Source organism: Pan troglodytes, chromosome 14 (assembly GCF_028858775.2).
Source record: "Pan troglodytes isolate AG18354 chromosome 14, NHGRI_mPanTro3-v2.0_pri, whole genome shotgun sequence".
NCBI lineage: Eukaryota > Metazoa > Chordata > Mammalia > Primates > Hominidae > Pan > Pan troglodytes.
In genome coordinates, this window is record NC_072412.2 from 51,675,072 (window position 1) to 52,145,418 (window position 470,347).

The following is a 470,347-nucleotide window of genomic DNA, read 5'->3' on the forward strand; positions in this document are numbered from 1 at the left end:
ATGTCTACAAACGTGGAAATATCTACACCGCTATCTGTATAAACATGGAAATATCTACACCGGTATGTGTATAAACGTGGAAATATCTGCACCGCTATGTGTATAAACTTGGAAATTTCTACACCGCAATATTAATAAAAGTGGAAATATCTTCACCGCTATCAGTATAAACGTGGAAATATCTTAACCGCTATCTCTATGAACGGGGAAATATCTACACCGCTATCTGTATAAACGTGGGAATATCTACACAGCTATCGCTATAAACGTGTAAACATTTACACGGCTATCTGTATAAACATGGAAATATTTACACCGCTATCTCTAAAAACATGGAAATATCTACACCGCTATGTCTATAAACATGAAAATATTTACACCGCTATCTGTGTAATCATGGAAATATTTACACCGCTATCTGTAAAAACTTGGAAATATTTACACCGCTATGTCTATAAAAATGGAAATATCTACACCGCTATCTCCATAAACATGAAAACATCTACACTGCTGTTTGTATGAACATGAAAATATCTACACCGCTATCTCTATAAACATAGAAATATCTACATTGCTGTCTGTATAAACATGGAAATATCTACACAGCTATCTGTATAAACATGGAAATACCTACACAGCTATCTGTATAAACATGGAAATATCTACACGGAAAGCTGTATAAACATGGAAATATCTAGACAGTCATCTCTATAAACATGGAAATATCTATACCGCTATCTGTATAAACATGGAATTACCCACACCGCTATCTGTATAAACATGGATATACCCACAACGCTATCTGTATAAAGATGGAAATATCTGCACCGCTATCTGCATAAACATGAAAATATCTACACCGCGGTCTGTATAAACATGGAAATGTTTACACCGCTATCTGTATAAATATGGAAATATCTACACCGCTATCTCTATAAACATGGAAATATCTACACCGTGATCTGTATAAACATGGAAATATTTACACCGCTATCTGTATAAACATGGAAATTTCTACACCGTTATCTGTATAAATAAGGAAATATCTACACCGCTATCTCTATAAACATCGAAATATCTACACCGCCATCTGTATAAACATGGAAATACCTATACAGTCATCTGTGTAAACATGGAAATATCTACACCACAATCTGTATCAACATGGAAATATCTACAATGCAATCTGTATACACATGGAAATACCTACACGGCAATCTGTGTATAGATGGAAACATCAACACCGCCATCTGTACAAACATGGAAATATCTACACTGCTATCTCTATAAACATGGAAATATCTACACTGCTGTCTGTATAAACATGGAAATATCTACACCGGTGTCTGTATAAACATGGAAATATCTACACCGCTATCAGTATAAACATGGAAATATATACAATGCTATCTGTGTAAACATGGAAATATCTACACAGCTATCTGTGTAAACTTGGAAATATCTACCCAGCTATCTGTGTAAAAATGGAAATATCTACACAGCAATCTGTGCAAAGATGGAAATATCTACACAGCTATCTCCGTAATCATGGAAATATCTACACCGCTATCTGTATAAACATGGAAATATCTATACCGCAGTCTCTATAAACATGGAAATATCTCCACCACTATCTGTATGAACATGAAAATATCTACACCGCTATCTGTATAATCATGGACATATCTACACCACAATCTGTATAAACATGGTAATATCTACCACGGTATGTGTGTAAACATGGAAATATCTACAAAGCTGTCTGTGTAAACTTGGAAATATCTACACAGCTATCTGCGTAAACATGGAAATATCTACACGGCAATCTGTGCAAAGATGGAAATAACTACAACGCTATCTCTATAGACATGGAAATATCTACACCGCTATCTGTATAAACATGGAAATATCTACACCGCTATTTCTATAAACATGAAAATACTTACACCAGCATCTCTATATACATGGAAATATTTACACCGCTATCTCTATAAACTTAGAAATAACTAGACCGCCATCTCTATAAACATGGAAATATCTACACTGCTATCTGCATAAACATGGAAATATCTACACAAACATCTGTATAAACATGGAAATATCTACACCGCCATCTCTATAAACATGAAAATATCTACACCGCCATCTTTAGAAACATGGATGTATCTACACCGCCATCTGTATAAACATGGAAATATCTACACCACTATCTGTATAAACATAGAAATACCTTCACTGCCATCTGTATAAAGATGGAAGTATCTACACCGCAATCTGTATAAATATGGAAATACCTACACCGCTATCTCTGTAGACATGAAAATATCTACACCGCTATCTGTATAAACATGGAAATATCTACACTGCCATCTGTATAAAGATGGAAATATCTACACCGCGAGCTGTATAAACATGGATATATCTACACCGCTGACTTTATAAACATGGAAATAACAACACCGTTATCTGTATAAACATGGAAATATCTACACCGCTATCTCTATAAACATGAAAATACTTACACCACCATCTCTATAAACACGGAGGTATTTACACCGCTATCTCTCTAAACATAGAAATAACTACACAGCCATCTCTATAAACATGGAAATATCTACACCACCGTCTGAGAAAACATGGAAATATCTACACAGACATCTGTATAAACATGGAAATATCTACACTGCCATCTGTATTAACTTGGAAATATCTACACCGCCATCTGTACACACATGGAAATATCTACACAGCCATCTGTATAAACATGGAAATATCTACACCGCTATCTGTACAAACATGGAAATATCTACATCGCTATCTGAATAAACAGGGATATATCTCAACCGCTATCTGTATAAACATGGAAATATCTACACCGCTATCTGTATAAACATGGAAATATCTACACCGCTATCTGTATAAACATGGAAATATCTACAACGCTATCTGTGTAAACATGGAAATATCTACAAAGATATCTGTGTAAATTTGGAAATATCTACACAGCTATCTGTGTAAAAATGGAAATATCTACAAAGCAACCTGTGCAAAGATGTAAATATCCACACTGCTATCTCTGTAAACATGGAAATATCTACACCGCTATCTGTATAAACTTGGAAATATCTATACCGAAGTCTCTATAAACATGGAAATATCTCCACCGCTATCTGTATAAACATGAAAATATCTACACCGCTTTCTGTATAAACATGGACATATCTACTCCGCAATCTGTATAAACATGGAAATATCTACACGGCAATCTGTGCAAAGATGGAAATATCTACACCGCTATCTCTGTAAACATGGAAATATCTACACCGCTACTTGTATAAACATGGAAATATCTGCACCGCTGTCTGTATAAACAAGGAAATATCTATACCGCCATCTGTAGAAACATGGAAATATCTACACCGCAATCTGTATAAACATGGAAATACCTACACCGCTATCTGTATAAATATGGAAATATCTACACCGCTACTTGTATAAACATGGAAATATCTGCACCGCTGTCTGTATAAACAAGGAAATATCTATACCGCCATCTGTAGAAACATGGAAATATCTACACCGCAATCTGTATAAACATGGAAATACCTACACCGCTATCTGTATAAATATGGAAATATCTACACCGCTATCACTATAAACATGGAAATACCTACACCGCTTTCTCCATAAACATGGAAATATCTACACTGCAATCTCTATATTCATGGAAATATCTACAATGCCATCTCTATAAACATGAAAATATCTACACCGCCATCTTCAGAATCATGGATGTATCTACACCGCCATCTGTATAAACTTGGAAATATCTACACCACTATCTGTATAAACATGGAAATATCTTCACTTCTATCTGTATAAACATGGAAATATCTACACCGCCATCTGTATAAAGATGGAAATATCTAAACCGCAATCTGTATAAATATGGAAATACCTACACCGCTATCTCTATAGACATGGAAATATCTACACCGCTATCTGTATAAACATGGAAATATCTCCACTCCCATTTGTATAAAGATGGAAATATCTACACCGCGAGCTGTATAAACATGGAAATATCTACACTGCTATCTGTATAAACATGGAAGTAAAAACACCGCTATCTGTATAAACATGGAAATATCTACACCGCAATCTCTATAAACATGAAAATACTTACACCACCATCTCTATAAACATGAAAATATTTACAGCGCTATCTCTATAAACATAGAAATAACTACACCGCCATCTCTATAAACATGGAAATATCTACACCGCCATCTGCATAAACATGGAAATATCTACGCAGACATCTGTATAAACTTGGCAATATATACACTGACATCTGTAGAAAGATGGAAATATCTACAAAGCGATCTGTATAAACATGGGAATTTCTACACCGCTACCTGTATAAACATGGAAATATCTACACCGCTATGTGTATCAACATGGAAATAACTACACCGCAATCTGTATGAACATGGAAATATCTACACAGCAATCTGTGCAAAGATGGAAATATCTACACCGCAGTCTCTATAAACATGGAAAAATCTACACCGCTATCTGTATAAACATGGAAATAACTACACCGCTATCTGTATAAATATGGAAATTTCTACACCGCTATCTGTATAAACATGGAAATATCTCCACCGCTACCTTTTAAACATGGAAATACCTACACCACTATCTCTGTAAACAACGAAATATGTACTATGCTATCTGTGTAAACTTGGAAATATCTACACCGCAATCTGTGTAAGCATGGAAATATTTACAACGCTATCTGTGTAAACATGGAAATATTTACAACGCTATTTGTGTAAACATGGAAATATCTACACAGCTATCTGTAAAACGTGGAAATATCTACACCACTATCTGTATAACCCTGAAAATATCTACACCGCTATCTGTATCAACATGTAAATAACTACACCGCTATCTGTATAAACATGGAAATATCTACAGTGATATCTCTGTAAACATGGAAATAACGACACAGGTATGTGTGTAAACTTGGAAATATCTACACTGCTATCTGTGTAATGTTTGCAATGTCTACAAGGCAATCTGTGCACAGATGGAAATATCTTTACCGCTATATCTGTAAACATGGAAATATCTACACTGCCATATGTATAAAGATGGAAATATATACATCGCCATCTGTATACACATGGAAATATCTACACAGCCATCTGTATAAACATGGAAATATCTACACCGCTATCTCTATAAACATGGAAATATCTACACCGCTATCTGTATAAACATGGAAATATCTATATCGCTATCTGTATAAATAGGGAAATATCTCCACCGCTATCTGTGTAAACATGGAAATATCTACACCGCTATCTGTATATACACGGAAATATCTACACCGCTATCTGTATAAACAAGGAAATATCTACACCGCCATCTTTAGAACCATGGAAATACCTACACCGCCATCTGTATAAACATGGAAATACCCACACCGCTACCTGTATAAATATGGAAATGTCTACACTGCTATCTATATAAACATGGAAATACCTACACGACTTGCACTATAAACATGGAAATATCTACACCGCAATCTCTGTAAACATGGAAATATCTACACCGCCATCTATGTAAACATGAAAATATCTACACTGCCATATTCAGAAACATAGCTGTATCTATGCCACCATCTGTATAAACATGGAAATATCTACACCACTATCTGTATAAAGATGGAAATATTTAAACCGCTATCTCTATAAACATGGAAATATCTACACCGCTATCTCTATAAACATGGAAATATCTACACCGCCATCTGTATTAACATGGAAATATCTACACAGTCATCTGTATAAACATGGAAATATCTACACTGTCATCTATATATACATGGAAATATCTACAGAGAACTCTGTATAAACATGGATATATCGGCACAGCCATCTGTATAAACATGGAAATATCTACACCGCTATCTGTATAAACATGGAAATATCTACACCGCTATGTGTATTAACGTGGAAATATCTCCATTGCTATCTGTATAAACATGGACATTTCTCCACCGCAATCTGTATAAACATGAAAATATCTACACCGCTATCTCTATAAACATGGAAATATCTACACCGCCATCTGTATAAACATGGAAATATCTACACCTCTATCTGTATAAACATGAAAATATCTACACCGCTATCTCTATAAACATGGAAATATCTACACTGCCATCTGTACAAACATGGAAATACCTACAGAGTCATCTGTAGAAACATGGAAATATCTACACCGCTATCTCTATAAACATGGAAATAACTACACCGCTATCTCTATAAACATGGAAATATCTACACCGCTATCTCCATCAACATGGAAATATACACACCGCCATCTCTTTAAACATGGAGGGATCTACAACGCCATCTCCATAAACAAGAAAATATCTACACTGCCATCAATATAAACATGGAAATATCTTCACCGCCATCTGTATAAACATGGAAATATCTTCAATGCCATTTGTAGAAAGAAAGAAATATCTACACCGCCATCTGTATGAACGTGGAAATATCTACACCGCTATCTGTATAAACATGGAAATATCTACACTGCAATCTGTATATACATGGAAATATCTACACCACTATCTGTATAAATATGAAATATCTAAAACGCTATCTCTATAAAAGTGGAAATATCTAAACCTCTATCTGTATAAACATGGAAATATCCTCACTGCTATCTCTACGAACATGGATATATCTACACCGCTATCTCTATAAACATGGAAATATCTACACCGCCATCTCTATAAACATGGAAATATCTACACCGCCATCTGCATAAACATGGAAATATCTACACCGCTATCTGTATAAACATGGAAATAGCTACACCGCTATCTGTATAAACATGGAAATATCTACACAGCTATCTCTATAATCATAGAAATATCTACACCGCCATCTGTATAAACATGGAAATAACTACAAGGTCATCTGTATAAACATGGAATTATCTACACAGCCATCTGTATAAACATGGAAATATCTACACAGCCATCTGTATATACATGGAAATATCTACACCGCTATCAGTATAAACATGGAAATATCTGCACCGGTGTTGGAAAAAGAAGGAAATATCTACACCGCCATCTGTTTAAACATGGAAATAAATACACAGACATCTGTTTATACATGGAAATATCTACACCGGTATCTGTATAAACATGCTAATAACTACACCGCTATCTGTATAAATGTGGAAATATTTGCACTGATATCCCTATAAACATGGTAATATCAACACCGCGATCTGTATAAACATGGAAATATCTACACCATGATCTGTATAAACATGGAAATATCTACACCGTGATCTGTATAAACATGGAAATATCTACACCGTGATCTGTATAAACATGGAAATATCTACACTGCCATCTCTATAAACATGGAAATATCTACACCCCTATCTGTATAAACATGGAAATATCCACACCGCTATCTCTATAAACATGGAAAAATCAAGAAAGCTATCTCTATGAACATGGAAATATCTGCACCGCTATCTGTATAAACATGGAAATACCTACACCGCTGTCTCTAAAACATGGAAATACGTACACCGCTATGTGTATAAACATGGCAATATCTCCACTGCTGTCTGTATATACATGGAAATATCTCCACCGTTATCTGTTTAAACATGGAAATATCTACACCGCCATCTCTATAAACATTGAAATATCTACACTGCCATCTGTAAAAACATGGAAATATCTACACAGTCATCTGAATAAACATGGAAATATCTACACCACCATCTGTATAAACATGGAAATACCTACAATACCATCTGTATACACATGGAAATATCTACACAGACATCTGTATAAATATGGAAATATCTACAATGCCAGCTGTATAAACATGGAAATATCTACACTGCCATCTGTAGAAAGATGGAAATATCTACACCGCTATCTCTATAAATATGGAAATATCTACACTGCCATCTCTATAAACATGAAAATATCTCCACTGCCATCTCCATAAAGATGGAAGTATCTACTCCGCCATGTGTATAAACACGGAAATATCTACACCACCATCTGTGTAAACATGGAAATATCCACACCGCTATCTGTATAAAAATGGAAATATCTACATCGCCATCTGCATGTCCATGGAAATATCTACGCCGCCATCTGTATAAACATGGAAATATCTACACGGCCATCTGTGTATAGAAGGAAATATCAACAGCGCCATCTGTACAAACATGGAAATATCTACATCGCTATCTCTATAAACATGGAAATATCTGCACTGCCATCTCTAAAAACATGGAAATACCTATACAGTCATCTGTATAAACATGGAAATAACTACAATGCCATCTGTATACACATGGAAATATCTACACAGCCATCTGTATAAACATGTAAATATCTACACTGCTATCTCTATAAACATGTAAATATCCAAACCGCCATCTCTATAAACATGAAAATAACTACACTGCCATATCCATAAACATGGAACTAACTACTCCGCCATCTTTATAAACATGGAAACATCTACACCGCCATCTGTGTGAATAAGGAAATATCTACAATGCCATCTGTATAAAGATATAAATATCTGCAACGCGAGCTGTATAAACATGGAAATATCTACATCGCTATCTGTATAAACGTGGAAATACCAACACCGCTATTGGTATAAACATAGAAATATCTACAAGGCCATCTATATAAACATTGAAATACCTACACCGCTATGTCTATAAACATGGACATACCTACACCGCTATCTCTATACACATGGAAATATCTACACCGATATCTGTATAAACATGGAAATATCTACACCGCTATCTGTATAAACATGGAAATATCTTCACCACGATCTGTATAAACATGGAAATATCTACACCGCTATCTGTATAAACATGGTAGTAACTACACCACCATCTATATAAACATGGAAATATCTACACCGCCATCTGTATAAACATGGAAATATCTACAATGCCATCTGTAGAAAGATGGAAATATCTACACCGCAATCTGTGTAAACATGGAAATATCTTCACCGCTATCTGCATAAACATGGAAATATCTACACCGCGATCTGTATAAACATGGAAATATGTACACCGCGATCTGTATAAACATGGAAATATCTACACCGCTATCTGTACAAACATGGAAATATCTACACAGCTATCTCTATAAACATGGAAATATCTACACCGCCATCTGTATAAACATGGAAATACCTACAAAGTCATCTGTATAAACATGGAAATATCTACACAGCCATCCGTATAAACATGGAAATATCTACACAGCCATATGTATATAAATGGAAATATCTACACCGCTATCTGTAAAAACATGGAAATATGTACACTGCTCTTTGTATAAACAAGGAAATATCTACACCGTGATCTCTATAAACATGGAAATATCTACACCCCTCTCTGTATGAACATGGAAATATCCACACCGCTATCTCTATATACATGGAAAAATCAACACCGCTATCTCTATGAACATGGAAATATCTACACCGCCATCTCTATAAAGATGGAAATATCTACACCATGATCAATATAAACATGGAAATATCTACACTGCTATCTGTATAAACGTCGAAATATCTCCACTGCAATCTCTACAAATATCGAAATATCTACACCGCCATCTGTATAAACATGGAAATATCTACACGGCCATCTGTAAAACATGGAAATATCTACACCGCCTTCTGTATAAACATGGAAATATCTGCACCGCCATCTGTATAATCATGGAAATAACAACGCCATCTCTATAAAAATGGAAGTATCAACACCGCCATCTCTATAAATATGGGAATATTTACACCGCCATATGTATAAACTTGGAAATATCTACACCGCTATCTGTATAAACATGGAAATATCTACAGCGCTATCTGTGTAAACATGTAAATATGTACACCGCTATCTTTGTAAACATGGAAATATCTACACCGCTATATGTGTAAACATGGAAATACCAACGCTATCTGTATAATCGTGGAAACATCTACACTACTATCTGTATAAACTTGGAACTATCTACTCCGCGATCTGTATAAACATGGAAGTATCTACACCGCTATCTGTATAAACATGGAACTATCTACAACTGTATCTGTATAAACATGGAACTATCTACTCCGCGATCTGTATAAACATGGAAATATCTTCACCGCTATCTCTATAAACATGGAAATATCTACACCGCTTTCTCTATAAACATGGAAATATCTACACCGCCATCTTTATAAACATGGAAATATCTACACTGCCATCTATATAAAAATGGAAATATCCACAATGCTATCTCTATAAACATGGAAATATCTAACCCGCTATCTCTATAAACATGGAAATATATACACCACCATCTCTGTAAACTTGGAGATATCTACACCGCCATCTACAAAAACAAGGAAATGTCTACACCGCCATCTATATAAACAGGGAAATATCTTCACCGCCGTCTGTATAAACATGCAAATGTCTACACTGACATCTGTAGAAAGAGAGAAATATCCTCACCGCTATCTGTTTAAACATGTAAATATCTACACAGCCATCTGTATGAACATGGAAATATCTACACAGCCATGTGTATAAACATGGAAATATCTACACAGCCATCTCTATAAACATGGACATATCTACACCGTTATCTCTATAAACATGGAAATATCTACACAGCCATCTCTATAAACATGGACATATCTACACCGTTATCTCTATAAACATGGAAATATCTACACCGCTACGGGTACAAACGTGGAAATATCTACACCACTACCTGTGTATACATGGAAATATCTACAGCGCTATTTATAAAAACGTGGACATATCCTTACCGCTATCTTTATAAACATGGATATATCTACACCGCCATCTGGATAAACATGGAAATATCTACACCACGATCGGTATAAACGTGGATATATCTACAATTCGATCTGTATAAACATAGGAATATCTACACCGTCATCTGTATTAACATGGAAATATCTACACTGCCATCTCTATAAACATGGAAATTTCTACACAGTCATCTGTATAAACTTGGAAACATCTACATCTCCATCTGTATAAACATGGAAATATCTCCACCGCTATCTGTATAAACATGGAAATATCTACAAAACTATCTGTATAAACATGGAAATATCTACAACGCCATCTGTAAAAACAAGGAAATATCTACACAGTCATCTGTATAAACATGGAAATATCTACACCCCCATCTGTATAAACATGGAAATATCTACAATGCCATCAGTATACAAATAGAAATATCAACACACCCATCTGTATAAACATGGAAATATCTACACCGCTATCTCTATCAACATGGAAATACCTACACTGCTCTCTGTATAAACATGGAAATATCTCCACCGCTATCTGTATAAATATGTAAATATCTAAAACACTATCTGTGTAAACATGGAAATGTCTATACAGCTATCTGTGTAAACATGGAAATATGTACACATCTATGTGTGTAAAGATGGAAATACCTACACCGCAATCTGTGCAAATATGGAAATGTCTACACTGCTATCTCTGTAAACATGGAAATATCTAAACTGCTATCTGTATAAACATGGAATTATCTACAACGACATCTCTATAAACATGGAAATATCTACAACAACATCTCTATAAACATGGAAATATCTACTCCGATATCTGTATAAACATGGAAATATATACACCGCCATCTGTATAAACATGGAAATATCTACACAGCTATCTGTGTAAACATGGAAATATCTACACCGCTACCAGTGTAAAGATGGAAATATCTACACCGCAATCTGTGCAAAGATGAAAATATCTATACCGCTATCTTTGTAAACATGAAAATACCTACACCGCTATCTGTGTAAACATGGAAATATCGACAGGGTTATCTGTATAAACATGGAAATGTCTACACCGCCATCTCTATAAACATGGAAATATCTACACTGCCATCTCTATAAACATGGAAATATCAACACCGCTATCTGTATAAACATGGAAATAACTACAGAGTCATCTGTATAAACATGGAAATAACTACACCACCGTCTGTATAAACATGGAAATATTTACACTACCATGTCTATAAACATGGAAATTTCTACACAGACATCTCTATAAACATGAAAATATGTACACCGCTATCTGTAAAAATATGCAAATATCCACAACGCTATCTGTATAAACATGGAATTTCCTACACCGCCATCTCTAACATCATGGAAATATCTACACAGTCATCTGTATAAACATGGAAATATCTTCACCTCCATCTGTATAAACATGGAAATATCTACACTGCCATCTGTATATACTTGGAAATATCTACACCGCCATCTGTATAAACATGGAAAAATCTACACCGCCATCTGTATAAACATAGAAATGTCTACACTGCCATCTGTAGAAACATGGAAATAACTACAAAGCGACCTGTACAAACATGGATATATCTACACGTCAACCTGTATAAACATAGAAATTTCTACACCGCTATCTGTATTAGTATGGAAACTTCTACACCGCTATCTCTATAAACATGGAAATGCCTACACCGCTATCTGTATAAACGTGGAAATATCTACATGGCTATCTCTATAAACATGGAAAGAACTACACCGCCATATGTATAAACATGGAAATACCTACAGAGTCATCTGCATAAACTTGGAAATATTTACACCACTATCTGTATACACATGGAAATATCTACACTGCCATCTCTATAAACATGGAAACATCTATACAGTCATCTCTATAAACATGGAAATATCTACACCGCTATCTGTATAAACACGGAAATAGCCACACCGCCGTCTGTATAAACATAGAAATATCTACACCGCTATCTGTATAAACGTGGAAATATCTACACCACGATCTGTATAAACACGGAAATATCTACACCGCTATCTCTATAAACAATGAAATATCTACACTGCGAGCTGTGTAAACCTGGATATATCTACACCGCCATCTGTATAAACATGGAAAGAGCAAAATCGCTATCTGTAAAAACATGGAAATATCAACACCACTATCTGTATAAACATGGAAATAACTACACCGCTATCTGTATAAACATAGAAATATCTACACCTCTATCACGATAAACATGGAAATACCTACACCGCTATCACTACAAACATGGAAATATCTACACCGCCATCTCTATAAACATGGAAATATCTACACCACCATCTCTATAAACTTGGTAATATCTACACCGCCATCTGCATAAACATGGAAATATCTACACTGCCATCTGTGTACACATGGAAATATCTACACTGCTATCTGTATGAACGTGGAAATACCTACACCGCTATCTGTATAAACATGGAAATGTCTAGGCCGCTATCTGTATAAACATGGAAATACCTACCCCACTAACTGCATAAATATGGAAATATCTACACAGCTATCTCAACAAACATGGAAATGTGTACACCGCTATCTGTATAAACATGGAAATAACTACATGGCTCTCTCTATAGACATAGAAATATCTACACCGCCATCTTTATAAACATGGAAATACCTACACACTCATCTGTATAAACATGGAAATATCTACACCACTCTCTGTATAAACGTGGAAATATCTACACTGCCATCTGAAGAAACATGGAAATATCTACTCAGCCATCTCTATAAACATGGAAATATCTACACCGCTATCTGTATAAACATGGAAGTAGCCACACTGCTATCTGTATAAACATAAAATTATCTACACCGCCTTCTGTAAAAACATGGAAATATCTTCACAGTCATCTCTATAAACATGGAAATATCTACACCTATATCTGTATAAACATGGAAATATCTACACTGCCATCTGTATAAAGATGGAAATATCTACACCGTGAGCTTTATAAACATGGAAATATCTACACCGTTATCTGTATAAACAAGGAAATACCAACACACCTATCTGTATATACATAGAAATATCCACACTGCCATCTGTAGAAATATGGAAATGTCTGCACCGCGATCACTATAAACATGGAAATATCTACAACGCGATCTGTATAAATATGGAAATGTCTACACCACGTTCTGTATAAACACGGAAATATATACACCGCTATTTGTATAAACACGGAAATATCTGAACCGCTATCTGTAGAAATATGGAAATATCTAAAACGGTATCTCTATAAACATGGAAATGTCTACAACTCTATCTGTATAAACATGGAAATATCTACATGGCTATCTCTATAAAAATGGAAATCTCTAAACCGCCATCTGTATAAACAGGGAAATAACTACACAGTCATCTGTATAAGCATGGAAATATCTACAACACCATCTGTATAAACATGGAAATACCTACACTGCCGTCTGTATAAACGTAGAAGTAACTACACAGCCATCTCTGTAAATATGGAAATATCTGCACCGCTATCTGTATAAACATGGAAATAGCCTCAACACTATGTGTATAAACATGGAAATATCTACACGATCATCTGTAAAAAGGTGGAAATATCTACACCTCCATCTGTATAAACATGGAAATACCTACAGTGCCATCTGTGTACACATGGAAATATCTACATCGCTGTCTGTATAAACATGAAAATATCTACATTGCTATCTGTATAAACAAGGAAATATCTCCACCGCTAACTGTATACACTTGGAAACATCTACACCGCTATCTGTATAAACATGGAAATATCTACACCGCTATCTGTATAAACATGGAAATATCTACATCGCTACCTGTATAAACATGGAAATATCTACTCCACCCTCTGTATAAACATGGAAATATCCAGACCGCCATCTGTATAAACATGGCAATATCTACACCGCTATCTCTGTAAATATGGAAATATCTACACCGTTATCTCTATAACATGGAAATATCTACACCGCTATCTGTATAAACATGGAAATATATACACTGCTATCTCTATAAACATGGAAATATCTACACCGCCATGTGTATAAACATGCAAATATCTACACACTCACCTGCATAAACATGGAAATATCTACACCACCATCTCAATAAACATGGAAATATCTACAATGCCATCTGTATAAATATGGAAATATCTACTCAGCCGTCGGTATAAACATGGAAATGTCTACACCGCTATCTCTATAAACATGGAAATATCTACACCGTTATCTGTATAAACATGGAAATATCTTCAACGCTATCTTTATAAACTTGGAAATATCTCCACTACTATCTGTATAAACATGGAAACACATACACCACTATCTGTATAAACATGGAAATAACTACATCGCTATCTGTATAAACATGGAAATATCTACACCGCCATCTGTATAAACATGGAAATATCTACACCGCCGTCTGTATAAACATGGAAATATCTACACCGCCATCTGTATAAACATAGAAATATCTACACTGCCATCTGTAGAAAGATGGAAATGTCTACAACGCGATCTTCATGAACATGCAAATATCTACACCGCTACCTGTATAAAGATGGAAATATCTACACCTCTATCTTTATAAACATGGAAACATCTACAGCGCTATCTGTGTAAACATGAAATTATCCACACCGATATCTGTGTAAACATGGAAATATCTACACCGCTATCTGTGTAAAGATGGAAATGTCTACACTGGAATCTTTGCAAAGATGGAAATATCTACACCGCTATCTGTGTAAAAATGGAAATATCTACAAAGCAATCTGTGCAAAGATGGAAACATCTACACCGCTGTGTAAACATGGTAATATCTACACCACGATCTATATAAACATGGAAATTTCTGCACCGGTGTCTGTATAAATATGGAAATAGCTTCAACGCCATCTGTATAAACATGGAGATATCTTCACCGCCATCTGAATAAACATGGAAATACCTACACCGCTGTCTGTATAAATATGGAAATATCTACACTGCCATCTCTATAAACATGGAAATGTCTACACCGCTATCTGCATAAACATGGAAATATCTACACCTCTACCTGTATAAACATGGAAATATCTACACCGCTGTTTGTGTAAATATGGAACTATCTACACCGCTATCTCTAAAACATGGAAATATCTACACCGCTATCTGTATAAACATGGAAATATCTACAAGGCTATCTCTATAAACATAGAAATCTCTACACCGCCATCTGTATAAACACGGAAATACCTACACAGTCGTCTGTATAAACATGGAAATATCTACACCACTATCTGTATAAACATGGAAATATCTACACTGTCAACTGTATAAACATGGGAATATCTTCACAGCCATCTCTATAAACATGGAAACATCTACACCGCTATCTGTATAAACATGGAAATATCTACACCGGTATCTGTATAAACATGGAAATAACTACAATGCTATCTGTGTAAACATGGAAATATCTACACAGCTATCTGTGTAAACATGGAAATATCTACACCACCATCTGAGTAAAGATGGAAATATCTACACCGCTACCTTTGTAAATATGGAAGTATCTCCGCCGCTATCTCTATAAACATGGAAATATCTGCACCGCTATCTGTATAAATATGGAAGTATCTACACCGCTATCTCTATAAACATGGAAATATCTGCGCCGCCATCTAAATAAACATGTAAATATCTACACAGTCATCTGTATAAATATGGAAATATTTACACCACCATCTACATAAACATGGAAATATCTACACTGCTATCTGTATACACATGGAAATATCTACACAGCCATCAGTATAAACTTGGAAACATCTGCACGGCTATCTCTATACACATGGAATTACCTACACCGCTATCTCTATAAACATGGAGATATGTACACCACATTCTCTTTAAACATGGTAATATCTACACCGCCATCTCTATAATCATGAATATTTCTACACCACCATCTCCATAAACACGGAACTATCTACACTGCCATCTGTTGAAACATGGAAATATCTACAACGCTATCTGTATAAACATGGAAATATCTACACTGCCATCTGTATAAAGATGGAAATACCTACACCGCAAGCTGTATAAACATGGAAATATCTACAACGCTATCTGTATCAACATGGAAATACCATCTCCGCTATCTGTATAAACATGGAAATGTCTACACCGCCATCTCTGTAAACATGGAAATATCTGCACCTCTATCTTTATAAACAAGGAAATACCTACACTGCCATCTCTATAAACATAGAAATATCTACACCGCTATCTCTATAAACATAGAAATATCTACATCGCCATCTCTATAACCATGGAAATATCTACAACGCCATCTTCATAAACATGGAAATATCTACACCGTCATCTGTAAACATGGAAATATCTACACCGCCATGTCTATAAACATAGAAATATCCACACAGCCACCTGTAGAAAGATGGAAATATCTACACAGCGATTATTATAAACATGGAAATATCTACATTTCTACATGTAAAAACATGGAAATATCTGCACCGCTATCTGTATAAATATGGAAATGTCTGCACTGCCATTTGTAGAAAGATGGAAATATCTACACCGCGATCTGTATAAACATGGAAATATCTACACCTCTACCTGTATAAACATGGGAATATCTACACCGCTATCTGTATAAATATGGAAATATCTACACTGCTATCTCTATAAACATGGAAATGCCTACACCGATATCTGCATAAGCATGGAAATATCTACACCGCAATCTGTATAAACATGGAAGTAGCAACACCGCTATCTGTATAAACATGGAAATATCTACACCGCTATCTGTATAAACATGGAAGTAGCAACACCGCTATATGTATAAACATGGAAACATCTGCACCGCTATCTCTATACACATGAAAATACCTGCACCGCAATCTCTATAAACATGCAAATATCTACATTGCCATTTCTATAAACATGCAAATATCTACACCGCCATCTCCGTAAACATGGAATTATCTACACCGCCATCTGTATAAACATGGAAATGTCTACACCGCTATCTCTATATACGTGGAAATATCTACAATACTATCTGTATGAATCCTGGAAATATCTACACCGCGAGCTGTATTAACATGGAAATATCTACACCGCTATCTCTGTAAACATGGCAATATCTAAACCGCTATCTGTGTAAAGATGGAATTATCTACAAAGCTATCTGTGTCAGGATGAAAATATATACACTGCAATCTGTGCAAAGAGGGAAATATTTAAACTGCTATCAGTGTAAACATGGTAATATCTCCACCGCTATCTGTATAAACATGGAAACGTCTACATCGCTATCTGTATAAACAAGGTAATATCTACACCACTGTCTCTATATACATGGAAATATCTACACAGTCATCTGTATAAACATGGAAATATCTACACCACCATCTCTATAAACATTGAAATATCTACACTGCCATCTGCATACACATGGAAATATCTACACAGCCATCAGTATAAACATGGAAACATCTGCACCGCTTTCTCTATACACATGGAACTACCTACACCGCTATCTCTATAAACATGGAAATATCTACACCGCCATCTCTATAAACATGAAAATATCTACAATGCCATCTCCATAAACATGGAACTATCTACATTGCCATCTGTGTAAACATGGAAATATCTACACCGCTGTCTGTATAAACATGGAAATATCTACACAGCCATCGGTAAAAAGTTGGAAATATCTACACCGTGAGCTGTATAAAAATGGAAATAGCTTCACCTCTATCTGTATAAACATGGAAACACCAACACCGCCATCTGTACAAACATGTAAATATCTACCCAGTCATCTGTATAAACATGGAAATATCTACACTGCCATCTGTATACACATGGAAAATCTATATCGCTATCTGTATTAACATGGAAATATCTACATCGACATCTGCATAAACATGGAAATATCTACAACGCCATCTGTATAAACATAGAAATATCTACACTGCCATCAGTAGAAACATGGAAATATCTACACCGCTATCTGTATAAAGTTGGAAATATCTGCACCGCTATCTGTGTAAGGATGGAAATGTCTACGCCGCAATCTGTGCAAAGTTGGAAATATCTACACCGCTATCTGTGTAAAGATGGAAATATCTAAACCACAATCTGTGCAAAGATGGAAATATCTACACCGCTATCTGTGTAAACATGGTAATATCTACACCGCTATCTGTATAAACGTGGGACTATCTACACCAATATCTCTATAAACATGGAAATATCTACACTGCCTTCTGTATAAACATGGAAATAAGTACATAGCCATCTCTATAAACCTGGACATAACTACACCGCTATCTGTATAAACATGGAAATATCCACACCGCTGTCTGTATAAACATGGAAATATCTACCCCTCCATCTGTATAAAGATGGACATATCTGTACTGCCGCCTGTATACGCATGGAAATACCTACACAGCCATCTGCATAAACATGGAAATATCTCCACCGTTAACTCTATAAATATGGAAATATCTACACTGCTATCTGTATAAACATGGAAATATCTACATCGCTATCTCTATAAACATGGTAATATCTAAACCGCTATCTGTATAAACTTGGAAATATGTACACCGCTATCTGTATAAACATGGAAATATTTACACCATCATCTGTATTTACATGGAAATATCTCCACAGCTATCTGTTTAAACATGGAAGTATCTACACCGATATCAGTATAAACATGGAAATATCTCAACCGCCATCTGTATAAACATGGAAATATCTACACCACCATCTCTATTAACATGGAAATGTCTACACAGCTATCCGTATAAACATGGAAACATCTGCTCCGCAATCTCTATACACATGGACATACCTACACCACCATCTCTATAAACATGGAAATATTTACACTGCAATCTCTATAAAAATGGAAATATCTACACCGCCATCTCTATAAACATGAAAATATCTACACTGCCATCTCCATAAACATGGAACTATCTACATCGGATCTGTGTAAACATGGAAATATCTACACCGGTATCTGTATAAACTTGGAAATATCTACACTGCCATCTCTATAAAGATGCAAATATCTACACCGCGAGCTGTATGAACATGGAAGTTTCTGCACGGCTATCTGTATAAACATGGAAATACCAACACCGCTGTCTGTATAAACATGGAAATATCTACAACACTATCTGTATAAAGATGGAAATATCTACCCGGCAATCTGTGCAAAGAAGGAATTATCTACATTGCTGTCCCTATAAACATGGAAATCTCTGCACCGCTATCTCTATACACATTTAAATACCTACACCACTATCTCTATAAACATGGAAATATCTACACCGCAATCTCTATAAAAATGGAAATATCTACACCACCATCTCTGTAAACATGGAATTTTCTACACCGCCATCTGTGTAAACATGGAAATATCTACATTGCTATATGTATAAACATGGAAATATCTTCACTGCCGTCTGTACAAAGATGGAAGTATCTACACCGCGATCTGTATAAACACGGAAATGTCTACACCGCTATCTGTATAAACATGGAAATAACAACACCGCTATCTGTATAAACATGGAAATATCTACAACACTATCTGTATAAAGATGGAAATATCTACCCGGCAATCTGTGCAAAGAAGGAAATATCTACATTGCTGTTCCTATAAACATGGAAATCTCTGCACAGCTATCTGTATATACATGGATATATCTACACCGCTATCTGTATAAACACGGAAATATCTACACCGCCATCTGTATACACATGGAACTATCTACACAGTCATCTATATAAACATGAAAATATCTACACCACCATCTCTATAAACATGGAAATATCTACACTGCCATCTGTATACACGGGGAAATATCGACACAGCCATCAGTATAAACATGGAAACATCTGCACCGCTAACACTATACACATGGAAATACCTATACCGCTACCTCTATAAACATGGAAATATCTACAGCGCAATATCTATAAAAATGGAAATATCTACACCACCATCTCTATAAACATGGAACTATCTACACAGCCATCAGTGTAAACATGGAAATATATACATCGTTATCTGTATAAACATGGAAATATCTGTACTGCCATCTGTATACACATGGAAATATCTACACAGCCATCAGTATAAACATGGAAACATCTGCACAGCTATCTCTATACACATGGAAATACCTGCACCGCTATCTCTATAAACATGGAAATACCTGCACCGCAATCTCTATAAACATGGAAATATCTACACTGCCATTTCTATAAACATGCAAATATCTTCACCGCCATCTCCAAAAACATGGAATTATCTACACCGCCATCTGTGTAAACATGGAAATATCTACACCGCTATCTCTATAAACGTGGAAATATCTACAATACTATCTGTATAAAAATGGAAATATCTACACCGAGAGCTGTATAAACATGGAAATATCTACACCACTATCTGTGTAAACAAGGAAATATCTAAACCGCTATCTGTGTAAAGATGGAAATATCTACACAGCTATCTCTGTAAGGATGAAAATATCTACACTGAAATCTGTGCAATGAGGGAAATATCTACACTGTTATCAGTGTAAACATGGTAATATCTCCACCGCTATCTCTATAAACACGTAAACTTCTACACCGCTATCTGTATAAACAAGGTAATATCTACACCACTATCTGTATAAACATGGCAATATCTACAACACTATCTGTGTAAAGATGGAAATATCTACACCGCAATCTGTGCAAAGAAGGAAATAACTACACTGCTGTTCCTATAAACATGGAAATATCTGCACCGCTATCTGTATATACATGGAACTATATACACTACCGTCTGTTTAGACATGGAAATAACTACACAGTCATCTGTATAAACATGGAAATATCTACACCACTATCTCTATAAACACGGAAATATCTACACTGCCATCTGTATACACAGGGAAATATCTACACAGCCATCAGTATAAACATGGAATCATCTGCACCGCTATCTCTATACACATTTAAATACCTACACCGCTATCTCTATAAACATGGAAATATCTACACCGCAATCTCTATAAAAATGGAAATATTTACACCGCCATCTCTGTAAACATGGAACTTTCTACACCGCCATCTGTGTAAACATGGAAATATCTTCATCGCTATCTGTATAAACATGGAAATATCTGCACTGCCGTCTGTACAAAGATGGAAATATCAACACCGCGATGTGTATAAACACGGAAATGACTACACCGCTATCTGTATAAACATGGAAATAACAACACCGCTATCTGTATAAACATGGAAATATCTACAACAGTATCTGTATAAAGATGGAAATATCTACCTGGCAATCTCTGCAAAGAAGGAAATATCTACATTGCTGTCCCTATAAACATGGAAATCTCTGCACAGCTATCTGTATATACAAGGATATGTCTACACCGCTATCTGTATAAACATGGAAATATCTACACCGCCATCTGTATACACATGGAAATATCTACACAGACATCTATATAAACACGGAAATATCTACACCACCATCTCTATAAACATGGAAACATCTACACTGCCATCTGTATACACTGGGAAATATCTACACAGCCAACAGTATAAACATGGAAACATCTGCACCGCTAACTCTATACACATGGAAATACCTATACTGCTATCTCTATAAACATGGAAATATCTATAGCGCAATATCTATAAAAATGGAAATATCTACACCACCATCTCTATAAACATGGAAATATCAACACCGCCATCAGTGTAAACTTGGAAATATATACATCGCTATCTGTATAAACATGGAAATATCTGTACTGCCATCTGTATACACATGGAAATGTCTACACAGCCATCAGTATAAACATGGAAACATTTGCACAGCTATCTCTATACACATGGAAATACCTGCACCGCTATCTCTATAAACATGGAAATATCTACACCGCAATCTCTATAAACATGGAAATATCTACACTGCCATTTCTATAAACATGCAAATATCTACACCGCCATCTCCATAAACATGGAATTATCTACACCGCCATCTGTGTAAACATGGAAATATCTACACCGCTATCTCTATAAACGTGGAAATATCTACAATACAATCTGTATAAAAATGGAAATATCTACACCGCGAGCTGTATAAACATGGAAATATCTACACCGCTATCTGTGTAAACATGGAAATATCTAAACAGCTATCTGTGTAAAGATGGAATTACCTACACAGATATCTCTGTAAGGATGAAAATATCTACACTGAAATCTGTGCAAAGAGGGAAATATCTACACTATTTTCAGTGTAAACATGGTAATATCTCCTCCGCTATCTGTATAAACATGGAAACGTCTACACCGCAATCAGTATAAACAAGGTAATACCTACACCACTATCTGTATAAACATGGAAATATCTACAACAGTATCTGTGTAAAGATGGAAATATCTACACCACAATCTGTGCAAAGAAGGAAATATCTACACTGGTGTCCCTATAAACAAGGAAATATCTGCACCGCTATCTGTATATACATGGATATATCTACACCACTATCTGTATAAACATGGAACTATCTACACTGCCATCTGTATACACATGGAAATATCTACACAATCATCTGTATAAACATGGAAATATCCACACCACCATCTCTATAAACATGGAAGTATCTACACTGCCATCTGTATACACATTGAAATACCTACACAGCCATCAGTATAAACATGGAAATATCTGCACCGCTATCTCTATACACATTTAAATACCTACACCTCTATCTCTATAAACATGGTAATATCTACCCCACAATCTCTATAAAAATGGAAATATCTACACCGCCTTCTCTGCAAACATGGAAATATCTACACCGACATCTGTGTAAACATGGAAATATCTACATCGCTATCTGTATAAACATGGAAATATCTACAATGCCGTCTGTAGAAAGATGGAAATATCGGCACCGCGAGCTGTATAAACTCGGAAATATCTACACCGCTATCTGTATAAACATGGAAATACCAACACCGTTATCTCTATAAACATGGAAATATCTCCACCGCTATCTCTATAAACATGGAAATATCTACACCACTATCTCTATAAACTCAGAAATAACTACCCCGCCATCTCTGTAAACATGGAATTCTTTACACCGCTCTCTCTATAAACATAGAAATATCTACACCGACATCTCTATAAATATGGAAATAGCTACACCGCCTTCTGCATAAACATGGAATTATCTACACCGCCATCTGTATAAACATAGAAATATCTACAAAGCCATCTGTAGAAAGATGGAATTATCAACAACACGATCTGCATAAACATGGAAATATCTACACATCTACCTGTATAAACATGGAAATACCTACACCGCTATCTGCATAAATATGAAAATATATACACCGCTATCTCTATAAACATGGAAATGTCTACACCGCTATCTATATAAACATGGAAATATCCACATGGCTATCTCAATAAACATGGAAATATCTACACCGCCATCTGTATAAACAAGGAAATACCTACAAAGTCATCTGTATACACATGGAAATAGCTACACCGCCATCTGCATAAACATGGAAATATCTACACAGCCATCTGTATAAACATAGAATTATCTACAATGCAATCCGTAGAAAGATGGAAATATCTACACCGCGATCTGAATAAACATGTTAATATATACAAGTCTACCTGTATAAACATGGAAATACCTACACCGCTGTCTGTATAAATATGGAAATATGTACACCGAAATCTCTATAAACATGGAAATGTCCACACCGCTATCTATATAAACATGGAAATATCTGCATGGCTATCTCTATTAACATGGAAATATCTACACCGCCGTCTGTATAAACATGGAAATACCTACACAGTCATTTGTATAAACATGGAAATATCTACACCAATATCTGTATAAACATGGAAATTTCTACACCGCTACCTGTATAAACATGGAAATATCTACATGACGATCTGTATAAACATGGAAACATCTACACCGATATATGTATAAACATGGAAATATCTACACCGCTATCTCAATAAATATGGAAATATCTACACCGCTATCTGTATAAACATGGAAATGTCTACACCGCTATCTGTATAAACATGGAAATATCTAAACAACTATCTCTATAAACATGGAAATATCTGAAATGCTATCTGTGTAAACTTGGAAATATCTACACAGCTATCTGTGTAAACATGGAAATATCTACACTTCTATCTGTGTAAGGATGGAAATATCTACACCCCAATCTGTGCAAAGATGGAAATATCTACAATGCTATCTGTGTAAATATGGAAATATCTTCACCGCTATCTGTATAAACATGGAAATATCTACACCGCTATCTGTAATCAAGGAAATATCTACACCGCAATCTCTATAAACATGGAAATATCTACACCGCCATCTGTATAAACATGGAAATAGCTACACCGCTATCTGCATAAATATGGAAATATCTACACCTCCGTCTGTATAAACATGGAAATATCTACACCGCCATCTGTATACACATGGAAATATCTACACAGTCATCTGTATAAACATGGAAATATCTACATCACCATCTCTATAAACATGGAGATATCTACACTGCCATCTGTATACACGTGGAAATATCTACACAGCCATCAGTATAAACATGGAAACATCTGCTCCGGTATCTCTATACACATGGAAATACCTACCCAGTTATCTCTATAAACAAGGAATTATCTACAGCGCAATTTCTATAAAAATGGAAATTTCGACACCGCCATCTCTATAAACATGGAAATATCTCCACCGACATCTGTGTAAACATGGAAATATCTACACGGCTATCTGTATAAACATGGAAATATCTGCACTGCCATCTGTATAAAGATGGAAATATCTACACCGCGAGCTGTATAAACACGGAAATATCTACACCGCTATCTGTATAAACATTGAAATACCAACACCATTATCTGTATAAACATTGAAATAACAACACCGCTATCTGTATAAACACGGAAATATCTACAACACTATCTGTATAAACATGGAAATAACTACACCGCCATCTCTATAAACATGGAATTCTCTACACCGCTCTCTCTATAAACATGGAAATATCTACACCACCATCTCTATAAATATGGAAATAGCTACACCGCCATCTGCATAAACATGGAAATATCTACACAGCCATCTGTATAAACATAGAAATATCTACAATGCAATCCGTAGAAAGATGGAAATATCTACACCGCGATCTGAATAAACATGTTAATATCTACAAGTCTACCTGTATAAACATGGAAATACCTGCACCGCTGTCTGTATAAATATGGAAATATGTACACCGAAATCTCTATAAACATGGAAATGTCTACACCGCTATCTATATAAACATGGAAATATCTGCATGGCTATCTCTATTAACATGGAAATATCTACACCGCCGTCTGTATAAACATGGAAATACCTACACAGTCATTTGTATAAACATGGAAATATCTACACCAATATCTGTATAAACATGGAAATTTCTACACCGCTACCTGTATAAACATGGAAATATCTACACGGCTATCTGTATAAACATGGAAATATCTACATGACGATCTGTATAAACATGGAAACATCTACACTGATATATGTATAAACATGGAAATATCTACACCGCTATCTCAATAAATATGGAAATATCTACACCGCTATCTGTATAAACATGGAAATGTCTACACCGCTATCTGTATAAACATGGAAATATCTAAACAACTATCTCTATAAACATGGAAATATCTGAAATGCTATCTGTGTAAACTTGGAAATATCTACACAGCTATCTGTGTAAACATGGAAATATCTACACTTCTATCTGTGTAAAGATGGAAATATCTACACCCCAATCTGTGCAAAGATGGAAATATCTACAATGCTATCTGTGTAAATATGGAAATATCTTCACCGCTATCTGTATAAACATGGAAATATCTACACCGCTATCTGTAATCAAGGAAATATCTACACCGCAATCTCTATAAACATGGAAATATCTACACCGCCATCTGTATAAACATGGAAATAGCTACACCGCTATCTGCATACATATGGAAATATCTACACCTCCGTCTGTATAAACATGGAAATATCTACACTGACATCTGTGTACACATGGAAATATCTACACAGCCATCTGTATAATCTCTGTAAAGATGAAATTATCTACAGAGATATCTGTGTAAAGATGAAAATATCTACACCGCAATCTGTGCAAAGAGGGAAATATCTACACTGTTATCTGTGTAAACATGGTAATATCTACACTGCTATCTGTATAAACATGGAAATATCTACACCGCCATCTGAATAAACACGGAAATATCTACACCGCCATTTGAATACACATGGATATTTCTACACCGCTATCTGTATAAATATGGAAATATCTAGACCGCTATCTCTATTAACATGGAAATATCTACACCGCTATCTGTAAAAACATGGAAATATCTCCACCGCTATCTCTATAATCATGGAAACGTATAAACCGCTATATCTATAAACTTGGAAATATCTACATTGCTATCTGTATAAACATGGTTATATCTACAACACTCTCTGTGTAAAGATCGAAATATCTATATCGCAATCTGTGCAAAGATGGAAATATCTACACTGATGTCTCTATAGACATGGAAATATCTGCACCGCTATCTGTATAAACATTGATATATTTACACCGCTATCTCTATAAACATGGAAATATCTACATTGCCATGTGTATAAACATTTAAATATCTACACAGTCATCTCTATAAACATGGAAATATGTACACCACCATCTCTATAAACATGGAAATATCTACACTGCCATCTGTTTACACATGGAAATATCTACACAGCCGTCAGTATAAAAATGGAAACATCTGCAATGCTATCTCTATACACATGGAAATACCTGCACCGCTATCTCTATAAACATGGAAATATCCACACCACAATCTCTATAAACATGGAAATATCTACACTGCAATATCTATAACCATGAAAATATCTACACCGCCATCTCCATAAACATGGAAGTTTCTACACCGCCATCTGTGTAAACATGGAAATATCTACACCGCTATCTGTAGAAACATGTAAATATCTACACCGCTATCTGTATAAACATGGAAATATCTACACCGCAATCTCTATAAACATGGAACTATCTACACCGCCATCTGTATAAACATGGAAATAGCTACACTGCTATCTGTATAAATATGGAAATACCTGCACCTCCATCTGTATAAACATGTAAATAAGTACACTGCCATTTGTAAACACATGGAAATATCTACGCAGCCATCTGTATAAACAAGGAAATATCTACACCGCTATCTGTATAAACATGGAAATATCTACACTGCTATCTGTATAAACGTGGAAATATCTACACCGTTATGTGTATCAACATGGAAATATCTACAGCACTTTCTGCGAAAAGATGGAAATATCTACACTGCAATCTGTGCAAAGATGGAAATATCTACACTGCTGTCTCTATAATCATGGAAATATCTGCACCGCTATCTGTATAAACATGGATATATCTTCACCGCTATCTCTACAAACATGGAAGTATCTACACTGCCATTTGTATAAACTTGGAAATATATACACATTCATCTGTATAAACAGGGAAATATCTACACCACCATCTCTATAAACATAAATATCTACACTGACATCTGTATAAACATGGACACATCAGCACCGCAATATCTATAAACATGGAAATACCTGCACTGCTATCTCTATAAACATGGAAATATATACACTGCCATTTCTATAAACATGAAAATATCTACACCGCCATCTCCATAAACATGGAATCATCTACACCGCCATCTGTGTAAACATGGAAATATCTACACCGCTATCTCTATAAACATGGAAATATCTACACTAACATCTGTATAAAGATGGAAATATCTACACCTCCATCTGTATAAACATGGAAACATCTACACTGCCATCTGTATACACATGGAAATATCTACACAATCATCTGTATAAACATGGAAATATCTACACCGCAATTTTGTAAACATGGAAATACCTACTCCGCTATCTCTATAAACATGGAAATATCTACAGCGCTATCTGTATAAACATGGAAATATCTACACCGACATCTGTATAACCATTTAAATATCTACACCGCTATCTGTATAAATTTGGAAATATCTTCACCGCTATCAGTATCAACATGGAAACATCTACACCGCCATTTGTATAAACTTGGAAATGTCTACATCGCCATCTGTATAAACATGGAAATATCTCCATCGCTATCTGTATAAACATGGAAATACCTGCACTGCCGTCTGTATAAAGATGGAAATATCTACACCGCGATACGAATAAACATGGAAATACCTACACCTCTGCTTGTATAAACTTGGAAATATCTACACCGCTATCTGTATAAACATGGAAACAGCTACACCGCTATCTGTATCAACTTGGAAATATGTACACCGCTATCTGTATAAACATGAAAATATCTACACTGCCATCTCTATTAGCATGGAAATACATCCACCGCTATCTGTAAAAACATGGAAAAATCTCCACCGCCATCTGCATAAGCATGGAAATATCTACACCGCTATCTGTATAAACATGGAAATATCTAAACAGCAATCTGTATAGACATGGAAATATCTCCACCGCTATCTGTATAAAGATGGAAATATCTGCATCGCTATTTGTATAAACATGGAAATATCTCCACCACTATCTGTATAATCATGGAAACATCTACACCGCTATTTGTATAAACATGGAAATATCTCCACCGCTATCTGTATAACCATGGAAATATCAACACCGCTATCTGTATAAATTTGGAAATATCTTCACCGCTATCTGTATCAACATGGAAACATCTACACCGCCATTTGTATAAACGTGGAAATGTCTACATCGCCATCTGTATAAACACGGAAATATCTCCACCGCTATCTGTATAAACATGGAAATACCTGCAGTGCCGTCTGTATAAAGATGGAAATATCTACACCGCGATACGAATAAACATGGAAATACCTACACCTCTGCTTGTATAAACTTGGAAATATCTACACCGCTATCTGTATAAACATGGAAACAGCTACACCGCTATCTGTATAAACTTGGAAATATGTACACCGCTATCTGTATAAACATGAAAATATCTACACTGCCATCTCTATTAGCATGGAAATACATCCACCGCTATCTGTAAAAACATGGAAAAATCTCCACCGCCATCTGCATAAACATGGAAATATCTACACCGCTATCTGAATAAACATGGAAATATCTAAACAGCATTCTGTATAGACATGGAAATATCTCCTCCGCTATCTGTATAAAGATGGAAATATCTGCATCGCTATTTGTATAAACATGGAAATATCTCCACTGCTATCTGTATAAACATGGAAACATCTACACCGCTATTTGTATAAACATGGAAATATCTCCACCGCTATCTGTATAAACATGGAAATATCTACACCGCTATCTGTATAAACATGCAAATATCTACAACGCTCTCTATGTAAGCATGGAAATATCTGCACAGCTATCTGTGTAAACGTGGAAATATCTACACTGCTATCTGTGTAAAGATGGAAATATCTACACCGCAATCTCTACAAAGATGGAAATATCTACTCCGCTATCTCTAGAAACATGGAAATATATGCACTGATATCTGTATAAACATGGAAATATCTACACTGCTATCTCTATAAACATGAAAATATCTACACCGCCATCTGTATACACATGGAAATATCAACACAGTCATCTGCATAAACGTGGAAATATCTAAACCACCATCACTATAAACATGGATATATCTACACTGCCATCTGGATACACAGGGAAATATCTAAATAGGCATCAGTATAAACATGGAAACATCTGCACCGCTATCTCTATACACATGGAAATACCTACACCGCTATCTCTATAAACATGGAAATACCTGCAACGCAATCTCTATAAATATGGAAATATCTACAGTGCCATCTCTATATCATGGAATATCTAGACCGCCATCTGTGTAATCATGGAAATATCTACACCACTACCTGTAAAAACATGGAAATATCTACACCGCTATCTGTATAAATATGGAAATATCTACACCGCTATCTCTATAAACATGGAAATATCTACACCGCAATCTGTATAAACATGGAAATATCTACATGGCTATATCTATAATCATGGAAATATCTACACCGCCATTTGTATAAACATGGAAATACCTACACAGTCATCTGTATAAACATGGAAATTTCTACACCACTATCTGTATAAACATGGAAATATCTACAATGCCATCTGTATAAACATGGAAGGATCTACACAGCCTTCTCTATAAACATGGAAATATCTCCACCGCTATCAGTATAAACATGGAAATATCTACACAGCCATCTGTATAAAGTTGGAAATATCTACACCGCGAGCTGTATAAACATGGAAATATCTTCACCGCTATCTGTATAAACATGGAAACACCAACACCGCCATCTGTACAAAAATGTAAATATCTACCCAGTCATCTGCATAAACATGGAAATGTCTACACTGCCATCTGTATACACATGGAAATATCTATATCGCTATCTGTATAAACATGGAAATATGTACACCGACATCTGAATAAACATGGAAATATCTACACCGCCATCTGTATAAACATAGAAATATCTACACTGCCATCAGTAGAAATATGGAAATATCTACACTGCCATTTCTATAAACATGAAAATATCTGCAACGCCATCTCCATAAACGTGGAACTATCTACACCGCCGTTTGTGTAAACATGGAAATATCTACACAGCTATCTGTGTAAACATGGAAATATCTACACTTCTATCAGTGTAAGGATGGAAATATATACACTGCAATCTGTGCAAAGATGGAAATATCTACACCGCTATCTGTGTAAACATGGAAATATCTACACCGCTATCTGTATAAACATGGAAATATCTACATGGCTATATCTATAATCATGGAAATATCTACACCGCCATTTGTATAAACATGGAAATACCTACACAGTCATCTGTATAAACATGGAAATATCTGCACCACTATCTGTATAAACATGGAAATGTCTACAATGCCATCTGTATAAACATGGAAGGATCTACACAGCCATCTCTATAAACATGGAAATATCTCCACCGCTATCTGTATAAACATGGAAATAACTACACAGCCTTCTGTATAAAGTTGGAAATATCTACACCGCGAGCTGTATAAACATGGAAATATCTTCACCGCTATCTGTATAAACATGGAAACACCAACACTGCCATCTGTACAAAAATGTAAATGTCTACCCAGTCATCTGTATAAACATGGAAATGTCTACTCTGCCATCTGTATACACATGGAAATATCTATATCGCTATCTGTATAAACATGGAAATATGTACACCGACATCTGAATAAACATGGAAATATCTACACCGCCATCTGTATAAACATAGAAATATCTACACTGCCATCAGTAGAAACATGGAAATATCTACACTGCCATTTCTATAAACATGAAAATATCTGCAACGCCATCTCCATAAACGTGGAACTATCAACACTGCCATTTGTGTAAACATGGAAATATCTACACAGCTATCTGTGTAAACATGGAAATATCTAAACTTCTATCAGTGTAAGGATTGAAATATCTACACCGCAATCTGTGCAAAGATGGAAATATCTACACCGCTATCTGTGTAAACATGGAAATATCTACACTGCTATCTGTATAAACATGGAAATATCTACACCGCCATCTCTATGAACATGGAAATATCTACACCGCTATTTGTATAAACATGGAAATATCTACACCATGATTTGTATAAATATGGAAATAGGTACACAGTTGTGTGTATAAAGATGGAAATATCTACACTGCTATCTGTATAAACATGGAAATATCTACACTGCTATCTGTATAAACATGGAAATATCAACACCGCCATCTGTATGAACATGGAAATATCTACACAGTCATCTGTATAAACATGGAAATATCTACAGTGCCAACTGTATAAACATGGAAATATCTACACCACTATCTGTGTAAACTTGGAAATATCTACACCGCTATCTGAATAAACAGGGAAATATCTACATCGCCTTCTGTATAAACATGGAAATATCTCCACTGTTGTCTGTATAAACATTGAAATATCTCCACCGCTATCTGTATAAACATGGAAATATCTGCACGGCTATCTGTATAAACGTGGAAATATCTACACCGCTATCTGTATAAACATGGAAATATCTACACGGCTATCTGTATAAACGTGGAAATATCTACACCGCTATCTGTATAAACATGGAAATATCTACACTGCTATCTGTATAAACGAGGAAATCTCTATACCACTCTCTGTATAAACATGGAAATATCTACACAGCTATCTGTGTAAACATGGAAATATCTTCACAACTGGCTGTGTAAAGATGGAAACATCTACACCGCAATCTCTGCAAATATGGAAATATCTACACCGCTATCTCTATAAACATGGAAATATCTGCACAGCTATCTGTATAAAGATGTAAATATCTACACTGCTATCTCTATAAACATAGAATTATCTACACTGCCATCTGTATAAACATGGAAATCTCTACACAGTCATCTGTATAAACATGGAAATATCTACACCTCCATCTGAATAAACATGGAAATATCTACACTGCTATCTGTTTAAACTTGGAAATATCTACATCGCTATATCTATAAACTTGGTAATATATACACTGCCATCTCTACAAACATGGAAAAATCTACACTGCCATCTACATAAACAAGAAAATATCTACATCGCCATCTATATAAGCATGGAAATAACTACACACCCGTATGTATAAACATGGAAATATCTGCACTGCCCTCTGTAGAAAGATGGAAATATCTCAACCGCGATCTGTATAAACATGGAAATATCTACACCGCTATTTGAATAAACATGGAAATATCTACAACATGATCTGTATAAATATGGAAATAGGTACAAAGTTCTCTGTATAAAGATGGAAATATCTACACCGCTATCTGTGTAAACATGGAAATATCTACACTGCTATCTGTATAAACATGGAAATATCTACACTGCTATCTTTATAAACATGGAAATATCTACACCGCCATCTGTATGAACATGGAAATATCTACACAGTCATCTGTATAAACATGGAAATATCTACACTGCCAACTGTATAAACATGGAAATATCTACACCGCTATCTGTATAAACTTGGAAATAACTACACTGCTATCTGAATAAACAGGGAAATATCTACACCGCCTTCTGTATAAACATGGAAATATCTCCACGGCTATCTGTATAAACATGGAAATATCTCCACTGCTATCAGTTTAAACATGGAAATATGTACACGGCTATCTGTATGAACGTCGAAATATCTACACCGCTATCTGTATAAACGTGGAAATATCTACACTGCTATCTGTATAAACGTGGAAATATCTACACCGCTATCTGTATAAACATGGAAATATCCACAACACTATATGTGTAAAGATGGAAATATCTGCACTGCAATCTATGCAAAGATGGAAATATCTACACTGCTGTCTCTATAAACATGGAAATATCTGCACCGCTATCTCTATAAACATTGATATATCTACACCGCTATCTCTTTAAATATGGAAATATCTACACTGCCATTTGTACAAACATGGAAATATCTACACAGTCATCTGCATAAACATGGAAATATCTACACCACCATCTCTATAAACTTGGAAATATCTACACTGCCATCTGTATAAACATGGTAATATCTACACAGCCATCAGTATAAACATGGACACAGCTGCACCGCTATCTCTATACACATGGAAATACCTGCACCGCTATCTCTATAAACATGGAAATATCTACACCCCAATCACTATAAACATGGAAATATCTACACTGCCATTTCTATAAGCATGAAAATATCTACACCGACATCTCCATAAACATGGAACTCTCTACACCGCCATCTGTGTAAACATGGAAATATCTACACAGCTATCTGTGTAAAGATGGAAATATCTACACTTCTATCAGTGTAAGGATGGAAATATCTACACCGCAATCTGCGCAAAGATGGAAATATCTACACTGCTATCTTTGTAATCATGGAAATATCTACACCGCTATCTGTATAAACATGGAAATATCTACACCGCTATCTATATAAACATGGAAATATCTACACCGCAATCCCTATAAACATGGAAATATCTACACCGCCATCTGTATAAACATGGAAATAGCTACACCTCCATCTGTATAACCATGGAAATACCTACACTGCCATCTGTATAAACATGGAAATATCTACACAGCCATCTGTATAAACAAGGAATTATCTCCAACGCTATCAGTATAAACATGGAAAAATCTACACCGCTATCAGTATAAAAGTGGAAATATCTACACCACTATCGGTATAAACATGGAAATATCTACAAAGCTTTCTGTGTACACATGGAAATATCTACACAGCTATCTGTGCAAATATGGAAATATCTACACCACAGGCTCTGTAAAGATGGAAACATCTACACTGCAATCTCTGCAATTATGGAAATATCTACACCGCTATCTCTATAAACATGGAATTATCTGCACCGCTATCTGTATAAAGATGGAAATATCTACACTGCTATCTCTATAAACATGGAAATATCTACACCGCCATCTGTATAAACATGGAAATATCTACACAGTCATCTGTATAAACATGGAAATATCTACACAGCGATCTGTATAAACAGGGAAATATCTACACCACCATCTCTATAAACATGGAAATATCTACACTGCCATCTGTATAAACATGGTCACAGCTGCACCGCTATCTCTATACACATGGAAATACCTGCACCGCTATCTCTATAAACATGGAAATATAAATACCACAATCTCTATAAAGATGGAAATATCTACACTGCCATTTCTATAAACATGAAAATATCTACACCGTCATCTCCATAAACATGGAACTATCTACACCGCCATCTGTGTAAACATGGAAATATCTACAATGTTATCTCTATAAACATGGAAATATCTACAATACCATCTGTATAAAGATGGAAATATACACACAGCGAGGTGTATAAACTTGGAAATATCTACACCGCTATCTGTATAAACATGGAAATACCAACACCGCTATTTGTATACATGGAAATATCTACACCGCTATCTGTAGAAACATGGAAATATCTACAACACTATCTCTATGAACATGGTAATACCCACACCGCCATCTCTATAATCATGGAATTATCTTCACTGCTATCTCTATAAACATAGAAATACCTACACCGTCATCTCTATAAACATGGAAATATCTACACTGCCATCTGCATAAACATGGAAATATCTACACCGCCATCTGTATAAACATGGAATCATCTACACCGACATCTGTATAAACATAGAAATATCTACACTGCCATCGGTAGAAAGATGGAAATATCTACACCGCGATCTGTATAAACATTGAAGTATCTTCAGCTCTACCTTTATAAACATGGAAATTTCTACACCGCTATCAATATAAACATGGAAATACCTACACCACGATCTGTATAAATATGGAAATATCTACACCGCTATGTCTATAAACATGGAAATGTCTACACCACTGTCTGTATAAACGTGGAAATATCTACATGGCTATCTCTATAAACATGGAAATATCTACACCGCCATCTGTATAAACATGGAAATATCTACACCGCCATCTCTATTAACATGGAAATATCAACACTGCCATTTCTATAAACATAAAAATATCTTCAACGCCATCTCCATAAACGTGGAACTATCTACACCGCCATCTTTGTAAACATGGAAATATCTACACAGCTATCTGTGTAAACATGGAAATATCTACACTTCTATCAGTGTAAGGATGGAAATATCTACACCGCAATCTGTGCAAAGATGGAAATATCTACACTGCTAGCTGTGTAAACATGAAAATATCTACACCGCTATCTGTATAAACATGGAAATATATACACTGCTATCTATATAAACATGGAAATATCTGCACCGCAATCTCTATAAACATGGAAATAACTACATCGCCATCTGTACAAACATGGAAATAGCTACACCTCCATCTGTATAAACATGGAAATATCTACACTGCCCACAGTATACACTTGGAAATATCTACACAGCCATCTGTATAAACAAGGAATTATCTCCAACTCTATCTGTATTAACAGGGAAACATCTACACCGCTATCTGTATAAACGTGGAAATATCTACAAAGCTTTCTGAGTAAACATGGAAATATCTACACAGCTATCTGTGTAAACAAGGAAATATCTACACCACTGGCTGTGTAAAGATGGAAACATCTTCACCGCAATCTCTGCAAATATGGAAATATCTACACCGCTATCTCTATAAACATGGAAATATCTGCACCGCTATCTGTATAAAGATGGAAATATCTACACCGCTATCTGTACAAACCTGGAAATATCTACACCGCTATATCTATAAACATGGAAATATCTCCACCGCTATCTGTGTAAACATGGAAATATCTCCACCGCTATCTGTATAAAAATGGGAATATCTACATGGCTCTCCGTATAAACATGGAAATATCTACACCACTATCTGTATAAACATGGAAATATCTACACTGCTATCTTTATAAACATGGAAGTATCTACATCGCTATCTTTATAAACTTGGAAATACCTCCACCGCTATCTGTATAAACATGGAAACATCTACACCGCTATCTGAATAAACTTGGAAATACCTACGCGGCTATCTGGATAAACATGCAAATATCTACAACGCTATCTGTGTAAACATGGAAATATCTACACCGCTATCTGTGTAAACATGGAAATATCTAAACGGCTATCTGTGTAAAGATGGAATTATCTACAAATCTATCTGTGTAAGGATGAAAATATCTACACTGCAATCTGTGCAAAGAGGGAAATATCTACACTGCTATCAGTGTAAACATGGTAATATCTCCACCGCTATCTGTATAAACATGGAAACGTCTACATCGCTATATATATAAACAAGGTAATATCTACACCACTGTCTCTATAAACATGGAAATAGCTACACAGTCATTTGTATAAACATGGAAATATCTACACCGCCATCTCTATAAACATTGAAATATCTACACTGCCATCTGTATACACATGGAAATATCTACACAGCCATCAGTATAAACATGGAAACATCTGCACCGCTTTCTCTATACACATGGAACTACCTACACCGCTATCTCTATAAACATGGAAATATCTACACCGCAATCTCTATAAAAATTAAAATATCTATACCGCCATCTCTATAAACATGAAAATATCTACAATGCCATCACCATAAACATGGAACTATCTACACTGCCATCTGTGTAAACATGGAAATATCTACACCGCTGTCTGTATAAACATGGAAATATCTACACAGCCATCTGTATAAAGTTTTAAATAACTACACCGCGAGCTGTATAAAAATGGAAAAATCTTCACCGGTATCTGTATAAACATGGAAACACCAACACCGCCATCTGTACAAACATGTAAATATCTACCCAGTCATCTGTATAAGCATGGAAATGTCTACACTGCCATCTGTATACACATGGAAATATCTATATCGCTATCGGTATTAACATGGAAATATCTACACAGACATCTGCATAAACATGGAAATATCTACACCGCCATCTGTATAAACATAGAAATATCTTCACTGCCATCAGTAAAAACATGGAAATATCTACACCGCTGTTTGTATAAACTTGGAAATATCTGCACCGCTATCTGTGTAAGGATGGAAATGTCTACGCCGCATTCTGTGCAAAGGAGGAAATAACTACGTTGCTGTCCCTATAAACATGGAAATCTCTGCACTGCTATCTGTATATACATGGATATATCTACACCGCTATCTGTATAAACATGGAAATACCTACAACGCCTTCTGTATACACATGGAAATATCTACACAGTCATCTGTATAAACATGGAAATATCTACACCACCATCTCTATAAACATGGAAATATCTACACTGCCATCTGTATACACGGGGAAATATCTACACAGCCATCAGTATAAACATGGAAACATCTGCACCGCTATCTCTATATACATGGAAATATCTACACCGCTATCTGTATAAACATGGAAATATCTACAGCACAATATCTATAAAAATGGAAATATCTACACCGCCATCTCTATAAACATGGAACTATCTACACCGCCATCTGTGTAAACATGGAAATATCAATATCGCTATCTGTATAAACATGGAAATATCTGCACTGCCATCTGTATACACATGAAAATATCTACACAGCCATCAATATAAGCATGGAAACATCTGCACAGCTATCTCTATACACATGGAAATACCTGCACCGCTATCTCTATAAACATGGAAATATCTACACCGCTATCTCTATGGACATGGAATTATCTCCACCGCAATCTCTATAAACATGGAAATATCTACACTGCCATTTCTATAAACATGCAAATATCTACACCGCCATCTCCATAAACATGGAATTATCTACACCGCCATCTGTGTAAACATGGAAATATCTACACCGCTATCTCTATAAACTTGGAAATATCTACAATACTATCTGTATAAAAATGGAAATATCTACACCGCGAGCTGTATAAACATGGAAATATCTACACCGCTATCTCTGTAAACATGGAAATATCTAAACCGCTCTCTGTGTAAAGATGGAATTATCTACAAAGATATCTGCATAAGGGTGAAAATATCTACACTGCAATCTGTGCAAAGAGGGAAATATCTACACTGCTATCAGTGTAAACATGGTAATAGCTCCACCGCTATCTGTATAAACATGGAAACGTCTACATCGCTATATATATAAACAAGGTAATATCTACACCACTGTCTCTATAAACATGGAAATATCTACACAGTCATCTGTACAAACATGGAAATATCTACATCGCCATCTCTATAAACATGGAAATAACTAGACCGTCATCTGCATAACGATGGAAATATCTACACCGCAATCTGTATAAACATGGCAATATCTACACCGCTACATGAATAAACATGGAAATGTCTACACCGCTATCTCTATAAACATGGAAATGTCTACACCGCTATCTGTATAAACATGGAGTTATCTACACGGCTATCTCTATAAACATGTAAATATCTACACCGCCATCTGTATAAACCTGGAAATACCTACACAGTCATCTGTATAAACATGGAAATATCTACACCTCCATCTGTATAAACATGAAAGTATCTACACTGCCATTTGTATAAACATGGAAATATTTACACAGCCACCTCTAAAAACATGGAAATAGGTAAACCGCCAGCTGTATAAAAATGGAAATAGCCACACCGCTTTCTGTATAAACCTGGAAATATCTACCCCGCTATCTCTGTAAACATGGAAATAGCTACACCGCCATCTGTATAAAGATGTAAATATCTACAACGCGATCTCTATAAACCTGGAAATATCTACACCGCTATCTGTATAAACATGGAAATACCAACACCGCTATCGGTACAAACATGGAAATATCTACACTGTTATCTGTATAAACATGGAAATACCTACTGCACTGTCTCTATAAACATGGAAATATCTACACTGCTATCTCTATAAACATGGAAATATCTACACCGCTATCTGTATAAACATGGAAATATATACACCGCTATCTCTATAAACATTGAAATATCTACACGGCCACCTGCATGTACAAGGAAATGCCGACACAGTCATCTGTATAACCATGGAAATATCTACACCAGCGTCTGTATAAACATGGAAATATCTACACCGCCATTTGTATGAACATGGAAATAACTACTAAGCCATCTGTATAAACATGGAAATGTCTACACAGCTATCGGTATGAACATGGAAATAACTACACCGCTATCATATAAACATGGAAATATCAACAACGCTATCTCTATAAACATGGAAATATCTACACCGCTATCTATATGAATATGGAAATATCTACACCGCTATCACTATAAACATGGAAATACCTACACCGCTATCTCTATAAACATGGAAATATCTACACCGCTATCTGTATAAACATGGAAATATCTTCACCGCCATCTCTATAAACTTGGAAATATCTACACCGCCATCTGCATAAACATGGAAATATCCTCACCACCATATGTATAAACATGCAAATGTCTACACTGCCATCTGTAGAAAAAGAGAAATACCTACACCGCGATCTGTTTAAACATGGAATTATCTACACCGCTCTCTGTATAAACATGGAAATAGCTATAACGCTATGTATATAAACCTGGAAATATATACACCATGATCTGTATAAACATGGAAATATCAACACCGCTATCTGTATAAAGATGGAAATATCTAGTCTGCTATCTGTATAAACATGGAAATATCTACTCCGCTATCTATATAAATATGGAAATATTTACACCTCTATCTCTATGAACATGGAAATATCTGAACTGCTATGTCTAAAAACATGGAAATATCTTCACAGCCATCTGTATAAAAATGGAAATATCCACACAGCCATCCCTGTAAACATGGAAATATCTACACCGCTATCTGTATAAACATGGAAATATCTACACCGCTAACTCTATAAACATGGAAATACCTACACCGCTATCTCTATAAACATGGAAATATCTACACCGCCATCTGTATAGACATGGAAATATCTACACCGCCATCTGTATAATCATGGAAATATCTACACCGGTATCTGTATAAACATGGAAATACCAACACCGCTATTAGTATAAACATGGAAATATCTACATCACTTTCTCTATAAATATGGAAATATCTACACTGCGATCGGTATAAACATGGAAATATCTACACCGCAATCAGTGTAAACAAGGAAATATCTACACCGCTATCTCTATAAATATGGAAATATCTATACCGCTATCTCTAAACATGGAAATATCTACAACGCTATCTGTATAACCATGGAAATATCTACACCGCTATCCATATAAACATGGGAATATCTACACCGCCATGTGTAAAAACATGGAAATATCTACACAGTCATCTGTATAAACATGGAAATAGCTAAACTGCCATCTGTATACACATGGAAATAACTACACAGCCTTCTGCATAAACATGGAAATATGTACACCGCTATCTCTATAAACGTGGAAATACCTACACCACTATCTCTATAAACATGGAAACATCTACACTTCCATCTCTATAAACATGGAAATATCTTCACAGCCATCTCTATAAACATGAAAATATCTACTCTGCCATCTCCATAAACATGGAACTATCTACACCGCCGTCTGAATAAACATGGAAATATCTACACTGCCATCTGTATAAAGATGTAAATATCTACACCGCGAGCTGTATAAACATGGAAATATCTACATCGCTATCTGTATAAACATGGAAATGCCAACACCACTATCTGTATAAACATGGAAATATATACACCGCTACCTGTATAAAGGCGGAAATATCTACACCCCTATCTGTATAAACATGGAAATATCTACAACGCCATCTCTATAACAATGGATATATCTACAACGCTATTTGTATAAACATTGAAATTACTACACCGCTATCTGTATAAACATGGAAATATCTACACTGCAATCCATATAAACATGGAAATATCAACACCGCTCTCTGTATAAAAATGGAAATATCTACACCGCAATCTACATAAACATGGAAATATCTACACCGCTATCACTATATACATGGAAATACCTACACCGCTATCTCTGTAAACATGGAAATATCCACACCGCTATCTTTATAAACATGGAAATATCTACACCGACATCTCTACACACCTGGAAATATCTACATCGCTATCTCTATAAACATGGAAATATATACACCGCAATCTCTATAAGCATGGAAATATCTACACCGTCATCTACATAAACAAGGAAATACCTACACCGCCATCTACATAAACAAGGAAATATTTACACCAACATCTATATAATCATGGAAATATCTACACTGCCATCTGTAAAAACATGTAAATATCTACAATGCCATTTCTAGAAAGATGGAAATATCTGCACCGCGATCTGTATAAACATGGAAATATCTACACCGCCATCTGCATAAACATGGAAATATCTACACCGCCATCTGCATAAATATGGAAATATGTAAAACGCCTTCTGCATAAACATGGAAATACCTACGCCGCCATCTGAATAAACATGGAAATATCTACCGCGACATCTGTATCAACATGGAAATACCTACACCGCCATCTGTATAAACATGGAAATATCTACACCACCATCTGTATAAAGCTGGAAATATCCACACCGTGAGCTGTATAAACATGGAAATATCTACACCGCTATCTGTATAAACATGGAAATACCAACACCGCTATCTGTATAAACATGGAAATATCTATGCCGCTATCTGTATGAACATGGGAATATCGACACCGCTATATCTATAAACATGGAAATATCTACACCGCTATCTGTGTAAATATGGAAATATATACAACGCTATCTCTTTGAACATGGAAATATCTACACAGCCATCTCTGTAAACATTGAAATATCTACACCGCTATCTGTGTAAATATGGAAATATCTACACCGCTATCTGTGTAAACATGGAAATACCAACACCGCTATCTGTATAATCGTGAAAATATCTACACCGCTATCTGTATAAACATGGAAATATCTACTCCACGATCTGTATAAACATGGAAACATCTACACCGCTATCTGTATAAACATGGAACTATCTACACCACTATCTGTATAAACATGGAACAATCTGCACCGCTATCTGTAAAAATATGGAAATATCTGAACCGCTATCTCTACAAACATGGAAATATCTACACCATCATCTGTAAAAACATGGAAATGTCTACAGAGTCATCTGTATAAACATGGAAATATCCACACTGCCATCTGTATACACATGGAAATAACTACACAGCCATCAGTATAAACATGGAAATATATACATTTCTATCTCTGTAAACATGGAAATACCAACACTTATATCTGTATAACTATGGAAATATTTACACCGCTATCTGTATAAACGTGGAAATATCTACACCGCTTTCTCTATAAACTTGGAAATATCTACACCGCCATCTCTATAAACATGGAAATATCTACACTGCCATCTGTATAAAGATGGAAATATCCACACCGCTATCTATATAAACTTGGAAATATCTACCCCGCTATCTCTATAAACATGGAAATATATACACCACCATCTCTACAAACATGGAGATATCTACACCGCCATCTACATAAACAAGGAAATATCTACACCGTCATCTATATATACACGGAAATATCTACACCGCCATCTGTATAAACATTCAAATGTTTACACTGACATCTGTAGAAAGGGAAAAATATCCGCACCGCGATCTGTTTAAACATGGAAATATCTACACTGCCATCTGTATAAACATGGAAATACCTACACAGCCATGTGTATAAATATGGAAATATCTACACAGCCATCTCTATAAACATGGAAATATCTACACCGCTATCTCTATAAACCTGGAAATATCTACACCGCTATGTTTATAAACATGGAAATATCTACACCGCTATCTGTGTATACATGGAAATAACTACAGCGCTATCTATATAAACGTGGAAATATCCTCACCGCTATCTGTATAAACATTGAAATATCTACACCGCCATCTGTATAAACATGGAAATATCTACACCGCCATCTCTATAGACATGGAAATATCTACACCACCATCTCTATAAACATGGAAATATCTACACCGCCATCTGTGTAAACATGGAAATATCTACACCGCCATCTGTATAAACATGGAAATATCTGCACCACCATCTGTATAATCATGGAAACATCAACACCGCCATCTCCATAAACATGGAAGTATCAACACCGCCATCTGTATAAATATGGGAATATCTACACCACCATCTGTATAAACTTGGAAATATCTACTCCGCTCTCTGTAGAAACATGGAAATATGTACACCACGATCTGTATAAACATGGAAATATCTACACCACGATCTGTATAAACATGGGAATATCTAGACCGTCATCTGTATAAACATGGAAATATCTACACCGCTATCTGTATAAACAAGGAAATAACTACACCGCTATCTGTATAAATTTCAAAATACCTGCACCGCTATCTTTATAAACATGGAAATATCTACACCGCTATCTGTATAAACATGAAAATATGTACACCGCTATCTCTATAAACATGGAAATATCTACACCGCTATCTGTATAAACATGGAAACTTCCACTAAGCTATCTCTATAAACATGGAAATATCTACCCCGCTATCTCTATAAACATGGAAATATATACAACCCATCTCTATAAACATGGAGATATCTACACCATCTACATAAACAAGGAAATATCTATACCGCCATCTATATAAACATGGAAATATCTACACCGCCATCTGTATAAACATGCAAATATCTACACTGCCATCTGTAGAAAGAGAGAAATATATACACCACGATCTGCATAAACATGGAAATATCTACACCGCTATCTATATAAACATGGAACTATGTACTCCATGATCTGTATAAACATGGAAATATCTACACCGCTATCTGTATAAACATGGAAATATCTACACCGCTATCTGTATAAATATGGAAATATCTACACCGCTATCTCTATGAACATGGAAATATCTACACCGCTATCTGTATAAACATGGAGATAACTACACCGCTATCTGTATAAACATGGAAATATCTACACCGCCATCAGTATAAACATGGAAATATCTACACAGTCATCTGTACAAACATGGAAAGATCTACACCGCCATCTCTACAGACATGGAAATATCTACACCGCCATCTCTGTAAACATGGAAATATCTACACCGCCATCTGTGTAAACATGGAAATATCTACACCGCCATCTGTATAAACATGGAGATATCTACACCGCCATCTGTATAAACATGGAAATATCTGCACCGCCATCTGTATAAATATGGAAATATCAACGCCGCCATCACTATAAACATGGAAGTATCAACACCGCCATCTGTATAAACATGGAAATATCTACACCGCCATCTGTATAAACATGGAAATATCTACACCACGATCTGTATAAACAAGGAAATATCTACACCACGTTCTGTATAAACATCGGAATATCTGCACCGTTATCTGTATTAACATGGAAATATCTACACCGCTATCTGTGTAAACATGGAAATAACTACACTGCTATCTTTATAAACATGGATACACCTACACCGCTATCTCAATAAAAATGGAAATATCTACACCACTATCTGTATAAACATGGAAATATCTACACCGCTATCTCTATAAACATGGAAATATCTACACCGCCATCTGTATAAACATGGAAATATCTACACTGCCATTTGTATAAAGACGGAAATATCTACACCGCGAGCTGTATAAACATGCAAATGTCTACACCGCCATCTGCATAAACATGGAAATATCTATGCCGCCATCTGTATAAACATGGTAATATCTACGGCGTCATCTGTATAAACATGGAAATATCTACACCGCCATCTGTGTCAACATGGAAATATCTGCACCGCCATCTGTATAAACATGGAAATATCAACGCCGCCATCACTATAAACATGGAAGTATCAACAACGCCATCTGTATAAACTTGGAAATATCTACACCGCTCTCTGTATAAACATGGAAATATCTACACCACGATCTGTATAAACATGGAAATATCTGCACCGCGATCTGTACAAACATGGGAATATCTACACCGTCATCTGTATAAACATGGAAATATCTACACCACTATCTGTATAAACATGGAAATAACTACACCGCTATCTTTATAAATATGGAAATACCTACACCGCTATCTCTATAAACATGGAAATATCTACACCGCCATCTTTAAAAACATGGAAGTATCTACACACTCATCTGTATAAACATGGAAATATCTACTCCACCATCAGTATAAACATGGAAATATCTACACTGCCAGGAGCTCAAGAGCAGCCTGGGCAATACAGCAAGACCTCATCTCTACAAAACAGTAATAAAAATTAGCTGGCCATGGTGACGTGCACCTGTAGTCCCTGCTTCTTTGCAGGCTGAGGTGGGAGGGTCCACGGAGCCCAGGAGTTTAAGGCTCCAGTGAGCTTGGATAACGACTGCACTCCAGCCTGGATGAGAGAAGAAGAACCTGTTTCAAAAAAGAAAAAAGAAAAAAAAACCTAAAAACTAAAAACTGGAAGTAGTTTGCTAATATCTAAACAGCAAATTAATTGTAGCATGCTTACCTATCAACGATGTCTTTCTTCTTTGTTCATAAACCTGCTCACTAAGAAGCTGCTGAATTCCATGGTAGTGACAGGTACATGTCTGCATCCTTGTCCTGACCTGCATCTTCTTTGATTGTCCCCATCTGTGTCTCCGACTGGCACTGCCGAACCGGCTTGCTACCTGATCAATGTTGTACTGAACCGGACTGCTAACTGATCAATGTTGTTGGGCTCACTGCACAAACCTGTTCTTACAAGGTAGATTTCTGCCTGGAGTAGTCATACTTACACTGTTTATATTCCTTACTCCTGACCCATCCAACGCAGCACAAGTTCTATTTATTGCCATAGAAACATAGGTCATTTGGAAACACCTCCTTCATTTCTATGGAATGTTCAAACATTTCTGACATTTTGGACTCTGTTCTAGCCTCTTGTTAAATATGTCCAGTAAAGAGACAAAGCTTTATGTGGGGGCTATATGCTCACATATGCTATAGAATAAGCTATCTAAATGTTTAAAAATACTTTCCATCTCTCACCGCACCTTAATAGGTAGACAGAAATTAAGTATGTGTATATCTATCTGTATAGATACGTATAAATATATATCCCCAAAACAAAAACTCATTTTCTTACTTATACATAGGTAGAATATATGTGAATATACATATACATTTATAGGTAGAACAAAAAAAAAAAACCCTCAGCCTCTTTAGGGCCATGTGTTTTCTCTGAGTAATTGTCACAATTAATTAAAATACCTGTGTATGCCTTTTTAGATAACTTCCATCAGACCAGTTTCTGTCTGGTTGGAAAATAATAAGTGCCTATTTGCTAAGTGCCCCTGCCCCCATACTATGTTCCAGTGAACTAAAGACCTCTGGCAATCATAGATTTACAACTCAGCAAGATTAAACAATTTATTGTTATTTATGACATCCAAGCTGGATCTTCTGTATTGTATTCCACATTAGCATCTATCACTTTACATTTGGGAGATCCTGTCCAAAAAATGATTATGCCTCCTAACCAAACATTCAGCAGGGCTGCAGGAACAGGCCACCTGAACAAACATCCTGCCAAAGTACTTTAAAGCACCGTGAGCTGCCACAGCTGTGCATTTTCAGATGACTCAGCAGATTAGCGTGGAGTCTCTTAGCCTCTGCTTGGTCTGTTCCTTTCAGTGATCTCTCACATGGCCCAGTCCATTCAGTTTGAAAATCCTCATGAAATGAGCAGATTATGATCTGGCTTCAGTAGAGGGCCATGGGGTGGGCATGGAGGGGAGAGGTTTTGCTCTTAACACAGCCTGAGCCTCAGAAAGGTTTCAGATGGAAAAGCATGGCACTGACTCAGCTCATGCTTAACAGGAAATAATGCACAGACCACACCAAAAAAGCCCTTTATGTTGTGCGAAAGTCTATGCCGGAGCAGCTGCTGCCACCTCATGTACTGTGATAGAGTGTGCATGTGTGTGTTTGTGTGTGCATGAGTGTGAGTATGCACACAAATGTGTGCTGGGAGGGGGAGGAGATCACACCTTCCACAGTCGCCACCTCAGCCTTAGCTAGCAGCATGGAGAAATGCCAAAAGTCAAGAGGAAGCTGCACCAAAGCAACTGTGATCACCACATCAGCAGGCGCTTTCTGGTTAGTAAAGCTACTGGGACTGAAAAACACACACGATCTCGTCCTTCTTTTATTTTAATCAGAGCAAAATATTTTTATAATAATTGTGTTCTATGAATAAATAATTCATAATGCTGTAACCCATTATCACATTCAATCCTCCCAACAACCCTAGAAGATATGTAGACAAGTATTATTACTTTCCCTATTTTTATAAATGAGGAAATAAACCCCAGGAGGCTAGGCGACTTCCCCACGGTCATAGAAGTTGCAAACAGTAGTATCATGATTCAAATCCAAAGCTTCTCCTTTTGTCTTTATCATTTTAATTTTGAAGGTAATGCATATGCATGTATGATCTTTTAAATCCAGAGATGTATATGGAAGAGATAGGAAAAGGGACTCTCCTTCCCCATTATACACCCCCTCCACCCAAGCTATATACACTGTTGACTAGAGTATGTCCTTTCAATCCTATTTTCTATGCCTACATTATATACAGAAAAGCAGGATTACGTTACACACAATATTCCAGTCATTGCTGTTTTTCGCCAACAAGCTATCATTCACATCTTTTTCATATTACATATAAATTTATAACCTTTATTTTAGTGGTGTATATTGTGCAGTTGTGTCATAAATTATGTACCTGTTCTCTGTTGAACATATAGATTTTTTCTGAGTTTTTCCTTAGCAAAATGCTGCAGTGAGTACCCTTGTACACAGATGTTTGCACATTTGTTCTAGAAAAATCTACAGCAAAGATTCTTAGATTAAGAGATTCCCAGGTTATTAGAAAACTACTCTATTAATTTAGATATATACTTCCAAATTGCCTGACCAAAAAGTTATGTCAATTTAACTTCTATAAACAGTATACAAACATGACAATTTTCCATCACCTACACCAACTCTGGGTAATTTCATCTTTTTTACAAGTTGATGGATTGTTTTAATTTATATTTCTCTGGTTATTAATAAGGTTGGCCACCTGTTCATGTGTTATTATTGATGATATTTGTATTGAATTGTTTGAATTTTCTTGATTTCAAAAAACTTTTTACATGTCATAGATATAAAATATTTGTTGTGAAACTCTCCTTCCAGTATTTGGTATGTGTTTGGTCAAGTAGAATGAACTCTCGTCCTCTGATTTCAGATTCCTTTCTCTTTCCATTAGAAATCCCTAAATGTAAAACTACATATTGATAGCTAAAAACCAGGATGTTTACTAGAGAAAAAGAATACAAAGGCAATAATTAAATATTATATTTATACAAAATACCTACTAGTACAAACTTAAAAAGAGAAAGTAAAAGTCAAATGCTTCTACGACTTCAGACTAAGAAAAAGAACTTTTGAGGTTGAATGTTCCTGAAATTTTTCTTTTCATACAACTACGGACATGACTTCAAAAGTTGATGTGACTAAAAATGTAAGATATGAAAGATATTTGAAGACTCAGAGAAGGTGGATTTTCATTTTAACAAGTCACATATATATTCTAGATATCCTCTTAATCGTAACTAAGAGAGTCAAATCAGATGAAAGAATCTAAAAATTTCCCTTTGACTGTGTTAAGTAGAAGTAGTAGAGGCATATTGGCCAAATCTTGAGTGTTTGCAAATTGACTCTTAAGGCTATAGGCTGGCACAGGTCATTGAAGCCCTAGCTTTTTATCTTTAATTTTAAAATCCCCAAACAGTTTATACTAATTTTTCTTGTCCATTATTTCCAAATAATCTTCTTTAAATGTTATTACAGTGCTTGCTCATGTTACTGTTGTCTAACAGAAGGGTATCCGGGGCCTTAAAACTGAGAGGGTTAGGATTAATGATTCCAATACCTATGCTTGGACATCTCCAAAAGTGGGTTCCAACTTCTTGTCCTCAAGTCTGTATAGAAACTAGCAAACTTCCAGAGTTCACAAAAGGCTCAAAGAGAACAGATGTTTTATAGAAAATTCTTAGAGCAATTTTCACGCAGAATGTTGCTGATGCGTGTCTGCCTTTTCAATAAACATCACTATGCTTTATCACAAGATTTAATAAAGCAGCTTAGTTAAAAATGCCATCTGGGTCTCTGGACACATTAAACAAAGCTTAAAATAACCACCCCAGCAACTGGGAGGACCCAGCTGTTCTCATAATCTGTCCCACTCCTTTTACTTCCCCATAAAAAGAGTGAATGAAGACCACAGACTAAAAGCATCCAGAAGGAACTGACACAAACAGGGAGATAGATGGAGCCAAGGGCTCCTGTAAGTTTGCTATTGCTCACATAATAGATTTGCTAATTCCACAACCTGCGGATGGTGATTAAGAACGGGAAGCAGAAAGAGGGAAGAGAGAATCATAGAAGGGCTCATTCAAGTTTTCTAATGTATCACAAACCTGTCCTCCCTAATGTCTGGATCATAGCAGCCCATTCCATTCACCTATTCTCTAGTGAACTCCAATAGAAAATACAAAGCCATCACCACCCAGTTCTTTCTCCCTTCTAGAGATGAGATATTAGCCACCCAATCCCAGATTCTCAGATCCATTCCAGGAAAGAAGCCCTAGGTATTGAAGCACAGCTTTCCCTCCCTCCCTTCCTTCTTCCACCCCAAGATTTGTTCCCCAGATAGTTCTGGTAAATGCAAAACCAAGTATATTCTCATTCTTTAGAGCAACCAGCTTTTCATGGCCAACTGGAATCAAATACAACCTGCACAAACATCTATCTGGAGGACACTCCCAAGGCTCCTACTGAGCCAGCCTTCTGCATACCACTGCATTTCAGCTTCCTAGTTCACAAGACACTGAGACATTCTTGAATTCTGCAAGGTGCATTGTGTGTTAATATCTTTGCTACTCATCATGTGGCCAATAAAGGGCATGACTAGTCAACAAATAAATTTTCTCTTGGCTAAAACTTGCAACAAAACTGTAAGCTGTTTACCAAGGGGCCCACTACTGGTTATATTCAATATATACAGTCAAAGCATAACTATCTGAGATATATTCAGTTGACCATACAACTTTATATTTCAGTAAAAGGTCTTTACATTTCCCAGTGCTATCGATGTTACAAAGTGCTTTCATATGCAGTGCTTCATCTGATTTCCAGGATAATTAAATGATCCTGTCATACCTGATTTTTAGATGAGCAAAGAAGTGGTTTCTGGGTATTTCAAGAGGCTAACGCATCTGCCCTCCAACTTGTATGTGAAAACCAAAAACAAAATTCCAAGGCCCCTCAACCATCTGAATGGACTTTGACTCTTTTGGTCAATATATGGCAGAGCTAGGAAAAGAAGGTGAGTCTTCCAGCTGCTGATACAGGGTTTTTTCTGCCATACTCCATTACCTCCAAGGCTAAAGTCAAAAGAGGGTGTGGTTATCACATGAAAAAATCTGGTTTGGATTTCCCAAATGTGTATGTAGTATTTGGCGATTTACCTTAATTTAACCTACAGTTCTTTTGGGTTGTAACAGTCTGACTCCATTTTTGAAAACAAAACAAAATCTATTTTAAATGCTGAATTATAGATCTTTGCTGTCCAGTATGGTAGCTACTAACCACTTATGGTTATTTGCATTTCTATTTTAATTAATTAAAATTAAGTAAAATGCAAAATTCAGTTCTTCAGTTGCTCTACCCACATTTCAAGTGTTACAGTAGTCACATATGGCTAGTGGCTGGGACAATGCAGATTATAGAACAGTTCCATCATCAAAGAAACTTCTATTGAACAGTGCTACTATATAATGTCATCTCCAGAGAAAGAAGACTTTAGAAAAAGTCAGAAACGGCCGGGCGCAGTGGCTCACACGTGTAATCCCAGCACTTTGGGAGGCCAAGGCAGGCAGATCCCTTGAAGTCAGGAGTTCAAGACCAGCCTGGCCGACATGGTGAAACCCCATCTCTAGTAAAAATACAAAAAATTAGCTAGGCGTGGTGGTGCATGCCTGTAACCCCAGCTACTCAGGAGGCTGAGTTGGGAGAATCACTGGAACCCAGGAGGCAGAAGTTGTAGTGAGCCAAGATTGTGCCACTGCACTCTAGCCTGGGTGACAGAGCAAGACTCCATCTCAAAAAGAAAAAAGAAAAAGAAAAAGAAAAAGTCAGAAAGATCTTGAGGCAGGCATAGTGCTGTCATCTGTCCAATATTGAAGATGATTTAAGAATAAGAAAGAAGATGATATCTCATAGTGGTTTATTGCGGCATTATTCACAATAGCAAAGACTTGGAACCAACCCAAATGTCCAACAATGATAGACTGGATTAAGAAAATGTGGCACATATACACCATGGAGTACTATGCAGCCATAAAAAATGATGAGTTCATATCCTTTGTAGGGACATGGATGAAATTGGAAACCATCATTCTCAGTAAACTATCGCAAGAACAAAAAACCAAACACCGCATATTCTCACTCATAGGTGGGAATTGAACAATGAGATCACATGGACACAGGAAGGGGAATATCATACTCTGGGGACTGTGGTCGGGAGGGGGGAGGGGGGAGGGATAGCATTGGGAGATATACCTAATGCTAGATGACAAGTTAGTGGGTGCAGCGCACCAGCATGGCACATGTATACATATGTAACTAACCTGCACAATGTGCACATGTACCCTAAAACTTAAAGTATAATAAAAAATAAAAAAAAATAAAAAATAAAAAATAAAAAAAAGAATAAGAAAGAAGAAGAGAACAAAGAAGAGAAAAAGAAGTTGCCTTAGGTGTACCTACCCAGAAAAGGACAAAGGCATTCTTGTAGTCATTGTGTTGTATTTTAGCTCTTAAACTTTTTAAGAGATTAGAATAATTTGACACATAGAAGATCTAAACCACTGAAGAGGCTCTGAAGCAGATAAAAGTAGAAAGAAAATAAAAAACTAATTAGTTACAAACTAAGCTTAACCACAATTCGTTTAAAGGATACTATTTACTCTTCACATGATCGGTTTTTCTTTTGCTTTATAGTATGACATAGTTTATATCTTTAAAGGGGAATTAAAATATTTCTGGGAATTTTTAAAAGTAAGTTCACACAGCCACATACAAACTACAGAAACAGATAAAACCTATCTTCTCATTTATTCCCTAATCCATTCAAATTAAATATAAAAATCCAAGCAGCCACAGTGATATTCAAAAAAGCAAAAGTGAGACAAAACAAAATTCATTTGTCACCTGTGGAGGTAGTTAACTCACCTAATCTTCACTCAAAATACCAGTAATTTTTAAAAGACAGAAATAAACATACGTTCTGCCTTCCCAGAAGGAACTATGTTTCAGGGTAGCCAAATAACCCAGTTGTGAAGAAAATGGTCTGCTTATAGAAAAATGCCAGCTAAAACATGTAGATAGAATTAGAGAATTAGAAATTCACCATTTTGAAACCCCTAATGAAATAATCAACTCAAGCAAGGATCATTAATAAATGCTAAAACAATCAAGTAACTATTGATACAGAATATAACTGAATATACACATGGTACAAAGTTCACGTCACAGACTACTGGCTTGACCCAAGGGGGAATATAGCAGAGGAGATAGGCAGTGATCACCCTAACCTTGCGATCATCTCACCATCACTAACGATGGGATGTGATTACACATTATTGCCTATGAAATAGTCTTTTAAAAAAGAAGTTGAACCTGAATCTAACTAAACCTTGCAATGGGCTGAACGTGTATGTCTTCCCAAAATTAATATGTTGACATCCTAACCCCAAAGGTGCTGGTATTAAAAGGTGGGGCCTTTAGGGGGTCATTAGATCATAAGGACAGAGGCCTCATGATTGGAATTAGTGCCCTTATAAAAGAGGCCCCAGAGAGCTGGCTAGTCTCTCCCACTATGTGAGGGCCCAGCAAGAAGGCCAATCTATGAACCAGAAAGTTGGTCCTAACCACATATCCAAACCACATGCTCCTTGATCTTAAACTTGCTAGCCTCTAGAACTGTGAGAAATAAATTTCTGTTCTTTATAAGTCATCCAGTTTTTGGTATTTTGTTATAGCAGGCCTAAAAGCCTTTAGAACTAACTTCCAGTTACCCAGGAAAAAACAGAGTGAAAAGTTAAATGACACCATAAAAAGCAACCAGAAAATTCCAGAAGGGGAAATATTCTACAGGACAACTGACTAGTTTTTCAACAAGTCAATTTCACTAAATAAATACATAAACAAAGAGTATGGGTATTTTCCAGGGTAAAAAAGTCTTGAGCTAAATAATCAAATGCAATGTGTGTCCCTTGATTAGAAGAAACTAATTTGAACCAACCAGCCACAAAAGATATTTCAGGGAGACCAAGCTGGAAGGATCACTTGAGGCCAGGAGTTTGAGACCAGCCTGGGCAACGTAGTAAGACCTCCATCTCTACAAAAACAATAAATTAGCTGGGCATGGTGGTGTGCACCTATAGTCCTAGCTACTCAGGAAGCTGAGGCAGGAAGATCACTTGAGCCCAGGAGTTTGAGGCTGCAATGAGCTATGATTGTTTCACTGCACTTCAGGCTGTGTGAAAGAGCAAGACTTTGTCTCAAAAAATAAAAGGACATTTCATAATAATTGAGGAAATCTGAATGTGGACTGGGTAATAAATGATATAAAAAAGCCATTTTTTATTTTGTTTGAAAAGATGATTTTGTAACTATACAGGAAAATGTTCTTATTTTTTTAGAAATCTGTACTAAAGAATTTAGGGGTAAAATATCATTTTCTTTAATATACTTTCAAACACAAGCAAAAAATAGTCATGACACAAATAGAGCAAAATGTTTACAATCTATGTTCTATGCTTGCCTGTGAGTGCCATTAATCTCATCTGTCTGCTTTTCTGAAAGTTTGAAAATTTCAAAGTTTTATAATAAATTTTTTTACATCCCATAATTTTATAATAAATTTTTTAAAGTTTGAAGCAAATCAACAACTACAGCTTCAAAAATATCCTGACCCACAATAAACATTGAACAGGGTATATTTCTCCCATTTCCTAAAAAAGTTGGCCCAGGAAGGAGTATGAGAGCTGCCATAGCTCTCCCAAGGCTCATTATTCTCCATCACTCCATGGGAAATCCCAAAATAAATTTTTTAAAAAGTTGTTTAAATTTATAATGTTTTTGATTCTATAATAATTTTATAATAAAATAATTGTAAAATGTTTTTGATTTTATATTTTTAATTTATAAAAATTTCTATACATGTTTATGTTTGAAATGTCTGTTTCAAACTTTATGAGATATTAAAATATAAGTAATATAGTTCATCATTTTAGAAATGCCATGCTTTTCTTCTCCAGCAATTACATAATCAAAGAGTAACTGTAGTTTTTCCTAGAACATTGCTTTGTAGGCTGGGCATGGTGGTTCATTACACTTTAGGAGGCCAAGGCAGACAGATCTCTTGAGATCAGGAGTTTGAGACTGGACTGGGCAACACAGAGAAACCCTATGAGTAGTAAAAACACAAAAATCAGCTGTGCGTATTGGCGTGCACCTATAGCCCCAGCTACTCAGGAGGCTCAGGTGGGAAGATCACCTGAATCTGGGGAGGTCAAGGCTACAGTGAGCCAAGACTGTACCATTGCACTCCAGCCTGGGCAACAAAGTGAGACCCTGTCTCAAAAAAAATGAAATTTAATTTAAAAAAAGAAAATTGCTTTGTAAAATTAACTTTTTCAATCAAAACCAAGATTTTTCAGATATAGAGAATGCAGCCCACTGGTCAGATTTGTCAGTTCAAAGAGAATAAATTCTAGTTTCCTATTTTTCTAGCCTGCTTATGATTATCCAATAGGATATCAAAAAAGACCAAAGCCTTTGGGATCCATGTTCAGTATTCCTGAGTCTAACTCAGGATGCCAAATCAGGAGACAAGCACATTCTCATCAATTTTCAATCATTCGAGACCAATTTTGCTTATAATTATCCAGTTCTTTTAGACCACCTTTCTCCTGAAGCCAGCCTTATGGCTATTCACTTCACTTTAGCATAAGCCCCCAAGAAGGTGAACAAAATGAGGAAACGATTGGTTAAAGTTGGCCTTTGAAATTCTGAAACATGTCCACCATTCCCTTCACCCATACCCGCCCCTCTTAGAAGTAGTACTTTCAGATTATTTAAGAGTCGATGCTTCTATGTGGATTTTGTCATCTGTCCTTTATAACAGCTAGTAGGTTTAATTTGACTCTATTTTAAGCATATATTGACCTATGCTAATTATCTGTTAAAATAAATTCCACTCTTAGAGTTAATAAAGTGTGTTTGTCATGGAAGACCCATTGAAGTAAGAAGCTGAGGAGCCCTTATGGTAAAGTGGGACAAGAAATAATAAGACATAATAATTTTCCCATGCAAATCAACAACCGTAGCTTCAAAAATATCCTGACCCACAACAAATATTGGACAGGCCATGTTTCTCTCACTCCCTAAGAAATTGGCTCGGGAAGGAGTAGGAGAGCTCCCATAGCTCTCCCAAGGCTCATTATTCTCCATCACTCCACAGGAACAGCCTGTCAGAGAAGAGTGAAAGACCATTTGTCAACCTCTCTTCAACTCCCTGATTCTAGCCAAACTTCATCAATCTCAAGTGAGGAGCCAGAGAGAAATCAAACCCCATATATCCAGCATCATTGTCTACTGGAGTCAAAAATCACAATTCCACTACCCACCCCAACACCACTGGCCCTGTTTCTCCCAATTGCTTTTTATTGTGTTTTTTAAAAAATCCTCTTTCCCCATCCCTGCAACACCGCGAAGGAGGAATTATAGTAGATAAATATGAAGCATGGAGATCCTTTAAAAATGTTTTTAATAATAAATGAGAAAATGAAAAGGAGAGGGTTGGGAAGGAAGGAGGGAATTCAAATGCCAGGGAATTGTTCAGTTTCGCCTTTAAAGATGTTAACACTCATTTATACATCTGCAAGACACTCCCCTTAAAGAAAAGTTCTATGAGTGTGGGTCTGGTTGCATGAATAATGATAAAATTACTTTTTTAGACGATGTTTCCCACATATCATTCAGAGACCCCTGAAGTTTGGTATCCCTCTTGTAGATGTCCTTGAGATGCTGCTGGACCTGGGAAAGAGGAAACTGGGATACGAGTCTATGCCAAAAGGTGCTTCTAGTTATAGGACAGAGAGGAAAGGGGCAGAGGGAGAAAAACCCGAAGTCTGAGAATCTGGATTGCAGAAGACTACCGAGGTCGTGGGAGAAGGGAGAGAAAACAAGGATGAAAAGCGAAAGGGGAAGAGGCATGAAATGTTGTCAAATGTCAAAAGGCATTTGGAGAGAAGTTGGGAATTGCATTAAGAAAACCACTGCAAATCTCGTTTCAGACCATTTAGAGATATGCCCCCTGGGAACTGCGAGCTCAGGCTGTTTAGCATCAAACAAATGGATCCACTCCATCCCTACCCTAATTAAATAAATCATTCAGTAATTCCACTGGGTTAAAGAACCAAAATATTAAAAACCTTCAGGGCCTACTCTTGCCAAATATGTCAGGGATCGTGTGTGTGTGTGTGTGTGTGTGTGTGTGTGTGTGTGTGTGTGTGTGTGTGTGTTCTGAGACACCACTACTGTTAAATAGGCAGAGCTAAGACTTAGGGGACTGGCAGATTGTTGTAAAAAGGGCACGGGGCAGAGGGACTATGTTGTGAGCCTGGGAAAGAAGTTTGTGTGGGGACTGTTGGCAGTGAAAGCGTTGGGAACAATATGGAAAACTGGGAGCTGCCTTGGAATCTACAGGGCCGGGTAAGAGAATGTCCGAAAGAAAAATGAGCAGGTGCGGGATGTGTGCAGAGTCGGAGAAGAGTCCAGGGCGCCCGGAGTGGCTCCAGGAACGACGGACACCCCTCAAGGCTTTTGGGGGCGGTGGGTACTAATAGAACCCAGTGTCTGGGGAGCGCCGGGGAGGCTGCGAGCAAGGCGGGAGTGGGGCGCTGGAGGGTGAGGGCGCGGGAGTGAGGAAGCAAAGCCGGGGCCGGGCAGGGGCCTCCCAGCTGGGCCCGGAGGCAGCAGGGGGACAAGGGCTAGGAGAGGTCATGGCGGCGGCGCAGCGGGAAGCGAGGGGCATCCGGACACTCACCCCGTTGGCCGCGGCCATCTGCACCACGATCTCGATGGCCGTCCTGCTAAAGTACCTGCCGTCGCTGCCCACCACCGTGGTGCAGCCCCGACGGTCGCGCAGGTCGATGGACGACAGCACGCTCTGGATGAAGTTGGGCAGGTAGTTGCGCTGGCCCTCGAAGAGGCCGGTAGGTCGCCACAGACCCCCGCCGCCGGCCGGCCGCCGGTCCTCGTAGGGCGCGGTGGGCACTGTCAGCACCAGGATGGGGCTCCCCTCCGTGGCGCCTCCTGGCCGGTCCTGCTGCGGCTCCCGGGGCCGGAGGGAATCTGCAGCCTGCCGGGGGCCTCCGCCAGTCTGGCCGCGCGCCGGGACTCCGCCTCGCGCCCGGGCCCCCTCTCCGGCAGGTCGGCGCCCTGCGCCCGCCCGCCCCTCCTCTCCGCGCGGCCGCTCGCTGGCTCCCTCGGCGGAGATTGCTTCTGCCTTCCTGTAAAGTTTTCTCCCGCCCACCTTCTCCGCTGCCAGACCGCCCGAGGTGCCCTCAGTTTCTCCCCAAGTTGGACTCACTTTCGGGGTGTCCCAAAAGCCTGATTCCAGGGCCTGCTAGCCCGACCCCGGTGACGCCTGCACCCGCGCCTGGCCCCAGCCTTCAGGCGCGATCGCCGCCCTCCGGGGCACACCCTCCGCCAGAAAACAGCCGGCGGGCAGCGAGACTTTGGGCAGAGTCCGGGTTCCTCTCCGGCGCCAGGCCCGTCTCCCTGTCTCCCTGGGAGTGCGCAGCCTACACGCACCAGTTTCTCTTTAGAACAAGCACGGGGAGGGATTTGGGAGGGGGCTGAAACCTTTTGCCATCAGCGAACAGCCTCAGCCAAAAATAACCCTGGAAAGGCGAGCTAAGAATGGTTATCTCCTGCCAGCGCTGAAATCGGAGGCTGGGCGCTGCGTGTGGGGTGTGTGTGTGTGTGTGTGTGTGTGTGTGTGTGTGTGTGTGTGTGTACCCTCCCACCCCGACCATTTGTTGAAGGGAATCACCACTGTCAGACTTCAATCCAACAGGACCCACTCGAGCCATCCACACTTTCCCCAGCCTCCTCCAAAACAGCACACTTTCCGGTATGGACAATTCTATTTTTTTTTTTTTCACTTGTTTGTTTGTTGTGGTGGTTGCAACAGCAGCAACACAGACGACACATATTTCCCTATTCTTCTCGCCCTTCTCACCCTCCCTACCCAGCTCCTGCCTTAGAAACAGGCTTGGCCTACACTGTATCTGTCCACACTGCCTGAACTCTTCCCGGAATTAATCGTTTTCAATAGGAGGGGGCTAAATCCCTTATTAATGCCCTACCAGGAGTGAATGAATAAAGCCAAGTTAAAGGGGAACTGGGTACCACATACTGTGCTAGGTTCCTTTGCATGTATCCTTTCATTCTGCTGGAGCTAAAGATGTTCTGCTTCCTCTCCATAAAACGCACCCAAACTCCAAAACCAGGAAATTCTCCATAGAAAATAGGAGTGAAGAGAGAAAAGACTAACAGGATAAACCCCAAAGCAGGAAGAAAGTTTTGTCTCCCATTTCGCTCAAGGAATTTTTGGACCCACCAAGGCTACTGTCCTGAAAGATCCTGCTGCTTCTCCTTCCCCAAATATTGTCCACTTCCTGAGAGTAAGGCTGACTTGCCGCAGGCTTATAAAGTGTTTGGTCACAGTAAGACAACTGTGAGTAATAACACACATTGTATACTGTTTTGCAATTGATAAAAGGCTTTGCATCTGTTTTTTCTTTGGAGGCTGAAGAAAAGAAGAATGGTATTCACGCAGTTCCCATTTTACAGATGAAAACAAGATGACTTTTTCTGTGAAGTCAGGAAAGTGGTTACAATGGTACTTTCCACCTGTCCGAATTATGTATTGCCCCTCCCCTTTCTATTAATAACATTGAAGTGTGATGGGACAACCACTGAAGCCGTCAGTTGAAACCTGCTGGGACTTTTTAGCCATTCTCTTCAACATAAAGAATGGGTGTTTTTGGAGGGGGTGAGAGGAATGGGGAAATGTTGTCAAAGAGTACAATGTTTTAGTTGAGACAGGAAGAATACATTTTGTTGAGATCTACAGCACAGCATGGTGACTGTAGTTAACAATGAAGTATTGTGTATTTCAAAATTGCTAAGACAATAAATTTCAAATGTTCTCACCACAAAAAAGATAGGTTTTGAGGTGATGAATCTATTAATTCTCTGGATTTAATTATTCCACAATGTACACATATATCATAACATCACATTATACCTCCGTAAATACATACAATTTTAAGTTGTCAATTAACATTTTTTAAAAGAATAGTGTGGCCAGTTGGGGAGGTAGTTTTTTTTTTTTTTTTTTCCTCGAGTCTCTACTCAGTCTCCAAGATCCCATTCCCCATAAAGTTCCTGTCACCCAGGTGGAGTGCAGTGGCACAATCATGGCTCACTGCACCCTCTCCCTCTTGGGCTCAAGCGATCCTCCCGCCTACAGGTACATGCCACCACGCCCAGCTAATTTTTGTAGTTTTTGTAGACATGGGGTTTCACCATCTTGCCTAGGCTGGTCTCGAACTCCTCAGCTCAATCAATCTGCCCACTTTAGCCTCCCACAGTGCTGGGATTACAGGTGGGAGCCACCAAGCCCAACCCATAAAGTTCCTAACTTTTTATCTCCCTGGGAGTGCACAGCCTACACACACCAGTTTCTCTTTAGAACATACTTAAGAGTCTTGGCTTAGCATCCAACAGACAGAACTTTAACACTTCTACGGATCTGTGCACCTGTCTATGGTGTGGGGTTTTTAAGATCTCTTTCTAATGACACTTTATTTTGCAAAGCAGGACAGTTTCATTCCCAGAAGAGCAGGTATGGTAAATCCTTTGTTCCAGTAACGAAGACAATGATCCAAACCCTAAGCCTCAGAGAAGCCCAGAAACCCTCCAGGCCTCCATCTCTCTGCTCCTAGCACCTGCCTCTCTCTTGACATCAACATCATTCTCCCCTCTCACAGCCCAGCTCCTTCCACAGACCCAGGGATTAGGCACCAGCACCTCAGACTAGATTTTAGAGAATTACCATTCAAGAGGCAATCCTCTTCCCTTGGTTCCAATTTCAAGGTTCTCAAAGACTGGAACAGGGCTAGTTTGAGGCAATGTGCCCCATCGCATAGCCAGAAAGAACCTTACAGTGAAAAGGAAAACAATTCTTCCAAAGTAAGGGGGTGCTGATCCCCAGAGGGAGGACAGATGGGCAACCAAACAGTAACCGGGCCACCACATGCTTCACACTCACTGATCAAGGATTTCTAAAACCACTTTTCTTTCCTCTGAATTTATATAGGACTTTGTATCACTCATAAACGAATGTCTTATAGGCTGATAACACCTTCCTATTCATGCTTATACTTAACATTTAGGCTAGGATAATTTCCTAACCTCAGTGTCCTCACTATAAGATGGGAATTATTAGAATCCCTACCTCATAAATTGTTGGGAGGATTAAAATACTTAGTAAAGTGCCTGACTAATAGAAAGGCATTCAATAAATGTTAGCTATTCATGGTGTCATCATCATTATATTTACCATTATTACTAATCTCCTGTATTGCAAGAATTACAGTTTATATTTTTGTAGACCATCACTGTAGCTAAAGGGTCTTTGGGCCATAGGTGATATTCCATAAAGGTTGGTTAAATTGATCTGTGGTTTTTGACTATGGAAATTCAGAACTCCCTCAAAATGTACAAAACAGATTTACCTGCTAAATAAATCTCTTCAAAGCTGACCCCAGGTTTAATTGAATTAATTCCAATGAATTTGTCACAATGATGGAGAAAGGAAACTTAGAGGGCCCCACAGTTGTTTGCTGGTAAAATGAGAAGTTTGGATTAGATCAATGTTTCCCAAACTATTTTCCTCAGAATGTTAGTGCCCCTCGAATCCTGCACAAAGCAAGAATTTCATGACCAAGTAGCTCTTAAAACTCCTGTACACTCTACTCCCATTCTTCACAATGCACACTTTCATATTAAAAGTTCTGAGATGTCCTCAACAGAAGACATCACTTAACTTTTTTTTTTTTTTTTTAAGACAGATTCTCACTCTGTCACACAGGCTGGAGTACAGTGGCCACCACTCCTGGCCTAAACATTTTTTAACCTGGTGCTTCCCAATCTAAACTCACAGGGACCAGTTTTCTTAATGAAAGAGAATCAGACTAGCTCGTAACCATAGCTGGTGACACTCCCCTGCCCCATTCCTTGTATGCCCTCAGTGGACTAGGTCAGGAATAAATAAATTTTCCTGATTCTCAAGGGCTGGTCACTCCTTTGCACTGAGCTCAAAGCTTCTCTGTAGCATGGGTCACAATGAATGGTAGCCCTGATAGCCTAGAGTAGCCTTTCAGCCTTCTCTGAGCCTCTAAAGACTGAGGATCCTTGGCATGAAATGGAGCAACTCATATACCCTTGCTTCCCCTGGGGACTCTCTTGCTCTCAAAAAGGCATCAGCCATCATCTCCATCTAGAGAATATACTAGCTGACTCAGCTTGACCAGCCTGTCCCAAAATGAGAATCTGGGTAAAATAAGCATTGAAACACTTCATTCCTTGTAGATTCACAAAACATATTAGCATATTAAAGACTATGAAGTTCTGCAGGAAAAAAAAAACCTACTTAACTTTAATCCAACATTGCCAAGTTTTATTTGACCATGGAAGATTTTTCCAAAACACTTACAAACAGATCAAGGACATTAATCTTTCATGAAACACTAGATCCCCAGGGTCCTCTCCAGCTACATCATTCTGTGATTTTCTTTTTTATTTATGATGCATTAAAAGATTAATCTCCATCAGACTTCCATTTAGAAATTCACCAGAATGTGCAAAGGCAGCAGGTAAAATTGCTGAAGGGTATTATAAAAATACCCTCCAGTGATTTTTGAAACTTAAACTGAAATATTTATATAACTATATATTTCAGTTTGTATATTATATATATATATATATGTATATACACACATATATATGTGTGTATATATATTGGTGTATTTATATCTCTATCTATGTATATATGGCATTATATCCATTTTACAGATGCAGAAACTGAGCTTTAGAGGGGGTGAGCAATTGGTCCAAAGCCACACAGTCATTGATAAAGGTAAAAACAAGAGTTGAAGCCTGAGGTGTAAGGACACAGAGACAAGTACACAAATGTTTACAAGTTACACATATGACACGTGCCTTTAACATGAATTTCTTGAACATTCATTTAGAGGCCTTACAATGAAGACATCAGAGTGGCAGCAAGTTCTGTTGGAATCAGGGGAGCGTGTTCTTCTATAATCCCCTGGCTAACAGGAAAGCACACTGATTTGGCCCATGGTAGTTATACACTCCCATTGAGTCAGGGGCCACTTCTATGCACACAGGAGGTGCTAAAAATATGCTGTTGACTCATTGCCTCTAAGAGCAGAAGAAATGCCAAAAGTATAGGACAAGAGGCAGAAAAGCACACGGAAAAATGTCGTAGGGCAGTCCTCTGAGGAAGTGTTAGATCCCTTTGAAATCTGTCCAAACACTTTCTTGTGCTGGGGAAAGTCAATTACATATTTCAAGCAACCCCACATGTCATACGAGTATCTTGTACGTGTTTGTGTACTCGTGTCTGTGAACTTACATCTCAGACTTCAACTTCTCGCTCCCCACCCTTATCAATGACTGCCTGCATGGCCTTGGGCAAGTTGCTTTCCCTCTTCAAAGCTCAGTTTCTGCATCTATAGAATGGACATAATGCTACCTACCTCATGGGGTTAGTGATCACATTTAAGGAGCTAATATGTGGAAATTGCTTACACAGTACCTATCACATAATAAGGGTTTAATAAGTGTTTGATGTAATTGTTTTGATTATTACTACTATTACTAAAATAATAATTACTACGATAATAATGATTCTTATTCTCTATATTAGTATTATCTTTGAAAATGGGCATGGATTATGTCTATGTAACACTTTTGGCACAATATCTAGCATTATATCACACACAAATTAGAGAATTCATGTTATTAAGGATGAAAAAATATTTTTACTGACCCTTAAATTCTTCGTCAGTAACTGCAAAAGAAGCCATTATCCCAACACATGAAATAAAAAAAAAATTCAGTTCCTCTGGAGTTTGTTTTTGGAGGTAGCCACAGGATACCTAATTTTTTTTTCTTTTCAGAGAGACCGAGGGGCTCACTAGGTTGACCAGGCTGGTCTTGAACTCCTGGTCTCAAGCCATCCTCCCACCTCAGCCTCCCAAAGTGCTGGGATTACATGCATGAGCCACCACATCCAGCCTACCTAAAATATTGAATGCTGTTAATAAATCTCCTGAGGCCAGCATAAGAAGGTGATGGGCAAAACTAATGCAGGTATGTTTTTCTGGCTTTTTCATGTATTGGGCCAAACTTTGAAAAGCACTTACTATTAATGGCTAACTTGCAAAATTTGTGATTTATTAAAAGCAGATTTTAATTGTTTTACCTAAAAATAATAGGCCTCTGATCTGCCAAAGATGAAGATTTAATTTCTAGGTGTTCCCCACAATACCTAGAAACATCAGTGGAATCGAGTATTAAACACTTTAGAACTATTCTCATCAAAGTTCTTTAATATATAATACGGCAAAAGAAAAGTTTCTTTTCTAAAGGCTTCTCTATACTTTTTTTAATAGTTGAATTTCATTTCTGAAGGCTCCTAAAAAGAAGAGAATTTAGATCTTTATTAAAGAGGAAATATATTTTCCATGTTTAATTTAAATTACATTCCATCAGTCATTTGCAATCTTAGCCTACACGGAATTGTTTTTTTTTTTTTTTTTTTGGTAGTTTTTATGTTTGGGCTTTAGGAGGGGATTCCCAATAATCTCTATATAAATATTTCTAATCTCTATATAAATATTTTAACATTTCAATGTAAATTAGGTTATTAAAGCTATTTTATCCATAAAAATAATGAATTTGCATGGCTGAGGGTGAAATAATGTGTTACCAGGACCCCTCAGTTTTGGGGGTTGTGAGTAGATCCCATCTTCATGTTCCTCCAGCCCAGCCCAAGCCTGGCTCAGGTCCTCCTCCCCCATTTGTCAGGAACCACCATCCCCAGGGATTCTATGTGCCCTGCCTGACCAGTGTTCTCCATCAGAGTTGACCAATCTTTTGTTCATTCCCTCAGAGCACAGCTAAGCAAGAGTACACTAATTTGAAAATTAACTCAAGCAAATAGAGGAACAATATCCCCAACACATTGCATTTTAACATAGGGTTTCCTGGACACACTGTTTCAACCCAAGAGTTGGGCTAATAGTAGGAGTTCCATCTGCTAAAATACGGCTGTCAGCTTCAGAGGGAAATTCATGAACGTCTTTGTAGTTTGTTTTTACGTTTCACTTGGCACTGTTTCTAAAATTTCCTCTGAAGCCAAAAAATAAGTTATTTCCCAGCACACTGGCCACTTTTCATTTATCATAGGATTGATTTTTGTAACTTGCAGTAGGAGCTGAAATCGACCAGGGAGTTCTTATCCAACAGACAGCAGCAAAACTCTTTGTGTATCTGTGTTCCTTTCAACAAGCGTGACTTCCTCAATGGCATCATTCGTGAGCGTAACACAGAGCTCAGCAATAACGTTTCTTCACTAACCCTACCAGGTATCCAACATAGGATGTTACTTCCTTTCACTGTTTTCTGACTCCTGGCAGATATTAATCATTGGGATTTGGGAACAAGGAAATAGAATTTCTGAGAATGCTTGGGAATTCCCAAATTCATATGATTTTCATAACACTTCACTTACAAGTTTTTGAAAAATAATAAGTGACTATAATAACAAGCAAATAGTCGTTTTTTTTTTCTGTAACAGGATTATATGAAAAGTTTTAGTAGTCTTCTCTTTTAAAAAGATATGATAACAAATGATGATTTATTATTATGAGCCAACATATTGTAACAAGATTATAAAATCCAATAGCATTAATAGAGAAAACATTAAAAAGAAATGAATATTATCACAAAATAAATGCTGAAGAAAAGTCCTTTAAAGATTGAAAGGTAACACCACAAATACTTAATGCTTTAATCATTGTTTACATGACATTGTTAAACAAGGCATCAATCATCCCCTCCAATACCATTTAAATAACATAACATTCTGATCTCCTGGCAAGATGAATAGCACTAGAAAGAAGCAACTGTCAAAGTTGCCGATTTAAGGGCATATTTTGTTTCTAAAACTTGGCATTTCTTAGAAAACCTCTCATAGGATTTGTAAAACATATATTATGCCTATGAACACATTAATATTTATTTGCAGAAATGGTTCACTGTTAGCAGTGGACAAGGCCATGAACACACACTTGTAACACAGCAACAGATACAAGAAAGTCTGACTGAGGCTCCTTTACTGCTCCTGTCCTGTTCACCTTAACTTTCATCTCCACATGTCAGTGCTTCCTCATCTTGCTTGACTTGAAGTCAGTGCATTTCTTCAAGCCAGTAAGTTCTCTATACTGACTATTAAGCTGTAATTTTCACAGGAAAATTAGAATGTTCCTTCCCATTTTCCTAATTTCTCAACTGATTTTTCTCAGAATTCAGAATCCATAAATATTGAAATGCCAGGAGAGAATTTCCAAATGGAAATGCTGTTCCCTTCGTCCATTTTCAGAAGAAACCGTAGGATAGTGTTATCCTTCTCTTCTCCAATTTTTTTTTTTCCTGCAAACTTATGGTTATCACCTCTTTAAGTGAGTAGCTCACAATTTTGCCTCCCGTGCAAATGGTCCCAAAACAGTGAAGTGGGTCCTCTTTAGCTGTGTCTTTAGTACATAATCCTGCATTTCTGACCATATGCAGGGAGTGCGACCCAGGGAAGGATCCCTGACTCAATGGGATTTCTCTTGCTGTCTCTAGAATTTGAACACCGGAACCCAGACGTACAGAGGCTGGGAGCCATCGTGGTGTGCTATATTGATGACAGCAGCAGTGGGTGGTGTGGGGGCAGTTAATTGACAGCTACCTGATGCTGACATCCCAGGAACTGCCTGAACCTCCTCTTTCCCAGTCATAAGATATCTAAGATTCTGCAGTATTCTTCATTAAATCCTAGCATGGTTTAAGCTAGCCAGAATTAGGTTCTGTTGCTTTCAATCAACAGAACCTTAGCTAATACATTGTTATTTCCTGGTCTTTGTTCCTTTAATTTTCCAGGAAAAGAAGGGAAAATGGCTTACTGGTTTTAAAAAGAGACAAGGGACAACATACCATTTATGCAAAATTTAGAAGCACTCAAAGGAAACTCTGGAAAGTTCCTGAGACATATATAGGTAGGATCAGCATAAAACTTGAACAGTGTATCTAGATCATGGTTGCCATGGTTGCCTTGACACAATGAACATCTGTATCAAGATCATATTTTCTTGGTGGGACAGAGAGAAGCACAAGGCGGGACTCACATTTACAGTAATCCTTGTTTTCCAGGGACCATACAACCCAGTTTGTCCAGAGCTGTTCATCTTAAGTTTGTTATCCCACCATAATTATAAATAGAACCTCCTTTTTCTCTCAAGAATATCCCACTTTGGATGATAATTTCTGTGACTACCCATTAAGAATATTTAATAACTATAGAAAACTGCTTCTCTATATTTTTTGTATGTTTGAAACATTTTATAACAGAAAGATCTTTAAAGTTATCACCTACACAGAACATAGCTGCCAAATGCTCCTACTCTGCTGTTGTAACCATGAATCCCTCTGGGGCCCCTTCCTCCTACGGCGCTTGTGAGGATGAAATGAAATAAGCTCTATGAAGTGCCCAACAGTGACCAACACTGAATAAAATACAGCCACCATAGGTGGCCTTCCCTTATGTTCACCAAACTCCTGATAAGTTATTCGGTGATGTTTTAATCTTAATATTTTATGTAGATTATACATTCATCCGATTCAAAATGCAAAAGGTACAAAAGCGTATACCGTTAAAAGTTTCCCAACCCACTACCAATTATCTCCCTGGAGGCAACTGTTTCCAGATTTTTGAATATCCTTAAAGAATATCATATGTATGGAAAAGAAAGATTATATATTTATATGCATCTGTGTAGGCATTTTCCTATGAGAGGCTCACAAAGTGTCCTTGAAGAGATATCATTATTACAAATACCCCTCAATTTACAATGGGGTTATATTCCAATAAACTTATGAAAATATTGTAAGCTGAAAATGCATTTAATACACTTAACCTACTAAACATCATAGCTTAGCTCGGCCTACCTTAAACACTCACATTAACCTACAGTTAGGCAAAATCATCTAACAGAAAGCCCATTTTATAATAAAGTGGGCTTTGAATATCTCATGTAATATAATGAATACTGTACTGAAAGTGGAAAACAGAATGGTTGTATGAGTACTCAAAGTACAGCTTCTGCTGAATGTGTATTGCTTTCAAACTATCTTAAAGTTGAAAAATCATAAGTCAAAATATTCTAAGTCAGGGATTGTTTGTACTTCTACTTTACATGATGAAATTGAGCCTTGAAAAGATTAAGTGACTCGCCCAAGGTCACACTGGCAGTTAAATAGTGAAACTTGGATCCAAATTGTTCAGTCACTACATGTATTGTCTTGAAATTTGAAAAAGAGGAAGAGGAATTAAACTACTAAATTGAAGGACTATTTTAGGCATAGAAGAAGCAGATGCCTTCATGTCCAAGTGATTGTGAAAAGCCCACTTGCCCCAAAATATGTCTCCTGGTCATATGAAATTCCACCATTTCAGATTTTTACCTGGGGATTTAGAGTAATCTGCTGTTTTCCTAGAGCTCCCCTAAAATAGAAATAGAAAATTTTGGAAGGCTAAATATATGCTAACATTGGAAAACTCATTTTCTCCCCTTCGTAAGGCAAGGTACTGAAGGAGGGGGCCCTACGGGCTGTGCAGGGACATCCTGGAGGCATGGGGAGAAGAAACTGAAAGGCAAGTTTGTATGGAACAAAGAATACCGATCTCAGGATTCTCCCTTGAACCTGCCCTAACTTTGTTCAAATAGACTTAGCCACTGACCTGCTGTCAAAAGACCACAGCCAATCTCACTTGTTTTCAATATAATGATGAATATTGATTTGGTCCCTTCATCCAACATTCTCAGCTGGATCTTTTTTGACCAAGGATATACATTACTAGGTGAGTACAGGCAGTTAATTCTTCCACACGGGACTTCGGAGTTTCTGAGTTAACCAGAATCACCCACCTTAACATCTGCCAGTTTATACCCCAAGTCCTGACCAGTGCCCCCTACCTGCTATGCCTCGTGTTTTCAATAGAGCATAAAATCAGAAATGAAAGATGAAACATCATAGCCAATATCACAGAAATACAAAGGATCCTAAGAAACTGCTAGGTATAATAACACACTAACTAATTGGATCATCTAGAAGAAATAGATAAATTCCCAGACACATAAAACCTACCAAGATTGACTCATGAAGAAATTTAAAAATCTGAACAGACTAATAGCAAGCAAGGAGGTTGAATCAGTAAGAAAATGTCTCCTATCAATGAAAAACCCAAAACCAGATGGCTTCCCAGGTTAATTCTACCAAATATTTTAAGAAGAACTAATACCAGTCCTTCTCAAACTCTTCCAAAAAGCTGAAGTGGAGGGAATACTTCCAAACTCATCTTACAGGGCCAGCATTACCCTGATTCCAAAGCCAGACAAGAACACTACAAGAAAGGAAAATGACAGGCCAATATCCTTGATCTACATAGATGCAAAAATCCTCAACAAAATCCTAGCAAACCAAATTCAATAGCACATTGAAAGAATCATTCACCATGATCATGTCATGGTTCAACATAAGCAAATCAATACATATAATATACCATATTAGAAAAATAAAGGATAGAAACTATATGGCCATCACAATAGATATAGAAAAAGCTTTTGACAAAATTCGAAACCCTTTCATGGTGAAAAAAAAAAAACACCCAACAGATCACGTATTGAGGGACTGTATCCCAACAAAATAAAGGCCATATATGACAAACCCATAGCTAACACCATGATCAATGGTGAAAAGTTGAAACTTTTCCTCTACCATCAGGAACAAGACAAGGATGCCCACAGACACCACTTCTCAGGGTAATTAGGCAAAAAAGAAATAAAAGGCATCCTAATAGGAAAGGAAGAAGTGAAACTGTCCCTACTGACGGCATGATCTTGTTATATATAGAAAACCCTACAAACTTCACTAAAAAAAGGTTAGAACTCAACACAAAGAAGGGAACAATAGACACTGGGGGACTCCAAAGGTGGGAGGGAAGGATGGTGGGAGCAAGGGTTGAAAAACTACCTATCGATTACTATGCTCACTGCTTGGGTGGTGGGATCATTAGAAGCCCAAACCTCAGCACCATGCAATATACCTGTTTAAGAAACCTGTACATCTACCCTCCTGACTCTAAAATGAAACATACAATATTTAAAAAACAAAAACAAATAAATACAATTTGAAAACTGTTAGAACTGAACGGATAGGTGAAATCAGTAACGTTGTAGGATACAAAATCAACATATAGAGCCTTGAACACAGCAACATCTAGCTGTCTGACACGAAAGTCTCAGGGACAAGAAAACCTCTATATGAACTCAGAAACAATGAGCTAAGTTGTGTTTATGTCTGACAGGATGTTAAGAACTTCATTCATGTTACATCAGAGCCAACAGAAAGAACCAACAGGAAACCTGTACCCAACAAACAGAAATGACAAGATGAAGGGAAAGCAGAGGTAAGGGCTTACCTTAGAAAGGGCAAGTGATTAGCTCAATCTGCAATACAATGTTTGCTCCTGAGCCAAAAATTTGTACAATAATTTGGATATTACTTGCACAACCAGAAAAATCAGCCACTCGTTAGGAAAATGTGTTTCTGTATAAGTCTTAGGACTCAGCTATCTATAATAACATGAAAAGACAATATTTTCATCCAAAATGAGTATTTTTGTTTGTCTTGGCTTGTTATTCTAACGTCAACAGCCTCTAAATAAACTGTTGAAGTACATGATATAACCACCTCTTTCTCCATCTTTCCCATTGCTCCCATAGGGTTTCAGTTGTGCAATTTCACCATTAGCAAAGCTTTTCGCTGAAATCTGGCTTTTCAAAGGGAGAGTATCCAGAAACAGAAGATGCTGATCTGGGAGGCTCTTCCTAATAGAACTGCTGCTTCAGTTTAACTTGAAAAAGCCCACACCCAGTTCCTAATGACAAACATCTGAACACCGGGTCTTCCCATGAGCAAGACCATGCTATGCCTCCTGCTCGCTCTGTTCTATAAGCAACCCACAGATTGCTCCCTGTGAAGAGGAGCCTGCCAGGGGAGCAGCATTCCACCAGACCCTGATTTAGCAAGACATTTCCGTATCATTCCCCCAACCAGCTGGAAGTCCTCCACTGCTCTTGTGTAAAAATCTAACTCATCTCGCTGAATTTCCTGATTTAAAAGTCTAATTCATTTCACCAAAAGTGTGACAGAAGGAAACCAAGTACACCATCTCTCTCTTACCAAACCAAAGCTATTGCATGTGCATTCTGGGGGAAAAACATGGTCCAAATATGTTATGGAGGGGGTGCCAGCCCAGTGTCATCCTCTTACTATTGCCATAGGATCTTGGCTGATGGCATCAGAGGAAAAACAAGTTTATCGATTACTTTCAACCATTAAGCTCACTCCTCCATGAAAAATACGTCACAAGTCCAATGTCTCTTATTAAAATAAGCACTGCAAAATATAAAGGAGTCACAGTTTTAAAATGGGACACACGTTCTCTAAGCGGTGAACCACGTTAGAGGTGCACTGTTTACATTGTATAAAGTCCCCTGGAGCCAGGGTTAGGAAGCGCATCTGTTCTTTGGTGTTCTGGGATGAAGGAGAAAGGAAAATGTGCTGCCAGAAGTGAGTGGGAAGGAGCCCATGAGATAAAGGAAGTAAATCCATTTGCTGATTGCAATAATAATGGTAATACACGAAGCTATACATACATACATACATACATACATACATACACACATACATGCAAACTTTCACATTTTTTTAAAAAAAGAACTTAAGGCTTCCACTCATGTAATCAGCCCTTATGAACTCTCCTGATTAGCTGCAAGGAAAATCTTCCTTTCTCCTTTTTCCTGCACCATCCTGGGCTCCCTTTTGACTTTTTTTTTTTTTAACTTATAAACGATCAGCTCATATTCTGAAGTTTGTAGTCCCCTCCCGCCCCCTCTCTATACGGCTCATTTACATTGGCAGCTGTCGTGCTGCTGGGCATCCTCAAACCCACCAGTTTCCCTTTAATGTTTGAGCAGACAAACATGATCATGCACTAGGCATCACTGTGCCACTCAAAATGCTTTTTTGTTTTTTTTATTGCATCTGAGAGAAATCTCAAGGTTGCAAACCTGGAGTCAGAATTGTCTCCATGTGTCTCAGTGGGAAGAGTATCGTGTGAAGAAACAAGTTGATTCTACTAATCAAAAGGAATTTTTTTTGATATCAGGTCATCCTCCGAATGAATTTATATTACCGAGTGGAGGGTCACATGAAGAAAATGGTCAAACAGCACCACCTAGAGCAAGAGCTGAGAAGTGCAGCGGAGCCGGGCTGTGTCAGGAAAGAAAAGCAAGCTGGGGCCTGGCTTAGCGCTCTCCCCTCTGCTCCTGTCTGCACGGAAAGATTAGGATGACAGTGGCAGGAAGCCTGTGCACCTAGTATGCATCACTTGAAGGGAACACACAGATTCCAGTAAACAGTTGGAAGGAAATGTTAATACCAGGCTCTGCTAAACAATATGAAATGACTCCTAGATGAGACAAGCGACTTTCATCAAAGTTTCCTGATACCTGAAAAGACAGCCCAGGGGATCCTGCACTACATGTGGTGTATGTAAATTAAGCGGGTTTTTTTCCCCTTTGTAATCAAGGCTCATACACAAACAAAATCACATTTTAGAAACGGCCTATTTCAACTTGTAACTAGCTTGCTTTCAGGGGCTCCAGGTCAAAAAGAAATAGAGCACAAAGACGCTTTCTCCTTAGGGATCATACACAAATTCACTCTGTCCGTTTCTTTCCCACATGGAGCAACAAAGCCATCAGTCCTCTCCATCCACCCATCGGGTCCTTCCTGATTAAAGTGAGATAAATCACAGCCCTCTCTCTCCAGTTGGCAGGCGACAAGAGGGGGATGCTTGCCTCAAGAAATCCTCCCCATCCCTCTACATTCATGCAAGCCCGAGCGGAGAGATGCAAGAAATTACGGATGCATTTTAATTCCCCAGACCCTGCAATTAAAAATGGAAATTTTTTGGCCACGCGTGTTGGCTCACGCCTGTAATCCCAGCACTTTCAGAGGCCGAGGTCGGCGGATCACCTGGGGTCAGGAGTTCGAGACCAGCCTGGCCAACATGGTGAAACCCTGTCTCTACTAAAAATACAAAAATTAGCTAGGAATGGTGGTGGGCGCCTGCAGTCCCAGCTACTCGGGAGGATGAGGCAGGAGAATCACTTGAACCCGGGAGGCAAAGTTTGCAGTGAGCCAAGATCGCACCACTGCACTCCACTCTGGGTGACAAAGGAAGACTTCATCTCAAAAAATGTTTTTAAAAAATGGAAGTGTTGTTCTTTCATTTGTAAATGTGTTTTGGTAAAAGAGGGGCAGTTTAAGCAACCCTTTCTATTGTCTACATTGTTAAAATTCATCCGACGTGGACTCTTGACTCCGTTTTGCCTGGGCAGACCCAATTCAAGCATTTACAACAGCTAAAACCTCCTCAAATCCAAAAGAGGAATCAGCATTATTGCTAAGTTCAAATAAGGTCTTGTTTTATTTCATGTTTATTTTTGAATGCAGCCATTCCTCCAGGTGCTGTCATCAGGTAAGATTGTCAGTCCTGATTAGGTAAAGGTATTATTACAAAATGCAATTCTTAAACATTCAGTGTCTAACTACACTTTTAATAAGCCTTTCCCCCTCCCCTATGTATTCTCCCTTAGACACCCCTTCTCAAATTTAAAATCACAGAAACTAAAATATGATGCCTAAAGAGAGCCTAGCGACTGCCCAGTCCTCAAATTTGATGAGTGGGAGTACTGAAGCCCAGAGGAGGTCAAGTAATTTGTTCCCAATGTCTTAGATAAGAAGAAAATGACCAGCTGGGAAATCCCACTCATGTCAAGGCAGAGGCACAGGGCCACAGACTGTGGTTGAATTGTGCCACACTCCTACATCCTTCTTTAGGAATCACAGAACATTCCTGTGTTGAGTCGGAGTCACTGACTCCCTTTTCAGGCTGATTGAGTTCTGTCCTTACGGGCTGCGACAAGAAGTTTTGGTATTATGCTACACCAAGACCATTTATCTAGTTCAAGAAATAAGCACAGTCCTTAGAGCCCAGCAACTTTCCCCATGTCCAGTAAATGTAGCTTCTCCATTAGAAGCTGTCAGAATGGAGCCTTCTGGCTCATCTTGATTTTGATTTGTGCAAGAATGAATGGTTGTGCTAAGACAGCTTTCCTAGCTGATAGAGAGCGAAACTTTTTTCTCATAATCTATAAAAAAATTAAATTAGAACTTTTTTCTCATAATCTGTGAAAAAATATTAAATTAAATCTGGCTCGTCTTGATTTTGATTTGTGCAAGAATGAATGGTTGTGCTAAGACAGCTTTCCTAGCTGATAGTGAGCAAAACTTTTTTCTCATAATCTATAAAAAATATTAAATTAGAAGCATAGAGTTTATTTCATGACTTTTATCTTCCTGCAATTTTCTTGTGGGCATAAATGATTTGTTTTTATCCTGCCTGCCCCCCAATCCCTTTTCCAAGAGACTAAAAGAGTATCTAGTGCAAAGTAGAGACTCAAATATTTTTTAATAAACAGTGATCCCAGCCACCCAGTGCATGTTGCCAAATGCCAACCCCATAAATGATCAAACACATCATCTCATTCAGCCAATCAAAATCAAGTGCTACCTATTTTTTTAAGTTTTCATAGCCCTTGGGCATCTGCTTTCTCAGCATTTCCCAAACTTGAGTCATTCTCATCCTGCCTTCCTAATTTTGCTCTGTCAATTATCTCTACTATTATTTATTTCATATATTTTTAAATAGCCCCACTTTTGAAACTTAAATACATGCCTTTTAAAAGGAAGCTTTCTTACTACTATACATCAAAAGCCATTATTACTTGTTCTAAGTACTCATAACAAGATGGTCACAACTATTAAAATTTACTAATGTGCATCCACATACTCTCTAAATTCATGGAGCATCTGCACACACTTTAAGAAACAATTCTGCATTACTCACTCAATTTTCTTGACATCCTTCTGAGGCAGGACAAACCTTGGGCCCAAAGAATTGAGGTAGGAGTCCAAGCAAGTTGCCAGCCACATAAAGGCAAACCTTGGCTCGGAAGTCAGGACTACCAGCCCCTAGGTTATGGTTCATGCTCTTTCCTCTGCTCTCCAGAACCTCCTATCTCCAAGTGTAGTTAGCAGCCCAGATGCAGCAGCATCCTCTAGAGACTTGTTAAAAATGCAGAAGCTCAGGCTCCACCCCAGGCCTATGCAGACTGAATCTGCATTTTAACAAGGTCCAGGTAATTCACGTGCACATTAAGTTTGAAAAGGCCTGGTCTAGATCAGCGGTTCTCTAACTTAGCAGCACATTAGAACCATCTGTAGAGACTTTAAAAATACCAGTGCCTGGGCTTCACCTCCCAGAGAATCTGACTTAAGTGTCTGGGGTTTGCCCTGAGTCTAGGTATTTTTAAAAACTCCTCAGCTTATACAAAGCTGGCAGGGCCGGGCACAGTGGCTCATGCCTATAATCCCAGCACTTCGTGAGGCCAAAGTGGGCAGATTGCTTGAGTCCAGGAGTTTGAGACTAGCCTGGGCTAAAACCCCATCCCTACAAAAAAAAAAAAAATACAAAAAGTAGTTGGGCATGGTGGTGGCACATACCTGTAGTCCCGGCTACTCAGGAGGCTGAGCCCTCGCTTGAACCCAGGAGGTCACGGTCTGGTCAACAGAGCAAGACCCTGTATCAAAACAAACAAACAAACAAACAAAAAATGCTAGCAGCTTACCAGCTAGGGAGGCCTGTACAGCCAAGTTTTCCAAATGGTGCTACATTAGTTGTTCCAGAACTTTAGCTGCATCAAAACCACCTGGATGGCTTGTTCAGCTACAGAGGGTCTGGCCATGCCCCTAGAGTTTCCAGCTGAGGGTCTGGAATGAGGCCCGATGATTTGCATTTCTAACAATCTCCAGGTGATGCTGATGCTGTGGGTCCAGGGACCACATTTTGAGAATCTATGCTAAATGAATCGGAGAAGACCGAAGCTCAAACTTATTCCAAGAACTTTTCAAGGCCCACCTGCAAGTTGTAGTGGAAGTAAGCATCTAAGGGTGCAAAAAAGTTTCACTGTAGACTAAGGCCTTTTACCTGAGCTCTCAAATGTTCACATTTCTCTTATCAACCTAAATAACAAACAGAGAGAGGCTCTCCACAAGAAAAAGATATTCGTTTGGAAACAGAGCCTTGCAATAGAAATAGGCAAGCCAGAGTAAACTATATGCATATTCACGGAGGTAAAGGAAGACAAAAGAAAAAATGAGGAAGATTATATGATCATTTGGAAATGATTATCCTTGGCTACAAAGATCAATAACAAAGGTGATGCCAGGCCCAGGTTGGACAGGCAGTTGTTGGGCTAATATCCTTCAGAAGCATTGTTGTGTGCAAAGTTGCAATGGGCTTTGTGCAAGATTGTGTTTTTTGCAGTCTTCTGTGATAAGTTTTTGTTATCAGGCATACAAGCCCAAGAATCCTTTTTTGCATGGCCTTCCCTGGCTCTATTTGTCAGGGTTTTGGTTAGGGGAGGGGTATTTTTAACACTCTCAATGTAAAAAATCCCATAAGGTAGGTACCCCAATTGCTTGTTTCGTCTTCATAAAATAACTTTTCCACCCGAACAAAGTCTACACATAAATTGTAAAAATACCCTGGCATGCAGTCCCTGGAAAAGTCTGGAGTCATTCTCGGGGTTCCCACCCAGGTGGGCAAGTGTAGCCACCACAGATAAACACAAAGTAGGGGTGCCTGCTGGGGTTCGGCGGCAGGCAGTGGCCCTGGTTCTGATATTTGGCTGAAAACACAGCTCCTCTTTGTCACCTTCAGGACATTTCAGCTATTTCCTAGATAATAATCTCACTTCACCCTGCACAAAACAGGCACATGATCATGTCACTCTGACCTGGTTTGAGTCCAAGGAGACTTTTGTTTTTAAAATAATTTAGGTTAGTAGTTAAAATATGAACTTTGGGCCAGGAGTGGTGGCTCATGCCTATAATCCCAGCACTTCGGGAGGCTGAGGCGGGCGGATGACTTGAAATCAGGAGTTGGAGACTGGCCTGGCCAACATGCTGAAACCTCATCTCTACTAGAAAAAAAAAAAAAAAATACAAAAATTAGCTGGGTGTGGTGGCGGGTACCTATAATCCCAGCTACTTGGGAGACTGAGGCAGGAGAATTGCTTGAGCCTGGGAAGTGGAGGTTGCAGTGAGCAGAGATCTTACCACTACACTCCAAAACAAACAACAAACAAAAAAATTCTAGAGTCACACTGAAAATCTTAACAACCTGCTTCTACTACTCATTTTTTTTTATTTTTATTTTGACCTGATTTTAGACTGATAGTAAAATGCACAAATAACACAAAGTGCCCCCTATGTCCCTCACCCTACTTCCCCTAATACTAACATTTTCAGAGCCATCCTTATTTTCTCTATAAAAGAGGAGAATTCTCCTTTTAGAGATTTGGAAAGATTATTAAAAGATAAATTACAAAATACAGTACCTGACACGTATAAAATATTAAATAAATATTAGCCATGCTTAATTATTTTGTTTTAAGTCTATATGAGTCAAGTTTTAGTAGAAATATGGGCTAGGAAAAAAAAAAAAACAGAAAGCGGGACTCTGTGATCCGACTTGGGCTTATAGAACAGACTGTACTAGTTTGTTCTCATGCTGCTAATAAAGTCATACCCAAGACCGGGTAATTTATAAAGGAAAGAGGTTTAATGAACTCACAATTCCACATGGCTGGGGAGGCCTCACAGTCACGGCAGAAGGCAAAAAAGAAGCAAAGGCACATCTTAAATGGTAGCAGAGAAGAAAGCTTGTGTAGGGAAACTCCCATTTTAAAACCATCAGATCTCGTGAGACTTATTCGCTACCACGAGAACAGTAGGGGGAAACCGCCCCTATGATTCAATTACCTCCACCTGACTCCATCCTTGACATGTGGGGATAATTACAATCAAGGTGAGATTCGGGCGGAGACACAGCCGAATCATATCAATGACTAATGAGAGTTATGTCCAGAACCTAATGAAAACCTGTCTGAGGCCACATTCCCTGTAAAGCAGATTTGAGATAGAGATTTGTGTAGAGAACATTTAACTGGGTAAAATCCTAGGAACTAACAACTGTGGCGAAAAAGCTGAATTGGATAAAGGGAGTTGAGATGTGAGGCAGTCACAACAAATATCTCAGCTAATCTCAAGGGGGAGCTGAGAAGCTGGGGTGACCCTTCAGAGTTGCCCTAAATTGAGGCAGGAGTATGGAGTTTTAATACCTTTCACTGGCCATTCTTCAGATACTAGTTGTCCCCAAGGATGGACATCAGCTTGACAAGTTATTAATTAGATCTCCTGAGAATAAATTCTAGAGAGAATCAGCTGAGAGGCATGATTTGCCCACACTCCCAATAGCTGGGCAAACTTCAATTTTGAGGGAGGATTTGGGTCACACACAAAAGTCTCCACAACCAATTATTCATGGGAAATTCTATGTAGGCAGAGCTATTTCATGGCCAGTTAATCAAAACTACATAATCTATTTGGTTAAGCAAAAGAAATTAAAAAGATAAAATAAAATCTATATATTAACACTCAAAAGTTTTTAATGCATTTGCCTTGCATTTCGTATGTTTTGCCTTGCATTTCATATGTTTTGCCTTGCATTTGTTTATTTGCTTTTAAGAACCTTTAGAGAACAATAATTACTAATATAATATGGAGTAGCACAGCACCCACAATTGCGTTTGAAATGTGAAATTGTATTAGTCAGCTCATGTTAATAACAGTACCCACTACTATGCTTACATTTATGAGAAGATTGTTAGTGCTATGGTGATATGAGGTGGGTTGTTATTAGACAAATAGTATAATTTTTTTTAGATAATCACATTAACGGTATACTATAGTAATATAGATGAACAAAATGTATGATTCGTAAAAGACCCTACTATTTTTTCTCTGGGGGTAGGCCGAAATCAGTGATGTATTTTTAAAATAACGTGATTTTTTTCTGTCATGTTAAATGTTTATTTATATTGTCTTTGCATTATATATATATGTGTGTGTATATATATATATTTTTTTCCCCAGACTAGGCTAATGATCTCAAATGTTTCATACTTCTTGACAAAAGCTCAATTACCTAAAGAGCCAAAATATGAATATTTTAAGCTAAAACTCAAGTTGCTTGCTTAAAATTCACAGGGATCTCTTATTACCCAAGATAACCTGCTCTCCAGGATATAAGGAATTATTTATATTTACGCTACCCATTTTTACAACCCAAATCAAGTGCAATTGCATTAATATTCCCATGTCTTGTAGCACAATTTAATAATTCCATTTTTCTTTTCTTTGTTTTTTTTGAGATGGGGTCTCGCTGTGTTGCCCAGGCTGGATGCAGTGGCATGATCACGGCTCACTGCAGCCTCAACCTCCCAGGCTCAAGAGATCCTTTCATGTCAGCCTCTGAGTAGCTGGGACTACAGGCATGTGCCACCATGCCCAGCTAATTTTTGTATTTTTTGTAGAGATGAGGTTTTGCCATGTTGCCCAGACTGGTCTGGAACTCCTGGGCTTAAGCGATCCTCCTGCCTCAGCCTCTCAAAGTGCTGAGATTACAGGTGTGAGCCACTGAGCCTGGCTTGATAGTTCCATCTTATTTCATGACTATGTATGCCTGATGTTGTAAGTTATTTTATCACTACTTCCCATTCCCTCTTAACAATTATATTGTTGATCGTTTGTTGAAATAATGTTGGCCTCCTTTCAGAACTCATTGTGGGGCATACAGTATTTCCAGGAACTGAAGAAATATTTGAAAAATCTGTCTAATAAATTTCAAAACTGAAAAGAATATAGAGCCATATTTCAAGGATCCCTGTGAGCACAAAAGAACAAATACAAAGAAAACCCATATAGGCACACCGTAGCCAAACTGCCAAAAATCTGTGCCAGAGAGAAAAATGTTAAAAGCAGCTGGAAAAAAAAGCATAAATCACCTTCAAAGAATAATTATTAGACCTCTTTAATAGATGCAATGGAAACCAGAAGGAAAAGGAATGTTATCTTTAGAGTGTTGAAAGAAAGTAACTGCCAGTGCATTTGTTTTTTATTGATACCCAGGGCATTTGTTTTATTTTAGTTTCTATTAGTTTTCTATTGCTATGTAACAAACAACCACAAACCTAGAGACTTGCAACACTCATTTATTATCTCTTAGTTTCTGTAGGTCGGAGGTCTAGGATGGCATGGCATGGCTGTCTGCTTAGGGTCTCAAAAGGTAGTAATAAAAGTACAAGGTACGATGGCTCTATCTGGAGGCTGGGGGGGGGGGGAATCTACTTCCTGGCTTATTCTCATTTAGACGGTTGGCAGAATTCAGTTTCTTGTGGCTACAAGACTGAGATCCTTGTTTTATTGCTGCCTGTCTGCTGAGGATTTCTTTCATCTCCTTAAGCCCACCTGTCATATCTTTTCATGTGGCTCCTTACATCTTTAAACCAGCAGTGGTATATCAAGCCCTCTTCTTATTTGCTTTTTCCCCTACTTTTTCTTTATTGTGATAAAATACACATAACATAAAATGTATTATTATCTAAACCATTTTAAGTGCACAACTTAAGAGTATTAAGTGCTTTCATATTGTTGCACAACCATCACCAACATCCATGTCCAAAACTCTTTTCATCTCACAAAACTGACATCTGTACCTATTACACAAGAATTATCCACTCCTTTCTTCCCTCAGGCCCAGGAATCTACCATTCTACTTTCTGTCTCTAAGATTTAGGCTATTCACTATACCTCAGATAAGTCTAATCATATCATTACTTCTTTTTGTGACTGGCTTATTTCACTGAGCAGTATGTCCTCAAGTTTATTTTTTTATTTTATTTATTTTCATTTATTTACTTATCTCTTTGGACAGAGTTTTGCTCTATTGCCCAGGCTGGAGTGCAGTGGCACGAGCGATTTCAGGTCACTACAACCTCCTCTTCCCAGGTTCAAGCAATTCTCCTGCCTCAGCCTCCTGAGTAGCTGGGATTACAGATGCACACCACCACTCCCAGCTAATTTTTGTATTTTTAGTAGAGATGGGATTTCACCATGTTGGCCATGTTGGTCTCAAATTCCTGACCTCAGGTGATCCACCTACCTCAGCCTCCCAAAGTGCTAGGATTACAGGTGTGAGTAACCGCACCTGGCCATGTCCTCAAGTTTTATTCACTTTGTAGTGCATGTCAGAATTTCTTTCCTTGTTATGACTAAATAACATTCCATTGTATGCATTCACCACATTTTTCTGATCCACTCATCAGTCAATGAATAATTGGGTTACTTTCAGGTTTTAGCTATTGTGAATAATGTTTCTATGAACACGAGTGTGCAAATATCTCTTTGAGATCTTGCTTTTAATTATTTTGAGTATATACCCAAAACTGGAATTGCCGAATCATATGGTAATTATATTTTTAATTTTTTTGAAGAATTGCTTTCCTCTTCACAGTAGCTATGCCATTTTACATTCCTTAACAGTGCACAAGAGTTCTGATTTCCACATCCTCACCAACACTTGTTCACTTCTGGATTGGTTTTTTGTTTGGTTTTGTTTTGGGTTTTTATTATTTTTGGGTAGTAATCTAATGGATGCAAGGTGGTATCTCATTGTTTTGATTTGCATTTCCCTAATGTTGGTGATGTTGGACATCTTTTCACATGCTTATTGGAGAAATGTCCATTAAAATATTTTGTCTTCTTTGGAGAAATGTCCATTAAAATATTTTGTCTATTTTTGAATTGAGCTGTTGGTCTATTATTGAGTTTTAGAAGTTCTCTCCTATATTGTGGATATCAATCCCTTATCAGATATATAGTTTGCAAGAAGTTTCGCCCCTTCTTGGGGTTGCCTTTTTACTCTGTTGATAGTGTTTTAGGATGCAAAAAATTTTAAAGCTCTCATAAAGTCCGATTTGTCTATTTTTTATTTTGTTGCCTGTGTCTTTGGTGTCATCCATTAAATCATTGACAGACACAGCATCATAAGGTTTCTGTCCTATATTTTCTTCTGAGAGTTTTATAGTTTTAGGTCTTATATTTAGTTTATGGATTGATTTTGAGTTAGTTTTTGAATATGAAGTTAGGTAAGGGTCCAACTTCATACTTTTGCAAGTTGATATCTAGTTTTCCCAGCAGCATGTATTGAAAATACTGGATTTTACCAATTGAATGGTGTTGGCACCTTTGCCAAAAAAAAAAAAAAAATCACTTTTTCATATATGTGAGGATTTATTTCTGGACTCTGTAATCTATTCCACTGATCTATACATTGGTCTTTTTGGCAGTACCATACTGTTTTGTTTACTGTAGTTTTGTAATAAGTTTTAAAATCAGGGTGTGTGTGTCCTCCAACTTTGTTCCTCTTTTTCAGAATTATTTTGTCTATTTGGGGTTCTTTGAGATTCAATATGAACTTACTTTCTATTTCAGCTAAAAAATGTGACTGGTATTTTAACAGGGATTATATTGAATCTGTAGATCACTTTGAGTGATACTGACATCTTAAGAATATTACATCTTCTGATCTATGAACATGGAATATCTTTTCATTACCTATATTTTTAAAAATTTATTTCAGAAATGTTTTTTATTTTTTATTGTACAAGTCTTTCACCATCTTAATTCCTAAAGACTTTTATTCTTTTTTATGTTATTGCAAGAGAATTGGTTTTTTAATTTCCTTTTTGGATGGTTCATAGCTAATGTAAAGAAATGCAACCAATTTTTGTATTTTAACTTTACATTTTGTTGAATTCATTTTTTAGTTCTAACAGGGTTTTTTGTAGAACTTACAGGGATATTTACATATAAAAATTCTTTGTTTCCAATTTGTATGACTTTTATTTCATTTTCTTTATTCCTATTATTTTCTTTTTTGTTATGTTTTAAACTAATTGCTTTTGCTAGTACTACGAATAGAAGTGGCAAACATGGATATGGATGGACATCCTTTCCTTATTCCTGATCTTAGAAGAAAAGCTTTTAGTCTTTCACCAATGAGTATAATGTAGCTGTGAGTTTTTCATACATGGCTTTTATTATGTTGAGGTGGTTTCCTTTTATTCCTGGTTTGTTGAGTATTTTTATCCTGAATTAAATATTGAATTGTATCAAATGTTTTTTTCTGCATCAATTGAGGTGACCACGTGTTTTTTTCTTTCCTTTGTTCTGTTAATGTGGTGCATTACATAGACAGATATTCCTAGGTTGAACCATTCCTGCATTCCAGGAAAAAAATCCCACTTGGTCATGTGGTATAATCTTTTTAATATGCTTCTGAAATAAGTTTGCTAATATTTTGTTGAGGATTTTGCATAAATGATCATAAAGGATATAGGTTCATAGTTTTTTTTGCAGTCTCTTTGTCTGGCTTGAGTCTCAGGGTAATGCTGGCCTCATTGAATAAGTTAGAAAATATTCCTTGTCTTCAATTTTTTGGAAAAATTTGAGAGGATTGTTGTTAGCTCTTTTTTACATACTTGGCAAACTTCACCACTGACACTAATGGGACAGTTCCAGGGCTTTACTTTGTTGGCAGATCTTTCATTACTCATCAAATCTCTTTGCTAGTTGTAGGTCCATTCAGATTTTCTATTTCTTTGTGCTTTAATCTTGGTAGGTTTTACATTTCTAGGAATCTGTTTATTATACTTAAGTTATCCAATTTTGTGGCATGTACTTGTATATGGTACTCTAATCTTATAATCTTTTTTATTTATGTAGAATTGAAAGTAATGTCCCCACTTTTATTTCTGATTATAGTAATTTGAATCTTCTCTCTCTCTCTTTGTCTATCCCTCTCTCTGTCTCTCTCCCTTTCTCTCTCTCCCTAGGTCCATTTCGTTAAAAGTTTGTCAATTTTACCAATCTTTTTGAAGAATCAATGTTTGATTTCTTTGATTTGCTTTATTATCTTTATATTATTTATTCATTTCTATCAAAGCTTTTCACTTCTACCTGCCTTCAGAATAGATCCAGAATCTGCCCACTTCTGACCATCTCTACTGCTCTCTCCCTACCTAGCTCAAGTCACCATCATTTCCTTATTCAGTCCTTGGAATACTCCCCAACTGCTCTTTCTGCTTCCATTTCTGACACTGGCCAACAGTTGGCAGTTTGCTGGTGATGTCGTCTAGACTTTGGTGTTGCTAGTACCTGAACTTACAATAACAGCTGAGCTGTAGTGATCTTCCGTTGAACATAAAGATTTGCACATATCAACAACATTAAACAAGGTCACTCCGTAGACTGAGAAATAAAACCACACAAAAAGGCCACTCTATTCATTTCTGAACACAGACAAAAAAAGATCACAGCGTAAACTCGAAACTCCTCAAATATTCATTCCCCTTTCCTGACTGACATGAGTATTGTATTTTAACTAATTATAACTTTAGTTCAATTTCTCTCACCTCCTAAATAAAATTTGTTCAGATATTCAATTACAGAATTATCCTATTTCTTGAAAACATCCAATCAAAAGAAAATTCTTGCTTCCTTGAGCCCTTCTCTAAATGACCCAACACAAGTCCAAATCCTAGAACAAGTTCCTCTTGTTAAGCCACGTCCCAGTTTCTCCTAGTAGGCTATTTTCCTTGCTTAGCAACTATCAATAAACCCAATCTTGTTACAGGTGGTCATTGACGATGGGCATCAATAACCCCCTTCTATCTCTTCTCAATGTAGCAAACACAGTGATTGTGGCAAGTCAGATCTTGCAAGTCTTCTGTTCAAAATGCTCCCAGTCTCATTTAAAAGCTAGTGTCCTTACAATCACCCATAAGGCCTCGGCTGAAATGGTCCTCAACCTTGGCTGCACATAATTTAAAAACTGTGAATGCCAGGATTCTACCCTAGAGATTGTGATTTAATTAGCCCTGCCTCAAGACTTTTTATTTCGACTTTTATTTTAGATATAGTGAATACATGTGCAAATTTGTTACATGGCAATGTTGCACGATGCTGAGGTTTGGAGTACAGATCCCATAACCCAGGTAGTGAGCACAGTACCCAATAGGTAGTTTTGAAACCCACCTCTCCACCCTCCAGTAGTCCATTGTCTATTGTGTCCACATTTATGTCCATGTGAACTCAATGTTTTAGTTCCCACTTACGAGTGGGAACATGTGGTATTTGGTTTCCGTTTCTGTTAATTTGCTTAGGATTCCGGCCTCCAACTCAATCCATATTGCTGCAAAGAACTCTGAGTGTCTCTCACACACAGCCAATGTTGGGAACCATTGCTCTAGGTGGGCTGCTCTTCCTCAGCCTTATTATCCTATAATTGTTCTCTATAATCAACCTCGTCCAGCCACATTGGTCCCCTTGCTATTGTTCAAATTCACCAGATGTATTCCTGTCCCAATCCCTTAGTTCCTTCTTTCTGCTTAGAACACTCTTTCTTTTCTTTTGAGATATCTCAAAGCTTGTTTCCTCACCTTCTCAAGTCTTTGTTACAATGCCACCTTGTAACTGAGATGTACTATGACCACTCTCTTGGAAATTGCAAAGTTCCCTTGCCTTCCCCCATTGCCCTTTCCTTGCCTCATTTTTTTTTCTACAGCATACATCCCTTCTAAAAATAGTACATAATTTATTCACTCATTATAAGGGTCAGTCTCTCCCAAGCTAGGAAGCAGGGCCCTAATATTAATCCTCTTTATGCCTTATTTTACAGAGCTATAAATTAGTTTGTGCATGCAAATTTACTTCAAACACTGTCAGCTATAAAGTAAGTGCTTAAAAGTAAGCATGTGAGTATTTATACTACATAAATTAACTAAATTATCATGTGGTCTTTTAGGTGTCTTTCAACGTATAACCCAAAGAGATAATTATATCACATCAGAAGCAGTGTACATTTCACTCCCTACAGTGGTGTGTTTCTGCAAGGCAGGGAGACGTCGATTGCTTGGATGCTTGGAACACTTAGTGTTAGGTGGGGAAGGCTCTTTACACCCCCTTTTTACCTATCACACACATTGCTAACCTGAAAATGGAAACAAAATGAACAAGAGTAGTGGCATGTGAGAAAAGAGAAGAACTGAATAGTTTCAGCAGATAAGCAACAAAAAGAAAAGGAAAGGCAGTAATACTTCTAACACAATTTTAAGAGTGAAGAAGAACAATGATCTTGTCAAAAAAAATAATATCCCAGCCGAGCTCAAAGTATGACATGGAAAAAAAAAATCCACTCTCTCCACAGTCACCATTAATAATCTAATGTATTGAAACTTAATCTTAAATAATTACAGAAAAAGGCTTTCTTGATAAATGCCTTACTTTTATTCTCAATAGAATTTTCAATGGCGGAAGAAGAATCACTTATTTTCACTACTATCCTGAATTCTCCTAATTTAACAACATGATTATCTGCAGCAAAGATTGATCAAAATAGCATGGGTTAGTTATCAGATTTTACCTAACTATAGAAATAGTTTTCACTTTTCTTTATCGGAGATCAGTGACTTCCATAAATGAGGGTGAATGGACGTTTTCTCCACTTCTTGATTTCATGCCACAGAAATGATGAGCCTTCACCAGAAACAACCTCCCATTAGGGTCTTTCACAATGACATCTGTCTAGAGGGGTTTGTCTGAATAGAAAACAGTTGTCTAGATTTTAAACTTGAGGACAATGAGAAGAGAATGGAAATCCAGTTTACTAAGGAAAAATAACTAGATAGCCTTTTTGTCCCTACAGAGACTTATTTGCCAATATGCATTTAATAAAAGGGGAAGATACTCAGTAATTAGCAAGTGTAGGTATATTTTCAGACTTTTTTTCCTTGTATTCAGGGCTATGGAAAAAGAATATATGATAGAACATAGAAAACAGCAGCTCATTTTTCTAGACCTTACAAAATTAAAAGTAATTTGTAATTATACAGAGAGACACATCATAGAAATCCTTTAATATTATAATTAAGATGAAGTATCTCCAATCTAGCCAAAAAGGCCTACTCAGAAACATTTTTCAGAAAATACACTGAAAAAAGTAGTCCTAATTCAAAGACTGACACGCGCACACACGTACACACACATCTCAAAACATATAGAGCAGAGAGTTGCTATAGGAAATTCAAGCCTTCTCTTAATGCATTTATGTAATAAAAGAAAACATAAGTCTCAGTGCAGAGTAATGCAATTATTCTTGGTCAATACTGAGTACATAAGATACATGGCTTGCAAAGTATCAACACACATAAAATGACTTTGTCTCTATTATGCATCTCTGCTGTGGAAATGCCAGTGTCTAATGCACATATTTCTGTATTTAGCAGATATACTAGTTTGAGGAAAATATATAATCAGCATCTAAGATTGAATAAATAAATAAATAATAAATCACTCATTTTCCTTGTACTATTCAACCTTGGCTAAGGTTTCATTGAATTCAACTACTCAGTAGAGACTTACATGTTTTTTTTTTCTCATGAGTAGACAGAAAAGTAGAATATAGGAAATTGTTTAGAATTTTTTCATAAAATTAGTACATGCACTTTGCACTAAATAGGTTTTAGACAGAAATAAATTATAGTGCTCACTAAATGTTGTTTGGAAATATTAAAATGTCTTTACAACTTACAGAGCTGCTTAAGTAAATTTTGGCTTTCTTGCCTGCATTACATAGCACAGCCAGAACAAAATAGTTTATATATGTCCTGTTAATACAATGTAGGTGTGAGAAAATGTACCATTTATACTATTTGACACATAATATCTTCATTTTCCAGTATACACATTATCTCTTGGAACGAAAGAAAGCACTACATAAAGTAGCATTATTTATTTTAGTCTTGAGGAAACAAAGTATTTGTTCACAAAAATAGGAACTTATAAATAGTATTTGCATAATCATGAAAAGTGAAAGTAAATTTCAAAATGGACTTCAAACACAGGGACACTGCCACAGTTTTACTTTGTTGATATGATTGTTTATTAGCATAATGTTTTGGGGAAACATTTGGCAAAATGTGTTGAATGTCATTAAATGACAATTTAGGCCAGGCATGGCAGCTCATGCCTGTAATCTCAGCACTTCGGGAGGCCAAGGCGAGTGGATCACCTGAGGTCAGGAGTTCGAGACCAGCCTGGCCAACATGGCAAAACTCCATCTCCACGAAAAATACAAAAATTAGCTGGGCACGGTGGTGCTCACCTGTAGTCTAGCCACTAGGGAGGCTGAGGCAGGAGAATCACTTGAATCCGGGAAGCAGAGGTTGCAGTGAGCCAAGATCGCACCACTGCACCCCAGTCTGGGCAACAGAGCAAGACCCTGTTTCAAAAACAAAACAAAACAACAACTGCAAAAAACTCAAACCCCAAATTTCCCTTTTTATGATCTATCCTAAAGAAACAATTCAGAGTAACAATTTTGATCTAAAAAAACATAAAGATAAGCTTTCAAAAATGATGAGGTAGCATTTTGATTGGCCTCAACATCAAATAACCCGTCCAGGAGAAATGGACTTTTCAGAACACTGGAACTATGGGAAGACACCTAGGTACTGGCTCTGCTCTCTGGAGCTCACTCCTCATCTGCCTTCTTTTAGGGTTTGTCCTGATGCCAAGTTTGACTTGAGAGCTAAGATGTGCAGATCATGTTAAACATTCCCTTAAATGAAAACATACAGAGTATTTGTTTAGTTCCTCATAAATGGCAACATGATCCCAGGTCTAAAATCCACTCTGGCATTGAACTTTTCTGATACACTGTAATTTCGCTACGTCCAGGCAAAAATTACATCCAACAGTGATTCACCCTGCAGCCTGTCCCTTAGAGTTTCTGAAGGTCCAGAGAAGTTTTGTTGAGATATGTTGTATTTGTCATGCTATGTAGGTTTTTCAGCCCTTCAGTTATCATAAATAAAAATCAGAGATAATTTAACATCATAGTCAGTGTGTGGTGTTTTAACTGGCAGAGAGAGAGAGACTCCTTGAAAACCTGTACACCTGGGTTACATTTTAAGTAACTGCACTTTTATATCATAATATAAATAAGTATGGAAACATTCGATTAAATTATCCAAGGCTATCAAAATTCTGCAAAACTTCCTAACCTCTATGTATCCCAAACAGTTCTTGAACAAATCCAATAACTTGTTCTCTCATTTACCAAAATTGGTTGCAATTTATGTTTGCTATTTTTTTCTACAAAATCTGAAAATATTTCAAGGCACTGAAGACCTAAATTTTTAGCAAACTTAATAACCCGTTTGAAGTAGGTCATAATCAGTCTCATGTAAAAAAGAAAGTAAATTGTGTTAAAGATGGTTGTGAAAGTGAGAAAAATTAAAATAAATAGCATTAAAATATTAAATGTTTGAAATTCAAGAATAGCAATGGTCCTTTTTAGGAGGATTTAAGTTCATAAATAGAAATCCTGAGGGTGGCATTGCCTTTTCCTCCTTATAAGAAACCCCTGTTTTTTCAAGCAGTTAAGGTCTCTGTAAGAGAAGTGATATGCTCATTTGTTCAACATTAGAATCGCAGCCTAAATTTTGCATGCTTCCTTCAAACCTTTTTGCTGCAAAGAAGACAAGAAAAAAAAAAGACTCCTACTTCTCTGTATTCTTCACTGTGTCTTTACCTCACCTCCACTCATTGCCAGAATCTTTAATGAAAGGATTCACAAAAATGGGATGAAGAATTAGCATTTCTATGAATAAACAGATTCACAGTATAAAAATTAGTTTTTTTCAAAAAAGCAGGCAAAAAAAAAAAAAACCCTCAAAATAAGACTTTAGAGAACTGGAGGTCGTTTGCTAATTTTCTAATTCAATTCCCTATGAGGGTGGGTCCCTTATCCAAATAGTGATCTTTTATTTTCCTTTTATGTCTAAAAAATTATCTTTTAGGTCCCCGAAAAGCACTATAAGAATTAAAAGCAATTTAATACATTTCAGATTATAAAAGGTACTGTGATTAAAGAAATAATTACTAAGGAGAAAGTATTAAGTATTATTTTTTAAAGACATTCATTCCTTAAACTTCTCGACAGCATTTACTAAGTGACCATTTGACATATTAGAGACTAAGGGCATCGTTTCTCCTCCAAAAGTGAAGTTTTGATCATTGGCTTCAAACTTCCCATTGCTTAAACTGCTCATGTAGGGAACTTTTCACATTTTCTAAAAACATCATTCTCAATGTAATGATGACCTTAAAAGGATAGAAAGGCTATACGATTTGCAGTTAAGAACGTAGGTTTTGGGCCAGGTGCGGTGGCTCACACCTGTAATCCCAGTACTTTGGGAGGCTGAGGTGGACGGATTACGAGGTCAGGAGATAGAGACCATCCTGGCTAACACGGTGAAACCCCGTCTCTACTAAAAAAATACAAAAAAAAAAAAAAAAAATAGCCAGGCGTGATGGCGGGCGCCTGCTGTCCCAGCTACTCGGGAGGCGGAGGCAGGAGAATGGCGTGAACCCGGGAGGCAGAGCTGGCAGTGAGCCCAGATCGCACCACTGCACTCCAGCCTGGGCAACAGACTCCGTCTCAAAAAAAAAAAAAAAAATGTAGGTTTTGGAGGCAGACTGTGTTTAAAATGGAATTCTAACTGATAAGAAACTAAATGACAAGAAAGTTCGTAAAATGAGGAAAATAGTACCTCTTATATTTATTTTGCTGATTAAAAGACTATATAGGTAAGGTTCTTAAACCATGTACATTTGGTAACAGTCTTAATGTATATCAGAGACAGGCCTAGAACTGTTAATCCCTGGCAGAACTTGCAATAGACACTCTTCTTACACAGCAAGAAAACTAGAAAATATCTTAAGAAATTCCTAAAGTATAATAATAATAAAATAAAATAAAATTGCTGCTGAGGACTTACCTACTTTCTATTGAATATATTCTCCAACTTCCTAGAGTTAAAATAGCTACTTGTTTACATCTCTATTCCAGTTATCATTACAACACTATTAAATCGATACATTTCTTACCTAATAGACTAAGCTTCTTTTCTTAATTTTTAAAACAAATTTTATTATGTATATTAAAGATATACAACATAAGGTTATGTGATACATACAGATAGTAAAATGGTTATTACAGTGAGGCAAATTATCCATTATCTCACATAATTGCCCTTTTTTTTCTTTTTTTGTGGCAAGAGTAGCTAAAACTTACTCATTTATCAAATCTCAAATCTCAAATCTGTTATTAACTGTAGTCCTCAAGTGTTATTAACTGTAGTCCTCACCTTGTACATTACATCTCTAGACACATTTCTCCTCCATATCTGTTACATCATATCCTCCGAGCTACATATCTCCATTTCCTTCCCTTGGCCCCTGCCTCTGGTAACCACTGTTTCATTCTCTATATCTGTATATAATTTTTAGATGCCACACATAATTGAGATCATGCAATATTTTCCTTCTTGTGTTTTGCTTATTTCACATAGCATAATTTCCTCCAGATTCACCTAGGATGTGAAAAATGGCAGAATCTCTTTTTTTAAGGCTGAATAATATTCCACTGTTTTTTAGATACCACAGTTTATCTATCTGTACATCAACAGACACTTAGGTTGTTTTCATATCTTGGCTATCAAGAATAATCCTGCAGTGAACATGGGAGTGCAGACAGCTTTATGAAGTGTTAATTTCATTTTTTCTGGGTATATACCCAAAAGAGAGATTGCTAAATCATAGGGTACTTTTATTGCTAATTTTTTTAGAAACCTCCATACCATATTCCGTAATGGCTGCACAATTCACATTTGCACCAACAGTATGAGTACTCTTTTCTCCACGCTCTTACTAAAATGTGTTACGCTTTTTTTTTTTATTATAGCTATCCTAATTGATATAAGGAGGTATCTAAAAGAGTTTTGGATTTGTATTTCCCTGATGATTAATGCCAATGAAATGTGGAATATCTGTTCATATACCAGTTGATTATTTTTATGTCTTCTGTGGAGAAATGTCTATTCAGGGCCTTTGCCCATTTTTTATCTATTTATCTATTTCTGAGTTGTATAAAATCTTCATAAATTTTGAATATTAACCCCTTATCAGATATATGGTTTGCAAATATTTTTCCCGATATGCAGGTTGCTATTTTATTTTGCTGAGTGTTTCCTTTACTGTGCAGAAGCTTTTTAGTTTGAGGTAATCCCATTATTTATTTCTGCTTTTGTAGCCAGAGCATTTGGTGTGATATTAAAAAACCATTGCCAACTCTAATGTCAAGGAGTTTTTCCCCATGTTCTCTTCTAGGAGTTTAATGATTTCAGGTCTTAAATTTAGGACTTTCTTACATTTTGAATTTATTTAAGTGTACGGTGTAAGACAAAGGTCCAATTTCATTCTTTCGCATGAGAACGACCAGATTTTCTGGCACCATTTATTGACGAGACTATTTTTTCCCTACTGTGTCCTCTTGGTGCCTTTGTCAAAACTTATTTGGTCTTTTATGCTTAGATTTATTTCTGAGCTCTCTGTAATAGATTATGTTTCTCGAGGGAAATGATCACACTTTCTTCTTACCAAATCTCTTGGTATAGAAAAGATGCTCATAAGGTTTTTTGTGGGTCGCAGCATGGCTGCTTGCCAATGTATTAGCAATCAGCAATGGCCCTGATTTTTCTCGTCATTCTCATGTACGTTTTGAATGCAGAGGAAAGAGTCTCTCCAACTCTTTGTGGCACCACACTTCTGAAAAATGTCTGTGTTCCTCCACTGTCTTGACTCAAAACCACCTTGGTTTTCACCTCGGGTATGAGTAATCAATAAAATGGGATGCTTCTCTTGCCTTTCCTCTTGCCTTTTTTTATTGTGTTCAATAGCACAGTTATTAAAATACTTTTGGAAAAGCTTATCCACCAACAGACAACCTTCTTTTTTTTTCTTCTTCTGTATTACTTTTTCAGGGGTGCTAGGATAGTTTTAGAATCATTTAAGTAGAATGCAGAAAGAATGGAGGCATTGCCCTGGAAAAGGACAAACTGAAAGGAGACTCTTAAAGGTGGAAAAATATATAGATTAGGCAGGATCTATAGTTTTATGACCATAGAACTATTTATTGATACACTATCATTTGAAATAACATTTGTAAGCAGTATAAAGTCTTCTACTGCTAGTTGTACTGAAATAGCAACTGCTTACGATAATAAGAATACTATGATGTTAAAAATAATTTAACAAATAAATGTTTATAATACATATATTGTGGTAAGAAAATATAAGATCTACCCTCTTTTTTAGGGGGGCGTGGCAGACAGGGTCTCTCTCTGTCACCCAGGCTGTAATGCAGTGGTGTGATCTCAGCTCACTGCAACCTGCACCTCCTGAGTAGCTGGGATTACAGGTGTGTGCCACCATGCCCTGATAATTTTTATATTTTTAGTAGAGATGGGGTTTTGTGATGTTGGCCAGGCTGGTCTTGAACTCCTGGCCTCAAGTGATCCACCTGCCTCAGCCTCCCAAAGTGCTGGGATTACAGGCTTGAGCCACTGCATCCAGCCAGATCTACCCCCACAACACATTTTTAAGTGTACAATACATTGTCATTGACTTTAGATACCATGTTATACAGCAGATGTCTAGAGCTTATTCATCTTGTTTGACTGAAAATGTATGCCTGTTGATTAGTAATTTTCCACTTCCTCTCCTCCCAGAACCTGGTTACCACAATTTTACTCTGATTCTACAAATATGACTACATGGATACCTCATATAAGTGGTGTCATGTGTTACTTATTTTTCTACGACTGGCTAGATACATCCTTGCTCTTGTGTTTTGAGCGCTATCCTGCATATATTTCAAATGTTATTCTCCAACAGGGCAAAACTGAAAGTTAGCAGGACGTTTTCATTCATCGCCTCTAGTTTAAAGAGAATCTGGTTTGTTCTCACCGGCAAGTCATTTCCATCATGCAGAGGTCTCTGTTCTGACTGTCTTCATCATACAATGCTCACTTGAGTAGTGTGCACTTTACGTTCAGAGAGTAAATATGTACATATAAATATCTGCTGAAGGGGTCAGTAATGCACTCACAGCAATTAGTTTCATGTGCTCCCTTTGGGCACACAGTTGGAAAATCGCGTATCTTCCTGGATGAAATACAACCTGCATCCTCACCAGGCACAAATCTGGCTTCAAAATTGAGATTAAGAGCGTAAAACAGGCTCTCTCCCTTTAACAAATAAACAGAATGTAAAATTATTTCATCAACAGTAGCTTTTAAATATTCTGAAGGAGAAGAAGCTTGATTAAAGGCCAAATCAAAGTAGCACTTGTGATTTTCATCACGCAGACTGTGAGCAGAAAACTACAGCTCTAAGATTGCTTTGAAGTGGTGCAGCCGTTTGCATGCCTATTAAAGATTTCAAAACTTCAAGTCCTGTACAGGGTCCGGGTAGTCTGGGTAAACCTTTGGCCATTCTGCTCCATACATATAACAATTTACTGTCAATGGAGCATGGCACGTTTTTAAATATTCCTTTCAGTTTCTCTCCATAAACTTCTGCCCATTACTAATACTGAACTCCACAAATGAGATCCTATAATTGTCTACTGGACATATTTGCAAAAACAATAAGAAACGCCTTTTTTTCCCTTTGTGTACATCCATTGATCTTTCAGGAATCATTCGTGTAATTGTCCTAATTAGATATATTACCTATCCAACTGATCTGGTGTTCAGATGGATGCACATATCCATGAATCCTGAGTGAATTTAAGAAAAGAATTCTCCGTAAGCAAGATCAAGTGTCTCAAAAACTTTTGCTAAGGTTAACTTTAGTAATGATTTAAAACCTTTAACCACACTTTTGCCTCGGTAAGAGCTCAGGAAAGGCTGCCCCAAAGTACTTTGAACTGAAGGAGATTGGGAGGTACCCCAGCAGCAAGGTCACTCTGATCTTCCCTGACCTTTCTTTGTGAGCGCTGGTCATAAAGAAATTATCTGGCTTATCTTGCCTGAAATTAGGTCACAAGATCCTCATTCTAGAGGGGTCCTTTCCTGTTCCCAGGGGTGAAGAAATTCTACACAAAGGAGTCAAGGAGACTCTGAACACAGAGGCTTTGCTAAGTTTCCCTGCTCAGTCTGTTACCATTGGATCATACCCTTTTGTCCGATCACATTTCAAAATGGCTGTTTGTTCTTCACCAAAACTAAGCAGAAAAATACACAGTTTTCTATATAGGAAAAGGGGCTGAAAAACAAATAAAAACGAAAAAATAAAATAAAGCACATGCTTTTCTCTGGGTCTTTGCATCTTCATTTCTGAAGGCTCCTGTGTCAAGTAAAACTTTGATAAACAAATTTGTTATGCTTTTCTCTCATTAAACTGTCTTTCATTCTCGGAGTGTCAGCTGTGACCCTTATGATGGGTGAGGAAAGGTTTTTGTCACACCTTTCTGCCCCTATACCTCCAAATACTACATTACAAGAGAATGCTCTTCAATGTCAACTTTAATGCTTTTCAGCTATTATGATTCTGGTGATGTGGTATTTAATTAGGAGAAAGAAAATCTTTAATTAAACAACAAAACTAAGGTAATCCTGTTTAACCCTTAAAAACTCGTGAATCTTTTTTTTTTTTTTTTTTTTTTTTTGAGAGGAATCTTGCTCTGTCACCCAGGCTTGAGTGCAGTGGCGCGATCTCGGCTCACTGCAAGCTCCGCCTCCTGGGTTCACGCCATTCTCCTGCCTCAGCCTCCCGAGTAGCTGGGACTACAGGTGCCCGCCACCATGCCCTGGCTAATTTTTTTGTATTTTTAGTAGAGACAGGGTTTCACCATGTTGGCCAGGCAGGTCTTGAACTCCTGACTTCAAGTGATCCTTCCGGCTTAGCCTCCCAAAGTGCTAGGATTGCCGGTGTGAGCCACCGCGCCTGGCCAAACTCATGAATCTTTAAATGAATCATTAAATCTGCTGCTCTGCACTCCTCGGTGTCTATCAGAATCATACACACATGTGCACAGACAAGCATGCGCACACGCATGCACACGCACACACACATGCACACATGCACGCACACACACGGACACACAGGCATGCACACACACATATGCAGACACACAGGCAGACACGCGCACAGATGCACACAAACACACACTTGCATGAACACATGCGCAGAGCTTAGAATGGTCTATTATGCATGCAGGATACACATTCTGAACAAAGTAAATACTCGTTAACCCAATATAAGTTAGCACCCAGAAATATACACTCTCTCGAATGAAAAATATCTTTAATAAAGGACCTTTAATTAAAAGTTCTTTAATCGTCTCAATCCAGAATCATGTGACCCAAATTTTTCTTGATTAGTCCATTCAGCTCCTGTAAGAATACAACTGTTGCACTCACTAAATATGTTGTTTAAGTAAATATAACTTAGGAATATACAGTATGTCTGATTTTCATATGCAAATCTTTTCCATAGATACAGATTAAGAAAAATAAAGTGTGACACTTTTCAGAAAACATTTTTAATATTGTCAGATTCATTGAGATCTGAGGGTAGGAGTGGTCAGAGAGAAACATCAATTAGTACTAGAAAGAGAAAGTAACTGAAGGTATAGTGTAAATTCTTTCAATGTGTACATGATCCCAGAATCTAAATAATGATTAGGTTTTAAAATACATAGTTGACTATATGAGATCCATTTTTATGGCAACATTTCTGGCCTGTAATTGATATTCTCTCCAAAAAATTTACTCAAAGAATTAGACAAACTCCATCTGTGATTTGAAAATATTAAATTTTGAATAGAAACACAGAATTTTAAGGTCCAGTTTTAAATTTTGGTTGGCCTTACATCATTTTCCCAAACACAACCTTTTTGCTTTTTTTGAACTCCTGGGTGATCCTGAAATAAGAATATTATTACATGCTCATTTGAAGTTCTGAATAAAATTAATGGAGAAGTGAATATTTATAAAAGTGTATTTAAAATATGCAAAATAATTATAATTTTTTCATAATATTTATAATTAAAATATTTGGATGCAATAATTTCAGCTGCAAGCATAGAATATTTTCCATATTACTGGAAGAGAGGCCTAAGGACTAGACCAGTTGTTTACCTTTTAAAATATATATATATATATATATATTTTTTAGGTTTCAAGAACAGGTGATATAATCCACACCCTGTATTAGGTATTCGTGACTCTAATACATTTTATATTTTGATACTGAGAAGAGCTTAATTCAATGTTTAAAACAGCAACAACGACAAGGGAAAACTTACACTTGCTTTGTGTGCTGCTCCTTGGTAGTGATTTATAGGAAATTTCACATTCCTGGGACACACTGATGTCATCTAGAGCAACGGTAGCATTTGATGACAAAACAGTAGCTTCCAAAATTAACTATAATTACAGAAAGATAAAACTGTTAAAAACACATCACAAAAGTAATGTCTTACAATCATATTTCTTTGTGTAGAGGAACCCTATTTACATCTGTCCCATTCTCCAATCTAATTTTAGAAAACTGTTCTGACCAGAACATCCTAATTTAAATTTATAAAACCATAACTGCTTTGACAGCGTCTTTCGTTCCTTAATGCCAAAGGTAACCTTGTTTCAATTAAAGTGGTAACATTCATCACGAGTGAAGGGCTCTCTTCTCATTGGAGCCATTAAGAGTCATATGCATTTATAATGAGCTCTTTGGGGCAATCAACTGTGTGACTTACAACTCAATTTAATTGAGATATGAATTGATTTGTAATCAGTGTGCTGAAGGCAATGATTTATTTCCATATTAAAATATTTAAATATTATATACATTCATACAAACATAATATATATTATATACATACACAGAAACATACTCACTGTAGTAAAGCACACATCAATAACCACATACAGTGGTTGATAATATTCATATGCTGAAGCACTCAGAGACATCTATTTAATTTTAGTTTATTCTAAGGCTGAATAATGACTGATATAATTTGTTTTCTTTCTTGTTAATTACTCATATTATGTTGTTATTCCAAGAAGAAAAAAAGAGAGAGAGAGAGAGAAAGGAGGAAAAGGAAGAAGTAATTTATGCCAGGAATCTTATGAACCTGCATAGTGGACCACCAGTCCAGGACACAGACAGAAGGTACATTTCTATCCTATCAAGGAGGGTCTCCAATCTCAAGGATCATTAAATTTACTTGTGCCAGGGCTCAGAACATGCTATCTCAAAATACAACACCTTGGAGTCAGAACATGCTGTCCCAAAATATATCACCTTGGAGTCCCTCTCTGCCTTCCCCTCTCTTTCCTTTGTGAGAGCCAGCCATAAAGGAATTATCCGGCTTACTTCTCCTCAAAATAGGTCATAAGAACCTCATTTAACTGGTGTCCTACCCTATCTATACCTGGATGAAAGAAACACTACACAGAGAGGCCCATAAAGATCTTTGCTGAGTTCTCTCCAAGTTTTTACAATGAGATCATATTCTTTCTGTCCATTTGTATTTCTTCATGATTGTCCATTCATTGTTGAACTTAAGCATAAACATAGAGAGTTTTCCCTGGTCTTCAGGCCTTTGTTTTTGAAGGCCCCTATGTCACATAAAATGCTAATAAATTTGTTATTTTTTTTCTTTTTAACCTCTCTTTTGTTATAGGGGTTCCAGCCATATCCCTTGTGATGAGTGAGGAAACGGTATTACTTTTCCTCTCCTACACTTCGTATGATACATTCACTACCCTACATCATAAATGCTGTATAAGAAATAAGTATAAGATACTAGGAGACTCAAAGAAGACACTTCATTATTTCTGCCAATAATGAGAGTTTGGGAAAAGATTTGGTGGAGAAGTAATAGTAAGCCTCCATGATACCAAATTTTGTTGGGCAAAACATTTTACCTCGAGAAACTGAGGCAGCAATCGCAGCAAAAACACAGAGATGAGAAAGTGTATGGTGTGTTTAGAAAATGTTGATGGGTGTTAACGGAGTATAAGATTTTAAGAGAACAACAAATTAATCAGATAATAGATGGAGAGGAAAATTCCATGAGTTGGTACAGCTCAATTGGAGAGAAACTAGATAGCATTTGTTAAAAAGAAAAATTGCATAGACTATAAAAATTGAGTTAATTTCTTGGCATTTATCCTAGTGAGACACTCAAAGGTATACACATGAAGGCTTGTGCAGGAATGTTTATTTCAGTGCTGGTTTTGATGACAAATGACAGGAAAGAACTTACATGTGAATGAATCAATCAACAGTGAGAAATACTATACCAGTTAAAAATAATATCTGTCGCCATGTGTCATTATGGAAAGAAATTCAACATGTGTTTTGGAGTAAAAAAATTAAGTTACAGAAAAATGTTATAGTATAATATTACTTAGGCTGAAAACATACAATGGTTTAGATTTCCAAGTATATGTGGTACATTTATACATATTAAGTAAATAGAAAATGGACTGGACGTAAAAATAAACTGGTATCTAAAGATACTCAAGATAAAATCTATAGTGGGTGATGAGGGTGGTCAGCAGGGACTGTTGCTTTATTTGCAATTTTTGATATTTTAATGTGATGTACATAATACTTTTTTAAGATTCTGATTAGAGATGATTTCTGTAGAATCTTAAACTAAGAAATTTAGCCTTCATTCCAGAGGCAGAAAATAACATAGGTTTTGAAGAAGGATCTTGGTAAAATATACACAAGTATTGTACTTTAGAAATATATTGTGTTTAATACCATTAAGTGACTGTGATTTTTTTGGACAGCTTAACTTTTGAAAGAGTTTTTCTATATTCATTATTATAATACATCTTGCATTGATGTCAATTAAAATAGATGTTTAATTCTTCAGACTCATTAGACAAGCATTTGTTGACCATCATATTTGAAGGTCTGTGCTACTCAGAGAAAACTGGAGAAAAAAAAAAACGACAGTTTGAGGCACTTCTCTATGCTCCTAAAGAGGTACACGCTCACATTATTTGAATGGAATGGGTGGGCCCTGGGATGAGGTGAAGTAAAATCCTGAGGTAGTCTTTAAAATGTGGTTACATTATTTTACCTGAAGGGACCCACCAGGTTCCTTTAGATATTCATATTAAAATGGAAGGATAAATCCAACTTCAAAAGCCAAACAAAAGTAATATTAGGTCATCTATATTTTGCTTGCTTACTTCTACATAGTTAAATTCATAATTATACAATTAGAAATTGTAATTCTACCATTAATTAAAATCATACGAATTTTAAAATACAAGCAATTACTTCCTTCAAAAAATGTCTGTTACACCTGTAAATAATGACCATCTCATGGTTTCAAAATCACCTTGGCTGTTCCTATTTTTTATTGCTGGTTTTAACCAAACTGATATATACATATACATATATATATGTATATATGTGTATATATGTATATGTATGTATGTGTATATATGTGTATATATGTATATACATAACCAAACTGATATATATACACATACATGTATATGATATATATACATATATGTGTAAATATATATGATATATATATCACATATATGTATATATCATATATTATGATATATATCATATATATCCGTATATACGTGTATATATGTATATATGTGTATATATGTGTATATATGTAACCAAACTGATATATATACACATATATGTATATATGATATATATATACATATATGTGTATATATATCATATATTATATGATATATACGTATATACACGTATATATACGTATATACGTGTATATATGTATATATACACACATACACACATATATGTGTGTATATATATACACACATAGACATATATGTGTGTGTATTTATATACACACATAGACACATATATATGTGTGTGTGTATATATATGTGTGTGTGTGTATATATATACATATATATATGTATATATATACATATATATATAAATATAAAATGTTGTGACCAATTCCCTTTCGGAACTACAGTCAGCATCAATTAGTAATCAGTAAGTGAGAAAGAGGTCACTCAGAAGAGCTGTTTCAACCACAGATGGAGGAAGAGTGAAAACCTCATTTGATAAGATTCTCAAGGTAATTGAATAATTTACATTTTAAATTGAATTAGATGACTCACTCTTCTAAAACTATTTTTTGGGATCTTGTTGATTTTTGTTTTATTCAATTATATTATTCCTTCTATGAACAAAATAATTTCTTGCTTTTAGGAACCACAAAAATTCATAAATGTTCATAATCAAGTGATTACTTTTTACAAGTGCAAAACTCAGGTGCTTTTCCAGACAAATACGCAATTAACATAGAAATATTGTTTTCAAAAAAAATAACAGGAGCAAAAAATGAATATGAATCCAAGAGAAAATAGAGATATAGTAAGAAGGAGTAGAGAGTAGTAGGAATATATTAATTTTTGAAGAATGATGATGGTATCAATAATAAGAGCAGCAGCCACCTTTTATTTAGCACTTACTATATGCCAGTCACATTCACTTGTTTTAATCCTGTGAAGATGATGCTATTTTCATCTTATTTTAAGGTGAAAGAAACAGAAGATTAGAGAATAGAAGTAATTGGTTGAATGTCACATGTCAAGTAAGAAAAATATGTAAGCTGAGCCATTAATGATTATACTATCCTGCATCTCTCTAATGAAATAAAGAGATAAATGGGCTTTAGTGGATGCTGCAGAATAGGGCTGTCTGGAGAAACAAGATTTCATGCAGCTCTAGATTAAGCAGGCCAAGGACACAGCAACTTTACGGAGACTCGATCACCTTTTACTTTTGTGTTATGAATCTTACCCTTCACTGAATCGTCAAATAATGTCAGGAAATTGTTATTGATTTATATCATTGACTCCGATAAAGAGCGAACATGGTATCCATCATTGTGTGAAATTTCACAAAAGGTTCATTTCAAAATGAAATCTAAAATATGATACAATTACATTTTAATAGGAAGCTCGAAGAAAGTAGAGCAACTTGAAATCAATGGACTACTCAGAAAAAGTGCCACCTTGAGATACTAAAACAGCACAACAGTTGGGGGGAAAAGAAATATTAAAAGAATCTATTTGTGTGAAAAGCTGAACATAGCAAGTGAGCAGGCCAAGTTAAAACAGATTTGAAAAATACTATTAACTCTTTGACCTAAATTTTTCCAATAAACTCTCACAAGAAATAGAGGGAATATTGAAATGTCATTAATTTGCTGTTCTTACAGAGAAAACAGTAAACCTAATTCTTTGCCAGCAGGAAGAGCAAATGCCCTACCTAACTAGGGGTGCTTATTTGCTATGAAACCCAAAGCAATCTGCATTCTGTTATACTGTCTACAATTGACATCAAAAGAACCACACTGAATCAGAATTTCATGGCTAAAAGGGAACACAGAGGTCACGTGATTTGATGTCTTTCTTCTTTCCAATATTTGGACTGGATTACACTGTACTGTATAAATATGTTCAGAGCTTAGTCACGTAGAACTGAAAGCTAGACAATGACTAAGGTCACCCTTAAATGATTCAGGCTACTAATCTTAAATCCTAACCTATATCCAAGAAGACAAACTTTAAATATTTGAATATTTAAAAAGCTAGATTAACTATTTGTAGGTAGAATATCTTTTTCATTTGTTGTCGATAAAAGAACAAAGTAGAACTGTACCTAGCTAGAATCCTCATGTATATTTTCATATCTTTAAAAATACACTCAGAGAAATCAGGTTAAAGCCAGCATAATATCAGCATCTTTTTTTTTTCTGCAGAGGATAAGAAATGGGATGGAGAGAGATACAAGGAAGACAAAAGTTGCATCTTCATAAGCAAACAAACTTTAACATTATAAGCAAACAAAATGTTAACATTAGTTAATCCTGAGCTGTATTTAGGTATTTGTTTCTCTCTGTTTTAACTACTAGTTAGAAATATTTAATAGTAAATATATGCAATACTCATGGATTAAATATTACCATGTATGTATCTGTGCAAGTGTATCTATTTTTATATATTGTGTATGTATAAAATCCAGACTGATTCACAGCAGAACATCAATGCAAGTCCACAGTTCCTTATCTAAAGTCTTTGGGGCCAGATGAGTTTTGAAATGTGAATAGCTCAGAGCTGAGAATGGTAACATAACACCGAGAGTGTTTATTACATGACACCCTCTGGGAGATTGGGGGCAGCACTGTTTAATCAAACCTATCATGAAATCAGCTGTCTAAAGGCCTCACAGTGGTTCAGGGCAGCTTGGGTTTTGCCTCTAAACTCATTTTTAAAAAGCTTATTGCTTTCCAAACTTAATTTTCTAAATTGCTGATTGGATATTATAGGGCTGTCATGGGCTTCTTGAGAGTGAAATGTGAGGGGATGTTTTTTTCTTATTTTTCTTTTACTCATCTCTAGTTTCCAAAATAAATGTGTGCTGTAGCCAACTCATAGGCAGATTAAGTGGGGAGGCACAGAGGAAAAGTCTTAGCTTCTCTGGGGTGAATTCAATGTGACCGAGGCCTCGAAAGAACTCAGCATTGAGGCTGATTGGAGAGAAAAAGCAACACAAGGTGCTGAGCCACCAGCAGGGGGATGAAGGGAGAGGGAGGAGCAGGGCTGAGTTAGAAACCCTCACACATCCATTGCAGCCAAATCACAGAATCTAACCAAACCACTGCCCATCTACAAACTAGTTAATATGCCCCCAGATAATAAGGGATAGTCTCCATTTGCACTGCAAAGCAAAACCATTACTATATCCAAAAAGGAGAACATTAAAGAGAAAACAAAAATTGCATTCACTGAAACTCTTCAGTAATGCTGATGGGTCCATGAGAGCTTCCAGCTGTAGACAGAAATGGCATGTGTTTCAACTCATATTTCTAAATTACTTACTGCTAGAAAGGACATTCTATTTTCTTCTCAATATGTCAATTAATGACAAACTCTGAACGATCTTCTTGGTGAGTTTCATTCTAACTAAAAGCAAACCGAATGAAAACAATTTTCTATAGAATGTAGAATATAAATGCAGGAGGCAAAAGATCAAATTGTTCTGATTTCATTGCCCTGCTACTTGCAATGGAGATTGACACCAAAATGATTCCATGACCAGCCTTTGTGTCAAATGCTTCCCAATTAAGAGCTGCTAGTATTCATGATGTCTTTGTCCATTAAATATGAGAATAGAATAAATTGATCTTTGAGAAGGGACGTTGGGGACCTTCACTGAGTAAAGAAGCCTTTAATGATCAAGCCTAGAGTTCTGATCAAGCGGGAATTCCCTTTATAAAACAGAGAACACTAAGATTTATTGAGTGTCTACTATTTCCAGACAATATCCAAGGAATAACTACAGCAATAAAAACAGCTGAATTCTGTGTTTGTGCCAGATTTGCTTCCATGTGCTTTACAAGTATACACCATATAATCCTCACAATAACTGTATAAAGTAGAGAACAGTAATTGATTACAGTTGATGCTTATGCCCTAGTCTTCCTGCTTTCATGGGGAGGTGGTTCACTGTAGTAACATTGCTGTTACTTACCCCTCACTCCGTGGGAGGAGGAAGATTTACCCGACTGTGAAGTTAGAAGAGTAACCTGGGGGAGCTCGATTCATCCTCTTCTCCCATTCAACACCCACTATTGGGAGCCAGCCTGTCCTCAGGAGGCATGCACACTGATATTATCTCTGGCTAAAGGTAAGAGACTTCGCCTAGAGTATGAGCTCTATATTTCTCCAGCACAGTCAATTGTCCTCTGGGTAATTCTATTTATTCTAAGATCAAGCATTATTTTAAATAAGTGACTCTACATTCTAAAGCCATCTGCTCCAAAATATGTATTCTCTACCTGTTTAACCTCTATATTTATCTCAATTTGTTCAGAAATGAGGATGAGATGACCTTAAATCCCCAACTATTATCCTCACACCCTACTAATGAAAGAGGCATAGAGGGCTTCGGTAACTTCCCTATAATCATACACTTTTTTGTTTTTGTTTTTTAAAGATGGAGTCTCACTCTGTTGCCCAGGCTGCAGTGCAGTGGCGCCATGTCGGCTCACTGCAACTTCCACCTCCCAGGTTCAAGTGCTTCTCCTGCTTCAGCCTCCAGAGTAGCTGGGACTACAAGCACGTGCCACCATGCCCGGCTAATTTTTTGTATTTTTTGTAGAGGTGGGGTTTCACCGTGTTACTCAGGATTGTCTCGATCTCCTGATCTCGTGATCCACCCGCCTCAGCCTCCCAAAGCGATGGGATTACAGGCATGAGCCACCACCCCCAACCCTTTAACTTGAACCCAAGTTTCCAGAGCCCATGTTCATGGCTGCCATTTTAGCTATATTATCTTTAATATTCAGACTCCCCTGGAATATTGCTTTTATCATCACTGGTTTTCACACATTAGGAAATTTGATGCACAAAGACAATATTTACACAGTCACTTAGCAACCAATGAGCAGAGCAGAGACTAAAACTCAGACCACTGACTCCAAAACAGTGTGCTTTCCACCATATTCCACTCCATCCAATCTAGTTTCCAAAATAGCTCTTTTCAAATGTCATCCAGAAGACTTATATACAGGAAGGTAGAAATTAGAACACCCATTTGACAAGATACATTTGCCTTCTTTTATTATTATATTTTATTAATACATAGTAGTTGTACATATTTATGGGGTAAATGTGATATTTTGATACATGCATATAATGTGTCACTATCAAATAAAGGTAATTGGGATACCATCTCCTCACACACTTCTCATTTCTTTGTGTTGGGAACGCTCCAAATCTTATCCCCTAAATATTTTGAAATACACAATAACTTGTTATAATTGCCCTACTGTGCTATCAAACACTACAGCTTATTTCTTCTATCTAACTAACTACATTTTTTAACCATTAACAAATCTCCCTTCCTAACCTCCTCCTCCCCACCTTTCTCAGCCTCTAGTAACCACCATTCTCCTCTCTACCTCCATGAGATCAACTTTTTAGTTCCCACACATGAGTGAGAACCTGCCATATTTGTCCTTCTGTGCCTGGCTTATTTCACTTTGTATAATGTCCTCCAGTTCCCAAAGGTGGATAACATTCTCAATGTTACCAGGCAGCAGAAAGTGAGGCAATAGGATTAAAATATTACAGCCCACGTCAGACTTTTTTTCACTAGATCATATAATCCAATGTCTTCACTTAGAAATGATTTTAAGTTACTCTTCTCTCTGCCATCTTATTCATTTCTTATCTCCATTTTTGCTACTATTCTACACATGTCTTGAGTGCATAGTCAAAACAACCTCTCTACTCATCACAGATCATGTGTTTGATCTCTGAATGTGTTTGCTTCATTAATATTGAATAAATTCATGAGCTGCGTGTGTTATTTTGTTATCTGAAAGGATTAGCATTAAATAAGTGTCTTCTGTTGCATTGTATTAATTTCATATGTGCTCACCTGAAAAGGTATGAGCTATGTGTGTTATATTGTTATCTGAAAGGATTAGCATTAAATAAGTGTCTTCTGTTGAGTTGTATTAATTTCGTATGTGCTTACCTGAAAAGGTAGAGTAGATTCTCCCGCTTCTGCAATGAGATCAATTTTTGCGTGGCTCCACTGAGATTCGGAGAATCTGATTATTTTGCCTTGCTTTTGCAAGTTTCCATCTAGAGACGTTCTTGTAAAAACTGAGAGATTTGAATGTTGAGACAAATGATACCAAAACTGCACCTGTTGAAAACATGTTTTCAATGATATAAATATTCCATTGACCTGTCTCTGGTAGTTTTTCCTATAATTTGAAATATTCCTGACCTCAGGTGATCTGCCTGCCTCGGCCTCCCAAAGTGCTGGGATTACAGGCATGAAACACCATCTCTACTAATAATACAAAAAAATTAGCCGGGTGTGGTATTGCATGCGTGTAATCCCAGCTATTCGGAAGGCTGAGGTAGAAGAATCGCTTGAACCCAGAAGGCGGGGAGGTTGCAGTGAGCTGAGATCACGCCATTGCACTCCAGCCTGGGCAACAAGAGCGAGACGCCATCTCAAAAAACAAAACAAAACAAAACAACAACAACAACAAACAACAACAACAACAAAACAACAACAACAAAATATATATATATATATATATTCCAAACAACTTCTGTGTTAAATATAATCTTCTCAATTCTCCTTTCCCGCAGATGTGTAACCCAGTCATGGGCAGTACCACTGTTTCCATGGAAGTTTCCAGAATCCTTCTCTCTGGCTTCTTACAAATATGAGAGGTACACGTTGAGACTCAACGTTACAAAATCAAGTATTACTATACAAACTTGATGTTTCAAACAAGAAAAACTTTCCTTAAAAATTATTTTCTTAGGTTAATTTTAAAAACTGTAATTAATACTTTATATCAATTTAGTCTCTGTGGTAGCATTAACAAATAATGGGGAAGCTCACAGGATACTGTTCATCAATAATTGAGCCAAGTAAGACAACATTCTTTGAGGGTAGGGAGGCTTAATCATTTCACTTCCTATTCACCATCAATAATGACACCATCTAAAGGTTTGATGGCTTAACTACATAGTGAAGAGAATAGAGAGGATTATGCCAGGTGCTGATAGCAGTAGCCCTAACATGAAATTGCGTACTGTTATTGATTCAACCAAAATTTACTGACCACTTTCTAAGTACCTGGAGCTGTGTGAGGCAAAAATTAATTCCCTCAATGTTGTCTGGATGATTCATTCTGTAAAATATGCCCACAAAACCTCCATTAAAACAAGTTCAGGTACGCTGCAGTCAAATTTTTTTGCTTCTTCTCATTATCATATAACAGGTCCTAAGGCTGTATGTTTTAAAGAAAAACCCAACATTTAAAGATGAGGTCCCACAAAAGTGGAATACTTCTCTTTAGATTCAGTGACATTTTTTCAGGTCCATTATATTTTAAATTCTTTTTTAAAAATGTTTTCCCATTCATCATTGTGCTTTTATACTGATACATGGACAGATACTAGTGTATGTATAGGCAAGCCATGTATTTCACTGTTGGGACCCAATTCCAGTGATGAATGTTGACCAAAAAAATGTTTTAAATGCTTTTTTAAAAAAATTGTTCATTTTAAAACACCAAGCATCTATTTGGTACACATTTTTATCAATGTCTACTTAATTGTGACCACCTGATTTAAAAATTCTGATTGTTTATTTCATTTCAGATTTTATTACTGTGCTTACCTTAATTCACACCTTGACAGGTGAGTTAGAAACAAAAATAATGGAAAGGTTTAATTAAATTCCATGGAAAGAGAGGATTCATGTTTCTCAACTGCGATTACATTTTAGATCCCTGCTGTAAGTTTCACTGTGTCCCAAGCTTGTAAATATGCAAAACAGAGCTTTAAACCTAGTTGTACAAGAGATGTGCATGTCCCATCAGAATTTTGAGCTGTCAAACTGTCACTCAGTACATCACCAGTGTGAAGTTATTTTAATAGTGTATTAAGTATAAATGCCAACGGGATCCATAGTCAATGGGATAAGAGCTCAGAACTTATATTTAATTTACTTTTTTTATAGAATTTGCATTATGCAGACTTAAATTCTTAAGTTATTAAATACCAAGGAATGTTCCATTATATTTTGAATTTTTGAGGGTGAAATCACTGAACAAAATTTATTGATACAGCCCACAAATTTTTTTAATTCATTGTTTTCCCTTTTTACTTTTATTTTAGGTTCGGGGTACATGTGAAGATTTGTTACATAGGCAAACACGTGTCACGGGGACTTGTACAGATTATTTCGTCACCCAGGTACTAAGCATTGTACCCAATAGTTATCTTTTCTGCTCCTCTCCCTCCTCCACCCTCCCCCCTAAAGTAGACCCCCGTGTCTGTTGTTTCCTTCTTTGTGTTCATTGTTTTTATTATTTAGCTCCCAACTTGTAAGTGAGAACATTCGGTATTTGGTTTCCTTTTCCTGTGTTAGTTTGCTAAGGATAATGGCCTCCAGCTCCATCCATGTTCCCACAAAAGACATGATCTTGTTCTTTTTTTATGGCTGCATATTCCGCAGTACATATGTACCACTCTTTCTTTATCCAATCTGTCATTGATGGGCATCTAGGTTGATTCCATATCCTTGCTATTGTAAATAGCGCTGCAATGACCATTCACATACATGTGAATGTATCTTTATGATAGAATGATGTCTTTTTTTTTTTTTTTTTTTTTTTTTTTTTTAGACAGGGTTTCACTCCAGTTGTTCAGGCTGGAGTGCAGTGGCATGATCACGGCTCACTGCAGCCTCAAACTCCTGAGCTCAGGTAATTCTCCCACCTCAGCCTTCTCAGTAATTGGGACTACAGGCTTGCACCACCACACCCAGCTAATTTTTAAAAAAATTTTTAGTAGAGATGAGGGTTTCACCATGTTACCCAGACTGGTCTTAAACTCCTGGACTCAAGCACTCCACCCACCTCAGCTGCCCAAAGTACTGGGATTACAGGCGTGAGCCACTGCACATGACCTACAGTAGAAAAATTTCTAGTACTGTAGGTATATGTACCCAGTAATGGGATTGCTGGGTGGAATAGTAGCTCTGCTTTTAGCTCTTTGCGGAGTTGCCATACTGCTTTCTGCAATGGTTGAACTAATCTACACTCCTATCAACAGTGTATAAGCATACTTTTTTCTCCACAACCTTGCCGGCATGTTTTTTTTTGACATTTTAATAATGGCCATTCTGACTGGTGTGAGATGATATCTCATTGTGGTTTTGATTTGAATTTCTGTAATGATCAATTTTAAGTTATTGATACAAGCTGTGACTTCACATAAGTAGTACTCAAGTATGGAAACTCTGTGCCTCTCAACCTGGTACATGCCAGTAGCAGAACACTAAACTTTAAACTCCAAATCATGAAACGTGTCATAAATTCCTCACAGAACTTATTATAGTAATTTGTATTTTCTAAGTATTCAGTTAATTGCATTAAAAAAAGAAGAAAGAAATGAGAAGACTGTCAGTAAATGCTTATAAACATTCAGAAATATATATAGAGAAAGTAACAGAGAGAGAGAGAGAGAGGAAAGAGAGAAAGAAAGATAATCTATTCTATGTCAAAAAAAATGTATAAGGCATTACAGGTCCTTAGGGACCTTTGAGTCTTTTGGAGGAAGAGTGGCAAAAGAAAATGAACATTTAATTATAATGAGCATAACTACAAAATTGTGAAAATAGTGTGGCTGTTAAATTTAAATTAATTAAAATTAAACAAAGTGAAAAATTCATTTTCTCAGTTATGGTTTTGTTTTTGTTGTTGTTGTTGTTGTTCTTGAGACAGAGTTTCACTCTGTTGCCCAGGCTGGAGTGCAGTGGTGTGATCACGGCTCACTGCAGCCTCCACTTCCTGGGTTCAAGTGATTCTCCTGCCTCAGCCTCCAGAGTAGCTGGGACTACAGGCACGTGCCACCACACCCAGCTAATTTTTGTATTTTTAGTAGCGATGGGGTTTTACCATGTTGGCCAGGATGATCTCGATCTCCTGACCTTGTGATCCGCCTGCCTCAGCCTCCCAAAGTGCTGGGATTACAGGCCAGAGCCACTGCGCCCGGCCTCTCAGTTGTTTAAAATGCTCAATAGCTCTATGTAGCTAGTAGCTACTATACTTAACATAGGGAACATTGTCCATCATCCCAGAATGTTGCATGAAACAGGTCTGCAAAGCATGTAAGTGAAAATTACACCAAACATTCAAATTTTATTTACTACTTGATCATTTTTAAAGGAAATTTTCTTGATGCATGCCTGCTCCATTCAAAACAAGTTAAGTAAAATGTTAATAAAAAGGGCTTGCTTTTATTTTTATTGGGTCTCCACTAAGGCAGATTTTATATATAGTATGACTATTCAAGACTTTGAATCACTGCATTCAAGAGAATTTCATGTGGTTAAAAAAGTTTCCAACAAACAGTTCTTTCTGAATATTGAAGACAAAAATGGAAGCTCCAATTATTTCATTTTTAATTGTATCCTTATGATTTTAAATTATTTCTATTTTTAAAAAATATATATGTATACATTAAATTATATATTTTACTACCAAAGGAAAGAACATCTGGTGATTTACACCAGTTACTGCATATGGATGAGTACCTAAGCTGGAGAGGGGGTGATAGTCTTAGTTCCATTGGCTCTCGTGTCTGTACAGTGCCTCTGGGACCTTGGGCTCTCTGATACTTCAGTCTGGGACACCCAAGATCATGATTCAGAGGTTCAAAATGAATTCTTCCTTATTATTCTGTTTTCTTTCTTTCTTTTTTTTTTTAATTTTGATCATCTCCTGTTGAAACCCTCCTCTTCAAATTTTCTGCCAATTTTCTCAACTTCCCTATGGACTTTGTTCTAATTCCTTCTCAATCTCAGAGCTCCTTGGTCAGATCTTCATGGCCATTCTCGATTTTACTCCAAACCCTCAGCCACCTCTGCCTTCTCTGCTTCACATCAGACCCTTTATGCCTTCCTCAGTCTGCTTATTGCCACACTTGCTGCACCTTTATCAGATCTAGAATACGAAGATACAGAAGGACAAGAATAGCCAAAAAAGCAAAATAAATAAATGGGAGAAAAGAAAAAAAAACAAGCTAAGATATCTATAGCTCCTCAAAATTCAGCTGGGAATAAGTATATATTGAAAGAGGGGATCATTCACCACATACATAAACACACAGACACACACACACATCCCTCACCATTACCATAGTGATTTTTATGGCTCCTAGTCAGTTATGCTTTTTCCTGGGCATTCTTTTCCTGAACAAGCTTATGTTGAGGTTTAGAATCTTCAATAAAACAGAATCTGTTTTTCCCGTTTAAATGATTAATCTTTATGTGCTTTGATATACAGATTGGAGAGAGCACCTGCTCGCCCTTTCCTCTGTAGACTGTTGCTTCCTCTAGAATCCATCAGCTATTCTAACATTGATCTTTGGATTAAACACAATGACCAGGGAATAGAGCACAACTGCACCATTGCAGGACATGATCCAAAATTACTTTTTTTCTAAATTCTTCTTTGACTCCAGTTCATTGTCCTACTTTGGGGACATTGTAAGACATGGCCTTTTAAAACTCTTTGAGAGAGATTTGTAGAGTGTTATTATTATACTGGACTCACCCTCTTGTAGTTTGCAGCATTTCACACTGAATTGCTGTCAGTATCCCCCACTAAACAACATTTTGTTAGAGCAAGCATGTGTTTAGGTTGTTGTCATTATATTCCCTGCATTGAGGACTGTGATCAACACACAGTAGATAAGCAATATATATGTGTTGAATCGTAGGTATAATGTTTACTTTGTAATATAGCAAGCACTCGGGAGAAGTCTCAGAAGAACTATTTTCAGTTTTGTTTATTTCTCTTTACTTCCTTGAATCTGAACCACATGTGGCCCTCTCTGCATTGGCAGACTCAAATGTGTAGGCTGGCCCTCATAAACTTTACTTTGGGATCCAACCTATCTCTGGTTTCAACTACCTTTGTCCTGACTTTCTCATTCATATTTGTAAAACAATCTATGAATTATTTTTAATTAAGGAATATTAATGTACTTGCAAAACAAGTTGGAGAATTAAAAACAAAAGAAAGATCAATAGATGAACATATAAACTAACTTTGAAAGCAAAAGCTTCATATTATCCATCTTTCTGTATTTAATTGTGAAGTCCTAAAAGTAAGAGATTATGTTACTTACACAGTAACTCAAATATGAAAACTCAGAAAATATTAGTACCCACATTAATCCCCTTCATACTTTACATTTCCTAGTTAATTGTAAACAGTAACAGCATTTCAACAGCAGTAAGATAGAATAGCTTTGGGCTCCCTCGTGTTCTGTTTGTCCTATCTTGTATTTCAAAGAAAAATGCCAATTTTCCACTAGTGGCTGAAAGGACTTTTGAAGCATAAATTAAAGTCCGCATCTTGAACAATGATTAGCTGCAAGAACAATTGTCCATGCTGATGGCATGTGTTGGCCACATATAAAGTACAAGGTAATCCATGCAAAATGGCCCTAAAATCGTGCTGTTAGAAATGGCAACTCACGAGAAAGCTCAAGTTGCTTTAAATTCCTTTCAAAAAAATAAAAGATTCTTAACTGTATTAGTCTGCTAGGATTATGTAGGAAAAACAAAAAACCATATAATTTCAGAAAATGAAGGCTTTAATCATATCAAAGTACCCCACACTGGTTATCTCACTGCTTGACTCTACTACCTTATAATGAAGAACATTGGTTCCATGAAAGCACTATTATTAATACGTTCCAATTCAGAGGATTGGCTAGATTTTCCAGTTACCCAAGAAGGTAAGAATTTGTTTTGTTTGCTTATTCTGTAACTTTTATGTAAGAAAATATCGACCGGGTTCGGTGGCTCACGCCTGTAATCCCAGCACTTTGGGAGGCCAAGGCAGGTGAATCACGAGGTCAGGAGATCGAGACCATCCTGGCTAACATGGTGAAACCCCGACTCTACTAAAAACACAAAAAATTAGCCAGGAGTGGTGGTGGGCACCTGTAGTCCCAGCTACTCAGGAGGCTGAGGCAGGAGCGTGCAGTGAGCCCAGATTGCGCCACTGCACTCCAGCCTGGGCGACAGAGTGAGACTCTGTCTCAGGAAAAAAAAAAAAAAAGAAGAAAGAAAGAAAAAGAAAATATCACATATTGCCACAAACTTATTTAAAAAATTCATATTATAGTCTTAGAAAAATCCTGAGAACCATAGCTATGTGTATCTCAGACTATCAATAACATTCTCCTACCGTCTACTCCTACTTCCTAAACTGGAAAGCATTACAAAGTAACTCAAATATCCTTCCTGCTAACTCAAAGACTCCTAAAATTCAAGCACATAGAGAAAGGCGTGAAAAACAAATATCTATTCTGGCAGTCTGCAGTGGCGCCTTGAAGCAGTCTCAGTTTTTCAAAAACCAAGGCAAACCATTAAGTCAGTATCCATAGCCTTTAGAGATCGAAGCCTTGGTTTTGAGATAAACTACCAAGCACCCAAAATGTCCATGACAGCATTTTCACTGAGACCCCACCTAAATAACACCCCAACCCCAACTAAGTTACCAACTTAAGCAAAAATTAAGTGTCCTAAAGTGGAAACAATGATAAACTGAAACTCAATCCCAGTGACCACAAATCAATGGCTATCGGGAAGCATACAATGATGGGAAAGGTAGATTACATTTTAATATCATATACATGCATATGATTTCTCAGTGACTCTAGGTGAGTCATAGGAATTTCTAATACACTCTTAGTATCTTCAAATTTCTGTAAAGCAGGCAGAATTAACACATCATATTCCTTTACATTCAATTTTTTCTATATATCTAACATTTGTGATCTCATCACTTTAATGTATGACCTTGAATTAAATCTAAGTTAGCTTGTACTTTCAAAGAAGAAGTGCTTCTGGAGTTTCCCCTCAAAAAAAAAAAAAAAACACTCTATATTTATCTTTCTCTTTTTCTGTCTATCTTATAGGGTTTAATTAAAATAAAGAGATGGGAATGGGTAAAAGGCATTTGGATAAAATGGAAATGGAGACCAGGCATTTGCTTTAATTCTTATTCTCACAAAGAAATGGGAAGAAAAAAAAAACAAAAGAAAGGAAAAGAAAGTATCTTTAGGACTTTAAAAGAAAGTATCTATAGACACCACTATTAAGAACTCAGGGCACTCCCACTTAGACTTATACCAAACTGAAAGTATAATTAGGTTTATACCTCGGAATAATATGTCATTTATCACCAGGAATGCCCAAGTAAACTGCTCTAACACTACACTTACAGGCAATGAATTTACTGTGTGGCACTATTGATCTCTTCATTATTTTCTGATAAGTAAAGACGAAAAAATTAGCTGAAATCCTAAGGGCCGAGAGGCATGTTGGAGCTCTCAAAAGGACTGAAAATAAGACAAGCTGAATACAGACCTCTGATTTAGGTGTTACTTTTATGGAAAGCAAAGGAATTATGTTTACTGAATTAACATTATATTTGGTACATATATACCAATGTTTGGTACAAACATTGTTTACCTACTATGTACCAAATATTTTGCCAGGTGCTTTATTTAATCACATTTTAATCCTTGACATTATTCCATATAATCGTGTATGCTTCCAATGTAAACGCTGACATTTAATCCATACAATCATGTATGTTTCTGGTGTAGACACTGAGTCTCAAAAGGAATATACAATTTGTCTGAGCCACAGTTAGAAAGTGGCAAAAGAGACTTGAACCAAATCTAACTAGTCCATCCTCTCTAATATGCTGCTGAAATAAAATGGATATTTCACTCCTTAGTTTGTGTTTGCCTGGCACCAGAGGACTCATTTTAAAAACTCAAATTTCAGTAAATATAATCATTTCCATTTGTCTTTCTTTCAACAAACACTTATTTAACTGATTTTACTTTTCTCAATGTACATTGTTGGCCAAAAATTTTGGCAACACGTATCCACAGCTTTAGATTATTGAAATGACTGTGTGAAAAGAATATAAAATAACAGAAAGCTTTAATAGCCCTCAAAAGAATGGTGCCAGTTATGTGTTACAAATGGTCTTCTAGAAGGACATAGCATTTTGTGTTGAAATAGCGCATGTAAATCTCTTAATTCATTATTAAAGTGCTAGTAAAACATGGCGGGCATTTACTAGCAGAGTAACCCAAGCTCAGCGATTTACAACCACAGAATGGCCAGTGGAAATTCAGAACAGTTGATTACCTGACATGGGGTAGAGGCAGTGAGCAATTTTGTAAGAACAGGACTTCCAAGCTTGGCCACCCCGGGGGAGCGCTGTGCCTCCAAATAAATAAACGATCCTGCAAAAACAAAGGGAAAGTCATACGGATGCAAGTTCTCTTACACACTTAGCTGTTCTTTGCTCCACAATCTTATCCTTGCACATGCTAAACTATCAATTAGATAAAGAAAAGTACATTTTTTACATATTTACTATTATGGTTTGTAGATAACAAATAGCATTTATACCGGTATAACATTAAATACCTAAAATAACATTTAATCAATTAAAACAAGCTGTTGATCCAAATCACCTAAACAAACATTTCTGTTGGCTTCATTTATGTCATAGAGTTTGACATCAAATTAAATGAAGCTTCTAAGCTGACAATTAGATATTCAACACGCCCTTATGAAATACCCACAAGAGCTTTATTTTTTAGTTTCTTCACAAAGTACCGAAGGATATGAGCTTATGGAATGAATTTTAGTTTCTCCCGGGTCTTACGTGTTTGACATTGTTGTCTGTGCTAGAGGGGATCAAAGCTTAATTAAAGATCTAATCTGAACATTAACAAAATCACCACTTTTAGATTTTAACTACGACGGATGTGCTCATGGCAAATGTGCAGGGGATAACATCTCTCAGCAGCTTAAAAGATCACAGGTTCAGAGCTGCTGTCTGGGGTAGTTTCATTGAATATTGAAGACTTACAAGGAAGGCTATACCCAACAATGTCAAGGTCTGATACTGCCCTTTGATAATCACAGTGATAGGCAATTTGGAAAACCAACTATTTTCATTGGAAAATACCGTATTCAGAGAGTAGTTTTCCTAGATACAAGTCAATGCCGACTGCACACAAAGGAAAGGATTTAGAATTAGAATGTATTATTTTATAGACTCCATCACATGTTTAACCAAACAACCAAGGATGTGAGTCAGCAGTGTCATCTTTGAGTGGGAAAAATAGAACCCAGTTTATATTGTTTTTAAATCTCAAAACCTACTTGGAAAGATAAAGTTTACTGTCCCCAAATTCCAAATTACAGGTAATGGAAACAGTGCATGCGAGCAAATTCATTAAATTCTCTATGCTTCACCTAAAAAGGAAAAGAATGGGAAAAGTTGATTTTGAAAAATTCTTCCACCTAAAAATGCTCAGGTTTAGGTAAAATTCAAATGAATATTTTTAAAAAGATGATCAAAATTCTAAAAACAAATGAACCGATATTCAAAGACCTTACTCCTCCAGTCATTCAACAGAATATACACAATTTCAAACAAGCTGGTTAATGAAGGTGAGAACATGTACACATTAAGACGCCAAAATCTAAATGAAGCAAAAGGCCTGAATAAATCGTTTAGACAACAAAAGTAACTGAAAAAGTAATGAAAAGAAAATCTAGAGAGAAATGTATGGTCCCACATCTGAGTTAAATTTAATTTTCTTTTCTTTTTTTTTTCCTGAGACAGGGTCTGGCTCTGTCACCTAGGCTAGAGTGCAGCAGCATGATTGTGGCTCACTGCTGCCTGGAACTCCTGGGTTCAAACAATCCTCCAGCTTCAGCCTCCCACTGGGTGTACAGGAGCACACTACCACATACATTTTAAATTTTTTTGTAGGGGCAGAGTCTCAAACTCCCGGCCTCAAGCAATCCTCCTGCCTTGGGCCTTCAAAGTGCTGGGATTTCAGGCATGAGCCACTGCATCTGGCTCCCTATTTAATTTTTAAAAAACAAATATTTGCAACATTATTCGAGAAACCTCAGATCTTAGAAAAATATGGAGAGCTCCCTGATTCATATTAGGTTGCCAGAATATCTTTAATTTTTAATAAAATGGATGAAAATAGGACAAAATTTAAAACTCTAGAGAGCAATCTCACTTGTGAGCATAGGAACAAATATTCTAATTAAAATGATGTCGAATAAATTTGAAATTGTTATCCAAAAATAGTGTGTCTTGATTAATCTGAGCCTTCCAAGAATGTAGGTTTGGTTTAATTTAGGAGCTCGGTCTCCATATTCAGTTACAACAACAAATGAAAGTGTCAAGTCATCGAATCCTATCTAAATGTTGAAAAGACTATGAAAAACCAGTGAACAATTTCAAGTCACAAATCTTAATAAAATAAAAGGAAATAATTAAATAAAGACTAGCGAACAACCTCAAAATAAATAGCATTCTAAATGGCAAATGATAAAACAATATTAATTAAAATGGGAAATGACATATTTCTATCACAACTATAAATTAGAGATAATATTAGGCAATATTTATAATCTTAGACTAATATTATCTTAAAGGTCTGGTGAGTGTAGAAGTCAAGGAAATAAAATATCTAGTAGACATTATAGAAAAAGAGAAGTAAATTTCCCATGTTTTACCAATAATATAATTGTAAAAATAGAAAGCCAAAGTATTCCATTTTTTATAATTATAGTATCATTTAGAAAATTTGGTAAGCTAAATGGAAACAGATATATTACACAATTACTTATCTTATCTTAGCAGTAAGTTTCCAGATACATAAACAGCAAGAAATGTCCAACTCCTGATAGCAAAATTAATTTTTTTAATGTAGGAAGAAATTTAACAGAAAAGGGACACGATTTATATGAAGAACATTATAAACTTTGTGAAAGACTGCAAACTCTCTGGTTAGATGAAAAGAGATAACATGTTTCTAGATGGAAAGATAATAGAATTAAAATATGAAGTTACTGACCATTGATTTGGAAGCTAAATGCTATCCTATGATAATTTTAACCAAATATTTATAAAGTTGTCAATATTGCGTCAAAATTAATATGTGCAGGTAAGGGGTATAGAGAGTCTAAACTCTGACCACGGGCCCAGGGACTTCTAGGAACACATCCCTTGATTTATCTTCCTATCAGCCTGCTCTAAACAATGAGCCAAGTTAGAGAAATGTGGAATTTACCAGTTTTATTCCTGGTCATGGCAAGGAGTTTACTTCTGGTAATCAGAATTGTTTATTGTAAAACTCTTACACACCCACATACCCCAGAGTGGCTATGTGACCAGCACAATATAAAAATTAAAGGACAGAGTGAATAGTCTCCCTGGGTTAAAGTGTTCACATCTGGCTCGACCTCACCTTCTGCAAAACAGGTACCTTGTTAATGCACTGGCCTAGAAGTAACACCTTACATGTCTTAAGAACGTTAGAGGCCAGTCTCTATAACTTTCACAAATGCAAAAGTTATAAACAAGCATTACCATATTGAATAAAGAAATGAATAATAAATAAAATTACTCCAGTTAGGTTTGGTTCAGGAGTGCAAGAGGGGTTTAATATTTAAAAAATCAATTTACCTTATAGACAAAAAAGATAATCTGACAATCATATCATAATAGATGCTGAAAAATACTGAAAACTTTCAACATACATTCAATTTCTTAATTTTTTTAAAAAGCACGCTCTTGAATAGAAGGGAACATTTTTATCTGATAAAGAATACAATTTTTCAGTAAGCATGGCACTTAAGGTTTAACTATTGACAGCTTTTCCTCTGAGAGAGAAATAAGACAAGTCTAGCAGCTACCACCAGTTCTATTCAACACATTCTAGAAATTCTGTCCAGTACATAAAACAACAAAAGGAAGATAGAACTGTTAATATTTAGAAAAAAGGAAATAAAATTGCCATTATTTGCAGACAAAATAATTGTGATCCTAGAAAATAAAATATATATGTATAAGTTCCTAGCTATGATAAATAAAATTAGCAAGGCCACTGGATACAAGGTCAATATTTTCTATAAAAATGCATTTCTATATGTCAGCAATAATCAAAATCAGAAGTTCTTTAAAAGTAACACAAAAACCTAGGAAAATACTAGCAAAAGATTTTCAAAATCTCTACCCCGAAAGCTGTAAAATATTACTTAGTAAAATTAAAGAACCCAAATAAATTGAGACATTGGAAACATTTGAAAAAAATATTTTTCAGTGAAATGCAAATAAATATTACATATGAGAAATCATTGTACACCCATTAATTGGAAATTTTTATAGAGAATTATAATGCCTCTTGCTGGTAGGAAAATAGGAAAAAGTAGTCCCATTTTGTCACTAAAAATTGAAGTACTAAAGTTTTAGGGTAAATGAATCTATAAATGTTTATTGAAAATATAAATACATATCTTGCTTAAAAAATATAGAAGTCTCACTCCTAGTTATTATCTATTGCATAAAATCGAAAGTATCCTACAGGAGGAAATGTGTACAAGAATAAATTTGAAACATCGTCATGATATTGATGTCACTGGATAGGGGAATAGCTAGATACATTATGGTATATCCAAATCAAATAAATTTAGCTAAATAAACAAACATGAATCCAGTATCACAGACTGGATTTTATCTTCTGTCTTAAACGAGCAAAAGAAAAATATTAGAAAAAAAGCATATTTAGCATGGACTGTCAAATATAGGACAATGGGAATGTAAGATAGTGATAGATCACAGGATAGTGATCTCTGAGAGAGGGGAAACAAATGAGTTAAGTCCTGTAATTCCCACAGCTTACTGCCTAGACAGAGTTTCCAGGTGCCTGTGCAGAGGGGAAACACAGGAGTGTGGTAGTCTCCTCAAGTTGAAACAGATAGAGTCGGTGCTTTGGGGAGACCCACATGGGTAGAATTCATAAGACAGAGTGCCAGCTGCCCCTTTCAGGTACTGGAGCTTTGAAAAGACAGCAAGCTCCCGAGATCTGCAGACAGTCCCCCCTAAATTGCCATGTAAGGACCGATCGTGTGCATGGATTGGAGAAAACTACCTGAGTCTGGGGGTGAAAACACCTGAAATGAATAGCTGGAACATTTCCCGAAGGTCACAGAAAGTCAGGAATGGTAGAGTTCTCTCACCAACCAGAGTGCAAAACAAAAACAAAAACAAAAACAAAAACAGACATAGGCATTGGATAGAGAACTCAAACCAAATAAACACTTATGTCCAGACAAAAACACGTATGCAAATTTAATGGTGTTTTTACTCATATTTGACAATATTTGGAAACAATCTAAGTGTCCTTCAGCTGGTTAGTGGATAAATGAAGTGTGGCTCATCCACACAATGGACCCAACGATTCAGCAGTGAAAAAGGAAGGAATTGTGGCTGAAGCCAGCGACATGGATGAGTCTCAAGTCCTATATGCTAATTGAAAGAAGGCAGAATCAAAATGCTACATATGATATGATTCCATTTTCAAGACATTCTGGAACAGGCATACACTAGGGCTAGAAATCAGATCATTGGTGTCAGTGGTGGGAGGTGGGAGAATTATTGAGTACATAATGGCACAGAACAATGTGTTGGGCAGGAATAGTATTGTTTTATATCTTCATTTTTGTGATGGTTACACAATTGTGTATGTATGTCAGAACTCAGTGAACTGTACACTAAAATGGTTGAATTTTACATTTAACCAATACTTTATCATAAAAAATGAAAAAAAATAGATAGTATTTGATGACTTGGGGCAACTGCCATAAGCTATCTTTAGTAAGAAGATAGGGACAATAGTTACAAGATAATATATTTCTTAAAAAACAATCACAGAAACACATATAATTTTGAATATGTATGTATCTACTATATATATATATCTGTGTGTGACTATATGAACATAGATAAAAGTGGAACATAATTAACATGAGTTGCCTATTTCAATGGAAATTTAACAGAGTAGGAATAGGAAGGTAGAAACGAAGCAAAAAAGGCAGGAAGGAAATTCGAGGCTTAATTACACACATACACACAAAAACTACATAATATCAACATATCCAGCCTGGTGAACACGGTGAAACCTCTGGCTCTACTAAAAATACAAAAACAAAAAACCAGCTGGGTGTGGTGGTGTGCACCTGTAGTCCCAGCTACTTGGGAGGAAAAGGCAGGAGAATTGCTTGAACCTGGGAGGTGGAGTTTGCAGTGAGCATGGATCACACCACTGCACTCCAGCCTGAGCAACTAAGTGAGACTCTGTCTCAGCTAGTTAGATAGATAGATAGATGATAGATAGATAGATAGATAGATAGATAGATAGATAGATAGATAGATAGACAGATAGACAGATTTAAAAGCTGCAATCTATATGTTTAAGGCTGTAAGAACAAAATGAACTAGAACTCCACTTTCTTAGATATCGGAACTATTAGGCTGCCTCTGACTCTACCAGAAATTTCCATTTCACTTTCCTTTCCCTTCCCGGTCCTTTTTCATTTTTTTTAAATTCTCCTCCACACTTGCAATTTAAAACCACTACTGATTCTCTTTAAGGTTTGATCATGGCAATCATGGGTAAAGAGATGTTGACTCCGTGATCCAGATATATATATATATATATATATATATATATATATATATATATATATTTTTTTTTATTGGCCCTTTCTAAAATGAGAAAGACTGCGTTTTTGTCCCTCACACTCTGGGTGAGACCAGCTGCCCCTAGTTTTATCAGTCATATTGTTATCTTTCACTATTCTTCAACTCACCGGAAAAGAATGGGTCTTTCAACATCTAACACAGGGGCTCTATTAGAATCTTTTTAATGCAAATCATAGTTATGTAGTAATTATAAGATGGCAAAAGACTAAAGGTGATTTACAAACATATTTTCTAATTGTCTTATCTGGTGTTTTTCCTAGTCTTCTTATTAGAATGGACAACAAATATCTATTAATGTTTATGGAGTTCTTACTACATGGAAAAACCTTCGCAGGTGTTATTTCATTTAATCCTCATGACAACTCCACAGGGAAGCTACTTTTCTTTTCTCTATTTTCTATCTAATAAAACTGAAGCACCCTAATATTTAGACATGGGTGCAGTGTCAACATCGTGTCGGAACCCTGGGCAGCCCGTGCTCTTCCCTAACTGGTTATGGTATGCTCACATCAGACCACCATGACACACTGCCCGCACAGCTTCCCTTTGAGAATCACTGCCTTGGCTTAGGACTTCATCATCTCTCACTGATATTTCTTCAGCACATCCATGTTTTTTTGACTCCAGCCTTTCACCCTCTCCATTCTCCTCGTCTCAGACAGAACAGCCCTTTAGAGCAAATTTGATCGGTCACATGCTTTAACATGACTACCTGGGTCACCATCATCCTGCAGACACATTTCCAATTCCTCAGCACTCTCTAGAGTCCCCTTCCTTCCTCTCCTGTTTCATCAATTCTCTTCTCCCTGTCCAATCACACACGTCTTTCATCCCTAACTACTCCCATCTTTCTGCCCTCTTTGGGGATTCTTCCCTCCAATTAGGACATGATCCCTCCCACCTCTCTTTGGTTCCGTCTTCTCTCAGTAATTCCTTACTTCTGGCTTCCTGACTACTTTTCATTTCCCTTCAGTGCTCAGTTCAGGAGTCATCTCCTTCAACAAGGCATCTCGAATCCATCTGAATCACCTTCCATCCCTCTTAAAGCATCCTTCATAACCGATTGCAATTCCTTGCTTATCTACTTAAGCTACCAGACTGAGACCACCTCAAAGGCAGGGATCGTGGCATCCATCTTTGTGCATCCAGGTATCGTCTATGCTGTGTATTTAATAATTGGCTTGAACAGAGAAAAAGAAGTAAAATATTATATGAGTTTAGAGAAAATGTGTTGTTAATACATAGTTCCAATGATTTATAGTCCCCTTTCTATTTTAAACTTTAAACTTAACTTTGTCTTCTACAAAATGTTAAAGAAATGAGTCATGGCACAAAAGCAAAAATTAAGAACTTACCACACTGTTAAACAATTAACTAGGTTTATGGCTGTAGCCAACAGATGGATGGTTGAATTTTCCCACCCCATCCCCTAGCACCCTCACCCACTACCACCAACCCCAATTTCCAATGGCTGTAATTAAAAATATGATCAATACTTATTTTTGGTATAATTCTTTGGAAGTCTGAAAGAAGAAACAAATAGGATAATGTTCAATAAGGTTGAAAGATGATCTATAGTACAAGTACAGTTGTGCTATTGTAAGGTTTGCCAGGTGTGGTGGCTCCCTCTTGTAATCCCAGCACTTTTGGGAGGCTGAGGTGAGAGGATTGCTTGAGGCCAGGAGTTTGAGATCAACCTGGGCAACATGGCGAGACACTCTTTACTTAAAACATATACATTTAAAAAGTAAAGTTAACACGATGCTAACGTATATGGGGAATGACATCCGATGATAAATGTGAACAAAACAAAAGAGAAAAGAGAACAAACCCTTTCTGTTTTATTGGAGTTTCACAGACACTTATTGGAATACCACAGGTAGTTATGGTTCCTCTATTTTAAGATGATATGTAAACACTGGAATGATGGTTAAAAATATATATGTGGAAGAATAAGACTGTTTATTATAAAGAAGCCCGAAGACTGATTAAATTGCATTCAAGTATTTGTAAATTTATTTCACAGATAGTGCTAAATCTCTGTTCTCAGTTCCCAGAAACAAGATTAGACTATTTTTCTTCCTGTTTTGAAAAAATTGGATTGCTCTAAAAAGAAGGCAAGCCTACTGTACTTGATTCTGGGCAACTTGAGAAAATGATCAGAAAACTTTTCCACCTCTTTATGCCTTTAACCCAACTTATAAAAATTGCAACAACAAACGTGTTGGTGATTAAAACAATGCTCCTTTCAGGGAACTCAATTACCCGCCAATTATTAACTTGGTCAGGAGGTTTTAAAGCAAGACAAACCAGAGTTCCATGTATACAGTCTACAGAATAGAAATGAAAATACACAGTATCATCATTCCACAACATGCAAGAAAGAAAACTATTTTTTTTAAAGAGGAAAATGTCCTACCATGATTTATGTTTGCTGTGTGATCAGCTGCAGGAAAGTGGTGCTCTCCATTATTCAATCCTTTCATCAGCTTCCAGTGTGAATCTTCTGTGAGAAATGGCTCCCAACCGCAGAAACCGGACTCAAAGTCACAGGCGAGATGCTTTGCTGTTACACGTAGAAGAGAAAACAGGTGAGGAGAAATGAAGAGCATGCAGGCAAACACTGCTCTACGCTAGCTAATCATCTTAGGAGGCCTGCAAAATTATTCTGCTTGGCAGTGAATATTCTCTAATGATCGGAATAGCTTTCCTTTATCTAGTCACACACAATATCTCAGGTGCTGTGTGAGGCATGACCCTTCCACATGCTTCCATCTGTAAGTCTGGTACATTTCATTCTGGTTGGCCATCTCCATTTTATTTAATGATACAAGGTGGAACTCCAAAGCTTTTCAGGGAGTAACTAATTTGCTTGCCCAGTATAAACCTGCTGAGATGGTAGTTTAAATGAAAAAAATCCACTGGGAAAGGGGAAGTTTAAATTAATTCTGGACACACAAATAACTTGAGGTCAGCATCTCAGTATGCATTTTATTATTCTATCCTAACACTTTCTCAAAAAAAAAAAAATACCTAGCCATTTTGGAATTGCAGGTAAATTAGATATTCGGAACTGAGCTGGTGTTATCTTTTGTCTTTTTTTTTTTTTTTTTTTTTTTTTTTTTTTTTTTTTTTTTAAGGCAGAGTCTCGCTCTGAGGCCCAGGCTGGAGTGCAGTGGTGCAATCTTGGCTCACTGCAAGCTCCACCTCCCGGGTTCACGCCATTCTCCTGCCTCAGCCTCCCGAGTAGCTGGGACTACAGGCGCCCACCACAACGCCCGGCTAATTTTTTATATTTTTAGTAGAGATGGGGTTTCACTGTGTTAGCAAGGATGGTCTCGATCTCCTGACCTCGTGATCCACCTGCCTCAGCCTCCCAAAATGCTGGGATTACAGGCGTGAGTCACCGCACCCGGCCCAACTTTTTTTTTTACATGAAAGACATCTGGAGACAATATCACAGTAAAAATTAATGCATCATACAAGATCCTTGGTTTAAATTTCTTTCATTTGACTATTATACCAATGTCCCCTGTGAAGGTACACAATTCATATTAGCATTTAAAATTGTTTTTAAAGTCCTATAATTTAAAAAACCCCTTTTTCATGGAATTTCCTGAACTATTTTGATTTGAAGATATATCTATCATGCCAACTTTTTTGGAACACAGTGAAGTAGATTCTATATATATATATTTTTTCCTATATGAGTTATTGAAATTTTATATATAAATACAAATGTGTATTTTATTGTGGTAAAATATACATGACATAAATGTAACATTTTAACAATTTTTAATGTAAGCTTCTATGGTATTAGGTACATTCCCATTGTTGTACAACCATTACCACCATCCATCTCCAGAACTTTTTCATTCCCAAACTGAATCTCCACCCCCATTAAGCAATACTTTCCATATCCCCTCCCCTCAAACCCTGGCAACCACCATTTTACTATCTGTCTCTATGAGTTTGCCTACTTTAGGTACTTCATATAACTGGGACCAAACAATACGTGTCCTTTTGTCTCTGGCTTATTTCAAGGTTCATCCATGTTGTAGCGTGTGTCTGAAAATTAGATCTATTTCATGTATAAACTGTTCAGGGATCCAATGTGTATCTTTGGACATGTTTGGCATGTTGTATTTTAATTATTTTGATAGAGATTTTTAAAACATATTGCATATATATGTATTAATTTTTTAAGCTTTATTGATGTATAAGTGACAAACAAAATTGTAACTATGGTACGCAATGTAATGTTTTGATATACATATACATAGAGAAAGGATTACCACAGTAAAGCTAATTAGCATCATTTCATCATATAGTTACCTTTTGTGTGAGTGATCAGAACATTTCAGATCTACTCTCAGCAAATTTCAAGTATACAATACTGTGTTATTAACTATAGTCACCAGGCTGTACACTAGACTCCCAGAACTTATTTATCTTGTAAGTGAAAATTTGTATCTTTTGACCAACACCTCCCCATTTCGGCCAGGCCTCAGCGCTGGACAACTGCCATTCTACTCTCTGTTTCTACAAATTCAACTTTTTTAGGTTCCATGTATAAGTGAGATCGTGCTGTATTTGTCTTTCTCTGTCTGGGTTATTTCATTTTGCATAATCCCCTCCAGGCTCATCATTGTCACAAATAGCAAGTTTTTTCTTCATTATTGCTGAATAATATTTCATTGTGAACACATATACATTTTATACACACACACACACACACATACACACACACACACACACACACCCCACTTGTTTGATCCATTCTCAGAGACTTCAGTTGTTTTGGCTGGATATTTTGAATAATGCTGCAATGAACATGAGGGTGCAGATATATTTTAATCTTAACTGCCCTCATTTAATACAGGATTATGTTAATAAACATCAAAAATCTATTGTTTGGTTTTAGAGAAATTTTACTCAGAGTTCATCAGTTAAAGTAATATTTTAAGATCATGACAAAGCTTTCTCTTGCATATTTAACCACTACAGCATATGAGCAGACAAGAAAGAATTTCATTGTGCAGCTGGGAAAAATTCTGGATCATGAAAAGTAAAATATTTTATGAATCCTCCAGAAGTTAATCAGCTCTCTGTGAAATAAGAAAGAAAGCTATGTATGGGAAATGAATGGGGAATATTTCATTTAATGAGAATATATTAGATTCTAACAGGATTATATTATAAATATTGTGTTAATATACATTACAAATACACATTATAAATATTTTATTAATATTGATGCTCTTAAGGACTAGCAAAGTAAAGAGAGTTTTTGCTTCTACCCTGAGAGAACTCTGACTTGTTTGCCTTTAGTTTTAATCAGTTTTTTTAGATGCCATCTGTTTCTTCCCCTAGCTGTCTTCCTTCCTGAAGCCTCTTTGGTACAGTGGTTCTCAAAGTTTCATATGCAGACAAATCACCTGGGACCTTGTTCCATGTAGCTTTTGGTTCCGTAAGGCTGGGCCAGGGTCTGAGGTTCTGCATTTCCACTAAGTTCCCAGGTAATGCTGATGCTCTGGTCCATGGAGTCTGCTGTTGCAGCAAAACCCACAGGCCATTTTTATTAACTGATTTTGAAAAGCCACCGGTCTGGAGGCTATGTTATGCCATATATTAAAATAATACCTAAAAGTAAGAGCAACTTGATAATGAGAGAAGACCTGAGTGAGTCTGCCTTTGGGGAAAAGCACACTGGCTGTGGAATACCAACTGACAATCCTCACGAGTTCATATTTACTCATTCTCCAGAATTTGGTAAGTATTCCTGGTGCTATTCAAACTGCCTGCACAAGCTATACCCTCCTAGAGATTCATTCTAAAGTGCAATAAAAAAATATATATAAAGATATTTTTCTTGTGCTTCATGAACATGGAAGAATCGTTTATGAAAAAAACTTGATATTACAAATTCAAATTTGTAAAACACAAATGTTTTCGTATGTGTAAAATGTTTCAATATGGTTTTAAATTTCAAAGGAAAGCCTCTTTTATTTTGTAAGAATATACATATGCACGTGTCTATATGCCAAAATATATTAAATACTTTAGTGCAGCAAATAGTGTAAATTTATATCAATTCTAATAATCCAAATCTATATAATTTCACAGCATAAATAATTGTATATATATTTACATGAAACACTCATTTTGGTATCAAGATACATGAATACACATATATACTGTATGCAATATGGCTATATTTTTATGACATATTCCCTATATCAAGTCAATCTCAATCGTGCAAACATGACAGGTTTTCTTTGGACAAATGAGGTTACACTATTTAAAAACTTAAAAGACTAATAAGTAACACTGTTTTTGTTGAGAAACACAATTACCCATTCCTGCATTCACCCAAAGAAAATAGCAGAATATGGCATCAAGAGCTACTGAACTGGAAAAATGTCATATACATAATCAATGAAACTTCAATAAATGAGAAAATATGTCGAAAATCAAATGCTAAACAATTTTTTAAAGGTGAACATAAAGTATGATTTACTACGGGGAAAATAATGGAGGGGAAAAAGCTAAGCTTCCAAATATACAAGTGCCCAGGTGCAGTGGCTCATGCCTGTAATCCCAGCACTTTGGGAGGCTGAGGCCGGTGGATCACCTGAGATCAGGAGTTCAAGACCAGCCTGGCCAACATGATGAAACCTGTCACTACTAAAAATACAAAAATTATCTGGGTGTGGTGGCACATGCTTGTAATCCCAGCTACTCTGGAGGCCGAGACAGGAGAATCACTTGAACCCGGGAAGTGGAGGTTGTAGTGAGCCGAGATCATGCCATTGCACTCCAGCCTGGGTGACAGAGCAAGACTCTGTCTCAAAAAAAAAAAAAATTATATACGTGGAAAGAAAGGAAATATATTTTCCTTCAGTTATTGACATTAAGAATTATAGAAACTGTTAGAAAGAAATATTTCCCCAACAGAAATGAAGCAAATTGTCTGTAAAAAATTTAAATAAAACATAGAAAGAAATTTCACATACATTGGAGTAAATAAATTGCTCTTACATCGCTTGTTTTGAACAAAAGAAGAGAGCAGCCCAAAAGCTCCGTTGAGCTCACACTGGTTAGCCGATTACTTGGTTTAAAGCTAGGAGTCTGAAGTATTAACTGGATTGCTGTTGATGAACATGGCAGAAGGGGATTTTAGCCTTACTTTCTCATCTCCTCTCTCCTGTGTCCCTCCGCATTGCTCTTAATAAAATCCAAGCTTCCCAAGAGAAACCAATTATACAGAGCTTTTCTCTTAAAAGGTGGCATTTATGTTATTACAATATTTTCACCTCTGCTCAACAAAACATCTCACTAAAATAAGACACTGCAGTAAAATAAACGTCAAATTTTTAATATCTTTTAAAAACCACCTGTTTGTGATACAGAAATTGGATTCATATCCTTGGAATTCATGTTTTCTAAAGAGACACAGGGATCTCAGTTGCTAAGTTACCTCATATGAGAATCATCCTGTGGGTTGTAAATTAAATTATATTTTTGATGAACTATGACTATGCTTGAATAGCAATGGGATCTCTTGTCATCACTTCTATCAAAGACTCTTCAGAAAAGGCCTGAAAGACAGGTGTTGGGGCACTTTGGCCCTCCCAAACGCCAGTCATGGCTGAAGTGATTTCTTTTTCTTTTTTTTTTTTTTTTCAGACGGAGTCTCACACTGTCGCCTGGGCTGGAGTGCAATGGCGTGATCTCAGCTCACGGCAACCTCCACCTCCCATGTTCAGGCAGTTCTCCTACCTCAGCCTCCCAAGTAGCTGTGATTACAGGTGCCCACCACCACGCCTGGCTAATTTTTTGTATTTTTAGTAGAGACGGGGGTTTCACTATGTTGGCCAGGCTGGTCTTGAACTCCTGACCTCGTGATCTGCCTGCCTCGGCCTCCCAGAGTGCTGCGATTACAGGTGTGAGCCATTGCACCCGGTTGGTTGAAGTGTTTTCTAGGCAAGTAAGAGGAGAGCGGCCCTTCCTCTAGGGCAGCCATGATGGCTGAAGTGATTTCTACAATCATGGTAGCTGCCCTGGAGGAAGGGCCACCCTCCTCCTACTCATCCCTCCCAGCTACAGCTTCCAAGATGATTGACTAGAGAGGAAAAAAGCATACACAATAAAAGTTAGCAACCCATACTATATGCCTCCAAGGCAAAGGTACAAAAATTTCCTTCTACCACCCATCTTCTATTTAATCAAAGCACACACATTCGCACACCCAGCCAACAATAATCACAACTATTCATTTGTAGAATAAATTGAGAGATGTTGCAGACTTTGCAACAAGCACCAAAACATTAACTTAAAATAGAGATCCCTGAAGGCATAGTACTAATAGTTTCAGAGCGATAATTCATATTTATCACATTTCATACATATGACTTACCTTTGCCTTGATAGAAACAAAGACTGTTTTAAATCCAACTAACAGTCTTGAATTAGAGCATGTAAACTAGTAAGCCATTCACTCACTTACAGCAAGTTGCTGGGTCTTCATCACTCTCATCGGAGCAGTCCTGCCGAGAGTCACAGACAGATTCTTTGGTGATGCACTGGCCACTAGTGCAAGGGAATTCGTCTGCAGAGCAAAGCTTTCTGGATTGGGTCTGTCCACAGGCATAGACCCAGAGGTGATCAAGGGCAATAAAACTTCTCTGGCTCTAAAGAGTCCCTTCAAAAGTAATCTTTAGGAAGAAAAAGATTAATTTATGAGTTTGCAATCTCCTTAATAAGACAAAAAACTAAAGAAGGTTGATAAAGACAAAGTAGTTATTGAGAAAAAGTGTTTAAAGCAACCAAGGCAATATATAACAAAGTTCCTGTTTGATAAGCTCAACCCATGCTCATACGACTGATGTAACAAACCTGCACGTTGTGCACATGTGCCCTAAAACTTAAAGTATTAAAAAAAAAAAAAACTGATGGAAACATTTGCTCCACTAAAGGCTCAGAGAAACCTCCCAGGATCAGGCAAAACACAAGCATCCCACTTAACTATCAAAAATGTCCCTGACTGCAAACTTGTTACTTGGTCATCATCTTTACAGCTCTCTTTCTTTCATTTTCAAGGAAAATAAGAAGTATTGTCATTACTTATAGAACAAGAGCTGTAACTGCATCTGACTTATTTTTTAACTAGTGAAATTAGTATTTGAATACATGAAGAAAAATATCAGGCAAACGGAAACAGACACAATATAGGAATAAAAAAAGTAAGGGAATAAACATAAAACTCTATTCAACTTACATAAAAGAGTAATTTCTTTAATGAGAAAAGAAGTGTCAATTAAAGTAAATAAATTTTGTTGTCACCAATTGAATTGCTAGCTTTTCTGGAGATAAGCAATATTAGCAAATGAAACAACCACACATTGCTGGTCAAGTGTAAGATAATGTCAAAGTATTAGCATTCCCTGAGTTTCTACCAAGAGCAATTATTACTTAACACCAAAAGTGCAGAAGTATAAATAGCTGACTGTATCACAGATAAGTAATTATTTGCTGTCCAGAACATTAGCCATGAGCTACAGAGGACTATTTCAATTCAAATTAATGAAAATAAAATAAAATTTAGTTCCCTCAGTCATGGTAGCCAAATTTCAATTGTTCAATAGCCTCATGTGATGAGTGGCTACCATACTGGACATCAGATATAAAGCATTTCCATTAGGCAGAAAGTTCTATTAAACAGCACTAAATGTGGTTAAAATTCCAGCCAGATACTAAGAATTAAAATTGACTTCCTTCAGTTTCATCCAGCTTAAAGTTTCTGAATAGATTTTCTTTTCAAAACACGAGGGATAGGTCAGGTGCAGTGACTCACACCTGTAATCCCAGCACTTTGTGAGGCCAAGGAGGTGGATCACTTGAGGTCAGGAATTCGAGACCAGCCTGGCCAATATGATAAAACCCATCTCTACTAAAAATACAAAAAATTAGCTGGGCATGGTGGCACATGCCTGTAGTCCCAGCTGCTTGGGAGGCTAACGCAAGAGAATTGCTTGAGACTAGGAGGTGGAAGCTGCAGTGAGACAAAATCCCATCACTGCACTCCAGCCTGGGTGACAGAGCAAGAGTCCATTTCAAACAAACAAAATACGAGGGATATATATTGGTTTGTTCATTAATAATTACTTAAGGTCAGATTTTCAGTTTGCAAATATGTCTAATAATTTGGTTTAGAAAATAATATTAAATTTAAATCATATCCAACAATAAGAAAACTTTGTATGCTGCTACATACTTTTCCCATAATGAATATCATACATGTAAAAATTATTAATGTATAGCTGTATATTTTCATAGCAGCAAGAGATCAGAAATGCAGAAATGATATCAATTTGAGGTTCAAAAATTGATGGTTTTAAACTTAGATCTCAAAGGCCTATAATTATTGAACAGCTAATTACATTACATATCCACTTGAGAACCTGGAATAACTCTCAAATTCATTTTCTTTACATTTTACTTTGTTTCATCTTTGAGTTAAAACAAAATTTAATCTTCAGTTTATAAAAAAAGAAACTTGTTTAGTACCTGAGAAGTTATAAAAACAGATATCAGCCTATGAAAATTAAATAGTGTCAAAATGTTAACTCAATAGGCTGTGATAGGATGTATAAATGGAATATCACTATAAAGAAATGAAATTGGCTTCATAACCCACACATATAATCAGTATCATCATTTTATACTCACACTCCAGCATAAATAAACTTACACATTCCGTATATCATGTTGGTGCAAAAATAATTGAGGTTTTGGCCATTAAAAGCAATGGCAAAAGCCACAATGGCAAAAGCTGCAATTACATTTGCACCAACCTAATACAACACAAAATATCAATTTAATTTTTTAAGAGACAGCATTCCTATTTAGCCTATGTATGTTTCATATGTTTCTTGGTGTACATAGAGCTTTCCATGTGTTATAAAGGTATGAATTATTGCATTCAAAACATTTGCCTATACTCTACTAAGTTTCAATACCAGTTTACTATTTACCTACTTCATAATGCAATTTGTTTCCCTGGGGCAAAGCATGGTGCTGGGGAGCAAGAAAGGAAGGCTGTGGAGAATGAGGAAGCTGTGAACAAGAGTGGATACACTCTATTTCCCCCGCCATGGGAAATTTGGTCTCAGAAGGAAAAGGTACAATTTAAAAAGTAAGCAATCACTCTCCCCAAATATACAAGCACGCATCCCTAACTTAAATGCTAATTTAACTTTAGCAGTGCATGATCAATTTATTGCTGCAAAGCTAAAACTTAAACCATGATAAAAAAAATACTTTTTTTTTTCTTTCATACCTTAAGTGTCTTCAGATCTTCTGGTATTAACACATCTGCTTTCACCCATTGGCTGTGAGTTGATATGTTGTATGTCCAAAATATTTCTTCTTCCTTTGATTTGAAGAGAAAGACATCACTCATTACCTATATTCTAATCTTCACATTTACATACATGCTCTTTTAATTACATTGTAGTAGGTATTACCTTACCTGTATGATATAAGGTACTAGGAAATCTGAAGTCTTGGTAGTCAAATTGAAAAAGCTGAATATCATTAAAAAACAAGAAAATGAAGCATGTTTATGTAGTAAAGCTGCTTTTTGTAGATAAACAGTATTAGGATGGAACAAAAATTTGGATGAAATCTTTTAAAAAAACAGTACTGCATTTCAAAAATAAAATTCTAAATAACAGTTAATAAGATCAGCAATTTAAATGTTGATCTCAATAACATTATTACATTTTGTAATATTGCCATGATACTAGAAAAGAAAAAGATTACAGGCAAACAATATAAAGGTTAAAAATGTTGTCAGATGCATTTTCTGCACAATTTCAATTTATACTAAATATTTTTTCCTGTGGAAACATTTGGTCCAAGTTCCAAACAATACAGTTACATTCTGAAAATTATATTCTTAATTTGGTCATTCTATCAAAGGCCTATTTACATCTTTTAGAGAAATCTATGTTATGTACCTGTACAATGATCATTTTTCAGATTGCAAAATCTATGTAAAATTGTTACTACATGCTATGAGTGTAGTAACAAGCCTTTACTGCATTCAAAACATGTATTGAATGTAAGAAGCTCAATAAAAGTCTATGGTGAAACTCCATCTCTACTAAAAATACAAAAATTAGCCAGGCGTGGTGGTGGGTGCCTGTAATCCCAGCTACTCAGGAGGCTGAGGCAGGAGAATAACTTGAACCTGGGAGGCGCAGGTTGCAGTGAGCCAAGATGCCACCACTACATTCCAGCCTGGGCGACAGAGCATGAATCCGTCTCAAAAAAACTAAATAAAATAAAAAAGTCTATAAGGTACTCAAAATTTTGTCTACGGCATGTATGGCATTGGTCTTTATGATTTATGTTGATGCTTTTATGCTCTGAAATCTTATTTTTATTTACATTTTATTAGACATTCAAATTCACATTTCTTCCCAAAAATAGACCAAATTGTTCATAATGTTTACATATAGAATGCATGAATTTTTAGGTAACAATATGGTAAAAATGTGAAGATTGACATAATTATGTCTCAGTTTGAGCTCTGAGCCTGGCTCTGTCCCACTTTCTAGCATGAGATAGAAAACGGCCCTGAAAGGCAACATCTTGTTTTAATCCAAATGATAAGTGATATCAATATTTGTGTCCTCACTCAGCCTCACTATTTTATGCATGCCCAAGATTTTCTAAAAATGAATCTACTTTCAACTTAGTCCTGCACCCTCAGAGGCCTACTCCAAATTTCCAAGACCTAAATATTTCAGAAGATAGTCTAAATCCATTACAATTTGCTTCATTACTTATTCATATCAACTGTGAAGATTTCCACAAGACAATGAAGCACATGGCGTGGACATATTTTCGGCTGATAGCTTTCATGGCGGATCAGGATGAACTGGAGTTATAAAAAGTTGAGACAAGCAACTAATTTTTCTTCTGCTTATTTCTTACACAACTTCAGTTATTTAGCATCAAAACACTTACACCCTACACAGATGCTTTTAGTGACACCTCTTGGCAAATTGCATTCACCACTTTCCCCCGTTTTCATTTTATGAAAATAATTTAGAGCTATTGTGCTCTTTTTTCACAGTGACTAATTGATTCCCCTCTGCTCCGCCTGAAGATGGGTGCACTTACATTTTTGAAAAGTGAGCAGTGTTCTTTCCAAACTTAAATAGTTTTCCATAAGCCAAGTTCATAGTACACAGTGAATGAGATCTATATTTTTCTATACATTTTCCAGTCTGATGGCACTAGCAATGTTTTGTAAAAAGAATTTATTCTTAGTGAAATCAGGTTTCATGTTATTTCTGTTCTTACTCTTCCACTTTCTAGTTACTTTTCACAGGTGTTAATGTAAAAAAGAAATCTCCAACTCAGCAAAGCTTTTCAAGTGATGTTCTACTTTTATCTTAAAATCAGTAAATAATTTTTTAAAAAATATATCTTTGCTCCGCCGGTCCAGGATCAATAATTCCGATTTACCTTTCAAGAAAAATATTTAACATATTTATTAACACTCTATCTCTTAGAGATGCCAGTCTATGCTTTTCTCTTCCAGTGAAGAAATCAAGGGTACCAAAGTCAATGTTGTTGAGTTTCACTACTTTTGATCGCATCTAGGAATAAGACCATGTAATTTGGTAAAGAATTACAAGTAAATTTGGTTGTAAAGAAAAATTACATGTAAATTTCTTGGTAAATAATTACATGGAAACCCTACACAGAACAAAAGTAGTCTGTTGCTATGAGTATTATTTTATAGATCATGGACGCAGATCTAACCCAAGAATGGTTAGATGGTACAAACTAGAATTGCTACACACTTGAGCTGATTCTAAAGAGTGAACTCTTTATTTAACAACTTGCCTTCACCTGAGTTTTTCACTTCTCAAGTTCTAATGTCCTCTGGAAATAAAGAAAACAACCTTCAGCATTCTTGCTAGATATTTCTTGGCTTATCTCCTCACATTTATAGAGTAATAGATGTTCGCAACATACAACAGCATTCTGTTCATGGAAAGATGTAAATCATCATTTTCATCAAGAGCTACTTTTTTAAATGATATGTTTGTTTGGAGTCATTTTAAGTGTGTGATAAAACATTGTCTTGGGACTTAAATGTACTTTGATGCAGATTTTGCATCAGTGAGTAACATATGTATAGAGGATAGCAAATAGTGTCAGAAAAGACAGGACACCTCACAGGATACTAACAAATCAAACATCAGTCAACAATCTCTAAGATGTACATTCATTTGGTTCTGGTTAATACACTAGATCATTTCCCTATGATTAACTTCTTTTCTTATAATATGAGAGACAGAATCTTGATAACTGTATTACTGATTAATAGAGTTAATGATGTGTGGTATCTAACGTCATTTTTATATGATGTAACACTTGAAGCCAATTTGTTTTCACTCTTTTCTTGTATGGTTCTAAAGCCACCAGAAGAATGGCATGGCTCATTTTCAGTAATTCCAATCTATATACATTCATAATTACATACATACTAAATACACACATTCATAATTACATAATACATATACACATTCATAATTACATACACAGTACATACTCACATTCATAATTAAATACACAATTCCATTCTACATGCATTGAAACTTTTAAAATACATCACTCATTTTCAGAGCAGATTAAAATAATCCTCAGGATTAGACCATATTATAATACAAATTTCCACTTAAATTTAGGCTAAAAATTCATTCAATTTTCATGAAATAATTAATTATCTGTCATCTGAAAAGCATTACCATAGGCCCACATATATAATTTAACCATTTTAACTATAATTTAAACTCATCGAAATTATTCAAGAATTTCTCTACTATGCCTTTATTGAAGAAGGAGTTGGAAATTATAGAATGTTGTAGATTGCATGGAGGCTTGCTGGGATTGGTTCAAACAGCACAGGTGACAGCAACTGAAATATTGAGGCATGAATGGTGGAACATACATGGATACAGTTAAATTTTTTCTCTCTTCCTTTTTGGTAAAATTGATCCCACGTATATGGACAGTTTGTAATGCTGCAGGAAGGATAGGGAGATGTTGTCCCCTTTTCTTCCTCCCCCCACACCTTACCAAATGGAGTGAAATATATTAAATAGATTGCAGGGCAGTGACTACAAAGTACTATTGCAAAAAACACAAAAACATAACAAGTTCCAGAATGCCAGGAAAATTATATCTCATTCAATTAAAAAAGAATTTATATTCATATGTATATTATTTTATATATCTATATGTGTGTATATGGATGTGTGGGGAGATATATATATATATATATAATCACATCCATATATCTACAGATATGTGATATATATATGACATCCATATTTATCTATCTATATATTTATATCTATATTGATGTGTAGAGATATATATCTATAGATATCTCACATACATATAGATGTAATTATGTGAATCATATAAATCTGGATACATAAAATAATAAATATATTATTTGTTATATATTATATTACATATAATTATACATTATATATTATTTATTATGAATATATTTATTCATCTCCAGTTTCTGGCAGATAGTTCCCAAAAACCTGTTAATTTCCTAATCAGTAGGGATGTTAATAGAATCTTATGGGACTCATCACCAGAAAGATCAAGCTATGATTAGAAGCTTGGAACTTTCAGCCCCACCTCTTTGGGGAAGAAGAGAGGGGCTGGAGATTGAGCTAATAAATGATCATACCTATGTGACAAATCCTCTATACAAATTCCTGAAGTACAGGTTTCAGAGAGCTTCTAGATTGCTGAACGCATTTTGGTTCCTAGAGGGTGCACACCCGGGAATGCATGGAAGACAAGCACCACCCCTCTTCCCACATACTTTGCCCTATTCATCTCTTCCATATGGTTGTTCATCTACATTTTTAATAATAAATGGGTAACATGAGTAAAGTGTTTTCCTGAATTCTGTGAGCCATCCTAGCAAATTATCAAACCTAAGAAGGGGGTCATGGGAACTCCAATTTATAGCTAGTAGGTAAGAGGCACAATAGGAAGCTTGTGATTGACATCTGAAGTAGGGGTAGTCTTGTGGGCCTGAGACCTCAACCTGTGGAATCTGTACTATCTTCACGTAGCAGTGTCAGAATTGAGGCAAATCAAAGGACACTCAGTTGGTGTCCACTAGAGAACTGAATTGCTGTGTTGGAAAAAAAAAACATGCATCTGGTGTCAGAAGTGAGATATTGGGAGTGCTGAGTGCGTAAGAGTAGAAAAAGCAGGGTGTTTTCCTATACTATGGAATCAGCTGTCAGTTTGTTTTTATCTGTTATACTAATTGGAGTACTCACCCAGCTTTACACTTTAGAACTCATTGAGCATATTGGACAAGGAGAGAGAAGAAGAATGGACTCACTCTACCCAGTGTGCCATTGTTCAATATTTAATCAATAATTACCAGTCTTAAAAATTATGTCTACTGCTACCCAAACAAGTAAGTTTTAACCATTATATTTATAGTTCTAATGATATATAGATGTAATGTCCAAAACAGATCACATCAGAGCTTCAATACAGAGCTCACAATACAGAATCTCAGCTATCCCATTTTTATTAGATCTATAGTTTCTTTAATATACTTCCATGAATTTTGAAAACTTTATGAAATAATATTGGGCAAGTTATCACATTAACTTTTGTACATGAGAGTGTCCCCTATGCTAGTTTCTTAATCATTCTTTTTAAAAGTACACCAAATAAAGTCAAGTTAAAGAATAAAAGCCTATGCGCAACTGAGAAATCGAAACACAAGTTGCCAAGAGTTAGAAACTTCATTGATTCAATGAATTTGAAATAAATGCAACTTTCTTCTTACCTTATTATTATACAGTCTTACTCTCAGGACACTGCTTTCCATTGCATAATAGAATTGAAGATGACAGCTCTTGCACAGGCAATGACACACAGAGCTATTTAGGTAAGCCCTGCTGTCTAAATGGTTAAAAGTGAAAGCATGCTTAGCGCCTACCCATACATAATAACCTGAAAGATAAAAGAAAAAAGAAGCAATTTAGGAAAACATTAGCTTCTTTCTGTCTGACTAAAACTATCACATTTCTGAAGCTTTCAAAACCAGACTTAAAACACAAATATTTTACTTAAAAGGATAGTGTTTTCAAATGATTACATCAACCACAAATAACAAGTTTTCATTTTTATATATCATTTCCAATATGTAGAGAAATCTCCTAATTTCTATAATCAAAATTTGATAACACCCTTTTGTAAAAATTCAAGATTCCTGTAAAAGAAACCTACATATACAAATTGCTATACCACCAAATTATTGTCATTTTCTTTTAAATATCACAATTCAATCCTTTTTTAATCAAAAATTTCTCTTCATCCTTCCCAGAATTCTTGCCCCTCTGGATGACTTTTTGATTTACTTTTTGTAGAAAATCCTTTATAGTTTTAGGAAATACAACTTAAAATGTCTTCTTTCTTACCAAGCCACATAGAGGTATGAGATATCTATAGTCCTTTTAAAGGTCACCTATGGATTTTGTTTTACATAAAGATATTGTATATAAATTTTTCCCCATCTGATATTTAAAACCAGTTGGAGCTGTTCTTGAACTTAATAACAATGCCAACACAGATTTATAACGAGATTTCTATAATTTTACAACTTCATTTTCAAAAATAAAGTCTGAAATGCTTCTTCATGCTACTGAAACTGCTGCACGTCTCTGACATTTATTTAAAAAGAAGTCTCTAAGGAAACCCAAATACAACAAGAAAGACAAAAACAAGAACATGAGACCAAATTTTAGCCTCACATATTTACAGCTACAGCAAATACTAAGCATAATATGATCCTTAACTGGATAAACGTAATGTAAAAGCTTACACTATTTACATTAATGTCTTTTGCACAGTAAATCATGTCTGACTTTCAACAAAAAATTACAAGGCACCTGCAAGGCAAAAAGCAGTTTGAAAAGAGTAATTCTAAAAAGTAAAGTCTATTAATCTTTTTAAAAATAGTCTGTACACTATTCACAATAGCAAAGACATGGAATCAACCCAAATGCCCATCAATGATAGACTGGATAAAGGAAATGTGGTACATATACACCATGGAATACTATGCATCCATAAAAAGGAATGAGATCATGTCCTTTGCAGGAGCATGGATGGGGCTGGAAGCCATTATCCTGAGCAAACTAATGCTGGAACAGAAAGCCAAGCACCACATGTTCTCACTTATATGTGGGAGCTGAACAACTTGAACACAGACGCAGGGAAGGGGAACAACACACACTGGGGCCTGTTGAGGGGTGAGGGGAGGGAGATCATTGGGATAAATAGCTAATGCACGCTGGTCTTAATACCTAGGTAATGGGTTGACAGGTGCAGCCAACCACCACAGCACATGTTTACTTATGTAACAAACCTGCACATCCTGCACACGTAGCCTGGAACTTAAATAAAATAAATAACCATAATAATAATATTACTGCTACCCCCAAAAAATAAAAAAATAAAAAATAATAATCTGCACAGTAAAATATATAAATATAATGCTAAAGACAGCAAAAACGAATTACATTTATAAATTGTACAAAAAAGAAATTAAATTTCATGCAATTCTAATACATTCTATTAAAAACATATTAAGATACACTAGGAAATAAATAAGAAAATATTAGCAAGTATACACTTAAAACAAAAATAAAGACTTTAAATTAAATGCCCAATAGGCAGAATATAACCTAGACTGGCCATAGTGTCAAAGAGAAAATTCATGTACCAGAAGCCCTGAAATGTAACTCAAACTAGAGTAAATTATATAGAAAATAAAAAGGAGGAGTCAGGTTATGGAGTGTGAAAATTAGTTGTGTTTAATAGAAACTCAAGATGAAAAGATTAGAGGGAGTAAGAGAGAATTACTTGAATAGAATAACATAATTTCTGCAAGTGATGATATATGTGCATTCTGAGCATTAAAAATTAAACATATACTCATTCCTGCACTCATCATACTGAAATTTTCAAATAACAAAGATAAAGAAACATTTTTAAAATCTGCATTAAACTAAAAACCATTACATGCACTCAGACTTCTCCGTCACTACAGCACATATCAGGAGCTAAAGAGGGAAAATCACCCTGTACTTAGAAATTAAAAAAAAAATTCTAAAATTGTATGACCAGATAAATTATTATTTCGAAGTGAGAACAATTTTAAAACATTTTAAGTTTACAGGTACTATGGGAGCTCATCACCACAGATCTTTTCTAAATAAAAGAAAAATTGATTAAGGAGTCAACCTTTGCAAGGGGATAAGGGAACCAAGAAGGAAAGCATGAAATCTAAAAAACAATGGTGAGTAAGAAAAATAATGAACTATATAAACTTACTAATTACAAGTATCATAACAAGATATTGACTTTAAAACTCTTTAAAATGTTCAACTGTAACTCAGGACCAAAAAATAATTAAATGATAGTTTGGTCTTTCTCATGTTCAAGAAGGCAGAAATACTAGAGCACTTTAGGTTTTGTTAAAGAAATTTCATATAAAGAATATACCGTAAAAATTAAGAATAGTCATAACAATAAGATATACAAATTAAAGCTTCCAGATCAGTGAAAAAAATAAAAATAAAAATGTAACAATACTCACCCCTCCAAGAAAAGGAAGAAAGAAAAAAAAGCAAAAAGAATAAAAGTAAACAGAAAATACAAATTAATATGTTAGCAAGAGGAAGAAACACATTGACAACAGAGCAGTGTTGAAAGAAAGAGAGAAAGAAAGAAAGAAGGAAGGAAGGAAGCATGGATGGAAGGAAGGAAGGAAGGAAGGAAGCATGGATGGAAGGAAGGAAGCATGGATGGAAGGAAGGAAAGAAAGAAAGAAAGAAAGAGAAAGAAAGAAAGAAAGAAAGAAAGAAAGAAAGAAAGAAAGAAAGAAAGAAAGAAAAAGAAAGAGAGAAAGAAAGAGCTGGCTGACTTGGCTGGGCATGATGGCTCACACCTGTAATCTCAGCACTTCAGGAGGCTAAGGTGGGTGGATCACTTGAGGTCAGGAGTTTGATACCAGTCTGGCCAACATGGTGAATTCCTGTCTCTACTAAAAATTCAAAAATTAGCCAGGCATGGTAGCACATGCCTGTAGTCCCAGCTACTTGGGAGGCTGAGACAGGAGAATCACTTGAACCCAGGAGGCGGGGGTTGCAGTGAGCCGAGATCTCACCACTGCATTCCAGCCTGGGTGACAGAGTGAGACTCTGTCTCAAAAAAAAAAAAAAAAAAAAAAAAAAAAAAAAAAAAAAAGCCTTTTAATACTTTTTGTTCACACGATAATAAATCCTGAAGGAAATAATAAAACTTAAAAAATATTGTTAACCTAGTATAATTCTTGTTTTACACTGTTGGAAACATAATTGTTATTTTCACCTTCAGCTCCTATGGCAGAATGTATTTTCAATAAAATATACTCAGTATATTCACCAAGGCCTCCTATGTAATGTCTTATAACTAGTCACCATAAAGCAGAATTCTGAAAGTAATACATAAAAGATATTATTTTTTTTCTACCTTCATCATCACCTCCTTGATCCTGCTGAGGTGTGGATTCGAATGCAGGGATCTCTCTTGCTTTTGTGCGCATCCAGGAAATTTGGCCAGCAGATGCTTCTGACGTCCACTCACACATGTCAAATTCAAACCCACAGGCCTGACACACTAAACGGGAGAAAAAGATCTTGGTGGACTATTAGTCTGCTAGAGTGGCTGCTTAACCAAGTTATGTGTTGTAATCAACCAAAAGGCTTATATACACACATACACATCAGCACACACTAATTTATATCTGGAAGTTGGGATTCAATAAGCCTTAGAGTGTACCAGCAACTCCATTTTGCAAAAATTTCTCAGTTGATCCACATGTACAATATCCTCTCAAATGTGACCCATTGCCATAAAAAAGGAGATTCCTAGTTTTTGTTGTATGTGTCACCACTTCAGTCACAATATGTTTTAATTTTTTTAAGAGACAGGGTCTTGTTCTGCCACCCAGGCCAAATGCAGTGTTGCAATCATAGCCCACTGTAGCCTCAAACTCCTGGGCTCAAGCAATCTTCCAGCCTCAGCCTCCCAAGTAGCTAGGACCACAGGTGCATGCCACCATGCTCAGGTAATTCTTTTTTTTTTTTTTTTTTGGTAGAGATGACATCTTGCTATATTGCCCAGGCTAATTTTGAGCTCTTGGCCTCAAGCAATCCTCTCATCCCGGCCTCCCAAAGTGCTGGGATTACAGGCATGAGCCACCATACCCAGTCAACAATTTTTAAAATGGCTTTATATTTTACCTTACCTACTTTATGGGATTAGATTAGTTAGTTTAAATTATTTACTATTCATAATCACACTGAAATTTTATAGAAGAAACATTGCATATCATTCCACAATGGCTTCAGTTTGTTTCACAAAATGACATCGCCTTAAATTGATGTATTTAGTATAAACCACCACAGCCTCCCAATAACACTCCAGCTAAAACTAGGACATTAATGTCAACAAAGGTTGGCGTGTGCACTTTCCTGTGAGTGGTCTCTGAGTCTCACATATTGCATATATACCAGAAAAGTGAATATCTCAATTTAACACTTACATCTCAACTCTTCATCTGTAGCATCAAATCTGCAGAGATCTGTATCTGGATGACATAGCTCCCGCTCAGCATTCAATGCTTCTTGACACAGTAAAATTCCATCTGTTAAATTTAAAGATTGGCAAGAAGTGAAATGCAGGTGCAACTGGAAAGACTCAAGTATTTTGCTTTAATGTTAATATTCATTCTACAAAGCACTCTGTAACCAATTTCTCTTTATGGTATCATCACCCTTTAGGTAACCCTATCTCTCTCTCTCTCTCTCTCTCTCTCTCTCACACACACACACACACACACCACTCAAATAGAGACAGAGAAAAACAAAACAAAACAACTATGCCAATGTTTCAGAATTTTAATCATTTCTCCATAATGACAGGCAAGCCCCAAAGCCAATCCTTCATAGGAGTAAAAAAATTGCCCTAATGTTGGAACTCAGAGTCTACTATTTGAAGGACAGTTGTACATGTGTCCAATACAAGATATGGTGCCCCTTAAACGTGGAAGGTGGATCTTCCCTGGAACTGCTTTCTCTGGAGCCTTCCCAAATTGTGCCTGTTGGCCGGCCATGGTGGCTCACACCTGTAATCCCAGGCATGGGCTGGCCTTTGGGAGGCCAAGGAGGGTGGATCACCTGAGGTCAGGAGTTCAAGATGAGCCTGGCCAACATGGTGAAACCCCGTCTCTATTAAAAATACAAAAATTATCTGGGCGTGGTGGCATGCATCCATAATCCCAGCTACTAGGGAGGCTGAGGCAGGAGAATTGCTTGAACCCAGGAGGTGGAGGTTGCAGTGAGCAAAGGTCACGCCACTTCACTCCACCCTGGGTGACAGAGCAAGACTCCATCTCAAAAAAAAAAATTGTGCCTGTGTTTTTGTTTTCTTTTCCCCAAGCCCCCCAATATAAGACTTGAAGGTAGACTAGGAGTCCTTTCTGCCCATACCACTTGCAGACAATTCTCCCTCTGACCTTCCTAAATACCCAAGCTTTGACTCTCATGTCAAATGTCACCCCTCACTGTTCCAGCTTGTTACAATCACCTACAAACACTGTAGGTGAGCCCTGAGGATGCCCTGCCCCTCAACCCCTGAAGATTCTAGCTCTGAGCTCACTGTCATTCTGTCATGTAAATATTCACTTTTATTTGCTTCTCAGTTTCTTGATCTCTTCTTATTGATGACTTTCAAGGAGAACTTCGATGAAAAACAACCTTTGCCACCACTCTTCAAAAGAAGTATTACCATTACTAATGATGATAACGTTTCCTTGTCTTCATTTCAAGTGGTCCACTCACCAACCATCATCCCTATCTGTCCAGCTCACTTCTTTTCATATCTCTACTTTAACAGTATTTCAGCTGTGCCAGCTTCTACAAGCCCAGGATCCTAAATTATTTTCAGTTATTTCCCTCACCTATCTTGTCTTCATTTCCTTTATTAGAGATGTCAGACAAGCAATCACTCCCTGGCCATGCTCATACTTCTCCATACTCTCATGGCAAAAACTCTAGAAAATAAATCCCTTCACTTACTCTAGCCTGTATCTGTGCAGCTGAATGAGTGAAGAAATCATGCAGATTTCACTTTGTCCACAATCATGCAGACTGAAATGACTTCGTATTCATGACTACTCACTCCATTGGCATCAGGGTGACCCTCATTCTTTCCTTTTCCGCATTCCTAGACAACTATTCAAAGCTTTCTATTCCCTCTTTTAACTTCCAGCTGTTCCTTCCCTATTGTCATTCTCAGCTCACCACCTTGCTTCACATTTCATTGGGAAAATGAGAGAAATCAGAAGAAAACTTTACTAGTCGCATCATCAATCTCACTGGCCAGCTGTCCACACGCTTTGCCCCTTGTAGGAGCGGGTCAACTCTCCATGCCCTTCTCTGGATGACGTCTTCCATTTAGACAGAAATTTCATCTCTGCTCGGCTATTTAAGGAATCATGCTGCCAATTTCCTCTCCTCTCATTTACAACGATGTGTTCTCTTTCTCTACAAGATCATTTCCTTCAGGACCTAAATGGCCAAAACTTCATCCATCTTAGAAAAACATTCTCCTGATCCGACAACCTTCTCCAACTAACTTCTCAAAGTTCTGCCTATTCTCACACTGACTCAAACACCAGTTCTTCCCCCTCCTATTCTCTCTTGAATCTATGTCAATAACAGTTTTTTTAATTGAGATACACTTCACAAAACATATCATTAACCATTTCCATTTTATCTATTTTAAAGTGTACAGGTAGGCTGGGCACAGTGGCTCACAACTGTAATCCCAGCACTTGGGAGGCCGAGGCAGGTGGATCACTTGAGTTCAGGAGTTCGAGACCAGCCTGGCCAACATGGTGAAACCCCATCTCTACTAAAAATACAAAAATTAGCAAGGCATGGTGGCACACGCGTGTAATCCCAGCTAGTAAATCTGAGGCAGGAGAATTGCTTGAACCCAGGAGGCGGAGGTTGCAGTGAGCCGAGATCGCACCACTGCACTTTAGCCTGGGCAACAGAGTGAGAGTCCAACTCAAAAAAAAAAAAAAAAAAAAAAAAAGCCGGGCACAGTGGCTCATGCCTGTAATCCCAGCATTTTGGGAGGCTGAGGCAGATGGATCAACTGAGGTCAGGAGTTCAAGATCAGCCTGGCCAACATGGCGAAACTCCGTCTCTACTAAAAATACAAAAATTAGCCAGGTGTGGTGTTGCATGCCTGTAGTCCCAGCTACTCAGGAGGCTGAAACAGGAGAATCAATTGAACCCAGAAGGCAGGGTTGCAGTGAACTGAGATCGTGCCACTGCACTCCACCTTGGGCAACAAGAGCGAAACTCTGCTTCAACAACTACAACAAAAAAGTGTACAAGTCAGTGGCTTTTATCAAATTTGAAATGTTGTGCAATCATCAAACTACCTAATTCCAAGACATTTTCATCACTTGTACCCATCAGTCACTTCACCATTCTCTCTTCTCCCCCCTACCCTGGCAGCCACTACATCTGCTTTCTATCTCTATGGATTTGCCGACTCTGCTATTTCACATAAATGGAATCAGGCAGGCTGTAGCCTTTGTGCTTGGTTCCTTTCACTCAGCAAAATGTTTTTGAGGTTCATCCATGTTGTAGCATGGATCAGTATTTTATTCCTTATTTGTTTGTTTGTTTTTTCATCACCTTTACCGCTCCCCTGAAACTGCATATATCAAGATTGACCTCTATATCGCTAAATCTCATATTTAATTTTTTTCATCAACATATTTGACATATCAGTAATATTGGACAGAGCTGATCCCTCCCTTTTTCTTGAAATATTTTCTTCACCAGGCTTTTGCATAAAACTCTTTTCTGGTTTTCTGATTGTGTTACCACCTATTTTTTTTCTCAGTCTCTCTTGTGGTTTTCCCTCATCTGCTCAACATGAGACTGCCTGGAAGCTCAGTCCCTCCATCTCTTCTCCTCTCTACACACCCACAACCTTGTTAATATCACCTAGTAACATGCTATTAAACCCTTTCCTAAATGCTGGGGACTCATAAAATTATACCTCAGGCCCAAAATTTTTGTGGACTCCAACTCTACACTCCAGCAGTATCCTGATACTGACTTAAGCCTCTTCCCTCGGGTCACAGAAATAGGTGTAAATCTTGAAACCACCTTTGCAAAAGTATGACTGAGACAGTGAAAGAGATCTAATTTAATCGACTCCATCTTGCTTCTAACTTCCAAGCTGTCCTTGCTCATTCCTGGGTGGAGACTGGACTAACTTTGGGAGGAACTTAGTTTATAGTTTAAACAAGGACGGAAACAGCCCTTTCCCAGAGCAGACCTCTTTCTTGTCTGGGGACTAGATTGCCTTTGTAGGACTAACATTAGCCACAAGAATAGAAATTATAGTTTAGAAGTCATGCAGCTGGAGGCTACAAGATTCTGACCCTCCCTAAACTGCTTCTAAGATCAGTGCTTGACATATTTCACAGAACCTGCACTTGATGGATCAACTGGCACCATCCAGGTCAATAAATTGGCTCATCTGATCTTGTGGCCTCAACCCAGGAACCGACTGAGCACAAGAAGACAGCTCCGACTTCCTATGATTTCATCTCTGACCAGTCAGCACTCCTGGCTCACTGGCTTCCCCCCACCCACCAAGTTATCCTTAAAAACTCTGATCCCTGAATGCTCAGCGAGACTGATTTGCGGGATAATATAACTCCAGTCTCCCACATAGCCGGCTCTGCATGAATTACTCTTTCTCTATTGCAATTCCCATCTTGATGAATTGGCTCTGCCCAGGCAGCTGGCAAGGTGAACCCCTTGGGCGGTTACTATCTCAATAAACTTCTGATTTTTCTCAACGTAAACTTTCTCTTCCCACAGCCTTTCTTATCCCAGTTAATGAAACTCCATCCTTCTAGTTAAGGCGAGAAATTTGGGGTCTTCCAAGACTCATCTCTTTCTCTCTCTCTCACCAAATATGCAATCCATCAGCAAATTTCTGCATTATCAATAAACCACATCCAGAATCCAACTACATCTTACGACCTCCACTACTACTACCAACTCTGGCTCAGGAAACATCATCTCTTTCCTGATCATCTTAGTAACTTCTTAATTTGTCTTTCTGTCCTTGTCCCTGCTCCACTATAATCTTGAGGGTCAGATCATGTCTCCTCTGCTTAAAGCCTTTCAATGGGTTTTCATCCTACATGAAGTAAACATCAATGCCTTACTATGACCTTCCTCATATAAACCAAAGCCTCTTTCCTCAAGGCCTCTGCATTTATAGCTGGATATATAAATAAAAAAATTAAATCCTAAGCCCCCAACCATCTGAATGGACTCCTCCTCTCATCTACAGACATTCCGAAGTTAACCTGTAAAACTAGTTCAGGCCATGATGGGAAAGTGAAGCCAGACATGCCTCATTATACCCTCCTCCCTTTTGCAATTACTGGTAGAACAAACTAAGTATGATAAGAAACATCTACAGTCTATTTTCTCTGAAGCTTGCTATCTGGAGGCTTCATCTACATGGTAAAACCTTGGTCTCTACGAGCTCTTATTGTAACCTAGACATTACTTTCTATTGATTCCAGGTCTTCAGATAATAACTCAACCAATGGTCAACCAGAAAATCTATGAATCTACCTATGACCTGGAAGCCCCCTCTTCCAGTTGTTCTGCATTTCTAAACTCAACCAATGTACATCTTGCATTCATTGATTGATATTTTATGTCTCCTCAAATTGTGTAAAACCAACTTGTAGCCCAACTACCTTGGGCACCTGTTCTCAGGATCTCCTGAGGACTGTGTCATGAGCCATTTATCACTCATGTTTGGCTCAGAATAAATCTCTTTTAATATTTTACAAAGCTTGACTCTTTTTGTCAACATATGTAATATTCACATGGCTTATTTCCTCTATTGTTTGGCTATTTTTCTCAGATTATATGTTTTAATGTGACCATACTGACTATTTAAACATCACCATCTCATCCTCATTTCTAGAACTTCTTATCACAGTTTTTTGTTTTACTGTTCTCCATAGCAAATATCACCACTTGACATAAACTATATTTTTTATTTATTTGCTTAGTATCATTTTTCTCCCTGACTAAATTGTAAGCTTGGTGAACGCAATGATTACTATTTGCCTTTTCACTGCTATCACACGACTATCTAAAAAACTTATTGGCATAATAGGTGCTCAATGTATACTTGTTTGATAAATGAATAAATGGCCTAAGAACAACCTGATGAAAAATTTTAAAACATTGTAGACTCAATATACATCATGTTCACTTTTATTTGTGATAAAACTGAAGCAATTGGTTATGGAAATGATTTATGAATGCATCCACAATCTGGTTTCTCATAATGGGAGTTTACAAATGATGAATATGCAAATCCTCTTGAATGTAAGATGCATTGAAAACAAAGCTGCATATGCAATTAAGGGAATGTTGGCAATAAATGAAGCTAAGATTGCACAATAACGATTACCATGAAACAATTAAAACTGTAATTTTTGTAGATTCCTATAATAGATACAAATCTTCTGTCCCTAGAGCTACATAACTAAATATTGGCCATAGTTCAGTTAAATGTTGCATATTATCTCTAATTCATCACTATTTACACAAGACAAAAAAAACCCCAGAAGCACTATAAACAAAAATAGCAAAACAGTTGAGTACAAATTGCATGGAATTAAAAACGTAGCTTTTGTCAAAAGTGTTACATTTCTTTCACCAGTGTCTACCACTTTAACTACCTTTGGCCTGAAAACTGGAATTTACAACCATAAAACCAGTGGTATATGAGTAAGTATTTTGGCCTGGTATGCATAAATTGTCAATTAATAAATCTGGACAGCTATTTTTATTTTAGTGCATTCAATCCCAGAGCTCAAAGCTATTTAAAGATGTCAGTTATTTATACTCATATTAATTCTCCCTTCTTCCCTCTCTCCTCTCACTCTTTCTTTCTTTCTTTCTTTTTTTTTTTTTGAGACAGAGTCTCACTCTGTTTCCCAGGCTGGAGTGCAGTGGCACAATCTCGGCTCACTGCAACCTCTGCCTCTAAGGTTCAAGCGATTCTCCTGCCTCAGCCTCCCCAGTAGCTGGGACTACAGGGGCCCACGACCACGCCTGGCTAATTTTTGTATTTTTAGTAGAGATAGGGTTTTGTCATGCTGGCCAGGTTGAGGCTGGTCTCGAACTCCTGACCTCAGGTGATCTGCCCACCTCAGCCTCCCAAAGTGCTGAGATTACAGGTGTGAGCCACTGTGCCCAACTCTCTTTCTCTTATTCTTACATTGTACCACAATCTGGCAGTACAATATTAGTTTAGGGGTTTTCAAATCCTCCATCAATGATACATGATTAGTGGAATAAGGCTTTGCCAACCATTTCAAGGTGTCTGTACCACTGAAGTCACATGTCTAGGGCCTGCCATCCTTCCAATCTTATCTTGCACAAACAGATTAAATGAAATTGTCCAGACACTCTCAGAGGGTAGAAAATGAAGTCCAAGTCTCAAGGCCATTGTGGTAAAAGTTATAATTGACATCCAGTTTTTACTCCAGAGGTTTTAGACAATGTGTCAGTTATCCTCATTTGTAGTGGATTTCAAGGAAGGAACAGTTACTGTCTCTTAAAAGAGAACTGGAAGCTACTAAAATAAAAAAGGTCCTTAGTTATTTAACTGGATAATATATATGCATCATTCAGATTCTAATAAAGGGATGATTGGTATATTTGAGGGCTTTACAAATGAGACTTAGGCAAAGTCCTGAAAAACCAATCTAAAAATATTCACAGAATATTCAAAATATTCTGATTGTGAGCCACAGCATGAAATCGTTATACAAAATTATAATCAGCTGTTTCTTTAAGAATCAGTGTTATTCAAGAATCAGTGATTAAACATGTTCTTATTTAATCACAATAGCAAGGCTTGATTTTTTTTTTCATACTAGCTACTTTGGTAAAATCTAAAGTGATCCTCTTTTCAATAAATGTACAATAAAATTTCATATCTTGGAAGGGGCAGAGGTTAGAACGGTATTGTTTGAAAATCTGGAAATAGGCTAAACAATTTCTTTCATATTAAAAATTAGTTTTATTGTCCAATTTGCAAAGTGTTCAGAAACTGTGAACATACCTAATACTAAGCAGTTTTATAAATAAAATAGCTTATATGTATTTTTTTCTTTTTTCTTTTGTTTGAGATGGGATCTCACCATGTCACCCAGGCTGGAGTGCAGTGCCGTGATCTCAGCTCACTGCAACCTCTGCCTCCTGAGTTCAAGCGATTCTCCCATCTCAGCCTCCCCAGTAGCTGGGATTACAGGTATGTGCCACCACACCTGGCTAATTTTTATATTTTTAGTAGATACAGGGTTTCACCATGTTGCCCGGGTTGGTCTCGAACTCCTGACTTCATGATATATTTTTAGAGTAAAGAGAAATATATATGGTAAAATAATAGTTTCATTTTCATAAATAATGGTATAATAAATAAGCCATATATTATAAACTTCCTCATCTCAGAATTTTTCAACTTTAAAAGTTGGTCATTTCATTTTCAAATTTATTTATAAATTTACATATGGTAAAGTTCCTATTTTCCAGTATTCAGCTCTATGGGTTGTTTTTTACTTTAAAAAAAAAAGCTTTTATTTTAACTTCGGGGTACATATGTGGGTTTGTTATATAGGTAAATTCGTGTCATGGGAGTCTGTTATACAGATTATTTGGTCACCCAGAGTATAGACCTCCTCTTGGGTGTCTCTAGACACCTCCTCTCCAAGAAGAGGGAGCACGTGGGAAAGTCCCAGCGTCAGTCAGGAGGCAGAGGAAGAGGAGTGAAATGTGGGTAAGAAATTTTCTTCTGGTTTCTAGGAGAAGAAGCAGGGGAGGCAGGGTAAGCAAGGCTAGGACTGGCTAGTTTTAATGATGTCAGCAGGCCCTAGAACATAGAAGCTGTTTCTAGTTGTCTGGAACTTGGTTATTATGGGCTAAATCATGCCTCCCAAAATTCCTATGTTGAAGTGTTAACCCAAAGTACTACTGAAAGTGACTGTATTGGAAATACAGCATTTATAGAGCTAACTAAGGTAAAATGAGGTAACCAGGGTGCCCCTAATCCAATATGGCTGGTGTACTTAAACTAGAGTTTAGGTCATAATCAGGTATAGAATGACCATGTGAAGACACAGGGAGAAAACAGCCATCTATAAGCCAAGAAGAAAGGACACAAAACTGAATCAATCCTGCTGACATTTTGAACTTGGATGTCTGGCCTCAATAATCAAGAAAAAATAAATTTCTATTGTTTGAGTAACACAGTCTGAGGTACTTTGTTATGGCAGCCATAATAGACTAATATACTAGCCCTGGGGTGTGTAGGGCAGGTGCATAGTGGCCCAGGTATGTGAAAAGAAGTCTTTTTAGGAAATCTAAATATCATTTTTTTTCCAGGACAGAGTCTTTTTTTGTCACCCAGGCTGGAGTGCAGTGGTGCCATCTCAGCTCACTGCAACCTCCACCTCCCAGGTTCAACCCTCTGGAGTAGCTGGGATTACAGTGGCACGCCATCATTCCCAGCTAATTTTTGTATTTTTAGTAGAGATGGGGTTTCACCATGTTGGCCAGGCTGGTCTTGAACTCCTGACCTCAAGTGATCTGTCCACCTCAGCCTCCTAAACAATCATTTCTATAAACCAAAAAGACTTACCACAAGACGGCTATGTTACAACTTAAGTCCACTCATTTTCTTTAAGTCCACTCATTTCTAAAAACAATATTTCTGTTATAATATGGCAAAAGTACCTGTATGTATATTAAAATATGGGAAATGCTTGGCCCAGATTAATTCTTCTTCAATAAAGCCTCATTATATAGTTTGAGGACTTAGCTTCATTTCTCATACTAAAACAAAAACCTAGAAATAATATAATATACTTAGCACAAATGTAAGTACTGTTAAAAACATCTTCCCTTGATATTTTATTTAAATCTGCTTTTTTTATGGAATAGAGCATATGTATCTCACAAGGAAGAAGAAATAATCCAAAATCTCAAATATTTGGCATTTGAATAACTGCACATGTTCTTTGTTCAATCATTTGGTCAATCTATATTTATTAAGTGCTTGTTCTGTTCTAGGGTCCACAAATGAATTAGACAGGGTAGGAACTATGCGTCAAGGCACTTAGAATTTAGTCATGGAGATAAATCAATACACATGTGTCTGTGTGTGTGTGTCTGTGTGTGTGAGTGTGTGTGTGTGTAGGGGGTGGTAGTGGCAATGTGGAGGGATAGTCTATAAGGGAAAATTAGCTGCACAAGAAACCTCAACTCACAAGAAACTTTTGCTCAGAAACCTGAGCATAAATGGTGGAAGGACATATCAAAAAAAAAGAAAAGAAAGAAAGAAAGAAAGAAAGAAAAGGAAGAAACAAAGAAGGCAGAAGGGAGAAGAAGGAAGAAAAAGGAAAGGAGAGGAAGAAGGCAAGGGAGGTGGAGGAAGGAGGGAGGAGAAATGTAGGAGGAGGACAGAGGGGAGAGGAATGGGGAGAAAAGAGGGAAGAGAAGGTGGGGAGGATAGGGAGAGGATGAAGGAGAGGAAAAATGAGAAGAAGAAGAAAAAGAAAAGTCATGGAATGAGGCTTTCAGGCAGAGGAAAAGAGGTTTGCATAATACCCAAGAATTAGAGGACACTGTGTTGCTGAACTCACAAGTAATTTGTTTTGACCAGAGTATGGGATTCCTGGGGGAATTGTGAAGGAGGACATTGGACTACTGAAAAAGAGCAGTATCGTGAGGAGCTAATATGATGATAAAATATTTGAATTCTGTCCTGGAGGCAGTAAGACTAATTGATGGATCTATGAGAAGTGGAGACCTGGCCATAGGAGTCTGTTAAAAAGTATAATCTGTTGGAAGTAGATTGTTGAGTAGAATACATTAAAATTGGAAGAAAAAAAATATCCCATTGGGGGAAAAAATGTGGGCTGGAACAAAGTCAGGGTTGGATAAATAGTAGTAATAAATGAGAGGAGAAAATTTAAGAAATAAGGTAGGACATTCCCTCCATAATATTTTTTAGCCAAATTGATATAAAGGTGAAAAAAAGAGAAGAATATGTAAAAATTACTCTGAACTTTTTGAGTGAGAAAAAACAACTGCCAATGACTAAAACAGGGAATGAACGAGAGGGAACAGATTTTCAAAGAAAGTTGGAGTTTACTTCTAAATATTGTTGACTTCCAGTTTCTGTAGCAAATATATTTGCTTATTCCACTCATAAGTCTGTTCTCCTTACTTACCTCTATTCCAAAGGCTAAAAGCTAAATATTCAGTTTTGTTAGCCTGCCTAGCAAATAAAGTTACCCAGATGAAATAGTCAAGCCAATGATAAGGCCAAAAACATTGCCCCTTCTTATTTCTACCTTCTTCCTGCCCAAAATCAACGTGGAAATATCTACAGCGCTATCTGTATAAACGTGGAAATATGTACACCGCTGTCTGTATAAACGTGAAAATATCTACACCGCTATCTGTATAAACGTGGAAACATCTACAACGCTGTCTGTATAAACGTGGAAATATCTACACCGCTGTCTGTATAAACGAGGAAACATCTACACCGCTATCTGCATAAACGTGGAAATATCTACACCGCTGTCTGTATAAACGTGGAAATATCGATACCGCTATCTGTATAAACGTGGAAATATCTACACCGCTGTCTCTATAAACGTGGAAATATCTACATCGCTATCTCTATAAACGTGGAAATATCTACACCGCTATCTCTATAAACGTGGAAATATCTACACCACTGTTTCTATAAACTTGGAAATATCTACACCGCTATCAGTATAAACGTGGAAATATCTACACCGCAGCCTCTATAAACGTGGAAATATCTACACCGCTATCTCTATTAATGTGGAAATATCTACACTGCTGTCTCTATAAAAGTGGAAATATCTACACCGCTATCTGTATAAACGTGGAAATATCTACACCGCTGTCTCTATAAACGTGGAAATATCTACACCGCTATCTGTATAAACTTGGAAATATCTACAACGCTGTCTCTATAAACGTGGAAATATCCACACCGCTATCTATATAAACATGGAAATATCTACACCGCTGTCTCTATAAATGAGGAAATATCTACGCTGCTATCTGTATAAACGTGGAAATATCTACACTGCTATCTGTATAAACATGGAAATAGCTACACTGCTATCTGTAAAAACGTAGAAATATCTACACCGCTATCAGTATAAACATGGAAATATCCACACCGCTATCTCTATACACGTGGCAATATCAACACCACTATCTGTATAAACATGGAAATATCTACACCGCTATCTGTATAAAAGTGGAAATATCTACACCGGTATCTCTATTAGCGTGGAAATATCTACACCGATATCTGTATAAACGTGGAAATAACTACACCGCTATCTCTGTAAACGTGGAAATATCTACACCGCTGATTCTATAAACATGTAAATATCTACACCGCTATCTGTATAAACATGGAAATATCTACAACGCTGCCTCTATAAACACGGAAATATCTTCACCGCTTTCTGCATAACCGTGGAAATATCTACACCGCTATCTCTATAAACATGGAAATATCTACACCGCTATCTGTATAAACATGGAAATATCGTCATCGCTGTCTGTGTAAACATGAAAATGTCTACACCACTATCTGTATAAAGATGGAAATATCTACACCGCTGTCTCCATAAACATGGAAATATCTACACTGCTATCTGTATAAACATGGAAATATCTACACCTCTGTCTCTAAAAACATGGAAATATCTACACCGCTATCTCTATAAACATGCAAATATCTACACCGCTGTCTCTCTAAACATGGAGATGTCTACACCGCTATCCCTATAAACATGCAAATATCTACCCTGCTGTCTCTATAAACATGGAAATATCTACACCGCTATCTCTATGAAGGTGGAAATATCTACACAGGTGTCTCTGTAAACATGGAATTATCTACACCGCTATCTCTGTAAATGTGGAAATTTCTACACCACTATCTTTATAAATGTGGAAATATCTACACCGCTATCAGTATAAACGTGGAAATATCAACACCGCTGTCTGTATAAACGTAGAAATACCTACACCGCTGTCTCTATAAAAGTGGAAATATCTACACTGGTATCTATAAAAACGTGGAAATATCTACACCGCCATCTGTATAAACGTGGAAATATCTACACCGCTATCTCTGTAAAAGTGGAAATATCTACACCACTTTCTGTATAAACGTGGAAATATCTACACCGCTATCTCTATAAACGTGGAAATATCTACACCGATGTCTCTTTAAACATGTAGATATCTCCATCGCTATCTCTATAAAAGTGGAAAAATCAACACTGCTGTCTCGATGAACATGGAAATATCTACACCGCTATCTCTATAAACGTGGAAATATCTTCACCGCTGTCTCTACAAACGTGGAAATACCTACACCGCTATCTGTATAAACGTGGAAATATCTACACCGCTATCTGTATAAACGTGGAAATATCTACAACGCTATGTCTACAAATGTGGAAATATATAGACTGCTCTCTGTATAAACGTGGAAATATCTACACCGCTATCTCTGTAAACGTGGAAATATCTACACCACTTTCTATATAAACGTGGAAATATCTACACCGTAATCTCTATAAACGTGGAAATACCTCCACCGCTTTCTCCATAAACATGGAGATATCTACATCACTATCTCTATAAACGTGGAAATATCTACATTGCTGTCTCTATAAACATGGAAATATCTACACCGCTATCTCTATAAACGTGGATATATCTACACCGCTGTCTCTACAAACGTGGAAATATCTACACCGCTATCTTTATAAACGTGGAAATATCTAAACCCCTATGTGTATAAACGTGGAAATATCTACATCGCTATCTCTATAAACGTGGAAATAACTACACCGCTATCTGTATAAACATGGAAATATCTACACTGCTGTCTCTATAAACATGGAAATATCTACACCGCTGTCTGTATAAACGTGGAAATATCTACACCGCTATCTCTAAGAACATTAAAATATTTACACCGCTTTGTGTATAAACATGGAAATATTTATATCACTAACTCTATAAACATGGAAATATGTACACCGCTATCTCTATAAACATGGAAATATCTACACCGCTATATCTATAAACATGGAAATACCTACACCGGTATCTGTTTAAACATGAAAATATTTACACCATTATCTGAATAAATATGGAAATATTTACACTGCTATCTCTATAAACATGGAAATATATACACCGCTGTCTCTATAAACATGGAAATATCTACATCGCTATCTCTATAAACATGGAAATATCGACACCGCTATCTCTGTAAACATGGAAATATCTACACCGCTGTCTGTATCAACATGAAAATATCTGCACCGCTATCTCTATAAACATAGAAATATCTACACCGCTGTCTGTATAAACATGGAAATATCTACAACGCTATCTGTATAAACATGCAAATAGCTACACCGCGGTCTCTATAAACATGGAAATATCTCCACCGCTGTCTCTATAAACATGCAAATATGTACACTGCTGTCCGTATAAACATGGAAATATCTAAAACACTATCTCTATAAACATGAAAATCTTTACACCGCTATCTGTATAAACATGGAAATATTTACACCTCTATCTTTATAAACATGGAAATATTTACACCTGTATCTCTATAAACATAGAAATATATACACCGCTATCTCTATAAACATGGAAATATCTACACCGCTATCTCTAAAAACATGGAAATATCCACACCGCTGTCTGTGTAAACATGAATATATCTGCACCGCTATCTCTATAAACATAGAAATATCTACACCGCTGTCTGTATAAACATGGAAATATCTACACTGCTGTCTCTATAAACATGGAAATATCTACACCGCTATCTCTATAAACGTGGAAATATCTACACCACAATCTAAACGTGGAAATATCTACACCGCTATCCGTATAAACGTGGAAATACCAACACCGCTATCTCCATAAGCGTGAAAATATCTACACCGCAAACTGCATGAACGTGGAAATATCTACACCGCTATCTCTGTAAACGTAGAAATATCTACACCGCTATCTGTATAAACGCGGAAATGTCTACACCGTTATCTCTGTAAACGTGTAAACATTTCCACTGCTCTCTGTATAAACATGGAAATATTTACACAGCCATCTTTATAAACATGGAAATATCTACACTGCTCTCTCAATAAACATGGAAATATCTACACCACTATCTCTATAAACATGGAAATATCTACACCACAATCTGTATAAACATGGAAATATCTACAAAGGTATCTGAATAAACATAGAAATATCTACACCGCTATCTCTACAAGCGTGAAAATATCTACACCGCAAACTGTATGAACGTGGAAATATATACACCGCTATCTCTGTAAACGTAGAAATATCTACACCGCTATCTGTATAAACTTGGAAATGTCTACACCGCTATCTCTGTAAACGTGTAAACATTTACACTTCTCTCTGCATAAACATGGAAATATTTACACAGCCATCTTTATAAACATGGAAATATCTACACTGCTATCTCTATAAACATGGAAATATCCACACCACAATCTGTATAAACATGGAAATATCTACACAGCTATCTGAATAAACATGGAAATATCTACACCGCTGACTGTATAAACATGGAAATATCTACACAGGTATCTGTTTAAACATGTAAATATCTACACCGCTATCTCTATAAACATGGAAATAACTACACTGGTATCTCTTTAAACATGGAAATATCTACACCGCAATCTCTATAAACATGGAAATATCTACAACGCTGCCTCTATAAACATGGAAATATCTTCACTGCTATCTGCATAACCATGGAAATATCTACACCGATATCTCTATAAACATGGAAATGTCTACACCGCTATCTGTATGAACATGGAAATATCTTCACCGCTTTCTGTATTAACATGGAAATATCTTCACCGCTATCTGTAAAAACATGGAAATATCTACACCGCTATCTGTATAAACATGGAAGTATCTTCACTGCTATCTGTATAAACATGGAAATATCTTCACCGCTATCTGTATAAACATGAAAATATCTACACCGCTATCTCTATAAACACGGAAATTTCTACAGCGCCATCTGTAGGAACATGGAAATATCTACACCGCTATCTCTATAAACATGGAAATATCTACACCGCCATTTGTATAAACATGGAAATAGCTACAGTTCTATCAGTATAAACGTGGAAATATCTACACCGCTATCTCTAAAATCGTGTAAACATTTACACGGCTATCTTTATAAACATGGAAATATTTACACCGCTATCTCTTTAAACATGGAAATATTTACACTGATATCTGCATAAACATGGAAATACTTATACAGCTATCTCTATAAACATGGAAATATTTACAACGCTATCTCTATAAACATGGAAATATCTACATCGGTATCTCTATAAACATGGTGATATCTACACCGCTATCTCTATAAACATAGAAATATCTTCACCGCTGTCTGTATAAACATGGAAACATCTACACCGCTATCTGTATAAACATGGAAATATCTACAATGCAGTCTCCTTAAACATGTAAATATCTACACCATTATCTGTATAAACATGGAAATATCTACACCTCTGTCTCTATAAACTTGGAGATATCTACACCGCTATCCCTATAAACATGAAAATATCTACCCTGCTGTCTCTATAAACATGGAAATACCTACACTGCTATCTCTATAAACGTGGAAATGTCTACACCGGTGTCTCTGTAAACATGGAATTCTCTACACTGCTATCTCTGTAAACGTGGAAATATCTACACCGCTATCTCTATAAACTTGGAAATATCTACACCTCTATCAGTATAAACGTGGAAATATCAACACCGCTATCTGTATAAACGTGGAAATACCTATACTGATATCTCTATAAAAGTGGAAATATCTACACCGGTATCTATACAAATGTGGAAATATCTACACGGCTATCTGTATAAACGTGGAAATATCAACACTGATATCTCTGTAAACGTGGAAATATCTTCACCCGTTCCTGTATAAACATGGAAATATCTAAACCGCTATCTCTATAAACGTGGAAATATCTACACCGATGTCTCTTTAAACATGTAATTATCTACATCGCTATCTCCATAAACGTGGAAATATCAACACTGCTGTCTCTATGAACATGGAAATATCTACACCGCAATGTCTATAAACGTGGAAATATGTTCACTGCAGTCTCTACAAACGTGGAAATATCTACACCGCTATCTGTATAAACGTGGAAATATCTACACCGCTATGTGTATAAACGTGGAAATATCTACACCCCTATGTGTATAAACGTGGAAAATCTACATCGCTATCTCTATAAACGTGGAAATATCTACACTGCTATCTGTATAAATGTGGAAATATCTACACCGCTATCTCTATAAACGTGAAAATATTTACACCGCTATCTGTATAAACATGGAAATATTTACAACGCTATCTCTGTAAACATGGCAATATTTACACCTATATCCCTATAAACATGGAAATATCTACACCGCTATCTCTTTAAGAATGGAAATATCTACGCCGTTATCTCTACAAACATGGAAATATCTACACCACTGTCTGTATAAAGATGGAAATATCTACACCACTATCTGTATAAACATGGAAATATGTACACTGCTGTCTCTATAAACATGAAAATATCTACACCGCTATGTGTATAAACATGGAAATATCTACACCGCTATCTCTATAAACATGGAAATATCTACACCGCTGTCTGTATAAACATGAAAATATGTACACTGCTATCTCTATAAACATAGAAAAATGTACACTGCTGTCTGTATAAACATGGAAATATCTACACTGCTATCTCTATAAACATGGAAATATCTACACCGCTGTCTCTATAAACATGGAAATATCTACACCCCAATCTGTATAAACATGGAAATATCTACACAGCTATCTGTATAAACATGGAAATATCTACACTGCTGACTGTATAAACATGGAAATATCTACACCGCTATCTGTTTAAACATGGAAATATCTACACCGTATCTCTATAAACATGGAAATAACCACACCGGTATCTCTATAAACATGGAAATATGTACACCGCTGTCTGTGTAAAGATGGCAATGTCTACACTGCTATCTGTATAAAGATGGAAATAACTACACCGCCAACGGTATAAACATGGAAATACCTACACCGCCATCTGAATAAACATGGAAACCTCTACACCGCAATCTGTATAAACATGGAAATATCTACACAGGTATCTGTATAAACATGGAAATATCTACACCACTATCTCTATAAACAAAGAAATTTCTACACAACCGTCTCTATAAACATGGAACTATGTTCTCCGTTATCTCTATAAACATAGATATATCTACACCGTCATCTCTATAAACATGGAAATATCTACACCGCCATCTGCATAACCATGGAAATATCTACACCGCCATCTGTATAAACATGGAAATATCTACACAGTGATCTGTAGAAAGATGGAAATATCTGCACCGCTACCTGTATAACCATGGAAATATCTACACCGTTATCTGTTTAAACATAGAAATATCTACACCAAAATCTGTATAAACATGGAAATATCTGCACCGCTATCTGTACAAACATGGAAATATCTACACTGCTATCTGTATAAACATGAAATATCTACACGGCTATCTCTATAAACCTGGAAATATCTACACCGCCATCTGTATAAACATGGAAATACCTACACAGTCATCTGTATAAACATGAAAATGTCTACAGCACCATCTGCATAAACATGGAAATATCTACACAGCCATCTTTATAGACAGGGAAATATCTACACCACTGTCTGTATAAACATGGAAAAAGCCACACCGCTATCTGTATAAACATGGAAATATCTACACCGCCATCTGTAAAAACATGGAAATATCTACACAGTCATCTTTATCAACATGGAAATATCTACAACTCCATCTGTATAAACATGGAAATATATTCTCTGCCATCTGTATACACATGGAAATATCTACACAGCCATCTGCATAAGCATGGAAGTATCTACACCACCATCTGTATAAACATTGAAATATCTACACAGCCATCTGTAGAAAGATGGAAATATCTACACCGCTACCTGTATAAACATGGAAATATCTGCACCGCTATCTGTATAAACAAGGAAATATCTACACGGATATCTGTATAAACACGGAAATATCTACACGGCTATCTGTATAAACCTGGAAATAACTACACCGCCATCTGTATAAACATGGAAATACCTACACAGTCATCTGTATAAAAATGAAAATGTCTACACCACCATCGGTATAAACATGGAAATATCTACACCGACATCTGTATAAAGATGGAAATATCTACACAGCCATCTTTATAGACATGGAAATATCTACACCGCTATCTGTATAAACATGTAAATAGAGACACCGCTATCTGTATAAACATGGAAATATCTAAACAACCATCTGTAAACACAAGGAAATATCTACACAGTCATCTTTATAAACATGGGAATATCTACACCTCCATCTGTATAAACATGGAAATATCTACACTGACATCTGTATACACATGGAAATATCTACACCGCTATCTGTATAAACATGGAAATATCTACACGGCTATCTGTGCAAAGATGGAAATATATACACAGCTATCTGTGTAAACATGGAAATATCTACATCGTAATCTGTGCAAAGATGGAAATAACTACACCGCTATCTGTGTAAAGATGGTAATAACTACACCGCTATCTCTATTAACATGGAAATATCTACACCGCTATCTGTATAAACATGGAAATATCTACACCGCCATCTGAAAAAACATGGAAATATCTACACCGCTATCTGTATAAACATGGAAATATCTACACCGGTATCTCTATAAACATGGAAATAACTACACCACTATCTCTATAAACAAGGAAATATCTACACCACCATCTCTATAAACATGGAATTATCTACTCCGCTATCTCTATAAACATAGAAATATCTACACCGTCATCTCTATAAACATGGAAATATCTACGACGCCATCTGCATAAGCATGGAAATATCTACACCGCCATCTGTATAAACATGGAAATATCTCCACCGCTATCTGTATAAGCATGGAAAAATCTACACCGCTATCTGTATAAACATGGCAATATCTACACTGCTATGTGTATCAACATGGAAATATCTACAAAACTATCTGTATAAACATGGAAATATCAACATTGCTATCTGCATAAACATGAGAATATATACACCGCTATGTGTAAAAACAAGGAAATATCCACACCAATATCTGTAAAAACATGGAATTATCTACACCGCCATCTGTAAAAACATGGAAATATCTACACAGTCATCTGTATAAACATGGAAATATCTACATCTCCATCTGTATAAACATGGAAATATATACACAGACATCTCTATACACATGGAAATATCTACACAGCCATCTGTAAAAACATGGAAATATCTACACTGCTATCTCAATGAACTTGGAAATACCTACACCGCTATCTGTATACACATGGAAATATCTACACAATCATCAGTATAAACATGGAAATATCTACACTGCTATCTGTATAAACTTGGAAATATCTACACCGCTTTCTGTATAAACATGGAAATACCTACACTGAAATCTCTATAAACATGGAAATATCTCCACCGCTATCTGTATAAACATGGAAATATCTCCACCGCTCTGTGTATAAAGATGGAAATATCTGCACGGCTATGTGTATAAATATGGAAATATCTACACCGCTATGTGTATAAACATGGAAATATCTACACCTCCATCTGTATAAACGTGGAAATATCTACACAGTCATCTGTATAAACATGGAAATATCTACACAGCTTTCTGTATAAATATGGAAATATATACACCGTTATCTCTATAAACATGTAAATATCTACACCACCATCTGCATAAACACCTAAATATCTAAACAGCGATCTGTATAAAAATGGAAATATCTGCACCGTCATCTGTATAAATATGGAAATATCCACACCGCCATCTGTATAATCATGGAAATATCCACACCACTCTCTGTATAAACATGGAAATACCTTCACGGACATCTGTAAAAACATGGAAATATCTACACAGTCATTTGTATAAAGATGGAAATATCTACACATTCATCACTATAAACATGGAAATATCTACACTGCCATCTGTATACACATGGAAATATCTACACAATCATCAGTATAAACATGGAAATATCTACACCCATATCTCTATAAACATGGAGATACCTACAACGCTATCTGCATAAACATGGAAATACCTACACCTCTATCTGTATAAACATGGAAATATTTACACAGAAACATGTATAAACTTGGAAATCTCTACACCTACATCTGTATAAACTTGGAAATATATACACAGCCATCTTTATACACTTGGAAATATCTACACAGCCATCTGTATAAACATGGAAATATCTACACTGCTATCTCCATAAATATGGAAATACCTTCACCGCTATCTGTATAAACATGGAAATATCTACACCGCTATTTGTATAAACACGGAAATATCTACACCGATATCTGTATAAACTTGGAAATATCTTCACCGCTTTCTGTATAAACATGGAAGTATCTACACTGCCATCGGTATAAACATGGAAATATCTCCACCGCTATCTGTATAAACATGGAAATATCTCCACCGCTATCTGTATAAACATGGAAATATCTACACTGCTATCTGTATAAACATGGAAATATATACAACGCTATCTGTATAAACATGGAAATATCTACACAGCTATCTGTATAAACATGGAAATATCTACACCGCTATCTGTATAAACATGCAAATATCTACAACGCTATCTGTGTAAACATGGAAATATCTACACCGCTATCTGTGTAAACATGGAAATATCTACACCGCTATCTGTGTAAACATGGAAATATCTACACCGCTATCTGTGTAAAGATGGAAATATCTACAAAGCAATCTGTGCAAAGATGGAAATATCTATACCGCTATCTGTGTAACGATGAAAATATCTACAACACAATATCTGCAAAGAGGGAAATATCTACAAAGCAATGTGTGTAAACATGGTAATAACTATTCTGCTATCTGTATAAACATGGAAATATCTACACTGCCATCTGTATAAACATGGAAATATCTACACCACCATATGCATAAACATGGAAATATCTGCACCGCAGTCTCTCTAAATATGGAAATATCTACACCGCTATCTCTATGAACTTCGAAATATCTACACCGCTATCTGTATAAACATGGAAACGCCTAAACCGCTATCTATATAAACATGTAAATATCTGCACCGCCATCTGTATAAACATGGAAACATCTACATCGCCATCTGTATAAACATAGAAATATCTACACTGCCATCTGTAGAAAGATGGAAATATCTACACCACAATCTGTATAAATATGTAAATTACTACAACCCTAAATGTATAAACATGGAAATTTCTACACCGCTATCTGTATAAACATGGAAATATCTACACCACGATCTGTATAAACATGGAAATATTTACACCGCTATTTGTATAAACACGGAAATACCTACACCGCTATCTGTATAAACATCAAAATATCTACACCGCTATCTGTATAAATATGGAAATATCTACTCCGCTATCTCTGTAAACATGGAAATGTCTACACCGCTATCTATATAAACGTGGAAATATCTACATGGCTATCTCTATAAACATACAAATATCTACACCGCCATCCGTATAAACATGGAAATAACTATAGAGTCATCTATATAAACCTGGAAATATCTACACCACTATCTGTATAAGCATGGAAATATCTACAATGCCATCTCTATAAACATGGAAATATCTACACAGCCATCTCTATAAACATGGAAATATCTACACTGCAATCTGTTTAAACGTGGAAACAGTGACACCGATATCTTAATAAACATGGAAATATCAACAACGCCATCTGTAAAAACAAGGAAATATCTACACAGTCATCTGTATAAACATGGATATATCTACACCCCCATCTGTATAAACATGGAAATATCTACACTGCCATCAGTATAAACATAGAAATATCTGCACAGCCATCTGTATAAACTTGGAAATATCTACACTGCTATCTCTATAAACATGGAAATACCTACACTGCTCTCTGTATAAAGATTGAAATATGTACATTATTATCTGTATAAATATGGAAATATCTACACTGCTTTATGTACAAATATGGAAATAATTACACAGCCATCTCTATAATAATGGAAATAATTACACCGCTATCTCTATAAACATGGAAATATCTCCACCTCCATCTGTATAAAAGTGGAAATATCCACACAGTCATCTGTATAAACATGGAAATATCTCCACAACTTTCTGTATAACATGGAAATATCTACACTGCTATCTGTATAAACATGGAAACGTCTTCACCGCTATCTGAATAAATATGGAAATATCTAAACCGCTATCTCTATAAACATGGAAATATCTCCACCTCCATCTGTATAAAAGTGGAAATATCCACACAGTCATCTGTATAAACATGGAAATATCTCCACAACTTTCTGTATAACATGGAAATATCTACACTGCTATCTGTATAAACATGGAAACGTCTTCACCGCTATCTGAATAAATATGGAAATATCTAAACCGATATCTCTATAAACATGTAAATATCTACACCGCCATCTGCATAAACATCTAAATATCTACACAGCCATCTGTATAAACATGGAAATATCTGCACCATCATCTCTATAAACATGGAAATATCTACAAAGTCATCTGTATAAACATGGAAATATCTACACCTCCATCACTATAAACATGGAAATATCTACACTGCCATCTGTATACACATGGAAATATCTACACAACCATCAGTATAAACATGGAAATATCTACACCTCTATCTCTATAAACATGGAAATACCTACAACACTATCTGCATAAACATCGCAATATCTACACTGCTATCTGTAAAAACATGGAAATATGTACACGGCTGTATGTATAAACTTGGAAATATCTACACCGCTATCTGTATAAACATGAAAATATCTTCACCGCCATCTGTATGAACATGGAAATACCTCCACCGCTATCAGTATAAACATGGAAATGTCTCCACCGCTATCTGTATAAACATGGAAATAACAACATCGCTATCAGTATAAACATGGAAATATCTATACCGTTATCTGTATAAACATGGAAATATCTACATCGCTATCTGTAAAAACATGGAAATATCTCCACGGCTATCTGTATAAACATGGAAATATCTACACTGCTACCTGTATAAACATGGAAATATGTACACCGATATCTGTATAAACATGGAAATATCTACAACGCTATCTGTGTAAACATGGAAATATCTACACAGCTATCTGGGTAAAGATGGAAATATCTACACAGATATCTGTGTAAACATGGAAATATCTACACCGATATCTGTGTAAACATGGAAATATCTACACCGCTATCTATATAAACATGGAAATATCTACACTGCTTTCTGTATTAACATGGAAATATCTACACCGTGAGCTGTATAAACATGGAAATATCTACACCGCTATCTGTATAAACATGTACATACCAACACCGCTATCTGTATAAACATGGAAATATGTATGCCGCTATCTGTATAAACATGGAAATATCTACACCACTATCTATATAAACATGGAAATACCTACACTGCCATCTCTATAAACATGGAATTATCTGCACCACTATCTCCATAAACATAGAAATATCTACTCCGCCATCTCTATAAATATGGAAATGTCTACACCGCTATCTGTATAAACATTGAAATGTCTACATGGCTATCTCTATAAAGATGGAAATATCTACACCGCCGTCTCTGTAAACATGGAAATACCTACACAGTCATCAGTATAAACATGGAAATATCTACATCACTGTCTGTATAAACATGGAAATACCTACACTGCCATCAGTATAAACATGGAAATATCTACACCGCTATCTGTACAAACATGGAAATAGCCACACTGCTATCTGTATAAACTTGGAAATATCTACACCGCCATCTGTAATCTCCTGGAAATGTCTACACAGTCATCTGTATAAACATGGAAATTCCTACACCGCAATCTCTATAAACATGGAAATACCTACACCGCTATCGGTATAAACATGGAAATATCTACAACGCTATCTATATAAACATGGAAATATCTACACAGCTATCTGTATGAACTTGGAAATATCTACACCACAATCTCTATAAACATGGAAATATCTCCACCGCTATCTGTATAAACATGGAAATATCTCCACCGCTATCTGTAAAAAGATGGAAATATCTACATCGCTATTTGCATAAATATGGAAATATCTCCACCGCTAACTGCATAAACTTGGAATCATCTACACCGCTATCTGTATAAACATGGAAATATCTACACCGCTATCTGTAAAAACATGCAAATATCTACAACGCTATCTATGTAAACATCGAAATATCTACACCGTTATCTGTGTAAACATGGATTATCTACACCGCTATCTGTATAAACGTGGAAATATCTTCACCGCTATCTGTATGAACGTGGAAATATCTACAACGCTATCTCTATACACGTGGAAATATCTACACCGCTATCTGTAGAAACGTGGGAATATCTACACCGCTATCTCTATAAACGTGAAAACATTTACACGGCTATCTGTATAAACATGGAAATATTTACACCGCTATGTCTATAAACATGGAAATATCTACACCGCTATCTCTACAAACATGAAAATATTTACACCGCTCCCTGTATAAACATGGAAATATCTACACCGCCATCTCTATAATCATGGAAATATCTACACCACTGTCTGTATAAACATGAAAATACACCGCTATCTCTATAAACATAGAAATATCTACACCGCTGTCTGTATGAACATGGAAATAACTACACCGCTAAATGTATAAGCATGGAAATAACTACACTGGTGTCTCTATAAACATGGAAATATATACACCATTATCTGTATAAACATGGAAATATCTACACCGCTGTCTCTAAAAACATGGAAATATCTACACTGCTATCTCTATAAACGTGGAAATATCTACAGGGATGTCTCTATAAATGTGGAAATATCTACACCGTTATTTCTATAAATGTGGAAATATCTACACCGATGTCTCTGTAAACATGGAAATATCTACATCGGTATCTCTGTAAATGTGGAAATATCTACTCTGCTATCTCTATAAAGGAGAAATATCTACACCGCTATCAGTATAAACCTGGAAACATCTACACTGCTCTCTGTATTAACCTGGAAATATCTACATTGCTAACTCTATAAACGTGGAAATATCTATACCGCTATCTAAACGTGGAAATATCTACACCGCTATCCGTATAAACATGGAAATATCTAAACCGCAATCTCTATAAGTGTGAAAATATCTACACCGCTAACTGTATAAACGTGGAAATACCTACACTGCTATCTCAGTAAACGTGGAAATATCAACACCGCTATCTGCATAAACGTGGAAATGTCTACACCGCTATCTCTGTAAACGTGTAAACATTTGCACTGCTATCTGTATAAACATGGAAATATTTACACAGCCATCTTTATAAACATGGAAATATCTACACCTGTCTCTCCATTTGCATGGAAATATCTATACCGCTATCTCTATAAACATGGAAATATCTTCACCGCTATCTCAATAAACATGGAAATAACTACACCGGTATCTCTATAAACATGGAAATATCTACACCACTGTCTGTATAAACATGAAAAAATCTACACCGCTATCTCTATAAACATGGACATATCTTCACAGCTGTCTGTATAAACATGGAAACGTCTACATGGCTATCTGCGTAAACTTGGAAATATCTACACCACTGTCTCCATAAACATGGAAATATCTACAACACTATCTGTATAAACATGGAAATATCTACATCACTATCTCTATAAACATGCAAATATCTGCACTGCTGTCTCTATAAACATGCAGATATCTACACCGCTATCTCTATAAACATGCAAATATCTGCACCGCTGTCTCTATAAACATGGAAATATCTACACCACTATCTCTATAAACGTGGAAATATCTACACTGGTGTCTCTGTAACATGGAATTATCTACACTGCTATATCTGTAAAGGTGGAAATATCTACACGGTTATCTTTATAAACGTGGAAATATCTACACCGCTATCAGTAGAAACGTGGAAATATCAACACCGCTACGTGTATAAACGTGGAAATACCTACACAGCTATCTCTTTAAAAGTGGAAACATCTACACCGGTATCTATAAAAACGTGGAAATATCTACACCGCTATCTGTATAAACGTGGAAATATGTACACCGCTATCTCTGTAAACGTAGAAATATCTACACCACTTACTATATAAACGTGGAAATATCTACACCGCTATCTCTGTAAACGTGGAAATATCTACACCACTTTCTGTATAAACGTGGAAATATCTACACCGTTATCTCTATAAACGTGGAAATATCTTCACCGCTGTCCCTCTAAACATGGAGATATCTACATCGCTATCTCTATAAACGTGGAAATATCTACACTGCAGTCTCTATAAACATGGAAATATCTACACTGCTATCTCTATAAACGTGGATATATCTACACCGCTGTCTCTACAAATGTGGAAATACCTACACCGTTATGTGTATAAACGGGGAAATATCTACACCGATATCTGTATAAACGTGGAAATATCTACGCCGCTAAGTCTACAAACGTGGAAATACCTGCAGCGCTATCTGTATAAATGTGGAAATATCTACACCGCTATGTGTATAAACGTGGAAATATCTACACCGCTATGTGTATAAACGTGGAAATATCTACATCGCTATCTCTACAAACGTGGAAATATATACACGGCAATCTGTATAAATGTGAAAATATCTACACCACTATATCTATAAATATGAAAATATTTACACCGCTATCTGTATAATCATGGAAATATTTACAACGGTATCTCTATAAACATGGCAATATTTACAGCTATATCTCTATAAACATGGAAATATCTACACTGCTATCTCTATAAGCATGGAAATATATACACCGCTATCTCTATAAACATGGAAATACCTACACCGCTGTCTGTATAAAGATGGAAATATCTGCACCGCTATCTGTATAAACATGGAAATATCTACACTGCTGTCTCTAAAAACATGGAAATATCTACACCGCTATCTGTATAAACATGGAAATATCTACACCGCTATCTGTATGAACATGAAAATATTTACACCGCTATCTGTATAAACATGAAAATATTTATACCGCTAACTCTATAAACATGGAAATATGTACACCGCTATCTCTATAAACATGGAAATATCTACACTGCTATATCTATAAACATGGAAATATCTACAACGCTATCTCTGTAAAGATGAAAATATTTACACCGCTATCTCTATAAAGATGGAAAAATGTACACCGCTATCTCTACAAACATGGAAATATATACACCGCTATCTCTATAAACATGGAAATATCTACATCGCTATCTCAATAAACATGGAAATATCTACACCGCTATCTCTGTAAACTTGGAAATATCTGCACCGCTGTCTGTATAAACATGAAAATATTTATACTGCTATTGGTATAAACGTGGAAATATTTACACCGCTATCTCTATAAACATGGAGATATTTACACCTGTAACTCTGTAAACATAGAAATATCTACAGCGCTATCTCTATAAACATTTAAATATCTACACCGCTGTCTCTAAAAACATGGAAATAACTACACCGCTGTCTGTATAAACATGAAAATATCTACACCGCTATTTCTATAAACATAAAAATAACTACACCACTGTCTGTATAAACATGGAAATCTCTACACCGCTTTCTGTATAAACATGGAAATATCTTCACCACTGTCTCTATAAACATGGAAATAACTACACCGCTATCTCTATAAACATGTGAATATCTACACCACTGTCTCTATGACCATGGTATTATCTACACCGCTATCTCTATAAACGTGGAAATATCTATACCGCAATCTAAACCTGGAAATATCAACACCGCTATCCGTATAAACGTGGAAATATCTACACCGCTATCAGTATAAGCGTGAAAATCTCTACACCGCTAACTGTACAAACGTGAAAATTTCTACACCGCTATCTCTTTAATGGTTGAAATATCTACACCGCTATCTGTATAAACGTGGAAATGTCTACACCGCTATCTCTGTAAACGTGTAAACCATTACACTGCTCTCTGTATGAACATGGAAACATTTATACAGCCATCTTTGTAAACATGGGAATATCTACACTGCTCTCTCTATAAACATGGAAATATCTACACCGCTATCTCTATAAACATAGAAATATGTTTAGCGCTGTTTGTATAAACATGGAAACGTCTACACCGCTATCTGTATAAACATGGAAATATCTACAACGCAGTATCCATAAACATGGAAATATCTACACCGCTATCTGTATAAACATGGAAATATCTACAACTCTGTCTCTATAAACGTGGAAATATCTACACCGCTATCTCTATAAACATGGAAATATCTACTCCGCTCTCTGTATAAACCTGAAAATATCTACACCGCTATATCTATAAACTTAGAAATATCTACACCGCTGTCTGTATAAACATGGAAATATCTACAACGCTATCTGTATAAACATCGAAATATCTACACTGTTGTCTCCACAAACATCGAAATATCTACACCGCTATCTGTATAAACATGGAAATATCTGCACCAGTGTCTCTATAAACATGCAAATATCTACACCGCTATTTCTATAAACATGCAAATATCTACACCACTGTCTCTATAAGCATGGAAATATCTACACGGCTATCTCTATAAACATGCAAATTTCTAAACCACTGTCTCTGTAAACATGGAAATATGTACACCACTATCTGTATAGACATGGAAATATCTACACCGCAGTCTCTATAAACATGGAAATATCTACACCGCTATCTCTCTAAACATGGAAATATCAACACCGCTGTCTCTATAAACGTGGAAATATCTAGACTGCTTTCTGTATAAACGTGGAAATATCTACACCGCTATCGGTATAAATATGGAAATATCTACACCGCTATGTCTACAAACGCGGAAATATCTACACCGCTATCTGTATAAACGTGGAAATATCTACACTGCAATGTGTATAAACGTGGAAATATCTAAGTTTATAAACTTGGAAATATCTACACCGCTATCTCTATAAACGTGGAAATATCTACACCGCTATCTGTATAAACGTGGAAATATCTACACCGCTATCTCTATAAACGTGGAAATATCTGCACCGCTACCTGTATAAACGCGGAAATATCTACTCCGCTATCTCTATAAACGTGTAAACATTTACACGGCTATCTGCATAAACATGGAAATATTTACACAACTATCTCTATAAACATGGAAATATCTACACCGTTATCTCTATAAACATGAAAACATTTACACCGCTATCTGTATAAACATGGAAATATTTACACCGCTATCTGTATAAACGGGGAAATATCTACACCGCTATCTCCATAAACATGGAAATATCTACACCGCTATCTCTATAAACATGGAAATATCTACACCACTGTTTGTATAAACATGAAAATATCTACACCGCTATCTCTATAAACATAGTAATATCTACACCGCTCTCTCTATATACATGGAAATATCTACAAAGCTAACTCTATAAACATGGAAATACCTACACCACTATCTCTATAAACATGCAAATAACTACACCGCCATCCTCAGGATCATGGAAATATCTACACCGCTATCTGTATAAACTTGGAAATATCTACACCACCATCTCTATAAACATGGAAATAACTACACCGCTATCTCTATGAACATGGAAATAACTACACCACTTTCTCTATAAACATGGAAATATCTACACTGTTATGTCTGTAAACGTGGAAATATATACAAGAATTTCTGAATAAACGTGGAAATATCTAAAACGCTATCTCTGCAAACGTGGAAATATCTACACCGCTGTTCCTATAAACGTGGAAATATCTACACCGCTATCTGAATAAGCGTGGAAATATCTACACCGCTATCTCTATGAATGTGTAAACATTTACACAGCTATCTGCATAAACATGGAAATATTTACAACGCTATCTCTATAAACATGGAAATATCTACACCGTTATCTCTATAAACATGAAAATATTTACACCGCTATCTGTATAAACATGGAAATATTTACACCGCTATCTGTATAAACAGGGAAATATCTACACCGCCATCTCTATAAACATGGAAATATCTTCACTGCTATCTCTATAAACTTGGAAATATCTACACCGCAGTCTGTATTAACATGAAAATATCTACACCGCTATCTCTATAAACATAGAAATATCTACACCGCTCTCTCTATAAACATGGAAATACCTAGAAAGCTATCTCCATAAACATGGAAATATCTACACCACTATATAAACATGGAAATATCTACACCACCTGTATGAACATGGAATTATCTACACCGCTATCTCTATGAACATGGAAATAACTACTCCGCTGTCTCTATAAACATCGAAATATCTATACCGTTATGTCTGTAAACGTGGAAATATCTACAAGAATTTCTGTATAAATGTGGAAATATCTAAAACGCTCTCTCTGCAAACGTGGAAATATCTACCCATCTGTCCCTATAAACATGAAAATATCTACACCGCTATCTGTATAAGCTTGGAAATATCTACACCGCTATGTCTACAAACGTTTAAATATCTACACCGCTATCTGTATAAACGTGGAAATATCTACACCGCTAAGTGTATAAATGTGGAAATATCTACACCGCTATCTCCATAAACGTGGAAATATCTACACCGCTATCTCTATAAACACGGAAATATCTACACCGCTATCTGTATAATCATGGAAATATCTACACCGCTATCTGTATAAACATGGAAATATCTACACCGCTATCGGTATAATAATGGAAATACCTACACCGCAATCTCTATAAACAAGGAAATATCTACAACGCTATATCTGTAAACGTGGAAATATCTACACTGCTGTCTCCGTAAACATGGATATATCCACACCGCTATCTCTATAAACATGAAAATAGCTACACCGCCATCTGTAGGAACATGGAAATATCTACACCGCTTTCTCTATAAACATGGAAATATCTACACCGCCATGTGTATCAACATGGAAATATCTACACCGCTATCTGTATAAACCTGGAAATATCTACACCACCATCTCTATTAACGTGGAAATATCAACACCGCTACCCATATGAACATGGAAATATCTAAACCGCTATCAGTATAAGCATGGAAATATCTACAACGCTATCTGTATAAACATGGAAATATCTACACAGCTATCTCTATAAACATGGAAATATCTACACCGCTCTCTGTATAAACATGGAAATATCTACACCGCTATCCATATAAACATGGAAATATCTACACCGCTTTCTCTATAAACAGGGAAATATCTTCACTGCTGCCTCTATAAACATGGTAATATCTTCACCGCAATCTGTATAAACATGGAAAGATCTACATTGCTGTCTCTATAAACATGGAAATATCTACACCGTTATCTTTATAAACATAGAAATATCTACACCGCTGTCTCTATAAACATGGAAATATCTACACCGCTATCACTATAAACATGGAAATAACTACACCGCTGTCTCTATAAACATGGAAATATCTACACCCCTATATCCGTAAACATGGAAATATCTACACCGCTGTCTCTATAAACATGGAAATACCTACACAGCTATCTCTATAGACGTGGGAATATCGACACCGCTGTCTCTATAGACATGGAAATATGTACATCGCTATTTCTATAGACGTGGGAATATCGACACCGCTGTCTCTATAGACATGGAAATAACTACACCGCTATCTCTATAAACGTGGAAATATCTACACAGCTGTCTCTATAAACGTGGAAATATCTACACTGCTTTCAGTATAAATGTGGAAATATCTCCACGGCTATCCATATAAACATGGAAATATCTATACCGCTGCCTCTATAAACATGGAAATAACTGCACCGCTATCTCTGTAAACGTGGAAATATCTACACCGCTGTCTCTATAAACATGGAAATACCTATACCGCTATCTCTATAAACGTGGAAATATCTACACCGCTGTCTCTATCAACATGGAAATATCTACACGGCTATCTGTATAAACATGGAAATATATACACCGCTATCTCTATAAACGTGGAAATATCTACACCGCTATCTGTATAAACGTGGAAATATGTACACCGCTGTCTCTATAAACATGGAAATATTTACACCGCTCTCTGTATAAACATGGAAATATCTACACCGCAATCTGTATAAACATGGAAATATCTACACCTCTGACTGTGTTAACATGGAAATATCTACACCGCTATCTGTATAAACATGGAAATATCAACACCACGATATGTATAAACATGGAAATATCTACACCACCATCTGTATAAACATGGAAATATCTACACTGCCATCAGTATAAAGATGGAAATATCTACACAGCCATCTTTATAAACATGGAAATATCTACACCGCTATCTGTATAAACTTGGAAATATCTACACCGCCATCTGTATAAACATGGAAATATCTACACAGTCATCTGTATAAGCATGGAAATATCTACACAACCATCTCTATAAACATGGAAATATGTAAACCGCTATCAGTATGAACATGGAAATATCTACATCGCTATCTGTATAAACATGGAAATATCTACACCGCCATCTGTAGAAACATGGAAATATCTCCACCGCTATCTGTATAAACTTGGAAATATCTACACCGATATCTGTATAAACCTGGAAATATCTACACCGCTATCTGTATAAAAGTGGAAATACCTACAACACTATCTGTGTAAAAATGGAAATATCTACACCGCTATCTCTATAAACATCAAAATACCTACACCGCTATCTGTGTAAAGATGGAAATATCTACACCGCAATCTATTCAAATATGGAAATATCAATGCAACTATCTCTGTAAACATGGAAATATCTACACCGCTATCTGTATAAACATGGAAAGGTCTTCATCGCTATCTGTATAAACATGGAAATATCTTCAATGCCATCAGTATAATTATGGAAATAGCTACACCGCCATTTGTATAAACATGGAAATATCTACATGGCTATCTGTATAAATATGGAAATATCTACTTCGGTATCTCTATAAACAGGGAAATATCTACACCGCTATCTCTATAAACATGGAAATATCTACACCGCCATCTGCATGAACATGGAAATACCTAAACAGTCATCTGTATAAACATGGAAACATGTACACCACCATCTGTATAAACATGGAAGTATCTACACTGCAATCTGTATACACATGGAAATACCTACATAGCCATCTGTGTAAACATGGAAATGTCTACACCGCTATCTCTATAAACATGGAAATATCTACACTGTCATCTGTGTAAAGATAGAATTTTCTACCTCGCGAGCTGTATAAACATGGAAATATGTAGAACGCTATCTGTATAAACATGGAAATACCAACACCACTATCTGTATAAACATGGAAATATATAAACCGCTATTTCTATAAACATGGAAATACCTACAACGCTATCTGTGTGAACATGAAATATCTACACAGATATCTATGTAAACATGGAAATACCTATATCGCTACCAGTGTAAAGATGGAAATATCTACACCGCAATCTGTGCAAAGATGGAAATATCTACACCGCTATCTCTGTAAACATGGAAATATCTACACCGCAATCTGTATAAACATGGAAATATCGACACCACAATCTGTATGAACATGGAAATATCTACCCCGCCATCTCTATAAACATGGAAATATCTACACCGCCATCTGTATAAACATGGAAATATCTTCACAGCCATCTGTATAAACATAGAAATATCTACACTGCCTTCTGTAGAAAGACGGAAATGTCTACACTGCGATCTGTATGAATATGGAAATATCTACACCGTTACCTGTATAAACATGGAAATATCTACACCACTATCTGTATAAACATGAAAATATCTACACCACGATCTGTAAAAACATGGAAATATCTACATCGCTATCTGTATAAGCATGGAAATATCTACACTGCTCTCATTATAAACATGGAATTATCTGAACCACTGTCTCTATAAACATGAAAATATTTATTCTGCTATCTGAATAAATGTGGAAATATTTACACCCCTATCTCTATAAGAAAGGAAATATTTACACCTATATCTCTATAAACATAGAAATATCTACACCGCTATCTCTATAAACATGGAAATATCTAAACCGCTGTCTCTAAAAACATGGAAATATCTACACCGCTGTCTGAATAAACATGAAAATATCTACACCGCTATCTCTATAAACATAGAAATATCTACACCGCTGTCTGTATAAACATGGAAATATTTACACTGCTATCTGTATAAACATGGAAATATCTATTCCGCTGTCCCTATAAACATGGAGATAACTACACCGCAATCTCTATAAACATGTGAATATCTACACCGCTGTCTCCATAAAGATGGAAATATCTACACTGCTATATGTGTAAAAGTGGAAATATCTACACCGCTGTCTCTATGACCTTGGAAATATCTACACCGCTATCTCTATAAACGTGGAAATATCTATACCGCAATCTAAACGTGGAAATATCTACACTGCTATATGTATAAACATGGAAATATCTTCACCTCTGTCTCTATAAACACGGAAATATCTACACCGCTATCTCTATAAACATAAAAATATCTACACCGCTGTCTCTCTAAACATGAAGATATCTACACCGCTATCACTATAAACATGCAAATATCTACGCTGATGTCTCTATAAACATGGAAATATCTGCACCGCTATGTCTATAAACGTGGAAATATCAACACCGCTGTCTGTATAAACCTGGAAATACCTACACCGCTATCTCTATAAAATTGGAAATATCTACACTGGTATCTATAAAAACGTGGAAATATCTACACCGCTATCTGTATAAACGTGGAAATATCTACACCGCTATCTCTGTAAATGTGGAAATATCTACGCTACTTTCTGTATAAACGTGGATATATCTACAACGCTACCTCTATAGACGTGGAAATATCTACACCGATGTCTCTTTAAACATGTAGATATCTACATCACTATCACTATAAACGTGGTAATATCAACACTGCTGTCTCTATGAACATGGAAATATCTACACCGCTATCTCTATAAACGTGGAAATATCTCTACCATTGTCTCCATAAACATGGAGATATCTACACCGCTATCTCTATAAATGTGGATATATCTACACCGCTGTCTATACAAAGGTGGAAATACCTACACCGCTGTCTGTGAAAACGTGGAAATATCTACACCGATATCAGTATAAACGTGGAAATATCTTCAACGTTATGTCTACAAACGTGGAAATATCTACACCGCTATCTGTATAAACGTGGAAGCATCTACACCGCTATGTGTATAAACGTGGAAACATCTACAGCCCTATGTGTATAAACGTGGAAATATCTACATCGCTATATCTATAAACGTCGAAATATCTACACCACTATCTGAATAAACCTGGAAATATCTACACTGCTGTCTCTATAAACATGGAAATATCTACACCGCTATCTGCATAAACATGGAAATATCTACACCACTATCTCTATGAACATGAAAACATTTACACTGCTATGTATATAAACATGGAAATATTTATACCGATAACTCTATAAAAATGGAAATATGTACACCGCTATCTCTATAAACATGGAAATATCTACACCGGTCTCTCTATAAACCTGGAAACATCTACACCGCAATCTCTGTAAACATGGAAATATCTACTCCGCTGTCTGTATAAACATGAAAATATCTACAACGCTATCTCTATAAACATAGAAATATCTACACCTCTGTCTGAATAAACATGGAAATAACTTCACCTCTATCTCTATAAACATGCAAATATCTTCACCGCTGTCTCTATAAACATTGAAATATCTACACCGATATCTCTATAAACATAGAAATATCTACACAGCTGTCTGTATAAACATGGAAATATCTACACCGCTATCTGTATAAACATGGAAATATCTACAACGCTGCCTTTATAAACATGGAAATATCTTCACTCATATCTGCATAACCATGGAATTTCTACACCGCTATCTCTAGAAGCATGGAAATATCTACACCGCCATCCATATAAACATGGAAATATCTTCACTGCTATCTGTATAAACATGGAAATATCTTCACCACTATCTGTAAAAAGATGGAAATATCTACACCGCTATCTGTATAAACATGGAAATATCTTCACCACTATCTGTAAAAAGATGGAAATATCTACACCGCTATCTGTATAAACATGGAAATATCTTCACTGCTATCTCTATAAACATGGAAATCTCTTCACCGCTCTCTGTATAAACATGAAAATATCTACACCGCTATCACTAAAAACACGGAAATATCTACAGGGCCATCTGTAGGAACATGGAAATATCTATACCGCTATCTCTATACACACGGAAATATCTTCACCGCCATTTGTATAAACATGGAAATACCTACACTTCTATCTGTGTAAACGTGGAAATATCTGCACCGCTATCTCTAAAAACGTGTAAACATTTACACGGATATTTTTATAAACATGGAAATATTTACACCGCCATCTCTATAAACATGGAAATATCTAAACCGCTGTCTCTAAAACATGAAAATATTTACATCACTATCTGCATAAACATGGAAATATTTATACCGCTATCTCTATAAACATGGAAATATTTACACCGCTATCTCTATAAACATGGAAATATCTACATCGCTATCTCTATAAACATGCAAATATCTACACCGCGGTCTGTATAAACATGAAAATATCTAAAACGCTATCTCTATAAACATTGAAATATCTTCACCGCTGTCTGTATAAACATGGAAACGTCTACACCGCTATCTGTAAAAACATGGATATATCTACACCGCTGTCTCCATAAACATGGAAATATCTACACCGCTATCTGTATAAACATGGAAATATCTACACTTCTGTCTCTATAAACATGAAAATATCTTCACCGCTATCTCTATAAACACGCAAATATCTACACCGCTGTCTCTATAAACATGTAGATATCTACACCGCTATCCCTATAAACATGCAAACATCTACCCTGCTGTCTCTATAAACATGGAAATATCTACACCGCCATTTATATAAACATGGAAATATCTACAGAGTCATCTGAATAAACATGGAAATATCTACACCACCATCATTATAAAGATGGAAATATCTACACTGCCATCTGTATACACATGGAAATATCTACACAGCCATGGGTATAAACTTGGAAACATCTGCACCGCTATCTCTATACACATGGAAATACCTGCACTGCTATCTCTATAAAAATGGAAATATCTACACTGCCATTCCTGTAAACGTGAAAATATCTACACCGCCATCTCCATAAACATGGAACTATCTACAACGCCATCTCTGTAAACATGTAAATATCTACACCACTATCTCTATAAACGTGGAAATATCTGCACAGCCATCTGTATAAAGATGGAAACATCTACACCGCGAGCTGTATAAACATGGAAATATCTACACCGCTATCTCTATAAACATGGAAATACCAACACCGCTATCTGTATAAATACGGAAATATCAACACCGCAATCTGTATAAACATGGAAATATCTAAACCACTATCTCTATAAACATGGAAATACTTACACCGCCATCTCTATAAACATGGAATTATCTACACTGCTATTTTTATAAACATAGAAATAACTGCACCGCCATTTCTATAAATATGGAAATATCTACACCGCCATCTGTATAAACATGGAAACATCTACACCGCCATCTGTATAAACATGGAAACATCTACACCGCCATCTGTATAAACACAGAAATATCTGCACTGCCATCTGTAGAAAGATGGAAATATCTACACCACGATCTGTATAAACATGGAAGTAACTACACCTCTAAATGTATAAACATGGAAATTTCTACACCGCTATCTGTATAAACATGGGAATATCTACACCACGATCTGTATAAACATGGAAATATCTACACCACTATCGGTATAAACGTGGAAATATCTACACCGCTATCTGTATAAACATGGAAATTTCTACACGGCTATCTGTATAAATATGGAAATATCTACACCGCTAGCTCTATAAACATGGAAATGTCTACACTGCTATCTGTATAAACGTGGAAATATCTACATGGCTATCTCTATAAACATGCAAATATCTACACCGCCCTCTGTAAACATGGAAATACATACACATTCATCTGTATAAACGTGGAAATAGCTACAGCACTATCTGTATAAACATGGAAATATCTACACTGTCTCTATAAACATAGAAATATATACACAGCCATCTCTATATACATGGAAATATCTACACCGCTACCTGTATAAACATGGAAATACCCACCCCGCTATCTGTATAAAGATGGAAATATCTACACCACCATCTGTAAAAACATGGAAATATCTACACAGTCATCTGTATAAACTTGGAAATATTTACACCTCCATCTGAATAAACATGGAAATATCTCCACCGCTATCTGTATAAACACGGAAATATCTCCACCGCTATCTGTATGAACATGGAAATATCTACACCGCTATCTGTATAAACATGGAAATATCTACACTGATATCTGTATAAACAAGGAAATATCTACAAAACTATCTGTATAAACATGGAAATATCTACATCGCTGTCTGTATAAACATGAAAATATATACACCGCTATCAGTAAAAACATGGAAATATCCACACGACTATCTGTAAAAACATGGAATCATATACACCACCATCTTTAAAAACATGGAAATATCTACTCAGACATCTGTATAAACATGGAAATATCTACACCTCCATGTGTATAAACATGGAAATACATTCACTGCTATCTGTATACACATGGAAATATCTACACAGCCATCTGTATAAACATGGAAATATCCACACGGCAATCTCTATAAACTTGGAAACACCTACACCGCCATCTGTATAAACATGGAAATATCTCCACTGCTATCTGTATAAACATGGAAATATCTACTCACCTATCTGTATAAACATGGAAATATCTACACTGCTCTCCGTAAACATGGAAATATCTACACGGCTATCTGCATAAACATGGAAATATCTACACCGCTATCTGTATAAACATGGAAATATCTACACCGCTATCTGTATAAACATGGAAATATCTACACCGCTATATGTATAAACATGGAAATATCTACACCGCTATCTGTAAAAACATGGAAATATCTACACCGCTATCTGTATAAATATGGAAATATCTACACCACTACTTTTATAAATATGGAAATATCTACACTGCCATCTGTATAAAGATGGAAATATCTACACCGTGAGCTGAATAAACAAGGAAATATCTACACCAGTATCTGTATAAACATGGAAATGTCTACACTGCCATCTCTATAAACATGGAAATGTCTACACAGCCATCTCTATAAACATGGAAATATCTACATCGCTATTTGTATAAACATGGATATAACCACACTGCTATGTGTATAAACATGGAAATATCCACACCGCCATCTGTAAAAACATGGAAATATCTACTCAGTCATCTGTGTAAACATGGAAATATCTACAACCCTCTCTGTATAAACATGGAAATATCTCAACCGCTATCTCTGTAAACATTAAGATATCTACACTGCCTTCTGCAGAAAGATGGACATATCAAAACCGCGATCTCCATAACTTGGAAATATCTACACCGCTATCTTTATAAACATGAAAATATCTACACCACTATCTGTATAAACATGGAAATATCTACACCGCAATCTGAATAAACATGCAAATATCTACAACGCTATCTCTATAAACATGGAAATAACTACACCGCCATCTGTATAAACATGGAAATACCTACACTGCCATCTGTAGAAAGATGGAAATATCTACACAGCGATCTGTATAAACATGTAAAAATCTACACCGTGAGCTGTATAAACATGGAAATATCTACTACGTTTTCTGAATAAACATGGAAATACCAACACCTGGATCTGTATAAACATGGAAATATCTACACCGCTATCTCTATAAACATGGAAATACCTACACCGCTATCTCTATAAACCTGGAAGTGCCTACACTGCTATATCTATAAACATGGAAATATATACACTACAATCTTCACAAACATGGAAAAATCTGCACCGCCATCTACATAAACAAGGAAATATCTACACCGCCATCTATATAAACATGGAAATATCTACACCTCCATCTGTATAAACATGGAAATATCTACACTTCCATCTGTAGAAAGATGGAAATATCTACACCATGATCTGTATAAACATGGATATAGGTACAGCGCTCTCTGTATAAAGATGGAAATATCTACACTGCTATCTGTATAAACATGGAAATATCTATACCGCTATCTGTATGAATATGGAAATATTTATACAGCTATCTCTATAAACATGGAAATATCTACACCGTTATCTGTATAAACATGGAAATATCTACACCGCTATCTGTATAAACATGGAAATATCTACACCGCTATCTCTATAAACATGGATATATATACACCGCTATGTGTATAAACATGGAAATATCTCCACTGCTATCTGTTTAAACATGGAAATACCTACACCGCTATCTCTATAAACATGGACATACCAACACCGCTACCTGTATAAACATGGAAATATCTAGAATGCTATCTGTGTAAACATGGAAATATCTACACCGATATCTGTGTAAACATGGAAATATCTACACCGCCATCTGTATAAACATGGAGATACCTACACAGTCAAATGTATAAACATGGAAATAACTACACCACCATCTGTATAAACATGGAAATATCTACACCACCATCTGTATAAACATGGAAATATCTACACCGCCATCTCTATGAACATGGAAATATCTAAACCGCCATATGTATAAACATGGAAATATCTACACCGCTATCTGTATAAACATGGAAATATCTACACCGCTATCTGTATAAATATGGAAATTTCTACACCACTACTTTTATAAATATGGAAATATCTACACTGCCATCTGTATAAAGATGGAAATATCTACACCGTAAGCTGAATAAACAAGGAAATATCTACACCAGTATCTGTATAAACATGGAAATGTCTACACTGCCATCTCTATAAACATGGAAATGTCTACACAGCCATCTCTATAAACATGGAAATATCTACATCGCTATTTGTATAAACATGGATATAACCACACCGCTATGTGTATAAACATGGAAATATCCACACCGCCATCTGTAAAAACATGGAAATATCTACACAGTCATCTGTGTAATCATGGAAATATCTACAACCCTCTCAGTATAAACATGGAAATATCTCAACCGCTATCTCTATAAACATTAAGATATCTACACTGCCTTCTGCAGAAAGATGGAAATATCTAAACCGCGATCTGCATAACTTGGAAATATCTACACCGCTATCTTTATTAACATGAAAATATCTACACCACTATCTGTATAAACATGGAAATATCTACACCGCAATCTGAATAAACATGCAAATATCTACAACGCTATCTCTATAAACATGGAAATATCTACACCGCCATCTGTATAAACATGGAAATACCTACACTGCCATCTGTAGAAAGATGGAAATATCTACACAGCGATCTGTATAAACATGTAAAAATCTACACCGCGAGCTGTATAAACATGGAAATATCTACTACGTTTTCTGTATAAACATGGAAATACCAACACCTGGATCTGTATAAACATGGAAATATCTACACTGCTATCTCTATAAACATGGAAATACCTACACTGCTATCTCTATAAACCTGGAAGTGCCTACACTGCTATATCTATAAACATGGAAATATATACACTGCAATCTCCACAAATATGGGAAAATCTGCACCGCCATCTACATAAACAAGGAAATATCTACACCGCCATCTATATAAACATGGAAATATCTACACCTCCATCTGTATAAACATGGAAATATCTACACTTCCATCTGTAGAAAGATGGAAATATCTACACCATGATCTGTATAAACATGGACATAGGTACAGCGCTCTCTGTATAAAGATGGAAATATCTACACCGCTATCTGTACAAACATGGAAATATCTATACCGCTATCTGTATGAATATGGAAATATTTACACAGCTATCTCTATAAACATGGAAATATCTATACCGCTATCTGTATAAACATGGAAATATCTACACCGCTATCTGTATAAACATGGAAATATCTACACCGCCATCGGTATAAACATGGAAATATCTACACAGTCATCTGTATAAACATGGAAATATCTACACTGCCATCTGAATAAACATGGAAATATCTACACAGCCCTCTGTATAAACATGGAAACAACTGTACAGCCATCTGTATAAACATGGAAATATCTACACCGCTATCTGTATAAACATGGAAATATCTACACCGCTATCTGTATAAACATGGAAATATCTACACCGCTATCTCTATAAACATGTATATATATACACCGCTATGTGTATAAAAATGGAAATATCTCCACTGCTATCTGTTTAAACATGGAAATACTACATCGCTATCTGTATAAAAATGGAAATACCTACACCGCTATCTGTATAAACATGGAAATATCTACAACGCTATCTGTGTAAACATGGAAATATCTACACCGCTATCTGTGTAAACATGGAAATATCTACACTGCCATCTGTATATACATGGAAATACCTACACAGTCAAATGTATAAACATGGAAATATCTACACCGCCATCTTTATAAACATGGAAATATCTACACAGTCATCTGTTTAAACATGGAAATATCTACACTGCCATCTGAATAAACATGGAAATATCTACAGAGCCCTCTGTATAAACATGGAAACATCTGTACAGCCATCTGTATAAACATGGAAATATCTACACCGCTATCTGTATAAACATGGAAATATCTACACCGCTATCTCTATAAACATGGAAATATATACACCGCTATGTATATAAACATGGAAATATCTCCACTGCAATCTGTTTAAACATAGAAATATCTAGATCGCTATCTGTATAAACATGGAAATACCTACACCGGTATCTGTATAAACATGGAAATATCTACAACGCTATCTGTGTAAACATGGAAATATCTACTCTGCTATCACTATAAACGTGGAAATACCTACAACGCTATCTCTATAACATGGAAATACCAACACCGCTGCCTGTATAAACATGGAAATATCTACAATGCTATCTGTGTAAACATGGAAATAACTACACCGCTTTCTGAGTAAATATGGAAATATCTACACCGCAATCTGTATAAACATGGAAATACCTAAACAGTCAAATGTAGAAATATGGAAATATCTACACCACCATCTTTATAAACATGGAAATAACTACACCGCTATCACTATAAACATGGAAATACCTGCACAGCTATCTCTATAAACATGGAAATATCTACACAGCCATCTCTGTAAACCCGGAAATATCGACACCGCCATCTCTATAAACTTGGAAATATCTACACCGCCATGTGCATATACATGGAAATATCTACACTGCCAACTGCATAAACATGGAAATATCTATACTGCCATCTGTATAAAGATGGGAATATCTCCCCTGCCATCTGTATGAAGATGGAAATATCTACACCGCGAGCTGCATAAACATGGAAATATCTACACCGCTATCTGTATAAACATGGAAATAACAACACCGCTATCTGTATAAACCTGGAAATATCTACACCACTATCTGCATAAACATGGAAATATCTACACTGCTATCTCTATAAACATGGCAATACCTACACCGCTATCTCTATAAACCTGGAGTTATATACACCGCTATATCTATAAATTTGGAAATATCTACACCGCCTCCCCTATAAACTTGGATATATCTACACCACCATCTGCATAAACATGGAAATAGGTACAGCGCCAATGGCATAAACATGGAAATAACTTCACCGCCATCTGTATAAATATGGAAATATCTGCACAGTCATCTGTATAAACACAGAAATATCTACTCCGCCATCTGTATAAACATGGAAATATCTCCACTGCCATCTGAATAAAGATGTAAATATCTGCACTGTGAGCTGTATAAACATGGAAATATTTACACCGCTATCTGTATAAACATGGAAATACCAACACCGCTATCCATATAAACATGGAAATATCTACACCACTATCTGTATAAACATGTTAATATCTACACTGCTATCTCTATAAACTTTGAAATACCTACACCGCTATATCTATAAACGTGGAAAAATCTACACCGCTATATATATAAACATGGAAATATATACAGTGCCATCTCTACAAACATGGAAAAATCTACACCGCCATCTACATAAACAAGAATATACCTATACCGCCATCTATATAAACATGGAAATAACTACACAGTCTTCTGTATAAACATGGAAATATCTACACCACTATCTGTATAAACATGGAAATATCTACACTGCCATCTGTATAGACATGGAAATATCTACACAGCCATCTCTATAAACATGGAAATATCTACACCGCGATCCGTATGAACATGGAAATATCTACACCTTTACCTGTATAAACATGGAAATATCTACACCGCTCTCTGTATAAATATGGAGATATCTACAGCGCTATCTCTATTTAAAAGGAAATGTGTACACCGCTATCTGAATAAACATGGAAATATCTACATGGCTATCTCTATAAACATGGAAATATCTTCAACGCCATCTGTATAAATATGGAAATATCTACACAGTCGTCTGTATAAACATGGAAATATCTACAACACTATCTGTATAAACATGGAAATATCTACACTGCCAACTGTATTGACATGGAAATATCTACACAGCCATCTCTATAAACATGGAAATATCTACAACGCTATCTGTGCAAAGATGGAAATATCTACACCGCAATCTGTGCAAATATGGAAATATGTACACCGATATCTCTATAAACATGGAAATACCTGCACCGCTATCTATGTAAAAATAGAAATATCCATACCGCTATCTCTATAAACATGGAAATATCTACACCGCCATCTGTATAAACATGGAAATATCTACACAATCATTTGTATAAACATGGAAATATCTACACCACCATCTCTATAAACATTGAAATATCTACACTGCCGTCTGTATACACATGGAAATATCTACACAGCCATCAGTATAAACATGGAAACATCTGCACCGCTATCTATATATACATGGAAATACCTACACCGTTATCTCTATAAACATGGAAATATCTACACTGCAATATCTATAAAAATGGAAATATCTTCACCGCAATCTCTGTAAACATGAAAATATCTACACCGCCATTTCCATAAACATGGAACTATCTACACCACCATCTGTGTAAACATGGAAATATCTACACCGCTATCTGTATAAACATGGAAATATATACACTGACATCTGTATAAAGATGGAAATATCTACACCGCGAGCTGTATAAACATGGAAATATCTACACCACCATCTGTATGAACATGGAAATATCTACACCGCTCTCTCTATAAACATGGAAATTTCTACACCGCCATGTGTATAAACATGAAAATATCTACACCACCATCTCTATAAACATGGAAATATCTACACTGCCATCTGTATACACTTGGAAATATCTACACAGCCATCAGTATAAACATGGAAACATCTGCACCACTATCTCTATACACATGGAAATGCTTACACCGCTTTCTCTATAAACATGGAAATATCTACACCGCCATCTCTATAAACATGGAAATATCTACACCGCCATCTCTATAAACATGGAAATATTTAAACCGCCATCTCCATAAACATGAAAATATCTACAACGCCATTTCCATAAACGTGGAACTATCTACAGCGCCATCTGTGGAAACATGGAAATATCTACACCGCTATCTGTATAACCATGGAAATATCAACACGCCTATCTGTATGAAAATGGAAATAGGTACACCGCTATCTGTATAACCACGGAAATATGTACATCGCTGTCTCTATAAACATGGAAATACCTACACAACCGTCTCAGAAAAAAAGGAAATATCTACATTGTTATGTGTATACACATGGAAAGATCTCCACCGCTCTCTGTATAAACTTGGAAACATCTACACTGCTATCTGTATAAACATGGAAATATCTACACCGCCATCTGAATAAACATGGAAATATATAAACTGCTATCTGTAGAAGGCTGGAAATATCTACACCGCGATCTGTATAAACATGAAAATATCTCTACCGCTCTCTGTATAAACTTGGAAACATCTACACCGCTATCTGTATAAACATGGAAATATCTACACCGCCAACTGTATAAACTTAGAAACATATACACTGCCATCTGTAGAAAGCTGGAAATATCTACACCGCGTTCTCTATAAATATGGAAATATGTGCACAGCTATCTGTCCAAACATGGAAATACCTACACCGCAATATTTGTAAAGATGGAAATATCTACACCACAATCTGTGCAAAGAAGGAAATATCTACACCGCTATCTCTATAAACATGGAAATACCTGCCCAGCTATCTGTATAAACATGGAAATATATACACCTCTGTCTCTATAAACATGGAAATATCTACACCGCCATCTGTATAAACATGGATATATCTACACAGTGATATCTATAGAAACGGAAATATCTACAACACCATCTCTATAAATATGAATATATCTACACTGCCATCTGTATAAACATGGAAATATCTACACAGCCATCAGTATAAACATGGAAACATCAGCACCGCTATCTCTATACACATGGAAATACCTACACCTCTATCTCTATAAACATTGAAATATCTACACCGAAATCTCTATAAACATGGAAATATCTAAACCGACATCTCTATAAACATGACAATATCTACACCGCTATCTCCATAAACATGGATCTATCTACAGCGCCATCTGTGTTATTATGGAAATATCTACATGGCTATCTGTATAAACATGGAAATATCTACACCGCCCTCTGTATAAAGATGGAAACATCTACACCGCGAGCTGTATAAACATGGAAATATCTACACCGTTATCTGTATAAACATGGAAATACCAACAAAGCTATCTGTATAAACATGGAAATATCTGCACCGCTATCTGTATAAACATGGAAATATCTACACCGCTTTCTCTATAAACATGGAAATACCTACACCGAAATCTCTATGAACATGGAATTATCTACACCGCTATCTCTATAAACATGGAAAAACTTACACCGCCATCTCTGTGAAGATGGAATTATCTACACTGTTATCTCCATAAACATAGAAATATCTACACCGCCATCTCTATAAACACGGAAATATCTACACCGCCATCTTCATAAACATGGAAATATCTACGCCACCATCTGTATAAACATGGAAATACCTACACCGCTATCTGTAAAAACCTGGAAATGTCTGCACAGCCATCTCTATAAACATGGAAATATCTACACCGCCATCTGAATAAACTTGGAAATATCTACACTGCTATCTGTATAAATATGGAAATATCTACAACGCTATGTCTATAAACATGGAAATATCTACACTGCTATCTCTATAAACATGAAAATATCTACACCGCCATGTGTATAAACATGGAAATATCTACATCGCCATCTGTATAAACATGGAAATATCTACACAGCCATCTGTATAAACATGGAAATATCTACACCGCTAGCTCTATACACAAGGAAATAGCTACACCGCTATCTGTATAAACATGGAAATATCTACACGGCTATCTGTACAAACATGGAAACATCTACACTGTTATCTGTATAAACATGGAATTATCCACACCGCTATCTGTGTAAACACGGAAATACCTACACCGCTATCTGTGTAAAGATGGAAATGTCTACACCGCAATGTGTGCAAAGATGGAAATATCTACACCGCTATCTGTGTAAAAATGGAAATATCTACACAGCCATCTCTATAAACATGGTAATATCTACACCACTATTTGTATAAACATGGAAATATCTACACCGCTATCTGTATAAACATGTAAATATCTTCAACGCCATCTGTATAAACATGGAAATAACTAAACCGCCATCTGAATAAACATGGAAATATCTACACCGCTGTCTGTATAAATATGCAAATATCTACACCGCCATCTCTATAAACATGGAAATGTCTACACCGCTATCTGTATAAACATGGAAATATCTACAATGCTATCTGTGTAAACATGGAAATGTCTACACAGCTATCTGTGTAAACATGGAAATATCTACACCACTATCAGTGTAAAGATGGAAATATCTACATCACAATCTGTGCAAAGATGGAAATATCTGCACTGCTATCTGTGTAAACATGAAAATATTTACACCGCTATCTGTATAAACATGGAAATAACTACACCACTATCTGTATAAACAGGGAGATATCTACACAGCCATCTGTATAAACATGGAATTATCTACACCGCCATCTGCATAAACCTGGAAATATCTACACGGCCATCTGTATAAATATGGAAATATCTACAACGCTATGTCTATAAACATGTAAATATCTACACCGCTATCTGTATAAACATGGAAATATGTACACCGCTATCTCTATAAACATGGAAATATCCACATCGCCATCTGTATAAACATGGAAATATCTACACAGCCATCTGTATAAACATGGAAATATCTACACCGCTATCTCTATACACATGGAAATATCTACACCGCTATCTGTATAAACATGGAAATATCTACACCGCTATCTCTGTAAACACGGAAATATCCACATCGCCATCTGTATAAACATGGAAATATCTACAAAACCATCTGTATAAACATGGAAATATCTACACCGCTATCTCTATACACATGGAAATATCTACAGCGCTATATGTATAAACATGGAAATGTCTACATCGTTATCTGTATAAACATGGAAATATCTCCACTGATATCTGTATAAACATGGAAATATCTACACCGCTATCTGTATAAACATGGAAATATCTACACCGCTATCTGTATAAACATGGAAATATCTACACCGCTATCTGTATAAACATGGAAATATCTACACTGCCATCTGTATAAAGATGGAAATATCTACACCGCGAGCTGTATAAACAAGGAAATATCTACACCACTATCTGTATAAACATGGAAATACCAACACCGCTGTCTGTATAATCATGGAAATATCTACACATCTATCTCTATAAACATGGAAATATCTACACCGCCATCTCTATAAACATGGAATTATCTTCACCACTATCTCTATAAACATAGAATTATCTACGCCGCCATCTCTATCAACATGGAAATATCTACAACGCCATCGGTATAAACATGGAAATATCTTCACCGCCAACTCTATAAACATGGAAATATCTACACTGCCATCTGTAGAAAGATGGAAATATCTACACCGCGATCTGTATAAACATGGAAATATCTACACCTCTACCTGTATAAACATGGAAAATCGACACCGGTCTCTGTATAAATATGGAAATATCTACACAGCTATCTCTATAAAAAAGGACATGTGAACACCGCTATCTGTATGAACATGGAAATATCTACATGGCTATCTCTATAAACATGGAAATATCTTCACCGCCATCTGTATAAGCATGGAAATACCTACACAGTCGTCTGTATAAACATGGAAATATCTCCACCGCTATCTGTATAAACATGGAAATACCTACAACACTATCTGTGTAAACATGGAAATATCTACACAGCTATCTGTGTAAACATGGAAATATCTACACCGCTAACAGTGAAAAGATGGAAATATCTACATCACAATCTGTGCAAAGATGGAAATATCTGCACTGCTATCTGTGTAAACATGAAAATATTTACACCGCTATCTGTATAAACATGGAAATAACTACACCACTACCTGTATAAACGGGGAGATATCTACACCGCCATCTGTATAAACATGGAATTATCTACACCGCCATTTGCATAAACCTGGAAATATCTACACCGCTGTCTGTATAAACGTGGAAATATCTACACCGCTGTGTGTGTAAAGATGGACATGTCTATGCCGCAATCTGTGCAAAGATGGAAATACCTACACCGCTATGTGAATAAACATGGAAATATCTACAGCACTATCTGTATAAACATGGAAATATCTACACCGCCATTTGTATAAACGTGGAAATATCTACATCATCATCTGTATAAAAACGGAAATATCTCCACCGCTAACTGTATAAACATGGAAATCTCGGCACTGCCATCTGTATTAACATGGAAATACCTCCACCGATATCTGTATAAACATGGAAATATCTCCACCGCTATCTGTATAAACATGGAAATATCTACACCGCTATCTGTAAAAACATGGAAACATCTACACCGCTATCTCCATAAACATGGAAATGTCTACATGGCTATCTCTATAAACATGGAAATATCTACACCGCGATCTGTATAAACATGGAAATACCTACACAGTCATCTGTATAAACATGGAAATATCTACACCACTATCTGTATAAACATGGAAATAACTACAGTTCCATCTGTATAAACATGGAAATATTTACACAGCCATCTCTATAAACATGGAAATATGTACACAGCTATCTGTATATACATGAAAATAGCTACACCGCTATCTGTATAAACATGGAAATATCTACACTGCCATCTGTAAACTCATGGAAATATCTACACAGTCATCTGTATAAACTTGTAAATATCTACACCTCCATCTTTATAAACATGGAAAGATCTACACTGACATCTGTATACACATGGAAATACCTACACAGCCATCTGTATAAACATGGAAATACCTGCAAAGGTATCTCTATAAACATGGAAATACCTACACCGCTATTGGTATAATCATGGAAATATCTACAACGCTATCTGTATAAACATGGAAAATCTCTACACTGCTATCTGTATGAACTTGGAAATATCTACACCACCATCTGTATAAACATGGAAATATCTCCACCGCTATCCGCATAAACATGGAAATATCTCCGCCGCTATCTGTATAAACATTGAAATATATACACCACTATATTTATAAATATGGAAATAACTACACCACTATCTCTATAAATATGGAAATACCTACACTGCCATCTCTATAAACATGGAATTATCTACACCGCTATCTCTATCAACATAAAAATATCTACACCGCCATCTCTATAGACATGGAAATATCTACACCGCCATCTGCATATACATGGAAATACCTACACCGCCTTCTGTATAAACATGGAAATATCTACACCGCCATCTCCATAAACATGGAAATATCTGCACTAACATCTGTAGAAAGTAGCAGATATCCACACCGTGAACTGTATAAACATGGAAATATCTACACCTCTACCTGTATAAAGATGGAAATATCTACACCTCTTTCTGTATAAATGTGGAAATGTCTACACCGCTATCTGTATAAACATGGAAATATCTACATGGTGATCTCTATAAACATGGGAATATCTACACTACCATCTGTATAAACATGGAAATATATACATAGTCGGCTGCATAAACATGGAAATATCTACTCCACTATCTGTGTAAACACGGAAATATCTACCCTTCCATCTTTTTAAAATGGAAATATCTACACAGCCATCTCTATAAACTTGGAAATATCTACACCGCTATCCGTATAAACATGGAAATAGCCACACCGCTATCTGTACAAACATGGAAATAACTTCACCGCCATGTTTAAAATCATTTATATCTATACACATTCATCTGTATAAACATGGAAATATCTACACCTCCATCTGTGTAAACATGGAAGTATCTACACTGCCATCTGTATACAAATGGAAATGTCTACATCGCTATGTGTATAAACATGGAAATATCTACATCTCTATCTGTATAAACATGGAAATATATCCACCGCTACCTATATAAACATGGAAATATATACACCGCTATCAGTATAAATATGGAAATATCTACACCGCTATCTCTGTAAACATGGAAATGTCTATACCGCTATCCCTATAAACATGTAAATACCTACAACGCTATCTGTATAAACATGGAAATATCTACACCTCTATCTGTATAAACATGGAAATATCTACACTGCCATCTGTATAAAGATGTAAATAACTACACCGCAAACTGTATAAACATGGAAATATCTACACCGCTATCTGTATAAACATGGAAATACCAACACCGCTATCTGCATAAACCTGTAAATATCTAAACCGCCATCTGTATAAACATGGAAATATCTACACCACTATCTCTATAAACATGGAGATACCTACACCGCCATCTCTACAAACATGGAATTATCTACACCGCTATCTCTATAAACATAGAAATATCTACACCGCCATCTCTATCTACATGGAAATATCTACACCGCCATCTGCATTAACATGGAAATATCTACACCGCCATCTCTATAAACATGGAAATATCTACACCGACATCTCTATATACATAGAAATATCTACACTGCCATCTGCAGAAAGTTGGAAATGTCTACACCGCGATCTGCATAAACATGGAAATATCTACACCGCTATCAGTATAAACACGGAAATATCTACACCGCTATCTGTATAAACATGGAAATATCTACACCGCTATCTGTATAAACATGGAAAAATCTACATGGCTATCTCTAAAAACATGGAACTATCTAAACCGCCATCTGTATCAACATGGAAATAACTACACAGTCATCTGTGTAAACATGGAAATATCTACACCACCATGTGTATAAACATAGAAATATCAACACTGCCATCTGCATAAACATGGAAATATCTACAAAGCCATCTCATTAAACATGGAATTATCTACACCGCTATCTGTATAAACATGGAAATAACCACAATGCTATCTGTATAAACATAGAAATATCTACACCGCCATCTGTAAAAACCTGGAAATATCTACACAGTCATCTGTATAAACATGGAAATGTCTACACCTCCATCTGTATAAACAAGGAAATATCTACACTGCCAACTGTATGCACATGGAAATATCTACATCGCTATCTGTGTAAACATGGAAATATCAATATCGCTATCTGTATAAACATGGAATATCTCCAACACTATCTGTATAAACACGGAAATATCTACACAGCTTCCTGTATAATCATAGAAATATCTACACCGCTATCTGTATAAACATGGAAATATCTACACTGCTATCTGTATAATCATGGAAATATCTACATTGCTATCCTTTTGAATACGGAAATACCTCCACCTCTATCTGTATAAACATGGAAACATGTACAACGCTATATGTATAATCATGGAAGTATCTACACAGCTATCTGAATAAACATGCGAATATCTACAATGCTATCTGTGTACACATGGAAATATCTACACCGCTATCTGTGTAAACATGGAAATATCTACAACGCCATCTGTGTAAAGATGGAATTATCTACACCGCTACCTGTGTAAATATGGAAATATCTCCACCGCTATCTCTATAAACATGGAAATATCTGCACTGCTATCTGTAAAAACATGGAAATATATAAACCGCTATCTCTATGAACATGGAAATATCTACGCCGCCTTCTGTATAAACATGGAAATATCTACACAGTCATCTCTACAGACATGGATATATCTACATCGCTATCTCTATAAACATGGAAATATCTACACTGCCATCTGTATACACATGGAAATATCTACACAGCCATCGGTATAAACATGGAAACATCTGCACGGCTATCTCTATACACATGGAATTACCTACATGGCTATCTCTATAAACATGGAAATATCTATACCACCATCTCTATAAACATGAAAATATCTACACCGCCGTCTGCATAAACATGGACCTATCTACACCGCCATCTGTGTAAACATGGAAATATCTACACCGCTATCTCTATAAACATGGAAATGTCTACACCGCTATATGTATAAATATGGAAATAAATAGATGGCTATCTCTAAAAACATGGAAATATCTACACCGCCATCTCTATAAACATGGAAATATCTGCACTAACATCTGCAGAAAGTTGCAGATATCTACACCGTGAACTGTATAAACAAGGAAATATCTACAATTCTACCTGTAAAAAGATAGAAATATCTACACCTCTATCTGTATAAACATGGAAATGTCTACACCGCTATCTGTATAAACATGGAAATATCTACATGGTGATCTGTATAAACATGGAAATATCTACACTACCATCTGTATAAAAATGGAAATATCTACATCGCTATCTGTGTAAAGATGGAAATATCTACACCGCAATCTGTGCAAAGATGGAAATGTGTACACCGCTATCTGTGTAAACATGGTAATATCTAAAGCGCTATCTGTATGAAGATGGAAATATCTACACTGCTATCTGTATAAACATGGAAATATCAACACCGCCATGTCTATAAACATGGAAATAGCTACACCACCATCTCTATAAACATGGAAATCTCTACACTGCTATCTGTAAACATGGAAATATCTACACTGCTATCTGTATAAACATGGAAATATCTACACCGCTATCTGTATAAACTTGGAAATATCTACACCGCTATCTGTATAAACATGGAAATATCTCCACCGTCATCTCTGTAAACATGGAAATCTCTACACTGCTATCTGTAAACATGGAAATATCTTCACCACCATCTGTGCAAGCATGGAAATATCTACACTGCCATCTGTATAAACATGGAAATATGTACACCTCCATCTGTATAAACATGGAAATATCTACACTGCCATCTGTATACACATGGAAATATCTACACCGCCATCTGAATAAACATGGAAATATCTACACCCCTTTCTATGTAAACAGGGAAATATCTACACCGCTATCACTATAAACATGGAAATATCTACACCGCTATCTGTATAAACATGGAAACATCTACATCGCTATCTGTATAAACATGGAAATATCTCCACCGCTATCAGTATAAACATGGAAACATCTACACCGCTGTTTGTATAAATATGGAAATATCTACACCGCTACCTCTATAAATATGCAAATAACTACAATGCTATCTGTGTAAACGTGGAAATATCTACACAGATATCTCTGTAAACATGGAAATAACAACACCGCTATCTGTGTAAAGATGGAAATATCTACACCGCAATCTATGCAAATATGGAAATATCTACACCGCTATCTCTATAAACACGGAAATATCTGCACTGCTATGTGTATAAACATGGAAATATCTTCACCGCTATCTCTATAAACATGGATGTATCTACACTGCCATCTGTATAAACATGGAAATATCTACACAGTCATCTGTATAAACATGGAAATATCTACACCGCCATCTCTATAAACATGGAAACATCTGCACTGCCATCTGTATACACGTGGAAATATCTACAGAGCCATCAGTATAAACATGGAAACGTCTGCACCGCTATCTCTATACACATGGAAATAACTACACCAGTATCTCTATAAACATGGAAACATCCTCACTGCCATCTGTATACACATGGAAATATCTACACAGCCATCAGTATAAACATCTGCACCGCTATCTCTATATCCATGGAAATACCTACACCGCTATCTCTATAAATATGGAAATAACTACTTCACAATCTCTATAAAAATGGAAATATCTACAACGCCATCTCTACAAACATGGAATTATCTACACTGCTATCTCTATAAACATAGAAATATCTACACCACCATCTTTATAAACATGGAAATATCTACACCCTCATCTGCATACACATGGAAATATCTACACCGCCATGTGTATAAACATGCAAATATGACCACCTCTACCTGTATAAACATGGAAATTTCTACACCGCTATCTGTATAAATATGCAAATATCTACACCGCTATCTCTATAAACATGGAAATACCTACATGGCTATCTCTATAAACATGGAAATATCTTCACTGCCATTGGTATAAACATGGAAATACCAAAACAGTCGTCTCTGTAAACATGGAAATAACTTCACCACTATCTGTATAAACATAGAAATATCTACACTGCCATCTGTATAAACCTGGAAATATCTATATAGCCATCTCTATAAACATGGAAATATCTGCACCGCTATCTGTAGAAACATGGAAATAGCCACACCGCTATCTGTATACACATGGAAATATCACCACCGCTATCTCTATAAACATGGAAATATCTACAACGCTATCTATGAAAACATGGAAATATCTACACAGCTATCTGTGTATACATGGAAATTTCTACACCACTAGTTGTGTAAAGATGGAAATATCTACACTGCAATCTCTGCAAATATGGAAATATCGACACCGCTGTCTCTATAAACATGGAAATAACTTCACCACTATCTGTATAAACATGGAAATATCGACACCGCTATCTCAATAAACATGGAAATATCTACACCGCCATCTGTATAAACATAGAAATATCTACACAGTCATCTATATAAACATGGAAATATCTACACCACCATCTCTATAAACATTGAAATATATACACTTCCGCCTGTAATCACATGGAAAAATCTACACAGCCATCAGTATAAACATGGAAACACCTGCAGTGCTATCTCTATACACATGGAACTACCTACAGTGCTATCCCTATAAACATGGAAATATCTACACCGCAATGTCTATAAAAATGAAAATAACTACAACTCCATCTCCATAAACACGCAACTATCTACACCGCCATCTGTGTAAACATGGAAATATCTACACCGCTATCTGTATAAACATGGAAATATCTACACTGCCATCTGTATAAAGATGGAAATATCTATACGGCGAGCTGTATAAACATGGAAATACCTTCACCGCTATCTGTATAAACATGGAAATAACAACACCACTATCTGTATAAACATGGAAATATCTACACCGCTATCTATACAAACATGGAAATACATACACCACTATCTCTATAAACATGGAAATACCTACACCGCCATCTCTATTAACATGGAATTATTTACACCGCTATCTCTATAAACATAGAAATATCTACACCGCCATCTGTGAAAACATGGAAATATCTACACAGTCATCTCTATAAACACGGAAATATCTACACTGCCATCTGTATATACGTAGAAATATCTACACAGCCATCTGTATAAACATGGAAATATCTCCACAGCTATCTGTATAAACATGGAAATATCTCCACCGCTATCTGTATAAACATGGAAATATCTTCACGGCTATCCATATAAACATGGAAATATCTCCACCACGAGCTGTATGAACAGGGAAATATCTACACCACTATCTCTAAAAACATGGAAATACCTACACTGCCATCTGCATAAATATGGAAATATCTACACCGCCATCTGTAGAAACATGGAAATATCTAAACCGCCATCTGTATAAACATAGAAATATCTACACTGCAATCTGCAGAAAGATGGAAATATCTACTCCGCTATCTGTATAAACATGGAAATATATACACCGCGATCTGTAGAAACATGGAAATATCTACACTGCGATCTGTATAAACATGGATATTTCTACACCGCTATGTGTATAAACATGGAAATATATACACCGCTATATGTATAAACATGGAAATATCTACACAGCTATCTGTGTAAACATGGAAATAACTACACCGCTATCAGTGTAAAGATGGAAATATCTACACCGCAATCTGTGCAAAGATGGAAATATCTACACCACTATCTGTGTAAACATGGAAATATCGACTCAGCTATCTGTATAAACATGGAAATATCGACACTGCTATCTGTATAAACACGGAAATATCTACACCGCCATCTTTATAAACATGGAAATATCTACACCGCCATCTCTATAAACATGGAAATATCAGCACCGCTATCAGTATAAATATGGAAATATTTACATGGCTACCTGTACAAACATGGACATATGTACACCGCTATCTGTATAAACATGGAAATATCTACACAACGATCTGCATAAACAAGGAAATATCTACACCGCTATCTGTACATACATGGAAATATGTACCCCGCTATCCGTATAAACATGGAAATAACTGCACAGTCATCTGTACAAACGTGGAAATAACTACACCACCATCTGTATAAACATGGAAATATCTACACTAACATCTGTATAAACATGGAAATATCTACACAGCCATCTCTATAAATATGGAAATATCTACACCGCTCTCTGTAAAAACATGGAAATATCCACACCGCTATCTGTATAAACATTGAATTATCTACACCGCCATCTGTAAAAACATGGAAATATCTACACAGTCATCTGTATAAACATGGAAATATCTACACCTCCATCTGTATAAACATGGAAATATCTACACTGACATCTGTATTCAGATAGAAATATCTACACAGCCATCTGTATAAACATGGAAATATCTATGCTGTTATCGCTATAAACATGGAAATACCTACACCGCTATCTGTATAAACATGGAAATATCTACACGGCTATCTGTATAAACATGGAAATATCTACACCACCATCTGTACAAACATGGAAATATATACACCGCTATCTGTATAAACATGGAAACATCTACACCGCTATCCGTGTAAACATGGAAATATCTACACTGCCATCTGTGTAAAGATGGAAATGTCTACACCACAATGTGTGCAAAGACGGAAATATCTACATCGCTATCTGTTTAAAATGGAAATATCTACACCGCAATCTCTGCAGAGATGGAAATGTCTATACCGCTATCTGTGTAAACATGTTAATATCTAAAGCGCTATCTGTATAAAAATGGAAATATGTACACCTCTATCTGTATAAACATGGAAATATCTACACAGCCATCTCTATAAACGTGGAACTATCTACACCACTATCTGTATAAAGATGGAAATACCCACACCGCTATATGTATAAACATGGAAATATCTACACCTCTGTCTGTATAAAGATGGAAATATCTACACTGCCATCTGTGTAAACATGGAAATATCTACACCGCTATCTGTATAAACATGGAAATATCTGCACTGCCATCTCTATAAAGATGGAAACAACGACACCGCGAGCTGTATAAACATGGAAATATCTACTCCGCTATTTGTGTAAACATGGAAATACCAACACGATTATCTGTATAAACATGGAAATATCTACACCGCCATATCAATAAATATGGAAATAGCTACACCGCTATCTGCATAAACATGGAAATATCTACACCGCCATATGTATAAACAGAGAAATATCTACAATGCCATCGGTAGAAATATGGAAATATCTACACCGCGATCTATAAAAACATGGAAATATCTACACCGCTATCTCTATGAACATGGAAATATCTACATGGCTATGTCTATAAACATGGAAATATCTACACCGCCGTCTGTATAAGCAAGGAAATAGCTACAAAGTCATCTGTATAAACCTGGAAATATCTACACCAGTATCTGTATAGATATGGAAATATCTACACTGCCGTCTGTATAAACATGGAAGTATCTACACAGACATCTCTATAAACATGGAAATATCTACAGCGCTATCTGTATAAACATGGAAATAGCCACACCGCTATCAGTATAAACATGGTAATATCTACACCGCCATCTGTAAAAACATGGAAATATCTACACAGTCATTTGTATAAAAATGGAACTATCTATACCTCCACCTGTATAAGCCTGGAAATATCTACACTGCCATCTGTATAAACATGGAAATATCTACACAGCAATCTATATGAACATGGATTATATCGACACCGCTATCTCTATCAACATGGAAATACCTACACCGTTATCTGTATAAACATGGAAATATCTACACCGCTATCTGTGTAAACGTGGAAATATCTACACCGCTATCTGTATAAACTTGGAAATAACTTCAACGCTATCTGTATAAACATGGATATATCTACACCGCCATTTTCATAAACTTGGAAATATCTACATCGCCATCTGTGTAAACACGGAAATATCTCCACCACTATCTGTATATACATGGAAATATCTGCACAGCCGTCTGTATAAAGATGGAAATATCTACACAGCGATACGTATAAACATGTAAATATCTACACCTCTACCTGTATAAACATGGAAATATCTACTACGCTATCTGTATAAATATGGAAATATCTACACCGCTATCTCCATAAACATGGAAATGTCTACATCGCTATCTGTTTAAGCATGGAAATATCTACATGGCTATCTCTATAAACATGGAAATATCTACACCGCCATCAGTGTAAACACGGAAATACCTACACAGTCATCTGTATAAATATGGAAATATCTACACCACTATCTGTTTAAACATGGAAATAACTACACTGCCATCTATATAAACATGGAAATATCTGCACAGTCATCTCTATAAACATGGAAATATCAACACAGCTATCTGTATATACATGGAAATAGCTACACCGCTATCTGTATAAACATGTAAATATCTACACCACCATCTGTATAAACATGGAAATATCTACACCGCTATGTGTATAAACTTGTTAATATCTACAACACTATCTGTGTAAACATGGAAATATCTACACCGCAATCTGGGCAAAGATGGAGATATCTACACCGCTATCTGGTAAAGATGGAAATATCTACACCGCAATCTGTGCAAAGATGGAAATCTCTACAGAGCTATCGGTGTAAACATGGTAATATCTACACCGCTATCTGTATAAACAAGGGAATATCAACACCAATATCTGTATAAACATGGAAATATCTACACCACCATCTTTATAAACATGGAAATATCTACACCGCCATCTGAATAAACGTGGAAATACCTTCATCGCAATCTGTATAAATATGGAAATATCTACACCGCTATCTCTATAAACATGGAAATGTCTGCACCGATATCTGTATAAACATGGAAATATCTCCACCGCTCTCTGTATAAACATGGAAACATCTACACCGCTATCTGTACAAACGTGGAAATATCTACACCACTATCTGTATGAACATGGAAATATCTACAACGCTATCTGTGTAAACATGGAAATATCTACAAAGCTATCTGTGTAAACATGGAAACATCTACACCACTGGCTGTGTAAAGATGGAAATAACTACACCGCAATCTCTGCAAATATGGAAATATCTACACCGCTATCTCTATAAACATGGAAATATCTGCACCGCTATCTTTATAAAGATGGAAATATCTACACCGCTATCTCTATAAAGATGGAGATATCTACACCGCCATCTGTATAAACATGGAAATATCTACACTGCTATCTGTATAAACTTGGAAATATCAGCATCGCTATCTGTATAAACATGGAAATAACTCCACAGGTATCTCTATAAACTTGGAAACATCTACACCGCTATCTGTATAAACATGCAAATATCTACAATGCTATCGGTGTAAACATGGAAATATCTACACCGCTTCCTGTGCAAATATGGAAATATCTCCACCGCTTTCTCTATAAACATGGAAATACCTGCAACACTATCTGTATAAACATGGAAATATCTACACCGCTATCTCTATAAACATGGAAATATCTTCATCGCCATCTGTATAAACATGGAAATATCTACACAGTCATCTGTATAGACATGGAAATACCTACACCACCATCTCTTTAAACATGGAAATATCTACACTGCCATCTGTATACCCATGGAAATATCTACGCAGCCATCAGTATAAACATGGAAACATGACCACCGCTGTCTCTATACACATGGAAATACCTACACCGCTATCTCTATAAACATGGAAATATCTACACTGCCATCTCCATAAATCTGGAACTACCTACACTGCCATCTGTGTAAACATAGAAATATCTACACCGCTATCTGTATAAACATGGAAATACCCACACCGCTATCTGCATAAACCTGTAAATATCTACACCGCCATCTGTATAAACATGGAAATATCTACACCACTATCTATATAAACATGGAAATACCTTCACCGCCATCTCCATACACCAGGAATTATCTACACTGCTATCTCTATAAACCTAGAAATATCTACACCGCCATCTCTATAAACATGGAAATATCTACACCACCATCTGCATAAACATGGAAATATCTACACCGCCATATGTAAAGACATGGAAATATCTACACTGCCATCTGTATAAACATAGAAATATCTACACTGCCATCTGTAGAAAGATGGAAATAGCTACACCGTGATCTGTATAAACATTGAAGTATGTACACTGCCATCTATATAAAAATGGAAATATCTACACCATGAGCTGTATAAACATGGAAATATCTACACCGCTATCAGTATAAACTTGGAAATGTCTCCACCGCTATCTGTATAAACATGGAAATATCTACAGCACTATCTCTATAAACATGGAAATACCTACACTACCATCTCTATAAACATGGAAATATGTACACCGCTACCTGTGCAAATACATAAGTATCTCCACCGCTATCTCTATAAACATGGAAATATCTGCACCACTATCTGTATAAACATGGAAATATCTACACCGCTGTCTCTATAAACATGGAAATATCTACACCGCCATCTCTTTAAACATGGAAATATCTACATTGCCATCTGTATACACATGGAAATATCTACACAGGCATAACTATAAACATGGAAACATCAGCACCGCTATCTCTATACACATGGAAATACCTATTCCGCTATCTCTATAAACACAGAAATATCAACACTGCCATCTGTATAAACCTGGAACAATCTACACTGCCACCTGTGTAAACATGGAAATATCTACACCGCTATCTGTATAAACATTGACATATCTACACTGCCATCTGTATAAAGATGGAAATAACTACACCGCGAGCTGTATAAACATGGAAATATCTACACCGCTATCTGTATAAACATGGAAATACTAACACCGCTATCTGTATAAACATGGAAATATCTTCACCATCATCTATATAAACATGGAAATATCTACACTACTATCTCTATAAATATGGAAATACATACACCGCCATCTCTGTACACATCGAATTATCTGCACTGCTATCTCTATAAACCGAGAATATCTACACCGCCATCTCTATAATCATGGAAATATCTACACCGCCTTCTGCATAAACATGAAAATATCTACACCGCCACCTGTATAAACATGGAAATATTTACACTGCCATCTGTATAAACATGGAAATATCTACACCGCCATCTCCATAAACATGGAAGTATCTACACCGCCATCTGTATAAACATGGAAATACCTACACTGCCATCTGTATAAACATAGAAATACCTACACTGCCATCTGTAGAAAGATGGAAATATCTACACCGTGATCTGTATAAACATAGAAATATCTACACCTCTACCTGTATAAATATCTACACCTCTACCTGTGTAAATCTACAACGCTATCTGTATAAATATGGAAATATCTACACCGCTATCTCTATAAACATGGAAAGGTCTACACCGCTATCTGTATAAATAAGGAAATATCTACATAGCTATCTCTATAAACATGGAAATATCTACACCGCCATCTGTATAAATGTGGAAATACCTACACAGTCGTCTGTATAAACATTGAAATATCTACACCACTATCTGTATAAACATGGAAATACCTACACTGCCATTAGCATAAACCTGGAGATATCTACACAACCATCTCTATAAACATGGGAATATCTACACCGCTATCTCTTTAAACTTGGAAATAGCCACACCGGTATCTGTATAAACATGAAAATATCTACACCTCCATCTCGGTAAACATGGAAATATCTACCCTGACAACTGTATTCACATGGAAATATCTACATCGCTATCTGTCTAAGCATGGAAATATCTACATTGCTATCATGTTAACATAGAAATATCCCCACCGCTATCTGCATAAACATAGAAATATGTACACCGCTATGTGTATAAATATGTAAATATCTGCACCGCTATCTCTGTAAACTTGGAAATGTCTACACCGCTATCTCTATAAACATGGAAATACCTACACCGCTATCTGTATAAACATGGAAATAACTATGCCGCTATCTGTATAAACATGGAAATATCTACAGCGCAGTCTCTATAAACATGGAAATATTCACACCACTATCTGTATAAAAATCTACGCCGCAATCTGTGCAAATATGGGAATATCTACTCCACTATCTCTATAAACATGGAAATATCTGCACCACTGTCTGTATAAACATGGAAATATCTACACCGCTATTTGTATAAACATGGAAATACCTACACAACAACCTGTATAAAAATGGAAATATCTACACAGTCATCTGAATAAAGATGGATATATCTACACCACCATCTCTATAAACATGGAAATATCTACACCACCATCTCTATAAACATAGAAATATCTACACTGCCATCTGTACTCACATGGAAATATCTACACAGCCATCAGTATAAACATGGAAACACCTGCACCGCTATCTCTATACACGTGGAAATACATACACCGCTATCTCTATAACCATGGAAATATCTACTCCGCAATCTCTTTTAAAATGGAAATATCGACTCCGTGATCTCTAAAATCATGAAAATATCTACACCGCCATCTCCATAGACATGGAACTATCTACACTGCCATCTGTGTAAACATGGAAATATCTACACCGCTATCTGTATAAACATGGAAATATTTACACCTCTATCTGCATAAATATATTAATGTCTACACCGCTATCTGTATAAACATGGAAATATCTACATGGTGATCTCTATAAACATGGAAATATCTACACCACCTTCTGTATAAACATGGAAATATATTCATAGTCGGCTGCATAAACATGGAAATATCTGCACCACTGTCTGTATGAACATGGAAATATCTACCCTGCCATCTGTATACACATGGAAATATCTACACTGCTATCTGTATAAAGATGGCAAAATCTACACCGCGAGCTGTATAAACATGGAAATATCTACACCGCTATCTGTATAAACATGGAAATATCTGCACCACTATCTCTATAAACATGGAAATACCCACACCGCCATCTCTATAAAAATGGAATTATCTACACCACTATCTCTATAAACATTGAAATATCTACACCGCCATCTCTATAAACATGGAAATATCTACATCGCCATCTGTATAAACATAGAAATACCTACACTGCCATCTGTAGAAATACGGAAGTATCTACACCACGATCTGTATAAATATGGAAATATCTACACCTCTACCTGTGTAAACATGGAAATATCTACACCGCTATCTCTATAAATATGGAAATATCTACACCGCTATCTCTATAAACCTGGAAATGTCTTCACTGCTATTTGTATAAACATGGAAATATCTACAGGGCTATCTCTATAAACATGGAAATATCTACACCGCCATCTGTATAAACATGGAAATAACTACACAGTCGTCTGTATAAACATGGAAATAGCTACACCACTATCTATATAAACATGGAAATATCTACACTGCCATCTGTTTAACCATGGAAATATCTACACAGCCGTCTCTATAAACATGGAAATATCTCCAAAGCTATCTGTATAAACTTGGAAATACATACACTGCTATCTGTATAAATATGGAAATATCTTCACCGCTGTCTGTATGAACATGGAAATAACAACGCTATCTGTGTAAACATGGAAATATCTACACAGCTATCTGTGTAAAGATGGAAATATCTACACCGCTATCTGTGCTAAGATGGAAATATCTACACCGCAATGTGTGGAAAGATGGAAATATCTACACCGCTGTCTGTGTAAACATGGAAGTATCTACACCACTATCTTTATAAACATGGAAATATCTACAACGCTATCTGTATTAACAGGGAAATATCTACAACGCCATCTGTATAAACATGGAAACATCTACACCACCATCTGAATAAACATGGAAATATCTACACCGTTATCTGTATGAATATCGAACAATCTACAACGCTATCTCTATAAACATGCAAATATTTACAACGCTATCTGTATACACATGGAAATACTTACACTGCTATCTTTATAAACATGGAAATACCTACACAGCTATCTCTATGAACAGGGAAATATCTACACCACCATCTGAATAAACCTGGATATATCTACACCGCCATCTGAATAAACATGGAAATATCTACACTGCTTTCTGTTTAAACATGGAAATATCTAAACCGCTATCTGTATAAACATGGAAACATCAACACCGCTATCTGTATCAACATGGAAATATCTACATCGCTATCTGTATAAACATGGAAATATCTACACCGCCGTCTCCATAAACATGGACCTATCTACACTGCCATCTGTGTAAACATGGAAATATCTACACCGCTATCTGTATATACATGGAAATATCTACACCGATATCTGTATAAAAATGGAAATATCTTCACCACAATGTGTATAAACATGGAAATACCTAAACCGCCATATCTATGCACATGGAAATATCTACAACGCTATCTCTATAAACATAGAAATATCTACACCGCCATCTCTATAAACATGGAAATATCTACACCACAATCTCTATAATCATGGAAATATATACACCGCCATCTCTATAAACATGAAAATAGCTTCACCGCCATCACCAGAAACATGGAACTATCTACACCGCCATCTGTATAAACATGGAAATATCTACGCCACTATCTGTATCAACATGGAAATATCTACATAGCCATCTGTATAAAGATGGAACTATCTACACCGCGAGCTGTGTAAACATGGAAATAACACCGCTATCTGTATAAACATGCAAATATCTACACCGCTATCTCTATAAACATGGAAATACCTACACCGCTATCTCTATAAACATGGAAATATCTACACCTGAATCTCTGTAAACATGGAAATATCTACACCGCCATCTCTATAAACATGGAAATATCTACATCGCAATCTATATAAAAATGGAAATATCTAAACCACTATCATTATAAACATGGAAACATCTACACCGCTATCTGTATAAACATGGAAATATCTACACCGCTATCTGTATAAACATGGAATTATCTACAATGCTATCATCTGTCTACACATGGTAATATCTACATAGCTATCTGTGTAAACTTGGAAATATCTACACAGCTATCTGTTTAAATATGGAAATATCCACACCGCAATCTGTGCAAAGATGCAAATATCTACACCACTCTCTCTGTAAACATGGAAATATCTACACCGCTATCTGTATAAACATGGAAATATCTACACCGCTGTCTGTATAAACAAGGAAATATCTACACAAACATCTGTATAAACATAGAAATATCTACACCGCTATCTGTATAAATATGGAAATAAGTACATTCTATCTCTATAAACATGGAAATATCTACACCGCTATGTTTATAAACATGGAAATATCTGCACTGTTATCTCTATAAACATGGAAATATCTACACCACGATGTGTATAAACATGCAAATATCTACACAGTCATCTGTATAAACATGGAAATATCTATACCACAATCTCTATAAACATGGAAATACCTACACTGCCATCTGTATACACATGGAAATGTCTACACAGCCATCTGTATAAACATGGAAATATCTACACCCCTATCTCTATAAACATGGAAATACATACACCGCTATCTCTGTAAACATGGAAATATCTACACCGCTATCTGTATATACATGGAAATATCTACACTGCTATCTGTATAAACAAGGAAATATTTACACCACCATCTGTATAAACATGGAAATATCTACACCGCCATCTGTATAAACATGGAAATATCTACACCGCTATCTGTGTAAATATGCAAATAGCTACACCGCTATCTCCATAAACATGGAAATATCTACACCGCTATCTTTAGAAACATGGAAATATCTACACCGTCATGTCTATAAACATGGAAATATCTACACCGCTATCTGTATAAACATGGAAATATCTACAATGCTATCTGTGTACACATGGTAATATCTACATAGATATCTGTGTGAACTTGGAAATATCTACACAGCTATCTGCTTAAATATGGAAATATCCACACCGCAATCTGTGCAAAGATGCAAATATCTACACCACTCTCTCTGTAAACATGGAAATATCTACACCGCTATCTGTATAAACATGGAAATATCTACACCGCTGTCTGTATAAACAAGGTAATATCTACACCTACATCTGTATAAACATAGAAATATCTACACCGCTATCTGTATAAATATGGAAATAAGTACATTCTATCTCTATAAACATGGAAATATCTACACCACTATGTTTATAGACATGGAAATATCTGCACTGTTATCTCTATAAACATGGAAATATCTACACCACGATGTGTATAAACATGCAAATATCTACACAGTCATCTGTATAAACATGGAAATATCTATAACACAATCTCTATAAACATGGAAATATCTACACCAGGATGTGTATAAACATGCAAATTTCTACACAGTCATCTGTATAAACATGGAAATATCTATACCACAATCTCTATAAACATGGAAATACCTACACTGCCATCTGCATACACATGGAAATGTCTACACAGCCATCTGTATAAACATGGAAATATCTACACCGCTATCTCTATAAACATGGAAATACATACACCGCTATCTCTGTAAACATGGAAATATCTACACCGCTATCTGTATATACATGGAAATATCTACACTGCTATCTGTATAAACAAGGAAATATTTACACCACCATCTGTATAAACATGGGAATATCTACACCGCCATCTGTATAAACATGGAAATATCTACACCGCTATCTGTGTAAATATGCAAATAGCTACACCGCTATCTCCATATACATGGAAATCTCTACACAGCTATCTTTATAAACATGGAAATATCTACACCGTCATGTCTATAAACATGGAAATATCTACACCGCCATCTCCATAAACATGAAAATATCTACACTGCCATCTCCATAAACATGGAACTATCTACACCGCCATCTGTATAAACATGGAAATATCTACACCGCGATCTGTATAAACATGGAAATAGCCACACCGCTATCTGTATAAACATGGAAATATCTCCACCGCCATCTGTAAAAACATGGAAATATCTACAGAGTCATCTTTATAAACATGGAAATATCTACACATCCATCTGTATAAACATGGAAATATCTACACCGCTATCTGTGTAAATATGCAAATAGCTACACCGCTATCTCCATATACATGGAAGTATCTACACCGCTATCTTTATAAACATGGAAATATCTACACCGCCATCTTTATAAACATGAAAATATCTACACTGCCATCTCCATAAACATGGAACTATCTACACCGCCATCTGTATAAACATGGAAATATCTACACCGCTATCTGTATAAACATGGAAATACCAACACCGCTATCTGTATAAACATGGAAATATCTACACCGCTATCTGTATAAAAATGGAAATATCTTCACCACAATATGTATAAACATGGAAATACCTAAACCGCCATATCTATGCACATGGAAATATCTACAACGCTATCTCTATAAACATAGAAATATCTACACCGCCATCTCTATGAACACGGAAATATCTACACCGCAATCTCTATAATCATGGAAATATATACACCGCCATCTCTATAAACATGAAAATACCTTCACCGCCATCACCAGAAACATGGAACTATCTACACCGCCATCTGTATAAACATGGAAATATCTACACCACTATCTGTATAAACATGGAAATATCTACATTGCCATCTGTATAAAGATGGAACTATCTACACCGCGAGCTGTATAAACATGGAAATAACAACACCGCTATCTGTATAAACATGCAAATATCTACACCGCTATCTCTATAAACATGGAAATACCTACACCGCTATCTCTATAAACATGGAAATATCTACACCTCAATCTCTGTAAACATGGAAATATCTACACCGCCATCTCTATAAACATGGAAATATCTACATCGCAATCTATATAAACATGGAAATATCTCCACCACTATCATTATAAACATGGAAACATCTACACCGCTATCTGTATAAACATGGAAATATCTACACCGCTATCTGTATAAACATGGAAATATCTACACTGCTATCTGTGTACACATGGTAATATCTACATAGCTATCTGTGTAAACTTGGAAATATCTACACAGCTATCTGTTTAAATATGGAAATATCCACACCGCAATCTGTGCAAAGATGCAAATATCTACACCAATCTCTCTGTAAACATGGAAATATCTACACCGCTATCTGTATAAACATGGAAATATCTACACCGCTGTCTGTATAAACAAGGAAATATCTACACCTACATCTGTATAAACATAGAAATATCTACACCGCTAACTGCATAAATATGGAAATAAGTACATTCTATCTCTATAAACATGGAAATATCTACACCACTATGTTTATAGACATGGAAATATCTGCACTGTTATCTCTATAAACATGGAAATATCTACACCACGATGTGTATAAACATGCAAATATCTACACAGTCATCTGTATAAACATGGAAATATCTATACCACAATCTCTATAAACATGGAAATATCTACACCACGATGTGTATAAACATGCAAATATCTACACAGTCATCTGTATAAACATGGAAATATCTATACCACAATCTCTATAAACATGGAAATACCTACATTGCCATCTGTATACACATGGAAATGTCTACACAGCCATCTGTATAAACATGGAAATATCTACACCGCTATCTCTATAAACATGGAAATACATACACCGCTATCTCTGTAAACATGGAAATATCTACACCGCTATCTGTATATACATGGAAATATCTACACTGCTATCTGTATAAACAAGGAAATATTTACACCACCATCTGTATAAACATGGAAATATCTACACCGCCATCTGTATAAACATGGAAATATCTACACCGCTATCTGTGAAAATATGCAAATAGCTACACCGCTATCTCCATATACATGGAAATATCTACACCGCTATCTTTATAAACATGGAAATATCTACACCGCCATCTCTATAAACATGGAAATATCTACACCGCAATCTCTATAATCATGGAAATATATACACCGCCATCTCTATAAACATGAAAATACCTTCACCGCCATCACCAGAAACATGGAACTATCTACACCGCCATCTGTATAAACATGGAAATATCTACACCACTATCTGTATAAACATGGAAATATCTACATTGCCATCTGTATAAAGATGGAACTATCTACACCGCGAGCTGTATAAACATGGAAATAACAACACCGCTATCTGTATAAACATGCAAATATCTACACCGCTATCTCTATAAACATGGAAATACCTACACCGCTATCTCTATAAACATGGAAATATCTACACCTGAATCTCTGTAAACATGGAAATATCTACACCGCCATCTCTATAAACATGGAAATATCTACATCGCAATCTATATAAACATGGAAATATCTCCACCCCTGTCATTATAAACAAGGAAACATCTACACCGCTATCTGTATAAACATGGAAATATCTACACCGCTATCTGTATAAACATGGAAATATCTACAATGCTATCATCTGTCTACACATGGTAATATCTACATAGCTATCTGTGTAAACTTGGAAATATCTACACAGCTATCTGTTTAAATATGGAAATATCCACACCGCAATCTGTGCAAAGATGCAAATATCTACACCACTCTCTCTGTAAACATGGAAATATCTACACCGCTATCTGTATAAACATGGAAATATCTACACCGCTGTCTGTATAAACAAGGAAATATCTACACAAACATCTGTATAAACATAGAAATATCTACACCGCTATCAGTATAAATATGGAAATAAGTACATTCTATCTCTATAAACATGGAAATATCTACACCGCTATGTTTATAAACATGGAAATATCTGCACTGTTATCTCTATAAACATGGAAATATCTACACCACGATGTGTATAAACATGCAAATATCTAGACAGTCATCTGTATAAACATGGAAATATCTATACCACAATCTCTATAAACATGGAAATACCTACACTGCCATCTGTATAAACATGGAAATATCTACACCGCTATCTCTATAAACATGGAAATACATACACCGCTATCTCTGTAAACATGGAAATATCTACACCGCTATCTGTATATACATGGAAATATCTACATTGCTATCTGTATAAACAAGGAAATATTTACACCACCATCTGTATAAACATGGAAATATCTACACCGCCATCTGTATAAACATGGAAATATCTACACCGCTATCTGTGTAAATATGCAAATAGCTACACCGCTATCTCCATATACATGGAAATATCTACACCGCCATCTCTATAAACATGAAAATATCTACACTGCCATCTCCATAAACATGGAACTATCTACACCGCCATCTGTATAAACATGGAAATATCTACACCGCTATCTGTATAAACATGGAAATACCAACACCGCTATCTGTATAAACATGGAAATATCTACACCGCTATCTGTATAAAAATGGAAATATCTTCACCACAATGTGTATAAACATGGAAATACCTAAACCGCCATATCTATGCACATGGAAATATCTACAACGCTATCTCTATAAACATAGAAATATCTACACCGCCATCTCTATAAACATGGAGATATCTACACCGCAATCTCTATAATCATGGAAATATATACACTGCCATCTCTATAAACATGAAAATACCTTCACCGCCATCACCAGAAACATGGAACTATCTACACCGCCATCTGTATAAACATGGAAATATCTACACCACTATCTGTATAAACATGGAAATATCTACATTGCCATCTGTATAAAGATAGAACTATCTAGACCGCGAGCTGTATATACATGGAAATAACAACACCGCTATCTGTATAAACATGAAAATATCTACACCGCCATCTCCATAAACATGGAAATACCTACACCGCTATCTCTATAAACATGGAAATATCTACACCTGAATCTCTGTAAACATGGAAATATCTACACCGCCATCTCTATAAACATGGAAATATCTACATCGCAATCTATATAAACATGGAAATATCTCCACCACTATCATTATAAACATGGAAACATCTACACCGCTATCTGTATAAACATGGAAATATCTACACCGCTATCTGTATAAACATGGAAATATCTACAATGCTATCATCTGTCTTCACATGGTAATATCTACATAGCTATCTGTGTAAACTTGGAAATATCTACAGAGCTATCTGTTTAAATATGGAAATATCCACACCGCAATCTGTGCAAAGATGCAAATATCTACACCACTCTCTCTGTAAACATGGAAATATCTACACCACGATGTGTATAAACATGCAAATATCTACACAGTCATCTGTATTAACATGGAAATATCTATACCACAATCTCTATAAACTTGGAAATACCTACACGGCCATCTGTATACACATGGAAATGTCTACACAGCCATCTGTATAAACATGGAAATATCTACACCGCTATCTCTATAAACATGGAAATACATACACCGCTATCTCTGTAAACATGGAAATATCTACACCGCTATCTGTATATACATGGAAATATCTACACTGCTATCTGTATAAACAAGGAAATATTTACACCACCATCTGTATAAACATGGAAATATCTACACCGCCATCTGTATTAACATGGAAATATCTACACCGCTATCTGTGTAAATATGCAAATAGCTACACCGCTATCTCCATATACATGGAAATATCTACACCGCTATCTTTATAAACATGGAAATATCTACACCGTCATGTCTATAAACATGGAAATATCTACACCGCCATCTCTATAAACATGAAAATATCTACACTGCCATCTCCATAAACATGGAACTATCTACACCGCCATCTGTATAAACATGGAAATATCTACACCGCTATCTGTATAAACATGGAAATACCAACACCGCTATCTGTATAAACATGGAAATATCTACACCGCTATCTGTATAAAAATGGAAATATCTTCACCACAATGTGTATAAACATGGAAATACCTAAACCGCCATATCTATGCACATGGAAATATCTACAACGCTATCTCTATAAATATAGAAATATCTACACCGCCATCTCTATAAACATGGAAATATCTACACCGCAATCTCTATAATCATGGAAATATATACACCGCCATCTCTATAAACATAAAAATAGCTTCACCGCCATCACCAGAAACATGGAACTATCTACACCGCCATCTGTATAAACATGGAAATATCTACACCACTATCTGTATAAACATGGAAATATCTGCATTGCCATCTGTATAAAGATGGAACTATCTACACCGCGAGCTGTATAAACATGGAAATAACAACACCGCTATCTGTATAAACATGCAAATATCTACACCGCTATCTCTATAAACATGGAAATACCTACAGCGCTATCTCTATAAACATGGAAATATCTACACCTGAATCTCTGTAAACATGGAAATATCTACACTGCCATCTCTATAAACATGGAAATATCTACATCGCAATCTATATAAACATGGAAATATCTCCACCACTATCATTATAAACATGGAAACATCTACACCGCTATCTGTATAAACATGGAAATATCTACACCGCTATCTGTATAAACATGGAAATATCTACAATGCTATCATCTGTCTACACATGGTAATATCTACATAGCTATCTGTGTAAACTTGGAAATATCTACACAGCTATCCGTTTAAATATGGAAATATCCACACCGCAATCTGTGCAAAGATGCAAATATCTACACCACTCTCTGTGTAAACATGGAAATATCTACACCGCTATCTGTTTAAACATGGAAATATCTACACCGCTGTCTGTATAAACAAGGAAATATCTACACCTACATCTGTATAAACATAGAAATATCTACACCGCTATCTGTATAAATATGGAAATAAGTACATTCTATCTCTATAAACATGGAAATATCTACACCGCTATGTTTATAAACATGGAAATATCTGCACTGTTATCTCTATAAACATGGAAATATCTACACCACGATGTGTATAAACATGCAAATATCTAGACAGTCATCTGTATAAACATGGAAATATCTATACCACAATCTCTATAAACATGGAAATACCTACACTGCCATCTGTATACACATGGAAATGTCTACACAGCCATCTGTATAAACATGGAAATATCTACACCGCTATCTCTATAAACGTGGAAATACATACACCGCTATCTCTGTAAACATGGAAATATCTACACCGCTATCTGTATATTCATGGAAATATCTACACTGCTATCTGTATAAACAAGGAAATATTTACACCACCATCTGTATAAACATGGAAATATCTACACCGCCATCTGTATAAACATGGAAATATCTACACCGCTATCTGTGTAAATATGCAAATAGCTACACCGCTATCTCCATATACATGGAAATATCTACATCACTATCTTTATAAACATGGAAATATCTACACCGTCATGTCTATAAACATGGAAATATCTACACCGCCATCTCTATAAACATGAAAATATCTACACTGCCATCTCCATAAACATGGAACTATCTACACCGCCATCTGTATAAACATGGAAATATCTACACCGCTATCTGTATAAACATGGAAATACCAACACCGCTATCTGTATAAACATGGAAATATCTACACCGCTATCTGTATAAAAATGGAAATATCTTCACCACAATGTGTATAAACATGGAAATACCTAAACCGCCATATCTATGCACATGGAAATATCTACAACGCTATCTCTATAAACATAGAAATATCTACACCGCCATCTCTATAAACATGGAAATATCTACACCACAATCTCTATAATAATGGAAATATATACACCGCCATCTCTATAAACATGAAAATACCTTCACCGCCATCACCAGAAACATGGAACTATCTACACCTCCATCTGTATAAACATGGAAATATCTACACCACTATCTGTATAAACATGGAAATATCTACATTGCCATCTGTATAAAGATAGAACTATCTACACCGCGAGCTGTATAAACATGGAAATAACAACACCGCTATCTGTATAAACATGCAAATATCTACACCGCCATCTCTATAAACATGGAAATACCTACACCGCTATCTCTATAAACATGGAAATATCTACACCTGAATCTCTGTAAACATGGAAATATCTACACCGCCATCTCTATAAACATGGAAATAACGACATCGCAATCTATATAAACATGGAAATATCTCCACCACTATCATTATAAACATGGAAACATCTACACCGCTATCTGTATAAACATGGAAATATCTACACCGCTATCTGTATAAACATGGAAATATCTACAATGCTATTATCTGTCTACACATGGTAATATCTACATAGCTATCTGTGTAAACTTGGAAATATCTACACAGCTATCTGTTTAAATATGGAAATATCCACACAGCAATCTGTGCAAAGATGCAAATATCTACACCACTCTCTCTGTAAACATGGAAATATCTACACCGCTATCTGTATAAACATGGAAATATCTACACCGTTGTCTGTATGAACAAGGAAATATCTACACAAACATCTGTATAAATATAGAAATATCTACACCGCTATCTGTATAAATATGGAAATAAGTACTTTCTATCTCTATAAACATGGAAATATCTACACCGCTATGTTTATAAACATGGAAATATCTGCACTGTTATCTCTATAAACATGGAAATATCTACACCACGATGTGTATAAACATGCAAATATCTACACAGTAATCTGTATAAACATGGAAATATCTATACCACAATCTCTATAAACATGGAAATACCTACACTGCCATCTGTATACACATGGAAATCTCTACACAGCCATCTGTGTAAACATGGAAATATCTACACCCCTATCTCTATAAACATGGAAATACATACACCGCTATCTCTGTAAACATGGAAATATCTACACCGCTATCTGTATATACGTGGAAATATCTACACTGCTATCTGTATAAACAAGGAAATATTTACACCACCATCTGTATAAACATGGAAATATCTACACCGCCATCTGTATAAACATGGAAATATCTACACCGCTATCTGTGTAAATATGCAAATAGCTACACCGCTATCTCCATAAACATGGAAATATCTACACCGCTATCTTTATAAACATGGAAATATCTACACCGTCATGTCTATAAACATGGAAATATCTACACCGCCATCTCTATAAACATGAAAATATCTACACTGCCATCTCCATAAACATGGAACTATCTACACCGCCATCTGTATAAACTTGGAAATATCTACACCGCTATCTGTATAAACATGGAAATATCAACACCGCTATCTGTGTAAACATGGAAATATCTACACCGCTATCTGTATGAAAATGGAAATATCTTCACCACAATGTGTATAAACATGGAAATACCTAAAACGCCATATCTATGCACATGGAAATATCTACAACGCTATCTCTATAAACAGAAATATCTACACCGCCATCTCTATAAACATGGAAATATCTACACCGCAATCTCTATAATCATGGAAATATATACACCGCCATCTCTATAAACATGAAAATACCTTCACCGCCATCACCAGAAACATGGAACTATCTACACCGCCATCTGTATAAACATGGAAATATCTATACCACTATCTGTATAAACATGGAAATATCTACATTGCCATCTGTATAAAGATGGAACTATCTACACCGCGAGCTGTATAAACATGGAAATAACAACACCGCTATCTGTATAAACATGCAAATATCTACACCGCTCTCTCTATAAACATGGAAATACCTACACCGCTATCTCTATAAACATGGAAATATCTACACCTGAATCTGTGTAAACATGGAAATATCTACACCGCCATCTCTATAAACATGGAAATATCTACATCGCAATCTATATAAACATGGAAATATCTCCACCACTATCATTATAAACATGGAAACATCTACACCGCTATCTGTATAAACATGGAAATATCTACACCGCTATCTGTATAAACATGGAAATATCTACACTGCTATCTGTGTAAATATGCAAATATCTACACCGCTATCTCCATAAACATGGAAATATCTACACCGCTATCTCTATAAACATGGAAATACATACACCGCTATTTCCGTAAACATGGAAATATCTACACCGCTATCTGTATATACATGGAAATATCTACACTGCTATCTGTATAAACAAGGAAATATTTACACCACCATCTGTATAAACATGGAAATATCTACACCGCCATCTGTATAAACATGGAAATATCTACACCGCTATCTGTGTAAATATGCAAATAGCTACACCGCTATCTCCATAAACATGGAAATATCTACACCGCTATCTTTATAAACATGGAAGTATCTACACCGCCATCTCTATAAACATGAAAATATCTACACTGCCATCTCCATAAACATGGAACTATCTACACCGTCATCTGTATAAACATGGAAATACCTACACCGCTATATGTATAAACATGGAAATATCAACACCGCTATCTGTGTAAACATGGAAATATCTACACCGCTATCTGTATAAAAATGGAAATATCTTCACCACAATGTGTATAAACATGGAAATACCTAAACCGCCATATCTATGCACATGGAAATATCTACAACGCTATCTCTATAAACAGAAATATCTACACCGCCATCTCTATAAACATGGAAATATCTACACCGCAATCTCTATAATCATGGAAATATATACACCGCCATCTCTATAAACATGAAAATACCTTCACCGCCATCACCAGAAACATGGAACTATCTACACCGCCATCTGTATAAACATGGAAATATCTACACCACTGCCTGTATAAACATGGAAATATCTACATTGCCATCTGTATAAAGATGGAACTATCTACACCGCGAGCTGTATAAACATGGAAATAACAACACCGCTATCTGTATAAACATGCAAATATCTACACCGCTATCTCTATAAACATGGAAATACCTACACCGCTATCTCTATAAACATGGAAATATCTACACCTGAATCTCTGTAAACATGGAAATATCTACACCGCCATCTCTATAAACATGGATATATCTACATCGCAATCTGTATACACATGGAAATATCTCCACCATTATCATTATAAACATGGAAACATCTACACCGCTATCTGTATAAACATGGAAATATCTACACCGCTATCTGTATAAACATGGAAATAGCTACAATGCTATCTGTGTACACATGGTAATATCTACATAGCTATCTGTGTAAACTTGGAAATATCTACACAGCTATCTGTTTAAATATGGAAATAAGTACATTCTATCTCTATAAACATGGAAATATCTACACCGCTATGTTTATAAACATGGAAATATCTGCACTGTTATCTCTATAAACATGGAAATATCTACACCACGATGTGTATAAACATGCAAATATCTACACAGTCATCTGTATAAACATGGAAATATCTATACCACAATCTCTATAAACATGGAAATACCTACACTGCCATCTGTATACACATGGAAATGTCTACACAGCCATCTGTATAAACATGGAAATATCTACACCGCTATCTCTATAAACATGGAAATACATACACCGCTATCTCTGTAAACATGGAAATATCTACACCGCTATCTGTATATACATGGAAATATCTACACTGCTATCTGTATAAACAAGGAAATATTTACACCACCATCTGTATAAACATGGAAATATCTACACCGCCATCTGTATAAACATGGAAATATCTACACCGCTATCTGTGTAAATATGCAAATAGCTACACCGCTATCTCCATATACATGGAAATATCTACACCGCTATCTTTATAAACATGGAAATATCTACACCGTCATGTCTATAAACATGGAAATATCTACACCGCCATCTCTATAAACATGAAAATATCTACACTGCCATCTCCATAAACATGGAACTATCTACACCGCCATCTGTATAAACATGGAAATATCTACACCGCTATCTGTATAAACATGGAAATACCAACACCGCTATCTGTATAAACATGGAAATATCTACACCGCTATCTGTATAAAAATGGAAATATCTTCACCACAATGTGTATAAACATGGAAATACCTAAACCGCCATATCTATGCACATGGAAATATCTACAACGCTATCTCTATAAACATAGAAATATCTACACCGCCATCTCTATAAACATGGAAATATCTACACCGCAATCTCTATAATAATGGAAATATATACACCGCCATCTCTATAAACATGAAAATACCTTCACCGCCATCACCAGAAACATGGAACTATCTACACCTCCATCTGTATAAACATGGAAATATCTACACCACTATCTGTATAAACATGGAAATATCTACATTGCCATCTGTATAAAGATAGAACTATCTACACCGCGAGCTGTATAAACATGGAAATAACAACACCGCTATCTGTATAAACATGCAAATATCTACACCGCCATCTCTATAAACATGGAAATACCTACACCGCTATCTCTATAAACATGGAAATATCTACACCTGAATCTCTGTAAACATGGAAATATCTACACCGCCATCTCTATAAACATGGAAATAACGACATCGCAATCTATATAAACATGGAAATATCTCCACCACAATCATTATAAACATGGAAACATCTACACCGCTATCTGTATAAACATGGAAATATCTACACCGCTATCTGTATAAACATGGAAATATCTACAATGCTATCATCTGTCTACACATGGTAATATCTACATAGCTATCTGTGTAAACTTGGAAATATCTACACAGCTATCTGTTTAAATATGGAAATATCCACACCGCAATCTGTGCAAAGATGCAAATATCTACACCACTCTCTCTGTAAACATGGAAATATCTACACCGCTATCTGTATAAACATGGAAATATCTACACCGTTGTCTGTATAAACAAGGAAATATCTACACAAACATCTGTATAAATATAGAAATATCTACACCGCTATCTGTATAAATATGGAAATAAGTACATTCTATCTCTATAAACATGGAAATATCTACACCGCTATGTTTATAAACATGGAAATATCTGCACTGTTATCTCTATAAACATGGAAATATCTACACCACGATGTGTATAAACATGCAAATATCTAAACAGTAATCTGTATAAACATGGAAATATCTATACCACAATCTCTATAAACATGGAAATACCTACACTGCCATCTGTATACACATGGAAATCTCTACACAGCCATCTGTGTAAACATGGAAATATCTACACCCCTATCTCTATAAACATGGAAATACATACACCGCTATCTCTGTAAACATGGAAATATCTACACCGCTATCTGTATATACGTGGAAATATCTACACTGCTATCTGTATAAACAAGGAAATATTTACACCAACATCTGTATAAACATGGAAATATCTACACCGCCATCTGTATAAACATGGAAATATCTACACCGCTATCTGTGTAAATATGCAAATAGCTACACCGCTATCTCCATAAACATGGAAATATCTACACCGCTATCTTTATAAACATGGAAATATCTACACCGTCATGTCTATAAACATGGAAATATCTACACCGCCATCTCTATAAACATGAAAATATCTACACTGCCATCTCCATAAACATGGAACTATCTACACCGCCATCTGTATAAACTTGGAAATATCTACACCGCTATCTGTATAAACATGGAAATATCAACACCGCTATCTGTGTAAACATGGAAATATCTACACCGCTATCTGTATGAAAATGGAAATATCTTCACCACAATGTGTATAAACATGGAAATACCTAAAACGCCATATCTATGCACATGGAAATATCTACAATGCTATCTCTATAAACAGAAATATCTACACCGCCATCTCTATAAACATGGAAATATCTACACCGCAATCTCTATAATCATGGAAATATATACACCGCCATCTCTATAAACATGAAAATACCTTCACCGCCATCACCAGAAACATGGAACTATCTACACCGCCATCTGTATAAACATGGAAATATCTATACCACTATCTGTATAAACATGGAAATATCTACATTGCCATCTGTATAAAGATGGAACTATCTACACCGCGAGCTGTATAAACATGGAAATAACAACACCGCTATCTGTATAAACATGCAAATATCTACACCGCTCTCTCTATAAACATGGAAATACCTACACCGCTATCTCTATAAACATGGAAATATCTACACCTGAATCTGTGTAAACATGGAAATATCTACACCGCCATCTCTATAAACATGGAAATATCTACATCGCAATCTATATAAACATGGAAATATCTCCACCACTATCATTATAAACATGGAAACATCTACACCGCTATCTGTATAAACATGGAAATATCTACACAGCTATCTATATAAACATGGAAATATCTACACTGCTATCTGTGTAAATATGCAAATATCTACACCGCTATCTCCATAAACATGGAAATATCTACACCGCTATCTCTATAAACATGGAAATACATACACCGCTATTTCCGTAAACATGGAAATATCTACACCGCTATCTGTATATACATGGAAATATCTACACTGCTATCTGTATAAACAAGGAAATATTTACACCACCATCTGTATAAACATGGAAATATCTACACCGCCATCTGTATAAACATGGAAATATCTACAGCGCTATCTGTGTAAATATGCAAATAGCTACACCGCTATCTCCATAAACATGGAAATATCTACACCGCTATCTTTATAAACATGGAAATATCTACACCGCCATCTCTATAAACATGAAAATATCTACACTGCCATCTCCATAAACATGGAACTATCTACACCGTCATCTGTATAAACATGGAAATACCTACACCGCTATCTGTATAAACATGGAAATATCAACACCGCTATCTGTGTAAACATGGAAATATCTACACCGCTATCTGTATAAAAATGGAAATATCTTCACCACAATGTGTATAAACATGGAAATACCTAAACCGCCATATCTATGCACATGGAAATATCTACAACGCTATCTCTATAAACAGAAATATCTACACCGCCATCTCTATAAACATGGAAATATCTACACCGCAATCTCTATAATCATGGAAATATATACACCGCCATCTCTATAAACATGAAAATACCTTCACCGCCATCACCAGAAACATGGAACTATCTACACCGCCATCTGTATAAACATGGAAATATCTACACCACTGTCTGTATAAACATGGAAATATCTACATTGCCATCTGTATAAAGATGGAACTATCTACACCGCGAGCTGTATAAACATGGAAATAACAACACCGCTATCTGTATAAACATGCAAATATCTACACCGCTATCTCTATAAACATGGAAATACCTACACCGCTATCTCTATAAACATGGAAATATCTACACCTGAATCTCTGTAAACATGGAAATATCTACACCGCCATCTCTATAAACATGGATATATCTACATCGCAATCTGTATACACATGGAAATATCTCCACCATTATCATTATAAACATGGAAACATCTACACCGCTATCTGTATGAACATGGAAATATCTACACCGCTATCTGTATAAACATGGAAATAGCTACAATGCTATCTGTGTACACATGGTAATATCTACATAGCTATCTGTGTAAACTTGGAAATATCTACACAGCTATCTGTTTAAATATGGAAATATCCACACCGCAATCTGTGCAAAGATGCAAATATCTACACCACTCTCTCTGTAAACATGGAAATATCTACACCGCTATCTGTATAAACATGGAAATATCTACACCGCTGTCTGTATAAACAAGGAAATATCTACACCTACATCTGTATAAAGATAGAAATATCTACACCGCTATCTGTATAAATATGGAAATAAGTACATTCTATCTCTATAAACATGGAAATATCTACACCACTATGTTTATAGACATGGAAATATCTGCACTGTTATCTCTATAAACATGGAAATATCTACACCACGATGTGTATAAACATGCAAATATCTACACAGTCATCTGTATAAACATGGAAATATCTATACCAAAATCTCTATAAACATGGAAGTAACTACACCACGATGTGTATAAACATGCAAATATCTACACAGTCATCTGTATAAACATGGAAATATCTATACCACAATCTCTATAAACATGGAAATACCTACACTGCCATCTGTATACACATAGAAATGTCTACACAGCCATCTGTATAAACATGGAAATATCTACACCGCTATCTCTATAAACATGGAAATACATACACCGCTATCTCTGTAAACATGGAAATATCTACACCGCTATCTGTATATACATGGAAATATCTACACTGCTATCTGTATAAACAAGGAAATATTTACACCACCATCTGTATAAACATGGAAATATCTACACCGCCATCTGTATAAACATGGAAATATCTACACCGCTATCTGTGTAAATATGCAAATAGCTACACCGCTGTCTCCATATACATGGAAATATCTACACCGCTATCTTTATAAACATGGAAATATCTACACCGTCATGTCTATAAACATGGAAATATCTACACCGCCATCTCTATAAACATGAAAATATCTACACTGCCATCTCCATAAACATGGAACTATCTACACCGCCATCTGTATAAACATGGAAATATCTACACGGCCATCTGTATAAACATGGAAATACCAACACCGCTATCTGTATAAACATGGAAATATCTACACCGCTATCTGTATAAAAATGGAAATATCTTCACCACAATGTGTATAAACATGGAAATACCTAAACCGCCATATCTATGCACATGGAAATATCTACAACGCTATCTCTATAAACATAGAAATATCTACACCGCCATCTCTATAAACATGGAAATATCTACACCGCAATCTCTATAATAATGGAAATATATACACCGCCATCTCTATAAACATGAAAATACCTTCACCGCCATCACCAGAAACATGGAACTATCTACACCTCCATCTGTATAAACATGGAAATATCTACACCACTATCTGTATAAACATGGAAATATCTACATTGCCATCTGTATAAAGATAGAACTATCTACACCGCGAGCTGTATAAACATGGAAATAACAACACCGCTATCTGTATAAACATGCAAATATCTACACCGCCATATCTATAAACATGGAAATACCTACACCGCTATCTCTATAAACATGGAAATATCTACACCTGAATCTCTGTAAACATGGAAATATCTACACCGCCATCTCTATAAACATGGAAATAACGACATCGCAATCTATATAAACATGGAAATATCTCCACCACTATCATTATAAACATGGAAACATCTACACCGCTATCTGTATAAACATGGAAATATCTACACCGCTATCTGTATAAACATGGAAATATCTACAATGCTATCATCTGTCTACACATGGTAATATCTACATAGCTATCTGTGTAAACTTGGAAATATCTACACAGCTATCTGTTTAAATATGGAAATATCCACACCGCAATCTGTGCAAAGATGCAAATATCTACACCACTCTCTCTGTAAACATGGAAATATCTACACCGCTATCTGTATAAACATGGAAATATCTACACCGTTGTCTGTATAAACAAGGAAATATCTACACAAACATCTGTATAAATATAGAAATATCTACACCGCTATCTGTATAAATATGGAAATAAGTACATTCTATCTCTATAAACATGGAAATATCTACACCGCTATGTTTATAAACATGGAAATATCTGCACTGTTATCTCTATAAACATGGAAATATCTACACCACGATGTGTATAAACATGCAAATATCTACACAGTAATCTGTATAAACATGGAAATATCTATACCACAATCTCTATAAACATGGAAATACCTACACTGCCATCTGTATACACATGGAAATCTCTACACAGCCATCTGTGTAAACATGGAAATATCTACACCCCTATCTCTATAAACATGGAAATACATACACCGCTATCTCTGTAAACATGGAAATATCTACACCGCTATCTGTATATACGTGGAAATATCTACACTGCTATCTGTATAAACAAGGAAATATTTACACCAACATCTGTATAAACATGGAAATATCTACACCGCCATCTGTATAAACATGGAAATATCTACACCGCTATCTGTGTAAATATGCAAATAGCTACACCGCTATCTCCATAAACATGGAAATATCTACACCGCTATCTTTATAAACATGGAAATATCTACACCGTCATGTCTATAAACATGGAAATATCTACACCGCCATCTCTATAAACATGAAAATATCTACACTGCCATCTCCATAAACATGGAACTATCTACACCGCCATCTGTATAAACTTGGAAATATCTACACCGCTATCTGTATAAACATGGAAATATCAACACCGCTATCTGTGTAAACATGGAAATATCTACACCGCTATCTGTATGAAAATGGAAATATCTTCACCACAATGTGTATAAACATGGAAATACCTAAAACGCCATATCTATGCACATGGAAATATCTACAACGCTATCTCTATAAACAGAAATATCTACACCGCCATCTCTATAAACATGGAAATATCTACACCGCAATCTCTATAATCATGGAAATATATACACCGCCATCTCTATAAACATGAAAATACCTTCACCGCCATCACCAGAAACATGGAACTATCTACACCGCCATCTGTATAAACATGGAAATATCTATACCACTATCTGTATAAACATGGAAATATCTACATTGCCATCTGTATAAAGATGGAACTATCTACACCGCGAGCTGTATAAACATGGAAATAACAACACCGCTATCTGTATAAACATGCAAATATCTACACCGCTCTCTCTATAAACATGGAAATACCTACACCGCTATCTCTATAAACATGGAAATATCTACACCTGAATCTGTGTAAACATGGAAATATCTACACCGCCATCTCTATAAACATGGAAATATCTACATCGCAATCTATATAAACATGGAAATATCTCCACCACTATCATTATAAACATGGAAACATCTACACCGCTATCTGTATAAACATGGAAATATCTACACCGCTATCTGTATAAACATGGAAATATCTACACTGCTATCTGTGTAAATATGCAAATATCTACACCGCTATCTCCATAAACATGGAAATATCTACACCGCTATCTCTATAAACATGGAAATACATACACCGCTATTTCCGTAAACATGGAAATATCTACACCGCTATCTGTATATACATGGAAATATCTACACTGCTATCTGTATAAACAAGGAAATATTTACACCACCATCTGTATAAACATGGAAATATCTACACCGCCATCTGTATAAACATGGAAATATCTACACCGCTATCTGTGTAAATATGCAAATAGCTACACCGCTATCTCCATAAACATGGAAATATCTACACCGCTATCTTTATAAACATGGAAGTATCTACACCGCCATCTCTATAAACATGAAAATATCTACACTGCCATCTCCATAAACATGGAACTATCTACACCGTCATCTGTATAAACATGGAAATACCTACACCGCTATATGTATAAACATGGAAATATCAACACCGCTATCTGTGTAAACATGGAAATATCTACACCGCTATCTGTATAAAAATGGAAATATCTTCACCACAATGTGTATAAACATGGAAATACCTAAACCGCCATATCTATGCACATGGAAATATCTACAACGCTATCTCTATAAACAGAAATATCTACACCGCCATCTCTATAAACATGGAAATATCTACACCGCAATCTCTATAATCATGGAAATATATACACCGCCATCTCTATAAACATGAAAATACCTTCACCGCCATCACCAGAAACATGGAACTATCTACACCGCCATCTGTATAAACATGGAAATATCTACACCACTGCCTGTATAAACATGGAAATATCTACATTTCCATCTGTATAAAGATGGAACTATCTACACCGCGAGCTGTATAAACATGGAAATAACAACACCGCTATCTGTATAAACATGCAAATATCTACACCGCTATCTCTATAAACATGGAAATACCTACACCGCTATCTCTATAAACATGGAAATATCTACACCTGAATCTCTGTAAACATGGAAATATCTACACCGCCATCTCTATAAACATGGATATATCTACATCGCAATCTGTATACACATGGAAATATCTCCACCATTATCATTATAAACATGGAAACATCTACACCGCTATCTGTATAAACATGGAAATATCTACACCGCTATCTGTATAAACATGGAAATAGCTACAATGCTATCTGTGTACACATGGTAATATCTACATAGCTATCTGTGTAAACTTGGAAATATCTACACAGCTATCTGTTTAAATATGGAAATAAGTACATTCTATCTCTATAAACATGGAAATATCTACACCGCTATGTTTATAAACATGGAAATATCTGCACTGTTATCTCTATAAACATGGAAATATCTACACCACGATGTGTATAAACATGCAAATATCTACACAGTCATCTGTATAAACATGGAAATATCTATACCACAATCTCTATAAACATGGAAATACCTACACTGCCATCTGTATACACATAGAAATGTCTACACAGCCATCTGTATAAACATGGAAATATCTACACCGCTATCTCTATAAACATGGAAATACATACACCGCTATCTCTGTAAACATGGAAATATCTACACCGCTATCTGTATATACATGGAAATATCTACACTGCTATCTGTATAAACAAGGAAATATTTACACCACCATCTGTATAAACATGGAAATATCTACACCGCCATCTGTATAAACATGGAAATATCTACACTGTTTTCTGTGTAAATATGCAAATAGCTACACCGCTATCTCCATATACATGGAAATATCTACACCGCTATCTTTATAAACATGGAAATATCTACACCGTCATGTCTATAAACATGGAAATATCTACACCGCCATCTCTATAAACATGAAAATATCTACACTGCCATCTCCATAAACATGGAACTATCTACACCGCCATCTGTATAAACATGGAAATACCTACACCGCTATCTCTATAAACATGGAAATATCAACACCGCTATTTGTGTAAACATGGAAATATCTACACCGCTATCTGTATAAAAATGGAAATATCTCCACCACAATGTGTATAAACATGGAAATACCTAAACCGCCATATCTATGCACATGGAAATATCTACAACGCTATCTCTATAAACAGAAATATCTACACCGCCATCTCTATAAACATGGAAATATCTACACCGCAATCTCTATAATCATGGAAATATATACACCGCCATCTCTATAAACATGAAAATACCTTCACCGCCATCACCAGAAACATGGAACTATCTACACCGCCATCTGTATAAACATGGAAATATCTACACCACTATCTGTATAAACATGGAAATATCTACATTGCCATCTGTATAAAGATGGAACTATCTACACCGCGAGCTGTATAAACATGGAAATAACAACACCGCTATCTGTATAAACATGGAAACATCTACACCGCTATCTGTATAAACATGGAAATATCTACACCGCTATCTGTATAAACATGGAAATATCTACAATACTATCATCTGTCTACACATGGTAATATCTACATAGCTATCTGTGTAAACTTGGAAATATCTACACAGCTATCTGTTTAAATATGGAAATATCCACACCGCAATCTGTGCAAAGATGCAAATATCTACACCACTCTCTCTGTAAACATGGAAATATCTACACCGCTATCTGTATAAACATGGAAATATCTACACCGCTGTCTGTATAAACGAGGAAATATCTACACCTACATGTGTATAAACATAGAAATTTCTACACCGCTATCTGTATAAATATGGAAATAAGTACATTCTATCTCTATAAACATGGAAATATCTACACCACTATGTTTATAGACATGGAAATATCTGCACTGTTATCTCTATAAACATGGAAATATCTACACCACGATGTGTATAAACATGCAAATATCTACACAGTCATCTGTATAAACATGGAAAAATCTATACCACAATCTCTATAAACATAGAAATATCTACACCACGATGTGTATAAACATGCAAATATCTACACAGTCATCTGTATAAACATGGAAATATCTATATCACAATCTCTATAAACATGGAAATACCTACACTGCCATCTGTATACACATGGAAATGTCTACACAGCCATCTGTATAAACATGGAAATATCTACACCGCTATCTCTATAAACATGGAAATACATACACCGCTATCTCTGTAAACATGGAAATATCTACACCGCTATCTGTATATACATGGAAATATCTACACCGCTATCTGTATAAACAAGGAAATATTTACAGCACCATCTGTATAAACATGGAAATATCTACACCGCCATCTGTATAAACATGGAAATATCTACACCGCTATCTGTGTAAATATGCAAATAGCTACACCGCTATCTCCATATACATGGAAATATCTACACCGCTATCTTTATAAACATGGAAATATCTACACCGTCATGTCTATAAACATGGAAATATCTACACCGCCATCTCTATAAACATGAAAATATCTACACTGCCATCTCCATAAACATGGAACTATCTACACCGCCATCTGTATAAACATGGAAATATCTACACCGCTATCTGTATAAACATGGAAATACCAACACCGCTATCTGTATAAACATGGAAATATCTACACCGCTATCTGTATAAAAATGGAAATATCTTCACCACAATGTGTATAAACATGGAAATACCTAAACCGCCATATCTATGCACATGGAAATATGTACAACGCTATCTCTAGAAACATAGAAATATCTACACCGCCATCTCTATAAACATGGAAATATCTACACTGCAATCTCTATAATCATGGAAATATATACACCGCCATCTCTATAAACATGAAAATACCTTCACCGCCATCACCAGAAACATGGAACTATCTACACCGCCATCTGTATAAACATGGAAATATCTACACCACTATCTGTATAAACATGGAAATATCTACATTGCCATCTGTATAAAGATGGAACTATCTACACCGCGAGCTGTATAAACATGGAAATAACAACACCGCTATCTGTATAAACATGCAAATATCTACACTGCTATCTCTATAAACATGGAAATACCTACACCGCTATCTCTATAAACATGGAAATATCTACACCTGAATCTCTGTAAACATGGAAATATCTACACCGCCATCTCTATAAACATGGAAATATCTACATCGCAATCTGTGTACACATGGAAATATCTCCACCACTATCATTATAAACATGGAAACATCTACACCGCTATCTGTATAAACATGGAAATATCTACACCGCTATCTGTATAAACATGTTAATATCTACAATGCAATCTGTGTACACATGGTAATATCTACATAGCTATCTGTGTAAACTTGGAAATATCTACACAGCTATCTGTTTAAATATGGAAATATCCACACCGCAATCTGTGCAAAGATGCAAATATCTACACCACTCTCTCTGTAAACATGGAAATATCTACACCGCTATCTGTATAAACATGGAAATATCTACACCGCTGTCTGTATAAACAAGGAAATATCTACACCTACATTTGTATAAACATAGAAATATCTACACCGCTATCTGTATAAATATGGAAATAAGAACATTCTATCTCTATAAACATGGAAATATCTACACCGCTATGTTTATAGACATGGAAATATCTGCACTGTTATCTCTATAAACATGGAAATATCTACACCACGATGTGTATAAACATACAAATGTCTACACAGTCATCTGTATAAACATGGAAATATCTATACCACAATCTCTATAAACATGGAAATATCTACACCACGATGTGTATAAAGATGCAAATATCTACACAGTCATGTGTATAAACATGGAAATATCTATACCACAATCTCTATAAACATGGAAATAACTACACTGCCATCTGTATACACATGGAAATGTCTACACAGCCATCTGTATAAACATGGAAATATCTACACCGCTATCTCTATGAACATGGAATTACATACACCGCTATCTCTGTAAACATGGAAATATCTACACCGCTATCTGTATGTACATGGAAATATCTACACTGCTATCTGTATAAACAAGGAAATATTTACACCACCATCTGTATAAACATGGAAATATCTACACCGCCATCTGTATAAACATGGAAATATCTACACCGCTATCTGTGTAAATATGCAAATAGCTACACCGCTATCTCCATAAACATGGAAATATCTACACCGCTATCTTTATGAACATGGAAATATCTACACCGTCATGTCTATAAACATGGAAATATCTACACCGCCATCTCTATAAACATGAAAATATCTACACTGCCATCTCCATAAACATGGAACTATCTACACCGCCATGTGTATAAACATGGAAATATCTACACCGCTATCTGTATAAACATGGAAATAACACCGCTATTTGTGTAAACATGGAAATATCTACACCGCTATCTGTATAAAAATGGAAATATCTCCACCACAATGTGTATAAACATGGAAATACCTAAACCGCCATATCTATGCACATGGAAATATCTACAACGCTATCTCTATAAACAGAAATATCTACACCGCCATCTCTATAAACATGGAAATATCTACACCGCAATCTCTATAATCATGGAAATATATACACCGCCATCTCTATAAACATGAAAATACCTTCACCGCCATCACCAGAAACATGGAACTATCTACACCGCCATCTGTATAAACATGGAAATATCTACACCACTATCTGTATAAACATGGAAATATCTACATTGCCATCTGTATAAACATGGAACTATCTACACCGCGAGCTGTATAAACATGGAAATAACAACACCGCTATCTGTATAAACATGCAAATATCTACACCGCTATCTCTATAAACATGGAAATACCTACACCGCTATCTCTATAAACATGGAAATATCTACACCAGAATCTCTGTAAACATGGAAATATCTACACCGCCATCTCTATAAACATGGAAATATCTACATCTCAATCTATATAAACATGGAAATATCTCCACCACTATCATTATAAACATGGAAACATCTACACCGCTGTCTGTATAAACATGGAAATATCTACACCGCTATCTGTATAAACATGGAAATATCTACAATGCTATCATCTGTCTACACATGGTAATATCTACATAGCTATCTGTGTAAACTTGGAAATATCTACACAGCTATCTGTTTAAATATGGAAATATCCACACCGCAATCTGTGCAAAGATGCAAATATCTACACCACTCTCTCTGTAAACATGGAAATATCTACACCGCTATCTGTATAAACATGGAAATATCTACACCGCTGTCTGTATAAACAAGGAAATATCTACACAAACATCTGTATAAACATAGAAATAACTACACCGCTGTCTGTATATATATGGAAATAAGTACATTCTATCTCTATAAACATGGAAATATCTACACCGCTATGTTTATAAACATGGAAATATCTGCACTGTTATCTCTATAAACATGGAAATATCTACACCACGATGTGTATAAACATGCAAATATCTACACAGTCATCTGTATAAACATGGAAATATCTATACCACAATCTCTATAAACACGGAAATATCTACACCACGATGTGTATAAACATGCATATATCTACACAGTCATCTGTATAAATCTGGAAATATCTATACCACAATCTCTATAAACATGGAAATACCTACACTGCCATCTGTATACACACGGAAATGTCTACACAGCCATCTGTATAAACATGGAAATATCTACACCGCTATCTCTATAAACATGGAAATACATACACCGCTATCTCTGTAAACATGGAAATATCTACACCGCTGTCTGTATATACATGGAAATATCTACACTGCTATCTGTATAAACAAGGAAATATTTACACCACCATCTGTATAAACATGGAAATATCTACACCGCCATCTGTATAAACATGGAAATATCTACACCGCTATCTGTGTAAATATGCAAATAGCTACACCGCTATCTCCATATACATGGAAATATCAACACCGCTATCTTTATAAACATGGAAATATCTACACCGTCATGTCTATAAACATGGAAATATCTACACCGCCATCTCTATAAACATGAAAATATCTACACTGCCATCTCCATAAACATGGAACTATCTACACCGCCATCTGTATAAACATGGAAATATCTACACCACTATCTGTATAAACATGGAAATACCAACACCGCTATCTGTGTAAACATGGAAATATCTACACCGCTATCTGTATAAAAATGGAAATATCTTCACCACAATTTGTATAAACATGGAAATACCTAAACCGCCATATCTATGCACATGGAAATATCTACAACGGTATCTCTATAAACATAGAAATATCTACACCGCCATCTCTATAAACATGGAAATATCTACACCGCAATCTCTATAATCATGGAAATATATACACCGCCATCTCTATAAACATGAAAATACCTTCACCGCCATCACCAGAAACATGGAACTATCTACACCGCCATCTGTATAAACATGGAAATATCTACGCCACTATCTGTATAAACCTGGAAATATCTACATTGCCATCTGTATAAAGATGGAACTATCTACACCGCGAGCTGTATAAACATGGAAATAACAACACCGCTATCTGTATAAACATGCAAATATCTACACCGCTATCTCTATAAACATGGAAATACCTACACCGCTATCTCTATAAACATGGAAATATCTACACCTGAATCTCTGTAAACATGGAAATATCTACACCGCCATCTCTATAAACATGGAAATATCTACATCGCAATCTATATAAACATGGAAATATCTCCACCACTATCATTATAAACATGGAAACATCTACACCGCTATCTGTATAAACATGGAAATATCTACACCGCTATCTGTATAAACATGGAAATATCTACAATGCTATTATCTGTCTACACATGGTAATATCTACATAGCTATCTGTGAAAATTGGGAAATATCTACACAGCTATCTGTTTAAATATGGAAATATCCACACCGCAATCTGTGCAAAGATGCAAATATCTACACCACTCTCTCTGTAAACATGGAAATATCTACACCGCTATCTGTATAAACATGGAAATATCTACACCGCTGTCTGTATAAACAAGGAAATATCTACACCTACATCTGTATAAACATAGAAATATCTACACCGCTATTTGTATAAATATGGAAATAAGTACATTCTATCTCTATAAACATGGAAATATCTACAACACTATGTTTATAGACATGGAAATATCTACACTGTTATCTCTATAAACATGGAAATATCTACACCACGATGTGTATAAACATGCAAATATCTACACAGTCATCTGTATAAACATGAAAATATCTATACCACAATCTCCATAAACATGGAAATATCTACACCACGATGTGTATAAACATGCATATATCTACACAGTCATCTGTATAAACATGGAAATATCTATACCACAATCTCTATAAAGATGGAAATACCTACACTGCCATCTGTATACACATGGAAATGTCTACACAGCCATCTGTATAAACATGGAAATATCTACACCGCTATCTCTATAAACATGGAAATACATACACCGCTATCTCTGTAAACATGGAAATATCTACACCGCTATCTGTATATACATGGAAATATCTACACTGCTATCTGTATAAACAAGGAAATATTTACACCACCATCTGTATAAACATGGAAATATCTACACCGCCATCTGTATAAACATGGAAATATCTACACCGCTATCTGTGTAAATATGCAAATAGCTACACCGCTATCTCCATATACATGGAAATATCTACACCGCTATCTTTATAAACATGGAAATATCTACACTGTCATATCTATAAACATGGAAATATCTACACCGCCATCTCTATAAACATGAAAATATCTACACTGCCATCTCCATAAACATGTAACAATCTACACCGCCATCTGTATAAACATGGAAATATCTACACCGCTATCTGTATAAACATGGAAATACCAACACCGCTATCTGTGTAAACATGGAAATATCTACACCGCTATCTGTATAAAAATGGAAATATCTTCACCACAATGTGTATAAACATGGAAATACCTAAACCGCCATATCTATGCACATGGAAATATCTACAACGCTATCTCTATAAACATAGAAATATCTACACCGCCATCTCTATAAACATGGAAATATCTACACCGCAATCTCTATAATAATGGAAATATATACACCGCCATCTCTATAAACATGAAAATACCTTCACCGCCATCACCAGAAACATGGAACTATCTACACTGCCATCTGTATAAACATGGAAATATCTACACCACTATCTGTATAAACATGGAAATATCTACATTGCCATCTGTATAAAGATGGAACTATCTACACCGCGAGCTGTATAAACATGGAAATAACAACACCGCTATCTGTATAAACATGCAAATATCTACACCGCTATCTCTATAAACATGGAAATACCTACACCGCTCTCTCTATAAACATGGAAATATCTACACCTGAATCTCTGTAAACATGGAAATATCTACACCGCCATCTCTGTAAACATGGAAATATCTACATCGCAATCTAAATAAACATGGAAATATCTCCACCACTATCATTATAAACATGGAAACATCTACACCGCTATCTGTATAAACATGGAAATATCTACACCGCTATCTGTATAAACATGGAAATATCTACAATGCTGTCATCTGTCTACACATGGTAATATCTACATAGCTATCTGTGTAAACTTGGAAATATCTACACAGCTATCTGGTTAAATATGGAAATATCCACACCGCAATCTGTGCAAAGATGCAAATATCTACACCACTCTCTCTGTAAACATGGAAATATCTACACCGCTATCTGTATAAACATGGAAATAACTACACCGCTGTCTGTATAAACAAGGAAATATCTACACAAACATCTGTATAAACATAGAAATATCTACACCGCTATCTGTATAAATATGGAAATAACTACATTCTATCTCTATAAACATGGAAATTTCTACACCGCTATGTTTATAAACATGGAAATATCTGCACTGTTATCTCTATAAACATGGAAATATCTACACCACGATGTGTATAAACATGCAAATATCTACACAGTCATCTGCATAAACATGCAAATATCTATACCACAATCTCTATAAACATGGAAATACCTACCCTGCCATCTGTATACACATGGAAATGTCTACACAGCCATCTGTATAAACATGGAAATATCTACAACGCTATCTCTATAAACATGGAAATACATACACCGCTATCTCTGTAAACATGGAAATATCTACACCGCTATCTGTATGTACATGGAAATATCTACACTGCTATCTGTATAAACAAGGAAATATTTACACCACCATCTGTATAAACATGGAAATATCTACACCGCCATCTGTATAAACATGGAAATATCTACACCGCTATCTGTGTAAATATGCAAATATCTACACCGCTATCTCCATAAACATGGAAATATCTACACCGCTATCTTTATAAACATGGAAATATCTACACCGTCATGTCTATAAACATGGAAATATCTACACCGCCATCTCTATAAACATGAAAATATCTACACTGCCATCTCCATTAACATGGAACTATCTACACCGCCATGTGTAGAAACATGGAAATATCTACACCGCTATCTGTATAAACATGGAAATATCAACACCGCTATTTGTGTAAACATGGAAATATCTACACCGCTATCTGTATAAAAATGGAAATATCTCCACCACAATGTGTATAAACATGGAAATACCTAAACCGCCATATCTATGCACATGGAAATATCTACAACGCTATCTCTATAAACAGAAATATCTACACCGCCATCTCTATAAACATGGAAATATCTACACCGCAATCTCTATAATCATGGAAATATATACACCGCCATCTCTATAAACATGAAAATACCTTCACCGCCATCACCAGAAACATGGAACTATCTACACCGCCATCTGTATAAACATGGAAATATCTACACCACTATCTGTATAAACATGGAAATATCTACATTGCCATCTGTATAAACATGGAACTATCTACACCGCGAGCTGTATAAACATGGAAATAACAACACCGCTATCTGTATAAACATGCAAATATCTACACCGCTATCTCTATAAACATGGAAATACCTACACCGCTATCTCTATAAACATGGAAATATCTACACCAGAATCTCTGTAAACATGGAAATATCTACACCGCCATCTCTATAAACATGGAAATATCTACATCTCAATCTATATAAACATGGAAATATCTCCACCACTATCATTATAAACATGGAAACATCTACACCGCTATCTGTATAAACATGGAAATATCTACACCGCTATCTGTATAAACATGGAAATATCTACAATGCTATCATCTGTCTACACATGGTAATATCTACATAGCTATCTGTGTAAACTTGGAAATATCTACACAGCTATCTGTTTAAATATGGAAATATCCACACCGCAATCTGTGCAAAGATGCAAATATCTACACCACTCTCTCTGTAAACATGGAAATATCTACACCGCTATCTGTATAAACATGGAAATATCTACACCGCTGTCTGTATAAACAAGGAAATATCTACACAAACATCTGTATAAACATAGAAATAACTACACCGCTGTCTGTATATATATGGAAATAAGTACATTCTATCTCTATAAACATGGAAATATCTACACCGCTATGTTTATAAACATGGAAATATCTGCACTGTTATCTCTATAAACATGGAAATATCTACACCACGATGTGTATAAACATGCAAATATCTACACAGTCATCTGTATAAACATGGAAATATCTATACCACAATCTCTATAAACACGGAAATATCTACACCACGATGTGTATAAACATGCATATATCTACACAGTCATCTGTATAAATCTGGAAATATCTATACCACAATCTCTATAAACATGGAAATACCTACACTGCCATCTGTATACACACGGAAATGTCTACACAGCCATCTGTATAAACATGGAAATATCTACACCGCTATCTCTATAAACATGGAAATACATACACCGCTATCTCTGTAAACATGGAAATATCTACACCGCTGTCTGTATATACATGGAAATATCTACACTGCTATCTGTATAAACAAGGAAATATTTACACCACCATCTGTATAAACATGGAAATATCTACACCGCCATCTGTATAAACATGGAAATATCTACACCGCTATCTGTGTAAATATGCAAATAGCTACACCGCTATCTCCATATACATGGAAATATCAACACCGCTATCTTTATAAACATGGAAATATCTACACCGTCATGTCTATAAACATGGAAATATCTACACCGCCATCTCTATAAACATGAAAATATCTACACTGCCATCTCCATAAACATGGAACTATCTACACCGCCATCTGTATAAACATGGAAATATCTACACCACTATCTGTATAAACATGGAAATACCAACACCGCTATCTGTGTAAACATGGAAATATCTACACCGCTATCTGTATAAAAATGGAAATATCTTCACCACAATTTGTATAAACATGGAAATACCTAAACCGCCATATCTATGCACATGGAAATATCTACAACGCTATCTCTATAAACATAGAAATATCTACACCGCCATCTCTATAAACATGGAAATATCTACACCGCAATCTCTATAATCATGGAAATATATACACCGCCATCTCTATAAACATGAAAATACCTTCACCGCCATCACCAGAAACATGGAACTATCTACACCGCCATCTGTATAAACATGGAAATATCTACGCCACTATCTGTATAAACCTGGAAATATCTACATTGCCATCTGTATAAAGATGGAACTATCTACACCGCGAGCTGTATAAACATGGAAATAACAACACCGCTATCTGTATAAACATGCAAATATCTACACCGCTATCTCTATAAACATGGAAATACCTACACCGCTATCTCTATAAACATGGAAATATCTACACCTGAATCTCTGTAAACATGGAAATATCTACACCGCCATCTCTATAAACATGGAAATATCTACATCGCAATCTATATAAACATGGAAATATCTCCACCACTATCATTATAAACATGGAAACATCTACACCGCTATCTGTATAAACATGGAAATATCTACACCGCTATCTGTATAAACATGGAAATATCTACAATGCTATTATCTGTCTACACATGGTAATATCTACATAGCTATCTGTGAAAATTGGGAAATATCTACACAGCTATCTGTTTAAATATGGAAATATCCACACCGCAATCTGTGCAAAGATGCAAATATCTACACCACTCTCTCTGTAAACATGGAAATATCTACACCGCTATCTGTATAAACATGGAAATATCTACACCGCTGTCTGTATAAACAAGGAAATATCTACACCTACATCTGTATAAACATAGAAATATCTACACCGCTATTTGTATAAATATGGAAATAAGTACATTCTATCTCTATAAACATGGAAATATCTACAACACTATGTTTATAGACATGGAAATATCTACACTGTTATCTCTATAAACATGGAAATATCTACACCACGATGTGTATAAACATGCAAATATCTACACAGTCATCTGTATAAACATGAAAATATCTATACCACAATCTCCATAAACATGGAAATATCTACACCACGATGTGTATAAACATGCATATATCTACACAGTCATCTGTATAAACATGGAAATATCTATACCACAATCTCTATAAAGATGGAAATACCTACACTGCCATCTGTATACACATGGAAATGTCTACACAGACATCTGTATAAACATGGAAATATCTACACCGCTATCTCTATAAACATGGAAATACATACACCGCTATCTCTGTAAACATGGAAATATCTACACCGCTATCTGTATATACATGGAAATATCTACACTGCTATCTGTATAAACAAGGAAATATTTACACCACCATCTGTATAAACATGGAAATATCTACACCGCCATCTGTATAAACATGGAAATATCTACACCGCTATCTGTGTAAATATGCAAATAGCTACACCGCTATCTCCATATACATGGAAATATCTACACCGCTATCTTTATAAACATGGAAATATCTACACCGTCATATCTATAAACATGGAAATATCTACACCGCCATCTCTATAAACATGAAAATATCTACACTGCCATCTCCATAAACATGTAACAATCTACACCGCCATCTGTATAAACATGGAAATATCTACACCGCTATCTGTATAAACATGGAAATACCAACACCGCTATCTGTGTAAACATGGAAATATCTACACCGCTATCTGTATATAAATGGAAATATCTTCACCACAATGTGTATAAACATGGAAATACCTAAACCGCCATATCTATGCACATGGAAATATCTACAACGCTATCTCTATAAACATAGAAATATCTACACCGCCATCTCTATAAACATGGAAATATCTACACCGCAATCTCTATAATAATGGAAATATATACACCGCCATCTCTATAAACATGAAAATACCTTCACCGCCATCACCAGAAACATGGAACTATCTACACTGCCATCTGTATAAACATGGAAATATCTACACCACTATCTGTATAAACATGGAAATATCTACATTGCCATCTGTATAAAGATGGAACTATCTACACCGCGAGCTGTATAAACATGGAAATAACAACACCGCTATCTGTATAAACATGCAAATATCTACACCGCTATCTCTATAAACATGGAAATACCTACACCGCTCTCTCTATAAACATGGAAATATCTACACCTGAATCTCTGTAAACATGGAAATATCTACACCGCCATCTCTGTAAACATGGAAATATCTACATCGCAATCTAAATAAACATGGAAATATCTCCACCACTATCATTATAAACATGGAAACATCTACACCGCTATCTGTATAAACATGGAAATATCTACACCGCTATCTGTATAAACATGGAAATATCTACAATGCTGTCATCTGTCTACACATGGTAATATCTACATAGCTATCTGTGTAAACTTGGAAATATCTACACAGCTATCTGGTTAAATATGGAAATATCCACACCGCAATCTGTGCAAAGATGCAAATATCTACACCACTCTCTCTGTAAACATGGAAATATCTACACCGCTATCTGTATAAACATGGAAATATCTACACCGCTGTCTGTATAAACAAGGAAATATCTACACAAACATCTGTATAAACATAGAAATATCTACACCGCTATCTGTATAAATATGGAAATAACTACATTCTATCTCTATAAACATGGAAATTTCTACACCGCTATGTTTATAAACATGGAAATATCTGCACTGTTATCTCTATAAACATGGAAATATCTACACCACGATGTGTATAAACATGCAAATATCTACACAGTCATCTGCATAAACATGCAAATATCTATACCACAATCTCTATAAACATGGAAATACCTACCCTGCCATCTGTATACACATGGAAATGTCTACACAGCCATCTGTATAAACATGGAAATATCTACAACGCTATCTCTATAAACATGGAAATACATACACCGCTATCTCTGTAAACATGGAAATATCTACACCGCTATCTGTATGTACATGGAAATATCTACACTGCTATCTGTATAAACAAGGAAATATTTACACCACCATCTGTATAAACATGGAAATATCTACACCGCCATCTGTATAAACATGGAAATATCTACACCGCTATCTGTGTAAATATGCAAATATCTACACCGCTATCTCCATAAACATGGAAATATCTACACCGCTATCTTTATAAACATGGAAATATCTACACCGTCATGTCTATAAACATGGAAATATCTACACCGCCATCTCTATAAACATGAAAATATCTACACTGCCATCTCCATTAACATGGAACTATCTACACCGCCATGTGTAGAAACATGGAAATATCTACACCGCTATCTGTATAAACATGGAAATATCAACACCGCTATTTGTGTAAACATGGAAATATCTACACCGCTATCTGTATAAAAATGGAAATATCTCCACCACAATGTGTATAAACATGGAAATACCTAAACCGCCATATCTATGCACATGGAAATATCTACAACGCTATCTCTATAAACAGAAATATCTACACCGCCATCTCTATAAACATGGAAATATCTACACCGCAATCTCTATAATCATGGAAATATATACACCGCCATCTCTATAAACATGAAAATACCTTCACCGCCATCACCAGAAACATGGAACTATCTACACCGCCATCTGTATAAACATGGAAATATCTACACCACTATCTGTATAAACATGGAAATATCTACATTGCCATCTGTATAAACATGGAACTATCTACACCGCGAGCTGTATAAACATGGAAATAACAACACCGCTATCTGTATAAACATGCAAATATCTACACCGCTATCTCTATAAACATGGAAATACCTACACCGCTATCTCTATAAACATGGAAATATCTACACCTGAATCTCTGTAAACATGGAAATATCTACACCGCCATCTCTATAAACATGGAAATATCTACATCTCAATCTATATAAACATGGAAATATCTCCACCACTATCATTATAAACATGGAAACATCTACACCGCTATCTGTATAAACATGGAAATATCTACACCGCTATCTGTATAAACATGGAAATATCTACAATGCTATCATCTGTCTACACATGGTAATATCTACACCGCTATCTGTGTAAACATGGAAATATCTACACCGCTGTCTGAATAAACAAGGAAATATCTACACAAACATCTGTATAAACATAGAAATATCTACACCGCTGTCTGTATATATATGGAAATAAGTACATTCTATCTCTATAAACATGGAAATATCTACACCGCTATGTTTATAAACATGGAAATATCTGCACTGTTATCTCTATAAACATGGAAATATCTACACCACGATGTGTATAAACATGCAAATATCTACACAGTCATCTGTATAAACATGGAAATATCTATACCACAATCTCTATAAACACGGAAATATCTACACCACGATGTGTATAAACATGCATATATCTACACAGTCATCTGTATAAACATGGAAATATCTATACCACAATCTCTATAAACATGGAAATACCTACACTGCCAACTGTATACACACGGAAATGTCTACACAGCCATCTGTATAAACATGGAAATATCTACACCGCTATCTCTATAAACATGGAAATACATACACCGCTATCTCTGTAAACATGGAAATATCTACACCGCTGTCTGTATATACATGGAAATATCTACACTGCTATCTGTATAAACAAGGAAATATTTACACCACCATCTGTATAAACACGGAAATATCTACACCGCCATCTGTATAAACATGGAAATATCTACACCGCTATCTGTGTAAATATGCAAATAGCTACACCGCTATCTCCATATACATGGAAATATCTACACCGCTATCTTTATAAACATGGAAATATCTACACCGTCATGTCTATAAACATGGAAATATCTACACCGCCATCTCTATAAACATGAAAATATCTACACTGCCATCTCCATAAACATGGAACTATCTACACCGCCATCTGTATAAACATGGAAATATCTACACCGCTATCTGTATAAACATGGAAATACCAACACCGCTATCTGTGTAAACATGGAAATATCTACACCGCTATCTGTATAAAAATGGAAATATCTTCACCACAATTTGTATAAACATGGAAATACCTAAACCGCCATATCTATGCACATGGAAATATCTACAACGCTATCTCTATAAACATAGAAATATCTACACCGCCATCTCTATAAACATGGAAATATCTACACCGCAATCTCTATAATCATGGAAATATATACACCGCCATCTCTATAAACATGAAAATACCTTCACCGCCATCACCAGAAACATGGAACTATCTACACCGCCATCTGTATAAACATGGAAATATCTACGCCACTATCTGTATAAACCTGGAAATATCTACATTGCCATCTGTATAAAGATGGAACTATCTACACCGCGAGCTGTATAAACATGGAAATAACAACACCGCTATCTGTATAAACATGCAAATATCTACACCGCTATCTCTATAAACATGGAAATACCTACACCGCTATCTCTATAAACATGGAAATATCTACACCTGAATCTCTGTAAACATGGAAATATCTACACCGCCATCTCTATAAACATGGGAATATCTACATCGCAATCTATATAAACATGGAAATATCTCCACCACTATCATTATAAACATGGAAACATCTACACCGCTATCTGTATAAACATGGAAATATCTACACCGCTATCTGTATAAACATGGAAATATCTACAATGCTATCATCTGTCTACACATGGTAATATCTACATAGCTATCTGTGTAAACTTGGACATATCTACACAGCTATCTGTTTAAATATGGAGATATCCACACCACAATCTGTGCAAAGATGCAAATATCTACACCACTCTCTCTGTTAACATGGAAATATCTACACCGCTATCTGTATAAACATGGAAATATCTACACCGCTGTCTGTATAATCAAGGAAATATCTACACAAACATCTGTATAAACATAGAAATATCTACACCGCTATCTGTATAAATATGGAAATAAGTACATTCTATCTCTATAAACATGGAAATTTCCACACCGCTATGTTTATAAACATGGAAATATCTGCACTGTTATCCCTATAAACATGGAAATATCTACACCACGATGTGTATAAACATGCAAATATCTACACAGTCATCTGCATAAACATGGAAATATCTATACCACAATCTCAAAAAACATGGAAATACCTACACTGCCATCTGTATACACATGGAAATGTCTACACAGCCATCTGTATAAACATGCAAATATCTACAACGCTATCTGTATAAACATGGAAATACATACACCGCTATCTCTGTAAACATGGAAATATCTACACCGCTATCTGTATATACATGGAAATATCTACACTGCTATCTGTATAAACAAGGAAATATTTACACCACCATCGGTATAAACTTGGAAATATCTACACCGCCATCTGTATAAACATGGAAATATCTACACAGCTATCTGTGTAAATATGCAAATAGCTACACCGCTATCTCCATAAACATGGAAATATCTACACCGCTATCTTTATAAACATGGAAATAACTACACCGTCATGTCTATATACATGGAAATATCTACACCGCCATCTCTATAAACATGAAAATATCTACACTGCCATCTCCATAAACATGGAACTATCTACACCGCCATCTGTATAAACATGGAAATATCTACACCGCTATCTGTATAAACATGGAAATATCAACACCGTTATCTGTGTAAACATGGAAATATCTACACCGCTATCTGTATAAAAATGGAAATATCTTCACCACAATGTGTATAAACATGGAAATACCTAAAACGCCCTATCTATGCACATGGAAATATCTACAACGCTATCTCTATAAACAGAAATATCTACACCGCCATCTCTATAAACATGGAAACATCTACACCGCAGTCTCTATAATCATGGAAATATATACACCGCCATCTCTATAAACATGTAAATACCTTCACCGCCATCACCAGAAACATGGAACTATCTACACCGCCATCTGTATAAACATGGAAATATCTACACCACTATCTGTATAAACATGGAAATATCTACATTGTCATCTGTATAAAGATGGAACTATCTACACCGCGAGCTGTATAAACATGGAAATAACAACACCGCTATCTGTATAAACATGCAAATATCTACACTGCTATCTCTATAAACATGGAAATACCTACACCGCTATCTCTATAAACATGGAAATATCTACACCTGAATCTCTGTAAACATGGAAATATCTACACCGCCATCTCTATAAACATGGAAATATCTACATCGCAATCTGTGTACACATGGAAATATCTCCACCACTATCATTATAAACATGGAAACATCTACACCGCTATCTGTATAAACATGGAAATATCTACACCGCTATCTGTATAAACATGTTAATATCTACAATGCAATCTGTGTACACATGGTAATATCTACATAGCTATCTGTGTAAACTTGGAAATATCTACACAGCTATCTGTTTAAATATGGAAATATCCACACCGCAATCTGTGCAAAGATGCAAATATCTACACCACTCTCTCTGTAAACATGGAAATATCTACACCGCTATCTGTATAAACATGGAAATATCTACACCGCTGTCTGTATAAACAAGGAAATATCTACACCTACATCTGTATAAACATAGAAATATCTACACCGCTATCTGTATAAATATGGAAATAAGTACATTCTATCTCTATAAACATGGAAATATCTACACCGCTATGTTTATAGACATGGAAATATCTGCACTGTTATCTCTATAAACAAGGAAATATCTACACCACGATGTGTATAAACATGCAAATATCTACACAGTCATCTGTATAAACATGGAAATAGCTATACCACAATCTCTATAAACATGGAAATATCTACACCACGATGTGTATAATCATGCAAATATCTACACAGTCATCTGTATAAACATGGAAATATCTATACCACAATCTCTATAAACATGGAAATACCTACACTGCCATCGGTATACACATGGAAATGTCTACACAGAAATCTGTATAAACATGGAAATATCTACACCGCTATCTCTATAAACATGGAAATACATACACCGCTATCTCTGTAAACATGGAAATATCTACACCGCTATCTGTATATACATGGAAATATCTACACTGCTATCTGTATAAACAAGGAAATATTTACACCACCATCTGTATAAACATGGAAATATCTACACCGCCCTCTGTATAAACATGGAAATATCTACACCGCTATCTGTGTAAATATGCAAATAGCTACACCGCTATCTCCATGTACATGGAAATATCTACACCGCTATCTTTATAAACATGGAAATATCTACACCGTCATGTCTATAAACATGGAAATATCTACACCGCCATCTCTATAAACATGAAAATATCTACACTGCAATCTCCATAAACATGGAACTATCTACACCGCCATCTGTATAAACATGGAAATATCTACACCGCTATCTGTATAAACATGGAAATACCAACACCGCTATCTGTATAAACATGGAAATATCTACACCGCTATCTGTATAAAAATGGAAATATCTTCACCACAATGTGTATAAACATGGAAATACCTAAACCGCCATATCTATGCACATGGAAATATCTACAACGCTATCTCTATAAACATAGAAATATCTACACCGCCATCTCTATAAACATGGAAATATCTACACCGCAATCTCTATAATCATGGAAATATATACACCGCCATCTCTATAAACATGAAAATACCTTCACCGCCATCACCAGAAACATGGAACTATCTACACCGCCATCTGTATAAACATGGAAATATCTACACCACTATCTGTATAAACATGGAAATATCTACATTGCCATCTGTATAAAGATGGAACTATCTACACCGCGAGCTGTATAAACATGGAAATAACAACACCGCTATCTGTATAAACATGCAAATATCTACACCGCTATGTCTATAAACATGCAAATACCTACACCGCTATCTCTATAAACATGGAAATATCTACACCTGAATCTCTGTAAACATGGAAATATCTACACCGCCATCTATATAAACATGGAAATATCTACATCGCAATCTGTATACACATGGAAATATCTCCACCACTATCATTATAAACATGGAAACATCTACACCGCTATCTGTATAAACATGGAAATATCTACACCGCTATCTGTATAAACATGGAAATATCTACAATGCTATCTGTGTACACATGGTAATATCTACATAGCTATCTGTGTAAACTTGGAAATATCTACACAGCTATCTGTTTAAATATGGAAATATCCACACCGCAATCTGTGCAAAGATGCAAATATCTACACCACTCTCTCTGTAAACATGGAAATATCTACACCGCTATCTGTATAAACATGGAAATATCTACACCGCTGACTGTATAAACAAGGAAATATCTACACCTACATCTGTATAAACATAGAAATATCTACACCGCTATCTGTATAAATATGGAAATAAGTACATTCTATCTCTATAAACATGGAAATATCTACACCACTATGTTTATAGACATGGAAATATCTGCACTGTTATCTCTATAAACATGGAAATATCTACACCACGATGTGTATAAACATGCAAATATCTACACAGTCATCTGTATAAACATGGAAATATCTATACCACAATCTCTATAAACATGGAAATATCTACACCACGATGTGTATAAACATGCAAATATCTACACAGTCATCTGTATAAACGTGGAAATATCTATACCACAATCTCTATAAACATGGAAATACCTACACTGCCATCTGTATACACATGGAAATGTCTACAAAGCCATCTGTATAAACATGGAAATATCTACACCGCTATCTCTATAAACATGGAAATGCATACACCGCTATCTCTGTAAACATGGAAATATCTACACCGCTATCTGTATATACATGGAAATATCTACACTGCTATCTGTATAAACAAGGAAATATTTACACCACCATCTGTATAAACATGGAAATATCTACACCGCCATCTGTATAAACATGGAAATATCTACACCGCTATCTGTGTAAATATGCAAATAGCTACACCGCTATCTCCATATACATGGAAATATCTACACCGCTATCTTTATAAACATGGAAATATCTACACCGTCATGTCTATAAACATGGAAATATCTACACCGCCATCTCTATAAACATGAAAATATCTACACTGCCATCTCCATAAACATGGAACTATCTACACCGCCATCTGTATAAACATGGAAATATCTACAACGCTATCTGTATAAACATGGAAATACCAACACCGCTATCTGTATAAACATGGAAATATCTACACCGCTATCTATATAAAAATGGAAATATCTTCACCACAATGTGTATAAACATGGAAATACCTAAACCGCCATATCTATGCACATGGAAATATCTACAACGCTATCTCTATAAACATAGAAATATCTACACCGCCATCTCTATAAACATGGAAATATCTACACCGCCATCTCTATAATCATGGAAATATATACACCGCCATCTCTATAAACATGAAAATACCTTCACCGCCATCACCAGAAACATGGAACTATCTACACCGCCATCTGTATAAACATGGAAAAATCTACACCACTATCTGTATAAACATGGAAATATCTACATTGCCATCTGTATAAAGATGGAACTATCTACAGCGCGAGCTGTATAAGCATGGAAATAACAACACCGCTATCTGTATAAACATGCAAATATCTACACCGCTCTCTCTATAAACATGGAAATACCTACACCGCTATCTCTACAAACACGGATATATCTACACCTGAATCTCTGTAAACATGGAAATATCTACACCGCCATCTCTATAAACATGGAAATAACTACATCGCAATCTATATAAACATGGAAATATCTCCACCACTATCATTATAAACATGGAAACATCTACACCGCTATCTGTATAAACATGGAAATATCTACACCGCTATCTGTATAAACATGGAAATATCAACACCGCTATCTGTGTAAACATGGAAATATCTACACCGCTATCTGTATAAAAATGGATATATCTTCACCACAATGTGTATAAACATGGAAATACCTAAACCGCCATATCTATGCACATGGAAATATCTACAACGCTATCTCTATAAACAGAAATATCTACACCGCCATCTCTATAAACGTGGAAATATCTACACTGCAATCTCTATAATCATGGAAATATATACACCGCCATCTCTATAAACATGAAAATACCTTCACCGCCATCACCAGAAACATGGAACTATCTACACCGCCATCTGTATAAACATGGAAATATCTACACCACTATCTGTATAAACATGGAAATATCTACATTGCCATCTGTATAAAGATGGAACTATCTACACCGCGAGCTGTATAAACATGGAAATAACAACACCGCTATCTGTATAAACATGCAAATATCTACACCGCTATCTCTATAAACATGGAAATACCTACACCGCTATCTCTATAAACATGGAAATATCTACACCTGAATCTCTGTAAACATGGAAATATCTACACCGCCATCTCTATAAACATGGAAATATCTACATCGCAATCTGTATACACATGGAAATATCTCCACCACTATCATTATAAACATGGAAACATCTACACCGCTATCTGTATAAACATGGAAATATCTACACCGCTATCTGTATAAACATGGAAATATCTACAATGCTATCTGTGTACACATGGTAATATCTACATAGCTATCTGTGTAAACTTGGAAATATCTACACAGCTATCTGTTTAAATATGGAAATATCCACACCGCAATCTGTGCAAAGATGCAAATATCTACACCACTCTCTCTGTAAACATGGAAATATCTACACCGCTATCTGTATAAACATGGAAATATCTACACCGCTGTCTGTATAAACAAGGAAATATCTACACCTACATCTGTATAAACATAGAAATATCTACACCGCTATCTGTATAAATATGGAAATAAGTACATTCTATCTCTATAAACATGGAAATATCTACACCACTATGTTTATAGACATGGAAATATCTGCACTGTTATCTCTATAAACATGGAAATATCTACACCACGATGTGTATAAACATGCAAATATCTACACAGTCATCTGTATAAACATGGAAATATCTATACCACAATCTCTATAAACATGGAAATATCTACACCACGATGTGTATAAACATGCAAATATCTACACAGTCATCTGTATAAACATGGAAATATCTATACCACAATCTCTATAAACATGGAAATACCTACACTGCCATCTGTATACACATGGAAATGTCTACACAGCCATCTGTATAAACATGGAAATATCTACACCGCTATCTCTATAACCATATAAATACATACACCGCTATCTCTGTAAACATGGAAATATCTACACCGCTATCTGTATATACATGGAAATAACTACACTGCTATCTGTGTAAACAAGGATATATTTAAACCACCATCTGTATAAACATGGAAATATCTACACCGCCATCTGTATAAACATGGTAATATCTACACCACTATCTGTGTAAATATGCAAATAGCTACACCGCTATCTCCATAAACATGGAAATATCTACACCGCTATCTGTATAAAAATGGAAATATTTTCACCACAATGTGTATAAACATGGAAATACCTAAAACGCCATATCTATGCACATGGAAATATCTACAACGCTATCTCTATAAACAGAAATATCTACACCGCCATCTCTATAAACATGGAAATATCTACACCGCAATATCTATAATCATGGAAATATATACACCGCCATCTCTATAAACATGAAAATACCTTCACCGCCATCACCAGAAACATGGAACTATCTACACCGCCATCTGTATAAACATGGAAATATCTACACCACTATCTGTATAAACATGGAAATATCTACACTGCCATCTGTATAAAGATGGAACTATCTACAGCGCGAGCTGTATAAGCATGGAAATAACAACACCGCTATCTGTATAAACATGCCAATATCTACACCGCTCTCTCTATAAACATGGAAATACCTACACCGCTATCTCTACAAACACGGATATATCTACACCTGAATCTCTGTAAACATGGAAATATCTACACCGCCATCTCTATAAACATGGAAATAACTACATCGCAATCTATATAAACATGGAAATATCTCCACCACTATCATTATAAACATGGAAACATCTACACCGCTATCTGTATAAACATGGAAATATCTACACCGCTATCTGTATAAACATGGAAATATCTACAATGCTATCATCTGTCTACACATGGTAATATCTACATAGCTATCTGTGTAAACTTGGAAATATCTACACAGCTATCTGTTTAAATATGGAAATATCCACACCGCAATCTGTGCAAAGATGCAAATATCTAAACCACTCTCTCTGTAAACATGGAAATATCTACACCGCTATCTGTATAAACATGGAAATATCTACACCGCTGTCTGTATAAACAAGGAAATATCTACACAAACATCTGTATAAACATAGAAATATCTACACCGCTATCTGTATAAATATGGAAATAAGTACATTCTATCTCTATAAACATGGAAATATCTACACCGCTATGTTTATAAACATGGAAATATCTGCACTGTTATCTCTATAAACATGGAAATATCTACACCACGATGTTTATAAACATGCAAATATCTACACAGTCATCTGTATAAACATGGAAATATCTATACCACAATCTCTATAAACATGGAAATACCTACACTGCCATCTGTATACACATGGAAATGTCTACACAGCCATCTGTATAAACATGGAAATATCTACACCGCTATCTCTATAAACATGGAAATACATACACCGCTATCTCTGTAAACATGGAAATATCTACACCGCTATCTGTATATACATGGAAATATCTACACTGCTATCTGTATAAACAAGGAAATATTTACACCACCATCTTTATAAACATGGAAATATCTACACCGCCATCTGTATAAACATGGAAATATCTACACCTGAATCTCTGTAAACATGGAAATATCTACACCGCCATCTCTATAAACATGGAAATAACTACATCGCAATCTATATAAACATGGAAATATCTCCACCACTATCATTATAAACATGGAAACATCTACACCGCTATCTGTATAAACATGGAAATATCTACACCGCTATCTGTATAAACATGGAAATATCAACACCGCTATCTGTGTAAACATGGAAATATCTACACCGCTATCTGTATAAAAATGGATATATCTTCACCACAATGTGTATAAACATGGAAATACCTAAACCGCCATATCTATGCACATGGAAATATCTACAACGCTATCTCTATAAACAGAAATATCTACACCGCCATCTCTATAAACGTGGAAATATCTACACTGCAATCTCTATAATCATGGAAATATATACACCGCCATCTCTATAAACATGAAAATACCTTCACCGCCATCACCAGAAACATGGAACTATCTACACCGCCATCTGTATAAACATGGAAATATCTACACCACTATCTGTATAAACATGGAAATATCTACATTGCCATCTGTATAAAGATGGAACTATCTACACCGCGAGCTGTATAAACATGGAAATAACAACACCGCTATCTGTATAAACATGCAAATATCTACACCGCTATCTCTATAAACATGGAAATACCTACACCGCTATCTCTATAAACATGGAAATATCTACACCTGAATCTCTGTAAACATGGAAATATCTACACCGCCATCTCTATAAACATGGAAATATCTACATCGCAATCTGTATACACATGGAAATATCTCCACCACTATCATTATAAACATGGAAACATCTACACCGCTATCTGTATAAACATGGAAATATCTACACCGCTATCTGTATAAACATGGAAATATCTACAATGCTATCTGTGTACACATGGTAATATCTACATAGCTATCTGTGTAAACTTGGAAATATCTACACAGCTATCTGTTTAAATATGGAAATATCCACACCGCAATCTGTGCAAAGATGCAAATATCTACACCACTCTCTCTGTAAACATGGAAATATCTACACCGCTATCTGTATAAACATGGAAATATCTACACCGCTGTCTGTATAAACAAGGAAATATCTACACCTACATCTGTATAAACATAGAAATATCTACACCGCTATCTGTATAAATATGGAAATAAGTACATTCTATCTCTATAAACATGGAAATATCTACACCACTATGTTTATAGACATGGAAATATCTGCACTGTTATCTCTATAAACATGGAAATATCTACACCACGATGTGTATAAACATGCAAATATCTACACAGTCATCTGTATAAACATGGAAATATCTATACCACAATCTCTATAAACATGGAAATATCTACACCACGATGTGTATAAACATGCAAATATCTACACAGTCATCTGTATAAACATGGAAATATCTATACCACAATCTCTATAAACATGGAAATACCTACACTGCCATCTGTATACACATGGAAATGTCTACACAGCCATCTGTATAAACATGGAAATATCTACACCGCTATCTCTATAACCATATAAATACATACACCGCTATCTCTGTAAACATGGAAATATCTACACCGCTATCTGTATATACATGGAAATAACTACACTGCTATCTGTGTAAACAAGGATATATTTAAACCACCATCTGTATAAACATGGAAATATCTACACCGCCATCTGTATAAACATGGTAATATCTACACCACTATCTGTGTAAATATGCAAATAGCTACACCGCTATCTCCATAAACATGGAAATATCTACACCGCTATCTGTATAAAAATGGAAATATTTTCACCACAATGTGTATAAACATGGAAATACCTAAAACGCCATATCTATGCACATGGAAATATCTACAACGCTATCTCTATAAACAGAAATATCTACACCGCCATCTCTATAAACATGGAAATATCTACACCGCAATATCTATAATCATGGAAATATATACACCGCCATCTCTATAAACATGAAAATACCTTCACCGCCATCACCAGAAACATGGAACTATCTACACCGCCATCTGTATAAACATGGAAATATCTACACCACTATCTGTATAAACATGGAAATATCTACACTGCCATCTGTATAAAGATGGAACTATCTACAGCGCGAGCTGTATAAGCATGGAAATAACAACACCGCTATCTGTATAAACATGCCAATATCTACACCGCTCTCTCTATAAACATGGAAATACCTACACCGCTATCTCTACAAACACGGATATATCTACACCTGAATCTCTGTAAACATGGAAATATCTACACCGCCATCTCTATAAACATGGAAATAACTACATCGCAATCTATATAAACATGGAAATATCTCCACCACTATCATTATAAACATGGAAACATCTACACCGCTATCTGTATAAACATGGAAATATCTACACCGCTATCTGTATAAACATGGAAATATCTACAATGCTATCATCTGTCTACACATGGTAATATCTACATAGCTATCTGTGTAAACTTGGAAATATCTACACAGCTATCTGTTTAAATATGGAAATATCCACACCGCAATCTGTGCAAAGATGCAAATATCTAAACCACTCTCTCTGTAAACATGGAAATATCTACACCGCTATCTGTATAAACATGGAAATATCTACACCGCTGTCTGTATAAACAAGGAAATATCTACACAAACATCTGTATAAACATAGAAATATCTACACCGCTATCTGTATAAATATGGAAATAAGTACATTCTATCTCTATAAACATGGAAATATCTACACCGCTATGTTTATAAACATGGAAATATCTGCACTGTTATCTCTATAAACATGGAAATATCTACACCACGATGTTTATAAACATGCAAATATCTACACAGTCATCTGTATAAACATGGAAATATCTATACCACAATCTCTATAAACATGGAAATACCTACACTGCCATCTGTATACACATGGAAATGTCTACACAGCCATCTGTATAAACATGGAAATATCTACACCGCTATCTCTATAAACATGGAAATACATACACCGCTATCTCTGTAAACATGGAAATATCTACACCGCTATCTGTATATACATGGAAATATCTACACTGCTATCTGTATAAACAAGGAAATATTTACACCACCATCTTTATAAACATGGAAATATCTACACCGCCATCTGTATAAACATGGAAATATCTACACCGCTATCTGTGTAAATATGCAAATAGCTACACCGCTATCTCCATAAACATGGAAATATCTACACCGCTATTTTTATAAACATGGAAATATCTACACCGTCATGTCTATAAACATGGAAATATCTACACCGCCATCTCTATAAACATGAAAATATCTACACTGCCATCTCCATAAACATGGAAACATCTACACCGCTATCTGTATAAACATGGAAATATCTACACCGCTATCTGTATAAACATGGAAATATCAACACCGCTATCTGTGTAAACATGGAAATATCTACACCGCTATCTGTATAAAAATGGATATATCTTCACCACAATGTGTATAAACATGGAAATACCTAAACCGCCATATCTATGCACATGGAAATATCTACAACGCTATCTCTATAAACAGAAATATCTACACCGCCATCTCTATAAACATGGAAATATCTACACTGCAATCTCTATAATCATGGAAATATATACACCGCCATCTCTATAAACATGAAAATACCTTCACCGCCATCACCAGAAACATGGAACTATCTACACCGCCATCTGTATAAACATGGAAATATCTACACCACTATCTGTATAAACATGGAAATATCTACATTGCCATCTGTATAAAGATGGAACTATCTACACCGCGAGCTGTATAAACATGGAAATAACAACACCGCTATCTGTATAAACATGCAAATATCTACACCGCTATCTCTATAAACATGGAAATACCTACACCGCTATCTCTATAAACATGGAAATATCTACACCTGAATCTCTGTAAACATGGAAATATCTACACCGCCATCTCTATAAACATGGAAATATCTACATCGCAATCTGTATACACATGGAAATATCTCCACCACTATCATTATAAACATGGAAACATCTACACCGCTATCTGTATAAACATGGAAATATCTACACCGCTATCTGTATAAACATGGAAATATCTACAATGCTATCTGTGTACACATGGTAATATCTACATAGCTATCTGTGTAAACTTGGAAATATCTACACAGCTATCTGTTTAAATATGGAAATATCCACACCGCAATCTGTGCAAAGATGCAAATATCTACACCACTCTCTCTGTAAACATGGAAATATCTACACCGCTATCTGTATAAACATGGAAATATCTACACCGCTGTCTGTATAAACAAGGAAATATCTACACCTACATCTGTATAAACATAGAAATATCTACACCGCTATCTGTATAAATATGGAAATAAGTACATTCTATCTCTATAAACATGGAAATATCTACACCACTATGTTTATAGACATGGAAATATCTGCACTGTTATCTCTATAAACATGGAAATATCTACACCACGATGTGTATAAACATGCAAATATCTACACAGTCATCTGTATAAACATGGAAATATCTATACCACAATCTCTATAAACATGGAAATATCTACACCACGATGTGTATAAACATGCAAATATCTACACAGTCATCTGTATAAACATGGAAATATCTATACCACAATCTCTATAAACATGGAAATACCTACACTGCCATCTGTATACACATGGAAATGTCTACACAGCCATCTGTATAAACATGGAAATATCTACACCGCTATCTCTATAACCATATAAATACATACACCGCTATCTCTGTAAACATGGAAATATCTACACCGCTATCTGTATATACATGGAAATAACTACACTGCTATCTGTGTAAACAAGGATATATTTAAACCACCATCTGTATAAACATGGAAATATCTACACCGCCATCTGTATAAACATGGTAATATCTACACCACTATCTGTGTAAATATGCAAATAGCTACACCGCTATCTCCATAAACATGGAAATATCTACACCGCTATCTGTATAAAAATGGAAATATTTTCACCACAATGTGTATAAACATGGAAATACCTAAAACGCCATATCTATGCACATGGAAATATCTACAACGCTATCTCTATAAACAGAAATATCTACACCGCCATCTCTATAAACATGGAAATATCTACACCGCAATATCTATAATCATGGAAATATATACACCGCCATCTCTATAAACATGAAAATACCTTCACCGCCATCACCAGAAACATGGAACTATCTACACCGCCATCTGTATAAACATGGAAATATCTACACCACTATCTGTATAAACATGGAAATATCTACACTGCCATCTGTATAAAGATGGAACTATCTACACCGCGAGCTGTATAAACATGGAAATAACAACACCGCTATCTGTATAAACATGCAAATATCTACACCGCTATCTCTATAAACATGGAAATACCTACACCGCTATCTCTATAAACATGGAAATATCTACACCTGAATCTCTGTAAACATGGAAATATCTACACCGCCATCTCTATAAACATGGAAATATCTACATCGCAATCTGTATACACATGGAAATATCTCCACCACTATCATTATAAACATGGAAACATCTACACCGCTATCTGTATAAACATGGAAATATCTACACCGCTATCTGTATAAATATGGAAATATCTACAATGCTATCTGTGTACACATGGTAATATCTACATAGCTATCTGTGTAAACTTGGAAATATCTACACAGCTATCTGTTTAAATATGGAAATATCCACACCGCAATCTGTGCAAAGATGCAAATATCTACACCACTCTCTCTGTAAACATGGAAATATCTACACCGCTATCTGTATAAACATGGAAATATCTACACCGCTGTCTGTATAAACAAGGAAATATCTACACAAACATCTGTATAAACATAGAAATATCTACACCGCTATCTGTATAAATATGGAAATAAGTACATTCTATCTCTATAAACATGGAAATATCTACACCGCTATGTTTATAAACATGCAAATATCTGCACTGTTATCTCTATAAACATGGAAATATCTACACCACGATGTGTATAAACATGCAAATATCTACACAGTCATCTGTATAAACATGGAAATATCTATACCACAATCTCTATAAACATGGAAATACCTACACTGCCATCTGTATACACATGGAAATGTCTACCCAGCCATCTGTATAAACATGGAAATACCTACACCGCTATCTCTATAAACATGGAAATACATGCACCGCTATCTCTGTAAACATGGAAATATCTACACTGCTATCTGTATATACATGGAAATACCTAAACTGCTATCTGTATAAACAAGGAAATATTTACACCACCATCTGTATAAACATGGAAATATCTACACCGCCATCTGTATAAACATGGAAATATCTACACCGCTATCTGTGTAAATATGCAAATAGCTACACCGCTATCTCCATAAACATGCAAATATCTACACCGCTATCTTTATAAACATGGAAATATCTACACCGTCATGTCTATAAACATGGAAATATCTACACCGCCATCTCTATAAACATGAAAATATCTACACTGCCATCTCCATAAACATGGAACTATCTACACCGCCATCTGTATAAACATGGAAATATCTACACCGCTATCTGTACAAACATGGAAATATCAACACCGCTATCTGTGTAAAAATGGAAATATTTACACCGCTATCTGTATAAAAATGGAAATATCTTCACCACAATGTGTATAAACATGGAAATACCTAAACCGCCATATCTATGCACATGGAAATATCTACAACGCTATCTCTATAAACAGAAATATCTACACCACCATCTCTATAAACATGGAAATATCTACACCGCAATCTCTATAATCATGGAAATATATACACCGCCATCTCTATAAACATGAAAATACCTTCACCGCCATCACCAGAAACATGGAACTCTCTACACCGCCATCTGTATAAACATGGAAATATCTACACCACTATCTGTATAAACATGGAAATATCTACATTGCCATCTGTATAAAGATGGAACTATCTACACCGCGAGCTGTATAAACATGGAAATAACAACACCGCTATCTGTATAAACATGCAAATATCTACACCGCTATCTCTATAAACATGGAAATACCTACACCGCTATCTCTATAAACATGGAAATATCTACACCTGAATCTCTGTAAACATGGAAATATCTACACCGCCATCTCTATAAACATGGAAATATCTACATCGCAATCTGTATACACATGGAAATATCTCCACCACTATCATTATAAACATGGAAACATCTACACCGCTATCTGTATAAACATGGAAATATCTACACCGCTATCTATATAAATATGGAAATATCTACAATGCTATCTGTGTACACATGGTAATATCTACATAGCTATCTGTGTAAACTTGGAAATATCTACACAGCTATCTGTTTAAATATGGAAATATCCACACCGCAATCTGTGCAAAGATGCAAATATCTACACCACTCTCTCTGTAAACATGGAAATATCTACACCGCTATCTGTATAAACATGGAGATATCTACACCGCTGTCTGTATAAACAAGGAAATATCTACACAAACATCTGTATAAACATAGAAATATCTACACCGCTATCTGTATAAATATGGAAATAAGTACATTCTATCTCTATAAACATGGAAATATCTACACCGCTATGTTTATAAACATGCAAATATCTGCACTGTTATCTCTATAAACATGGAAATATCTACACCACGATGTGTATAAACATGCAAATATCTACACAGTCATCTGTATAAACATGGAAATATCTATACCACAATCTCTATAAACATGGAAATACCTACACTGCCATCTGTATACACATGGAAATGTCTACCCAGCCATCTGTATAAACATGGAAATACCTACACCGCTATCTCTATAAACATGGAAATACATGCACCGCTATCTCTGTAAACATGGAAATATCTACACTGCTATCTGTATATACATGGAAATACCTAAACTGCTATCTGTATAAACAAGGAAATATTTACACCACCATCTGTATAAACATGGAAATATCTACACCGCCATCTGTATAAACATGGAAATATCTACACCGCTATCTGTGTAAATATGCAAATAGCTACACCGCTATCTCCATAAACATGCAAATATCTACACCGCTATCTTTATAAACATGGAAATATCTACACCGTCATGTCTATAAACATGGAAATATCTACACCGCCATCTCTATAAACATGAAAATATCTACACTGCCATCTCCATAAACATGGAACTATCTACACCGCCATCTGTATAAACATGGAAATATCTACACCGCTATCTGTACAAACATGGAAATATCAACACCGCTATCTGTGTAAACATGGAAATATTTACACCGCTATCTGTATAAAAATGGAAATATCTTCACCACAATGTGTATAAACATGGAAATACCTAAACCGCCATATCTATGCACATGGAAATATCTACAACGCTATCTCTATAAACAGAAATATCTACACCACCATCTCTATAAACATGGAAATATCTACACCGCAATCTCTATAATCATGGAAATATATACACCGCCATCTCTATAAACATGAAAATACCTTCACCGCCATCACCAGAAACATGGAACTCTCTACACCGCCATCTGTATAAACATGGAAATATCTACACCACTATCTGTATAAACATGGAAATATCTACATTGCCATCTGTATAAAGATGGAACTATCTACACCGCGAGCTGTATAAACATGGAAATAACAACACCGCTATCTGTATAAGCATGCAAATATCTACACCGCTATCTCTATAAACATGGAAATACCTACACCGCTATCTCTATAAACATGGAAATATCTACACCTGAATCTCTGTAAACATGGAAATATCTACACCGCCATCTCTATAAACATGGAAATATCTACATCGCAATCTGTATACACATGGAAATATCTCCACCACTATCATTATAAACATGGAAACATCTACACCGCTATCTGTATAAACATGGAAATATCTACACCGCTATCTGTATAAACATGGAAATATCTACAATGCTATCTGTGTACACATGGTAATATCTACATAGCTATCTGTGTAAACTTGGAAATATCTACACAGCTATCTGTTTAAATATGGAAATATCCACACCGCAATCTGTGCAAAGATGCAAATATCTACACCACTCTCTCTGTAAACATGGAAATATCTACACCGCTATCTGTGTAAATATGGAAATATCTATACCGCTGTCTGTATAAACAAGGAAATATCTACACCTACATCTGTATAAACATAGAAATATCTACACCGCTATCTGTATAAATATGGAAATAAGTACATTCTATCTCTATAAACATGGAAATATCTACACCACTATGTTTATAGACATGGAAATATCTGCACTGTTATCTCTATAAACATGGAAATATCTACACCACGATGTGTATAAACATGCAAATATCTACACAGTCATCTGTATAAACATGGAAATATCTATACCACAATCTCTATAAACATGGAAATATCTACACCACGATGTTTATAAACATGCAAATATCTACACAGTCATCTGTATAAACATGGAAATATCTATACCACAATCTCTATAAACATGGAAATACCTACACTGCCATCTGTATACACATGGAAATGTCTACACAGCCATCTGTATAAACATGGAAATATCTACACCGCTATCTCTATAAACATGGAAATACATACACCGCTATCTCTGTAAACATGGAAATATCTACACCGCTATCTGTATATACATGGAAATATCTACACTGCTATCTGTATAAACAAGGAAATATTTACACCACCATCTGTATAAACATGGAAATATCTACACCGCCATCTGTATAAACATGGAAATATCTACACCGCTATCTGTGTAAATATGCAAATAGCTACACCGCTATCTCCATATACATGGAAATATCTACACCGCTATCTTTATAAACATGGAAATATCTACACCGTCATGTCTATAAACATGGAAATATCTACACCGCCATCTCTATAAACATGAAAATATCTACACTGCCATCTCCATAAACATGGAACTATCTACACCGCCATCTGTATAAACATGGAAATATCTACACCGCTATCTGTATAAACATGGAAATACCAACACCGCTATCTGTATAAACATGGAAATATCTACACCGCTATCTGTATAAAAATGGAAATATCTTCACCACAATGTGTATAAACATGGAAATACCTAAACAGCCATATCTATGCACATGGAAATATCTACAACGCTGTCTCTATAAACATAGAAATATCTACACCGCCATCTCTATAAACATGGAAATATCTACACCGCAATCTCTATAATCATGGAAATATATACACCGCCATCTCTATAAACATGGAAATATCTACATCGCAATCTATATAAACATGGAAATATCTCCACCACTATCATTATAAACATGGAAACATCTACACCGCTATCTGTATAAACATGGAAATATCTACAATGCTATCATCTGTCTACCCATGGTAATATCTTCATAGCTATCTGTGTAAACTTCGAAATATCTACACAGCTATCTGTTTAAATATGGAAATATCCACACCGCAATCTGTGCAAAGATGCAAATATCTACACCACTCTCTCTGTAAACATGGAAATATCTACACCGCTATCTGTATAAACATGGAAATATCTACACCGCTGTCTGTATAAACAAGGAAATATCTACACAAACATCTGTATAAACATAGAAATATCTACACTGCTATCTGTATAAATATGGAAATAAGTACATTCTATCTCTAAAAACATGGAAATATCTACACCGCTATGTTTATAAACATGGAAATATCTGCACTGTTATCTCTATAAACATGGAAATATCTACACCACGATGTGTATAAACATGCAAATATCTACACAGTCATCTGTATAAACATGGAAATATCTATACCACAATCTCTATAAACATGGAAATACCTGCACTGCCATCTGTATACACATGGAAATGTCTACACAGCCATCTGTATAAACATGGAAATATCTACACCGCTATCTCTATAAACATGGAAATACATACACCGCTATCTCTGTAAACATGGAAATATCTACACTGCTATCTGTATAAACCTGGGAATATCTACAACGCTATCTGTATAAACATGGAAATATCTAAACCATGATCTTTATAAACGTGGAAATATCTGCACCGCTATCTGTATAAACATGGAAATATCTACACTGCTATCTGTATAAACATGGAAATATGTACACCACTATCTCTATAAACATGGAGTTACCTACACCGCTATCTCTATAAACATGGAAACATCTACACTGCTATCTCTATAACCATGGAAATATCAACACAGCCATCTCTATAAACATGAAAATATCTTCGCTGCCATCTCCATAAACATGGAACTATCTACACCACCATCTGAATAAACATGGAAATATCTACACTACCATCTGTATAAAGATGTAAATATCTACACCGTGAGCTGTATAAACATGGAAACATCTACACCGCTATCTGTATAAACATGGAAATGCCAACACCACTATCTGTATAAACATGGAAATATCTACACTGCTACCTGTATAAACGTGGAAATATCTACATCGCTACATGTATAAACATGGAAGTATCTACATCGCTATCTCTATAAAAATGGAAATATATACACCGCCATCTCTATAAACATGGGAATATCTACACTGCCGTCTTCATAAACAAGGAAATATCTACATCGCTATCCATATAAACATGGAAATATCTACACTGCCATCTGTAAACATGGAAATATCTACACTGATATTTCTAGAAAGACGGAAATATCTACAGCGCGGTCTATATAAACATGGTAATATCTACAAGGCCGTCTGTATAAACATGGAAATAACTACTCTGCCATCTGTTGAAACATGGAAATATCTACACCGTGATCTGTATAAACATGGAAATGTCTACACCGCTATCTGTATAAACCTGGGAATATCTACAACGCTATCTGTATAAACATGGAAATATCTACACTGCTCTCTGTATAAACATGGAAATATCTACACCGATATCTGTATAAACATGGAAATATCTACACAGCTATCTGTATAAACACGGAAATATCTCAACCGCTATCTCTATAAACACGGAAATATCTACCCTGCTATCTGTATGATCATGGAAATATGTACTCCGCTATCACTATAAACATGGAAATACCTACACCGCTTTCTCTATAATCATGGAAATATCTAAACCGCTATCTTTATAAACATGGAAATAGCAACACCGCGATCTGTATAAACATTGAAATATGTACACCGCTATCTGTATAAACAAGCAAATATCTACACCGCTATCTCTATACACATGGAAATACCTACACAGTCATCTGTATAAACTTGGAAATGTCTACACCACCATCTGTATAATCATGGAATATCTACACCGCCTTCTGTAAACATGGAAACATCTACACAGCCATCTGTATAAAAATGGAAATATCTACACCGATATCTGTATAAACATGGAAATAACTGCACCGCTTTCTGTATAAACATGGAAATATCGACACTGCTATCCATATAACTATGGAAATATCAACACCGCTATCTGTATAAAAATGGAACTATCTACACCGCAGTCTATATAAACATGGAAATATCTACACCGCTATCACTATAAACATGGAAATACCTACACTGCTATCTCTATAAACATGGAAATATCCACACCGCTATCTCTATAAACATGGAAATATCTACACCGCCATCTCTACACACCTGGAAATATCTACACCGCTATCTCTATAAACATGGAAATATATACACCGCAATCTCTATAAGCATGGAAATATTTTCACCGCCATTTACATAAACAAGGAAATATCTACAACTCCATCTATATAAACATGGAAATATCTACACTGCCACCTGTATAAACATGTAAATATCTACAATGACATTTCAAGAAAGATGGAAATATCTGCACCGCGATCTGTATCAACATGGAAATATCTACATCGCCATCTGCATAAACATGGAAATATCTACAACACCATCTGCATAAACATGGAAATATGTACAACGCCATCTGCATAATCATGGAAATACCTTCACTGCCATCTGAATAAATATGGAATTATCTACCCCGTCACCTGTATAAACATGGAAATATCTACAACACCATCTGTATAAAGATGGAAATATCTACACCGTGAGCTGTATAAACATGGAAATATCTACACCGCTATCTGTACAAACATGGAAATACCAACACCGCTATCTGTATAAACATGAAATATCTACCCTGCTATCTGTATGAACATGGAAATATCTACACCGCTATCTCTATAAACATGGAAATATCTACACCGCTATCTCTATAAACATGGAAATGTATGCACCTCCTTCTCTATAAACATGGGGATAACTACACCGCCATCTACATAAACAAGGAAATATCTACACTGCCATCTATATGAACATGGAAATATATACACCGCCATCTGTATAAACATGGAACTATGTACTCCATGATCTGTATAAACATGGAAATATCTACACCGCTATCTGTATAAAGATGGAAATAACTACACCGCTATCTGTATAAACATGGAAATATCTACACCGCTATCTGTATAAATATGGAAATATTTACACCGCCATCTCTATGAACATGGAAATATCTACACCGCTATCTGTATAAACATGGAAATATCTACACTGCCATCTGTATAAACATGGAAATATCTACACAGTCATCTGTAGAAACATGGAAATACCTACACTGCCATCTGTATAAACATGGAAATATATACACAGCCATCTGTATAAACAGGAAATATCTACACCATCGTCTCTATAAACATGGAAATATCTACACCGCTATCTGTATAAATATGGAAATATCTACACCGCTATCTGTGTAAACATGGAAATAGCTACACCGCTATCTATATATACGTGGAAATATCTACGCCGCTATCTGTATATACATGGAAATATCTACACAGCCATCTGTATAAACATGGAATGATCTACACCGCCGTCTCTATAGACATGGAAATATCTACACCGCCATCTCTATAGACATGGAAATATCTACACCGCTATCTGTATAAACATGGAAATATCTACACCGCTATCTGTATAAACATGCAAATATTTACACCGCCATCTGTATAAACATGGAAATATCTACACAGTCATCTGTATAAACATGGAAATAACTACACTGCCATCTGTATAAACATGGATATATATACACAGCCATCTGTATAAACATGGAAATATCTACACCGCCGTCTCTATAAACATGGAAATATCTACACCGCTATCTGTATAAATATGGAAATATCTACACCGCTATCTCTGTAAACATGGAAATATCTACACCACTATGTGTGTAAACATGGAAATATCTCCACCGCTATCTCTATAAACTTGGAAATACATACACCGCTATCTCTGTAAACATGGAAATATTTACACCGCTATCTCTATGAACATGGAAATATCTACACCGCTATCTGTATAAACATGGAAATATCTACACTGCCATCTGTATAAACATGGAAATATCTACACAGTCATCTGTAGAAACATGGAAATACCTACACTGCCATCTGTATAAACATGGAAATATATACACAGCCATCTGTATAAACAGGAAATATCTACACCATCGTCTCTATAAACATGGAAATATCTACACCGCTATCTGTATAAATATGGAAATATCTACACCGCTATCTGTGTAAACATGGAAATAGCTACACCGCTATCTATATAAACGTGGAAATATCTACGCCGCTATCTGTATATACATGGAAATATCTACACCGCCATCTGTATAAACATGGAATGATCTACACCGCCGTCTCTATAGACATGGAAATATCTACACCGCCATCTCTATAGACATGGAAATATCTACACCGCTATCTGTATAAACATGGAAATATCTACACCGCTATCTGTATAAACATGCAAATATTTACACCGCCATCTGTATAAACATGGAAATATCTACACAGTCATCTGTATAAACATGGAAATACCTACACTGCCATCTGTATAAACATGGATATATATACACAGCCATCTGTATAAACATGGAAATATCTACACCGCCGTCTCTATAAACATGGAAATATCTACACCGCTATCTGTATAAATATGGAAATATCTACACCGCTATCTCTGTAAACATGGAAATATCTACACCACTATGTGTGTAAACATGGAAATATCTACACCGCTATCTGTGTAATCATGGAAATATCTACACTGCTATCTATATAAACGTGGAAATATCTACACCGCTATCTGTATAAACATGGAAATATCTACACCGCCATCTGTATAAACATGGAAAGATATACACCGCCGTCTCTATAGACATGGAAATATCTACACCGCCATCTCTATAGACATGGAAATATCTACACCGCTATATGTGTAAAGATGGAAATATCCCACCGCCATCTGTATAAACATGGAGATAATTACACCGCCATCTGTATGAACATGGAAATATCTGCACCGCCATCTGTATAAACATGGAAATATCAACACCGTCATCACTATAAACATGGAAGTATCAACACCGCCATCTGTATAAACTTGGAAATATCTACACCGCTCTCTGTATAAACATGGAAATATCTACACCACGATCTGTATAAACATGGAAATATCTGCACCGCGATCTGTATAAACATCGGAATATCTACACCGTCACCCGTATAAACATGGAAATATCTACACCACTATCTGTATAAACATGGAAATAACTACACCGCTATCTGTATAAATATGGAAATACCTACACCGCTATCTCTATAAACATGGAAATATCTACACCGCCATCTTTAAAAACATGGAAATATCTACACACTCATCTGTATAAACATGGAAATGTCTACACCACCATCAGTATAAACATGGAAATATCTACACTGCCAGGAGCTCAAGAGCAGCCTGGGCAATACAGCAAGACCTCATCTCTACAAAAAAATAATAAAAATTAGCTGGCCATGGTGGCATGCACCTGAAATCCAAGCTTCTTTGCAGGCTGAGGTGGGAGGGTCCACGGAGCACAGGAGTTTAAGGCTGCAGTGAGCTTGGATAAGGTCTGCACTCCAGCCTGGATGACAGAAGAAGAACCTGTTTCAAAGAAGAAAAAAGAAAAAAGAACCTAAAAACTAAAAACTGGAAGTAGTTTGCTAATAACTGAACAGCAAATTCATTGTAGCATGCTTACCTATCAACGATGTCTTTCCTCTTTGATCATAAACCTGCTCACTAAGAAGCTGCTGAAGTCCATGGTAGTGATAGGTACATGTCTGCATCCTTGTCCTGACCTGCATCTTCTTTGATTGTCCCCATCTGTGTCTCCGACTGGCACTGCCGAACCGGCTTGCTACCTGATCAATGTTGTACTGAACCGGACTGCTAACTGATCAATGTTGTTGGGCTCACTGCACAAAGCTGTTCTTACAAGGTAGATTTCTGCCTGGAATAGTCATACTTACACTCTTTATATTCCTTACTCCTGACCCATCCAACGCAGCACAAGTTCTATTTATTGCCATAGAAACATAGGTCATTTGGAAACACCTCCTTCATTTCTATGGAATGTTCAAACATTTCTGACATTTTGGACTCTGTTCTAGCCTCTTGTTAAATATATCCAGAAAAGAGACAAAGCTTTATGTGGGGGCTATATGCTCACATATGCTATAGAATAAGCTATCTAAATGTTTAAAAATACTTTCCATCTGTCACCGCACCTTAATAGGTAGACAGAAATTAAGTATGTGTATATCTATCTGTATAGATACGTATAAATATATATCCCCAAAACAAAAACTCATTCTCTTACTTATACATAGGTAGAATATAGGTGAATATACATATACATTTATAGGTAGAACAAAAAAAAACCCCTCAGCCTCTTTAGGGCCATGTGTTTTCTCTGAGTAATTGTCACAATTAATTAAAATACCTGTGTATGCCTTTTTAGATAACTTCCATCAGACCAGTTTCTGTCTGGTTGGAAAATAATAAGTGCCTATTTGCTAAGTGCCCCTGCCCCCATACTATGTTCCAGTGAACTAAAGACCTCTGGCAATCATAGATTTACAACTCAGCAAGATTAAACAATTTATTGTTATTTATGACATCCAAGCTGTATCTTCTGTATTGTATTCCACATTAGCATCTATCACTTTACATTTGGGAGATCCTGTCCAAAAAATGATTATGCCTCCTAACCAAACATTCAGCAGGGCTGCAGGAACAGGCCCCCTGAACAAACATCCTGACAAAGTACTTTAAAGCACCGTGAGCTCCCACAGCTGTGCATTTTCAGATGACTCAGCAGATTAGCGTGGAGTCTCTTAGCCTCTGCTTGGTCTGCTCCTTTCACTGATCTCTCACATGGCCCAGTCCATTCGGTTTGAAAATCCTCATGAAATGAGCAGATTATGATCTGGCTTCAGTAGAGGGCCATGGGGTGGGCATGGAGGGGAGAGGATTTGCTCTTAACACAGCCTGAGCCTCAGAAAGGTTTCAGATGGAAAAGCATGGCACTGACTCAGCTCATGCTTAACAGGAAATAATGCACAGACCACACCAAAAAAGCCCTTTATGTTGTGTGAACGTCTATGCCGGAGCAGCTGCTGCCACCTCATGTACTGTGATACAGTGTGCATGTCTGTGTTTGTGTGTGCATGAGTGTGAGTATGCACACAAATGTGTGCTGGGAGGGGGAGGAGATCACACCTTCCACAGTCGCCACCTCAGCCTTAGCTAGCAGCATGGAGAAATGCCAAAAGTCAAGAGGAAGCTGCACCAAAGCAACTGTGATCACCACATCAGCAGGCGCTTTCTGGTTAGTAAAGCTACTGGGACTGAAAAACACACACGATCTCGTCCTTCTTTTATTTTAATCAGAGCAAAATATTTTTATAATAATTGTGTTCTATGAATAAATAATTCATAATGCTGTAACCCATTATCACATTCAATCCTCCCAACAACCCTAGAAGATATGTAGACAAGTATTATTACTTTCCCTATTTTTATAAATGAGGAAATAAACCCCAGGAGGCTAGGCGACTTCCCCACGGTCATAGAAGTTGCAAACAGTAGTATCATGATTCAAATCCAAAGCTTCTCCTTTTGTCTTTATCATTTTAATTTTGAAGGTAATGCATATGCATGTATGATCTTTTAAATCCAGAGATGTATATGGAATAGATAGGAAAAGGGACTCTCCTTCCCCATTATACACCCCCTCCACCCAAGCTATATACACTCTTGACTAGAGTATGTCCTTTCAATCCTATTTTCTATGCCTACATTTTATACAGAAAAGCAGGATTACGTTACACACAATATTCCAGTCATTGCTGTTTTTCACCAACAAGCTATCATTCACATCTTTTTCATATTACATATAAATTTATATCCTTTATTTTAGTGGTGTATATTGTGCAGTTGTGTCATAAATTATGTACCTGTTCTCTGTTGAACATATAGATTTTTTCTGAGTTTTTCCTTAGCAAAATGCTGCAGTGAGTACCCTTGTACACAGATGTTTGTACATTTGTTCTAGAAAAATCTACAGTAAAGATTCTTAGATTAAGAGATTCCCAGGTTATTAGAAAACTACTCTATTAATTTAGATATATACTTCCAAATTGCCTGACCAAAAAGTTATGTCAATTTAACTTCTATAAACAGTATACAAACATGACAATTTTCCATCACCTACACCAACTCTGGGTAATTTCATCTTTTTTACAAGTTGATGGATTGTTTTAATTTATATTTCTCTGGTTATTAATACGGTTGGCCACCTGTTCATGTGTTATTATTGATGATATTTGTATTGAATTGTTTCAATTTTCTTGATTTCAAAAAACTTTTTACATGTCATAGATATAACATATTTGTTGTAAAACTCTCCTTCCAGTATTTGGTATGTGTTTGGTCAAGTAGAATGAACTCTCGTCCTCTGATTTCAGATTCCTTTCTCTTTCCATTAGAAATCCCTAAATGTAAAACTACATATTGATAGCTAAAAACCAGGATGTTTACTAGAGAAAAAGAATACAAAGGCAATAATTAAATATTATATTTATACAAAATACCTACTAGTACAAACTTAAAAAGAGAAAGTAAAAGTCAAATGCTTCTACGACTTCAGACTAAGAAAAAGAACTTTTGAGGTTGAATGTTCCTGAAATTTTTCTTTTCATACAACTACGGACATGACTTCACAAGTTGATGTGACTAAAAATGTAAGATATGAAAGATATTTGAAGACTCAGAGAAGGTGGATTTTCATTTTAACAAGTCACATATATATTCTAGATATCCTCTTAATCGTAACTAAGAGAGTCAAATCAGATGAAAGAATCTAAAAATTTCCCTTTGACTGTGTTAAGTAGAAGTAGTAGAGGCATATTGGCCAAATCTTGAGTGTTTGCAAATTGACTCTTAAGGCTATAGGCTGGCACAGGTCATTGAAGCCCTAGCTTTTTATCTTTAATTTTAAAATCCCCAAACAATTTATACTAATTTTTCTTGTCCATTATTTCCAAATAATCTTCTTTAAATGTTATTACAGTGCTTGCTCATGTTACTGTTGTCTAACAGAAGGGTATCCGGGGCCTTAAAACTGAGAGGGTTAGGATTAATGAATCCAATACCTATGCTTGGACATCTCCAAAAGTGGGTTCCAACTTCTTGTCCTCAAGTCTGTATAGAAACTAGCAAACTTCCAGAGTTCACAAAAGGCTCAAAGAGAACAGATGTTTTATAGAAAATTCTTAGAGCAACTTTCACGCAGAATGTTGCTGATGTGTGTCTGCCTTTTCAATAAACATCACTATGCTTTATCACAAGATTTAATAAAGCAGCTTAGTTAAAAATGCCATCTGGGTCTCTGGACACATTAAACAAAGCTTAAAATAACCACCCCAGCAACTGGGAGGACCCAGCTGTTCTCATAATCTGTCCCACTCCTTTTACTTCCCCAGAAAAAGAGTGAATGAAGACCACAGACTAAAAGCATCCAGAAGGAACTGACACAAACAGGGAGATAGATGGAGCCAAGGGCTCCTGTAAGTTTGCTATTGCTCACATAATAGATTTGCTAATTCCACAACCTGCGGATGGTGATTAAGAACGGGAAGCAGAAAGAGGGAAGAGAGAATCATAGAAGGGCTCATTCAAGTTTTCTAATATATCACAAACCTGTCCTCCCTAATGTCTGGATCATAGCAGCCCATTCCATTCACCTATTCTGTAGTGAACTCCAATAGAAAATACAAAGCCATCACCACTCAGTTCTTTCTCCCTTCTAGAGATGAGATATTAGCCACCCAATCCCAGATTCTCAGATCCATTCCAGGAAAGAAGCCCTAGGTATTGAAGCACAGCTTTCCCTCCCTCCCTTCTTTCTTCCACCCCAAGATTTGTTCCCCAGATAGTTCTGGTAAATGCAAAACCAAGTATATTCTCATTCTTTAGAGCAACCAGCTTTTCATGGCCAACTGGAATCAAATACAACCTGCACAAACATCTATCTGGAGGACACTCCCAAGGCTCCTACTGAGCCAGCCTTCTGCATACCACTGCATTTCAGCTTCCTAGTTCACAAGACACTGAGACATTCTTGAATTCTGCAAGGTGCATTGTGTGTTAATATCTTTGCTGCTCATCATGTGGCCAATAAAGGGCATGACTAGTCAACAAATAAATTTTCTCTTGGCTAAAACTTGCAACAAAACTGTAAGCTGTTTACCAAGGGGCCCACTACTGGTTATATTCAATATATACAGTCAAAGCATAACTATCTGAGATATATTCAGTTGACCATACACCTTTATATTTCAGTAAAAGGTCTTTACATTTCCCAGTGCTATCGATGTTACAAAGTGCTTTCATATGCAGTGCTTCATCTGATTTCCAGGATAATTAAATGATCCTGTCATACCTGATTTTTAGATGAGCAAACAAGTGGTTTCTGGGTATTTCAAGAGGCTAACGCATCTGCCCTCCAACTTGTATGTGAAAACCAAAAACAAAATTCCAAGGCCCCTCAACCATCTGAATGGACTTTGACTCTTTTGGTCAATATATGGCAGAGCTAGGAAAAGAAGGTGAGTCTTCCAGCTGCTGATACAGGGTTTTTTCTGCCATACTCCATTACCTCCAAGGCTAAAGTCAAAAGAGGGTGTGGTTATCACATGAAAAAATCTGGTTTGGATTTCCCAAATGTGTATGTAGTATTTGGCGATTTACCTTAATTTAACCTACAGTTCTTTTGGGTTGTAACAGTCTGACTCCATTTTTGAAAACAAAACAAAATCGATTTTAAATGCTGAATTATAGATCTTTGCTGTCCAGTATGGTAGCTACTAACCACTTATGGTTATTTGCATTTCTATTTTAATTAATTAAAATTAAGTAAAATGCAAAATTCAGTTCTTCAGTTGCTCTAGCCACATTTCAAGTGTTACAGTAGTCACATATGGCTAGTGGCTGGGACAATGCAGATTATAGAACAGTTCCATCATCAAAGAAACTTCTATTGAACAGTGCTATTATATAATGTCATCTCCAGAGAAAGAAGACTTTAGAAAAAGTCAGAAACGGCCGGGTGCAGTGGCTCACACGTGTAATCCCAGCACTTTGGGAGGCCAAGGCAGGCAGATCCCTTGAAGTCAGGAGTTCAAGACCAGCCTGGCCGACATGGTGAAACCCCGTCTCTAGTAAAAATACAAAAAATTAGCTAGGCGTGGTGGTGCATGCCTGTAACCCCAGCTACTCAGGAGGCTGAGTTGGGAGAATCACTGGAACCCAGGAGGCAGAAGTTGTAGTGAGCCAAGATTGTGCCACTGCACTCTAGCCTGGGTGACAGAGCAAGACACCATCTCAAAAAAAAAAAAAAGACAAAGAAAAAGTCAGAAAGATCTTGAGGCAGGCATAGTGCTGTCATCTGTCCAATATTGAAGATGATTTAAGAATAAGAAAGAAGAAGAGAACAAAGAAGAGAAAAAGAAGTTGCCTTAGGTGTACCTACCCAGAAAAGGACAAAGGCATTCTTGTAGTCATTGTGTTGTATTTTAGCTCTTAAACTTTTTAAGAGATTAGAATAATTTGACACATAGAAGATCTAAACCACTGAAGAGGCTCTGAAGCAGATAAAAGTAGAAAGAAAATAAAAAACTAATTAGTTACAAACTAAGCTTAACCACAATTCGTTTAAACGATACTATTTACTCTTCACATGATCGGTTTTTCTTTTGCTTTATAGTATGACATAGTTTATATCTTTAAAGGGGAATTAAAATATTTCTGGGAATTTTTAAAAGTAAGTTCACACAGCCACATACAAACTACAGAAACAGATAAAACCTATCTTCTCATTTATTCCCTAATCCATTCAAATTAAATATAAAAATCCAAGCAGCCACAGTGATATTCAAAAAAGCAAAAGTGAGACAAAACAAAATTCATTTGTCACCTGTGGAGGTAGTTAACTCACCTAATCTTCACTCCAAACACCAGTAATTTTTAAAAGACAGAAATAAACATATGTTCTGCCTTCCCGGAAGGAACTATGTTTCAGGGTAGCCAAATAACCCAGTTGTGAAGAAAATGGTCTGCTTATAGAAAAATGCCAGCTAAAACATGTAGATAGAATTAGAGAATTAGAAATTCACCATTTTGAAACCCCTAATGAAATAATCAACTCAAGCAAGGATCATTAAAAAATGCTAAAACAATCAAGTAACTATTGATACAGAATATAACTGAATATACACATGGTACAAAGTTCACGTCACAGACTACTGGCTTGACCCAAGAGGGAATATAGCAGAGGAGATAGGCAGTGATCACCCTAACCTTGTGATCATCTCACCATCACTAACGATGGGATGTGATTACACATTATTGCCTATGAAATAGTCTTTAAAAAAAGAAGTTGAACCTGAATCTAACTAAACCTTGCAATGGGGTGAATGTGTATGTCTTCCCAAAATTAATATGTTGACATCCTAACCCCAAAGGTGCTGGTATTAAAAGGTGGGGCCTTTAGGGGGTCATTAGATCATAAGGACAGAGGCCTCATGATTGGAATTAGTGCCCTTATAAAAGAGGCCCCAGAGAGCTAGCTAGTCTCTCCCACTATGTGAGGGCCCAGCAAGAAGGCCAATCTATGAACCAGAAAGTTGGTCCTAACCAGATATCAAAACCACATGCTCCTTGATCTTAAACTTGCTAGCCTCTAGAACTGTGAGAAATAAATTTCTGTTCTTTATAAGTCATCCAGTTTTTGGTATTTTGTTATAGCAGGCCTAAAAGCCTTTAGAACTAACTTCCACTTACCCAGGAAAAGACAGAGTGAAAAGTTAAATGACACCATAAAAAGCAACCAGAAAATTCCAGAAGGGGAAATATTCTACAGGACAACTGACTAGTTTTTCAACAAGTCAATTTCACTAAATAAATACATAAACAAAGAGTATGGGTATTTTCCAGGGTAAAAAAGTCTTGAGCTAAATAATCAAATGCAATGTGTGTCCCTTGATTAGAAGAAACTAATTTGAACCAACCAGCCACAAAAGATATTTCAGGGAGACCAAGCTGGAAGGATCACTTGAGGCCAGGAGTTTGAGACCAGCCTGGGCAACGTAGTAAGACCTCCATCTCTACAAAAACAATAAATTAGCTGGGCATGGTGGTGTGCACCTATAGTCCTAGCTACTCAGGAAGCTGAGGCAGGAAGATCACTTGAGCCCAGGAGTTTGAGGCTGCAATGAGCTATGATTGTTTCACTGCACTTCAGGCTGTGTGAAAGAGCAAGACTTTGTCTCAAAAAATAAAAGGACATTTCATAATAATTGAGGAAATCTGAATGTGGACTGGGTAATAAATGATATAAAAAAGCCATTTTTTATTTTGTTTGAAAAGATGATTTTGTAACTATACAGGAAAATGTTCTTATTTTTTTAGAAATCTGTACTAAAGAATTTAGGGGTAAAATATCATTTTCTTTAATATACTTTCAAACACAAGCAAAAAATAGTCATGACACAAATAGAGCAAAATGTTTACAATCTATGTTCTATGCTTGCCTGTGAGTGCCATTAATCTCATCTGTCTGCTTTTCTGAAAGTTTTAAAATTTCAAAGTTTTATAATAAATTTTTTTACATCCCATAATTTTATAATAATTTTTTTAAAGTTTGAAGCAAATCAACAACTATAGCTTCAAAAATATCCTGACCCACAATAAACATTGAACAGGGTATATTTCTCCCATTTCCTAAAAAAGTTGGCCCAGGAAGGAGTATGAGAGCTGCCATAGCTCTCCTAAGGCTCATTATTCTCCATCACTCCATGGGAAATCCCAAAATAAATTTTTTAAAAAGTTATTTAAATTTATAATGTTTTTGATTCTATAATAATTTTATAATAAAATAATTGTAAAATGTTTTTGATTTTATATTTTTAATTTATAAAAATTTCTATACATGTTTATGTTTGAAATGTCTGTTTCAAACTTTATGAGATATTAAAATATAAGTAATATAGTTCATCATTTTAGAAATGCCATGCTTTTCTTCTCCAGCAATTACATAATCAAAGAGTAACTGTAGTTTTTCCTAGAACATTGCTTTGTAGGCTGGGCATGGTGGTTCATTACACTTTAGGAGGCCAAGGCAGACAGATCTCTTGAGATCAGGAGTTTGAGACTAGACTGGGCAACACAGAGAAACCCTATGAGTAGTAAAAACACAAAAATCAGCTGTGCGTATTGGCGTGCACCTATAGCCCCAGCTACTCAGGAGGCTCAGGTGGGAAGATCACCTGAATCTGGGGAGGTCAAGGCTACAGTGAGCCAAGACTGTACCATTGCACTCCAGCCTGGGCAACAAAGTGAGACCCTGTCTCAAAAAAAAATGAAATTTAATTTAAAAAAAGAAAATTGCTTTGTAAAATTAACTTTTTCAATCAAAACCAAGATTTTTCAGATATAGAGAATGCAGCCCACTGGTCAGATTTGTCAGTTCAAAGAGAATAAATTCTAGTTTCCTATTTTTCTAGCCTGCTTAGGATTACCCAATAGGATATCAAAAAAGACCAAAGCCTTTGGGATCCATGTTCAGTGTTCCTGAGTCTAACTCAGGATGCCAAATCAGGAGACAAGCACATTCTCATCAATTTTCAATCATTCGAGACCAATTTTGCTTATAATTATCCAGTTCTTTTAGACCACCTTTCTCCTGAAGCCAGCCTTATGGCTATTCACTTCACTTTAGCATAAGCCCCCAAGAAGGTGAACAAAATGAGGAAACGATTGGTTAAAGTTGGCCTTTGAAATTCTGAAACATGTCCACCATTCCATTCACCCATGCCCGCCCCTCTTAGAAGTAGTACTTTCAGATTATTTAAGAGTCGATGCTTCTATGTGGATTTTGTCATCTGTCCTTTATAACAGCTAGTAGGTTTAATTTGACTCTATTTTAAGCATATATTGACCTATGCTAATTATCTGTTAAAATAAATTCCACTCTTAGAGTTAATAAAGTGTGTATGTCATGGAAGACCCATTGAAGTAAGAAGCTGAGGAGCCCTTATGGTAAAGTGGGACAAGAAATAATAAGACATAATAATTTTCCCATGCAAATCAACAACCGTAGCTTCAAAAATATCCTGACCCACAACAAATATTGGACAGGCCACATTTCTCTCACTCCCTAAGAAATTGGCTCGGGAAGGAGTAGGAGAGCTCCCATAGCTCTCCCAAGGCTCATTATTCTCCATCACTCCACAGGAACAGCCTGTCAGAGAAGAGTGAAAGACCATTTGTCAACCTCTCTTCAACTCCCTGATTCTAGCCAAACTTCATCAATCTCAAGTGAGGAGCCAGAGAGAAATCAAACCCCATATATCCAGCATCATTGTCTACTGGAGTCAAAAATCACAATTCCACTACCCACCCCAACACCACGGGCCCTGTTTCTCCCAATTGCTTTTTATTGTGTTTTTTAAAAAATCCTCTTTCCCCATCCCTGCAACACCGCGAAGGAGGAATTATAGTAGATAAATATGAAGCATGGAGATCCTTTAAAAATGTTTTTAATAATAAATGAGAAAATGAAAAGGAGAGGGTTGGGAAGGAAGGAGGGAATTCAAATGCCAGGGAATTGTTCAGTTTCGCCTTTAAAGATGTTAACACTCATTTATACATCTGCAAGACACTCCCCTTAAAGAAAAGTTCTATGAGTGTGGGTCTGGTTGCATGAATAATGATAAAATTACTTTTCTAGACGATGTTTCCCACATATCATTCAGAGACCCCTGAAGTTTGGTATCCCTCTTGTAGATGTCCTTGAGATGCTGCTGGACCTGGGAAAGAGGAAACTGGGATACGGGTCTATGCCAAAAGGTGCTTCTAGTTATAGGACAGAGAGGAAAGGGGCAGAGGGAGAAAAACCCGAAGTCTGAGAATCTGGATTGCAGAAGACTACCGAGGTCGTGGGAGAAGGGAGAGAAAACAAGGATGAAAAGCGAAAGGGGAAGAGGCATGAAATGTTGTCAAATGTCAAAAGGCATTTGGAGAGAAGTTGGGAATTGCATTAAGAAAACCACTGCAAATCTCGTTTCAGACCATTTAGAGATATGCCCCCTGGGAACTGCGAGCTCAGGCTGTTTAGCATCAAACAAATGGATCCACTCCATCCCTACCCTAATTAAATAAATCATTCAGTAATTCCACTGGGTTAAAGAACCAAAATATTAAAAACCTTCAGGGCCTACTCTTGCCAAATATGTCAGGGATCGTGTGTGTGTGTGTGTGTGTGTGTGTGTGTGTGTGTGTGTGTGTGTGTGTGTGTTCTGAGACACCACTACTGTTAAATAGGCAGAGCTAAGACTTAGGGGACTGGCAGATTATTGCAAAAAGGGCACGGGGCAGAGGGACTATGTTGTGAGCCTGGGAAAGAAGTTTGTGTGGGGACTGTGGGCAGTGAACGCGTTGGGAACAATATGGAAAACTGGGAGCTGCCTTGGAATCTACAGGGCCGGGTAAGAGAATGTCCGAAAGAAAAATGAGCAGGTGCGGGATGTGTGCAGAGTCGGAGAAGAGTCCAGGGCGCCCGGAGTGGCTCCAGGAACGACGGACACCCCTCAAGGCTTTTGGGGGCGGTGGGTACTAATAGAACCCAGTGTCCGGGGTGCGCCGGGGAGGCTGCGAGCAAGGCGGGAGTGGGGCGCTGGAGGGTGAGGACGCGGGAGTGAGGAAGCAAAGCCGGGGCCGGGCAGGGGCCTCCCAGCTGGGCCCGGAGGCAGCAGGGGGACAAGGGCTAGGAGAGGTCATGGCGGCGGCGCGGCGGGAAGCGAGGGGCATCCGGACACTCATCCCGTTGGCCGGGGCCATCTGCACCACGATCTCGATGGCCGTCCTGCTAAAGTACCTGCCGTCGCTGCCCACCACCGTGGTGCAGAACCGACGGTCGCGCAGGTCGATGGACGACAGCACGCTCTGGATGAAGTTGGGCAGGTAGTTGCGCTGGCCCTCGAAGAGGCCGGTAGGTCGCCACAGACCCCCGCCGCCAGCCGTCCGCCGGTCCTCGTAGGGTGTGGTGGGCACTGTCAGCACCAGGATGGGGCTCCCCTCCGTGGCGCCTCCTGGCCTGTCCTGCTGCGGCTCCCGGGGCCGGAGGGAATCTGCAGCCTGCCGGGGGCCTCCGCCAGCCTGGCTGCGCACCGGGACTCCGCCTCGTGCCCGGGCCCCCTCTCCAGCAGGTCGGCGCCCTGCGCCCTCCCGCCTGGGGACCGCCCGCCCCTCCTCTCCGCGCGGCCGCTCGCTGACTCCCTCGGTGGAGATTGCTTCTGCCTTCCTGTAAAGTTTTCTCCCGCCCACCTTCTCCGCTGCCAGACCGCCCGAGGTGCCCTCAGTTTCTCCCCAAGTTGGACTCACTTTCGGGGTGTCCCAAAAGCCTGATTCCAGGGCCTGCTAGCCCGACCCCGGTGACGCCTGCACCCGCACCTGGCCCCAGCCTTCAGGCGCGATCGCCGCCCTCCGGGGCACACCCTCCGCCAGAAAACAGCCGGTGGGCAGCGAGACTTTGGGCAGAGTCCGGGTTCCTCTCCGGCGCCAGGCCCGTCTCCCTGTCTCCCTGGGAGTGCGCAGCCTACACGCACCAGTTTCTCTTTAGAACAAGCACGGGGAGGGATTTGGGAGGGGGCTGAAACCTTTTGCCATCAGCGAACAGCCTCAGCCAAAAATAACCCTGGAAAGGCGAGCTAAGAATGGTTATCTCCTGCCAGCGCTGAAATCGGAGGCTGGGCGCTGCGTGTGGGGTGTGTGTGTGTGTGTGTGTGTGTGTGTGTGTGTGTGTGTGTGTGTGTACCCTCCCACCCCGGCCATTTGTTGAAGGGAATCGCCACTGTCAGACTTCAATCCAACAGGACCCACTCGAGCCATCCACACTTTCCCCAGCCTCCTCCAAAACAGCACACTTTCCGATATGGACAATTCTTTTTTTTTTTTTTTTTTCACTTGTTTGTTTGTTGTGGTGGTTGCAACAGCAGCAACACAGACGACACATATTTCCCTATTCTTCTCGCCCTTCTCACCCTCCCTACCCAGCTCCTGCCTTAGAAACAGGCTTGGCCTACACTGTATCTGTCCACACTGCCTGAACTCTTCCCGGAATTAATCGTTTTCAATAGGAGGGGGCTAAATCCCTTATTAATGCCCTACCAGGAGTGAATGAATAAAGCCAAGTTAAAGGGGAACTGGGTACCACATACTGTGCTAGGTTCCTTTGCATGTATCCTTTCATTCTGCTGGAGCTAAAGATGTTCTGCTTCCTCTCCATAAAATGCACCCAAACTCCAAAACCAGGAAATTCTCCATAGAAAATAGGAGTGAAGAGAGAAAAGACTAACAGGATAAACCCCAAAGCAGGAAGAAAGTTTTGTCTCCCATTTCGCTCAAGGAATTTTTGGACCCACCAAGGCTACTGTCCTGAAAGATCCTGCTGCTTCTCCTTCCCCAAATATTGTCCACTTCCTGAGAGTAAGGCTGACTTGCCGCAGGCTTATAAAGTGTTTGGTCACAGTAAGACAACTGTGAGTAATAACACACATTGTATACTGTTTTGCAATTGATAAAAGGCTTTGCATCTGTTTTTTCTTTGGAGGCTGAAGAAAAGAAGAATGGTATTCACGCAGTTCCCATTTTACAGATGAAAACAAGAGGACTTTTTCTGTGAAGTCAGGAAAGTGGTTACAATGGTACTTTCCGCCTGTACGAATTATGTATTGCCCCTCCCCTTTCTATTAATAACATTGAAGTGTGATGGGACAACCACTGAAGCCGTCAGTTGAAACCTGCTGGGACTTTTTAGCCATTCTCTTCAACCTAAAGAATGGGTGTTTTTGGAGGGGGTGAGAGGAATGGGGAAATGTTGTCAAAGAGTACAATGTTTTAGTTGAGACAGGAAGAATACATTTTGTTGAGATCTACAGCACAGCATGGTGACTGTAGTTTACAATGAAGTATTGTGTATTTCAAAATTGCTAAGACAATAAATTTCAAATGTTCTCACCACAAAAAAGATAGGTTTTGAGGTGATGAATCTATTAATTCTCTGGATTTAATTATTCCACAATGTATACATATATCATAACATCACATTATACCTCCGTAAATACATACAATTTTAATTTGTCAATTAACATTTTTTTAAAAGAATAGTGTGGCCAGTTGGGGAGGTAGTTTTTTTTTTTTTTTTTCCTCTAGTCTCTACTCAGTCTCCAAGATCCCATTCCCCATAAAATTCTTGTCACCCAGGTGGAGTGCAGTGGCACAATCATGGCTCACTGCACCCTCTCCCTCTTGGGCTCAAGCGATCCTCCCGCCTACAGGTACATGCCACCACGCCCAGCTAATTTTTGTAGTTTTTGTAGACATGGGGTTTCACCATCTTGCCTAGGCTGGTCTCGAACTCCTCAGCTCAATCAATCTGCCCACTTTAGCCTCCCACAGTGCTGGGATTACAGGTGGGAGCCACCAAGCCCAACCCATAAAGTTCCTAACTTTTTATCTCCCTGGGAGTGCACAGCCTACACACACCAGTTTCTCTTTAGAACATACTTAAGAGTCTTGGCTTAGCATCCAACAGACAGAACTTTAACACTTCTACGGATCTGTGCACCTGTCTATGGTGTGGGGTTTTTAAGATCTCTTTCTAATGACACTTTATTTTGCAAAGCAGGACAGTTTCATTCCCAGAAGAGCAGGTATGGTAAATCCTTTGTTCCAGTAACGAAGACAATGATCCAAACCCTAAGCCTCAGAGAAGCCCAGAAACCCTCCAGGCCTCCATCTCTCTGCTCCTAGCACCTGCCTCTCTCTTGACATCAACATCATTCTCCCCTCTCACAGCCCAGCTCCTTCCACAGACCCAGGGATTAGGCACCAGCACCTCAGACTAGATTTTAGAGAATTACCATTCAAGAGGCAATCCTCTTCCCTTGGTTCCAATTTCAAGGTTCTCAAAGACTGGAACAGGGCTAGTTTGAGGCAATGTGCCCCATCGCATAGCCAGAAAGAACCTTACAGTGAAAAGGAAAACAATTCTTCCAAAGTAAGGGGGTGCTGATCCCCAGAGGGAGGACAGATGGGCAACCAAACAGTAACCGGGCCACCACATGCTTCACACTCACTGATCAAGGATTTCTAAAACCACTTTTCTTTCCTCTGAATTTATATAGGACTTTGTATCACTCATAAACGAATGTCTTATAGGCTGATAACACCTTTCTATTCATGCTTATACTTAACATTTAGGCTAGGATAATTTCCTAACCTCAGTGTCCTCACTATAAGATGGGAATTATTAGAATCCCTACCTCATAAATTGTTGGGAGGATTAAAATACTTAGTAAAGTGCCTGACTAATAGAAAGGCATTCAATAAATGTTAGCTATTCATGGTGTCATCATCATTATATTTACCATTATTACTAATCTCCTGTATTGCAAGAATTACAGTTTATATTTTTGTAGACCATCACTGTAGCTAAAGGGTCTTTGGGCCATAGGTGATATTCCATAAAGGTTGGTTAAATTGATCTGTGGTTTTTGACTATGGAAACTCAGAACTCCCTCAAAATGTACAAAACAGATTTACCTGCTAAATAAATCTCTTCAAAGCTGACCCCAGGTTTAATTGAATTAATTCCAATGAATTTGTCACAATGATGGAGAAAGGAAACTTAGAGGGCCCCACAGTTGTTTGCTGGTAAAATGAGAAGTTTGGATTAGATCAATGTTTCCCAAACTATTTTCCTCAGAATGTTAGTGCCCCTCGAATCCTGCACAAAGCAAGAATTTCATGACCAAGTAGCTCTTAAAACTCCTGTACACTCTACTCCCATTCTTCACAATGCACACTTTCATATTAAAAGTTCTGAGATGTCCTCAACAGAAGACATCACTTAACTTTTTTTTTTTTTTAAGACAGATTCTCACTCTGTCACACAGGCTGGAGTACAGTGGCCACCACTCCTGGCCTAAACATTTTTTAACCTGGTGCTTCCCAATCTAAACTCACAGGGACCAGTTTTCTTAATGAAAGAGAATCAGACTAGCTTGTAACCATAGCTGGTGACACTCCCCTGCCCCATTCCTTGTATGTCCTCAGTGGACTAGGTCAGGAATAAATTTTCCTGATTCTCAAGGGCTGGTCACTCCTTTGCACTGAGCTCAAAGCTTCTCTGTAGCATGGGTCACAATGAATGGTAGCCCTGATAGCCTAGAGTAGCCTTTCAGCCTTCTCTGAGCCTCTAAAGACTGAGGATCCTTGGCATGAAATGGAGCAACTGATATACCCTTGCTTCCCCTGGGGACTCTCTTGCCCTCAAAAAGGCATCAGCCATCATCTCCATCTAGAGAATATACTAGCTGACTCAGCTTGACCAGCCGGTCCCAAAATGAGAATCTGGGTAAAATAAGCATTGAAACACTTCATTCCTTGTAGATTCACAAAACATATTAGCATATTAAAGACTATGAAGTTCTGCAGGAAAAAAAAACCTATTTAACTTTAATCCAACATTGCCAAGTTTTATTTGACCATGGAAGATTTTTCCAAAACACTTACAAACAGATCAAGGACATTAATCTTTCATGAAACACTAGATCCCCAGGGTCCTCTCCAGCTACATCATTCTGTGATTTTCTTTTTTATTTATGATGCATTAAAAGATTAATCTCCATCAGACTTCCATTTAGAAATTCACCAGAATGTGCAAAGGCAGCAGGTAAAATTGCTGAAGGGTATTATAAAAATACCCTCCAGTGATTTTTGAAACTTAAACTGAAATATTTATATAACTATATATTTCAGTTTGTATATTATATATATATATATGTATATACACACATATATATGTGTGTATATATATTGGTGTATTTATATCTCTATCTATGTATATATGGCATTATATCCATTTTACAGATGCAGAAACTGAGCTTTAGAGGGGGTGAGCAATTGGTCCAAAGCCACACAGTCATTGATAAAGGAAAAAACAAGAGTTGAAGCCTGAGGTGTAAGGACACAGAGACAAGTACACAAATGTTTACAAGTTACACATATGACACGTGCCTTTAACATGAATTTCTTGAACATTCATTTAGAGGCCTTACAATGAAGACATCAGAGTGGCAGCAAGTTCTGTTGGAATCAGGGGAGCGTGTTCTTCTATAATCCCCTGGCTAACAGGAAAGCACACTGATTTGGCCCATGGTAGTTATACACTCCCATTGAGTCAGGGGCCACTTCTATGCACACAGGAGGTGCTAAAAATATGCTGTTGACTCATTGCCTCTAAGAGCAGAAGAAATGCCAAAAGTATAGGACAAGAGGCAGAAAAGCACACGGAAAAATGTCGTAGGGCAGTCCTCTGAGGAAGTGTTAGATCCCTTTGAAATCTGTCCAAACACTTTCTTGTGCTGGGGAAAGTCAATTACATATTTCAAGCAACCCCACATGTCATACGAGTATCTTGTACGTGTTTGTGTACTCGTGTCTGTGAACTTACATCTCAGACTTCAACTTCTCGCTCCCCACCCTTATCAATGACTGCCTGCATGGCCTTGGGCAAGTTGCTTTCCCTCTTCAAAGCTCAGTTTCTGCATCTATAGAATGGACATAATGCTACCTACCTCATGGGGTTAGTGATCACATTTAAGGAGCTAATATGTGGAAATTGCTTACACAGTACCTATCACATAATAAGGGTTTAATAAGTGTTTGATGTAATTGTTTTGATTATTACTACTATTACTAAAATAATAATTACTACGATAATAATGATTCTTATTCTCTATATTAGTATTATCTTTGAAAATGGGCATGGATTATGTCTATGTAACACTTTTGGCACAATATCTAGCATTATATCACACACAAATTAGAGAATTCATGTTATTAAGGATGAAAAAATATTTTTACTGACCCTTAAATTCTTCGTCAGTAACTGCAAAAGAAGCCATTATCCCAACACATGAAATAAAAAAAAAATTCAGTTCCTCTGGAGTTTGTTTTTGGAGGTAGCCACAGGATACCTAATTTTTTTTTCTTTTCAGAGAGACCGAGGGGCTCACTAGGTTGACCAGGCTGGTCTTGAACTCCTGGTCTCAAGCCATCCTCCCACCTCAGCCTCCCAAAGTGCTGGGATTACATGCATGAGCCACCACATCCAGCCTACCTAAAATATTGAATGCTGTTAATAAATCTCCTGAGGCCAGCATAAGAAGGTGATGGGCAAAACTAATGCAGGTATGTTTTTCTGGCTTTTTCATGTATTGGGCCAAACTTTGAAAAGCACTTACTATTAATGGCTAACTTGCAAAATTTGTGATTTGTTAAAAGCAGATTTTAATTGTTTTACCTAAAAATAATAGGCCTCTGATCTGCCAAAGATGAAGATTTAATTTCTAGGTGTTCCCCACAATACCTAGAAACATCAGTGTAATCGATTATTAAACACTTTAGAACTATTCTCATCAAAGTTCTTTAATATATAATACGGCAAAAGAAAAGTTTCTTTTCTAAAGGCTTCTCTATACTTTTTTTAATAGTTGAATTTCATTTCTGAAGGCTCCTAAAAAGAAGAGAATTTAGATCTTTATTAAAGAGGAAATATATTTTCCATGTTTAATTTAAATTACATTCCATCAGTCATTTGCAATCTTAGCCTACACGGAATTGTTTTTTTTTTTTTTTTTGGTAGTTTTTATGTTTGGGCTTTAGGAGGGGATTCCCAATAATCTCTATATAAATATTTCTAATCTCTATATAAATATTTTAACATTTCAATGTAAATTAGGTTATTAAAGCTATTTTATCCATAAAAATAATGAATTTGCATGGCTGAGGGTGAAATAATGTGTTACCAGGACCCCTCAGTTTTGGGGGTTGTGAGTAGATCCCATCTTCATGTTCCTCCAGCCCAGCCCAAGCCTGGCTCAGGTCCTCCTCCCCCATTTGTCAGGAACCACCATCCCCAGGGAGTCTATGTGCCCTGCCTGACCAGTGTTCTCCATCAGAGTTGACCAATCTTTTGTTCATTCCCTCAGAGCACAGCTAAGCAAGAGTACACTAATTTGAAAATTAACTCAAGCAAATAGAGGAACAATATCCCCAACACATTGCATTTTAACATAGGGTTTCCTGGACACACTGTTTCAACCCAAGAGTTGGGCTAATAGTAGGAGTTCCATCTGCTAAAATACGGCTGTCAGCTTCAGAGGGAAATTCATGAACGTCTTCGTAGTTTGTTTTTACGTTTCACTTGGCACTGTTTCTAAAATTTCCTCTGAAGCCAAAAAATAAGTTATTTCCCAGCACACTGGCCACTTTTCATTTATCATTGGATTGATTTTTGTAACTTGCAGTAGGAGCTGAAATCGACCAGGGGGTTCTTATCCAACAGACAGCAGCAAAACTCTTTGTGTATCTGCGTTCCTTTCAACAAGCGTGACTTCCTCAATGGCATCATTCGTGAGCGTAACACAGAGCTCAGCAATAACGTTTCTTCACTAACCCTACCAGGTATCCAACATAGGATGTTACTTCCTTTCACTGTTTTCTGACTCCTGGCAGATATTAATCATTGGGATTTGGGAACAAGGAAATAGAATTTCTGAGAATGCTTGGGAATTCCCAAATTCATATGATTTTCATAACACTTCACTTACAAGTTTTTGAAAAATAATAAGTGACTATAATAACAAGCAAATAGTCGTTTTTTTTTCTGTAACAGGATTATATGAAAAGTTTTAGTAGTCTTCTCTTTTAAAAAGATATGATAACAAATGATGATTTATTATTATTATGAGCCAACATATTGTAACAAGATTATAAAATCCAATAGCATTAATAGAGAAAACATTAAAAAGAAATGAATATTATCACAAAATAAATGCTGAAGAAAAGTCCTTTAAAGATTGAAAGGTAACACCACAAATACTTAATGCTTTAATCATTGTTTACATGACATTGTTAAACAAGGCATCAATCATCCCCTCCAATACCATTTAAATAACATAACATTCTGATCTCCTGGCAAGATGAATAGCACTAGAAAGAAGCAACTGTCAAAGTTGCCGATTTAAGGGCATATTTTGTTTCTAAAACTTGGCATTTCTTAGAAAACCTCTCATAGGATTTGTAAAACATATACTATGCCTATGAACACATTAATATTTATTTGCAGAAATGGTTCACTGTTAGCAGTGGACAAGGCCATGAACACACACTTGTAACACAGCAACAGATACAAGAAAGTCTGACTGAGGCTCCTTTACTGCTCCTGTCCTGTTCACCTTAACTTTCATCTCCACATGTCAGTGCTTCCTCATCTTGCTTGACTTGAAGTCAGTGCATTTCTTCAAGCCAGTAAGTTCTCTATACTGACTATTAAGCTGTAATTTTCACAGGAAAATTAGAATGTTCCTTCCCATTTTCCTAATTTCTCAACTGATTTTTCTCAGAATTCAGAATCCATAAATATTGAAATGCCAGGAGAGAATTTCCAAATGGAAATGCTGTTCCCTTCGTCCATTTTCAGAAGAAACCGTAGGATAGTGTTATCCTTCTCTTCTCCAATTTTTTTTTTTTCCTGCAAACTTATGGTTATCACCTCTTTAAGTGAGTAGCTCACAATTTTGCCTCCCGTGCAAATGGTCCCAAAACAGTGAAGTGGGTCCTCTTTAGCTGTGTCTTTAGTACATAATCCTGCATTTCTGACCATATGCAGGGAGTGTGACCCAGGGAAGGATCCCTGACTCAATGGGATTTCTCTTGCTGTCTCTAGAATTTGAACACCGGAACCCAGATGTACGGAGGCTGGGAGCCATCGTGGTGTGCTATATTGATGACAGCAGCAGTGGGTGGTGTGGGGGCAGTTAGTTGACAGCTACCTGTTGCTGACATCCCAGGAACTGCCTGAACCTCCTCTTTCCCAGTCATAAGATATCTAAGATTCTGCGGTATTCTTCATTAAATCCTAGCATGGTTTAAGCTAGCCAGAATTAGGTTCTGTTGCTTTCAATCAACAGAACCTTAGCTAATACATTGTTATTTCCTGGTCTTTGTTCCTTTAATTTTCCAGGAAAAGAAGGGAAAATGGCTTACTGGTTTTAAAAAGAGACAAGGGACAACATACCATTTATGCAAAATTTAGAAGCACTCAAAGGAAACTCTGGAAAGTTCCTGAGACATATATAGGTAGGATCAGCATAAAACTTGAACAGTGTATCTAGATCATGGTTGCCATGGTTGCCTTGACACAATGAACATCTGTATCAAGATCATATTTTCTTGGTGGGACAGAGAGAAGCACAAGGCGGGACTCACATTTACAGTAATCCTTGTTTTCCAGGGACCATACAACCCAGTTTGTCCAGAGCTGTTCATCTTAAGTTTGTTATCCCACCATAATTATAAATAGAACCTCCTTTTTCTCTCAAGAATATCCCACTTTGGATGATAATTTCTGTGACTACCCATTAAGAATATTTAATAACTATAGAAAACTGCTTCTCTATATTTTTTGTATGTTTGAAACATTTTATAACAAAAATATCTTTAAAGTTATCACCTACACAGAACATAGCTGCCAAATGCTCCTACTCTGCTGTTGTAACCATGAATCCCTCTGGGGCCCCTTCCTCCTACGGCGCTTGTGAGGATGAAATGAAATAAGCTCTATGAAGTGCCCAACAGTGACCAACACTGAATAAAATACAGCCACCATAGGTGGCCTTCCCTTATGTTCACCAAACTCCTGATAAGTTATTCGGTGATGTTTTAATCTTAATATTTTATGTAGATTATACATTCATCCGATTCAAAATGCAAAAGGTACAAAAGCGTATACCGTTAAAAGTTTCCCAACCCACTACCAATTATCTCCCTGGAGGCAACTGTTTCCAGATTTTTGAATATCCTTAAAGAATATCATATGTATGGAAAAGAAAGATTATATATTTATATGCATCTGTGTAGGCATTTTCCTATGAGAGGCTCACAAAGTGTCCTTGAAGAGATATCATTATTACAAATACCCCTCAATTTACAATGGGGTTATATTCCAATAAACTTATGAAAATATTGTAAGCTGAAAATGCATTTAATACACTTAACCTACTAAACATCATAGCTTAGCTCGGCCTACCTTAAACACTCACATTAACCTACAGTTAGGCAAAATCATCTAACAGAAAGCCCATTTTATAATAAAGTGGGCTTTGAATATCTCATGTAATATAATGAATACTGTACTGAAAGTGGAAAACAGAATGGTTGTATGAGTACTCAAAGTACAGCTTCTGCTGAATGTGTATTGCTTTCAAACTATCTTAAAGTTGAAAAATCATAAGTCAAAATATTCTAAGTCAGGGATTGTTTGTACTTCTACTTTACATGATGAAATTGAGCCTTGAAAAGATTAAGTGACTCGCCCAAGGTCACACTGGCAGTTAAATAGTGAAACTTGGATCCAAATTGTTCAGTCACTACATGTATTGTCTTGAAATTTGAAAAAGAGGAAGAGGAATTAAACTACTAAATTGAAGGACTATTTTAGGCATAGAAGAAGCAGATGCCTTCATGTCCAAGTGATTGTGAAAAGCCCACTTGCCCCAAAATATGTCTCCTGGTCATATGAAATTCCACCATTTCAGATTTTTACCTGGGGATTTAGAGTAATCTGCTGTTTTCCTAGAGCTCCCCTAAAATAGAAATAGAAAATTTTGGAAGGCTAAATATATGCTAACATTGGAAAACTCATTTTCTCCCCTTCGTAAGGCAAGGTACTGAAGGAGGGGGCCCTACGGGCTGTGCAGGGACATCCTGGAGGCATGGGGAGAAGAAACTGAAAGGCAAGTTTGTATGGAACAAAGAATACCGATCTCAGGATTCTCCCTTGAACCTGCCCTAACTTTGTTCAAATAGACTTAGCCACTGACCTGCTGTCAAAAGACCACAGCCAATCTCACTTGTTTTCAATATAATGATGAATATTGATTTGGTCCCTTCATCCAACATTCTCAGCTGGATCTTTTTTGACCAAGGATATACATTACTAGGTGAGTACAGGCAGTTAATTCTTCCACACGGGACTTCGGAGTTTCTGAGTTAACCAGAATCACCCACCTTAACATCTGCCAGTTTATACCCCAAGTCCTGACCAGTGCCCCCTACCTGCTATGCCTCGTGCTTTCAATAGAGCATAAAATCAGAAATGAAAGATGAAACATCATAGCCAATATCACAGAAATACAAAGGATCCTAAGAAACTGCTAGGTATAATAACACACTAACTAATTGGATCATCTAGAAGAAATAGATAAATTCCCAGACACATAAAACCTACCAAGATTGACTCATGAAGAAATTTAAAAATCTGAACAGACTAATAGCAAGCAAGGAGGTTGAATCAGTAAGAAAATGTCCCCTATCAATGAAAAACCCAAAACCAGATGGCTTCCCAGGTTAATTCTACCAAATATTTTAAGAAGAACTAATACCAGTCCTTCTCAAACTCTTCCAAAAAGCTGAAGTGGAGGGAATACTTCCAAACTCATCTTACAGGGCCAGCATTACCCTGATTCCAAAGCCAGACAAGAACACTACAAGAAAGGAAAATGACAGGCCAATATCCTTGATCTACATAGATGCAAAAATCCTCAACAAAATCCTAGCAAACCAAATTCAATAGCACATTGAAAGAATCATTCACCATGATCATGTCATGGTTCAACATAAGCAAATCAATACATATAATATACCATATTAGAAAAATAAAGGATAGAAACTATATGGCCATCACAATAGATATAGAAAAAGCTTTTGAGAAAATTCGAAACCCTTTCATGGTGAAAAAAAAAACACCCAACAGATCACGTATTGAGGGACTGTATCCCAACAAAATAAAGGCCATATATGACAAACCCATAGCTAACACCATAATCAATGGTGAAAAGTTGAAACTTTTCCTCTACCATCAGGAACAAGACAAGGATGCCCACAGACACCACTTCTCAGGGTAATTAGGCAAAAGAAAGAAATAAAAGGCATCCTAATAGGAAAGGAAGAAGTGAAACTGTCTCTACTGACGGCATGATCTTGTTATATATAGAAAACCCTACAAACTTCACTAAAAAAGGGTTAGAACTCAACACAAAGAGGGGAACAATAGACCCTGGGGGACTCCAAAGGTGGGAGGGAAGGATGGTGGGAGCAAGGGTTGAAAAACTACCTATCGATTACTATGCTCACTGCTTGGCTGGTGGGATCATTAGAAGCCCAAACCTCAGCACCATGCAATATACCTGTTTAAGAAACCTGTACATCTACCCTTCTGACTCTAAAATGAAACATACAATATTTAAAAAACAAAAACAAATAAATACAATTTGAAAACTGTTAGAACTGAACGGATAGGTCAAATCAGAAACGTTGTAGGATACAAAATCAACATATAGAGCCTTGAACACAGCAACATCCAGCTGTCTGACACGAAAGTCTCAGGGGCAAGAAAACCTCTATATGAACTCAGAAACAATGAGCTAAGTTGTGTTTGAAACATGTCTGAAAGGATGTTAAGAACTTCATTCATGTTACATCAGAGCCAACAGAAAGAACCAACAGGAAACCTGTACCCAACAAACAGAAATGACAAGATGAAGGGAAAGCAGAGGTAAGGGCTTACCTTAGAAAGGGCAAGTGATTAGCTCAATATGCAATACAATGTTTGCTCCTGAGCCAAAAATTTGTACAATAATTTGGATATTACTTGCACAACCAGAAAAATTAGCCACTCGTTAGGAAAATGTGTTTCTGTATAAGTCTTAGGACTCAGCTATCTATGAAAAGACAATATTTTCATCCAAAATGAGTATTTTTGTTTGTCTTGGCTTGTTATTCTAACGTCAACAGCCTCTAAATAAACTGTTGAAGTACATGATATAACCACCTCTTTCTCCATCTTTCCCATTGCTCCCATAGGGTTTCAGTTGTGCAATTTCACCATTAGCAAAGCTTTTCGCTGAAATCTGGCTTTTCAAAGGGAGAGTATCCAGAAACAGAAGATGCTGATCTGGGAGGCTCTTCCTAATAGAACTGCTGCTTCAGTTTAACTTGAAAAAGCCCACACCCAGTTCCTAATGACAAACATCTGAACACCGGGTCTTCCCATGAGCAAGACCATGCTATGCCTCCTGCTCGCTCTGTTCTATAAGCAACCCACAGATTGCTCCCTGTGAAGAGGAGCCTGCAAGGGGAGCAGCATTCCACCAGACCCTGATTTAGCAAGATATTTCCATATCATTCCCCCAACCAGCTGGAAGTCCTGCACTGCTCTTGTGTAAAAATCTAACTCATCTCGCTGAATTTCCTGATTTAAAAGTCTAATTCATTTCACCAAAAGTGTGACAGCAGGAAACCAAGTACACCATCTCTCTCTTACCAAACCTAAGCTATTGCATGTGCATTCTGGGGGAAAAACATGGTCCAAATATGTTATGGAGGGGGTGCCAGCCCAGTGTCATCCTCTTACTATTGCCATAGGATCTTGGCTGATGGCATCAGAGGAAAAACAAGTTTATCGATTACTTTCAACCATTAAGCTCACTCCTCATTGAAAAATATGTCACAAGTCCAATGTGTCTTATTAAAATAAGCACTGCAAAATATAAAGGAGTCACAGTTTTAAAATGGGACACACGTTCTCTAAGCGGTGAACCACGTTAGAGGTGCACTGTTTACATTGTATAAAGTCCCCTGGAGCCAGGGTTAGGAAGCGCATCTGTTCTTTGGTGTTCTGGGATGAAGGAGAAAGGAAAATGTGCTGCCAGAAGTGAGTGGGAAGGAGCCCATGAGATAAAGGAAGTAAATCCATTTGCTGATTGCAATAATAATGGTAATACACGAAGCTATACATACATACATACATACATACATACATGCAAACTTTCACATTTTTTAAAAAAAAGAACTTAAGGCTTCCACTCATGTAATCAGCCCTTATGAACTCTCCTGATTAGCTGCAAGGAAAATCTTCCTTTCTCCTTTTTCCTGCACCATCCTGGGCTCCCTTTTGACTTTTTTTTTTTTTAACTTATAAACGATCAGCTCATATTCTGAAGTTTGTAGTCCCCTCCCGCCCCCTCTCTATACGGCTCATTTACATTGGCAGCTGTCGTGCTGCTGGGCATCCTCAAACCCACCAGTTTCCCTTTAATGTTTGAGCAGACAAACATGATCATGCACTAGGCATCACTGTGCCACTCAAAATGCTTTTTTGTTTTTTTTATTGCATCTGAGAGAAATCTCAAGGTTGCAAACCTGGAGTCAGAATTGTCTCCATGTGTCTCAGTGGGAAGAGTATCGTGTGAAGAAACAAGTTGATTCTACTAATCAAAAGGAATTTTTTTTGATATCACGTCATCCTCCGAATGAATTTATATTACCGAGTGGAGGGTCACATGAAGAAAATGGTCAAACAGCACCACCTAGAGCAAGAGCTGAGAAGTGCAGCGGAGCCGGGCTGTGTCAGGAAAGAAAAGCAAGCTGGGGCCTGGCTTAGCGCTCTCCCCTCTGCTCCTGTCTGCACGGAAAGATTAGGATGACAGTGGCAGGAAGCCTGTGCACCTAGTATGCATCACTTGAAGGGAACACACAGATTCCAGTAAACAGTTGGAAGGAAATGTTAATACCAGGCTCTGCTAAACAATATGAAATGACTCCTAGATGAGACAAGCGACTTTCATCAAAGTTTCCTGATACCTGAAAAGACAGCCCAGGGGATCCTGCACTACATGTGGTGTATGTAAATTAAGCGGGTTTTTTTCCCCTTTGTAATCAAGGCTCATACACAAACAAAATCACATTTTAGAAACGGCCTATTTCAACTTGTAACTAGCTTGCTTTCAGGGGCTCCAGGTCAAAAAGAAATAGAGCACAAAGACGCTTTCTCCTTAGGGATCATACACAAATTCACTCTGTCCGTTTCTTTCCCACATGGAGCAACAAAGCCATCAGTCCTCTCCATCCACCCATCGGGTCCTTCCTGATTAAAGTGAGATAAATCACAGCCCTCTCTCTCCAGTTGGCAGGCGACAAGAGGGGGATGCTTGCCTCAAGAAATCCTCCCCATCCCTCTACATTCATGCAAGCCCGAGCGGAGAGATGCAAGAAATTACGGATGCATTTTAATTCCCCAGACCCTGCAATTAAAAATGGAAATTTTTTGGCCACGCGTGTTGGCTCACGCCTGTAATCCCAGCACTTTCAGAGGCCGAGGTCGGCGGATCACCTGGGGTCAGGAGTTCGAGACCAGCCTGGCCAACATGGTGAAACCCTGTCTCTACTAAAAATACAAAAATTAGCTAGGAATGGTGGTGGGCGCCTGCAGTCCCAGCTACTCGGGAGGATGAGGCAGGAGAATCACTTGAACCCGGGAGGCAAAGTTTGCAGTGAGCCAAGATCACACCACTGCACTCCACTCTGGGTGACAAAGGAAGACTTCATCTCAAAAAATGTTTTTAAAAAATCGAAGTGTTGTTCTTTCATTTGTAAAAGTGTTTTGGTAAAAGAGGGGCAGTTTAAGCAACCCTTTCTATTGTCTACATTGTTAAAATTCATCCGACGTGGACTCTTGACTCCGTTTTGCCTGGGCAGACCCAATTCAAGCATTTACAACAGCTAAAACCTCCTCAAATCCAAAAGAGGAATCAGCATTATTGCTAAGTTCAAATAAGGTCTTGTTTTATTTCATGTTTATTTTTGAATGCAGCCATTCCTCCAGGTGCTGTCATCAGGTAAGATTGTCAGTCCTGATTAGGTAAAGGTATTATTACAAAATGCAATTCTTAAAAATTCAGTGTCTAACTACACTTTTAATAAGCCTTTCCCCCTCCCCTATGTATTCTCCCTTAGACACCCCTTCTCAAATTTAAAATCACAGAAACTAAAATATGATGCCTAAAGAGAGCCTAGCGACTGCCCAGTCCTCTAATTTGATGAGTGGGAGTACTGAAGCCCAGAGGAGGTCAAGTAATTTGTTCCCAATGTCTTAGATAAGAAGAAAATGACCAGCTGGGAAATCCCACTCATGTCAAGGCAGAGGCACAGGGCCACAGACTGTGGTTGAATTGTGCCACACTCCTACATCCTTCTTTAGGAATCACAGGACATTCCTGTGTTGAGTTGGAGTCACTGACTTCCTTTTCAGGCTGATTGAGTTCTGTCCTTACGGGCTGCGACAAGAAGTTTTGGTATTATGCTACACCAAGACCATTTATCTAGTTCAAGAAATGAGCACAGTCCTTAGAGCCCAGCAACTTTCCCCATGTCCAGTAAATGTAGCTTCTCCATTAGAAGCTGTCAGAATGGAGCCTTCTGGCTCATCTTGATTTTGATTTGTGCAAGAATGAATGGTTGTGCTAAGACAGCTTTCCTAGCTGATAGAGAGCGAAACTTTTTTCTCATAATCTATAAAAAAATATTAAATTAGAAGCATAGAGTTTATTTCATGACTTTTATCTTCCTGCAATTTTCTTGTGGGCATAAATGTTTTGTTTTTATCCTGCCTGCCCCCAATCCCTTTTCCAAGAGACTAAAAGAGTATCTAGTGCAAAGTAGAGACTCAAATATTTTTTTAATAAACAGTGATCCCAGCCACCCAGTGCATGTGGCCAAATGCCAACCCCATAAATGATCAAACACATCATCTCATTCAGCCAATCAAAATCAAGTGCTACCTATTTTTTTAAGTTTTCATAGCCCTTGGGCATCTGCTTTCTCAGCATTTCCCAAACTTGAGTCATTCTCATCCTGCCTTCCTAATTTTGCTCTGTCAATTATCTCTGCTATTATTTATTTCATATATTTTTAAATAGCCCCACTTTTGAAACTTAAATACATGCCTTTTAAAAGGAAGCTTTCTTACTACTATATATCAAAAGCCATTATTACTTGTTCTAAGTACTCATAACAACATGTTCACAACTATTAAAATTTACTAATGTGCATCCACATACTCTCTAAATTCATGGAGCATCTGCACACACTTTAAGAAACAATTCTGCATTACTCACTCAATTTTCTTGACATCCTTCTGAGGCAGGACAAACCTTGGGCCCAAAGAATTGAGGTAGGAGTCCAAGCAAGTTGCCAGCCACATAAAGGCAAACCTTGGCTCGGAAGTCAGGACTACCAGCCCCTAGGTTATGGTTCATGCTCTTTCCTCTGCTCTCCAGAACCTCCTATCTCCAAGTGTAGTTAGCAGCCCAGATGCAGCAGCATCCTCTAGAGACTTGTTAAAAATGCAGAAGCTCAGGCTCCACCCCAGGCCTATGCAGACTGAATCTGCATTTTAACGAGGTCCAGGTAATTCACGTGCACATTAAGTTTGAAAAGGCCTGGTCTAGATCAGCGGTTCTCTAACTTAGCAGCACATTAGAACCATCTGTAGAGACTTTGAAAATACCAGTGCCTGGGCTTCACCTCCCAGAGAAACTGACTTAAGTGTCTGGGGTTTGCCCTGAGTCTAGGTATTTTTAAAAACTCCTCAGCTTATACAAAGCTGGCAGGGCCGGGCACAGTGGCTCATGCCTATAATCGCAGCACTTCGTGAGGCCAAAGTGGGCAGATTGCTTGAGTCCAGGAGTTTGAGACTAGCCTGGGCTAAATCCCCATCCCTACAAAAAAGTAAAATACAAAAAGTAGTTGGGCATGGTGGTGGCACATACCTGTAGTCCCGGCTACACAGGAGGCTGAGTCCTCGCTTGAACCCAGGAGGTCACGGTCAGGTCAACAGAGCAAGACCCTGTATCAAAACAAACAAACAAACAAAGAAAAAATGCTAGCAGCTTACCAGCTAGGGAGGCCTGTAGAGCCAAGTTTTCCAAATGGGGCTACATAGTTGTTCCAGAACTTTAGCTGCATCAAAACCACCTGGATGACTTGTTCAGCTACAGAGGGTCTGGCCATGCCCCTAGAGTTTCCAGCTGAGGGTCTGGAATGAGGCCCGATGATTTGCATTTCTAACAATCTACAGGTGATGCTGATGCTGTGGGTCCCGGGACCACATTTTGAGAATGTATGCTAAATGAATCCGAGAAGACCAAAGCTCAAACTTATTCCAAGAACTTTTCAAGGCCCACCTGCAAGCTGTAGTGGAAGTAAGCATCTAAGGGTGCAAAAAAGTTTCACTGTAGACTAAGGCCATTTACCTGAGCTCTCAAATGTTCACATTTCTCTTATCAACCTAAATAACAAACAGAGAGAGGCTCTCCACAAGAAAAAGATATTCGTTTGGAAACAGAGCCTTGCAATAGAAACAGGCAAGTCAGAGTAAACTATATGCATATTCACGCAGGTAAATGAAGACAAAAGAAAAAATAAGGAAGATTATATGATCATTTGGAAATGATAATCCTTGGCTACAAAGGTCAATAACAAAGGTGATGCCAGGCCCAGGTTGGACAGGCAGTTGTTGGGCAAATATCCTTCAGAAGCATTGTTGTGTGCAAAGTTGCAATGGGCTATCTGCAAGATTGTGTTTTTTGCAGTCTTCTGTGATAAGTTTTTGTTATCAGGCATACAAGCCCAAGAATCCTTTTTTGCATGGGCTTCCCTGGCTCTATTTGTCAGGGTTTTGGTTAGGGGAGGGGTATTTTTAACACTCTCAATGTAAAAAATGCCATAAGGTAGGTACCCAAATTACTTGTTTCATCTTCATAAAATAACTTTTCATAAAATCTCTGTAAACGTGGAAATAACTACACCGATTTCTGCATAAACGTGCAAATATCTACACTGCTATCTCTGTAAAAGTGTAAACATTTACAACGCTATCTGTATAAACATGGAAGTATTTACACTGCCGTCTCTAAAAACATGGAAATATCTACACCGCTATCTCTATGAAGATGGAAATATCTACACCGTAATCTGTATAAACATGGAAATATCTACACCGCTATCTCCATAAACATGGAAATCCTTACACCGCTATCTGTGTAAACATGGAAATATTTACAAAGCTATCTCTATAAACATGGAAATATCTACACTGCTATCTCTATAAACATGGAAATATCTACACCGCTATCTGTAAAACAAGGAAATATCTACACCGCTGTCTGTATAAACATGGAAATATCTACACGGCTATCTGTTTAAACATGGAAATAACTACACCACAGACTGTATAAACATGGAAATATCTAAACAGCTGACTGTATTAACATGAAAATACACCGCTATCTCAATAAACATAGAAATATCTACACCGCTGTCTGTATAAACATGGAAATAATTACACCGCTATCTGTATAAACATGGAAATAACTACATAGCTGTATCTATAAATATGGAAATATATACACTGCTATCTGTATAAACATGGAAATATCTACACCGCTGTGTCTAAAAACATGGAAATATCTACACCGCTATCTCTATAAACGTGGAAATATCTACACCGCTGTCTCTATAAACGTGGAAATATCTACACCGCTATTTCTATAAACGTCGAAATATCTACACCGATGTCTGTGTAAATATGGAAATATCTACATCGGTATCTCTGAAAACGTGGAAATATCTACACTGCTATCTCTATGAATGTGGAAATATCTACACCGCTATCAGTATAAACCTGGAAATATCTACACCGCTATCTGTATAAACATGGAAATATCTACACCGCTGTGTCTAAAAACATGGAAATATCTACAACGCTATCTCTATAAACGTGGAAATATCTACACCACTGTCTCTATAAACGTGGAAATATCTACACCGCAATTTCTATAAACGTGGAAATATCTACACCGATGTCTCTGTAAACATGGAAATATCTACATCGGTATCTCTGAAAACATGGAAATATCTACACTGCTATCTCTATAAATGTGGAAATATCTACACCGCTATCAGTATAAACCTGGAAATATCTACACCGCTATCTGTATAAACATGGAAATATCTACACTGCTATCTCTATAAACGTGGAAATATCTATACCACTATCTAAACATGGAAATATCTACACCGCTATCCGTATAAACGTGGAAATATCTAAACCGCAATCCCTATAAGCGTGAAAATATCTACACCGCTAACTGTATAAACGTGGAAATATCTACACCGCTATCTCAGTAAACGTGGAAATATCAACACCGCTATCTGTATAAGCGTGGAAATGTCTACACCACTATCTCTGTAAACGTGTAAACATGTACACTGCTATCTGTATAAACATGGAAATATTTACACAGCCATTTTTATAAACATGGAAATATCTACACGGCTCTCTCTATAAGCATGGAAATGTCTACACTGCTATCTCTATAAACATGGAAATATCTTCACCGCTATCTCTATAAACATGGAAATAACTACACCGGTATCTCTATAAACATGGAAATAACTACACCGCTGTCTGTATAAACATGAAAATATCTACACCGCTATCTCTATAAACATAGACATATCTTCACAGCTGTCTGTATAAATATGGAAACGTCTACACCGCTATCTGCATAAACTTGGAAATATCTACACCGCTGTCTCCATAAACATGGAAATATCTACACCGCATTCTGTAAAGACATGGAAATATCTACACCTCTGTCTCTATAAACATGGAAATATCTACAACGCTATCTCTATAAACATGCAAATATCTACACCGCTGTCTCTATAAACATGCAGAAATCTACACCGCTATCTCTATGAAGATGGAAATATCTACACCGTAATCTATATAAACATGGAAATATCTACACCGCTATCTCCATAAACATGGAAATCCTTACACCGCTATCTGTGTAAACATGGAAATATTTACAAAGCTATCTCTATAAACATGGAAATATCTACACCGCTATCTCTATAAACATGGAAATATCTACACCGCTATCTGTAAAACAAGGAAATATCTACACCGCTGTCTGTATAAACATGGAAATATCTACACGGCTATCTGTTTAAACATGGAAATAACTACACCACAGACTGTATAAACATGGAAATATCTAAACAGCTGACTGTATTAACATGAAAATACACCGCTATCTCAAAAAACATAGAAATATCTACACCGCTGTCTGTATAAACATGGAAATAATTACACCGCTATCTGTATAAACATGGAAATAACTACATAGCTGTATCTATAAATGTGGAAATATATACACTGCTATCTGTATAAACATGGAAATATCTACACCGCTGTGTCTAAGAACATGGAAATATCTACACCGCTATCTCTATAAACGTGGAAATATCTACACCGCTGTCTCTATAAACGTGGAAATATCTACACCGCTATTTCTATAAACGTCGAAATATCTACACCGATGTCTCTGTAAATATGGAAATATCTACATCGGTATCTCTGAAAACGTGGAAATATCTACACTGCTATCTCTATGAATGTGGAAATATCTACACCGCTATCAGTATAAACCTGGAAATATCTACACCGCTATCTGTATAAACATGGAAATATCTACACTGCTATCTCTATAAACGTGGAAATATCTATACCACTATCTAAACATGGAAATATCTACACCGCTATCCGTATAAACGTGGAAATATCTAAACCGCAATCTCTATAAGCGTGAAAATATCTACACCGCTAACTGTATAAACGTGGAAATATCTACACCGCTATCTCAGTAAACGTGGAAATATCAACACCGCTATCTGTATAAGCGTGGAAATGTCTACACCACTATCTCTGTAAACGTGTAAACATGTACACTGCTATCTGTATAAACATGGAAATATTTACACAGCCATATTTATAAACATGGAAATATCTACACCGCTCTCTCTATAAGCATGGAAATGTCTACACCGCTATCTCTATAAACATGGAAATATCTTCACCGCTATCTCTATAAACATGGAAATAACTACACCGGTATCTCTATAAACATGGAAATAACTACACCACTGTCTATATAAACATGAAAATATCTACACCGCTATCTCTATAAACATAGACATATCTTCACAGCTGTCTGTATAAATATGGAAATGTCTACACCGCTATCTGCATAAACTTGGAAATATCTACACCGCTGTCTCCATAAACATGGAAATATCTACACCGCATTCTGTAAAGACATGGAAATATCTACACCTCTGTCTCTATAAACATGGAAATATCTACAACGCTATCTCTATAAACATGCAAATATCTACACCGCTGTCTCTATAAACATGCAGAAATCTACACCGTTATCTCTATAAACATGCAAATATCTGCACAGCTATCTCTATAAACATGGAAAAATCTACACCGCAATCTCTATAAACATGGAAATATCTACACCGCTATCTCTATAAACGTGGATATATCTACACCGCTGTCTCTACAAATGTGGAACTATCTACACCGCTATCTGTATCAATGGGGAAATATCTGCACCGATATCTGTATAAACGTCAAAATATCTACACGGCTATGTCTACGAACGTGGAAATACCTACACCGCTATCTGTATAAACGTGGAAATATCTACACTGCTATGTGTATAAACGTGGAAATATCTACACCGCTATGTGTATAAACGTGGAAATATCTGCATCGCTATCTCTACAAACGTGGAAATATCTACACTGCTGTCTGTATAAACGTGGAAATATCTACACCGCTATCTCTATAAACATGAAAATATTTACACCGCTATCTGTATAAACATGGAAATATTTACAACGGTATCTCTATAAACATGGCAATATTTACACCCGTATCTCTATAAACATGGAAATATCTACAATGCTATCTCTGTAAGCATGGAAATATTTACACCACTATCTCTATAAACATGGAAATATCTACACTGCTGTCTGTATAAAGGTGGAAATATCTGCACCGCTATCTGTATAAACATGGAAATATCTACACTGCTGTCTGTATAAACATGGAAATATCTACACCGCTATCTCTACAAACATGAAAATATTTACACCGCTATCTGTATAAACATGGAAATATCTCCACCGCCATCTGTATAAACATGTAAATATCTAAACCGCTGACTGTATAAACATGAAAATACACCGCTATCTCAATAAACAAAGAAATATCTACACCGCTGTCTGTATAAACATGGAAATATTTACACCGCTATCTGTATAAACATGGAAATAACTACACAGCTGTATCTATAAACATGGAAATATATACACCGCTATCTGTATAAACATGGAAATATCTACACCGCTGTGTCTAAAAACATGGAAATGTCTACAACGCTATCTCTATAAACGTGGAAATATCTACACCGCTGTCTCTATAAACGTGGAAATATCTACACCGGTATTTCTATAAACGTGGAAATATCTACACCGATGTCTCTGTAAACATGGAAATATCTACATCAGTATCTCTGAAAACGTGGAAATATCTACACTGCTATCTCTATAAATGTGGAAATATCTACACCGCTATCAGTATAAACCTGGAAATATCTACACCGCTATCTGTATAAACATGGAAATATCTACACTGCTATCTATATAAACGTGGAAGTATCTATACCACTATCTTAACACGGAAATATCTACACCGCTATCCGTATAAACGTCGAAATATCTAAACCGCAATCTCTATAAGCGTGAAAATATCTACACCGCTAACTGTATAAACTTGGAAATATCTACACCGCTATCTCAGTAAACGTGGAAATATCAACACCGCTATTTGTATAAGCGTGGAAATGTCTACACCGCTATCTCTGTAAACGTGTAAACATTTACACTGCTATCTGTATGAACATGGAAATATTTACACAGCCATTTTTATAAACATGGAAATATCTACACCGCTCTGTCTATAAGCATGGAAATGTCTACCCCGCTATCTCTATAAACATGGAAATATCTACACCGCTATCTCTATAAACATGGAAATAACTACACCGGTATCTCTATAAACATGGAAATATCTACACCGCTGTCTGTATAAACATGAAAATATCTACACCGCTATCTCTATAAACATAGACATACCTTCACCTCTGTCTGTATAAATATGGAAACGTCTACACCGCTATCTGCATAAACTTGGAAATATCTACACCGCTGTCTCCATAAATATGGAAATATCTACACCGCATTCTGTATAAACATGGAAATATCTACACCTCTGTCTCTATAAACATGGCAATATCTACAACGCTATCTCTATAAACATGCAAATATCTACACCGCTGTCTCTATAAACATGCAGATATCTACACCGCTATCTCTATAAACATGCAAATATCTGCACCGCTGTCTCTATAATCATGGAAACATCTACACCGCTATCTCTATAAACATGGAAATATCTACACAGGTGTCTCTGTAAACATAGAATTATCTACACCGCTATCTCTGTAAATGTGGAAATATCTACACTGTTATGTCTATAAACGTAGAAATATCTACACTATCAGTATATACGTGGAAATATCAACACCGCTATCTGTATGAACGTGGAAATACCTACACCGCTATCTCTACAAAAGTGGAAATATCTACACCAGTATGTATAAAAACGTGGAAATATCTACATCGCTATCTGTATAAACTTGGAAATATCTACACCGCTATCTCTGTAAACGTGGAAATATCTACACCACTTTCTGTATAAACGTGGAAATATCTACACCGTTATCTCTATAAACGTGGAAATATCTTCACCGCAGTCTCTATAAACATGGAGATGTCTACATCGCTATCTCTATAAACGTGGAAATATCTACACTGCAGTCTCTATAAACATGGAAATATCTACACCGCTATCTCTATAAACGTGGATATATCTACACCGCTGTCTCTACAAATGTGGAAATATCTACACCGCTATCTGTATAAATGGGGAAATATCTACACCGATATCTGTATAAACGTCAAAATATCTACACGGCTATGTCTACAAACGTGGAAATATCTACATCGCTATCTCTATAAACGTGGAAATATCTACACTGCTATCTGTATAAATGTGGAAATATCTACACCGCTATCTCTATAAACATGAAACTATTTACACCGCTATCTGTATAAACATGGAAATATTTACAACGGTATCTCTATAAACCTGGCAATATTTACACCTGTATCTCTCTAAACATGGAAATATCTACAACGCTATCTCTGTAAGCACGGAAATATTTACACCAATATCTCTATAAACATGGAAATATCTACACTGCTGTCTGTATAAAGGTGGAAATATTTGCACCGCTATCTGTATAAACATGGAAATATCTACACTGCTGTCTCTGTAAACATGGAAATACCTACACCGCTATCTGTATATACATGGAAATATCTACACCGCTATCTCTATGAACATGAAAATATTTACACCGATATCTGTATAAACTTGGAAATATTTACACAGCTATCTCTACAAACATGGAAATATATACACCGCTATCTCTATAAACATGGAAATATCTACATCGCTATATCTATAAACATGGAAATATCTACAACGCAATCTTTATAAACATGGAAATATCTACACAACTGTCCGTATAAACATGAAAATATCTAAACCTCTATCTCTATAAACATAGAAATATCTACACCGCAGTCTGTATAAACATGGAAATATCTACACCACTATCTCTATAAACATGCAAATATCTACACTGCTGTCTCTATAAACATGGAAATATCTACACCACTATCTCTATAAACATGAAAATATTTACACTGCTATCTGTATAAACGTGGAAATATTTACACCGCTATCTCTATAAACATGGAAATATTTACACCTGTATGTCTATAAACATAGAAATATCTACACCGCTATCTCTATAAACATGGAAATATTTACACCTATATCTCTATAAACATAGAAATATCTACATCGCTATCTCTAAAAACATGGACATAACTACACCGCTGTCTGTATAAACATGAAAATATCTACACCGCTGACTGTATAAACATGGAAATAACTACACCGCTATCTGTTTAAACATGGAAATATCTACACCGCTATCTCTATAACCATGGAAATAACTACACCGGTATATCTGTAAACATGGAAATATCTACACCGCAATCTCTATAAACTTGGAAATATCTACAACGCTGCCTCTATAAACATGGAAATATCTTCACCGTTATCTGCATAACCGTGGAAATATCTACAACGCTAACTCTATAAACATGGAAATTTCAACACCACTATCTGTATAAACATGGAAATATCTTGACCGCTGTCTGTATAAACATGGAAACTTCTACACCGCTATCTGAATAAACATGGAGATATCTACACCGCTGTCTCCATTAACATGGAAATATCTACACCGCTATCTGTATAAACATGGAAATATCTAAACCTCTGTCTCTATAAACATATAAATATCTACACCGCTATCTCTATACACATGCAAATATCTACACCGCTGTCTCTATAAACATGTAGATATCTACACCGCTATCCCTATAAACATGCAAATATCTACCCTGCTGTCTCTATAAACATGGAAATATCTACCCCGCTATCTCTATAAACGTGGAAATCTCAACACCGGTGTCTCTGTAAACATGGAATTATCTACACCGCTATCTCTGTAAATGTGGAAATATCTACACCGCTATCTTTATAAATGTGAAAATATCTACACCGCTATCAGTATAAACGTGGAAATATCAACACCGCTATCTGTATAAACGTGGAAATACCTACACTGCTATCTTTATAAAAGTGGAAATATCTACACCGGTATCTATAAAAACGTGGAAATATCTACATCGCCATCTGTATAAACGGGGAAATATCTACACCGCTATCTCTGTAAACGTGGAAATATCTACACCACTTTCTGTATAAACGTGGAAATATCTACACCGCTTTCTCTATAAACGTGGAAATATCCACACCGATGTCTCTTTAAACATGTAGATATCTCCATCGCTATCTCTATAAACGTGCAATAATCAACACTGCTGTCTCTATGAACATGGAAATATCTACACCGCTATCTCTATAAAGGTGGATATATCTTCACCGCTCTCTCTACAAACGTGGAAATACCTACACCGTTATCTGTATAAATGTGGAAATATCTACACCGCTATCTTTGTAAACGTGGAAATATCTACACCACTTTCTGTATAAATGTGGAAATATCTACACCGTTATCTCTATAAACGTGGAAATGTCTCCACCACTGTCTCCATAAACATGGAGACATTTACATCACTATCTCTATAAACGTGGAAATATCTACACTGTTGTCTCTACAAACATGGAAATATCTACACCGGTATCCCGATAAACGTGGATATATCTACACCGCTGTCTCTACAAACGTGGAAATATCTACACCGCTATCTATATAAACGTGGAAATATCTACACAAATATCTGTAAAAAGGTTGAAATATCTACAACGCTATGTCAACAAACGTGGAAATATGTACATCGATATCTGTATGAATGTGGAAATATCAACACCGCTTTGTGTATAAACGTGGAAGTATCTAAACCCCTATGTGTATCAACGTGGAAATATCTACATCGCTATCTCTATAAACGTGTAAATATCTACACTGTTATCTGTATAAATATGGAAATATCTACACCGCTATCTCTATAAACATGCAAATATCTACACGGCTGTCTCTATAAACATGGAGATATCTACACCGCTATCCCTATAAACATGAAAATATCTACCCTGCTGTCTCTATAAACATGGAAATATCTACACTGCTATCACTATAATCGTGGAAATATCTACAGCGGTATCTCTGTAAACATGGAATTATCTACAGTGCTATCTCTGTAATCGTGGAAATATCTACACCGCTATCTCCATAAACTTGGAAATATCTACATCGCTATCAGTATAAACGTGGAAATAAAAACCCAGCTATCTGTATAAACGTGTAAAACCCTACACCGCTATCTCTATAAAAGTGGAAATATCTACAACGGTATCTATAAAAACGTGGAAATATCTACACCGCTATCTGTATAAACGTGGAAATAGCTACACTGATATCTCTGTGAACGTGGAAATATCTTCACCAGTTACTGTATAAACGTGGAAATATCTAAACCGCTAACTCTATAAACGTGGAAATATCTACACCAATGTCTCTTTAAACATGTAGATATCTACATCGCTATCTCTATAAACGTGGAAATATCAACACTGCTGTCTCTATGAACTTGGAAATATCTACACTGCAATGTTTATAAACGTGGAAATATGTTCAACGCTGTCTCTACAAACGTGGAAATATCTACACCGGTATCTGTATAAACGTGGAAATATCTACACCGCTATCTGTATAAACGTGGAAATATCTACACCGCTATGTGTATAAACGTGGAAATATCTACACCCCTATGTGTATAAACGTGGAAATATCTACACCGCTATCTCTATAAACGTGGAAATATCTACACTGCTATCTGTATAAACGTGGAAATATCTACACCGCTATCTCTATAAACAGGGAAATATCTACACCGCTATCTGAATAATCATGGAAATATCTACACTGCTATCTCTATAAATATGGAAATATCAACACCGCGATCTGTATGAACATGGAAATATCTACACTATCATCTCTATAGACATGGAAATATCTACACTGCCATCTGTATACACATGGAAATATCTACACAGCCATCTGTGTAAACACAGAATATGTACACCGCTATCTCTATAAACATGGAAATATCTACACTGTCATCTGTATAAAGATGGAAATATCTACAACGCGAGCTGTATAAACAAGGAAATATCTACACCGCTATCTGTATAAACATGGAAATACCAACACTGCTATCTGTATAAACATGGAAATATCTACACCACTATCTCTATAAATATGAAAATATCTACACCGATATCTCTGCAAACATAGAAATATCTACACCGCCATCTCTATAAACATGGAAATATCTACACTGTCATCTGCATAAGCATGGAAATAACTACACCACCATCTGTATAAACATGGAAATATCTACACTGCCATCTGTAGAAAGATGGAAATATCTACACCGCGATCTGTATAAACATGGATATTTCTTCACCGCTTCCAGTAGAATCATGTAAATATCTACACCGCTATATGTATAAACATGGAAATGTATACACCGCGGTCTGTATAAACATGGAAATATCTTCACCACGATCTGTATAAACATGGAAATATCTACACCACTATTTGTATAAACATGGAAATATCTACACCACCAACTATAAAAACATGGAAATACCTACACCGCCATCTTTATAAACATGGAAATATCTACAATGCCATCTGTAGAAAGATGGAAATATCTACACCGCAATCTGTGAAAACATGGAAATATCTACACCGATATCTGTAAAAACATGGAAATATCTACCCCGCTATCTGTATAAACATGGAAATATCTACACCACGATCTGTATAAACATGGAAATATCTACACCGTGATCTGTATAAACATGGAAATATCTACACCGCTATCTGTATAAACATGGAAATATCTACACCACTATCTCTATAAACATGGAAATATGTACACCGCCATCTGTATAAACATGGAAATACCAATACAGTCATCTGTGTAAACATGGACATATCTACACCACCATCTGTATAAACATGGAAATATCTACAATGCCATCTGTATACACATGGAAATACCTACACGGCAATCTGTGTATAGATGGAAACATCAACACCGCCATCTGTACAAACTTGGAAATATCTACACTGCTATCTCTATAAACATGGAAATATCTACACTGCGGTCTGTATAAACATGGAAATATCTACACCGTTATCTGTATAAACATGGAAATAACTACACCACGGTCTGTATAAACATGGAAATATATAGACCGCTATCTGTATAAACATGGAAATATCTGCACCGCTATCTCTATAGACATGGAAATATCAACAAAGCCATTTGTATAAACATGCAAATACCTACACACTCATGTGTAGGAACATGGAAATATCTACACAGCTATCTGTATAAACATAGAAATATCTACACAGCCCTATGTATAAATATGGAGTTATCTGCATAGGCATTTGTATAAACATGGAAATATCTGCACCGCTATCTGTATAAACATGGAAACACCTACACCGCTGTCTGTATAAACATGGAAATATGTACACCGGTATGTGTATAAACATGGAAATATCTCCACTGCTGTCTGTATAAACATGGAAATATCTCCAACGTTATCTGTATAAACATTGAAATATCTACAGCGCCATCTCTATGAACATTGAAATATCTACACTGCCATCTGTAAAAACATGGAAATATCTACACAGTCATCTTAATAAACATGGAAATATCTACACCACCATCTGTATAAACATGGAAATACCTACAATTCCATCTGTATACACATGGAATTATCTACACAGACATCTGTATAAATATGAAAATATCTACAATGAAATCTGTATAAACATGGAAATATCTACACTGCCATCTGTAGAAAGATGGAAATAGCTACACCGCTATCTCTAAAAATATGGAAATATCTACACCGCCATCTCTATAAACATGAAAATATCTACACTGTCATCTCCATAAAGATGGAAGTATCTACTCAGCCATGTGTATAAACACCGAAATACCTACACCACCATCTGTGAAAACATGGAAATATCTACACCGCTATCTGTATAAACATGGAAATATCTACACCGCCATCTGCATGTCCATTGAAATATCTACGCCGCCATCTGTATAAACATGGAAATATCTACACGGCATCTGTGTATAGATGGAAATATCAACACCGCCATCTGTACAAACATGGTAATATCTACACCGCTATCTCTATAAACATGTAAATATCTGCACTGCCATCTGTAAAAACATGGAAATACCTATACAGTCATCTGTATAAACATGGAAATATCTACAATGCCATCTCTATAAACATGAAAATATCTACACTGCCATCTCCATAAACATGGAACTAACTACTCCGCCATCTGTATAAACATGGAAACATCTACACCGCCATCAGTGTGAATAAGGAAATATCTACAATGCCATCTGTATAAAGATATAAATATCTGCACCATGAGCTGTATAAACATGGAAATATCTACATCGCTATCTGTATAAACGTGGAAATACCAACACCGCTATCGGTATAAACATGAAAATATCTACAGCGCCATCTATATAAACATGGAAATATCTACACCGCTATGTCTATAAACATGGAAATACCTACACCGCTATCTCTATAAACATGGAAATATCTACACAGCTATCTGTATAAACATGGAAATATCTACACCGCTATCTGTATAAACATGGAAATATCGACACCGCGATCTGTATAAACATGGAAATATCTACACCGCGATCTTTATAAACATGGAAATATCTTCACCACGATCTGTATAAACATGGAAATATCTACACAGCCATCTGTATAAACATGGTAATATCTACACCACCATCTATATACACATGGAAATATCTACACCGCGATCTGTATAAACATGGAAATATCTACAGCGCCATCTCTATAAACATTGAAATATCTACACTGACATCTGTAAAAACATGGAAATATCTACACAGTCATCTGAATAAACATGGAAATATCTACACCATCATCTGTATAAACATGGAAATACCTACAATACCATCTTTATACACATGGAAATCTCTGCAGAGACATCTATATAAATATGGAAATATCTACACCGCCATCTGTATAAACATGGAAATATCTACACTGCCATCTGCAGAAAGATGGAAATATCTACACCGCTATCTCTATAAATATGGAAATATCTACACCGCCATTTCTATAAACATGAAAACACCTACACTGCCATCTCCATAAAGATGGAAATATCTACTCCGCCATGTGTATAAACACGGAAATATCTACACCACCATCTGTGAAAACATGGAAATATCTACACCGCTGTCTGTATAAACATGGAAATATCTACACCGCCATCTGCATGTCCATGGAAATATCTCCGCCATCATCTGTATAAACATGGAAATATCTACACGGCCATCTGTGTATAGATGGAAATATCAACACCGCCATCTGTACAAACATGGAAATATCTACACCGCTATCTCTATAAACATGGAAATATCTGCACTGCCATCTGTAAAAACATGGAAATACCTATACAGTCATCTGTATAAACATGGAAATATCTACAATGCCATCTGTATACACATGGAAATATCTACGCAGCCATCTGTATAAACATGTAAATATCTACACTGCTATCTCTATAAACATGGAAATTTCTACACCGCCATCTCTATAAACATGAAAATATCTACACTGCCATCTCCATAAACATGGAACTAACTACTCCGTCATCTGTATAAACATGGAAATATCTACACCGCCATCTGTGTGAATAAGGAAATATCTACAATGCCATCTGTATAAAGATATAAATATCTGCACTGCGAGCTGTATAAACATGGAAATATCTACATCGCTATCTGTATAAACGTGGAAATACCAACACCGCTATCGGTATAAACATGGAAATATCTACAACGCCATCTATATAAACATGGAAATATCTACACCGCTATGTCTATAAACATGGAAATACCTACACCGCTATCTCTGTAAACATGGAAATATCTACACCGCTATCTGTATAAACATGGAAATATCTACACCGCTATCTGTATAAACATGGAAATATCTACACCGCGATCTGTATAAACATGGAAATATCTTCACCACGATCTGTATAAACATGGAAATAACTACACCGCTATCTGTATAAACATGGTAATATCTTCACCACCATCTATATAAACATGGAAATACCTACACCGCCATCTGTATAAACATGGAAATATCTACAATGCCATCTGTAGAAAGATAGAAATATCTACACCGCAATCTGTATAAACATGAAAATATCTACACAGATATCTGTAAAAACATGGAAATAACTACACCGCTATCTGTATAAACAAGGAAATATCTACACCACGATCTGTATAAACATGGAAATATCTACACCGTGATCTGCATAAACATGGAAATATCTACACCGCTATCTGTATAAACATGGAAATATCTACACAGCTATCTGTATAAATATGGAAATATCTACACCGCCATCTGTATAAACATGGAAATACCTACAAAGTCATCTGTATAAACATGGAAATATCTACAAAGCCATCTGTATAAACATGGAAATATCTTCACAGCCATCTGTATATACATGGAAATATCTACATCGCTGTCTGTATAAACATGGAAATAACTGCACCGCTATTTGTATAAACAAGGAAATATCTACACCGGGATCCTTATAAACATGGAAACATTTACAACGCTATCTGTATAAACATGGAAATATCTACACCGCGATGTGTATAAACATGGAAATATCTTCACCACGATCTGTATAAACATGGAAATATCTACACCACTATTTGGATAAACATGGAAATATCTACACCACCAGCTATATAAACATGGAAATACCTACACCGCCATCTTTATAAACATGGAAATATCTACAATGCCATCTGTAGAAAGATGGAAATATCTACACCGCAATCTGTGTAAACATGGAAATATCTACACCGATATCTTTAAAAACATGGAAATATCTACACCGCTATCTGTATAAACATGGAAATATCTACACCACGATCTGTATAAACATGGAAATATCTACACCGCTATCTGTATAAACATGGAAATATCTACACCACTATCTCTATAAACATGGAAATATCTACACCGCCATCTGTATAAACATGGAAATACCTATACAGTCATCTGTGTAAACATGGACATATCTACACCACCATCTGTATAAACTTGGAAATGTCTACAATGCCATCTGTATACACATGGAAATACCTACACGGCAATCTGTGTATAGATGGAAACATCAACACCGCCATCTGTACAAACTTGGAAATATCTACACTGCTATCTCTATAAACATGGAAATGTCTACACTGTGGTCTGTATAAACATGGAAATATCTACACCGTTATCTGTATAAACATGGAAATAACTACACCACGGTCTGTATAAACATGGAAATATATAGACCGCTATCTGTATAAACATGGAAATATCTGCACCGCTATCTCTATAGACATGGAAATATCAACAAAGCCATTTGTATAAACATGGAACTACCTACACAGTCATGTGTAGGAACATGGAAATATCTACACCGCGATCTGTATAAACATGGAAATATCTACACCGCGATCTGCATAAACATGGAAATATCTTCACCACGATCTGTATAAACATGGAAATATCTACACCACTATTTTTATAAACATGGAAATATCTACACCACCAACTATATAAACATGGAAATACCTACACCGCCATCTTTATAAACATGGAAATATCTACAATGCCATCTGTAGAAAGATGGAAATATCTACACCACAATCTGTGTAAACATGGAAATATCTACACCGATATCTGTAAAAACATGGAAATATCTACACCGCTATCAGTATAAACATGGAAATATCTACACCACGATCTGTATAAACATGGAAATATCTACACCGCCATCTGTGTAAACATGGAAATATCTACACCACTATGTCTATAAACATAGAAATATCTACACAGCCCTCTGTATAAATATGGAGTTATCTGCATAGGCATCTGTATAAACATGGAAATATCTGCACCGCTATCTGTATAAACATGGAAATACCTACACCGCTGTCTGTATAAACATGGAAATATGTACACCGCTATGTGTATAAACATGGAAATATCTCCACTGCTGTCTGTATAAACATGGAAATATCTCCAACGTTATCTGTATAAACATGGAAATATCTACAGCGCCATCTCTATGAACATTGAAATATCTACACTGCCATCTGTAAAAACATGGAAATATCTACACAGTCATCTGAATAAACATGGAAATATCTACTCCACCATCTGTATAAACATGGAAATACCTACAATTCCATCTGTATACACATGGAATTATCTACACAGACATCTGTATAAATATGAAAATATCTACAATGAAATCTGTGTAAACATGGAAATATCTGCACTGCCATCTGTAAAAACCTGGAAATACCTATACAGTCATCTGTATAAACATGGAAATATCTACAATGCCATCTGTATACACATGGAAATATCTACACAGCCAACTGTATAAACATGTAAATATCTACACTGCTATCTCTATAAACATGGAAATATCTACACCGCCATCTCTATAAACATGAAAATATCTACACTGCCATCTCCATAAACATGGAACTAACTACTCCGCCATCTGTATAAACATGGAAATATCTACAATGCCATCTGTAGAAAGATGGAAATATCTACACCGCAATCTGTGTAAACATGGAAATATCTACACAGATATCTGTAAAAACATGGAAATAACTACACCGCTATCTGCATAAACAAGGAAATATCTACACCGCGATCCGTATAAACATGGAAATATCTACACCGTGATCTGTATAAACATGGAAATATCTACACCGCTATCTGTATAAACATGGAAATATCTACACAGCTATCTCTATAAATATGGAAATATCTACTCCGCCATCTGTATAAACATGGAAATACCTACAATGTCATCTGTATAAACATGGAAATATCTACAAAGCCATCTGTATAAACATGGAAATATCTTCACAGCCATCTGTATATACATGGAAATATCTACATCGCTGTCTGTATAAACATGGAAATAACTGCACCGCTATTTGTATAAACAAGAAATATTTACACCGTGATCTGTATAAACATGGAAATATTTACACCGCTATCGGTATAAACATGGAAATTTCTACACCGTTATCTGTATAAATGTGGAAATATCTACACCGCTATCTCTATAATCATGGAAATATCTACACCGCCATCTGTATAAACATAGAAATACCTATACAGTCATCTGTGTAAACATGGAAATATCTACACCACCATCTGTATAAACATGGAAATAACTGCAATGCCATCTGTATACACATGGAAATACCTACACGGCAATCTGTGAATACATGGAAACATCAACACCGCCATCTGTACAAACTTGGAAATATCTACACTGCTATCTCTATAAACATGGAAATATTTACACTGCGGTCTGCATAAACATGGAAATATCTACACCGGTATCTGTATAAACACGGAAATATCTACACCACGATCTGTATAAACATGGAAATATATACACCGCTATCTGTATAAACATGGAAATATCTGCACCGCTATCTCTATACACATGGAAATATCTACAAAGCCATCTGTATAAACATGGAAATAACTACACAGTCATTTGTAGGAACATGGAAATATCTACACTGCCATCTGTATAAACATAGAAATATCTACACAGCCCTCTGTATAAATATCGAGATATCTGCATAGGCATCTGTATAAACAAGGAAATATCTGCACCGCTATCTGTATAAACATGGAAATACCTACACCGCTGTCTCTATAAACATGGAAATATGTACACCGCTATGTGTATAAACATGGAAATATCTCCACTGCTGTCTGTATAAACATGGAAATAACTCCACCGTTATCTGTATAAACATGGAAATATCTACAGCGCCATCTCTATAAACATTGAGATATCTACACTGCCATCTGTAAAAACATGGAAATATCTACACTGCCATCTGTAGAAAGATGGAAATATCTACACCGCTATCTCTATAAATATGGAAATATCTACACCGCCATCTCTATAAACATGAAAATATCTACACTGCCATCTCCATAAAGATGGAAGTATCTACTCCGCCATGTGTATAAACACGGAAATATCTACACCACCATCTGTGAAAACATGGAAATATCTACACCGCTATCTGTATAAACATGGAAATATCTACATCGCTATCTGTATAAATATGGAAATATTTCCACCGCTATCGGTATAAACATGGAAATATTTACACCGCTATCTTTTTAAACATGGAAATACCTACACCGCTATCTCTATAAAAATGGAAAATCTACAACACTGTCTGTATAAACATGGAAATATCTACACCGCTATCTCTATAAATATGGAAATATCTACACCGCCATCTCTATAAACATGAAAATATCTACACTGCCATCTCCATAAAGATGGAAGTATCTACTCCGCCATGTGTATAAACACGGAAATATCTACACCACCATCTGTGAAAACATGGAAATATCTACACCGCTATCTGTATAAACATGGAAATATCTACACCGCCATCTGCATGTCCATGGAAATATCTACGCCGCCATCTGTATAAACATGGAAGTATCTACACGGCCATCTGTGTATACATGGAAATATCAACACCGCCATCTGTTCAAACATGGAAATGTCTACACCGCTATCTCTATAAACATGGAAATATCTGCACTGCCATCTGTAAAAGCATGGAAATACCTATACAGTCATCTGTATAAACATGGAAAGATCTACAATGCCATCTGTATACACATGGAATTATCTACACAGCCATCTGTATAAACATGTAATTATCTACACTGCTATCTCTATAAACATGGAAATATCTACACCGCCATCTCAATAAACATGAAAACATCTACACTGCCATCTCCATAAACATGGAACTACATACTCCGCCGTCTGTATAAACATGGAAACATGTACACCGCCATCTGTGTGAATAAGGAAATATCTACAATGCCATCTGTATAAAGATATAAATATCTGCACTGCGAGCTGTATAAACATGGAAATATCTACATCGCTATCTGTATAAACGTGGAAATACCAACACCGCTATCGGTATAAACATGGAAATATCTACAACGCCATCTATATAAACATGCAAATATCTACACCGCTATGTCTATAAACATGGAAACACCTACACCGCTATCTCTGTAAACATGGAATTATCTACACCGCTATCTGTATAAACATGGAAATATCTACACCGCTATCTGTATAAACATTGAAATATCTACACCGTGATCTGTATAAACATGGAAATATCTTCACCACGATCTGTATAAACATGGAAATATCTACACCGCTATCTGTATAAACATGGTAATATCTACACCACCATCTATATAAACATGGAAATACCTACACCGCCATCTGTATAAACATGGAAATATCTACAATGCCATCTGTAGAAAGATGGAAATATCTACACCGCAATCTGTGTAAACGTGGAAATATCTACACAGATATCTGTAAAAACGTGGAAATAACTAGACCGCTATCTGTATAAACAAGGAAATATCTACACCGCGATCTGTATAAACATGGAAATAACTACACCGCTATCTGTATAAATTTGGATATACCTGCACCGCTATCTTTATAAACATGGAAATATCTACACCGCTATCTGTATAAACATGAAAATATGTACACCGCTATCTCTATAAACATGGAAATATCTACACCGCTATCTGTATATACATGGAAACTTCCACTCAGCTATCTCTATAAACATGGAAATATCTACCCCGCTATCTCTATAAACATGGAAATATATACACCCCATCTCTATAAACATGGAGATATCTACACCATCTACATAAACAAGGAAATATCTATACCGCCATCTATATAAACATGGAAATATCTACACCGCCATCTGTATAAACATGCAAATATCTACACTGCCATCTGTAGAAAGAGAGAAATATATACACCACGATCTGTATAAACATGGAAATATCTACACCGCTATCTATATAAACATGGAAATATCTACACCGCTATCTGTATAAATATGGAAATATCTACACCGCTATCTCTATGAACATGGAAATATCTACACCGCTATCTGTATAAACATGGAAATATCTGCACCGCTATCTGTATAAACATGGAAATATCTACACCGCCATCAGTATAAACATGGAAATATCTACACCGCCATCTGTGTAAACATGGAAATATCTACACCGCCATCTGTATAAACATGGAGATATCTACACCGCCATCTGTATAAACATGGAAATATCTGCACCGCCATCTGTATAAATATGGAAATATCAACGCCGCCATCACTATAAACATGGAAGTATCAACACCGCCATCTGTATAAACATGGAAATATCTACACCGCCATCTGTATAAACATGGAAATATCTACACCACGATCTGTATAAACATGGAAATATCTACACCACGATCTGTATAAACATCGGAATATCTGCACCGTCATCTGTATTAACATGGAAATATCTACACCGCTATCTGTGTAAACATGGAAATAACTTCACTGCTATCTTTATAAATATGGATATACCTACACCGCTATCTCAATAAAAATGGAAATATCTACACCACTATCTGTATAAACATGGAAATATCTACACCGCTATCTCTATAAACATGGAAATATCTACACCACCATCTGTATAAACATGGAAATATCTACACTGCCATTTGTATAAAGACGGAAATATCTACACCGCGAGCTGTATAAACATGCAAATGTCTACACCGCCATCTGCATAAACATGGAAATATCTATGCCGCCATCTGTATAAACATGGAAATATCTACGGCGTCATCTGTATAAACATGGAAATATCTACACCGCCATCTGTGTCAACATGGAAATATCTGCACCGCCATCTGTATAAACATGGAAATATCAACGCCGCCATCACTACAAACATGGAAGTATCAACACCGCCATCTGTATAAACTTGGAAATATCTACACCGCTCTCTGTATAAACATGGAAATATCTACACCACGATCTGTATAAACATGGAAATATCTGCACCGCGATCTGTACAAACATGGGAATATCTACACCGTCATCTGTATAAACATGGAAATATCTACATCACTATCTGTATAAACATGGAAATAACTACACCGCTATCTGTATAAATATGGAAATACCTACACCGCTATCTCTATAAACATGGAAATATCTACACCGCCATCTTTAAAAACATGGAAGTATCTACACACTCATCTGTATAAACATGGAAATATCTACACCACCATCAGTATAAACATGGAAATATCTACACTGCCAGGAGCTCAAGAGCAGCCTGGGCAATACAGCAAGACCTCATCTCTACAAAACAGTAATAAAAATTAGCTGGCCATGGTGACGTGCACCTGTAGTCCCTGCTTCTTTGCAGGCTGAGGTGGGAGGATCTACGGAGCCCAGGAGTTTAAGGCTGCAGTGAGCTTGGATAACGACTGCACTCCAACCTGGATCACAGAACAAGAACCTGTTTCAAAAAAGAAAAAAGAAAAAAAAACCTAAAAACTAAAAACTGGAAGTAGTTTGCTAGTAACTAAACAGCAAATTCATTGTAGCATGCTTACCTATCAACGATGTCTTTCTTCTTTGATCATAAACCTGCTCACTAAGAAGCTGCTGAAGTCCATGGTAGTGATAGGTACATGTCTGCATCCTTGTCCTGACCTGCATCTTCTTTGATTGTCCCCATCTGTGTCTCCGACTGGCACTGCCGAACCGGCTTGCTACCTGATCAATGTTGTACTGAACCGGACTGCTAACTGATCAATGTTGTTGGGCTCACTGCACAAAGCTGTTCTTACAAGGTAGATTTCTGCCTGGAATAGTCATACTTACACTGTTTATATTCCTTATTCCTGACCCATCCAACGCAGCACAAGTTCTATTTATTGCCATAGAAACATAGGTCATTTGGAAACACCTCCTTCATTTCTATGGAATGTTCAAACATTTCTGACATTTTGGACTCTGTTCTAGCCTCTTGTTAAATATATCCAGTAAAGAGACAAAGCTTTATGTGGGGGCTATATGCTCACATATGCTATAGAATAAGCTATCTAAATGTTTAAAAATACTTTCCATCTCTCACCGCACCTTAATAGGTAGACAGAATTTAAGTATGTGTATATCTATCTGTATAGATACGTATAAATATATATCCCCAAAACAAAAACTCATTCTCTTACTTATTCATAGGTAGAATATAGGTGAATATACATATACATTTATAGGTAGAACAAAAAAAAAAAACCTCAGCCTCTTTAGGGCCATGTGTTTTCTCTGAGTAATTGTCACAATTAATTAAAATACCTGTGTATGCCTTTTTAGATAACTTCCATCAGACCAGTTTCTGTCTGGTTGGAAAATAATAAGTGCCTATTTGCTAAGTGCCCCTGCCCCCATACTATGTTCCAGTGAACTAAAGACATCTGGCAATCATAGATTTATAACTCAGCAAGATTAAACAATTTATTGTTATTTATGACATCCAAGCTGGATCTTCTGTATTGTATTCCACATTAGCATCTATCACTTTACATTTGGGAGATCCTGTCCAAAAAATGATTATGCCTCCTAACCAAACATTCAGCAGGGCTGCAGGAACAGGCCCCCTGAACAAACATCCTGCCAAAGTACTTTAAAGCACCGTGAGCTCCCACAGCTGTGCATTTTTAGATGACTCAGCAGATTAACGTGGAGTCTCTTAGCCTCTGCTTGGTCTGTTCCTTTCAGTGATCTCTCACATGGCCCAGTCCATTCGGTTTGAAAATCCTCATGAAATGAGCAGATTATGATCTGGCTTCAGTAGAGGGCCATGGGGTGGGCATGGAGGGGAGAGGGTTTGCTCTTAACACAGCCTGAGCCTCAGAAAGGTTTCAGATGGAAAAGCATGGCACTGACTCAGCTCATGCTTAACAGGAAATAATGCACAGACCACACCAAAAAAGCCCTTTATGTTGTGTGAACGTCTATGCCGGAGCAGCTGCTGCCACCTCATGTACTGTGATAGAGTGTGCATGTGTGTGTTTGTGTGTGCATGAGTGTGAGTATGCACACAAATGTGTGCTGGGAGGGGGAGGAGATCACACCTTCCACAGTCGCCACCTCAGCCTTAGCTAGCAGCATGGAGAAATGCCAAAAGTCAAGAGGAAGCTGCACCAAAGCAACTGTGATCACCACATCAGCAGGCGCTTTCTGGTTAGTAAAGCTACTGGGACTGAAAAACACACACGATCTCGTCCTTCTTTTATTTTAATCAGAGCAAAATATTTTTATAATAATTGTGTTCTATGAATAAATAATTCATAATGCTGTAACCCATTATCACATTCAATCCTCCCAACAACCCTAGAAGATATGTAGACAAGTATTATTACTTTCCCTATTTTTATAAATGAGGAAATAAACCCCAGGAGGCTAGGCGACTTCCCCACGGTCATAGAAGTTGCAAACAGTAGTATCATGATTCAAATCCAAAGCTTCTCCTTTTGTCTTTATCATTTTAATTTTGAAGGTAATGCGTATGCATGTATGATCTTTTAAATTCAGAGATGTATATGGAATAGATAGGAAAAGGGACTCTCCTTCCCCATTATACACCCCCTCCACCCAAGCTATATACACTGTTGACTAGAGTATGTCCTTTCAATCCTATTTTCTATGCCTACATTATATACAGAAAAGCAGGATTACGTTACACACAATATTCCAGTCATTGCTGTTTTTCGCCAACAAGCTATCATTCACATCTTTTTCATATTACATATAAATTTATATCCTTTATTTTAGTGGTGTATATTGTGCAGTTGTGTCATAAATTATGTACCTGTTCTCTGTTGAACATATAGATTTTTTCTGAGTTTTTCCTTAGCAAAATGCTGCAGTGAGTACCCTTGTACACAGATGTTTGTACATTTGTTCTAGAAAAATCTACAGTAAAGATTCTTAGATTAAGAGATTCCCAGGTTATTAGAAAACTACTCTATGAATTTAGATATATACTTCCAAATTGCCTGACCAAAAAGTTATGTCAATTTAACTTCTATAAACAGTATACAAACATGACAATTTTCCATCACCTACACCAACTCTGGGTAATTTCATCTTTTTTACAAGTTGATGGATTGTTTTAATTTATATTTCTCTGGTTATTAATAAGGTTGGCCACCTGTTCATGTGTTATTATTGATGATATTTGTATTGAATTGTTTGAATTTTCTTGATTTCAAAAAACTTTTTACATGTCCTAGATATAAAATATTTGTTGTAAAACTCTCCTTCCAGTATTTGGTATGTGTTTGGTCAAGTAGAATGAACTCTCGTCCTCTGATTTCAGATTCCTTTCTCTTTCCATTAGAAATCCCTAAATGTAAAACTACATATTGATAGCTAAAAACCAGGATGTTTACTAGAGAAAAAGAATACAAAGGCAATAATTAAATATTATATTTATACAAAATACCTACTAGTACAAACTTAAAAAGAGAAAGTAAAAGTCAAATGCTTCTACGACTTCAGACTAAGAAAAAGAACTTTTGAGGTTGAATGTTCCTGAAATTTTTCTTTTCATACAACTACGGACATGACTTCAAAAGTTGATGTGACTAAAAATGTAAGATATGAAAGATATTTGAAGACTCAGAGAAGGTGGATTTTCATTTTAACAAGTCACATATATATTCTAGATATCCTCTTAATCGTAACTAAGAGAGTCAAATCAGATGAAAGAATCTAAAAATTTCCCTTTGACTGTGTTAAGTAGAAGTAGTAGAGGCATATTGGCCAAATCTTGAGTGTTTGCAAATTGACTCTTAAGGCTATAGGCTGGCACAGGTCATTGAAGCCCTAGCTTTTTATCTTTAATTTTAAAATCCCCAAACAGTTTATACTAATTTTTCTTGTCCATTATTTCCAAATAATCTTCTTTAAATGTTATTACAGTGCTTGCTCATGTTACTGTTGTCTAACAGAAGGGTATCCGGGGCCTTAAAACTGAGAGGGTTAGGATTAATGATTCCAATACCTATGCTTGGACATCTCCAAAAGTGGGTTCCAACTTCTTGTCCTCAAGTCTGTATAGAAACTAGCAAACTTCCAGAGTTCACAAAAGACTCAAAGAGAACAGATGTTTTATAGAAAATTCTTAAAGCAATTTTCACGCAGAATGTTGCTGATGTGTGTCTGCCTTTTCAATAAACATCACTATGCTTTATCACAAGATTTAATAAAGCAGCTTAGTTAAAAATGCCATCTGGGTCTCTGGACACATTAAACAAAGCTTAAAATAACCACCCCAGCAACTGGGAGGACCCAGCTGTTCTCATAATCTGTCCCACTCCTTTTACTTCCCCATAAAAAGAGTGAATGAAGACCACAGACTAAAAGCATCCAGAAGGAACTGACACAAACAGGGAGATAGATGGAGCCAAGGGCTCCTGTAAGTTTGCTATTGCTCACATAATAGATTTGCTAATTCCACAACCTGCGGATGGTGATTAAGAACGGGAAGCAGAAAGAGGGAAGAGAGAATCATAGAAGGGCTCATTCAAGTTTTCTAATGTATCACAAACCTGTCCTCCCTAATGTCTGGATCATAGCAGCCCATTCCATTCACCTATTCTCTAGTGAACTCCAATAGAAAATACAAAGCCATCACCACCCAGTTCTTTCTCCCTTCTAGAGATGAGATATTAGCCACCCAATCCCAGATTCTCAGATCCATTCCAGGAAAGAAGCCCTAGGTATTGAAGCACAGCTTTCCCTCCCTCCCTTCCTTCTTCCACCCCAAGATTTGTTCCCCAGATAGTTCTGGTAAATGCAAAACCAAGTATATTCTCATTCTTTAGAGCAACCAGCTTTTCATGGCCAACTGGAATCAAATACAACCTGCACAAACATCTATCTGGAGGACACTCCCAAGGCTCCTACTGAGCCAGCCTTCTGCATACCACTGCATTTCAGCTTCCTAGTTCACAAGACACTGAGACATTCTTGAATTCTGCAAGGTGCATTGTGTGTTAATATCTTTGCTACTCATCATGTGGCCAATAAAGGGCATGACTAGTCAACAAATAAATTTTCTCTTGGCTAAAACTTGCAACAAAACTGTAAGCTGTTTACCAAGGGGCCCACTACTGGATATATTCAATATATACAGTCAAAGCATAACTATCTGAGATATATTCAGTTGACCATACACCTTTATATTTCAGTAAAAGGTCTTTACATTTCCCAGTGCTATCGATGTTACAAAGTGCTTTCATATGCAGTGCTTCATCTGATTTCCAGGATAATTAAATGATCCTATCATACCTGATTTTTAGATGAGGAAACAAGTGGTTTCTGGGTATTTCAAGAGGCTAACGCATCTGCCCTCCAACTTGTATGTGAAAACCAAAAACAAAATTCCAAGGCCCCTCAACCATCTGAATGGACTTTGACTCTTTTGGCCAATATATGGCAGAGCTAGGAAAAGAAGGTGAGTCTTCCAGCTGCTGATACAGGGTTTTTTCTGCCATACTCCATTACCTCCAAGGCTAAAGTCAAAAGAGGGTGTGGTTATCACATGAAAAAATCTGGTTTGGATTTCCCAAATGTGTATGTAGTATTTGGCGATTTACCTTAATTTAACCTACAGTTCTTTTGGGTTGTAACAGTCTGACTCCATTTTTGAAAACAAAACAAAATCGATTTTAAATGCTGAATTATAGATCTTTGCTGTCCAGTATGGTAGCTACTAACCACTTATGGTTATTTGCATTTCTATTTTAATTAATTAAAATTAAGTAAAATGCAAAATTCAGTTCTTCAGTTGCTCTAGCCACATTTCAAGTGTTACAGTAGTCACATATGGCTAGTGGCTGGGACAATGCAGATTATAGAACAGTTCCATCATCAAAGAAACTTCTATTGAACAGTGCTACTATATAATGTCATCTCCAGAGAAAGAAGACTTTAGAAAAAGTCAGAAACGGCCGGGCGCAGTGGCTCACACGTGTAATCCCAGCACTTTGGGAGGCCAAGGCAGGCAGATCCCTTGAAGTCAGGAGTTCAAGACCAGCCTGGCCGACATGGTGAAACCCCGTCTCTAGTAAAAATACAAAAAATTAGCTAGGCATGGTGGTGCATGCCTGTAACCCCAGCTACTCAGGAGGCTGAGTTGGGAGAATCACTGGAACCCAGGAGGCAGAAGTTGTAGTGAGCCAAGATTGTGCCACTGCACTCTAGCCTGGGTGACAGAGCAAGACTCCATCTCAAAAAAAAAAAAGAAAAAGAAAAAGTCAGAAAGATCTTGAGGCAGGCATAGTGCTGTCATCTGTCCAATATTGAAGATGATTTAAGAATAAGAAAGAAGATGATATCTCATAGTGGTTTATTGCGGCATTATTCACAATAGCAAAGACTTGGAACCAACCCAAATGTCCAACAATGATAGACTGGATTAAGAAAATGTGGCACATATACACCATGGAGTACTATGCAGCCATAAAAAATGATGAGTTCATATCCTTTGTAGGGACATGGATGAAATTGGAAACCATCATTCTCAGTAAACTATCGCAAGAACAAAAAACCAAACACCGCATATTCTCACTCATAGGTGGGAATTGAACAATGAGATCACATGGACACAGGAAGGGGAATATCATACTCTGGGGACTGTGGTCGGGAGGGGGGAGGGGGGAGGGATAGCATTGGGAGATATACCTAATGCTAGATGACAAGTTAGTGGGTGCAGCGCACCAGCATGGCACATGTATACATATGTAACTAACCTGCACAATGTGCACATGTACCCTAAAACTTAAAGTATAATAAAAAATAAAAAAAAATAAAAAATAAAAAAAAAAAAGAATAAGAAAGAAGAAGAGAACAAAGAAGAGAAAAAGAAGTTGCCTTAGGTGTACCTACCCAGAAAAGGACAAAGGCATTCTTGTAGTCATTGTGTTGTATTTTAGCTCTTAAACTTTTTAAGAGATTAGAATAATTTGACACATAGAAGATCTAAACCACTGAAGAGGCTCTGAAGCAGATAAAAGTAGAAAGAAAATAAAAAACTAATTAGTTACAAACTAAGCTTAACCACAATTCGTTTAAAGGATACTATTTACTCTTCACATGATCGGTTTTTCTTTTGCTTTATAGTATGACATAGTTTATATCTTTAAAGGGGAATTAAAATATTTCTGGGAATTTTTAAAAGTAAGTTCACACAGCCACATACAAACTACAGAAACAGATAAAACCTATCTTCTCATTTATTCCCTAATCCATTCAAATTAAATATAAAAATCCAAGCAGCCACAGTGATATTCAAAAAAGCAAAAGTGAGACAAAACAAAATTCATTTGTCACCTGTGGAGGTAGTTAACTCACCTAATCTTCACTCAAAATACCAGTAATTTTTAAAAGACAGAAATAAACATACGTTCTGCCTTCCCAGAAGGAACTATGTTTCAGGGTAGCCAAATAACCCAGTTGTGAAGAAAATGGTCTGCTTATAGAAAAATGCCAGCTAAAACATGTAGATAGAATTAGAGAATTAGAAATTCACCATTTTGAAACCCCTAATGAAATAATCAACTCAAGCAAGGATCATTAATAAATGCTAAAACAATCAAGTAACTATTGATACAGAATATAACTGAATATACACATGGTACAAAGTTCACGTCACAGACTACTGGCTTGACCCAAGGGGGAATATAGCAGAGGAGATAGGCAGTGATCACCCTAACCTTGCGATCATCTCACCATCACTAACGATGGGATGTGATTACACATTATTGCCTATGAAATAGTCTTTTAAAAAAGAAGTTGAACCTGAATCTAACTAAACCTTGCAATGGGCTGAACGTGTATGTCTTCCCAAAATTAATATGTTGACATCCTAACCCCAAAGGTGCTGGTATTAAAAGGTGGGGCCTTTAGGGGGTCATTAGATCATAAGGACAGAGGCCTCATGATTGGAATTAGTGCCCTTATAAAAGAGGCCCCAGAGAGCTGGCTAGTCTCTCCCACTATGTGAGGGCCCAGCAAGAAGGCCAATCTATGAACCAGAAAGTTGGTCCTAACCACATATCCAAACCACATGCTCCTTGATCTTAAACTTGCTAGCCTCTAGAACTGTGAGAAATAAATTTCTGTTCTTTATAAGTCATCCAGTTTTTGGTATTTTGTTATAGCAGGCCTAAAAGCCTTTAGAACTAACTTCCAGTTACCCAGGAAAAAACAGAGTGAAAAGTTAAATGACACCATAAAAAGCAACCAGAAAATTCCAGAAGGGGAAATATTCTACAGGACAACTGACTAGTTTTTCAACAAGTCAATTTCACTAAATAAATACATAAACAAAGAGTATGGGTATTTTCCAGGGTAAAAAAGTCTTGAGCTAAATAATCAAATGCAATGTGTGTCCCTTGATTAGAAGAAACTAATTTGAACCAACCAGCCACAAAAGATATTTCAGGGAGACCAAGCTGGAAGGATCACTTGAGGCCAGGAGTTTGAGACCAGCCTGGGCAACGTAGTAAGACCTCCATCTCTACAAAAACAATAAATTAGCTGGGCATGGTGGTGTGCACCTATAGTCCTAGCTACTCAGGAAGCTGAGGCAGGAAGATCACTTGAGCCCAGGAGTTTGAGGCTGCAATGAGCTATGATTGTTTCACTGCACTTCAGGCTGTGTGAAAGAGCAAGACTTTGTCTCAAAAAATAAAAGGACATTTCATAATAATTGAGGAAATCTGAATGTGGACTGGGTAATAAATGATATAAAAAAGCCATTTATTATTTTGTTTGAAAAGATGATTTTGTAACTATACAGGAAAATGTTCTTATTTTTTTAGAAATCTGTACTAAAGAATTTAGGGGTAAAATATCATTTTCTTTAATATACTTTCAAACACAAGCAAAAAATAGTCATGACACAAATAGAGCAAAATGTTTACAATCTATGTTCTATGCTTGCCTGTGAGTGCCATTAATCTCATCTGTCTGCTTTTCTGAAAGTTTTAAAATTTCAAAGTTTTATAATAAATTTTTTTACATCCCATAATTTTATAATAAATTTTTTAAAGTTTGAAGCAAATCAACAACTACAGCTTCAAAAATATCCTGACCCACAATAAACATTGAACAGGGTATATTTCTCCCATTTCCTAAAAAAGTTGGCCCAGGAAGGAGTATGAGAGCTGCCATAGCTCTCCCAAGGCTCATTATTCTCCATCACTCCATGGGAAATCCCAAAATAAATTTTTTAAAAAGTTGTTTAAATTTATAATGTTTTTGATTCTATAATAATTTTATAATAAAATAATTGTAAAATGTTTTTGATTTTATATTTTTAATTTATAAAAATTTCTATACATGTTTATGTTTGAAATGTCTGTTTCAAACTTTATGAGATATTAAAATATAAGTAATATAGTTCATCATTTTAGAAATGCCATGCTTTTCTTCTCCAGCAATTACATAATCAAAGAGTAACTGTAGTTTTTCCTAGAACATTGCTTTGTAGGCTGGGCATGGTGGTTCATTACACTTTAGGAGGCCAAGGCAGACAGATCTCTTGAGATCAGGAGTTTGAGACTGGACTGGGCAACACAGAGAAACCCTATGAGTAGTAAAAACACAAAAATCAGCTGTGCGTAGTGGCGTGCACCTATAGCCCCAGCTACTCAGGAGGCTGAGGTGGGAAGATCACCTGAATCTGGGGAGGTCAAGGCTACAGTGAGCCAAGACTGTACCATTGCACTCCAGCCTGGGCAACAAAGTGAGACCCTGTCTCAAAAAAAATGAAATTTAATTTAAAAAAAGAAAATTGCTTTGTAAAATTAACTTTTTCAATCAAAACCAAGATTTTTCAGATATAGAGAATGCAGCCCACTGGTCAGATTTGTCAGTTCAAAGAGAATAAATTCTAGTTTCCTATTTTTCTAGCCTGCTTATGATTATCCAATAGGATATCAAAAAAGACCAAAGCCTTTGGGATCCATGTTCAGTATTCCTGAGTCTAACTCAGGATGCCAAATCAGGAGACAAGCACATTCTCATCAATTTTCAATCATTCGAGACCAATTTTGCTTATAATTATCCAGTTCTTTTAGACCACCTTTCTCCTGAAGCCAGCCTTATGGCTATTCACTTCACTTTAGCATAAGCCCCCAAGAAGGTGAACAAAATGAGGAAACGATTGGTTAAAGTTGGCCTTTGAAATTCTGAAACATGTCCACCATTCCCTTCACCCATACCCGCCCCTCTTAGAAGTAGTACTTTCAGATTATTTAAGAGTCGATGCTTCTATGTGGATTTTGTCATCTGTCCTTTATAACAGCTAGTAGGTTTAATTTGACTCTATTTTAAGCATATATTGACCTATGCTAATTATCTGTTAAAATAAATTCCACTCTTAGAGTTAATAAAGTGTGTTTGTCATGGAAGACCCATTGAAGTAAGAAGCTGAGGAGCCCTTATGGTAAAGTGGGACAAGAAATAATAAGACATAATAATTTTCCCATGCAAATCAACAACCGTAGCTTCAAAAATATCCTGACCCACAACAAATATTGGACAGGCCATGTTTCTCTCACTCCCTAAGAAATTGGCTCGGGAAGGAGTATGAGAGCTCCCATAGCTCTCCCAAGGCTCATTATTCTCCATCACTCCACAGGAACAGCCTGTCAGAGAAGAGTGAAAGACCATTTGTCAACCTCTCTTCAACTCCCTGATTCTAGCCAAACTTCATCAATCTCAAGTGAGGAGCCAGAGAGAAATCAAACCCCATATATCCAGCATCATTGTCTACTGGAGTCAAAAATCACAATTCCACTACCCACCCCAACACCACTGGCCCTGTTTCTCCCAATTGCTTTTTATTGTGTTTTTTAAAAAATCCTCTTTCCCCATCCCTGCAACACCGCGAAGGAGGAATTATAGTAGATAAATATGAAGCATGGAGATCCTTTAAAAATGTTTTTAATAATAAATGAGAAAATGAAAAGGAGAGGGTTGGGAAGGAAGGAGGGAATTCAAATGCCAGGGAATTGTTCAGTTTCGCCTTTAAAGATGTTAACACTCATTTATACATCTGCAAGACACTCCCCTTAAAGAAAAGTTCTATGAGTGTGGGTCTGGTTGCATGAATAATGATAAAATTACTTTTTTAGACGATGTTTCCCACATATCATTCAGAGACCCCTGAAGTTTGGTATCCCTCTTGTAGATGTCCTTGAGATGCTGCTGGACCTGGGAAAGAGGAAACTGGGATACGAGTCTATGCCAAAAGGTGCTTCTAGTTATAGGACAGAGAGGAAAGGGGCAGAGGGAGAAAAACCCGAAGTCTGAGAATCTGGATTGCAGAAGACTACCGAGGTCGTGGGAGAAGGGAGAGAAAACAAGGATGAAAAGCGAAAGGGGAAGAGGCATGAAATGTTGTCAAATGTCAAAAGGCATTTGGAGAGAAGTTGGGAATTGCATTAAGAAAACCACTGCAAATCTCGTTTCAGACCATTTAGAGATATGCCCCCTGGGAACTGCGAGCTCAGGCTGTTTAGCATCAAACAAATGGATCCACTCCATCCCTACCCTAATTAAATAAATCATTCAGTAATTCCACTGGGTTAAAGAACCAAAATATTAAAAACCTTCAGGGCCTACTCTTGCCAAATATGTCAGGGATCGTGTGTGTGTGTGTGTGTGTGTGTGTGTGTGTGTGTGTGTGTGTGTGTGTGTGTGTTCTGAGACACCACTACTGTTAAATAGGCAGAGCTAAGACTTAGGGGATTGGCAGATTATTGTAAAAAGGGCACGGGGCAGAGGGACTATGTTGTGAGCCTGGGAAAGTAGTTTGTGTGGGGACTGTTGGCAGTGAAAGCGTTGGGAACAATATGGAAAACTGGGAGCTGCCTTGGAATCTACAGGGCCGGGTAAGAGAATGTCCGAAAGAAAAATGAGCAGGTGCGGGATGTGTGCAGAGTCGGAGAAGAGTCCAGGGCGCCCGGAGTGGCTCCAGGAACGACGGACACCCCTCAAGGCTTTTGGGGGCGGTGGGTACTAATAGAACCCAGTGTCTGGGGAGCGCCGGGGAGGCTGCGAGCAAGGCGGGAGTGGGGCGCTGGAGGGTGAGGACGCGGGAGTGAGGAAGCAAAGCCAGGGCCGGGCAGGGGCCTCCCAGCTGGGCCCGGAGGCAGCAGGGGGACAAGGGCTAGGAGAGGTCATGGCGGCGGCACGGCGGGAAGCGAGGGGCATCCGGACACTCACCCCGTTGGCTGCGGCCATCTGCACCACGATCTCGATGGCCGTCCTGCTAAAGTACCTGCCGTCGCTGCCCACCACCCTGGTGCAGCCCCGACGGTCGCGCAGGTCGATGGACGACAGCACGCTCTGGATGAAGTTGGGCAGGTAGTTGCGCTGGCCCTCGAAGAGGCCGGTAGGTCGCCACAGACCCCCGCCGCCGGCCGGCCGCCGGTCCTCGTAGGGCGCGGTGGGCACTGTCAGCACCAGGATGGGGCTCCCCTCCGTGGCGCCTCCTGGCCGGTCCTGCTGCGGCTCCCGGGGCCGGAGGGAATCTGCAGCCTGCCGGGGGCCTCCGCCAGTCTGGCCGCGCGCCGGGACTCCGCCTCGCGCCCGGGCCCCCTCTCCGGCAGGTCGGCGCCCTGCGCCCGCCCGCCCCTCCTCTCCGCGCGGCCGCTCGCTGGCTCCCTCGGCGGAGATTGCTTCTGCCTTCCTGTAAAGTTTTCTCCCGCCCACCTTCTCCGCTGCCAGACCGCCCGAGGTGCCCTCAGTTTCTCCCCAAGTTGGACTCACTTTCGGGGTGTCCCAAAAGCCTGATTCCAGGGCCTGCTAGCCCGACCCCGGTGACGCCTGCACCCGCGCCTGGCCCCAGCCTTCAGGCGCGATCGCCGCCCTCCGGGGCACACCCTCCGCCAGAAAACAGCCGGCGGGCAGCGAGACTTTGGGCAGAGTCCGGGTTCCTCTCCGGCGCCAGGCCCGTCTCCCTGTCTCCCTGGGAGTGCGCAGCCTACACGCACCAGTTTCTCTTTAGAACAAGCACGGGGAGGGATTTGGGAGGGGGCTGAAACCTTTTGCCATCAGCGAACAGCCTCAGCCAAAAATAACCCTGGAAAGGCGAGCTAAGAATGGTTATCTCCTGCCAGCGCTGAAATCGGAGGCTGGGCGCTGCGTGTGGGGTGTGTGTGTGTGTGTGTGTGTGTGTGTGTGTGTGTGTGTGTGTACCCTCCCACCCCGACCATTTGTTGAAGGGAATCACCACTGTCAGACTTCAATCCAACAGGACCCACTCGAGCCATCCACACTTTCCCCAGCCTCCTCCAAAACAGCACACTTTCCGGTATGGACAATTCTTTTTTTTTTTTTTTTTTCACTTGTTTGTTTGTTGTGGTGGTTGCAACAGCAGCAACACAGACGACACATATTTCCCTATTCTTCTCGCCCTTCTCACCCTCCCTACCCAGCTCCTGCCTTAGAAACAGGCTTGGCCTACACTGTATCTGTCCACACTGCCTGAACTCTTCCCGGAATTAATCGTTTTCAATAGGAGGGGGCTAAATCCCTTATTAATGCCCTACCAGGAGTGAATGAATAAAGCCAAGTTAAAGGGGAACTGGGTACCACATACTGTGCTAGGTTCCTTTGCATGTATCCTTTCATTCTGCTGGAGCTAAAGATGTTCTGCTTCCTCTCCATAAAATGCACCCAAACTCCAAAACCAGGAAATTCTCCATAGAAAATAGGAGTGAAGAGAGAAAAGACTAACAGGATAAACCCCAAAGCAGGAAGAAAGTTTTGTCTCCCATTTCGCTCAAGGAATTTTTGGACCCACCAAGGCTACTGTCCTGAAAGATCCTGCTGCTTCTCCTTCCCCAAATATTGTCCACTTCCTGAGAGTAAGGCTGACTTGCCGCAGGCTTATAAAGTGTTTGGTCACAGTAAGACAACTGTGAGTAATAACACACATTGTATACTGTTTTGCAATTGATAAAAGGCTTTGCATCTGTTTTTTCTTTGGAGGCTGAAGAAAAGAAGAATGGTATTCACGCAGTTCCCATTTTACAGATGAAAACAAGAGGACTTTTTCTGTGAAGTCAGGAAAGTGGTTACAATGGTACTTTCCGCCTGTCCGAATTATGTATTGCCCCTCCCCTTTCTATTAATAACATTGAAGTGTGATGGGACAACCACTGAAGCCGTCAGTTGAAACCTGCTGGGACTTTTTAGCCATTCTCTTCAACATAAAGAATGGGTGTTTTTGGAGGGGGTGAGAGGAATGGGGAAATGTTGTCAAAGAGTACAATGTTTTAGTTGAGACAGGAAGAATACATTTTGTTGAGATCTACAGCACAGTATGGTGACTGTAGTTTACAATGAAGTATTGTGTATTTCAAAATTGCTAAGACAATAAATTTCAAATGTTCTCACCACAAAAAAGATAGGTTTTGAGGTGATGAATCTATTAATTCTCTGGATTTAATTATTCCACAATGTACACATATATCATAACATCACATTATACCTCCGTAAATACATACAATTTTAATTTGTCAATTAACATTTTTTTAAAAGAATAGTGTGGCCAGTTGGGGAGGTAGTTTTTTTTTTTTTTTCCTCTAGTCTCTACTCAGTCTCCAAGATCCCATTCCCCATAAAGTTCCTGTCACCCAGGTGGAGTGCAGTGGCACAATCATGGCTCACTGCACCCTCTCCCTCTTGGGCTCAAGCGATCCTCCCGCCTACAGGTACATGCCACCACGCCCAGCTAATTTTTGTAGTTTTTGTAGACATGGGGTTTCACCATCTTGCCTAGGCTGGTCTCGAACTCCTCAGCTCAATCAATCTGCCCACTTTAGCCTCCCACAGTGCTGGGATTACAGGTGGGAGCCACCAAGCCCAACCCATAAAGTTCCTAACTTTTTATCTCCCTGGGAGTGCACAGCCTACACACACCAGTTTCTCTTTAGAACATACTTAAGAGTCTTGGCTTAGCATCCAACAGACAGAACTTTAACACTTCTACGGATCTGTGCACCTGTCTATGGTGTGGGGTTTTTAAGATCTCTTTCTAATGACACTTTATTTTGCAAAGCAGGACAGTTTCATTCCCAGAAGAGCAGGTATGGTAAATCCTTTGTTCCAGTAACGAAGACAATGATCCAAACCCTAAGCCTCAGAGAAGCCCAGAAACCCTCCAGGCCTCCATCTCTCTGCTCCTAGCACCTGCCTCTCTCTTGACATCAACATCATTCTCCCCTCTCACAGCCCAGCTCCTTCCACAGACCCAGGGATTAGGCACCAGCACCTCAGACTAGATTTTAGAGAATTACCATTCAAGAGGCAATCCTCTTCCCTTGGTTCCAATTTCAAGGTTCTCAAAGACTGGAACAGGGCTAGTTTGAGGCAATGTGCCCCATCGCATAGCCAGAAAGAACCTTACAGTGAAAAGGAAAACAATTCTTCCAAAGTAAGGGGGTGCTGATCCCCAGAGGGAGGACAGATGGGCAACCAAACAGTAACCGGGCCACCACATGCTTCACACTCACTGATCAAGGATTTCTAAAACCACTTTTCTTTCCTCTGAATTTATATAGGACTTTGTATCACTCATAAAGGAATGTCTTATAGGCTGATAACACCTTTCTATTCATGCTTATACTTAACATTTAGGCTAGGATAATTTCCTAACCTCAGTGTCCTCACTATAAGATGGGAATTATTAGAATCCCTACCTCATAAATTGTTGGGAGGATTAAAATACTTAGTAAAGTGCCTGACTAATAGAAAGGCATTCAATAAATGTTAGCTATTCATGGTGTCATCATCATTATATTTACCATTATTACTAATCTCCTGTATTGCAAGAATTACAGTTTATATTTTTGTAGACCATCACTGTAGCTAAAGGGTCTTTGGGCCATAGGTGATATTCCATAAAGGTTGGTTAAATTGATCTGTGGTTTTTGACTATGGAAATTCAGAACTCCCTCAAAATGTACAAAACAGATTTACCTGCTAAATAAATCTCTTCAAAGCTGACCCCAGGTTTAATTGAATTAATTCCAATGAATTTGTCACAATGATGGAGAAAGGAAACTTAGAGGGCCCCACAGTTGTTTGCTGGTAAAATGAGAAGTTTGGATTAGATCAATGTTTCCCAAACTATTTTCCTCAGAATGTTAGTGCCCCTCGAATCCTGCACAAAGCAAGAATTTCATGACCAAGTAGCTCTTAAAACTCCTGTACACTCTACTCCCATTCTTCACAATGCACACTTTCATATTAAAATTTCTGAGATATCCTCAACAGAAGACATCACTTAACTTTTTTTTTTTTTTTTTTAAGACAGATTCTCACTCTGTCACACAGGCTGGAGTACAGTGGCCACCACTCCTGGCCTAAACATTTTTTAACCTGGTGCTTCCCAATCTAAACTCACAGGGACCAGTTTTCTTAATGAAAGAGAATCAGACTAGCTCGTAACCATAGCTGGTGACACTCCCCTGCCCCATTCCTTGTATGCCCTCAGTGGACTAGGTCAGGAATAAATAAATTTTCCTGATTCTCAAGGGCTGGTCACTCCTTTGCACTGAGCTCAAAGCTTCTCTGTAGCATGGGTCACAATGAATGGTAGCCCTGATAGCCTAGAGTAGCCTTTCAGCCTTCTCTGAGCCTCTAAAGACTGAGGATCCTTGGCATGAAATGGAGCAACTGATATACCCTTGCTTCCCCTGGGGACTCTCTTGCTCTCAAAAAGGCATCAGCCATCATCTCCATCTAGAGAATATACTAGCTGACTCAGCTTGACCAGCCTGTCCCAAAATGAGAATCTGGGTAAAATAAGCATTGAAACACTTCATTCCTTGTAGATTCACAAAACATATTAGCATATTAAAGACTATGAAGTTCTGCAGGAAAAAAAAACCTATTTAACTTTAATCCAACATTGCCAAGTTTTATTTGACCATGGAAGATTTTTCCAAAACACTTACAAACAGATCAAGGACATTAATCTTTCATGAAACACTAGATCCCCAGGGTCCTCTCCAGCTACATCATTCTGTGATTTTCTTTTTTATTTATGATGCATTAAAAGATTAATCTCCATCAGACTTCCATTTAGAAATTCACCAGAATGTGCAAAGGCAGCAGGTAAAATTGCTGAAGGGTATTATAAAAATACCCTCCAGTGATTTTTGAAACTTAAACTGAAATATTTATATAACTATATATTTCAGTTTGTATATTATATATATATATGTATATACACACATATATATGTGTGTATATATATTGGTGTATTTATATCTCTATCTATGTATATATGGCATTATATCCATTTTACAGATGCAGAAACTGAACTTTAGAGGGGGTGAGCAATTGGTCCAAAGCCACACAGCACACAGGTAGTCATTGATAAAGGTAAAAACAAGAGTTGAAGCCTGAGGTGTAAGGACACAGAGACAAGTACACAAATGTTTACAAGTTACACATATGACACGTGCCTTTAACATGAATTTCTTGAACATTCATTTAGAGGCCTTACAATGAAGACATCAGAGTGGCAGCAAGTTCTGTTGGAATCAGGGGAGCGTGTTCTTCTATAATCCCCTGGCTAACAGGAAAGCACACTGATTTGGCCCATGGTAGTTATACACTCCCATTGAGTCAGGGGCCACTTCTATGCACACAGGAGGTGCTAAAAATATGCTGTTGACTCATTGCCTCTAAGAGCAGAAGAAATGCCAAAAGTATAGGACAAGAGGCAGAAAAGCACACGGAAAAATGTCGTAGGGCAGTCCTCTGAGGAAGTGTTAGATCCCTTTGAAATCTGTCCAAACACTTTCTTGTGCTGGGGAAAGTCAATTACATATTTCAAGCAACCCCACATGTCATACGAGTATCTTGTACGTGTTTGTGTACTCGTGTCTGTGAACTTACATCTCAGACTTCAACTTCTCGCTCCCCACCCTTATCAATGACTGCCTGCATGGCCTTGGGCAAGTTGCTTTCCCTCTTCAAAGCTCAGTTTCTGCATCTATAGAATGGACATAATGCTACCTACCTCATGGGGTTAGTGATCACATTTAAGGAGCTAATATGTGGAAATTGCTTACACAGTACCTATCACATAATAAGGGTTTAATAAGTGTTTGATGTAATTGTTTTGATTATTACTACTATTACTAAAATAATAATTACTACGATAATAATGATTCTTATTCTCTATATTAGTATTATCTTTGAAAATGGGCATGGATTATGTCTATGTAACACTTTTGGCACAATATCTAGCATTATATCACACACAAATTAGAGAATTCATGTTATTAAGGATGAAAAAATATTTTTACTGACCCTTAAATTCTTCGTCAGTAACTGCAAAAGAAGCCATTATCCCAACACATGAAATAAAAAAAAAATTCAGTTCCTCTGGAGTTTGTTTTTGGAGGTAGCCACAGGATACCTAATTTTTTTTTCTTTTCAGAGAGACCGAGGGGCTCACTAGGTTGACCAGGCTGGTCTTGAACTCCTGGTCTCAAGCCATCCTCCCACCTCAGCCTCCCAAAGTGCTGGGATTACATGCATGAGCCACCACATCCAGCCTACCTAAAATATTGAATGCTGTTAATAAATCTCCTGAGGCCAGCATAAGAAGGTGATGGGCAAAACTAATGCAGGTATGTTTTTCTGGCTTTTTCATGTATTGGGCCAAACTTTGAAAAGCACTTACTATTAATGGCTAACTTGCAAAATTTGTGATTTGTTAAAAGCAGATTTTAATTGTTTTACCTAAAAATAATAGGCCTCTGATCTGCCAAAGATGAAGATTTAATTTCTAGGTGTTCCCCACAATACCTAGAAACATCAGTGTAATCGATTATTAAACACTTTAGAACTATTCTCATCAAAGTTCTTTAATATATAATACGGCAAAAGAAAAGTTTCTTTTCTAAAGGCTTCTCTATACTTTTTTTAATAGTTGAATTTCATTTCTGAAGGCTCCTAAAAAGAAGAGAATTTAGATCTTTATTAAAGAGGAAATATATTTTCCATGTTTAATTTAAATTACATTCCATCAGTCATTTGCAATCTTAGCCTACACGGAATTGTTTTTTTTTTTTTTTTTTTGGTAGTTTTTATGTTTGGGCTTTAGGAGGGGATTCCCAATAATCTCTATATAAATATTTCTAATCTCTATATAAATATTTTAACATTTCAATGTAAATTAGGTTATTAAAGCTATTTTATCCATAAAAATAATGAATTTGCATGGCTGAGGGTGAAATAATGTGTTACCAGGACCCCTCAGTTTTGGGGGTTGTGAGTAGATCCCATCTTCATGTTCCTCCAGCCCAGCCCAAGCCTGGCTCAGGTCCTCCTCCCCCATTTGTCAGGAACCACCATCCCCAGGGAGTCTATGTGCCCTGCCTGACCAGTGTTCTCCATCAGAGTTGACCAATCTTTTGTTCATTCCCTCAGAGCACAGCTAAGCAAGAGTACACTAATTTGAAAATTAACTCAAGCAAATAGAGGAACAATATCCCCAACACATTGCATTTTAACATAGGGTTTCCTGGACACACTGTTTCAACCCAAGAGTTGGGCTAATAGTAGGAGTTCCATCTGCTAAAATACGGCTGTCAGCTTCAGAGGGAAATTCATGAACGTCTTCGTAGTTTGTTTTTACGTTTCACTTGGCACTGTTTCTAAAATTTCCTCTGAAGCCAAAAAATAAGTTATTTCCCAGCACACTGGCCACTTTTCATTTATCATTGGATTGATTTTTGTAACTTGCAGTAGGAGCTGAAATCGACCAGGGGGTTCTTATCCAACAGACAGCAGCAAAACTCTTTGTGTATCTGCGTTCCTTTCAACAAGCGTGACTTCCTCAATGGCATCATTCGTGAGCGTAACACAGAGCTCAGCAATAACGTTTCTTCACTAACCCTACCAGGTATCCAACATAGGATGTTACTTCCTTTCACTGTTTTCTGACTCCTGGCAGATATTAATCATTGGGATTTGGGAACAAGGAAATAGAATTTCTGAGAATGCTTGGGAATTCCCAAATTCATATGATTTTCATAACACTTCACTTACAAGTTTTTGAAAAATAATAAGTGACTATAATAACAAGCAAATAGTCGTTTTTTTTTCTGTAACAGGATTATATGAAAAGTTTTAGTAGTCTTCTCTTTTAAAAAGATATGATAACAAATGATGATTTATTATTATTATGAGCCAACATATTGTAACAAGATTATAAAATCCAATAGCATTAATAGAGAAAACATTAAAAAGAAATGAATATTATCACAAAATAAATGCTGAAGAAAAGTCCTTTAAAGATTGAAAGGTAACACCACAAATACTTAATGCTTTAATCATTGTTTACATGACATTGTTAAACAAGGCATCAATCATCCCCTCCAATACCATTTAAATAACATAACATTCTGATCTCCTGGCAAGATGAATAGCACTAGAAAGAAGCAACTGTCAAAGTTGCCGATTTAAGGGCATATTTTGTTTCTAAAACTTGGCATTTCTTAGAAAACCTCTCATAGGATTTGTAAAACATATACTATGCCTATGAACACATTAATATTTATTTGCAGAAATGGTTCACTGTTAGCAGTGGACAAGGCCATGAACACACACTTGTAACACAGCAACAGATACAAGAAAGTCTGACTGAGGCTCCTTTACTGCTCCTGTCCTGTTCACCTTAACTTTCATCTCCACATGTCAGTGCTTCCTCATCTTGCTTGACTTGAAGTCAGTGCATTTCTTCAAGCCAGTAAGTTCTCTATACTGACTATTAAGCTGTAATTTTCACAGGAAAATTAGAATGTTCCTTCCCATTTTCCTAATTTCTCAACTGATTTTTCTCAGAATTCAGAATCCATAAATATTGAAATGCCAGGAGAGAATTTCCAAATGGAAATGCTGTTCCCTTCGTCCATTTTCAGAAGAAACCGTAGGATAGTGTTATCCTTCTCTTCTCCAATTTTTTTTTTTTCCTGCAAACTTATGGTTATCACCTCTTTAAGTGAGTAGCTCACAATTTTGCCTCCCGTGCAAATGGTCCCAAAACAGTGAAGTGGGTCCTCTTTAGCTGTGTCTTTAGTACATAATCCTGCATTTCTGACCATATGCAGGGAGTGTGACCCAGGGAAGGATCCCTGACTCAATGGGATTTCTCTTGCTGTCTCTAGAATTTGAACACCGGAACCCAGATGTACGGAGGCTGGGAGCCATCGTGGTGTGCTATATTGATGACAGCAGCAGTGGGTGGTGTGGGGGCAGTTAGTTGACAGCTACCTGTTGCTGACATCCCAGGAACTGCCTGAACCTCCTCTTTCCCAGTCATAAGATATCTAAGATTCTGCGGTATTCTTCATTAAATCCTAGCATGGTTTAAGCTAGCCAGAATTAGGTTCTGTTGCTTTCAATCAACAGAACCTTAGCTAATACATTGTTATTTCCTGGTCTTTGTTCCTTTAATTTTCCAGGAAAAGAAGGGAAAATGGCTTACTGGTTTTAAAAAGAGACAAGGGACAACATACCATTTATGCAAAATTTAGAAGCACTCAAAGGAAACTCTGGAAAGTTCCTGAGACATATATAGGTAGGATCAGCATAAAACTTGAACAGTGTATCTAGATCATGGTTGCCATGGTTGCCTTGACACAATGAACATCTGTATCAAGATCATATTTTCTTGGTGGGACAGAGAGAAGCACAAGGCGGGACTCACATTTACAGTAATCCTTGTTTTCCAGGGACCATACAACCCAGTTTGTCCAGAGCTGTTCATCTTAAGTTTGTTATCCCACCATAATTATAAATAGAACCTCCTTTTTCTCTCAAGAATATCCCACTTTGGATGATAATTTCTGTGACTACCCATTAAGAATATTTAATAACTATAGAAAACTGCTTCTCTATATTTTTTGTATGTTTGAAACATTTTATAACAAAAATATCTTTAAAGTTATCACCTACACAGAACATAGCTGCCAAATGCTCCTACTCTGCTGTTGTAACCATGAATCCCTCTGGGGCCCCTTCCTCCTACGGCGCTTGTGAGGATGAAATGAAATAAGCTCTATGAAGTGCCCAACAGTGACCAACACTGAATAAAATACAGCCACCATAGGTGGCCTTCCCTTATGTTCACCAAACTCCTGATAAGTTATTCGGTGATGTTTTAATCTTAATATTTTATGTAGATTATACATTCATCCGATTCAAAATGCAAAAGGTACAAAAGCGTATACCGTTAAAAGTTTCCCAACCCACTACCAATTATCTCCCTGGAGGCAACTGTTTCCAGATTTTTGAATATCCTTAAAGAATATCATATGTATGGAAAAGAAAGATTATATATTTATATGCATCTGTGTAGGCATTTTCCTATGAGAGGCTCACAAAGTGTCCTTGAAGAGATATCATTATTACAAATACCCCTCAATTTACAATGGGGTTATATTCCAATAAACTTATGAAAATATTGTAAGCTGAAAATGCATTTAATACACTTAACCTACTAAACATCATAGCTTAGCTCGGCCTACCTTAAACACTCACATTAACCTACAGTTAGGCAAAATCATCTAACAGAAAGCCCATTTTATAATAAAGTGGGCTTTGAATATCTCATGTAATATAATGAATACTGTACTGAAAGTGGAAAACAGAATGGTTGTATGAGTACTCAAAGTACAGCTTCTGCTGAATGTGTATTGCTTTCAAACTATCTTAAAGTTGAAAAATCATAAGTCAAAATATTCTAAGTCAGAGATTGTTTGTACTTCTACTTTACATGATGAAATTGAGCCTTGAAAAGATTAAGTGACTCGCCCAAGGTCACACTGGCAGTTAAATAGTGAAACTTGGATCCAAATTGTTCAGTCACTACATGTATTGTCTTGAAATTTGAAAAAGAGGAAGAGGAATTAAACTACTAAATTGAAGGACTATTTTAGGCATAGAAGAAGCAGATGCCTTCATGTCCAAGTGATTGTGAAAAGCCCACTTGCCCCAAAATATGTCTCCTGGTCATATGAAATTCCACCATTTCAGATTTTTACCTGGGGATTTAGAGTAATCTGCTGTTTTCCTAGAGCTCCCCTAAAATAGAAATAGAAAATTTTGGAAGGCTAAATATATGCTAACATTGGAAAACTCATTTTCTCCCCTTCGTAAGGCAAGGTACTGAAGGAGGGGGCCCTACGGGCTGTGCAGGGACATCCTGGAGGCATGGGGAGAAGAAACTGAAAGGCAAGTTTGTATGGAACAAAGAATACCGATCTCAGGATTCTCCCTTGAACCTGCCCTAACTTTGTTCAAATAGACTTAGCCACTGACCTGCTGTCAAAAGACCACAGCCAATCTCACTTGTTTTCAATATAATGATGAATATTGATTTGGTCCCTTCATCCAACATTCTCAGCTGGATCTTTTTTGACCAAGGATATACATTACTAGGTGAGTACAGGCAGTTAATTCTTCCACACGGGACTTCGGAGTTTCTGAGTTAACCAGAATCACCCACCTTAACATCTGCCAGTTTATACCCCAAGTCCTGACCAGTGCCCCCTACCTGCTATGCCTCGTGCTTTCAATAGAGCATAAAATCAGAAATGAAAGATGAAACATCATAGCCAATATCACAGAAATACAAAGGATCCTAAGAAACTGCTAGGTATAATTACACACTAACTAATTGGATCATCTAGAAGAAATAGATAAATTCCCAGACACATAAAACCTACCAAGATTGACTCATGAAGAAATTTAAAAATCTGAACAGACTAATAGCAAGCAAGGAGGTTGAATCAGTAAGAAAATGTCTCCTATCAATGAAAAACCCAAAACCAGATGGCTTCCCAGGTTAATTCTACCAAATATTTTAAGAAGAACTAATACCAGTCCTTCTCAAACTCTTCCAAAAAGCTGAAGTGGAGGGAATACTTCCAAACTCATCTTACAGGGCCAGCATTACCCTGATTCCAAAGCCAGACAAGAACACTACAAGAAAGGAAAATGACAGGCCAATATCCTTGATCTACATAGATGCAAAAATCCTCAACAAAATCCTAGCAAACCAAATTCAATAGCACATTGAAAGAATCATTCACCATGATCATGTCATGGTTCAACATAAGCAAATCAATACATATAATATACCATATTAGAAAAATAAAGGATAGAAACTATATGGCCATCACAATAGATATAGAAAAAGCTTTTGACAAAATTCGAAACCCTTTCATGGTGAAAAAAAAAAAACACCCAACAGATCACGTATTGAGGGACTGTATCCCAACAAAATAAAGGCCATATATGACAAACCCATAGCTAACACCATAATCAATGGTGAAAAGTTGAAATTTTTCCTCTACCATCAGGAACAAGACAAGGATGCCCACAGACACCACTTCTCAGGGTAATTAGGCAAAAGAAAGAAATAAAAGGCATCCTAATAGGAAAGGAAGAAGTGAAACTGTCTCTACTGACGGCATGATCTTGTTATATATAGAAAACCCTACAAACTTCACTAAAAAAGGGTTAGAACTCAACACAAAGAAGGGAACAATAGACACTGGGGGACTCCAAAGGTGGGAGGGAAGGATGGTGGGAGCAAGGGTTGAAAAACTACCTATCGATTACTATGCTCACTGCTTGGGTGGTGGGATCATTAGAAGCCCAAACCTCAGCACCATGCAATATACCTGTTTAAGAAACCTGTACATCTACCCTCCTGACTCTAAAATGAAACATACAATATTTAAAAAACAAAAACAAATAAATACAATTTGAAAACTGTTAGAACTGAACGGATAGGTGAAATCAGTAACGTTGTAGGATACAAAATCAACATATAGAGCCTTGAACACAGCAACATCCAGCTGTCTGACACGAAAGTCTCAGGGGCAAGAAAACCTCTATATGAACTCAGAAACAATGAGCTAAGTTGTGTTTATGTCTGAAAGGATGTTAAGAACTTCATTCATGTTACATCAGAGCCAACAGAAAGAACCAACAGGAAACCTGTACCCAACAAACAGAAATGACAAGATGAAGGGAAAGCAGAGGTAAGGGCTTACCTTAGAAAGGGCAAGTGATTAGCTCAATATGCAATACAATGTTTGCTCCTGAGCCAAAAATTTGCACAATAATTTGGATATTACTTGCACAACCAGAAAAATCAGCCACTCGTTAGGAAAATGTGTTTCTGTATAAGTCTTAGGACTCAGCTATCTATAATAACATGAAAAGACAATATTTTCATCCAAAATGAGTATTTTTGTTTGTCTTGGCTTGTTATTCTAACGTCAACAGCCTCTAAATAAACTGTTGAAGTACATGATATAACCACCTCTTTCTCCATCTTTCCCATTGCTCCCATAGGGTTTCAGTTATGCAATTTCACCATTAGCAAAGCTTTTCGCTGAAATCTGGCTTTTCAAAGGGAGAGTATCCAGAAACAGAAGATGCTGATCTGGGAGGCTCTTCCTAATAGAACTGCTGCTTCAGTTTAACTTGAAAAAGCCCACACCCAGTTCCTAATGACAAACATCTGAACACCGGGTCTTCCCATGAGCAAGACCATGCTATGCCTCCTGCTCGCTCTGTTCTATAAGCAACCCACAGATTGCTCCCTGTGAAGAGGAGCCTGCCAGGGGAGCAGCATTCCACCAGACCCTGATTTAGCAAGACATTTCCGTATCATTCCCCCAACCAGCTGGAAGTCCTCCACTGCTCTTGTGTAAAAATCTAACTCATCTCGCTGAATTTCCTGATTTAAAAGTCTAATTCATTTCACCAAAAGTGTGACAGAAGGAAACCAAGTACACCATCTCTCTCTTACCAAACCAAAGCTATTGCAATGTGCATTCTGGGGGAAAAACATGGTCCAAATATGTTATGGAGGGGGTGCCAGCCCAGTGTCATCCTCTTACTATTGCCATAGGATCTTGGCTGATGGCATCAGAGGAAAAACAAGTTTATCGATTACTTTCAACCATTAAGCTCACTCCTCCATGAAAAATACGTCACAAGTCCAATGTCTCTTATTAAAATAAGCACTGCAAAATATAAAGGAGTCACAGTTTTAAAATGGGACACACGTTCTCTAAGCGGTGAACCACGTTAGAGGTGCACTGTTTACATTGTATAAAGTCCCCTGGAGCCAGGGTTAGGAAGCGCATCTGTTCTTTGGTGTTCTGGGATGAAGGAGAAAGCAAAATGTGCTGCCAGAAGTGAGTGGGAAGGAGCCCATGAGATAAAGGAAGTAAATCCATTTGCTGATTGCGATAATAATGGTAATACACGAAGCTATACATACATAGATACATACATACATACAACATACATACATGCAAACTTTCACATTTAAAAAAAAAAAGAACTTAAGGCTTCCACTCATGTAATCAGCCCTTATGAACTCTCCTGATTAGCTGCAAGGAAAATCTTCCTTTCTCCTTTTTCCTGCACCATCCTGGGCTCCCTTTTGACTTTTTTTTTTTTTTTAACTTATAAACGATCAGCTCATATTCTGAAGTTTGTAGTCCCCTCCCGCCCCCTCTCTCTCTATACGGCTCATTTACATTGGCAGCTGTCGTGCTGCTGGGCATCCTCAAACCCACCAGTTTCCCTTTAATGTTTGAGCAGACAAACATGATCATGCACTAGGCATCACTGTGCCACTCAAAATGCTTTTTTGTTTTTTTTATTGCATCTGAGAGAAATCTCAAGGTTGCAAACCTGGAGTCAGAATTGTCTCCATGTGTCTCAGTGGGAAGAGTATCGTGTGAAGAAACAAGTTGATTCTACTAATCAAAAGGAATTTTTTTTGATATCACGTCATCCTCCGAATGAATTTATATTACCGAGTGGAGGGTCACATGAAGAAAATGGTCAAACAGCACCACCTAGAGCAAGAGCTGAGAAGTGCAGCGGAGCCGGGCTGTGTCAGGAAAGAAAAGCAAGCTGGGGCCTGGCTTAGCGCTCTCCCCTCTGCTCCTGTCTGCACGGAAAGATTAGGATGACAGTGGCAGGAAGCCTGTGCACCTAGTATGCATCACTTGAAGGGAACACACAGATTCCAGTAAACAGTTGGAAGGAAATGTTAATACCAGGCTCTGCTAAACAATATGAAATGACTCCTAGATGAGACAAGCGACTTTCATCAAAGTTTCCTGATACCTGAAAAGACAGCCCAGGGGATCCTGCACTACATGTGGTGTATGTAAATTAAGCGGGTTTTTTTCCCCTTTGTAATCAAGGCTCATACACAAACAAAATCACATTTTAGAAACGGCCTATTTCAACTTGTAACTAGCTTGCTTTCAGGGGCTCCAGGTCAAAAAGAAATAGAGCACAAAGACGCTTTCTCCTTAGGGATCATACACAAATTCACTCTGTCCGTTTCTTTCCCACATGGAGCAACAAAGCCATCAGTCCTCTCCATCCACCCATCGGGTCCTTCCTGATTAAAGTGAGATAAATCACAGCCCTCTCTCTCCAGTTGGCAGGCGACAAGAGGGGGATGCTTGCCTCAAGAAGTCCTCCCCATCCCTCTACATTCATGCAAGCCCGAGCGGAGAGATGCAAGAAATTACGGATGCATTTTAATTCCCCAGACCCTGCAATTAAAAATGGAAATTTTTTGGCCACGCGTGTTGGCTCACGCCTGTAATCCCAGCACTTTCAGAGGCCGAGGTCGGCGGATCACCTGGGGTCAGGAGTTCGAGACCAGCCTGGCCAACATGGTGAAACCCTGTCTCTACTAAAAATACAAAAATTAGCTAGGAATGGTGGTGGACGCCTGCAGTCCCAGCTACTCGGGAGGATGAGGCAGGAGAATCACTTGAACCCGGGAGGCAAAGTTTGCAGTGAGCCAAGATCACACCACTGCACTCCACTCTGGGTGACAAAGGAAGACTTCATCTCAAAAAATGTTTTTAAAAAATGGAAGTGTTGTTCTTTCGTTTGTAAATGTGTTTTGGTAAAAGAGGGGCAGTTTAAGCAACCCTTTCTATTGTCTACATTGTTAAAATTCATCCGACGTGGACTCTTGACTCCGTTTTGCCTGGGCAGACCCAATTCAAGCATTTACAACAGCTATAACCTCCTCAAATCAAAAAGAGGAATCAGCATTATTGCTAAGTTCAAATAAGGTCTTGTTTTATTTCATTTTTATTTTTGAATGCAGCCATTCCTCCAGGTGCTGTCATCAGGTAAGATTGTCAGTCCTGATTAGGTAAAGGTATTATTACAAAATGCAATTCTTAAAAATTCAGTGTCTAACTACACTTTTAATAAGCCTTTCCCCCTCCCCTATGTATTCTCCCTTAGACACCCCTTCTCAAATTTAAAATCACAGAAACTAAAATATGATGCCTAAAGAGAGCCTAGCGACTGCCCAGTCCTCTAATTTGATGAGTGGGAGTACTGAAGCCCAGAGGAGGTCAAGTAATTTGTTCCCAATGTCTTAGATAAGAAGAAAATGACCAGCTGGGAAATCCCACTCATGTCAAGGCAGAGGCACAGGGCCACAGACTGTGGTTGAATTGTGCCACACTCCTACATCCTTCTTTAGGAATCACAGGACATTCCTGTGTTGAGTTGGAGTCACTGACTTCCTTTTCAGGCTGATTGAGTTCTGTCCTTACGGGCTGCGACAAGAAGTTTTGGTATTATGCTACACCAAGACCATTTATCTAGTTCAAGAAATGAGCACAGTCCTTAGAGCCCAGCAACTTTCCCCATGTCCAGTAAATGTAGCTTCTCCATTAGAAGCTGTCAGAATGGAGCCTTCTGGCTCATCTTGATTTTGATTTGTGCAAGAATGAATGGTTGTGCTAAGACAGCTTTCCTAGCTGATAGAGAGCGAAACTTTTTTCTCATAATCTATAAAAAAATTAAATTAGAACTTTTTTCTCATAATCTGTGAAAAAATATTAAATTAAATCTGGCTCGTCTTGATTTTGATTTGTGCAAGAATGAATGGTTGTGCTAAGACAGTTTTCCTAGCTGATAGTGAGCAAAACTTTTTTCTCATAATCTATAAAAAAATATTAAATTAGAAGCATACAGTTTATTTCATGACTTTTATCTTCCTGCAGTTTTCTTGTGGGCATAAATGATTTGTTTTTATCCTGCCTGCCCCCCAATCCCTTTTCCAAGAAACTAAAAGAGTATCTAGTGCAAAGTAGAGACTCAAATATTTTTTAATAAACAGTGATCCCAGCCACCCAGTGCATGTTGCCAAATGCCAACCCCATAAATGATCAAACACATCATCTCATTCAGCCAATCAAAATCAAGTGCTACCTATTTTTTTAAGTTTTCATAGCCCTTGGGCATCTGCTTTCTCAGCATTTCCCAAACTTGAGTCATTCTCATCCTGCCTTCCTAATTTTGCTCTGTCAATTATCTCTACTATTATTTATTTCATATATTTTTAAATAGCCCCACTTTTGAAACTTAAATACATGCCTTTTAAAAGGAAGCTTTCTTACTACTATACATCAAAAGCCATTATTACTTGTTCTAAGTACTCATAACAACATGTTCACAACTATTAAAATTTACTAATGTGCATCCACATACTCTCTAAATTCATGGAGCATCTGCACACACTTTAAGAAACAATTCTGCATTACTCACTCAATTTTCTTGACATCCTTCTGAGGCAGGACAAACCTTGGGCCCAAAGAATTGAGGTAGGAGTCCAAGCAAGTTGCCAGCCACATAAAGGCAAACCTTGGCTCGGAAGTCAGGACTACCAGCCCCTAGGTTATGGTTCATGCTCTTTCCTCTGCTCTCCAGAACCTCCTATCTCCAAGTGTAGTTAGCAGCCCAGATGCAGCAGCATCCTCTAGAGACTTGTTAAAAATGCAGAAGCTCAGGCTCCACCCCAGGCCTATGCAGACTGAATCTGCATTTTAACAAGGTCCAGGTAATTCACGTGCACATTAAGTTTGAAAAGGCCTGGTCTAGATCAGCGGTTCTCTAACTTAGCAGCACATTAGAACCATCTGTAGAGATTTTAAAAATGCCAGTGCCTGGGCTTCACCTCCCAGAGAATCTGACTTAAGTGTCTGGGGTTTGCCCTGAGTCTAGGTATTTTTAAAAACTCCTCAGCTTATACAAAGCTGGCAGGGCCGGGCACAGTGGCTCATACCTATAATCCCAGCAGTTCGTGAGGCCAAAGTGGGCAGATTGCTTGAGTCCAGGAGTTTGAGACTAGCCTGGGCTAAAACCCCATCCCTACAAAAAAAAAAAAAATACAAAAAGTAGTTGGGCATGGTGGTGGCACATACCTGTAGTCCCGGCTACTCAGGAGGCTGAGTCCTCGCTTGAACCCAGGAGGTCACGGTCTGGTCAACAGAGCAAGACCCTGTATCAAAACAAACAAACAAACAAACAAAAAATGCTAGCAGCTTACCAGCTAGGGAGGCCTGTACAGCCAAGTTTTCCAAATGGGGCTACATTATTTGTTCCAGAACTTTAGCTGCATCAAAACCACCTGGATGGCTTGTTCAGCTACAGAGGGTCTGGCCATGCCCCTAGAGTTTCCAGCTGAGGGTCTGGAATGAGGCCCGATGATTTGCATTTCTAACAATCTCCAGGTGATGCTGATGCTGTGGGTCCAGGGACCACATTTTGAGAATCTATGCTAAATGAATCGGAGAAGACCAAAGCTCAAACTTATTCCAAGAACTTTTCAAGGCCCACCTGCAAGTTGTAGTGGAAGTAAGCATCTAAGGGTGCAAAAAAGTTTCACTGTAGACTAAGGCCTTTTACCTGAGCTCTCAAATGTTCACATTTCTCTTATCAACCTAAATAACAAACAGAGAGAGGCTCTCCACAAGAAAAAGATATTCGTTTGGAAACAGAGCCTTGCAATAGAAATAGGCAAGCCAGAGTAAACTATATGCATATTCACGGAGGTAAAGGAAGACAAAAGAAAAAATGAGGAAGATTATATGATCATTTGGAAATGATTATCCTTGGCTACAAAGGTCAATAACAAAGGTGATGCCAGGCCCAGGTTGGACAGGCAGTTGTTGGGCAAATATCCTTCAGAAGCATTGTTGTGTGCAAAGTTGCAATGGGCTTTGTGCAAGATTGTGTTTTTTGCAGTCTTCTGTGATAAGTTTTTGTTATCAGGCATACAAGCCCAAGAATCCTTTTTTGCATGGCCTTCCCTGGCTCTATTTGTCAGGGTTTTGGTTAGGGGAGGGGTATTTTTAACACTCTCAATGTAAAAAGTGCCATAAGGTAGGTACCCCAATTGCTTGTTTCGTCTTCATAAAATAACTTTTCCACCCGAACAAAGTCTACACATAAATTGTAAAAATACCCTGGCATGCAGTCCCTGGAAAAGTCTGGAGTCATTCTCGGGGTTCCCACCCAGGTGGGCAAGCATAGCCACCACAGATAAACACAAAGTAGGGGTGCCCGCTGGGGTTCGGCGGCAGGCAGTGGCCCTGGTTCTGATATTTGGCTGAAAACACAGCTCCTCATTGTCACCCTCAGGACATTTCAGCTATTTCCTAGATAATAATCTCACTTCACCCTGCACAAAACAGGCACATGATCATGTCACTCTGACCTGGTTTGAGTCCAAGGAGACTTTTGTTTTTAAAATAATTTAGGTTAGTAGTTAAAATATGAACTTTGGGCCAGGAGTGGTGGCTCATGCCTATAATCCCAGCACTTCGGGAGGCTGAGGCGGGCGGATGACTTGAAGTCAGGAGTTGGAGACTGGCCTGGCCAACATGCTGAAACCCCATCTCTAAAAAAAAAATATATATATACAAAAATTAGCTGGGTGTGGTGGCGGGCACCTATAATCCCAGCTACTTGGGAGACTGAGGCAGGAGAATTGCTTGAGCCTGGGAAGTGGAGGTTGCAGTGAGCAGAGATCTTACCACTACACTCCAAAACAAACAACAAACAAAAAAATTCTAGAGTCACACTGAAAATCTTAACAACCTGCTTCTACTACTCATTTTTTTTTTATTTTTATTTTGACCTGATTTTAGACTGATAGTAAAATGCACAAATAACACAAAGTGCCCCCTATGTCCCTCACCCTACTTCCCCTAATACTAACATTTTCAGAGCCATCCTTATTTTCTCTATAAAAGAGCAGAATTCTCCTTTTAGAGATTTGGAAAGATTATTAAAAGATAAGTTACAAAATACAGTACCTGACACGTATAAAATATTAAATAAATATTAGCCATGCTTAATTATTTTGTTTTAAGTCTATATGAGTCAAGTTTTAGTAGAAATATGGGCTAGAAAAAAAAAACAGAAAGCGGGACTCTGTGATCCGACTTGGGCTTATAGAACAGACTGTACTAGTTTGTTCTCATGCTGCTAATAAAGTCATACCCAAGACCGGGTAATTTATAAAGGAAAGAGGTTTAATGAACTCACAATTCCACATGGCTGGGGAGGCCTCACAGTCACGGCAGAAGGCAAAAAAGAAGCAAAGGCACATCTTAAATGGTAGCAGAGAAGAAAGCTTGTGTAGGGAAACTCCCATTTTAAAACCATCAGATCTCGTGAGACTTATTCGCTACCACGAGAACAGTAGGGGGAAACCGCCCCTATGATTCAATTACCTCCACCTGACTCCATCCTTGACATGTGGGGTTAATTACAATCAAGGTGAGATTCGGGCGGAGACACAGCCGAATCATATCAATGACTAATGAGAGTTATGTCCAGAACCTAATGAAAACCTGTCTGAGGCCACATTCCCTGTAAAGCAGATTTGAGATAGAGATTTGTGTAGAGAACATTTAACTGGGTAAAATCCTAGGAACTAACAACTGTGGCGAAAAAGCTGAATTGGACAAAGGGAGTTGAGATGTGAGGCAGTCACAACAAATACCTCAGCTAATCTCAAGGGGGAGCTGAGAAGCTGGGGTGACCCTTCAGAGTTGCCCTAAATTGAGGCAGGAGTATGGAGTTTTAATACCTTTCACTGGCCATTCTTCAGATACGAGTTGTCCCCAAGGATGGACATCAGCTTGACAAGTTATTAATTAGATCTCCTGAGAATAAATTCTAGAGAGAATCAGCTGAGAGGCATGATTTGCCAACACTCCCAATAGCTGGGCAAACTTCAATTTTGAGGGAGGATTTGGGTCACACACAAAAGTCTCCACAACCAATTATTCATGGGAAATTCTATGTAGGCAGAGCTATTTCATGGCCAGTTAATCAAAACTACATAATCTATTTGGTTAAGCAAAAGAAATTAAAAAGATAAAATAAAATCTATATATTAACACTCAAAAGTTTTTAATGCATTTGCCTTGCATTTCGTATGTTTTGCCTTGCATTTCATATGTTTTGCCTTGCATTTGTTTATTTGCTTTTAAGAACCTTTAGAGAACAATAATTACTAATATAATATGGAGTAGCACAGCACCCACAATTGCGTTTGAAATGTGAAATTGTATTAGTCAGCTCATGTTAATAACAGTACCCACTACTATGCTTACATTTATGAGAAGATTGTTAGTGCTATGGTGATATGAGGTGGGTTGTTATTAGACAAATAGTATAATTTTTTTTAGATAATCACATTAACAGTATACTATAGTAATATAGATGAACAAAATGTATGATTCGTAAAAGACCCTACTATTTTTTCTCTGGGGTTAGGCAGAAATCAGTGATGTACTTTTAAAATAACGTGATTTTTTTCTGTCATGTTAAATGTTTATTTATATTGTCTTTGCATTATATACATGTGTGTGTATATATATATATTTTTTTTTCCCCAGACTAGGCTAATGATCTCAAATGTTTCATACTTCTTGACAAAAGCTCAATTACCTAAAGAGCCAAAATATGAATATTTTAAGCTAAAACTCAAGTTGCTTGCTTAAAATTCACAGGGATCTCTTATTACCCAAGATAACCTGCTCTCCAGGATATAAGGAATTATTTATATTAACGCTACCCATTTTTACAACCCAAATCAAGTGCAATTGCATTAATATTCCCATGTCTTGTAGCACAATTTAATAATTCCATTTTTCTTTTCTTTGTTTTTTTGAGATGGGGTCTCGCTGTGTTGCCCAGGCTGGATGCAGTGGCATGATCACGGCTCACTGCAGCCTCAACCTCCCAGGCTCAAGAGATCCTTTCATCTCAGCCTCTGAGTAGCTGGGACTACAGGCATGTGCCACCATGCCCAGCTAATTTTTGTATTTTTTGTAGAGATGAGGTTTTGCCATGTTGCCCAGACTGGTCTGGAACTCCTGGGCTTAAGCGATCCTCCTGCCTCAGCCTCTCAAAGTGTTGAGATTACAGGTGTGAGCCACTGAGCCTGGCTTGATAGTTCCATCTTATTTCATGACTATGTATGCCTGATGTTGTAAGTTATTTTATCACTACTTCCCATTCCCTCTTAACAATTATATTGTTGATCGTTTGTTGAAATAATGTTGGCCTCCTTTCAGAACTCATTGTGGGGCATACAGTATTTCCAGGAACTGAAGAAATATTTGAAAAATCTGTCTAATAAATTTCAAAACTGAAAAGAATATAAAGCCATATTTCAAGGATCCCTGTGAGCACAAAAGAACAAATACAAAGAAAACCCACATAGGCGCACCCTAGCCAAACTGCCAAAAATCTGTGCCAGAGAGAAAAATGTTAAAAGCAGCTGGAAAAAAAAGCATAAATCACCTTCAAAGAATAATTATTAGACCTCTTTAATAGATGCAATGGAAACCAGAAGGAAAAGGAATGTTATCTTTAGAGCGTTGAAAGAAAGTAACTGCCAGTGCATTTGTTTTCTATTGATACCCAGGGCATTTGTTTTATTTTAGTTTCTATTAGTTTTCTATTGCTATGTAACAAACAACCACAAACCTAGAGACTTGCAACACTCATTTATTATCTCTTAGTTTCTGTAGGTCGGAGGTCTAGGATGGCATGGCATGGCTGTCTGCTTAGGGTCTCAAAAGGTAGTAATAAAAGTACAAGGTACGATGGCTCCATCTGGAGGCTGGGGGGGGGGGAAATCTACTTCCTGGCTTATTCTCATTTAGATGGTTGGCAGAATTCAGTTTCTTGTGGCTACAAGACTGAGATCCTTGTTTTATTGCTGCCTGTCTGCTGAGGATTTGTTTCATCTCCTTAAGCCCACCTGTCATATCTTTTCATGTGGCTCCTTACATCTTTAAACCAGCAGTGGTATATCAAGCCCTCTTCTTATTTGCTTTTTCCCCTACTTTTTCTTTATTGTGATAAAATACACATAACATAAAATGTATTATTATCTAAACCATTTTAAGTGCACAACTTAAGAGTATTAAGTGCTTTCATATTGTTGCACAACCATCACCAACATCCATGTCCAAAACTCTTTTCATCTCACAAAACTGACATCTGTACCTATTACACAAGAATTATCCACTCCTTTCTTCCCTCAGGCCCAGGAATCTACCATTCTACTTTCTGTCTCTAAGATTTAGGCTATTCACTATACCTCAGATAAGTCTAATCATATCATTACTTCTTTTTGTGACTGGCTTATTTCACTGAGCAGTGTGTCCTCAAGTTTTTTTTTATTTTATTTATTTTCATTTATTTACTTATCTCTTTGGACAGAGTTTTGCTCTATTGCCCAGGCTGGAGTGCAGTGACACGAGCGATTTCAGGTCACTACAACCTCCTCTTCCCAGGTTCAAGCAATTCTCCTGCCTCAGCCTCCTGAGTAGCTGGGATTACAGATGCACACCACCACTCCCAGCTAATTTTTGTATTTTTAGTAGAGATGGGATTTCACCATGTTGGCCATGTTGGTCTCAAACTCCTGACCTCAGGTGATCCACCTACCTCAGCCTCCCAAAGTGCTAGGATTACAGGTGTGAGTAACCGCACCTGGCCATGTCCTCAAGTTTTATTCACTTTGTAGTGCATGTCAGAATTTCTTTCCTTGTTATGACTAAATAACATTCCATTGTATGCATTCACCACATTTTTCTGATCCACTCATCAGTCAATGAATAATTGGGTTACTTTCAGGTTTTAGCTATTGTGAATAATGTTTCTATGAACACGAGTGTGCAAATCTCTCTTTCAGATCTTGCTTTTAATTATTTTGAGTATATACCCAAAACTGGAATTGCCGAATCATATGGTAATTATATTTTTAATTTTTTTGAAGAATTGCTTTCCTCTTCCACAGTAGCTATGCCATTTTACATTCCTTAACAGTGCACAAGAGTTCTGATTTCCACATCCTCACCAACACTTGTTCACTTCTGGATTGGTTTTTTGTTTGGTTTTGTTCTGGGTTTTTATTATTTTGGGGTAGTAATCTAATGGATGCAAGGTGGTATCTCATTGTTTTGATTTGCATTTCCCTAATGTTGGTGATGTTGGACATCTTTTCACATGCTTATTGGAGAAATGTCCATTAAAATATTTTGTCTTCTTTGGAGAAATGTCCATTAAAATATTTTGTCTATTTTTGAATTGAGCTGTTGGTCTATTATTGAGTTTTAGAAGTTCTCTCCTATATTGTGGATATCAATCCCTTATCAGATATATAGTTTGCAAGAAGTTTCTCCCCTTCTTGGGGTTGCCTTTTTACTCTGTTGATAGTGTTTTAGGATGCAAAAAATTTTAAAGCTCTCATAAAGTCCGATTTGTCTATTTTTTATTTTGTTGCCTGTGTCTTTGGTGTCATCCATTAAATCATTGACAGACACAGCATCATAAGGTTTCTGTCCTATATTTTCTTCTGAGAGTTTTATAGTTTTAGGTCTTATATTTAGTTTATGGATTGATTTTGAGTTAGTTTTTGAATATGAAGTTAGGTAAGGGTCCAACTTCATACTTTTGCAAGTTGATATCTAGTTTTCCCAGCAGCATGTATTGAAAATACTGGATTTTACCAATTGAATGGTGTTGGTACCTTTGCCAAAAAAAAAAAAATCACTTTTTCATATATGTGAGGATTTATTTCTGGACTCTGTAATCTATTCCACTGATCTATACATTGGTCTTTTTGGCAGTACCATACTGTTTTGTTTACTGTAGTTTTGTAATAAGTTTTGAAATCAGGGTGTGTGTGTCCTCCAACTTTGTTCCTCTTTTTCAGAATTATTTTGTCTATTTGGGGTTCTTTGAGATTCAATATGAACTTACTTTCTATTTCAGCTAAAAAATGTGACTGGTGTTTTAACAGGGATTATATTGAATCTGTAGATCACTTTGAGTGATACTGACATCTTAAGAATATTACATCTTCTGATCTATGAACATGGAATATCTTTTCATTACCTATATTTTTAAAAATTTATTTCAGAAATGTTTTTTATTTTTTATTGTACAAGTCTTTCACCATCTTAATTCCTAAAGACTTTTATTCTTTTTTATGTTATTGCAAGAGAATTGGTTTTTTAATTTCCTTTTTGGATGGTTCATAGCTAATGTAAAGAAATGCAACCAATTTTTGTATTTTAACTTTACATTTTGTTGAATTCATTTTTTAGTTCTAACAGGGTTTTTTGTAGAACTTACAGGGATGTTTACATATAAAAATTCTTTGTTTCCAATTTGTATGACTTTTATTTCATTTTCTTTATTCCTATTATTTTCTTTTTTGTTATGTTTTAAACTAATTGTTTTTGCTAGTACTACGAATAGAAGTGGCAAACATGGATATGGATGGACATCCTTTCCTTATTCCTGATCTTAGAAGAAAAGCTTTTAGTCTTTCACCAATGAGTATAATGTAGCTGTGAGTTTTTCATACATGGCTTTTATTATGTTGAGGTGGTTTCCTTTTATTCCTGGTTTGTTGAGTATTTTTATCCTGAATTAAATATTGAATTGTATCAAATGTTTTTTTCTGCATCAATTGAGGTGACCACGTGTTTTTTTCTTTCCTTTGTTCTGTTAATGTGGTGCATTACATAGACAGATATTCCTAGGTTGAACCATTCCTGCATTCCAGGAAAAAAATCCCACTTGGTCATGTTGTATAATCTTTTTAATATGCTTCTGAAATAAGTTTGCTAATATTTTGTTGAGGATTTTGCATAAATGATCATAAAGGATATAGGTTCATAGTTTTTTTTGCAGTCTCTTTGTCTGGCTTGAGTCTCAGGGTAATGCTGGCCTCATTGAATAAGTTAGAAAATATTCCTTGTCTTCAATTTTTTGGAAAAATTTGAGAGGATTGTTGTTAGTTCTTTTTTACATACTTGGCAAACTTCACCACTGACACTAATGGGACAGTTCCAGGGCTTTACTTTGTCGGCAGATCTTTTATTACTTATCAAATCTCTTTGCTAGTTGTAGGTCCATTCAGATTTTCTATTTCTTTGTGCTTTAATCTTGGTAGGTTTTACATTTCTAGGAATCTGTTTATTATACTTAAGTTATCCAATTTTGTGGCATGTACTTGTATATGGTACTCTAATCTTATAATCTTTTTTATTTATGTAGAATTGAAAGTAATGTCCCCACTTTTATTTCTGATTATAGTAATTTGAATCTTCTCTCTCTCTTTGTCTATCCCTCTCTCTGTCTCTCTCCCTTTCTCTCTCTCCCTAGGTCCATTTCGTTAAAGGTTTGTCAATTTTACCAATCTTTTTGAAGAATCAATGTTTGATTTCTTTGATTTGCTTTATTATCTTTATATTATTTATTCATTTCTATCAAAGCTTTTCACTTCTACCTGCCTTCAGAATAGATCCAGAATCTGCCCACTTCTGACCATCTCTACTGCTCTCTCCCTACCTAGCTCAAGTCACCATCATTTCCTTATTCAGTCCTTGTAATACTCCCCAACTGCTCTTTCTGCTTCCATTTCTGACACTGGCCAACAGTTGGCAGTTTGCTGGTGATGTCGTCTAGACTTTGATGTTGCTAGTACCTGAACTTACAATAACAGCTGAGCTGTAGTGATCTTCCGTTGAACATAAAGATTTGCACATATCAACGACATTAAACAAGGTCACTCCGTAGACTGAGAAATAAAACCACACAAAAAGAAGGCCACTCTATTCATTTCTGAACACAGACAAAAAAAGATCACAGTGTAAACTCGAAACTCCTCAAATATTCATTCCCCTTTCCTGACTGACATGAGTATTGTATTTTAACCAATTATAACTTTAGTTCAATTTCTCTCACCTCCTAAATAAAATTTGTTCAGATATACAATTACAGAATTATCCTATTTCTTGAAAACATCCAATCAAAAGAAAATTCTTGCTTCCTTGAGCCCTTCTCTAAATGACCCAACACAAGTCCAAATCCTAGAACAAGTTCCTCTTGTTAAGCCACGTCCCAGTTTCTCCTAGTAGGCTATTTTCCTTGCTTAGCAACTATCAATAAACCCAATCTTGTTACAGGTGGTCATTGACGATGGGCATCAATAACCCCCTTCTATCTCTTCTCAATGTAGCAAACACAGTGATTGTGGCAAGTCAGATCTTGCAAGTCTTCTGTTCAAAATGCTCCCAGTCTCATTTAAAAGCTAGTGTCCTTACAATCACCCATAAGGCCTCGGCTGAAATGGTCCTCAACCTTGGCTGCACATAATTTAAAAACTGTGAATGCCAGGATTCTACCCTAGAGATTGTGATTTAATTAGCCCTGCCTCAAGACTTTTTATTTCGACTTTTATTTTAGATATAGTGAATACATGTGCAAATTTGTTACATGGCAATGTTGCACGATGCTGAGGTTTGGAGTACAGATCCCATAACCCAGGTAGTGAGCACAGTACCCAATAGGTAGTTTTGAAACCCACCCACCTCTCCACCCTCCAGTAGTCCATTGTCTATTGTGTCCATATTTATGTCCATGTGAACTCAATGTTTTAGTTCCCACTTACGAGTGAGAACATGTGGTATTTGGTTTCCGTTTCTGTTAATTTGCTTAGGATTCCGGCCTCCAACTCAATCCATGTTGCTGCAAAGAACTCTGAGTGTCTCTCACACACAGCCAATGTTGGGAACCATTGCTCTAGGTGGGCTGCTCTTCCTCAGCCTTATTATCCTATAATTGTTCTCTATAATCAACCTCGTCCAGCCACATTGGTCCCCTTGCTATTGTTCAAATTCACCAGATGTATTCCTGTCCCAATCCCTTAGTTCCTTCTTTCTGCTTAGAACACTCTTTCTTTTCTTTTGAGATATCTCAAAGCTTGTTTCCTCACCTTCTCAAGTCTTTGTTACAATGCCACCTTGTAACTGAGATGCACTATGACCACTCTCTTGGAAATTGCAAAGTTCCCTTGCCTTCCCCCATTGCCCTTTCCTTGCCTCATTTTTTTTTCTACAGCATACATCCCTTCTAAAAATAGTACATAATTTATTCACTCATTATAAGGGTCAGTCTCTCCCAAGCTAGGAAGCAGGGCCCTAATATTAATCCTCTTTATGCCTTATTTTACAGAGCTATAAATTAGTTTGTGCATGCAAATTTACTTCAAACACTGTCAGCTATAAAGTAAGTGCTTAAAAGTAAGCATGTGAGTATTTATACTACATAAATTAACTAAATTATTATGTGGTCTTTTAGGTGCCTTTCAACGTATAACCCAAAGAGATAATTATATCACATCAGAAGCAGTGTACATTTCACTCCCTACAGTGGTGTGTTTCTGCAAGGCAGGGAGACGTCGATTGCTTGGATGCTTGGAACACTTAGTGTTAGGTGGGGAAGGCTCTTTACACCCCCTTTTTACCTATCACACACATTGCTAACCTGAAAATGGAAACAAAATGAACAAGAGTAGTGGCATGTGAGAAAAGAGAAGAACTGAATAGTTTCAGCAGATAAGCAACAAAAAGAAAAGGAAAGGCAGTAATACTTCTAACACAATTTTAAGAGTGAAGAAGAACAATGATCTTGTCAAAAAAAATAATATCCCAGCCGAGCTCAAAGTATGACATGCAAAAAAAACCACTCTCTCCACAGTCACCATTAATAATCTAATGTATTGAAACTAATCTTAAATAATTACAGAAAAAGGCTCTCTTGTTAAATGCCTTACTTTTATTCTCAATAGAATTTTCAATGGCGGAAGAAGAATCACTTATTTTCACTACTATCCTGAATTCTCCTAATTTAACAACATGATTATCTGCAGCAAAGATTGATCAAAATAGCATGGGTTATTTATCAGATTTTACCTGACTATAGAAATAGTTTTCACTTTTCTTTATCGGAGATCAGTGACTTCCATAAATGAGGGTGAATGGACGTTTTCTCCACTTCTTGATTTCATGCCACAGAAATGATGAGCCTTCACCAGAAACAACCTCCCATTAGGGTCTTTCACAGTGACATCTGTCTAGAGGGGTTTGTCTGAATAGAAAATAGCTGTCTAGATTTTAAACTTGAGGACAATGAGAAGAGAATGGAAATCCAGTTTACTAAGGAAAAATAACTAGATAGCCTTTTTCTCCCTACAGAGACTTATTTGCCAATATGCATTTAATAAAAGGGGAAGATACTCAATAATTAGCAAGTGTAGGTATATTTTCAGACTTTTTTTCCTTGTATTCAGGGCTATGGAAAAAGAATATAAGATAGAACATAGAAAACAGCAGCTCATTTTTCTAGACCTTACAAAATTAAAAGTAATTTGTAATTATACAGAGAGACACATCATAGAAATCCTTTAATATTATAATTAAGATGAAGTATCTCCAATCTAGCCAAAAAGGCCTACTCAGAAACATTTTTCAGAAAATACACTGAAAAAAGTAGTCCTAATTCAAAGACTGACACGCGCACACACACACACACACACATCTCAAAACATATAGAGCAGAGAGTTGCTATAGGAAATTCAAGCCTTCTCTTAATGCATTTATGTAATAAAAGAAAACATAAGTCTCAGTGCAGAGTAATGCAATTATTCTTGGTCAATACTGAGTACATAAGATACATGGCTTGCAAAGTATCAACACACATAAAATGACTTTGTCTCTATTATGCATCTCTGCTGTGGAAATGCCAGTGTCTAATGCACATATTTCTGTATTTAGCAGATATACTAGTTTGAGGAAAATATATAATCAGCATCTAAGATTGAATAAATAAATAAATAATAAATCACTCCTTTTCCTTGTACTATTCAACCTTGGCTAAGGTTTCATTGAATTCAACTACTCAGTAGAGACTTACATGTTTTTTTTTCTCATGAGTAGACAGAAAAGTAGAATATAGGAAATTGTTTAGAATTTTTTCATAAAATTAGTACATGCACTTTGCACTAAATAGGTTTTAGACAGAAATAAATTATAGTGCTCACTAAATGTTGTTTGGAAATATTAAAATGTCTTTACAACTTACAGAGCTGCTTAAGTAAATTTTGGCTTTCTTGCCTGCATTACATAGCACAGCCAGAACAAAATAGTTTATATATGTCCTGTTAATACAATGTAGGTGTGAGAAAATGTACCATTTATACTATTTGACACATAATATCTTCATTTTCCAGTATATACATTATCTCTTGGAACGAAAGAAAGCACTACATAAAGTAGCATTATTTATTTTAGTCTTGAGGAAACAAAGTATTTGTTCACAAAAATAGGAACTTATAAATAGTATTTGCATAATCATGAAAAGTGAAAGTAAATTTCAAAATGGACTTCAAACACAGGGACACTGCCACAGTTTTACTTTGTTGATATGATTGTTTATTAGCATAATGTTTTGGGGAAACATTTGGCAAAATGTGTTGAATGTCATTAAATGACAATTTAGGCCAGGCATGGCAGCTCATGCCTGTAATCTCAGCACTTCGGGAGGCCAAGGCGAGTGGATCACCTGAGGTCAGGAGTTCGAGACCAGCCTGGCCAACATGGCAAAACCCCATCTCCACTAAAAATACAAAAATTAGCTGGGCACGGTGGTGCTCACCTGTAGTCTAGCCACTAGGGAGGCTGAGGCAGGAGAATCACTTGAATCCGGGAAGCAGAGGTTGCAGTGAGCCAAGATCGCACCACTGCACCCCAGCCTGGGCAACAGAGCAAGACCCTGTTTCAAAAACAAAACAAAACAACAACTACAAAAAACTCAAACCCCAAATTTCCCTTTTTATGATCTATCCTAAAGAAACAATTCAGAGTAACAATTTTGATCTAAAAAAACATAAAGATAAGCTTTCAAAAATGATGAGGTAGCATTTTGATTGGCCTCAACATCAAATAACCCGTCCAGGAGAAATTGACTTTTCAGAACACTGGAACTATGGGAAGACACCTAGGTACTGGCTCTGCTCTCTGGAGCTCACTCCTCATCTGCCTTCTTTTAGGGTTTGTCCTGATGCCAAGTTTGACTTGAGAGCTAAGATGTGCAGATCATGTTAAACATTCCCTTAAATGAAAACATACAGAGTATTTGTCTAGTTCCTCATAAATGGCAACATGATCCCAGGTCTAAAATCCACTCTGGCATTGAACTTTTCTGATACACTGTAATTTCGCTACGTCCAGGCAAAAATTACATCCAACAGTGATTCACCCTGCAGCCTGTCCCTTAGAGTTTCTGAAGGTCCAGAGAAGTTTTGTTGAGATGTGTTGTATTTGTCATGCTATGTAGGTTTTTCAGCCCTTCAGCTATCATAAATAAAAATCAGAGATAATTTAACATCATAGTCAGTGTGTGGTGTTTTAACTGGCAGAGAGAGAGAGACTCCTTGAAAACCTGTACACCTGGGTTACATTTTAAGTAACTGCACTTTTATATCATAATATAAATAAGTATGGAAACATTCGATTAAATTATCCAAGGCTATCAAAATTCTGCAAAACTTCCTAACCTCTATGTATCCCAAACAGTTCTTGAACAAATCCAATAACTTGTTCTCTCATTTACCAAAATTGGTTGCAATTTATGTTTGCTATTTTTTTCTACAAAATCTGAAAATATTTCAAGGCACTGAAGACCTAAATTTTTAGCAAACTTAATAACCCGTTTGAAGTAGGTCATAATCAGTCTCATGTAAAAAAGAAAGTAAATTGTGTTAAAGATGGTTGTGAAAGTGAGAAAAATTAAAATAAATAGCATTAAAATATTAAATGTTTGAAATTCAAGAATGGCAATGGTCCTTTTTAGGAGGATTTAAGTTCATAAATAGAAATCCTGAGGGTGGCATTGTCTTTTCCTCCTTATAAGAAACCCCTGTTTTTTCAAGCAGTTAAGGTCTCTGTAAGAGAAGTGATATGCTCATTTGTTCAACATTAGAATCGCAGCCTAAATTTTGCATGCTTCCTTCAAACCTTTTTGCTGCAAAGAAGACAAGAAAAAAAAAAGACTCCTACTTCTCTGTATTCTTCACTGTGTCTTTACCTCACCTCCACTCATTGCCAGAATCTTTAATGAAAGGATTCACAAAAATGGGATGAAGAATTAGCATTTCTATGAATAAACAGATTCACAGTATAAAAATTAGTTTTTTCAAAAAAGCAGACAAAAAAAAACCCCTCAAAATAAGACTTTAGAGAACTGGAGGTCGTTTGCTAATTTTCTAATTCAATTCCCTATGAGGGTGGGTCCCTTATCCAAATAGTGATCTTTTATTTTCCTTTTATGTCTAAAAAATTATCTTTTAGGTCCCCGAAAAGCACTATAAGAATTAAAAGCAATTTAATACATTTCAGATTATAAAAGGTACTGTGATTAAAGAAATAATTACTAAGGAGAAGGTATTAAGTATTATTTTTTAAAGACATTCATTCCTTAAACTTCTCGACAGCATTTACTAAGTGACCATTTGACATATTAGAGACTAAGGGCATCGTTTCTCCTCCAAAAGTGAAGTTTTGATCATTGGCTTCAAACTTCCCATTGCTTAAACTGCTCATGTAGGGAACTTTTCACATTTTCTAAAAACATCATTCTCAATGTAATGATGACCTTAAAAGGATAGAAAGGCTATACGATTTGCAGTTAAGAACGTAGGTTTTGGGCCAGGTGCGGTGGCTCACACCTGTAATCCCAGCACTTTGGGAGGCTGAGGCGGACGGATTACGAGGTCAGGAGATAGAGACCATCCTGGCTAACACGGTGAAACCCCGTCTCTACTAAAAAAAATACAAAAAAAAAAAAAAATTAGCCAGGCGTGATGGCGGGCGCCTGCTGTCCCAGCTACTCAGGAGGCTGAGGCAGGAGAATGGCGTGAACCCGGGAGGCAGAGCTTGCAGTGAGCCCAGATCGCACCACTGCACTCCAGCCTGGGCAACAGACTCCGTCTCAAAAAAAAAAAAAAAAAAAAAATGTAGGTTTTGGAGGCAGACTGTGTTTAAAATGGAATTCTAACTGATAAGAAACTAAATGACAGGAAAGTTTGTAAAATGAGGAAAATAGTACCTCTTATATTTATTTTGCTGATTAAAAGACTATATAGGTAAGGTTCTTAAACCATGTACATTTGGTAACAGTCTTAATGTATATCAGAGACAGGCCTAGAACTGTTAATCCCTGGCAGAACTTGCAATAGACACTCTTCTTACACAGCAAGAAAACTAGAAAACATCTTAAGAAATTCCTAAAGTATAATAATAATAAAATAAAATAAAATTGCTGCTGAGGACTTACCTACTTTCTATTGAATATATTCTCCAACTTCCTAGAGTTAAAATAGCTACTTGTTTATATCTCTATTCCAGTTATCATTACAACACTACTAAATCGATACATTTCTTACCTAATAGACTAAGCTTCTTTTCTTAATTTTTAAAACAAATTTTATTATGTATATTAAAGATATACAACATAAGGTTATGTGATACATACAGATAGTAAAATGGTTATTACAGTGAGGCAAATTATCCATTATCTCACATAATTGCCCTTTTTTTTCTTTTTTTGTGGCAAGAGTAGCTAAAACTTACTCATTTATCAAATCTCAAATCTCAAATCTGTTATTAACTGTAGTCCTCAAGTGTTATTAACTGTAGTCCTCACCTTGTACATTACCTCTCTAGACACATTTCTCCTCCATATCTGTTACATCATATGCTCCGAGCTACATATCTCCATTTCCTTCCCTTGGCCCCTGCCTCTGGTAACCACTGTTTCATTCTCTATATCTGTATATAATTTTTAGATGCCACACATAATTGAGATCATGCAATATTTTCCTTCTTGTGTTTGGCTTATTTCACATAGCATAATTTCCTCCAGATTCACCTAGGATGTGAAAAATGGCAGAATCTCTTTTTTTAAGGCTGAATAATATTCCACTGTTTTTTAGATACCACAGTTTATCTATCTGTACATCAACAGACACTTAGGTTGTTTTCATATCTTGGCTATCAAGAATAATCCTGCAGCGAACATGGGAGTGCAGACAGCTTTATGAAGTGGTAATTTCATTTTTTCTGGGTATATACCCAAAAGAGAGATTGCCAAATCATAGGGTACTTTTATTGCTAATTTTTTTAGAAACCTCCATACCATATTCCATAATGGCTGCACAATTCACATTTGCACCAACAGTATGAGTACTCTTTTCTCCACGCTCTTACTAAAATGTGTTACGCTTTTTTTTTATTATAGCTATCCTAATTGATATGAGGAGGTATCTAAAAGAGTTTTGGATTTGTATTTCCCTGATGATTAATGCCAATGAAATGTGGAATATCTGTTCATATACCAGTTGATTATTTTTATGTCTTCTGTGGAGAAATGTCTATTCAGGGCCTTTGCCCATTTTTTATCTATTTATCTATTTCTGAGTTGTATAAAATCTTCATAAATTTTGAATATTAACCCCTTATCAGATATATGGTTTGCAAATATTTTTCCCGATATGCAGGTTGCTATTTTATTTTGCTGAGTGTTTCCTTTACTGTGCAGAAGCTTTTTAGTTTGAGGTAATCCCATTATTTATTTCTGCTTTTGTAGCCAGAGCATTTGGTGTGATATTAAAAAACCATTGCCAACTCTAATGTCAAGGAGTTTTCCCCCTAAGTTCTCTTCTAGGAGTTTAATGATTTCAGGTCTTAAATTTAGGACTTTCTTACATTTTGAATTTATTTAAGTGTACGGTGTAAGACAAAGGTCCAATTTCATTCTTTTGCATGAGAACGACCAGATTTTCTGGCACCATTTATTGACGAGACTATTTTTTCCCTACTGTGTCCTCTTGGTGCCTTTGTCAAAACTTATTTGGTCTTTTATGTTTAGATTTATTTCTGAGCTCTCTGTAATAGATTATGTTTCTCGAGGGAAATGATCACACTTTCTTCTTACCAAATCTCTTGGTATAGAAAAGATGCTCATAAGGTTTTTTGTGGGTCGCAGCATGGCTGCTTGCCAATGTATTAGCAATCAGCAATGGCCCTGATTTTTCTCGTCATTCTCATGTATGTTTTGAATGCAGAGGAAAGAGTCTCTCCAACTCTTTGCGCCACCACATTTCTGGAAAATGTCTGTGTTCCTCCACTGTCTTGACTCAAAACCACCTTGGTTTTCACCTCGGGTATGGGTAATCAATAAAATGGGATGCTTCTCTTGCCTTTCCTCTTGCCTTTTTTTTTGTGTGTTCAATAGCACAGTTATTAAAATACTTTTGGAAAAGCTTATCCACCAACAGACAACCTTCTTTTTTTTTCTTCTTCTGTATTACTTTTTCAGGGATGCTAGGATAGTTTTAGAATCATTTAAGTAGAATGCAGAAAGAATGGAGGCATTGCCCTGGAAAAGGACAAACTGAAAGGAGACTCTTAAAGGTGGAAAAATATATAGAACTAGGCAGGATCTATAGTTTTATGACCATAGAACTATTTATTGATACACTGTCATTTGAAATAACATTTGTAAGCAGTATAAAGTCTTCTACTGCTAGTTGTACTGAAATAGCAACTGCTTACGATAATAAGAATACTATGATGTTAAAAATAATTTAATAAATAAATGTTTATAATACATATATTGTGATAAGAAAATATAAGATCTACCCTCTTTTTTATGGGGGGGTGGCAGACAGGGTCTCTCTCTGTCACCCAGGCTGTAATGCAGTGGTGTGATCTCAGCTCACTGCAACCTGCACCTCCTGAGTAGCTGGGATTACAGGTGTGTGCCACCATGCCCTGATAATTTTTATATTTTTAGTAGAGATGGGGTTTTGTGATGTTGGCCAGGCTGGTCTTGAACTCCTGGCCTCAAGTGATCCACCTGCCTCAGCCTCCCAAAGTGCTGGGATTACAGGCTTGAGCCACTGCATCCAGCCAGATCTACCCCCACAACACATTTTTAAGTGTACAATACATTGTCATTGACTTTAGATACCATGTTATACAGCAGATGTCTAGAGCTTATTCATCTTGTTTGACTGAAAATGTATGCCTGTTGATTAGTAATTTTCCACTTCCTCTCCTCCCAGAACCTGGTTACCACAATTTTACTCTGATTCTACAAATATGACTACATGGATACCTCATATAAGTGGTGTCATGTGTTACTTATTTTTCTACGACTGGCTAGATACATCCTTGCTCTTGTGTTTTGAGCGCTATCCTGCATATATTTCAAATGTTATTCTCCAACAGGGCAAAACTGAAAGTTAGCAGGACGTTTTCATTCATCGCCTCTAGTTTAAAGAGAATCTGGTTTGTTCTCACCGGCAAGTCATTTCCATCATGCAGAGGTCTCTGTTCTGACTGTCTTCATCATACAATGCTCACTTGAGTAGTGTGCACTTTACGTTCAGAGAGTAAATATGTACATATAAATATCTGCTGAAGGAGTCAGTAATGCACTCACAGCAATTAGTTTCATGTGCTCCCTTTGGGCACTCAGTTGGAAAATCGCGTATCTTCCTGGATGAAATACAACTTGCATCCTCACCAGGCACAAATCTGGCTTCAAAATTGAGATTAAGAGCGTAAAACAGGCTCTCTCCCTTTAACAAATAAACAGAATGTAAAATTATTTCATCAACAGTAGCTTTTAAATATTCTGAAGGAGAAGAAGCTTGATTAAAGGCCAAATCAAAGTAGCACTTGCGATTTGCATCACGCGGACTGTGAGCAGAAAACTACAGCTCTAAGATTGCTTTGAAGTGGTGCAGCCATTTGTATGCCTATTAAAGATTTCAAAACTTCAAGTCCAGTACAGGGTCTGGGTAGTCTGGGTAAACCTTTGGCCATTCTGCTCCATACATATAACAATTTACTGTCAATGGAGCATGGCACGTTTTTAAATATTCCTTTCAGTTTCTCTCCATAAACTTCTGCCCATTACTAATACTGAACTCCACAAATGAGATCCTATAATTGTCTACTGGACATATTTGCAAAAACAATAAGAAACGCCTTTTTTTTCCTTTGTGTACATCCATTGATCTTTCAGGAATCATTCATGTAATTTGTCCTAGTTAGATATATTATCTATCCAACTGATCTGGTGTTCAGATGGATGCACATATCCGTGAATCCTGAGTGAATTTAAGAAAAGAATTCTCCGTAAGCAAGATCAAGTGTCTCAAAAACTTTTGCTAAGGTTAACTTTAGTAATGATTTAAAACCTTTAACCACACTTTTGCCTCGGTAAGAGCTCAGGAAAGGCTGCCCCAAAGTACTTTGAACTGAAGGAGATTGGGAGGTACCCCAGCAGCAAGGTCACTCTGATCTTCCCTGACCTTTCTTTGTGAGCGCTGGTCATAAAGAAATTATCTGGCTTATCTTGCCTGAAATTAGGTCACAAGATCCTCATTCTAGAGGGGTCCTTTCCTGTTCCCAGGGGTGAAGAAATTCTACACAAAGGAGTCAAGGAGACTCTGAACACAGAGGCTTTGCTAAGTTTCCCTGCTCAGTCTGTTACCATTGGATCATACCCTTTTGTCCAATCACATTTCAAAATGGCTGTTTGTTCTTCACCAAAACTAAGCAGAAAAATACACAGTTTTCTAAATAGGAAAAGGGGCTGAAAAACAAATAAAAACGAAAAAATAAAGCACATGCTTTTCTCTGGGTCTTTGCATCTTCATTTCTGAAGGCTCCTGTGTCAAGTAAAACTTTGATAAACAAATTTATTATGCTTTTATCTCATTAAACTGTCTTTCATTCTCGGAGTGTCAGCTGTGACCCTTATGATGGGTGAGGAAAGGTTTTTGTCACACCTTTCTGCCCCTATACCTCCAAATACTACATTACAAGAGAATGCTCTTCAATGTCAACTTTAATGCTTTTCAGCTATTATGATTCTGGTGATGTGGTATTTAATTAGGAGAAAGAAAATCTTTAATTAAACAACAAAAATAAGGTAATCCTGTTTAACCCTTAAAAACTCGTGAATCTTTTTTTTTTTTTTTTTTTTTTTTTGAGAGGAATCTTGCTCTGTCACCCAGGCTTGAGTGCAGTGGCGCGATCTCGGCTCACTGCAAGCTCCGCCTCCTGGGTTCACGCCATTCTCCTGCCTCAGCCTCCGGAGTAGCTGGGACTACAGGTGCCCGCCACCATGCCCTGGCTAATTTTATTGTATTTTTAGTAGAGACAGGGTTTCACCATGTTGGCCAGGCAGGTCTTGAACTCCTGACCTCAAGTGATCCGCCCGGCTCAGCCTCCCAAAGTGCTAGGATTGCAGGTGTGAGCCACCGCGCCTGGCCAAACTTATGAATCTTTAAATGAATCATTAAATCTGCTGCTCTGCACTCCTCGGTGTCTATCAGAATCATACAAACATGTGCACAGACAAACATGCACACACGCATGCACACGCACACACACATGCACACATGCACGCACACACACGGACACACAGGCATGCACACACACATATGCAGACACACAGGCAGACACGCGCACACATGCACACACACACACACTTGCATGAACACATGCGCAGAGCTTAGAATGGTCTATTATGCATGCAGGATACACATTCTGAACAAAGTAAATACACGTTAACCCAATATAAGTTAGCACCCAGAAATATACACTCTCTCGAATGAAAAATATCTTTAATAAAGGACCTTTAATTAAAAGTTCTTTAATCGTCTCAATCCAGAATCATGTGACCCAAATTTTTCTTGATTAGTCCATTCAGCTCCTGTAAGAATACAACTGTTGCACTCACTAAATATGTTGTTTAAGTAAATATAACTTAGGAATATACAGTATGTCTGATTTTCATATGCAAATCTTTTCCATAGATACAGATTAAGAAAAATAAAGTGTGACACTTTTCAGAAAACATTTTTAATATTGTCAGATTCATTGAGATCTGAGGGTAGGAGTGGTCAGAGAGAAACATCAATTAGTACTAGAAAGAGAAAGTAACTGAAGGTATAGTGTAAATTCTTTCAATGTGTACATGATCCCAGAATCTAAATAATGATTAGGTTTTAAAATACATAGTTGACTATATGAGATCCATTTTTATGGCAACATTTCTGGCCTGTAATTGATATTCTCTCCAAAAAATTTAGTCAAAGAATTAGACAAACTCCATCTGTGATTTGAAAATATTAAATTTTGAATAGAAACACAGAATTTTAAGGTCCAGTTTTAAATTTTGGTTGGCCTTACATCATTTTCCCAAACACAACCTTTTTGATTTTTTTGAACTCCTGGGTGATCCTGAAATAAGAATATTATTACACGCTCATTTGAAGTTCTGAATAAAATTAATGGAGAAGTGAATATTTATAAAAGTGTATTTAAAATATGCAAAATAATTATAATTTTTTCATAATATTTATAATTAAAATATTTGGATGCAATAATTTCAGCTGCAAGCATAGAATATTTTCCATATTACTGGAAGAGAGGCCTAAGGACTAGACCAGTTGTTTACCTTTTAAAATATATATATATATATTTTTTAGGTTTCAAGAACAGGTGATATAATCCACACCCTGTATTAGGTATTCGTGACTCTAATACATTTTATATTTTGATACTGAGAAGAGCTTAATTCAATGTTTAAAACAGCAACAACGACAAGGGAAAACTTACACTTGCTTTGTGTACTGGTCCTTGGTAGTGATTTATAGGAAATTTCACATTCCTGGGACACACTGATGTCATCTAGAGCAACGGTAGCATTTGATGACAAAACAGTAGCTTCCAAAATTAACTATAATTACAGAAAGATGAAACTGTTAAAAACACATCACAAAAGTAATGTCTTACAATCATATTTCTTTGTGTAGAGGAACCCTATTTACATCTGTCCCATTCTCCAATCTAATTTTAGAAAACTGTTCTGACCAGAACATCCTAATTTAAATTTATAAAACCATAACTGCTTTGACAGCGTCTTATGTACCTTAATGCCAAAGGTAACCTTGTTTCAATTAAAGTGGTAACATTCATCACGAGTGAAGGGCTCTCTTCTCATTGGAGCCATTAAGAGTCATATGCATTTATAATGAGCTCTTTGGGGTAATCAACTGTGTGACTTACAACTCAATTTAATTGAGATATGAATTGATTTGAAATCAGTGTGCTGAAGGCAATGATTTATTTCCATATTAAAATATTTAAATATTATATACATTCATACAAACATAATATATATTATATACATACACAGAAACATACTCACTGTAGTAAAGCACACATCAATAACCACATACAGTGGTTGATAATATTCATATGCTGAAGCACTCAGAGACATCTATTTAATTTTAGTTTATTCTAACGCTGAATAATGACTGATATAATTTGTTTTCTTTCTTGTTAATTACTCATATTATGTTGTTATTCCAAGAAGAAAAAAAGAGAGAGAGAGAGAGAGAAAGGAGGGAAAGGAAGAAGTAATTTATGCCAGGAATCTTATGAACCTGCATAGTGGACCACCAGTCCAGGACACAGACAGAAGGTACATTTCTATCCTATCAAGGAGGGTCTCCAATCTCAAGGATCATTAAATTTACTTGTGCCAGGGCTCAGAACATGCTATCTCAAAATACAACACCTTGGAGTCAGAACATGCTGTCCCAAAATATAGCACCTTGGAGTCCCTCTCTGCCTTCCCCTCTCTTTCCTTTGTGAGAGCCAGCCATAAAGGAATTATCCGGCTTACTTCTCCTCAAAATAGGTCATAAGAACCTCATTTAACTGGTGTCCTACCCTATCTATACCTGGATGAAAGAAACACTACACAGAGAGGCCCATAAAGATCTTTGCTGATCTTTTGGTTTTGTAGACTGTGGATCCCAAACTTTGCAGTATTAGCCAAGCCTTTGTATGAGGTCACAAAGGGGGCGGGGACCGGAACCTTTGGAATGGGGATCCCAAGAACAGCAAGTCTTTCATGAGTTAAAGGAAAAACTTCTGGCAGCCCCAGCCCCGGGGATACCCGATCTGGCAAAGCCTTTTCCATTGTATGCGTTAGAGAGAGAAAAGATGGCAGCTGGACTTTTAACCCAAACTGTGGGGCCCTGGCTGAGGCCGGTGGCCTACGTCTCTGAACAACTAGACAGGGTTTCTGAAGGATGGCTCCCCTGTTTGAGGGCCTTGGCAGCAACTGCCCTGCTAGTACAAGAAGCAAATAAGCTGACTCTTGGGCAAAACCTGAACATAAAGGCCCCCCATGTTGTGGTGGCTGAGCGGCAGTCCCTTTTCCCCCGCTGGCTCTTGGGACCACCATCGCAGGGGCGATGGCACCCCCCGCGAGGCACGGACTGAGAGCCAGCCCCTCTTCCGCCCCAGGCTCTTAGGACCCCCATCGCAGGGGGGGGAGGCACCGCCCGCGAGGCGGGGACTCAGAGCCAGCCGCTCTTCCGACCCTGGCTCTTAGGACCCCCATCGCAGGGGGGGAGGCACCCCCCGCGAGGCGGGGACTCAGAGCCAGCCGCTCTTCCGACCCTGGCTCTTAGGACCCCCATCGCAGGGGGGGAGGCACCCCCCGCGAGGCGGGGACTCAGAGCCAGCCGCTCTTCCGACCCCGGCTCTTAGGACCCCCATCGCAGGGGGAGAGGCAACCCCTACGAGGCGGGGACTGAGAGCCAGCCCCTCTTCCCCCTCTGGCTCTTAGGACCACCATCGCAGGAGGGGGAGGCACCCCCCACGAGGCAGGGACTCAGAGGCAGCCCCTCTTCCGCCCCCGGCTCTTAGGACCCCCATCGCAGGGGGGGAGGCACCCCCCGTGAGGCGGGTACTGAGAGCCAGCCCCTCATCCCCCCAGCTCTCAGGACCCCCATCGCAGGGGGGGGAGGCAAACCCCCACGAGGCAGGGACTGAGAGCCAGCCCCTCTTCCGCCTCTGGCTCTTAGGACCACCATCGCAGAGGGGGGAGGCACCCCCCGCGAGGCGCGGACTGAGAGCCAGCCCCTCATCCTCCCCTGGCTTAGGACCCCCATCGCGGATCCTAAGAACCTTAAGGACCCACCTGGAGGACTCTGGGTATTAGGTGTCCAAGAAGAAAGCTCAAATCTGCCGACGGCAGGTACCTTCCTTGCGATTTACTATCCGACAGGGGTCCAAACGCCGGGAACAGAAAGAAAGCAGGTCGTTTGCAATCTACCGGAGCCTAAGGGCAGAAGGCAGGTGAGGGAATTCTTAGGGGCTGTGGGGTTTTGTAGACTGTGCCTCCCAAACTTTGCAGTATTAGCCAAGCCTTTCTATGAGGTCACAAAGGGGGCAGGTGAGGGAATTCTTAGGGGCTGTGGGGTTTTGTAGACTGTGCATCCCAAACTTTGCAGTATTAGCCAAGTCTTTCTATGAGACCACAAAGGGGGCGGGGACCGGGAACCTTTGGAATGGGGATCCCAACAACAGCAAGTCTTTCATGAGTTAAAGGAAAACCTTCTGGCAGCCCCAGCCCCGGGGCTACTCGATCTGACAAAGCCTTTTCCATTGAACGTGTCAGAAAGAGAAAAGATGGCAGCTGGAATTTTAACCGAAACTCTGGGGCCCTGGCTGAGGCCGGTGGCCTACGTGTCTAAACAAATAGAGAGGGTTTCTAAAGGATGGCCCCCCTGTTTGAGGGCCGCGGCATCAACTGCCCTGATAGTACCAGAAGCAAATAAGCTGACTCTTGGGCAAAACCTGAACATAAGGGCCGCCCATTTTGGGTTGGGTGACAGCCATCCCCTCTTCCCCCCCTGCCTTAGGACCCCCATCGCGGATCCTAAGATCCTTAGGACTCACCTGGAGGACTGTGGGTATTAGGTGTCCAAGAAGAAAGCTCAAATCTGCCGACGGCAGGTACCTTACTTGGGATTTACTCTCCGACAGGGGTCCGACGTCACCCGGGAACAGAAAGAAAGCAGGTTATTTGCAATCTACCAGAGCCTAAGGGCCGAAGGCAGCCGAGAGAACTCTCAGGGGCTGTGGGGTTTTGTAGACTGTGGATCCCAAACTTTGCAGTATTAGCCAAGCCTTTGTATGAGGTCACAAAGGGGGCGGGGACCGGAACCTTTGGAATGGGGATCCCAAGAACAGCAAGTCTTTCATGAGTTAAAGGAAAAACTTCTGGCAGCCCCAGCCCCGGGGATACCCGATCTGGCAAAGCCTTTTCCATTGTATGCGTTAGAGAGAGAAAAGATGGCAGCTGGACTTTTAACCCAAACTGTGGGGCCCTGGCTGAGGCCGGTGGCCTACGTCTCTGAACAACTAGACAGGGTTTCCGAAGGATGGCTCCCGTGGTTGAGGGCCTTGGCAGCAACTGCCCTGCCAGTACAAGAAGCAAATAAGCTGACTCTTGGGCAAAACCTGAACATAAAGGCCCCCCATGCTGTGGTGGCTGAGCGGCAGTCCCTTTTCCCCCGCTGGCTCTTGGGACCACCATCGCAGGGGCGATGGCACCCCCGCGAGGCACGGACTGAGAGCCAGCCCCTCTTCCGCCCCAGGCTCTTAGGACCCCCATCGCAGGGGGGGGAGGCACCCCCCGTGAGGCGGGGACTCAGAGCCAGCCACTCTTCCGACCCCGGCTCTTAGGATCGCCATCGCAGGGGGGGGAGGCACCCCCCGCGAGGCGGGGACTCAGAGCCAGCCGCTCTTTCGACCCTGGCTCTCAGGACCCCCATCGCAGGGGGGGAGGCACCCCCCACGAGGCGGGGACTGAGAGCCAGCCCCTCTTCCCCCTCTGGCTCTTAGGACCACCATCGCAGGAGGGGGAGGCACCCCCCACGAGGCAGGGACTCAGAGGCAGCCCCTCTTCCGCCCCCGGCTCTTAGGACCCCCATCGCAGGGGGGGAGGCACCCCCGCGAGGCGGGGACTGAGAGCCAGCCCCTCATCCCCCCAGCTCTCAGGACCCCCATCGCAGGGGGGGGAGGCAACCCCCCACGAGGCAGGGACTGAGAGCCAGCCCCTCTTCCCCCTCTGGCTCTTAGGACCACCATCGCAGGAGCGGGAGGCACCCCCCACGAGGCGGGGACTGAGAGCCAGCCCCACATCACCCCTGGCTCTTAGGGCCCCCATCGCAGGGGGGGGAGGCACCCCCCGCGAGGCGGGGACTGAGAGCCAGCCCCTCTTCCAACCTGGCTCTCAGGGCCCCCATCACAGGGGGGGAGGCACCCCCCACAAGGCGGGGACTGAGAGCCAGCCCCTTTTCCCCCCCTGGCTCTTGGGACCCCCATCGCAGGGGGGATGGCACCCCCCACGAGGTAGGGACTGAGAGCCAGCCCCTCTTCCCCCCCTGGCTCTTAGGACACCCATCGCAGGGGGGGTAGGCACCCCCAATGAGGAAGAGACTGAGGGCCAGCCCCTCATCCCCCCCGGCTTAGGACCCCCATCGCTGATCCTAAGATCCTTAGGACCCACTTGGAGGACTGTGGGTATTAGCTGTCCAAGAAGAAAGCTCAAATCTGCGGACGGCAGGTACCTTACTTGGAATTTACTATCTGACAGGGGTCCGAACGCAGCCTGGGAACAGAATGAAAGCAGGTCATTTGCAATGTAGCAGAGCCTAAGGGCAGAAGGCAGTTGAGGGAGTTCTTAGGGGCTGTGGGGTTTTGTAGACTGTGCATCCCAAACTTCGCAGTATTAGCCAAGACTTTGTATGAGGTTACAAAGGGGGCGGGGACCTGGAACATTTGGAATGGGGGTCCCAACAACAGCAAGTCTTTCATGAGTTAAAGGAAAAACTTCTGGCAGCCCCAGCCCTGGGGCTACCCGATCTCACAAAGCCTTTTCCATTGTATGCGTTAGACAGAGAAAAGATGGCAGCTAGACTTTTAACCCAAACTGTGGGGCCCTGGCTGAGGCCGGTGGCCTACCTCTCTGAACAACTAGACAGGGTTTCTAAAGGATGGCCCCCCTGTTTGAGGCCTTGGCAGCAACTGCCCTGCTAGTACAAGAAGCAAATAAGCTGACTCTTGGGCAAAACCTGAACATAAAGGCCCCCCATTTTGTGGTGGCTGAGAGCCAGCCCCTTTTCCCCCGCTGGCTCTTGGGACCCCCATTGCCGGGGGGGGGGAGGCACCAGCCGTGAGAGTGCTGGGATTACAGACGTAAGCCACCGCAGCTGGCCAATAAATGTTAGCTTTTTAATAATGTATCTCTGGTAGTTGCCTGCTTCACTAGCCCTACACACACACACACACACACACACACACACACACACGTGCACCTGTGCAATTTTCCCTGGTCAGCATTGATGACAGTGAATAAGAAGAATAGATATACATTGTTTCATGAACCTTTGCTGTGTTTGAGGTTTTATAAAGGCACAGGTCCATTTATACAGACTTGTGCCATCAAACTTGTGCAGATTTAAATGAGTATTTTTTTTTTGGCTGGGCTTGGTGGCTCATGCCTGTAATCCCAGAACTTTGGGAAGCTAAGGCAGGAAGATTGCTTGAACCCAGGAGTTTGAGACCAGCCTGAGCAATGCAGTGAGATCCCATCCCTAAAAAATAATAATTTTTAAAATAAGAACAATTAATTTAAAAAAATAAAATGAGTGTTTTTAAAATTGTATTTTTAAATTGACAATAATTGTACACATTCATGGGGTACATAGTGGTGTTTCCATATACATAATGTATAGGGATTAGATCACGGTAATTAGCATATTTATCATCTCAAGAGTATTCTTTTTAATGTATCCTTTCCTCAAAGAGGAAATGAATATTCTGCTTGCTGGGGAGGGGGAAAGAGGCAGTTGCTATTTATTCTGTGCCCACTGATTTTTTCCCTAATCTAAATGAAAATAATAAACCACATAATCTGTTTGAACCACAGAGATTCTTCCTTATAGTATTGTTCCCTTCTCCCTCTTGGCAAGGAATAAAAAGCTTGTTCCTTGCCATCTGAATTCTCATAAAGCCCAGCTGGCCTTTGTCCTAACCCAGCAGATCTCAGCTTATTTCCCTTTCAGTGAATCAGATAACATCATCCTTTTTTACTGACTTTCGTACTTAGATTTATGAGTGACTTGGCAATGTGGTAATGTCTACCAATGAATGTCTTTTTTTTTTTTTTTAACCAAGAGGCATTTGTAAAAGCAGCTAAATATAGTAATTGCTGGATTCATTTTTCCCTGCTTCCACATAGTTTTAGCCAAGGAACTGTGCACTGTCAAGGGCATTGAGCAATAGACAGTATAATGATATGCCTATATGACCTATTTATTTAGAATATTTAGAATCTCTAAACTTCAGTTTGTTCATTTGTAAAGTCTGCACAAGAGTATCCACTTCAATAGTATAATTATAAAAATTAAAATAGCTAGTATGAATATTTAGTATGGAGCTAATTTTGCTTTAAACTACCGATTATCTTTCAAAGATATCTAAATAATAAGAAAGAAAGTCTTCCTATTCACCTATATGGAATCATGGATTGCTGGACCGGCATGGTGGCTCACACCAGTAATCTTTGCACTTTGGGAGGCTGAGGCAGGAAGATCACTTGAGCCCAGGAGTTCGAGACCAGGCTAGGCAACATAGAGAGACATCGTCTCAAAAAAAAGAAAAGAAAAGGAAAAATAAAATCATGTATTTACCCATGGAGTCACCATTTCCAGTGCTGTCATTCATAGGTGAGGATGATGCAATTGACCCATTAAAAGACAAGGGCTTGGGGCCGGGCGCGGTGGGTGACTCATGCTTGTAATCCCAGCATTCTGGGAGGCCGAGGCAGCCGGATCACGAGGTCAGGAGATCGAGACCATCCTGACTAACACAGTGAAACCCCATCTCTACTAAAACAATATAAAAAATTAGCTGGGCGTAGTGGCAGGCACCTGTAGTCCCAGCTACTCGGGAGGCTGAGGCAGGAGAATGGCGTGAACCTGGGAGGCAGAGCTTGCAGTAAGCCGAGATCACGCCACTGCCCTCCAGGCTGGGTGACAGAGCAAGACCCCGTCTCAAAAAACAAAACAAAAAAAAGACAAGGGCTTGGGCCGGGCCTGTAATCCCAGCACTTTGGGAGGCCGAGGCAGGCAGATCACAAGGTCAGGAGATCGAGACCATCCTGCTTAACGTGGTGAAACCCCGTCTCTACTAAAATTACAAAAAATTAGCTGGGCGTGGTGGCAGGTGCCTGTAATCCCAGCTACTCATGAGGCTGAGGCAGGAGAATCGCTTGAACCCGGGAAGCAGAGGTTGCAGTGAGCAGAGATCGTGCCACTGCACTCCAGCCTGGGTGACAGAGTGAGACTCCGTTTCAAAAAAAAAAAAGAAAAAAGAAAAGACAAGGTCTTCAGGCCGGGTGTGGTGGCTCATGACTGTAATCTCAGCACTTTGGGAAGCTGAGGTGGGTAGATCACCTGAGGTCCAGAGTTCGAGACCAGGCTGGCCAACATGGTGAAACCCTGTCTCTACTAAAAATACAAAAATTAGCCAGGTGTGGTGGTAGCACCTGTGATCCCAACTACTTGGGAAGCTGAGGCAGGAGAATTGCTTGAACCTTGGAGTTGGAGACTGCAGTGAGCCGAGATCACACCACTGCACTCCATCCAGCCTGGGCAACAAAGTGAGACTCTGTCTCAAAAAAAAAAAAAAAAAAAAAAAAAGACAAGGACTTCAAGCTGCTTCACCAGCAGTTATCTGTGTCTTTTGTTTTAGGGACGGCTCTGCAGATTTGGGGTAGCATGTGGCCAGGGAACCAAAGTAAATAGTTTGCAAAATGATGAAATTTGTCTTCCTGACATTGTCAACGTCTAATTTAATGTTCATCTTTTGGTAATGTTCCAGAAAATAGATTAGACACTTTGGGAGTGATAGCAATTCTTAAACAAAATTTTTTTTTCTATACTAAATATAATATGTGCATTGTACAATAGTTGGGATGGAAAAATATTCTAAATGTCTAAATCATATATAATCCTAAAACTTATAACCATTATTAATATTTTGGTATATTTTCTTTTAGTCTTTTTTGCATATATGGATGCACAGTATATATGTTACACATACGCATATTTAAAAAATCACCTTATCAAATATCTAGCTTTTAAAAACAACATTATAGCATCAGCAGCTTTATAATCACTAAATGTCTTTCAAAAAACCTGATTTTGAATGACTGTGTAATAGTCCATAATATGGCTGATCCACAATTTATTTAACCAACACTCACTGCTTAATAAAATTACCATTCCACCACATATGCCAGGGGTACGATTCACTTTTTATACAGAAGAGTGGGCCAAGTTCTATTTATATAGTTGGAGACCAAGGGATACATTAATGGTTTAGATACTAGAAGTGTCAGATGTATAAAGAATGACAGCAAATAACTTTAGTCTCCATTTCTATCGTGACCTTTAAAATTTGGCTTTGTGAAAGGAAAATAAATCTTGGAACCCCAACATCACTAAGCCAAAGGAAAAAGTCAAGCTGGGAACCGTGTCATGCAAACCTGCCTCCCATTTTATTCCTAAATAAGACAGCTACAAAGATTTATTTATTTATTTATTTATTTATTTATTTATTTATTTATTTTAAGATGGAGTCTCGCTCTGTCACCCAGGCTGGAGTGCAGTGGCACAATCTCAGCTCACTGCAACCTCTGCATCCCAGGTTCAAGCGATTCTCCTGCCTCAGCCTCCCGAGTAGCTGGGACTACAGGCGCCTGCCACCATGTCTGGCTAATTTTTTGTATTTTTAGTAGAGACAGGGTTTCACCATGTTGGCCAGGCTGGTCTTGAACTCCTGATCTCAAGTGATCTGCTCACCTTGGCCTCCCAGTGTGCTAGGATTACAGATGTGAGCCATCCCACCCGGCCCAAAGATTTTTTTTTTTTTTTTTTTTTTTTTTTGAGATGGAGTTTCACTCTTGTTGCCCAGGCAGGAGTGCAAAGGCACGATCTCCACTCACGGCAACCTACGCCTCCTGGGTTCAAGCGATTCTCCTGCCTCAGCCTCCTGAGTAGCTGGGATGACAGGCACGCACCACCACGTCTGGCTAATTTTTGGGTTTTTATTAGAGACAGGGCTTTGCCATGTGGGCCAGGCTGGTCTCGAACTCCTGGCCTCATGTGATCCACCCACCTCAGCCTCCCAAAGTGCTGGGATTATAGGCATGAGCCACCGCACCAGGCCAAGATTTTTTAAAAGGCTACGTACCTCCCTCACAATTTGTTCATCAGGAAATTCCTTGTGGGCCCCAAGATCTTTACCCTAAAACAGTTCTGTTGAATTTTACCCTGACAATGTAAACTGATGGCTTATCTTCACAGGTACAGGACAAAGGACAGAGCTCTAAGTCATCCCTCTGTACTCACCTAAGACAAATGCATATCTGATTGCTTCCTCTGTAAAAATGCACATTCCCTGAGCTAGACTAAGGCGTAAGTGACTACTCCTTTACCCTCCTCTCACGTGTAAATTGCGTATTTGGTGAAAGGCTGATCAAAGACTCAAAACAATGCAACCATTTGTCTCGTATCTTTCCACACCTTGTAAACATTTCTTCCTCTTTCCCCAGTATCCGCTCTTTCCCCTTTAAATATTAAAGCCCTCAAAATCATCTCTGGAGAAAGGCACAGACCTGCCTCTCAGCTGCATATACTTAACCTTGGGCAATTTATCTCTAAATGGATTGAGACCTGTATCAGATATGTTTTGGTTCACAACTTGAAGGAGATAGATGATGCAGTGACTGATGTGTTTGCCTATGGTGATAAATAGTAAGTTTTACCTTGATTCCTACATTTAGTTTTTCACTCACATGTTCCCAGCAGATCCTAAGAGGTAGCAGCCTTGTTGGTGAATGAGTTATTTGTTCATTCAATAGACTAAGTTCTCTGTGTTGCCATTTCCTTTGGCCACTCTGAGTTGTAGACAAATGAATTCTTATTAGAGATGAAATCTGTATTTAATTGTTGAATGAAAGGAATTTTCAAATCAATTTAAATGTAAACTCTTCATATAAATCCGAACATACCTAGCTCTTCCTTTTATCTTCAAAAGTCAGTTGAGTTTTTTTTTTCATCAAAAATGTTGCATAGGGGCCAGGCGCGGTGGCTCACGCCTGTAATCCCAACACTTTGGGAGTTCGAGGCAGGCAGATCACGAGGTCAGGAGTGCGAGATCAGCCTGGCCAATATGGTGAAACCCTGTCTCTACTGAAAATACAAAAACTAGCTGGGCCTGGTGGCACGCACCTGTAGTCCCACCTATTTGGGAGGCTGAGGCTGGAGAATCGCTTGAACCCAGGAGGCAGAGGTTGCAGTGAGCCGAGATCACACCACTGCACTCCAGCCTGGCAACAGAGTGAGACGCTGTATCAAAAAAAAAGAAAGAAAGAAAAAAAAAAGTTGCATAGGGCTGGGCTGCATGTGGTGGCTCACACCTGTCATCTCAGCACTTTGGGAGGCCAGGGTGGGCAGATCACTTGAGGTCAGGAGTTTGAGACCAGCCTGGCCAACACGGTGAAACCTGGTCTCTACCAAGAAATACAAAACTTAGTTGGGCGTGATGGTGTGTGCCTGTAGTCTCAGCTACTTGGGAGGCTGAGGTGGGAGAATCACTTAAACTCAGGAGGGAGAGGCTGCAGTGAGCTGAGATCATGGCACCGCACTCCAGCCTGGATGACAGAGTGAGACCGTGTCTTACGAAAAAAAATATTGTTGCATAGTTTTGCCCTAAGCCAGCCACACTCACTAGCCTATCTCCTACTGACACTCACCCCTACAGACCCTTAACCCCACCCACAGCTGTCAGCTCTGCCTGGCCCTTGAGGGGTGGGTTTATGAGAGACCTTCTACTTACTGCTAGTCTCAGAATCTATGGTATTCATGGAATGCTGATGCTATGGTTTGAATGTATGTATTTCTCCAAACTTCATGTTGAAACTTAATCCTGATGTGACAGTTAAGAGGTGGGGCCTTTAGAAGGCAATTAGGTCATGAGGGCTCTGCTCTCACAGATGGAATTAGTGCCTTATAAAAAGGCTTGAGGGAGCCTGCATGGTCCTTCCTCCCCTTCCACCATGTGAGGAGGCAGCAACAAGGCACCATCTTTGAAGCAGAAAGTGAGCCTTCACCAGACAGCAAATCTGCCGGCACCTTGATCTCGGACTTCCCAGCCTCCAGAATTGTGAGCAATAAATTTCTATTGTTTATACATTACCCAGTCTAAGGTATTTTTGTTATAGCAGCAGAAACAGATTAAGGCAGATTGAGGATAAAAATAATTGACTGTATGCCAGGCGCAGTGGCTCACTCCTGTAATTCCAGCACTTTGGGAGGCCGAGGCAGGCGGATCATGAGGTCAGGCGTTCAAGACCAGCCTGACCAACATGGTGAAACCCTGTCTCTACTAAAAATACAAAAAATTAGCCAGGCATGGTGGCGGGTGCCGGTAATCCCAGCTACTCGGGAGTCTGAGGCAGAAGAATCGCTTGAACCTGGGAGGCAGAGGTTGCAGTGAGCTGAGATCACACCACTGCACTTCAGCCTGGGAGACAGAGTGAGACTCTGTCTCAAAATAAATAAATAAATTAATTAAATAAAATAAAATAATTGACTGTAAAACACTAGTAACTGTAAACATTGCAGCATCCTTCTACAAATCATCTAGCCCCACTACATTGTGATGGGGTAGGATGTATATGGACTAGATTTCAATGAGAGTTAATAGAAATGAAGTGGAACTATTTGGGAGGAGGTTAAGGAGGGGGCAGGAGGGGACAAGGAAGAACATCTAAATTACCTAGCCTCCTGCTAGCATTTTTACTTTTTAATATGATGACAGTCAAGGAGAGGACAGAAGAAAACTCACTTCACAGTCCCACTTGGGGTGTGTTCCCGAGTTACACAGATAAAATTAGCTGAAAAATGAACTCCTCTGCACTGATTCTTTAAAGAGTATTTTTACAATAAATTATATTGTGTATGGCTCTCCAAACTCTGTGGGACTTTGTCTCTGGGTGGATTCCCCAAACAACTTTCAGCTGCTTTTTGTAGCCACCTAACTCCCTAAGCAAAGAGCCACTCCAAGGGCCCCCTCTCCAGGAAGGAAAGGTCCTGACACAAAGTTGGCCTGGGCCCCACAATATCATAAGCTGCATGCTTTGTTTCCTCTTGTTTCATATAGTTGACATCTTTCAGATGGTTGTGTGAAGGTTATTCTTGTATTTTCCTTCTCCCTCTATCTTACTGGTAAGAAAACATTTGGCTGTGCAAAAGGTAGAAACAGAGGCAACTGAGATGTGCATGTGAGCTGGAAAGTCCTGGGCTTCAGGTATTTATTCTTGAAAGTAATAGTGAGTATTTAGAGACGATCCCCCTATCCAAAGGTACCAGTGAGATTAGATTTGTTAAAGACATTACTCACAGGTGCAAGAGTACACACCCACACCTGTTCAGACGCCAGCAACCGGGAGCATGGATAAGAACTAGAACCTGCTGACACAGCCCTTTGCAATGACTACACCGCATGCCAAACGGCTCTAGTGCAGAGTATGAATGAGCTCAGAACAGTGGGTGGATTTATGCAATTTCTGAGAACCACATGGAAGCTTCTGGCTTGATCGCCAAAAAGAGAAGACTTTTTTGTTGTTGTTTTTGTTTGGCTTTGTTTTTTATTCTTTGCCTCAGAATGATCATCCTCCCGCATATAAATTAGTGATGACACCCGTGACTCGGAAAGCCAACATTGGAACAGCAGCAACATGAAGCACCGCTTTCATGACTCATTTCACCCAGAGAATGCACTCAGGCCCTATTTACAAAACTGTGCAACATAAATAGAACTGCACAGATACACTTACTGAAAGATTCAGCTTGAATCAAAACACATATTCAGATCACTATTTTTCTTGAATACTAGAATTAGGCTATCTCAGTATTTTTAAGTGATATGAATGCACTCTAGAATTGAAGTACTTTAAAATGTACTAGTTTATTCCTGTTCAAAAACTCTAAAAGCTTCTCTTTACAACAAATTAGTGGTTAGCTACTCCACATCAATCTTTTTTTGTTTGTTTGTTTTTGTTTTTGTTTTTTTGAGATAAGGTCTCCCTATGTTGCCTGGGCTGGACTCAAACTCCTGGGCTCAAGCAATCCTCCCACTTCAGCCTCCTGAGTAGGTGGGACTACAGACACGTGCCCTGCCTGGACACATGAATCATTTTTATCCAAGACTGGCAACTCTTCAACATTCTTTTTCCTGTGTCAGGGCAAAAGCCTCAGCAATTCTTCTATTTTTCTACAGAACAAGAACTTGCATCTTCACATATTAGGTTTCAATGCAAGTCACTGAGCATTTTGATCTCTATTATAATGATTTTTGACATACAGTTTCACTCTTGTTGCCCAGGCTGGAGTGCAATGGCATAATCTCGGCTCATTGCAACCTCTGCCTCCCAGGTTCAAGCGATTCTCCTGCCTCAGCCTCCCGGGTACCTGGGATTACAGGCATGCACCACCACATCCGGCTAATTTTGTATTTTTGGTAGAGATGGGGTTTCTCCATGTTGGTCAGGCTGGTCTTGAACTCCCGACCTCAGGTGATCTGCCTGCCTCAGCCTCCTAAAGTGCTGGGATTACAGGCGTGAGCCACCGTGCCTGGCCTGGATCTCTATTATTAACGTGCAAAAGAGGAGATAAGGAAGCATCTTGTGCGCCTTCTTTGGTGGAGGGGATGGGTGGTAGGCAGCTAGGAGGGGGTGAGGGCCTGCACACCGAAACTGGATTTACTATAAAGCAATCTGGAAAACATATAGTAAACCCTGTCTGGAAACTGCAAGTCACATTCCGAGAAAACCTGGGATGAGAAAAGGATAAATTTAGCAATAATGATTTTTGCTAGATCCTGATGGTACAGGCAGAACGACAAAGAAAGAGAATGTCTTTTGAAAACAACACTCTCATAAAAAATGATGAGTTTCCATCAAAGAAGTAGAAATAAGAAGATACATAGAGTTTGTTTCCATTTACATGAAATTCAAAATAGACAATATCCAAATCTATTTTTTAGAGCGAGAGAGTGATAAGTGGTACCAGCACGAAGAAAAATAAAGAAATAAGCACAGAATTCAGCATAGTGGTTCCCATTAGGGGTAGGGTGGGAACAGGCTGCGATTGAGTGGAAACACAAGGGGAGTTCTGGATCGCTGCTGAAGTGGCTACATTGTCTGGGGTAGATATCCGGGGTTCGTCATCTCAGCCAGGAAAATTTAGGACACGGACGCACACGAGGAGTTTAGGAGCAGAGGTTTAATAGGCAAAAGAAAGAGAAAGGAAAACAGCTCTTTCTCCAGTGAGAGAGAGAGGGGCCTTCCAAGAAGAAAGACTGGCCAGTGGCAGATGCTCAGAATTGTATGTATAGTCAGGTTTTAGGAGGCAGTGTCTGATTTACATAGGGCACACAGATTGGTTCCATCAGGTATGACGTTTACATATCGAGAGGGGAAGGCTGGCCTCCCCACCCTAATCTTATTACGCAAATGAACTTTCCCCTTTGTGGCGCCATCTTGTCTGCTCCTTACTGTCCACATGGCTGACAAAGAGAAGGGAAGATGGTACTGCCATCTTGAACATGACTGGCACAACTGCCAGGATCTATGTCTGCAGCTCAATTTTACAGGCTGCTCTTTGTTAGAAAGGAAAATAATTTGGGGCTGCTTTTCATTAAAAGGAAAACCTTACTGAGGACTTCTGTACTCCTCACTATCTGCCTAAGTAATTTCTTTATTTTTTTTTTTTGAGATGGAGTCTCACTCTGTCGCCCAGGCTGGAGTGCAGTGGCGCCATCTCAGCTCACTGCAAGCTCCGCCTCCCGGGTTCACGCCATTCTCCTCCCTCAGCCTCCGGAGTAGCTGGGACTACAGGTGCCCGCCACCACGCCCGGTTAATTTTTTTTTTTTTGTATTTTTAGTAGAGACGGGGTTTCACCATGTTAGCCAGAATGGTCTGCATCTCCTGACCTCGTGATCCGCCTGCCTTGGCCTCCCAAAGTGCTGGGGTTACACGCGTCAGCCACCACGCCTGGCCTAAGTAATTTCTTCTTAACTCCTGTATCATTGGTAATGTTATATTTCTTAATCTGGGTGGTAGTTATATAAAGTGTCGTGTGGTCTGAATGCGTCTCCAGAAATGGTGTTGGAAATGTAATCCCAAGTGCAACAGTATTAGGAGGTGGGGCCTTTGGGAGGTGTTTAGGTCATGAGGCGCCACCCTCATCAAGGCCCTTATAAAAGAGGTTTGCAGGAATGGGTTCACTCTCTTTTACTGTTTTGGGACATGAGGACAAATTGTTGGACCCTGCTTGCCCTTCCACCTTCCACCTTCCACCATGTGAGAATGCGGTATCTAGCCAATTACCATAGCACAGAGGTTAAGTGCACAGACACCAGAGAGCCAGGCTATCTGAGAACCTGACAAGAAGGCTCTCACCAGACACCAGATGCTGGCACCTCGATCTTGGACTTCTCAGTTTCCATAACAGAGAAATAAATTCTCTTTTTTGCTCAGTCAGATATTGTGGATAGCAGCACAAAAAAGGCTAAGACAGGGAGTTTGTGATATAATTATTCACTAAACAAAACATCTGTTTTATGCATTTTTTACGAGTGCATGTTTTATTTTACAATTTTTTTAATGAGATAAATGGCTACATTAATCATCCCTAGAAAGATAAACATTCTCTCAAAGGTGAGACTTGGGCACCATTGAATATTTAGCGACTGACACACTCTGGGTTTCACTAGAGTGAGTCTCTCACTTTGGTATCCCTGAAAGTCCTTCATACTTAGGATTAGAAGCTGAGGGAGCCACCAGCCTTGATGCTGGCTTCTCCATGAAAGTCCTGGCACCATAGGCAGCAAGGGCAGGAGCTGAAATATGAAGGGATGGACAAAAGTTGGGGGAGCATGATTAGGAAAAAGAAGACACAAGGCAGAGCAGGGAGACCAGAGCTCATAGTGGGAATCAAGTGTCAAGTAGGCAGAGCTACTGGCAATAAGAGCAAGGCTAGATGTCAAGACCAGGCAGGTAAACAGAGATCTGGACAGTTATGGAGATTGCAAGTTCTCAGAATGGAAACTTAGAACTCCAGAGATTTGATGCTGAGTCTCCTGGCATAAGCCCAGTTGAGCTGGGGAGTGGAAAGACAGATGGGGACTAGGAATAAAACAGACCTACTGTGATGGCAGCGGCACTAGGGTCCCAGGTGAAGGCAGTTAGAGAAATGACAGAGTAAAGACAGAACAGTGTAGCCTAAGGCTTTATGCATGTATGCATTCATTCAAATACTTCCTTGAGAGCTTACTGTGGGTCAGATACTATCTGAGGGTCAGATACTATCCTAGGTATTGGAAATCCAGTGTAAACAAAACAGTCCCTGTCTTCCTGGAGTCTATATTCTAGTAATTAGCAAAGAAGCAGGAGAGACAGATGGTAAATAAGTAATTGGACAACTAAAAGGGTAGTTTCACATAGTACTATCAAGAAAAATATAGAATGGCTTGGGGAGGGGGCAGTACTCAAGAATGATAAGTGTTTTTCTGGAGAAGGAGCAAGCAGGAAGAGCATTAGATGAGATGTTATGGGCAGCCTGAAGAGAGTTCCAAGTGCAGAAAAGAAGCAGAGATGAGGCCTGCAATTAGGATGTAGCTGTTCAACACAGCCCAGGGCCAGGAATCTAGCCACCTGGGAAGACTGAAACTACTGTGGCATTCCTGGCCCAGCGGCTGAGATACCTGACCTGTTATCAAAGCAGGGTCCAGGCTTGGCAGAACTCACCAGAGAACATGATTCCAGTAGAGCAAACCTGGGGCTTGGTCCTAGGAACATGTCAGAAGTCAGAGCCAGGCCACAGAGCCAGAATATTCTCCACTTAAGACATGATTACATTTCCTAAGCTAATTGCTTTTTCTCCAAAGAAGTCTCAGATCTCCGGTTTAGAGCTTTCACCATGATGTACAACGTTATGCTTAAAACACATCAAAACATCCTCCTTGCTGGGGAATGCTACTGGATTCTCTCATCTTGGCTTAGCATGCTGCCATATTCCAATTATCCTGAGGCTCTTTGGAGACAGAGACGGGCAGGATGGGGAAAAGCTCTTCAGCCTCCAGGCTAAGTTTGAAACATACTCTCTTTGTCAGCAGTCTTACTTTTAGATTCACCCGATAAGATCCTCTAGGATACTGATTACAAAAAGCCACAGAATCAAGCAAGATAAGGCTGGTGGTCTCTCATAGCTTACCTCACAAACTGCTTTTCTACATATTTAAAAGTAGCCCTTGGCTATTTACGTCTGCATCCTGGGGACGGCTGCTTAGCCCAATACTGCAGCTAGTTCTGGTCCTTAGTCTTCAAAAGCTAAAAGCAGTTCAGAAAAGGGGCAAAGAGGATGATTCCAAGTTCATAAACAGGACTACTCCATGAGACACAGGGAGAAAATCCTCCCTATTTCTCCCTCCATGCCACCCTGCAGAGTTCCTTGATCACATCCCTGGCAAGCTCACCACTAACCCAGATGGCTCGACAGTCTTCCTGGCCTACCTCACAGCTTTGTTGAGAGGTCAAAGGAGGAAGCTGTAAAGCATTAAGGAAATTTAAGAACCCATTATTATTATTTTACAGTATGATATGGTTTGGCTGTGTCCCCACCCAAATCTCATCCTGAATTGTAGCTCCCACAATTCCCACGTGTCATGGGAGGAAACTGGTGGGAGATAATTGAATCATGGGGGTGAGTCTTTCCTGTGCTGTTCTCGTGATATTGAGTAAGTCTCACAATATCTGATGGTTTTATAAAGGGGAGTTCCCTGCACATGCCTTCGTGCCTGTCACCATGCGAGATGTGACTTTACTCCTCCTTTGCCTCCCGCCATGATTGTGAGGCCTCCCCAGCCATGTGGAACTGTGAGCCCATTAAATATCTTTTCTTTATAAATTACCCAGTCTTGGGTATGTCTTTATTAGCAGTGTGAGAACAGACTAATACACAGTAGTATCACTTTGAAACCTACTATAGTCCCAGAAGTTCAATAGTTAGGAAAAATAAGCTGCTTAAGTTTAAAAGAACATGCAGCAGTGTGGTCGTAGATGACCCTCCAGAGGAAAAAGGCCTGAAAAAGGCTGTACTTGCCAAGATCTGTGATGCAAATACTCCCACTGCAACTGATCACGTTGATGTCAAGCCATCAACATGATATCACAGAATTGGAAAGAGATGAGCACGGTCCACCCTGGCAAGCCAGTGCATGCTGGCTCCAACACACTCAGGGGCCATGCTAAGGACTGGGGGCTCGGAAGTAAATAAAACACAGCTTATGGCTTCAGATTAATGCATGGGCTAGTCAAGGAGATGGACAACAAAGTAAAGAACCATGATAATAAATTCTGTAACAAAATTATGTACTGATAGCAGATGCATGTGTGTGTTCTCCCAGTGGAATCTGGAACCCAAAAGGAAACAAAGCTTTAGACCAACAAAATGAAGCTTTGATAGTGGAATGGCAGACATCGGCTACCAGTCAAGGAGGGTTACTGGAAATTCCATCTCTAATAGATAGCTGCCAACTTGTTTATGAAGGCTGGCTCTAGATAAAATAGGCACTGTAACAGAGAATGTTCAATGATCTCAGCTACGCTACTGATAAGCATGAGAAGAGTTGAGTCAGAGACAGGGTAATTAAAGCTTATGCTTCCATGGGCCAGAGAGAACCTGCATCCACTCTCCTAACATCTGTCTACTTATTCCTGCTGCTGCCATGTCCATACATTGGCTGAATAGAGCAATTGGGTCAGAGAGGGGCAGGAAAGGCATGGGAGAAGGTTAGGAACCAAGGGGAAGAAGAGGTAGATGCCACCAACATCTCCTTATCTTCCTGCTCTTTTGAAGTCCATGAAATCTACTCATCCCATACCCTTCTCCTAGGCAACCCTATTGTCTGTCAAGGTTCAAGACTCAGTCACACCTTCTTCAGATATTTCAGCATCACAGTCTTTCTCCCACAGCTGCTCTTGCTAGATCTCACATTACGCTGTTTCTCTCTCCGTTTCTGGCTCTTTACATGCAGAGGCTTCTTCAAGGTTCAGTCATTCTTGCTTCTTTTGTTGTTCCATAGTTTCTCTTTAATATTGACATCCACTTCTTTATTTCTCTTCCCTATGCAGACCACATCCCTGCTTACTTATCAAGACCTTACCTTTCTCCTGAGCACCAGCCTCATATTTCAATCAGCTGGTGCACAATTCATTTACAGAGACCTCTGGAATTAATTCAGACAGCACATCCTCTGAGACCTCGTCTTCCTCTTCAAGTTTCCATTGCTATTTTATTTATTTAGCAAAAATGTATTTTAAAAACTGATTCATATCAGTTGTACATATTTTTGGGGTACATGTGATAATTTGTAATGTGTACAAATATGTACAATGTGTAATTATCAAATAGGGTAACTGAGATATTCATCACCAGGGCATGGTGGCGTGTGCCTGTAGTCCCAACTGCTTGGAAGGCTAAGGTGGAAGGATCACCCGAGTCTGGAAGGTCGAGGCTGCAGTGAGCTGTGATTGTGCCACTGCACTCTGGTCTGGATGATACAGTGAGATCCTATCTTAAATACATACATACGTATAGTGTATATTATTCTGTTTCCTTGTACCAGCAAACAGCTTTGGGAGGAAAAAAGTCCTTTATAATTGGGAGCTAATGAAATGCTTTTAGAATGGGGACAGAACTAGAGCCACCCTTAAGGTTAAATGGACTCAGGAACAGAAACAAAGACTCTCACAGCTGCTTCCTATGGCTGCCAGCCTCTGTGTGTGTGTGATTGTGTGTGTGTGTGTGTGTGTTTGTAGGTTTTTATCCACAATTCCTATCTCATAACTTCCACGGACAGAATTTTGTTATAATATTGGGGCACTGTAGGCCAGGCATTGGAAGCAGGAATCAGAAAACAGAATCTCTCTCTCTCTCTCTCTCTAACATTCTCCTGTTCTCCTTTGACCTGCCCAAGGCAGGACCCTAGTCTGGTTGTGGGCCCTAAGAGCCTCATTTGCGAGAGTGTCCTGCCCCATACCCTAAAGGAAAAAAGTGCTGCACAGAGAGGACAGAACGACGTGAACAGACAGGCCTTTCTGGGTTTCCCCAATCAGTCTATTAGTATTGAATCATACCTGTTTTGTCCAATCACATTTTGACATGGATGTCCATGTTTCAATCATGCCTATCCAACAAAGTCTCCATAAAAGGCTCAAGAGGACTGGGTTTGGGGGCCTTCCAGAGAGCTGGACACATGGAGGCTGACAGGAAGGTAAACAAGAATTCATTCATGTGCTGTAAGGATGGCACACCTCAACTCCATGGATCAGAAGCTCCTGCACTCCAGACCTTTTCAGACCTTGTCCTGTGCATCTCTTCATCTGGCTATTTATTTGTATTCTTTAAAATATCCTTTGTAATAAACTGGTAAACATAAGTAGGTGTATGGCTGAGATATGTGAGGCACTCTAGTAAATTAGTCAAATCCAAAGACAGGGTCATGGGAACTCCAACTTGAAGCTGGTCAGTTAGAATTTTCAGAGTCCTGAACCTGCTACTGGTGTCTGAAGGCTGGAGGTTGTCTTGGGGACTGAGCCCTCAACCTGTGGGATCTGACATTATCACTAGGTAGAAAGTGTCGGAATTAAATTGGAGAACACTCAGCTGGTGTTCACTGCAGAATTAATTGCTTGCTTCCTGGTGGGGAGAAATCCCCACATATTTTGGGGTCACGGAAGACTCCTGTATTGATTGTTGTTGTATTATTGAGTGAGAAAATAGGAAAAAGCACATTAATTGTTGTTTTTTCCACATTCAGAAGTCTTTAATTCATTTAGGTTGATTTTTGTATATGATGAAAAATGGGGATCTTGCTTCACTCTTTTGCTTATGGATATTGAATTTTCCCAGCATCATTTATTAAAGAGACTGTCCTTTCCCCAGTGTATGTTCTTGACACCTTTGTCAAAAATGAGTTGGCTGTGTGTGGATTTATGGGTTTCTATTTATAACTTTCTCCAGGTTTAGAAAGTTTTCTGTTATCAGGCCAGGTACAGTGGCTCATGCCTGTAATCCCAGCACTTTGAGAGGCCAAGGTGGGAAGATCATCTGAGGTCAGAAGCTCAAGACCAGCCTGGCCAACATGGCAAAACCCCGTTTCTACTAAAAAATACAAAAATTAGCCAGGTGTGGTGGCAGGCATCTGTAATCCCAGCTACTCTGGAGGCTGAAGCAGGGAGAATTGCTTGAACCCGGGAGGCAAAGATTGCAACCTGGGTGACAGAGCAAGACTCCATCTCAAAAAAAAAAAAAGCTTTCAGTTATCATTTCTTTGAATAAGATTTTGACTCCTTTGTCTTTCTCAGTTCCTTCTTTAACACCAATAACCCAAATATTTGTTCTTTTGATGTTGTCCCGAAGATTCCATGAGCTAGCTTCCTTCCTTTTCATTCATTTTCGTTTTTCTCCTGCATATTTTATAACGGTCTCTTTGATCTGATTCTTTATTCTGTTTGATCAGTTCTGCTGTTGATGCTCTCTATTGCATTTTTCATTTCATTCATTGTATTTTTCAGTTCTAAGGTTTATGTTTAATTTTTTTAAGTATTTCAATCTCTGTTAAATTTCTCTGATAAATTTCTGAATTGACTCTGTGTTTGCTTGAAGTTTATTGAGCTTCCTTAAAACAGCTATTTTGAATTATTTACCTCATCACACATCTCCATCACTTTAGGGTTGGTCACTGGCAACTTTATTTTGTCCATTTGGTGAGGTCATATTTCCCTAAATGTTCTTGTTTTTTGTGGATGCGTGACAACGTCTGTGCTTTGAGGGATTAGGTATTTATTTTAGTCTTTGCAGTCTGGCTTTGTTTGTGGCTGTCCTTCTGCTGAGGGCTTTCCTAAAATTCTAAGCTGACTGCTGAGTTCCTTCAGCCTGTGACCACTGAAGCCATCTCAGCACTGGAGGGTGCTCTAAATCCAGGCTTGCAGAGGATCTCACAAGGACTCTGAGGTTGACATCGCTTTCTGGCCCAGATGGACTTGCAGAACACCCAAGGAGTATACTGGGGCTGTGTGGGGATGCTGGCTCACAACCTGAGTCAGCTCAGCTAGCTAGGAGGAATAAGTTCTAATGTTTCATCGCACTGTAGGATGACTCTACTTAGCAGTAATATATAGTTTCAAATAGCTAGTAGAAGGATATTGAGTGCTCATGACACAAAGAAATGATGTTCAAGATGATGAATATGCTAATTACCCTGATCAGATCACCATACATTATATGTATTGCAACATCACTATGTACTCCCCAAATATGTACAATTATTATGTGCCAGTTTTTAAAAATTAAAAATTAAAAACTCTTAATTTTCTCCTTACCCATCATCTCCCAAATAAGACACAACTTCATTGTATCTGTTCTAGGTCATTGATTACAACCTTGTAAATAATAAATTGCTTGTTTGTTTTATCCCCTTCTAGGTTATAAACTCACTTTCTGGTGGAGCTAATTTAAGAAACATTTGTCAGTGTGCTTATGCCAGTCCCACACCAGCAGTGTATTGGCAATGGAGTTACCAAGATCAATAAGGCTAAATTCCTGCTCCCAAAGTGTTTATGATCTATTATAGTAGAGTGACTATCAAAACTTGGCTGCAGTTTGGAATTGCCTGGAGAGATTCTGATTTGATGGGCCTCAGATTGGTCAGGGATATCAGGAATTTTAATTTCCTGGATGATTTGATTGTGCAGCCAAAGTTGAGGAAAGTTGTTGTGTTAGAAGAAGCACCTCATTTCAATACAATACTGAGAGTTCTGAGGCTGAAGTAAGTAGTCACATAGTTCTATAAAAATCCCCGGGAGAGGCCAGACGTGGTGGCTCACCCCTGTAATCCTAGCACTTTGGGAGGCCGAGGCAGGCAGATTGCCTGAGCTCAGGAGTTCGAGACCAGCCTGGGCAACACGGTGAAACCCCATCTCTACTAAAATACAGAAAAATTAGCCTGGCGTGGTGGCTGTAGTCCCAGCTACTCGTGTGTGCCTGTAGTCCCAGCTACTCAGGAGGCTGAGGCAGGAGAATTGCTTGATCCCAGGAGGCAAAGGTTGCAGTGAGCCGAGATTGCGCCACTACACTCCAGCCTCGGCGACAGAGCGAGACACTATCTCCAAAAAAAAAAAAAAAAAAAAATTTATCTGGCCCCCTTCAGAATAATCGATTCTGAATCTCAGCTCTAGAGGGCATTAGATATTTTTACAAGCTCCCCAGGTGATTCTGGGGCTCACAGACAGTTGAGAATCCTGAAACCCATCTAGGGAGTTATAATGAAGACAGGCTCTCTAAAAGGAGTTAACAGCTGAGTGTAGAGTTGGAAAGTACACATGAGTAGTCCAGGCAAAGAAGAAGGCAAGACCTTGCCGTTTTACTTTGTCAAAATGCCCACATAGGCCTTGAACATTGTCGTTACTCAATAAACTTTTTTTTTTTTTTTTTTTTTGAGGCAGAGTCTCGCTCTGTGGCCCAGGCTGGAGTGCAATGGTGCGATCTCGGGTCACTGCAAGTTCCGCCTCCCGGGTTCATGCCATTCTCCTGCCTCAGCCTCCGGAGTAGCTGGGACTATAGGCGTCCACCACCACGCCCGGATAATTTTTTGTATTTTTAGTAGAGACGGGGTTTCATCGTGTTAGCCAGGATGGTCTCGATCTCCTGACCTTGTGATCCACCCGCCTTGGCCTCCCAAAGTGCTGGGATTACAGGCATGAACCACCACACCCGGCCCTTCTATTTTTTTTTTTTTAGACGGAGTTTCGCACTTATTGCCCAGGCTGGAGTGCAATGGCTCAATCTTGGCTCACTGCAACTTCCACCTTCCGGGTTCAAGTGATTCTCCTGCCTCAGCCTCCCGAGTAGCTGGGATGATAGGCATGTGCCATCACGCCTGGCTAATCTTGTAATTTTAGTAGAGATGGGGTTTCTCCATGCTGTTCAGGCTGGTCTTGAACTCCTGACCTCAGGTGATCCACCTGCCTCAGCTTCCCAAAGTGCTGGGATTACAGGCGTGAGCCACCACGCCCGGCCTCAATAAAGTTTTGTCAAATGAGTATTCAGGATGAAAATGATCCATAGAGTGGAAGTATCTGTATCCCTTTCCCAGGGCTGCTGTAACCAAGTATCACAAACTAGGGGGCTTAAACCAACAGAAATTTATTGTCTCACAGTTCTGGAGACTCAAGTCTGAAATCAAGGTTTGGGGCAGGGCCGGTTTCTGTTTGGAGTCTCGGAGGGAGACTCTGCTTCATGCCTTGCTCTCAGCTTCTGGTGGCTGCCAGGAGTCCCTGGTGTTCCTGGCTGTAGACGCATCACTCCAGCTTCTGCCCTCATCAGCACGTGGTCTTCCCTTGAGTGTGTTTCTGTGTTCAAATTTCTCCTTCCTTATAAGGACACCAGCCACTGGATTAGGGCCTACTCTAATCCAGAATGACCTCATCATAACTTGATTACATCAGCAAAGACCCTATTTCCAAATAAGCTCACACATGGCTGAGGTTAGGACAGCATCCAAAATGGGTAGAAGAAACCAGTGGCCACAGGATGGAGAGTGGAGAGAGAGGAGCAGGGGAGGGATCATGAACTCATCCCAGCCTTGTCCCTGCTCTCACTGAACCTATGTGCTTTCATGAGTGGCTCTGAAACATTTTCCATCTTATGAAATGCCTAGTTTTTGTATGACTCCTTCACGTATCCCACACTGCTGGTTTGTGAAGTTGCACTTCTCATTTTTAGGAAGAAATAAGAAATATTTTCTAAACTAATGAGAGAACATGTGACATCTTTCCTCCATCCAAGTCCTCAGGCTTTATTGACATGATTCTTGTTTTGTCTTTGACTAAAGCAGAACTCATGCCCCGCACACTCACAGATGCAACGCCTTCAGTGCTAAAGCTGGGACAGGTGCTCACCCTCTTGGTTTCTCACTCTTACTTCTTCAGCCTTCTTTATCTTCTGTCTGGGTGTGCCCTGTTGGAAGAGGATAACAACACATGTGTCACATTTAAAGCTTTATTAATGGACTGTGAGAAGTTCCAGCTAATTTTACCCAACCTTCACGCTTAGATATTATGCAAGAAGTGACGTGGCCTTATGATTTGGTAAAATTCAAAACAAATTTTTGTTCTGTAAAGCTCCACCTAACTGCCCACACAGTGAACTAGGATACTAATAAACTTGAAAATGTTCTAATTCCAATTTAGAGTGGTCCAATTTTGAATATGTGACCTTGATCTTCATACAAATTTGGAGCATTCCTTTATAGCCAAAGGTCTGTGAAACAGCCTACACTCGTGGTCTCCCCTGCTTCACTTCTGCCTCCGTGCCCACTGCAGTCTCGCTTGTGTCCCCATACCTACAATGGAGATGCTTTCTGAAGATGGTCAGAACATTCCGATTGTCAGATTTTATGGACAACCCCCAGTGGGGTGGCTAAAATGAAAAAGACTGACACTACCAAGTGTTGACAAAGATGTGGAAGAATCTGAACTCAAACACTGCTGGTGGGAATGTAAAATGGTAGCTTCACTTTGAAAAACAGTTTGGCAGTTTCTTAAAAAGTTGAACATACAGGCCGGGCATGGTGGCTTATGCCTGTAATCCCAGCACTTTGGGAGGCCAAGGCCGGTGGATCACGAGGTCAGGAGATCGAGACCATCCTGGCTAACATGTCTTTACTAAAAATACAAAAAATTATCCCAGTGTGGTGGCACATGCCTGTAGTCCCAGCTACTCGGGAGGCTGAGACAGGAGAATCACTTGAACCCAGGAGGCAGAGATTTCAGTGAGCCAAGATCGTGCCATTGCACTTCAGCCTGGGAGACAGAGCGAGACTCTGTCTCAAAAAAAAAAAAAAAAAAGTTGAATAGGCACATACTATATGATCCAGCTATTTTACTCCTGGATATTTACCCAAGAGAAGGGAAAACACATTGTCTCTGTCAGTTTGGGTTGCTACAGCAAAGTACTGTAGCATGAATGGCTTAAACAACAAACATTCATTTCTCACAGTTCTGGAGGACAGAAAGTCTAAGATCAAAGTACCAGATAATTCAGTGCCTGGTGAGGATCCACTTTCTAGTTCATAGACGGCTGTCTTTTGCCTTCACATGGTAAAAAGAAAGCAAGGAACTCTTAGGGGTTCTTTTTACAAGGGCACTAATCCCATTCATGAGGGCTCCTCCCTCAAGGCCCAATTACCTCCCAAATACCCTACCTCCTAGGACTATCATTTTGGGAATTAGGATTTCAAGACATGAATTTGAGGACACGAACATTTAGTCCATTACACAAATGTTCATACAAAGACATAAATACAAATATTCAAAACAACTTTATTTGTAATAGCCCAAACTGGAGACAACCCAAATGTGCACCAACAGGTGAATGGGTAAACAAACTGTGTTCTATCCATACAATGGAATACTGCTTACAAAAACAAAGCAAAACAATGAATGAGCTATTGATACATTCTCCAACACAGATGACTCTCGGTTTCAAAATAATCAGCCCAAGTGAAAGTGAAAAAAGCCAGACAAAAAAGAGAGTACATACTCTATGTATTAGTCCATTTTCACACTGCTGTAAAGAAATACCTGAGACTGGGTAATTTATAAAGAAGAGAGGTTTAATTGGCTCATGGTTCTGCAGGCTGTAAGGAAGCATGGCAGCACCTGCTTCTGGGAAGGCAAACTGTCTTACATGGCAGGAGCAGGAGAAAGAGGGAGCAGGAGGTGCTACACACTTTTAAACAACCATATCTCACGATAACTCACTCACTCCCTATCACAAGAGCAGCACCGAGGGGATGGTGCTAACCCATTTATGAGAATTCTGTCCCTATAACCCAATCACCTCCCACCAGGCCCCACCTCCAACACTGGGGATTACAATTCGACATGAGATTTGGGTGGGGACACATATCCAAACCATATCACTGTACTACTTTACTTACATAAAATTCTACAAAATACAAACTATAGTGACAGAAAGCAGATCAGTTGTTGCCTAAGAAGGAGGGTTCATGACAGGTAGGAAGGAGGGATTACAAAAGAAGAGGAGGAAATTTTAGGATGACAGAAGTTGTTATCTTGATTTTGGCGATCATTTTAGGGTATGTATATATGCTAAAACTTGTCAAACCATACACTTTACATATTTGTATTTAAATATCTTGTTATATGTCAATTGTACTGCCATAAAGCTGTTTTTTTTAAAAAAAAAATCCCATACACGTGTTTAAGTCCTACATTTACTTGATTTAACTGCAGTGTCTGAGAAAACTGGAAATTTCCTCCTCTTTGAAATGTTCCTCCCCTTCCTTGGCTTCCAGGACCTAATTCCCCTGAGCCCAAGTCTCTTTCTGCCATACCATACAAACAGTAAGAGATTCAGTGTTAGCTGTAAAGATGATTTTCGAGTTCCATCTGTGAATTTTAAGCAGATTGTCTTATTTGTCTATCATCATCTTAAGCAGCTACAATAACCACAGAAAAGCAGGGAAACTTCAAACCAACTTGCAACTTCGAATGTCTCTATCGATGCTTTTGTATTTCCTAGCTCCTGTGACACCAGAAAGGGGGATAGGTTCGCATTTCTGTGTATTTGGTATTTTTTGCATTTATAAATTTACTACCCCAACAGAATTGCAAGACAAAAGATTCTAAGAACCAACTGTGGGCCGGGTGAGGTGGCTTATGCCTGTAATCTCAGCACTTAGGGAGACTGAGGTGGGCGTATCACCCGAGGTCAGGAGTTTGAGACCAGCCTGGCCAACATGGTGAAGCCACGTCTCTACTAAAACTACACAAATTAGCCAGGCGTGGTGGTGGCTGCCTGTAACCCCGGCTACTCAGGAGGCTGAGACAGGAAAATCGCTTGAACCCGGGAGGCAGAGGTTGCAGTGAGCCGAGATGGGTCCACTGCACTCCAGCCTGGGTGACAGAACAAGACTCTGTCTCAAAAAAAAAAAAAGAACCAACTGCCAATTAACTCAAAGGCCTTCCACTGTGCCCTGCAAACCTGCAGAGACCTAAACGAGTTGATCTCCAGTTGCTCACATGAGCAGTCTCATCCTTCAAACAAGTCTGGTGCACACGGTGGGACTTGGCTGGGCTTTCGCCTCCTTAGATGCAGTGCAGGCAAACATCTCTAGCTGGACTGGAGACCCCCACCTTCACCCTGCTCAGGAAGAAAGGATAAAGGAGCATCTTGGTCATAGTCCTCCTCAGCCCTGCAGCCGCTCACACCAGAAGCATAAAGAAACGGAAAGTCACTGTGCTTCCAGAAAGTTGCTTTGCCTTCCCAGACAACGATTGACTCACTTTTCTGAGATTTGTTGCCAACTTATTTTTAGTTGGCCCAGGAGTTGCCCAAATATGTTATGACATATGTTTCTTTAATAAGTCACCACATGCGGTTTGAATTTCTTTAAGAGAGGAAAAGAGATCTCCCAGGTGGTGGGTCTGTAGTTTTACCAGGACTCTGAGGCGCAGAGCCAGGAAACACAATCCCAAGTTTCTGCCCAAATGCCCTGAGTCACAATCATCAATGCTTGTAGGAGTCACATGCTTAGCTAGTGACAAGCGCCTGTTTGGTGATTCCCCTGTTTTACTAAATTCGAGGTTGTCCTCAGTAGCCATCTAATTTGGTTACTACCAAGCTTAATTTTTAGTCTTTTTCCAGGAAGCGTTTAGCTCAGTTTCTCTTTCAGATGGTATCAAAAGGGTTAATGCTTCTAAGATGCTTAGTTCAAAGATCTCACTACAAATGTGTTTGTTGACTGCTTCCAAATAAAGATTTAATCCCTTGCTCTGGCAGAAGCAATCCTTTCTATTTCCAGGAAGAAAACAAACACTGTCTGATAGGACTACTGCTTAAAAGCCAGGCAAATCCCACCTGATTAGGATAATGTGTGTGTTAAGATAAAGGAGAAACACCACCACATGCAGCAGTGAAGGGTAGGCGCCAGGCTGTGCTTGGGAAGCTGTGATTGCTATTGGCTCTTTTGGGATACAGAAGTGAGTTGGCCAGAGGGCACTATTAGTTCCCCAATCCGTCAAGGGATATTTGTATCATGAACTGGTATTGAAAGAGATGAAAAGTCAGAGAGTTAAAGCCAGTTACAGGGGTATAAAAGTAATCAAAGGCAATCAATTCTCCCCCACCCCCACGCTTCCCTTTGGGGTAGATGTTTTCAGAGAACAGCTGCCTCTCAGAAGCAAACAGGCAGAGCTTCCTTTTCCACATTGACAAGAGTCTGAGCCAGTTACTTAAAGAATTGATTGCCTTGAGCCCCTGACCTTTGGAAATGGGTCATATAGAGCATTACAGAAGAGCTTATCTGGAGTGACAGAATTAAAATGATTTCTTAATTTTGAAACCAAGAGAGGGAGAAGGATGAGATGGTCTTGCTGATATGTATAGCACAGTAGGTGCAATCAACTTATTTAAAGAAATCGGACGAATTGGCGTTTGCCGAGGCTGGCATAGATTTGGCTGTCTCCGCTCATAGCTGCTTTTGGCGCGAAAGATGCCGGGTCTGGCTGACTCAAACCCTGCCCTGCCTGAGTCTCAGGAGAAGAAGCCGCTGAAGCCCTGCTGCGCTTGCCCGGAGACCAAGAAGGCGCGCGATGCGTGTATCATCGAGAAAGGAGAAGAACACTGTGGACATGTAATTGAGGCCCACAAGGAATGCATGAGAGCCCTAGGATTTAAAATATGAAATGGTGGTCTGCTGTGTGAATAAATAATTCCTGAAGAATGAAGAAGATTAATTTTGGGAGTTCTTTGATGAACTTTGATATGTGGAAAAAGTATTTATAATTTATTGTAAGAAGAAAGTAAAATATTACTAGTGGAAAAAAAAAGAAATCATCAAAGACTGTAGCTAATATAAAGAAAAATAAAATAATGTGCAGTGAATTTCACCAGTGTAGACAATTGTCCAGAAAAAGAAAACACAAACTATACTTTGTTTTGTTTGGTTTTTGAGACAGAGTCTTGCTCTGCTGCCCCAGGCTGGAGTGCAGTGTTGTGATCTCGGCTCGCTGCAACCTCCACCTCCCGGGTTCAAGAAATTTTCCTGCCTCAGCCTCCAGAGTAGCTGGGATTACAGGTAAGTGCCACCATGCCCAGCTAATTTTTGTATTTTTAGTAGAGACAGGGTTTCACCATGTTGGCCAGGCTGGTCTCAAACTCCTGACCTCAAGTGATCTGCCCATCTTGGCCTCCCAAAGTGCTGGGATTATAGGTGTGAACCACTGCTCCTGGCCGCTGCACACAATTTCTTACCTATTTTGTATATGAGGAAATGAAGGCAGAGAGGAGTGAACTGCGTGGCAGAGCATGGATTCCCATGCAGTCTCAAGTGTCCAGATTCCTCCAAAGCACTCTTGCTACTCTGCTGGGCCCACGGGAGTGTGGTTAGTGGTTTTGTTCATTTGTTTTCATGGCATGGGTTTGTTTTTGTTTGTTTTGTTTTGTTTTAGTTGGAAACTGGAAGTGGGGAAGCCTGGTTAGTGATGGCCTCCTGCTGTATGTAAATAATTTTCAACATTTACTAAAATATTTTGTATATGTGTGTGCACGGAGAGCCCACACGTCCAGTGCAGGAATAGAGTTCCCTGCCCAGAGGAAGTACCGCACCACATGATGAACAGTGCATGGGACTGGAGTCAGGGGTCCACATTCCAGTCCCCATGCCATCATTTTTGGGTTGTGTGGCTTAGGGCAAGCAACGTCTCTCTAAGCTCATTTCTTTATCAATACACTGAGTCCTATCATCCTCATATATTTATATGGGAGGAATATCACAGTGCTTTCAGCTCTCTTTAGGTTTCCATTACATTAAGGGGTTAGTTTGACTTACTAAAGCTTTCTAAAAAACATACAGTGGCCATGGAAAATGTATCTTTTTATCTCCTTTTGGTCTAGGGGATCTGCAGACTTCATGGAAGTGATGCTGCCTTTATAGTCTCTGTACCAAATAACAGATCACACAGTGCAGTGAAAAAGGGAGAAGAATCTTGGAGTCCTTGGAGACAACTACTAGTTTTTCACTGTTCTTTGCTTCCATATGATTTTCTGCTTTGCTCTTCAGTTTATAGTAATTCAATCGACATTTACTGCACCTTTGTGCTAAGCATTGGGTGGCTGGGAATATGTAGTTACTTCCTCAAGACCAAAACTCTGTGCTCAAAAGCACAACCATTAGTGACGGATTCGGATAAATACAAAGCAAAGTACAATCAGTTGTCAGCCATTATAGAGACTGGGAGGAGGTAGAGGCACCAAGGGAGAAATAGACAAATGTTTTTAACCAAGGGGACATGAGGATGAGGAGGACATGAGAGAGAGGAAAATGAAGTTAAATTTGTGGGCTGGATCATGAAGGTCCTTATATGACACATGGATGTGATCTAGCACTATGGAATTATAAAAGGGTTTTAATTCTGATCTCATGTGTGTTAATTCTCTTTCTTTAGAGCAACTCCGCAGGACTCAAATACATTCCTGGGTTACCAACAAAGACATCACAACCACCCTGACTACATCTTTGGCAGGTAGGATATTCTGATTTAAAATTGTTTAAAAGCATGGTTAGTATCAGAAGCAATGAGTCTCAAGGAAGCAGTTTTCCTCCAGAGAGAAGCAAGATGCTATTTCCTGGATCCAAATTTCCCAGGACAAAACTTCTTGCATTTCTCTTTTTAAAAATGGAAGACCACAAGAGGGCACCAAACTTCATCTTTCCGGCTGAGAAAACAGCATCTGGGCATTGCAAAGTACAAAATGAAGAGGTGGCCAAAGGAACAAGTTGTTATTGTTTGTCTTTGTTCCCTAATAAAATTAGAAACATATCTTTATATTACTTTGCATGAATGTGAGTATTGATTTATTCTTCAAACTCCAAATCTGGGTTTAAAAACAACAAAACAAAATGATACAGTATTTTCTTTGCAATTGGATTCCCACCCAATATTCAGGGACTGACGAATAAGATAATGAACCATCCTCTTCCTGATACTTGTTTTCAAGGCTGAGCAACCTATAACTGCTGATAGGTGGCTTGTTCATTTATTTATTTATTTATTTGAGATTGATTCTTACTCTGTCACCCAGGCTGGAGTGCAGTGGCACCATCTTGGCTCACTGCAACCTCTGCCTCCCGGGTTCAAGCAATTCTTGTGCCTCAGCCTCTCAAGTAGCTGGGATTACAGGCATGTGCCACCACACCCAACTAATTTTTGTATTTTTAGTAGAGATGGGGTTTCACCATGTTAGCTAGGCTGGTCTTGAACTCCCTACCTCAGGTGATCCGCCCACCTTGGCCTCCCAAAGCCCTGGGAATACAGGCGTGAGCCACTGGACCCAGCCTGTTTATTCCTTTAACAATACTTATTCAGGTTTGGTGATATGCTGGGCAAGTTGCTAGGTGTTAATACAAAGATAAAAAGGCATGGATCTTGGCTGGGTGTGGTGGCTCATGTCTATAATCCCAGCACTTTGGGAGGCCGAGGCGGGTGGATCACCTGAGGTCAGGAGTTCAAGACCAGGCTGGCCAACATGGTGACACTCCGTCCCTTCTAAAAATATAGAAAATTTGCCACGTGTGATGGCGCATGTCTGTAATCCCAGCTACTCAGGAGGCTGAGGAAGGAGAATCGCTTGAACCCGGGAGGTGGAGGTTGCTGTGAGCCAAGATTGTGCCATTGTACTCCAGCCTGGCAACAGAGTGAGACTCCATCTCAAAAAAAAAAAAAAAAGACATGGATCTTGGGATCAAGGAGCTTATTGTGAGTAGGGGGTTGGGGAGTCAAGCAGCTGAACAAACAAGCAAAAGTGGTCACTGATCTAAGGAAGGCATTTTAATATTGTAGGAACACCAGAGAATGGCCATGTAACTTATGTATCTCCCATGAAACCTGGGCTGTTAACGCTGTTACGGGAAGAGCAATGGCCTGGGAGCTTAAGGAGCTTAGGTGTTAGTCCTGGCTGGGCCTCCGGCTGTGAGCTTCACCTCCTGGAGCTCAGTTTACTCACCTCTGAATTGACACCATCTTCCCTCCAATCTGTAAAACTTTCTGGCTTCAACATAAAATTGGCCATTTCAATTTCAGTGCAAAGTTTTTTGTTTTTTGTTTATTTTTTATTATGGTGAAATATACATAATGTAAAATTTACCATTTAAACCATCTTAAGTGTACAATTCAGTGGCATTAAGTACTTTCACACTGTTGTGTAGCCATCACCCTCATCCATCACCAGAGCTTTCTATCACCCCAAACTGAAATAACAACTTCATATTCCCCCACCCCTCAGCCCCGACAGCCACCATTCTTCTTTCTGTCTCTATGAATTTGATTACTCTAAGTTCCTCAATAAGTGGAATCATAGAGTAATTGTCCTTTTGTGTCTAGCTTATTTCACTTAGCGTAATGTCTTCAAGGTTGATCCATGTTGTGGGTTGTGTCCACATTTTCTTCCCTTTTATGGTTGAATAATATTCCATTGTATGTGTATGGCAAAGTCATTTTGAAGTGGCTGTTTCAGACCCCACCAATCACATAATGGGAAGAAGGAGAGCCCTAGAAGAGCAAACTTGCTCCCTTCTCTCCAGATCCAGGACAGCCAATTTAGAACTCAGTGTTCAGAGGGCCTTGCTACTTCTGCTGGGGCAGCTCATTCCTTTCACAAGCTATGCTTTAGCTCCTAGTGTCTTAGCCCTTTGGTCTACTATAACAAAGTACCATAACCTAGGTGGCTTATAAACAACAGAAATTTATTTCTCACAGTTCTGGAGGCTAAGAATCCAAGATCAAGGTGCCAGCAGACTTGGTATCTGATAAGGGCCCATTTCCTCATTCCATGAAGGTGTTTTCCAGCTGTGTCCTCACATGGTAAAAGGGGCAAACAAGGTCTCTGGAGCCTCTTTTGTAAGGGCACTAATCCCATTAATGAGGGTTCCCATGACCTAAACACCCCCCAAATTTCCCATCTTCTAAAATCATTACCTTGGGGGTTAGGATTTTAACATGTGAATTTTAGAGGGACACATTCAGACCGTAACAACTACTCATGAAATGGCCCTTCCTTCTTATTTGTTGAGCAGGAATCTTGTCTCTACCTCATAGGAAAGAAAATATTTCATTATCCAAGTGTCCTGAACACGGAAGACCAAGAAAATAAAGATATACTACTTTCTCTTCTTTACCTGAGAAGGCAGCAAAATAAGATGCCAGGAGCAAAAAAGAGCTGTGTGTTCAGGGTATTTAGAACCTGAATTCTCCATTCATGCAGTTTATCACCGACCAGAAAATCAAGTATGGAAAATGTGGTCTTAATTACTACCACGTGAAATTGCTAAGTGATGTGGTTGCGAGGAATTAGACTTCTGGAAGAAGAAGAAAACAAAAAGCCAGTTTGTTCAAATAGAATTTTATGCCTTACTCAAATGTAGACTAGAGGCATGTAGGTGACCATTGGCTCAAAGCATCGCTGTTGGAAACCAGACAAGGAATATATTGACTCTGAGAACATTTGCCAAACCTACTCACAATAAAATAATATGGTTTCATTTTCAAAGTGCCTCAAATGTGAGACTCTCTTGGAAGTTCACAATGCCTAATTCCCTGTCCTGCTTGAACGCTTTCTACAAGTATAGAGTAAAAAGTAGATTTGGGGTCTGGGCAGGGTTCGCTGCGAGGCTAAAGAATTTCCCATGAAGACTAAAGGACACCATTGATAGAAGGCTTGCGTTTTCCCAGAATTGAAATAGACGAGAAACATAGAATTTCATATTAACACACTCACAATGCATAAAGCTTAAAATAAATCAGGCTGGTCGAATAGAAAACAGATGGCAAGGCTTTTGTCCTTTTTTCTTGAAGGCCAATTTTGTGGTGAAGTGCTCCAGAAATTGTGTGTTGGTTAGATGGGTGTTCAGGCTCTGGAATCTGGTCTTAAACCCCAATTCAATTCAACCTTTCCTAGATATGTAGCCTTGGGCCAGCTAAATTTTTTGAGGTTCAGTTTTCTGTGAGATGGAGATAATAATATTATCTGTATTACAGGATTTTATAAGAATAAAATGATAAGTACTTTTTTTTTTTTTTGAGACAGAGTCTCATTCCGTCACCCAGGTTGGAATGCAGTGGTGTGATCTCGGCTCACTGCAACCTCTGCCTCCCAGGTTCAAGAGATTCTCGTGCCTCAGCCTCCCAAGTAGCTGAAATTACAGGTGTGCCACCATGCCCAGCTAATTTTTGTATTATTAGTAGAGACAGGGTCTCGCCGTGTTGGCCAGGCTGGTCTCCAACTCCTGACCTCAAGTGATCTGCCCTCCTCAGCTTCCCAGAGTGTAGAATTACAGATGTGAGCCACTGTGCCTGGCAGATAAGTACAAATAATTAAACAATAAATCTGGACTGGGCACAGTGACTCACACCTGTAACCCAGCACTTTGGGAGGCCGAGGCAGGAGGACTGCTTGGGCCCAGGAGTTCCAGACTAGCCTGGGCCACATAGCAAGGCTCCATCTCTACAGTAAATAAATAAATAAATAAATAAATAAATGAAACTAGCTGGGCGTGGTGGCACACACCTGTGGTCCCAGCTACTCGGGAGGCAGAGGTGGGAGGATGGCTTGAGCCAGGGAGTTTGAGGCTGCAGTGAGTCATGATCACACCACTACACTCCAGCCTGGGTGACGGAGCAAGACCCTGTCTCAACAAAAATTAAATGAAAAAAAAAAAAAACCGGAAAAAAAAAAGTAAAACCTTTGGCATGATGGCGTTGTTATTGTTGTTGTTGTTATTGTTATAATTATTATTAAATATTTTTAGGATTGGATGTTTTTTCTCTTAGCTTACTAATCTCTAAGCAAATACAATAAGGGAGGCAGCATGCTATAGAAAAGAAACCAGTGGTCTCTGCCCATAAGTATCGAGGACCTTAGAGAAATCATTATGTCTCTCATCTCAAAGCTAAATTTGATCTTCTGTATTATGGTGATGCAGGGTGTATGAACTTTACTCGACAAACTTGGGTATACTGGACACTTATTTTTCTGAAGCCAAGTAAACTCTGACCCTGGGCACACAAAGGAGGCAAGAAATTTAGTCTTGGTCTTGTCGATAGTCTCCTCCCTCCCCGAGGAACATTTAAGAAGGGGGTCCTTGATCTTTAGTCCATATACTATGCTGGTGCAAGGTCCTTTGTCCAAGTCCCTTGAAGGTGGGTCACTCTGATCATTCTTTGCCAAACTTGAGCATAGGGTCTTGGTCAGGAGCAAAGAGCCCCAGGGTACAGTGCGCACCCACCCTTAGTGTTCCAACCAGACATTGCCTTCTAAAGCCCAGTCACCTCCTAGAGGGATGGGGGCTCAGTTCACCAATACTTTCCCACAGTCCATGTTACAGACTTGGCAAAAGCCTTCTCCCCACTCTGTTAGCACAGTTTCTACAACCTACCACTTCCAAGGCACTCACTCTTCCCTTTCTAGGAAAATACAGTAGAATCCCCTTTAGGCTTTGCAGAGCAAATGCCAGGAAGGTGATACTGGTGATGGAATTATCTCCAAAAAACCTTTTTTTTGAGACTGAGTCTCACTCTGTTGCCCAGGCTGGAGTGCAGTGGCATGATCTCACCTCACTGCAACCTCCACCTCCCAGGTTCAAGCAATTCTCCTGCCTCAGCCTCCTGAGTAGCTGGGATTACAGGCACCCGCCACCGTGACTGGCTAATTTTTGTATTTTTAGTAGAGATGGGGTTTCACCATGTTGGCCCAGCCTGGTCTTGAACTCCTGACCTCAGGTGACCTACCTGCCTAGGCCTCCCAAAGTGCTGGGATTACAGGTAAGAGCCAATGCACCTGGCCTCCAAGAAACCTTTGCTTTGGCCTTTAAGCCAAAGAACACAAAGATTCAGCCACCTCTAGAGTCAAAATAAAAGTGTCCATGCATGGTGGCTCAAGCCTATACTCCCAGCACTTTGGGAAACTGAGGTGGGAAGACTGCTTGAGGCCAGGAGTTTAAGACCAGCCTGGGCAAGATAACAAGACCCAATCTCTAAAATAATAATACAAAATAAAAGATAAAAATCCAATGATAATACAGCACAAATTAACATCTCAATAAATACTCCTTCAAGCTGATTGAACTAGTTTGATGATTCTCATTTTTCCCTTCTATTACTATTTTCTTGTTTCAAAATACCATCTTTCAAATATCATATAATCAGAAGGGTAATTTATTAAGTAATTGCTTGTACAGATTTATCTTAGCTAAATATAGTTCTATCAGACTTTTTGAGATAATGGCCCTCATGTCAAGAGGGACCCTTCCTGGCTGCCATGAGTTATACAAGGAGGGCCAGGACAGATTCTACAATGTCACATGATACGTGATCAGGAAAAGCGTTTACTCAGTGCAGTGAGGCAGAGGTGACTGTGGCCCCCCCAGTCTCTCCACTGTTCCTGGATAAGGATCACACCTGGAGAGGTGTGCAAGGCCACGGTTCCTTTTCAGGGGAGGGACTTTTCCCCTTTGTGTCTGTGTTCTTATAGGACAAATGTGATGAAGTGGCCTTATCAGGAACACTTAGACTGCATGGCCTACTGTGTACAAACTTGTCTCGGAACACCAGAGCCTCTGCCATGGGGGACTTAGAGCTGCTGGGGCCCAACACCCATGGACATTATAACTATACACCCCCTACACATACAGACACACACACACACACACACACACACACACACACGGCAACTGGGGGTGTGGAGGAAACCATTGTCCAGTAGGAAGCTGAGCTTGGGTGAGCTCCTTTTTCTGGAAGAAAGAGGTTCTCCGGGGTCCCACGTAGCTGGTTGTCTCTTTCTTTCTCCCTCTGCTTTTGCCACTAAGTATTTTCAAGTTTAACCTATTTTGAACTGTCATTTCTTTAAGCATGCAGGCCTTCCAGTTTCTCTCCTTTTTTGTTTCCCTTTTGGAATAAAATGGGAAAAATGGAGAAAAATGTGTTTCTGAGACCTTCTCAGAGAGTTCGGTATGTGGTTGGAAGAACTACCTTACCTTGGTAAGTGGCTCGGATTGGGAATGTGGATGGAAAGAAACTGTTGAGTCTTGTCCTTAAATAGCAGGTTAAACCACTGAATTTCGGGGAGCTGTTGAGGAGAAGCTGAGTGCCTTGTGGAAGAACACACCGTGAGGAGGAGCCTGAGAGAGCTGGTCACTGAGAAAATCATCATCCGAGAAGAAGTGGTGACATTGTGTGCTTAGAGGAGTGTGATTCCTCCCTTTTCTCTACCTGCCTTATGAAACACTCAGTAAATTCTACTTTTCCCACTACCTCTTTTGGTGTGAGCAGTTTATTTTAGAGCCCTCCAAAGAGGTACTGTGGTCCTTCACAAGGTTGGCAGGGTGGAAGAAGGTGGAGGAAGACCAGTTAGGGATTAACCAGACACCTGAAAAGACTTTCTATCTTTTCTTTACCTATTCATTTATTATCCTCCTGTCATCTCTTTCCCCTTGAGCCTATTCAAGGATCTCCCCTCTCTCACGTTTCCATCTCTGGCTCCCTCATGGGCTCCTCTTCCTCTGAGGTCAACAGGTCTTTGCTCGTCCCCACTGTCGAGTTTCCTAGAGTCAGCCGTCACGACTGGGGTCAATAGAGAGAACTATAAGCTGCCTCTCACAAAATAGCCAATAATGGTACTACAACTTACTGAGTTTTTATATATATTGATTGTGGTGCTAGGTACCTTACATATATAATTTCAGTTAGTCTTTTTAACTACTCTGTATGGTGAATATTATTATTGCTTTGTCACAGAAAGCAAACTGAGAGTCACTGGCTTGATGTTCCATGGGCTTGAACTATTTTTACTTCCAAACAGGCTGCTAGTTAAAGTCAGGACAGTAGATAGGCAGGAGGATGATAAGAGCACAGCGGCTGAGGCCGGGCATGGTGGCTCATGCCTATAATCCCAGCGCTTTGGGAGACCAAGGTGGGCAGATCACCTGAGGTCAGGAGTTCGAGACCAGCCTGGCCAACATGGTGAAACTCCATATCTACTAAAAATACAAAAATTAGCCAGTGTGGTGGTAGGCACCTGTAATCCCAGGTACTCGGGAGGCTGAGGCAGGAGAATTGCTTGAACCCTGGAGGCAGTGGTTGCAGTGAGCCGAGATCATGTCATTGCCCTCTAGCCTGGCGACAAGAGTGAGACTCAAAAAAAAAAAAAAGTAAAAAAAGAGCATAGCTACTGAGAGTTCCATCTGCCTTCATCTCTTTGCTGCAGATTTCATTTAAAAACTGAATGTGTGTAGGTTATTAAAATTGCTGGGCTGGGCGCAGTGGCTCATGCCTGTAATCCCAGCACTTTGGGAGGCCGAGGTCACCTGAGGTCAGGAGTTCGAGACCAGGCTGGTCAGCATGGTGAAACCCTGTCTTTACAAAAAAAAAAAAAATTAGCCAGGCATGGTGGCAGGTGCCTGTAATCCCAGCTACTCAGGAAGCTGAGGTGGGAGAATTACTTGAACCTGGGAGGCGGAGGTTGTAGTGAGCTGAGATCGCACCACTGCACTCCAGCCTGGGCAACAGAGCAAGACTCCATCTCAAATAAATAAAATAAAATAGACTGAGGTTGACTTCAGGCTTTTACATTATCTCTTTTCAGCCTAGGAATAATCATGAAGTGATAATGCTGCCATGGAAAAGTAAAAGTTGGAGTAATTAATATTTCACAGGCCGGGCATGGTGACTCACGCCTGTAGTCACAGCACTTTGGGAGGCCGAGGTGGGCGGATCACCTGAGATCAGGAGTTCAAGAGCAGCCTGGCTAACATGGTGAAACCTCGTTTCTACTAAACATACAAAATATTAGCCGGGAGTGACGGTGCGCGCCTGTAATCCCAGCTACTTGGAAGGCTGAGGCAGGAGAATCACTTGAACCTAGGAGGCGGAGGTTGCAGTGAGCCTAGATCACGCCATTGCGCTCCAGCTTGGGCAACAAGAGCAAAACTCCATCTCAAAAAAGAAAAAAAATTTATTGTTTCTATTTATTTATCTTGTTTTTCTCTTTATGCTGTTTGAAATCACAGTGGACTATGTCAGCAAGAGCATAAAAGTACCACTTAGTTTAAATCCTGCTATGTCTTAAAGAAATTATAATGGTAAGTTGTGGGAATTCTAGAGATGCAATTGAATAGAGAGTGGAAATTGGATTATAAAGCCAATAGCTGTGTTTTTTATTTTAAAATTGTTTTGTACATATTATGTATTATAAAAGACTCGTATTTGCTGCAGATATGTATTCATCATATTCTGACTTAGAAGAAACATGTTCTATCCATGTCAGAGTTTAGAATGAAATGTTAATTATCTTTCTATTGGTTTTCTCTGATTTGAGTTAATTGATTTTGTTAGCATAATTGTTATTCTACCATTCCTTAGCTTCATTGTGATCAAAATACACAGTAAAGAAAATTATGAGGGGAATTCTTACTATCTGATTTAATATTTCATGTAGAGCTACAATAGTCAAGACAGCTTGGTTTTGGAGAAAGAATATACATATAGAACAACAGAGCCAAACCCAAAAATAGACCCATACATATATGGTCTATTGATTTTTTTTGACAAAGATGGAAAGACAATTCACTGGAGAGAGAATAGTCTTTTCAACAAATTTGCTGAAACATATACACATCTATATGCAAAAACATGAAACTTGCTCCAGAAATTAACTCAAAGTGTATCATAGATCTAAATGTAAAAGCTAAAACACTAAAACTTCTAAAAGTAAACATAGGAGAAAAATCTGTGTGACCTGGGTTACAAATGGATATTTTAGAAATTACACAAAAGACGCTTTCTATAGAAAAAAGACACATTAGACTTCATCAAAATTAAGAACCTCTGTTTTTTGAAAGAGCTATTAAAAGAATTAAAAGGCAAGTCAGACCAAGAGAAAATATTTGCAAATTATATAACTGATCCAGACTATATAAAGAACTCTCAAAACTCAATACTAGGACAACAAACAACATTTTTAAAATAGAGAAAATACTTGAACAGACAATTAGTGATGAATGGTAAATAAGCGCCTGAAAAGGTGATCATTACTAATACCATTAGATATTAGAAAAATACAAATTAAAACCACAGTGAGAGACACACCTACTAGGATGGCTAAAACAAAATCAATAACCTGACAATACCAAGTCCAGGCAAGGAGTTACTAGCTTTCTCACAAGTTGCTGGTGGGAATACAAATTGGTACAGCCACTTTAGAAAATAATTTGGCAATTTCTTATAAAGTTAAACATACACTTACATAGGACCTAACACTCTCACTCGTAACTGTTGACCAATAAAATGAAAATGTATGTTGACATAAAAACCTGTATGTAAATATTTGTAGTAACTTTATTTGTAATTACCCAAAACAGAAAATTACACAAATTCCTCTCAATGAATAAACAAGCTACAGTATACCATAAATATCCATGACTGGATATCAGAGCATCTACCCATCGTCTCTTCCTATGACCTGGGTTTCTTATGGCAAGAAGTATTCATTCAATAGAATACTCAGTAGTGAAAAAGAATGAGTTAGTAACACACGCAACAATGTGGATGAATCTCAGAGCATTGTGTTAGGGAAAGAATCTAGACCAAAAAAGAGTACATTCTGTGTTCTTCCATTTATATGATATTCTGGGAAAGGCAAAACTATAGGGACAGAAAACAGGTAACTGTGGTGGGAAAGGGTCAATTCTAAGGGGACACTGGGTTTTAGTGGTAGTCACAATGATGTGACTTTGACAACATATGCAGGACTATACACTAAAGAAGGGTGAATATTTATGCATTTTACTGCATACCTTGAAGGAAAAAAAGAAAGAACACCTGAGATTCAAACACATGATGTAATTGCTCAAGTCACATTGCAAAGACCTGGAGTACTAGGTTGGGTCCGCCTGTAACACTCCAAGTTTTTCTTTTTTTTTTTTTTGAGTCATCCAGTCTGGAGTGCAGTGGTACAATCTTGACTCACTGCAACCTCTGCCTCCTGGGTTCAAGTGATTCTCCTGCCTCACCCTCCTGAGTAGCTGGGATTACAGGCATGCACCACCATGCCCAGCTAATTTTTATATTTTTTGTAGAGATGGGGTTTCACCATGTTGGCCAGGCTGGTCTCGAACTCCTGACCTCAAGTGATTGGCCCAACTCAACTTCCCAAAGTCCTGTGATTACAGGTGTGAGCTACCACACTCAGCTAGGTAACTCCCCAAGTTTTTAACAAATGCCTCACATACATTCTATATCATTTGAATAAATATGCTGATTTCAGTGAATTTAGAGTTTCAGGTAATCCTCTGAGAGTTAAACTAGTGAAAATAAGTCAGTAAAGCAATTGTTATTATCTGTCTCCTCCTGACTCTCTGTGTGTTTCTTCCCAGTCTCCTTAGCCGATGCCTCCTCCTCAGACACCCCACAAGTTTGGTGTCCTGGCCCCTATTTGTTCCTACTCTCCATCCATGGGTGATAGTCTCTATTTCCAGGGCTTTTCTTCTTCTGTTTGTTTGTTTTAAACAAAAGTAGAACTGTCTTTATTGCAAATGACATAATCTTTGCTACAGAAATATTCCAGGACTTTTTGATAATCGCTTGCATGGCTGTGAGCCTCAGATCTATGTTTTCAGCTTAGGCTTTGTCTTAAACCCTGTTCTGAAACTTAGGACTTAAATATTTTGTTTTTCTTATATTTTGTGCATCAGGAGTTCAGGAAGGGCTCAGCTGGGTGGTGAGTAATGATCCCTGTGGCATCCACCAGTTGCTGGAGCTGGAGGAGCCACTTCAGGATGTGGCTTCTTCATGCACATGTCTGTGTCTGGGAAGGGATGGCTGGTGCTGAGACTGTGAGTTCAGCTGGGCCTGAGACCATCTACCCATGGTCTCTCCATGTCATCTGGGGTTCTTACGGCACAGTCACAAAAAAATTTTAATTTTTCTGTAATCAAAAATGTTGAATTTTGCCTTACAGTTTATGTTTTCAAGACTGTGTTGGAGGAGTTCTTTGCCACTTCGTGTTATAAAGTAGGAAACACTGCATAGATGGTCAGCCACATGCCTCAGAAAAATGAAGAATGAATTCTAGCAGACACCCTCATGGGGTTGTGTGAGATTTAATATGATACTGGATCCTTAAATTACTGTGCAGCACAAAGCTGCCTAACCAACCTGAATACTCAGCTAGGAATTATTATGTGTGATCGAAATACAGGCATAAACCCAGCACTTTGGGAGGCTGAGGCCAGTGGATCACTTGAGCTCAAGAGTTTGAGACCAGCCTGGGCAATATGGTGAAATCTCATCTCTACAAAAAAATACAAAAATTAGCCAGGCACGGTGGCACCTATCTAATAGTTTTATTCTTCTCTTTTATTTTAGTTTCTTTTCTCAGAATTTCAAATCTTTCCATTAACTTTATTATTAGTTTTACTGTTCATCAAAGGCAACTAATAAGGTTTATGTTCCGAAAGGTGAAGTGCCAATAATAAAATAGAAAACATTATGTCATTTACGTGATCTCTTTCTGATTTGAGTGTTACTTATCATAGGGTTACTTTAAAAATACTTATTTAGGGTCGTGCCACCTGCCTGCCCAGCATCCACCGCCGCTGCGGGAGTGCGGGTGGAAACCATCTCCCCAGGAGAAGAGTGCACCTTCCCGATGCATGGCCAGAGCTGCGTGTTGCACTACACCGGTATGCTTGAAGGTGGAAAGAAAATTCATTCTCCCCTGGACAGAAACAAGTTCTTTAAGTTTATGCTAGGCAAGCTGGAGGTGATCTGAGGTTGGGAAGAAGGGGTTGCTCAGAAGAGTGTGGGCCAGAGAGACAAACTGACAACATCTCCAGATTATGCCTATGGTACCACTGGGCACCCAGGCATCATCCCACCACATGCCACTCTCGTCTTCGATATGGAGCTTCTAAAACTGGAATGACAGGAATGGCCTTCTCCCCTAGCTCCCTGTTCTTGGATCTGCCATGGAGGGATCTGGTGCCTCCAGATGCATGCACATGAATCCATATGGAGCTTTTCCTGATGTTCCACTGCAGGCTGTATAGACATCTGCCCTGACTGAATGTATTCTGTCACTCAGCTTTGCTTCAAAACCTCCATTTCCTCTTCCCCTTTCTCCTCATATGTGTGTTTACCTAAACTATATGCCATAAACCCCAAGTTATTCATTTTATTTTGTTTCCATTTTGGGGTGAAGATTCAGTTTCAGTCTTTTGGATCTAGGTTTCCGATTAAGTACATGGTCAAGTATTTTTTAATATATTTTTGTTTATTATACTTTAAGTTCTAGGGTACATGTGCACAATGTGCAGGTTTGTAACATATGTATACATGTGCCATGTTGGTGTGCTGTACCCATTAACTTGTCATTTACGTTAGGTATATCTCCTAATGCTATCCCTCCCCACTCCCCCCACCCCACAACAGGCCCCGGTGTGTGATGTTCCCCTTCCTGTGTCCAAGTGTTCTCATTGTTCAATTCCCACATATGAGTGAGAATATGCGGTGTTTGGTTTTTTGTCCTTGCAATAGTTTGCTGAGAATGATGGTTTCTGGCTGCATCCGTGTCCCTACAAAGGACATGAACTCATCCTTTTTTATGGCTGCATAGTATTCCATGGTGTATATGTGCCACATCTTCTTAATCCACTCTATCACTGTTGGAAATTTGGGTTGGTTCCAAGTCTTTGCTATTGTGAATAGTGCCGCAATAAACATACGTGTGCATGTGTCTTTATAGCAGCATGATTTATAATCCTTTGGGTATATACCCAGTAATGGGATGGCTGGGTCAAATGGTATTTCTAGTTCGAGATCCCTGAGGAATCTTCCACAATGGTTGTACTAGTTTACAGTCCCACCAACAGTGTAAAAATGTTCCTATTTCTCCACATCCTCCCTAGCACCTGTTGTTTCCTGAATTTTTAATGATCGCCATTCTAACTGGTATGAGATGGCATCTCATTGTGGTTTTGATTTGCATTTCTGTGATGGCCAGTGATGATGAGCATTTTTTCATGTGTCTGTTGGCTGCATAAATGTCTTCTTTTGAGAAGTGTCTGTTCATATCCTTCACCCACTTGTTGATGGGGTTGTTTTTTTCTTGTAAATTTGTTTGAGTTCTTTGTAGATTCTGGATATTACCCTTTTGTCAGATGAGTAGATTGCAAAAATTTTCTCCCATTCTATAGGTTGCCTGTTCACTCTGATGATAGTTTCTTTTGCTGTGCAGAAGCTCTTTGGTTTAATGAGATCCTATTTGTCCATTTTGGCTTTTGTTGCCATTGCTTTTGGTGTTTTAGACATGAAGTCCTTGCCCATGCCTATGTCCTGAATGGTATTGCCTAGGTTTTCTTCTAGGGTTTTTATGGTTTTAGGTCTAACATTTAAGTCTTCAATCCATCTTGAACTAATTTTTGTATAAGGTGTAAGGAAGAGATCCAGTTTCAGCTTTCTACATATGGCTAGCCAGTTTTCTCAGCACCATTTGTTAAATAGGGAATCCTTTCCCCATTTCTTGTTTTTGTCAGGTTTGTCAAAGATCAGATAGTTGTAGATGTGTGGTATTATTTCTGAGGGCTCTTTTCTGTTCCATTAGTCTGTATCTCTGTTTTGGTACCAGCACCATGATGTTTTGCTTACTGTAGCTTTGTAGTATAGTTTGAAGTCAGGTAGCGTGATGCCTCCAGCTTTGTTCTTTTGGCTTAGGATTGACTTGGCAATGTGGGCTCTTTTTTGGTTCCATATGAACTTTAAAGTAGTTTTTTCCAATTCTGTGAAGAAAGTCATTGGTAGCTTGATGGGGATGGCATTGAATCTATAAATTACCTTGGGCAGTATGGCCATTTTCACAATTTTGATTCTTCCTATCCATGAGCATTCTTCCATTTGTTTGTATCCTCTTTTATTTCATTGAGCAGTGATTTGTAGTTCTCCTTGAAGAGGTCCTTCACATCCCTTGTAAGTTGGATTCCTAGGTAGTTTACTCTCTTTGAAGCAATTGTGAATGGGAGTTCACTCATGATTTGGCTCTCTGTCTGTTATTGGTGTATAAGAATGCTTGTGGTTTTTGCACATTGATTTTGTATCGTGAGACTTTGCTGAAGTTGCTTTTCAGATTAAGGAGATTTTGGGCTGAGACGATGGGGTTTTCTAGATATACAATCATGTGATCTGCAAACAGGGACAATTCATGGTCAAGTATTGACAGCACAAGTGATAGGTTAACTTTAGAACAGGAATTGGTGTTGGAGGGGGTTGCAAGAATATTTTAATTTTTTGGATGAAATTTTTACTGTATATTAAACATTCTTGCTGCTGCGCTGCAAAGCCATAGCACATTTGAAGTGCTGTTGAGGGCTGAATTATTTTCCAAGTTGAGAGATGCCCTTAAGTGAAATTAAAAGCCCTACCTAAAACTGAGGTGGGGAAGGGGAGAGCCTTTGCTTCCACCAGTCCCACCTACTCTCCCCTTAAACCCTCTGCCTTTGAAAGCAGATCATGTTCACTGTAATGCTGGACACTACAGGTGTCTGTTCCTGGACCAGCAGGGACCTCTGAAGCCTTCTTTGTGGTCTGGCTTTTTTTTTTTTCCCCCCCATCCTGTGGTTTTTCTAATGGACTTTCAGGAATTTCGTAATCTCATAACTTTCCAAGCTCCACCACTTCCTAAATCTTAAGAACCTTAATTGGCAGTTTCAGTTGAAGATGCTGTTTGTAGACTTAACACCCAATGAAAGTCCAGCCATCATGACAAATCCTTGAATGTTCTCTTAAGAAAATGATGCTGGTCATCGCAGCTTCAGCATCTCTTATTTTTTGCTCCTCGGTTCCCTCTGCTGATCTCAAAGTTTCCTGGCTTTTCCTTCTTCAGGCCCTTTTCACCCCTTTGCTGTCCTGTGCAGTGAGTTGGTGAGAAAAATTTTTGCTGCCCCCTCCCCTCAGCATCATATATGAGTTTCAAGTTTTATTATTGCAAAAAAAAAAATTTAAGTATTTTTATTTTTGTATTTATTTATTTTATATTTATTTCTTTTATATTCTTATATAAAAGCTTATTAAGTATTTTTATTTCTTTTCTTTCTTTCTTTGTTTGAGATAGGTCTCACTCTATTACCCAGGCTAGAGTGCAGTGGTGTGATTATGGCTCACTGCAGCCTCAACCTGCCAGTCTCAAGTGACCCTCCTACCTCAGTCTCCCAAGTAGCTGGGACTACAGGCATATGCCACCATGCCTGGCTAGTTTTTGTATTTTTTGTGGAGATGAGATTTCACCATATTGCCCAGGCTGGTCTCAAACTCCCGAGTTGAAGTGATCCACCGGCCTTGGCCTCGCAAAGTGCTGGGATTACAGGCATGAGCCACTGCTCTTGGCCAGTATTTTAATTTCTTATAAGAGTATGCTTATACTCTACTTTAAGTATTTTTAGGTCTCTTTGCAGTAGCAGATTAACTTTCCCTAACTCATACATCCATCTTACAGATAAGGAAATGAAGCTTGGAGGGGTCATACAACTTTCCAAAGCTTATCCAGCCAGAAGGCAAACCTCCAGGTAATTCAACTCCAGGTAAGTCAACATTGTGGCCCCCTGAAGTTGGCAAAAACTGCAATTACTTTTGGACCACCCTAACAGTTTTACTCTCCTTTTTTATTTTAATTTCTTTTCTCAAAATTTCAAATCTTTCCATTAACTTTCCTGTTAGTTTTACTGTTCATCAAAGGCAACTTATAAAGTTTATGCTCTGAAAGATGAAGTGTCAATAATAAAATAGAAAACATTATGCCATTTAAGTGATCTCTTTCTGATTCAAGTGTTACTTATCATAGGGCGAACTTTGGAGAAAGCCACAGTTCAGTTTCTATGCACTGAAAAGTGTGATCTCAGTGACGGTAAGCACTGCTAGCCAGCACAGTGGTGATAGACTAGGAGAGTAATTTAAGTTGGTGATATGGTTTGGCCATTTGTCCTGCCCAAATCTCATGTTGAAAGATAATCAACATGTTAGAGGTGGGCCCTGGTGGAGGTTGTGGGAGTGGATTTCTCATGACTGGTTTAGCGCCATCTCCTTGATTCTGTCCTCACAATAGCGAATGATTTCTCACAAGATCCGGTTGTTTAAAAGTGTGGCACCTTCCCCATCTCCCTCTCTTGCTCCATCCTGCCATGTGACACACTGGCTCCCCTTCACCTGCCACCATTATTGAAACTTCCCCAAGGCCCTCACCAGAAGTAGATGCTGGCATCATGCTTCCTGTACAGCCTGCAGAACTGTGAGCCAATTAGACCTCTTTTCCTTGTAAACTACCCAGCTTCAGAAATTACCTCTTTCTTTATAGCAGTGCAAGAACTGTCTAATACAGGTAGACATCAAGAAGAAATTTTATCCTATACAGTCAGATAAAAAGACTATGGATAAATATTCACATGAAATATTCTATGAATAATTTGAAGAGATTGACATGTGTTGCATTAGCTGCTATGACACCTGGGAAGTAAGACTGTTTTGTAGTCATTGTAACACTTACTCTTTACTCCAACAATCGTCCTGGGAGGTAGATAATTATAGCAATTTAAGACATGAGGAAACTGACAGATGAAGCAACTCTACAGGGTGTAGTAACTCCTGGACAACACCTCCAGGAGCTGCCTGGTCGTTAGGTAATTGGCGATCAAGTCAGCCTCTCTGAAAGAAATGACTACGCGAGGTGGAATGGTTCTCCATCAACAGGACTCCACCTGAACTAGAATTTTTGAAATCCAGTTCTCTTACTCAACCATGAACCCAGTGAAGAGTCTGTGCTCAGGCCATAAAGGAGTTAAACAAGAGCCAGGACATACAAGTAAAACAAATCTATATCCTCTTCAGAATACCTTTCGGTAACTCAAGTGTATTTCTTAAAGATAATTTTTCTAAATCTGGAGAGTATAAGAAAAGTGAAAACAGTTAAGAAGCAGAGAAAAACACTGGTAATGGAAATTGGAGTGAATTAATTTATAAAGGCAGTTTTTGAGGATCCACCCAGAAGGAACTGGACATGGGACACCATCTAATCTACAGGTGTCCAAAGTTCAGGGAGTCTATTTGACCACAACTGAATTTCTGCCCATTCTAGCCAGTGCCTAGTTTTCAAAGGTAATCTTAGCGGCTTATTGCTATCTATGGGCTAGGGATTGGATACATACAAAAGTTTCATTGATTTTACTTTACATTTAAAGGGAACTGGTGTTGTGCAACAGCTTTGTTTTCTTAGAACAATGAGTTTTGTTCATTAAAGAAGACATTTATATGCTGATCATGAACATTACTTCTGGTTGCTAATGATGTTAATAATTAGGTACAAGTGTACCTTAGATGATCATGCATAGCTTCATTTTGTTATCTACATGTAAACATTCCAAGAACCCAACACACTGAAAACTTGTCAGCAAGTACCCAGACCCTAATTATATACCTAGAGAATATGAGGATTGGTGGTCCCCATCCTTGTAGCACTGAGTAGTAGGTAGACACAGGGAACAAAAGAGGATTCAACTACTAGAACCAAGATGTTGATTGGGAATATGTCTCAGGATCAATACACTAGCTCAGTTCTCAGAATTGAGGATGAACTTGTTGCTAAAGTGGGACTAGCAACAAGAGTGAATACTTGGCCAAGAACATTGACCTAGAGCACGTTAAATCCACCTGTTTAAAGTCAGAGTGGAACTTTCAGGCTAGGGCAGGGTTGAACCCATAACTAGAGGAATAATTGCCCAATTGGTAGAGAATAGGGATAAGGAGTTTAGAAACCCAAGCAGGTCTGGCCAACTTAGGGCTTACCCCCATCCACTGTGGGAAGACAATTGAACTCTAGAGATTTGGCCTCTAAGTTCAATTCACACTAAAAAATTGATCTTTCTTTGCAAACAGGTATGCTCGACTAGTTTTTTGTTTTGGGCTAGGTCACCAAGGTAAATCAAGGTATCACTTAAGTCCATTTCCACCCCTCTCTCTGGCAGCCAAAACATCCTTCGAGCAGCAGTCTCTTGGACATTTATTAAAATTGCAAACAACTATCAATGAAAAGGTTTAACACCTTCATTTACATTAATTTATCAATTTATAAGCAGTGCACATGTTCAGTTCTACTAAAGTATCATGTATATTAAAAACAGAAACAAAAATATAAACTCAAAAAGATGAAATAAGGAATACACAGAAATTCTGATACAATGTGCTTGTACCCCAGTAGACTGTCTGTGGCCCCTTTGGGGTGAGCACATTCCATTTCGAAGATATCTTCTTTAGAATATTAATGGAGAATCACATGGTCTGAATGGCATGACTGTGTTTTCAAACTACATACACTAGGTCTGGAAACGTAATTTTTATGTTTTCTATTCATTAATTTGACAGTGTAGGCCCTACAGAGGTCTATCTTGGGTATTCTGATTTATTCTGATTAATGGCAGATAGCACCGGCCTCAGATGGTAATGTTGTTCTGTCCTGATCGTCGTATCAAAGCTAGAGTGCACTGATTTATTTTCCGCGTGAAGAATATTAGGCTCCAGCTGCTGAGGTCAAAGGCCAAATGAAACTTCACTAGATGATGAATCCAATAATTCTCCTAGCACCTGGGTCTCAGGTTCAGGGCCAGAATCTATCTGTTCCCTGGAGGTCTGAGGCCCTGGGATCAGGAGACACAAAACTGCCGTGAAAGCAGTCCTAGAGGTGCCACACAGGATGGCAATACAGTGGCTGTCACCACATCCCAGATTCCTAAATAATAAGCCTGAGCCTTGAACCCCAGCAGAGTCCCTGCTGAACACCCAGACTTGCTGAGAAGTTCATGAAGACATTTTGATAGCCACTTCTCTGTAGATTCTTAAAAAAAAAGTGTTACTGATACATAATTTACACTTCATAAAATTCACCCATGTAAACCAGCTCAGTGTTTGTTAGTACATTCAAGATACGTGCAACCATCACCACAATCAATTTTAAAACATTTTCATCACTGCAAAAAGAAATCCACTAGCAGTCCCTACCCAGTTACCCCCAACACACTTCTCTCTCCTCTTCCCCTCAGCCCTAAGCAACCACTGATCTACTTTCTGTCTCTATAGATTTGCCTATTATGATCATTGGATATAAATGGAATCATATAATACGTTGTGTTTTGTAATTGGCTTCTTTTACTTAGCATAATATTTTTAGGGTTCATTCATGTTGTGGTATGTACCAGTACATAATTTCTTTTTATTGCCAGATAATATTGTATCATGTGGATATATCACATTTTATTCATCTATTCTTCAGTTGATGGACATTTGGGTTGTTCCTACTTTTTAGCTATTATTAATAATGCTGCTATGAACATTCATGTATAATTTTCTGCATGGACACATGTTTTCATTTCTGTTGGGTATATACCTAGGAGAAGAATTATAGGAGCATACGGTAACTCTATGTTTAGCCTTTTGAGGAACTGCCAGCCTGTTTCCCAAAGTGACTGCACCATTGTCTATTCCCACCAGCAGTGTAGGAGGGTTCTGATTTCTCCACATCCTTGCTCACATCTATTAGTTTCTTTTTGATTAGATTATTCCAGTGGGTGTGCAGCGGGATCTCATTGTTAATTTGATTTATATTTTCCTGATGATTAATAATCATCTTTTGCACATCTTTTTGTGTGTGTATTGGCCATTTGTATGTCTTCTTTGGGGGATGTCTTTTCAAATCTTTCGCCCATTTTAAGTAGGATACTTTGGCTTTTTATTATCGAGTTGCAAGAGTTCTTTATAGATTCTAAATATGTGTTTCTTATAAGATATGTGATTTTCAAAAATGTTCTCCTATTTTATAAGTTGTCTTTTCACTTTCTTGATGGTGTCCTTTGAAGCACAAAAGTTTTTAATTTAGTTGCTGTCCAGTTTATCTGTTTTTATTCTGATGCTTGTGCTTTTGGTTTTATATTTAAGAAACAGTCACCTAATTCAAAACCACAATGTTTTATGCCTAGGCTTTCTTCTAAGAGATTTATAATTTTAGCTCTTACATTTAGGTTTCTGATCAATTTTGAGTTAATTTTTCTCTATGGTGTGAGGTAGGTGTGCAGCTTCATTATTTTGCATGTGGATATTTACTTAGCTCAGAACCATTTGTTGGAAAGACTATTCTTTGCCCTATTTTATTGTCTTAGCATCTTTGTTGAAAATCAATTGACTGTAAATGTGAGAATTTATTTCTGGACTCTCCATTCGATTCCATTGGTCTATATGTCTGTCGTTATACTTCACAGATTTGTATAGGGTCTTCTACTGCTCACTCATAAAAATTAATTAATTGTTTAAGGTTTTACAAAGGACACTAATGCTTCTAATTGAAGCTTATGAAGAAATTAACAATCAAGACTTCAGAGGGCAGAAAGCAAGACAGCCTCAAGGAGCTCAGTGGCATCTCTCTAAAGCTCTGCTATTACCGAACTAGCTCAAAGGATCTTCAGCCTTTGTGACTCTTCAAGTTTCAAATTTTCAAGTAAAGGAATCTGGTTTACTTTGATGAGAAGAATTCCCCTAAAACAATCCATTGTGGCTGAGAACAGGGTTACACAGCACAGACATTGTTATTAGGGACCCGTCCCTTTGTTGGAAGTTATGCAAAGACAATACATCCAACTCCGGGGCCGTGGAAGTACCCGCTTAACATTTCTCCCCGTCTCTAGTCTCTCCATACCTCACCCCCATTCACAAAAGTACATCTGCACAGAAGTATATTGGTGCACTTCTCGTCCACACCCAAAAAGAACAGACCTTGTACTGGATGGGGCCAAACCTGCACATCCTGAAAGTAAGCCCCATTTTATAAACTGGATTATTCTATCTTTTGTTTATTTCTGTAGAATGAGAGTTTAGTAATATCTTGTTGAATGTTCTTTTGATTCAGTTAATCATTGAATTATAATCTTGTTTAATGTCCTTGTCAGAGCTTAGAGAATCACTGAGTCATGGAAGAGCCCTCTCTCCAGCTTGGTCTAGAGATCTCTGAGATTTGCCTAAAATATTGGTATTGACCACTGGGGACTCACTCAAAAGGGAAGGTGAACCTCAGATATTAAGATCCTATGGGGATTTTCTTCTCTTAATAATAGAAGTTCTGGATGTGTTCTTGAAAATGAGGCAATACTTACCTGCTTAACATCCAGTTAGTGGCTTATGACTACCTCTAAGATAACATCTAAACTTCTTGGCTTGACCCACAAGACAATTACAATCTGGTCCCAGTCCTCCTATTCCTTCCCTTTCATACACTCATACACCCCTTACCCTAACCATACACCATACACACTTACCTTATCTTTTTTTTTTTTTTAATAATTTTTTTAGCAGAGACAGGGTTTCATCATGTTGCCCAGGCTGGTCTCAAACTCCTGGGCTCAAGCAATCCACCCGCCTCAACCTCCCAAAGTGCTAGGATTACAGACGTGAGCCAAGCCACACACTTGCCTTAAATCCGTGCTTTTCTCGCTCTGTTCCCCTTGACTCTTTCCCTTCCCATGCCAACTCCCACAGTCCTGCTCATTCTTTCACTCCCTGCTTCACTGTCACCTCCACTGTGAAGCTTTACTACTCACATCATCTCCTCACGAAAGTACAACTTCTCTAATTCATGCCCCCATGGCCCTTTCCATGTAATTCTATTACATCACTCATCATATTGTTACCATCACTATGTATCTGTCTCCTGCCAAGAAACTATATTTCCCAAGGGTGGGAATCTCTCCACACCAAGCATAATATGTGTTTATCGCAGATGTCCAAGGATGTTATTGAAAGAAACATGGAAGGAAATTGCACTAATTTTTGCTGTTACAAGAAAATCCACCAGTTATCTCTAGCAATCAAATGTAACAGGCAATGTTTACAATCTAATTTGACCAATTCCAAAGATTTTCCCTGAAGTCTTCTCCCAAACCAAGGTCATATTCCAACAACAAACTACTCTGATAAATTCAAGATACATGACTTTCACCTGAAATTCTGGCACTTGAGGGTAAAAGATTGCTAACTGAGTGAACCTGTGGTCCAGATTAGTCTTTTTACTACTGAATTTCGTTGAAAAAAATTACCAGCTTTACTTTGTGCTACACACAGTCTTCTAAGGCAGGCTAAAGAGTAAAACTAAAGGGCTGTGCTCGCTTCTGCAGCACATAGAGAAAATATTTTGCACCAGCCTAATACTGCAGGCCTGATGGTCAAATTTTTCCTTTCTTTATCAAAAAGAAGAGAAAAATCAACATTGATATTATTTGAGAAAAAAGTAGAGAACCCACAAGCCATTTGCCCAGTTAGTGACATTTCATTTATCAGCACAAAATGTCACATAAATCCTAAATCTGATTTAGTGTAAGGAATTGTTATTCATCACGCACAGGGTAGCATTTGGAATTCATTTATCTGAGTTCTGTTGCCTTGTTTTCAGAATGCCTAAGGTTGGAGTCTCTGATTTCATTCTCCAAAGCAATGAAGAGACCTCACAGGTTGAAATCTGAATCCATGGGATTCTATACAATAGCTGAGGTTTGGTCCCCAGAGAAAAGTGAGTAAGAATACAGGAAAAAAAAAAAAACCCAAAACTAAACAAATCTAAAAAAAAAAACACACACACACACAAAACAAAACAAAACAAAAACAGAGAGCAACCTATTAATCCTGGAAGAAAACACATAACATCATTTTCATTATTAGGATTTCCTTTGTATTTACCCTCAATAGAGTCAGCCAACATGTTTCCGTTCCCATTTAATTCCCAAGTGGCACTTTTGGTGTCCAGGAAAAGTGCCAAGCTGAGTTGTTCAGAAGATCTAATTACTCCTAATAGAAATACTACACAAGAGACTGCTTTGGTTCTTGCTCTGACATCTCTTGTCCTCTTATTTCCTATAAAGATTCATGTGAAAAACCAAAGTTGTATGTGCTGAACCCAGGAATGTCAAGGAATGGGAAGCTGGGGCAATCACATCCCGGTCTCATCCTGGCAGGAGAGAGGATCCTCAAGAGGCGGTGCAGGGGGAGGAAGCGCCCTAGCATAATAAGAGCTTTGAGTGCCTGGGACCTGCTCCAAGGGGGATAAACAAGGTGCAGAGGTGACCTGAGATTTCTCAAACTTGCAGATCATTAGGAGGGCATTTCCTTTAGTCTATGCTTGAACTTAGAGGAACAAGCCACTCACTCTCCCACCCTACTGCAGCTCTGGATCAATCATATATTTCCTGGTTAGTTCCTCATTTTTATTAATTTTCTAAGCTTCAGGTTCATACATCTAAATGCCCACTAAATGTCTAGTTCAGTATGTCATCTTCTTCCCAAACTTGCTTCTTCTCCTTTCATCTTTCTTATCTCATTTATGTTATCAGCATCACCGCCAACACCAACCACACAGGCTAAAGATTCAGAAAATATCTTATCTCCACACTTTCCTTCAAGCCCAACTCCTACCCTAGTATCATGTCACCCATTACTAAATTCTGGCAATTTCACTTTTTAAGTATTTCTTGATTCTTCCCACCACTTTTCTCTTTTTCCATTGCTGGTTTATCATTTCTCGCTGTATAGTACTGCTTGGTGCATAATAGACACTTAAATAATGTTTGGTTTGGGGCCGGGCCCAGTGATTCACGCCTGTAATCCCAGTACTTTGGGAGGCCAAGGCGGGCAGATCACGAGGTCAAGAGTTCAAGACTAGGCTGGCCAACATGGTGAAACCCCATCTCTACTAAGAATACAAAAAAATTAGCTGGGCGTGGTGGCACGTGCCTGTAATTCCAGCTACTCAGGAGGCTGAGGCAGAAGAATCACTTGAACCCAGGAGGCAGAGGTTGTAGTCAGCTGAGATCGTGCCACTGCACTCCAGCCTGGGCGACAGAGCAAGACACCATCTTGAAAAAAAAATAATGATAATGTTTGGTTTTGATTGAATATAAAATGGATCTTCCCACTAATTTATACTATAGAGAGAATGACTTTTTAAGTTTTTTTTTTTTTAAGAGTTAGGCTACAGAAGGAAAACTGAACAGGATTACTTGAGATATCTGAAAGGAAAGAGTGTTAAAAGGGGATACAACCCCAATTTTTTCTGCTTTCCTCAGCCTGGAGTACACAAAGCAATCGTTGGGCTACTTCACAAAATTCCCCGCTCTCCTGTTGAAATAGCCCTTTCAGAGCTAGGATCCTCCTGTGGAGTAATATTCAATGATCTCAGTAATCTGTGGGTTTCATGAGTACTTCTTAAATAACAACGTGCCTCTTGGCCGGGCGCGGTGGCTCACGCCTGTAATTCCAGCACTTTGGGAGGCCAGGGCAGATCACCTGAGGTCAGGAGTTTTGAGACCAGCCTGGCAAACATGGCAAAACTCCGTCTTTACTAAAAATACAAAAATTAGCTGGGCGTGGTGGCATGTGCCTGTAGTCCCAGCTTACTTGGGAAGCTGAGGCAGGAGAATCACTTGAACCCGTGAAGCAAAGGTTGCAGTGAGCCGAGATCGTGCCACTGCACTCCATCTTGGCAACAAAGTGAGACTCCATCTCAAAGAAAAAAGAAAAAAAAGAAAAAAAGAATGTTAATGTGCATCTTAGTGGCTTGGAATCTTGTTAAAATGCAGACTGTGACTTAGTAGGTCTGACGTGGAGCCTCAGCATCTGCATTTCCCAGGCAAGGACAGCGCTGCTGGTCTACAGGTCATACTTTGGGTAGCAAGGGGTTAGATAATCTCTTTCAGGGTAAAATTTCTTTGCCACAAACTATAGGACTGTCAATATTAAAACATTAAAAGTGGCCCAAGGCTCTACAAGTCTCCAGGTTATACAGTTACAACTTCATGGCATCAAGAACTTTGACCCAAAAAGGCAAGGGCTCATTGGAACTAAGAATCCCTTAGCCAAGGCCTCTGCAGGCTGCAGAGAGCATGCCTCTCTCGAGACTTAGAGATTTGAAGGACAGAACTGTTTCCACAGGCAGGCTTAAGAGACCCAAAGCGGGTCTAGAAACATATAGGGACAAGCACAGCAGGAAGTCATTCCCACATCTGGGTCTGAAGGGCTGGGAACCTGGTGAAACCTGGAGCCATCAAGGGGGACCACACAACAGGTGCTGAAGCCACATTAGAGGAAATCCTTGGACCCTGCCAGACCATGGTGCCAAAGCAAGGAAGCAGGTGGTAGGTGAGAAGTACCCTGACCTCATTCTCCCCTCGATGAAGAATAAGGTTGGCCAAATTTACCTGCAAGGGAGTCCCATGATGTAATACATGTGGGGTTCTTGGGGAACAGAGCAGGGCAGGAACAGGGTGTGAAGTGAATCAGGGTTGGTTAGTGGAGGATAAGTAGTGCATAAGTTGTAAAATAAGAGGTTCATACTGGCTTGACAGTTCTCATCCTCTTTATAGAAATGCATGAATATTTTAAAACATGTCATCCCTAAGTACAAAATGGGGAAAAGGCAATCCTTTGGCATGGTCTGTTGGACACATTGACCACCGAGGCACGGACAGGCCAAATAGAGAGTGAATCATAGATGTGGAAGCCACCACAGTCTAGTCTCCTTCCCTGTGTATTTGATCTTCAGACACCACACAAAGAATCTGACCCCAAACTCCCACTTTACCCAACATGTCCATTCTTTAAAGGATTCTAGGCAAATATGTATTGGTTCAGACACTATTCGAAATAGGGCTGTTGGCCTTTCCAAAGTAAATTCCTGCATTCTATTCCAAGAACCATCATCATGTCAAAGAAAATATAAATAGGATAGGAAGGTTTCCATACACAAAGTCCTACTCCAGATCCATTGAAAGCTCAGTGAAAGAAGCCAGTACAAAATGATTATGGGAAAATGTACAGAGCATTTGAGTCAGAATTTGAGTCTTCCAGTTCATCCTCAACAAAACCATAGAATGCAAACTGCTGAGGCTTACTACATCTAGCTTAGGAGGATAAAGGACTTCTCTGACCTCATCGCCTTAGGAAAGCTCAATAGGTCACATTTCCGGCTGGGGCCAGCAAGCACCCCTTTGGCTTTTCCTTCCTATGCACAAAATTTCAGAAGTCACAGTGTAGCTGAATTTCCTTTGGTAACAGAAAAACAGTCATTATTGTTGAATGCAAGGAACTGATCTGACCTACAGTCAATAATTTTTTCCTGCAAATGACAAAGCCTGTTTCCTCCAGCTGACAATGAAACCTTGAAAATGCACAGGACATGTATTTTCCAAAGCAAATAATCCATGGCAAAGGTGCAATTCTGTACCTTAATCAATCAAAAGCTAAGATTGAACAGAAGAGTCTATTGTGGTAAAATACACATAACTTAAAATTTACCATTCTTACCATTTTAAAATCTACAATACAGTAGCATGAAGTGCACTGAGTCATATTTATTTTTAAAATAAATAGCTATAAATGAGCCCCTAGTCTCTCTAAAGAAATGTACTCAACAGGCACAACAAAGAGAGAAGTGCTGTTTTCTTTTCTTTCCTTTTTTTTTTTTTTTTCTTTTTTGAGACAGTTTCACTCTTGTCGCCCAGGCTGGAGTGCAGTGGCGCGATCTCAGCTCACTGCAACCTCCGCCTCCCGGGTTCAAGTGATTCTCCTGCTCCAGCCTCCTGAGCACCTGGGATTACAAGTGCCCGCCACCACACCCAGCTAATTTTTTGTATTTTTAGTAGAGACGGGGTTTCACCATGTTGGTCAGGCTGGTCTCAAACTCCTGACCTCAGGTGATCCACCCAACTCGGCCTCCCAATGTGCTGGGATTACAGGCATAAGCTACTCTGCCCAGCCGAGAAGGGCTGTTTTTACATCAGAAGAAAATGGAAAAGTATGATACTCACACAGGGATAATGTCATAAGCTTTAGGCAAGAAAGTAAATCCTATATCCCTCTTTTCCAGGTCAGGGAGCTAAGCAAGGATATTACAGGGCTAGTCATGAGTTTCCAGGCTTTAGGACAGTCCTGTAAACATTTGCTGGATCAACTGCTTTGCCCGACCAGTATGCCTGTTCTGGTCTCATGCCATTTGCAAGATTCACTGACAGCAAGTGCATTTTCCTAAGTGTGAAGAAGAGACATACCTTCCATGCCACACAAAAGAGTGTGATTTAGGGGAAAACCATGCTATCTTCTGTTAAGAGTTTGGACTTTAGTGTCAGAAAGACCTGAGTTTGAGCACAGCTCTGTTCCTTCTGGTCTGGTTGCAAGTTACTTAAGTTCTCTGCATCTCAGTTTTCTCATAACATCTCAGTTTTCTCATAACATCTCAGTTTTCTCATCTATAAAATGAGAGTTAATGTAAGTATCTACTTCATAAGGAGGTTATAAGGATTAAATGAGAGAATTAGTCAGGATAAGATAGGCTCTGCTGCATTAACAAGTGAACCCCAAAATTTCAGCGGCTTAATCTGACAAAAATTTACTTCTTGCTTACATCACAGTTGAGGGTGGGAGGAAAAGGTGGCTTTCCTCCAAAAGTGATCAAGGACCTGGGCCTCTTCCAAATGGCAACTCTAACATCTAAGAGGCTTTTACTTCCTGACGAATGGAGGAGCCACACTGGCTTTTTACTACTTTGGCCTCAAAGTGACTATGTCATTTCTGGTTATAGTCCATCAGAAATAATCACATGCATCAGTCAGTTTACAGAAAAAAAAAACAAAACAAACAAAAAAAAACAGATGGCACACTCTAAAGGGCCATCTGTTTGATGGATTAGTTACAAAAGTGTGAGCAGGGTTAAGGGAAGTCACACGCGGTTGTAAGCTACCCCGGGGCTACTAATAGCCTAATACAGGTCCTGAATTTTCAGTACCCGAAGCTCAGGCTGGGGATGAATAAACTAGCCTCTTTTGCCTCCTGTCCTTCTAACTGTTGCCTCCCAGTAGTCATGCTCAACTATGAACCAGTCAGTGGCGCTCACATGATGTCATCTATGAAAGGTCAGCTTGTGCCAGACCAGGAGGAAAAGTCAATCTGGAAAAGCAAATGGAGCATGCCTAGCAGAGCATGCAAAAGGCTTAGCAATGTGCTCAGCACATAGTTGGTGCTCAAAAAATGAATGTGAAGCCAAGAATATATGAAGAAAAATATTTAAAAGTTATTTGTTTTTATTGAAGTTTTCAGTTAACTTTACCTCTGACAAAGAGAAATTTACATTTGCTAGTGAGAATTTTTCTCTCTCCAGTTCAATAAGGGTTCAGCGTCCAAAGCTGGGTTGCACTTCCCCTTGGCTCAGTGTCCAAAGCTGAGCTGTCTTTCCTTTCTCCTAAAAGATGAGTTTAATAGGAAGAATGGTGTTTTGTTTTGTTTTTTTCAAAGTGAGAAACATTGATAGCTCTGCCCCAAAGAATTTTATCTGTCTGCCAGCAATTACAACTTCAGTTAGGACTAATGGCACCGTTACATTGATAACTGCTGTTACTGTTTTCATTCTTTAACTTGCCAACAAGATCCTCTGGTCCCTTATCTTGTACTGGGGCCAACCCAACAAGAGCAGGAGAAGTTGAAATCTTGACACTTCAAAGCCCAGGGCATTGTGAACAAGCTCACTAGTTGTTTGTGTTGGGCTTTGCTAAATAATAGGCTGGATTCAGTGCCAGTAAAAAGACACAGCTTTGGAGGATAGTTTTTGGGGTTACAGTCACATATAGTTTCTCATTTTGCACACAAGTGAAATGATCTTTTCCAAGGATCAAATTCATTTCTTGTTTATTTCCCGTAATTGTGTTTTTATGTGAGAAACTCATAGAAACTTTGAATTTGAAGGAAGTTTAGAAATCATTTTGTTAAACGACCTCATACACCATCAAACCCTTGGAGGGGTTGAGATTCCACCTCTGCTTGAACCCTTTCAATGACAGGAGGCTCACTCATCGTAATACCAGCAGCACCTTTGCATTTGCTGTGAGCTGCGTATGATACTTTGCTGGCATTATTTCCTTAACCCTCAACAGCCCTCTGAGGTAGCTGCTATTCTTAGTCCCCTTTACAAATCCGGAAAGCAAAGCATAAAAAAGATCCACTTTTTATGCTCAAAGATCCGCTGCTAAACTTCACTGAAGCTGGAGTTCAAACCCACCTCTGTTTTTCTCTAAACCTCAAGCTTTTCTCCACTAAGTTTTCCCAGTACCTTTCAAGACAACCCATTCTCACCAAGAACTCTCTGAAACATCCTTTCTGTAGTCTCCCCATAATTTTATTAGTTCATCATTTCAATTTTACATATCAAAAAGTGAGAATATAAGAACTATTAATGATAATTTACATTTGATATCATTTTGCCATTTAAAAAGTATGTCAATAATCTCATTCAAGCTTCTCAGCAGCTCTGAGAGATAATTATGACGCTCTATTTTACCTATTAGAATGCTGAGTTGGCTGGGTGTGGCAGCTCATGCTTATAATTCCAGAACTCTGGGAGGCTGAGGCTGGCAAATCGCTTGCACCCAGGAGTTCGAGACCAGCCTAGGCAACATGGTGAGGCCCCATCTCTACAAAAAATGCAAAAAAATTAGCCAGGCATGGTGATGTATACCTGTAGTCCCAGCTACTATGAAGGCTGAGGTGGGAGGATTGCTTGAGCCTGGGAGGTTGATGCTACAGTAAGCCATGCTCATGCCACTGCACTCCAGCCTGCAAGACAGAACAAAACTCCATCTCAAAAAAAAAAAAAAAAAGAAAGAAAGAAAGAAAGAAAGAAAGAAAGAAAGAAAGAAAGAAAAGAAAAAACATTGCCAAGTTTCAGAGCATTTGCATTTGCTCATGGTCATGTGCAACCTGGTGGTGGAGCCAGGAGCAGAGCTCAGGTCCTTTACATCTTGGTCCCATGCTTTCTACTACACCATGCTGCTGACTCAGTGAATAATGAAAATGCAGCCAAGTGTGAGCTCCTGATGCAGCCTCCTCCCTCAAGTGCCTTTGTCTGAGGAGGTACCCCTCTGACCCTGATTTCCACACTACTTCCTGTCTTATTCCAGTGCACTGTGGTCTCATGAACTGGTGCATTTAGGAGGTTTGGTCTCCCTAATAAGTCTGTTCCATGCCTACTCCTCAGGCCTGCATCCCAGTGAGCAATTCTGTTTCCATCAATTTTACTGCCTGATCTTGGCTCAAACAAGTACTGGCCCTGTGTGGTCAACAGTGTTCTTGGGACTGGATCTTAGGGACAGTGAGCAGATTGGACAGAAGGCAATCTCAGGCCACAGTGGTACAATAGTGCTTCTATTTAGTCCACAAGATGCCAAACAGCTGCTTCCAAATATCCAGATGTTTGGCATCATGTAAAACAAAACTTTGATTCATTGGCCAAATATCCCTCTGTCATCTAATTGATGAACACATGCTTGCGTGTTTTGGCATCTTGTAGACACTGTGTTTGCTTATAAGTGAATGGATTTAATATTTCGGCTTCTAGAAAGCATCCCACAACAAAAGTTCCCACACTACTTTCCAGTGCATAAATCTTCTTTCCAGGTTGTCTGCAAATATGACAAAGTGAAAAAGTCCCCACATTTTGCAAACTCTTTAATCAGCTAAACACATCTGCATCAAAGGCTATCATGATCTTCTGTTGGGTTATGAGAGAAAAAAGAAAATCTTGGTTTTTCCCTTGTGTAATTGAAGCCAAAGCAATGTGAGCAAGATGTATCTTAACTTCCTTTACACTCTGTTTGGTTTTCTTTTCTTTTCTTTTTTTTTTTGCTCATTTCTTTCAGATAGAGTCTCATTCTGTAGCACAGGCTCCAGCGCAGGGGCATAATCACAGCTCACTTGCAGCCTTGACCTCCCAGGCTCAAGTGATCCTCCCATTTCAGCCTCCTAAATAGCTGGGACTACAGGCACGTGCCACCACACCCAGCTAATTTTTTTTTTTTTTTTTTTGTAGAGACAGGGTTTTCCATGTTGCCCAGGCTGATGTCTTTGGTTTTCTATCCTGTGTTTTACATAGAATATTCAATGAAAAGTATTTCACTAAAGTTTTTCCTAATTGTTTTTTTCTTCATACCCAGCTACCTAGAAACACATTTTCCAGATAATTAGCAAGGAGTACAGACAGTCCCCGACTTTTGATGGCTTGACTTATGGTTTTTCAACTTTGCAATGATGCAAAAGTGACATGCATTTAGTAGAAACATACTTCAGGCACTCATACACCATTCTGTTTTTCATTTAAGTATAGTATTCATTAAATTATATGAGATATCCAACATTTTATTATAAAATAGGTTTTGTGTTAGATGATTTTGCCCAACTGTGGGGTAACCCAAGTGTTCTGATCAGGTTTAAGGTAAGCTAGGCTAAGCTATGATATTCTATAGGTTAGATGTATTAAATGCATTTTCAGTTTAACTATATATTCAACTTACAATGGGTTTATCAGGACATAATCTCATCATAAGCTGAGGAGCATCTGTACTCAAAGTGTTCTCCAATGAACAGGATCTTAAAGCTTTCTCTCCAGGGGAGGTGATAGTTTTTTCCTCCTTGTTTGATCCTAGATACACCCTAAGCTTCTTTACTTCCTTTTGCACATATCAACCCACAGCTACTCAAATTACTAACGGTATTTATCCTGTAGTAAGCTGTCAGTACATTTGTCAGGCTCTGTGTTAAGTGCTTTAAACACATGGCATTCGATTCTCCCAAGAAGCCTATGGGGCATGAGGATTTTGGTGTGTGTGATTTTGTGTGCACTCATACTGCCTGAGTGTTAATTTGGAGTTGAGGGAATTGCAGCATAGAAAGGGGCACCTGCACCCGCTTGCTGAGGGCACACAGCTACAGGGCATTAGGGCTGTATTGCCTTAGAACCCGTGCACATGACCCCTCATTCTCTGCCTGCCACCTCTTTGCTTTCAAAGTAATCATCCTCACACATAGCACAGACTCCACTAGCCCAGATCATGAGGCCCATCCCAGGATGGTCCTTCCTGTCTTTGTGCTTCCTATTCCCTGCCATGAATCTTGCAATTCAACTCTGCAGACTGTAAGGCACACCCCCAAACACCACACTCTTTTACTTCTCCCTTCCCTGGCACATCCTCCTCTCCTTACAGGGACCGTTGTATATGCCAGACTCATAGTCTACACATCCAGCGTCTTCCCATGGGAAAATTCCCCCTCAGCCAGCAGGAACCCCTCAAAAGTTCACTCCTCCCTGAAGTCCACCTGACCTCTCACTCACTCCTGTCTTTCATAACTGTGCTTTCGTTGGTTACAGTACCTAACACATTTATCATCCTCAGAGGGCTGCGCATGTGCTTTGAAATAATTCATTTGCTTGTCTGGCTCTCTCACCAGCCTGCGAGCTTCCTGAGAAAGGGATGATTTCATCCGTGTCTCCGGGGCATGGCACAAGAGCCTCTCAATAGGTGTTTATTGGATAAATGATAAATTAAATGTTCACGGGTTATGGTCACATGTGAGCAATTACTAACATTTATTTGATAATTCCACAGCCTTTGAAATGTCCTAAATTTGTGCCTTTGCAGGTTTCTTAGGACGGGTTCAATTCTCATCTTCACAATTCACTGGGTGCAGAGTTTCTGCTTTTGTGTTCTCTATGGACTGTGAAATTGCCCTTTAACGAGTGAGAGAGAAAGAGAAAGCATTTTATCTCTGTGTCTCAATTACAAAGTCTCGGGAAAGGTCTCAATTGACTCAATTCTGACACGAGAAAGATCACCACCAGTGATCACATTATTTTAACATGGCTGCCTTCATAATAACTATGTCATTGGGAGGAAGAGGCAATTCCATTATATGAGGGTGGGGGTGCTGAGGAACGAAACAACAGATGTCTGCTTAGGCCACTAATATCAAGCAGTGGAAAACAATCCTATTACTGGGGTTAACAAAACCTCGCTTATACAGTCACCCTTCTCAATAACCTAGAGATTTTAATAAGGACCTCTTAAAGACCAAAAGGTCACCAAAACTCAGAGACATGCCTTTTAAAGGGAGGAATTACAGACCGTGATGGATGAGATATTTGCAGGCATAAAAGCCTTCTACAGATTCTTCAAATTAACCCAAGTCGATACCTGTGCAGTTCCTTTACTCATAAAGCCAGAGAGCCCTGCTTATTGACACAGACACTTGAGTCACTGGTAGCAGTTACTGGGCAGTTAGGTTCTAAAAGTCAAAGTCTGTCAGCACCAACATATGCAAAGCCAGTGGAATCTAGAAGCACTGGAAACACTGGGCTCAGGTCATCATGCTGTGGCTTGCTTACTGTCTCTGAGCCTCTCTTTCCTCAACTGTAAAAAGGGGGAAAAACCCAAAGCTATCTTCACTGAGTTGCCAGAATCACATGAAATAAAGTAAGGAAAGCCTAAAGTTATACAAATGTTATTTACACTTTCTATTTTATGGGGAATAAGGAACATAATTGATGTACTTATTTAGAAGGAACTGGTAAATAAGTTGTGTATACTGAAGATCTCCCTTATCCATGGGAAATATGTTCCAGGATTCCCAATGAATGCTTGAAACCACAGATAGTACCAAACCCTATAGATATTAGGTTTACTCCTATACATACAAACATGTAACAAAGTTTAATTTATAAATTATGCATAGTAAGAGATTAACAAAAATGGTAATAAAATAGAATAATTAAAACAATATATTAGGTTGGTGCAAATGTAATCGTGGCTTTTGCCATTACTTTCAATGGCAAAAACCATGATTACATTTGCACCAACCTAATACTATAATCAAAGTTATGTGAATGTGGGCTCTGTCTTTCTCTCAGAATATCTTATTGTACTTTAATCACCTATTTTGGGGCAGTGGTTGGCAGCAGGTAACTGAAGCTGCAGAAAGCAAACCCATGGGTAAGGAGGGATGACTGTAACTACTTATATTTTGGCATTGCATTTTTTGCACTAATTAAAATGAAAATGATCAATAAAAACACTATGGGGAAATATCTGTGATACAGGTTAAATGTACTAATAATATTAAGTAGTAACAGTACTAACACTAATATAATTATCAAGAAGAATATTAATAAGTTATGCTTATACTATAATTTCATAAGCAATATGTATGCATATGCAAAAGAACTAGAAGGGGATTCAAACAAAATCAATTTGGTTGTTTGGAGGAGGTGGGATTGGGTGAAATACTTTTGCTTCTAGTTTAACTTCTGTAAATGTTGTTTGTGATTAAAATCATAATTTTAGGCCAGGCATGTTGGCTCACACCTGTAATCCCTGCACTTTGGGAGACTGAGGAGGGCAGATCACCTGAGGTGAGGAGTTTGAGACCAGCCTGGCAAACATGGTGAAACCCCATGTCTACTGAAAAAAAAAAAAAAAAGAAAAGAAAAATTAGCCAGGCGTGGTGGTGTGCACCTGTAATCTCAGCTACTCAGGAGGCTGAGGCAGGAGAATCACTTGAACCTGGGAGGCGGAGGTTGCAGTGAACTGAGATCATGCCATTGCACTCCAGCCTGGGTGACAGAGTGAAACCCTGTCTCAAATAAAAAAATAAATAAAAAGAAAGAAAGAAATCACATTTTCGGCCTCATCATAGGAGTTCTTCTCCTAGATGATCTGTGGTGGCTGTGAGATCCTTGGCACTTTGCCTGAGTCCTAAGGAACTCTATTAGTCTTCATGGGGTCCTGGGCCCAGTGAACACAACTGAAAGTGGAATTGCCCGAGTGTGGAATTGAATTAAGAGGTACTGCATCTTTGTTTAACAGGTAGGGCACGTGAGGGTCATATCAAATTGGCATAATTCCCATTTTTTCCCCTGCCCACCTTCTATTTGCCCTTCTTCTGGGATCTGTAAATCCTCTTCTGCAGGACCACCTCCCCTGCTTCTCAATGTGTTCCCAGTGGATTTGAGTTGGAGCAAAGGATGGCTTAAGTCAATCAGTGTATCTCTCAAGAGCTATGAAAAGTCTGAGATGTTACCCTCCTTGCAAGATAACAATTTGGCCTGCCACCATTTCAGGGATGCTGACAGATGTTGTAAGACTCACGGACAGAGACAAACACACAAAATGTAGCATAGCAAAAGTAGGAGCCAAAATGTCAGTATATTTGTGCTAGTTCCTCAAGCTCCAATTCCACTGGGTGACACAGAGGATCAGATGGCATCTGCTCATACCGTGGGATGTGTTGCAGGAGGGAACTCAGGGTTGAGGACTCAGTACATTTTAAGCAAGCAGAGAATATTTCAGCCAGCAATAAATAAGGCAGTCTCCCCTCCTCCCCAACCCCCACACCATGCAGGCTGCAGTCCAGTTGTTGCCTTGATCTGCTCAATTGCCTATGTGAGGAGCTACAGAGCTCCTCAGTATCAAGAGGGGGATAGGCCCTGCAGTCTGGCACACCCAGCAGGTGCTTGCAAGGTGCTCAGGGCCACACGTTTTCAACAATATCACATGTGACTCAATCAGAACTACTGAGATAAAATGAAACCTTTTGCTTCAGGTGAGGGCATCTTATTTCCCTGAATGAGAATCTAGACGATTCATGTTGTGACCAACAGAGAAAAGCCTGTGCAAGAATGGAGTCAACCCAAAGAAAGCAGAATTGAGAAATGGAGAGAGCAGGAAAATGGATTCAGTGTCATCATCTGAACCACTGTATGAAGCCAGGGGTAAAACTAAGCCACCCACCTCCAGAATATCCATTTATGGGAGGTAGTTTGTCACTTGTCACCAAGAGAGTCTCACTGAACACAAATATCAATGTAAACCAGTAATAGTCAAGGTTCTCCAGGGAAACAGAACCAATAGGATTTGTATATGTCTCTGTCCATATCTATATCTATAGATAAACAGAGATAGATTTGTCAAAGAAATCAGTTCACATGATTGTGGAGGCTGACAAGATGTGCATTCGGCAAGCTGGAGACCCAGGAGAGCTGATGGTGTAGTTCCAGTCTGAGTCTGAAGGCCTGAGAACCAGGAGGGCTGATCATGTAGTTCCAGTCTGAAGGCCAGCAGCCCCAAGACAGAGGAAGAGCTGATGTTTCCATTTGAGTCTCAAGGCAGGAAAATACTGATGTCACAGCTCAAGACAGTTAGGCAGGAGGAAATTCTCTCTTACCCAAAGGAGAATCAGCCTTTCTGTTTCATCAGATTTTCAACAGCTTGTACAAAGCCCACCCACATTATGGAGGGCAATATACTGTACTTAGTCTACCCATTCAGATGTTAATCTCATCCAGAAACAACCTCACAGACACACCCAGAATAATGTAAGCCCAAATGTCTGGGCATCTTGTGACCCAGTCAAGTTGACACATAAAAATAACCATCACAAAAATTTTGCTATTAAATTACAGTCATCAAATGTTATGAATGTGCTTAAGTCTTTTTCTTGGTGAGTGTTTCAAGTCCCTAACTGATTCAACTCTGCAATATTTATTCTTTCAGACTCTTGTAAAAGTTGGGCTCTTTGATGAATCATCTGTGGATTCATTTCATCCAAGTTCTAATCAGTGGTTTTAAGAACTCAGAGCTGTATTTTCATAGTTGTGTTGTTCCTTGGACCTAATCTAATATGCTGGGTAAATCTTTCCCCTCTGTTATATGTGCTATTCCCCATACGCAGCTCTCCTCTTCCTAAAATAAAGATAGGGGAAGAGAGACAGGGGGAGAGAGAGAGAGAGAGAGAGAGAGAGAGAGAGAGAGAGAGAGAGAGAGAGTATTTCAAGATAAAAATTCGTTTGGATTTTCTCATGCTATTTTAAATTCACAGTCCTATTCATTTGATATTCATTTTACTTGCCTGGCTTTCATCACAATGATTACCCATTTAATTACATTTTAGCTGAAACCTAGGGGAAATAGCCAGCTAGTATTTCAGTGAGATTATCAGAGGAAAAACTGAGCCTCACTTCCTGGCTTTTCTGAATCATTATATTTCTCTGTGTTAACTTTACAGGCAGCCTTTAATAAAAAGGCAACAATGTTGGTAATTAACCTTCTAATAGTGTCAGGAATATTAAAAAAATGACTTGATTTTATTTCAGTTCCATATTAAGCCTTTATATTATACATAGCTCATCTAAAAAGTTTTCCCTCTTTAAGAATTTCCTTCTCATGGAGGTCCACAGTCCATCTGCCAGGGAACAAATCAGTCAGGAAGGAAAGCACAGGAATGAATGCTGTGGAGTGGAAACTCCTTGGCTCTCCAGAAGATGCTTCTGCCCTGTTGTTGAAGTACTGGGTGGACACATACGCTCTCCCTCACTCTTCATTGCAAGGGAGAGATCTATGAGAATGGTTTGATTATGGCTCAGCCGAGTGCCCTCTTCGCTCTCTCTTTCTGCCAGCAAGCAGAGAAGGTCTCTTCCCTACTTCTTCCTCTACCTGGTTAAGCTCACCAGAGAGGTTTTCCACCTGAGTTCTCTACTGTTCAATTTCTGACTGGCTGGTTGGTCAGGGAGAATAGGAAGCTCTGGTCCAGGCTTGAATCAAGCTGCATTCTCTAACCCACCAGCTTTACCTTAAACAAAGCTGATATTGTATTACATCTACATCTGGCTTCTTCTGTCTGTTTTGGATTGGCTCAGAATCTAGAAGAGAAGATGGGTATGATCACCTCCTTTTAAACCCCCAAACACACACCAAGGATTTGAGAGAAGTGGCCAAGTAAGTAGGCTCCTGTAAAACATGATACCAAGTTCCCAAGAAAATACGTGCTTGGAAGATGACAGCTGTATGGAGTTTGGGATCCCTTTTTCTCTTCCATCCCATAGAACACATAAAGTAGTTCTGGCTGCAAGGTATTATGGACAGCACAAATTGGAAATACTTTAGTCATAAGATAGACCTTGATGTTTCCCTTTAGCTCTAGCCTCTGTGGTACAACAGAGGCTACAATGAGTAAGCAAAAACACACAGTGCCTGTTTGCAAAGTAAATTACTTTCACTATTTGTTACTATCAACCTTATGAATACGGTACCCATTAATGCAAAAAACTAAAAATAATTTATTAAGAGATATAAAATAATACTTGAATAAATAAACATGTTAATGGAAACACTCAATTTTATAGGTATGTTAATTATTTCCAATTAACTTATTGTTTTAATGCAGTTCAAATAAAAATCTCAATGAATTATTTTGGAAACTTCTTTTTACCCTCAACATTTTATTATACTTTTTTTTTTTTTTTTGAGACACAGTTTCACTCTTGTCCCCCAGGTTGGAGTGCGATGGCATGATCTCGGCTCACTGCAACCTCTGTTTCCAGGGTTCAAACGATTCTCCTGCCTCGGCTGGATTACAAACATCTCAGTAGCTGGGATTACAAGCATGAGCCACCATGCCCGGCTAATTTTCTTTCTTTTTTTTTGTATATTTAGTAGAGACAGGGTTTCACCATGTTTGCCTGGCTGGTTTCGAACTCCTGACCTCAGGTGATCCACCCGCCTCGGCCTCCCAAAGTGTTGGGATTACAGGCATGAGCCACCGCACTCGGCCATGAAAAGTTTTTAAACAAACAGAAAAGTTGGAAAAAATAATACAATGAACACCAATGTATCCACCACAACAATTGTTCATAGTTGTCTGTTCATGCATATATGTGTTTCTGTGTGTATGATTATATGTACCTATGTATATACATATATATCCACTATACATATAACAATATACATAAATACCATATATATAATTATTTATTGTGTTTTTCTGCATTGTTGCTGAATCATATGAAACTGAGTTGCAGACAGCATTACACTTTACCATTAAATACTTCAATATGCATCTCCTCAAAATAAGGATATTTTCCTGCAGAACTACAATAATGTGATTATGTCTAAGTAAACGAACAATAGCCATCTCATATTTATTCTGTATTTACATTTCTTGTTTTTAGAGTGTCATTTATTACTCTTTTTCCCCTTAAATCAGAACCTAATCAAGGGTGACAAGTTATATTTAGTTACTATCTCTCTTTAGCCTCTTTTCTTTTCTTTCTTTTCTTTTTTTTCTTTCTTTTTTTTTTTTTTTTGAGACGGAGTTTCCCTCTGTTGCCCAGACTGGAGTGAAATGACGCGATCTTGGCTCACTGCAACCTCCGCCTCCCGGGTTCAAGCAATTCTCCTGCCTCAGCCTCCACAGTAGCTAGGATTATGGGTGCCTGCTACCATGCCTGGATAATTTTTGTATTTTTTAGTAGAGATGAGATTTCACCATGTTGGCCAGGCTGGTCTCAAACTCCTGACCTGAAGTGACCTGCACACCTCTGCCTCCCAAAGTGCTGGGATTACAGGCGTGAGCCACCACGCCCAGCCTAGCCTCTTTTCTTATAAAGCCGTCCTTCTACCTCATTTTTCAGGTCTTTGGCTTTTTGAAAATAATTTTGTTATTATATATTTTTTTAATTTAAAAAATAATTTCAATCTTTTGAAATGATCAGGCCAATCCTTTGTTCCCTATCCTGGTTGTGTTTGATGAGCTCTTAATAGTGTACTTTTAACTTGCTCTTCTAGTCTCTATCTCCTAAAAAGGCTTGATTAGGTTTGGGTTAAACATCTTTGTCAAGAACACTTCCCAGATCATATTTTATATTGTATATTTTATATTGTATGGCTTGCAGAGGCATATGATTCAGGCTGCCCTACAATTTGCTAGATGGTTAAGATGGTGATAGCCATATCTCTTCGTTGTGAAGATGTGGGGTTTTCCCCTTTAAAATTAGCTAATTTTCTGGGAAGAGGAGAGAACAAACTTATCTTCAAGGATATTTGGAAGAATCAGCAGATAAAGATATCAAAGAAAATTCAGGAAAAAAGAGAGTAATGAAGAGTGATGACTCCCATCAGATATTAAACTGCATTTAAAACAATCGGATAGTAGAGCAAAGATTGACCCCTTAATGGGTAAGTCACCCACAAATAGCCTCTGTTGATGTGGTTTTGGTGACAGGACACCCACCAATGGGCTGGCACTTACCTTAAACAGTCAGCAGACCCTGGAGGTTTTAGCTGATTCTCAGCTCCCCTTGGTCGCCTTTGGTAAGTCATGTGACCACATACACACCAAACTAGCAGGCATACCTCCACAGAGAGCTGTGACTGTATCATAGACAATGCTTTTGTTGACTTTATTTCATAGTTTAGAATTATATCTGAACAGGGCTAAGCGCAGTGGCTCATGCCTGTAATCCCAGCACTTTGGGAGGCTGAGATGGGAGGATCCTTTGAGCCCAGGAGTTTGAGACAAGCCTGGGCAAAATGGAGAGACCCTGTCTTTACAAAAAATACAAAAACTATCTGGGTGTGGTGGCACGTGCCTAAGGTCCCAGCTACTTGGGAGGCTCAGGTGGGAGAATCTCTTGGGCTGGGGAGGCCGAGGCTGCAGTGAGAGGTGATCTGATAGCACCACTGCACTCCAGGTTGGGCAATAGAGCAAGAACCCTGTCTCAAAAAAAAAAAAAAAAAAAAAAAAAAAAAAAAAAAAAAAAGAAGTATATCAGAACCAAGTCTTTTTCCACAGTGGCCTATTCACAGACATATCAGAAAAGGATAGACAATGCTTGCAATTCAAGATAGAGAAGAAAAACAAACTTAAACACTATCCTGGAGGACAGTCTTCCTATTCAGGAATGTGTGTCAGTGGCCAGCCTCAAAACTAGGAGAAGAAAACTCCCTGATGGTACCCTGAGTGAGGGTCATGAGAGAATGAAAGGAGAGAATCCAGTGTGGGCCCAGGCAAACTGTGGATCAGGGATGAAAGGTGGGCCACAGTGAAAGCAGGGCCTGCGGCACAGGTTGTGGGGGACATCTTAGAAAGACAGCAATTGTGTGATGGCGTTCTCAGTTTCTTCTGGGTCTACAGCTCTGTGTTTCTTTCTGGCCTTCTCCAAATGTAAAACTAATGAAAAAATGCTACCTTTATTCCCCCCACCCTACTCCTGAAACTGTGCCAGTCTCTGCATAAGAACAGATGGTGTTCCTGAAGAGTCCTTTGCTCTGCAATATTCCTTTGTGGGTTTCTGAAAGCAGGTTTGAGAACAGGAGTGAATGGAAGCTACATTTCTCTGTCTGACAGATGTGGTACACATGTGTGAGTTGGAGATGCACTCCTTGGTAATGGCTATATGGGAACAGTGAGAACATGACATATAACCAGGTGCATTTAAATGGGGCTACTGGATGAGCTACCTTGTAAAGATTCTCTCAGTGGGGTCCCTCCTAATTCTAGAGCTCTTCTACTAGGACGGAGGAGCTAATTCAGTTGGATTGATCTATGTGGTAGATTATTCTCTGCTGATCTAACCAAAAAGAGCCTCCTCTCCCTAGTTTCTAGGAATGAAGAGAGAACTTTGATTACCATAATGCTGGCATGGGTAGTCATGTAAAATTGTTGACACCGTCCGGTGCTCACTTCCCTACACTCCTTCCTGGAGTTCAGCACAGACAATGGGAAAGAGACCCGGTGAAGGTACTGGATAACTCAAAAATATGGCCTACATTTTTGAACTGTTCTTAAGGAAAGAAAGCATGTTCCCCAACTCTTGGATAATCTAGTTTAGATCATCAAATACCCCAGATAATGGCTCACCTCTCTTCATTTTTTTCTTGGAAGTCACAAGCTCTAATGAGTCTCTTTAATTATTTCTTGGTGAGGGCAGCATCCAATTTCTATTTAACAAGAACAGGCATCCAAATTAGATACAGTGCTGTTCACTTATATCAGTGTATCATCAAGATTCATATTTCCAGTGATTGCCCAACAACACTTTAATGTTACGCTAAGGATAAAACAATGATGTAATCATTGAAATCACTGAAATCTTCAGAGAGCAATGGAGAAGTTTTCTGAATTGAAACTTCTCCATGATTACCTCAGTTGACTGCCTTGATTTTCATTCTCCTGCAGTTACATTTCTGCAGCATACATTTTGAGTGCAGACTTCACCCTGGCATAAAAAACTTCCACTGTGGGTATAGAGTTTTTCCATAGTTAAAAAAATTCCTTTAAAACATATGTATAGCCATATGCTATTGACATTTTTGACAAAAGCAACACTGTACTTAAAGCATAAAATCTAAATAATAAAAAGCTATTCTAGTAACAATAACTAATGCTCCTCAAGGGCTTACTCTTCATTGGTATGGGGATGATATTACAAATATTTAACAAACAATATGGTATGGGCACTGGCCAATTAGAATTGTCACCAGCCTTAGCTCCAATAGGACAGCTGAGATCCTCTGCTGTGCCAGGGATAACCCTTTAGTTGCTGGCCCTGAGGAAGCAGGAGGAATCTAGAGGGAGGGGCTGGGCAGATGGCATAAATGTCTGTGTGGAGAATATGTTCTGGGTGGCTATTTACTAACTGACATGGAAGTATTCCACATTTGAGCAGACATACTGGATATACCTGCAGAATATCGGTGCTGCCAGGCCTTGAGCTAGAGCCCTCATTCCCACAGTGCTGCCAGGCAAGATCCTGCTGTAGGGGCCAAGGGAAAACTTCTCCATTGCTCTCTGAAGATTTCTGAAACTCACTGATAAGAGGCAGATTAATAGGAGAAAAGGCATACATATTTACTAACATGTACGTAACAGCCTTCAGAATGAAGATCCAAAGAGACAGCGGAAGTTGTTCATTTTTAGGCTTAGCTTTAACAAAGTATAGACAGCCGTGTGGAAATATGATTGGACAAAAGGGTATGATCTAATGCTAATAGACTGAGTGGGGAAACCCAGCAAGGCCTGTCTGCCTGGATTCTTCCTGGCCTCTCTGAGCAGCATTCCTTCCTTCTGGGTGTGGGGCAGGACCCTCTTTGGAGTGGGAGTCTAATGACCTACTGTCAAAATAAGGGAGACCAGATATTTCCTCCTTTCTTTCTTTTCTTTTCTTTCTTTCTTTCTTTCTTTCTTTCTTTCTTTCTTTCTTTCTTTCTTTCTCTTTCTTTCTTTCCTTCCTTCCTTCCTTCCTTCCCTCCCTCCCTCCCTCTCGTCTGTCTCTCTTTCTTTCTTTCTCTTTCTTTCTTTTTTCTCTTTCTTTCTTTCTTTCCTTCTTTCTTTCTTTCTTTCTTTCTTTCTTTCTTTCTTTCTCTCTCTTTCTTTCTTTTTCTTTCTTTCCTGCCTTCCTGCCTTCTTTCTTTCCTTTCTTTTTCTCCTGCCTTTCTTTCTCTCTCTCTCTCTCTACCTCCCTCCCCCACTTCGCTCTTTCTCTCTTTCTTTCTTCTTGATACAGAATCTCACTCTGTTGTCCAGGCTGGAGTGCAGTGGTGCAACCTTGACTCACAGCAACCTCTGTCTCCTGGGTTCAAGCAGTTCTCATGCCTCAGCCTCCCAAGCAGCTGGAACTACAAGTGCATGCCTGGCTAATTTTTTGTATTTTTAGTAGACATGGGGTTTCGCCATGTTGGCCAGGCTTGTCTCGAACTCTGGTCTCATGTGATCCGCCTGCCTCGGCCTCCCAAAGTGCTGGGATTACAGGGGTAGCCACCATGGTAGGCCCAGATATTTCTTTATGGCCAATTTTTACACAGAAAGGCAGAGAGAGGGGAAGTTCGAGTAATATTTTTAGGTTTTATGGCTGGCTTTGAGGAAAAGAGATTCTGGTTTCTATGGCCTGCTTTGGGGAAGAAAGATTTGAGTTTCTATGGCTGGCCTCAGGGGAGAATGGGACTGAGAGATAGGAGGGCAAGAGAGGTCAGAGGACAACTTTTGTTTCTGAGGCCTTCATTTGGGGGTATTTTTTTCCTGAGTCCCAACTCTGCATTTATGTTCATTTTGTAGATAAGAAAATTAAGAGGCCAAGCGCGGTGGCTCACGCCTGTAATCCCAGCACTTTGGGAGGCCAAGGCAGGTGGATCACGAGGTCAGGAGATCAAGACCATCCTGGCTAACATGGTGAAACCCCATCTCTACTAAAAATACAAAGAATTAGCCGGGCGTGGTGGCAGGCACCTGTAGTCCCAGCTACTCAGGAGGCCGAGGCAGGAGAATCGCTTGAACCCGGGAGGCGGAGGTTACAGTGAGCCGAGATTGTGCCACTGCACTCCAGCCTGGGTGACAGAGAGAGACTCCATCTCAAAAAGAAAAGAAAAAAGAAAATTAAGGCTTAGAGAACTTAAAGATCTTGCTCTAGATCGTACAGCCAGTAATGGAAATAATGAATTAACAAAATTAATTTATGACTTTTTAAGAAAAGTTTTAGATTTACAGAAAAATTGAGTGGAGAGTGGCCAGGCGCGTTGGCTCATGTCTGTAATCCCAGCACTCTGGGAGGCCGAGGCGGGTGGATCACGAGGTCAGGAGATTGAGACCATCCTGGCTAACATGGTGAAACCCCATCTCTACTAAAAATGCAAAAAAATAATTAGCCAGGCCTGGTGGTATGTGCCTGTAATCCCAGCTACTCAGGAGGCTGAAGCAGGAGAATGGCGTGAACCCAGGAGGCAGAGCTTGCAGTGAGCCGAGATCGCACCACTGCACTCTAGCCTGGATGGCAGAGCTAGACTCCATCTCAAAAACAAAAACAAAAACAAAAACAGTAGAAAAATTGAGTGGAGAGCACAGGGAATTCCCATATACCCCCACTCCCAATTTCCCCTATTATTAACATCTTGCATTGGTGTAGTACTTTTGTTGTAATTGATAAGCCAATACTGATATAGTAAAGTCTATAGTTTACATTAGGGTTCACTCTTGATCTTGTACATTCTGTGGGTTTTGACAAATGTATCATGACATGTATCCACCATTGTAGTATTATACAGAATAATTTCACTGCTCTAAAAATCCCCCATGTTCCACCAATTCCCCCTTCCTTCCCCCAAACCTCTGACAACCACTGATCTTCACTGTTTCCATGCATTTTCTAGAATGTCATGTAGTTGGAATCATACAGTATGTAGCCTTTTCAGATTGGTTTCTCTCACTTTGCAATGGGTGTTCAAGGTTCCTCCATGTCTTTCTGTGGCTTGGGCTCATTTCTTTATATAGCTGAATAATATTCCACTGTCTGAATGTACCACAGTTGTTTTATCCATCCACCTTTTGAAGGACATCTTGGTTATTTCCTGATTTTAGCGATTGTGAATAAAGCTGCTATAAACATTTGTGTGTAGGTTTTTGTGTGGACAGTTTTCAACTCATTTGGGTAAATACCAAGTAGTGGGATCACTGAATCATATGGCGGGATTATGTTTAGTTTTGCATAACTGCCAAATTGTCTTCCAAAGTGGCTGTACTATTTTGCATTCCCACCAGCAATGAACTGCCTTTTTTTTACACAGGATTTTATAAATTATAAAGCACTTTTCTCTGTACTGTTCTTGGATCACAGAAAGTCATATTTCTTCAAAAGTAAATCTACATTAGTCTTAGGTATGCTTGGACTTTTCCGTGTAATTATTACTGCCAAATAAACACTGACACTTATTCAGAACTATGCCAAACATTTCCTTTATATGTTTGTCTTATTTAACTTTCATGACAACCTGGAAAGGTGGGTATTATCATCCTCATTTTACATATAAGGAAACAGACTCAGAAAAGTCAAATATTAATATATTGCTTGAGGCCGGGTGCGGTGGCTCACACCTGTAATACCAGCACTTCGGGAGGCCAAGGCAAGCAGATCACTTGATGTCAGGGGTTCGTGACCAGCCTGGCCAACATGGCGAAACCCTGTCTCTACTAAAAATACAAAAATTAGCCAGTCGTGGTGGCGGTTGCCTGTAATCCCAGCTACTCGGGAGGCTGAGGCAGGAGAATTGCTTGAACCTGGGAGGTGGAGGTTGCAGTGAGCCGAGATCATGCCACTGCACTCCAGCTTGGGTGACAGAGTGAAATTCAGTCTCAAAAAAAAAAAAAAAATATATATATATATATATATATCTTGAAGTGACAAAGCAGTTCAAATCTGGGGCTGCCTGTTGCCATATCCTGTGTTTTTTCCCCTCCACCATATTACATTCCGTCAAGGTGAATTGTCAGGAAAAATTGTGAAAGACTTTGAAGAGGGGGATAAAAAAAGAAAAGGATTACTGAGTGTCCTGTCTAGTGTACCCTTCTGAGTTATCTCTTCCTTTCATTTTCTTGAGCTATTTTACCACTCTGTAAATGGTAGACAACTAATAATAATGCAGATGACTCTTGTCCATAAAACTGCAAATGATTTGTTTCTGGTGGAGGGCAATTGATTATTGCCCTGTAGACAGACTGCTTTTTGTATCTACTTGTGAATTCATGTGAGCATTCCTTATCTGCCTATACATGTGTATGTTAATTTGAATTTTTCCTTTGAACGGGCTGAAATATCTTACTGGCTTCACTCATTAATTAATGAGTTAAAAAAATTCCTTGACAGGTGTTTATTTCATATTTTTTCCTCTTTTTTTTTTTTGGAGACAGAATCTTACTCTGTTGCCCAGGTTGGAGTGCAGTGGCTCAATCTTGGCTCACTGCAACCTCTGCCTCCCAGGTTCAAGCCGTTCTCATTCCTCAGCCTCCAGAGTAGCTGAGATTACAGGTGCCCACCACCCCACCTGGCTAATTTTTGTATTTTTAGTAGAGATGAAGTTTCACCATGTTGGCCAGGCTGGTCTCGAACTCCTGACCTCAGGTGATCCACCCTCCTCAACCTCCCAAAGTGCTGACATTACAGGCATGAACCACTGCGCCCAGCCTATGTGTTTATTTCATATTTGTAAGAGAGTCATAATTTTACCCTTAAAACAATCTTTTAGCAAAATGTATTTTGCATGTGTATGTCAATATAATCAGAAACAAATGTTAGGATGGGCGCGGCGGCTCACACCTGTAACCCCAGCACTTTGGGAGGCTGAGGCGGGCAGATCACTTGAGGTCAAGACCAGCCTGGCTAACATAGTGAAACCTCATCTCTACTAAAAATACAAAAATCAGCTGTGGTGGCAGGCATCTGTGATTGCAGCTACTTGGGAGGCTGAGGCAGAAGAATCACTTGAACCTGGGAGGCAGAATTTGCAGTGAGCCAAGATCACACCACTGCATTCCAGACTGGGCGACGGAGCAAGACTCCGTCTCAAACAAAAACAAAACAAATATTAGTGTTACTTCACTGTCTAACTTAGGTTAGTGAATACACTAACCTAAGTGTATTCTTAGGTTACCTAAGTGTGACTAAGGAATCACTGTCATGATTCCTTAAGTGTCCACAGCAACAGCATATCAAGCAGTAGGAAAATCCCCATCCCTCTACTTCCCCTAAACCCACTTGGCTGACTAGCTGCCCTCGAGATTGATGGTTGGGAGAGTCTTTCTCTCAATTCCTTTTCCAATGCTGCCCCTTCATCACTTCTCATTTCCCTCTGTACATTTTTTGTTCTTTTTCTGCAACATTAGGTCTCTGCTCATCAATGCAATATAAACAAGGTATTATTAGAGGCGGAATATAGGGAATATACAATAGCTGCCTGCCTAAGAATTTTAGAACTGAATTTGTTTGCAGTATTTCACACATCTGATAGTATGACAGATTATTATTTGTTTTGTGGATTATTCAGGCTACTAGTTTTCTCTACTGCCAGCTTTAGGCCATATGTAATTTTTCCTACTCCGACTTGGCAGGGGACACATTAGAAATATATCTTTCTTTGGATGAGAAGTACTGTCAAACGCGTTTGGTAGAGCAGAAAGCTGACATCGTTGATCAAACTGTAATTTTGAAAGTTATGAAATCTCAGAGAAAAAAGAGATTTTAGGCACACACTATTCACTCCCTTTATTTGACAAATGTGGAAATTGAGCTCCAAAGAATCTAAATGACTTAGCCACAGTAACACAGCTGGCTGTCGGCCTTGCTGGAAATATGGCTGTATCTTCCTCATTCCCAGTTCAATTCTCTTTCCTTTACACATAGTATTTAAATGACCTTGGCCTTCAAGAACTCTAATTAGCACAGTAGTTAAGAAATAACTATAGCATGCATTATTCTACTGAACTTTTGTGATCTAATGAAATCATGCAGTTTATAAAAGCTTATTATTTTACTCATTTGAAGGAAACACCAAAGGCAAGGTCAAAAAGAGCAAATTTGCATGTAAATTACAATTCACAAAAATATATTTTAAGTTAATGCCACATCTACTATTCTCACCAACTGGACTAGGTCATATGGCAGCTACACATTCCATTTCCCTCCATGTATAAAGGCCCTCTGGGTTTTCCTCTTAGCTCCCTGAAGTTATGCAGGGGTGGGCTAATGAATGCTGAACACATATTTGTTTGCCTACTTAATTCAATAGTTAATGACTAAAACAAGAGTCAATTATTAAGAGCCCTGCATTAATATCTCTCATTTGCATTCAAATTATTTTTTAAAATAAAAGGAAGTCTGAAAGGAGAAGCAAATAAGAGCCTGGCCTCATTTTTAGAAAACCATAAGCCTAGACCATCTCTTGGACTTTTAAGTATGATAAAGTGAAACAGATATTTCTTAATGAACCATCTAGATCCAAACAGTCCCATTTATAGAAAGAGGCACATATAATTTGAAATGGTGAGTGAAAAACAGGGTAACCTAATATGTAGCAAGGACCTGAAAGATGTGTGACTCTCTCATATCAGATTATGAGGCTACCATCCACTGTCCGGGAGATCTGAAATTTAAGGTTCTCCTACTCTCACTCCCATCCCCATAATACACACTTCAATGCCAACCACACAAGATAATCTACACGCTTACCAGTTTTTCATCTAACGAGGTGTGAAAACAGAAAGCACTTGCTTTTGTTACAGGTATCTAATGTGGTTTTCCGACATCAGGCTTCACAAATTTCTTTCCCCTCCTCCATAATTCACTGAGCAATCTGGAGCCCCTTGGGGAAGGTGCTGAGTGAAAATCTGGCTAATGTAGCCAACAAACTCAATACTAAAGCCTTGGCCTCCTGATTTTTAACTTAAAGAATTAATGAGTTGTTTAATTAGATAATATTTATTCCTATGTGTGAAACAACTTGAGCTACTCTAAATTCTAGGTATATGGAAGGTGATGGATGACTTAAATGTTACCCAAACACATTTATGCCGTTTGCCACAAACTCAGCCTAGAGTAAAAGGAACCTCAGTGTCCTACTTGCAGACTCATGCAAGGGATGCCTTGTGTCATTAGGAAGTGAGCCACACACTGGGCAGCCATGCTGTTCATGAGGGCAGGCCTGTGCCCCAACCCGTAGGTGGGTGGCCATTCCCTGCTGTTGACATATGGTGTCCCATCATTAGCCAGATGGCAGAAACACTGGAAAGGGCCTGAGCACACATGAGTAATCTAACCTGGCCATGGGAGGCGATTAGAAGAGGCTGGGTGAGGATCAAGGCAAGTAGTGTGTAGCCATGGAGGCTGACAGGGGAGTTTAAAGTGTTAAAGATGGGCCTGGGGTCAGCATGGATGACCTTTCTTCATCAGCACCACCTCAACTAACCCCAGCTTCTACGCATGTGCTGGAAGACAATTCTAACGTCGCACAATTCCTTCTGTGCCCAAAGGAAATATCAGAGGTTTAGGAGAAAAAAACTTGCTGTGAGTAAAAGGTAGAATATTTTCTGAGATAGTCTCATGGAACTAGCTAAACTAACTACTTCTCTCAAGATGTTTTTTCAACAGGGAAGATTTGTTCAGAGTCAGAGTTGATTAGATGACGCTTGATCAGCCCTAGAGGGTTCAGAGAGTCTCTAATACCTTTGAAATTGTATAAAAAACTGTATGTGTAGGATATAGTGTTAATTTTTCTAGGAAGAGGCTACATCTCTTGCCAAAAATCTTCAAAGGATTTGTCACTCCCCCAAAATATTTTGCAGCTACTGATCTAGAGGTTCAGGGAACCCTGCCTTTCTGATTATGGCAGAAAGGATCCTGAAAGGTCATTACAGGAAGTAGACCAGCTAATCACGGCCTTGTATTATGCCTGGACTTTGGGTACTCAATATTGCCTCTCAGCTTGACCAGGGTACAAGGCTTGTCCTGTCCCAGAGACAACTAGCAAGAGCATCTCATGTCCCTTGGACCAGCTCTGACTACAGTTCTTACCTAGCATCAGCCCTGTATGCCAGCACCCTAGACGACAGCTCTTTAACAAGCCACACTCAGAGTGAAAGCAAATGAACCACTGATGGAAGGACACAAGCAGATCCCCAAGCATGGCAGGTAGTGACATAATTGGTGACTTCTATTCCCACTAACAGGGACAAAGAAAAAACACTGTATAGGAAATAGACATTTGAGTTTTAAGCAACATTTTGCACTGGCCAGATGCATGACATTGGGTAATTCACGTTCATGCATTTATTTCAGTTTCCCAATCTGTAGCATGGGGAAGCTGGGCTAGATTCCTTAGGCCTCCCTGGCTGAGGAGCTGACAGGCTGTGTCTGAACTCTGGTGTGTCCCTGTCTACAGAAAGGTATTTGGAGACAACTGGTCCTTATTAGGAGCCAGTTAATTTTTCTATCTTAAACACCAAGTTATATGTTTTAGAGGAGTATTTAGTTTTGCAGTCCATAGAAGTATTATGAGCAAATAGGCACATTCAAGAGGAAAAACAGCACTTGTGGGTAGCATCAATAATTCAGGGACAGGTTAATATGCTAATTAGGGCTGAAAACTAAAGAGTAAATATTTCTGAGTACAATGGGCACCTGATCTGTGGTTTCTGGTTTGAATTGTTCACAAATCTCCCTTCCCACTGCCAACCTCCTGTTCTGCTCTTAGCAGATGGGATATATTCAGACTCTTGGCCCATCAGCATACAGTCCCTAAAGTGTCTGAACTGTTGCTTTGGCATATTAGTGTTCTTACTCAGGTCTCCTGATCTTTTAAATCCAGGATCAGAGGAGGCACCTGAATTCTCATCTCCTTTCTTTCCCTGGATGTCTCACCTGTGAGTGTCCAGTCCATCCTTATCCCACTTTCTCCTCCTGGGCTCACCAATCTTACCTTCTTCACTGGCCTTTTCTTTCTTTTTCTCCTTTCAAATCTTCTCAAATTTTCCCCATCTTAAAAACTAAACCAGTTTTCTCTGCTTTATTTGTTTTTTAGTCAACTATTAATCTTTTTCTTTCTTCTAGCCCCCAAACGCTTGGAGTAAGTAACTTACACCTACTCTTTCTACTTTCTTTGCCTTCTCCTTACCTCTGCAGTTTGGATGTTGATACACTGTCCTAGAACTACTCTCTCAAAGACAGAGGATTTTCTGTGTCCCCCAAGTCTTTGTCTCTTGCATTTGCTATTATTGCAGGACAAGGACAGAGCTCTCTCTGTTGCAACTCCAGTGCCAAACATTGCCTGTGAGTTAGAAGCGGTTCAGCAAATCTTTGTTGAATACAGACTCTGTGGTCTTTTCCTTTCAAAAACTTCTTGTCCATCCATCCTTATGCATGCCCTGTGCTCCATCCTAGTCCAAGCACCCTTTGTCACACCTCCTATACCTGGTAACACTATTCTGGCTTGCTTCTTCAATTCCAATTCATCCTGCAGAGTATCATTTCATTTACATCTTCCTTGGGACTCACCCATGACTTCAATGACTATTGCTGCAAGCTCAATCTTCTGAATTGGTACTTTTAAAATGTAATTAATTAACTGCTTTATTATTATATTGATTAATTATAGATGCACAAGGTAAAACTGAACAAACAGATATCTAGAGAAAGAGAAGTCTTTCTCTCATCCCATTCTACCAGTTTTCTTTCCCATAAGCCATCACTGATAGCAGTTTCTTGTCCCTCCTTGCAGAGATTTTCTGTGCTAGACAATTGCTTCCTGATTGGACTATGGCTCACCATCATGCCTGGGGCCCTGTCTTGAATCCTAGCCAGTTGGGCTAGGGTCTTATTTACCTCCTGGGCATTCTCCCATTGTGGGCTGTGCCATACATCCCCCCAGGCAATGATTTATGATTTGCTTCAATTGGCATAGTCTAAGACGATCCTTGCTCTTAGAAGAGTATCTGGGACTCCAGCGGCTGTGACCAGACATGCAGGTAACACTCCCCTGTGGGTATTATGAGGTATTCCAACACTGTTCACCCTCACTGGGGTGGACTTCCTTTCTGGTCAGTCCTCTATCCCAACCACGCTAATTCTGGCTTTACTCTCTCTGCAGCAACCAGAAATCGAAGAAAGTCCTAACTGGTTTTACTTCTGAACTGTGGTGAGTTGTGCTACGTGTTGACCTGATTTGCCAACAGATAAAATGAGATGACCATGTTCCTTTGCTTCTGCACTATTGCTTCATTGTCTAGCAGGACCTCTCTTTAGATGTCGCACTGGCAGGATTTGAGAAATAACTTGGGGCATTAGACAGCTAATGTTTAAACCCTGTGTATGTGAATAGTGATAGCATCTGGGTATGGGAAGCTTAATGCCATTGTAGCCAGAGGGCATTTTCTGCTAAATCTGGAGAGAACAACCACTCTGGGAGCCTCTGACTAGACCCTAATGACAGCCTTAAGTTCAGAAAATATCCCTGTAATGATATCATGAGTCTTAAAAACGGCCTCTGGGGAACATGAAAATTACTGCTTTAGTTCGATGCAAAGTACCTTAACTACAAATAGGAAGACTTTTTTGTTCTTTTAAAGTCCACCTAATGAACAACAGGCCTGAAAAGGTACTTAAAATATTGATTTGGAGGTACATTTTGATCAGTTGAACTTTGATATAATTGGCGATCGAAAGATGACACATCCATGAGAGAGATTACCCCAGTCCAGGGTTTCTCAAAGTGTGAGCCATGGATAACAGTCTTGCAAGATGAGATTTATTGGTCAAATATATAGGAAAAAACTGCAGTGAATCATCTTTCCTTCTTCCATGTTCACAATGTACATTAGCATATCAAGGATTCAGAGAAGTCTATTAGTAAAACAACTTCTAAACTTTTAAATTAACCCTTTGTCTCCCAAACTTATTTGGCGAAAAAATGTTTTATGCATAGTGCCTGTTAGCAGCCTAAAGAACTAAGGTTCAGAGACACACACACTGGATAATGCTGCTTCAGTTTATTCATGCAAGTTAAATGATTTACGGTCATGCGATACACAATGACGTTTTGGTCAGTGACAGACTGTATGGAATGATGGTCCCATAAGATTATAATACCAAATTTTTACTGTAGTTTTTCTATATTTAGATATGTTTAGATACCCAAATGCATACTTAGCACGGTGTTACAATTGCCTATAGTATTCAGTATTGTAACATGCTGTACAGGCTAGCTGCAATAGGCTATACCATATATAGCCCAGGTGCATAATAGGATATACCATCTAGGTTTGTGTAAGTATACTCCATGATGTTCACACAACAAGAAAGTCATCTGAAATGTACTTGTCAGAATATATCCCCATTGTTAAGGGAGGCATGACTGTATTAATAAACAAATAACTGGTTCCTCTAAATAATTCACATATTCATCATATTACAAACCAATAATACAATATGCCTATGTTATAAACCAATAACATAATATAATGAACTGGTGAAACATTTAGGCGAACCAGTTGCAGTAAAGCTATTTTTTAATATTATCTGTTATCTAACATTTACATTTGCTTTTTTTTAAAAGCCAGGTATTTAAAAATCGATTTTCCTTTTTTTTTTGAGATGGAGTCTTGCTCTGTCACCAGGCTGGAGTGCAGTGGCACGATCTCGGGTCACTGCAATTTCCGCCTCCCGGGTTCAAGCGATTCCCCTGCCTCAGCCTCCCGAGTAGCTGGGACTACAGGCACATGCCACCATGCCTGGCTAATTTTTTGTATTTTAGTAGAGACAGGGTTTCACCATGTTGGCCAGGATGGTCTCGATCTCCTGACCTTGTGAAACCGCCTGCCTTGGCCTCCCAAAGTGCTGGGATTACAGGTGTGAGCCACCACACCCGCCCTAAAAATCTATTTCTTTATAAGTTAAAGTCTTATTAGCTGATGCCTTTTGGTCCTTGTTTTCTAGTGAATTCACCTGGAAGCCTCCTAAACCTCTGGCAGGAACCAGAGGGTTTGCTACTGCTCACTGATGTTTTTTCCTTACAACTTACTTAAGGAGATCTCAACCTCCTTAAGCCAAAATATTCTTTTATTATTATTATTTTTATTTCAATAGGTTTTTGGGGAACAGGTGGTGTTTTGTTACCTGAATAAGTTCTTTAGTGGTGGTCTCTGAGATTCTGGTGCACCCATCACCTGAGCAGAGCACACTGGACCTAATGCGCAGTCCTTTCTCTCTCACCCCTTCCCACTCTTTCCCCCAAGCCCCCAAAGTCCATGTATCATTCTGTTTTTTCTTTTTTTAGACAGAGTCTCACTCCGTCGCCCAGGCTGGAGTGCAGTGGTGCAATCTCAGCTCACTGCAACCTCCGTTTCCCAGTTCAAGTGATTCTCATGCCTCAGCCTCCCCAGAAGCTGGGACTCCAGGCGCATGCCATCACACCCAGCTAATTTTTGTATTTTTAGTAGAGGTGGGGTCTCACCATGTTGGCCAGACTGGTCTCAAACTCCTGACCTCAGGTGATCTGCCCACTTCGGCCTCCCAGTGTGCTGGGATTATGGGCATGAACCACCATGCCCAGCTGTTGTATCATTCTTATCCTTTTGCATCCTCATAGCTTAGCTCCCACTTATAAGTGAGAACATATGATGTTTGGTTTTCCATTTTTGAGTTACCAAAATATTCTTTTCATTACAATCAGCTTCTAATCCACAGTGGTCCAAACCAAGTTTTCCTCAGGTTTTTTCAAAATCCTATTATCACTCATAAGTTCTGGGTCAGAATGTTGTCTCTCCGTTATACAATTGGTTATATTATCTCATATAATTTCTTAAAAAGCATTGATTTAAAAACAAAAATCACACATAAATGAAAATTGACATTTCATAAGACCATGTACACATATTTATGAAGACAGAACAAGGACTAAAGTATAGGTTATTGATTTATCAAGACTGTCCTCTATTGTCATTCAGAGAATGGTCAAGAAGCCAGCTTCTCTGAGAATCCTATCTTGAGGCATAGATTCTGCAGTTTCCTTATTCCGCAGCAACTGCTGTAGAAAGGAGTACTTAAATAAAGTCTCCCTTCTAGGAGCCAGAACTCCACCTTAATCTGGGAGAAAACAGGGAAATAAAGTGGCCAGAGGCTAGTAGCTACTGCTTTGTTGCTCCAAGAGAAGGAAGCATGAGCCTCTATGAAGGGGTTGAGGTTTTTTGCTGGGGAGTTTGGGGCACAGAATGTAAAAAAAAAAAAACTGCGTCTGGACAATAGTCAGCTATGAAGTATTTAAAAATGTAAAGGGGCTGGGTGCAGTGGCTTATGCCTGTAATCCCAGCACTTTGGGAGGCCGAGGCTGATGGATTACCTGAGGTCAGGAGTTTAAGACCAGCCTGATCTATATGGTGAAACCCCGTCTCTACTAAAATACAAAATTTAGCCCAGCATGGTGGTGTGCACCTGTAGTCCCAGCTAATTGGGAGGCTGAGACAGGAGAATTGCTTGAACCTGGGAGGCGGAGGTTGCAGTGAGCCGGGATTGAACCACTGCACTCCAGCCAGGGCGACAGAGTGAGACACTGTCCCATAAATAAATAAATAAAGGGGCCAGGCGCAGTGGCGCATACCTGTAATCCCAGCACTTTGGGGAGGCCAAGGTGAGTGGATCACCTGAGGTCAGGAGTTTGAAACCAGCCTGGCTAATGTGTTGAACCTGCATCTCTACTAAAAATACCAAAAAAAAAAAAAAATTAGCCAGGAATGGTGGCAGGTGCCTGTAGTCCCAACTACTCGGGAGGCTGAGGCAGGAGAATCCCTTGAACATGGGAGGCGGAGGTTACAGTGAGACTCCATCTCAAAAAAAAAAAAAAAGAAAAGAAAAAAAGAAAAGAAGATTAGTTGATGTGAGCACAGCTTAAGAAAATGCTTGAAAGCAGGTGACTAGACTTATGTATGACTAACTTCCTTTTAAGAAAACCAAGGGTCTCAGCAAGTACAGTAGTTCCCAGAGTTTTTGATTTCAGAGATAAACAACATCAAAATAATTGGTAACTGACTTTAGTAACCTCCTTTTGTTATTTTTTGAAAAAGGATACTTAAAAAACACTACAATTTATTGTTACCATTGTTTTGGGTTTTTTTTTCCATCAGAAAAAAAAATAGTAAAGGCACAGCCTCACAATTATATACAATTTTTGAAATTAAATACATTCAGGTTCATGAAAAACTCAGGACATTGTCCTATTTTTTTTTTCTCATTTTATCAGGGTCATTTTTTCATCAACTAGCTGATTCACATAGGAAAGTCCTGAAACACATATTATTTATCTTCAGAGAAATTCATGTTGATGTTACTAGTTGCATCAAATATCTCAGCCAGACAACATTATTTGTTGAATCTTCCAGGCAGCGGATTTTTTTTAAAAGGGCCTGATTCCTGCCCTTAATAGCAAAAGGGTGCTGTTTTCAGAATAAGTAAATAGGGTATTAAACAAAAGAGAGATGTCCATCTTCTTGAAGAAATAGTGAAGAAGCAAGACAGCAAGGGGAAATGGCTTGTCGAGTTTCTTTAATATTTAGAAATAATCAAGATCATTTTCAAGGGTCAAGTACTCTCTCCCATTTTAAGAAAAACTCCTTCATTCAGGGAAATCATTTGAAACTTTAAAGATGTATCAACAAGTACCCCATAAATTTATACAAATAAAAAAGGACATATCAACAGGTGGCAAACCTGTTAAACACATGGTCTATTATGCAATACTTAATTGATTACTAATATTAATTGTGCACTCATTATATACAAAGTACTCCCCTCGATTCTGAGGCATGGGGAGAGAGTTGCAAAGATGAATAGGTCCCTATTTCATGGAATTTACAGTTTAGTAATCTGTAGATGGGTAAACAAACCACAATGAGTAGGTCAATCTAACAGAGGGACTGATCATTTGTTAAAAAGCAAATCGTGGGCTCATATGCAATCCATTATTTTCTTTAAAGAAGAATTAGTGGTCTTTTAAAAAAATATTTATGCTTCCTATGATGCATCACAACGACTCTTAGTCTGAACTAAATTTGCAGTCAGCCAGAAGATGTCCCAAATCATGTCCTGACTGCTGATCACAGACTACCACCTGGTTTCAGCTGAAGATTCTTTTAATTGGATTTTTTTCTGTGTTTCTGTTTTTCACTGGATTTTGTTTTTCTCTGTTCCTCTCCCTCGAGGAAAGTGGAAATTTGGTTACTTTTTTGTGATGGAAGTATACTTTCATTTATTATTATTGTCATTATTATTATGAATTTTGAAGCCTGACTTTTAAAAGCCTGGAAGGCTGCGGCGAATGGCATGTGAGAGGGGAGGTTTGCGGGAGGATACCAGCAGGTGGCGCGTGTCTCCTCCGGGCAGATCAGAATGCTTTGCTCAGGGCCAAGAATCCCGCAGGAATTAAGGGCAACTATCTGTGCAGTCAATTCAAGTGACACAGATCATGCCATACTTAAGTGCCGAATCCATGAAGTCACCAGTTCCAGCCTGTTGCCTAGGCCATCACACTTCTGTATTACCACTTAAAAAACCAGCTCCCCTACTCCAAGGGTTGCATTGCTTTCGTGCTTGACACCCCGACAACCCCGCACCCACCCCCCGACTCATTTTCCCCAAGCCAAGTCGCTCATAGGGGACAATCAAGCCTTAAGAATAGAGCAAAAATAAAGGCCCTGGAAAGTTGGACATGAAGCTTTAACTTCAGGAAAGGAATGGTACTTTATTAATCTTCCAGCTGGTCTGCCCTTAGGGTGTCAGATGTTCTCTGTCGCCCCTGCTGTGCCAGCATTGGCCTGGGTGCCACTGGGTGGCTGATGGCAGAATGTGAATTCACTTGCAAGCGGACATGTTCGTTTCCATGCCCCAAAGCGGGAAGAAGAAGGGCACAAGGACACTTCGATGGTTCTTTCACCTCAGACTCGAGCTGTGACTGATTTGCTG

General features: G+C 37.8%; 1 protein-coding gene and 2 pseudogenes across 5 annotated transcripts; 2 read left to right on the top strand and 1 right to left on the bottom strand.

Moving 5' to 3' along the window:
• Positions 1-88,278: 88,278 nt before the first annotated feature.
• Positions 88,279-384,251, bottom strand: LOC112205253 (MAM and LDL-receptor class A domain-containing protein 1-like). Of its 5 annotated transcripts, XR_010150669.1 has the most exons (15): positions 382,997-384,251; positions 382,236-382,376; positions 379,856-379,976; positions 358,196-358,272; positions 328,196-328,311; positions 305,792-305,868; positions 276,481-276,596; positions 145,751-145,852; positions 144,676-144,822; positions 140,945-141,111; positions 135,359-135,451; positions 132,527-132,734; positions 126,437-126,583; positions 117,579-117,676; positions 113,101-113,337 (listed from the first exon to the last, which is right to left on the bottom strand). XR_010150669.1 is itself a non-coding variant. In XM_063792507.1 (5 exons), the coding sequence occupies exons 1-5, from the start codon at positions 126,627-126,629 to the stop codon at positions 88,300-88,302; spliced, it is 660 nt and encodes a 219-aa protein (XP_063648577.1). In that variant the 5' UTR covers positions 126,630-126,714; the 3' UTR covers positions 88,279-88,299. The 5 variants fall into 5 exon arrangements, 2 of the variants coding, with proteins under 2 accessions (XP_063648577.1, XP_063648576.1); XR_010150670.1 differs by lacking the exon at positions 276,481-276,596; XR_010150671.1 differs by lacking the exon at positions 382,997-384,251 and having other exon boundaries at positions 382,236-382,447.
• LOC740606 (COX17, cytochrome c oxidase copper chaperone pseudogene) lies at positions 409,745-410,147 on the top strand (annotated as a pseudogene).
• On the top strand, positions 424,058-424,297 carry LOC744072 (peptidyl-prolyl cis-trans isomerase FKBP1A-like; annotated as a pseudogene).
• The last annotated feature ends 46,050 nt before the right edge of the window (positions 424,298-470,347 follow it).

Excerpts from the sequence above, each read along its gene's own strand:
- LOC112205253 (XM_063792506.1), bottom strand. The coding sequence starts at position 126,629 with ATGCTCTTCATTTCTCCTCACCTGTTTTCTCTTCTACGTGTAACAGCA. Across the intron at positions 108,507-117,578 it reads CTGCCTCTACCCCATGTCAG|GTGCAGTTTTGGTATCATTT; the intron begins GTAATCAACTGT and ends TGTTTTCAACAG. Across the intron at positions 99,176-108,332 it reads AATCTACTCTACCTTTTCAG|TTAATTTTGGAAGCTACTGT; the intron begins GTAAGCACATAC and ends CTGTAATTATAG.